The sequence below is a fragment of the Mustelus asterias genome, chromosome 14 (genome assembly GCF_964213995.1).
Source record: "Mustelus asterias chromosome 14, sMusAst1.hap1.1, whole genome shotgun sequence".
NCBI lineage: Eukaryota > Metazoa > Chordata > Chondrichthyes > Carcharhiniformes > Triakidae > Mustelus > Mustelus asterias.
The window spans coordinates 20,767,138-21,192,219 of NC_135814.1; the positions used below are offsets into that span (position 1 = coordinate 20,767,138).

Genomic DNA, 425,082 nt, shown 5'->3' on the forward strand with positions numbered 1-425,082 from the left:
TGTTCTCTGGTAAGGATGTAAATGGAAAGGGGGAGGCCTTCAAAGGAGAAATTTTGAGAGTGCAGAGTTCGTATGTTCCTGTCAGGATTAAAGGCGAAGTAAATAGGAATAAGGAACCTTGGTTCTCGAGGGAGATTGTAACACTGATTAAGAGGGAGAGAGAGTTGTATGAAATGTACAGGCAGCAAGGAACAGATCAGATGCTCGAGGAGTATAAAAAGTGCAAGAAACAACTTAGGGAAATCAGAGGGCTAAAAGAAGACATGAGGTTGCTTTGGCAGACAGAGTGAAGGAAAATCCAAAGAGCTTCTATAGGCATGTTAGGAGCAAAAGGATAGTGAGGGATAAAATTGGTCTTCTTGAAGACCAGAGTGGTAGACTGTGTATGGAACCAAAAGAGATGGGGGAGATACTAAATGGTTTTTTTGCATCCGTATTTACTGAGGAAACGAGCATGGAGTCTACGGAAATAGGGCAAACAGGTAGGGAGGTCATGGAACCTTTACAGATTAAAGGGGAGGAGGTGCTTGCTTTATTGAGGCAAATCAAAGTGGATAAATCCCCAGGACCGGACAGGGTATTCCCACGGACCTTGAGGGAAGCTAGTGTTGAACTTGCAGGGGCCCTGGCAGACATATTTTAAATGCCAGTATTCATGGGGGAGGTGCCGGATGATTGGGGGGTGACTCATGTTGTTCCGTTGTTTAAAAAAGGTTCCAAAAGAAATCCGGGAAATTATAGGCCAGTAAGTTTGACGTCGGTGGTGGGTAAGTTATTGGAAGGTGTGATAAGGGATAGGATCTACAAATATTTCGATAGACAGGGACTTATTAGAGAGAGTCAACATGGCTTTGTGCGTGGTAGGTCATGTTTGACCAATCTATTAGAGTTTTTCAAGGAGGTTACCAGGAAAGTGGATGAAGGGAAAGCGGTGGATGTTGTCTACCTGGATATCAGCAAGGCCTTTGACAAGTTCCCTCATGGGAGGTTAGTTAGGAAGCTTCAGTCGCTGGGTATACAGCAGGAGGTAGTAAATTGGATTGGACACTGGCTCAATGGAAGAAGCCAGAGAGTGGTTGTGGAGGATTGCTTCTCTGATTGGAGGCCTGTGACTAGTGGTGTGCCACAGGGATCGGTGTTGTTTGTCATCTATATCAATGATCTGGATGATAATGTGGTAAATTGGATCAGCAAATTTGCTGATGATACAAAGATTGGAGGTGTAGTGGACAGTGAGGAAGGTTTTCAAAGCTTGCAGAGGGATTTGGACCAACTAGAAAAATGGGCTGAAAAGTGGCAAATGGAATTTAACGCAGCCAAGTGTGAGATATTGCACTTTGGAAGGACAAACCAAAGTAGAACGTACAGGGTAAATGGTAGGACTCTGAAGAGTGCAGTTGAACAGAGGGATCTGGGAATACAGGTACCGAATTCCCTAAAAGTGACGTCACAGGTGGATAGGGTCGTAAAGAGTGCCTTTGGTACATTGGCCTTTATAAATCGGAGTATCGAGTATAAAAGTTGGTGTTATGGTAAGGTTATATAAGGCATTGGTGAGGCCGAATTTAGAGTACTGTGTACAGTTTTGGTCAGCTAGTTACAGGAAGGATGTAAATAAGGCTGAAAGAGTGCAGAGAAGGTTCACAAGGATGTTGCCGGGACTTGAGAAGCTGAGTTACAGAGAGAGATTGAATAGGTTGGGACTTTCTTCGCTGGAGCGAAGACGAATGAGGGGAGATTTGATAGAGGTGTGTAAGATTTTGATGGGTATAGATAGAGTGAATGCAAGCAGGCTTTTTCCACTGAGGCTAGGGGAGAAAAAAACCAGAGGGCATGGGTTAAGGGTGAAAGGAAAAAAGTTTAAAGGGGATATTAGGGGGGGCTTCTTCACGCAGAGAGTGGTGGGAGTGTGGAATGAGCTGCCAGATAAAGTGGTAAATGCAGGGTCACTTTTAACATTTAAGAAAAACTTGGACGGGTTCATGGATGAGAGGAGTGTGGAGGGATATGGTCCAAGTGCAGGTCAGTGGGACTAGGCAAAAAATAGTTCGGCACAGACAAGAAGGGCCAAAAGGCCTGTTTCTGAGCTGTAATTTTCTATGGTTCTATGGTTCTATGGCATTGGTGAGACTGCATCTGGAGTACTGCACACAATTTTGGTTCCCTTACTTAAGGAAGAATGTAAATGCTTCAGAGGTGGCGAAGGGAAGGTTCACAAGATTGATTCCAGGGATGAAGGAATGGTTTTATGAAGAGGAATTAAGCAGATTAGTCTTATACTTGCTGGAATTTAGAGGAATGAGAGGAGATCTAATTGAGGATTGACAGGGTAGATGTCAAGTAGATGCTTCTTCTTGTTGGACATTCTAGAACGAGAGGCCATAGTTTCAGGCTAAGGGGTGGAAAATATAAAACAAAAATGAGGAGGAATTGCTTTACTCAAAGGGTTGTGAATTTGTGGAATTCTCTTTCCCAGTGTGCAGAGGACGCCGGAACACTAAACAATTTTGAGGAGGAGATAGGTAGGTTTTTAATTAGCAGCGGGATGAAGGGTTATGGGGAGTGGGCAGGAAGGTGGAAATGAGACTGAGATGAGATCAGCCATGATCTTATTGAATGGCGGAGCAGGCACTTGGTGCTGAATTGCCTACTCCTGCTCCTAATTCTTAGGTTCCAAGCTCAGGAATTCACCCTGCCACCCACTCCCTCCCTCCACCCACTCTCCCCCCTCCACCCACCTCCAAACTTTCCCACTTCTTTACCTGTCTCTGTTCCTTTAAGTCACTTCTTAAAACTTTCCTCTTTGACCAAGCTGCCGGCCATCCCTTCCAATTTCTCTTTAGATGAACTTTAGTGTCAGATTTTGCCTAGTAATAGATCTGTGCAGCCCATTAGGATATCTTTAGCATATTAAAAGTCATTCCAAAATATTATATTTCAATAATATGAACCTCATGGAGGTGAACAGTGCCCAGTGTCGACTTGCAGACCAGTTTCTCCAACCCGGTCTTGGCACTGGCCATTTTTGCCAATGACAGCGAGGGTAAGTCAGTCGAGAGTGGCAATCCACCAATCTGCGGAAGTTACGGGCCATTGTATTCGCAAAACTCTCCTTTCTCAGGAACTCCTCAGAGTAATCGTTACACATTCTTTCAATTTCGGAGGAATATTTCAGAGTTCAGAGTCAATTATTGCATCGAGATTTTTCAATTTGTTGACTGCTATGTTACAATCCTGTGCGTGTAGCCCATTAACATTCCATTTGCAGGTTACAGTTTGTCTACAAAATCCTTTAAACATTCTCAGTAATCTCTTTAGCCAAGATAAACACCTGATGCAGGTTACAAAAACAATAAATGAAGATTTTACAGATTTTTCGGTTCACAGAGGGAGTTTCTTTTAAAGATAAAAAAATGAATTCTCTCAATGTTAAAGGCTGACATGTTATTAGGTCCGTTACTATCCTGTAACTTGAGCTTGATATGGAATATAGTATTTGTGGTTTAATAGGACTAATTGCTCTATGCTGCTAATTCAGAAAAATAACTCATGCATTTATATATCTCTCATATCAAAACATTTCAACATTCTTCACATAATTAGTTATCTTCTGAAGTGCAGTGACTTCAATAGAAAAGTTCAGTGGCCCAGATTTTCCTGTCAAAATAATGGCTAATGGCACTCACTGTGCAGATGAAGCAGCAACTTCAGTCAAGGGACCGATGCGTGATTAATCTCATATATATCCAAAGGTTACTGTCTGAGCTCTGCCTCTCCGCCGTCAGCTTTGCGAAAATGGCACCTCGCTGTGTAACTCACCGTTGAGATACACTGAATAACATGAAGTTGCTGTATTTACATGGTAGCTGGAACATCCGCTGCAGGAAGTTAAGTATTGTCCATCTCAGTTTATTCTTATAATGGGGGCTGATTAGCTCAGTTGGCTGGACAGTCAGTTTAAGATGTGAGAGCAATGCCAAAAGTGCAGCTTCAATTCCCATGTTGGCTCAGATTATTCATGAAGTTCTGCCTTCTCAAACTTGCCCCTTTCTTGAGTTGTAGTGATTTTCAGGTTAAATCTTCACCAGTCAGCCTATCTTGGATTATGGCATCTTTACTTTTTTAATCTTCTAATGTTAATTGCTGTTTATCAACTTCTCTGGCACTGATAATTAACTATTACCAGCATAGATCCCTACAGTGCAGAAGCAGGCCATTTGGCCCATCGAGCCTGCACCGACCACAATCCCACCCAGGTCCTATTCCCATAACCCCACATATTTACCCTGTTAATCCCCCCTGACACTAGGGTCAATTTAGCATGGCCAATCAACCTAACCTACACATCTTTGGATATCTCATCTCAATGAATCTCATTCCTTCAGCTAGAAATTGTTGTTGGAGATTTTTAAAATGTCAAATATAAAATAGATATTTGAATTTTCCTTTCTTTTTTTTCTCTTCATCCAATCTTTGTTCCTTCCCCTCTCTCTCAGTACGTAATCTGGCATTGCACTCACCTTCTAAATTATACCTCTAAGCAAAGCACACCAAATTCCTGTTATCTGCTAATTAATGGCATTGCAGCATGCAGCCAGCGTCAATCATGTATTTGAGTCACCTCAACAAGGTTCCCAAAACTACAAAAGTTTAGCAACATTTAAAACCAGCCTTTACTTCTTAAAGGGGACGGGAAGGTGATCAAATTCATTGCAGAATTCATTTTGACATGAAAGGTGGTGTAATAAAGGCACAACATGAGACAGAGCAGGCTCAAAGATGTTCCAACACTGCACAGGGGGGCCTTAGTATAGGAGGTGCCCCACCATCACCAGGCATCCGGGAGGTCCATGCAAAATCCAAGAATAAACTTAACGTTCAGTTCATGCCTGCAGATCACACCTGAAGTTTTCGTGTCCAGGCTTCTGTAAGATTCTCACATAAATGTAATGCTTATGTGGTTTCTGCATCAGTAAGTCACTATAGAAATATATAGAAAATGCTGTGAATTTGACCTTATTTTCCACTTAGTTAAGTGGAACTTAAGAGCTGACATTTGAGTAAATCACAACAGCAGCTGCCATTAATTAGACATGCCCTTGCATGATTAGATTTGTGATTTTTTTTGTGTGACGTTACTGGGAGTGTGAGCTTTGCTGAGTTAACAGTAAATAATCTTTTCAGTTCCAATCATGTCTGATGCAAAATAAAACCGCGAGGATTCAAATCAGGGAAAAGATTAGGGCAATTTTGTTGATGTTGTTTCCCTGACGTGTTGCACTCATTAGTCATCTGGAGAAATTGGTCATGAGCCTTCTTCTTAAACTGCTGCACCTCCTGTGGTGATGAAGGAGTGGTAATATTTCCCCAGATCAGGCTGGGATATGGCTGCACCTCCTTGATCCAGTTTGGATTCAGCTGTTTCTCTGCTGAGGGCAAAATGGTTACCAAGTACTCCTACATAACACCAGTCATGGCATTTTGTCGCATTTTTCAGGGGCTTGATACAAAACTGTAAATACAGTGTTATAAATATATATCAGAACTATATCCATGTAGAAACCAACTCGTAATATTTCACGAAAGAGTCTTCTAGCTTCACTGAATGGACACTCTTCCCATTTGGAATTGAAATTGTAAAATGTGCATCCATTCACCTATTGCCATATGACCTGTACATCAGTACTGATATGCGATGTTGGGGAGGGCAACACAGTAGTTAGCACTGCTGCCTCACAGCGCCAGGGACCCGGGTTCGATTCCCAGCTTGGGTCACTGTCTGTGTGGAGTCTGCATGTTCTCCCCGTGTCTGTGTGGGTTTCCTCTGGATGCTTTGGTTTCCCCGACAGTCCAAAAGACGTGCTGGTTAGGTGCATTGGCCATGCTAAATTTCTCCCGCAGTGTACTCGAACAGGTGCCGGAGTGTGGCAACTAGGGGATTTTCACTGTAACTTAACTGCAGTGTTAACGTAAGCCTTACTTGTGACAATAAATAAACTAGTTACTTCCATGTGACGACAGACACGGCATGTAGGAGTAGTCGAGAACCTTTGACTAAACTGTTGAAGTTATCACATGTGTCATAATTCCTGCACATCCACACAATAATACAGTAACAAATTTAAAAAGATATTTGCCGGAATTTCACCGTCCTAGTACTACGGGAATCGGAGCAGGTGTAGGGGTGAACCATGGAAAGGTCCATTGACCTCGGACGGGATTTTACAATTTTGGAACGAGCGAGGCCATAAAATCCCGCCCATGGTAATTAAGCAATAAGAAAGTTGCCCTTATATGGTCAGTAACAATAATGGTTTTTAATCTCTGAGTCATGTGATCTTCCCTCGAGTGTTCTGTATATGTGAGTAACATAAATACACATAGCAAGCTGCAATATACATTACAACCATGTTTATTTACTCCTGCTTAACATGAGGTACAGAGGTGGAATTGTGATGAAGAAACTTAACATTCCAGTTGGTTGACTGTACAAATGATAATGTGAATGAATAGCCATTACAAAAACGATTGATTTTATCATCACAGGTTGGCACAAGGAGTGCAGGTGTCAGCAGATCTTTTGCTGTTTGTACTTTTTAACCAGGAAATGAACCTGCTATTACAATATAGTCGGAGTGCAGCAATTATTACATCTGTATATTAATTACTGATATTAATACTCAGTGAAAATAATTTGATTCACAGGCTTGGCAAATAAAGCACTTATCGTGTCACAAGTACGCACGATGTTTTTTTTCTATTGGTCAAACTGTTTGCATCAACAAAGCAAAGGCAACATTTACATTGCAAAATGTACGATCAAGCAAATAAATACACCAAAGCAGTATCTGTTCCTTCAAAGCCCTTACCAGGGTTGCCTACGGAGAGTATTTTGGTTACTTTTAGATTGTTGCTTGACATTCAGAATAATTGCTTCAAAGATCATTCCTAAGTAAGGGGATTTCAGTGGCAAAAATTTAAAGGCCTCCGTAGCAAGTGGCAACTTAATTAGAAAACAGAGGCCACAGCAACTAGCTGTCTGAAACAGTATTTTGACTCATTAGTTGCTAAATATCTTTTGTTGAAGGCTTTGAATAGATTTTGACAGCCTGGATTGATTCCATCTCAACTAAATAGAGTCTGAGCAGCCAAGTTCCTCTTCAATCCTTCAGTAAATTGCGAGACGGCCAGTGCAGCTCTTTGTCAAGTGACCTCATTCAGAATGTCCCTTTACCTCCTATAGCAAATGACATTGGCTTCCAAGTAATTTGGTAATGAATCATTCTAGCAGCAGCCTTGGCCTTGAATAGATTAGGAACGCAGGTCCCGAATGTATTTTCAGGGATTTTCCCCGGATACTCTGGTTTCCTCTCACAGTAAGAAGTTTAACAACACCAGGTTAAAGTCCAACAGGTTTATTTGGTAGCAAAAGCCACACAAGCTTTCGAGGCTCTGAGCCCCTTCTTCAGGTGAGTGGGAATTCTGTTCACAAACAGAACTTATAAAGACACAGACTCAATTTACATGAATAATGGTTGAAATGCGAATACTTACAACTAATCCAGTCTTTAAGAAACAAAACAATGGGAGTGGAGAGAGCATCAAGACAGGCTAAAAAGATGTGTATTGTCTCCAGACAAGACAGCCAGTGAAACTCTGCAGGTCCACGCAACTGTGGGAGTTACAAATAGTGTGACATAAATTCTGATTCTAGGATCGCATGATAAAGACTCAGGAGGAAAAAAGCAGAAATATTTATGTGAAATAGTGTGACATAAACCCAATATCCCGGTTGAGGCCGTCCTTGTGTGTGCGGAACCTGGCTATCAGTTTCTGCTCCGCGACTCTGCGCTGTCGTGTGTCGCGAAGGCCGCCTTGGAGAACGCTTACCCGAATATCAGAGGCCGAATGCCCGTGACCGCTGAAGTGCTCCCCAACAGGAAGAGAACAGTCTTGCCTGGTGATTGTCGAGCGGTGTTCATTCATCCGTTGTCGCAGCGTCTGCATAGTTTCCCCAATGTACCATGCCTCGGGACATCCTTTCTTGCAGCGTATCAGGTAGACAACGTTGGCCGAGTTGCAAGAGTATGTACCGTGTACCTGGTGGATGGTGTTCTCACGTGAGATGATGGCATCTGTGTCGATGATCCGGCACGTCTTGCAGAGGTTGCTGTGGCAGGGTTGTGTGGTGTCTTGGTCACTGTTCTCCTGAAGGCTGGGTAGTTTGCTGCGGACAATGGTCTGTTTGAGGTTGTGCGGTTGTTTGAAGGCAAGAAGTGGGGGTGTGGGGATGGCCTTGGCGAGATGTTCGTCTTCATCAATGACATGTTGAAGGCTCCGGAGGAGATGCCGTAGCTTCTCCGCTCCGGGGAAGTACTGGACAACGAAGGGTACTCTGTCCACTGTGTCCCGTGTTTGTCTTCTGAGGAGGTCGGTGCGGTTTTTCGCTGTGGCGCGTTGGAACTGTTGATCAATGAGTCTAGCGCCATATCCTGTTCTTATGAGGGCATCTTTCAGCGTCTGGAGGTGTCTGTTGCGATCCTCCTCATCCGAGCAGATCCTGTGTATACGGAGGGCTTGTCCGTAGGGGATGGCTTCTTTAACGTGTTTAGGGTGGAAGCTGGAGAAGTGGAGCATCGTGAGGTTATCCGTGGGCTTGCGGTACAGTGAGGTGCTGAGGTGACCGTCCTTAATGGAGATGCGCGTGTCCAAGAATGCAACCGATTCCGGAGAGTAGTCTATGGTGAGCCTGATGGTGGGCACACCACACAACCCTGCCACAGCAACCTCTGCAAGACGTGCCGGATCATCGACACAGATGCCATCATCTCACGTGAGAACACCATCCACCAGGTACACGGTACATACTCTTGCAACTCGGCCAACGTTGTCTACCTGATACGCTGCAAGAAAGGATGTCCCGAGGCATGGTACATTGGGGAAACTATGCAGACGCTGCGACAACGGATGAATGAACACCGCTCGACAATCACCAGGCAAGACTGTTCTCTTCCTGTTGGGGAGCACTTCAGCGGTCACGGGCATTCGGCCTCTGATATTCGGGTAAGCGTTCTCCAAGGCGGCCTTCGCGACACACGACAGCGCAGAGTCGCGGAGCAGAAACTGATAGCCAGGTTCCGCACACACAAGGACGGCCTCAACCGGGATATTGGGTTTATGTCACACTATTTCACATAAATATTTCTGCTTTTTTCCTCCTGAGTCTTTATCATGCGATCCTAGAATCAGAATTTATGTCACACTATTTGTAACTCCCACAGTTGCGTGGACCTGCAGAGTTTCACTGGCTGTCTTGTCTGGAGACAATACACATCTTTTTAGCCTGTCTTGATGCTCTCTCCACTCCCATTGTTTTGTTTCTTAAAGACTGGATTAGTTGTAAGTATTCGCATTTCAACCATTATTCATGTAAATTGAGTCTGTGTCTTATAAGTTCTGTTTGTGAACAGAATTCCCACTCACCTGAAGAAGGGGCTCAGAGCCTCGAAAGCTTGTGTGGCTTTTGCTACCAAATAAACCTGTTGGACTTTAACCTGGTGTTGTTAAACTTCTTACTGTGTTTACCCCAGTCCAACGCCGGCATCTCCACATCATTCCTCTCACAGTCCAAAGATGTGCAGGGTGGGTGGATTGGTCATGCTAAATTGTCCCTTTTTTCCCCCCAAGATGTGTAGGTTAGGGGGATTAGTGAGCAAATGCATGGGGTTACGGGGATAGGGTGGAGGGGTGGGCCTGGCTAAGATGCTCTGTCGGAGAGTCGGTGCAGACTTAATGGGCCGAATGGCCTCCTTCTGCACAGTAGGGGTTCTATGATTCTATTTCCAAAGGAGACAAATGTATAAAAATCAAAAGATATGAATTAGTCTGGTTTGAATTTGTAATATTTTTGTCCCTCATCCAGTGACAGAAGGGTACTGAGATTACTGACATACATCAAATATAGTTCTATTTCCTAACCCCAGCCATTGCATTGAAAGAGAGAGAACCATTTTGAGAAGGTCATCACAAAATAGATTTGGATGGAGAACGTCCATTTTGAACCTTATAAAAGGCTCCAGAATAACAGCCCTATTTTCAGGTAGATATCGTTCAGTGCCCACCAAAAACAGGCAACTAGCACTTAACTTTGCATCTCATGCAGGAGTCAAAACCTGAGTAGCGATGCAGCACGGTCTCAGAATTGCTTTACAAAGTGCTGGTCTATGCTCAAGATGGAACGGAATCGCTAATCTTCTGGGTGCGGAGCCGGGATGAATTTAACTGTGAGATGAGGTGGCAATCCCACATGGCTAGTGGTTGAAAATGGTTTCAAAAGGGACTGCTGTTTTTTTTTGTGCGTAAGGGAAAGGTGTAATTGTTGAAACAAAACTGGGGTTTCAGCCACTCTATAATTTTGGGCCCATTTTGAAACACATGAACTAACCTTCACAGCTGAGGTAAGCCTGTCACTTCAAATATATGAGGAGGATTCTCATATTCCATTATGGATTTCTATCACCAATTTTTTCTTGTTATTGTTGCCCTCCCTCTACTATTTCGGTTGGCAGGCGTGAAAATACTTCCAAATGTCAAGATTTAATGGAATAAAATAAAGCAGAAAGCAAAAGGTTATGGACAATAAAGCAGAGTTTCTGACAAATTAGAATGACAAACATGCTATAAAGTTCATCCATGATATCATAACCAGCTTGCCAAATATTTCTTCTATTAACAACAATTATTTGTATTCATATAGTGCCATTAAAGTAGTAAAATACCCCAAAGTACTTCAGAGGAGCGTTAACCAACAAAATTTTACACATCTTGAGTGCTTACAGCTTCTTCTATTGTTATTTCCAGCGTTTTGCATTTTGCTTGGCACACATCTTTCTTTTTCCTTTTTCTTTACGGTCTTGCATTGTCCCATTCTCCTCCAATCATGCCATCACCCCCTTCACAAATTTAACTTCCACTGGTACATTCGCAAAGTACAGAGGGAGTGCTGCACTGTCAGAAGTGTTATGTTTCGAATAAGGCTGCCTTCTTAAGTGAATGTAAAAAAAACACGGCACTGTTTAAAGAGCTGTGAACTTCTATAGATGGGGCGGCACGGTAGCACAGTGGTTAGCACTGCTGCTTCACAGCTCCAGGGACCTGGGTTCGATTCCTGGCTTGGGTCACTGTGTGGAGTTTGCACATTCTCCTCGTGTTTGCGTGGGTTTCCTCCGGGTGCTCCGGTTTCCTCCCACAGCCCAAAAATGTGCGAGTTAGGTTGATTGCCCTTAGTGTCCTGAAATGCGTAGGTTAGCGGGATTAGTGGGTAAATATGTAAGGATATGGGGGTAGGGCCTGGGTGGGATTGTGGTCGGTGCAGACTCGATGGGCCGAATGGCCTCTTTCTGTACTGTAGGGTTTCTATGTTTCTAGATCTTCTGACCAATATTTATTACTTAGCCAACATCTTAAAAAAACATAGTCTGGCCATTGCTGTTTGTGAGGGTTTTCTGTGCACAAATTAGCTGCTGTGCTTCCTACAAACCAAAAGTGACTATACACCAAAAAGAATGCTTTCATTGGCTACATAGCATTTTGAAAATCATGCAATGGTAGAATCCCTACAGTGCAGAAGGAGGCCATTCAGTCCATTGAGCCTTCACCGACAACAATCCCACCCAGACCCTATCCCCGTAACCCGACATATTTACCCTACTAGTCCCCCTGACACTAAGGGGCAATTTACCATGGTCAATCCACCTAACCTGCACATCTTTGAACTGTAGGAGGAAACCCACACAGACACGGGGAGAATGTGCAAACTCCACACCGTCACCCAGGATTGGAATCGAACCCGGGTCCCTCGTGCTGTGAGGCAGCAGTGCTGCCACCATGGCACCCTTTATTAAATGTGTGATATAAATAGAAGTTCCCTATTTATTTTGATTGATAATGTCATTTATTACCTAACATGCTGTGATTGGTGAAAGCAATAAAAAAGGCTTCTTCTGATTTTCAATGTTTGGTACTTGCAATATCATTTCTTGAGCTATTGCCTCTTCCCCCTCTCCTCTCCCAAAGAAATAATGAATAATGCACTAGGACAAAGACTTAGCGACCTTGTGTCGACAGATTACAGTGTTAGCCTAGTGGGGATTTATGAGGAAAGATTGAGCAGGTTGGGCCTATACTCATTGAAGTACAGAACAATATGAGGTGATCTTATTGAAGTAAAGATTCTGAGGGGGCTTGACAAGCTGGATGCTGAAAGGATGCTTCCTCTTACAAGGGGACCTTGAACTTGCAGGGAAGTTTCAAAATAGGGGATTCCCCATTTAACATGGAAATGAGAGGGATTTCTTCTTTCAGAGGGTCATTCTCATCATTGGAATTCACTACTCCGGAGAGCAGTGGAGATTGGCTCATTGAATGCACTCAAGGCTGAGTTAGACAGATTTTTAATCTGTAGGGAATCAAAGATTATGGTGGGCAGTCAGAAAAGTGGAATTAAAGCCACAATCCAATCAGCCTTAATCTTATTGAATGGTGGAGCAGGCTCAATGGGCTGAATGGTCTACTTCTGCTCCTATTTTATATCTTCTTATGGTGGCTGAGACATATACCAATCAGTGAGTTTGCTGTCTCTTAAGTGGAAGATAATGTTTTCCAATAGCAAGAAGTTCAATTTGTAGAAAGCATTGGTAATCGGACAAAAAAAATTCCTAAATTAGCTGATAGTGAAAACTTATTTCATAATATCGGTGGATCTGACATTCCTCGCCTGAAACGTTTCAAAATGTTTGATCACTTGTGTCAGATGTTTAATCTTATGTGAGTATCTAATCTATGTTCTGTCAGGGATAAATGGAATCAGCCAAAGAAGATCAATTATTCCTTCCCACCCACTTGCAACACCTCTGACAGGAGGAGTGACAGGTACCACAGTCTCAAGCTGACGTACGTCTATCTCTCTGGTTGATTTGGGTGGTGGCAGAATTCTCTGAATTAGGAGTGCACTGGAGCAACTTTTTTTTGGGTGCAATGAACGCTTTGATTAACTCCACGCAACTGCACGTCATCTTGCATCCAAATGTATCTCAGCTCTTGTGTGAAAAACGCCATGCAGACAGTTCTGAATGAGTCAAATATCTGTAGGTGTGGCAATCTTGATTCAAAAGGGCAGATTTTTCTGCTCTTGTACCAGAATGTATAGAAAAATTAGTCAGGCCCCTTACGGTCTTGTACTTTTCAACACTTAGTTTCTCGCTAGATGTTGTTTGATCCGACATGCTGGCTAAGAAACCAGTAAGTGTGTGCCACTACCCTTACTTTGATGCCCTCGATTGTCTCCTGTTTGGTGAAGAACGGCAATTTTACCCTCAGTATCAGCTTGAAGTAAGCCTAGTTTCCATGACAATTCACTCTTTTGTCTCTAATTCGGTGAGGGCAACTCGCCGACAAGTCACAGATTCACTTGCTAGGAATTCCAAAGTCAGGATTATATCCTCAACTTCCAGGGATCTCTTGTTTTTGATTAGTCACTATAATGCTGCACAGGTTCAAGGTGAGAGGGGGCAAGTTTAGGGGAGACGTGCGGGGAAAGTTTGTCACACAAAGGGTGGTGGGTGCCTGGAATGCACTGCAGTGGAGGGGATGGAAACAGGCATGTCAGCAACATTCAAGGTGTATCTTGATAGACACATGAGCGGGAGGCGAACAAAAGGATAGAAACTGTGTTTTGGGCAATAAGTAGTGGATCTAAATAAGGAGTGGAATCGGCGCAGGCTTGGTGGGCCAAAGGGCCTATTCCTGCGATGTATTGTTATTACTTTCAGCATCCCCCCTCTTTCTTTTAAGATTGAAAGTGGTTACGGGGACTGGGCAGGGGCAGCAGAGAGGAGGCAAGTACCAGGATCCTTCTTGTTTTGCAAGAAGTCCCCAATGTGTGAAAAATAGTGAGCAAGACAGGGGGGAAAGAAAGCCCTTACACAAGAGCTTCAGAGTTCAAAGGTGAGTGCTGTTGTTGGTTCTATGGGTGAAAATAGTTTTAAAGACTTTTGTGTGGTTCTTATTCATTGTGTCTACATTATTTGTTGGAGCTTCAGATAGAACATTTGTAAATAATCATTTTCTTTCCCCCTTTCTTTGGCAGGTTCCCTAACCTCAGAATACTGATTCTATGCGAATATGTTGGTGATATTCAGCAATACTATTGGTGTTGAATATTCATTTCTTGACCATATTAAGAGATAAACAACTTATAAATATTGGTTTCTGGCTTCAGATTTTCATAATCTTGCACTCCTTCAAGATCTCTTCCTAAACTTAAAACTGCATACATTTACAACAGAAAAAAACAGTTTGATTCATATTTACTGTGAGGAAAATTAGAACTTTATAACCCTTCTTTACAGCATATAAGATATTTCACTGTATAAACGTATCATACAAAAATAAATACTATGTTAGACAATGCTGTACATGAAAGCATAAGATAGCACCAGCTATACAACAAGTAAGAACAGAAGACTGAAGCATGTCAACGTCACTGCGGAGTGAGACCATTGTCGAGATGTTTGATTTATAGGAGAGAGTGTTGCAAACACTGCCTGGGAGATGTTTCTGGGTAATGGGAGGTTACAGATTGTCCCTTCACAACATGAGGTGCAGACCTGAAAAAGATGACATTGAATATTAGATTTTTTTTGTGAGGGCGTTTCCTTGCTTATTTTCTGTTACCCCTCCATACCGCTAATTAAACAAGTATTCAGCGCACAGTAGCAGCTTGCGCAGAGGAAAAATGACTTGTCTTGATATAGCAGTCTTCAAACCCTGAGGACATCTCAATAGGTGATTCAGCTCCTCCTGACTTCTGCACGAGGGAAACTTCCAGAAAGAGCAAAGACCCTTCACAGCCTAATTCCCAAGCGGTTTTGACAACTATCGCTTCAGAGTTTTTTTGCGCTCTAACCGGTTTTAAAGTGCTAGCCCCCATCCCACACCGGCCAAAACCAGACAAAATAGTTCAGCTAAATTTTAATCACTGCAATCCCCTGGAGAGGTAAGTGGCGGGGGGTGGGGGGGTTAAATATTTGTAGCAATCCATTTGCCCAATCCTTGCTGCTGGGCACCATTTATACAAGCATGGCCCGGTGTGCTGTCGAGGTCCTGGCACCAGGCGCAAAGAAGCAGCAGGCCCAGGGTGGGGCTGAAAGGTAAGAACAGTTGTTATGTGAAAGGTTTCTGCAAGGGCTGGGAGGAGTGGGAGTGCTCGTCTCAGCCCCACAAGATAACCTGGGACCCCGGCTTTTCCTTTGCCCATGGTGGCACAATGGTTAACACAGCTGGCTCACAGCGCCAGGGATCAGGGTTCAATTCCGGCCTTGGGTGACTGCCTGTGTGGAGTTTGCATGTTCCCCTCGTGTCTACGTGGGTTTCCTCCAGGTGATCTGGTTTCCTCCCACGTTCCAAAGATGTGCAGGTTAGGTGAATTGGCCATACCAAATTGCCCCTTAGTGTCCCAAGATGGGTAGGTTAGTGGGGGGTTACTGGGGTAGATATGTGGGGTTATGGGAAAGGGCCTGGGTGGGATCCTCTATCAGAGTTAGTGCAGACTCGATGGGCTGAACGGCTTCCTTCTGCAGTGTAGGGATTCTATGATATTATGATTCTCCAGTCGAAAATGCTTACCAACCACCACCACCCGCTACCCTCCTCCCTTCCCCGCTTAATAACTCACCCACCTCCCCCGCTTAATAACTTGACAGCCAAGGACTGTTCCCACATGTTCTTGGTGATGGGTTCCTGGTGCATTCACCTGACTCCCCCCCCCCTCCTTTGCCCCCCAATCCCCAATAAATTGTCCCCAGGTTTGGGAAGGAACCATATTCAAATGAAATCCAGGAGTGAAAATGTCCTGGGACTTAAATTAGTGAGTTGGGGCGAGCAGGCGCCAGGCTCACCACTCAGCTCCAGTTAAGTCGCAGGCTAACAGTTATTGAGGCGAATACATTGTACTTGTAGAATATTTTCTTTAAATAGGAATGTGGAACAGCACCTATTCACCTTGTTTCCTTCATTATCAGGTTCCGTGCACCCAACAGATAAACACTCCTTCAGGGAGACACATCGCTTTGTGACCAATGAACTGTCACCCTTTGCATTCATTTTATGCCTTGTGTAACAGTACTGTGTTCCTAGAATGAGAGGAAGAACATTTCAATTATGGGAAAATCCAAGAACTATAATCAAACCTGGGATGCTGCATCAGAGTTTTATGTAGAGAAAAATACTCCAGAGGACTGGTTATCAAAGGTATAAAGGGACATGGGGCTAAGGCGATTAACATACAGTGCTGAGACTTCACTTCATATCATCATCTCACTCATGCTCAAAGGCAAAGATTAGAGTAAATTGATCACTTTTTAGTGTCTAATCTAATTGGGTTTAAGGCCAATACAGGCAGCAAACTGGGATCAGATCTACCCATTACGTCAGCTGTATAACTAAGCATTGCCTGGTAAAGAAAGGCAAAGGTTCAGTCAGTCCGCCTTCTACCATCCTAGTAATTGGATGTTACAACAATAATGGAGTTGTTGACTCACCATAGCAATGAATCCGGACATTTCTGCTCGTGTCCGAACCTCAACTTCAGAGTGAAATGTAGGTCAGAACCGTGAACTTTGTGGGGAACATTCAGCTGGGTGGCACGGTGGCATAGTAGTTCGCACTGCTGCCTCACAGTGTCAGGGACCTGGGTTCAATTCCGGTCTTGGGGCACTGTCTGTGTGAAGTTTGCACGTTCTCCCCGTGTCTGCATGGGTTTTCTCCGGGTGCTCCATTTCCTCCCACACTCCAAAGATGTGTGAATTAGGTGAATTGGCCATGCTAAATTGATCCTCACTGAGGGATTTTATGGCCTCGCTCATCCTGAAACCGTAAAATCCCGCCCGAGGTCAACGGACCTTCCCATGTTCCGCCCCTTGCCCGCTCCAATTCCTGTGGTGGGCAGGCCAGTAAAATTCCGGCCTTAGTGTCAGAGGATTAGCAAGGTGAATAAGTGGGGTTCCAAGGATAGGACCTGGGTGGGATTGTTCTCGGTGCGGGCTTGATGGGCTGAATGGCCTCCTTTTGCACTATAGGAATTCTATGATTTTCTCAAAACTGACCAATTAGTGGCCAGTGAACAGACTCGCAGACCAATTAAGGATGGTGGGCAGGCACTCAAAGACAGAGGGTTAACAAGAGACCATTTAGCACTAAATAGATCATAGAATCATAGAAGCCCTACAGTGCAGAAGGAGGTCATTTGGCCCATCGAGTCTGCACTGACCACAATCCCACCAAGGCCTTATCCCCATAACTCCATTTATTTACCCTGCTAATCCCCCTGACACTAAGGGACAATTTAGTATTGCCAACCCACCTAATCTACACATGTTTAGACTGTGGGAGGAAACCAGAGCACCCGAAGGAAACCCACGCAGAAACGGGGAGAACAGGCAGACTCCACACAGACAGTGACCCAAGCCGGGAATTGAACCTGGGTCCCTCTAGCTGTGAGGCAGCAGTGCTAACCACTGTACCGCCATGCCGCTCACAATACTAGCACTGAAGGAGCAGTGGCCTGCTGTTCAGGAAAGTGGGCGTCTTCAGCAACCAGACTACTACATGGAGGGGACACTCCTGGAATTGACAGTAGCCTATTGTGGCAACTGTAGCCAGACAGGCAAAGAGGGTCTCAAAGCTTGTCAGGAGTATTAGACCTCAAAATTGAGGCTTGGCGGGTAAAGGCCCTTGAGTGACCATTAAGGTTATTAATAGGGGCAAGGGGGGTCCTCAACGGATGCCCTGTCCGACCCACCATAAAACTGAACCAGGTGGGCGGAATCCTGGAGGTAATCCCACCCATGCTATTGTACGTTGAACCCCCGGCCTCAGGGAGAAGGTGTTTAACATTCTGACCATATCATTTTCATTCATTTTACTGGAATTCCACATTTCAAATTGGGACTCCCACACACTATTATAAGCATGGGATGTTTTCGCTAGTTATTTATATTCATCACCTTGGTATAAAACTATGAGATTAGAAGAAAAAAAAACTTGACCAACAAAAAGTAAACAAATGGAATGCAATGAACCCAGTGGATTCATTGTGTTAGCTGTTATAATGCGTTCTGGAATGTATGTCACAGATCGGGCTGTTAAGCTGCATTCTACTGTAGTGAATTATTGTTTTTAATTTCCCTGCAGAGAATGATCACATTCTTGGGCAGTCAAATGAACAGTCGCATTCCTCTCCTGAAGGAAGTGCCAAGCCTCGTAGGTGACATCAGGTGTGAATGCATCTGTATTGTTGGGAGGGAGTTCTGGCACATTGTCAACACACTTGCGAATAGGAAATGGAGGAATCTGCTAGTCACTGCAAGAGGCATAGGTTTACATCAGGGAGGTAAACAGAGGTTTAGTAACTGAGAATGAGTGGGGTAAGCATTGTACACATACAATACTTCACTTGCTTACACAAGATCCTCACCAAAGTCTCTTCTCTTTTCCGGGTCATAGAATCCCTACAGTGTAGAAGGAGGCCATTCGGCCCACTGAGTCTGTACCAATAACAATCCCACCCAGGCCCCATCCCCACAACCCGACATATTTACCCCGCTAATCCCTCTAACCCATGCATCCCGGGACACTAAGGGGCAATTTAGCATGGCCAATCATCCTAACCTGCACATCTTTGGACTGTGGGAGGAAACCGGAGCACCTGGAAGAAATCCATGCAGACATGGGGAGAATATGCAAATTCTGCACAGACAGTGACCCAAGCCGGGAATCGAACCCGGGTCTCTGGCTAACCAATCATTCATGGGAGAGTGTAGGACCAGAGGGCAAAGTCTCAGAATAAGGGGGTGCTTATTTAAGATGCATTTGAGGAAGAATTTTTTCTCTCAAATAGTGGTGAATCTTTGGAATTCTTTACTCCAGGAAAATGTGGAGGCTGAGTCCTTGAACATTTATAAGGTCAAGATAGGTTTTTAAATCAGTGGGGAGGCTATGGTCTAGTGGTATTTTTGCTGGACTATTAATCCAGAAACACAGCTAATGTTCTGGGGACCCAGGTTCGAATCCCACCATGGCAGCTGGTGAAATTTGAATTCAATAAAAGCTATGTGGAATTAAGAATCTACTGATGATCATGAAATTATTGTCAATTGTCGGAAAAACCCATCTGGTTCACTAATGTCCTTCAGAGAAGGAAATCCGCCGTCCTTGCCTGGTCTGGCCTTCATGTGACTCCAGACCCACAGCAATGTGGTTGGTTCTCAACTGCCTACGGGCATCTAGGGATGGGGAATGAATGCTGGCCAGCCAGCAACGCCCATGTCCCATGAATGAATAAAAGAAAAATCAGTAAAGGAATTAAGGGTTACGGAGATAAAGCAGGAAAGCGGACTTAGTGAGTGTTAGATCAGCCCTGATCTTACTAAATAGTGGAGCGGTCTCAACGGCCTACTCCAGTTCCTATCCCGTACGGTCTTGCAATCTAATCCAACAAATCCAAAGAGGTTCCCTGCTACCTTTATTCCCACCCCACTGAAGCCCAGAAGGTGATTTCAGGATCCCGATCAGACACTGATTTCAGGGAATCTAACTCCCCCCACACATTCAAATCCATTTCCCCTCGCTTGAAGAAAATCTCAATCCCCTTTGTTATTAATGGAACTCCAGTCCTGTAATAAAATCAATGTGGATTGCATTCAGGGGAATATGTGAATCGTAGCTAAGTAAGTGCAGCAGGAAAATATACTGAGGCCTATCGAGCTGGTGTGTTTAATGATGGCATTTTCCCACAGCCTGGACATACCTCTTGGGCAGTAGATGTCTGGAGCCCAACGGTTGCACTCGTAATTATCTGCCGCATTTTCACACGTGAAACATTTAAACCCACCGGGATAGGGTGTTGCTGCAAAAGAACACGCGTCATCATTTTTGACAAATATTTGTGCATTAGCTACAACAGCAACAAATTATAGTTGTGGTAAATAAAATGTTACAAAGGGTTACACGGACATCACTGCCAATACTTCCCTCTTCAGGGTGGAATGACATCCAATTTTGCTGAATTGAAGTTCTAGTTATGACATTTTGAATGTCAAATAATGAAAGAGGTCGGGGAGGCGATGGCCTTGTGGTATCATCACTAGACCATTAATCCAGGAACTCAGCTAATGCCCTCAGGACCCGGGTTTGAATCTCGCCATGGCAAATGGTGGAATTTGAATTCAATAAAAAACATCTGGAATTATGAATCTACTGATGACCATGAAACAATTGTCGATTGTCGGAGAAACTCAACTGGTTCACTAATGCTTTTTAGGGAAGAAAATCTGCCGGCCTTACCTGGGCTGACTTACATGTGACTCCAGACCCACAGCAATGTGGTTGACTCTCAGCTGTCCTCAGAACAAGGGCAACTAGGGATGGGCAAGAAATGCTGGCCCAGCCAGCAACGCCCATGTCCCACGAATGAAAAAAAAGATTTCAGCACTAAATAACTTAAAAACACTAACTCATCCCATTTGGCTGAAGGGGCATAAAGGGAGTATTGATTAAAATGGGGACATATCTAGAGTACATTGTTCCTTAGATTCTTCAAACTACAGGTTTAAATGTTACATTGTCAAAATCTTCCTTAAAGAGGCAAGCAATAAACAATACTCACGCATTTTCATAGAATCAGTGAATCACTACAGTGCAGAAGGAGGCCATTAGGCCCATTGAGTCTGCACCGACCACAATCCCACCCAGGCCCTATCCCCATAGCCCCACGTATTTACCCTGCCATTCCCCCTGACACTAGGGGCAATTTAGAATGGCCAATCAACCTAACCTGCACATCTTTGGATTGTAGGAGGAAACCGGAGCACCCGGAGGAAACCCAGGCAGACACGGGGAGAATGTGCAAACTCCACACAGACAGTGACCCAAGCTGGGAATCGAACCCGGGTCCCTGGCACTGTGAGGCAGCTGTGCCACTGGCGCTGTGAGGCAGCTGTGCCACTGTACCTTTTGTACGGAGGAATTGAAAATTAGATTTTTAAAATCATATTTTGATGCACAAACATATGAAATAGAAGCTGTGTTAGGTCATTTGGCCCTTTAAGCCTGCTCCATCCATCATATGGCTGATCTGTTTGTGATGAGTTCCACATACGCCATCTACCACCAATAACCTTAGATTCCCTTGTCTAACACAACTCTATCTGCCTCTGCTTTAAAAATATTTAGTGAGCCCAATTCTGAGGCAGAGTGTTCCAAAGTCACACAACCTCAGAGAGAGAAGATTTCTCCTAATCTCTGTCTTATGAGGGTGGTCTCTAATATGAAAAGAGTGTCCCCTAGTTCTCGACTCACCCACAAAAGGAAACTTACTTTCAATGTCGACCTTGTCACTACTGTTCAGGATCTTACTTACTTCAATAAAGTCACCCCTCACTCTGATAAACTATAGTGAGAACAAGCCCAGTCTGTCCAACCTTTCCTCCTAAAACAACCTGCTCATTTCAGATATCAATCTAGTAAATCTCCACTCAACCACCTCCAAGCATTTATGGTCCTCCTTAAATAAGGGGACCAAAACTGCATACAATCTTCGAGTTGCGGTCTCATCAACTCCCTGTATAACTGAAGCATGACATCCTTACTTCGACGTTCAGATCCTCTTGTAATAAAGATTAGCATTCCATTAGCCTTCTTGCTTATTCATTCATGGGACATGGGCATCCCTAGCTGGCCAGCGTTTATTGCCCAAGGGCAGTTGAGAGTCAACCACATTGCTGTGGGTCTGGAGTCACATGGAGGCCAGATCAGGTAAGGATGCCAGATTCCCTTCCCTGAAGGAGGTTTGTGAACAAGATGGGTTTTTCTGACAATCGACAAGGCCATCGGTAGATTCCTAGTTCCAGACATTTTTTATTGAATTCAAATTCCACCACCTGCAGTGGCGCGATTCGAACCCAGGTCCCCAGAACATTAGCTGTGTCTTTGGATTAACAGTCTAGCGATAATACCAGGAGGTCATCGCCACCTGCCATATTTAGATAAATAATCAAGAGTCAATTAGGCTTATTACAAAGCTAATTGACCCTGATGATACACTGAAAATGCCGTTAAAAGTTTGGTGTGAGCAGTCAGGCAAAGAGTGGGAAGGAAGGGGGTGGGGTTCTATTTTGGGGGGGTTGCGCTTTCTGTTTTCAATGTAAAAGATAGAAAAAAAATACCAGCATAAGCTGTAAATCAGGATGTGAAAGGGAGAGGGGAGCTTGGGGAAATTACAATCACCAGGGAAGTGGTACTGAACAAACTGATGGAGCTGCACGCTGACATGTCTCCAGGTCCTGGTGGACCTCATCCTGGGGTGTTAAAAGAGGTGGCTAATGAGGTAGTAGATGTGTTGGTGTTAATTTTCCAAAATTTGCTAGATTCCATCTGACTGCAATATATAAACCCTTCATTCAAGATAGGAGGGAGGCAGGAAACAGGAGCCTATCGGCCAGTTAGCTTGACGTCTTTCCTGGCAAAGGTACTGGAATTGCTCAATAAGGAGGTTACAGCTGGGCACTTAGTAAAACTCGAGGTAATTGGGGAGAGTCAGCATGGTGTTGTTGTAGAATCATAGAATCCCGACAGTTTAGAAGGAGGCCATTTGGCCCCATCGAGTCTGCACCGATCACAATCCCACCCAGGCCCTATCCCCATGCATTTACCCCAGCTAGTCCCCCAACACTAAAGTGCAATTTAGCACGGCCAATTCTCCTAACCCGTACATCTTTGGACTGTGGGAGGAAACTGTAGCACCCGGAGGAAACCCACGCAGACACGGGGAGAATGTGCAAACTCCACACTGACAGTGACCCAAGCCAGGAATTGAAACCGGGTCCCGGGTGCTGTGAGGCAGCAGAGCTAACCACTGTGCCACCCATGTGAAAGTAAAATCATATTTAACCAATTTAGTAGAGCTCTTTGATGGAGTAATATGGGAATTAGGGGCTGGAGGAGGCAATTCAGCCCTTCGAGCCCGCTCTGCCATTTAACATGATCATGGCTTATCGGAGTCTCGACTCCACTTTCCTGCCTGCTCCCCATAGCCCTTTATCCTGCTTTCCATCAGAAATATATCTATGTTGTTCCTGAATCTGTTGATTGATTCTGCCTCCATCAAAAGATAACATGCACTGTGGATCAAGGGGGAGTTTGTAGATGTACTGTACTTGGGTTTGCAGAAGGCATTTGATAAGAGGCCACATCAAGGATTATTGTGGAAAATTAAAGCTCATGCTGTAGGGGGATTAACATATTAGAATGGATAGAAGATGAAAATAAGTAAAATTACATCAGCAAGGACATTTAACCTTTAAGATTTTAACTCATCTGTTGTCACTGCAGCTGAGAGCTCCTGGAACTGCACCCTAAGTCATGTTTGCACAATTCCAATAATAATAATACTATAATTTGCCATTCTCCCAGCACCAAGGTTTCCAAACTGTTTTTAGTTGTGGACTTTAAATTGCCATGACCAAACATGCAAGTTTGTAACTGAATTGAGAAAAATGTGTTCATTTAGTCTTTCTGGTGTGATTTTCTTTAACATTTATATAGTGCCGTCAACATCTTAAAAGGTTCCAAGGTGATGGTGCCTTCAATATATTAGAATATTAAGGTGCCATCACGGCAGAGTTTCCGGACAAAATAGAAATGATACTGAACCGAAGAGAGAGACATTTGGATAGTGTGGAAAATTAAACCTGGACAGATTCAAAGCAACTTGAGGAACACAGAAATAATTGTGTGTATACCACTTCAACATGTCAATTCGAAACGAGTGTGAAGCTACATACAGAATACCGGTTGACAGATCCTATCATCTGAACAAGGCTGTTAGTCATTTCCAACACAGTTTTTGTTAACAGTGTCCTGTAATGAAAGATGAACCAAAGTTCCTTTGACCACAGAATCCAGCCTATTTTTAGTGAATTTGTGCAGGATGCAGAATCAATTGAGGTCATTCTGGCATTGTACCTTGAGCTCTCTATCTTCAATGTCAGGGTATTCTATAAATAAAAAGCATTTGAGGCGAAAGCCAAAGTCTTTCCTTTCAGCATTTATTGAATGATTTGTAGGTTTGAGTGTGCTTTCTTCTCCAAGCATCTCATTTTTCGACAGACTTCGTTCATTTAAATTTTTGTGTTACAAATTCTTTGAAAATCATTTTTTAAAATAGTTTCTAAATCATCAAATCACTGACCAAACTGGGAGTGATCACAAACACAAGAGGTGACCATTTTTAAATGGTAGTCAGCACTTCACAAGCACAGCAACCCAAACAATGGAACAAACTCTCGACTTATTTGTTGAATATGGTGCACATCACAATTTAAATCTGAATATTATAGCCTAAATCTGTGCATCACTACATTACTGTTCGATCTTGAAAAAGCTTCCTCCAGCTCGAAAAATAGACAACATTTACAAAAGAAAAGGAACTGAATGAAGTGTGGTAATATGTGCCTGCATCCATTACAATGTAAAGGTCCAAAAGACCCCAGAGAGAGGGCAACCAAAGGCCCCAGAGAGAGGGCAAAAGACCCCAGAGAGAGGGCAACAAAACCTTGGTTAGGTCACACTTGGAATATAGTGCTCAATTCTGGTCACCACACTACCAGAAGGATGTGGAGGCTTTGGAAAAGGTACAGAAAAGATTTACCAGGATGTTGCCTGGTATGGAGGGCAATCGCTATGAGGAGAGGTTCGACAAACTTGGTTTGTTCTCACTGGAAGGACGGAGGTTGAGGGACGACCTGATAGAAGTCTACAAGATTATGAGGGGCATGGACAGAATGGATAGTCAGAAGCTTTTTCCCAGGGTGGAAGAGTCAATTACGAGGGGGCACAGGTTGAAGGTGCGAGGGGCAAGGTTTAAAGGAGATGTTCAAGACAAGTTTTTTTACACAGAGGGTGGTGGGTGCCTGCAACTCGCTGCTGGGGGAGGTAGTGGAAGCAGATACAATAGTGACTTTGAAAGGAGTTTCTGGACAAATACATGAGTAGGATGGGAATAAAGGAATATGGTTGCCGGAAGAGTAGGGGGGTTTAGTTCATATGGGTAGCATGGTTGGTGCAGGCTTGGAGGGCCGAAGAGCCTATTCCTGTGCTATAATTTTCTTTGTTCTTAAAAGACTCCAGAGAGAGGGCAAGAAAAGATCCCTGAGGGAGAAAAATAAGATACCCGAAAGTGAGAATAAACAGTGGAAAGAACAGGCCTTTAAGAACAAAGAACAAAGAACAAAGAACAATACAGCACAGGAACAGGCCCTTCGGCCCTCCAAGCCCGCGCCGCTCCCCGGTCCAGGATTGAATCCTGAATCCAGGATCCCCGCCCAATTTTCCAGCCTATCTACATCCTAATATCCTATCCACCGAGCTGTCCCTCACAGCTACGATTAAGATTAAATACAAAAGAAATGCTGACAATTCAGCAACATGAAGAACTGAAGACTGTCTTAAACAGCAAAATAAAGCACATGGAAGCACAACTGAAGACTTTTGAGGTGACTCTTTCACATTCCAGGAAAACAAAGTGAATAAGAACATTCCAAGTTGCAAGTGGAAATGAAGATTCCATTTGCGAAACGTATGTGTCCTGCAAGGACATGATGTACACTGTGGAAAAAGAAAATCAGATTCCATTCTATGAATGAACAGAGTGCACATTCCCCTCAGGAGGAATGGGACAAATCCACAGTGTATGGAATAAGCAGAAGAATTTTTAACAGAGAGAAACACAATGTGAAGGAGTGCGGAAAGTGGATCAAATGGAGATAGCCAAGTACCAGAAACAGAGTATTACTACCATTCCTCCCAAAACTGTCTGAATTCATAATGTTAGTGGGTGGGATTTCCTGCACCCCCGCGGTGTGCTTCACAGGAGCAGAAGTGACCCGCCATTGGCTGGGCGACGGGATCTTCTGGTATGCACCCCCCTGCTGCCAGGAAACCAGTGGCGGGGGTTCGCCATTGAAGGGACCAGAAGATTCCACTGGCAGGAACAGCCAGAAAACTCCAGCTAGAAACTTGATGTCAGGGGAGGATAGTTAAGTAAAAAAAAAAAATTGTATTGTGACATGAAGTAAAAATTCTGTTCAGATGGAGGAAAGTTTCCTTTAGAAAAGAAAGGGGGATGTGTGATATGTGTCTGCATCCATTATAATGTAAAGGTGCCCAGCAAAGCAAGGGTTAATGTTAGACTGGAGAAAGCATAATGCATGCTATAATGTATGCAGTCACATGGTAACAGACTCAGAGAGAATAGTCTAGAAGCAACACTCTAAGTTAGCTAGACTGGTGCTGTTCCACCATGCATGGCCATACCTTGGAAGTGTAATTAATTAAAGCCTACCAATGAAAGGTTCATATTTAAACATACAAGTTGCAAGATTTTTAAATTTGATTTGATTTAATTTATTATTGTCACATATATCAGCATACAGTGAAAAGTATTGTTTCTTGCGTGCTATGCAGCCAAAGCATACCGTTCATAGAGAAGGAAAGGAGAGAGTGCAGAATGTACTGTTACAGTCATAGCTAGGGTGTAGAGAAAGATCAACTTAATGCAAGGTAGGTCCATTCAAAAGTCTGACGGCAGCAGGGAAGAAGCTGTTCTTGGGTCGGTTGGTATGTGATCTCACCAATAAGGCACCACCACTGCAGCAAAATAACTCACACTGTCACATGAAGGATTGTTACGGCTCAAAGGTAACAATCATCCAGTTGGAACTGGAGCCATATGAGGAGGTCAGTGAGGGCTAGGGCTGTGCCATGAGCTCAAGGTGCCAATAGGAAAGGCAGTCACCTTTGTTTGGCAGTGGGAGGAGGGATGAATTTTGGAGGCTAGATACATTTAAGTTGAAGTTGAGAGAGGAATGGAGCATGGTGAGAGTGGGGTGGGAGGGGGCGGAAGCAGAAGATAGGTGCACCATTTCTGTTCTGAGTGTTTGCCCTGAGTTATGCTAGGGATAAGGACAGTGCCAGCATCTGTGCAAGGCAAAACACCTGATCATGATTATAACTGTACCTTTCACCTCCAATCCTTTGGCAAATCTCAGACTTGTGATATACTACATGCTTGTTGCATAGTAACAGGAGATACAAACTTTAAACTGAGCAATATAAACAATTTTATCCATTGTCTCATCGACATGAGTCATACTCCTCGGGACATTGTGTTCGAGTCTTAACACAGGTCCCAGAAAATTAGAATTGCTCTGAGTGACAGCTGAGAAAGTGTGTAAACCTGACCATAAAACCAATTGACCATTTCAAACTGTGTCAACAGTAAGGATTTTTTTAAATCAAGGGCCCATGCACTGGTCAGTAGTCACCTAGAACATAGATTAACAGAGAAGCATTTCTTAGCCGCAGATTTTAAAACAACTTTGGTCCATCAACAATGGATGAAAATAGAAGGAGTCCTTTGCCTCTGATTAATCCAGGTTTAAAATCTAGTAACAATGAATAGTTCAAAGCCTGGCATGACATTGGCCTTTCCGAAATGATTAATCTTAATGGTGTTTATTTGTATGTAACTTTCCATCAAAATGCATGATGTCATAGCGAATGGTTATTTGGTACTCTGTTTTCGTGTGACATTCCTTTTGTGGCCGTATGTTAATATGAAGCAATTAATATTAATGATTCCTGGGGGTTACTCCAACTACATCAATCTCTTATCCAACTCCATCAATCTCTTATCTAACTCCATCAATCTCTTATCTAACTCCAACAACAAACATCAGGTATTCCGTATGACATCATTGCTTTTGGCAACTTCGAAAGTAAACAAGCTCAGTCCCTTGTAAAATGAAGATCTTTTCGAGATTGCATCGCTTCATCATGAGACCTCAAGAGTCAATCTTTAATTGTTTGGAGTTGGCTCAAGCCTGCTGGGACTGTGGTGACAGATCTTTAGTCAGGCTCGGTGTCCCTGGACACGGTGGGCAGGTTTTGGTTGAGACAGAGTCAGCTCAGTGACGTTCTGCACAGTCAGAAAATCCGCCAACACTCAGGGCAGGATTTTCCAGCTGCGCTCGCCCCAAGACCGGAAAATCTTGCCTGAGGTCAATGAACCTTTGCATTGTCTACAACCCCCACCCGCGACGATTCCCGGATGGGAAAATTCCGCCCTCAGGCCGGAATTCTCCCATCCCGCCCACCACTGGAATTTTAGCGAACGGGTTGCAGCGAATATGCAACGCCATTGACGGTCGGACGGAATTTCCAGTTTTTAGACCAGTGTGACCGGAGAATTCCGCCTCAATGTCCAGACCCTCATATTCAGAATATTCATTTGGATGAGGTTTCAGAGAAAGAGTCTCCTCTTTCAAGAAGAGGGTTATGGGGATAGAACCCTGGGGTTATGGGGATTGGGCCTGGGTGGGATTGTGGTCGGTGCAGACTTGATGGGCCGAATGGCACTGTAGGATTCTATGATTCTAAGAACATCAAGAAAAGGAACATGTTGAGTGACACAACCTTAAAATTCTGTTCAGCGTGAGAAGTTTCTTGTTACCACAATGTTTTTTTAATGTGTAGTCGATGTTGCTACCATTAATCATTCTGGCATCACTATAGCTTCCAATGATCCCTTCTGAAATGTGATGTTAACATTTTGGACAGTAAATTCCTGGTAATTATGTGTATTTTTATTTATAGCCAACTCTCTTTGAAGCATTCTCGGATCTGTGAAGAATTAATTTCACATATGTATATACACACACACACAAACATACATATAAAATCTTATGACTGAAGACTGTTTTGTCATGTGTTTGAGGTCGAGATGGGGTTCTTCGGAGTTTCCTTTAAGTAACCTACTCAAGACAGAAAATGCTGGAAAAACTCAGCCGGTCTGGCAGCATCTGTGGAGAGAGAAACAGCGTTGTTTCTTGAGATGTTGCCTCTATCTTCTCTCTTCTGACCTGCTAAGTTTTTCCAGCATTTTCTGCTTTCATTTCAGATTCCAGCATCCACACAGCATTTTGCCTTTAAGCTACTGAATCCGATAGTTTGTTAAAACCATTATTATTTATTTAAATAAAAACAAAATACTGCAGAACCTGAAACCAAAACAGAAAGTGCTGGAAAATCTCAGCAGGTCTGACAGTATCAGTGGGGACAGAAGAGAGCCAAGGTTTCGAGTCTGGATGACCCTTCGTCAGACTCAATCTTTATCTATTTAAACCTCTGTTTACAATCTTAGGAACTCTGCCTGAGGTTGGACTTTGCCTCCCTCCAGATCTTTGTTAGTGAAGTCATGCATCATTACATCATCATTACCTCTCCCCTCAAAGTCTCAGATTTGATAAGGTTTGTCTCTGAGGTGGCTTCACCAATCTCCCAGTCTGATCTTATTCTGATCTCTTCCGAATGTCAAGGATATTCCGCATTCTCCCTTCATTTAATATGTCTCTTTCTTCTGGGTGGTTGTAGAGCTTTTTCTTGTTTTTAATCTTTGTTCAGTTCTGAATAGTAAGCCCAAGTTTCTTTCCAAGGATATTAAGTTCCAAGGATATTTCTTTCCAAGGATATATGCAGTGTCTACTTTTATTTCCCCGCTCCATCTCAATCCTGTAAGGTCTCAGTTATGGAGCTTCTTGTTATTATGCTTTTTTTTCTGTTGTTCTGGTTTCCATATATTTTTCCCGGGCTGCAACACTGATAAGTCTTGTGCACTGTGCCTCAAGTTGAAGTTATGAGCTTCTTTGTGTCTCTGTTCCTCCTCACATGTCTTTTCAACTCCGTCATGGTCATTTGAGGTGATATTTAGTTCTAGTTTCTGTTGCAGAGCTGGAAGTTGTATTCTCAGTCATCTTCTTGTGAACAATTTTGATGTTGAGAGCCCATTTTGTAGTGGTGGGGGTTCAATGACTAAGGACAGCTACAATTAAAGTCATGGAGTCATTGAATCATAGTGGTTTACAGCATGGAAACAGGCCCTTTGGCCCAACTTGTCCATGCTGCCCTCTTTTTTAACCACTAAGCTCGTCCCAGTTGCCCGCAATTGGCCCATATCCCTCTATACCCATCCTACCCATGTAACTGTCTGAATGCTTTTTAAAAGACAAAATTGTACCCGCCTCTACTACTACCTCTGGCAGCTTGTTCCAGACACTCACCACCCTGTGTGTGAAAAAATTGTCCCTCTGGACTCTTTTGTATCTCTCCCCGCTCACCTTAAACCTATGCCCTCTAGTTTTAGACTTCCCTACCTTTGAGAAAAGATGTTGACTATCTAACTGATCTATGCCCCATATTATTTTATAGACCTCTATAAGATCACCCCTGTATCTCCTATGCTCCAAATGAGAGTCTTAGTCTATCCAGCCTCTCCTTATAACTCAAACTAAGGTCTTCATTCTTCTTCATCGAGTCTTTGATAGTTCGAACATCCTCTCAGCTTCTCCATCCATTTGCGGATATTGAGGTGAGCTAGTTACGTGAATTAACCCACATTCCTTTGCAAAGTTGTGGAATAATTCATTTGCAAATTGTGCACCAATGTCTGACATTACAATGTTTTGGATGCTATGTGATGCATAGATTCACTTCAATGAATAAATGATTGCTTCCACCGTGATGCTGTGCAATCTGTTCACTTCAATCAGTCAATGGTGATAGAAATACCTTCCTCTAAAATCAAATAAATACATTCCCAGGCACTTGCATGGCCTTGATATAAAAATGGAGGGTGATAGTGGTTCTCTTCACCTTGACTGTTCACTGCACATGTAAGGAAATTCAATTAGTTCTTCAGTAGATTCCTGGCCACCAGGCAGATTGCTGGGCTGTTGCATGGCATTTTGCTATTCCTAAGTGACCTTGACTGAATTTTTTGGAAAACCTCAAATCAAAGTGTTCTCAGAATGACTATCCTGAGATGCCGTCTCTGTTCAAAGTACTGCCATAGTACTGGGGCTGTTAGGAGTATAGACTGGCCATCCTTCCAGACTGTATTCTTTTATCTGGGATATATTTGTCATCTTGCTGTTGCACTTGTTTTATCTCTTGCAGTAGCCAGTGGATGTTTGGTCATGAGTGATGTATGCTTTCACCCCCCTCCTCGATGAAATTTGGTTTTGGTATTCTTGATAGTGCCTCTGCTGTCATCTGATATTTGCCTTGAACATACTCGGCGACTGAATCATACCTCATTAGTCTCCATTTAAAAAAAAATTAATTCTTGGGATGTGGGGGTTGCTGGCTAGACCAGCATTTATTGTCCATCCTAGTTGTCCTTGAGAAGGTAGTGGCGAGCTGTCTTTAGAACTCTGCAGTCCCTGAGGTGAAGGTACACCCACAATGCTGTTAAAGAGGGAGTTCCAAGATTTTGACCCTGCAACAGTGAAGGAATGACGATATATTTCCATGTCAGGATGTTGAGTGACTTGGAGGGAAACTTCAAGGTGGCGGTGTTCCCATGTGTCTGCTACATTTGTCTGTCTAGATGGTAGCAGTCATGGGTGCTGCCTAAGGAGTCTTGGTGAGTTTCCACTGTGCATTTGTAACTGGTTCGCATTGTTGCCAATGTACATCAGTAGTGGAGAGAATGAATATTAAGGAGGAGGTGTCAATCAAGTGGGCTGCATTGGCAGCTGGAATACTGTGTGCAGTATTGGTCGCCTTATTTGCGGAAGGATATATTGGCCTTGGAGGGAGTGCAGAGAAGGTTCACCAGGTTGATACCAGAGATGAGGGGTGTTGATTATGAGGAGAGACTGAGCAGATTGGGTTTGTATTCGTTGGAATTTAGAAGGCTGAGGGGAGATCTTATAGAGACCTATACGATAATGAAGGGGCTGGATAGGGTAGAGATGGAGAGATTCTTTCCACTTAGAAAGGAAACTAGAACTAGAGGGCACAGCCTCAAAATAAAGGGGGGTCAGTTTAGGACAGAGTTGAGGAGGAACTTCTTCTCTCAGAGGGTGGTGAATCTCTGGAATTCTCTGCCCACTGAAGTGGTGGAGGCTACCTCGTTGAATATGTTTAAATCACGGATAGATGGATTCCTGATCGGTAGGGGAATTAGGGGTTATAGGGATCAGGCGGGTAAGTGGAACTGATCCACTTCAGATCAGCCATGATCTTATTGAATGGCGGGGCAGGCTCGAGGGGCTAGATGGCCTACTCCTGCTCCTATTTCTTATGTCCTTATATTCTTATGTCCTGGGTGCATAAAGTTTTAGAGCGAGAATTTGGTTGCTTTTGACTTTTCCGAATGGGCTTTGAGATTTGTGAGGTGTCCATTCCTGTTCAGATCGAGGTCAACAATGTGCAAAATCTTTTCACCCGTCTCACTGAAATGTTTGTGGAGCTAGCCAGTGGGTAGCTCCGTTTCTAGTACTGCTGGCGAGCTCTGGGCACAGGTTGAAGCCTCTGCTGGATTGTTTGTAGACCACATGCTACAGACAAATGGTGTTTCTTAAAGGCAGGCTGTCTCTTGAAGGAAAGCTGGACAAACACATTACTACAATGGAAATTCTTAGAGGCTGAACACCAGGGCCAACAAAGGGATCCAGGGTGGAGGCTATGGCACTGGAGACATTGGTGGTCGAGTTGGCAGGAGGGAGATGCACCAATATCTGGCAAGATTGGTGCAAGGACTGGAAACTATTCCCAGAAGGGGCTCCAAGCAAGTGATCAAGGAATTCAATCTGGACTAAAGGAACTGGTTGCAGTGCCACAGGAGATGTAATGGCCACATGGGGATTGGTCAACATCAGCGACTGCATCTTCACAAGACATCTCCTACCCAGCACACCGCCAACCTCTCCAGGTACTCAAAACACCTACCCATCATTCACCCATCACCACTCTCTGGCACTCAGGACTCATGCCTAACATTCAGATACTTCACCTCACCCTCACACAACTACTGAGGCTGCCAGTCTCACCTCTCAATGAGTCTACATATCTCCAGCTATTCAGCCATGGCAGGCCAAACCGATCAAACACAATGCTACTTAATCACAGGCATTCTGCTCTCTCTCTCTCTCTCTATTTGTCAACTTGCTGTTGCACTTGTGGCTCACAAGCGGATGAAGCATAGCAGAGCCAAGAGAGGACATGGATGTCTGCACTTCCTCAGCCCCACAGTGGGGAATGTACTCTGCTGTGACAGAACCTGTGCCATCTAACTTCACTGCGAACATGGAGAATCCATGCACCTTCCTGCCTTATGTCCCACCTCAACTCTCAGCTATCCTGCTATCTGGCATGATGAGTGATCTGCTGATGATGTGACCATGGCCCTTTTGTTTCCCACCACAGCCCCCTGCCCACATACCAACATTCTCTTTCTGAACATCAGCTTTCAGACAACCAAGAACTACTGCCTGCCCAGTCAGAGGAGCTCCTGGAGGTAAGACAGCACAACCCAACACTAATGAAGGGAATCCCAGTTACCTGATCTGATATTCACAGCTACCAGCTCAAACACTGGCACTCCACCCACTTTGGAGGCCATAATAGAGGTGGCATCAGTACATGCTGAGACACTGGGCATGAGTGGGCAAAATAGGTTATCGAATCATAGAATCCCTACAATGCAGAATGAGGCTATTCGGTCCATCGAGTCTGCACCGACAACTATCCCACCCAAGCCCTACCCCGATAACCCCACATATTTACCCTGCTAATGCCCCTGACTCTAAGGGACAATTTAGCATGACCAATCAACCTAACTCACACATCTTTGGACTGTGGGAGGAAACCAGAGCACCCGGAGGAAACCCACGCAGACACGTGGAGAATGTGCAAACTCCACACAGATAGTCACCCGAGGCTGGAATTGAGCCCGGATCCCTGGCGCTGTGAGGCAGCAATACTAACCACTCTGCCACCGTGCCGCCCATTAGGGTAAAAGAATGGTTCATCTGCCAGTTCACCAGAGAGGTAGGTGGCAGGCAAGCATTCCCGCAAAGAAATCGGAGAGTGCTGAATGGGCATGTACTTCAGGATGCTGGCTGATCTGCCAGGTAACTTCCTATCAGTGTCAAATAACATGGAAGAATCTGATTCCAACTTAGCAGAGGGATGGTGCAGAGTTTGCCCTCTCCCTAGCTTTTCCTGCCATGCTTCAGACACGGCGGCACTGCCACTGCTGCCCACCTAATGGCTGTGTGTGTGTGCAGGTCACTTTCTTCACTGTCACCCAAACGAGGAAGTGGCATTAGCCATAGCATCATAACCATAGAATCTCTACAGTGCAGAAGGAGGCCATTCAGCCCATCGAATCTGCACCAAATCTCTGCCAGAGCGTCTCACCACGGTCCACCCTCCTGCCGTATTCCCGTAACATAGAACATTACAGCACAGTACTGGCCCTTCAGCCCTCGATGTTGCGCCGACCTGTGAAACCAATCTAAAGCCCATCTAACCTACACTATTCCAATTTCATCCATATGTTTATCCAATGACCATTTAAATGCCCTTAATGTTGGCGAGTCCACTATTGCTGCAGGCAGGGCATTCCACGCCCTTACTACTCTCTGAGTAAAGAACCTACCTCTGACATCTGTCCTATATCTCTCACCCCTCAATTTAAAGCTATGTCCCCTCATGTTAGCCATCACCATCCGAGGAAAAAGGCTCTCACTATCCACCCTATCTAATCCTCTGATCATCTTGTATGCCTCTATCAAGTCACCTCTTAACCTTCTTCTCTCTAACGAAAACAACCTCAAGTCCCTCAGCCTTTCCTCATAAGACCTTCCCACCATACCAGGCAACATCCTAGTAAATCTCTGCACCCTTCCCAACGCTTCCACATCCTTCTTATAATGCGGTGACCAGAACTGTACGCAATACTCCAAATGCGGCCGTACCAGAGTTTTGTACAGCTGCAACATGACCTCTTGGCTCCGAAACTCAATCCCTCTCCCAATAAAAGCTAACACTCCGTATGCCTTCTTAACAACCCTATCAACCTGGGTGCCAACTTTCAGGGATCTATGCACATGGACACCGAAATCTCTCTGTTCATCCACACTACCAAGTATCTTACCATTAGCCCAGTACTCTGTAATCCTGTTACTCCTTCCAAAGTGAATCACCTCACACTTTTCCGCATTGAACTCCATTTGCCACCTCTCCGCCCAGCTCAGCAGCTTATCTATGTCCCTCTGTAACTTGCAACAACCTTCCGCACTGTCCACAACTCCACCGACTTTAGTGTCATCCGCAAATTTACTAACCCATCCTTCTACGCCCTCATCCAGGTCATTTATAAAAATGGCAAACAGCAGTGGCCCCAAAACAGATCCTTGCGGTACAACACTAGTAACTGAACTCCAGGATGAACATTTCCCATCAACCACCACCCTCTGTCTTCTTACAGCTAGCCAATTCCTGATCCAAACCACTAAATCACCCTCAATCCCATGCCTCCGTATCTTCTGCAATAGCTTACCATGGGGGACCTTATCAAACGCTTTACTGAAATCCATATACACCACATCAACTGCTTTACCCTCATCCACCTCTTTGGTCACCTTCTGAAAGAACTCAATAAGATTTGTGAGGCACGACCTACCCTTCACAAAACCGTGTTGGCTATCCCTAATCAAATTATTCCTTTCTAGGTGATTATAAATCCTATCTCTTATAATCCTTTCCAAAACTTTGTCCACAACAGAAGTAAGGCTCACTGGTCTATAATTACCAGGGTTGTCTCTACTCCCCTTCTTGAACAAGGGGACAACATTTGCTGTCCTCCAGTCTTCTGGCACTATTCCTGTAGACAATGACGACATAAAGATCAAAGCCAAAGGCTCTGCAATCTCCCCCCTAGCCTCCCAGAGAATCCTGGGATAAATCCCATCCGGCCCAGGGGACTTATCTATTTTCACACTTTCCAGAATTGCTAACACCTCCTCATTAACCTCAATCCCGCCTAGTCCAATAGCCTGTATCTCAGTATTCTCCTCGACAACATTGTCTTTTTCCTGCGTGAATACTGCCGAAAAATATTCATTTAGCGCCTCTCCTATCTCTTCAGGCTTCACGCACAACTTCCCACTACTGTCCTTGACTGGCCCTAATCTTACCCTAGTCGTTCTTTTATTCCTGACATACCTATAGAAAGCTTTAGGGTTTTCCTTGATCCTACCTGCCAAAGACTTCTCATGTCCCCTCCTGGCTCTTCTTAACTCTCTCTTTATGTAAATGTAACTAAATGTAACTCCATACATTTACCATAGTGTACCTAACCTACACATCTTGGGACACTAAAGGGAAATTTACAATGGTTAATCCACCTAACCTACACATCTTGGGACACTAAGGGGAAATTTAGCATGGCCAATCCACCTAACATACACATCTTTGGACTTAGTGTCTGGCAAAAACCAGGAACTCACCACAAGACCTTCAAAAACATTCCTGAGTACTTTCAAACACTTTCCAATGAAAAGCACTCCAAAAACTGTTAACTTATCTGCTATCAGGGTGCCTGGCCCTTTAAATACAGGGCTTACAATGTTACTTTCTGTTTCTTTTCAAGAGTGGTCAATGCAGACGTTGTCAACTGCATTGTCTGGTGTCACATCGGCTCCGTGCACCGTGTAACCTCAGAATAGTATCAATGCAACGATATTCAGGCACACGTGGGATCATCCTCTGAAAGCACCACTGGAAGGCCTGTTAGGCCTTTGATGCTTTTCACGCCCATTTACCAATTTACAAAGCCAAGCATCGTATATGCTTTCTTAACTAGCCCTGTCACCTTTGACAATTTCTGAAATTGTACCCCCAGGGCTCTCAAAGTAGCACGCGTTAGTTTATATTCCCCTCTATCTTGTTCCTTACTGATTCACATGAAACTGTATCCGCCATGTGTCTTCACCCATATATTCAATACATATGTTCTCCTGTAGTCTATCCAGCTCACTACTTAAATGCTGCCAACTTTTGCATCATCTGAAAACCTCAGAATGATACCCCCTCTACCCAAGTCCAAGTCATTGACACATCGGAGAAGCATTGGCTCTATTACTGACGTTGCAAATATTTGAATAAAAGCTAAAAGTTACTGCTTCGTGTGGTCTTTCAACATATATGTCAACAAAATGCTTACACTTTTTAAAACTTGGTTTACAAAGTATGTTACATGTATGCTATTGAAAGTTCTGCACGGTATATTCAAAGTAAAAATGACAGTCGGGGCTTTTGAAGGATTAACTGTGTATGGGAAAACATCATCTAAATTGTGCTGCTTGAAGTGAGAACAATGTTACTGAATGTCCCTGCAGTAACTTGTCTGTAAGCTTCTTGATCCCTCTGTCTCCCATTGTGCCTGACAGTTGTATGTCTGAGGAAGACCTAATGGAGTCATGCTACGATCATGATAATGGTGTTATGACCATGATAAAATACAATAGCTGATGAGAAATGTTAGGCAGCAGCGGCCTATCTGTTAAAAATGTTCATGCTACAAAATTCCTGACCCTCCCTCAGGAAACAAACCTGTAAATAGAACTCAGTATCTTCCACCACCAAATTCTCCTGGGTAAATATTATTACCAAAAAAAGATATGGAGTAATTTTCCTGAATGTGTAAGTGTTGAAGACTGTGAATGTGTGTGTGTGTATGTGTGTGGGCTAGCAACACAGCCAGTGCAAATACTATGCGAGTGCCTCCTGTTATACCTGTGTCACAGTGAGCTAATCCACCCCCAAAACACAAGATCAACTCCTTTCAATGTAGTATCTTTTTGGTGTTTCAAAATTTTGCATCTGCCGATGGATTATTGAACCCAAGCAATATCTGAGCATTTACATTATCATTGGAATACAATTTACAAAAATAAAACTCTGTCTTCAAACTTTCTGCATTGTGTTCGACTGAGCCAAAAGAGCAGAGGGACTCCCCGTTCAGTCCCTGATCTGTTGTCATTTACCTTGCAGTGAGGGTAATAAGGAGCGAGGGTATATAATCCTAACACATAAGATTACAGTGCTTCAGCTGGCCCTGGAGCTAAAGCGTTTATCAGCGGTTTAGAGCTCAGGACAATTTGGAGAGGGGCTCCTTTTTTTCCCCCTATTTTATTGGGCTGCAAAGTCTACATAACTATGAAACTACACTACTGAAAACTGCTGGGAAAGGTTGTCATGGTGTTGGCACAAAGTAGGCTGAATTAAATGGAGAAAGATGTTTGATCGATTTTGCCTGGATCAAAGGGCAGCTGTGGTTCTACGTGACATCATTTTCCCCAGTCGAAGAACAGACAATACCGAGATTGTGTTGTAGAGACCCTGGCTCAAAAGCTAAGACCCACTTTGGATCCTGTCTCTCACACACACCACAATCTTATGATGCCAGAATGAGCGCAGCATGGTCTACAATGAAGATTTCACATCTTATTAGCCAGATTTTAATTGAAATGGCAACTGGAAGTCGATAGAAATGAAAATCAGAAGAGAACTGAAGTAATATCATCCATTTTAAGCCACTGCCCAAAGTCACAATTAACCTCACCATGTCTTCTGACAATCTGCGGAAGTTCTGGTCTTTGAACTGAGGGAGGGCCTCTTTGAAATTGAGAAGAAGGAAGCCCCAAGCATTAGAGAGAGAGGTGACAAAGGAAGCGAGAATTGTGGTGACCATTTTGAGGGGTGGGATTGTAGGGGTAAACCACACCACCAGATTGTATTTATTTTGGTGCATCAGAAATGGGTAGTTTTGCAGGCAATGATACCTAACTTCTGTCAGTGAGCCTGATATGGATCAGAATTTTATTAGGGGGGGAAACTGAAACAAGTAACGGGGTTTTCCGGCTGCGCTCGCCCCAGGACCAGAAACTCCCGCCCGAGGTCAACAGAGCTTAGCATGATCTGTGTCCCACCCGTTACGTTTCCCATGGCGGGCGGGACGGGAAAGTTCGGTCCAAAGTTTCCCACTGTTGATATGAAGAGTACAGTATGCCACTGTATACAATAGTGCCTTAACATAAGTTCATCAATAAGTTGCAAAATTTTAGTGTACTGAACCAGTCGCATAAATGTTCTTGTAGAATATATTATTCCAGCTGGATGTTCCAAAAGAGTAAATAAAGGATTACTAGAGAGAATGATATGAGCTGATTCCCCAGGCAATTTAAATGGAAGTAATTCAGCTGCTTAAAAATAGCCACTGCAGGAGACTCATTATCCAAGGTATTATGTTATTCATAATGCTGGAAGGTATGGAGAAGTGACATCCATTCTACTCTGTTGGATGGCTTTCAGTATCTCAAGGCAAGTTTCAATCTCATTTATCTTAAAAGGAAAATTGAGTGTTCTAATTACTTGTTTGGCAAACCTTTCCACTTGTTTGCTAACATGACACTATGATGAGTGTTGGAACAGACCAAGGTGTTACTTTATCGTTCTTCTTAGGGTGATCCCATATTGAAGGCTTAGTTAAGACCAGCTTTTGATTGATGAGGGAGTTCAGGGTTATGGGGGCCAGGCAGGCAAGTGGAGTTAAGGCCATGATCAGATCAACCATCATCTTACTGATTGGCGGAGCAGGCTCAATGTGTTGAATGGCTTATTCCTGCTTCTATTTCTTATGATCTTCCCAGAGATAAAAATATGTTTGCTGAATTTAGCTTTCATTAAGACATAAAAGGCATTGTGCATTGGCTTATTTCAAAATATATTAAAATAATAAGACACTAAATTGATTTCTATTTAGACAATGAACACTTGGCAATAAAATCGAAAGAGACATTTTACTTTAATCCCAGTTGTGTCATTTCCTTTTCCATTGCTATTTAATTCAAAGCGTGACACAATATTCATAAGTTTAATGTTATAATTTATTGCAAGGGGAATTGAATATAAAAGTAGGGAGGTTATACTCAAGTCGTATTGAGCACTAGTAAGATTATATTTGGAGTACTGTGCACAGTATTGGTCACCTTATTGAAGGAAGGTTATAAATGCATTGGAAACAGTTCACAGAAGGTTTACCAGAATAATACCTGGAATGAGTGGGTTGTTTTATGAGGAATGATTGGACAGGCCAGGCTTATATCCACTGGAGTTTAGAAGAGTAAGAGGCAACTTAATTAAAACATATAAGATTTTGAAGGGTATTGACAGGGTGGGTGTGGAGAGGATTTTTCCTCTTATAGGAAAGTCCAGAACTAGGGGCCACTATTTAAAAATAAGTGGTCTCCCATTTTAAATAGAGATGGATTGAAATATTTTTGCTCAGAGGATCATGAGGTTTTGGAACTCCATAAGACCACAATATATAGGAGCAGAATTAGCCCATTCAGCCCATCAAATCTGCTCCAGCATTCAATCATGGCTCATAAGTTTCTCAACCCCATTCTCCTGCTTTTTCCCCGTAACCTTTGATCCCCTTACCAATCAAGAACTTATCTATCTCTGTCTTAAATACACTCAATGATGTGGCCTCCACAGCCTTCTATGGCAATGAATTCATTAGATTCATCACCCTTTGGTTGAAGAAATTCCTCCTCATCTCAGTTCAAAAGAGTTGTCCCTTTCCTCTGAGGCTGTGCCCTCAGATCCTACAAATGGAAACATTTTCCCCACATCCACTCTATCCAGGCCTTTCAATACTCTGTAAATTTCAATGAGATCCCCCCTCATCTTTCTAAACTCCATCAAGTACAGATCCAGAGTCCTCACATGCTCTTCATATGTCAAGCTTTTTCATTCTTGTGAACCTCCTTTGGACCCTCTCCAAGGCCAGCACGTCCTTCCTTAGATATGGGGCCCAAAATTGCTTGCAATATCCCAAATGTGGTCTCATCAGAGCCTCATAAAGCCTCAGCAGTATACCCCTGCTTTTGTATTCTAGTCCTCTCAAAATGAATGCTAACATTGCATCTGCCTTCCTAACTACCAAGTCACGTGCATTGGCCATACTAAATTCTCCCTCTGTGTACCCGAACAGGCACTGGAGTGTGGCAACTAGGGAATTTTCACTGTAACTTCATTGCAATGTTAATGTAAGCCTACTTGTGACTAATAAATAAACTTTAACTTTAACCTGCAAGTTAATCTTAAGAGAATTCTAAACTAGGACTCCCAAGTCCCTTTGCACTTCTGATTTCTGAATTCTCTTCCCATTTAGAAAATATCCTATGCCTCGATTCTCCCTACCAAAGTGTATAATGTCACACTTTCCCATGTTGTATTCCATTTGCCACTTCTTTGTCCACTCTCCGAACCTATCCAAGTCCTTCTCCAGCCTCCCCGCCTCTTCAATGCTACCTGTCCCTCCGCCTATCTTTGTATTATCTGCAAACTTTGCCACAATGCCCTTGGTTCCTTCATCTAGATCACTGGTGTATAAAGTGAAAAGTTATGGTCCCAACACTGACCCCTGTGGACACCACTAGTCACCAACTGCCATCCTGAAAAGGACCCTTTTATCCCCACTCTCTGCCTTCTATCAGTCAGCCAATTTTCTATCCATGCTAGTCCTTTGCCTCTAACACCATGGGCTCTTATCTTGTTTAGCATTCTCCTGTATGGCACCTTGTCAAAGACCTTCTGGAAATCCAAGTAGATAACATCCACTGGCTCTCCTTTGTCTAACCTGCTCGTTACATTTCTCAAAGAATTCTAACAGATTTGTCAGGCATGACTTCCCCTTGATGAAACCATGCTGGCTACGCCCTATTTCATCATGCACTTCCAAGTATTCCGAAATGTCATCCTTAATAATGGACTCTAAAATTTTACCAATCATCGAGGTCAGGCTAACTAGCCTGTAACGTCCCGTCTTTTGCCTCCCTTCCTTTTTAAACAGGGGCGTTACATTTGCGATTTTCCAGTCATCTGAGACCCTCCCTGACTCCAGTGATTCCTGAGAGATCATCACTAATGCTTCCACTATCGCTTCAGTTATCTCCTTCAGAACTCTGGGGTGTAGTCCATCTGGTTCAGGTGGTTTGTCCACTTTCAGAGCTCTCAGCTTCCCTAGCACCTTCCCCTTAGTAATTGCCACCATACTCACCTCTGCCCCCTGAGTCTCTTGATTTTTTGGTATGTTACTGGCGTCTTCACTGGTACCTATTCACTTATAGAATCATAGAAACCCTACAGTGCAGAAGGAGGCCATTTGGCCCATCGAGTCTGCACCGACCACAATCCCACCCAGGCCCTACCCCCACATATTTTTACCCGCTAATCCCTCTAACCTACGCATCCCAGGACTCTAAGGGGCAATTTTTTTTTTTAACCTGGCCAATCAACCTAACCCGCACATCTTTGGACTGTGGGAGGAAACCGGAGCACCCGGAGTAAACCCACGCAGACACGAGGAGAATGTGCAAACTCCACACAGACAGTGACCCGAGCCGGGAATCGAACCCGGGACCCTGGAGCTGTGAAGCAGCAGTGCTAACCACTGTGCTACCGTGCCGCCCACTGTGCTACCGTGCCGCCCATTTCCTCCGTCATTTCTTTGTTCCCTATTACTACTTCTCCAGCGTAATTTTCCAGTGGTCCAATGTCCTCTCTTGCCTCTCTCTTACCCTTTCTCTCTCTTCCTGAAAAATTGGTGAAAGCAGAGTCCTTGAATATTTTTAAAACAGAGATGGCTAGATTCTTGGTAAGTAGGGGTTAAAGGTTATTGCGGGTAGGGAGGATACAGATTTGAGGTTACTATCAGGTCAGTCATGATCTTATTAAATGGCAGATGAGGCACGAGGGGCTGAATGGCCTACTCCTGCTCCTTGGTTGTATGTTCTTAAGTTTCTGCATGGATCATGCAAAGGTCTGTTGACCTCGGGTGGGATTTTCTGGTCTTGGGTTGAGCGAGGCCAGAAAAATACAATATTTTAGAGGTTCAACAAGATTTTTGAATTTCATTATAAACATTTCTCCCAATCTGCAATGCCAATTTTTGGGATTTTGGCCATGCTGTCTTGAAAACAACTTACGCTCGGTAAAATTTTGTGGTTGCTTCCCAATGTGAGCAAACACATTGAATAATTGATGAGTGGCAAATATCACAACAACTCCCACCCTTGCCTTTGCCCATACCCTATATCTTGTAAACCTGAAAGTCATCAGTTATCCTTTCACTAATACATTGGGCGGGATTTTATGGTCTTTTTCATCCTGAAACAGTAAAATCCCGCCCGAGGTCAACCGACCTTTCCATGCTCTTCCCCTCACCCGCTTTGATTCCCGTGGTGGGCGGGGTGATAAAGTTCCGGCCATTGTGTAGACTTGCTGGATTTTGGGAACCATATTGGATTATTCCAATTCTGTCAGTTAGCTTCCCTGATATTACAACATTCGATAAAAGGAAGTCCAAGTCCTTAACTGACAGCACCTGAGCAGCCTTCCAGTTTAGCAGGAACATAGGAACACAAGAGAAAGGAGATAGAACATATGGCTCTTCAAGCCTGCTCCATCATTCATTAAGATGATAATAAATCAAAGCAAACACTCCACTTGCACCTGCGAAAGCAAACATTTGCTGAGCTAATCCATTTGTGAGTGTTGGAGCTCAGCCAAACATTCATAAGAAGGCCACCTAGTTCTGTTCACAGATAGCCTCATTGCAAAATGCTTGACTGAGCTCCAATGTATACGAATAGATTAGGGATCTATTTTCGCAGGCGCAAGTAGAGTATTTGTTTTAATTAATTGATATCATTATGTGGTTGTAATAAGTTATTTCTTTTAATACCCGCATGTTTATTTAGGCAAGATTAACAGGTGTTAAGAAAGGCTTCTGTTAATGTTAATTTAGTACTGCTGTATGTTATAAGGTTTTCACTTTTATAAGGTTGTAAGAGCAGCAGCATTTGTCAAAGCAGGTTTTTGAATGGCTGTTTTTTAAGTGCATTTCAAGACTTGTGATTGGTAATATAAGGCTCAATGGCTCAATAGTGAAGGGCTGGAGAGCCGAAGAGCCTTAATGCAACTAGGACAAAGTCCCAGAGGACCGAGGCAGCACTTCTACACTAGCCCACCTCGGCACTCGGCCAACCTCCAAACTGATTCAATCTCACCCCCAACTCCCCAGAGTGAAATCGTGCTTTGTGGGGGCACTATTTATGTGGGACTGGTCTGCCAAGTTGGGAGATTTCCCGATTCAAACTTCCCACCTCAATGACAAAAATCCAGCCCTCAGTGTCTACCCGCTAAGCCCCTTCAGAATCTAGAACCTTCAATGAGATCACTTGTTATTCTTCTAAATCCCAGAGAGTAGAGGCCTAATTCACTCAGCCTTTCAACATCGGATCCGAGCCAACCCTTGCGTCCCAGGAATGAATATAGTGAACCTTCAACGGTTTACTCGAAAGAACCATTCCTTATTTCGGCTCTGTTGATGGTATGTACTGTCTGCCTTGTTTAGCTTGACGTACTTTGCAAACCAGTGCATTATGGGATTGCAGAATCCATGCTGTCTGTTAGTTTGGCTGCTGAAGTAAAATAACCTGAAACTGCAATGTTAATTCATCTGCATTCCTACATGTGTATTGATTAATCTTTGAAGAGTACCAGTATCAAAATGCAACAGTTGAAAATAAATATCAACACATAAGCTCATTAGAACATTAGCTTTGGGATTTTACCAGCAAACCTGATACTGGGCTCTGGCAATTAAACTTTCGATAGAATCATCCATCTAACTGTAATTAAGTGGGTAATGTAATAGTTTTGCAGGCATTTGAATCGGAGTCTCGGACATAGTCTTAATTGGGTCTTTGTCCCATGGCCCATAGCAAAAAACAACTGAAGGACAATTACACCCCCATAAGGGGAGCAATCGTCAAGATGGAAGAATGGAAAAAAAAGGAAATATTCAGTAAAAAGGAGCCTCGGGCATTCTATTTAAATGCATTCTGTTTGATTATGTTAGCTGATCCCATATCTGATATGTCATGAGGGAATGCTGGAGCTCCTTGGAGATGCTATGGAATTTTCTTCATCAGGACTTCAAAGCAAACGGCGATACTGTAGCACTTCACACAGTTGTCGCTGCAGCTGCATTAAAGGCTGGTCTGGCTCTTATTCACAGAGATTAATGAGCTCCCAGGATTATGTTTTCAGAGGCATAAGGGCACAGGCCCTTGAGAGCAAATGACACACACACACGCACACACACACACATATATACATACACACTCAAAATAATAAACCAAAATGACACACACACACCCACACACAGTGAGTCCAATGACTGGCTTACCAGGTGAGTGCTTTCCTTTCAGGACAGAATACACCTGACTACAATTTTCCCCCCAAAAAAACAATTAGAAACTTAATGCCCAAGAACAAGGAGACAACGATGTGGAATTTGACCACTGCTTATTCTTCCAATTATAATTAATAAAAGGAAGAACAAGTTGTACCAAAGGGAAGCAGTCACATGAAGCAACATACATCAATTTACAAGGTTAAAATTTCCACTGGTCCTTTTGAGTGATGGGAGTGAGAAAAAGCAGAGCAAGGGCTTCCATCCACCATTTGACTACACTGAGGATTCTATCAGACGCCAGTGAGGTGGCCAACTGTGCCTTTACGTGGTACAACAAAGGCTCTCATGAATAAGGATGCAGGAGGTACAAATGGGACTGTAGCTAAGGCGGGGGTATTTTCTGCTCCTGTGTTTGGTGGGACGGGATCAGTGGTGGGAGCAGGAAATCCTGCCAGAGTCCCAAATCACAATTTCAGGAAGCGGGAATTCCCGTTCCGTTTGTTCCCGCCCACCCGCCAAGGACACGATGGGAATATCGGCTTGAATACATTTAAATGTTATTATCAGTCTGTAGAACAAAGAACAGTACAGCACAGGAAACAGGCCCTTCGGCCCTCCAAGCCTGTGTCGCTCATCAGTCCAACTAGACCATTCGTTTGTATCCCTCCATTCCCAGACTGCTCATGAGACTATCCAGGTAAATCTTAAATGATGCCAGCGTGTCTGCCTCCACCACCCTACTTGGCAGCGCATTCCAGGCCCCCACCACCCTCTGTGTAAAAAACATCCCTCTGATATCCGAGTTATACCTCGCCCCTCTCACCTTGAGCCCATGACCCCTCGTGATCGTCACCTCCGACCTGGGAAAAAGCTTCCCACTGTTCACCCTATCTATACCCTTCATAATTTTGTACACCTCTATTAGGTCTCCCCTCATTCTCCGTCTTTCCAGGGAGAACAACCCCAGTTTACCCAATCTCTCCTCATAGCTAAGACCCTCCATACCAGGCAACATCCTGGTAAACCTTCTCTGCACTCTCCACGTCCTTCTGGTAGTGCGGCGACCAGAACTGGACGCAGTACTCCAAATGTGGCCTAACCAGCGTTCTATACAGCTGCAACATCAGACTCCAGCTTTTATACTCTGTACCCCGTCCTATAAAGGCAAGCATACCATATGCCTTCTTCACCACCTTCTCCACCTGTGCTGCCACCTTCAAGGATTTGTGGACTTGCACACCTAGGTCCCTCTGTGTTTCTATACTCTTGATGGCTCTGCCATTTATTGTATAACTCCCCCCCCTACATTAGTTCTTCCAAAATGCATCACTTCGCATTTATCTGGATTAAATTCTATCTGCCCAATTTTCCAGCCTATCTATATCCTGCTGTATTGTCCCGACAATGTTCATCGCTATCCGCAAGTCCAGCCATCTTCGTGTCATCCACAAACTTGCTGATAACACCAGTTACACCTTCTTCCAAATCATTTATATATATCTCAAATAGCAGAGGTCCCAGTACAGAGCCCTGCGGAACACCACTGGTCACAGACCTCCAGCCGGAATAAGACCCTTCGACTGTTACCCTCTGTCTCCTGTGGCCAAGCCAGTTTTCTACCCATCTAGCCACCTCTCCTTGTATCCCATGAGCCTTAACCTTCTTAACCAACCTGCCATGAGGGACTTTGTCAAATCCCTTACTGAAATCCATATAGACGACATCCACGGCCCGTCCTTCGTCAACCGTTTTTGTCACTTCCTCAAAAAACTCCACCAAATTTGTAAGGCACGACCTCCCTCTTACAAAACCATGCTGTCTGTCACTAATGAGATTGTTCTTCCTAAATGCGCATACATCCTGTCTCTAAGAATCCTCTCCAACAACTTCCCTACCACGGATGTCAAGCTCACTGGTCTATAATTACCCGGGTTATCCCTGCTACCTTTCTTAAATAACGGTACCACATTCGCTATCCTCCAATCCTCAGGGACCTCACCTGTGTCCAATGAAGAGACAAAGATTTCCGTCAGAGGCCCAGCAATTACATCTCTTGTCTCCCTGAGCAGTCTAGGATAGATGCCATCAGGCCCTGGGGATTTGTCAGTTTTAATGTTACCTAAAAAACCTAACACTTCCTCCCTTGTAATGGAGATTCTCCCTAACGGGTCAACACCTCCCTCTGAGACACTCCCAGTCAACAAGTCCCTCTCCTTTGTGAATACCGATGCAAAGTATTCATTTAGGATCTCCCCTATTCCCTTGGGTTTTAAGCATAATTCCCCTCCTTTGTCCCTGAGAGGTCCAACTTTTTCCCTGACAACTCTTTTGTTCCTAACATATGAATAAAATGCCTTAGGACTCTCCTTAATCCTATCTGCCAAGAACATTTCGTGACCTCTTTTTGCCCTTCTAACTCCCCGTTTGAGTTCTTTCCTACTCTCTCTGTATTCCTCCAGAGCTCCATCTGTTTTCAGTTGCCTGGACCTAACGTACGCCTCTCTTTTCTTTTTGATCAGATCCTCAATTTCCCTGGTTATCCACGGCTCTCGAATCCTACCTTTCCTATCCTTCCTTTTTGCAGGCACATGCCTGTCCTGCAGCCTTATCAACTGTTCCTTAAAAGACTCCCACATGCCAGACGTGGACTTACCCCTGAACAGCCTCTCCCAATCAACGGCCACCAATTCCTGCCTAATCCGGCTATAGTTAGCCTTCCCCCAATTTAGCACCCTACCCTTACACCTGATAATCACCCCTCTCTCTCATTAGATTGTCCATTCATGTTGGGGATGAGGGCACGCCAGCATGAATCATGGCAGGTCGCCCACTGCATGCACGTGGCGAGCAGAATCCACCGGAGGAGTTCAGGTGAGTATTTGACTCAGGAGGGAGAGGGTCAAGCACAGGCACTACCACCTGGAATTGCCCCCGGCATTGCCCAGGCACTGCCACTTGGAACTGCCCCCTGACATTGCCAGGCACTGCCAACTAGAACTGCCCCCTGGCATTGCCCAGGCACTGCCAACTAGAACTGCCCCCTGGCATTGCCCAGGCACTGCCAACTAGAACTGCCCCCTGCCATTGCCCAGGCACTGCCAACTGGAATGAAATAAGCAGACTTGTCAGGGAGACCAGGCGTATTTCTAGACAGGCTGCAAGTCTGCGAGCCAAAACAGTCAGAAGGGTGTTTTTTCCAGGAAGTTGTTTGGGGAGATAGGGAGAGGCGGCAGAAAATATGATTGATCCAGGTTCCACCTGAAATGTAGTCCCTTATCCTGGAATTTCATTGTACTCTCACTGACTCCCTGCTGACACTTCTTCCAACTCAAAACCTAGACTAGAATATCACCAGGGTTAAGCCGAACTCTTCTTCAGGCCTGAGAGGGATGGATATTTAAAGTTAAAGTTTATTTACTAGTCACAGGTAAGGCTTACATTAACACTGCAATGAAGTTACTGTGAAATTCCCATTTACTCATTAATCTCTGTGAACAAGAGTGAGAGCAGCCTTTAATACATGTGAATTTGAAATTGATTGTAACACACCCACACTGATGTACATTTTTTTGAGAGCTCTTGAACTGAGCTCTGAATTTTAGCTACATCATTGCCAGGAGGAGCTGAGTTACTGCTTCCCCACAGTAATGAGAACACAACGCTAGATTAATATATGCCCAAAGGACAAAGCAAAACAAGAGGTTTTAGCATCAAGTAGGCCCTTTTATGTCATCTTCGCCCTTGCACTTAATCAGAATTGATTTCTGCACTAATGCTATAATGAGGGAACAGTGTGAAAAAGTAAGGAGTCTTTTCATTGAATCCCAACAGTGCAGAAGGAGGCCATTCGGCCCATCGAGTCTGCACCAGCCACAATCCCACCCAGGCCCTATCCCCTTAACCCCACGTATTTACCCTGCTAGTCCCCCTGACACTATGCGGCAATTTACCATGGCCAATCAAACCAACCCACACATCTTTGGACCGTGGGAGGAAACCAGAGCATCCGGAGGAAACACACACAGACACAGAGAGAATGTGCAAACTCCACACAGACAGTGACCCGAAACTGGAATTGAACCTGGGTCCCTGGCACTGTGAGGCAGCAGTACTAACCACTGTGCCACACCACTGTCATGATGTGGAGATGTGCCACACCACTGTGCTACCGTGCACCGGTCTCACATCTAAGATGGAAATTAGGAGAATTTTTCTCTCTGAGGGTTATGGATTTTTGGAACTCTTCTCCCTCCAGAGTGTTGGAGGCAGGGTCACAGGGGTAGATAGATTCTTGACTGAAGGGAGTCAGTTGCTATTGAGACAAAAAGTGGAGTTCAGGCCCCAGTCAGATCAACCATGATCTTACTGACTGGCAGAGCAGGCTCAAAGGGTCGAAAGGCCCACTCCTGTTTCCCTAATTCATTTGTTCATGAGAAGAAAAGTTCTCTCCAAACTCGCCAAAGAAGCTCAGCTCTGCAATTCCCCGACGGGCAATTTGAACTAAAAATAAAATTTTTGTTCTCAGAATTGTGAGGGGGTTTTGCCAGTGTGGATAAGGATAAACTGTTTCCACTGTCAGGAGGAATGATAACCAGGGGGCACAGGTTTAAGCTAATTTACAATGAAAGAACCTGAGGGGAGTTGAGAATTGTTTTAACAGACCGCATTGTTACGATTTGGAATGTACTTCCTGAAAAGGTGGTGAAAGCAGATTTAATAGTAAATCTCAAAAAGGATAAATACCTGAAGTAGAAAAATTGCAAGACTTTGGGAAAAGGGCAAGTGGGATGGATTGGCCTGTTCTTTGAAATAAAACTAGTTCAGGTGTGATAGGTCAAACAACCTTCTTCTATGGTCTATGATACCATAACTGTCTCCCAGGTAATCCTGAATGACAGGAAAAGTTTAAAAGATGTTTTAAAAAGATCTCAAAAGGATGGCACGGTGGCACAGTGGTTAGCATGGCTGCCTCACAGTTCCAGGGACCCGGGTTTGGATGATTGTCTGTGTGGAGTTTGCACGTTCTCCCCGTGTCTGTGTGGGTTTCCCCCGGGGGCGCTGGTTTCCTCCCCCAGTCCGAAAGATGTGCAGGTTCGGTGCATTGGCTATGCTAAATTCTCCCTCAGTGTACCCGAACAGGTGCTGGAGTGTGGCGACTAGGGGATTTTCACAGTAACTTCAGTGCAGTGTTAATGTAAGCCTACTTGTGTCATGAATAAATAAATTTTAAAATAAAAACAAAGGCTGCTGAGCAGAAGAAACGCTTCAGATATAGCAAAGTTTGTGCTTCTATTAAATAATTTAACCTGTCCAAACAACATGGAAACTATCACAAACTACTTGTGACAAAACTGGAAATAAACAAGAACATCCTGTGATCTGCAAACAATTAATGGAGGCAAACACCCTTCGAGGCTTGTCGCTGCATGATCAAAATTATACTCAGTACGGATGTTTCCCATTCCAAGTGAGGTTACATCTAGTCATCATTTGCAGATGTTAATACACTGCACTGAAAATGACAATTATTTGATCAAATAATGGCAATGCTCCTGTCATCAAAATTAAACTGTCACCCTGTTGTTCACCAACTCTGGTAATATTAGTCACAGGATAAAAACAAATGTAATTGTGGTGATCTTACTTGAAGGATGGAGGTAGATGATATCTTTCACTGTGAACTCCCGGGGCTGGACCAGCTTTAGACAGTCAGCAATGAGGCTCAGCAGCAGGACCCAGGCCGAGGCAGGCCGGGTTTCCATTGCTGCCCTTGGGCTGGAGCATACAGGTGTCCAGTGAGATGCCTTCTTCCGCGGTAGAAAGTACCTGAAAACAAAGCGACAAGTTTGCTTTGAGATCATCTCCAAATAGCAGGAGGGCAGCAGGCCACTTCAGAATTGTTCACCAGTTTGAGACATATTTGGACCAGCTTACGATTGTGACGGTCTGTCTCCCCTGACACCAACTCAGCTTTTTGAAAAAAAAACAAAATCATATTGAAGACATTCAATTCGTCTCACAGCGGACGAGGTTTCCCCTTGCATTAACCACAGGACAAAGGATTGAGTTTCACTCAACCGCACATCAAACCCACTGAGACGATTCTCTTTGGCAAATGACTGACAACTCTGCCAGTGACTTCCCTTTCTTTGGCAGCACGTCAAATAAGGCAGATGGGATGTTGGGCAGACGGCGAGTCGGGGTTGTTGGAGGGGGTGGGGGGGGATGGATGAGAGGAAGTTTAAAACAGCTGCACAATTCAGCCAGCGAAACAACAAAGAAAGTTGTAGTAAAACCATCGGTCAACTCAAAAGCGTCGTTTCTTCCAAAGTTTCCTCGGGCTATGGTTTCGAATAATTCGATTCGTTACATTTTTCCTGAGGTACCAAAGTGTCAAATCCACTTAGCCTTTACGAGCAGAACCTTGGCCTCAGCGGGGCTACCACAGCATGCTTTCCCCCAGCTACTCATCCACCGCTGCTTCAGGCTTATGCTATTGTAATGCTGTGGCCTTTGCTTTGCTGCATTGCCCGTAAAATTAACTGACAAATTCACGGAGCAAAGGATACAATTGCTCATTTGTCTGAGATGATTAACGTGGGGACATGTTTTCTTTACCATCACCAGATGAGGACACAAAAGGTTTCAGCTTCCTGATGGGGGGAAACGTTATTATAAATATTTTCCCTTCCAGCTCAGCGCACCTAATAAAAGCTTGATTCACCCAAATTATAAAACCCTTTGTGAGCGGGGCAAGGCTTAATGCAGTCACATCACTGACCCTGATAATTCGTTCCATTCCTGTCTGCAGTTAGATTACATTACCAGCAGGTCAGAGGAAAAACTTGAGACTGTGCGCTTTGCTTTAGTGCGTTATGTTCTGTCAACCACTTACTATAAGGGATAATGGAAAGCACGAAAGCACCTATCAGGAATTGGCTATGCATCCTACTGTAGCCCATTGCAAGTGACTCCAAAGTCAGTATTTATTATTCAAACAAAACGCCTTGTGTGCTTAAAATCCACTGATCACAGGCTTCCATTTGTACAGCCAAGCCAGTGTATTGTCCACATTTGATAAGCAGTGCATATGAATATTTAAATATTTGAATAAGGAGAATTAAGACTTCCTTCAAAAAGATTCTTAAGACTTGCCAATACATCTATACAATGGAACAGGTGTGAAAACCCAATGATTCACTTAGCATGGCTGTGTCAAATGAAAATGTTACAAAAAATGAACTGCACCCCTTTATAATTGCTCACACACCTTCAATGTACTTACTTGGCAGCTATGCAACTAAGGTGCTGCTTAGATTTATGGCAATCAATTAAAAGAAAGCAATAAGAAGTACCTGTATTTACATCGCTCTTTCTTATAACATCAAGTCATCTTGCACAATGCATTATTTTGGAACGCTGTGACTGCTGCTAGTTCGGTTAATGCTGGAGGCTCAGCAATTAAATAAATTATGGCATTAATCAATTGAGGAGCACTGACTGGGCCACCAAGCAAACTCCCCGCTTTCCTTTGAAAAAAGCAGTAAGGTCTTCATTATTCACATGAAAGGCAGATGGGGCCCTGGGTTTAACATCTCATTTGAAAGATAGCTGGCAGAATTTTCTCCGGCAGTTCATGCCGGTGGGATTCTCTGGTCCCGCTGTGGTGAACGGAGAATTGGTTGAGTGCCAAATTTTCTGTCCTCGCTTGCAGCGGCAGCGGGGAGTGAACGGCCAGAACATTCTGGCCAGTATCTCTGAAAATGAGGTATTCCTTCAGTACTGCACTGGAGTGTCAGTCTAGATTATGTGATCAAGGTTCTCGTGTGGGACTTGAACCTACAACCTTCTGACCAGGAGCCAAAAGTATTTCCAACTGAGTCCAAGTATATCTTATTGGATTTTACGCACTCCCAACTGTGTTGGAACATACAACTTGAGCATTAATTTGTGATAACGCCAGTGTTTTACGTACAGATATCCCAGGAGTGAAATTGTATCTCATTATGCCCCATTTAGCAGAAGGTGATGATTGTGCAAACTAAGGGGCCAACTTTGCACGGCCAAGCCAACAGCCAAATATGTCTGCAACCTTCTAGTTTTTGCAATGGAGAGGAGATGTCCTTAGTGGTGGTCTTAAACAGGAAACTTGAATATGCTAATATGGAATCTCATGCCGGTTTTAGGACCCATTCCAGAAATTGGCTGCGTTCTGGGCAAACCAACTCCAGGCCTTCTGAGTTCAGGTTTACCTGAACTACATGCGGCCTAATCAATCATCCTTAAAAAAGGACCATTGGAGACTGTCAACAAAATGCTCATTTTGTTTTTAGAAAGACGTTTAATGTGGAGCCAGGAGGAACAAGAGTTTTTCCTCACATTTAAACTGTGCCCGTCATCCACTGTTCACCCTCTCCCAATTGTCTTCCATTCCACCAGCTCCCTCACCCTTCTTGAATGACCGCAGCACAGCCGTGCAATACAAGTAAAGCAGATCCAGTGCTTGCACCAACCCAAGGAGTGCTCTCCTCCCCCCAAATCGTGGCCTATTTGTTTTGGTCAGAAACAATCTGCCTGTACTCGGAATCAGAAAGTCATGGATTTGAACCACTCCAGCGCCCATATTCAATGCAGCACACCAAGCAGTGCAGCCCTGTTGGATATGTCTTTTTTCAGATGAGACCCTAAATTGAGGCCTGCTCTCTTAGGAGGGTTGTAAATGTGAAGAAGAATAGGGGAGGTCACCTGGCATGCCGGTCAACATTTCTTCTTCAACCAACGCCATTTGTTTCATTGCTGCTTTTTGGGACAATTGCTGTGTGCAGATTGGCCACTGCCTTATCTACATTCCAACCAGTGACTGTACTTCAAAAATACTTCATGGGCTGTAAATCACTTTGGGACATTCTGAAGTCATGAACATTCAAGCTGTCTTCTTTCTTCAAAACAAAACTTTACAGACACGAGGGAAGATCAGCGAATAGAAGCTGCAATTGTGCTTGCACATTCCTTGCTTCTGTGTTGCTACTGGAATCTGCCTTGAAACTTAAGTTTGAAGCTGTTCTTTACGATATGAAGGAGCCAAAAAGAAAGTCAAAATGACCTTCATAAAGCTAACTGAGTCCAAACATTCAACAAGACGGAGAGATAGGCAGCATAAAGGAAAAACTCTTGTTTTATTCTTTTAAACCATGGTTTGGGACAATACCAGAGAATAAACACTGCCTCAGCCAGTGACGCCCAAAGCCCGTAAATTATTTTTTGAAAGATCCAGTTTTTAAAGCAAGGTCAGTATCCAAAAAGCACAGTCTTCACCACTCACATTCTACTGTGGGGCTTTGCACTGGACCTCTGTTTATCGACCAAAACACAAACTGGATATTCTTCAATCAAAACATAAAGTTCTTCAAAGTAATTATTGTTCCTGAGCTGTAATTTTCTTTGTTTTTAGCAAATATGATAGTGACTTTTAAGGAGCGTCTTGGACAAATACATGAATAGGATGGGAATAGAGGGATATGGTCCCCGGAAGGGAAGGGAGTTTTAGTTCAGTCGGGCAGCATGTTCAGTGCAGACTTGGAAGGCCGAATGGCCTGTTCCTGTGCTGTAATTTTCTTTGTTCTTTGTTCTATTCTGAGAAGAAGTTTTTTAAAGAACAGCTTACAACCCTTAAGCTGGAGGGAAATCATTCGGTTGAACTTTGGGCATTTCTTCTGCTGAGAAGTCCACCTCGACTGCAGGAGCACTGAAAGCAGCTTAGCTTTTGTTAAACATCTGTGCGAGAGAAGCATCACTATGCACCAAGCATAAAGTGCACGGGGACTTCAGTTCCAACAACCCTGCTTTACGCCAGTGAAACTTGGACAACTCATTAACGCCACATTAAGAAGCTGAATTACTTCTCGGCTAAACTCCCCGAGATAACGACTCAAGATCAAGTGGCAAAACAAATTTTTTAAAAACAGGAAATGCTCAGCGAATCAGACAGTATCTGCGGAAAGCGCAGCAGAGTTAATTGCTGGAATTTTACCGGGACGGGCGTGGCTCGCAGAACGGAATTCTCCGTTGGCCTCGGGCAGGATTTTACAAGCCTCGCCCGAGCGAGGTGGTAAAATACTGGCCAATATTTCAGTTCCAAACAATTTTTCTACAGCTCTCAATCATCGGGACTCGAAAAATGAACTCTGTTTCTCTCTCCTCAGATGCTGCCAGTCCTAATTAGTTTTTCTAGCGTTTTCAGTTTTTATTTCAGATTTCCAGCATCTGCAGTATTTTGCTTTTATTTTAACGCTTTAGGTCATTGACCTCACACGCGAACATCAATCGGAAACATTAACCCTTCTTTCTCTGCCGAACCTTTTGGATCTTCCCGACATTTTCTATTTTTGTTGGGATGTGTTGGTTACAGAACATGTCTGTTAATTAAAGGTTTCTGCGTAGTCTTCTGTATGTTAACAGCAAGTCTTTATTAACTATTTGTAACGATATACAACTATACAGTAGAGGGTACAGGCATGAAACTATCTCCATCTCTAGGTCTTAACATGTCTCTGGCGAACACCACACTGATCTAGGTCATGTGCATTCTTACATCACTGAGCGGGCAGTACTGTACACGGTCTACTATTAACCCTGTATGTATCACACCCTTGTGGCATGGTGGCACAATGGTTAGCACTGCTGCCTCACAGTGCTGGGAACCTGGGTTCAATTCTGGCCTCGGATGACTGTCTGTGTGGTGTTTGTTCTATGTTGGCACGAGTTTCCTCCGGGTGCTCCAGTTTTCTCCCACAGTCCAAAGATGTGCAAGTTATGTGGATTGGCCATGCTAAAATTTCCCCTTAGTGTCCAAAAAATGAGTAGGATCGGAGGATTAGCAGGGTAAATAGATGAGGTTACGGGGATAGGACCTGGGTGGGATTGTTGTCGGTATAAACTCGATGGGTTAAAAGGCCTCCTTTCACACTGTAGGGATTCCAAGACTATAGTTTTTATTCCAGATTTCCAACATCTGCAATATTTTGCTTTGGCAAGATAAGACTCGGGTTCTTAAGGAAGCAAGTACCAAGCAAAGATGCTCTGATCAATAAGGCACAGGGGTCGATTCATGTGATGCAATGTCTGATAAATGAATGCCAAAGATGACCTTCAATGGTGTGTTGACAACGGGGAAGCAGTCTTATGAATGTCAGTAAAAGCAATAGAAATATTGATTAAAGCAGCTCTGAATCAGTACAAAATGGACAAAGTGGGAACAACATTCCTGAGATAAGAAAACACATTGAGAAACTTCCTGCTCCCAGGCCCATCACATTGCTGACGCTGAATGTCAACACCAGATTTTTCACCTCCGTAATCAAGATTCCCAACTTGGTGAACCCTGGATCCACTGTTCATGCTGTGGAACTTCATTCCGAGAAAAAAATGAGGTGGACATTCCAGCTGTTTTCTTCAGTAATGAAGGATGAATAATGACAATGTCAGCTGGAGCAACGTTGCTCAGTCTTCATCCAAGTTTGTTAACCTAAAGCAGAGGAAATGCTCCTCTAAGCATCGTTAATTGGATTGAAAACAAAATTGGCATTGAAGAATAATGGGGCTGCTTAGATGCAGAATAGTGGATGTCTGGTGCAACTGTATGGAGAGTACAGATTGCATGGAGATAGCTGGCAGTGACTGCATAAAGAATAATAGATACCTGAGGGTAATTATATGGAAAATATTGGGTACTGGGGGGGGGGGGGGGCATTACATCGAGAACTAAGGTGTAATTAAATGATAGTCTTCTAATTGAGCTCTTCACGTAATGTAAAAGCCATAGAACAAATGTTTATCATCATCATTGGAACTAAAGCCGAGATTAAAGCCTTCGAATCACTGATTGTGTTTTATTATTTGTTGTGTACAATGTTTAGTATTTGATTGATTATTGTTGTAACATGTAACCGACAATGCAGATCTCTTTGGTAAATGTATTTAATATGTTTGGTACATGGTGATAATCACATAGAAAGATTAATATTCATTATTTTATTAAAGCGCATCTGCTGGTGATTACAAGAAATTCTTTTTCAGTACATCTTGTAATAAAGTTGAAAAACACACAGGACAGGACTTTCCAGCCACACTGGCCCCAAGACTGGAAAATCCTGCCCGAGGTTGCACAGTTCGCCCCCTGCCCGCTATGATTCCCATAGCGGGTGGGACGGGAAAGTTCTGCCCATAATATATTTCTAAACTACAAACTCGTAACATCCAGGACTTGGTTCTGAGAGACCACAAAGGAGCATTTTTGTCCCCACAATGTGCAGAAAAACAAACAAAAGTTCAGGTTCGGAAGATAAAGGCAGGAAATCTCCGACCTCACCCATGGCTGGGATTCTCCAGTCCTGCTGCAATGAATGGAGTTTTGGTTGAGCGTCAAATTCTCCATTCTCGATGTCAGTGGTGGCGGGGTGGAGGAGACCAGAGAATTCGGGTCAAGGTGCATGGGAGCGCCAACTCACAGCCACGTTGCTAAACCAAATGTAACTTTGGTGCAGTGGTCTCCGATAAATGTAGGCTGGAATTCTCTGGCTGTTTATGCTCCACCACTGCTGCCTGCAAGGACGGAGAATTTGACGCTTAGCCAAATCTTCATTCACTGCAGCGGGAACAGAGAATCCCAGCTGCGGGCAAGGTCGGAAAATCTGGCCCATAATCGGAGTAAGAAATTAGCTTGGGATAAGTAGCCTGTATGGCAGTGTTGTGTTTGGATCTGGAATTCCCTCTAACTGGGAGTGACTGAGAAGTGGTCTGCAGCCAACAAAAATATCATCAACTGGAACAGAAGCTGTGTTGGTTTCATGTTCAAACTCATTTGGCTGACAAGACTTTGTTCTCCTGTCAAACATTAAATCAATAAAATAAACCACTTGGGACATTTCAAAATATTGCTGCTGACAGCCATTGCGGACAGCAATGCTAAAAAGTCCAAATGGTTTACAATGAGTATTTAGCGCTTGTCAATGAGGAATTTCTGACTTATTAAGATGGTATTTTCAGGAATATCGAGTCAGAGTTCCTGTTTACAGCTTAACCATTGTTAAGGCCCTCAAACAGTTAACCCACTTTTCTAATGCAGCAATTGTTTTTTCAGCTTTGCCAATGAGGCTGATTGCTTGCAGCGGGCATTTGGGCTCACCGGTGTACAGGGTTTTTCTGACCATTTTGATACATGTCTGGGAAGGCAGGCACAGCTGCCAACTGTATACGGTCCGATACACGGCGCCTGCAAGCAAGCCCTGCCAGCAGGGATTATAGAGCTGGAAAGTTATCCACCAACACACAGGGGGAAAGCCAAATGGAGAACAGCCCTTAAGGTCGAGCAATCTTGCACACCACCCACTGCTAGTGATGCTCGCTCCTGGGAAGAGGCAAAAAAAAAGGAACAAACATAAAGCTGTGAGCAAACTTCAGGAATTTTCTCCTCGACTCCGGAAAGCAGACAAAATTCCACTAATCGGAGTTATCCATGATGCAGCACTGGATGTCCTAAACAAACACCCCCCCCCCTCTCCCCCCCACCAAAGTACATATCAATGTCCTTGGGAACCTGTCAAGTCTTCACTGATTGGGAACCCAAGTTAATCGCTAATAGATTCAGAAATGTAACAAGTTATTCTTTTGCTACAAGGGTCAACTACATAGGGTTAGAACGTGAGAAAGCATCCAGCATAGTCTCATTAAACTAAGTGGTTCCCAAGGTGGATTTCAGGCATCTTTTGGATGTTTATGTATGAAGACTGCTAAAGTGAAAGGTACATCAGTTAACTAAAACAACAAAAAGCTGAAGTTTTTTCAAAGGGTGTAGTCACCTCAGAGGAGTTCTCAGGCAGTCGCTTAATGTAAAACCTGCTCCCATTAAAATAATAAGGTGGTATACTTCACCTCGGTTAAGTTAGGAAGAGCATAAGAAAACCAAAGTCAGCTGTGGTGCCTGCTCTTGAAATCTATTGAAGAGTCCGTTGGAAAGTGTGCACAGGAGAGTCATAGAGGTCTGCAACACAAAAGGGGCCCTTTGGCCCATCAAGCCTATGCCAGTCAAAGACAAACCACCCAACTATTCTAACCCCATTTTCCAGCACTTGGTCCATAGCCTTGTATGCCTTGGCAGGATGATACTCAGCTGTGATGATCTCCCACGATTGAGAAAGTTGGTACAGTCCTGCCTCACATACGCTGAAAGAAAGGCCAATGTTTGGGGTTAAACTATTACAATAGGCAACATGTTCAGGAGAGAAGGGGAGAAGATGAATTCATGAGGTGCTGCTGTTCTGTTCCAGAACCAGCCCTGGACGAGAGGTAAAGTCCAAATCGACAACTGGAGACCCTCAGTCAATGCGCAGAGACTGAGGAACAGCGTGTCCCAGCCTTATTGAATGGGTATTACAGTCTTTTCAGACAAACTGTTCAAATACAGTGATAGGGACTTGTTGATAGGGTGTAGTGAATCCTCAGAGGCACTTGTCAGAAGTAGGTAGCTAGTGTAGATTTAAGACTGTTTACTTAGAGAATTAAGGCTATTCACTGAAGTGTCCTGTGAAGAGATTGATCGAGTTTAATCAAAGTACAACAGTAGAGTCCAATAAATATTGTTTTTCCTTGATAAGGTGTTCAATAAAGTTGTGTTGGACCTTCACCTGACTCTTGTCCCCTTTGTTTATCTTGCCGTGTAATGCACCCGAGTTAAAAAGGGATACTGCAAACTGGTCAGGATTGGTTAGGATACATTTACCCACCTTTCACTTTACAACACAGGGTAGTCTGGCAAAAGGAATCCCTGGGGTAGGAAAGGCTGCGGCTTTCATTCTGGGGTCCCACGAAGCATCACTGCTCTGCCTGCAAATGCACAAAGGAAGGGCAAATGCTGAACTATTTGCGCTTCCTCATTTCCCTGGAAGATCCCAACTCTCTTCAACTGGACAGGAAGCTTACTCATTCAGGTTGAGTTAAGATCTTAACTGGGGCCAAGCCACATCACCAACCACATGCTTAATGGATACTGCCAGCACTGGGAGGGGTGGCTTAGCTGCCGGAAGGAGCCAGAGGGAAGAAAAGCTGACCAGTGGGCGTCGTTGGCTGGCTAGCATTTATTGCCCATCCCTAGTTGCCCTTGTTCAGAGGGCAGTTGAGAGTCAACCATATTGCTGTGGATTTGGAGTCACATGTAGGCCAGACCAGATAAGGACAGCAGATTTCCTTCTCTAAAGGATGTTAGTGAACCAGATGGGTATTTTCCAACAATCAACAATGGTTTCATGGTCATCGGTAGATTCTTAATTCCAGATTTTTAAAATTGAATTCAAATTCCACCATCTGCCGTGGTGGGATTTGGACCCGGATCCACAGAACATTAGCTGAGTTTCTGGATTAATAGTCCAGTAATAATACCACTAGGCCATCACCTCCCACCTTTGCGTGGCTTTCCTATGGGTAATTAACTACCCACTCCGGAGCTTTGTAGGAAGGCTAAAGTTAAAGTTGCTCTCAAATAGCACAACCTGAGGCATAAACACTCGATTCCCTGCCCCCAATCACTTGTCTATTTACTGCTTGTTTCAGGAAATGCAGGAGAGCCAGTGAAACATGCTGATAGCGAAAGGAATTTTAATACCCGAGATACATCAATGGGTAATTACTTCATAATATTTACCTCAGCAAAATAAGAGTAGAACAAAAGCCCAATTCTGATCTTTTGTTTCCAAGCAGTGAAAAAAAAACAATGTCAGGATGGCATGGTGGCACAGTGGTTAGCACTGCTGCCTCACAACACCAAGGACCCGGGTTCGATTCCGGCCTCAGTTCACTGTCTGTGTGGAGTCTGCACATTCTCCCCGTATCTGTGTGGGTTTCCTCCAGGTGCTCTGGTTTCCTCCCACAGTCCAAAAATGTGCGGGTTAGGTTGACTGGCCACACTAAATTGACACGAGAGTCAAGCGATTAACAGGGTAAATGAATGGGGTTGCGGGAGTAGGGCCTGGGTGGGATTGTGGTCGGTGCAGACTCGATGGCCCGAATGGCCTCCTTCTGCACTGTGGGGATTCTATGATTCTCGGAGAATAGAGAATCTTTGCTATATCCAGATAATACTGTTATTGATAAACAATCATTCCCCTCAATGACGTTTTGGTCTGTCTAAGATAAGGTGTCATGTACACACAACACTAGTCTCTAGTTGAGGGCAAGGGATTTGTGTTGGCAAGTAGCACCATCAGATAAGTTTAAATCCTGGCAGGTCCTCCTCCGACTGGTCACTAATAACAATAATTTACCATGAGATAATCATATGCAAAGTTACCTAGGCCAGCTGAAAGACTTATGAGCTCCCTGAGGTAGCTGCTTTGCTATCATTACCATTTCAAAGTCGGCATTTCCAATGTAATAGGTTTTTATGGTGTTCTGTGCTCTACATGACAAGAACGTACATGACTTATTCAATACCATCCTAAGCAAATTGAACAAGGATCCCCATCTTTCTGTATTTTTATTTGATTTTTGTAAACGCATCCTCATCAGCACATCCTCACAAATATGCTCCTTAAACAATATGCATGGACAAGGAAGCTGTGGCCCCTTGAGTTATTGCCTATTTTCTTCACAGCAATGTCTGGTGATGGTAGGATGGGAATTTATATTGTTCCTAAAATGATCAAGATGTCATCACAAGGTTAAATTAAGAATTACTGGAAGAAGGGTACTTTTTAAAGTATGCTTTGTCACAAATAAGTGACATCATATGTATTTATTCTTTCCTTATTGCAAAAAAAAGTATTTCAGTCTATGAATGGGGTGGCACGGTGGCACAGTGGTTAGCACAGCTACCTTACAGCACTAGAAAACCAGGTTCAATTCTTGGCTTGGGTCACTGCCTGTGCGGAGTCTGCACATTCTCCCCGTGTCTGCATGGGTTTCCCCCGGAAGCTCCGGTTTCCTCCACAGTCCAAAAGACATGCTTGTTAGGTGCATTGGCCATGCTAAATTCTCCCTCAGTGTACCCAAACAGGTGCTGGAGTGTGGCGACCAGGGGATTTTCACAGTAACTTTGTTAGAATCATAGAATCATAAAAGCGCAGAAGAGGCCCTTCAGCTCAAGTCCGCACCGATGCATTAGAAACACCTGAACTCCCACCTAATGCCATCTGCCAGCACTTGTCCTGAAAGCTATGATGTGCCAAGTGCTCATCCAGATACTTTTTAAAGGGTGTGAGGCATCCCGCCTCCACCACCCTCCCAGGCAGCGCATTCCAGACTGTAACCATCCTCAGGGTAAAAAGGTTTTTCCTCATATCCCCCCTAAACCTCCTGCCCCTCACCTTGAACCGATGTCCCCTCGTGACTGACCTTCCAACTAAGGAGAACAGCTGCTCCTTATCCACTCTGTTCTCTCATAAATCTTGGACACCTCGATCATGTCGCCCCTTAGTCTTCTTTGCTCCAACGAAAACAACCCAACCCTACGCAACCTCTCTTCATAATCTAAATGTTCTACCCCAGGCTGCATCCTGGTGAATCTCCTCTGCAGTTGCATTGTTAATGTAAGCCTACTTGTGACACGAACAAATAAAGTTTAAAAAAGTGTTGAGAAATTATCAGAATGAACATTGCAAAATATCTGCTGATTTATTAACAGTGTAAATTTACCTGAGAGTGGTTATACATTCGAGTGGCTTCAAGCCTACCTATTCCCAGTTCTTTTGTCTTTCATATTTTAAATCACTCTGATGGGTAAGGCCCAATCTGTCATTTCTCTGAGAATGTATATCTTTGGAGATCTAGATAGACGTTTGAAAGCAAGCCAAGGAAACAAACAGTGAACCCCATCAAGTAATTGCTTTTAGCTACTAGGCTTACGTTATCTCTTCACAAGGTCTCAGAGTATCACATCAAAGCTTATGTTAAACTTAAAGCATCAAGCATGTTTCAGAGAATTGTGACAGCGCAGAACGAGATACCTTCAGCCCGTCAGGCCTGTGTCAGCTCTCTGAAAAAGGAATTCGCCTCGTGCCATTCCCCCGCCTTCTCTCTGTAACCCCGCACATTATACCTTTCCAGATAACGATCCCATTCTTTCTCAAATGCCTCTGCCACACTTCCAGGTAGCACTTTCCAGATACTAACCACTTGCTGTGTGAAGAAGTTTTTCTTCAAGCCTGCATTGCTTCTTTTGCCAATAATCTTAAATCTGTGCTCAATGTTCCAGATCCTTCCACCATAGAATTCCTACAGTGCAGAAGCAGGCCATTTGGTCCATCAAGTCTGCGCTGACCACAATTCCACCCAGGTCCTACCCCCATGACCCCATGCATTTACCCTGCTAGTCCCCCTGATACTAAGGGGCAATTTATCATGGCCAATCCACCTAACCCGCACATCTTTGGACTGTGGGAGGAAACCGGAGCACCCAGAGGAAACCCACGCAGACACAGAGAGAATGTGCAGACTCCACACAGACAGTGACCCAAGCCAGGAATTGAACCCGAGTCCCCGACGCTGTGAGGCAACAGTGCTAACCACTGTGCTACCGTGCCACCCCAGTAGGAACAGTTTTCCCCGATCTCTCTGTCCTGATTCCATTCATTTCACAGAAGATGAATTTGTGTATAAGTAATTCATTGCTTACTTATGGCAGAGTAAGAAGTTTAACAACACCAGGCAAACTTCTTACTGTGTTTACCCCAGTCCAACGCCGGCATCGCCACATCATGACTACTTATGGCAGCACAGTGGTTAACACTGCTGCCTCACAGTGCCAGAGACCCAGGTTCAATTCTGGCCTCGGGTGACTGTGGAGTTTGCATATTCTCCCCGTGTCTGCATGGGTTTCCTCTGGGTGCTCCGGTTTCCTCCCAAAGTCCAAAGATGTGCAAGATTGGCTATACTAAATTGTCCCTTAGGATCTAAAGATGTGCATGTTAGGTGAATTAGCCATGGTAAATGCGCAGAGTTATGAGGATAGGGCAGGGGTGGGCTTAGGTAAGATGCTTTTGTGGAGAGTTGGTGCAGATTTGATGGGCCGAATGGCCTTCTTTTGTACTCACATTGTCTGTACCTTTAAGACTTGATTACCTGTAAAGACTCGCATTCCAACCATTATTTTGTAAATTGAGTTTTTGTGTCTTTATATGCCCTGTTTGGGAACAGAACTCCCACTTACCTGATGAAGGAGCAGTGCTCTGAAAGCGTGTGGCTTGAGTTACCAAATAAACCTGTTGGATTTTAACCTGGTGTTGTGAGACTTCTTACCTTCTTCTGCACTGCAGGGATTCTATGATAACTAGCTGAGATTCTAGCCCAAGCTGTCCCAGTACAGCTACAACACTGGCATCTACCTGGCAATGAGAAAATTTCCCAGTTGCATCCTGTATGCAAAAAAACAGGACAAATCCAACCAGCCAATTACCACACATCAGTCTACTTTCACTCATTAGCAAAGTCATGCAAGAGGTCATCGACTGTTCTATCAAGTGGCACTTGCTTAGCAATAACCTGCTCACTGACTCACATTTTGGATTTGCCAGGGTCTCAGTTCCTGATCTCATTACAGCCTTGGTTCAAACATGAACAAAAGAGCTAAAATAAGAAGTGAGGTGAGGATGACTGTCCTTGACATCAAGGCTGCATTTGATCGATGATGGCATCAAGGAGCCTGAGCAAAACTGAAGTTTATGGGAATCAGGGGGAGAACTCTCTGCTGATTGGAGTCATTACTGGCACAAAGGAAGATGGTTGTGATTATTAGAGGTCAATCATCTCAGTCCCAGGACATCACTGCAGGAGCTCCTTAGGGTAGTCTGGATAATGTCCTCGGCTCAACCATCTTCAGTTGCTTCATCAATGACCTTCCCTCCATCAAGTGGTCAAGAACAATTCATGTTCAATGTTCAGCACTGTTCGCGACTCCTCAGATACTGAAGGAATCTGCATCCATGTGCAGCAAGACCTGGGCAATATTCAAGCTTGGGCTGATGAGTGGCAAGTAACAGTTGCGTCACATAAGTGCCAGTCAATGACCATCCCCAACAAGAGAGAATCCAACCATGTCCCCTTAACATTCAGTGACATTGCCACTGGCTGATTCCTCTCGTACCAAAATCCTGTGGAGGGTACCATTGACCAGAAACTGAACCGGACCAGTCATATAAAAACTGTGCTACAAGTGCAGGTCAGAGGCTGAGAATTAACTGGAGGATAACTCATCTCCCAATTCCCAAAAGCCTGATCACCATCTATCTACAAGGCACAAATCAGCTGTGATGAAATACTCTCCACTTGTCTGAATGAGTGTGCAGCCAACAAAACTTAAGAAACTCGACATCAGCCAAGGCAAAGCAGCCCGCTTGATTGGCACCCCGCCCACCACCTCAAACATTCACTCCATCCACCAGCAGCACAGACACCAGTGTGTGTCATCTACAAGACGCACTGCAGCAACTCACCAAGGCTCCTTTGACAGCACCTTCCAAACCCGTGACCTCTATCACCTGGAAGGACAGGGACAGAGGATGCATGAGAACATCATCACCCAAGTTCTCCTCCAAGCCACTCCCTATCCTTACTTGGAACTATATCACCCCCATTCCCTCACTGTTGCTGGATCAAAATCCTGGAACTCAGGATTCCCAACAACAATGTGGGTATACCAACACCACGTGGGCTGCAGTGGTTCCAGAAGGCGGCTCACCATCACCTTCTGAAGGGCAATTAGGGATGGGCAATAAATGCTGGCGTCGCCAGCGAAACCCACATCCCTTGAATGAATGAATAAAAGAAAAAAAATCAGCCTTGATCATTTTTGAAGTTCACACCTTTTTGGGGTTGAGTGTCTATCCCAAAGATCAAACTATTAATATCACTGGCCGGTTCAAAAGACAAATAAGTTTGTAACTTTTATAGCCATTTTGTAACACTTCATTTCATCTTGACAGTGAAGAATTTCTGAAGCAAATTGCTTTACAGCACCTGGTCCTATTTAGCTGGCTTCTTGGTTGATGTAATTGGAGCCTTGCTCTGGTTACAGTCATTAACTCTTACCATTATTTAACTCTATGAGGAACCATCATATTAGGAAACCACAGACAAAGACTTTCTCTGTGCATCATGTGTAATAAGCTTGTGATTTTGTTTCACATGAAGCAGAGGGGAAATCTGATCTGCACCTTAATCGGCCTCAGTCCCAGCACTCAATCTGAGAGAGTTACTGGGAGTAATTTTGACTGTGGGCAATAGCAGAGAAAGCACGATGTCACTTGACCACCCAGTAGACACGTCTCCCAGTTCTGGTTCCCATTGGAGCTCAGGCCCAAATTAAAATTATAGTCAGGGCCCAATGGCATTTTCAAACCCCTGTTGACTTTGGTAGGTGTCCATCCAGAAGCCTGATTGGTAATCACCATCGATGGCTTTCTGGCAGTGACGCAACCTGTACGTTTTCATTACCGACAAGGAGTGAAGGGTTAAAATTGCCCTCATTAAATTACTGGTGCAGCGGGCAACATTAAAAAGTGAAACTTAAAGGAAGCAATAAAGTGGGATATTTAATAGTTTTTATGAGGGAGGTCGCATATTGCTTACACACCCCCTGTAGAAAAGTTGGTCTTTTTTTATTTGTTCATGGGACATGGGCGTCACTAGCTGGCCAGCATTTATTGCCCATTCCAAGTTGCCTTTGGAGGTCAGTTGAGAGTCAACCACATTGCTGGGGATCTGGAGTCACATGTAGGCCAGGCAAGGACGGCAGATTTCCTTCCCTAAAGGACATTAGTGAACCAGGTGAGCTTTTCCGACAATCGTTTCATGGTCATCGGTAGGTTTTTAATTCCAGATATTTTTTATTGAATTTAAATTCCACCATCTACCGTGACAGGATTTGAACCGGGTTATTACCGGATTATTAGCTGAGTTTCTGGATTAATAGTCTAGCGACAATATCACTAGGCCATCGCTTCTTGAGGCTGCTGACTTTACACAGACTGACCCACAGCGATAATACACTGGGGGGCACCCTTTATAAGGTGAGAATGGGATCTCTGCTCCTCAGGAAAAGTCTTGCCCTCAAGAGTTTCTGCGCAACTGAAAAGTCCCACCAGCACCTAAACGTGTGAGTGGCTGCTGCTGGCACTGCAAGGGAGATGCTGGACTTAAAGACAAGTCTTTGGTTAAGGACAGATCAGGAAGCCTGAGGTGGGATGTGGAGGGGGATGGGGGGGTAACACAATGGGTGGGTTACGATCTTTAGCAGGTTGCCCCCATAGGACACAGGGGATTTCCCCAAAGGAGGTACGTCCCCTTCAATCCCACATAGCCTGAGTTGTAAAAGCATTAGGCCAGCTTCCCTTGATTTGCCTTCCCGAGCCTTTAATTGGCTAGTTAAGGACCTGAATAGGCTTAAAGGTGGGCGGGCTGCCTGACACCTTATCCGCTTATGGAGAACAGCTTGGGGGTGGGAAGCTGATGGGCTAGCCCCCAGTCTTAATTTACTCTCCCCCACTCCCCCCCTCCGCCCTCTCCACCACCATCCCCCCCCCCTCACCACCATCCCGCCACCTCCCCCCCCCCCCTCCCCACCATCCCGCCACCTCCCCCCCCCCCCCCCCTCCCCCCCCCACCCCCGACATCCCAAAATCTTTTTTGGATGGGGACAGACAGGTGATTTGAAAAAAAATACATGCTTATAATAGCATACAGAGGCCTGTGTTTGGAACATGGGAAAGGTCAGAATGAAGAGGTTACGGGGCTGTACCTCACACATTTACAGGCCGAAGTTGTCATTTTCCATCAATGGTCTTCAGAATTAACAGCAACAATAGTAAAAGCTGCATGAATTTGTCCCAATTAATTTTGGGCTGTTAGTTGTCAGACAGGATGTGTTTTCAGATTACTCATTAGTACAGAAATCACCCATCCTTCTGACTATCATCAATTATTAATTTGCCATCCCTGCTTAACCTCACACAGTGACACAGGGAGGGGGCTCATAATTGAATGTATCTATCACGCAAGATTTCTCTGGAAATTGTCTCTACTGTTGTAAAAATATATTTTTAACCCTTACTACAAAGACTAGCACAGCATCGTTTCAGTAATCTCTCCCCACAGTGGTTAGCACTGCTGCCTCACAGCGCCAGGGACCCGAGTTCGATTCCCGGCTTGGGTCACTGTCTGTGTGGAGTCTGCACATTCTCCCCATGCCTGCATGGGTTTCCTCTGGGTGCTCCAATTTCCTCCTACAGTCCGAAAGATGTCCTGGTTAGGTGCATTGACCATGCTAAATTCTCCCTCAGTGTACCCGAACAGGCGCCAGAGCGTGGTCTCAAGGAGATTTTCAAAGTAACTTCATTGTAGTGTTAATGTAAACCTACTTGTGACATCAATAAATAAACTTTAAACTTTGGCTCTTCCCTGGTTTATTGATCATTCCTAAGACTAATAGTACAGTTAAGCGATCTCATCCCAGATACAAGTGGGAGGTCTGTAGAATGGTTCTGAAGACACTTCCTTTCGCCATTCTCAGGGTTCCCGTTCCAGTAACACTTGCTTCAATTCCATCAGTCACAGGGTTCCCATTCCGATAACACTTTCTTCGACTTCACTACTCTGAGTTCCCATTCCTGACTTTTATCCATTGACTCCTGCTAGAAATGTGTTCACCGAACGTCAGATGAGAAAGACAGGGCCAAGCTGTGATTGCACTTCCCTCCTCCTCAGCTGATGAACTTCCTTACACATCGTCAAAGCTCATAGAGTCATAGAGGTTTACAGCATGGAAATAGCCCTTCGGCCCAACTTGTCCATGCCGCCCTTGTTTTTTTAAACCCCTAAGCTAGTCCCAGTTGCCCGCATTTGGCCATATCTCTCTATATCCATCTTACCCATGTAACTGTTTAAATGCTTTTTAAAAGACAAAATTGTACCCGCCTCTCCTACTACCTCTGGCAGCTTGTTCCAGACACTCACCACCCTCTGTGTAAAAATATTGCTCCTCTGGACACTTTTGTATCTCTCCCCTCTCACCTTAAACCTATGCCCTCTAGTTTTAGACTCCCCTACCTTTTGGAAAAGATATTGACTATCTAGCTAATCTATGCCCCTATCTATGGTGATCTACCACACATAGATACTGTGCAGAGGGACCTGGGGGTCCTTGTGCATGAATCACAAAAACTCAGTTTGCAGGTGCAGCAGGTAATCAAGAAGGCAAATGGAATGCTGGCCTTTATCGCGAGAGGGATGGAGGATAAAAGCAGGGAGGTCATGCTGCAACTGTACAGGGTACTGGTGAGGCCACACCTAGAGTACTGTGTACAATTTTGGTCCCCTTATTTAAGAAAGGATATATGAGCTTTGGAGGGGGTACAGAGAAGGTTCACCAGGTTGATTCCAGAGATGAGGGGGTTAGCTTATGAGGAGAGATTGAGTAGACTGGGCCTGTACTCATTGGAGTTTAGAAGGTTGAGGGGAGATCTTATAGAGACATATAAGATAATGAAGGGGCTAGATAGGGTAGAAGCAGCGAGGTTATTTCCACTTACAATGGAAACAAGAACTCGGGGACATAGCCTCAAAATACGGGAGAGTCAATTTAGAGCAGAGTTGAGGAGGAACTTCTTCTCCCAGAGGGTAGTGAATCTTTGGAATTCTCTGCCCAATGAAGCAGTAGAGGCTACTTTGTTAAATGTGTTTAAGTCACAGATAGATAGATTTTTAACCATTAAGGGAATTAAAGGTTATGGGGAGCGGGCGGGTAAGTGGAACTGAACCCACTATCAGATCAGCCATGATCTTATTGAATGGCGGAGCAGGCTAGAGGGGCTAGATGGCCTACTCCTGCTCCTATTTCTTATGTTCTTATGTTCTTCTAGGTCTGATCCAGTAAAGTGCTGGAGGGTGTGACTGAGATGAGGAGGGATAACTTCACTCAAAGGGTTGTGAATGTTCAGAATTCTCTACCCCAGAGGGTTGTGGATGCTCCATAGTTGAATACACTTGACGCTGGGATGGAGGGAATTTTGGTCTCTCAAGGATCAAGGGAAATGGAGTTGACGTCCAAATCAGCCACAATGACACTGAACGGTGGAGTAGGCTCAATAGGCCATATCATCTACTCCTGCACCTATTTCTTGTGTTCTTGGACAGCTCTTTCAAAGACACAATGGGCTGAATGGCCTTTTCTGTGCTTTAAGATTTCTATGCTAAATGCAAGTAGTTCTTCTTCCTTTTCATCCCACAGTGCCTTCTGCGATGAAGGAATTCCTCTATTCCTTGATGATTGATGCTTTTCCGTTCAAGCTACAGAATTCAATCAGTCTCTGTAGCACATCTGGAGTTGGGTACAATAGCTAACGTACTGCGTAGGTCACCATAGAATATCATCGAATCCCTACAGTGCAGAAGGAGGCCATTCAGCCCATCGAGCCTACACCGACAACAAACCCACCCAGGTCCTATACCCTGAAACCCATCTATTTACCCTGCTAATCCCCCTGATACTAATGATCAAGTTTAGCATACCATGCCGTAACATATGCTATGAAGGGAAACAGGATTGTACTGAAGATAGCACTCAATGTAAGATCTACGAAAGCAGGCACAAATGAAAAATGCCTTGTGAGAGCAAGTGGTCATTCATAAACTCTTCCAGAACATTTTATCTCAGAGCTTTGAGTCTCCATTAACTTTGACAAACAGAAACAGAGCCTGTAAGATCAATAAGCGTGTCCGGTGCAGTTTTCCATTTAAACATCCGATAAATAACTTTGGCTTCTATCATCTGAAGAAGTTAGATGCCAAATGAATGAATTACAAACGAACACCTTATCAGTGCGGAATGCCCGTGCCCAATGAAAGATTATTAAATGCCAGTCTGAGGTTTGACAGCTTTTAAAACTCAGAGGTAAAGCTTGAAGCTCAGTGAAAAAAAACTCTTGGATGCAGTGCCAAGTATCAGAGCCAGAGATAAAGCTGACCCTCTACTCCCCCTGAATTTCATACACAAATGCAATACACGTACATGACATATCTGTAGATTTAAACATCTTCCTGCATGCCACTAATATAGTGAAAATAGACCTAGTCAAGCTTAAAATAACCTTGACCATCATTACTCATTTGGACATTTTCCCGTTTGTCTCTCCTCCTGTCATCCTCAGAGAGTTGGAATTGAGACTAATTGCAGATCCTCATTCCTCCTGCAAAAAGCAGCATATGCAACTCAATTTTAAATCAGAGATCGCTAGGTTTTTGTCGAACAAGGAGGTATGAAGGGATGTGGAGCCAAGACCAAGGGGGATGGAGTAAGGATCCCGATCAGGCATAATCTCATTGAATGGGGCAGAATAGACTCGAAGGGCTGAATGGCTTCCTCCTGCCTATTCTGCCCCATTCAATGAGATTATGTTTTCTATGTTCTCTGTGCCCCTATGTTTCTCCAGAGTTTAAAATCTATGGAAGGTCTTACCATTTTCAAGGCGTCCCTTTTTTTGACAATCTTCAGGATTTGGGAATAAAGTGTCTCACTCTCGTGAACAACCACTTGCAGTTCTACAACATTCCTCATCCAGGAGAATGTCTCTTTGGGTGCTTAACATTAAGAAGGAGAAAACAGTGAACACCAAGCAAGAGAGAAGCATTGAAAACTGGAGAGGGTTATAATGGGCCACCAAGGAGTGGATCATAGACTCAGAGATATACAGCACAGAAACAGGCCCTTCGGCCCAACTCGTCCTTGCTGACCAAGTTTCATAGAATCATATAGCACAAAAGAGGAACAGCTGCTCCTTATCCACTCTGTCCATGTAGAATCATAGAATCCCTACAGTACAGAAGGAGGCCATTCGGCCCATCGACTTTGCACCGACCACAATCATACCCAGGTTCTAATCCCGTAACCCTGATTTACCCTGCTAATTCCTCTGATACTAGGGGCAATTTGGCATGGCCAATCAACCTAACCCACACATCTTTGGACTATGGGAGGAAACCGGAGCACCCGGAGGAAACCTACCCAGACACGGGGAGAATGCGCAAACTCCACACAGACAATGACCTGAATTGAACCCAGATCCCTGGCGCTGTGAGGCACCAGTGCAAACCACTGTGCCACCGTGCTGCCCCAAGATTATGTATCTCATAATCTTGTACACCTCGCTCAGGTTTCCTAAACTGAATTAGTTCCATTTGTCTACGTTTGGCCCATATCCCTCTAAATCTTTTCCATCCATGTATCTGTCCAAATGTCTTTTAAATGTTGTAATTGTACCTGCCTCCACCACCTCCTCTGGCAGCTCATTCCATATACGCACCACCCTGTGTGTGAAAAAGTTGCCTCTCAGGTCATAGCTCTGTTATTGGTGAGGATGAGGGTGGGTGGATTGGTTGTTGGCCCTGGGGGAAGGTGGAGGGCACTGGAAAGTTTGTCAGATGGTAGTAAGCAGTGGCTAAATGAGTAGTAACCAATGGTGGAGCGGAGATGAAGGAACATAGAATTGGACAAGTAAAGTTTAGAGAAGTCTTTGTGCAAACATACAAAACAGGAGGATTCATAGAATCCCTCCAGCGCAGAAGGAGGCCATTCGGCCCATCAAGCCTGCACCGACAACAATCCACCCAGGCCCGATCCCTTAAACCCCATGTATTTACCCTGCTAGTTTCCCTGACACTAAGGGTGGGATTTTATGGCTTCGCTCATTCCAAAACCATGAAATCCTGTCCAAGGTCAATGGACCTTCCCATTATCCGCCCCTCACCCGCTCTGATTCCCATGGCAAAATTCCAGCCTAAGGGTCAATTTACCATGGCCATTCAACCTAACTTGCACATCTTTGGACTGTGGGAGGAAACCAGGGTTCCAGGAGTAAACCCACACGGGGAGAACGTGCGAACCCTATGCGGCGGACTTTGCCAGGATCACAAAGAGTACTTTATTGACAAGGTGAATCTGTACAAAGGCCAGCAGCCTCGATGGGCCAAATGGCCGCCTTCTGCACTGTAGGGATTCTATGTTTCTAACAGAGCTTGGGGATGATGGGAAAGTGGAACACAATGTAGAAAGGCTAATGGAAGCCAGATTGCTGATGGCTTCTTGTTTGCCAACATTAATCAATCCCTCTTTCATATATATTAATACGATATGTAAAGCATGTTGATAGATTGGTCAGTGCTGCAACAGCCTTTGGCTCAAGGGAGGAGAGAATGCAGCAAAGCTGAATGTTAAACACATTGTCAATAGTGAAACATGCAAACAGGAAGAGGTGGGAACCAAGAAAGATCCTCTGAGATATAATAGAAGTTATCAGGCAGATAAAAGTAAGAGAAATGGATAGAAATGGACAACAATGGAGAGAAATTTCTCTCCTCTTTACTTTTTAAGACACTACTGTGATCAGTGATGTTCATTATGTAAGTTTCCAACATACCAACTAGGTCAGTTTTTGGAGCCCCTACATTAACTAATCGTGCGGAAACATAGGGTAGGATTTTCCGTCTGCGCTCGCTCCAAGACTAGAAAATCCCGACCGAGCTCAACGGACCTTTGCATGATTCGTGTCCCGTCTGCTATGATTGCCGTGGCCAATGGGACAGGAAAATTCCATCCATATCCCTTGTTACTGCCAGGATTCAGCATCATTAGTTAGACCACGTCTGAAGTCTAAAGATGTGCGGGTTAGGTTGATTGGCTGCACTAAAATTAACCCTAGTGTCAGGGGGATCAGCAAGGTAAATACGTGGCGTTACGGGAATAGGGCCTGAGTGGGATTGTGGTCGGTGCAGACTCAATGGGCTGAATGGCCTCCTTCTGCACTGTAGGGATTCTATGATTCGATGAACTGGACAGTTTTAGAAACAGAGGAATGTTGTACAGTGATTGAGACACTTCACAACCCTTTGTTTCTGGATCAGAGGTCCCACCGCTGACCGTCACTCGATCCCACAGCCAGATCTGTGATCAGTTTCATCAATCCCCGAGGTTCCCATCTTCTAACAAAAAGGGAGGAAGATGAAACCACTCAGTGTAATCTAATCTTGATCAAACTGTTATATCGCTGTTATTACACTTTCTGACTAAAATTCAGAAAGAAATATTTAGACACTGCTTGAATGTCATTTTACAACAAGATTGTGGTTAGTGACCCAGGAGAGATTACAAACCAATTCAACATGGCCAATCTCAATCAGCTTGGGCCAGCACTTGCTCCTTAGGTTCCTGTGCGGTTCTATATCAGTGTTGTAGGTTTTGTGCTACTGGCTCATCTTATCCTGGATTTGTAGCGAATGGTACTTTTACTGTCTCCTGCTTCCCATCCTTTCCTCGGTCTTTTCCTCCTGTCCCCAGCCAGTATAGTCACTTCTGTCTCCCCAACTATTGTCTACTTCTTCGATATCCATCTACAAATTCTTCTATCAACACTCCTCCTGCTTCCCTTCTTCTTGGGCCATATCAGAATGAGTTGTTCAGCTGCCTGTGGAGGTGGAGGGGTTCGACAGCCGGTGAGTATGAAAGTCAGTTGATAAGTGTGGGTGGAGGAAGGTTTGGGGGGGGGTGCGTTGGTCAGGCTGATAAGCCATAAATTGGGGTGGAGAGGTGTTAATCATTGGGGGAGACATGTGTCGATTCCCTGAGGGCAGGCAGTGCCTTCATTGAAGAATGCCAACGTGGGCCTCACAGGTACCAGCTTGCAAAAGAGCCTGTCCTCGTAAATGAAAGAAAGGTTCTGAAGCGCCATAGGGTGTCCCAAGTTACTTCACAACCAATAACTTACTCTTGTAGTTTCAGTTCCAAACCTAAGACAGACAAAGACATTTGTTTCCATAGCTAGCTATTCCTGGAACAAGTCGCTAGTCTGTTGCCTACTTTTGTAGTGCTCTGTGCTTGTTACTGTTTTGTACACAAACATAGCAGCCAAATTTGCATCACAGGTTCCACAAATAACAAGTAAATTTAGTTAAGACGTAAACTTGGCTAGCATTTACCGATCCTGTTCAAATATTGCCACGTCCTGGTTTACATACGCCCCTGGTCAGGCAGCTGAGACTTTCACTTAACATGCTTTTTACTCCATTCTTAAAGTTACAAAACCATTGCTCAGGCTGGTCCGGACAAACACCAATCCATTCCTTGCTCCAAAAAACAAATTCAAACTGAATCCAATTCAAAGTCCCCACAAGAGAAATAAACAAGATCCAAAGTGACAAGGGAAGGCATTGTATCCCATCTTGGGCTTGATCTGACACTCAATCTTAGCCAAACGGCCGAGAAGCGTTTTAACATCTCAACTTGAAAAGACCATATCCAACTTGTGGTGCTTGTGTTACAGGTTATTCTGAGTTGCTGTGGCAACATGCACATTGTAGTCTGGAACTAGAGAAAGTGACAGTAGAGATGCCATTGATCTTTCTATCATAGGGCTGACTAGGAAGCTCTCTCGCTCTTATCATTTGCTTCTGTCCTCTGTGTTGGAAGGATTTGATATTCAACCTGTTTGACTGCATTAGGAACACACCTTACTTGGCCATCAGGTCCTGGGGTGGGGTACTCAGAACTGGAGCTTCTGGCTCAGAGGCAGGTGCACTACTCATTGCCTCCTTTCCAACAATGCATCAGTCTCTGAATAATTCAGGCCAGTTATGTGCTAAAGTCTTGAAGTGTAATCTGAACCCATGTAACTTTAAATGCAAAGAATAACGCAACTTGGATGACTTATGCCTTGTATTTAAAGTATTTTAAGTAAAGGGTTTCCTCCGGATGCTCCAGTTTCTTCCCCAGTCCCACAGAGGTGTGCAGGTTCAGGGACGTGATAGCCGAGTGGTATTATTGTTAGACTATTAATCCAGGAACTTAGCTAATGTCCTGGGGACCTGGGTTCAAATTCCACCACAGCAGATGGTGGGAATTTGAATTCAATAAAAAATATCTGGAATTAAGAATCGACCGATGACTATGAAACCATTGTCCATTGTCAGAAAAGCCCATCTGGTTCAAAAATGTCCCTTGGGGAAGGAAATCTGCTGTCCTTACCTGGTCTGACCTACATGTGACTCCAGAGCCACAGCAATGTGGTTCACTTTCAACTGCCCTCCAAGGGCAACTAGTGATGGGCAATAAATGCTGGCCAGCTAGCGACGCCCATGTCCCACGAATGAATAAAAAAAGGTTAGGTGGATTGGCCATGATAAATTGTCTCTTAGTGTCCAATATGAGTAGGTTAGGTGGACAAGCCATGGTAAATGCGCGGGGCTATGGGGATAAAGTGGAGGCAGGTGGGCCTAGGTGAGATGTTCTTTTGGAGCATACTTGATGGACTGAATGGCCTCCTTTTGCATCAAACAAACATATAAAATAGGAGCAGAAATAGGTCATTTAGCCCTTCAAGCCTGTTCTGTCATTCAACAAGATCCTGGCTGATCTATTTGTGTTGAGTTACACATTCACATCTACCCCTTTGATTCCCTTACCTAACAAGAATCCACTTAAAGCTCTGCCATAAAAGCATTCAGTGCCCCCCCGTTTCCACTGTCTCCTGAGGGAAGGAGTTTCAAAACCGCACAACCCTCTGAGGGAAAAGTAAATCTCACTGATGTCCTAAAAGGGCGACCCGGAAATTTAAAGGAGTGTTGTGTAGTTCTGGACTGACCCACAAGAGGAAACCTCCTTTACAATTCCACATTGCCGAGACTATTCAGGGTATTATATGCTTCAATCAAGTCACCCCTCACTATTCCAAAGTTTAGTTGAACCAAGCCCAGTCTGTCCAACCTTTCCTCATTAGGCCACCCGCTCACTCCAGCTACCAATCTAGTAAACCTCCTCTGAACTGCCTCCAGCGCATTTACATCCTAAATGTGTTTACATTAAATAAAGAAAGTAAAACTGCACACAGTATTCAAGATGCGATGTCACCAATGCTCTGTATAACTGAATCATCATATCTTTACTATTATATTCAATTTCTTCTTTCTTGAAGTGAATGTGAACTGAGCACAAGAGCAAGGCAAGGGCTGGACTTGTTGAAACATTTTTGAATAATTAGGTTAATTCATCATGCTCCTTTTAAATGGAGCACACATCGCATAAGCAGAGTGGGGAGGGAGGCACTTTAATAATCTCCATCATATGGAAGGGTTGCAATTGTTGCTTTGTCATCAAGATGTTCAGGCATTACTGTGATTTGATTGATTTATTATTGTCACATGTATTGGGATACAGTGAACAGTGTTGTTTCTTGCGCGCTATACAGACATGGGCGGCATGGTAACACAGTGGTTAGCACTGCTGCCTCACAACGCCAGGGACTCGGGTTCAATTCCGGCCTTGGGTCACTGTCTGTGTGGGGTCTGCACGTTCTCCCAGTGTCTGCATGGGTTTCCTCCGGGTGCTCCGGTTTCCTCCCACACTTCAAAAGATGTGCGGGTTAGGTGGATTGGTCATGCTTAGTTGCTCCTTAGTGTCAGGGGGATTAGCAGGGTAAATATGTGGGGTTAAGGGGATAGGGCCTGGGTGGTATTGTGGTCGGTGCAGAATCGATGGGCCAAATGGCCTCCTTCTGCACTGTAGGGATTCTATTCTATAAAAACAAACATACTGTTCATAGAGTACATAGGGGAGAAGGAAAGGAGTGGGTACAAAGTATGGTGTTCCAGTTGCAGATAGGGTTGGGGGGAAAGGTCAGCTTAATATATGGTAGGTCCATTCAAAAGTCTGATGGCAGCAGGGAAGATGCTGCTCTTGAGTCAGTTTGATATGATTTATTATTGTCACATGTATTAGTATACAATGAAAAGTATTGTTTCTTGCGCGCTATACAGACAAAATATACCATACATAGAGAAGGAAACAAGAGAGTGCAGAATGTAGTGTTACAGTCATATCTAGGGTGTAGTTGTATGTGACCTCAGACTTGTGTATCTTTTTCCCGATGGAAGAAGGTGGGAGAGAGAGAATGCCCAGGGTGTGTGAGGTCCTTGATTATGGTGGCTGCTTTTCCCAGACAGCGGGAAGTGCAGACATTCGGATACAATTCTTACAACAGAAGTGTTAAGCAGTTTATTCCAGCATAACATTTGCACGGTGGAGCATTTGCATACTTGCACTCCCGACAGTTTGATTTTGAGGTTTTTCCGGAACGCCACTGGTGCTGCCCAGCCCCGCCATGGGAAATCACTTCAAGAATAGCTGCGAGAGACCCGCTTCCTAATCTTTTCTTGGGTGTCCCTGAACTCAAGATAAGGCTACCGCTCACTTGACTGAGCAGCAAATATGGAACAGGCAACAATTATAATCCACTAATGACTTTTCTACTCTGGAGGTAAAGGGTTCTAATTTGCAAAGATTGACTTGATGAAAATAGAAAGCGTCCATTGAACAGCGCAGCAGCTTCTGGTTTCAAATATCCAGGTGCTTTGGGCTAAGCTTATGGAACCCCATCTTTATCCTCTTAAAAAAAATGGATCAAGTTTTAGAGCAAAGCCCTTCATTCCTTGTCCTTTGAACAGGAAAGAACTCTGTAGCCCAAAGCAGGTGTAGTTTCTACCGCTGCCAAGTACTCAAGCCGACTTTAAAGAACAGGCAGACAATAGCAAAGCAAAACTGATAGTCCTTCGGCAAACAGCACCTCAGCTACGATGAAGGGAGTTTAGTTACCGATTGACAGGTCGGCTGTGTTTAAACCTGGAAGCATGGTGGCATTTTTCAGTCTGCGTTAAAATCTAATAGTCCATCGAATAATCGAATTGTAATCGCCGCTATGGCGACAGCAACATCAAAAGCTTTTTTTTTGCATAATTAGTTCGGCATGGCTGGCACCTGTTTGAAATAGTGTTGGGGAGTTCAAAGCGATTCCTTTCCTTTGCGGGGACGAAATTGCTCACACAGGCCTGAACCTCGATGGGAAACGTTGGTGAGGGGTTTTAAATTAAGCTGGTGTTTGCTAAGAGGTTTAGTTACAAATTTAATCAGGCCAGAAATTAACAAGCAGTCAGAACCAAAAGCAAACTTTTATCCCACTGTTAATTCTCCTGTCTAGAGCACTTGCGACCAAGTCATTTCTGGATTTTGGGATCCTCTGGATTATAGGATGCCAAACGACAAATGCGTGAACAGGGAAACACCAGAGAGACAAACATTTACCTGAGGGCATAAAAAGGATCAAACATTAGAAAGCGATAATAAAAATTGTTTCTTTTTATCCAAATGCTATGGGCGGGATTTCCCATCCCGCCAGCAGCAGCCATCGGCATGGATGGGACGGGACTATTTGGAAAGTGGTCAAATGTCAAAAGCTCGACCTAGAAGTGCGTGGCATTGTGGGAGAAGATGTTGGGCGTGTGTCCTGACATCATCGCGCACTTGCGGGGTATTGCAGTCAGTGGGTGCACGCAAGAGTCAGAAGCACGTCTACCAACAGTCGCTCATTAAGGGCCCAATTGAAAGCAACTTGACATGGCCCATTCACTTTAAGGTTGGTGAGCAGGCCGATTAGCCAGGTGGCCTTCACGCTTTAGCTGCAACCTTGATCCAGGGAGGAATGAAATATCAGGGCTGAAATAAAATTTTAAATGGTGTCTGGGGATTGAGGCTTGTGTTTGCACAGTGTAGGCACTGTTTACAGTGTTATTCCATTGGTATTTATTTTGTACAGGTCTGCAACGCCCTGAGAAAGCTCTGCAACAACTGTCCCCTTGAACCATCGAATCCCTATAGTTCAAAACGAGGCCATTTGGTCCATCGATTCCACACTGACTCTGCGAAAGAGCATCTTACCCAGGCCCACCACTCTCCCCGCTCCCCCACCCCACACCTACCACAGGCTAACTACTGTGCCACCATGCCGACCATTACAAGGGAGCTCATGAAAAGCACCAGCCTGCACCCTCCCTTTTCTCAACGCCTGCCCTCCAGGGCAGTTTTGAACCTTTCCCAACGCATGGTTCACGCCAATGGCCCATTAATTAACCAGCCAGCATGAGCTCACTTTCCGGGACCAATCATGGCCGGATCAGTTTTCACGTTGGCTTCTGGGCTTGCCGAGTGTGCTTGCAAAATTCAGGCCCATGTTTCCGTGCCCAGAGTACTGTACTAAAACGCTGCCACAAGTTATTTGAGTCCACTAAAGATTTTCTGGCAACTTGGGTGTTTCTTAAAGATAGGTTTCCAAACTGGAGAGATTTCAGTGCAACTGCTTTGAAATACAACTGGATGAGTGAGGTTTAAAATGGCAATAAGCAAAGTGGATAAAACATTGAATTATTGCAAGATTGATTCCACAACTGAGTTTACACTGTCTTTCAAACATTTAACCTTCCATGAGCAGCCAACTTTAGGGCAATTTCAATTGCAGAGAATAAAACAGAGCAAATCTTTCTTCATCCCAGATCTCAATACGTGAGCGCCTCCGACTACAATGCCCAAGAGGTAAATAGCAACTTTCAAGGGAATCTGACAATCAGAATCCTTACAGTGAATTAGTGTCAAAGGGTCACATTTGAATCAATAACAAAACCAGAAAATGCTGGAAAATCTCAGCAGGTCTGACAGCATGTGTGGGGAGAGAATCAAGCTAACGCTTCGAGTCTAGATGGCCCTTCGTCAGAGCTGACGAAGGGTCATCCAGAGTCAAAACGTTGGCTCTATTCTCTCCCCACAGATGCTGTCAGCCCAGCTAAGATTTTCCAGCATTTTCTGGTTTTGTTTCAGATTCCAGCAGTATTTTGCTTTTAACTTTTGAATCAATATTCACTTGGGATTATTCCCCTGCCAAACCTGATGCTTTGAACAATTTGGTTTTCTGGCATTGGTGTGAGACAATAACACGTTTAAGTTCCAAGCAACACAGAGCCAGCAGTATAGAGTTATCTGGTGGTGTGAAAAAAAATTCAAACTTGCTTTGTAAACACATTTTCACACACACACACAACACACTTTTTTTCCCTTTGGGGAATAGAGGGGGAGGATGTGTGGTGGGAGAGATGGTGGAAGGATTTTCAAACTGGCTATCAGTGTGTTTAACTTCATTACAAACACTCCCTCCATGGCCAACAAGTCCAAATGTTGGACTTGAACCTGGAGCTTCTGGTCCAGTGGTAGGGACTGTGCTCCAAGATCTCCTGTCCAAACAAGTGACAGATTTGTTCAGGGGCTTGCATTGTTTCCAACAACACCTGTAAAGATTCACGTTAATGCAGGAAGGAGGGACTCTTAACACTGGCTTTTTGGCAGTTGAGACAAACTGATGATGAAGCTTCAAAACATTTTAAAATAATCAATTTTCATGCAAACATAATTCAGAAATTTAGTTTTACAGCAGCTGCAGTCAAAGCAGCACGAGAGAGTCTCCTCCACATAATCTAAGACCATCTGTGTTAAACTGAAAGCAGGTTGATGTTCCGTAGTTACACTGCATACCCTGAATTAATCCAATGTGGGTTTCATTTCAGCATCAGTGCTAGCTTGGCTTGGTAAGAATGCTGAAGGAACCTGCATTTAAATAATGGAGGGGGGGATTTTCCACACCCCCATTTTAGCTGCCCTTTGAAATGACCTCAAGCCATTTAGTATGATCAAGAAAGTGGCCCCCCTTCACCATTCTTAGGGCAACAGGGGATGGACAATAAATGCCAAGTTTACCAGCGATGCCCACATTCCCTGAATGAATAACAACAAAAATCTGGGGGGATGATTGTCCCATCCCGCTGAGCTGCTTTTTTAGTGCAGTGGGCCAGGACACTCTGGCGGAGGCCATTTTGTGGGCTCCCCCCTGGGCGCCCGGGTTTCCTCACGCTGGATTTCTGGCGCCAGCGTGGAGCTGCTTTATGTATTCAGCAGCTCATTACCCTACAATTTGAATCTCATTAGAGGGCCCGGGACTGAAGTCTCCGGGCCCGCTAGCCGCTCCCCCCCATCCGGAGTATTTCACTCTAAAGGGGTTTAGTATTGCTCCCCACTTGCAGGGAGCTGGCGGCTCAACCCAGCTGGAATGAAGAGGGGGCAATCGAGGCCCCCCCAAGGGTTGGGCACCAGGAAGGTGCCCCCCCGGGCATTGCCACCTTGACAGTGCCAGCCTGGGCCCCCTGGCATTGCTCAAAGGCCACCTTGGCACAGCCCACTGGGCATGGGGGACTGCTGGTGGGAGGAGGGCCGGGGATCGGGGTAGGGGGAGCATTGATACTAGCCCGGACATGTTCAGGGGGCCGGTCAGCAATTGGGAAGCCGGCAGTGCGGGGCTACTGCGGATGTACCGATCTCGGCGCTGACAGATCGGCTCATGCGCAATGGCTCGCTCAGTGCTATGCTGCCGGTCTCTCCAGCGGGAATAGGCCCCGCCCCCTGATTTTCAATGGGATTTACGCTAGTGCACTCTGCACAGAGTGCACAGAGTGTGGGAGCTTCATTTTGAAACTCCCGCTGAAAAACCAGTGTGATTTACTCCAGTTTTTATGCAAATTCGACACAGAATATTTCTTGGCAGAATCGCCCCACTGGTTATTCATTCAATTATGTGCTTTTCATGGGATCTTGCTGTGCACAAATGGCTTGCCACATTTGCCTATGTGACAACAGTGACTGTATCTCAAAAGTAATCTTTCTCCACGTGAAATATGCAATATCATTGGTTCCTTTAAAGTGCCAACATTGGTGGAACTAGCTCGGAGATGTTGCCAAGTCCATCGGCAAGTAAATTAATGGCAGAAATTATGTTATCTAACCTGTGATAATAGCATTGGTTATAGAATCATAGAAACTCTACAGTGCAGAAGGAGGCCATTTGGCCCATTGAGTCTGCACCGACAACAATCCCACCCAGGTCCTATCCCCACATATTTACCCCATTAATCTCTCTAACCTACACATCCCAGGACACTGAGGGGCAATTTAGCATGACCAGCACAGCTTTCAGACCCTGGGAAGAAACAGAGCACCCGGAGGAAACCCATGCAGACACGAGGAGAATGTGCAGACTCCACACAGACAGTGACTCAAGCCGGGAATCGAATCCGGGTCCCTGGAGCTGTGAGGCAGCAGTGCTAACCACTGTGCCGCCCATGGTAGCACAGTGGTTAGCTGGTTGTTATTACAGTGGTTAGTTGGTTGATGTTAAATCAGTTGCCTCATATCACTGGGTTCAGCAACTGCCAGAAGGCTTCTCCTCTCCAAATTAAACAGAAATTGTGAATTATAAATTGGCAGAAATAAAAGAGAAGAAGAAAAAAATAGAGTGCAGTTAATTACAGCCCTTAGAAATGGTTTGATTTTTAAAAACAGATCTTGTTGATGGAATAATATCTTGAAGCAAAGAAACCTCCTTGAGCCTCATGCCGTCAGATGTGTTTATGTTAAAGATTTCATCATTTTAGACAGCCTTACATTATAATCAAGTCTTCTTTCATTTACACATTCTCAGAGCAGCAACAAAGCTTGGCCCATGTTTCAAGATCAAAGCCCAAATAGTTTTTCACTGATGAACTTGATGCTGACATTTTAACAGTGGCGAGATCATTCTCGGAGGTGTTGACAGATAGGCACAACATGGGGTCTGTACCTGCACAAACGGCAGTGGACCTCCCACCAGCAAAAGCCTTGCTTAGCCCCCCATGCATATTTTGCAATGTCAAGAACTCATTACATCAGCTTCACAGCACTGTCATCTGTGACAAAGATCTAAGGCTGTGTTCCTCGTCTTAAAACCATCAGCTCATAATTGGCTGTCTGAGGGCATCTATTGAGTCTGCCTCAAAACGTCTTCCTTTTCAAATCCCTCTATAGCCTCGCCTCTCCCCATCTCTGTAAATCTCCTTCAGCACTACAACTCTTTGAGATGTTTGCACTCCTCCAGTCCTGGCCTCTTACATGCAACCCCGATGTTAATTACTTCACCACTGGTGGCCAGGCCTTTAGCTGCCTCGGCCCAATCCCTAGAATTCCCGGCCTACAATTTACCACCTTGCAAACTCTCTCTCCTGTTTTAATACACTCCGAGGCATGTCTCTTTGACCAAGAGTGGCACGTTGGCACAGTGGGTAGCACTGCTGCCTCATAGCACTAGGGACCCGGGTTCGATTCTCAGCTTGGGTCACTGTCAGTGCGGAGTCTGCATGTTCTCCCGTGTCTATGTGGGTTTCCTCCAGGTGCTCCGGTTTTCTCCCACATTCCGAAAGACGTGCTGGTTAGGTGCATTGGCCATGCTAAAATACTCCCTCAGTGTACCTGAACAGGTGTCGGAGTGTGGCAACTAGGGGATTTTCACAGTAACTTCATTGCGGTGTTAATGTAAGCCTACTTGTGAAACTAATAAATGAACTTTAAACTTCATGTTAATATCCCCTGTCCAAATATCTCTTTCGACAGCTCGGTGTCTAATTTTGTTTGGTAAACGGTCCCATAAAGTGCCTTTGGACATTGTATGAAGTTAAGGACGTTGGATGAGTGCAAACGAGTATTGTTAGTGAGACTTCCCCTTGCACATCTGCAGAGGACACAAATGATAACAACTAACAGTGGAAAAGCCTGCAGATTTATGTGTAGGCACTGCTCATATGTCTCTGTGCGCAAAGTTCGAGCCATTGGCATTGAAGACCTGACAGCAGCTTGACTTATGGATTTGTATTTCAGGAAACAGCTTCAAAGAATCATAGAAACTCGTGGCACAGAATGAAGCTATTTAGTCTGTCGTATCCAGGGTGGCTCTTCGAAAGAGTCCTGGTGTTTATTTTTGTTTACTTTATTTCCCAGTGTTTGAGAGCGTTTTTTTGTGTAGCATAACACAGGTCAAACAAAAATTCTTGCTTTTAGCCCAAATTAGCATTCAATAGACCTGATTGGGAAAGCAATCTAAGCAACCAAGGTCTCTCCATTAATCCAAGAGTTGTCAACTTGGGAAACAGGCTGATCCTTTGGGAGGTATATTCATAGCTCCTTAATCCACAAATTTATTCAAAACCTGATCACAGTCACTTTATACCAGTGATCACTTTACACACTTAAACATTTGTTACATAACCCAACACAGATTAAAATAGATAGTTTGCACAACAGAAAAAAAAAAGGTTTTCATCTTAGTTTCAAAAAGCCTGATAAATAATTTTCATCATAATATTGGGCATTCAATTTCTAGCAAGCAAGACACCAAAATACTTATAAATAAATGAATGCAGATACTAAATGCTATAGCAACAAAATGGATTTATTTCACAATCAGAGATATAGACTGGAGAAGTCTTTCAAAGGCTGGTCAGATATGGTTCACCAAACTAAATTAAACATTACGTTTCTAATTATTGTAGCTGAAGACTTGAGGCTAGGAAGTAATTTGCAGTAATCACTAGCCTCTTAATTAGAATGTCCTTTTGATTATGGCCAGATTAGTGTTCCCTCCAACCCAGCTTTTCTACAGCTTAAAATCCTCTAAACATCTTTCCCACTGATGATCACAGCTCTGCAATTCATCCCTAGTTTAAGCTTACCTGAAAACCTCCAAAAGGAAAATCTTTTCATCTAAAATAAAAGCATCTAAAGTAGTTCATTGATTTTAATCATAAAGACCTGCGTTATACCAGTCAAGTTATACCAGTGATCACTTTACACACATGGACATTTATTACATTGTAACAATAGTCAAGTTTCAGTTTAATTAATCAAAGTCTCAAAACATAGCCCACCCAGCTTCTCAAACAGTTTCTGAAGAGTTTGTCTTCACCATGGATTGATGGAAGATTTTTTTAAAACTCTGTTTTCTCCTTTTGCCATGACTGTGTTTTTTCTTTCAAGGGATGTGGGTGTCACTGGCAAGGCCAGCATTTGTTGCCCATCCCTGATTGCCCTTGAACTGGGTGGTTTGCTGGACCCATTTCACAGGGCAGTTCAGAATCAGCCACATTGCTGTGGGTCTAGAATTGCATGTTGGCCAGACTAGGATGGCAGATTTCCTTCCTTCGTGAACAATCGGTGATAGTTTTGCAATCACCATTACTGAGACCAGCTTTATCAATCAAATTCAAATTCCACCAGCGGTCATCATGGGATTTGAATTTATATCCCCACGGCATTATGTCGAGTCTCTGGATTACTAATCCAGTGACATTACTGTAATTACAAATGATCAAATTTGTAATTCTAGTTTTAATCCTGTTTCCCTTCCAATGAATTAAACTATAATAAATTAAACAAATTTCCATAGAATCATGGAAAAGTACAGCAGAGAGGGAGGCCATTTGGTCCATGGAGTCTGTGCTGGCTCTTTGGAAGACCAACCTACTTTCCCCCGATTTGATTTACATTTGATTTGATTTGATTTATTATTGTCACTTGTATTAGTATACAGTGAAAAGTATTGTTTCTTGCGCGCTACACAGACAAAGCATACCGTTCATAGAGAAGGAAAAGATAGAATTAGAAGGTATGCTGGGCACAGCTTGCAAGAAGTCGCCTCACTCTGGCGCCATCTTGCTTTTACCAGACTCACCTTTCCACATATATCCCTGCATCCATTTATCATTTGGAACTTTTGTTGGGTCTATTTTTGTCACCCTCTCAGACAGTGTATTCCAAATCTGAACGATTTGTTGTCTAAAGTAAGTTTTTCCTCATGCTACCTCTTGGTTCTTTTGCAAATCATCTTAAATCTGTACCTTGTGGTTATTGGTGTTGCAGCCATTGGGAACAGCTTCTATTTACATTTGAATGCATTTCCCCCCCCCCCCATCAGCTTGTGTGTTGGGTCCAATAGAAATTGAAGAGCCTCTCACCATCTCCTGACTAGCTTCTTAGCAAGATACCTCCAGGTTACATCTCTACATCTGGTCACACACAGGACATCACTAACTGTTAATGAGATAAAAGGGTAATTAATGGAAAAAGAACTATTAGTGCTGTGGAACTGGAAGAGTTCGGCAACTCTTGACAACCCAGTGAGCCACCCAGCCCAAGCGATGGGTTCCACCTAAAATTCTAGAGCACTGCATGAACTGAGCAGCTATATTTAATCCATAGGATATGACAGCCCTTTTGAAACCAGTCGATAAACAAACCGTCTTACTTTTTAGTCTCATTTCATAGGATGCTTTGGGATAAGGGCGCACAGTGGCACAGTGGTTAGCACTGCAGTCTCACAGCACCAGGGATCCGGGTTCAATTCCAGCCTAGGGTGACTGTGTAGAGTTTGCATGTTCTCCCTGCGTTCACTTGGGTTTCCTCCGGATGCTCCGGTTTCCTCCCACAGTCCAAAAGGTGCGCAGGTTAAGTGGATTGGCCATGCTGGAATGCCCCTTTGGTGTCAGGGAGATTGGCTGGATGGATGCGTGGAGTTGTTCTCGGTGCAGGCTCGATGGCCCGAGTGGACTCTTTCTGCACTGTCGGGATTCTATGATGTTTGTGACATTTTCTGTCGTGCGACTGGTGAGTTCAAAGATAAATTATACCATCAGTGCTATCCAGTAGTTACGATGGTTCTGATTCATGGTTATGTTTGCTGTAATACATTCCATTTAAGAAGGCAGGAAATTATGGAGTATGCTATCAACAGCGAGATTGGTGTGCTTATGGTCTAAGTTGTCCTTCACGGTCTATGTTGTTCACAGTACAGTTGGAGGAAAATCTGGACCATAGAGCTAAACAAATGTGTCAAGGGTGTATGACGGTCATTTTGAACGTTAAGCAGACTTAAAATTCAAAAATTATACAGTAAATGCTGTCTCAATTCACCAAGTGCCTCTCCACATGATTAATGTCTTTCAGCTTTCTAATTTGTATGAATAAATACATATCATCAGTTGGGGAGACCAAACACAGATTGAGTTATCACTTTGTAAAGTACCTCTCTTCAGTCCACAAGCATATGCTTTCCTTTCCATTCCCTCGTCACTTGAACTCTCCATCTCACCCTGACCTCTCAGCCTGTGGCCTCCTGTTCCAATGAAGCTCAATGCAAGCTTGAAGCAAAGCACAGCATCTTTCACCGAGGCACTTTACATTCTTTCAGCCTTAACACTGACTAAAAACTCCAGATCTTGACCATCTCTCCCTTTCTCCCAGAATCTGGCAATGGAGAATGGCTGCACCAGAATTACTGGAGCTGGAGTAGGTGTGGGCTGGTGCTTGGGGTGGGGGATCCCCTATCGGTACATCAATGCTGGGTGGTCCGCACCGCTGCGGTTTACCTGTCCAACTTCTGCCACATTCCTGGACTGTCAAAGCCTCTTACTGGCCAGATTTTCCACACTGCCCTCCTCCTATAACTGTTTTCCTATAAACATTTACACCCTCTTTGAAACAATCTTATGTTTCTCTACAGTAATTCCTTACTTAAAGTCCTAGTTCTGTTCCTTAAGATCGCGACTTCAAGCAACACGACTTTCTGTGAATCAGAGGTTCTCAGGAATCGGAGTTACATTTTTTTGGACATTCCTCATCTGGGGGAATCCTGGCCTACGTCTGGACATAAGCTTTTTTTTAATTCATTCGTGGGACATGGGCGTCACTGGCTGGGCCAGCATTTGTTGCGCATCCCTAGTTGCCCAAGGGCAGTTAAGAGCCAACCACATTGCTGCGGCTCTGGAGTCACATGTAGGCCAGATCAGGTAAGGACGGCAGATTTCCTTCCCTAAAGGACATCAGTGAACCATATGGGTTTTTCCGACAATCGACAATGGTTTTATGGTCATCAGTAGATTCATAATTTCAGATTATTATTTTTTTAATTGAATTCAAATTCCACCATCTGCTGTGGCGGGATTTGAACCCGGATCCCCAGAACATCAGCTGAGTTTCTGGACTATGTTCATCTCAAAATCAGCTCCAAATACTGAAACAATGGAAGCCCAACATTAAGCAGTAGCTGGGGTCATCCACTCAGAATGCACGCGTTAAATATATTCTCTCTCTTACATAACTTCTCACCCACACAATGTCTTTTACACATTGGGGAATAATGGGAAGGATTTCTGAGCTGATTATCAGCCTGTTGAACCGCACTGAATACTCTGCTCCAGCGTTCGGGACTTTACCACTCTGCTACAAGGCCTCCAAAGCACATACTCAGGGACAGAGAATAAGGAATACATCGGGTTGAATATTCCAGCCCTTCACACCGGCGGGATCTTCCAGGCCCTCTGACGGTGACAACCATGGTGGGTTCCCCAGTGGCACAGCCATCGGACAACCCAAAATGCCATAGACCACAGAGGGTCCAGAAGATCCCACCACCAGCCAATGGTGAGCCATTTTCACCACCAGAAAAGACATTAGGTGGGATTTTCTGACTGCCCCAAGACCAGAAAATCCAGCCCGAGGCATTATGCGTGTCCCGCCCGCTACGATTCCCGTGGTGGGTGGGACGGGAAAATTCCATCGTTGTTTGGGGGTGGGGGGTGAAAAATCCCACCCAATAAATGAAACCACAAAGAGTTGCATGGAATTACATGTAAAAGCATGTAAGATGTTACCTGTATATAATCATAAAACACAGCATAGGGACTTGCAGACAAATACTGTTCAGACTAATGTTACGACACACATTTCAAATTGTTAACAACCTTTAAGTCTCTGTACTTTAGATTTATCTGCTGTAGATTTGACTGGTGCTGACTGATTTGGTTCCATGAAGTGATTCCTCAAATAGACCTTTGGTGTCTGTAACAAGTGGATCATTACTGTGTCTTAAGGACCAAGAGCTTTACAACCACATACTGCATTTGCAGCGAATGGTGCTCTAAATACTTAAAAGGTACTCACTTGTGACCAAAAAAATAATCAAATACCGCAAGGTAACTCAACAAGTTACGTTAAAAGGAGGAAGTCGTCCATATTCTACCAAGGCAAATGGCTACATGAGCTACCAATATCGTACAGGAGTAGTTTTTGCACCATTGTTTTAGTTTATTTATTCATGTCACCAGTAGGCTTACATAAACACTGCAGTGAAGTTACTGTGAAAATCCCCAAGTTGCTACACTCTGCCACCTGTTCGGGTACACTGAGGGAGAATTTAGCATGGCCAATACATCTAACCAGCATGTCTTTCAGACGTGGGAGGAAACCGGAGCTACCAGAGGAAACCCACGCAGACACAAGGAGAACGTGCAAACTCCGCACAGGCAGTGACCCAAGCCAGGAATCAAACCTGGGACCCTGGTGCTGTGAGGCAGCAGTGCTAACCATTGTGCCACCATGCCGCCCTTGGAGTAAGTCAAACTACTTATTTCATTTGTATATGCTGCTTATTAATATGGCTTAATATTTTATAAATATAGCTAACTATATTTTAAATTGGAATACTCTTTTCAGCCCTATCCACGTGGCCATATAAAGTTGTCAGCATTCATTATTCTTTAGAGTTTCAGACTGCAAAATGTGAATTCCCCTTCCTATCCCTGGTTACTCCCCTCGGGTATCGAGGCAGATGATAAATCATGTTCATTTTGTCATGTCTTTCAAACATACCACACCTCAAAGTGTTGCACATCCACCTGGCAAAATATCTGTGATTGGTTTTAGTTAACTGTGTGAAGTAAAAAAATAACAGTCAATCATATAGTCAGAAGTCTCACAACACCAGGTTAAAGTCCAACAGGTTTATTTGGTATCACGAGCTTTCAGAGCGCTGCTCCTTCATCAGACTGACCTGATCAAGGAGCAGCGCTCCGAAAGCTCGTGATACCAAATAAGCTTGTTGGACTTTAACCTGGTATTGCGAGACTTCTTACTGTGCCCACCCAGTCCAATGCCAACATCTCCATATCAATCATATAGTCAAGTGACTACATTTTCCATTTGCATCTGGGCACCTTGACGTTAGACCGTCCCACAAAGTAAAACCAGCAGCTCGCAACACCACTAAAGCAGCAAAGTCTATTTTCAGTTCTACAGGAACTGGCTTCCTTACGCAGTGTTAATTGGTATTCACCCTTTCAACACACATATACAGGGATGAAACTTGCAATGGGAAACTCCGTTGACAACGGCAGGACCAGAAGATCCCGCCACTGCAAAACACATGGTGGGTTGCATGGAAAATCCCGCTCACGGGGCTGAATTTTACATGGCCTCTGGCAGACGTGTTTCCTGCAGGGAGCATGTAACTTGGGACGGGCACCCATCCCAAACCCTTCCCGCGCACCCCCATAATATGGGAGGGGGGGGTGGAGACAGTGAAATCGGAAATCTGCCCGCCATATTTGAATCACCGATTAAGGCCCAATGCCATTTGTTACCGAACCCAATGACACTGATAAAATGCTGCCCATATCATTTACATTTTGGTTAAAGAGCTGGAAATGGGAGAGCTTGCTGTTCAAGGGGTGCCCTTTGCCCCCCTTCCCCCCATCTCCCTTAGAATGAATGCTCCCTTCCTTCCTACTCTCTCCCTCCCTTAATCCCACTTCCTGCCCCATCCACAGCTCCTCTCTCTATCCTCCCCGAACCTTCCTGGGTCAAGACCCCAGAAGTATCTGCACCAGGGATTCTGAGCCTGGGCTCCACTACTCATCTGCAGTCCCAGCTGCTGCCAACTGATGCCTACCTGGCACTACCAGGACTGAGGAAGCTGAGCAACGCAATGAGTAGCAGACATCCCACTCGGACCTCTCTAATGAGCCCCAACAGAGTTTTATATCTGGGGGCTGGGTTGGTGTGGAGCATCTTGGCTCCATGATTTCTGGGGGTGCCCCCAAATGATTCCGCTCTTGGTTGTGACAACATGGGTGGAATAATATGGAGGTGTGGACGGCACACCACTCCATGGTTGTGTCAAACAAACCAGTTGCTAGTAACAAACTGTACTTATGAAGCACCTTTAACAGAATAAAACTTCACAGGGGCATTAAAGAAAATTTAACATTGAGCCACATTAGGATGTATTAGGACAGGTGACCTAAGCAAGGATGGGAGCATTATGGTGATGTCACTGGACTAGTAATCCAAAGATTAAGGCTCATGCTTTGAGGCCATGGGTTCATATCCCACCATGGCAGCTGCTGGAATTTAAATTCAATAAATAATGCTGGAACTGAAAATGAATCTCAGCAATGGTGGCCATGAAAACTATCGATGGTTATTGAAGAATACCATCTGGTTCAATAAAGTCTTTCAGGGAAGAAAATATGTCTGCTTAGCTCATCTGGCCTACGTGTGACACTAGAGCACAGCAATGTGATTGATCTTAACTTTCCTCAGAAATGGCCAAGCAATTCACTCAGGTCAAGACCAATTAGGGATGGATATTAAATGCTGGCCTTGCCAACAATGTCCATGTCCCATGAAAGAATAATGGAAAAAAAACTCCACAATACCCTGGTTCAGCCCTGAGGCAAAATGAATCTAATGGACCATTATTTTTCCACCAACTTAGACCATAAGGCAGAGGTGCAGAAGTAGGCCATTCAGCCCATCAAGTCTGCTCTGCTTTTCAATGGAATCATGACTGATCTGATACAATAATCCTCAACTCGACTTTCCAGCCTTATCCCCATAACCCTTGATTCCCTTCCTGATTAAAAATCCGTCTCTCTCAGAATTAGGAAAGATTCTTCAATAGCTGTACTTTTCCCAGTTCAGGGAGTAACTTCAGGCTACAATTAGTGGTGCCCTCCTTAGTATTGCCAACTTCCTCACCAAAACTGGGCATGTCACCGTGCCTTTTAATTCAAAAGTCGGAAGTCTTAAAAAAATATTTTTTTGTAAAACAGCTTTAATTTGTCATAGGGTCCCGTGAGGATTCTAAGTTTGGGGCAATTGTGTTCCACTTAAACAATACAGGTCTCATAATGTACAGCTGTAAAGTCCACACAACCACAAGGGATGGTGAACACAATGGGGTGGACTTTGACTTTTGGCTGACTGACGGAGTGCCTGTTCCAGCAGCAAAGAGGCACCTATGATTATAAATTTGAGTTGCGAATGTCAATGGGAAACCCAATGTAGTTTATGGCCTTTTGGCCTCAAATGCCAGTCAGTGGGTTTAAGGTAAAAGTAGCTAAGAGTCTTGCAGAGGCAGAACGAGGTCGGCTGGAAGCAGTATTTTCCGTGGAGCCAGGAGGAACAAGAAAGCAGTTCTAAAAAATGTATGTTTTCTTCCTTTTCGGATTGGAACATCAGTGCACATGACCGGAGTTGACCTAGCAAATGGGGAGGTGATGGCCTAGTGGTATTATCACTGGACTATTATTCCAGAAACTCAGCTAATGTTCTGGGGACCCGGGTTTGAAACACACCACGGCAGACGGTGGAATTTGAATTCAATAAAAATATCTGGAATTAAAAATCTACTGATGATCATGAAATGATTGTTGAAAAAACCCATCTGGTTCACTAATGTCCTTTGGGGAAGGAAATCGGCCATTCTTACCTGGTCTGACCTACCTGTGACTCCAGATCCACAGCAATGTGGTTGATTCTCAACTGCGCTTGGGCAACTCGGAATTGGCAATAAATGTTGGCCAGCCAATGACACCCATATCCCAGAAATGAATAAAAAGAGCTACACCAGTGCACCCCTTAAAATTGCTATTGAGATCTGAAATACGTCATTGGCACCCCAATTTGTGTGGGAAAGAGGCTTGTTACTTCTTTCAGGCATCCTGTTTAGATGCACAGTGATAGGCCCCTTTAAAAATCACACTGTCAATGGTCAGGAATAGTCGAGTGGTAAGACAACGGACTCCATTGTAGATCCTTACTGCCCTGTTAATTGTGATTTACCCAAAGTGAAACTCAGCCCCATACCATTCAATATTTCCCTTCCAATGCACTATTTTCCCTTGCAATGCACTATAGGGTGCAATGAATAAAAATGAAGCAAGGGCAATGTTTAAACCGGAAGGATGTCCTGATTTATCATCACCTTAAGATTACATGCAAATATATGTTAACAAGCAATTTAAAAATTAAAATTGGAGCTAATGTTACTCTTTCAATGATTTCAAAAGTTATATCGCCCTACAAAATAAGTACTATACTTCTGAAAGTAACTGTCCCTAATAAATACCTTCTCTTGGAGGTTTCCATTGAGTGTGCTTTGACATTTCAATAAGATGAAATGCAAAACTGCCACTGACTTTTTGACCTGTCCAGGAGGGAACATGTTCACTCTTGTTGGCTTTAACATGGAGAAAAATAAACGGATTGGAAGCGGCATTAATCATTGCTATCAGAGTGTAAATGTTGGTTTCTTCAGGGGTAATTTGACATGGAGTGGCTTTCAACAGATGAATTTGTATTTGCTCCCTGGTGTTATATTGGCATTATCTTTTAAGATCTTGATGGAAAATGGACACGTTTTCGATAATTCGTGGTTGTTATTGTCCCGTGCAAAATAAGACTGAACAAACAGTGGATCCAAGCATAGTTAAGCCACTGGCGTTGTCAACTGTTACTGCACAATGATCCAGTTATCACAGTGTCCGTACTATTAGTTTTGGCAAACAACTGCCGTGTTCTCTCTACAATGCTGCCTGACCTACTACAGGGCGCCAGTGTTTTCTGTTTTTGATTTGGATTTTCACTACCTGCAATTGTTTGCTTTTAGTTTATGACAATATTGCCTTGAGATCAAAGAAAGTAACTCGATTCCAGCACGACTGTCCACCTAGTAGTTCTGGAGTGATGGGCTGAATTATATAGGGGCACCATAGACCCCACCCCCTTTCCAAATAAAATGGCAGAGGGGACCCTACTGAGGGCTCCTACAGCCGTTTAGTGGATAATTTACCTGTAAAGGGAGTCGGGGCCAGGATTTGAGTGGCCATTGGAGGAGGATGGAGTATAAAAGCTGGAGTCTGATGATGCAGCTGTATAGAACGCTGGTTAGGCCACATTTGGAGTACTGCGTCCAGTTCTGGTCGCCGCACTACCAGAAGGACGTGGAGGCTTTGGAGAGAGTGCAGAGAAGGTTTACCAGGCTGTTGCCTGGTATGGAGGGTCTTAGCTATGAGGAGAGATTGGGTAAACTGGGCTTGTTCTCCCTGGAAAGACAGAGAATGAGGGGAGACCTAATAGAGGTGTACAAAATTATGAAGGGTATAGATAGGGTGAACAGTGGGAAGCTTTTTCCCAGGTCGGAGGTGACGATCACGAGGGGTCACGGGCTCAAGGTGAGAGGGGCGAGGTATAACTCAGATATCAGAGGGACGTTTTTTTACACAGAGAGTGGTGGGGGCCTGGAATGCGCTGCCAAGTAGGGTGGTGGAGGCAGACACGCTGGCATCGTTTAAGACTTACCTGGATAGTCACATGAGCAGTCTGGGAATGGAGGGATACAAACGAATGGTCTAGTTGGACCAATGAGCGGCACAGGCTTGGAGGGCCGAAGGGCCTGTTTCCTGTGCTGTACTGTTCTTTGTTCTTTGTTCTTGTTTTGTTTGAGGGTTACTCCGGGTGGCAATGTATTTTGGGGCCTCCAATGGGCCCTTCAAAGAAGGACTCTTGCTCGCCCGCCGCCAGTCAGGCTGGCAGTTTGGCGTGGGCCTCTCCCTCTGGTGGTTCAATACAGGGCATCAATTGGGCCGCAGAGAGACGACCGATCTGGTGCCTCCTGCACGGCTCAGGAAACTGAAGTGGGGTTAGGGGTGGGCAGGTAAGCGGTGGGCACACTGCCTATGGCACAGTACCCTAACTTACAGGCCCATCCACCTACTTTCCTGCCGCAGGTGGTCCTGTATAATTCAGCCCAATGCAATATGATCAGCACGCAATTTGAGTCCCTCCTCTACAGCTTGGTTAAATTTTAACATTCTCAGCCCTGTCAGTCAGTCACATTCCACATTGCAAGCACATGGTTTCGCCCAACACTCCAGTGCAGTACTGAGAAAGATCAGATTGAATCCTAAGCTAAAATCTCAATCTGTCCGTTCAGGTCAGGCAAAAGATTCCATTACACTCTCAAGTAAGAGCAGTGTTTCAGCAAACATTCCTCCCTTAACCACACACCACTAAGACCAGATTAGCTGGCTATTCACCTCATTTACTCTTAAGTCATAGAGTCATAGAGATTTACAGCATTGGAAACAGGCCCTTCGGCCCAACTTGTCCAAGGTGCCCCCTTTTTTTAAACCACTATGCTAGCCCCAATTGCCCGCGTTTGGCCCATATCCCTTTATACCCATCTTACCCATGTAACTGTCTAAATGCTTTTTAAAAGACAAAATTGTACCCGCCTCTACTACTACCTCTGGCAGCTTATTCCAGACACTCACCACCCTCTGCGTGAAAGATTTGCCCCTCTGGACCCTTTTGTATCTGTCCCTTCTCACCTTAAGCCTATGCCCTCTCGTTAGAGATTCTTGATGTGTATAATTAAGCTGCCACATTTGGCTACCATCAAGGAATTTCAAAATTGGATTGGATATAAGATATGCTGGCACATTCCAAGAATATAATATTGTGCTATATAAATACATGTTCTTTCTTTTTCATAGTTTTTCAGTCGACTACCAGCACTGATATGTTAACATGCATCGAGTTTCTGGAGCATTATTACCACCAGGGACATACCCAGAGACTTCCTTCTCCCCCACTATTGATACCCAAGTGCAATAGAGCAGTAACAACAGATTGCATTTATATAGTACCTTTAGCACATTGAAATGTCCCAAGGTGCTTCATTGGAGTGTACAAAACAAAATTGAAGAATACCTATATAAGGAGATGTTAGAACAGGTGATTAAAAAGCTTGGTTGCATGTTAGAGGAGCGATCTGGAGAGGCAGAAAAGTTTTGGAAGGGAATTCCACAGCTTAGACAACTGAAGACATGATGGAGTGATTAAATCTGGGGATATAGAAGAGCCAGAATTGAAGAGCACAAATATACTTGATGTATCACAGCTTGATATGGCTCCTGCTCTGACCAAGTCCGCAAGAAACTACAAAGAGTTGCGAACGTAGCCCAATCCATCACACAAACCAGCCTCCCATCCATTGACTCTATCTGCATTTCCCACTGCCTCGGAAAAGCAGCCAGCATAATCAAGGACCCCACGCACCCTGGACATACTCTCTTCCATCTTCTTCCATTAGGAAAAAGATATAAGGAGACCAAAACTGCACATGATATTACAGGACTTAGTGCAATTTAGGATTTGGGCAGCTGATTTCTGAATGAGCTCATGTGTAAGGACGGAAAATGGAATCTAGCCAAGAAGAAAACATTCTGAATAGACATGTCTAAAAGTAACAAAGGGGACAAGGGTTTCAACAGCTGATGAATACCCATAGACTTTCTCCAGTATCACAAGGCACAGACCCATTCAAATCTTCCTGTATTTTAAACTTTATCTTTGTTACTATATTCATTTATTGTGCTCATCCATTGTGAATTCCCACAGAACAAACAAATTGAGGGGTAGCCTTCAATGCAGCTGCTGCATACAGTGGGGACCTCATTACTAGTTTTTATGGAAACTCGTTTCCTCTGCTAAGTCCTTATCACATATGAGCTAATGTCTGGAAGTGGCTGGAAAAAGCTAGAAATCCCAGCGGCAATTTTTGATTATAATCATCTTCAAAGATTCCCTGCAAACCCACACATCATCCTGCCTTGAAAATATATCACTGTTTCTTCATTGTCGCTGGGTTGAAATCCTGGAATTCCCCACCTAACAGCACCGAGAGTGAGCCAACATCACACAGATGGTAGGTGGCTCAACACCCTTCTCAAGGGCAATTAGCGGTAATAAATGCTGACTTTGCCAGCAATGTTCACATACCAGGAATTGGTTTAGAATCTTCTATTTATATGCTAACATTTGAAGGAAAGCGTTGCAGAATAAATCAAATGCAGCATCACACCACTTGCATGTAACATAAATGCAAAGAAATGGGAGTACAGGAATCTTTGCAAGGCTCTTAGTTCAGCTCATTTCTTTTCCCCAGAGTAGGAAAGTCCAAAACTAGAGGGCATAGGTTTAAGGTGAGAGGGGAAAGATTTAAAAGGGACCTGAGGGGCAACTTTTTTCACAAAGAGGGTGGTGCATACATAAAATGAGCTGGCAGAGGAGGTGGTAGGGGCTGGTACAATTACAACATTTAAAAGACATTTGCCAAGTACATGGATGGGAAAGGTTGAGAGGGATATGGGCCAAATGCAGGCAAATGGAACTAGTTCAGTTTAGGCAACTTGGTCAGCATGGACGAGTTGGGCCGAAGGGCCTGTGATGCGCTATCAATAAGGCGTAAGACTACCGATGTGCCAATACAAGTGTAGGCTTTTATTCACAACAGAATCAGGAGCAGATCCCAACAAATAACCAACCTGGACTGAACAAGGGGGAGGAGACAGCCACCTTTATACTAGGTGCCGAGGGGAGGAACCAAACTGGAAGGGAATGTGTCCAGTGATGCGCGATTAAATCACTCGGGAGGCTAGATTGTACCCGGGAAATAAAGGCTTTTATTACTAACAAGAATGGAGCACACTATATACAATACAATCCCAGACTAAAGGGTCACCAGGCAGTGCAGTGACCTTTATACTCCTCCAGGTAGGCGGAGCCAACTGGAGTGTACCACAGAACAATATCAACAGGTAGAACAGCCCAACCCTAACCCCAACAGTGACAACAGTAACATATCTACAAATACCCATAGTGCTGACCATCTATGGTTCAGTACTCATAGTGATAACCAACTATGGTTCACCACATCCAGGTGTGACAAGCACACACAACGGTGGTCCATATAGGACAAAGGCACAACTGAGGTCCACCACAGCCTGTTTCCATGTTGTGTATCTCTATGACTGTGATTCTATTTAATCTCATCTTTCAAGAACCGCAAAAGCTATCATTCCTTTATAGCTCCTGGTGTTTTCTTAAATAATCCAGATTTCAGGTCTCAACCAGCCCTTTTGCCAAGCTCCTCCAGCTGTTGATCACTGCTGTGAAAAGAAATATTAACAAGTGTCTGCTCCAAACCTGCCCTTCACATTCTCTGAACCAGCACTCCCTTGTTCTCTTTCATTGGTGCATATCTGGATTTTGCCGAGCTTACATTCTCAATGCAGTCATTCCTCACAGATCAACTTTCCGATGCCACCTTGTTCTGGATATTGAGGACATTTCTCCCCTCCCACCCCACCCTTGCACTGAACTGAACATCCTGTCCCTTTAAATGTTTTTAACATTTGTTTCCTTACAAATTTCTTTTCTCTTCCTGCGGCCGAATATTAAAACTTCATTGAAAATACAATCTATATTTCAATTGCCAGTAAGTATCCTCATTGCTTTTGCAGCTCTTTTATTATCACAGGGCAGAATATTAAATCTTGCGCTGGTGGGGTCCAGTTACAAGTCATAATTCATCAGGGGCTTATGGCAACACTGAATGGTCTTTGAGGTTGTTATCTACCCGGTGACAACAGGCATCCTATTAAACAGCAAGTTTTTAAGTGATGGGATTCAGGAAAACAGTTCTTCAAAGCAGATGATATGAGGCGGCATGGTGGCACAGTGGTTAGCGCTGCTACCTCACAGCGCCAGGGACCGGAGTTCGATTCCGGCCTTGGATCACTGTCTATGTGGAGTTTGCACATTCTCCCAGTGTCTGCGTGGGTTTCCTCTGGTTTCCTCCTAATGTCCAATTGGCCATGCTGAATTGCCCCTCAATGTCCAAAGACGTGTAGGTGAGGTGGATTAGCCACGGCAAATGCAGAGGGTTATAGAGATAGGGTGGGGTGGGTGGGTCTGGGTAAGATGTTCTTTCGGAGACGGGATGCAGACAATGGGCAGAATGTTCCCATCTTGCCCGCCACGGGAATCGTAGCGGTCTTGACACGGACCATGCAAAGATTTGTTGACCTCAGGTGGGATTTTCCAGTCTTGGAGCGAGCGCAGCTGGAAAATCCCACCCGATGGGCTGAATGGCCTCCTTCTGCACTGCTGGGATTCTATGGATCTATGGATATTTTTGTCTTTTATTCAAATTGCAGTATTGAGAACAGACATCCTGGAGAATATTGGCAACAAGCATTAGTGCCATGGGAAATGATCAGATCTGTATGCAGTGGACATATGATCAGTGAAATGATAAAGTGCTCGCAGCGACAGTCTGAATATAAGCAGAGCTGAAGGGTGTGTTGTAAACAGACATGAGGTTTAGCAGTTTCCCCACGAGCCATCAAAGTGGAGTCTGAATGAAGGTTTGAGGGCGGCGTGTTGCTGCACATCTTAGGAAATTAGCCAAGCTAAAATTGCCTTGCTGTAGGGCCAACACCCTCTGACAAAACCTTTCAGCTGCACAATGCATTCCAATAGCTCTTTCGGCTTCTCCTTCCATCCGAGTATCATCACTTAACCTTTAGCTTCCTGTAACTTCACCTCCATACACAGTGGAAACCTATGCAAATCACGGGTACGTTTTTGAATTGTTTACCATTCCTGAACTTCACACTGTATCTCAATCACATTCCAGTTGCAGAATGCTATCCAATCCCCACCCTCTCCGAATGGATGCGTGGTTCTGCCTTGGGTATAAAAGGCTGGATTCAGGGCAGGTGCTGCTCTTCTCCAGTTTAAAATAAACAGGCTTCAGTGAAAAGCACCTATACCTATCAAGCTTTGAGTTCAAACAGTTTTGCGCACAAGCAGACAATTACAATCCACTCCTGGAAATGACTCTTACACTTCTCATAGAATCATACAGCACAGAAGAGGCCCTTCAGCCCATCGAAACACCTGAACTCCCACCTAATCCCATTTGCATTTGGCCCAAAGCCCTGAATGTTGTGATGTGCCAAGTGCTCATCCAGATACCTTTTAAAGGATATGAGGCAACCCGCCTCTACCACCCTCCCAGGCAGCGCATTCCAGACTCCTAAACCTTCAGCCCCTCACCCTGAACCTATGTCCCCTCGTGACTGACCCTTCAACTAAGGGGAACAGCTGCTCCCTACCCATGAGTTTGCATGTTACTTTGTTACTAAGCCATCGTGAAAATTAGACATAACATGAATTAAATTATGAGGAGCAGAAACATGCATCTTAGTCCCCACAAAATCAAAAATATATTCCCTCGCCACGGTAACAGCCAGCGAGACCACCACAAAATCAGATAAATGGCCACTAAATCCAAAAAAAATTGAATATAGATTTCTAAAACAATAGGCACAAAAAAGGAGAGAGTCACACAGAGCGAGCTCGTGAGAAAGAAAGGATTAAAAAATAATTTGCGCTCATGTTACATCTTTCACTAACTTAAGATGTCCAAAAGCACTTGATAGCCAATTAAGTACTTCTGGAGTCACTGTTCTTCTGCAGGAGACACAGCAGCAGATTTTCACATTGCCAGCTCTCACAAAAAACAACGTGAAAGTGAGAACAAGGCTGAAGACAGAAGGTTCAGAGAAGAAGTGAAAAAGCAAATAGGAGAAGCAAACAGAGAGCGTGAGGAGACACTAGCAGCAAATATAAAAGGGAACCTAAAAGTTGTCTACATGCATATAAATAATACAAGTAAAAAAAGGACTAGAGTCAATTAGGGACCAAAATGGTGTTGTACACATGGAGATGGGCGCAGCAGAGATGTTAAATGAATACATTGCATCTGTCTTTACCAAGGAAGAAGGTATTACACAGGACATAGCGAAAGAGGAGGTAATCTATATACTAGAAGGTTTGAAATTGATAATGAGGTAATAGGTAAACTTTGGTACTTAAAAAGTTGATAAGCACCAGGACTGAATGAAATGGATCCCAGGATAGTGGGAGAAGTGAGAGTGGAAACTGCAAAGTAATTTTCCAGTCTTTCTTAGACTCAAGGTGGTGCCAGAGGACTGGGGAATTGTAAATATTACACATCTGATCCAAAAAGATGGTAAAGATAATCCCGAAGACTCCAGGTCAGTCAGTTTAACTTCCATGATGGGGAAGCTTCCAGAAGCAATAATTCGGGATAAAACTAATAACTACATGGACAAAAGCAGGTTTATTAAGGAAATCCAGAACATATTTCCTGAGGGAAAATGCTGTTTCACTGACTTGGAGTTTTTTTTTTGAAGGAGGAACAGAAAGGGTTAATGAGGACAATGTTGTTGACATGGTGTACATGGATTTTCAAAAGGCATTAGATATAGTGTCACACAACAGTTGTGAGCAGTTACAACTCATGGAATAAAAGGGACAGTGGAAATATGGATATGCGATTGGAAACAGAGTCGTGGTTAATTGATATTTTTCAACTGGAGGGAGATTTGCAGTGGAGGTCAGTGTTGGGATTCTTGCTTTTCCTGGTACACATATATATATATATATATTTATATATAAATGATCTGGACCTTGGAACACGGCACAATTTCAACATTTGGCAGATAATACAGAACTTCAAAGCATTGTGAACTGTGACAAGGAAAGACGTGCTGGTTAGGTGCATTGGCCATGCTAAATTCTCCCAGTGTACCCGGAGTGTGGCAACTAGGGGATTTGCACAGTAACTTCACTGCAATGTTAATGTAAGCTTTCTTGTGACATTAATAAATAAACTTTAAAATAGAACTTCAATAGGGCACAGACAGGTTGAAAGAATGAGCAGACAAGTGGCAGATGCAGTTCAAATGTGGAGGAAATGCGAGGAAAAACATCAAGAGACAATATGAAATAAAGAGTAAGACTCTGAAGCGGTGAAAGAGCAGAGACTTGGCGTATATGTACATAGATCATTGAAGGTGGCAGAACAGGTTGACAGAGCAGTTCATTATTGACTTCATTATTGGGGCATAAAGTACAAGAGCAGGGAGATTAGATTGTATCTGTGCAAGACATTCGCTCGGCCAGAGTATTGTGTTCAATTCTGAGTGCCACATTTTAAGAAAGATAAAGTTAAAGTTTATTTATTAGTCACAAGTAGGCTGACATTAACACAACAATGAAGTTACTGTGAAAATCCCCGAGTCGCCACACTCCAGCGCCTGTTCGGGTACATTGAGAGAGAATTTAGCATGGCCAATTCACCTAACCGGCACATCTTTGGACTGTGGGAGGAAACTGGAGCACCCAGAGGAAACCCACGCAACCACAGGGAGAACGTGCAGACACCACACAAACAGTGACTCAAGCTGGGAACAAACCCGGGTCCCTAGCACTATGAGGCAGCAGTGCTAACCACTGTGCCACCGTGCCCCCCTCATGCAAAGGCATTGGAGAGAGGACAAAAAGGATTCATGAGAATGGTTCCAGGGATGAGGAGCTTAAGTTATGTAGATAGACTGGAGAAGTTGGGACTGTTTGCCTTGGGGAAGAGAAGGCTGACAGGAGATTAGATAGAGCCACTCAAAATCATGAGGAGTCTGGACAGAGTAGAGGGGGAGAAACTGTTTCTACTCATGAATTGAGCGAGAACAAGAGGGCACAGATTTAAAATAAATGACAAAAGAAGCAAAAGCATTCAAAAGGGAATTAGTTTTTTATCTGAGGAGGGAGAATGTGTGAAGAAGGTGGGAGAATGGCATTAGGTGAAGTGCTTATTTGGATAGCCAATGCAGACAGAATGGACTCAATGGCTTCATTCTGCACTGTAACAATTCTGTGGACAGATCATTTGTTTCAATGTTGGTGGTTATGGAGTAAATACAGCACAGCACATTAGGAGAACGTCCCTGTTCTTCTTTGATATTTTGCCACGAGACCTTTCAGAGAACAGACTTAGTTGAACACCTTAGCTGAAAGATGGAACCTCCGACAGTGCAGCACTCTCTCAGTACTGGACTGGAGTGCCAGCCTCGACTTTTACACCCAGAGTGGAACTTGCAGTCTTCTGACTCAGAAATAAGAGAGCACTGAAACCAAACCACTGAACCTTTGAGACAGCCAAGGAGCGTCACAGCAGCAAGCGGTAAACCTCACTTGCTTCTCCTCTCTGGTGTTGCTGCATGCTGCACCTTGGCATAGAGCAACAACTGCATCCAACAGATGCCGACATCAACGCTTGTCTTTAGAATAAAATCATTAATTCAAATCTGAGCAATTTTTCCAGAAGTGGAAGAATTATAAGTAGGTTGTGTTGAACAGCCAGTTATTATTTGAATCACTAATCAGTTACAATTGCGGCAGTACGAGTACAAAGTATGAGGACAGCTTAAGACAGTACCACAGAATGCTGCTAACCAACATTACAACATATCAGGAATCTAAAGCGCTTCTGTTTCACTTCCAAGAAACCCACCAGTTCAGTCTGAAAAATAAGTGGCCATTAATCTCAGACTTGTGGATTTAAGAAATTAAATCTTTGCTGGCAAATTAAAAAGCAATTTTACCGCCTCCCATTCCTTCTGATCAATCAAAATTACTGGGATTATTGCACAATACATTATGAAGGCATAATTACATTCATCGTGCTTAAAAAAAAATAGAATTACTTAGCGCTGTGGCATCTCCACAAGATTCTAAACGTGGCAATTAGTGTATTGCCAAAGCAAATTCAATGTAATGATTTATCTTGAGTAAATTATTACTAACCTCCAGATTTTATTTCATAGGAGATGGTTGTCTGCTCTTCACAGCCAGGAGGTGGAAATAAATCCTCTCCCATGAGAAGTGGTGCAAAAACCTCTTAGGAGATACCGACAGCTCCTGTATCGACAGAACAGCAAAATGAAAAAAAAAAGAGGCCAGTTAGACGCAGTGTAGTCATTCTGGTGGGCCCTAGTTACTGTTTCAGTTCCAAAGCGGGACAGCCAGACAGAATTTTATCTCTTCTAGCTCACCAAGAGATAGCTGACGGCAGGAAACGCGACAGGAATTCATCACAGGCCAGATAGATTTCAGCCCCTGTGAGTATGTGGCTACTCTGCAATACGCCTGCATTTTTCCAGCACAGACTGCAGGAATCGCTCAGTAAACTCCACTCGCAGAGCAGCAGATGGAAGAAGGTAACTTAAAAAAAAAACCAACAGCATATGAAAACAAGTAATGATGAAACTTAATCTTTTAATCACTGCTTTAGACCCAAGCGAACAATGACAGACACAATGCAAAGAAAGAGCACGCTTTTTGAAAGAATGCAAAGATGAACGAGGGGAAGCAGAACTAATGGACAGGCTGGTAAATCTATCTCTTTGAGATAAAGGGATGAGAAGTGACATGGCAGCTATGTTACGAACTGGCTTTGCCAAACTCCACGCTGCAGAGAATAAGTCTGTATAGATCATGATCTTTCTCAAGAGGGTTTTCATATCGAAGACACTTGGATTAACCATTTCAATGCCCGAGCCTTCCTGCCTCAACTTCTTTAGTTGTTCAAACACCACCCAATGCACTCTGGTCCCGGTCAACTGGACAATACAGCTGTATCACTTCTGGCACGGTGGTTAGCACTGCTGCCTCACAGCACCAGGGACCCATGTTCGATTCCCGGATTGGGTCACTGTCTGTGTGGAATTTGCACACTCCCCCCATGTCTGTGTGGGTTTCCTCCGGGTGCTCCGGTTTCCTCCCACAGTCCAAAGACGTACTAGTTAAGTGCATTGGCCATGCTAACTTCTCCCTCAGTGTACATGAACAGGCACTGGACTGTGGCAACTCGGGGATTTTCACAGTAACTTCATTGTAATGTTAATGGAAGCCTTCTTGTGACTAATAAATAAACTTTAAACTTTTTTCAAATTGTTAAAACGTCCTCAATGTTCAGAATTATTTTTATCAATTTCCAGAGGCCTGTTGGTGCTAATAATGAGTCATTGGAAAATCTGTTGTTGGCTGATAGATTACTCTTAAAGGCAAACAGAAGATCATGTGTTTATTAATTGCTTTTTTGGAGAAAATGACCAAAAACTCCAACTTGACTGATTCGAAAAGAAAATAATTGCTTTGAGAATTATGTCTGCATGGGTATAATTTTCAGACTTGTATCTCTTTACCTATGTTTATACCTCATAAACCTTTTATTAAACCGCTAAATAAAATTGCTGCTGTGTTCCTTTAAGAGGCACCTTTCATTGATAGACTTAGACACCATCTATTGATAATCTTGCACATTGAGGTTTTGTTAAACCTCAGCCATTAATCTTTTCATCTTCTTGGCTTTTAGCTTCTTTACCCACCTCACCAGATCAGTCGGTGGTTGTGCCACTCTTATCAATTGTACCAGCACTAGAACGTAAGATGTAATCCGTACCCAGAGATGAATGTTGACATTCATATCCCAATTGAATGCATGGATTTGGAATTCAGATAGTCCTTGTTAACTTGTTAATGGTGTTTCTAAGTGCAGCCACGTGTTCTGCGAGAGGGGGCATTCCTAATCAAATCTGGTGACATCTTTGTGCAAATCAGCCTTCATGTTATCCATAAAACTCAAAATATTTGACTGTGACCATGTTGGTAAATATTGGTTAATTCACGAACAGCAAATTGAACAGGTTTAAATGGAGTTAAAATGGACAGGTAACACCCCCAAAATAGTACTATTTCGCATGGGGTTTATACAATACTTCCCTGTACATACTAAACTGTGGCAGACCCATGTCAGTGAGGTTCAATACGATAGGGACTATCTCATGATGAACATCATGATACAGCACCATATGGGTGGGGACAGTGACCAAGCCATTCAATTGATCCTCTAGTTAAGGTGAGATACGATTGATCTTTGGAAGCCGTTTCCCTGGGAAAGTGGTTGTTTGGGTCAGGTTCAGGTGTTTAATCCTGATGGGTTAACAATCGCGCTACATCCATCCGCAAAAATATTCTCACATAAATATACCTCAATACAAATATTCCTTCAACAAAACACCTGTCCATCTTCCCTCAAAGATTTAACCATTCCTGTTGTGTTGTGGTTTTGGACAGTTTGCTTACTTCAACTGAAATTCATTTGATCCATACATGATGCACAATTGGTGATATTGTTCCGGTCAATGTGTGCAATGACCAATTGAAGCACGGCCCACGTGGTATCGTTACACTCTCTACCAGAGACCTGCTCATTGTCAACTCCATTCCCCATCTTCGTAGATAACTCTAGGTTTCCTTTTTCTTATCATTCAAAGAATGAAGACGACATTGTACTCTGCACTCCAGTTCCAACCGACCCCTTTCTTTGGTGAAAGTGAAATAGAAGCTGCTATAGCAGCATAATCATCTACAAATTTCCTACAGTATCGAGTCAAACCCAAAAATGAGCGTAAAGAGGGTAGAGGATTACAACACAGCAATTCCTGTATCCCTTTCCTTTTAATAGGCTAGCCAGTAACATTAGGAATGATAGTAAAAGTTTCTTTAAATACATTAAAAACAAACGGGAGGCAAAAGTAGACATTGGGCCGCTCCAAAATGACGCTGGTAATCTAGTGATGGGAGACAAGGAAATAGCTGAGGAACTTAATAAGTACTTTGCGTCAGTCTTCACAGTAGAAGACATGAGTAATATCCCAACAATTCAGGAAAGTCAGGGGGCAGAGTTGAATATGGTTGCCATCACAAAGGAGAAAGTGCTAGAGAAACTAAAAGGTCTGAAAATTGATAAATCTCCGGGCCCAGATGGGCTACATCCTAGAGTTCTAAAGGAGATAGCTGAAGAAATAGTGGAGGCGTTAGTTATGATCTTTCAAAAGTCACTGGAGTCAGGGAAAGTCCCAGAGGATTGGAAAATCGCTGTTGTAACCCCACTGTTCAAGAAGGGAACAAGAAAAAAGATGGAAAATTATAGGCCAATTAGCCTAACCTCAGTTGTTGGCAAAATTCTAGAATCCATCGTTAAGGATGAGATTTCTAAATTCTTGGAAGTGCAGGGTTGGATTAGGACAAGTCAGCATGGATTTAGTAAGGGGAGGTCGTGCCTGACAAACCTGTTAGAGTTTTTTGAAGAGATACCAAATAGGTTAGACCAAGGAGAGCCAATGGATGTTATCTATCTTGACTTCCAAAAGGCCTTTGACAAGGTGCCTCACGGGAGACTGCTGAGTAAAATAAGGGCCCATGGTATTCGAGGCAAGGTACTAACATGGATTGACGATTGGCTGTCAGACAGAAGGCAGAGAGTTGGGATAAAAGGTTCTTTCTCAGAATGGCAACCGGTGACAAGTGGTGTCCCGCAGGGTTCAGTGTTGGGGCCACAGCTGTTCTCTTTATATATTAACGATCTAGATGACGGGACTGGGAGCATTCTGGCCAAGTTTGCCGATGATACAAAGATAGGTGGAGGGGCAGGTAGTATTGAGGAGGTGGGGAGGCTGCAGAAAGATTTAGACAGTTTAGGAGAGTGGTCCAAGAAGTGGCTGATGAAATTCAACGTGGGCAAGTGCGAGGTCTTGCACTTTGGAAAAAAGAATAGAGGCATGGACTATTTTCTAAACGGTGACAAAATTCATAATGCTAAAGTGCAAAGGGACTTGGGAGTCCTAGTCCAGGATTCTCTAAAGGTAAACTTGCAGGTTGAGTCCGTAATTAAGAAAGCAAATGTAATGTTGTCATTTATCTCAAGAGGCTTGGAATACAAAAGCAGGGATGTACTTCTGAGGCTTTATAAAGCACTAGTTAGGCCCCATTTGGAGTACTGTCGAGCAATATTGGGCCCCACACCTCAGGAAGGACATACTGGCACTGGAGCGGGTCCAGCGGAGATTCACACGGATGATCCCAGGAATGGTAGGCCTGACATACGATGAACGTCTGAGGATCGTGGGATTATATTCATTGGAGTTTAGGAGGTTGAGGGGAGATCTAATAGAAACTTACAAGATAATGAACGGCTTAGATAGGATGGACGTAGGGAAGTTGTTTCCATTAGCAGGGGAGACTAGGACGCGGGGGCACAGCCTTAGAATAAAGGGGAGTCACTTTAGAACAGAGATGAGGAGAAATTTCTTCAGCCAGAGAGTGGTAGGTCTGTGGAATTCATTGCCACAGAGGGCTGTGGAGGCCGAGACGTTGAGCGTCTTCAAGACAGAAATTGATAAATTCTTGATTTCTCGAGGAATTAAGGGCTATGGGGAGAGAGCGGGTAAATGGAGTTGAAATCAACCATGATTGAATGGTGGAGTGGACTCGATGGGCCGAATGGCCTTACTTCCGCTCCTATGTCTTATGGTCTTATGGTCTAATAGTAGTAAGTTATCTATATATTGGGTAAGCCAATCAGATGGCTAAACACCTTAGACGCATGGCTATACATTGATTACAAATGGAGGGGCAGTTATGAAAGTCTTGGGGCAAAAACATCCAAGTATTTTTAATGCCCCCTGCTCCCTTCCCAAACTGGTATGGACCAAGACCCATTAGAATCATCCAGGACTGTGAAAAGCTGGGCGCCACAAGGTATAAACTCAATCAAGTCTGGCATTGCTGCAACAATGGCTGCTCAGGCAGGGTTATTTCTATTCAATACGCGATCGTTAATAGTCATTCTCCATGATCCTTCCAGCTTTTTCGCTGGCCAGCTGGGAGAATCATGAGTCATTATGGGTCACAAGATCATCACCCCTTCTATCACACCCTCCCCTCTCCCCAACTCCCGTTCTGCCATTGAATGTTGTTGAAGCTGCACTCATCCAGGTAATTGGAGAGTATTCCATCACTTGTGTCTACTATAGTGGACAGGCTTTGGGGAGTCAGGAAGTGAGTTACTCACCACAGGATTCACAGACTCTGACCTGCTCTTGTAGTTACAGTATTTATATGGCTTGTCCAGTTCAGTTTCTGGTCAATGGTAAAGACCAGGATATTGATAGTGGAGGATTCAGTGATGGTAATGCTATTGAATGTCAATGGACAATGGTTAGATTCTCTCGTATTGGAGATGGTCATTGCCTGGCACTTGTGTAGCATGAATGGTACTTGCCACTTATCAGCCAAAGCCTGGATGTTGTCCAGATCTTGCTGCATTTGGATAGGAACTGCTTCAGTATCTGAGGAGCCACAAATGGTGCTGAAAATTTTGCACTCAGTGAATATCCCCACTTCTGCCCTTATGATGGAAGGAAGATCATTGATGAAGCAGCAGAAGATGGTTGGGCCTAGGACGCTACCCTGAGGAACTCCTGCAGAAATGTCCTTGAGCTGCACTTGATTATTAAAACCATCTTTCTTTGTGCTAGGTGTGACTCCAATAAGTGGAGACTTTTACCTCTGATTCTTAATGACTCCAGTTTTGCTCGGGTTCCTTGATGCCACACTTGGTCAAATGCGGCCTTAATGTCTAAGGCAATCACTCTCACTTCACCTCTGGAATTCAATTGTTTTGTTTCAGGCTTAAACCAAGGTTGTATTGATGTCAGGAGCTAAATGATCCTGGCGAAACCCAAACTGGAGTGTCAGTGAGCAGGGTATTGCTGAGCAAGTGCTGCTTGACAGGACTGCTGTTGACTGTTTGCATTTATTTACTAAGGATCAAGAGTAGGCCAGTAGGGCATTAATTGGATGGGCTAGATTTGTTTTGCTTTTTGTGTAGAAGATATGCCTGGGCAATTTTCCATATTGCATGGTAGATGCCAGTGCTGTAGCTGTACTGGAACTGCTTGACTATGGGTGCAGTAAGTTCGGGAGCACAAATCTTCAGCATTATTGCCAGATTAGCCATTTAGAGAGTTGTTAGTATTGAAGATTAAATAAACTCATAATGCTCTCACTATGCAGATTTGATAGTGGAAGAAAAGTTCCCATTCAAGAAGGTATCAAAGCTTCTGAACCTCCTCAAGTAGAAAAACAAATTGTTGTTCATACCCTTATCATTTAAAAGCCTCTTCAAATTGTCAATCAAACTGCGAAATCTGAATCCCCTGCTGAGATAATTGGAGCTTTTGAAATTCAACTACTCATTCATAATAAATGGCCCTTAGAGAAATATCAGCAACAACTCTATTGAAACTACTCAAATAGATGCTACACCAGCTGGTCTGTCAATCAAAGTAGTCCAGCAGAATTTTTTTTTCAGACAGTCATTGACAGCTCCAGGCAATTTATTTTGCAGTTTAATGAGTGGGGCATTTAAAATACTTCAGATCATGGCAAGTTAACAGACTTGATCGGACCTTCAAGTGTGTGTTTGTGTCTACTCCATAAATTTGTGATTCCCACACTGCAGGTTCAGGTTTTTGGCAGCATCAAAAACAGGGTCTGTTTGAACTCAGCACCATGTGTTTGGATTTCCCTCCTGTGTGAATTACAACCCACCCCCTTTCCCTTACTGGCAAAATTCAGATCTATAGAAAATGTACTTGGCATGTCCACATTCAGACTAATCTAATTTTTCCAGGGCTTGGATTCCCATCTTAAAGCTGAATATAGTTCGGTGCTATTTACCTTGGGCAGTTACTCTGGCCCAAAAATGAAAAGCAAAGTTGTGGTCAAAACATTTTTAATCCTGTACAATCACCACAGGTTTGCAAAACATTAAGGGAAAGGCATTAGGGCTGGGCAAAGAAATATTGAAATTGATACCTGAATATTAATTAACAATATAAACCTTTAAAGAATATAAGAAAAAGTGGTAAAGGATAATGTTCGTCCATCGAAGACAGATACAGCAGAGATTAAATGGTAATAAGAAAATGGCAGACTTACCCAATTCATAATGTGTAGCTATTTCAACAGTGGAGGAAGAGAAAAACAAAGCAAGGTATAGCGTAACCTAAACATAAGTCTAAATTATGGGTTTGTCAGAATTAACACAAATTTTTAAAAATTAGGAATGGAAAAAATAATGGGACTTAAGATAACCAAATCTCCAGAAACTGATCATTTCGACTTCGGGCTATCAAAAGATGTAAATGGGGAAATTGTAGAAATGATATCAAGGTGCCATTTAGAATGTAGATTTAGATTTATTCAATTTGTCATCTCATTGTTTTATATATATTTATATCCCAAGTCTATATAACAATAGTTTAACCCATCTGAGCATTCCCATTCATTAGGTGCCAACCTGATCCTACAACCCTGCCCAGATCATATTCTAATTGGGCAACAGAAACACAAGAGTGGCAAACGGTGGCGCACTTTGCGACATTTCCTTTTCTGATAAGAAATTATCTACTTCAGGCTTTTGACTGACTGCACAGGTACTTTAGGATTTGTGATTGTAAGATCAGAACCTAAAAATGCTCCTTATTTCACAAACATCCTGTGGTTTGCTGCCTTCACCAATAATTCCCCAGCCACCAATAATTGGTGAGCTGCTTTCCAGCGCTCCTTGGGTGCTGACAGCTCGGTAGCCAGATTAAAATGAGGCCTGAGCATGGAAATGATTTGGGTCTCTCACGAGACCTTTCAGGTGGGCATTCTCCTTGATTTCCACGTTTCTACATGAAAGGTGTTTTCTGCTAAGTGGCACATGGCTCATGATTCTTTGGATAATAGGCAATTTAGTTCTGCATCATGATTATACAGCACCTCAGCTGTTCCACAGCGATTCAATGTCAATTAACAACATTTAATGTGGAGAACAAATAAAGTGTGGTTTCACACTGAAGCTTCAACATGAGATCGCACTGTTTAATGCTCGAAACTAATGCTCTTGAAGACACAGCAAGGCATCTGCACTGCTCAACATGCTAGATACAGCTGGAGCTTTTCAGAAATGTTTAGCTTGCAAACCAGGTTTTCCTAGTGTGCGGAACAGAACCTAAAGATGCATCCTCATTGCTATTTCCTATTCTTAAACTGAAATTTTCAGCTGAACAAAGACCATTAGGGTAGCTGACCTGATTTGTTTTATTATTGTCACGTGTATTAGTATACAGTGAAAACTATTGTTTCTTGCTATACAGACAAAGCATACCGTTCATAGAGAAGGAAACGAGAGAGTGCAGAATGTAGTGTTACCGTCATGGCTAGGATGTAGAGAAAGATCAACTTAATGCAAGGTAGGTCTATTGAAAAATCTGATGGCAGCAGGGAAGAAGCTGTTCTTGAGTCGGTTGATATGTGACCTCAGACTTCTGTATCTTTTTTCCGAAGGAAGAAGATGGAACAGAGAGAATGCTCAGGGTGTGTGGAGTCCATAATTATGCTGGCTGCTTTGCCAAGGCAGCGGGAAGTGTAGACAGTCAGTGGATGGGAAGCTGGTTTGCATGTTGGATTGGGCTACATTCACAACCTGCCTGCTGTCTGTGAGCTATCATCTCTGAGTCGATGGAACAAAATAATTCACTTCTCAGTTTTGGGAATCTCACACCTCGTTACATCTTAGGAGCTTCTACTAGACACCCCGACCCCACCCCCAGGGGCTGCAAACAGCCCAACATCAAAATGAATTTCCAGAAGGTCATTTGTATTTGACAAACCAAGCTTGCTATTGGAGTGTGGGGGTCTACAGGCATCCTGAACATCAGAGCTTCAACAATAACGACCCATAATGGCTGAGACATTATCAGCCTGGTGTACAAAGTCAATTTCCAAACACAAGATAAACATCCTTTGATGTAGACCATGTGGAGAGGTAAGGTCACATGATCCAAGATCTGTTGAACAAGTTAATTTTCCCCTTTCTGAGCTACAATCCTAATCTGCCATTTAACATCAGACTGAAACAAGCCCTGGCCTTCATATAACCTGCTACTGGAAAGTTTGTAGTTTTGTACCAGTGCCTACATAACTGGTTCACCTCTGCGTGCCGACTTTATCTTATGACATCAACACCATCGGAAAGGAAAATTTTACAACATTGGTTCTCAATCTGCCAACCTCCATGAAAGAATTCCTCATTGGATTCTGGAATTCACAAGAACCAATGTTTATTTTCTCTGTACTGGAAAAATCTTCTGTTCCTTATCCCTTCCATTTACGATATGAGTGCAGAGGAGGAAGTTTCTGGGATAGCTCCCAGCAGACTGCAGCTTCCTTGGTTCTGTCATACTACCATCCACGAGAGGAAAGCAAAGAAACTTGTGCAAAGTTGCCATCATATGACAGCATCTGGCTTCCATAACAGGTCAAACGGCTGAGCTGTTTGCTTTCCTAATCACAAGCTTTGCTCACAAATTGACCGAAGCATCTGAGTTAATGCTGGATTGTTGGAGCTTACAAAAGCATTTGGAAGATTTTACAGTGAAGTCAAGAACAGATAACATATCCACCTGCATTTTCTCCATTCTTATTTGATTGCACCACAGTTTCTTTATAAGTAACTGGCTCGGTTTAGCATTTGGAAAACATTAAATGTAATTCAGCTTTCCACCTGATGAGGATTTTTGAAAATTGTTTAAAATAATTCAGAAATTACGTTTTAATAGGTAATGATGCAAAGCTTATATGTAACAAAACAGGAGCTGGCACAACCATCTTAAATAAAGACACACACAAAACAGGATACACACTATGAAGAATAAATGTATTCTTTCGTCAATAGGTACACTGTCAACAGTGAACGAACGTGGAACTCCTGGACATTCCAATGAGAAAAATCAGTCCTGTGACATAGGGCATGAGGATTTTCACATATAAACCTGATTTATGGAACTTGAAACTCATGTTCGTCACATAAGAAGCATAGAAACAACAACCAGTATTTATATAGCACCTTTCACACAGAGAGAAAGACCCAAGGTGCTTCAGAAGCAGAAATCAGAACTCAGCTATGCCACAGACATTACAGAGCTGTGGACCACTTTGACACAAGTGGTTTATATTAAATAAATCATAGGTTCATATATTGTTTTCATTGCATTTAAAAGAACTTCACTCTTTTATTAATATTTTACTTGCAACTGGCAATAATTTCCTTTACGAAAACGACTACACTTCAAAAGTACTTTGGTTGCTGTAATGTGCTTTCGGCATGTCCTGAATTTCTTCGTTTTTGACATAAAGCACATTTCTTTCATTCGTTCTCATTAGAAAGGTGGAGCCCCGATTTTAGTTCAACTCACCTGACGGAAATAAAGCTGGGATCAGGCCAAACACTGGTTTTACACCATGGCCAATTTTACACTCGATTGACTTCAATTAGGTTGTAAAACAGTCAGTCAACTCAAGTATGTACCACAAAGCAGGTGGCTCAGGTTATAATCAGGTCTACACATCTTCCAAAAGGAAAACACCACAGCAAGTATTTTAAAATAATATCCAGATGTTGGATTACAAGAACCATATTACTGTTACCCTAATGCTTTGAAGGGAGTAAAGTAAATTTTCTTTAGTGACATAATAATTCACCAAGTACAATCCCATGGACTTTGTTCCAGACTGATGAGGGGAATAAGGGGACATCAACATGAGGTGAGATGCGCAAGGTCTGAACAGGTAGTAGGATCAGCTTCATTTAAACAAAAAATGCAGAAAGTTGTGAATACCAGATTTAGTCATCGAAGCAAAGAAAATGGGCCAGACTTTTACTGAGTCAGGATGACCCTGGAGATATTTTAAAATGGCAGGCAGGACTCAGATGCGGACGTCCTGCCACCATGTCTCCATAGAACCATAGAACCATAGAAAATTACAGCTCAGAAACAGGCCTTTTGGCCCTTCTTGTCTGTGCCGAACCATTTTATGCCTAGTCCCACTGACCTGCACTTGGACCATATCCCTCCACACCCCTCTCATCCATGAACCCGTCCAAGTTTTTCTTAAATGTTAAAAGTGACCCTGCATTTACCACTTTATCCGGCAGCTCATTCCACACTCCCACCACTCTCTGCGTGAAGAAGCCCCCCCTAATATTCCCTTTAAACTTTTCTCCTTTCACCCTTAACCCATGCCCTCTGGTTTTTTTCTCCCCTAGCCTCAGCGGAAAAAGCCTGCTTGCATTCACTCTATCTATACCCATCAAAATCTTACACACCTCTATCAAATCTCCCCTCAATCTTCTACACTCCAGGGAATAAAGTCCCAACCTATTCAATCTCTCTCTGTAACTCAGCTTCTCAAGCCCCGGCAACATCCTTGTGAACCTTCTCTGCACTCTTTCAATCTTATTTACATCCTTCCTGTAACTAGGTGACCAAAACTGTACACAATACTCCAAATTCGGCCTCACCAATGCCTTATATAACCTTACCATAACACTCCAACTTTTATACTCGATACTCCGATTTATAAAGGCCAATGTACCAAAGGCACTCTTTACGACCCTATCCACCTGTGACGTCACTTTTAGGGAATTCTGTACCTGTACCTGTCTCACTGATATAATTTTCACGGTAGGGGAAGGGGCTGGAGTGTGAATCACGCAGACACAAAACACAAACCTGTTGGGCCTTTTGAAAATAATGCTGCATTTAGGGTGGCACGGTGGCACAGTAATTAGCACTGCTGCATCAGAGCACTAGGGACCCAGGTTCAACTCCGGCCTCGGGCCACTATCTGTGTGGAGTTTGCACATTCCCTCTGTGTCTGCGTGGGTTTCCTCCGGGTGCTCCGGTTTCCTCCCAAAGATGTGCAGATTAGGCGCACTGGCCATGATAAATTGCCCCTTAGTGTCAGGGGGACTAGTGAGGTTATGGGGATAGGGCCTGGATGGGATTGTTGCTGGGTGCAGGCTCGATGAGCCAAATGGCCTCCTTCTGCTCTGTAGAGATTCTATGATTCCAAACAGACTCCACTTTCACTGCTCCGGGGGGGTTACATGGAGGAGACATAAATGTTCTTGAAGGGCAGATAAGGTTTGTTTAAATATCATTATCTTAAGTTATATAAATACCTAGTCCTTCAAGATGACAAAAAAACTCGGCTGCAGGCTGTCAACTAGAGTCAAAAAAGGAATCCAATGATTGACAAACCATCTGGTGCAGCTTAAGAAAAAGCCATTCCAATCTGTTCTTGTATTTTCAATAGATTTCATTGCTGACATTTCTCAAGGTTGTTACTGCAGCTGAGACCATAATGGATGCTTGGCTGAGTTTCAAAAGAGCCAAAACTACTTATCTCATCAAGGGTGCTGAGTTCATATTTTGATCATTTTAAAAGGCTAGCAGAGGATCAGCTGTCTTTGGTGTGGTTCCTGAATTGAAGTTTGTTTTTATGACAGATTGTTCATTTGCGGGGTTTAAAATCTTTGAATGGGTTTAATGAATGAAAGGGGGTTTTGTTCAGATCAGATGTGTATGAGTTTGAACTCTATTAGATTGTTAGAACTTTCTTCATTTTTAACATGGCGGCTGAGATCCATCCAGACTGGATATTGGGCGAATGGATGTGGAGGTGGCACGGGATATGAAGAGGCATGAAGGATGAGGGGTGCAAGATAGTTTAAAGTTTATTCATTAGTATCACAAATATGCTTACATTAACATAGCAATGAAGTTACTGTGAAAATCCCCTAGTCGCCACATGTACTGAAGGAGAATTTAGCATGGCCAATACACCTAACCAGGACGTCTTTCGGACTGTGGGAGGAAACCAGTACACTCGGAGGAAACCCATGCAGACACAGGGAGAACATGCAGACTCCACACAAACAGTGGCCCAATCTGGGAATGTAATCCAGGGGAGCAGTGCTAATCACTGTGCTGCCGGCCTTTTATAAACTGGGCTGGATGTACATGAAGTTGGGGTGACTCCAGAGACCTTTTAAAATGATGGACATGACCTGGATGCAGAAGTCCGGTCCCCATATCAGGCCGATACAATTTTTCCTGAAAGGGGAAAGGAAGTGGGGCATGAATAGTATAGACATGACACATATCTGAAAATAGTGCTGAGTTTAAATGAACATCATTTCTACTGTTATAAAGGGCCTTGACCACAGTGCAGGTGGGAGCCACGAATCTACAGAGAAGAAATAAATACTTTTGAAAGGCAGATAGGGTCTCTTTACGTGTCACAATTTTATGTTTTTTTCAAATCCCAGCCCTTCAAAACCAAAACAAAAGAGGTTGCAGCTGTCAGTTAGAGTAAAATAACTTGCATGCTGCTGGAGCTCATTGATTTGTCAGGCCATCTGATGTAGCTTTGAAAGAAACAAATCTGCAATATTGACATTTCCCAATTGGCATTTTTGCAGCTGAGTCCATTATGAATGCTTGTTTGCGTTTCAAATGATCCAAAGCCACTCATCACAACAGGGGAACAGGAGGGAGTGAGTTCACATTTTGATTGACAGTTTAAAGAGGCTATTAAAGCATAAACTGTCCATGATTTGGTTACTCATTTTCTGGAATAACGCATTGACTAATTGAGGGGATTTAAAATATTTGAACTGGTGTCATGAATGAGCTTTTCCTCTCTGTATCAAGTGCATTTGAGTTTTGTTAAATTGTTAGAAGTTTATTTGTTCATCTCCACATGGTTCCTGAGCCCAACCCATGGTAGATACTAGTTGAGTGGTTACGGAGGTGTGAGGTGACATAGAGGGGATGGATCAGGGAGGGGAAAGTGAGGACTAAAGAGCCTATCAGCCTTTATTAAAACTGAGCTGAAGTCTCAGCCTTCGAATTAGCCCACCTTGGCACCTGCCAGCTCTATGGCCGACTCTGAACTACCTCCAGAAGCCAGAGGTCCAACTTGATCATGCCCCCCGCCTCCCCAGAATGAAAATTGAGACCTTTATATTGAGGTGGGTCTGCCAAGTTGAGAAATTTCTGGACTTGAACTAACCACCCCGGTTAGTGAAAATGCGGCCTTCTGAAAACATTTATCAAAGGCAAGGGGAATAAAGGAATATGGGAAGAAAATGGGTACTTGGGATTATGGCTACTGCTCATATGGAGGAATATGAGTGGTTGAACTGAACAGTCAGCCTCTCTGTTGCAACTCTATGACTGGAATCCTTGGACTGGAACTCACCAGTATGAACTATTGTAATCCATCAATTAGCATGAACTACAATAACTGCATCATCAGAACATTTAAAGAAAGTAATTCAAAATGCACCTGTGTTACTGCACTTCTAAATAGATTCCCGCAAACATCAACTGACAGACAGCACTGCACAAAATAAATCCCAACTATGGCTTTGTGTTTACATGTCAGTCCAAAGCAATGGAAAAACCGACTACTTTTCTGAAACTCATGTTCAGTGAGTCTTTCGTACAAAGCTCTGATCCTGAGAAAAGTGGCCCTGATTTTAAAAAAACACGTCACTTGGGAATTTAAAGCTGCCAAAGCCCCCAGGGCTCCGCGATCAGCAATCTGGCTCCTTCTGTTACATTAGCTTTCCGAGTTGAGGTAATTAGCTGCCGATGATGGGGCTATTTGCTTCTCATGTGTCAGGACAGCAAGCCCCATTAAATCTCCACCACTGACTCTGGGCAATGGTGGAGTCTGAAGTTGCATTTTATTCTCCATTGTTTCATAAAACAAAGCCAGTGGCTTCATTTACATGAAATCAATCTTCCTCACTGGTAGGCGAGTTTAATATTTATTCCCTTAGTGCAAGGTCCTCCATAACCTGAAAAATCAATGAGTTAAGAACTGCAGTGCAGCAAGAGAAGTGTCACTTGCTTAATTTTAAATGAAACATATTCACTGATTGTTGATCTCCTCAGCTGAAAGTGTCAACATTGCACCCTCACGTTGTTCACTTTCACTATCAGCTTTCATTGTAGATGTCTATTGCGGCAACTTAAATTTTCAAGTGCAAAAAGATATGTCAGTACAGTTTAAAAGGCACCGGGGAAGAAGCTGTATGCAGAACAGAAGAACAACAAAGATAATGGATCAATTGGGCAGGGTGGGGAGAAGGGGCGGCACGTTGGCACAGTGGTTAGCGCTGCTGCCTCACAGCGCCAGGGACCTGGGTTCGATTCCTGGCTTGGGTCACTGCCTGTGCGGCGTCTGCACGTTCTCCCCGTGTCCGTGAGGGTCTCGTCCGGGTGCTCCGGTTTCCCCCCACAGTCCGAAAGATGTGCTGCTTAGGTGCATTGGCCATGCTAAATTCTCCCCAGTGCACCCAAACAGGCGCCAGAGTGTGGCGACTCGGGGATTTTCACAGTAACCGTGTTAGTGTAAGCTTACTTGACACTGATAAATAAACTTTCATAGTGAGGTTTTAAGGAGGCTTTTGAGAATGCAGAAATGAGGCTGAATGGCAGAAGGTTCAGTTGAAAGATCAGCCACGACGGTAGAGTAACAGGCACGGGAGACATCAAAATTGCAAAGAACTTGTATTTACTTCATGCCTTTTTTAAACACAGTAAAAGGTCTCCCAATGTACTTTGCAACAGAGTAATCAGACAAAAGTTGACATGAGCCAAAGACAAGGCAATAGCTGAAAACTTGATCAGGAGGCAGGGATTAGGGGAAAGTTTTAAAAGGAGTGAAGAGAGGAGAAGTTAAATAACCCGACTGACCTCCCACGAGCTGAGTTTCAAACAAAGCAGATGCATTCAAGGCTGTAAATATCCAAATCTCAAGGTTAGACCTTGTACAGAACTGCCTTCATCTTAGAGATCTGCACAATAGAAAGAAAAAAATGTAAAGATTTTGAGGCGCGGATGATAAAACAGCCCCTCAGGCTTCCCATGAAGCAATCAGAATTTGTTTCAGCGTTAACTCTGATTGCCTGCTTGACGCTGACTGTTCAGTGTGCTGCCTACCCAGTGTGAAATGAAGCCTTCTCTCTTCCCTTATATAAATGTATTCAATATACCTTTTGCCTGCCCCCCCAATTAGTCAGTTTTCCGATTAAGACACAAAGCTAATGAATGCAGCAGCTGTCAAGCAGGGCTCCTCCACAGACACAAAAAAAGAACACAACCCCCTTCATTTCAGATGTTCTCCACTCTGATCCCGATTATAGATTGCCAACTTCAAAAAAAAAGATCAGGCCCCCAACAGTGGCAGCAGATCTGTGGAGATAATGGCTCACAAAGATGCCGCATGAATACTCCCCCTCAAGCCTCAACAGCTGAACACTAGCTTAGCAGCCACTGATGAAACATTCACTGATTAGTAAAATGGATTTGACCAAACCCTTCCAGACATCTTCACAAACAATCACATTTAAGAGCGTGTCACCATTATGCAAGAATTTGCTGGGTTAATAATGACAGTCCTGTGACATAATGCGCCATCACTTCACCAGTTTCAGTCTCATCCTAGTCTGTCTTTTACTTTTGCGATGCAAAACCCATGTTAGATGTGAAAGTCTCATCAGGGTGTTTCAAGTATAATATTGGCTGCAGCACAAGAGAGCTCTCTACTACAAATAGTCGGGATCCATGGGCAGCTATGGCTAAAGTCTGCCCAAGAATTATCCATAGAGATGCCACTTCTCCTTTATTCACATTACCTGTACAATGGTCTTGTATTATTCATGGTTTTCCATAATACATTAAGAATGAGTTTGTCTTTGAAATTCACTTCTGATATTTATTGATCAGAAGTTTCAAATACCTTAATACTGAGATACCCACGGTATAATATCTCCACCTAGTACTGTAATACTGACCTTAAAGTTGTCTTGTGCCCATGAAAGACTCTTGTGTCTGTCATCTGCTTATTCTATGGCTGTTCAGCAGACTGAAACAACTGTAAAGAACCTGAATTGAAATAACTCCTGAGGCCGGTGTCCCTTCACCAGATTCCCTATGTAATCATAGAATCCTTCAGTGCAGAAGGAGGCCATTCGGCCCATCGAGTCTGCACTGACCACAATCCCACCCAGGCCCTATCCCCATGCAATTACCCTAGCTAGTCCCCCTGAGACTAACGGGCAATTTTGCGTGGCCAATCCACCTAACCTGCACATCTTTGGATTGTGGGTGGAAACCGGAGCACCCGGAGGAAACCCACGTTGACACACGGAGGATGTGCAAACCTCATACAGACAGTGACCCAAGCCGGGAATTGAATCTGGGTCCCTGGCGCTGTGAGGCAGCAGTGCTAACCACTGTGCCACCATGCTGCCCCGTAACCTTATTTACAAGGTCACCTCCATTCTAAAGAGTGCTTCAAGTACAGAGTTGGAATCCGGAGTGCCGGTGGACTTGGCACTCCCATTTCTATATACAGGTGAGTCTCCCTGATTGGGCAGGCAATTATAACCTCAATCAGAGAGCTCATACTCCAAGAGGCCAATCTCATGTGCCCCGTTGAAGTCATGACATGAATATTATTGCTTTTTGTACGATGGCCATTTTGGAAAGTTTATAATGTTCTTGTACATTTCTTATGAATACAGTAAATATTTGGAAAAAAAACATTCTCTATCCAGTCTGGTCCAGCAGGAATTGCTGCCTGTGAGATATCATGTGGGTTTCTCCACTGCTGATACAATGAACAGTGAAGTGACCAATTACACCCGTGGAGTATTAGCTAGATTGCAAAAACAAAAGCAGGCTGGATTAAATGAAGTTCCACTTCTGATGAAATATCATTGGTCTGAAAGTTTAACTCAGTTCCTCTCTCTCCATTGAGCGTTGCCCACATCTTCTGATTTTATTTTCAGATTCCCAGCAGTATTATACTTCTGGCTTTATTTGAACTAGTTACAAGAAAATGGTTGACATGCATCCATTTCCAGCCTTTGCGTACTTTATTTTAGACCTGCAAACGGTTGGGATATGTTCCTATTGTCAGACTGACTGCTTTGTGTAAATCTGGAACATCTGAACAAGTGGGGGATATTGTCGTGAGAAAGCAGGAAGTGGAGGCTTTTTCTTACAGAGGTGTTTAAGCTTTAAAACAGAGGTCCCTATGGTTATGAAAGGGTTTTATAGGCTGGGTGAAGAGAAGGCATTTCCACATGCAGAGGAGACCAGGATTAGGGTCACTAATAAATCAAGAGTAGGTGCGGAAAGGCTTGTGTGGATCATAAGAACCAGCATGGATCTTATGGACCGAATGGCCTGCCTACATGTCGGGCATTCTATTAAAGTAACTCATTATTACATGATGCCAGATAGTTGTGCAGCGTTGGACAGGACACTTCCTCTAGTGGAAACAAGTCTGTATTACTACATCACTGGACCAGGACTCTTTGAATTGAAGAGATGCCTGCATTGTCACTGGCACAGCTTCTCACCCTGTACTTTCACTCAGTGTCTATTTACAGGGCTTGTAACTGAAATGAGAACCATTCTTTCAGATGCTGACTTCACTGCTGCACAAATATTTCATTTGTGTTTTTTTTTTAAGTGGCGTAAATTAAATTCAACAATCTGAAAAAAAATTAACAAACAACAACACCCTGCCCAAGAACAGCAGAATTCAAATACACCGAGATGGGAAAGGTTTGGAAGCATAACTAGGGCACTTACTATTTAGAAACCAATAGCACGTTCTGCACCTGCGTACATAACCCAGTGGCATTACTGAATTTGTTACAATAATAGGCGTGACAGCTGTTGTCTTTGAATAATCCACACATGCACTGACTGCACATTTAAAATATGCAGCAATTTTATATTTTGATCCACACTCTATTGTTTCGAGTGGGAGACGGCACCAGCCAGACAAGCGATTCAAAGATATCTTCAATACCTATGCCACCATCGCCCTTTCATCCTCCTGTACACAATCGTTCAGTCTTGATTCCTCAAACAGCTTATTCCATAAACAGGGTTTGCTAGTACATGATCCAGCGTTGTGGTGACTGGATACTCAAGGCAGAAAGCTGAATGTTCTATTCAACTATCCTTAATCTCAAAAGCCTGTACAGTAATGATATAGATACACGCATATATATTTGCGCACTGATTTTTTAACCCAGTTATTCCACAACTTGTGCTTTTTTTTTACTCTAAGTGAAAAATCTCAAGAGGAACCACCTCACTCACAAATTCAGTTTAATTTAAATTACTGAAAGCCAAAGAAAACAATCAAAGAAGACATAACTCTTGTCGTGAACTTACACGAGTGCTATCTGGCACCACCTCACTCAAACAACCAGTGCCAGCAGAAAGAAAATAGATCTTGTGCCTGTACTTACCCCCACAAAAATAACTGGCCTTCAATTGATGGAGTAAACCGGTTTTAGCCCATTGATTGAGGTCCCGTGACCATGGTCCCTGCTTTTACATGAATGCAACTTGGCTGACTTCAGTGGAAAGTGTCGTCTGTGGTTTTTTTCCCTCAACTGCTGCTTTGAAGTGGTGTGTAGCCTGTGTTCGGTCTGTGTGCACTTTTGTCAGTTATAGTAACCAATCAACATTCCCAGTGGGCGGCTGAGCAGAAGGCCCTCCCTCTGATTAGCCTGCTCTGCTAATTGGCAGCCAATCAACTGCGAACCAGCACTCCCCCCATCTGCCCCCACCCTCCCACCCCACACTCAGTTCTTGAGAAGCAAGTCAGCTTATCAGGTTTTCAATTCTGAATGAAAGTTGTCTGCTTTCTCATGACAAATTAATCCTCGGAGGGCTCTTCTAATTTTGCTAACCTAATAACCTGCTGATTTCCCCACAAACCCCCAGTTCTCTCCTGCCACTTTGCTGGAAACTTCCTGTTTTTATTAGTGTTGTTTCAGTGTCCAGATAATTAACTCCTCTCATTCCAAAGAGTGCCATTCGCCCCACCCTCACAACTGCACCCTACCTCAAAATCAGAGGTGCTCCTGCATTTGTTGCCTTTGTCATGGGGCGGCACAGTGGCATAGTGGTTAGCACTGATGCCTCACAATATCAGGGATCTGGGTTCGATTCCGGGCTTGGGTCACTGACTGTGTGGGGCCTGCACATTCTCCCAGTGTCTGCGTGGGTTTCCTCCGGGTCCTCCGGTTTCCTCCCACAGTCCTCCCACAAAAGGCATGCCGGTTAGATGCATTGGCCATGTTAAATTCTCCCTCAGTGTCCCCGAACAGGCGCCAGAGCATAGTAACTAAGGGATTTTCACAGTAACTTCATTGCAGTGTTAATGTAAGCTGACTTGTGACACCAATAAATAAACTTTTAAAAATAGTGAGAGTCACAGGACAGAAACTGTTTACTGTTAAGATAAGTAAAACAAAATTTAAAAAAACTCAAACTCAAGCGAGTGAACTAGCTAAAGGGAGTTGCAATTTTCTTTTTAACCCATTCTTTGGATACTTGAGCACTAGCAAAGCCAGCATTTATTATCCATCCTTCGTTGACATTGAGATGGTGGTGGATGATCTTGAACTGCTGCAATCTGCATGGTGTAGGTGCACCCACAGTGCTGTTACGGAGTGAGTCCCAGGAGTTGGACACAGTGACAGTGAAGGAATAGCAATAAAGGCCATCATTCTCTGGTCCCACCCATGGTGATTCCCGTTATAGGTGGGACGGAAAATTTGACTGACCGGCCAAAGGTTTATTGACTTCAGACAGTGCCGCTGGATAGGAACTTCCCGGCTATTTTGAGAGTTTAATTGAAGCAATAACCCCACAGACACAAAACCCTCTTCAGAATCAGTTAGCACAAAAACATATTGATTCACTTGGATGCTAGATTTCCAGCCTTTTAACACTTTTGGAGACAGCTACAAAAGACACCTGTCTTCTGACTCCCATACAGCAGCCCCCAGAGAAAGATCTATGGGGCCGGTCAAGGACAGTAGTGGGAACTTGTGTATGGAGTCAGTAGAGATAGGCGAGGTGATGAATGAATACTTTTCTTCAGTGTTCACCAAGGAGAGGGGGCCATGTTTTTGAGGAAGAGAAAGTGTTACAGGCTAATAGGCTGGAGGAAATAGTTGTTCGGAGGGAGGATGTACTGGCAGTTTTGAATAAACTGAAGGTCGATAAGTCCCCTGGGCCTGATGAAATATATCCTAGGAGTCTTTGGGAGGCAAGGGATGAGATTGCAGAGCCTTTGGCTTTGATCTTTGGGTCCTCACTGTCCACGGGGATGGTGCCAGAGGACTGGAGAATGGCGAATCTTGTTCCTCTGTTTAAGAAAGGGAATAGAAATGACCCTGGTAATTATAGACCGGTTAGTCTTACTTCGGTGGTTGGTAAATTGATGGAAAAGGTCCTTAGGGATGGGATTTACGACCATTTAGAAAGATGCGGATTAATCCGGGATAGTCAGCACGGATTCGTGAAGGGCAAGTCGTGCCTCACAAATTTGATTGAATTTTTTGAGGAGGTAACTAAGTGTGTTGATGAAGGTAGGGCAGTTGATGTCATATACATGGATTTTAGTTAGGCGTTTGATAAGGTCCCCCATGGTTGGCTTATGATGAAAGTAAGGAGGTGTGGGATAGAGGGAAAGTTGGCCGATTGGATGGGTAACTGGCTACCAGATCGAAGACAGAGGGTGGTGTGGAGGAACAGAGAGATCTTGGGGTCCATATCCACAGATCTCTAAAGGTTGCCACTCAAGTGGATAGAGCTGTGAAGAAGGCCTATAGTGTGTTAGCTTTTATTAACAGGGGGTTGGAGTTTAAGAGCCGTGCGGTTATGCTGCAACTGTACAGGACCTTGGTGAGACCACATTTGGAATATTGTGTGCAGTTCTGGTCACCTCACTATAAGAAGGATGTGGAAGCGCTGGAAAGAGTGCAGAGGAGATTTACCAGGATGCTGCCTGGTTTGGAGGGTAGGTCTTATGAAGAAAGGTTGAGGGAGCTAGGGCTGTTCTCTCTGGAGCGGAGGAGGCTGAGGGGAGACTTAATAGAGGCTTATAAAATGATGAAGGGGATAGATAGAGTGAACATTCAAAGACTATTTCCTCGGGTGGATGGAGCTATTACAAGGGGGCATAACTATAGGGTTCATGGTGGGAGATATAGGAAGGATATCAGAGGTAGGTTCTTTACGCAGAGAGTGGTTGGGGTGTGGAATGGACTGCCTGCAGTGATAGTGGAGTCAGACACTTTAGGAACATTTAAGCGGTTATTGGATAGGCACATGGAGCACACCAGGATGATAGGGAGTGGGATAGCTTGATCTTGGTTTCAGATAAAGCTCGGCACAACATCGTGGGCCAAAGAGCCCGTTCTGTGCTGTACTGTTCTATGTTCTATACAAACAGCAGAACCTCAGAGAAAGAGAGAGACAGGAAGCTACTTCCCTATAACAATTCCAAACAGCATCTAAGCTTGTTTCTCTGTGTAAGTCTAGCCCCACCCAGTCACATGATCTATCCTGTCAATCAAAATAAATCAAGCCCCACTTTGAAAAACCCCAGGGGAAAACACTAAAATAACAGTACTGCATTAGCCCAGATTAAAACAAACACACCAGTAATTAAAATTAGTTATGCTTCTGCAGCATCAACATGTAGACTGTCGGCTATAGATAAAGCGGCACTGATAAATACTACTAACTGCTAAAAAAAACCTGCACAAGAAGCATGACACAAATACATTTCTTAAAGGCACAGTATCATCACATAAATGTAAGAAGCAAATTCATTTCACACACAACGGTTTGATCAGAAAAAAGCAAAACAAGCCTATACAGATGGTGCCAAAAGAGAATGGGCAACAAAAGGCCCAGAGAGAAGGAAACAAAGGACTCCAGAGTGTGGGAGACTTGATTACCTGTTAAGACTCGCATTCCAACCATTGTCTTGTAATTGAGTTTGTGCCTATATATGCCCTGTTTGTGAAACAAACCCTGCACTCACCTGATGAAGGAGCAGCACTCCGAAAGCTTGTGCTACCAAATAAATCTGTTGGACTTTAACCTGGTGTAGTGAGACTACTTAATGTGCATTCTAACACCTTCGTCAATAGGTGTCCCAAGGGCTCCGTGATTTGCACTAAGTAGAGATCAGCCTGGGAGCTACAGACCAGTGAGTCTCACACCAGTGGTAGAAACATAGAAACATAGAAAACCTACAGCACAATACAGGCCCTTCAGCCCACAAAGTTGTGCCGAACATGTCCCTACCTTAGCGATTACTAGGCTTACCTATAACCCTCTATCTTACTAAGTTCCATGTACTTATCTAAAACTCTCTTAAAAGACCCTATCGAATCCGCCTCCACCACCGTTGCTGGCAGCCCATTCCACGCACCCACCACCCTCTGAGTGAAAAACTTACCCCTGATATCTCCTCTGTACCTACTCCCCAGCACCTTAAACATGTGTCCTCTTGTGGCAACCATTTCAGCCCTGGGACAAAGCCTCTGATTATCCACTCAATCAATACCACTCAACATCTTATACACCTCTATCAGGTCACCCCTCATCCTTCATCTCTCCAAGGAGAAAAGGCCGAGCTCACTCACCCTATCCTCATAAGGCATGCTCCCCAACCCAGGCAACATCCTTGTAAATCTCCTCTGCACCCTTTCTATGGCTTCCACATCCTTCCTGTAATGAGGCGACCAGAACTGAGCACAGTACTCCAAGTGTGGTCTGACCAGGGTCTTATATAGCTGCAACATTATCTCACGACTCCTAAACTCAATTCCTCAATTGATGAAGGCCAATACACTATACGTCTTCTTAACCACAGCCTCAACCTGCACAGCTGCTTTGAGCGTCCTATGAACTCGGACCCCAAGATCCTTCTGATCTTCCACACTGCCAAGAGTCCTACCATTAATATTATATTCTGCCATTCTATTTGACCTGCCAAAATGAACCACCTCACACTTATCTGGGTTGAACTCCATCTGCCACTTCTCCGCCTAGTCCTGCATCCTATCAATGTCTCGCTGCAACTTCTGACATCCCTCCACACTATCCACAACACCTCCAACCTTTGTGTCATCAGCAAACTTACCAACCCATCCCTCCACTTCCTCATCCAGGTCATTTATAAAAATCACAAAGAGTAAGGGTCCCAGAACAGATCCCTGAGGCACTCCACTGGTGACCGACCTCCATGCAGAATATGACCCATCTATAACCACTCTTTGCCTTCTGTGGGCAAGCCAGTTCTGGATCCACAAAGCAATGTCCCCTTGGATCCCATGCCCCCTCACTTTCTCAATAAGCCTTGCATGGGGCACCTTATCAAATGCCTTGCTGAAGTCCATATATACTACATCTACTGCTCTTCCTTCATCAATGTGCTTAGTCACATCCTCAAAAAATTCAATCAGGCTCATAAGGCATGATCTGCCTTTGACAAAGCCATGCTGACTATTCTTAATCATATTATACCTCTCCAAATGTTCATAAATCCTGCCTCTCAGGATCTTCTCCATCAACTTACCAACCACTGAGGTTAGACTCACTGGTCTATAATTTCCAGGGCTATCTCTACTCCCTTTTTTGAATAAAGGAACAACATCCGCAATCCTCCAATCCTCCGGAACTTCTCCCATCTCCATTGATGATGCAAAGATCATTGCCAGAGGCTCAGCAATCTCCTCCCTCGCCTCCCACAGTGGCCTGGGTACATCTCATCCGGTCCCGGCGACTTATCTAACTTGATGCTTTTCAAAAGCTCCAACACATCCTCTTTCTTAATATCTACATGCTCAAGCTTTTCAGTCCACTGCAAGTCTGCACTACAACCACCAAGATCATTTTCTATAGTGAATACTGAAGTAAAGTATTCATTAAGTACCTCTGCTATTTCTTCCGGTTCCATACAAACTTTCCCACCGTCACACTTGATAGGTCCTATTCTTTCACGTCTTATCCTATTGCTCTTCACATACTTGTAGAATGCCTTGGGGTTTTCCTTAATCCTGCCTGCCAAGGCCTTCTCATGACCCCTTCTTGCTCTCCTAATTCCTTCCTATTAGCCGTGTCCTCTTCAAGATCTCTAACATTACCTAGCTCCCTGAACCTTTTGTAAGCTTTTCTTTTCTTCTTGACTAGGTTCATTACAGCCTTTGTATACCACGGTTCCTGTAACCTACCATAACGTCCCTGTCTCATTGGAACGTTGCTATGCAGAACTCCAGGCAGGGAAACTATTGGAGAAAATTCTGAAGGAGAGCATCTATCTCTACTTGGAGAGGCAAGGGTTGATCAGGAATAGTCAGCATGGCTTTGTCAAAAAGAGGTTATGCCTCACAAATTTGATTGAATTTTTTGAGGAGGTGCCCAGGTGTGTAGATGAGGGTAGTGCAGTTGATGTAGTTTATATGAATTTCAGCAAAGCCTTTGACGAAGTCCCACATGAAGACTTATAAAGAAGATAAATTCAGATGAGATACAGGGTATCTGCCTGAGAAGGTAGCGGAGGTGAGTTGCCTCACATCCTTTAAGAAGTACTTGGATAAGCACTTGGCACATCATAACATACAAGGTTTTGGACCAAGTGTTGGTAATGGCATTAGGTAGGTAATTCAGGTGTTTCAGTGTGTCCGTGCAGACTCGATGGGCTGAAGGGCCTCTTCTGCATTATGTGATTCTGTAACTCTGAGGCCAGGTTGTATGTTGGTTTCGACTGGTTAAGGAATGATTGCAGAGACATAGATATGTCTGAACAATAACTGGTATTTTGATAAACATAACCATATACAGACATGTGTGTTACTCTGTCCAAGCTCTGAGCTTTCTCCTTCTCCACGCATGTGATTCTCTCACATCATCACAGGCGGTATTATTCCTCCAGTCCCACACATTAAGCCTTTCAGCCCTGAATACCTAACACTACATCATTAATTTCACAGACAAGAGTACAATTAATTAATCTGAAACTTTTTTTTTCTAGTTCATATTTGTTATTGCAGGAAGATATACTCCATTGGCTGCAATACCAGAGGAATAATCCAACAGGGTAGGGAGGGTTTCAGGTGTCACAATCTTTTACCTAAATGTAGGGGACGATTCTCCCACCCTGCTGCGCTGATTTTTTAGCACAGTGGGCAAGGAGATTGAAGCAGGGCCGGATTAGCGCAATCCGTGCTGGGCATCCGGCCCCAAGCGCGGATTTCCGGCACCATCATCTCCATATGATGCCCTTCATTTAATGTATTTTAAAAATATGAAGACTCTGAAGTCTCTGGATCTGTTAGCATCGCCCCCAGCGCCAGGAGTGGTTCACTCTAGCGGGGATTATTATAGCTCCCCACTTGCAGGGAGCTGGTGGCCCGACCCCGCTAGAGTGAAGGGGGGCAATCGGGGCCCTCCAAAGGGTTGGGTAGCGGGGCTGCATTGGCACCTTGGCAGTGCCAGCCTGGGCCCTCTGGCACTTTGCAAGGAGCAAAGTGCCAATGCCCAGGGGCAAGGGGCAGTGCCAAGGGGCCTAATGGGGGCTGGGCCTTATGGAGCTGGACCTGATGGGAGTGCAATCCGTGGGGGTGGGGGGTCCCGCTGTCAGTTGGAATTGGTGGGGAAGGAAGGCCAGCGATCGGGGCTGGCCATCAGGGTGGGGGGGGCAGCCTGCTGGAGGGGGGGGGGGGGGTGGTCGGCACTGCGGGGAGGGAAGATCGAGGCTGGGGGGGGGGCGTGTCGAGGCTGGGACCGGGCATGCTTGGGGAGCCCAGCGATCGGATCATGAGGGGGTGGTGGGTGGAACGGCCGGCAATGTGGGGGTCATGGGGCTGGCCAACGATCGAGCTGGCCAGTGATCGGGAGGCCGGCAGTGCGGGGCCACTGCACACGCGCTGAGTTCGGTGCTGACAGATTGGCGCATGCACAGTGCCCGCTCAGCGCTATGCTGCCAGTTGCCCAGGTGGGAATAGGCCATCCCCCATGATTTTTTACATGATTTATGCTGGTGCACTCAGCAGTGCACAGTGTGTGGGAGATTCTTCTCCAAACTCCCACTGAAAAAAACAGCGATAATTTACTCAAGTTTCCATGCAAATTCGACACTTAGAATTTTTTGATCTTTACTAAACACAAAGCTAGTCTGGAATTGTTATCAAATAATTCACCCCAATTAAATAGGTAAATTAATAAGAAAAAAAACTCTGCTATGACGAGATTCTTCTTATAAAAAATATTTTATTTATTTCCTTCTCACTTCTCTTAGCTCTCTTTCAATACTATCTGAAGTCCAGGGCCAGTTGAATAGTCTGCTCACAGGTTCAGCCAGTGTAACTCCCCAATGTGTGTTAGTTGATATACAAGGTCACTTTCCTTCTCTCTCACTTTCATTGGTGCTTCATTCTCTGCACAGAAGCTCTTAACAACATTCGCATCTTCCTATTATGGGAGCCGGCAGCCAGAGCTGATAACCAGGATGGGGGAGTAATGGGAGGAATAATGAGCACATTACAACTTGAACATGCAATGTCATCCCACAGTGATTATGAATCTAATTACAACCTCAACTATAAATTAGGGTGATGTTACTGACTACGCTTTTAGGGAAAGGTGGCAAACTCTGTATCTTCCATCTGTACTACGATAACATGTCTATTTTTATGATCTAATGATTATTGTTCGGGCTATTTTAAGTTTTCAAAGAGTGTACATTTATGTCACTGAAGGAAAATTGTCAGTTTGCCCAGAGACAATCCCATCCTGTTGAATTTGAATGGGACCGATAAGAATGGATTCTCAAGCCATAGCTCATACTGTAGGAAGGATTTAGTCTTCCTCCTCTAAGTACAGAATTCATGCACAGCACAAAACAAGGTTTCTACAACCGACAAAAACTCAGAATCTGAGGCTGTCTTCAGCTTTCTATGTCTACGTCATTACCCAACAACTCAGTGCTGACTCCCACCAAACACTTGATCCCCGAAAGATCTTGCATTCCATCAGTTCACCACCGCCCCCTCCTCACACTGCCCCTCTCGGCCCCTCCCCCCTCATCATGTTCCTGCCTGCCCTCTGGGCCTTATATGTTCAAGGCTGAGCACGAGAGGTTCTTAAGCAAGTCTGGCATGAAGACTGAGCTGACGGTACACTTATCAGAGGAGTCTAGTCCTGGTTATCTGAGCCGAGATCAAGGTTAACCCTGACCTCGCTACAGTTCATACAGGGTCTTTCAATGTTGTTTCATCCACTTGTGTCCTTTACAAGCTAATAATTAAAGCCATTAGCATGCGCATCATTTATAACAGAGAAAGCTAATCTTATTTAAAACTCTGGCCAGCGAGTGATAGTTACTGACTTTTCTACAGCACTTTTCTTTTTCTAATTTTAACCCATTTTTAAATTTTGTTGCATAAACCATTCAAATTCTCTTGGATGTAGGTATAAGACACACATTACAAACTGCATTTTACCTGAAGAAACTCATTAAGTTAATGGAACTCTAAGCAATTGAGTGATTCTTTGATAGTAAGCGCTGGGTCACATGATGTTGGGGGGGGTCCTTTCATTGATATCGAAACAGGGAGAAGACACCACTTTGTAAATTCTTCTTCCCCATTCAGTGACCATTTCAATAGTATGCAGTTGATTTGTACATGCTGTTAAGGACAAGTTACTAGGAAGCAAGCAAGGGTGAGAGAAGCAGTGGAGGTGGGCGGGTCACTGAATATTTTTAAGGCAGAGGTAAATAGACTTCTGTTGGGGAAGAGAATCAAAGGTTATTGGGGGCAGATGAGAATGTGGAATTCGAAACACCAAGCGATCAGCCATGATCTGATGGTGGAGTAGGATGGGAGGAGGCCGAATGGCCTGCTTCTGCTCCTAATTCACATGTTCATATTTCCCTATCAATTTTCTTTTGACCTTCTCTTCTACTCAAGAGGGTGTCTGATGGTTCAGGTTAATTTGGAAAGGGGTTACGAAGTGGTGTGAAACCATTCCATAATTAACTTACTTTGAAAGGAATGACCTTGAATTATTGCTAATTGTGGATAAGTCATGTATCCAGCGCCACTCAGATTATCTGCCAGCCTTGGATTTTCAAGTTCCCCAAGTTCAGCCAACTGACACTGCTGGGCACAAAACTGCCCTGACATCCCAGTTTAGGGAAGTGAAAGATGGATCGCATGGTCCAGCCGGAGCAGCAGGTGTGCGGATATCAGGTGAGGACAGAATGAAATTGGTTTGCAATGTTCTTCATAGTCAAGACAGTCAATCGACTTCACGAATAGGCTAGTATTTGAATAGTGGCTTGCCATTGGGCAAGGCCCATGGAGATGGGACCGGGATAGAAATCTAAAATGATGCCATTGGGTCGACGGGTTGCACCTTCGCACCTCAGGAAGATCTTGCCGAGGGTGGGTGAGGAACTGAAGTGGCTACCCACCTGGCAGCAGCAGGTAGCCTATTACTGGTCAAGTAATTGGCCACTTGGATCACTGCCAGTCACATGCAGGCCCCATGTTATGGGCAAAGTCAGGCAGGTGGTTGGAAAAGACCTCTCAGCAGCAGGCCAGGAAGCCTCCTAGGAAGTCTCCTCCACAACAAGGGCCTGACAGCTGTGGCCACAAATCATTTTAATAACTGCATCTATTGTTTGAGGGTGCCTCCATCTTGAGTTGCCCTCATGTTCGGCTTCCCACAGCAGCGTGCATTGCTGCCTGTGAGCAGGACATTACTGCGGGGTGTCCCATGGCGACAGCTGGCTGCCTCAGGACAACACCCCTGGGGGCAACCTCTTAATGTGCCACCTCCAGTAAGGCCGTGGAGGCAGGCACCGAGGCAGATGCAGTACAATGTGGATAAATGTGAGGTTATCCACTTTGATAGCAATAATAGGGAGACAGATTATTACTTGAATGGGGGTAAATTGAGAGAGGTGGATGGATACTCAGTGAGACCTTGGTGTCCTCATGCATCAGTCGCTGAAAGTAAGCGCGCAGGTACGGCAGGCAGTAAAGAAGGCAAATGGTAAGTGGCCTTCATAGCGAGAGGATTTGAGAATCGGAATAGGGATGTTTTACTGCAATTGTGTAGGGCATCGGTGAGGCCAATCAAGTATTGCATGTTCTTTTGGTGTCCTTATCTGAGGAAGGATGTCCTTGCTATAGAGGGAGTACAGCGAAGGTTTAGCAGGTCTGTCATATCAGGAGAGAGTAAGTCAGTTAGGATTATATTTACTCGAGTTTAGAAGAGTGCGAGGAAATCTCATAGAAACGTATAAAATTCTAACAGGATTAGACAGAGTAGATTCAGACAGAATGTTCCCCATGTAGGGGAGACAAGAACTAGGGGTGATAGTTTGAGATTAAGGGGTAAACCTTTTAGAACTGAGGTGAGGAGAAATCTCTTCACCCAGAGGGTGTTGAATCTGGGATATAGGAACAAATTTAGCTCTCAGGGCTCAAGGGATCAAGGGATCTGCGGGGGGGGGGGGGGGGGGGAGGGGGAGGAGGAGGGATCAGGATATTGAATTCAATGATCAGCCATGATCAAAATGAATGGCAGAGCAGGCTCAAAGGGCCAAATGGCCTACTCCTGCTTCTAGTTTCTATGTTTCTATCAGCAGGGTCAGGACCCATGTTCAGCCACAACCTCAGAAAATCCTCAACAGTGTCGAGGTTCTGCCCGTTGAGTCATCACCTGCCCGTTGAGTCATCACACTCCACAGAGGAAAAAGTACAAAAAGTAAAGAAGCAAGTAGCATTTTCGAAGAAAACTTCAATCACAAAGCCCAGAACGTAATGGCAATAATGAGGTCACAGACATTGACCTCACATTTCAAACATTTGTGCCTGTTTAGCGAATGGCTTTGTGCCAGCATGAAAAAAAATAATGTGGGAAAAATGGTAAAGAAAAACTGTATTGTCCTCTCTGTTGATAATTTCAGATAAAGCAGCAAAAGAAAGTTCAGTTTCCTCCAACATGTTTTATCTTGGAGGCTGGGAATATGCGGACTGATTTTTAGAACCAGAATTAAACAGATATTTCAGAGTAAGGAGCACTGGCTTTATTTGAAAATGTAATTTAAAAAATATTAGACAGACTCATAAGAATCAGAGCGACAGATTCCTTTACAAAGAGGGTTGCAACTATTTGTCTTTTTTGTTGGAAATCCTTTGGGGAGGTCTAAGTTATGATCTTGTCCACTGCCACATGAGCAGCTAGTATAGACTCACACAAAATGCACCGATGTTATAAGTGAATTTGGACGTTCCTACAAGGCCATCCCCGAAAGTTTGGCACTATAGACCAGGTTGGAGATCCCAGCTCAATTCTGGAAGAATCACACAAATTGTAGCCAGAATCACCTTGGATTCCCAGGAACAATTTTTTAAAGCAGTGTTTGAGTGCACTGAATGAATGCATAAATTCACAATAAGTCAAGGCCATTCCTTTCGACTCCTACACACCTGTCTCTCGATCCACCTGCCTAGTTGCCCTTTTAAATTGAACCCACAAAAAATCTATTCCAAAAACTGCATTTTATGGAACTTTGCTTGCATTCCACTGTTCCCCCGCCACGCCCCACCCCATGGCTAGAACCCCACCCCATGGCTAGAACCCCACGCCATGGCTAGAACCCCACCCCATGACTAGAACCCCACCCCATGACTAGAACCCCACCCCATGGCTAGAACCCCACCCCATGACTAGAACCCCACCCCATGACTAGAACCCCACCCCATGGCTAGAACCCCACCCCATGACTAGAACCCCACCCCATGACTAGAACCCCACCCCATGACTAGAACCCCACCCCATGACTAGAACCCCACCCCATGACTAGAACCCCACCCCATGACTAGAACCCCACCCCATGACTAGAACCCCACCCCATGGCTAGAACCCCACGCCATGGCTAGAACCCCACCCCATGACTAGAACCCCACCCCATGGCTAGAACCCCACCCCATGACTAGAACCCCACCCCATGACTAGAACCCCACCCCATGGCTAGAACCCCACCCCATGACTAGAACCCCACCCCATGACTAGAACCCCACCCCATGACTAGAACCCCACCCCATGACTAGAACCCCACCCCATGACTAGAACCCCACCCCATGGCTAGAACCCCACGCCATGGCTAGAACCCCACCCCATGACTAGAACCCCACCCCATGGCTAGAACCCCACCCCATGACTAGAACCCCACCCCATGACTAGAACCCCACCCCATGGCTAGAACCCCACCCCATGCTTTTCATTCCATCAAAACTGATTTTTAAATTGCCTCATTGCCAACTTTGTCATCTCAACTCTTCAATCTGAATTCCTGTCCCCTCCCTTGCATCGTCCAGTATCCCAGCATTCCTGTCAAGCCAGACTGACTTCCTGGACTCAACTCAGTCGATTTCCAGTTCCTTATTCCCTGGTTCGAGATTACTGTTTGTTTTCTCTTCCTCACCATTGGAGGGCAATCCTTCAGACGTTCAGGGGTGGGGTGATGGCCTGGTGGCATTATCACTAGACTATTAACCCAGAAACTCAGCTAATGCTCTGGGGACCTGGGTTCGAATCCTGCCACGGCAGATGGTGCAATTTGAATTCAATAATAATATCTAGAATTAAGAATCTACTGATGACCATGAAACCATTGTCGATTGTCATAAAAACCCATCTGGTTCACTAATGTCCTTTCGGGAAGGAAATCTGCCGTTCTTACCTGGTCTGACCTACACGTGACTCCAGAACCACAGCAATGTAATTGACTCTCAACTGCCTCCCAAGGGCAATGAGGGATGGGCAATAAATGCTGGCCAGCCAGTGACGCCCATGTCCCATGAATGAAGAAAAAAAAAATTCCCAATGGAATTCGCTGTAAATATCATCTTGGTTCACTTCTCACCACCTCACCCGTCTCCAGGCTTGTTGTAAATCCCTCTCACTGCTCATGAATGTCACTTTAGTTTAGCCCTCCTTTTTTGCTGAGTATCACATAAGTAGTGGCATGAATTTTTTTTAAGAGCTCTGGCTGCTTCTCTAACAATTGTTGATGTTTCTTTGCTTCAGCTTGGCTTTACATTACAGGAGTGTATTCCCCATGACCCATATTTGGTTCTGTAACACACCAAGTAATTTCTGTTTTCACTCTGGCGAGCTGAATCTATCCCACTGAAGGCACACATACAATCACATAAAGGTTACATTCTTCTTAGTCCTACTCAAAACAACCAAATACCTATTTTTCAATCCAGTTCTGCTAATAGTTCCTTCACACAAGTAACACACACAGACACACACACAGACACACATCCATACACACACACACAGACGCACACACCCATACACACACACATGCACACACACTACACACACATCCATACACACACACACAGACGCACACACCCATACACACTACACACACACACAAACACACACACACAGACACACATACCCATACACACACATGCACGCACACTACACACACACACACCACACACACAGACGCACACACACACACAACACACCCATACACACAACACACAACACACACACGCACACAGCTGCATTCCAGATACAGAATTTACAATACATTTTTTCAGAAGATATTCCCTTTGCAAATAGCGCTGCTGCTGCTATGCAGTTTCCTTTTGGAAAAATTCCCTAATAAATGTAATTACCAATTGGTACCCAGTCATCCATGAGGCAAAAGCAGCTTGTGAGCCAAAGGTAAATGTGGCCAGATTTAGTCCAGTTTAGCAAGGACATGGCAGAGTGCACTGCTTGGCCACAGTATGTTCCCACCTCTCTGGCAACAATATGGTAAGGATACAGTTGCAGCCATTCGGGACAGCACTGTTGATCTCTGCAGTTACTTTTGGCACGCACACTTGTCATCAGACACAGACCTGGATCCAAACAGGAGGCTAGACAGAGGTACAACTGAGGGAGTGGCAAGTCAAGAAGGCTTGTGCTTTGGAGGAGAATGAAGGTGGTGGAGGAATAACATAGGGCACCTGACAGAAAGGCAACTGGAATGGTTATGATAAGGGTTAGAGACCGCAGCTTGGGCAGAGTTACAGAGTCATTGAGTTATACAGTGTAGCAAAGGTCCTTTGTGGGGAAGATCTGCCTTTACCTGAAGGGAAGGTGTAAAGAAAAGTGCATGATCACTGCAAAGAGTGTTTGGAATTCTCTCCCTTAGCGCAAGCACTGGAGGCTGGGATTGACAGACTTTTGATTGACAAGGAGTCAAGGGTTATGGGGCACAGGCAGGTAAGTGGAGTTGAGGAGCTGGAAAACTCAAGGGGCTGAATGGCCTAATCTGCTCCTATTTCTTATGTTCTTACGTAAATGGGGGAGATGGGAGCGGAGAAGAGGAGGAATCCTGGATTGAATGGGACCTGATCAGAGTTGGAGTGTGCAGAAGGGAAAGAACTGGGGCTAAGCTCTCATTAATATGGAAGTGATGCCAAATGGTACCTAGTAAACTATTCTAATAATTGTAATAATAATGACATTTCAGTGTCTCCACATGAAGATCAACATTAAACTTATTCTTTCTGTAGAATTTAGAGCTTTTGTTAATGAAGAATTTTGGTCCATCCTTTATCGAAAGCTATTGGCATCTGTGGGAGTGCCAGTAATGGCTAACAGTCATTAAACATGTACTTTTGAGAAAAGTCACAGAACACAGTGGCCAGAATTCTCTGTCTGTTCACGCCCCACCATCGCCGCCACCAGATAAGATGGAGAATTTAGTGCTCAGCCAAATAACCTTCACTGCAGCAGGACAGGAGAATCCTGCTGGCGTGAATGGCTGGAGAATCCCACCCAAGTTCACTCGATAGACTTACAACACCATTTGAATAGTTCTAAACATAGAAACTAGAAATAGGAGTAGACCATTCGGCTCTTCGAGCCTGCTCCACCATTCGGTTTGATCGTGGCTGATCATTGAATTCAATATCCTGATTCCCCCCCCTTTCCCCCCATATCCCTTGATCCTTTTAGCCCCAAGAGCTCTATCTAATTTCTTCTTGAAATCAGACAATGCTTTGGCCTCAATTACTTTCTGTGGTAGTGAATTCCACACATTCACCATTCTCTGGAGGGTGAAGAGAAATGAATGCAGTTTTCTAACAGGATCATCCTCACAAATATACCATGTTGCAAACTGCCCTGTGCATTCATTCTAACTGCGAATTAAAGAATATAAAAGTTACATCAGTGCAACCTTTAAATACAATACCAATTCAAAAGACCAATGTGTGGGAAGATGGCACACTTTTGATCGACTGAATAGTGCTGAAATTTACAGGAGTATTAATATGTTGGAAGTGCAAAAGGCTACTAGGCCCGACTAGTTTGCTGCTTTTAGGTAAATGAACCGTATCTCCCTTCTCACTGAACCCTGCAAATCCTCTCTCCTTAAATGCATCCAACCATCCCAATTTTACTTACACTGTTCAACTCAGTGGCCTTTTCTAGTAAATCACTCCACAGTCCAGTTATATACTTGCTGTGAAAAAGGTGCAGAAACACTCTTATTATCTATCAGTGGCCATAGAGAAATAATTCCATGATGAATCTGCTCTTGCTGTAAGGCATGGGTAACTATTACACTGTGAACCTGTCCTCACGTTTTCCCTTGACTACAAATTGGCTTGTGGCACAGTGCCAAAAACAACCCATAAATTAAAATGACATTTCACATGAGTACCCCAACTGAGAAAAAAAGCAACTGCCATACCTATCCTGTTATCACAGGGAGATGTGGCTGGCATTCAGCTAACTACACTTACAATCTCTTTATATCTGCTTAATGGATTAAAAGAATGGGCGGCTATTTTTCTCCTTCATGTCACGCCAAAACCATGACCTCCCAATTCTTAACACTGATTAGCAAATTCCACCAACTCCTGAAATTTCAAAGAAAATAAACACTTGAAGGTATCAATGATACCATTTCCAGTCTCATGGCACAGTGGTTAGCACTGCTGTCTCACAGCTCCAGGGACCCGGGTTCAATTCCGGCCTCGGGTGACTGTGTGGAGCTTGTATATTCTCCCCATGTCTGCATGGTTCCCTCCGGGTGCTCCGGTTTCCTCCCACAGTCCAAAGATGTGTGGGTTAGGTGGATTGGCCATGCTAAATTGCCCCTTAGTGGGTAAATACGTGGGGATACAGGGATTGTTGTTGGTGGAGGCTCAATGGGCCGAATGGCCTCCTTCTGCACTGGAGGGATTCAATGATTAGAAACTGCACACTGAAGGTTTGCAAAATTCTTCAAATGATAAGTTCATTCTTTAAGAACAGAAAAGAAAACAGCATTTGATATAAGAGTGAAGTCCATAAACTGATTTTGTTTTGTGTGTTAAGTCTTTGTGGCCAGGATTTTATGGCACCTGCCACCCCTGCGGAATATTACGGTCCCGTGGGAGTATTCCAAAGAGCGGCTGCACCCGCTGGAGGGGGAGGGGGAGACACATCGTGGCTGGACCGATACTACAGTGAATACAAATCATCAGTAAGTTGGAAAAACAACATTGCACTTGCAATGAGGTAATGTGTATCAATCAAGACAGATCAAATTATGAAGCATCCACTATCTCTCCACCAACTCCACTGGCTCCTGAGTTATTGTTTGACCATTTGTCCAAAATCAAATCCTGAATGAGTCAACGTTTTCTGCAGAACTGAGATGCAGAGGGATCTGGGTGTCCTGGTGCATGAAACACAAGAGGCTGATACACAGGTACGCAAGTAATTAGAAAAGCTACTAGAATGTTATTGTTTTCAGTGGGGAGACTTGATTACAAAAGCAGGGAGGTTATGCTTCCATGGTACAGGGCATTGGCGAGACTGCATCTGGAGTGTAATGTACAGCAGTGCTCTCCTTATTTAAGGAAATATGTAAATGCATTAGAAGCAGTTGAGAGAAGGTTTACTGGACTAATACTAGGAATGGGTGGGTTACCTTACAAGGAAAGGTTAGAGAGGTTAGATTTGTATCCACTAGAATTTAGAAGAGTAAGAGGTGAATTGATCAAAATCTTTAAGATCCTGAGGGCTCCTTACAGGGTGGATGTGGAGAGGGTGTTTCTTCTTGTCGGAGAATCTAGAACTAAGAGTCACCGTTTAAAAATAAGGGATCACCCATTAAGACAGAAATGAGAGAGAAGTGTTTACTCTCAGAGGATGGTGAGTCTCTGTACCTCAAAAGGCAAAGGAAGCAGAATCTTTGAATATTTTTAAGGGTGAGCTAGATAGATTCTTGATTTACAAAGGGGTGAAAGGTTACGGGGGTAGATAGGAGTGTGGCATCGAAGTTACAATCAGATCAGCCACGATCTTATTGGATGGTGGAGCAGGTTCGAGTGGCTGAGTGGCCTACACCTGCTCCTAATTCGTATGTTCATATGTATGTAAATTCGTATGCAACTGAAGTAATCCTCTTTTAGTTTAAAGTTTTATTTGATTTATTTATTGTCACAAGTAGGCTTGCATTAACACTGCAATGAAGTTACTGTGAAAATCTCCTAGTCGCCACACTCCGGCACCTTTTCAGGTACACTGAAGGGCAATTTAGCATGGCCAATGCATCTAAGCAGCACGTCTTTGGAGGGTAGGAAGAAACAAGAGCACCCGGAGGAAACCCACACAGACACAGGGAGAATGTGCAAACTCCACACAGAGAGTGACCCAACCCGGGAATCAAACCCAAGCCCCTGGCGCTGTGAGGCAGCAGTGCTGACCACTGTGCCACTGAGCAGCCCTAATCCTGTTGCAATTCTTGCCATTACCTACGTTTCTTTGGTCACGACTCCGTGAACCTTACTTTTGTTTCCATTCATTCTCAAGATGTGGCATTTCTGGCAAGGCTAGTTATTGCCCATCTCTAACTGTCCAAGTTTATCATGCGCCTGACCCACTAATAGGGGTTTGACACAGCTGAATGGCTTGCTGGGCCACTCAAGAGGACAGGTAAAGGTCAACTATCTATTTCATCTGCCTTTTAAAATAAACATCTGCCATATTCCAATTTTGCACATCAAAGTGTCAGAAGTGTTAAGAATACTGTAAACATATTGAACTGAACTCTGTCTGAGCTTGGTATGTTTATTTATGTATAGCAGTTAGACTTTGTAGTCTTTTCAAGCACAGGTTTATTTTCATAACAGAATAATAATACATTGTGCATTTCACAGTGTAATCCTCCTGTTGTTATAAAGCATTATAACATCTGACGTATTTAGCAACATTACAGGGGTCTTTAAAGATTGCAAAAGTCCCAAGAACTTGTGAATAAACATCAATCTTTCACAATTATCAAAATGCAAAGTTGAGAAGTACAAATTATTTTCTCCTCTGAGATTCAAACAAAGTCCAAACGAACAGAATTTGAAACTTGCACATTTTTTTTTAGAGGAACACAAAATTCTCAGGTCCTCAAATTCCTGAGGCTGGTGAAAGAAAGATCAACTTTCACCCAGGAACCAGCAGCAGAATCTGATTACATCAGGAATCTGCTCCAGTTATACTGGTCCTTCTGATCGCAGAAGAAAGATGTGGCTGAATCTTCAGTCCCCTCCCATCTCCAGGATTTGGGGTGAGTCCATTGATTTGGGGGTAAGACAGGAGGTTTGCTAATCTGACATACCTATGCCCAGGGAGCAATTTTGAGGCCCCTGTTTTTAGTAAAAGTCACTAAGTGTACTTGTGTACTATACTTGTGTTGGTCTGTTTCTGTCCACATATATGTGAAGAGGAGGAAGATGGTGACATAATCGTAATGTCGCTGGGCCGGTAATCCAAAAGTTGTGCTAATGGCTGATCTTCGAAGCTGGGAGGACAACTAAAAACATAATTTTTTAAAAAATTGACATACATAGCAGATCATTTGGAAGAGAAAGATCAATGAGTTCTTAGGTTGGGATCTTCCACTTACATTCTTTGTTTGTCATTATAGTAGCCTTAAGAATGGCTAGAATAGGTTTGTGGTTTGTTCCCAAGAGTCTAAAGCTCTGTCAAACCATTTCACAAGATGGGTAGCATGGTGGCACAGTGGTTAGCATTGCTGCCTCACAGCGCCAGGGACCCAGGTTCAATTCTGGCATCGGATGACTGTCTGTGTGGAGTCTGCTCGTTCTCCCCGTGTCTGCGCTGGTTTCCTCCCACTGTCCAAAGATGTGCAGCTTAGGTGGATTGGCCATGCTAAATTGTCCCTTAGGCCAGAATTTTACCGCTCCGCCTGCCACAGGAACCGGAGCAGGCGAGGGGCGGAACATGGAAAGATCCGTTGATCTCAGGTGAGATTTTACGGTTTCGGGATGAGCAAGGCTGTAAAATCCCACCCTTAGTGTCAGAGAGATTAGCAAGGTAAATACGTGATGTTACAGGGATGGGGCCTGGGTGGGACTGTTGTTGGTGCAGGCTCAATGGGCTAAATGGCTTCCTTCTGCACTGTAGGGATTCTATGACTAAAAAAAAAAGCAAAATACTGCGGATGCTGGAAATCTGAAATTAAAACAGAAAATGCTGAAAAAATTCAACAGGCAGCATCTTTGAAGAGAGAAACAGAGTTAACTTTTGAGTCAAATGTGACTCTTCTTCTGAGCAAGTCAGATGCTGCCAGACCTGTCGAGTATTTCCTGGACTTTGTGTTTTTATTTTACAGGCATGGTTTGCTCCCATTGGGAAGGTGGAGTTTCAATAGGCAAAAATGACACCAGTGACAGTCAGCTTTCTAACTCATGTGTAAGACCACAAGCTCTGACTTCTAAAGAGCAAAATGTATCTAAATCTAGCGAGGACCAGCTATAAAGAAGCCAGCTCCACAAAGCCATGGATTTCAAGGGAGATTTGCAAGGGAAATAAGACCTTGCATGTTTTTTTTCCCACAGCATCTCACAGCAAGGTCAAAAAATACAAAAAAAAATCCAAACTTAGACAAGTGAACTCATGTTAAAGGGCTTGTCAAATGACTGCAGTATCCCCTGACTTACTACAGCGCCACTAATAGTCTTAAGGTATTTATGGTATTATGGTACTGTACTGCAGTAAATTGACTGCTTTGTATTAATCTTGTATTGATGACAGCACTGCAGGGCACATTTAACTTCACAAAGAAACATCAACAGCTTGAAATATAGTTGAATTGAGGATTACATGTCCTTCATCACCTTATTCTGGTGAGCCCATCTAAGCCAAGGAAGCCTGCAATCTGCTAGGCTTTTCAAATAAATTCAAAGGATTTAATTTTAAGATGTCGTCGCACCATAGCCTTCAAACTAAATCATTCTGAACCAGACTGACTGCTTTATCTATTTGCAGGAAGAGATTATACTTGTAAGACCTGTACCTGTCCATCTCTCCTAGGTAAGTAGGCTAGTGATTATTTCCTGTCCAGATGTGTAGAGTCTCCAACAGCAGCGTCATTTGGGTGGTCTCGATACAGCGTACAGCATCAACAATTCATCCCAAACAATGACACTCCTTCAAGGCAGATAACTGTGCTGGTGTGGCCTACCCTCCTCCAACAGTTCAAATGGTCCCATCTCCAGAATTTGCATCAGTATCCATATCCTTGCGGAAAGACGTGAAGGAATTGGACAGAGCAGAGAGGAGATTCAGAAGAACGATTCCAGGGATAAGGAACTATAGATATGAGGATAAATTAGGACTATTTTACTTGGAGAAAAGAAGGCCGAGAGAAGATTTGATAGAGGTATTTAAGAGGCCTATGGGCAGGGTAAATAGTGAGAAACTGGTCCCTCTCAAGAGAGCATCAAGAACTAGAGGGCACAGATTCAAAATAATTGGCAAAATGTGTAAACGTGTTGCAAAGAACTTATTCTTCACAACACATCTTCACCCAGAGGGTGGGTGGAGTCTGGAACAAACTTCCTGAGAGGTGTTCAAAAGAGAATTGGATTGTTATCTGAAAAGAAAGACTGTGCAAGGTTGTGGGGATAAGGCAAGGGAGTGGGACCAGGTAGAATGCTGGTGCAGATTTGATGGGCCAAATGACCTCCTTCTGCATTGTAATGATTGTGGTCCTTGGCTAGTCAGGTGCATCCCCAACTTCTGCCAGGTACAACCCCAATATCTTTTCATAAATCTGTATCATTGTTGGAACAAAATTTTTCGAGGAACGAGATGGTGTACCGTATTAGTACAGATCTCCCTTCACCTCTATTCCACTGGTTCAAATCTCGCACGAGTCAGTGAGACTTAAAGCTCTTCTCTGTATGTAAAGTTCATTTCCAAAGCCATGATTGCACAATCTCAACCTAAATGGGCAAACAGAACTGTTCACTGCTTTGTACCCACTGCTGCAGTCTTGGCAATCTTGTTAGAAAATTATGGCATTCATTGTGGTGCAGCAGTGGGTGCAGTGGGATGGTCGGGGAGGTTGTTCGGGGGCTGGATTATGCATCAATGGTGATTCAAAGCTGAAGGAGGTTTATTCTGCACCAGTCCTTCCTACTGCAATGGCACCGGATGAGCTTTTCTGAAGGTTCTTTCACTTAAACTGTCTCTTTTGTTCAGTAGGGTTGTGTAATTATGCACACTCCAGACTTTGTCAGGAACACAAAGGGTATTTATTAACAAGGAAAAACTGTACAGAAGCCAACAGAGTCCCCCCCAACAACCCCCCCCCCCCACCCCCCCACACCTCCCCTCCACCGGCTGCCCCAATTCCTACACATCTTCTACATGCCTTCAAACTGTCTGCATGGTGGGGCAACATGGTGGCACTGTTGCCTCACAGTGCCAGGGACCCGGTTCAATTACCGGCCTGGGTCACTGACTGTGTGGAATTTGCACGTTCTCCCCATGTCTGCATGGGTTTCTGATGCACATCAATTTAGACACGAGGCTCGAGGCTTCAGTAAATGAAGGCTTTTATTTACTATTAATGAAGCTAACAGAACTTATGTACACTATCCCAGACTGAAGGGGTCCCGGCCAGAGCAGGGACTCTTATACCTCTCCCAGGAGGCGGAGCCCGACTGGGATGTGCCACAACAGTAACAAACACAGGTGTAACAACCCCACCCTAACCCAACAGCAACAATAGCACAATCCAACAGTAACATATGTACATCCTTGTAGTCCTGGCCAGCCCCTGGCTCAGCACTATCCAGTGGGAACCAATGATGGTTCACCACAGTTTCCTCCTACGGTCTGAAAGACGTGCTGGTTAGGTGCACTGGCCCGAACAGGTGCTGGAGTGTGACGCCTCGGGGAATTTCAGTCACTTCATTGCAGTGTTAATGTAAGCCTTACTTGTGACGAATAAATAAACTTTAACTTTACTGTCTTCCGTCCAAAAGAGAGCTCCATCCACTGGGATGGTTATCCACTCTTGGCCCAGTTGGTCTCTCAAGCCAGGTGACCCTTTCCCTGCTGTGGTGTCCTTAAAGGGATACTCACCACAATCACCGCAGGTAGAATTTGTGAACTGCCATCACGTGCCACCGCTAAATACAAAGGGCCTGCTCGAGCTAAAGATGCACACGAGTACATTTGGGTGATGCATTGGAAATTATTTGATATTCTGTGGTTCCCACTGGGCATAGAAACTTAACTGAAAGCAATTCTTCACTGTCAGTTGGAGCAGGTGGTGCCATTGAGAGATACTCCCTGAGCAATTAATATCCAGTAATGTACCAATCCAGCAACCAGTTAGATCCACGCTGCATAAGCTGGGAGTTGAGGGGAAGAAATTTCTCTGTGGACATTAAGTTGCCGATCAAAGGATGATCCTTGTTAGTTCAACACTGTATTCCAATCAACACTGAAACAAGCTGAAGAAAGAAGCTTGCAACAACAACAGGCTTGGATATGGTGTGATAAAATGGGAGGGGGGAGGAAGCATTCTCTCTCTGTTACCTCTCATGAAAGATAAAAGGGGAAAAGTACAAACAATGGAATTCCGAAAGGCTGCAAAATGCACCAGGGTGATCAGCCCTGCAAGAGAACAGGTTGATGTTTCGGGTGGGTCCCTTTCCAGAACTGTTCAGCATTTTCTATTTTTAATCGCTCATCCCACTCGTCTTGATCAAGACGTCTCCAAACCAAAGAAGCGAAGAGTGACGACCTCCCTCTGGTGTGTCCTGCGTTCAGCTCCGTAGCTGTTGTCAGTTATTATGGAATAATTAAAATCAGAACGATTTAGTATGCAGCCTGCGATGCCACCATTGTGCACACAGGGCTGGTCACCCTAACAAACACCACCTAGTGGTGACACCAGCGCAGGCCAGCGACAACCAGGGAGTACATCATAAGAGGGGCAAACAGGTACCTCTTCCAGTACATTTAAGTATTTAAACATCACCAGAGATACTTCAGTTTGAAAATCATCTCTTCCCTAGGTTTCTTACAACTCATCTATATTTTTATTTTTGTAAAGTCATAGTCATAGTGTCATAGAGCCATACAGCACAGAAAAGGCCTTAAGCCCATCGAGCCTGTACTGACAATAACTACCACTGAAGATGTGCTAATCCCATTTTCCTGCACTTGTCCCATATCCTTGAATGTCATGATGCTTCAAGTGCTCGTCCAAATACTTTTTTTAAGTTGTAGGGTTTCCGGCCTCCACAACCTTCCCAGGCAGTGTTTTCGAGTTTCCCACCACCCTCTGAGTGAAAAAGATGTTTCTCAAATCGCCTCGGAACCTCCTGCCCCTCACACTAAATCTATGCCCCCCGTGATTGGTCCTTCAACCAAGGGGAACAGCTGCTTCCTATTCACTCTGTTCACATCCCTCATTATCTTATACACCTTAATCATGTCCCCCCTCAGCCTTCTCTGCTCTAAAGAAAACAATCCAAGCCTATCCAGACTCTCCTTATAACTCAAATACTCCATCCCAGGCAACATCCTGGTGAATCTCCTCTGCATCCCCTCGAGTGCTATCACATCCTTCCTATAGTGAGGTGACCGAACTGCACACAGTACTCCAAGTGTGGCCTAACTAGCATTCTGTACAGCTCCAACAATACCTCTTTGCACTTATACTCTATGCCACGACTGATAAAAGCAAGAGTCCCATATACCTTCTTAACTATCCTATTCACGTACTCTGCTGCCTTCAAGGATCTGTGAATAAGTACCCCAAGACGGGGTACTTATAGGGCGGCACGGTAGCACAGTGGTTAGCACTGCTGCTTCACAGCTCCAGGGTCCCGGGTTCGATTCCCGGCTCGGGTCACTGTCTGTGTGGAGTTTGCACATTCTCCTTGTGTCTGCGTGGGTTTCCTCCGGGAGCTCCGGTTTCCTCCCACAGTCCAAAGATGTGCGGGTTAGGTTGATTGGCCAGGTTAAAAAATTGCCCCTTAGAGTCCTGGGATGTGTAGGTTAGAGGGATTAGCGGGTAAAATATGTGGGGGTAGGGCCTGGGTGGGATTGTGGTCGGTGCAGACTCGAAGGGCCGAATGGCCTCCTTCTGCACTGTAGGGTTTCTATGATTCTATGATCTATGAAGAGCCATCCATTCCTCTGAGCTTCCAGCATCCTGCATTCATTAAATACTCCCTTTGTCCTGTTACTTCTTCCAAAGTGCATCACCTCACACATATGAGGGTTATATACCATCTGCCACCGCTCTGCCCATCTGATCAACAGAGTGAATGCTTTGGATTATTACGCTTACGGTGTATCTTCTCATTCCCACGCCCAGAAAAGCAATGCAGTGATGTTTGTGAAAGGTATTGATGGACTGTTCCTCAGCATTCTGATTCACTGTGCCACTCCTGTACACCACTATCTCCAAACAGATTTTTAATATGGGTCGGTTAAATGATGAGAAGTTGCACAGACTAGATTACGCATATGCCGGGATTCTCCAGCCGTTCACGCCAGTAGGATTCTCCCGTCCCGCTGCAGTGAATGGAGATTTGGCCGAGCGCCAAAATTTCCATCCTCGCTTGCAGCGGCGGCGGGGCATGAACGACCAAAGAATTCCGGCCATAGACTTCTATTCCCTTGGGAATAAAAGATTAAGGGGTGATCTAATTGAGGTGTTTAAGATGATCAAAATATTAGATCGGGTAGACAGAAACTATTTCATTTGGTAGGGATGGCAGAACAAGGGAGGCTTGACTTTAAAATTAGAGCTAAAGCATTGAGGAACGACGTCAGGAAGCACTTCTACACACGAAAATCTGGAAATCTCTCCAAGAAAGTGCTCAAGAGGCTGAGTGGCCTTTTCTTGTTCCATATTCTAAAATAGTTTACATAGATGCAATAAACACATATACAACACCATCCCGATATTAACCGCTGATTGAGATCTCTGTGAGGAATGTCACAAAACTGAAGACTTTTGAGGATCGATGCAATCTGCCGATGTTAATAAATCTGTCTCCATTAAAGCTTTTCCAGCTTTCAATATTTATGCTAATAGACTTTAACCACTGTACTGTAAAAAGGGATTTATAAATATCTTTTCATAGCTTTAAAAGATATGCTAGAATTTCACTTTGTGTTTATTGGACAGGAAATTGTAATGTCCAATTTCAACATTCTCTTTGAGACTCTGGCATGTGGAATAACCTCGGTGCATTTACGCTGCGGTTATTAATCCAACCTGAACCTTTCAAATGCCGGAGTACACTATGCACGGAACCCTCTCCCAACAACTAGAAAATTAAATGTTTATACATTGGGTAGAACCTTCACTCTCCATTTACAGTGAGGTCAGCTAAGTTCCAAACATGCCCTGAGTGTTATGTAAACAATCCTGGATTTGCAATCCATGTGGCATCAATCCGAAGCTTTGTCGGACTTTGCCCTTCCAGGGAGTTTCACTTGGCTTCACTGGAGTCACGTCAAGCCCCAGTTTTGGAATTTACAATACCAGTTTAACATCCATGTAAAAATTTATGTCCACCCTTTACCAGCAGTCTTAAGTTCACCTTTTTATTTCAATGTAATTCAAGGACAAACCTCTGTTTGCAGCAAATAACAAGGGTCTCATCCATTTTAAATGAGCAATGACATTTCCTTCAAAAGCCATCACCCGCCATAAATATACATTGAAAAGCATTGCCCCATGTACTGAGGCATTCTTAAGGAGTATTTCATGTCATGACATTAATATATGCAGTTTTTCAGTGTCCTGGCCTATGACTGAAACAATAGACTTTCAAAAGGTTTTGGATAACTGTACTGCGGTACTTGTAACTGAGATGGATCATAAAAATAAAACTTAAAGGCTATAAATGCGGGCCCTGCCCTGATTCCCTGCATGTTGTTACAATGAAAAAGATCATTTGCTTTTCTGTTTGTATTTTTGTAATTACTTCATCTCATTGTTCAGAACATCTATGTGCCACTACAGTTAAAGTTCTGAGTTATAACTTAAAACAACGTATACAACAATCTTTAAGGATGTAATTTAGGATTGATGAAACTGACCTGAAATTCACCGCTCCGTTGCAACTCTGAAGTTACAGTGCTCCTAGATACAAGGATGACTTATCAGTGCACTAACAAAGAATGCAGGAGACTGCCAAATTTTCCTACTCTAAATGAATAGTTATTAACATACAAAAATCTTTTGATGCTTAAAAATGAAATATTACATGGGAACATGGATATTCAGCCTCTCGAGCCTGTTCTGCCATTCAATTGCTAATCTGTATTAAAACTCCATTAACCCACTTTTGTCCCGTAACCCACAATAGTCCATTGAGTTTGATAGGTTTAAGTCTAGACAGCTTCTTGGAGGAGCAAGTTCTGGATTTTCATAACCTTCAGTGTGTGAAGATCCAGAATGGTTTGGCATCAATCCAGAATGGTTTGGCTCTCATTTTAACTTATGCCTTTTTTGTTCTAGGCATCGCAGAGAGTCCCTGGAGTGAGTCGGAACTGAGAATAGGATGTGCACTTGAAAAAAGAAAGCCTGCAAGTCAATGAGGAAAGAGTAGTGGGTGGGACTAATTGGAACCAAGCTGCCATTGGCACAAAGGGCATGATTTTCTAATAATGGGTATTTTTATGCTGCCAACTTGTGATTTTATATTTTGTTCTCAACTGTTCACATCCAGAACTTTTGAGTCACCAGGGATCATCAGGGCGGCACGGTAGCACAGTGGTTAGCACTGCTGCTTTACAGCTCCAGGGACCTGGGTTCGATTCCCGGCTTGGGTCACTGTCTGGGTGGAGTTTGCACATTCTCCTCGTGTTTGCATGGATTTCCTCCGGGTGCTCCGGTTTCCTCCCACAGTCCAAAGATGTGCGGGTAAGGTTGATTGGCCATGCTAAAATTGCCCCTTAGTGTCCTGAGATGCATAGTTTAGAGGGATTAGCGGGTAAATGTGTAGGGATATGGGGATAGGGCCTGGGTGGGATTGTGGTTGGTGCAGACTCGATGGGCCAGATGGCCTCTTTCTGCACTGTAGGGTTTCTATGATTCTATGATCAGTTGATGACAAAACCCCTGCTGCAGTCCCTGTAAAGCAGTGATGTGACCTGGGCTAGTGAGTGATCCGCATGAGTGGCCCTCATCCTTCATTTCAGTGGGCCACAAGATTGAAATCAGACTTGTTCACTAACGATGACCCCATGACTAAGATTGAATACATTTAATACACGCTGAATATTTCATAATGAGTTATTGAAAATACTTAATCGTTTATATATTATATATTAATAGAACTGTCATCTACATCAAATGGTAAAAATGAAAGAAATATGTATGCTTTGGATGCAGGGGGAGCGCAAGGCTCTCACAGTCAATGTTGTGAGCAATTAACATGCACCTCACTTCACTTTTCTTTGCTTTACTTCCATATCATTTCAGTCATGCCGGAAGGAAAAAAGCCACTTGGACGGAAACCAGAGGAATGTGACAACTCTGCACATGGATAACGGTCAACAAAATGTCTCATGGGCCTCACTCAGAATCCAGATAGGCCGCATGTGGCCCCCGGGCCACAGGTTACCCACCACCGCTCGAAAGCAATGAAGGATGGCATTGGAATAAGTTGAAAGTATCCATTTTGGAAATGTTAGCCTCAACTGTGAAAACACATTTTGTTCTAAAAAAAACAGCATACAGGAGAAGAGTCTGCTGCTATTGAGGCAAATCAGAGGCCTGGACCAATAATGTAAAGAATGTGATTTCAAAAACCACCGCAGCAATTAAGAAATTCAGTTTAAAAACAAGATGTGGAGAAAAAGAAAACTGATTGAAGTAACTTACCATGAAACTGTTCAATTCTCATAAAAGCCTAACTCAAGGCACCGATAAGCGTTGTTCCCGCTTTAACCTCAGATTATACCTAGAGTTGACTTCACCATTCTCCCACTTTCAGCTTGACAAGTGGTTCACTCACTTCCTTCAGGAAAGAAGAAGTCTCACAACACCAGGTTAAAGTCCAACAGATTTATTTGGAATCACGAGCTTTTGGAGTGCTGCTCCTTCATCAGGTGAATGACTAGGCTGCCTGGGAGATAACCAATAGAAAGGTTATCCTAGAAGTTTAATTCACTGTTCGTGGAATCCTTCATTTTTTAAAAATTTGACTCACCCGATGAAGGAGCAGCGCTCCGAAATCTCGTGATTCCAAATAAACCTGTTGGACTTTAACCTGGTATTGTGAGATTTCTTATGGTGCCCACCCCAGTCCAACAGCAGCATCTCCATATTCAGGAAAGAAAATCTGCTTTCTTTACCCAGTCTTTACTTGGCTTTGTGAAGGGGAGGTTGTGTCTCACGAACTTGATTGAGTTTTTCGAGGAAGTGACGAAGATGATTGATGAGGGTAGGGCAGTGGATGTTGTCTACATGGACTTCAGTAAGGCCTTTGACAAGGTCCCTCATGGCAGACTGGTGCAGAAGGTGAAGTCGCATGGGATCAGAGGTGAGTTGGCAAGGTGGATACAAAACTGGCTCGGTCAAAGAAGACAAAGGGTAGTAGTGGAAGGGTGCGTTTCTGAATGGAGGGCTGTAACAAGTAGTGTTCCTCAGGGATCAGTGCTGGGACCTTTGCTGTTTGTAATATATATAAATGATTTGGAGGAAAATGTAACTGGATTGATTAGTAAGTTTGCGGACGACACAAAGGTTGGTGGATTTGCGGATAGCGATGAGGACCATCAGAGGATACAGCAGGATATAGATCAGTTGGAGACTTGGGCGGAGAGATGGTGGATGGAGTTTAATCCGGACAAATGTGAGGTAATACATTTTGGAAGGTCTAATACAGTTAGGAAATATACAGTAAATGGCAGAACCCTTAAGAGTATTGATAGGCAAAGGGATCTGGGTGTACAAGTACACAGGTCACTGAAAGTGGCAATGCAGGTGGAGAAGGTAGTCAAGAAGGCATACGGCATGCTTGCCTTCATTGGCCGGGGTATTGAGATTAAAAATTGGCAAGTCATGTTGCCACTTTATAGAAACTTAGTTAGGTTGCACTTGGAATATAGTGTTCAATTCTGGTCGCCACACTACCAGAAGGATGTGGAGGCTTTGGAGAGGGTACAGAAAAGATTTACCAGGATGTTGCCTGGTATGGAGGGCATTCGCTATGAGGAGAGGTTGGAGAAACTTGGTTTGTTCTCACTGGAGCGACGGAGGTTGAGGGGAGACCTGATAGAAGTCTACAAGATTATGAGAGGCATGGACAGAGTGGATAGTCAGAAGCTTTTTCCCAGGGTAGAAGAGTCAATTACTAGGGGGCATAGGTTTAAGGTGCGAGGGGCAAGTTTAAAAGAGATGTACAATGCAGCTTTTTTACACAGAGAGTGGTGGGTGCCTGGAACTCGTTGCCGGGGGAGGCAGTGGAAGCGGATATGGTAGTGACTTTTAAAGGGTGTCTTGACAAGTACATGAATGAGATGGGAATAGAGGGATATGGTCCCCAGAAACATAGGGGGTTTTAGTTAAGTCGGACAGCATGGTCAGTGCAGGCTTGGAGGGCCGAAGGGCCTGTTCCTGTGCTGCAATTTTCTTTGTTCTTTGTTCAGTCTGGCCTACATGTGACTCCAGACCCGCAACAATGTGGTTGACTCCTGAAAATGTCCTCTGAAATGGCCCACTCAGTTCAAGGGCAATTAGGGATGGACAATTAAGGCTGGCAAAGCCAGCGACACCCAGATCCCATGAATGAATCAAACAAATATTTGGTGCTCATGATGAAAATAATTCTCCAAAAGTACCACAGTTCTGATCTCAGTAGAGAGTATTAATATTTAAAATTTATGTTTTTAGCGGGAAAACCTTAAAATCCAGATATTCACCAAAAGAATGAAACCGCAAGGTTACTGTTTAAAATAAAAGTTTTATTACACAAAAAGAATCAAAAACCATCAATAATAAGAACTATACTTTGTCTTAAAGATATTAAAAGTACAATGAACATGGTTACTTCCACTGTGAACTGAATTTCTTAACTCAAAGTTTCCTTCGACACCCAGTAGATTTACACCCCCAAAAGATTCAAGTTAGATACTCATCAGAAATTGGAAGATTACCCACTTGGTCCAAAAACTGTTCAAGAGATTTGTATAGGTTCATATTTTGATGGCCAACTACTTCCTTCCAATGAGGGTATTCCTTCAAATCTCCTCCAACTTTCCAATGGTTGTGAACTCAGAGTTCAACACTGGCGTGGCTAGCATCTTAAGCATATGCACCTTGGGTCAGAGCTCTCTTGATGCTAATCTTCATTAACTCTGGAGTTTTGAATCGAGGAAGTCTCTCTCTCTCTCTCTCCCACTCTGTCCTCACCTTGGTTATCTTAGAAGTTCAATTCACTATTAGTGGAATCCTTCATTCTTTTTATTTAATGTCACAAGTAGGCTTACATTAACACTGCAATGAAGTTACTGTGAAATTTCCCTCGTCGTCACATTCCAGCACCTGTTCAGGTACACTGAGGGAGAATTTTAGAATGGCCAACGCACCTAACCAGCACGTCTTTTGGACTGTGGGAGGAATCCGGAGCACCTGTAGAAAACCTGTGCAGACATTGGGAGAATGTGCAGACTCCGCACAGACAGTGGGGCCGATTTTACCAAAACTTGGCGCCCGTTTTTGGGTGCAAAATCGCGGTAAAGTTGGGCGTCGGGCCTATACCGTGATCTGCACCCGATTCCGAGCAGATCGCAGCTTTACTGACACCCGATTCAGGCGCGGGTCCGGCCCCCCGCGCCCGAATTGGGCGGCCTGACGATTTAAATGCATTTGCATGCATTTAAATCGACTTTAATGGTACAATACCAGCCACAGATTACTCTTCCCTGCAGGGGCAAGAGAGCGGGAGAGATGGCTGTGGCTGGTAGTGTACCAGTGATGGTGTATCCCTTTACAGGCCCAGCTTGGTCCTTCACCAGTGTCTCCTCTTGGACTTGTGCTGATCTTGTAGCCGGTTTTCATGCAGATCCACTGTGGAATCGGCCGGTTCTGCTTCATCTTCTTAGCGAGGAATCGCTTCATCCTGAAGGTTTTGTGGGATGGCATGGCCGCACGTCCACTCCGGCAGGAGGGATTCGTTCCTCCGGTGGGGAGGAGGGATCACCCACAGCGGACAGCCCCCCGACCAGAGGATGATCTGGGTTCCAGCCCCCCTCCCCCTCCCCTCCCCCTCCCCCCCCTCCCCCCCCCCCCCCCCCCCCCGCCCCCCCCCCCCCCCCCCCCCCCCCCCCCCGCCGCCACCTCCCCCCACCACCACCACACCCGCCCCCCCCCCCCCCCCCCCACACACACCCCGGCCAGAGGATGATCGTCAGAGAGCCACTCTCTCAGCTTTCTGCTGCTTTTTTTCTTTCGTGCCCAGGCGCGCTCTGTCAGATTTTTTTCGAACTGCGTATACGCAGTTCAGAGCTCCGATCGGTCCGCCAGCGCTAAGCCCCACCCGCAGCGCGAATCGAACCGGAGCCGGCAAAACGCGTATGGGCGCACTGGAAAGAGGATTCCAGGCGCGGATCTATTTGACGCCCGGATTCGGCACTTAGACTCAAAATGGTAAAATCAGGCCCAGTGACTCAAGCCGGGAATCAAACCCTGGTCCCTAGCATTGTGAGGCAGCAGTGCTAACCACTGTGCCACCCTTACAAAGGGATTTAAACAACTTTAGCCCGCCGAAAGATTTTCTTTCTGAATTCTGCTCAGAAGCAATATGTCCTGTAGCTCTCTTGCTCCACACTAAACCAAACTTTTCAAAGGAAAGCATACCCCAAGAATCTAATCTCCTCCCATAATTAACATTTTGTTGACCCTTTTTCTATTGTTTAATCTCCCAGGCAGCCTGGTCACATGATCAGTTCCTGGCAGCCAGTAGCTCTTTACAAGAAATCACCTTCCAATCTTCTAGAGAAACCTAATTATTAAACAGACCATCACCTCAATATAAATTTGTTTGTTTTTCCCTAAACAGGCCATCACCCCACACAGAAACCCAGACGTCACAATCAAGGAGAGAGGATAGTTAATTCTAATTGTAACCTAATGCCAAACCAGGAACATTACTTTTCCTTATGGGTGTCTTCAGTCAGTTAGGCGCTGCTTCACATGTTGCCTTCTTGGGGCAGTGATGTTTACATAAATATGCTTTAGAAACTTAACAACAAGCTGAAACCCTCCATTAGCTTTAATGGGTCATGAGCGAAAAAGCAATTTTTAGTCTTTAATCTGTTTCATACCATTGTCTAGCTTCAGACCATAATCACTTCTCTTTGATCAGCCAGTATCACTTTTAAACTGTTCAAAGAAAGAGCTATAAACATGTGTTCTGTAGATTACTAAAGAGGTGCCTTCTGCAGACTTCAGGTTTAGTTTATGGTGTAATTACATCATTGATTGAAAATGTTACACATTAAACAAGACTCCTGAAATGCTCGCAGAGTATGCTTTTTTAAACACCATAACTGACCGATTCAATAGGAACAAAGTGTTCACTGATTATAAAACCACATCCTGCCTCAAAGCACCTCTGAGTGAAGAAAAATCAACCCATGGTATAAATCACTGCCTCACAGCGCCAGGGATCCGGGTTCGATTCCCGGCTTGGGTGACTGTCTGTGGAGTTTGCACGTTCACCCCGTGTCTGCGTAGGTTTCCTCCGGGTGCTCCAGTTTCCTCCCCAGTCCAAAGACGTGCTGGTTAGGTGCATTGGTCATGCTAAATTCTCTCTCAGTGAACCCGAACAGGTGCCGTTGTGTGGCGACTAGGGAATTTTCACAGTAACTTCATTGCAGTGTTAATGTACGCCTACTTGTGACTAATAAATAAACTTTCACTTTAAATCAGGTCTGATACACTATTATCTGCTCGGGCTTGGGTTCACACTCTGCTTTTTTGGAGAGTTGTAAGTGTTTCTCTTTATATTTTCGATCACTGGGTAATTGGTCAATTCAAGAAATGGTCTCCAACTCTATGGGTGGGATTTTCCCGTCTGCCCACCAGGGGAATCATAGCGGGCGGGACAGGGACCATGCAAAGGTCTGTTGACCTCGGACGGGAATTTCCGGTCTTGGGGCGAGCGTGGGCCTGAAATCCTACCCTATGATACATAATCTGATCAAACAGAGTGTTTTAGCAATGGAGCGACTTTTGTTTTATAGGAAGAATTACATGGCACCGCAGTTATCGCCATGATGTTTGGCAGCAAAATTGCCAGCAGTGCACAATCACCATTATTTCTCTTAGAAAGAGCGTTAAGAAGAAAGTCAATTGGTGGTATCAAACTTGAGTCCTGAGTGCTCACATATGCCTACCCCCTCAATGGAGCTGGCTAGGTCAGCAATGCAGGATACAGGCTCACGGTTCCTTATCCCTCACCAGCAAAAAATGAGGGTGCCAGGAATGGGGGCCAGGAATCCTGGAATTGGGTCCTATTTGCTATTTTCCAACGGTTCTGGAGCCATTATGACTCCACAAAAATCTGGACCTGTGTTTCTAACTTCCCAATAGTTGGTCTCTCGTCTCACAGTCCTCTTGTTGATTGCTGCGATGTATTTATAAAATATGGAAAATTAAGTATTGGACAATTAGTGCCAGTACAGTGCTCTTAATTTATCTTAGAAAATGTTGGAACGGTGTTACAACCTTTCAATAAACTCAGCTGGCTGGATAGCTGGTTAGCGATGCAGAGCAATGCCAACAGCGCAGGTTCAATCCCTGTATCTGCTGAGGTTATTCAGCAAGGCCCACCTTCTCAACCTTGCCCCTTGCCTGAGGTGTAGTGATCCGCAGGTTAAATCACTACCAGTCCTGTTTATGGAAATCTGGGACTAAGGCAACGTTACTTTTTTTCTTAGATGTGAACATTCTCCCAGACCTGTCAATGACCCTTACACTTCACAGGACCTTTAACTGAGCTGGTTTATGGCAGCCACTGCCATAAAAAAAAAAGAGGGCATGACCCTTCCTTCCCTTTGACTCAGCTGAACTTTGACCCTGGGTCATGGGAACACAGTGCACTGCCATATCTTGCCCAGCCTCAGTCAGAAGATCGGACAAGACAGGTTGGGAAAAAAATCCAGATAAGCAATTGGGCATGGAGTGGCAATGCAACAATGCTGATTGCCACTCTGAAGAAGTTTAGGCCCAATATTTTAGAATTCCATGTGGAATATCATTCTGTGGGCACAATTATTGTAAGGTTGGCAGCAGTACAGGAATGTTACTATTATCAGGGAAACTGGGAGGTGGTCAATAAAAAGGCCTTGTGAACAAATAAATCAACTGAAAGTCGGAGAGTTACAGCTTTTGTTTAAACACAAAGGGCGCGATCCTACCAGCTGTTCATGCCACGCTCCCGCTGCAGCGAAATCAGAGAATTTGGCAATCAACCAAATCTCTGTTCCCTGCAGCATGATGGGAAAATCCCGCCGGCCTGAATGGCCATAACAATCCAGCCAAAGTCTTGCCCAAATCTTCCTTTATCTGGTCTGAAGTAAGATTTGGTTTCCAGTCAAAGTGTGTGGCCTTTCAGTTGAATATTTCATAATAAACTTGAACAGTTCCTGTCAAATACCTGAAGATTACAGAAATGGCAAAACAAGGAGTGAAGCACATGAGCCAGGAGTAGAAATCCGACAACATTTTCTTGTCAGAACCCAGGTGCATCTCATTTGAAAAAAGTTTGTTTCTACCTGTGAGAATGTGAAACTAGTCCCTTTCATAAGATAATTCACGTTGCAAATTACAATGGAGCATTGATTTAGGCTAATCCAGTCGACATGAATAAAGAAAATATCTGGAATATTTTATTTAATGAAGCGCAAAAGACTTACTTACTGCAAGATTTGTGAAAATATCAATGCGAAAAATAAACCTGAGGCGGATATTACGACCGAGGTGCAGAGATACCTCAGTAAAAAGTACTTTAAAATGCCCAATTTTCAGTGGGGAATTGGTATGGATTAGAGTCCACTGACCAACCCCGGAAGCAGTGGGCAGGGAGCAATAAGGGCAGGTGAGTGTCGAGGCGAGAGGATTGGAAAGCCTGTCTCAGTTCTCTGTGACTTCATCTTTGTTGTTTTTGAAAGTGTTGAGCCCTCTCGCCCTCATTGTCACATCCCCTTACCGCCCTCCATAGCCTCTGATGCCCGCCATCCCAACTCACCCAAGTATCACACTTGGGAATAGTTACGAACTGCGTGTATCTAGGTATGAACGTAGATGTGGGCATCGCTGGCTCAGCCAGCATTTTTTATTGCCCATCCCTAATTGTCCTTGAGAAAATGGTAGTCAGTCACCTTCTTGAACTGCTGCAGTCCATGTGGTACAAGTGCACCCATAGTGCTGTTAAGGAGGGAGTTCCAGGATTTTGACACAAATACTGTGAAGGAACGCCGATATATTTCCAAGTCAGTATGCTCTGTGGCTTGAAGGGGATCTTGCCGGTGGTGATGCTCCCATGTATTTGCTGTACATGTCCTTCAGGGTGGTAGATATAGAAGGGTTTGTAAGGTGCTGCCAAAGGAACCTCAGTGAGTTGCTGCAGTGCATCATGTAGATGGTACACACTGCTGCCATTGTTTATCAGTGGTGGACAGAATTGGGGTTGATGTTGGAGATAGTGAGTGGGGTGGGAATCATGGGGGCTGCCTGTTATTGAGCTATTTCAGTGTTGGTGGAGCTGCAGACAATTGAAGAGTATTCCATTACATTCCTGACTTGCACTTTATATATGGAGAGGCTTTGGGAAGTCAGAAGACGGGATCCTCTCTGCTGAATCACTAGGCCCTGATCTACAGTTGTAGCCACAGTATTAATATGGCTGGTCCAGTTCAGTTTCTGGTCAATGATTACCTCCAGGATGATTATTGTAGGGGATTCAGCAATGGTAAGGATATCGAATGCCAAGGAGAGAAGATTGGATTCTTTCTTGTTGGAGATGTCCCACACAAAGCCTACATGTCTAGCTGTTCTGAAGACAAGTTTAGTAACCTATTGCTAATTTCCAGAAAATAGATAATAGGAGATAAGCTGTGCCGGTAAAATAACACTGCTTTCACATTGTTGTAGCCATTCAGAAGCTGGGACGCTGCTGCCCTTCATTCAGCTCCCAGCCTTTATCCTGTTGAGCCGACACAGCGGGTGGGTGGAAGGGCAGAACTTCACAGAGGGGGCATGAGGGGATGGGTGAAAAGGCAGATGCTGGCAGAGAGGGAATGAGAGAACAGGAAATCTACAATAGAGCTGGCAAGGTTGGGACTGCCGGATGCAGACTTCTGACAGGAAGCAGCCCCGCACTCTTGAAAGGCAGTCCCAAAAATCACACAGCCCTGGAATGGGGTTGGGAATGCCAGAATCGGTACATGCCCGCCATTTCTAAAGGGTTTCTGAGCCAACCCAACTTGGTGAAAATCCAGACTGTTGACTCTGTTTCTCTCTCCACGGATGCTGCCAGACCTGCTGAGTATTTCCATCATCATCTGCTTTTTTGCCCGGGCCCCAAGATCTGGAATATTCTTCCTCCAATACTCTATTTCTGTCTTGGAAGACACTCCTTAAAACCTACCTCTTTGGATACTCTGGGAAGCAAGGGGGGAATTAGCCGGGGCTGGGGCTGAGGAGGGGTTGGATAAACTCAGAAAGTTTTCACCGGAAAGACAGAGGCTGAGGGGCGACCTGATAGAAGTCTACAAAATCATGAGCGGCATGGATGGCTTTTTCCCAGGGTGGGACGGTCAACTACAAGAGGGCACAGGTTTAAGGTGAGAGGTGGTAAGTTTAGGGGAGGCCTGCGGGGAAAGTTTTTCACACAGAGGGTGGAGGGTGCCTGGAACGCGCTGCCAGTGGAGGTGGTGGAAGCAGGCGCATTAGCAACATTCAAGGTGCATCTTGATAAACACATGAACGGGAGGCGAACAGAGGGATAGAAACCACATATCGGCGCAGGCTTGGTGGGCTGAAGGGGCTGTTCCTGTGCTGTACTCTTCTTTGTTGAAGCTTTTGGTCATCTGATGTGACTCGGTGTCATATTTTGTTTTATGATGCAGCTGAGAAGCATTCTTGGACGTTTCATTACGTTAAAGATGCCATATAAATATAAATTGTTGTTCTATTTCAGATTTCCAGCAGTCACAACAGTTTGCTCGCATTCGTGGACCGGGTCAATCATGAGTCCTCAGAATAATACCAGAATGAACGTGCGTGTATTAGTTTAGATACAGCATTACACCTGGTATTACATTGTGCTCTTTAAACGTTGTGGGAGGAAACAGTCTTTATCAAGACGTCTGTGTTTCACGAGGTTTGCACAAAACCCACAGAGTACAAAGACTTCAGGAAGAGATATTTGTAATGTCTGGACACTCAGCCAATTGTCTGGAAATTACTTCTGTGAGGCAGATTATAGAATTTGGCCTTGATGCAAGTACTGGGGATTGAGTTATTCCAAAATCAACTGGCATTCCAAAGTTCATTGTTTCCTACTTCATCAGTTCTTGGAAATAGAAACAGCAATGAGTGTCATGGAAAATTCCCAGCTCAAGCAAGGGCGGCATGGTGGCACAGTGGTTAGCACTGCTGCCTCACAGCACCAGGGATCCAGGTTCAATTCTGGCCTCGGGTCACTGTCTGTGTGGAGTTTGCACATTCTCCCGGTGTCTGCATGGATTTCCTCCGGGTGCCCTGGTTTCCTTCCGCAGTCCAAAGATGTGCAGGCTAGATGGATTGGCTATGCTAAATTGCCCCTTAGCGTCCTACGATGTGTAGGTTAGGGGAATTAGCAGGGTAAATGCGTGGGGCTACTGGGATGGGATTGGGAGGGATGCTCTTCCAGACAGTTGGTACAGACTCAATGACCCAAATGGCCTCCTTCTGTAATATAAGGGTTCTATTCTAAGTGGTCTTCTCGATTTTTAAAAAAATCCTCTCAATATTTTTATAATGCTGCTACAAAAGACAGTCATACCCTGTGCCACTAAGTAGTGCACGTTCATAGCGTTTGCACATTCCCCCTGTGTCAGCATGGGTTTCCTCCGGGTGCTCCTGTTTCCCCCCACAGACAAAGGAGTGCAGGTTAGGTGAACTGGCCATGCTGAATTCTCCCTCAGTGTACCCAAACAGGCACCAGAGTGTGGTGACGAGGGAATTTTCACAGTAACTTCATTGCAGTGTGAACGTAAGCCTACTTGTCACTAATAAATATACTTTTTTTATTGTAGATGCGGTGTTTTACGTTTTATGCTCTTGACCCTTCACCTGGAACATCAGGGCTTCTGAATGCTTCAAACCCAAATTTTACTGCCCCGCCCACCATGGGAGTCGGAGCGGTCGAGGGGCGGACAATGGAAAGATCTGTTGACCTCGGGCGGGATTTTACGGTTTCGGGATGAGCGGGGATGTAAAATTCCACTGAATCTGCATTGGCTTCCCCGGAAACTGAGAATAATTAAACCTTTATATCAGATCACCATTTCAAATCAGGCTATTGTGCTTGAAAGCAAGTTTCAAAACAGTGTGCGGGAATTTATAAATCACAGATCAAATCTATTTCTGCTGAAGACTTCATCAAGGTCCGATCAAAATCATAATCAAATAAGCAGAATCGTAGCTGGATAGAAGCATCAACGGCAGGATTTGTGGACTTCTGTTGCTACTTTCCCATCAGAAAAGGCAAACAGAAGACGGTAACAGCAGTGGTAGAAGACTTCAACCTGGGTTTGCATTGATCTTTAACAAAGGTTTTAATTGCATCTTTTTCACTATTATAAAAGAACAATATTCAATTTCAATCTCCATCAATAATTAAATCCAATACACCGGCCCGCTAGTCACTGCTTCTATACTTAATTCTGATCTCCTTCATTTGGATGGAGTTGTGGCGGTGTCCATTCATTGATGATTCAGTTCTAAACCGTATTATGTGACACCCAGAATAAATTTGTGCGCACAATTAGATTTCATGTTCAAATAATGACCTGTAAACAACTTACATCATCCAAATACAAGTGCCAGCTCCTCAAGGTCACTCAGGCATTCATGTTAACAAAGCGAACACCAATATAACTTAGTGAAACCCAACATACAATTCTTTTCTTTCAACGCCTGCACAACTTAAAAACAATGGCTATGAATAGCCAAACCAATAGGCTTTCATATGTCTGATTCTGGTATAAATGAATGTGTTCAGCTGCATAGCAATTCAACCAAACATACCAATTATCACACTTCACCCAGCACTTCCCAATCTCACACTTTTGCATAATTAACTATGTCCAGTAAATCTGAAATTGGAGATAGAAAATTGGAACTGCACTTGTTAAATATGTACGCCAGTAATGCACCTTCACAGCCACATATTGCAGCAACACATCAATACAATAAATAAATTGTACAACCAAATCTAATAGATCTGTCACAGTTATTCGATACATCAGAGTCCACCACACTTCCAGTCTTCAACTGTGAATGGTCCAAATACTTGAGTGTGTGCATGAATAATAGCCAATCTCATGTCCAAGTCGACCCCCAACCTTTGGCCAAAATATTCTACCTCGTTGTACTTATGATCTGCTCACCACCTCTCCCGCAGGCCAACTCTTTCCCTCTTGCCGACTCTCCCAGGTACCGCTTGTCCCCCAGATGGACCCTCCCTTTCTCCCAATCCTCCTGCCCATCAATTTTTCTCCTCATCACGACCGAGGGCTCAGGAGAAGGACAGTGAGAGGGAAGAGACGAGTAAAAGGAGCTGCGAGCAGGAGTGAGTCTCAGGTAGTAGAATGGCTGCTCCAAAGTGGCGTTGATAGTGTCACGCACGCTCCCTCAGCCCAGGCTCAAAATAATGGTAAAGCAAGGGTCCCAAAATATTTTGTCACACCCAAGTGCATGCAATAATTTCAACCCTTCAAAATATTAGTCTTGCATAAGTTAATCCCATTTTCGTTTGCCTAGAAATTTGGGTTCAAAAGTCAACTTTTACACAGGTGTGCAGAGTGGATATCTTTGGACCTGGATCCAACATACCACCACACCACACTCATACTCAGCATCCCATATTCGACTGGCTGCAAACTTGAAGCCATCGGAAATGCTGCTGCCCATGTGCTTACTGGTCGGTGCAGACTCGATGGGCCGAATGGCCTTCTTCTGCACTGTAGGGATTCTATGATTCTTACTCGCACAGGATTTTCTGCAGCAGCTTCAACACCCGAACATCAAGGTCAAATGTGGGTCAGAGTTTTAAAGTTTAAAGTTAAAGTTTATCTATTAGTGTCACAAGTCGGCTCACATCAATACTGCAATGAATTATAGATACAATTAGAGAATCCTACAGTGCAAAAGGAGGCCATTCAGCCCATCGAGTTTGCACTAACCACAATCTCACACAGGTCCTATCCCCACAACCCCATGCATTTACCTTAGCTAGTCCCCCTGACACGAAGGGGCAATTTAACATGGCCAATTCACCTAACCCGCACATCTTTGGACTGTGGGAGGAAACCGGAGCACCCGAAGGAAACCCAAGCAGACACGGAGAGAATGTGCAAAGTCCACACAGACAGTGACCCAAGGCCGGAATTGGATCCGGATCCCTGGTGCTGTGAGGCAGAAGTGCTAACCACTGTGCTGCCCAAGTTACTGTGAAGTTACTGTGAAAATCCTCCAGTCGCCACATTCCGGTGCTTGTTCTGGTACACTGAGGGAGAATTTAGCACGGCCAATGCACCTAACCAGCACGTCTTTTGGACTGTGGGAGGAAACCCATGCAGACACAGGGAGAACATGCAAACTCCATACAGATAGTGATCCAAGCTGGAGGCTGGCACTGTGGAGAAAACAGTCACTCAGCAATGATTTTCCCCAAATTGGCCAATTGGTGGGCAGAAGGTGAGCTCACCAATTAAAGATGGTGGGCAGGTGTGAGCCTGGCAGGCCAATAGGAGGTCTTCCAACACTGAAGAAGAAGCAAGCCACCTTTTTAGATAAGAGACTGCACTCTTTCCAATTGTTCATACCTCAGAATAAAAGATGCCCTTATCAGCTGGCCTACCAATGTGGAAGGGCCTCAAGGCTTGCCTCAAGCACTGGCTGCCAGCCGGCCATCAGGAGGTGGATTCCAGGCACCTGGCCTAGACCCAGAGGTTGGCTAAAAAATTCCAGTCAACCCTGACAATAGATGTCAAGTGACCTTTAACATGCTTTACTTGGCTACATGGTGCTTGTGAGTGAGTAACCATGTCATCTGCTACCTCTGGGAAAATGGCATTTGAATAAGGTGGCAGGGATGGTACAGGCCAACCCACCTAATCCCATTTTCCATCTCGCAGACAATAACCTCAAAACCTAATGTATTTCAGGAAGTGAGATCTCGACCCCCACTGCCCTGTATACGAATACATTTCTCCACAATCCCCCTTCTGTTGAGCACTTTAAATCCATGCCCCCTGGTCAGTGCTGAGGGAAGCAAGTCCATTATCTTGCTGGTTTATAATTTTCTACACTTCGGTTAAGTTTTCCCTCTGCTTCCTTTGTTCCAAACCCCAGGCCACCCAACCCTTCCTTCTAGCTGAATAGATTCAGTAGATCTTGTTTGGATGCCAACAACACATCAGCAACCCTCAAAACAAAAGAGTTGTTCGTTCGGAATGAAGAATACACAATATACACAGGGACCATGAGGTCAATATGAACCCCTTCACAACAGGGTGGGAGAAGGACGGAAGTAAAAAAAATTACAAAAATCTCTGTATGACATCCTTGCCCTGTCGCACTCGTGGCTGCTGCCATTTTATTGGTGGCGTCCTGCCTTAGCAAAGCCAACCACTTCATTCTGATTTTAACTCAGGCTCCCACTGTGCAGTTAAGAGCTGTGTTTAAATCTAACCTTTATCAACCAGGGATCTTGAAACCCAACAGAGAAATGGGCATGGGAGCAGTTAACTGCAGAAGATGAGGATATTAAAGATTCAAATAATAACATTGCTACAATCTAATTAAAAAGGCAGCTGAACAGCAAATATAAAAGAATTATTGACTGCACTATAATCATTTACAGAAATGCACTGAATTGCAGTCTATTTCTTAACCTCAACTTTGGATAAACTACAGAGGGTGTGTACCTCTGTGAAGTACCCCGTGAAGCTATGTCACACCAACTCTATCACAGGTATCAAAGAGCCATAACTCATGAGTTTTTGGCACAAGTGAGTCATCGTACAGGCAACAGAGAGCAGCTGGAGCCCACACAACAGAAGATTCAATATACCAAAACCACAGCTCAGGATATCAGAGATGTATGGACTACATTACATTCCTCGAGAATAACCACAAATCCCATACTTCACTTCATTCACAGGAGGACTGGAATGCACAGCCACTGGGGAAATATTCAGTGGCATCTTTGGAGATAATGGCCCAGATCTTCTGGCCTCCGGATGGTCAGACAAACTGCCCAGGGTGTGTACTGTGTCCCCTCAGAAGTCCCAGTGCAATGTCTCTGTGGGAAATTTGTACTTCCAATTGCAATTCCCCTGCTCCCCAGGACCCTCGGAAATGGTCTGCAACTCTGAGTTAAAGTCGGGGTCGGGGTCTCAGGACAGAGAAACTCTAAGCTAACACCTGGGTAACTCTAGAAGTAACCACATTCCATCCTCTACACCAAACACCAGCCCGCACTCACCGACAAACCCCCAATCTTACCTCACCACCCTGCTTCCGCTTGACATCCCAACTTGATTTCACCATTCAACTCCTTAGCCGACCCCGCAGCTTTCCCCCACCCCATCCCTCCCCCCATCGACCCAACCTCATCACCGTTCTTCATCCCTGGGCCTCCCGACCCAATCTCACCACCTGATGCCCCCCAACCACCCAAAGCGGACTCTTTCCCCTTTACCACACCCATAATACCCCCTTTACCCTCTTACCCCGCTCACCCTACCCCCTTACCTGACCCACTTACCTTCTCTCTAACTTCTGAAAGAAGTATTGGGACATTTGAACTCTTTACTTACCAGAATAAGGCAGCTTTTCCCATAAAGAGGGGCATAGCTTCCACTTTTGATAATGGGGGGGCGGTGGGGTTCTCCGTGCACGTGGGGTGTGTGTGGGAGGGGGGACGGGGGTGCGGGGGGGAGTTCCATGTTTCTTATTGGAGACCCGGGTGCCTTTTAAAAGGGAGTCCCGACTGGGGATTCTCAACATTGCCAGCTTTTTGCGGCCCTGCCCCGCCAGCATGATGGCTTGGACCATGCCCAGGAACATAGACTCCCTACAATGCAGAAGAGGACATTCAACCCATCAAGTCTGCACTGACTGTCTAACAGAATATCTTACCCAGGCCCACCTCGCCGTCCTAATCCTGTAAAACCGCACATTCACCATGGCTAATCCCCCTAACCTACACACCTTGGGACACTAAGGGGCAATTTAGTATGGCCAATCCAACTAACCCACACATCTTTGGACTGGGTGTGAGGAAATGGGAGCACCCGGAGGAAACCCACACAGACACAGAGAGAATGGGCAAACTCCACACAGACAGTGACCTGAGGCCAGAATTGGACCCAGGTGCCTGGAGCTGTGAGGTAGCAGTGCTGACCACTGTGCCACTGTGCCACAGAACACTGGGTTAACTGGAAAGAAAACACGGCTGTGCAGATGGTTAGCTGCACGACAGTTTCCCCGCTTCAGCCAGCACTCTGTGCAACAATAGGAAAATTCTGCCCTTGAGCCAATTTATTGACAAGAAACACAAGCCTTGCTAAAACAAAAGAAACCAATTCAGCCATGGGATTGTAAACCTGGGTGGTGGGTAATGGGCATGGGTTAGATGATTAGTTTCTTTACTGTTCCAACCATCATTTCTGAATGGACCATTCTTCCCTTTGGGAAGAATATATCAACACCTTATAGTAGCCAATATCTCAGTATACTTTCTGTTTCTGTCTGAAAGGCAGCTTTATGGAAATGCAAATAGTGAGAGCCTGTTACAAGTTTCAGTCCATTTTTGAACTCATTCTTAACATCAGCAGGTGTGAAATTCCATAATAAGATTGCCTTGGCATGTCCTAATTGTAATCCATATTGGAAACATCCAGAAACTGACCAACTTGTATTAGATGCATCTCGTGACCTGTGGCAGCCATCTAAAGTCAGTGCAATTCTATTCTTTAAGGAAGTCCTTCTAAAGAAATCCAATGTATATTTGACCAGCCAGTGATAACAGTGGGCGGCACGGTAGCACAGTGGTTAGCACTGCTGCTTCACAGCTCCAGGGACCTGGGTTCGATTCCCAGCTTGGGTCACTGTCTGTGTGGAGTTTGCACATTCTCCTCGTGTCTGCGTGGGTTTCCTCCGGGTGCTCCGGTTTCCTCCCACAGTCCAAAGATGTGCGGGTTAGGTTGATTGGCCATGTTAAAATTGCCCCTTAGTGTCCTGGGATGCGTAGATTAGAGGGATTAGCGGGTAAAATATATGGGGGTAGGGCCTGGGTGGGATTGTGGTCGGTGCAGACTCGATGGGCCAAATGGCCTCTTTCTGTACTGTAGGGTTTCTATGATTTCTATGATATTAAAGATTAATATTACACATTCACACATCACATCGTCACGACACCGTCTAATACTCTACATTGGAAAGTGATAGATCTTATAACAAACTATTACAGAATAGAAAAGATACTTTAACGTCACAAAGCAAGTATGTTATTGAGTGTTAGCTTTTTTACACAAATTGGCTTGTACATTCCATCAACTAACAGCCTTAGCTCTGCTAACTTTATTTCTATTTATATCAGTGCAATATCTTCTAAATGAAACACAGAGATGCAACGTAATAGGAATCTAATTCAAAATTATATGTAATATAAATCGTTAGCAATTAAACAGTGGCATACATACTGTATAGTAAAGTCACAGTATCCTGAACTTTGTCTTGTTGGAGGTCTTCCATGCCATGGTAATTGGTCAGGGTATCTCTGAACGGTTAATGGTGCACAGCAGAAGCCAAGCAGCGGTTTTAAGGGTCTGCTATCCTCGATCAATTAATTCTATGAGTTAAAAGCAGGCACATTGCTTTCACATCTGCTACAGCATTAACAGTTGCCAAACATCCATGCTAAAGCTGTTTAAAGCAGTTTGTAGCACAGCTGTTTCAGAAACTGAACCAACTATTCTCTTTCATCTCTTCAGAAGTATTACTGTATAGCGTCATTCATGTCTCAGTGGTAGCAATCTTGCTTCCAAGTCAGAGAATTTGGCGTTCAAGTCCTATACCAGATGATGTGTGCACATAATCTAGGTTAACACTCCATTGTGGTTTCACTAGTACCTTGTACAGTTGCAACAACACCTCTTTACCTTTATACTCCAATCCCCTTGAAATAAAAGCCAGCATTCCATTTGCCTTCCCTATCACCTTCTGCACCTGTATGCTAACTTTCTGGATTTCATGAGCAAGGACCCCCAAATCCCTTTGTGCTACAACTTTCTGCAGTCTCTCTCCATTTAAATAATAATCCACCTTCTCATTCTTTCCTCCAAAATGAACTATCTTACATTTTCCTAAATTGAATTTCATTTGCCAAGTTCCTGCCCATTCACTTAACCTGTCAATATCTCTCTGTAAACTATTTATATGCTCCTTACAACTGGCCTTCCCTCCCACCTTTGTATCGTCTGCAAATGTGGCCACAGTACATCCTGTTCCTTCCTCTAAATCAGTAATATATATTGTGAAGAGCTGCAATCCCAGCACTGATTCTTGTGGCACTCCACTGGTTACTGCCCTCTAACCTGAGAAATAACCCCCTTATTACTACTTGCTATTTCCTGTTAGTTAGCCAATCTTCTATCCATGGTAGAATATTGCCTCCAACACCTTGAGTTCCTATCTTGTGTCGTAGCCTTTTGCGTGGCACCTTATCAAATGTTTTTTGAAAATACAAATATACAACATTGACTGGTTCTCTTCTATCTACTCTGGCTGAAAACTCCTCAAAGAACCCTAATAAATTTGTCAGACATGATTTCCTCTTCATGAAGCCATGTTAACTCTGCTTGGATAGACTGTGGCTTTCCAAATGCATTGCTATTCTCTCGTTAATAATTGATTCTAATATTTTTCCAATAACTGAAGATAGACTAACTGGCCTGTAGCTTCCTGCAGTTTGCCTCCTTCACTTATTGAACAAGGGTACCACATTGGCAGCTATGAGTACATTAAAGATTTGCAAGAACGGATCCAAAGAAGAACTTTGGTTATGTGAATAGATGGGAAAAGTTGAGGCTATTCTCATTGGTGAAGGTTGGGAGAAGATTAGAGAGAGGTATGAATCATTGGAATTCTCTATCTCTAAAGGCTGTGGGTGCTCCATCGTTGGCTACGTTTAAGGCAGGCAATAGACAAATTTCTGGTCTCTCAGAGAATCTAAGGATATGGGGACTGGGCAGGAAAGTGGAGTTGAAGGCCAAGATCAGCCATGATTGTATTGAATGGTGGAGTAGGCTCGGTGCGCCATACATTCAGGTCCTGCCACTGTGTCTTGTGTTCAAAATCATGAGCGATCTGGTTAGGATATACAGGGAGAAACAATTTCCACGGCAGAAGGGTCAAGATTCAAAGGACACCAATTTCAGGTGAATGGAAAAAGGGACAAAGATGGAATGCACTGCCCAAGAGCAGATTCAAACATAGCTTCAAAGCAAATTGGAGAATTACCAAAAGAGAAAAATATTGCCTGAGGGAAGAGTGAAGAGTGCGACTTGCTGAGTTGTTCAAGCTAAACGTCAGCACAGATGCAAAGGACTGAATGGACCCCTTCTGTGCTGCAACCATATGTTTCTGGGAGTCCTAAATAATGCACCGTATCTAACGCTAGAGGAAAAACAGACAGCGTATTTTTCGTTTTCTGCCAATACCGTGCATTAGACAGTCATGAAGAAAAATATGAGAGTGACTTGTGAGGATATGCTCTGATTATTCCCCCCCCCCCCCCCCCACCCCTCCGCCCCCCTCCACCCCCACACACAGTGCCATAAATGCTGCTTTACCTCCCTTCCAAATGGCCCGATGGTGACTCGGAACTGTGTGTGTTAGGAAATTCTCAGTGCAGAGTGCTTGTCTGAAAAGTACACCAATATAATGGCCAGCTAGCTATTTGGTTCTAAATGAATGCACACCTTTCTCAGTCAACACTGAGAGGCGTTTCCAATGAAGAAGGAGGTGAGATCAACCCATTCTGCTTTTGTGTATCCGATAACAGCTGAGTTGAGGTTAAGACTGGAACTGATCTGCTCCTGGTGATAAATGGCTACAACCTTGCGAACATGTTCTTTGAAATCAGTCCAAAGGTTTTGGGCAGAATTTCGTAAAAGCGCTCAAAAAAACTTTCAAATACTGTTATCCTTCAACTGTCCTGTCAACTGAGTTTATAGAGTAGAACATTCCAGAAGTGAATAGATTTGTTGCCATTCGTGATCACAAAACATTTGCCCTCCGGTAATCTTTTCCACATCCCATGTATTCTGTAGTTTGTGATCAAATGGTCCTAATTATATTCAGGGTAATTTGGTTGAAGGAAGTGGTAAATAAGTGTATACATGTGATGCGCGATTAATTCACTCGGGAGGCTGGATCGTACCCAGGAAATAAAGGCTTTTATTAGCAACAAGAATGGAGCATACTGCTTAACAATACAATCCCAGAATAAAGGGTCACTAGGAAGTGCAGTGACCTTTATACTCCTATAGGAAGGCGGAGCCAACCGGAGTGTACCACAGAACAATACCAACAGGTGGAACACCCCAACCCTAACCCCAACAGTAACAAGAGTAACATATGTACAAGTAGCCATAGTGGTAACCATCTATGGTTCACCACAACATGGTCCAAGGATCACATTAAGCAAGCATCCATCAACATGAATAGTTGAGGTGTTCACAATTAGCTGGCAAAAGTAACTCAAATGACAACTGATGGCTAAGGGGAGGACATTCTGATGGGAAATGAAAACTGGTGAAAGAGTCGCTTGATGCAGTCAGTTCGTTTGATTTTGTTTAATTACTTAACCATTTATTTTAAAGTGGGAATAGCTGGCTGCAGAGAGTGCTAAGCAGGAGCCTGTAACTGGTAATCAATCATCCACAACTACAGACCATGTGTTTGTACAGCATGGAATCTTTCTCACTGAAGGACCTCAGGTGACAGAATGAAAGATTGAGCATATCCTTTTGCTCAAAATTAAATCAGCTTGGAAAAAGGATTAGTTTTTTTCCAGAGGCCACACGATAAGAAATAAATTAAGGGATATACCACCACAGGTGGGATTTTCAGGCCGCACTCACCACGAAACTGGAAAATCCCACCCGAGGTCAAAGGACGTTTCCATGGTCCGCCTCTCGCCCGCTTCAATTCCGGTGGCGGGCGGAACGGGAAAATTCACCCCCCCATCTGGGACCAGTAAAACTCAAAGTCAAACAAGGAAAAAAAGTGATAAGCCAATTAGAAACATAGAAAAACTACAGCACAAAACAGGCCCTTCGGCCCCACAAGTTGTGTCGAACATATCCCTACCTTATGGCCTACCTATAACCCTCCATCCTATTAAATCCCATGTACTTTTGTATAATTGTTGATCATAAACGGGAGAACCTGGTGAGAACCATTTCAGCGAGCTGTTGATATAACTGCATCGGAGAAATATCACCGGGGTATTTTTTAAACCATAATAGAAATGTCAAAACAAGGCTCCTTGTGAAGTTAATTTTAAAAAAACACAAATGAGATTTCCATTTGAGAATGAAAGATTGAGAAACGGTGCCAGATTAATCCGGTTTGTGAATTATTCTGCAACTTCTCAGGATTTCCCCAAGGGAAAAGGCGGCAAAATATGATAGGGAGATCATCTGAATTTCTCAATGATGGCACTGTCTTCCACAGGCAAAGGTCAGAGGTCAAGTACCAGCTTCTGGGTAAAGCTGGTTGTAAAGATTTCACAGTGGAATCTTTCTCTTGATGTTTTTATGTAATTATCCCGCCAGGCATTTTCAGCAAAACAGGGACCAATTCGAGGAGGTATTCCACCCAGAATTTCTCACCCACTAATTTAGTCACCATCCAGGACAAAGCAGCCCACTTTGTTGGAACCAAATCCACAACCTTCCACTCCCTCCACCACCGATGATCAGTAGCAGCAGTGTGCACTATCTACAAGATGCACGGCAGCAATTCACCCAAGATACTTAGACAGCACCTTCCAAACCCACGTCCACTTCCCTTTAGAAGGGCAAGGGCAGCAGATACATGGGAACACCACCACCTGCAAGTTCCCCTCCAAGCCACTCACCATCCCGACATGGAAATATATCACTGTTCTTTCGCAGTCACTGGGTCAACAAACTGGAATTCCCTTCCGAATGGCATTGTGGGTCAACCCACAGAACATGGACTGCAGCGATTCAAGAAGGCTTGAATCACCTTCTCAAGGGCAACTAGGGATGGGCAATAAATGCTGGCCGGCCAACGACGCCCATGTCCCACGAATGAGTAAAAAAGTTGTACTAATTCATTAGGATACAAGGCAAACAGAGATGGAAAGTATTTCTTCATGGAGACTGAGTGAAATAATCAACAACTGTATCAACTATCACTATACATCTCTCCCATTCTCTCGCACCTGCAGGGAAGAGTAATCTGTGGTTGGTAGTGAACCAGTGATGGTGCCAGGAGGGATCGGCTGCAGACAGGCAGTGGAACCCCCCCGACCAGGGGATGATCGGTCACACCCCCTCTTCCCCCCCATGGGATGATACGTCACACCCCCTCCCCTCCCACACCGCCCCCCATGGGATGTTACGTCACACCCCCTCCCCTCCTCCACCCCCCAGAGGATGAGACGTCACACCCCCTCCCCTCCCACCGCCCCCCAGAGGATGAGACGTCACACCCCCTCCCCTTCTCCCCCCCCCCAGAGGATGAGATGTCACGCCCTCTCTTCTCCCACCCCCCTCCCACCCCGACCAGAGGATGATCTGGGTCAGAGAGCCGTTGCAGTCTCTGATCCCGCTTTTCGGAGGCTGCAGCGGCGACTTCGGACTTTTATTCTGCAGGTCGGTAACATCGCGGACGCGGATCAGGCCAGAAGACGGTAAAGTGGGATTTGGCGGTAGAGTTGGGCGTGCAGTTCATTAAGTTGATTTAAATGCATGCAAATGCATTTAAATCGTTGGGCCGCCCGATTCGGGCACGCGCCAGACCCGCGCCCGAATCGGGTGTCAGTAAAGCCACGATCTGCTCGGAATCGGGTGCAGATCGCAGTATAGGCCTGACGCCCATCTTTACCGCAAAGTTTTGGTAAAATCAGGCCCTAAGACTCTCACTGATTTTAAATGACCTTGAATGATTCACTGGTTTTAAAATGGCGTCTACCTCAACCGCCGTAGACTTGAATGAGGGCCAGAATTCATTGATTGATTGCAGACGAATGAGCCTCCTGAAAGATACATGCTGTATTTTTCACCCAAACAAGCAGGCAAGGAAAGCGATTTTACTGTACCTAAGGAGAGAAGCAAATACCTTTCTCTCTCAGAGTTCAATGGCTCCTGTGCCTCACTCGCAACAGGCACTCCTGAAGCTCCAAAATTGAAATCAATTTGCAAGTCAAAAAATGGGTCGTTGTTTCTCAGAGGTAAATGGCCCATACTTCAAACTTTCGTTTGCAAATAAAACCTCTTGCTTGGGATATTCTCTCTTCAGAACTTTGCCTCTGTGTTTTCTTTTAAAATAAGTTTCCATGAGTGCAAACACCTTTCTTCATAATCGTGCCAATTGGACATCAGAGGAACATTAAACAAGCCAAAACACACAATGAAGACGTCAACAGCGATGACGCAGAACAATGTAAAAGAAAATCATAAAGCAATGTGGAAAAACAGGCCCTGAAAAATAAATGACATTTGAAATGACTTTGACATTAAGTGGGTCTACCTAAAACAAGGATTTAGACCATAAGGCTGTGAGAAATAGGAACAGGAGTAGGCCATTTCGCCCCTCAAGCCTGTTCCACCATTCATTGGAATGTAATTAGTGTGAATAATGACATGGACAGCAGAAGTTTGGATGACCTCAAGTTTACAAAGGGTAGAATATGGGCGATCAGTCCAGGGTTCATGGGAATAGTCAAATAATGAGATAGCAAAGGCAGGAATGAAGTTTTCAGCTGAAGCTGAGGTGAACAATGGTGAATTTGGGTTATGTTATGGGAGGTGGCAATAGGAGCCTTGGTAATGGCGTGAATGAAGTCAGAAACTCAACTTAGGGCCAGATATGGCCATGTGATGAACTTTGACCTAGAAGCAGTACAGCAAGTAAAATCTATAATTTCTTTAAAATGTCTGTGGAATATGTTTTAAGAAAACATTTTTTTTATTCATTCATGGGACATGGGTATCGCTGACTAGTCAGCATTTATTGCCCATTCCTAGTTGCCCTTGTTCAGAGGGCAGTTAAGGGTCAACCCATTGCTGTGGGTGGAGTCACATGTAGGCCCGACTAGGTAAGGACAGCAGATTTCCTTCCCTAAAGGACATTAGTGAACCAGATGGGTTTTTCCGACAATTGACAATGGTTTCATGGTCATCAGTAGATTCTTAATTCCAGATATTTTTTATTATTAAATTCAAATTCCACCATCTGTCGTGACGGGATTCAAACCTGGATCCCCAGAACAATAGCTGAGTTTCTGGATTAATAATCTAATGATAATACCACTCGGTCATCGCCTCCATGGGAAGGGGAGGGGAGGAAATCTGCCATTCTTACCTGGTCTGGCCTACATGTGACCCCAGATCCACAGCAATGCGGTTGAACTCTTAAATGCCCTCAGAGATGGGCAATAAATGCTGGCCCAGCAAAAAACACGAATGAAAAGAGACAAAAAAAAGTTAAGAAATTAGCAAAAACAATGTACAAAACAGATGAAGATGGAAAAAAGAATTGAAAAAGGTTTTTTGAAAATATCTGACCAGTTCAATATTTGAACTGAAGATTTGGCAGATCAGCTGTAAGGACAAATACATTACTCCTGCAAAAGCCACACATGTGAATTGCCTATCCTACAAGCCACATCATTCAGTGTACCAGGCTCTTTTTATACATCATCCGTGGCTCATTTGGTAGACTTTCAGCCTCTTCGTCAGAAGATTATGGGTTTAGGCCCTACATTGAGGGAGTGCTGCACTGTCGGAGGTGCCATCTTTCTGAACAGTCACCACAAATTAAACCAAGGACGTATCTGTCCTCTTAGATGGGTGTGAAAGATCTCCGTGAACAATCACCAAGAAATACAAAGGAGTTATAGAGTCATAGAGGTTTACAGCATGGAAACAGGCACTTCGGCCCAACTTGTCCATGCCGCCTTTTTTTGTTTAAGAAACCCCTAAGGTAATCCCAATTGCCCACATTTGGCCCATATCCCTCTATACCCATCGTACCCATATAACTATCTAAATGCTTTTTAAAAGACAAAATTGTACCTGCCTCTACTACTACCTCTGGCAGCTTGTTCCAGACACTCACCAACCTCTGTGTGAAGAAATTGCCCCTCCCCAATATTCAGGCCAATATTGATTCTGCAGCCAACATCACAAAAGACACCAATAGTTGGGTGATCATCACATTGTTGCTTGTGGATGCTAGCTGTGAGCAAATCAGCTGCTGCCTTATGATAATTCAGAAAGCACTTTGAGATGTCCGGGTGATCATGAAAAGATGCTGTGTAAATGTCTTTCTTTTCTCCTTGTAGCTTCTGCAATGATTGTCTTTGAGGGTTTTCTGACTCACGGTCATCTGAACCAGTCCACAAGTATTTGAGACAACAGGGCAGACATTATTCAAATTTAAAAACCAACTCATCTCATAATTGCAACTTACCAAGAGATTAACATTGCCTTTCAACGTTTGCACATTTTCCATTTACATGACTCATGCATTTCAGTGATATTACTGCAGATAATTATTAAGATATGTGTTGCTGCCAAGAGCCTGATCTTGACATGTCTTTTGGAGGAAGGCTGTGCTCCTTTCTTCAAAGTGAATGAAAACAAAGGGGTGAGTCAACCATCTAATTACAATCCTTCCATCGAAGCTTAAGAACCATTTTCAAAAAGAGATAACAACAAGATCATGGGGTTCAATAAAACCCAATATTACTAGCTTTCTTTTTTTATTCATTTGTGGGGCATGGGCATCGCTGGCTGGCCAGTATTTATTAACATCCCTGGTTTCCCTTGAACTGAATGGCTTGCTAGGCCATTTCAGAGGGCAGTTGAGAGTCATCCACATTGCTGTGGCTCTGGAGTCACATGTAGGGCAGACCAGATAAGGACAACTGATTTCCTTCCCTAACGACATTAGTGAACCAGATGGGTTTTTCAAACAATTGATAAATGGTTTCATGCTCATCAGTCTTCAATCTACAAAGGGCAGAGAAATTCTCTGCATGTAGGTCTGTCCAAGGCTCCGAACCTTAGCACACAGAGCAGAAAGAGAATGAGAACATTGCAAACACATAGCATCAGTCCTTCAGCATTCTAAAAACAGAGAAGACTGGTCCTTGTGAAGAATCTTAAACAGAAATATTAATATTTTCTCTTTAAGGTGTTGATGGATTTATTGCGTATTTCTATTGTTAGTTCAGATTTCCAGCAGCATCATCCAGAATTCTGCCAAAAATAGTAGATCTAATCATGAAATTGCTCAAAAGAGACAACACTACCTAAAGAAAAAGTAATTCATATTTATGTAGGACCTTCCATGGCCTCAGATTACCTTAGAATCTTTCATAACTGTAGAATAAAGGGCAAACTCTAATGGTAGCTACTGAGTCTGTGGATAAGGAGCTATGTCACAGTAATGTCACTCAGTGAGAAGAAATGAGTGTGAAGCATCTCAGCAAGTCGCTTCAGCTATGTCTTGGTCTTACGTAACCTTTGTAAATAGTTAGAATGTAAATACATGTCTTTGAACAAGATGGTAAGAAACCAACCAACCCTGAGATAAACCCACAATAACAGATGGTTGCAGCAGTGACTACACCCACAAAGGAACAGTGGAAAACAGTGGGGAAAGCCTCAAGTGAAGCCCAGCAACAGTGCAGATCAGCGGGTGAAGGGCTTCAAGCCAACCCGGCAACCACAACAGAGACAACCAAATAATGAGTTCAGCACAAGGACTGGCAAGACAAACAGCATTGGGAAAAGGCAACCTCATAGAATCATAGAATCCCTATCGTACAGAAGGAGGCCATTCGATCCATCGAGTCTGTATCAACCACAATCCCACTCAGGCCTATTCCTACAACCCCACACATTTACCCTGCTAACCCCCCTGACACTGGAGTAAATTTAGCATGGCCAATCAACCTAACCCGCACATCTTTAGACTCAAACAAGGTTGAGAAATGGCTACTACTTTGCCCCGACCAGAATGATTTCAAAATATACAGAGCCCCAGACTGGCTGAGCAATGGCAAAATTGGTGAAGGCATTTTACCCAGTACCACAATGCCTCAGATCTTGCGAGTAAGATCAGGATAGCACTTTGTTATACTCTGCTGGGGGTATTGCAGATGATAAGCTGGCCAGAGAAGGAGTGAACAAAAAGACAATCTCCCTCGTGCATGTCATTGGGTCTTTGACTCATACTTCAGTTTTGGTAAAAAAAAGTTTTTTTAACACCGCAATGAAGTTACTGTGAAAATCCCCTAGTCACCACACTCCAGCGCCTGTTTGGGTACACTGAGGGAGAATTTAGCATGGCCAATGCACCTAATCAGCATGTCTTTTAAACTGTGGGAAGAAACTGGAGCACCCAGAGGAAACCCACGCAGACACGAGGAGAATGTGCAAACCCCGCACAGACAGCAACCCAAGCCGGGAATCGAACCTGTGTCGCTGGCGTTGTGAGGCAGCAGTGCTAACCACTGTGCCACCATGCCGCCATTTTGTCATAGACATGGTGATTTAATTGGCTGAGAATTATGAGTATGAAACACTTTAGATGACCTGATCCGAGATAGAATAGTGGTTGGTATTTTAGATGAGAATTTCACTCACTCCTTACAATCTCGGCAATATTTAAATTTAAGCAAAGCTATAAAATTAGCCAGGAAGGTCATTTTGTCAGAGATATGAGGGAATGTTCCCAAGAACAGTGCGAGGAGCTCTTCAATTTGTTGCTTGTAAACTCAAAATTGCAGCAGGGCAGCAACCTGGGAAATAAACTGAAAAGGTGCCAACCGCCATTATCCAATGTCCCCACTGTGGTGAGAAGAAGGTCCACATGCCAGAAGAATACCCTGCCCAAACTGTACAGTGCCATGGGTGTGGTAATTAGGCCACTTTAGAGTGAAGTCCCAGGAAATCAGTATTGACCAGACAGAATGCAAAATCCGTTAAAGGAATCTCCATTCAAGAAACTCAAGTTGACTGGGAATGCTGGGACTCGGTCTTTGTGGCTAAACCTCATCCCTACAGCCAGTGGATGACATTGTAGATCTTTCACTTCTCTCAAGCTGAGGCTAGATGCAGTGAGTGACAGGTGCACCAAGGATGAAGGTGACCGGCTGCAAGATGACATCCTGGTTCTTAATTTGTTCTTTCGGTTAAGAGTGGAAGAGGATGATAACCAAGATGCCACCGATATTGACAATTTGTCCCTGGAAGAGATTCTGAAACTTGCTTTACTTTGTGAAGACAGCATACATTCTGATGAAGTTCCAGAAATGCTGAGGGCAATGAGAAGCAAACTCACTCAAAAGGAGAGAATGCAAACTGAACCACTGCCCACAGGAAATAAAATTTCTGCAATCAACATTTTTCTTACGAATATTCTTCGTCCTTCTCTTCATCCATCTAATTCATTCCTAGATCGAGCATTGTATAATATTTTTCATTTGTTCCAGCAGTAAAATTTTGTAGACCATCTACAGTTGTTAAAAAAAGTCATCACAGGAGCTGAACAAGGTTCATTCTATCAAGAAATAGCAACTAGAATTCCAACCTCTCCAAAGTCCCAGGAAGAAAAGGAAAGAAAAAGGAAAATTTCTGTTCATCATCTTATACTGCGGACCAGAAGCAGAAATCTCTGTCTGAAGAGGTTGATGCTTTCCAAGGAGAACATTCTGATTAGCATATGCCCTATAAGTGGTCTAAGAAAGTCGAGGATAGATGCCATCAGGCCCTGGGGCTTTGTCAGTTTTAATGTTCCCTAAAAAACCTAACACTTCCTCTCTTGTAATGGAGATTTTCTCTAATGGGTCAACACCTCCCTCCGAGACACTCCCGGTTAACACGCCCCTCTCCTTCGTGAATACCGATGCAAAGTATTCATTTAGGATCTCCCCTATTCCCTTGGGTTCTAAGCATAATTCCCCTCCTTTGTCCCTGAGAGGTCCGATTTTCTCCCTGACAACTCTTTTGTTCCTAACGTATGAATAGAATGCCTTAGGATTCTCCTTAATCCTGCCTGCCAAGAACATCTCGTGACCTCTTTTTGCCCTTCTAACTCCCCGTTTGAGTTCTTTCCTACTCTCTCTGTATTCCTCCAGAGCTCCATCTGTTTTCTGTTGCCTGGACTTAACGTACGCCTCCCTTTTCATTTTAATCAAATCCTCAATTTCCTTGGTTATCCACGGCTCTCAAATCCTACCTTTCCTATCTTTTCTTTTTACAGGCACATGCCTATCCTGCAGCCTTATCAATAGTTCCTTAAAAGACTCCCACATGCCAGACGCGGACTTACCCTCGAACATCCTCTCCCAATCAACATCCACCAATTCCTGCCTAATCCGGCTATAGTTAGCCTTCCCCCAATTTAGCACCCTGCCCGTAGGACAGCACTCATCCTTGTCCATTACTATCCTAAAGTTAACAGAGTTGTGGTCACTATTTGCCACATGTTCCCCTACCGAAACTTTGACGACCTGACCGGGCTCATTTCCCAGAACTAGGTCCAGTATAGCCCCCTCTCTAGTCGGGCTATCTACATACTGTTCCAAAGAACCTTCTAGTATGCATTTTACAAATTCCTCCCCGTCCGGACCCCCAGCTCTAAGCACTTTCCAGTCTGTGCCAGGGAAATTAAAGTCCCCCACTACAACAACCCTATTTTTTCTGCACCTATCCAGAATCTCCTGACATATCCTTTCCTCCACTTCCCGTGGGCTGTTGGGTGGTCTGTAGTACACCCCCAGCATAGTGACTGCACCCTTCCTCTTTCTGAGTTCCACCCACAGCGACTCAGTACATGACCCCTCTAAGTTGTCTACCCTCTGCACCGCGGTAATATGCTCCTTAACTAATATCGCTACTCCCCCAGACGAGAGATGAAATTGCTGGGCCTCTGACGGAAATCTTTGTCACTTCTTTGGACACGGGTGAGGTCCCTGAGGATTGGAGGATAGCGAATGTGGTCCCGTTGTTTAAGAAGGGTAGCAGGGATAACCCAGGAAATTATAGGCCGGTGAGCTTGACGGCCGTGGTAGGGAAGTTGTTGGAGAGGATTCTTAGAGACAGGATGTATGTGCATTTAGAAAGGAACAATTTCATTAGTGACAGACAGCATGGTTTTGTAAGAGGGTGGTCGTGCCTTACAAATTTGGAGTTTTTTGAGGAAGTGACAGAAACGGTTGATGAAGGAAGGGCCGTGGATGTCGTCTATATGGATTTCAGTAAGGCATTTGACAAAGTCCCTCATGGCAGGTTGGTTAAGAAGGTTAAGGCTCATGGGATACAAGGAGAAGTGGCTAGATGGGTGGAGAACTGGCTTGGCCATAGGAGACAGAGGCTAGTGGTCGAAGGGTCTTTTTCCGGCTGGAGGTCTGTGACCAGTGGTGTTCCGCAGGGCTCTGTACTGGGACCTCTGCTATTTGTGATATATATAAATGATTTGGAAGAAGGTGTAACTGGTGTAATCAGCAAGTTTGCGGATGACACGAAGATGGCTGGACTTGCGGATAGCGAAGAGCATTGTCGGGCAATACAGCAGGATATAGATAGGCTGGAAAATTGGGCGGAGAGGTGGCAGATGGAGTTTAATCCGGATAAATGCGAAGTGATGCATTTTGGAAGAAATAATGTAGGGAGGAGTTATACAATAAATGGCAGAGTCATCAGGAGTATAGAAACACAGAGGGACCTAGGTGTGCAAGTCCACAAATCCTTGAAGGTGGCAACACAGGTGGAGAAGGTGGTGAAGAAGGCATATGGTATGCTTGCCTTTATAGGACGGGGTATAGAGTATAAAAGCTGGAGTCTGATGTTGCAGCTGTATAGAACGCTGGTTAGGCCACATTTGGAGTACTGCGTCCAGTTCTGGTCGCCGCACTACCAGAAGGACGTGGAGGCGTTAGAGAGAGTGCAGAGAAGGTTTACCAGGATGTTGCCTGGTATGGAGGGTCTTAGCTATGAGGAGAGATTGGGTAAACTGGGCTTGTTCTCCCTGGAAAGACGGAGAATGAGGGGAGATCTAATAGAGGTGTACAAGATTATGAAGGGGATAGATAGGGTGAACGGTGGGAAGCTTTTTCCCAGATCAGAAGTGACGTTCACGAGGGGTCACGGGCTCAAGGTGAGAGGGGCAAAGTATAACTCAGATATTAGAGGGATGTTTTTTACACAGAGGGTGGTGGGGGCCTGGAATGCGCTGCCAAGTAGGGTGGTGGAGGCAGGCACGCTGACATCGTTTAAGACTTACCTGGATAGTCACATGAGCAGCCTGGGAATGGAGGGATACAAACGATTGGTCTAGTTGGACCAAGGAGCGGCACAGGCTTGGAGGGCCGAAGGGCCTGTTTCCTGTGCTGTACTGTTCTTTGTTCTTTGAAAGCTGAGAACATGGTTGGAGATTGATGTCATCCATACAAGAGACTGTGAGGGGGTGGTGCAGGATAATGTATGTGTAATTGTATGGGGATAAAGAATCTGGGGGAGGTGTATAGTAAAGAGTTCATTCTAATGATCGCTCCTGGATATGTGTGTAAGGAACAATGTCACTCACTGAGAGCAGCTGACTGAGAAGCAGCTTTGAGCGTCGCTCCTGCTAAGTCTTGGTACCTTTATAAAAAGGTAGAACGTAATTCATTACCACAGGAAGTAGTTAATGCCAAAATATTGAATGTATTCAAGAGACGGCTAGATATAGCACTTGGGGCGAATGGGATCAACGATTATGGGGCAAAAGTAGGATTAGGCGATTGAGTTGGACGATCAGCCATGATCGTGATGAATGGCGGAGGAGGCTCGAAGGGCCAGATGGCCTCCTCCTGCTCCTAACTTCTATGTTTCTATGTAAATAAATGTTTTTGAACAAATGACCGCTGCCTTGGCAAGGTCTCTTCTAGAGTAAGAAACCAATGAATCTTGAAATAAACCCACAATAATGGGTTAACCAATGAAGAACATTTGAAATGTAGTCGCGACTGCAGTTGCGACAATTTGCGCAAAAGAAAATGCTTTGGAACAATCACAAATCAAGATGAAAGAGACAAGTGGAGAAATGAAACACCTAACTATTTTGTACTCCCAATATTAGCACTGAACCACTCCCAAGTGTCATGTAACAGGTATTATGCAGTCAGAAGCAAATCAAAGTTTCCGTGCTCTGCTCTTTACAATGTGTCCCAGCACGAATCACAGAGAAGCATAACTATTGCGCCACTCTGACATTTTTCAATTACTTACGCCAGCCATTCCTGTAGGCTTACTCATTTTGCCAAGTCAATTCAAAATGTAGGTGCTGTAAATTAGTGAACTGGGCCCAGCCTGTCAAAACTCATTTCACTGACAAAGGACTGACAGCACAACAAGGGGCGAAGACTTTCATCCCTTCAAACTAGTCTGGATTTGAATCCTGGTCCCAGAAATTTATTCCCATTTTCAGCAGGGACCTGAACAGACAGGAATTGCTCATTCCTGTCCAAATATAGCCTGACCCCTCTCCCCCACCCCCATTTCATGATAGTAAGCAACCCAATCGCCCAACAATCACAACCAGCCATAATTATAGGGAAGAGCTGCGAGAGTATATGCTGTTCATTTGTAAAAAAAGAACCAATTAAATGAGGTGTACCATTTGACCTTCTCTGGTGTGAGAATAGTTTGAGAAGTCAGTTGTTTTAAAAACCACATCTGTTGAAATGTGTGACTTAAAAGTTGAGCAAACCTGGTTCCCAATTAAACCAGACGTTGGAAGTGACTCTGATAAAGGGTCGACCAGACTCGAAATATTGGCTCTATTCTCTCTGCACAGATGCTGTCAGACCTGCTGAGATTTTCCAGCATTGTCTGTTTTTGTTTCAGATTCCAGCATCTGCGGTCATTTGCTTTTATATGATTGAAAGTGGCTCTCTGATATAAAGAGGCTGTCAAAGTGCACACTGCCTGAGCAATAGATTGTAAATTGTCCAGACTCATATCTCTTCAGGTTTCTTGCAGCAAATTCCTTTTGCGTATAATCTTTATACATATCTATAAGTAAGCAAATCAGTTTGTCACAGTTGTCAAGTGTTCGGCTCCCACTTGTGTCAAAAGTAAATTGGAATGTTCTCACCTGTGCAAGAGGCCAATGTAAACCTCAAACTTGGTTAAATAAATCTGTCATCCAGATACCAGATAAGTAAAATACATCACCTTTATTGAAAGAATTTTTAAAAAAATATACAGTATACCCCCTCCATCACCCTGACATAGCTTTATTCATTAATCACATGGTGTGCCTGCGCTCAGCTAACTCCATCCATTCATTACTTTTCCAAAAATTTGTTTCTTTGTGCTCAATACCCTTGATGAAAACAAAGAATTCACGACAAGTAATTTTTAAAAATAAGGAGTCGCTCATTTAAGACTTAGTTGCGGAGAAATGTTTCCTCTCAAGAGGGTTGTGAGTGTTTGAAACTCTTCCCCAAAAGTGGAAGCAGTCTTTGAATATTTGTAAGGCAGGGCTCGATAGATTATTTATTAACAAGGTGGGTGATGCGCGATATAACTCACGAGGCTAGAGATGCTCGAGGAAATAAAGGCTTTTATTGACTACTACAATAGAGCTACCATATATAATACACGATCCCAGACTGAAGGGTCCCAGACAGAGCAGTGACCTTTATACCTCTCCCAGGAGGCGGAGCCCGACTGGGATGTACCATAATAACTATAATACAGGTAGAACAGCCCAACCCTAACCCCAACAGCAACATATATACAGACTCATAGTACTGGCCAGACCCTGGCTCGGTCTGGCTCAGTACTACCTGGTGGGAACCAACGATGGTTCACCACAGTGGGGGCGGGTAGTGAACAGTTGTCGGGGTAGACAGAAATGTGGGGTTGAAGTTACAATCAAATCAGTCATGATCTTTTTGAATGGCAGAATGGGCTAGAGGGACCAAGTGGCCTACTCCTGCTCCTAATTCATAAAGAAAGAGGAAATCTGCAAATGCTCAAAACCAGAAATAAAAACACACTGGGTGCGATCTTACTGGCCATTCACGTCACGCTTCCACCGCAGCGAGGTCGAAGAATTTGGTGCCCAGCCAAATCGCCGTTCACTGCAGCGGGATGGAAAAATCCCATTGGCGTGAACGGCCGCAACATTCCGGCCAAAGAGTGAGGAAACGCACAGCAGGTCACTACGTGTGGTATGTATCACACCCCTTTAATATCATAACCACACTCCACGGCAACACAGTGGCACAGTGGTTAGCACTGCTGCCTCACAGCGGCAGGGACCCGGGTTTGATTCCGGCCTTGGGTCACTGCCTGTGTGGAGTTTGCACATTCTCCCCGTGTCTGCGTGGGTTTCCTCCAGGTGCTCTGGTTTCCTCCCACAGTCTGAAAGATGTGCCGGTTAGGTGCCTTGACCTGAACAGGCACCGGAGCGTAGCGACTAGGGGAATTTCACAGTAACTTCATTGTAGTGTTAATGTAAGCCTTACTTGTGACTAATAAATAAACTTTATTTTATCCTTTACTTTAAAATAGCACACATTTCTCCTGAAAGCAGTTAGTCACATGAAGGACAAGTTCTGAAGGTTCTTTATTCATTCATGGGACATGGGTGTCGCTGGATGGTCAGCATTTATTGCCCATTCCTAGTTGCCCTTCAGAAGATGGTGGTGATACAACTGAGTGGCTTGCTAGGCCATTTCAGAGGGCAGTTGAGAGTCAACCACATTGCTGTGGTTCTGGAGTCACATATAGGTCAGACCGGGTAAGGGCGGCAGATTTCCTCCCCTAAAAGACGTTAGTGAACCGGATGGGTTTTTCCGACACTCGACAATGGTTTCATGGTCATCAGTAGATTCTTAATTCCAGATATTTTTTATTGAATTTAAATTCCACCACCTGCTGTGGTGGGATTCAAAACCGGGTTCCCTGAACATTAGCTGAATTTAATAGTCTAGCAATAATGTCACTAGACCATTGCTTCTCTAAGGTTCTGGCAGCCCTCAAATAACTTAACCAATTAACTGCCCATTCATCATATGTCAGCCTCCAGGAGAGGCTCAACAGGCTACCTAACAATGAAAGTATCAGAGACAAGTCCTACTGTTACATATTTTGAGTCTTCGACATTCTCCCTACCCTGGTGCAATGGTCACTCCATAAGTGATGCCAATGTCTTACATTCAGGGGGCCCTTACCCCAACTACAAAATATCTATCAGAATAATAGCAGACCCAAATTCTAATAGTATAAATGCAGAACTCAGGGACATTGTGCTCAGAATACACTTTTCACAATTGCCGTCACATGTGTTTCTCGATCTTTCAGTATACGGACTGATGATTCTCTAGTGAGGCAAGACCAAAGAATAATCCTTAAACAGCATTATTTTATGTGAAGCTAAATAATTGACAGTGCTGCCTTGCCCAAGGTTAGTGGGCTGAGCTATATTTTTTAGTATTGTCCCCTGGGAAGCTGGAAGAATCATAGAAACCCTACAGTGCAGAAGGAGGCCATTCGGCCCATCGAGTCTGCACCGACCACAATCCCACCCAGGCCCTACCCCCACATATTTTTACCCGCTAATCCCTCTAACCTACGCATCCCAGGACTCTAAGGGACAATTTTTAACCTGGCCAATCAACCTAACCCGCACATCTTTGGACTGTGGGAGGAAACCAGAGCGCCTGGAGGAAACCCACGCAGACACGAGGAGAATGTGCAAACTCCACACAGACAGTGACCCGAGCCGGGAATCGAACCCAGGACCCTGGAGCTGTGAAGCAGCAGTGCTAACCACTGTGCTACCGTGCCGCTGGTACAATAACAATGAAGTGTGTAACTCAAAGCACAGAAGGGAAATTTACAAATGAGATTTCTATACTAATTAACACTCCAAATGATTTTGATAGGATAAAATTGTAAAGAATAAAAGATTTAACCTAAACGAAACAAATGAGTTGCCAGGTGTGGTTGACAATATGAATTGCCCTAGTTGGGAAAGGGTTATACAAAGAACAACAAAGAACAATACAGCACAGGAACAGGCCCTTCGGCCCTCCAAGCCTGCACCGATCATGTGTTCCTAACTAGACCATTCGTTTGTATCTCTCTATTCCCAGTCTGTTCATGTGGCTATCTAGATAAGTCTTAAATGATCCTGGCGTGTCTGCCTCAACCACCTTGCTTGGTAGTGCATTCCAGGCCCCCACCACCCTCTGTGTAAAATACGTCCCCCGCATATCTGTATTGAACCTTGCCCCCCTTCCCTTGAACTTGTGACCCCTTGTGTTTGTCATTTCTGACCTGGGAAAAAGCTTCCAACTGTTCACCCTATTTATGCCCTTCATAATTTTATAAACTTCTGTTAGGTCGCCCCTCAACCTCCGTCTTTCCAGGGAGAACAACCCTAGTTTACTCAATCTCACCTCATAGCTAATACCCTCCATATCAGGCAACATCCTGGTAAACCTTTTCTGCTCTCTCTCCAAAGCCTCCACGTCCTTCTGGTAGTGTGGCGGCCAGAACTGGACGCAGTGTTCCAAATGTGGCCTAACCAACGTTCTATATAACAGCAACATCATATGCCAACTTTTATACTCTATGCCCCGTCCAATAAAGGCAAGCATGCCATATGCCTTCTTCACCACCTTTTCCACCTGTTCTGCCACTTTTAAGGATCTGTGGACTTCCACACCCAGATCCCTCTGTGTGTCTATACTCCTGATGGTTCTGCCATTTATTGTATAGCTTCCCCCTGCATTAGATCTACCAAAATGCATCACTTCGCATTTATCTGGATTAAATTCCATCTGCCATTTCTCCGCCCAATTTTCCAGCCTATCTATATCCTGCTGTATTCTCTGACAATGTTCATCACTATCCGCAACTCCAGCAATCTTTGTGTTCTCCGCAAACTTACTAATCAGACCAGCTACACCTTCTTCCAAATCATTTATATATATCACAAACAGCAGAGATTCCAGTACAGAGCCCTGCGGAACACCACTAGTCACAGGCCTCCAATCAGAAAAAGACCCCTCCACTGCTACTCTCTGTCTTCTACGGCCAAGCCAGTTCTGTACCCTTCTAGCTAGTTCACCTTTGATCCCGTGAGATTTAACCTTTTGCACCAGCCTGCCACAAGGGACCTTGTCAAATGCTTTACTAAAATCCATGTAGACGACATCCACGGCCCTTCCCTCGTCAATCATTTTTGTCACCTCCTCAAAAAATTCAACCAAATTTGTGAGGCATGACCTCCCTCATACAAAACCATGCTGTCTATCGCTAATGAGACTATTCAGTTCTAAATGTGTTTCGATCCTATCTCTAAGAATCTTCTCCAACAATTTCCCTACCATGGACGTCAAGCTCACTGGCCTATAATTACCCGGGTTCTTCTTGCTACCCTTCTTAAATAACAGGACCACATTTGCTGTCCTCCAATCCTCTGGGCCCTCACCTGTGTTCAATGAAGAAACAAAGATTTCTGTTAGAGGCCCAGCAATTTCATCTCTTGTCTCTCTCAGTAATTTAGGACAGACGCCATCTGGCCCTGGGATTTGTCTACCTTAATGCTTCTTAAAACACCTAACACTTCCTCCCTTGTAATTGCGAGTTGTTCTAATGGGTCTACATATCCCTCTGAGACACTACCAATCAACGTGTCCCTCTCCTTTGTGAATACTAATGCAAAGTATTTTTATTTTCATTTCATCAGTTTTCTGTGCAGCTTCCATGAATAATGAATTTAAGTTATGCTCTATTCCTGGCCATTCAAGACTGCAAAAGAAAAATTCCTGTTATCATAGAATCCCTACAGTGCAGGAGGAGGCCATTCAGCCCTTCAGGCCTGCACTAACAATGATCCCACCCCTATCGCTGTAACCCTATTCATTTACCCTGCTAATCCCCCTGACACTAATGGACAATGTATCATGGCCAATCCACCTAACCCGCACATCTTTGGATTTTGCTTGCAATTTTTTTAATATAGATTTCTCAGATTTTGATTTGGTCCTTACTTGTGGCTCAAGTTGGGTCTCAAGCAGGGAAACAAAGGATTTCAGTGCAACAAAATGCTCATCTCACTTCAACCGGTGAAAGCTTCCCATCGATGGCCTGAATTTTCAGTCTGGCATGTGAGTGCAAGTGGCAGGATTGGCAGCGGATGTGAAATGGACAGCAGTGGTTAGCAATGCTGCCTCACAGCTCCAGGGACCCGGGTTTGATTCTGGCCTTGGGTCTGATTCTGGCCTTGGGTCTCTGTGTGGAGTCTGCATGGGTTTCCTCCAGGTGCTCAGGTTTCCCCCCACAGCCCAAAGATGTGCGGGTTAGGTGGATTGGCCATGCTAAATTGACCCTTAGTGTCAGGTGGACAAGCTAGGGCAAATACATGGAGTTATGGGGATAGAGGCCTAGGTGGGATTATTGTCGGTGAAGCCTCAATGGGCCGAATGGCCTCCTTCTACACTGTCGGGATTCTATGAAATGTGACACCCGCCAGCGATTGACAACAAACACAACGTTATGCTGGCAGTCCAATTTTCTGCCATTCAGTGTGAAATGCCAAGGCTCAGTGCTGCTCGCAGTGCTGGGAGAAGGGTGGGCACTGGGAACAGGAAGGGCGTGTGTGGGGGATTTTTATACAGCTCCCTGTAATGTCCTGGCACCTTGAGGGGGGTACTAATAAGCACTTTTGCCCATACAGGAAAAGAGGAGTCACAATGTACTGATGTGACTTATTCTCAGTCCGGCATTAGGAGCGGGCATGGGAAATGGCCTGAAAATATGGAGCCAGGTTCACGGGTCACAGAGAGGCCGAGATTTCAGATGAGGATAAGAGTCCGAAGGAAAGGGAAGAGACTGGCGAAGGATACAAGAGATATAAGGCTGTCAAAGTAAGAATGTGAAATACAGTTATTCCCACTGTTTGTCATAGAATCTCTTCAGTGCAGGAGGCCTTTTAGCCTGTCGGGTCTGCACCTACAACAATCCCACCCAGGCCCTATCCCCGCAACCCTACATATTTACCCTGCTAATCTCCCTGACACTAAGAGGCAATTTACCATGGCTAATCAACCTAACCCGCACATCTTTGGACTGTGGGAGGAAACTGGAGCACCCGGAGGAAACCCACACAGACAAGGGGAGAACGTGCAAACTCCACACAGTCACCCAAGGCCGAAATTGAATCCGGGTGCCTAGCACTGTGAGGCAGCAGTGCTAACCACTGTGCCACCGTGCCGCCCAATTGTCCGATCAGGTGTATTTACTCAGCCAGATTTCCATTCTGAGTATAAACCACACTGTGTACACTCTGGGCAAGATTTTCCACCCTTCCTGTCAGGGGGATCTTCCAGCAGATAGCATTTGTCCCCCAGGAGTCAACTATCCAAGCGAATTGATGCAACAAAGAGCCTTGGCACCTGGGAGCGATGAGGATATAGGCACCCTGACAGCTTCCTGGATCCATGGCACAAACCTGCAATACCTGTCTCTTGTGGTCATAGTAAGAAGTCTCACATAACCAGGTTAAAGTCCAACAGGTTTATTTGGTAGCACAAGTGGCTTGTGCTACCAAATAAACCTGTTGCACTTTAACCTAGCATTGTGAGACTTCTTTCTGTGCTTACCCCAGTCCAATGCTGGCATCTCCACATCTTGTGGTCACACACAGACTGGATGTTTAGAGAGTGGACGCCCTTTCTATTGTCAAAGATACTCAGCTCCCCCAACGGAAGTTTTAGGGGCACATACATGCAGTCAATGGCTCCCTGAATTCGGGGGACATCTTGAAATTTCAACAATGCCTCTGGCTCGCTTCGCCTGGTTGGCCTTGTCAGTCCTGAGGTGAATGGAGGTACTGATCCTTCAGAATAATGCGTCAGTGACTAGCTTGAGGCAGCTGTGAGGAGCCAATTGGGAGGCACCATAGAGATCCTGATCCCTGGGATGAACCTGAGGTATAAAGGTTCAGGAAAACTGTAACTTTAAGAGTCACTGGCATGGGTGGCCAATTGACAGTTGAAGGTGATTGTGGGTCCGTTCATTTTGCATCTGGAAATGACAGTCTCCCAGGAGAGGCGCAGCTTTCTTCAGCACTGAACCCCAGACATGTCCAAGTAGGGATACGAACACTGCCCGTAGGCTCTGCCTGGTGAGTCACCGCACCTTCTCTGGGCCCTCCTGCCTTGCCCTGCTGGCCCTGCACCCTTACTGGCTGCACCTCTCATTCTGGGAGGCTGCCTGTGGTGGGGTGGTAGTAGCATTATCATTGGATTAATAATGCAGAGACGCAAGGTAATGAAATCATAGAATCCCTACAGTGCAGAAGGAGGCCATTCGGCCCATCGAGTCTGCACCAACAACAATCCCACCCAGGCCCTATCCCCGTAATCCCACCTATTTACCTCGCTAGTCCCTCTAGCCAATGCATCCTGGGACACTAAGGGGCAATTTAGCATGGCCAATGCACCTAATCCACACATCTTTGGACTGTGGGAGGAAACCGGAGCACCCGGAGGAAACCCACGCAGACACACGGAGAAAGTGCAAACTCCATGCAGTCAGTGACCCAAGCGGGAATCGAACCCAGGTCCCTGGAGCTGTGAGGCAGCAGTGCTAACCACTGTGCAACCATGCACTGGGGACTCGGGTTCAAATCCCATCGCAGCAGATATTGAAATTTGAATTCAACAAAAAATCTGGAATTTAAAGTCTACTGATGACCATGAAACCATTGTCAATTGTCGGAAAAACCTTCTGGTTCACTAATGTCCTTTAGGGAAGAAAATCTGCCATCCTTACCTGGTCTGGCCTACATGTGACTCCAGAGCCACAGCGATGTGGTTGATACACGGCAATGTATTTAACTCTGAAATGGGCTACAAAGTCACTCAGTTGTATCAAACTTCTGAAAAGTCCAAACTATTTTAATTAGTAATTAGGAGGAAATACTTGAAAGCAACACAAACAGTTATTACAGATTTTTTTACATCTTCTCATTCCCCTCCTTATATTGGATTGGAAAATTGTAAATATCACTCCATTATGTAAGAAAGGAGAGAGGGAGAAATCAGGGTCTTTATAATGAACAGCCCCCAAAAATGGTTGCGGTATTGTGTAGATGAGAGCAGGAAGTTACAATGGGACATGGACAACTTAAGTGAGCAGGCAAGGCTGTGACACATGGAGCTCAACCTGTGGAAGTGTAAGATCTGCATTTGGTTGGAGAGAGACAGATCAGAATATTTTCCTAATGAGGACAAACTGGGAAGTGAGGGGATGCAAAGTGATTTTTGGGGTGAAAGTATTCAAAACAGCTGGTGCATTCATACGGAAGGTAATCAAAAATGCGAATGGGATGTCGGTTTTTATCTCATGTGGAAGCGATTCTTCAATTGTGCGAAGCCTTTGGTCTGCCTCCATCCGCAGGACTATATTCAGCTTTGGACACCCGAGTGAATATAAAGTTTAGTTTATTTATTAGTGTCACAAATAGACTTGCATTAACACTGCAATGAAGTTACTGTGAAAAGCCCCGAGTTGCCACACTCTGGCGCCTGTTTGGGTACACTGAGGGAGAATTTAGCATGGCCAATGCACCTAACCAGCACGTCTTCTGGACAGTGGGAGGAAACCGGAGCCCCCGGAGGAAACCCATGCAAACACGGGGAGAACGTGCAAACTCCACACAGACAGTGACCCAAGCGGGGAATCAAAGCCGGGTCCCTGGCCCTGTGAGGCAGCAGTGCTAACTACTCATAGGCTGGCTTTGAATGAGGTGCAGTGCCCTGTATTCTCTCAAAGATGAAGAGGAATGAAGGTAGAGAGACGATCTAATTGAGGTCTTTAACATGATAAAGAGATTTGATTGGTGGATTCTGAAAAACTATTTCCTCTCTTTGGGGAATAAGGAGGCTAAATCTTAAACATAGCGTTTGCCCATTCTGGAATAAAATCAGGAAACACTGACTGACTGAAATTTTTTAAACTGAGTTATCACTGAATGTTCAATGCATCGACTTGTACATCTTACATTTCCAGTTCATGGAATCCCTACAGTACAGAAGAAGGGCATTCCGTCCATTGAATCTGCACCGATCACAATCCCACCCAGGCCCCACTCCCGCAACCCCACACATCCACCCTGCTAATCCCTCTGACACTAGGGTCAATTTAGCATGGCCAATCAACCTAACCCACACATCTTTCGATTGTGGGAGGAAACCAGAGCACCCAGAGGAAACCCACGCAGACACAGGGAGAAAGTGCAAACTCCACACAGTGACCCGAGGCCGTCATTGAGCCCAGGTCCCTGGCGCTGTGAGGCAGTGGTGCTAACCACTGTGCCACTGTGCCGCCCACAGTTGATTTGCTAAGTGCTGCCAAGCAATCAAATAATTCAATGGTTTCCTTTCAAACACCATCAAATTGAATCTCTTCCCTGCTGCATTTTACCAAATGATATATCATTGACTCTGTACATATAAACTCTATTTTCATGACTGACATATTCATCAGTGTGCATTCCCTGATAGTGAGTGCTGAGTGTTAAATGTCTGCAGGGTCCTTGTTTTTCCCCTGCTTGCAAAAACAGACAGGCCATTTTTCACCAAAATTAATGACCTGCAAAGGTGCAGAAACACAGAGTTTTCAAGAATGCAGCCACATTGCTCAACCCCGCCAGTCACAGCACATCACGGGCGATTAATGATCCACTTAAAAAATAATTAATTTGTTGTAGAATGTGAAATTTTTGGAAGAAATGTCGCACTCATAGTGCTTTGCGGGTATTAGTCACTATTGTGATGGAGTGAGACAAACATATCTCTGGCAGTGGGGCAGGAAGCATGGTTTCCAACAATACAGAAGCAAGTAGAAGGGCATAATGTTACATTAGAGGTACCCCCAGCAGAAAGGACCCAACAGGAGGACCCAGAAAAAAGGTCCGTGAACTTAAATTGCTGGATGTTACTGCAAAGTAGAAGGGCAGGATACTTATCAACATGAACAACGGAAGATGCTAAAATGCTGTACTGATGCAGATAAAAGTTAGCAAAGGTGTGGTCATTCAGTATTGCTGTTCAAACTACAATACATGATGCAAGCCACTGCAGGAAAGGACTTCCAGAAAGCAAATCACGCTCATTAAAAACTAAACTTGCACAAAATGAGAGATCACAGTCTTCTTGAGCAATCCCTCAGTGTCGAGGAGACCACAGCACACAGTTATTGGTGGACTGGCAGACACGAAACAGATCCATGTGACAAATGACTTGTTGGTGCTCAATCGCTGCCACTGAGGGGTGTGAGGTCTTCAATGGCTCAGGCCTGGACTTTTGTTGGTTCGGGGTGACTCGGGAGCCCTTTAAAAATAGTGGGCGGGTCCCAATTCCGGGTATCTCGATCCCATTCCCGGGCTGTCTTAGATTTTAAAGGGTGTGGGCTGGTTCAGGTCAAAGCTCCCATTCTGGCTGCCTACGTTCCATAGACTGTCCCAGTCCTCCACAATTTTCATGAAGGCCAAGTTTTGAAAAGGTGTGTTCAAGGATCCTCATGCCCGCATGCCAAGGTATGCCCCCACCCATCCCCTTGACCCATCATACCCCCATGCGAATGTATGCTCTTCCACCTGCCCCCGTGGTCTCTCATGCCCCCTATGCCAAACTGCACCCCTCCACCCACCCCTCATGTCCCTCTGCCAAGCAATGGCACTTAACATGCCCACTGACCCACTATACGCTGTATAAAACCAATGAGCCCATGGTGACAACAGAACCTATAAGAAGAAGCTTTTTTAAAAACTGTCACCCATTCGTTACTTTCAACTATGTTGAAAAAACTACTTTCACTCCAGCACAATAAAAGTGTCAATTATTCAGTCCCTTTGCAATATCAGTACCCGAAGCTGCAGGCCCTAGAAACCTCTTAAACATGTGTAAATAAACATTGCAAAACTGACAGCAGAGGTCAGAGACCCAGAGCAGTCAATCAAACAATATTTTTCTGGGGCTCAGCTGTTTCAATAGAGTATCAGATTTCTGGGTTCTCAGTCAAGCCTCAATATGTATGCCTGACTGAGAGTCCAGAAATCCATTAGAATTCTGAAACACTTGAGCCCCAGAAAAAACTGCTTGATTGATAAAATCACATTACGGGGTGGGCTGGTTACATGGATACAGAACCGGCTTGGTTATAAAAGACAGAGAGTAGCGGTGGAAAGGTGTTTTTCAGAATAGAGATCTGTAGCTAGTGGTGTTCCGCAGGGATCAACGCTGGGACCTCTGTTGTTTGTAGTATATGATCTGGAGGAAAATGTAGTGGATCTGATTAGTAAGTTTGCAGATGTCACAAAGATTGGTGGCGTTGCTGATAGTGCCGAGGATTGTCAGAGTATACAACAGGATATAGATAGATTGGAGACTTGGGCACAGAAATGGCAGATGGAGTTTAATCTGGACAAATGTGAGGTGATGCATTTTGAAGGATCAAATTTAGCTGTGAATTATACTGGAACTGGCAGAACCCATAGGAACATTAATATACAGACGGATCTGGGCGTGTAGGTCCACAGATTGCTAAAAGTGGCAACACAGACAGCCAAGGTAGCTGAGAAAGCATATGGCATGTTTGCCTTCATCGGCTGGGTCACTGAGTACAAGAGTTGGGAAATCATTCTGCATCTACATAACACCTTGATTGGACCACATTTGGAGTATTGTGTGCAGTTCTGATCACCGCACTACCAGAAGGACATGGAAGCTTTGGAGAGAGTGCAAACAAGGTTCACCAGGATGTTGCCTGGTCTCGAGGGTGTTGAATAAAAGGAAAGGTTGAATAAACTAGGATTGTTTTCACTGGAAAGATGGAGGCTGAGGGGAGACCTGATAGAGGTCTACAAAATTATGAGAGACATAGACAGGGTGGATAGTCAGAGACTTTTTCCAAGGGTGGAAGTGTCAATTACAAGGGGGCACAGGTTGAAGGTGAGGGGGAAAGTTTAAGGGGACGTTTTTCATGCAGTGAGTGATGGGTGCCTGGAACGCGCTGCCAGAGGAGGTGGTGGAAGCAGGCACATTAGCAACATTTAAGAGGCATCTGGATGGGTACATGAACAGGGAGGAAATAGAGGGATACAGACCGAGTAAGGATAGAAGGGTTTTTTTTTAGGTTAGTTAGGGCATCATGATCGGCACAGGCTTGGAGGGCCGAAGGGCCTGTTCCTGGGCTGTACTTTTCTTTCTTTGATGCCTCTCACTCTCTGATCACTGCACCGGGAACAAAGGGCGGAATTCTACCAAATATTTTCTAAGGCCAGAACCTTATCACCGTTCACGCCGGTGGAATTTTCCCAACATCGCTGCAGCAGGTTCGTGGTGTGATCGCGCCCTAAGTGTCAGAACAGTGAGAATAATGGAGTGATCCACATCAGTCTCTCAGGCACGCTCTGCATCACCATTCTCCCACACTCACTCAGTCAACTTTTTGGAGAGTTCAGACCTTCACATGCATACTGGGGGTGTCGGGTGGGGGGGGGGGGGATTTCGCAAGGGCACCCCAATTCCAGAGTGCACTGAGAGACCCCCACCCTCACCCAACGGACGTATAGCCCACCACCCCGCATTGCTGACATGTTCCCCCAATCTCCTGCCTGACACAGGTCACTGGCATCAGGGCCCTCCTGATGGGCCATTCTGTCCAACCCCTAAAATGCCCACCCCGGACCATGCCGCCCCAACAACACCCTCAATATGTCTCCCCAACAAGACCCTCGATATGCCTCCCTAACAAGACTCTCGATATGACTCCCTAACAAGACTCTTGACATGCATCCCCATCGAGACCACCTTCCCAATCCACCCCTGTACAAGTCTACCATCAGATCCCCTCCCACATTGCCCTCCCATCAGCACTGCCCCGGCACACTGACAATGCACAACTGGTGGTACTGAACTGGCATTGCCAGGCTACCCAGTGGCCATTGCCAGGCTGTCCGGTGGACACTGCCGGGCTGTCCGTCAGCCATTGTCAGACTGTCCACATCCCAGCCCAGGACCCCAAGAAGTTATTAATTTCGCTGGACGGTGGGCCAGCACACCTCCCCTACCTTGATGTATGAGCCCATCCTTCTTCCCATAAACTGGAGCCAAGGAAGTAATCAGACCTGGGGTTGCACCCACGGCCCCGACACCTTTCATAATCCTGTTCGCCTCTGCAGTAAAAGGACATATTGCCTTGTACAAGACCCCAAAGAAATTGCCAGCGAAGGAAAGGTCCCAGCATATCTGCATTCTGACCTCGTTCACAACCCTTTCACTGAACGTCTCTACCAGATACAGAGCAGAAGAGCATGATATCCATCAACCTTCAGTCACCTATCAACCCCTTTGCTTGTTTTAGACTTACCGCTTCCAGTCTGATTGATGACTTCATGCCTTCACATCAGACTCCAGCGTCTGTCTCCCCATCAATGACACTTCAACAGGCCTATCATTTCTAGAACTCTTTAGGTCAAAAATCAGTGTGTCAGTGAACATCTCACCTCACATTGGTTCAGTATTTGTAGCATTGCACTTGCCCTAATCGCAAATCATAGAATCATAGAAACCCTACAGTGCAGAAAGAGGCCATTGGCCCATCGAGTCTGCACCGACCACAATCCCACCCAGGCCCTACCCCCATATCCCTACATATTTTACCACTAATCCCTCTAATCTCAGGACACTAAGGGGCAATGTTACTATGGCCAATCAACCTAACCCGCACATCTTTGGACTGTGGGAGGAAACCGGAGCACCCGGAGGAAACCCACGCAGACACGAGGAGACTGTGCAAACTCCACACAGACAGTGACCCAAGCCGGGAGTCGAACCCAGGCCCCTGGAGCTGTGAAGCAGCAGTGCTAACCACTGTGCTACCGTGCTACCGTGCCGCCCTTGCTGGAATGCTGGAAACCTGAAATGAAAACCGGAAAGATAAAGATAAAATACTCAACAAATTTGGCAACATCAACGGGAAGTGAAACAGAGTTTGCATGAAAGGTCATCAAGCTGAAATGTTCAAGTAAAAGTAAAGTTTATTGATGAGTCACAAGTAAGGCTTACATTAACTGCAATGAAGTTACTGTGAAATTCCCCTAGTCGCTACACTCCGGCGCCTGTTCGGGTCAATGCACCTAAGCAGCACGTCTTTCAGACTGTGAGAGGAAACCGTAGCACCTGGAGGAAACCCACATAGAATTAGAAAGGGTCGAGGGCTTCAAGCTTTTAGGTGCCAGATCACCAACAGCCTGTCCTGGTCCCCCCATGCTGACACTATAGTTAAGAAAGCCCACCAATGCCTCTACTTCCTCAGAATTTCCGAAGGAAATTTGGCATGTCAGCTACGACTCTCACCAACATTTACAGATGCAACATAGAAAGCATTCTTTCTGGTTGTATCACAGCTTGGTATGGCTCCTGATCTGTCCAAGACCGCAAATAACTACAAAAGGTCGTGAATGTAGCCCAATCCATCGTGCAAACCAGCCTCCCATCCATTGACTCTGTCTACACTTCCCGCTGCCTCAGCAAAGCAGCCAGCATAACTAAGGAGCCCACGCACCCCGGACATTCTCTCTTCCACCTGCTTCCTTCGGGAAAAAGATACAAAAGTCTGAGGTCACGTACCAACCGACTCAAGAACAGCTTGGTCCCTGCTGCTGTCAGACTTTTGGATGGACTTACCTTGCATTAAGTTGATCTTTCTCTACACCCTGGCTATGACTGTAACACTACATTCTGCACTCTCTCATTTCGTTCTCTATGAACAGTATGTTTTGTCTGTATAGCGCACAAGAAACAATACTTTTCATTGTATGTTAATACATGTGACAATAATAAATCAAATCAAACACACAGACAGTGACCCAAGCCAGGAATCGAACCCGGGTCCCTGGCGCTGTGAGGCAGCAGTGCTAACAACCACTGTGCTGTCACCTTGTGTTTCTCTCGCCACAGATCCTGCCAGGATAGTTGACCTGATGCTGTATTTAGTTTTTTTTAAAAATGGGACATGGGCATCGCTGGCTGGCCAGCATTTATTACCCATCCTTAGTTGCCCTTGGAGGGCAGTTGGGAGTCAACCACATTGCTGTGGCTCTGGAGTCACATGTAGGCCAGACCAGGTAAGGGCGGCAGATTTCCTTTCCTTGGTGATGAGTTTTTCCGACAATGGTTTCATGGTCATCAGTAAATTCTTAATTCCAGATATCTTTTGTTGAATTCAAATTCCACCAGCTGCATTGGTAGGATTCAAACCTGTGTCACCAGAACATTGGCTGAGTTTCTGGATTGATAGTCTTGCGATAATGCCACTGGGCCATCGCCTCGACAACAAGTTTCAGAATACAATAAGAGCGGCTATTTTCCACAGCAAGCATTGACTTTGAAAATAAATCCCGACCGGCTTCAGGTTGCAGTGACACCATTCAATAATCTCAGCATTATAATTGTGTTTCCTGCTTTTTAATTTATAGTCCAAGTATACTCTACTCCCCATCATGCAACTCTTCTATACGAGCGTTGCTTGAAGGAAACAGTGAGTCATGCAAGGTCCGAGTGATTTGTGAGAGGGCTCTAAATCATTCCAGCTATTAACAAAAAGGCTGTGTAAAGTAATGAAGTCTGTGGCCCTATAACAAACAGATTGCTTTGAAAGTCATAACTAACCAGTGTCATATTTATATATTTGCTCACTGTGAGTAGAGTTTGTAAGAAAAATATAGGTGCACTAATTGAATCTTTCATTCATGTCCTCAAATAAAAATAAGGTGGGACTGACGAAATGACCATACCAAGATAATTTCTGAACAAAGCATGCACTTCAATAAGTAGACTTGCATTTACATAGCGCCTTTTATAACCACTTTGCAAACAATTCAGTACTTTTGAAGTGTAGTCCACTGTTGTATGATGTAATGCATTTATACACAGAAAGCTCCCACAAATGTGACCATGACTAGATTACTTGCAATGTCAATTGAGAAATCAATATTGGCCAGGACATTGGTGGTAATTTCCTTGCTCTTCCTCAGAGTCTCTCTCTCGATATCTTTACACCCATGATGGGTTTTTTTATCTGTTGGGGTGTAACAAGGGGAAGATGCAGCAGGTCTATAAAGTTTCACTCGGAGGTTCTGTCACCTGATCCCAGTCACATTACCAGCTCGGAAAACAAAGTATTGTCTAATTATTCGATTGTGACACAGTGCTTGGCCCATAGATGTCATATTTTTTACAATGATGTACAAGGCATCAATCACTCATAAGGGATTGTGTAAACACATTACGGGTTCATTTACTGATTCAAGGCACATAAGAACATGTATACACGGGTGGAAAGCATGAATACATTAGCAGCTGTGTGTACTGCTCATGGGCCAAAGTAAAACTGAGACTGGAGCACACGACACACTTCCCCTCCAGTGATAACATGCTGCTGTACCTTTAAGGCCTATTACAACAGTAGGATTGAATGTCTTTACACGGTGCATTCTATTTGTATGTTTTGTCTGAATGTTAATCCCACTCTAGCTGTCCAACTTGTAAACCCAATGCCTGTCTTTTTTCTTGTTCATGTGGATCCGTATGACGTGCACACTGCCCGATTTTGCATTCCCCCTGCCTGCTCCATGAAACCTGGTAAAATCTTGCCCCTTACCTCAGGAGATAGGAAAACAGGGATGGAATGTCTGTGGAAAAGTGGAATTAAGGGCTCAAGTGTGATTAATTTACCTATTCAGTTCTCAAAGGGATGGAACAATTGCAGGGAGGGACCGAACACCAAGTACAAAGCAGTAAATGGACAAACAGTAGAAGGAGCAGCCTTGTTGGGCCAACTTTTATTCTTTTCCATTCCATTTATCCTGAGAAAAAGCATTCTAACATAACCCATTAGTGCCACTTATTCCCACCACTGTTTCAGGTTCTCAAATTTAAAGACTCCTAATAGCATTTTATTAAGGCATTAAATATTTATTGAATGTGTCATATTTCCTTTGAACAGTGCAGCAGGAGCATAATTATCTTTGGTGCTGTGCTGAGCATGACTGAAGAGGGGGGGTCAACAGTTTAGTCCCGGTTAATCTAATGTTACCAGCTGCATATGAAGGGGAGGGGCCCAAATTGTAATTGTTAAGCATGAAGTTGACCCATTTGATCTCACTGAAGCTGGTAATAATCGTGAATGTTAAACTTGGAAGAGTGGTGGGTTGAGGGGTGAAATGGGATTCCTCACCTCTCCCATTTATTAGAGATTTTGCTCATAGATGGATATTGCACAACTTTTCGAAACAGAACAGGGGGAGAACATGGCCTAGTGGTATTATTACTAGATTATTAATCCAGAAACTCAGCTGATGTTCTGGAGACCTGGGTTCAAATCCCGCCAAGGCTCATGGTGGAATTTAAATTCAATTAAAAGTAAAATCTGGAATTAAGGAAATGAAATGAAACCATTGTCAAAAAATCCCTTTTGGTTCACTTGTGTCCTTTAGGGAAGGAAATCTGTCGTCCTTACCTGGTCTGGCCTACATGTGACTCCAGAGCCACAGCAATGTGGTTAACTCTCAACTGCCCTCGGACAACTAGGGATGGGCAATAAATGCTGGCCAGCCATGTTCCATGAATGAAAAAAAATATGGAATGTTGCATCTTCTGAAGAACGCGTTGGTTAAATGATGTTAGCAAGTTATTTGATATCTGACTTTAAAATAGAGTCAGGCATCTGTTTACAACCTCAGCAACTTGAGGAGGGCTATGAATTAGGATAATATGGAGGCCGCTTGATAATCAGAACCCAACAGCACTGCTCAAGAAAAAGTTGGTGTTTGAGCCTTTGAGGTGATTAGTATTTGTTTTCACTCCAGCTCCCAGAGCCATGCAAACAATTTTCTGGCATCCAGAGGTGTTTTTTTTGTACTGATATCCTTGGTTCTATGCAAACTGGCTCAGCTTTGCCCAGAATAAATGGTGTGGGTAGCCGCCCTCGACCTTACCCCATGTCTGTCTGCTGTTTTCTTGTTGTCCTCACTCTGACTGGTGAGTGGGTATAATCCATCAGCAGTCAACAAACAAGTGGGCAGCACCAGTGTCTCCCTTGCCACTGGGCCCGACAAGCTAGCAAAATGTGAAGCAGCAGTGCCAACTCCTCTAACACTCAATTTTCCACTGGTCACCAAATGATCTTGGTTGGGCAGCAGATGAAGGAAGCCTCAAACATTTGTGCCAGCCCAGTTCTCACTGTATGGGAACGTTGGCAGAAGCAGCCTTGAGGAGTGAAAGCTGGGAGAGTTGGGGTTTGGAGTGATTTATTTTTTATTCATTCATGAGATATGGGAGTCACTGGCTAGGCCAGCATATGTTGCTTAGCCCTAATTGCCCTTGAGAAGGTGGTGATGAGCTGCCTTAGTGAATCCTTGCAGTCCATGTTGTATAGATGCACCTATAGCGCTGTTAGGGAGGGAATTCCAGGGTCCTGCTCCAGTGACAGTGAAGGAACGGCAATATATTTCCATGTCAGGATGGTGAGTGGTTTTTGATTTGATTTATTATTGTCACGTGTACTTGAATACAGTGAGAAGTGTTGCTTCATGCGCGCTATACAGATAAAGCATACCATTCATAGAGAACATAGGGGAGAAGGAAAGGGGAGAGAGCAGAATATAGTGTTGCAGTCACAGATAAGATGTAGAGAAAGATCAGTTTAATATATGGTAGGCCCATTCAAAAGTTTGGTGGCAGCAGGGAACAAGTTGCTCTGGAATCGGTTGGTACGTGTTCTCAGACTTTTGTGTGAAGGTGGAAGAGAGTATGTCTGGGGTGCTCGATTATACTGGCTGCTTTTCTGAGGCAGCGGGAAGTGTAGACCGAGTCAATGGATGGGAGGCCGGTTTGCGTGATGGACTGGGCTACGCTCACAAGCCTTTGTAGTTTCTTGCGGTCTTGGACAGAGCAGGAGCCATTTGGAGGGAAACTTCCAGGTGCTGGTGTTCCCATGTGTCAACATTGTCCTTCTCAATGTTAGTGGTCGAAGGTTTGGAAGGTGCTATCAGTGGGGCCTCAGTGAATTCCTGCAGTGCAACAGCGAATGTAGCTGCATGGAGCCACAAAACTATATTGAAATATCAAGAGATTTTACTTTTGATACATTCGTTGGCGCTGAGGGAAACTCAATGTAGAAACCGAAAGCTACACTGTTAAAGGAACAAGGGAGTATCAGAATGAACTGCCCAAAAGAATATAAACATTAAGCTGAATCACTGCAAGGAACAAGAACGTCAAATCCCCCTGAGAAACAAGAAGATGCTGTACAGTTGTATAGAAATATCCCGACACACTATGTGAAGGAATAATTATCTCAGGGAATTACAACTCTAACAAAAATCCCAGTCCCCTTTAAAAATAAAGAATATTTTTTTTTGCGAGCAGTAAGTGGAGGATTAATGCAACAATACAAATTACATCAGCCAACTGTTCTTTATATTCAGCTTGTTTTCTGCTTTCTACATGATGAACAGCATGCCACGGCTTAATAAAATAAACACTGCCGTGATGAATTAAACATACAATGAGTTTCTGACAAACTCCATTATTAATTCTGTCAGCGTGACCTTTTAAAGGGGTGATTTGGGCATAAACAGTGCAACTAATAAAGCTTTCACTGGTCTGTCCATTCGCTTCACTGCCAAAGTGTGAGTCTAACAGAGAAACCAGGCAGAGTTCCACAAGGCAGTTACTTTATTGTCCGAGTCCACCAGGCCCTGACATCATCTGTTAGTCTAAGTAAAGATCATTTCACAAAATAAAAAATGTTGAATGTTGTGAAGAAAGGGCTCCTCAGGATGACTCATTGTGCTCCGAATTTCTAAACTTTGATTTTTTTTCCCCTATTAGTTTCTATCTGTGTTGTACATGAGAATAGAAATGACGATACAGTCCAGAAGAGGTTATTTGGCCCATTATGCCACTGCCATTTCGAGCTCTTCAACTATAGATATTGACTTCAGTCTTATAAAAGCAAATTACTGCGGATGCTGGAATCTAAAGTTCAAAGTTTATTTATTAGTGTCACAAGTAGGCTTACATTAACATTGCAATGAAGTTACTTTGAAAATCCCCTAGTCGCCACACTCCGGCTGTTCGGGTACACTGAGGGAGAATTTAGCATGGCCAATGCATCTAATCAGCACGTCTTTCAGACTGTGGGAGGAAACCGGAGCACCCGGAGGAAACCCACGCAGACACGGGGAGAACGTGCAGACTCCGCACAGGCAGTGACCCAAGCCGGGAATCGAACCTGGGTCTGTGAGGCAGCAGTGCTAACCACTGTACCATCATGCAAAAACAGAAAATGCTGGAGAATCTCGGCAGGTCTGACAGCATCTGTGGAGAGAGAACAAAGCTAACATTTCGAATGCATTAGTTCTGTTCTCTCTCCACAGATACTGTCAGACCTGCTGAGATTTTCCAGCATTTTCTGTTTTTGTATACTTCAAGCTTAATGCTCTGCCATTTCCCCATATACTCTTATATTCTTCCTTTTCAAATATATAGCTAAATCCCGGTTAACATTGGGTTGAATTTTAACTTCCAATTAAGTGGGTTTGGGAGTGGTTGGGTAGTTAAAAGCTCTAAAATTAACAACACATTAGAGGGCAACCCACCAACACACACCGAACTACAACGGGTTAGGCTGCAAGTGATAAATCTCCATTGGAAAGGTAGCTTACATTTTAAAAATGTTAACAGGTTATTCAAAGCTTTTTTAAACAGGACGTTCGCAACATTAACTATGGATACATGGGTTTCTTGGATCTCACAGTGAGGTTTTTCTCCCATTTATTTTAATTAAGCCTTTGATTTCTCCACCTGCAATGTCAGGGAATGTCAAATTACAAATCAGTCCAAAATCCCTTCATTCAGATTGATAACTTTAAATTCCTTATTTTTCCTCTATGCATTCATATCTGAAGACTATTCTAAGCCATTTATAGCCAAGACCTGTTGGAACTGTTCTCCTTGGAGAGAAGAAGGCTAAGAGGAGATATGATAGAGATGTTCAAAATTATGAGGCGGTTGGTTGAGTAGATGCGGAGAAATTGTTCTCGCTCGTAAAAGGATCAAGAATGGGAGGGCGCAGATTTAAAGTGATTTGCAAAAGAAGCAAATGTGAGATGAGGAGAAGCTTTTACACTCAACGTGTGGTTCAGGTCTGGAATGCACTGCCTGGAGGTGTGGTGGAGGTAGATTCAATCGAGGCATTCAAGAGGGCATTAGATGGTTATTTGAATAGAAACGATGTTCAGGAGTACAGACAAAGGGCAATGGAATGGCACTAAGTCATAATGCTCATTTGGAGAGCCAGTGCAGACACAATAAGCCAAATGGCCTCATTCTGCACCGTAACCCTACTGTGATTCTGACCTTTTCCAATGCTGCAGGGTGAGGCAGGGTTTTTTAATTTGAAGTATCCAGGACCAACATGCTGGGATGCTGAAAACCAGGTGGCTGTCAAAGCTTCAGGCTCTGTCTAGACATAGAACCCCGAAGCGCAGAATAAAACTCCCTCTACGCAACACCAATAATGTGCTTCAGTCTTCAGGTTCTCTACAGAACTGCAACAGAAATTTCCATTTGCCAATCTTGCCAGTTTCTTTATGGTCCATTTTAGGAAGCCAAATCGTGCCAAATTAAGGCAACTGACGCTGTGGTGTTTTGCTTACAAGGAAATTATTACCCACCTGGATGGGATGGAGCAACAATTAAGGAAGTTGACATCAACCAGGATATAGCAGTTTACCTGATTGTCTTCTGTGCCCAAGTACTCACTTTCCATTCCTTCACCATCACTATACTGTAAACCAGAGGGTCCACTGTGCCAATTCAAAAGGTCACTTGACTAGTGCTTCCTTCCCTGGGATTAAGGCGGCACGATGGCACAGTGGTTAGCGCTGCTGCCTCACAGCACCAGGGACCCGGCCTCAATTCCGGCCTTGGGTGACTGTGTAGGGTTTGCACATTCTCCCGGAGTCTGTGTGGGTTCCCTCCGGTGCTCCTGTTTCCTCCCACAGTCCAAAGATGTGCAGGTTAGGTGGATTGGCCATGCTAAATTGTCCCTTTGTGTCCCAAGATGTGTAGGTTAGGGATGATTAGCAGGGTAACGGGGATAGGATCTGGGTAAGATGCTCTTTTGGGGAGTCGGTGCAGCTTTCTTCTACACTGTAGAGATTCAGTGATTCTATCTCTACCACTGAGAAGGATATAAGCAGCATTATTTTGAACACTGGCATCTCTTCCAGCTCAAACACCACTCTGATTTGGACATATGTCATTGTCCTTTTATCAGAGTGTCAATAGGGTGGCTCCCTACCTAACTAAATTGTGGGATTATTATCACAACAAGATGCACAGAAACTCAAAGAGATGGCCCATCATTGGCTTCTCAATGCGACTTGGATGAGGCTGATTTTTGTGTGATTTAGAATTGGGGAACAAGCAAACCAGCCTCCCACCCATTAACTCCGTCTACACTTCCCGCTGCCTCGGAAAAGCAGCCAGCATAACCAAAGACCCCAGACATACTCTCTTCCACCTTCTTCCGTCGGGAAAAGGAAACCAACCAACTCAAGAACAGCTTCTTCCCTGCTGCCATCAGACTTTTGAATGGACTTACCTCGCATTAAGTTGATTTTTTTCTACACTCTAGCTGTAACACTACATTCTGCACCCTCTCCTTTCCTTCTCTATGTACGGTATGTTTTGTCTGTCTAGCGCGCACGAAACAATACTTCTCACTGTACACTGATACAGGCAGCAGTAACAAATCAACTCAATCAACACCAATTTCTGAGGTACATCCGCACCCTCCCAGGTCACATTCCCAGGACCTACTGCTCCTTTTCATTTGGCCAACTCTTTATCCACGCCACCTGGATCAGATACAATCAGCTTGATTAACCTTGTCATGAGCATTTGTTAAAATTTGTTTGAAAAAGAAAACAGAGAAATAAAGAATGCTGAACATTTTCAAAGCATTGGGAGAAAAAGCATTGCGGATCAAAAGTTGCTTAATTTGCATGGCTTCACAACACAAAATAAAACTTTGCGACATGTAAAGCAAATAGATTATCAAGAAATTTCAAGCGTTAATTTGGTGTAGGAAATTAATCGTCACGTCTCGGTCTGCATTTTGATTCAGGTTTTACTGCGGATGCCCTAGGGTCTGAAATGCGATCCCCACTCCCCCCCAAATCCCCCACAACCTCCCCTACCCCCCACAACCCCCCCTACCAGCCACAACCCCCCCCCCACCCCCCCCCCCCCACACACACACACAACCACTGCAATGGTCCGTACCATGTATGAGTAAGCAACGCACCCTCGAAGCCTGGCTCTAATATCAATGGAGCCGGTGTCGCAGCTGTGAAGAGTTGGTCATGCTCTGTTACACTGGCTCTAAAGTATCAAAGAACTTGCCGTTCGCACGTATCGATTTTCTGGTAGCAGGTGAGAGATTTGACACCAAACTTCGGTCTTTCATTTTTGAGATTTCATTAGCTAAAAATTTTCAACAGTATTTAAATCGCATATTATATAACAATGCTCACCAGTCCAGCTGGCTTAAGTTGTAGACCATTGGCTTTTGATATTCCCTGCTGCAGCAAAGGGTTATTGTCTTTATTTGGTCAATATTTAGGTTTTCAGCACCCTAGCATTGCCTGCCTCCTTTTCACGTACCTCTCCATTTCATGGGGGTGAATTAAAGCCCACATTCTCTGTCTGCAGGATTGGTGGCATGCGCTCAAAATTCGGACAGCGCAATTCATGCCGGCGAGTTTCCAAGTTCTGGGGAGGAATTTTCCGGCTGTTCATGCCACAGGACTTCCCGCTGCACCAAATTTTCCATCCTCGCGTGCAGTGACAGCAGGAAACTTCCAGCCCCGATCTTCCCAGCCCCCCCCCCGCCGGTAGAGTGGCGTGAAACGCACCACAGAAAGCTCATTTTAATACATTAGCATGTCATTAACAAGCACTTTCTCCAGGACTGCCCCCCTTCACCGGATATTCAGCAAGTGTCATTTACAACAGGTTCACCTGGACATTTTGCCGCATGTCTCCCCTATATTGCAACTTCAAACTTGTGTTGGGATTTAAATCCACTTCCCTGAAGAAAGAGCTAAAATAACACATACACATACCAAACTATTAAAGACTGTCTGTTTGCCATACTTTCTTGAATGGCTAGAAATAAACCAGACAAGCCATTGAACCAGAAACATATTGCTGCTCTGTGCAGTCAGGGGAAGCTTTCAGCTTCCATTCCTTCAGTTCTGAACAAGTGTCAAATTTGACTGGAAACTTTAACTGTTTCCATTTCCACAAGTTTCAAAGAAAAGTCACTGGACTCGAAACATTAACTCTGCTGCTCTCTCTACCGATACGTTTTTCCAGCACTTTATGCTTTTAGCTTCTGATTTGTTGGCAATCGCTCCGATAACACCAAGGTCCATTTCTATCTTGTTTACCAGCCACCCCTGTGGTCGTTGACTGACAATGGCTCCCGATGATGTGCTGTCTTGATTTTAAAACGCCTCCATATAGTCTCCCAAGGCTGGAATCAAATTTGGGTCCCTGGCGCTGTGAGGCAGCAGTGCTAACCAGTGCGTCACCGTGCTGCCCCTTTATTAGACTAGAGCTATAAGTTGTTGCTTTTATTAATCTCTTCAGCCCTTTCCAGCAAGCTCATGAGTTGGTTCATGCCTTGAACACTGGAGGTCACCACTCACAATGGGCAGAAGGTGGCACACAGCTGAACGGCTGCAGTTGCCGTGTAAAGGAATAGCTCTTTTGCTGTGCCCAGTAGGTGACAATTTTTGTGGTATGCATGGAAGCCTCCACATAAAAACAGCAAAGAAGGGTAGCTCTCTCTGTCACCCATTCAAAAAGGTGGCTACTAGCATCAATGCAACCTCAAGCACAGGTTTCCGGCTGGTTCCCAAAAACAGGTTTAACAGCCTCAGTAAGCCCCAGGAAGGCTGGTCACCATTGTGCAATCGCAGGTAGATGGGATAAGTGTGCAGTTGAACATTAAATCCTGATATCCTGTTACACCCTGAGGCTGCAAGCTAAGCCCTCACATACAGGCCATCAGATGTGACTAAAATATTTGCACCACCATCTCCATAATCCAGCATAAAAAGACAGAGGCCCACTTCAATCCTTAACGGATCACTACTAACACTCGGAAAGCAAGAACTTCCACCATCTTTAACACAGAATCAGATCATTCGGGCCATCTACTCCATACTGTCATTGTGTTCCAGATTAATTTTGTCACATACCTCTTATCTAATCAATTCCCCCTTCTATTCCTTAATCCTTCGTGTTCATACTCAGTTCCCTTTAAATGCATCAATGCCAGTTTCCCCATTTAGTCCCTCCAATTCCACCACCTCTCCCTATCCTCATAGTATAAATTGCTGCTGACTCTCTTTCCTCTTAGCTCTGACGACAGGTCATCTAGACTCGAAACATTGGCTCTGCTCGCTCTTCACAGATGCTGTCAGACCTGCTGAGATTTTCCAGCATGTTTCTGTTTTTGCCCCATTTACTCCTTGTGGTCATTCTAATAACTCTCTTGGTAAAGACATTTTTCCCAAATTCCCGATTGGATTTATTAGTGACCATCTTATATATATGACCTCTAGTTTTGATCTCCCCCACAAGCAGGAATGTTTTCCACACGCCTACCCTATCAAACCCTTTTTATTATCTTAAAGAGCTCCATCTTTGTACTTGCCATTCATAAACTTGCAGACCATCCAAAACAGCCAGGAAGAATTCCCAGGCCGCTGAATGCTTTTTAAATGCCTTTTTCTTTTCCCGCCCTAATTGCCAATTCAGTCAATGATCTAGCTAATTCATTCTCTGAGAAAAGTCACAGTAAAATGTGTCATTAAATTAACGTCAACGTCCAAAGGTAGCCTTTGCCCATTCTCAGGGCGGAATGTTCCCGTCTCGCCTGCCATGGGAATCGTAGCGGGCGGGGGCCGGACCATGCAAAAGGTCCGTTGACTTTGGGCGGGATTTTCTGGTCTTGGGGCAAGTGCAGCCGGAAAATCTCGCCCTCAGCGTCAGATTCTGAGGCCTCCTTAAGCTCATCTGAAGCTCAGATGTGGGCAGAATATTGGTGATAGAATCATAGAATAGAATCATAGGCCTTGATTTTACCACACCCGAGGTTCGCAGAACGGCATTCTCCGTTGTCCTCAGACGCGAACGTACGAGCTTCAGGCAGGCCTGCTGGTAAAATTCCCGCCACAGAATCCTTACAGTGCAGAAAGAGGCCATTCGGCCCATCGAGCCTGCACTGATAACAATTCCACCCAGGCCCTACCCCCATTACCCCACGTATTCATCCTGCTAATCCTCCTGACGGTGAGGGGCAATTTAGCATGACCAATCCACCTTTGGAGTGTGGGAGGAAACCAGGGCCCCCAGAGGAAACCCACGCAGACACCGGGAGAATGTGCAAACTCCACACAGACAGTGACCCGAGGCCGGGAATTGAACATGGATTGCTGGCACTGTGAGGCAGCAGTGCTAACCCGCTGTGCCACCACAGTCACTCTGTCTCTCCATTTAACACCTTGCACACCTCCTGCGGTGGTGCTAACCCACAAAATTTCTTCTTTTCTTAAAAAAAAAAGCCGTGCAACCTTTGTACAGACAGTTGACTATGAAAAGCATACCAGTTAAACCGTTTGTAAAATAGTAAAAATGGAAAGAATGCTGCAGGCTCACTGTCATGCCACTAACCAAAAGAGCATGATTTGCTTAGATGCAAGTCATAGACTCTTCACGTCAATACTTTTTTGATGGGCACTTAATAAACTTGACATGATTGCTGAAAGATTTCACTGAAATGATTCAGGTCTGTGACAATATTAATTACGTGGCCACTTCTCGTGAGGAAGCCGGAGTAACTTTCAATCTATTTTCATCAACAGTTCTTAGTGTTTGCCGCTCACCCTGAATGACAGATTCCGTATTGGCAGACTGTAATAACCGCACGTCACATATTTAATTAAAATATATTGCTAAGTGAGTTAGGATAAGGCACTCTGTCAAAACCAATCTACCTTGACGCAAAGCATCTATTTTCAAATTTCATCATTCTGCACTTGGAACCCTGCTCCACGGAAAGACGGCCAGCACTGATGTAAGTGCCAGGCAAGTTATGTTACGGGACTGACGTTCAAAGTAAAACCCGCTGATGGACTTCCTTTCAGTATAATCAAGGGTAAAATTGAATCTTGAGAGCACTCATTGAACGACAGGCTTTTCAAATATTGTGCACACACAGTTTTTCTTACTTTTTTTAAAACCATAAGATGGAGCATTCCACCTGAATAGAGACAGTATTGCAAGAGAATTTGGAATGATACTTTGCACAGTACTATGTTGTTCTTTTGTTAATATTGTCATCAGGGCCCATAATAATGATAAAACAATAGTCAAATCCTTTAGTCCAGTTTTAAATCCAGGTAAGGTTTGGACAGTGGTCACTTAGAAACTCACCTGTTGCTCCAAATCTGAGTAGCAAGGCCCAGTCTTCATCTTAAGTCCCATCCACCCCAGACAGAAAGTCACGGTGGCACAGTGGTTAGCACTGCTGCCTCACAATGCCAGGGAGCTGGGTTCAATTCTTGGTTTGAGTCACTGTGCAGAGTTTTTACGTTCTCCCTGTGTCTGTGTGGGGTTCCTCCAGGTGCTCCAGTTTCCTCCCACAGTCCAAACGACGTGCTGGTTAAGTGCGCTGGCCATGCTAAATTCTTCCTCAGTGTACCCGAACAGGCGCCAGAGTGTTGTGGTTAGGGGATTTTCACAGTAACTTCATTGCAGTGTTAATGTAAGCCTACTAGTGACACTAATAAATAAACTTTACACTTTAAAGTCAGTGGAAAGCATTGGAAAAGTCACAGAGTCCGGAGACCACCTCGTAACACCAAGGGGTTGGCAGGATCTGCTGCTGAGGCTGAGGCTGCCTCGCAGGAGGTTGGTGAGCCGTAAGGAAAAGGAGGGAGATCAGAAAAATAAGCTATTTGGCAGAGGAGGCCCTGCTCGAGAGGCCCAGGGAAGAACACGGAAATTAAAAGCAATTTACTTGTTTGGGTCTCTTCTGATCCTGATCCTCTTCCCTGCTGTCTTCACCTAAGATGTGGAGATGCCGGTGTTGGACTGGGATGGGCACAGTAAGAAGTCAATACTAAGTTAAAGTCCAACAGGTTTATTTGGAATCACGAGCTTTCGGAGCGCTGCTCCTTCATCAGGTGAGTGAGTGAATCACCTGATGAAGGAGAAGCGCTCCGAAAGCTTGTGATTCCAAATAAACCTGTTGGTCTTTAACCTGGTGTCGTGAGACTTCTTACTGTCTTCACCTAAAATCAAGGAATCATAGAATGGTTACACACAGAAAGAGGCCTTTCAGCCTGACATGTCTCTGATAGCTTAACTTCTGTAGTAGGGAAAATGTTGAATCTATCATCAAGGAAGAAATAGTGAGACATCTGGATATAAATTGTCCCATTGGGAAGACGCAGCATGGGTTCATGAAGGGCAGGTCATATTTGACTAATTTGGTGGAATTCTTTGAGAACATTACATGTGTAGCGGACAATGGGGAACCTGTGGGTGTGGTGTATCTGGATTTCCAGAAGGCATTTGACAAGGTGCCACACCAAAGACTGCTGCATAAGATAAAGGTGCACGGTGTTACGGGTAATGTATTAGCATGGATAGAGGTTTGGTTAACTAACAGAAAGCAAAGAGTATGGGGGTAAATGGGTATTTTTCTGGTTGGCGATCAGTGACTAGTGGTGTGCCTCAGGGATCAGTGTTGGGACTGCAATTGTTTATGATTTACATAGATGATTTGGAGTTGGGGACCAAGTGTAGTGTGTCAAAATTCGCAGATGACACTAAGATGAGGGGCAGAGCAAAGTGTGCAGAGGATGCTGAAAGTCTGCAAAGGGATATAGATAATCTAAGTGAGTGGGCGAGGGTCTGGCAGATGGAGTACAATGTTGGTAAATGTGAGTTCCATTTTGGTAGGAATAACAGCAAAATGAACTGTTATTTAAATGGTAACAAATTGCAGCATGCTTCTGTGCAGAGGGACCTGGGTGTCCTTGTGCAAGAATCACAAGGAGTTGGTTTGCAGATACAGCAGGTAATTAAGAAGGGAAATGGAATTTTGTCCTTCATTGTTAGAGGAATGGAGTTTAAAAACAACAAGGTTATGCTGCAGCTGTATAAGATGCTGGTGAGGCCACACCTGGAGTACTGTGTACAGTTTTGGTCTCCTTACTTGAGAAAGGATATACTGGCACTGGAGGGGTTGCAGAGGAGATTCACTATATTCTTTGATTCCGGAGTTGAGAGGGTTGGCTTATGAGGAGAGACTGAGTAGACTGGGGCTATACTCATTGAAATTCAGAAGAATGAGGGGAGATCTTATAGAAACATATAAGAGTATGAATGGAATAGATAAGACAGAAGCAGGGAAGTTGTTTCCACTGGCAGGTGGAACTAGAACTAGGAGGCACGGTTTCAAAATAAGGAGGTGCAGATTTAGGACTGAGTTGAGGAGGAATTTCATCACACAAAGAGTTGTGAATCTGTGGAATTCCCTGCCTAGTGAAGCAGTTGAGGCTACCTCACTGAATGTTTTTAAGGCAAGGATAGATAAATTTTTGAACAGTAAAGGAATTAAGGGTTACGATGAGCGGATGGGTAAGTGCAGCTGAGTCCACAAAAAGATCAGCCATGATCTTATTGAATGGCGGCGCAGGCTCGAGGGGCCAAATAGCCTACTCCTGCTCCTTGTTCTTATGTTCTTATGATAGCTCTCTCTGAGTTAGTCCCACTCCCTGTTCTTTCCCTGTAGCACTGCAAATTCTCACTCCGAGGGTGCTTATCCAATTCCATTTCAATTGAATCAGTCTCCACTACACTCTCAGATAGTGCATTCCAGTTCCTAATGCTCGCTGCAGGAAGAAATATTTTCTCACATCACCATTGGTTCTTTTGATAATCACCTTGAGGCAGTGTCTACCGGCTCTCGACTCTTCCACCAAAGGGAACTGTGGCTTTCTGCTTATGCCATTAATCAGAGCCAATATTCCTATGGAAGGCAATGTCCTGTAAGTCGTCGGCAGCAGTCCTTGCTGCCTGTTTAGATAAAATCTGTTGAATTAGTTCCCAGTGGTACACTGCAGCTTGCGGACTGATCCATTAATCGAGTCTGCTTCTAACCAGTTGCTTAACGAGAGCACTAACACTCTGAGAGTGGGAGCACAGTGTGAAGATGACGAGGAGTGAATGCATCAAGAAAAAAGTAGTAACCAGGGAATTTGGTCCAGATTGGGTATGTCTGATAAGTTTTTATCAAGCTATAATTCAGGTTAAAAGTCATACTCTGAACTTCAAAACTGCAAGTTAGGTTTTTTTTATTTTTACATGGGATGTGGGTGTCACTGGCTGGGCCAACATATATTACCTATTCCTAATTTCTCTTGAACTGAGTGGCTTGCTAGACCATTTCAGAGAGCATTTAAGAGTCAACCACATTGCTGTAGGTTTTGGGGTCACATGTTGGCCAGACCAGGTAAAGATGGCAGATCCCGAAGTGCATTTTTGTGGTATCATTAGACTTTTAATTTGAGATTTGTATTGAATTCAAATTTCACCATCTGTCGTGGCAGGAGTCAAACCCAGAACATAATGCTGGGTCTCTGGATCACTAGTCCAGTGACAATACTACTGTACCACTGCCTCCCCTTGAAAGCCTAGTTTTATAGACACTGCCTGGCAGTGGCAGTTATCTGTCAATCAATTGAAAGTGGCTGCTTGAATAGCTGTTAATTACTGGAGCATGAAGCTGATGCAGCAGTTGCAACTTGGATGCGAGTCACCAGCCCTCTGTAAAAGCAGACAGGTTTTGCAGCTGCACACAGTCAGAGCATAGAGTGGGTACAATGAGAATGGGGGAAAGGGATGGGGGGAGAGGGAGGAGAGGAGGAGGAAAGTGGGGAGGATGGAGGGGAGGGGGAAGGAACGAAGGAACAAGAGAGATGGGCACAGTAAGAAGTCTCACCACAAGGTTAAAGTCTAACAATTTTATTTGTGTCAGAAGTGGGATTCGAACCCATGCCTCCAGTTGGAGACCAGAACACCCGGCTTATGATGGAAGGACTTCACTCCTGGTGTCTTAGACCACTCAACCATCCTGACACCCATCCTGACAGCTCGTGCTACCAAATAAAGTTAATTTGGAATCACGAGCTTTCAGAGCACTGCTCCTTCGTCAAGTGACTCCGAAAGCTCGTGATTCCAAATATACCTGTTGGACTTTAACCTGGTGTTGTGAGACTTCTTACTGTGCCCACCCCAATCCAACGTCGACATCTCCACATCAAGGAGAGGGGGAGAAGAGATAGGGTAGAGAGGGGGTAAAGGGGATAAATTTGGGAGAAACCTACCTAAAAAGTATTGTAAAAAGGCTCACCACATCTTTATACTTAATAATATATCATCAAAGAATAATAGCAAAAATAACTTATTCCTTTGATGGTAACAGGTACAATCAAAACTGGACCTCAGAGGTACTGAGATGCCCCTTGCTTTCCCTTGCTACATGTAAATATGATATTAAATTTTGCTTGATAACTCACTTGTGCAGTGCCTCAGGACATGCTGCCTTAAAGGTGCTATAGACATACAAGATAGGTCTAAGGTGAGAGGAGAGAGATACAAAAGTGTCCAGAGGGGCAATTTTTTCACACAGAGGGTGGAGTGTCTGGAACGAGCTGCCAGAGGCAGTAGTAGAAGCGGGTACAATTTTGTCTTTTAAAAAGCATTTAGACAGTTACATTGGCAAGATGGGTATAGAGGGACATGGGCCAAATGCGGGCAACTGGGACTAACTTAGTGGTTTACAAAAAAGGGCGGTATGGACAAGTTGGGTTGAAGGGCCTGTTTCCATGCTGTAAACCTCTATGACTCTATGAACAAAAATGCACGAATGGTGAGATTAAAGGGCTGCTGCCACCTGGATGAAGAATTTGGGAATTGGGATCAGCTCCTGAAAAGGCCAGGAAATGCCTGCAATCCACAGGGTGCCTGTGGTGCTTCAGGACATTTCTGGGCCCCAATGCACAAGTTCCATCTGTTGCTGCACATATTGTTTGCATGCCACTAAAATATATTATTGAATAATAAATAGTTTTACACTTTACGACAATACCCACACCCCGTACCTGCCAACATCACTGACACCTTCTGAACGAAAGCTGACAGCTTATATGACGTGCTCAGCTTGTAAATCTACAGCATGTGAAAACATGTAGTTACACAGGCTTTGCAACTTAGAAATACATAACATTCTTTCCCCCATATTGAATAAGGCAAAAGTCAGAAACTGCGTGTGAAAACTGGAAGGTGAAATCTAAATCCTGAGGGCAGAAGATTGATGGTCTATGGGAGAGTATGGGGAGTATGTGTTGCTGGGGGTCTGTGGGGGGGTTTGGGGAGTGTATTGCTGGGGGTCTGTGGGCGGATATGGGGAGTGTGTGTTGCTGGGGGTCTGTGGGGGGGTATGGGGAGTGTGTGTTGCTGGGGTTCTGTGGGGGGGTATGGGGAGTGTGTGTTGCTGGGGTTCTGTGGGGGGGTATGAGGACTGTGTGTTGCTGGGGGTCTGTGGGGGGTTTTGAGGAGTACGTGTTGCTGGGGGTCTGTGAGGGGGTATGGGGAGTGTATGTTGCTGGGGGTCTGTGGGGGGGTTTGGGGAGTGTGTGTTGCTGGGGGGTCTGTGGGGGGTATGGGGAGTGTGTGTTGCTGGGGGTCTGTGGGGGGGTATGGAGAGTGTGTGTTGCTGGGGGTCTGTGGGGGGGTATGGGGAGTGTGTGTTGCTGGGGGTCTGTGAGGGGTTTTGAGGAGTATGTGTTGCTGGGGAATCTGTGGGGGGGGGTTATAAGGAAGGTGTGTAGCTGGGGGTCTGTGGGGATCCCTACCCTTCCAGGATATGGTCCCCGGAAGAGTAGGGGGCTTTAGTTCAGTCGGGCAGCATGGTCGGTGCATGCTTGGAGGGCCAAAGGGCCAGTTCCTGCGCTATAATTTTCTTTGTTATGGGGAGTGTGTGTAGCTGGGGGTGTGTGGGGGGGTTATGGGGAGTGTGTGTGGGGGGGTTATGGGAGTGTGTGTAGCTGGGGGGGTGTGGGGGGGTTATGGGGAGTGTGTGTTGGGGTGTTATGGGGAGTGTGCGTAGCTGGGGGTGTGTGGGGGGGTATGGGGAGTGTGTGTTGCTGGGGTTCTGTGGGCGGGGTATGGGGAGTGTGTGTTGCTGGGGGGTCTGTGGGGGAGGTATGGGGTGTGTGTGTAGCTGGGAGTATGTTGGGGGGGTATGGGGAGTTTGTGTTGCTGGGGGGCCTGTGGGAAGGTTATGAGGAATGTGTGTAGCTGTGGGTCTGGGGGGGATGTGATAGGGAATGTGAGTTGCTGGGGGTCTGTCGGGAGTTATGAGGAATGAGTGTTGTTGGGGGTCCAGGGGGGCTGTGATGGGGAGTGTGTGTTGTTGGGGGTCTGTGGGGGGGTATGGGGAGTGTGTGTTGTTGGGGGTCTGTGGGGGGGTATGGGGAGTGTGTGTTGTTGGGGGTCTGTGGGGGGGTATGGGGAGTGTGTGTTGCTGGGGGACTGTTGGGGGAGCATGGGGAGTGTGTGTAGCTGGAGCTCTGTGGAGGTGTATGGGGAGTGTGTGTATCTGGGGGTCTGTGGGGGTTTATGGGGAGTCTGTGTTGCTGGGAGTCTGTGGGGGGGGGTATGGGGAGTGTGTGTAGCTGGGGGTCTGTGGGGGGGAGTATGAGGAATGTGTGTAGCTGGGGCTCTGTGTGGGGGGGTATGGGGAGTGTGTGTTGCTGGAGGTCTGTGGGGGGGGGGTATGGGGAGTGTGTGTAGCTGGGGGTCTGTGGGGGGGAGTATGAGGAATGTGTGTAGCTGGGGCTCTGTGTGGAGGTGTATGGGGAGTGTGTGTATCTGGGGGTCTGTGGGGGTTTGTGGGGAGTGTGTGTTGCTGGGGGTCTGTGGGGGTTTATGGGGAGTGTGTGTTGCTGGGGGTCTGTGGAGGTGTATGGGGAGTGTGTGTATCTGGGGGTCTGTGGGGGTTTATGGGGAGTGTGTGTTGCTGGGGGTCTGTGGGGGTTTGTGGGGAGTGTGTGTAGCTGGGGGTCTGTGGGGGGGTTATGAGGAATGTGTGTAGCTGGCGGTCTGTGTGGGGGAGGTATGGGGAGTGTGTGTTGCTGGGGGTGTGTGGGGGGGGTATGGAGTGTGTGTGTTGCTGGGAGTCTGTTGGAGTCTATGGGGAGTTTGTGTAGTTGGGGGTCTGTGGAGGGTTATGGGGAGTGTGTGTTGCTGGGCTGGGGGTGAGCAGAGTTCTTTAACCTCTTCATCTGTCTCTCCCCTTTCCCAAATTCCGCCTTCCCTTTCAGATTGATGAGATGGCTTTTGCAATGTAAGCCGTCGATCTTGCTGTTCTTTTGGTTGCTGCTGGAGCTGAGGAGGAGGAGCTGGAGGATGATTTGCGGATAGAGGAGGCCCGGGCCTTATCATTCACGGGAATAGCGGGAGATGGCCACCGGAGGCAGGACATGGCCGCCATTTGCCCCAATGGTGGCATTGGAGGGCAAAAGAAGGAGGGAGCGGAGACCCCGGCAGTTCCTTCGAGCAACTGTCGAATATCGTGTGCCGCTGACGGTGCTGCTCCGAAAGGAGACAGTGCGACACCTGTGTCATTTGTTGCAGGACCTGGCACCTCGGGGCATAGAGGGTCACCCACTCTCGGTGGCTGTGAAAGTGATGGCTGCCTTAAACTTTTACGCCACCATGTCCTTCCAGACCAGAACTCTTTGTTTATTCTTCTCTGAATTCTTCTGAATAATAACTTGGGCTCTGTTCTCCGAACTTCAGTTGCCTTAAACATTCTCTCTGTCCCAATTCCCTGGTTATCTGGACTGTAACTTATATTTTGAGTGCTGCAAAGAGTCAGGCTTCCTTCGTCCTGTCCAGTCTTTCTTCTGGCAGAGTTGTGAGATGTTCACTCCCCGAGGTCCTGCCTCCAATTGCCAACAAATTCAGCTAAAACTAAAACTTAAAAGCTTGTCTTATCTTCGCAAGGGCCTCTAGTTGCTAAGCAACCCCTGCTAGTCCTATTTATTCTTCTTACCATAACCCTCTCTGAGCACAATAGAATCACAGTTGGAACTCAACCAACCCCCACACATACAAACACCTTTGTCCAGCATGAATCTAATTATTGGTTTTACCCTTCCAGGCACAGAAACATTAAATTAAACCCAGTTAAAACTATACCTTATTTCTAATGTTTACCAGTACAAATATAAATCCCTTCAAACTATCGATGTTTCCCTAACTGGATGGGGGTTTAGCAATAGATAAGCTCTGAGTGACAGGAGGAGATTGGCAATCAAATTAATCGGTTTGTTCTCACTGGGACGACGGAGGTTGAGGGGTGACCTGATAGAGATTTACAAGATTATGAGAGACATGGACAAAATGGATAGTCAGTTGCACTTTCCTGGGGTAGAAAAGTCAAGTACTAGGGGACATAGGTTTAAGGTGCGTGGGGAAAAGTTTAGAGGAGATGTGCGAGGCAAGTTTTTTACGCAGAAGGTGGTGAATGTCTAGAACATGCTGCCCGGGGAGGTGGTGGAAGCAGGTACGATAATGGCATTTAAAGGGGCAACTAGACGAATACATGAATAGTATGAAAGGATACGGACTCCGTAATTGCATACGGTTTCAGTTTAGACAGGCATCATGATCGGCGCAAGCTTGGAGGGCAGAAGGGCCTGTTCCTGTGTTGTACTTTTCTTTGTTCTAAGCGGTTTTGGTGGTGGTGAGGGTATTGGCTCAGACATTGGAGGTAGGGGTCAGTTGGAGAGGTGAGCATACACACTGAACATTAAAGCCCTTTTAACAACGTTAGACTCAAAATTTAAAAATGTGATTCCAATCATATCTGCAAAACATTTTGGACTGTGCAAATTGGCAGGCCGTTCTCCTGTCACACACAAACTCATTTCTCTATACATCTGGCATCCAATCGTGGAGCCCACATTTCTCCCTTGGCTGAGATCAACATGTTGTTGACCACACCACACAGCGCAGTTATTCCACAATCAGACAAGTTCCCACAACGTAAATCTGTATGTCTTTTAACATTTTTTATTTATTAGTGTCACAAGTAGGCTTACATTACTGCAATGAAGTTACTGTGAAAATCCCTGAGTTGCCATACTCCGGCAGTTGTTCGGGTGCACTGAGGGAGAATTTAGCATGGCCAATGCACCTAACCAGAACATCTTTTGGAGTGTGGGAGGAAACCCACGCTGACATGGGGAGAACATGCAGACTCCGCACAGACAGTGACCCAAGCCGGAATCGAACACGGATCCCTGGCGCTGTGAGGCAGCAGTGCTCGCCGCTATGTCACCGTGCCGCCCACCTCTTTTCCGTAAAGAGCTTTGAAACATTTATGCTTCTGTGATAGATATAAACATTGCTGCTGAGGCACTAAAATAAGCAGGATGACAGGTATACTGTACTAGTGCTCAAAAACACGTCTCTCTCCACTTCCCCCATCCCCTTTGCTCAATCCTGCTCAACATCCATTTGTTTCCTTTGATCATAAATATTCAGCATATGAAACACTGTATTAATACAAGTTATTGTTAGGCTGTACACTTCTTTACAGAAAATAGGTGGAATCCTTGCAAACCATGCTGTGGAGTGCTTGTGCACTCAAATCAGATTTGGTTTAATCAGACTAAGGACAAAGAAACAGACTCTTAATTGTAGAAGAGCCATATTGAAAAGCTGAGACCAATGTTAATCTTTCCCAACTGATGCAGAGATTTGCATTCCAGTGCTTATTGCCTGGTATATAGGTGGACACCGGAGGGCACATCTTGCAGGATCTATGTTTAATCTCTGCTAATAACTAATTCAGGGGCCACCGCTTATTGTATTAACAATGAAATCCTGCCCTCAACTCTGCACCTGTCTCTGCAAGCACAAGGGGAGAGGTTGGGAAAGATGTTGCTGTACAGATGGTTAATCACTAGTTATGGTCCATTTTGAGGAATGGGGTGGCACTTTACTTTGCTGTTGAGGCAGGCAGCAAGTCAACTTGGTGCTGACTCATTTACCTGGTTGTAATGTTAGTCCAAGTGGGATGCACAATGCTGGGGCTGCCTGATTATTTTTTTGATTTTGATTTGATTTATATTTGTCACATGTATTAGTATACAGTGAAAAGTAGTATTGTTTCTTGCGCGCTATACAGGCAAAGCATACCATTCATAGAGAAGGAAACGAGAGAGTGCAAAATGTAGTGTAAAAGAATTAGAATGAAGTTTTAGAAGCATAGAATGAGAGGAAAAGATAGAATTACAAGGTATGCTGGGCACAGTTTGCAAGAAGTCGCCTCACTCCGGCGTCATCTTGGAAAGATTACTCAGCAGAGTTCCAAGTAGCATGATCTAATAGCTCCTAGTGCAGTCAGCCTGCCCCTCCTAAAGGCAGTCTGTCCCTCTTAAAGAGGACCTGCATTCAGTCGGTGTCTTGCGGTTTCCAAGTCTGAAATAATCACACTTTTCTTTTTAAAGACAGATACTAGAGTTTACATCAAGTATATTTTCTGACATCTCTCCATGTGTGTGGCAGAGTAATACAATGTTGGCTCGATTCACAGACTGCAGTGTAGTAAGTGAGGGGTGTGGCATCCTGGACATATCTCCAGACATGTGTGTGACAATAAAGTTTCCAAATCATTTTAGAATAATCTAACAATATAACAGAAGCAGCTGCTGGTTGGTTGTTTTGGCACTGGTTGCATGTTGGAATTGCCCAAATGAAACACTGGGGAAGAGAGAGAGGACTCTTAGATTTATGGATGCTTGCTGAAGGCCTTAGTGATGGAGGTGCTGTCGCAAAACATGCTTTTTTTCAAATAATGAATTTTAATCCACCAGCTGGAAACCAAATTGGACTTTTTAAAATAGAGGCTAAAGTTTGACATTGGTTCATAGTCAAAGATGGCTACCCAATTTACGTTGCTATACCATGACAAGTAGGGGGGGAACCAAGAATCATAGAATCCTACTGTGCGGAAGGAGGCCATTTGGCCCATCGTGTCTGCACCGACCACAATCCCACCCAGACCACATAACCCCATGCATTTACCCTAGCTAGTCCCCCTGACACTAAGGGGCAATTTAGCTTTGCCAATCCACCTAACCTGCACATCTTTGGACTATGGGAAGAAACCGGAGCACCCGGAGGAAACCCACGCAGACACAAGGCGAATGCGCAGACTCTGCACAGACAGTGACCCAAGCTGGGAATCGAACCCGGGTCCCTGGCGCTGTGAGGCAGCAGTGCTAACCACTGTGCCGCCCAGACTCGAGGATTGATTCTTGGAGAACACCAGAGGTACCCAGAAGGAAAAAACAGTAAAAACAGTGAAATAAGAATATTGCTCCAACTGGTGCTGCATATTTTAACACGGAACACCAGTAAAAACCGGGAAATAAAGACACTGGTCCAAATTGCTTTTTCATTTTGGGTAATGGGATTTTTTAAAAATTCATTTTGTGACATAGGTGTCGCTGGCCGGCCAGCATTTATTGCCCATTCCTCGTTTCCCGAGGGCAGTCGAGAGTCAATCACAAACCTGTGGCTCTGGAGTCACATGTAGTCCAGACCAGGAAAGGACGGTAGATTTCCTTCCCTACAGCACATTAGTGAACCAGATGGGATTTTCCAACAACCAACAATGGTTTCATGGTCATCAGTAGATTCTTAATTCCAGATTTTAAAAATTGAATTCAAATTCCACCATCTGTCGCGGTGGGATTCACACCTGGGTCCCCAGAACATTAGCTGAGTTTCTGGATTAACAGTCTAGCGATAATACGACTAGGCCATCGCCTAGTGAAGCAGGAAGAGAAGCCGTTGCAAATGACATGCTAGCTACAAAGAGATGGGTAAGAATGCAATCAAATGAGTGCAGTCCCCATAGCTGAATGGCCATGGAGGGGCATTCTGTAACTGACTACACAGTGCTGTCGTCAGCCATTGAACCACGGAACCATACAGAGCAGAAAGAGGCCATCGAGCACATCGAGTCTGCACCGACTCTCCGAAAGAGCATCCCCTCTGCTTTATTCCCTCGCATTTACCATGGCTAATCCACCTAACCTACATATCTTTGGACAGTGGAAGGAAACCAAAGCACCTGGAGGAATCCCACACAGACACAGGGAGAATGTGCGAACTCCACACAGATAGTCATCAGAGACCGGAATTGTGACCCGGGTCCCTGGCGCTGTGAGGCAGCAGTGCTAACCACTGTGCCACCGTGCTGCCCTGTAAAAGGTTGCAAACAGATCAAGAAGAATGAAGAGGAATAGTTTAACTTTGACATAGTTAGTCACAATGTCACCTGCGACTTTGATTAAAACCTGAAAAAAGGCAAAGGATAAAACAAAATGGACAGAGATCTAAGAAAGAATGGAAAGATTTGTGCATACATATATATATATCCAAATATTTATGGATATATAAAATCTGAAAATGGTCATGCTTGCTGGATGCCAATCATCATAACGTCAAAGTGTTGTTGCAGAACCTCTTCAGGTCAGCATCCTTAACCAGTCGTCAGTCTATTATAAAGTCTAGGGTGAGCCAGTCCACTGCCAATTCCTAATTCTGTAGTGTTCAGCTTCATTTACAATCCCTTCATTCATGAAACAACCCACACCAGCTATCTCATTTCTGGATTTGTTGATCATTTTTCCATAGAAACAAGAAACAGGAGGAGGCCATTCGGCCCTTCGAGCCTGCTCCGCCATTCATTTTGATCATGGCTGATCATCAAATTCAATATCCTGATCCCGTCATCCCCCCCCCATATCCCTTGCGACTTTAGCCCCAAGAGCTATCTCTAATTTCTTCCTGAAATCACACAGAGAGAGAAGATTGGGGGGCATAGGGGGTCTATAGTGCTGAAATAACTTACTTTTAAGATTTGGATCTTAAACAGAATCATAGAATCCCTGCAGTGCTGAAGGAGGCCATTCGGCCCATTGAGTCTGCACCGACCACAATCCCACCCATGCCCCATTCCCATAACCCCTAATATTTACCCTGCTCATCCCCCTGACACTCGGGTCAATTTAGCATAGCCAATCAACCTAACCCGCACATCTTTGGAGTGTGGGAAAAAACTGGAGGGCCCGGAGGAAACCCACATAGACACAGGGAGAACGTGAAAACTCCACACAGACAATAACCTGAGGCTGGAATTGAACCCGGGTCCCTGGCGCTGTGAGGTAGCAGTGCCAACCACTGTGCCACCGTGCCGCCTAAGTTGTCTAACTTGTCTAAGTTTTTCTAAAAACACAGAAGAATGATGTTTAAAATGCAAATAAGCTTTGGGGAAGTTGTTTCCCCAAAGCTTATAAACAAAAAGCAATTCATTTGCCTGTTTTTGGTAATTGATAAGTCTCTCACACCCAATGTGTTGGGACAACCCTGGTCTCGGGCGTTTGCTCGGAGTTGGCTGGTGCCTTCCCTCCTTTCAGATTGTGAAATATGAACAGGGACGCACTTGGATTTCGAAGCAAAAAGCTGAAAAGTCAGGATTTAGCCAGACTGGAAGATACAGGTTGTGATTACAGTCACTTTGCTTCAGTCACACAAGATGACCCACAGCTGCGGTAAGATGCAACATGTTCAGTATTTTATGTTACTACAGAGAAGTTGCACTGATTAAATTAGGTAAACCCAATGGTAAACACACTGACATAGGGCCGGAATTCTCTGGCCGTTCACTGCCAGCGAGAATGGAGAATTTGGCGTTCTGCGAAATCTCCATTCACTGGAACAGGACTGGAGAATCCAGCCATGGGCGAGGTATAGAATCCGGCCACAGTTGCTTGCTATGAAACAAAGCAGCTGAATGATTTTATCTCACCTTATTTTACCAAGTATTCTCTTCCAAAAGACCAGAGAGACACACTGTGAAAAGGCATGAATATCCAATTCAAAAGGGGCTACAGTTGTTGTTGATATGGATGATGCAGTTGAAGAGTTAGATATTGGGTAGTGTCGGCCTATCCTACATATGAGAGACTCAGACAGGGATAACTAGCATGAATGTACTGAAGAAAGTACTTAACATTTGTAACACTAGCCTACAATAGGCATTGGATAACATTCAGACTTGTGGTGACAAATGATGAGTAATACATGACTAGCTGCAGCAAGAGAAAATTGGACAACCTCCCACAACTCACCATTGCTGAGCCCGCTACCACTCAGGGAGGAGGCCACCACTGACCACTTATCTGGACCAACCACAATCATGAGAGCAGGGCAGAGTCTGGCTATTCAGCCACGAGCAACTCCCTCCTGGACACTCGGAGCATTTCTATCAGCTATAGGTTCTAGGTTCAAGACCAATTTACTACTCGCCACTTGGCTAAACACTGCTGCCTCACAGCTCCAGGGACCCGGGTTCGATTCCTGGCTCGGGTCACTGTCTGTGCGGAGTCTGCATGTTCTCCCTGTGTCTGCATGGGTTTCCTCCAGGTGCTCCGGTTTTCTCCCACAGTCCAAAGATGCGTGTGTTAGACTGATTAGTCATGCAAAATTGTCCCTTAGTGTCAGGGGGACTAACAGGGTAAATATGCAGGGTTACGGGATTAGGCCAGGGTGGGATTGTTGTTGGTGCAGGCTCAATGGACCAAATGGCCTCCTTCTGCACTGTATGGATTCTGTGATTCTATAAACGAGAATCGTAGCAACAACCATCATGAAATGCAACACCATCCAGACAAAGCAGTTCAGTTCACTGGCATCTTGCCGCTGGATTCAATATGTGCCTCCAGCACCGCCAGTGCTGTATGTACATTCTGCAGGATGTACTGCAGCAACTTGCCAAGGCTGCTTTGAGAGCACCTCCCATTCCCACAGCCTCTACCATCAAAAGAGCCAAAAGCAACAATATCATGGGAACACCATCACAAATCACACAGTATCCTGACTTAACATTTACACTGGTCGCTCCTTCAGCATGACTGAATCAGAATTCTGAAATTGTCCAAAGTGCCCACTCTGAAATTGTCCACTCTGCTTTCTGAACTCATGAATAATTAATAACAGCCAGAAACAAAAACAAAAATCTAATCTGCGTGCAGAATAAATTCATCACATCGGCGTGAATCACATCAAATAAATCAGTCGTGACTGCTGCACTCATCAGTTATGCAGGCACCACTCTTGAGATGGTAATTTATGGAAAATAAGCCACCGTCACTTTATCTCTCCATTTTATGATTCTGTATGGAACTAATAACTATTCGTATACTTATTAATTGAATGCAATGATTTAACTGGGGCATTGGTATATGGTAAGATTCATCATATCATTTCCATCTTTTATCTCTCTCTTTTCAAAGGCAATTTGATTTTACCTTTAAGGCCGAGATCCTTTGGTATTCAATGAATTTGAAGATTTTCTTTCCAAAATGACCAGATTTACATATAGCTTTTCTGCTAATAGTAATACTGCTTGCTCTGAGATCTATTCTGGCTTAAATTGTGTCAAAATATCTATTTTTAAACTGTCAGGAAGCAACTATTTTTTTCCAACAGGATGACAGAATAATTTTGCATTTAAATATTGCTTTGATAATTATATGCCCCACGGCCCCGTGTGAAACTATGCCGTACAGAAATTAGAAGGTTCCTGGGGGAGGTTTCAGACTTGGTCCCACAGAAGAATAGTTTGTCAACCCTGAGGGGAGAACTTTAGGGCCGGAACCCTACCACCTCACCCACCACGGAATCGGAGCGGGCGAGGGTCCGACAACGGAAATCTCCATTGACCTCAGGCAGGAATTTCCAGGTTTAGGGCGGCAAGATGGCACAGTGGTTAGCACTGCTGTCTCACAGCACCAGGGACCCGGGTTCGATTCCCAGCTTGGGTCACTGTCTGCGTGGCGTTTGCACATTCTCCCCATGTCTGCATGGGTTCCCTCCGGGTGCTCCCATCTCCTCCCACAGTCCAAAGATGTGCGGGTTAGGTGGATTGGCCTTGCTAAATTGCCTTAGTGTCCCCGGATGTGTAGGTTAGAGGGATTAGCGAGGTAAATATGTGGGGTTATGGGATAGGGCCTGGGTGGGATTGTTGTCGGTGCAGACTCGATGAGTCGAATGGCTTTCTTCTGCACTGTAGAGATTCTATGAAATCCCATCCGACATGTCCAAACTTCCCCAACATTTAGAAAATCCTGAGTTATGTAGTTAAAATTTCCAATATGTACAGCCGGGGAACAAGGGTTGACTCTTAAATGCCCTCTGAAATTGGCTAGCAAGCCATAAGACCATAAGACAGGAGCAGAATTAGGCCATTTGGCCCATCCAGTCTGCTCCGTCATTCAATCAGGGCTGATATTTTTCTCATCTCCATTCTCCTGCCTTTTCCCCATAACCCCTGCTCCCCTTATTAATCAAGAACCTATCTATCTCTGTCTTAAAGACACTCAATGACCTGACCTACACAACTTTCTGTGGCAAAGGGTTCCACAGATTCACCACTCTCTGGCTGAAGAAATTCCTCCTCATCTCTGTTTCAAAGGATTGTCCCTTTAGCCTGAGGTTGTGCCCTCTGGTTCTAGTTTTTCCTACGAGTGGAAACATCCTCTCCACGTCCACTCTATCCAGGCCTCACAGTGTCCTGTAAGTTTCAATAACGTCCTCTTAAGCCACTCAGTTGTATCAAATTGCTGCAAAGTCAAACAGGAATGAAACTGGATGGACCACCTGGCATCAACGTAGGAACCAGAAACTACAATAACACACGCAGCCTTGGTGAACCTGCAACGTCCTCTTTACTAATTTCCAGGGCATTTTGCCAAAACTGGGAGCGTTGTTCCACAGACTAGTCAAGCAACAGCCTGACGTAGTTATATGTGTGGAACCATACTTTACAGATAATGTCACAGACAGCACCATCACCATTCCTGGGTAGATCCTGTCCCACTGACAGGGCAGACCCAGCAGAGATGGTATCACACTGGTATAAAGTCAAGCGGGATTGCTCTGGAAGTCCTCAACATTTACTGCAGAAAGTACCATGGCATCAACGCAAACATGAGCAAAGAAACCACCTCCTGGCCCCCCTTCGGCAGATGAGTCAGTATCCCGCCATGTTGATTACAAATTGGAAGAAGCACTGAGGGTAGCAATAACACAGAATGTACTCTGGGTGAAAAGGACTTCAAAGACCATCACCAAGAATAGCTCAGTGCAAAGAGCAAAGAACAAAAACAATTACAGCACATGAACAGGCCCTTCGGCTCTCCAAGCCTGCACCGACCATGCTGCCCCGACTTAACTAAAACCCACTACCCTTTCAGGGACCATGTCCCTCCATTCCCATTCTATCCATGCATTTGTCAAGACGCCCCTTAAAAGTCACTATCATATCCATTTCCACTTCCTCCCCTAGCAGCAGGTTCCAGGCACCCACCACTCTCTGTGTAAAAAACTTGCCTCACACATCTCCTTTAAACCTTGCCCCTCACACCTTAAACCTATGCCCCCTAGTAATCGACCCTTCCACCCTGGGAAAAAGCTTCTGACTATCCACTCTGTCCATGACCCTCATAATCTTGTAGACTTCTATTAGGTTGCCCCTCAACCCCTGTCGTTCCAATGAGAACAAACCAAGTTTCTCCAACCTCTCCGCATAGCTAATGCCCTCCATACCAGGCAACATCCTGGTAAATCTGGTATCACTACTGACTGAGCTGGCCAAGTCCTAAAGGACATAGCTGCTGCTGGACAGGGTCTGCTGCAGGTTTTGAGTGAATCAAGAGGGGGAAAACCTACCTGACTTTGTTCTCATCAATCTTCCTGCCACATCTGATAGGAGAGACCACTGCATATCCTTGTGGAGACAAAGTCCCACCTTCACCTTGAGGATACCCTCCATCGTGTTGTGTGGCACTACCACCATGCTAAAGGGGATAGATTTCAAACAAATCCAGCAACTCAAGACTGGGTATCCATGAGATGCTGTGGGCCATCATGTGCAACAGAATCATATGCAACCACAATCTATAACCTCATAAGAACCATAGAAAAGTTATAGCACAGAAGGGGGCCATTTGTCCCATTTTGTCCATGCCAGCCTGAGGACATCCAGGTGCCCTTTCTAACCCCACCTTCCTGCACCCGGTCCATAGTCCTGTAGCTTACAGCATTTCAGGTACATTTTAAAAGAGTTCAGGGTCTCTGCCTCCACCGCCAACTCAGGCAGTGAATTCCAGACGCCCACCACCCTCTGCGTAAAAAGGTTCTTCTCCATGTTCCCTCTACACCTACTGCCACTTATCTTGAATCTATGTCCCCTGGTTCTAGAATTCTCCACCAAGGGAAAACAATTTAATCCTGTCCACTATATCTCTTCCCCTTCCAATTTTGCGCACCTCTATCGAGTCACTCCTCCAGCATACTCCCCCACTCTACCATCAACCCTGGTTCAATGAAGAGTGCAGGAAAGCATGTCAGGAGCAAATCCAGGCCTACCTAAAAATGGTGTGTCAACCTGGACTACTTGCATGCCAAACAGCAGAAGCAGAATACAATAAACAGAGCTAAGTGGCCCCATAATCAAAGATCTGATCTAAGCTCTGCAGTCCTTCCACATCCAGTCATGAATTGGTAGTGTACAATTTACCACAATTGAGAAGTCTCCATAAATATCCCCATCCTCAATGATGATTGGGGAGGAGTAAGCACACCCAGGCAAAAGACAAGGCTGAAGCATTTGCAACCATCTCAAATGATCCACCTCAGCCTCCTCCTGAAGTCTCCCACAGCACAGAAAGCAGTCAGTCTTCAGCCAATTCAATTCACTCCACGTGATATCAAGAAATGGCTGATGGCATTGAATACAACAAAGCCCAAAAGCCCTGACAGCATTCCTGCAATAGTACTGAAGACTTGTATTCCAAAACTAGCCATACCCCTAGCCAAGCTATTCCAGTACTGTTACAACATTGGCATCCACTTGATAATGTGGAAAATTGCCCAGGAATGACATCCACAAAAAGCAGGACAAATCCAACCCAGCTAATTACCGCTCATCATCAGCAAAGTGAGGGATGGAGTAGTCAAGTGGCACCTACTCAGCAACAGGCTGCATCCTAGCACTCAGTTTGAGTTCCAATAGAGCCACTCCACTTCTGACCTCATTACAGCCTTGGTTCAAACCTGGACAAAAGATCTAAACTCAGGAGGTGAGGTGAGAGTGAATGACCTTGACATCAAAGCAGCATTTTACCGGATGTGGCATCAAGGAGCCCAATATTGAAGTCAATAACAATCGGGGGCGGGGGAAACTTTGACTGGTTGGAGTCGATCATTCAAAAATATCATCTGAGTTCCAGGACGTCACTGCAGGAGTTCCTCAGGGCAGTGTCCCAGGCCCAGCCATCTTCAGCTATTTCCTCAATGACCATCCCTCCATCATAAGGCCAGAAGTGGCAATGTTGGCTGATGATTGCACCATGTTCAGCACCATTCGTGACTCCTCTGATACTGAAGCAGTCCATACCCATATACAGCAAGGCCTGGACAACATTCAAGCTTGGGTTAATAAGTGGTAAGTGGTTACACAAATGTCAGGCAATGACCATCTCAAACAAGAGAGAATCTAACCATCACCTCTTGACATGCAATAGCATTGCCATTGCTGAACCCCTCACCATCAACATCCTGGAGGTCACCATTGGTCAGAAACTGAACTGGTCCAGTCATATAAACACTGTTGCAACAAGAGTGGTCAGAGGCTGGAAATTCTGGGGACAGGAACTCACCTCCTGACTCCCCAAATCCTGTCCACTATTGACAAGGCTCAAGTCAGGACTGTGCTGGAATACTTTCCCAGACTCCAGAAGTTTAACCCCCGCAAAACAAAGCAGCCCGCTTGATTGTCACACCGTCCACCACCTTCAACGTTCACTCCCTCCACCAATGACACAGTTAGCAACCTCCAAACCTATGACCACTACCATCTAGAAAGAGAAGAGCAGCAGATACCTGAGAACACCTCCACCTGGAAATTCCCCTCTAAGTTACTCATCATCCTTACTTGGAAATATATCGCCATTCCTTCACTGGATCAAAATCCTAGAATTCTCTCCCCAAAAGCACTGTGGATGTAGCTACACCTCAGGAACCACAGCAGTTCAAGAAGGCAGCTCACCACCTCATTTTCATGGGCAACTGGGGATGGGCAATAAATGTTGGCCTAGTCATTGTCACATTGTCATTCTACAAATAAACTACTTTCCCCCTCTACTGTATAGCATGCCTACAGATATGAAAGTCTACACACTGTACACAGTGAAGGCATCTCACTGGAAGTGCAGGCTGGTACACCATATGCCTGTTCCAATGGTTCAGCCGAATTTTGGGATCAAATCATTAAGGGCGGAATTCTTCGGCCATGCTGGTCTAAAAGCCGGAAATTCCCATCCGACCATCAATGACATTACACATTCTCCGCAACCCACCCGCTAAAATTCCAGTGGCGGGCGGGATAGGAGGATTCCAGCCTAATTCTGTTTCTCTGTCCACAGATATGCCAGACCTGCTGAGCTGTCCCAGAATTTTCTGTTTTATTTCAGAGCTCCACGATCCTCAGTATTTTGTTTTTATTTTATTCACTTCCCCTGCGATCTGATGACCAAACAATTCTCCTCCTGTCTCTTACCAGCATCGCTCCATCCAGCAAAGCAACAAAAAATAGCTTGAATGAGCATTTACCTCAATTCCAACTGAGGATGTTAAAACGCTGATGTTTTTGCATACACAAAGGTGCATTTCAGCCTGTTCTCTCAACACCTTATTCAGTCAGAGGTGATCAGGTGCTACATAAATGCCAATGTTATCAGCCTGTGAGCTGCATTGTCATCACAAACTTAATATAAACGTATAATTTGGGGATATAGATGCATTTCCAATACTCAATTAAATACACAAGTATTGGGCTTTTGCTTGTACAAGATTTACCAATCGTTATATACACATCTCAAAACCCCTGCATCTACATATTTACACAATAGTTCCAATCATAACCTGTGCAGGTTACCCAATTATTTGTAATTCAGTTGAATTATTTTTTTCCCCGATTTTAAGTTTATTTACTAGTGTCACAAGTAGGCTTACGTTGACACTGCAATTAAGTTACTGTGAAAATCCTGGGGTCGCCACACTCCACTACCTGTTTGGGTACACTGAGGGAGAATTTAGCATGGCCAACCAGCACGTCTTTCGGACTGTGGGAGGAAACCACAGCACCCGGACGAAACCCACACCGACACGGGGAGAATGTGCAGACTCCGCACAGACAGTGACCCAAGCCAGGAATTGAACCTGGGTCCCTGGTGCTGTGAGGCAGCAATGCTAACCACTGTGCCGCCTCTCATAGACTCAAGAGTTTAAAGTTTCTGCAGAGAAGCTCCCTCCAGGGAGCTGAATTTTCCATCCCAGCCCCTCACACCCCCGTGTCCAGCACCCCCAGCCCCGGGGCTGAAGGGCTCTTTCAGCCCTTGTGGGTCGTTCAGAACTCAATCCCTGACCCACTGCATCCCATTCCTGCTTTAATTCCAATCCCTGGGAAGAGTCGCTCCTCACGGAGCCCAGGTTTACATTACAGTCGTTGCTTTCCGTATGAATCATGAACGTTACTCAATTACAAATCCCGTAGAAAATTAACGCCGGAGATCAAGAGCAGTTCAGCACTAGACCATGGGATGGCATAAGTGAACACATAAAGTGGGCAGCAATGTACACAGAACTTTATTTTAGGGGAAAAGAAAGATTTTTTTTACCTGCCCGGTGGGTAGTCCACGTCAACGACAAACTTTAGCCGATGTTATCCAAACAGTGGTTGCAAAGCCCACTGCGAAGGCTGCAAAGGCAGCAGTGAATGGGCTCCCTGTTCTAAGGACTCCAAAACAGATCAGGTATCTGATCTCTCCACCCCTTCGGGGCGGGGTTAACCAGGCATTACATCAGTTCAATCCGGAGGAAAGTGTGACAGAGGAATATCATTGTCAGCTTTCAACTTCAACCTGCAGACTTGTAAATAAGATCAGTTTCAATCAGTATGCTATATTGCCCCACCTATTGCACTGAACAGTTCTGCTTCAGACATCGGCTGCATCCCTTCAGTACAGGAGGTCCAATATCACTCCTTACTGCAGGATTGGGATCGGTTAGATTAGCTGGCAAGTAGCATAGAAAATAGAAGCAGGAGAAGGCCATTCGGCACTTCGAGCCTGCTCCACCCTTCATTATGATCCTGGCTGATCATCAAATTCAATATCCTGATCCCACCTTCTTCACCCTCCCCCCCGCCCCCCCCCACCATATCCCTTGATCCCTTTAGCCCCAAGAGCTATATCTACTTTCTTCTTGAAATCACACAATGTTTTGGCCTCAATTACTTTCTGTGGGAGTGAATTCCACACATTCACCACCCTCTGGGTGAAGAAATTTCTCCTCACCTCAGTCCTAAAATGTTTACCCCTTATCCTCAAATTATGAGCACCAAAGTAGAATGTACAGGGTAAATGGTAGGACTCTGAAGAGTGCAGTTGAACAGAGGGATCTGGGAATACAGGTACAGAATTCCCTAAAAGTGACGTCACAGGTGGATAGGGTCGTAAAGAGTGCCTTTGGTACATTGGCCTTTATAAATCGGAGTATCAAGTATAAAAGTTGGTGTTATGGTAAGGTTATATAAGGCATTGGTGAGGCCGAATTTGGAGTATTGTGTACAGTTTTGGTCACCTAGTTACAGGATGTAAATAAGGTTGAAAGAGTGCAGAGAAGGTTCACAAGGATGTTGCCGGGACTTGAGAAGCTGAGTTACAGAGAGAGATTGAATAGATTGGGACTTTATTCCCTGGAGCGAAGACGAATGAGGGGAGATTTGATAGAGGTGTCTAAGATTTTGATGGGTATAGATAGAGTGAATGCAAGCAGGCTTTTTCCGCTGAGGCTAGGGTAGAAAAAAACCAGAGGGCATGGGCTAAGGGTGAAAGGAGAAAAGTTTAAAGGGAATATTAGGGGGGGCTTCTTCACGCAGAGAGTGGTGGGAGTGTGGAATGAGCTGCCGGATAAAGTGGTAAATGCGGGGTCACTTTTAACATTTAAGAAAAACTTGGACGGGTTCATGGATGAGAGGGGTGTGGAGGGATATGGTCCAAGTGCAGGTCAGTGGAACTAGGCAAAAAATGGTTCGGCACAGACAAGAAGGGCCAAAAGGCCTGTTTCTGAGCTGTAATTTTCTATGGTTCTAGTTCTGGACTCCCCCCCTCCCCCCCCCCCCCCCCCACCCCACCACCATTGGGAACATTCTTTCTAAACCTACCCTGTCTAACCCTGTTAGAATTATATAAATTTCTATGAGATCACCTCTTACTCTTCTAAACTCCAATGAATACAATCCTAACCGACTTAGTACAGAACGATGCCAGCATCATGGGTAAAATCCCTGGTTGTGAAAGTTTATGGACACTTGCTTCTCTGCTCGATGAGATGTGCTGTCCCTCAAATTATGTAACCAATTATCAATTGGAAATGGGGTCATGGCCCCTTAACTTGGGTTACTTAATCTAGGCTGTGGTACAAAGAGAGTGCTGTACCGTCAGAGGTGCTGCTCGAAGCAAGGGTGTGTCTGCCATGGAAGAGAATGACGTGGATTAGCTGTAAAGACTCGCATTCCAATCATTATTCATTATTCTGTAAATTGAGTTTGTGCTTTTATATGCCCTGTTTGTGAACAGAACTCCCACTCACCTGACGAAGGAGCAGCGCTTCGAAAGCTAGTGGCATTTGCTACCAAATAAACCTGTTGGACTTTAACCTGGTGTTGTTAGAACCTTACCATGGAAGAGAATCCCATGCCACTGTCCAATATCTTATTCCTTAACCAATTTTGTTGATTTGATTTGATTAATATTGTCATATGTGCTGGTATACAGTGAAAAGTATTGATTTTTATGTACTATACAGCATACTGTTCATAGAGTACATGGGGGTAAGGAAAGAAGAGGGTGCAGAATGTAATGTTACAGTCAAAGCTAGGGTGTAGAGAAAGATCAACTTAACATAGCGCAGATCCATTCAAAAGTCTGATGGCAGCAGAGAAGAAGCTTTTCTTGAGTCAGTTTGTACGTGACCTCAGACTTTTGTATCTTTTTCCTGAGGGAATAAGGTAGAGGAGAGTAATTGTCTAAACCTGTTCATCAGGATGGTGTCTTAGGCCATACAATGTTCAGCTACTTCATCAATTACCTTCCCTCAATCAAATGGTCAGAAGTGGGAATGTTCACTGATGATTGCACAACGTTCAACACCATTTGTGACTCCTCAGATACTGAAACAGTCAGTGTCCATTTGCAGCAAGATCTGTACAATATCCAGGCTTGGGCTGATAAGTGACAAGTAACAAAGTGCCAGCAATGACCATCTCCAACAGGAGAGGATTTAAACATCGCCCCTTGACATTTAATGGCATTACCATCACTGAATCCCCCACTATCAACATTCTGGGAGTTACCATTGACCAGAAACTGAACTGGGCTAGCCATATAAATACTGTGGCTACCAGAGCAGGTCAAAGTCTAGGAATCCTGCGGCAATTAACTCCCCTGACTCCCCAAAGCCTGTCCACCATCGACAAGACACAAGTCAGGAGCACAATGGAATACTCTCCACTTGCCTGGATGAGTACAGCTCCAACAACACCAAAGAAGCTCAATATCCAGGACAAAGCAGCCCAATTGATTGCTAGCCCTTCCACAAACATTCTATCCCTCCTACGAATAGCAGCAGCCATGTACACTATCCATAAGATGCACTGCAGGAATTCACCAAGGTTCCTTAGGCAGCACCTTCCAAACCCATGACCACCACCATCTAGAAGGACAAGAGCAGCACATATCTGGGAACACCACCACCTGGAAGTTGCCTTCCAAGTCACTCACCATCCTGACTTAGAAATATATCACTGTTCTTTCACTGTCGTTGGGTAAAAATCCTGAGGCGGCACGGTAGCACAGTGGTTAGCACTGCTGCTTCACAACTCCAGGGACCTGGGTTCGATTCCCGGCTTGGGTCACTGTCTGTGTGGAGTTTGCACATTCTCCTCGTGTCTGCGTGGGTTTTCTCCGGGTGCTCCGGTTTCCTCCCACAGTCCAAAGATGTGCGGGTTAGGTTGATTGGCCATGCTAAAAATTGCCCTTAGTGTCCTGAGATGTGTAGGTTAGAGGGATTAGTGGGTAAATATGTTGGGATATGGGGGTAGGGCCTGGGTGGGATTGTGGTCGGTGCAGACTCGATGGGCCGAATGGCCTCTTTCTGTACTGTCAGGTTTCTATGAATTTCTATGATTCCCTCTGTAACAGCACTGTGGGTGTACCTACTGTGGTTCAAGACCACCATCTTCTGAAGGGCAAGTAGGAATATACAATAAATGGCACTAGCAATGCTCACATCCTGTATATGAATTTTTAAAAATCCCTCCATCATTGACAGACAGTGGCAGCAATATATACCATCTGCAAGATGCACTGCGGCAACTCACTAAGGCTCCTTCAACTGCAACTTCCAAACGCAGGGTTTCTGCCTCTTAGAAAGACAAGGGCTGCAGTTGCATGGGAGCACCATCACCTGGATGTTCCCCTCCAAGCTACTCCCCATCCTGACTTGGAAATATATCACCATTCCTTTATTGTCACTGGATGAAAATCCAGGAACTCCCTCCCGAACAGCGCTGTGAGTGTACCTACACCACATAGACTGCAGCAGTTCAAGAAGGCAGCTCACCACCTTTTCAAGGACAATTAGGGATGGACAATAAATTCTGGACTAGCCAGTGACACACACATCCTGTGAAAGAATATAAAAAAATAATTGTTCTTGCTGTTTGTAAGATCTTGCTGTGACTGTGCTCAAATTGTCTGCTCTATTTACCTAGCAAACAACAATGTCTCCATTTCAAAAGGAATTTATTGGCTTAACCTGCTTTAGGACATAACGAAGACATGAAATGCAAGTTCTCTGTTTCTTAACCTTTGATGGTGCTGACTCATGCCTGTAAAATTCCACTCACCGGCTGCACTCTGGAACCTGTGCTTATTCTTCACGTGAGACCTAACCTGGCAACTGTTACCAGCCTACTTAACTGAGGAGAAACTATTGCACTGGAATCTCAGTCTGAATCTGAACTCATCTGATGCCGACACACGCACATTTTCTCCAGCGAGCTGGTCCATCGAAGGGCCTGCTTATTTACTTACACCAGTTTGGTTGCTAGAAGATATATTTGTTCCAAGGGCTTTAACTGCCAAAACAAAATTGCATAGAACAAGTTTGCAATAAAAACAGAAACTATTAGCAGTTAAGGCAGCTTCCACAGAGAGAAAGTTAACTTCCAGGTCTCTGACCTTTCCTCAAGACAAATTGTGTTGGGATAGTCATATCATTCACTTGATCTGCTGGGAATAAACTTGTCCCTACAACCATCATTGAATCACCAATATTAGCATCTTAAGAGTCCTAGAATGATAGGACACAGACTGCCATTCGGCCCATCTATGAGGGTTCCTGGGCAGAGCTATCCAGTTAATGTCATTAGCCTTGTGTTTGTTTTTCTTTTCAAATGTTTATCCAATTCTCTTTTGACCATTACTACTGAACTTGCTGCCATCACTCCTTCAAGCAGTGCATTCCAGATTACAGCAGCTGAGTGACTATCTTGTCCCTCTTAAAATTCTAATTCACATCCTAATTTACTCCCAGAGAAACAGGCCCTCCCTTCAGAGAGATACAGCAGAATGTCTGGCCCATAAATGCCTTCATGGTGTTGAACAGGCATGCATTGTTATTAGCCAAGCAGAGAGGGACTTGTCCTGATATGGTACCTCTGCCTAATTGTATAATGTTAGGGCCAAGGAATGCAATGTCACACACCATGCAATTAAATGGTCTTCATTGAAATGAGTGGGAAACTAATCACAAAACACAGTCACTTAGTTTAAATAAGAACATAAGAACTAGGCGCAGGAGTAGGCCATCTGGTCCTTCGAGCCTGCTCCGCCATTCAATAAGATAGTTTAACAATGATTTTCTGTGGAGTTTCTTAATGATATTGCTGCATGTTCCCTGATTCAAAATTCTTAGTGATGTGCATATGTGTATGTATGAATTAACTCCTTCCACCACTGTTGCACAGTGGCATCTACAAGTGAGCAGCACAATGGCACAGTGGTTATCGCTGCTGCCTCACAGCCAGGGACCCAGGTTCAATTCCAGCCTTGGATGATTGTGTGGAATTTGCACGTTCTTCCCGTATCTGCGTGGGTTTCCTCTGGGTGCTCCAGTTTCCTCCCACAGTCCAAAGGTGTGCAGGTGAGGTGGATTGGCCATGTTAAATTGCTCCTTGGTGTTTCAACTTGTGTAGGTTAGTGGGGTAAATACGTGGGGCTACGAGAAAGGCCCTGGGTGGGATCCTCTGTCAGAGAGTTGGTGCAGACTCGATGGGCCAAATGGCCTCCTTCTGCACTGTAGGGATTCTATAATTCTAAGATACATATATGAATCCTTTAGAAAGGAAAGAACCATAATATTTGATTCAAGAAATGGGATATAATCTGGGTCTTCAGACTCCCCACTCCCTTTGTTAAAATGGAACATCCCACTACTCTGGCTCAATACCATAACCTATCATTGACAAAACAAGTTTAGATATCAATTGCAATGCTTTTGAAGTAAAGTCATTCAAAAGGGCATCATTGAACCTCCAGGCAAGTATCCAGACAAGGAAATATGTTTGGGTGATGCTTCAAACTCTTACATTGAATCTTTCTTTTTGATTTGATTTGATTTATTATTGTCACATGTATTTACATACAGTGAAAAGTATTGTTTCTTGTGCGCTATTCAGACAAATCATACCGTTCATAGAGAAGGAAATGAGAGAGTGCAGAATGTAGTGTTACAGTCATAGCTAGGGTGTAGAGAAAGGTCAACTTAATGTGAGGTAGGTCCATTCAAAAGTCTGATGGCAGCTGGGAAGAAGCTGTCCTTGAGTTGGTTGGTACGTGACCTCAGACTTTTGTATCTTTTTCCCGATGAAAGAAGGTGGAAGAGGGAATGTCCAGGGTGCGTGGGGTCCTTAATTATGCCAGCTGCTTTGCCGAGGCAGTGGGAAGTGTACTCAGATTCAATGGATGGGAGACTGGTTTGCATGATGGATTGGGCTACATTCACGACCTTTTGTAGTGTCTTGTGGTCTTGGGCAGAGCAGGAGCCATACCAAGCTGTGATACAACTTGAAAGAATACTTTCTATGGTGCATTCAGTAAGATGTGGAGATGCCGGCGTTGGACTGGGGTAAACACAGTAAGAAGTTTAACAACACCAGGTTAAAGTCCAACAGGTTTATTTGGTAGCAAAAGCCACACAAGCTTTCGGAGCTCCAACCCCCTTCTTCAGGAGAGTGGGAATTCAGAATTCCCACTCACCTGAAGAAGGGGCTTGGAGCTCCAAAAGCTTGTGTGGCTTTTGCTACCAAATAAACCTGTTGGACTTTAACCTGGTGTTGTTAAACTTCTTACTGCATTCAGTAAGAACATGGCAGAAACTTGATGAACAGGGATTTGGATATGACCATTTATTTTACGTAACAGCTCTAAAATAGCAAAATATCCCAAAGTGCTTCACAGAGAATAAATGTTTTAAAGTTTATTTATTAATGTTCATTAACACTGCAATGAAGTTACTGTTTAAATCCTCTAATTGCCACACTTCTGTTCAGGTAGACCGATGGAGAATTTAGCATGGTCAATACACCTAACCAGCACGTCTTTCCAATTGTGGGAGGAAACCGGATCACCCGTTGTAAACCCATGCAGACACGGGGAGAATATGGTAACCTGTCTTCTGAGGATCTGGATCAGCAAAGAGGAAAAGCCAAGCTGTGTCACCTGATATTAAGACACCAACATCCATTCTGCACACTGAAGGGGAATGATTGACTGGCCTGACACTCGGCTGTACTTTTTAGCCAGTGTGCTGCAACACTAAACTGTGTAATGGTGCTGCAGAGTGGCACAGAGGTAATGATCATAGAAGGAATCATAGAATACCTACAGTGCAGAAGGAGGCCATTCAGACCATCAAGTCTGCACCGACTCTGCAACAGTTCATCTTACCATGGCCCTATTCCCGTAACCCCACTATTTACCCAGCTAATCCCCTTGACCGCCGCACTTTTGGGCACTAAGGGGCAATTTAGCATGGCCAATCCACCAAACCTTCACATCTTTGGACTGTGGGAGGAAAATGGAGAACCTGGAGGAAACCCATGCAGACATGGGGAGAACGTGCAAACTCCACACAAACAGTAACCCAAGGCTCGGACTGAATCTGGGCACCTGACGCTGTGAGGCAACAGTGCTAACCACTATGCCACCGTGCCACCACCACTGCCCTCCCTTTTGTAATCATCTATTTAGCGCCACCACAACATTAGCATCACCAAAGAGGATGCACCATTACTCATCAGGATTGGAGGATTGCGGATGTGGTTCCTATTTTCAAGAAGGGGAATAGGGATAGCCCAGGAAATTACCGACCGGTGAGTCTAACCTCAGTGGTTGGTAAGCTGATGGAGAAGATCCTGAGGGACAAGATTTATGAGCATTTAGAGAGGTTTAGTATGCTCAAGAATACTCAGCATGGCATTGTCAAGGGCAGATCGTGCCTTACGAGCCTGGTGGAGTTCTTCAAAAATGTGACTAAATTCATTGACGAAGGGAAAGCGGTAGATGTGGTTTATATGGATTTTAGCAAGGTGTTGGATAAGGTCCCCCATGCAAGGCTTCTAGAAAAAGTGAGAGGGCATGGGATCCAAGGGGCTGCTGCCCTGTGGATCCAGAACTGGCTTGCCCAAAGGAGGCAGAGAGTGTGTATAGATGGGTCTTTTTCTAAATGGAGGTCGGTCACCAGTGGTGTGCCCCAGGGATCTGTTCTGGGTCCCTTGTTGTTTGTCATTTTCATAAATGACCTGGATGAGGAAGTGGAGGGATGGGTTGGTAAGTTTGCCGACGACACGAAGGTTGGTGGGGTTGTGGATAGTCTGGAGGGATGTCAGAAGTTACAGAGGGACATAGATAGGATGCAAGACTGGGCAGAGAAGTGGCAGATGGACTTCAACCCAGGTAAATGCATAGTGGTCCATTTTGGCAGGTCAAATGGGATGAAGGAGTACAATATAAAGGGAAAGAGTCTCAGTACTGTAGAGGATCAGAAGGACCTTGGGGTCCGGGTCCATAGGACTCTAAAATCAGCCCCGCAGGTGGAGGAGGTGGTTAAGAAGGCGTATGGTGTGCTGGCCTTTATCAATTGAGGGATTGAGTTTAGGAGTCCGGGGATAATGATGCAGCTTTATAAGACCCTCGTCAGACCCCACTTGGAGTACTGTGCTCAGTTCTGGTCGCCTCATTACAGGAAGGATGTGGAAAAGATTGAAAGGGTGCAGAGGAGATTTACAAGGATGTTGCCTGGATTGAGTGGCATGCCTTATGAGGATAGGCTGAGGGAGCTTGGTCTTTTCTCCTTGGAGAGATGTAGGATGAGAGGAGACCTAATAGAGGTGTATAAGATGTTGAGAGGCATAAATCGGGTGGACTCTCAGAGGCTTTTTCCCAGGGTGGAAATGGCTGCAATGAGAGGACACAGGTTTAAGGTGCTGGGGAGTAGGTACAGGGGAAATGTTAGGGGGAAGTTTTTCACACAGAGGGTGGTGGGCGAGTGGAATCGGCTGCCGTCAGTGGTGGTGGAGGCAAACTCAATAGGGTCTTTTAAGAGACTCCTGGATGAGTACATGGGACTTAATAGGATGGAGGGTTATAGGTAGGCCTAAAAGGTAGGGATATGTTCGGCACAACTTGTGGGGCCGAAGGGCCTGTTTTGTGCTGTAGTTTTCTATGTTTCCAGGTTTCATGGCTGCACCCACAATTCATTTCCCGACAAACCAGCCCACCACTTTAACAAAGATAAAAGGAGGAGTAGGCCATTTGGCCATTCAAGCCTACTCCACTATTCATTGTGATCATGGCTAATCATTCAACTCAGTAACCCGTTCCTGCTTTCCCCTTTTATCCTTTAATCCCGTTAGCCCCAAGAGCTATATCTAACTCCTTCTTGAAAACATACTGATTGGACATCTCTGGCTGTTTACGTCCCAACGCCACTGCTGCCAGTGAGAATGGAGAAATCAACGCTCAGCCAAATCTTCATTCACTGCAGCGGGACTGGAGAATCCCAGGTGTGGGCAAGGTCAGAGAATCTGGCCCACAATGTTTTGGCCTCAACTGAGCTTTGGTGAAAATTTCTGACACCTTTTAAAATTCACCGAAGGCTTTCTAAGTATTTGTTGCTCTCCCTGTGACACCTCCTCATTCCTTTAAAATTAATTTACAAATAACTTTCTCCTCCTGACAATAGGAGGACCATGAGACTGGCATTGTAGTTGTACCTACTCACACCATCACCTTTTCAAGGGTTGGGCAACAAATGCTGGCCTCGCCAGCAAAGCTCACATCCTATAAAAGAATGAATAAATAAAACACCCACCTGAGTTCACCACTGGAGTTGTGATTAAATTTGTAAATGAATTAAACAAGAAAACTGAGTGCTATTAGCACTTGGGAGTTTAGTGAATCTTGAAGCAGTGGAAATAAAATTAAAACTGTTTTATATCTGAGGAGAAAAACTGCCCCAATTTGTACTTTACAGAAATTAGAGCAGCACGCTGGCACAGTGGTTAGCACTGCTGCCTCACAGCATCAGGGACCCGTGTTCGATTCCCAGCTTGGGTCACTGTCTGTGTGGAGTTTGCACGTTCTCCCCGTGTCTGTGTGGGTTTCCTCCGGGTGCTCCGGCTTCCCCCCACAGTCCAGAGATGTGCGGGTTAGGCCATGCCAAATGGCCTTTAGAGTCAGGAGGACTAGCTAGGGTAAATGCATGGGGTTATGGGGATAGGGCCTGGGTGGGATTGTGGTTGGCGCAGACTCGATGGGCCGAATGGCCTCCTTCTGCACTGTGGGAATCTACGATTGGCAGATCTTCCATGGTATTGATGAGAATTTGGATTATTCTCTCTCTTAAAGAGACAGGAGCATTCAGCTATATGTTACTGTGCTGCCAATGTAAAACTCTCTCTTTAAGGAGACAAGATGATGCCAGATTGAAAGTTTATTGCAAAACAGAACAAGGAAAGATTGCTAAGTTCATTTAGCATCAGTAAACATTCCGCCTCTGCGCCAATTAGTTTTTGTCGCTGTAGGGATTTTCTTTGCACATTGCGAATGATTGTTCCTCTTTAGTAAGTGTGAATTTGTGAATTGACAGGTATAATCAGCAAAATGCTCATATTCATACAGAGTATATACACACACATGAAAACTTCAATTTGCACTGCTAAGTATAGGGATTTGCTATTTTACAAGCACATGAGAATTATATCTTGTAAATCCACTGAGTGCAGGTGTGTTCCTCTTTAACACCACAATTGTAGTTTTATGTGAGGGTGGAACGTTGGGATAGGCCGCATTCATATAGGAAAAACTCCTGGTGGGATTCCCTGCCTCATTGATGAAGTTGGCTGCTGGTGTCCAGTGAAAATCCAACTCCCCAAGGACCAGTGTAAGAACAGTGCAGCTCAGATTGGCTTCAGGCAATGAAATTGCCTGTGAAGAGTGAAGTCCTTCAGGTCTAACAAGACTGGAAAAGAGCACACCCTGGGCGGAATTCTCCCACTCCGCCTGTGGCAGAAGTGAAGAATCTAGCAGGAACCAAAATGTCAGAAACCCACCTATGTAAAATCACATTGCAATTCTCAGGATGGGAGGTTAATGGCGGGTCAAGCACCTTGTTGGCTGGTGGGGTGAATCCCATTTGCATTCACTTGCATCTCATGAATGCTCATTTAAGGGTGGCACAGTGGTTAGCACTGCTGCCTCACAGCGCCAGGCAGCCGGGTTCAATTCACGGCTTGGGTCACTGTGTGAAGTTTGCACATTCTCCCCGTGTCTGCGTGGGTTTCCTCCGGGTGCTCCAGTTTCCTCCCACGGTGCAAAGATGCGAAGGTTAGGGGGATTGGCCATGCTAAATTGATCCTTAGTGTCAGGGGGACCAGCTAGGGTAAATACGGGAGCTTACGGGAATAAGCCCTCAGTGCGGACTCAATGGACTGAATGACCTGCTTCTGCACTGTAGGAATTCTATGATTCTATGGAAGCAACTGCCCGTCAACATCCCATCAGGCCTTCCAATCTTATATCGCGCCTGCATGAAATTACATTGATCTAAAATCCAATTGCTCATGAGTGGTGCAGACAAGGCCACCACCCTCTGTTCACAAGAGACTTCGAGGTGAGTGCAACAATTTTTTGCCATAGTACTGTGCTGCTCCTGGTGTGCTCTAACCCCCATCTCCATGCCAAGCTGGTCTTCATGGACAACACTGTGCTTCTGGACCCATGGACCCGCCTGTGTCACCCAGTTGGATCAGCACTGTGCCTAGGATTGGGGAGTACAGGGGACTCTTTCCCCCCTGGTGTCCCACACCAGTGTCTATCTGGACAGGACTGTGCTGTGGAACTCAGGCAGCCTCCGCAACAAAGATCTGAATTTCGACCGGGGGTGGAGTGCGAGGTGTGACCAGGGGGTCATCTGACAAAGTCAAGAGGGTAATATGGAAGGAGGGCTGTTCAAGGAGGTTGAGGGAAGGGCAAGGGCTCATGATGGCAAGCTGAGGGGCAAGGAGGTGGATGAAAAGGATGAACAATGGAAGGCAAAGGGAAGGCCGAGAGGAGGAATGCTGGACCCCAGCAAGTCTGCATGAAAAGTTCAAACTAAAATGGGGTCAAAGGGATATCACATTGCTTACTGGAAGGGGGTGGATGAAGACTCCAGGGTAGAAATCCAAGTAGGGCATGGGAGCCTTGAAGGTGATGGGCTTGGAGGAGGGTGGTTGAATCGAGAAACAGACTTCATCTTCCGGCTGCTAGCCTTTTTCCTCTGGGTTGCTGACATGTTGCATGGTCTGGTGGGCTGGAGAGGAGTGATATGAGTGTGCTGGACTGGTGTTTAAATATGGTGCCAGGGAGCTCTCCAGGTGACTCAGAGGCGAACTTGCTTGTGCATAATTAAAGAGGTTCCAAAAGCAGAATCTGGTGTGGGATCCTGCCATTCTGCTCAGCAGGAAAGTCACCGCTGGAATCAGCTGTCACCGCCCTTAGTCTCAAAATGGGAAAATTCTACCCCCGATCCTACATAAACTGCAACAGTTGGGCAGAAAAAAGCTGATTAAAAAAATGACATATTTTGGACAATGTGTCATGAATAAAGTGGTTGAGTTACAGTTTTCATCAAAAAGCAAACTGGGTTTTGTAATATGATCCCAAAACACCAATAAAGATCTTAAAATCGAGTGTAACCAAAAGGAATTGCTCTTATTGCCTTGAAGCAGTAGTCTCATTTTTCTGCTGCAGTTATATTTTGAATCGTCCCATTGAGTCACCCCGAGAAGCTGCTCATTGCCATTCTGAGTTTTGAATGGATGGTTTTCCCAGGGGTAGGTAAGCAGTGGGGAGATGATGGGACATGAAAGTCGGGTGGGGGAAGTTGCAGCAGTAGAGAATAGTGAGCGGCAAAGAGAGCTGGAGTCAAATGAAGGTAGCAAACAATCATTCATTCTCCTCCCGTGACATTTTACAAAAGGGCATACCGTGGTTATATTGTAACTCTACACTGGCTATTATTATAGTACAAATGCAGAAAGCATGTTAAGAATCCCCAGGTAGTTTTGGGCAAGCCCTTTCCAAGCACTAGCCAATGAAAGCCTTGGCTAATTGGCTAATGGGTAGGATGATGTGGAGATGCTGGCGTTGGACTGAAGTAAGCACAGTAAGAAGTCTCACAACACCAGGTTAACTTTAACCTGGTGTGAGACTTCTTAATGGGTAGAAAACAGCAAGTGGGGATAAGGGGTTCTTTTTCAGGTGCTGGTTAGGTGCATTGGCCATGCTAAATTCTCCCTCAGTGCACCTGAACAGGCACCGGAGTGTGGCGACAAGGGGGATTTTCACAGTAACTTCATTGCAGCGTTAATGCAAGCCTACTTATGACACTAATAAATGAACTTTAAACTTATCCAAACATCTGCAATCAGGTGATTATTGCTTGCTTGCTGCTTGCTTGCCACGAATGCTAGTAATCCGAAATATACACAGAAAATGCTATAAATATTCAACATGTCAGGCAGCATCTATGGAAGGAAAAATAAAGATAATGGCACCTTTCAACAGAATTATAGACCGGTTAGTCTTACTTTGGTGGTTGGTAAATTGATGGAAAAGGTCCTTAGGGATGGGATTTACGACCATTTAGAAAGACGCGGATTAATCCGGGATAGTCAGCACGGATTCGTGAAGGGCAAGTCGTGCCTCACAAATTTGATTGAATTTTTTGAGGAGGTAACTAAGTGTGTTGATGAAGGTAGGGCAGTTGATGTCATATACATGGATTTTAGTAAGGCGTTTGATAAGGTCCCCCATGGTCGGCTTATGATGAAAGTGAGGAGGTGTGGGATAGAGGGAAAGTTGGCCGATTGGATAAGTAACTGGCTGTCTGATCGAAGACAGAGGGTGGTGGTGGATGGAAAATTTTCGGATTGGAGGCAGGTTGCTAGCAGAGCGCCGCAGGGATCAGTGCTTGGTCCTCTGCTCTTTGTGATTTTTATTAATGACTTAGAGGAGGGGGCTGAAGGGTGGATCAGTAAATTTGCTGATGACACCAAGATTGGTGGAGTAGTGGATGAGGTGGAGGGCTGTTGTAGGCTGCAAAGAGACATAGATAGGATGCAAAGCTGGGCTGAGAAATGGCAAATGGAGTTTAACCCTGAGAAATGTGAGGTGATTCATTTTGGTAGGACTAATTTAAATGTGGATTACAGGGTCAAAGGTAGGGTTCTGAAGACTGTGGAGCAACAGAGAGATCTTGGGGTCCATATCCACAGATCTCTAAAGGTTGCCACTCAAGTGGATAGAGCTGTGAAGAAGGCCTATAGTGTGTTAGCTTTTATTAACAGGGGGTTGGAGTTTAAGAGCCGTGGGGTTATGCTGCAACTGTACAGGACCTTGGTGAGACCACATTTGGAATATTGTGTGCAGTTCTGGTCACCTCACTATAAGAAGGATGTGGAAGCGCTGGAAAGAGTGCAGAGGAGATTTACCAGGATGCTGCCTGGTTTGGAGGGTAGGTCTTATGAGGAAAGCTTGAGGGAGCTAGGGCTGTTCTCTCTGGAGCGGAGGAGGCTGAGGGGAGACTTAATAGAGGTTTATAAAATGATGAAGGGGATAGATAGAGTGAACGTTCAAAGACTATTTCCTCGGGTGGATGGAGCTATTACAAGGGGGCATAACTATAGGGTTCGTGGTGGGAGATATAGGAAGGATATCAGAGGTAGGTTCTTTACGCAGAGAGTGGTTGGGGTGTGGAATGGACTGCCTGCAGTGATAGCTTTGACAAAGGGTCATCTGGACTCGAAACGTCAGTTCTTTTCTCTCCTTACAGATGCTGCCAGACCTGCTGAGATTTTCCAGCGTTTTCTCTTTTGGTTTCAGATTCCAGCATCCGCAGTAATTTGCTTTTAGCCATTGAATGAGAATTGGCAGATGTCGAAGATCTCACGGCACAATTTAAAAATGAGAAGCAAAGGGACATGGTCAGGTTTCTTCTCTCAAGTAAAGCACCAAGACAAATCCAAGATGACGCCGGAGCGAGGCGACTCCTTGCAAGCTGTGCCCAGCATATCTTCTAATTCTATCTTTTACTCTCATTCTATCCTTCTAAAACTTCAATCTAACTCTTAACACTATATTCTGCACTCTCTCGTTTCCTTCTCTATGAACTGTATATAACTTGTCTGAATAGCGCGCAAGAAACAATACTTTTCACTGTATGTTAATACATGTGACAATAATAAATCAAATCAAATCAAGAGCATTGTGGGATGTTGCTGTTACAGTATGGCTACTGCATTTGGGCAAATAATAATAGTCATTCCATTCCAAAGAATAACTTATTGTATTAAATGTTTTCAGATGTGTTTTCCTTTTTGTCCTTTGTTTAAAACAAGGGGCACCTTATCTCAGGTACAGAGCGTGACTTCAAATTATGACAATTAATAACTTGATCACTTCAATCTTTTAAAATTTTACTTTATATCTTTTAATTCTTTACAAATTAATCTTTTGACTACATCCGACTGGGACACCACAAGCCAGTGCTGACATTTATTTACAGACATCCAAAATCTATCTTCAGCTATAACATATTACTCGTGAAATTGGTTCCAGTTAAATAGTGCTAATTGCTATTGGCTTGTGTTTTTATGGCTTATAGTTTCTGCATTTCTTTTTGCTCTATTGTGAAAATAACTTTACCCCTTTTAGAAGAAATTTACTTCTGACAATTACCATCCACCATTTTATCGTCAAAGAATTAGCCTTATATCATAAATAGCAGTTGCGGTCACCGAAGTGAAGAGAGGCGGGATGGGGATTGCATACATTGTGATCAGTTTTTTGAGAAATTTGTACAAATATCTGCAAAGTTACTATGTGATTTGATCCAGCCATTTGCTAATTCAAACAGAGCAGGAAGGTGGCTAGATCAATCCGTCGTCTTTCCTGCGTTCCTCGATTCGCACTCGGGCGGCATTTTGGGGAAGATGTAACTGGCCCCAGTTCACCGGTGGAGAATGGAGAAAAATGGCCAAGATTTCTGCTCCAGATCATCGTCCAGTAGCTCCCACTGGAAGTGTGTGAACACCAGATAAGGATGGTGGTTGATAATTCACAGCTGAATAGTTCACAGACACATACTGCCAAGGTTCAGACAAGGGTGTCCACCTTGCCAATTGATCCAACACTTGCAGGAAAGGAAGAGAGGACAGAAAAAAATGATTCAGACTAAAGAAAGGAAATCCATATTTATCTTCATGCTGACTGTCCTGTGATCTTCCTCGTGAGGTCCTAGGCACTCATTGAGCCAAGCTCAGCAGTCTATTGCAACAGTACTTTCTCACATCAAGTTACCTCTAAATACAGTCCTTGTGATGCGAGAGGATAAAATGACAGCATGTACCTGTCACCGGCTGTGCAAATATTTGGGACTATTTTGAAGTAGACACTTGTTTTTCCAAAGTCGGCATCGGTCAACATGGCTGATACGCATTAAAAACATCACCTTCGCTCATCTTCACTTGCTCTTTATCATACCGAGAGCATGGCTAGCAATGTTACTGTGATCCAGGGTATGCTCAACACCCTCTTGCTGGCAGACGAAGAGAACTGGTGGCGCTGTTTAACCACAAGCACGGCATTTGTGTGGTTCGTTGGCACCTCGATGTTACAGATCATCCCTTCACAGCAGGAAGTGCACTCCTGAAACAAAAAACAAAATGCTTCCTGATGAAACATTCCCACTGGATTTGCATTCCCCTCCAATCACAGGCTTTCAGTCCATGCATTGGAACCACCCATTCCTGGTACCATTCATTTTCAGGATGATTCACTACTTGCAGTTCTACAGTGTTTGTATCCAACTACCTGACATCGAGGGGGGCGATTCTCCCATCCCACTGCGCTGCTTTTGTAGTGCAGCGGACCGGGAGACTCAAGCGGAGGCCGTCTCACGGGATCCCCGCTGGACACCACAGCCTCCGCGCATCTCCGGCAGCCGGATTTCCGGTGCCGTCAGCTCCGCGCCAATTCCCGTGAAATTGAAATTTATTTAAATTATAATTTGCATTCAATTTTAATATCACTTGCGGGCTTGGGACTGAAATCTCTGGGCCCGCTAGCCTCGCTTCCCCCCCCCCCCCCCCCCCCCCCCAGGAGTATTTCACTCCAATGGGGTTTAGTATAGCTCCCCACTTGCGGGGAGCTGGCGGCCTGACCCCGCTGGAGTGAGCAGGGGCAATCGAGGCCTCCCAGAGGGTTGGGCACTGGGGGGGGGGGGGGGGGTGCCCCCTGGGCATTGCCACCTTGGCAGTGCCAGACTGGGCCCTCTATCACTGCCCAAAGGGCAAAGTGCCAATGCCCAGGGGACACCATGGCACTGCCCATCAGATATGCCAAAGGGGTGGTGCGTCCCATTTCCACTCTGCATTTGGGCTGAGTCATGATGTGGAGATGAGTGACAGAGGGAGGGAGGCCAGCATTCGGGGCTAGCCATTGGTGTGAGGGGAGGGTATCAGCCTGCTGAGGGGGAAGAATCAGGGGGGAGGGGTGTAGGGACTGCTCAGGGGAACAATCGGGGGAGGGGGTGAGGGAAAATGGGAGATCAGGGCTGTGGGGGGGGGGGGGGGGGGGGGTCGAGGCTGACCCCGGGCACGTTTGGGGGTCCAGCAATCAGGGCCATGGGGGGGGTGGGTGGGTGGGGGGTCAGTGAGCCAGCAATCGGGAGGCCAGCAGACAAATCGACACTGATAGATCGGCGCATGCACAGTGGCTCGCTCAGTGCTATGCTGTCGGCCTCTCCAGCGGGAATAGGCCTCATCCCCTGATTTTTGGACTGATTCACAGACTCAGCAGTGCACCCAGTGTGGGAGCTTCATCTTGAAACTCCGACTGAAAAAAACCAGCAGGATTTACTCCAGTTTTTAGGTGAATTCGCCACTTGGAATTTTTTTGGGAGAACCCCGCCGAATCTCCCTTCTGGGGGTCAGTTTAGCTCAGTTGGTTGGAAGGCTGTTTAGTGATGCAGAGCGGTGCCAAAAACATGGACTCAATTCCTATCCTCAACTCCCCCCAGTTGAGTTAATTCTTGAAGGCCCCGCCTTCACAACTTTGCCCTCGCCTGAGGGGTGGTGATACTCAGGTTAAATCACCAGTCAGCTCTCCATTTCAAAGGGGAGATCATTTGGGACTATGGTGACTTTTACTCTCCCTCCTAGATTTTGTGCAAGTCCCTAAGATAAAAACCAAGGGATGAAGTGTACAAACTAGGTTAATTAATGTCTATTGAGAAAACTCAGTAGCTTGGGCAGAGCTAAAATAATTTCCCCTAAATTGCGTCTGTCCATAATTGGTTAAAGAATCCTACCTGATTTCTGGCAACACTCGGCATGGAAAAGCCAACTGATACATATGGAGAATTTGGCAATTAAAATATAGACAACAAAAGGCTTTAAATCTGAATCCACCGAGGACATCAGCAGCTTGTGGCACCTTCGATAATGTATTCATATCTCTGTTCCGAGCAAGGTGAAATTTATTTGTTTTCATATATGCAGGCGTTTAACAGGGAATGCTGGTGAAATGCCACTCGTTAATTCATGGGCACTTCTGGTTAGATACTTCAAAAGAAATTTCCAGCACAAAAAGAGGCTATTCAGCCCATTTCGCCCGTGCCAGCACTCACCGTATAACCAAACTTCCTGATATGACGGCAGCCAACTGAATGACATTCCTCCTTTGAAACACATCTCTTTGAGACTGATTCACTCCTGCCATAGCTTGTAAATCTGTGGACTGTAAGGCAATACTCTGTATCTGTGCCATAAAAAGACAAAGATTAAGATTTTAGGACTATTTTGCCATTTGGGAGCCATAAAAACAAGTCATCTAAAATTTCTCAGGGATTTTTGTTCTCTCTCTATAGTAATGAACATTACCCTGGCCATAAAAAATATGGTGCTCGTAAAGTGTGAATTCCTAACTTTGATCCTTTTAGGAAATAAAGTGCAGCCTAATGCACAAATGGAATGACAATTACCACCCTAATACCTGGTTAAAGCTGCAACAAAGTCTCCAAGTCACATACCTTTACACTTTGGTCATGACATTTTTTGCATTTTTCATCATCTAGTATTTATCTTACAAAAGTGTTCTCTATCTTTTGACAACTCTTCAGACATGTTATTCTCTGATATAAACGCATATTATTATGTATTTACTGAGTCTCTGTGCGTGACATTGATATAATGATGCTTCTGTCGGGGTTAATTAGAAGCATTAATATTCTACATTAATTCACATGCAAGCAAATTCTGACTGAAAGCATTCACTAAGTTATTCTTTTACTCTTCTCTGCCAATTTTCACCCCTTGCTTCTCAATGCCATTCAGCGCTTGCTAAGGTATCTGTCTGAAACCTCGAATCAACCTCCAGTTCTTTCACTTTAATGAGTTTTGGCAGTGAGTGTCGGAAGGCATTTCCACTCTAGGGGCTCAGGTTTAAATTGAACCCTTCTTCACCTGAAACTTCCACATGCGTGGGCTGGCTTCCACTTTGCCAGGGGCCCTAAGGAAATTTCTATGATAGAGCCTTACAGCACGGAAGGAAAACATTCTGTTCAACATAGCTGTGCCAATTCTTTGAAGGAACTAGCCAATTAGTCCCACTAACTCCCCCCCACACCCTTCCCGCTCTTTACCCAGAAGACTGTCATGGTACAACATCTCATTGGTTGGATTAGAGGTCCAGCAGTCCTTCTGGCACCCTATCTGATTTTAGTTAACTCAGCACAAATCATATAGGAGATGAAATCAACCATATGGCTGCTTGAGCCTGCTCCATCATTTAATTTGGGTGGCATGGTGGCACAATGGTTAGCACTGACTGCCTCACGGCTCCAGGGACCTGGGTTTGATTCTAGCCTTGGGTGACTGTGGAGTTTGCACGTTCTCCCTGTTTCTGCATGGATTTCCTCCGGGTGCTCTGGTTTCCTCCCACAGTCCAAAGATGTGCAGATTAAATAGACTGGCCATGCTAAATTGTCCCTTGGTGTTGTAAGATGTGCATGTTACATGGATTAACCAGGGTAAATGTGTGGGGTTACGGGGATAGGGCAGGAAAGAGGGCCTCAGTAAGATACACTGTCAGAGAGTTGGTGCACACTCAATGGGTTGAATGGCCTCCTTCTGCACTGTAGGGATTCTATGATTCTATGAATATGATCATGGCTAATTTTTTACCTCAACTCACATTCCTGCCCACCCTGAAAATCCTTTGATTCCTTAAGAGATCAAAAATCTGCCTATCTCAGCATCCACAAACCTCTAGAATAGAGCTTTCCAAGGTTCACAATCCTTTGAGTGAAGATATTTCTCTCCTCAGTCCTAAGTGATTGTCCCTTCATCCTGTGACTGTGTTCCAGATTCCCCAGTCAAAGGAACAATATCTCAGTGTCTATCTGTTGAGCCCCATTCATAATCTATTAGGTTTCAATGAGAGCAAAGGCCCAGTTTATTCATCCTCTCAGGACAGCCCCTCTTGTCCCAGGATTCAACCCAGTGAAGCTTTGCTGCACTGCTTCCGGGCCAGTACATCCTTCCTAGGCTATCTTAGAGATAATGTAATAAGCCAGTGTTAATTACTGACCCCACTGTAAAAGATCCTCTGGAAAAACATGAATATGACACAGTATTTGATATTAAGTTTGAGACCTTCATGCTTGTGCCCAAAATAAGAGTCTTAAACTTATCCAAAGCTAATTACATAGATATGAGGGGAGAATAGGCTGTGATCCAGCACTGGGTTGGCATGGTGGCACAGTGGTTAGCACTGCTGCCTCACTGCGCCAGGAACCCAGGTTCGTTTCCTGGCTTGGGTCACTGTCTGTGCCGAGTCTGCACATTCTCCCCGTGTCTGCATGGGTTTCTTCCCATAGTCCAAAAGATGTGCTGGTTAGATGCATTGGCCATGTAAATTTTTCTTCAGTGTACCCGACCAGGTGCCGGAATGTGGATTTTCACAGTAACTTCATTGCAGTGTTAATGTAAGCCTACTTGTGACACTAATAAACAAACTTGAAACTTGTGACAAGGCTTTGTTAAATTCACTACAGTAGACTATTTGTTTCTAGTCACAGTGGCCAGTTGCTAGAAAATACTCCCCCACCAACAATAACAACTAATAAAAATTAAGAAAAAGGAGGACTGATGTGACGAGAAGAAAAAAATATACAGGTGTGAATGTTGCTGTAAAAGTCATTCTAAAACAAGGAGCGATTCTTGGGTAGCTTGGAACTATCCTTTCTCCTGCATTATTTTAGACTTTTCCCCTTTAAGAGATCTTTCAGGAAAAGATGAATACACTGGTGTACAAATATCCCACATCACTGGAAACCAGAGCTCAGGTTCCACCACCTGACATAAAGGTCAGGGGTGAGTGACCCTCTGTTTGGCAGGCTCACTCCGCAGCTATTACATGGTCAATGGTTCTTTAATTGGCCAGAGGCTGGTAGTCCCCCCCCCCACCAAACCGCCCTCCCCGCCCCCCCCCCACGCCCCCTCACCAAGAAGTCGTCCCGCCTCAGATAGCTGCCAGCTAAACTGAGGGCCAGCAGCTCTCATGTGCCAACAGTGCCACTGGGAGCTGGGTTTGCAGCCAAAGCAAGGGAAAGGCGTTCAGTGCTGGAGACAGGATGTAAGGTGAATGTACGGGTCTTGCCAGGACCAGGCTAGAGGAGCCAGCATGCAGGTGGAGGAATGGTTGGCAAGGGCAAGGAGGGAAATGTTTTTTGGTGGTTTGGGTTTGTGTCTTGCAGGCGTGGGTGTATTTGATAGACCATCAGAAGCCGCACCCCCCCCACCCCCCACCATGCCTGGCCACGAATGGTTGGACACCTGATAAACCCAGTGGCGGTGCGATTCAGAAGTGGCACTGAGGCACAGTGATTAGCACTGTTGCCTCACAACACCAGGGACCCAGGTTCGATTCCGGTCTGAGGTGACTTTCTGTATGATGTTTGCACATTCTCCCTGTGTCCGCGTGGGTATGCTCCAGGTGCTCCGGTTTCCTCCCACAGTCCAAAGATAGGTTAGGTGGATTGGCCATGCTAAATTGCATGTTAGTCTCCCAAGATATGTAGGTTGTATGGTTTAGCCATGCGAAATGTGTGGGGTTACGGGGATAGGGTGAGGGGGAAGAGGGCCTGGGTAGGTTATTCTGACAGAGAGTCGGTGCAGACTCGATGGGCCAAATGGCCTCTTTGCACTGTAGGGATTCAATGATTCTATTCTGTAATTCTACAACTGGACTGAGGTTAGGACCCTGCCATCGTTTTGCACAGCTACATAATAAAACATATTTATCTAGCCTCAGTTCCTTGCACCCCATCGTTTTATTGAGTAATGGGGGTCCTATGGGAGCAGAGGTGTTGATGATGAGACATCCCATCTCAATCCTTAACTTTAAACACATGAGCTTAAAAATTAGTGTCAGCGATGACTTGCAAAGTGCTTGTATCAAATTCCTCCTTCCACTATTTTAATGAGTGGCAGGGGTGGGTTTTAAAATATATGGGTTCGTACCTGAGAGAGGAATGTGATAGGAAGCTGTTAAGCCATCACACTGAAGTTAAAATGTATTTATTTATTAGGTACAAGTAGGCTAACATTAACACTGCAATGAAGTTACTATGAAAATCCCCCAGTCGCCACACTCCGGCTTCAGTTCGGGTACACTGAGGGAGAATTTAGTATGGCCAATGCACCTAACCAGCACGCCTTTTGGACTGTGGGAGGAAACCGGAGCACCCGGAGGAAACCCTCGCAGACACGGGGAGCATGTGCAGACTCCGCAGACAGCGACCCAAGCCAGGAATCGAACTTGGGTCCCTGGTGCTGTGAGGTAGCAGTGCTAACCATTGTGCCTCCATGCCACTAATTACATAATTGCAATATCTTGCAATAGCCGAGCTTTATTTAATAGTGCCCTCTCTGTTGGGGAGGTGGAAATGAAGTTGCTTAATAATGGCTTACCTGTAGCTGGGCACAAACAGTGCAATGCCCAACAATCACCAACAATAACTAAAGTAAAGGTCTTTGGATGATATAATAATTCTCTCCCGTTAAGTTATATAATCAACATCTAAAGATTTTCTATTAGATTACAAACAAGATAGTCTGTTTCTATTTTTTGAAGATTTGCTCACTGCTTATTTAAAAGCTCCAATAGATTAATTAATTTTAGATTAGTTCCTGATAGAGTTTTCTGGATGATTTGTGTAGGTTTAGCAGAAGCTCTCTGCTTCTGAGAGGTGGGGTTATTTTCACAATTGACAGCCCAGCAACATCTACAAGGAGGCCAGTGCTGCACACACACCCTGATCTGATTTTCCAAGACTCACAGTCCTTCCACCAGAGGGTAAAGAAACAAAACCCTGACAAATAATCAGCTCCAACAGGAGCAAAGACTCTTTAAAAAAGGAACCTAATCCTGTCTGGGATTCATTATCTCTAACCTGTCTAAAGATTTACGGCCTTTCAAAAGGCCTCAGCATCAGCTCTTAACAAAATTCCTGGGATAAGCACATGGCACAGAGAAGGACAGGAGGGTGTGTTAATAGGGTGAGATGAAGTAAATGGGGTTGAGTGGGATGAGGCTCAAGAACTTAAACCATTTGTCTGTATTCCTGTGCTGTAAATTCCATGTAATTCTATCTCCCCCCCTCTCCAAACACACTCTCTTGATGTGAAGAGAAGCGGGAGAGAGGGAAGGGGAGAAAGTAAAGTCCAAGTTCACCAACCTTCACCACTGGAAAATGGAAGCAGCAGGAAATGAAGCAAAATCTTGGTGCAACCAGGTTCCAGGTTCTGCCCCAATTCCACCCCATCCCCACCTTTGCGCATAACTGTACTATGGCACCTGTCATCTCTGACTTTCCCATTAGGGTTAACACAGTAAGAGTTTTAACAACACCAGGTTAAAGTCCAACAGGTTTATTTGGTAGCAAATGCCATTAGCTTTCGGAGCGTTGCTTTCGGAATTCGAAATGCCAATGGCATTTGCTACCAAATAAACCTGTTGGACTTTAACCTGGTGTTGTTAAAACTCTTACTGTGTTTACCCCAGTCCAACGTCGGCATCTCCACATCATGTTTCCCATTAGGGTGGCCAACCCTCCAGGATTGGCCTGGAGTCTCCGGAATTTAAAATCAATCTCCAGGACACTGCTGAGTGAATCCTGGAGAATAATCATTAGCACATTAAAAAATGATTAGAGGTGCAATGTTACGGACCATTCACACCACGTCCAGGCGGCCAGCCAAATCTTCGTTCACTGCAGCGGGAAGGGAAAATGCAGCCGGTGTGAATGGTGATGAGGTTCTGGCCTGGTTTCTCTTTTGTCATTTTCTGTGAACGTGCCCCTTTACCAGATATAAAACTGGAAAAGTAAATGGCTGACACTCAATTGGGCAATGAGTCTTTCTGCTTTCCGATTGGCGTAGGAGGGCAGTGCGTCACAGGAATGGATGTATTGACCGAATAATGGCTGGGGCATGAGGGGCAAGTCATGTGATGAAACTTCCAGGAATAATTATAATCACAGTTGGTAAGCCTATTTCCCATGCCGGCTTTAACTTAGCTGATATGGTTAATCAAACACAATTCAATGTAATGCCAAAGGGGGGAAAAAATGTGACAAAAGAGCTGTGCATTGAAAGCAAATATTCCAGCTTTATTTAACTGAACATGTACAAATATTAGTTATATTGAGGATGCTTTGGTTCTTTGCATTTAGTTGGTGCAGGTATATGGAAGATCGAATGGGTAAAGTATTCGGGAGCGTTTCCACGTGGATGGTAACATCATCTTTCAAAAAGCTACGGAAAAAAATTGTATTTCTAACCTGCGGAGAAGTAAAATCAGATGGCAATTTTTAGCTTTTTTATTTTTTCCATGGAATATAGGCATCACTGACAGCATTTGTTGCCCATTCCTAATTGCCCTTGAACTGAATGGCTTGCCAGGGGCATCTCAGAGAGCAGTTCAGAGTCAACCACATTGCTGTGGGCCTGTAGTCAGATGTAGGCCCGGCCAGGTAAGGGCAGTAATCCTTCCCTGAAGAGCATTACTCAACCAGGTGGGCTTTTACAACAATCGATGATAGTTTTATGGCCACCGTTACTAAGCCTAGGGGCAAAATCTTACTAAAAATAGTGTTATTTCCAGCGAGAAAACAGGCATGTTTCTCTCCAGACAAACCGGTCAGGTTTATCTCGAGATCTTACAACACTCTGCCAAAAAAATTAAGGGGTGTTTTTAATGCTGTCATAGAGTGGGGGAGGGGCTTCAACACACCCACAAAACACTTGCTCAGAGATTGGGTGCCATCTTAAAAGGGCATCCCTATCAGAAACTGAGTAAACCTCCCCACCCCCAGCCTACCAGGGAGATCTGAGGGACCCCCCTCCCCAACCCAGACCGGAATCAGCAATTCTCTACACCCCTCCCTTTCCCTGAATCATCGGACCCTTCTCTCTGTCCCCCAATCATTGACATGTTCCCACTTTCTCCCTCCCTCCCTCCCCTCGCACCACAGACTGATCTGGCACCCCCTTTCATGCACCCCCACTGCCCCAAGTTCCTGGCCACTACTACATGCAAATGAATCCCACTCCCCTCCCATCCCCCCCTCCCACCTCCGCATGAGGCTTCTACTGGGACACGCCTCTTGGCACAGGGTGGCACTGCCATTCCTGCAGATGGAGATTGCATGCTCAAAATCGCCAGCTGTACATTGCAGATTTAATAATAGAATTCAAATTCTATCAGCGGCCATTGTGAGATGTGAACCCATGTCCCAGAGTGCGAGCCTGAACCTCAAGATTACTAGATCCAGAGGCCATTGAATCCATACAGTGCAGAAGGAAGCCATTTTTACCCAGACCCACATTCTCCCGTCCTATCCTTGTAACTCTGTACATTTACCATGGCTAATCCCCCTAACCTACATATCTTTGTACACTAAGGAGCAACTTCGCGTGGTCAATCCACCTAACCTGGACTGTGGGAGGAAACTGGAACACTTGGAGAAAACCCACACAGTTTTCTCCTGTGTGAAAAATGTGCAAGTTCTGCACAGTCACCCGAGGTTGGAATTGAACCCGGGTCCCTGGCGCTGTGAGGCAGCTGTGCTAACCACTGTGCCACCGTGCTGCCCCAATTTAGGTAAATTGAGGGAAATATTGGGTGGCATGCTGGTTACCACTGCTGCCTCATGGCGCCAGGGACCCAAGTGCAGGGGACAGGGCCTGGGTAAGGAACTCTGTCAGAGAGTCGGTGCAGACAGGGGAGGCAATGGCCTAATGGTATTGTCGCTAGACCATTAGTCCAGAAACTCAGCTTACATTCTGGGGACCTGGGATTGAATGCCGCCATTGCAATAAATATCTAGAATTAAGAATCTACTGATGACTATGAAAATTTGATTTGATTTATTATTGTCACATGTATTAACATAGAGTGAAAAGTATTGTTTCTTGCGTGCTATACAGACAAAAACATACCACTCATAGAGAAGGAAACTATTGTCAATTGTCAGAAAAACCCATCTGGTTCACCGTTAGGGAAGGAAATCTGCCGCCTTACCTGGTCTGACCGACATGTGACTCCAGAGCCCCAGCAATGTGGTTGACTCTCAACTAGGAATGGGCAATAAATGTTGGCCACCCAGTGATGCCCATGTCCCACGAATGAATAAAAAACACTCAATGGGCCGAATGGCCTCCTTCTATACTGTAAGGATTCTATGGTTCTATACCCGGCCCATCCATCTTATCCTTCCTTCACAGGACTGAAGGGAAAGGTTAAACTGCAGAACAATGGTTACCAATAATGAACAGTCAACATCTATATTTAAATTTGAATGATTATTTCCATCTAGAGCGTTCATAAATATTGTAATAATTTCAATGGCTGACTCAATGCAATGAATAAAATAATTTAAGAAGCAGTGGAACTATACATTTTTCCTTTATTTACCAACCTTTAAGTATTGTGTAAAACTGAAACATCCTGTCACACTGACTGACCTACCAGAGCCTTTATTAATTGTTCAAGGAAAGTAGTTACTGCCAATGAAACAAATTATTTACAAAGAGGCCTTTGGGCTATCAATCAGGCCATTAGTTGTAAGTCTCCCACAGGAAACCTGTGGGAGCACACATATCCACGTGGCCACAAAATACTCACGTTGAGGGCACCATTTGTCTTCAGCCCACCTGTTACACTCGTAATTGTTCAAAGCATTGTTGCAAGTAAAGCACTTGAAGCTGTTTGGAAATGGAGTCGCTGTGACAAAGTGAGAAAGTTCAGGAAATTACCAAGAGTCAATCATTCAGTAAAACAGACAAGATATCAAGCAAGGGTGCTGTAATGATCGGTATCTTAAATAAATACTTTGAGGCCAGCGCTGAATAAAACGCACCTATATTCCTGTATCACTGGGCTGACATCTTCTTTGAAATACACTTTCCCTGCACTAGAGATGAGAGTGAATGGGAACGCCAATGTTTACCCCACACATGCAGCATTGCTGCACAGTCTATTGCTGCGGTTATGGTGTAAATGCAGCCTGCATTCCAGACAAAAGACCAGATCTGACCACAAAGTTAAGAGGAGCGGCATTCCATAGAATCCATTCAGTGCAGAAGGAGGCCATTCAGCCCATCGGGTCGTGGACGTGGAGAGGATGTTTCCACCAGTAGGTAAAATTAGAACCAGAGGGCACAACCTCAGGCTAAAGCGACGAACCTTTAAAACAGAGACGAGGAGGAATTTCTTCAGCCAGAGAGTGGTGAATCTGTGGAACTCTTTGCCACAGAAGGCTGTGGAGGCCAGGTCATTGAGTGTCTTTAAGACAGAGATAGATAGGTTCTTGATTAATAAGTGGATCAGGGGTTATGGGGAAAAGGCAGGAGAAGGGGGATGAGAAAAATAATCTGCCATGATTGAATGGCGAAACAGACTTGATGGGCTGAGTGGCCTAATTCTGCTCCTATGTTTTATGGTCTTATGGGTCTGCACCGAATCTCCAAAAAGGCACTCTACCTAGGCCCACTCAGCTGCCCCATCCCGCAACTCCACACATTGATCATGGCCAATCCACCTAATCTACACATCTTGGACACTAAGGGACAATTTAGCATCGCTAATCCACCTAACCTGCACTTTGTTGGACTGTGGGAGGAAACTGGAGCACCCAGAGGAAACCCACGCAGACATGAAGAGAACGTACAGACTTAGCACAAACAGTGCCCCAAGGCCAGAATCAAACCCAGGTCCTTAGCACTGTGAGGTAGCAGTGCTAACCACTGTGCCGCCATGTCACAGTAAGTGGCCGTCTTTGTGCCAGGTTCAGTTCTGACAGGCAACAATGATTTGATTGCAGAACAGGCTGTACAGCAGCAGATGGACATGTAGACTTACTTATTATTCCCAAAGGGTGAATGCACGAGTGCCACATTGGGCTTGGGCTGACAAATGGCAAGTAACATTCACGCCACACAAGTGACAGGTAATGACGTTCTCCAACCAGACAGGATCTAACCATCGCCCCTTGACATTCAATGGCATTATCATCACTGAACCTCCCATTATCAACATCCTGGGGGTGACCACTGACCAGAAACTGAACTGGACTAGCCGTATAAATACTGTGGCTACCAGAACAGGTCAAAGGCAAGGGTTCCAATGGTGAGTAACTCCCCTGACAATCATCTACAAGGTGCAAGTCAGGAGTGTGATGGAATACTCTCCACTTGCCTGGATGAGTGCAGCTCCAACAATACTCAAAAAGCTCAACACCATCCAGGACAAAGCAGCCCACTTGATTGCCACCACATCCATAAAAATACAATCCCTCCACTAATGGCACACAGTGGCAGTAGTGTGTACCATCTCCAAAAGACACTGCAGGAACTCACCCTTAGGCAGCACTTTCCATGTCCATGACTGCTACCATCTAGAAGGAAAAAAGCAGCAGATACCTGGGAACACCATCACCTGGAGGTTCCCTTTCAAGTCACTTGCAAATATGTAGCTGTTTCTTCGCTATCACTCGGTCAAAATCCTGGAACTCCCTCCCTAAAAGCACTGGGCTGAACCTACACGATGTGGAGATGCCGGTGTTGGACTGGGGTAAGCACAGTAAGAAGTCTCACAACACCAGGTTAAAGTCCAATAGGTTTATTTGGTAGCACAAGCTTTCGGAGTGTTGCTCCTTCCTCAGGTGAGGAAGGAGCAACACTCCGAAAGCTTGTGCTGCCAAATAAACCTGTTGGACTTTAACCTGGTGTTGTGAGACTTCTTACTGTGCCGAACCTATACCTCAGGGACCACAGTGGTTCAAGAAGGCAGACCTTCTCGCCTCACCTTCTCAAGGGCAACTAGGGATGGACAATAAATGCTGGTCTAGCCACTGATATCCACATCCCATAAATGAATTAAAAAATTATTTATTTTCACATTTTTTAGAAACAACAGTAATAAGGAAATGAAAATGAATGGGATGTGATGTATTGAGCGTGAATGTTACATGAGGGAAGTCTTCAAGAAAACCCTCATCAATCTCATAACTATACTGTCCCCAAAGCTCAAGATAACCACAGTCATGTGCCCCTTCATCACAACATTATTCTTTTACACATTTATAAATACCCCTGATCTTGACAGATTGGCTTCCATTATAACTCACTGCAGAATTTAATGGCACTTTCACAGTTTCCAGCACTCATGTACCACAGCGAAAAAAAATTAAAAATTAAATCGCTTTGTGACTGGTTTCAAAGTTGCATTGGCTGCTCCAGTAACATTTGAGACTTCCAGGAATGTCAGTAATCAGCTTCAGCCAGCTCAATACAAATACTCGCTGTAATATGAAGGGAAATGCTGAATAATTGTGTAAGTCATTGCTGACTCCAGTGTGGGTAAGGATCGATTTTCGGTGCCCACATAGGGCCACGAATGGCAGGTGGGCAGGCAGGAAACTTTCTGATGGTGGATGGTTAGCCAGTTCTCCATCACAGTTCCAAATTCCAGCTATTTTCTTGGCTGGATTTGGCACAGAATGGCTATTTGTTAAGTCAATTAAGCAGCCAATTAAGGCCATTTGATCAGAGAGCAACTGGAATTTTCCAGTTTGCCCGCGGGTCACCCCTGGCATTGTGAATATGGCTGATGCCTGGGTGCAGTCTCCTGATGGTCAACTGGGTGGTCAGTGCTCCAAGAGCACTAGGAGACCCTGCCAACTCTCCTCCACACTGGTGGTCTGGCAGCTGTGGCCATCTCTCTTTCAAATATTTAGTAAGTGCTGATAGAGCAACTCAAGGAGGAAGCGCCCTCCCTTTCCAAAAGAGAAAATGCTGGAAAATCTCAGCAGGTCTGACAGCATCTGTGAGGAGAGAAAAGAGCTGACCGTTTCGAGTCCAGATGACCCTTTGTCAAAGCGGTCAAATGTTTTCACAAAAGGTCATCTGGACTTGAAACGTCAGCTCTTTTCTCTCCTTACAGTTGCTGCCAGACCTGTTGAGATTTTCCAGCGTTTTCCCTTTTGGTTTCAGATTCCAGCATCCGCAGTAATTTGCTTTTATCCGGAATCCTTTCTTTCCCTTACTTGACATGGCAGGCTGCAGATCCTTCAGTGCTGGAGGCTCTCCTATTATCTTTAGCTCCCACTACCTTTATTGATTCTTCTAGGCTTGTCCACTGTCCGCTCACTGCTCCTGACACCCTGTGGGGTCAAGAGCAGCATTTGACCCTGACATCACAGAGCCAGCTCTGTCCCAGGTGTCAGAGTGATAACAGGAACCCCCCCACAAAGTGTCAGATTTACTTACGGGTCATTGGTGGCCTCACGTTATGGAAGTTGACATTTCTGGTAAATCCCCGATCCACGAGGTAGATGAGGAGCTGGAAGAGGACCACTCTTGTACGATGGTGAGTTATGGGCATAGTATCTGGTAATATCATTAAGATTAACAGCAGCCGCACCTAGAGGATGAAGAAAATATTACATCTAAATGAAGTTAATTGCTATCAATAAGAAAACTCACATCTGGAAGATTTAGTAGTGCTTCCACGCGTGGCCTCAGTTTTCTATTTCACTTCTTCTTTACTTTCTGTCCCCAAAGAGTCAAACTTTCAGACACATCCGAGGATGCTGGTGGCACCATTCCTTAGTGTGCCTGATACCCTGTGGCATGGAGTCCTGCTCCCCTCCCTAATATTTTGATTAATAACATTAAAGTTGAGAAAGAGGTCATTTTAGGAATGGATAGCATGAGCAAACATTGCTTCCTCTATCGGAAATTAGAGGCTTTGAAATGATTGCTGAATAAAATGGCAATGAATCTTTTCTAAGACTACAACTTTATAGACAATCCAAGTCAGTTATCAGAAACCTACATACTGTCAAACCTATTTATATTGGACATGGAGGATGGAATTTAATGCCCTCCCCGTTGGCGAGTTTGGTGGCAGGTGGCATTTGATCAGGCAGGAGGATGGTGGATTGGGATCCTGCCACCTTCCTATCACTGCCCCAATTAAGTCCATGGCAGGAAGGCCCAGGGGTGGCCTTCCAGCTGTGGTGCCAAATGAGGACCTGAAGTGGGCCATTCACCCAGTGGAGGGGGAATTGCCAAACAGCGACCACAAAAAGCAATCCCTGTCAGAGTTGCTTGCATGTTCCCAGGGGAGTAGGGGGTTGGCATACCTCATTCAAAGTGACCCTGCATCAGGAATGGGAGCCACCCCTTGCCCATGCTGCCAAACCCCTCCTGCCATCACTCCCCTGTGCCTGAATGCATCAGCCAGACTAGGCCTTGGGTGGGTGTAGTACCAACAGCAGCCACTGCCACTCCAGTGAAGAGCTGCTGGCCTCTGATTGGTCAGCAGGTCTCGGCAAGTGGGACCTGCACCCCGGGTCCTTGACCCTGAGGAAGGTCCGCCATTGTCCAGTTAATTAAGTGTGTGATTGGCACTCAATTTGGTAGTCCTTCCTGAGGAGAGATGGTGTGGGGCTCTTGCTGGCTGTCAGCCGGTGGATGGGATCTCCGTCACCTCCATTAAATAACGTTCAGGTAAGCTGCTTGTGAAAAACTGGATAGCTCCTGGAAATGAACTGAGGCTAGAATATCAAGCCAGATACACAGGATTCAGGAGTAAATTTATCTCATTTAGCAGATTCAAATCCTGTTTTAATGGGGAGGCACAGTGGCTAGCACTGCTGCATCACAGTGCAAGGGACCTGGGTTCAATTGCCGGCTTGGGTCACTGTCTGTGAGGAGTCTGCACGTTCTCCCCGTGTCCTCACGGATTTCCTCCGAGTGCCCTTGTTTCCCCCCACAATCAGAAAGACGTGCTGGTTAGGGTGCATTGGCCATGCTGAACCTGTACAGGCGCCAAAGTGTGGCGACGAGGGGATTTTGTTAATATTTTGTCAATATTGTCAAACCTTCATGATGCTCCTCAAAATGTCTGATCTACCCCCATGGCCATGGATAGAGGTTAGTGTTGATTTTGCAGACTTGCTCACTGGTGAACACCTGCTTGTTATCACTGAAGACTACAGCAGCTTCCCAGTTGTAGGAATGATTATGTCAGTTTTCAAAGGAAGCAGCCATCCCAGAAGTTTGACTAGACCTTGTCTGGAGTCTCTCACAGGGTGAGAAGTGACAATGGACCCCATTCAACAGCAATAAGTTCAGTAAACATGTGAACTATCTAAGTTGCACTCATCGGAATATGACACTCCACTGGCCAAGAGCAAATTGAGAAATTGAGGGATTTACACATAACATGGCCATGGCCCAAATAATATGGAGCCGATAACTCTCAACTGGTGGCTGGACAGCCAGTGAAACACCATGGCACCTCCCTCCATGAACCCCCCCCCCCACCCCCCCCAACACCATGGCACCTCCCTCCATGAACCCCCCCCCCCCCCACATCATATAACGCTCGGGCACTTGACAGGCCTGTGGCAAGCCGTTCCCAGGATCAAAGACCCGGTGGCGGGAAGGGTGGGTACCACCTACCAAGAGCCGCCAGCCAGTCAGTTAGAGTAATACCAGTGACGGTAGGATAATGCCCATATGTGGGCATTAATTGGAAACTGAATAGCATCAATTAGACACAGGGCCAGAAGGCCATCCATGGGCATTCTCATCATGAATTTACCCGGGGTGGAGGCGAGAATGTGGCAGGGACCTGACCCACCAATCAAGGTAGTCAGAAGATTCCAGTCTATGCCTCACTTAATAAAACATCTTTTGAAAACAGCCTTTAACTTGTGCATACTCTCCCAGGTCCCTTATTCACACATCAGCTTTGGAATTATATAATTAGTTCATATTGCCTCTCCTCCCTCATTCTTCCTTTCAAAATGCATCACTTTATACTTCCTTGTCTTGAATTTCATCTGCCTAGCATCAGCCGATTTCCACCATCTGCCTATGTTCCCCTGAAGTCTGTTATTAACCCCCTCATTATTTACTACATGTCGGGATTTTAAGTTATCTGCGAACTATGAAATTAGGCTCAATCTACCCAAGTGCAGCTCATTAACATGTATCAAAAAGATCAGTGACCCTAATAACCACCCCTGCAAATCGCCATTGTACTTCCTTCATTCTGAAGAAGGCCCATCCAACGCCACGCTCTTCTTTCTGTCCCTTTACCAATTTTGTATCCATGCTGCCCCTGTCCTTTTAATCCCAGCAGCTTTAATTTTGCTGACAAGTTGATGACACTTGGATTTCACTTACCTGGTTTGTTATCTCTGCAACACCAGCAATGGAATGTTCGCTGTACCTACACAATTGTGACACCCGCGTAACGATAGGTTTTCACATGCCATAAGCTTATAATCTTGGCTGTTCTCGAGCTGTCAGCCCATTTTGAAGTTCTCAGTATTTAACACCTCTCTGGGTTAGTGTGTATGGTTTACACCTCCATTCTCAAGACCTGTGTTCAGATCTTGTGCAGCCTGAAAGGACTCATTCGCAAACTGCCTGGTTCATTCATCGGGCAAATCATTGTGCCCGTGTTAGATTAAATAAAGCAGTAAATAAAAGATTCCCTTTAGAGCATACTTCCTGTAGGATAATAGAATGTGAAGGTGTGTTCTGTAGCACAACTTTGCTTTTTTTTTTATTCATTCATGGGACATGGGCGTCGCTGGTTGGCCAGCATTTATTGCCCATCCCTAATTGTTGAGAGTCAACCACATTGCTGTGGTTCTGGAGCCACATGTAGGCCAGACCAGGTAAGGACAGCAGATTTCCTTCCCCTAAAGGACATTAGTGAACCAGATGAATTTTTCCAACAATGGTTTCATGGTCATCAGTAGATTTTTAATTCCAGATTTTTTTCATTGAATTCAAATTCCACCATCTGCCGTGGTGGGATTCGAACCCTGGTCCCCAGAACATTAGCTGAGTTTCTGGATTAATTGTCCAGTGGAAATACCACAAGGCCTATCGCCTCTACTATATATTTATCTACATTGCTAGAAGTTTTACCTCAGGAAAATGTATGACCACTGGGTATGGTACAATGCCCAATGGGACAGAATCTTCACCCCGATTGGAGGCTGAGAACAGAGACTTGTATTGCCAGCTGGTGTGAATGTTTCCCAGCCCCGTCCTGCCCCTGGGCCATTTTCTCAGAGGCGGGATGGGAGTGGAAGTGTCACCAATTGAGCTAAGTTAAAAGCCAATTGTCAGACGTCAACTGGACTGTTCCAGTCAGCTCGCAGAACCCCCCGTCAACATCAGGGGCACAGTGGCTGCCCAAGAGGTAGCGTCCCAGTGACAGACCTTGGAGTTAGTGCTTCAGTCAGTTTCTGAGGCACCCCTTACCTCACTTGCTTGGTCATAGCTACAGCCACAAGCCACCTTGTGAAAGGGTTTCCTCTGTGCAATTGTGACCTGGAAGATGTGGCTATTTGTTAGTTCAAATACGTTTAGTTCAAACATCCACTCCCTCCACCACTGACGCTCAGTAGCAGCAGTGTGCACTATATACAAGATGCACTGCGGAAATTCACCAAAGGTCATTCGAGAGCACCTTCCAAACCCACAATCACTTCCATCTAGAAGGACAAGAGCAGCAGATATATGGGAACACCACCACCTGCACGTTCCCCTCCATAGAACATAGAACATAGAACATTACAGCGCAGTACAGGCCCTTCGGCCCTCGATGTTGCACCGACCAGTGGAACTAATCTAAAGCCCCTCTAATCTACACTATTCCAATATCATCCATATGTTTATCCAATAACCATTTGAATGCTTTTGACGAGTCCACTACTGCTGCAGGCAGGGCATTCCACGCCCTTACTACTCTCTGAGTAAAGAACCTACCTCTAACATCTGTCCTATATCTCTCACCCCTCAATTTAAAGCTATGTCCCCTCGTGCTATCCATCACCATCCGAGGAAAAAGGCTCTCACTATCCACCCTATCTAATCCTCTGATCATCTTGTATGCCTCTATTAAGTCACCTCTTAACCTTCTTCTCTCTAACGAAAACAACCTCAAGCCCCTCAGCCTTTCCTCATATGATTTTCCCACCATACCAGGCAACATCCTGGTAAATCTCCTCTGCACCCTTTCCAACATTTCCACATCTTTCCTATAATGCGGCGACCAGAACTGTACGCAATGCTCCAAGCCACTCACCATCTTGATTTAGAAATATATCACCGTTCCTTTGCAGTCACTGGGTCAAAATCCTGGAATTCCCTCCCTAACGGCATTGTGGGTCAACACACAGCACGTGGACTACAATGATTCAAGAAGGCAGCTCACCAGCACCTTCTCAAGGGCAGCTACAGATGGGCAATAAATGCTGTCCAGCCAGCGACGCCCATGTCCCACGAATGAATAAAAATAATTGCTGAGAGGCTGCCTCCATCTTGGGGCACCCTCTCTATCCCTTATCTGCAACTGAAGGCTGGAGTTCATTGTTTGCTTATTATTTTACTGTTTGCCTTATTGGCCCCAGGCTTTGAGAACCCACCCACCAACTTAATTGGCTGGTGAACACCCTCTCAAGCCACTAATTGGCCAACCAAGGGGAAATCACTGCCAGGTAACAGCTCCAACACCGATGTCATCGTCTCCAACACAATGTACAATTCAGCCTGTGGTCACATGCTTAATATTACAGGCCTCATTGAGGAATAAACTATCATCCTGGAATACACTGACATCCAGGAATGCATCGTGGAGATATGGTGGCACAGTGGTTAGCACTGCTGCTTCACAGCTCCAGGGGCCCTGGTTTGATTCCCCAGCTTGGGTCACTGTTTGTGTGGAGTCTGCTCGTTCTCCCCGTGTCTGCGTGGGTTTCCTCCGGGTGCTCTGATTTGCTCCCACAGTCTGAAAGACGTGTTGGTTTGGTGCATCGGCCATGCTAAATTCTCCCTCAGTGTACCCAAACAGGTGCCAGAATGTGGTGACTAGGGAACGTTCACAGTAACTTCACTGCAGTGTTAATGTAAGCCTACTTGTAACACTAATAAATAAACTTGAAACTTTATCAAGGTTATGCCTTCAACATTTAGATTTCATGTAGATATAGTTTTCTCCTCAGCACCATTCCAGAAATGGATTGCTGTATGTACCATCACCGTTACAGCACTCATGTCATTATGTGTGAGTCATGAAGCAGACTCAGAACACAGTACACGGTACTCAGTAACACTGAACAAGCAACGATCTGATCAAAAGCAGAAAAACTACGAAATAAACGCCTGAAGGAAAAGCTTCTTTTAGTCACTTTTTAGCCATCAGCATTTTACTTCTACTGGTATTAAAACCACAGAATTCTTACACTGCAGAAAGAGGCCATTCAGCCCATCGAGTCTGCACCAACTCTCCGAAAGAGCATCTTCCACAGAAAGTCAAGCTCATGCTAATTTTCAACAAACTATAACAAAACTAAAACCTTGTAAGGGCTTTTAAGATTTTTCCAAATTGATATAATTGGGATGAACTAAATTTAGATAATTGCATCAATTCTCTTGAAAACACTTTAAATAACCAAAAAGGATAAGAATTTTCCATTAGAACTAGCAAGCTCAGTCCAAGTTCCGAGCAAATAGGAATGGTTTGAAAATAAGCCAAGCTAAACTGTGTAATCTTGGCCGCACTCTTAAAAAATGATATTTAGGTTTACATTTTGTCATTACACCCTCAATGACTCAGTGAATTTGTGCGCTAAATTGGTGTTGTGTTATCTGATCTTGGCTAGAGAGACCTGGCCGTGTTTAGAATTTGTCTCAATATCACTGGCGTAGGGAGAAGAATGTCAGCCCCGATCACTGTCTGGCATTGGAACATTTTTGTAGGTGGAGCATGAAGACAAGATAGAATGGGATTGTGATTATCCACAGTCCAATGCTTTGTCAAAGTTCGTCAGACCTCAGCAATGACAATGTCTTCAAGAAGGCAAAGGGAGAGAACTGAAGGGGGAAAATTAATCATAGCTAGAATATAGGAAGAGGAATAGACCATTCAGTCCCTCGAGCTCTGTTCTACCATTCTGTTAGATAATTGTTCATCTACGTGACAGCTTCATTTACCCATCTTTGCTCCTTGATACCTCTCAATTACAACAACTTGTATTTATACCTAACTTTTAAAATAATAAAATATCCCCGGGCCCTTCACAGAGGCACTGTACAGCAGAATATGACACTGAGCCACTAAGGGGGTATTAAGGGAGATGACCAAAGGCTTGGTCAAAGAGATTTTAAGGAGTGTTTTAAAGGTGGAAGGCAAGGCAGAGATGTGGAGCGAGGGAATTCTAGAGCCTTGGGCTTTGGCAGCTGAGGGTGCAGCTACCAATGGTGCAGTGATTAAAATCTGGGGCGTTCCAGAGGCCAGCTTAGAGAAGCACAGATATCCCAGTGGTTAGAGGGCTGGAGGCAATTACAGAGATCGAGAGTGGCCAAGGCATCGGGGAAAACAAGGTTAAGAATTTTGAAATCAAAGCGTTGTTTAACTGCGAACCAGTGAGGGTAGGTCAGTGAGCACAGGGGGTGATGGGTGAACAGAATTTGGTGCGATTTAAGACAGATGCAGGAGAGGTTTGGATGATCTCAAGCTTACAGAGGGTAGAATGTGGGATGCTGGCGAGGGATGAGTCAGGTCTCAGGGGTAACAAATACATTGATGAGGGTATCAGCAGCAGACCAGCTGAGGCAGAGGCAATGTTACATTGTTGGAAGTAAGTGATCCTAGTTGTTCATCCAGCAGAAGGTACTCTTCAGTTATAGGCAATAAAATGAAAGAAAACTCACTCCAACAGATAAATCAAAGATACATAAAGAAACTTCATTACTCCAACACTTGAGGCCTCACCCCGGGCCATTCCAAGCTCCCCCACAATTCCCAATAGGTTCTTATTTATACTGAATTAATTGGTCAGCTGATCATCACATCAATTTGTCATTGGTCACATAATTTACTGGGTCAGCTGACCCTTACAGCATGTTACCATTGGTCACGCTACAACAGATCCAATGTTATCATTGGTTACGTTCTAAGACTAGTGACAGCGCAGATATGCGTTTGAAAGTTCATTGCAGGGTCGCTGGGGGTGCCAGCAGTTTTGTTTGGTTACAGGCAGTTTTCAGGGTAAGGGATGGAGATAGTGGTGAGCGAGCAGGGTTGGAGGGGGGAGAGGGGGTGGAATTGAAGACAATAGCTTCAATCTTCCTGGTATTTAATTGGAGGCGGTTTCTGATCAGCCAATATTGGATGTGGGACAAGTAGCCTGACAATTCAGAGGCAATGGAGGGGTCAGGATAAAGAGTGGTGAGGTAAAGCTGGGCGGTGTCAGTGTTCACATGTAAACTGACACTGTGCTTTTAGGTGATGTCACTGAGGGGCAGGAAGTGAATGGAAAATGGGAGGGTGGCAAAGATAGAGCCCTAGGGGACACCAGAGGTAACAGTGCAGGACAGGGAAGAGAAACCATTGCAAGTCATAATGGCTCTGTCTACAATTAGATAGATAATTTCGGAACCGGGTTAGAGCAGTCCCTTATGGACCCTTTCTCCATTAAAATAATATCCTGCTCTTTTCTTGCTTCCTACCAAAGCGCTTAACTTCACATTTTCCTGCAGTGGATGCAAAGCTAACCTCTCCCACCATTTCTCATCAGACAACACACACATTCCTGGTATTAGACTAGTGAACCTTCTCTGAATTGCTTCTAACGCATTGACCCACTTGCTTAGAAAAGGAAATCAGCACTGTATATATCACTCCAAATGTGGTCGCACCAAATGCCCTGTACAACTGAAGCATAACTTCCCTACTTTTGTAATCAATTCTCCTCACAATAAACAATAACAATTTATTAGCTTCGGGCAGCACGGTGGCACAGTGGTTAGCACTGCTGCCTCACAATACCAGGGGCCTGGGTTCGATTCCCGGCTTGGGTCACTGTCTGTGTGGAGTTTGCACATTCTCCCCGTGTCTGCCTGGGTTTCCTCCGGGTGCTCCGCTTTCCTCCCACAGTCTGAAAGACGTGCTGGTTAGGTGCATTGGCCGTGCTAAATTCTCCCTCAGTATACCTGAACAGGTACCAGAGTGCGGCGACTCGGGTATTTTCACAGTAACTTCATTGCAGTGTTAATGTAAGCCTACTTGTGACTAATAAATAAACTTTAACTTTAATTACTTGCTGTACCTGTATACTAGACTTCTGTGTACACTTTTGATAAGTGTTATTTCTGTACTGTGGCAGGGATGGACACCTGATTGTTGGGGTAGGTGGAATTTGAACATGAAGTTCAAGGAAGGATTTAGAATTTACCTAACAAACATCCACAAATTTCAAACTTTAAAGTTTTAATGGGCTCTCCTTTGGGGAGACGGCTCCAGATTTCCATTATGTGCGAGAAAGTGCTTCCTGAATTCACTCTTAAATGGCTTATCATTCTTTTTGAGATTATGTTCCTTTGTTCTGGGTATCCCCACAAGAGAAAATAGTTTGTCTATCTCCACCCTATTGGATCCCTATGTTGAAATTATCAAGATGTCTTGTTACTTAATATTTTCTGTTTTGCTTCCACTTTGAGAGAATTAATTTAAACTAACTGAAGCCTGGCTTCCATCAGTCTGTACAACTGGAGCAAAAACATCAGGAAAACAAATGCATTTGCAAAGAATTAGGGAGGGCTGTGTGTTCCTAAAATTCAGGAAGAGTAAGTGCTACCAATCATAGAATCATTTACCATACTGAAATGTCACATTATGAAATCAAAAGGTCATGTTTTGGGAGCGCTACCATAGCTTCCTTTCCACATTAATCTGCCTAGAACATTTATCAAGGTTTCCTTTACAGTAGAGTTATTGTGAAGCTTTTCCAACGATTATAGCATTTAGTGACAGGAGGTGTCCATCTTCAGTTAATTCCACAAAGGATTATAGTTAATATCAGTTTTTTAAGTGCACATCTGAATGAATATTTGGGTTGTTAAGACTTGCACAACTGAATGTCCTTTACAACAGTGAGTAGACACATTTGCTTTTTAGATCATGTCTAACCTAGAAAACAACATTTGCTAAAACTCCAAATGCTATAGTCATGTTGCAGAAATGACATACAATCTTACGAATTTAAATGTTTATTTAGCCCCCTATAAGTCTGGGCAAAAGTCAAAAGGAATATGCGAAACCAGTGAAAAGGAAAAGGCCATTTGTTGCAACATTGTCTCCCCTGTCTACAGATTAGATAAAATATCTAATGGGCAGCACAGTGGCTAGCACTGCTGCCTCACAGTGCCAGGGACCCGGATTCAATTCTGGGCTTGGGTGACTGTGTGGAATTTGCGTGGGTTTCCTCCAGGTGCTCCGGTTTCCGCCCACAGCCCAAAGATGTGAAGTTACTTGCAATGGCCACGCTAAATTGCCCCTTGATATCCATAGATGAGTAAGTTAGGGGGATTAGCCATGGAAAACGTATGGGGTTATGGGGATAGAGCAGCGCAGAGGGCCTGGGTAAGGTACATTGTCAGAGAGTCAATGCAGACCCGATGGGCCGAAAGGCCTCCTGCTGCACTGTAGGGATTCTATGATTCTTGCCTGGAAATTCCGGCAGATCCTGAAGCTTAAATACGGCCAAAACTATGACTGCCGAAATTGGGAGAGGCTGACCCATCAGAAAAGTCCAAGTCACCTCGTTTCTTCAGCAAAGCTGCTTTATCTCAGGTTTCACACCCTTCAAGTCCTCATGCCCAATGAACTCGAGAAGACACCAGCAGCTACAGCTCCACCTCTGTTACCTCCAGACAAGTCTGGTTTAGCTGACTCTCTGAATCCAGGATGTGGAGATGTCGGCGTTGGACAGGGGTAATGAGTTTGTGTCTCTGTATGCCATGTTTGTGAGCAGATCTCCCACTCCACCTGATGAGGGAGCAGCACGCTCCGAAAGCTAATGGCGTTTGCTACCAAATAAACCTGTTGGACTTTAACCTGGTGTTGTTAGACTTTTCTCTGGATCCCGGGCAGATATTAGTTGAAGGAGCAGCGAAGAAGCAGACATGCTAAGAGAGGAGCTGGAGCTCATCACTTACACTGACCTGAGGGACAGCAGAAAATGAATGATGCCTTGAAAGCCCTGTCCTTGTGCTCCAGGAATGTGTTGGAAGTGAAAGGCTGCATCTCCAAGGTAGAGGACAGGTTTGAGCCCATTAGTCCTGAATCCCTTTGGCCACCTTTGCAACGCTTGGTATTGTGACCTGTGGATGTCGAATGATTTTGTTGAAGTCCTCATCTCTATTCTGCTCAGCAAAGTCAGTAGGGAATCTCAGCCTCTATCAAACAGTTTCCAAGCCTGTCTCTAACTGCGTTGCTTGTTTCACCAAATGCGCACACTCTGCCTCGCTATCTAACCCATACAAAGTACCGGTGCTGGAACTGATGCTCATCCCTGTTTCTGCTCCATCACCAAGAACAATTATTTTACCTAATTTCACTTCTGCCTCACCCGACCAGCTGCTGAAACCCTCAACTATGTATACGGTACCTCCAGACTCAACTAGTCCAATGCTGCCTTGGCTGAACATTCAAACTGCAGCTTCTGTTAACTTGAACTCATCCAACCTCTGCTGCCTGAACCTTAACATGCACCAAGACGCTTGTCACCCCTGTGACTTCTGACCTACACTGGCTCCCAGCCCAGCAAGAGATCAATTTTAACATTCTGATTCTTGTTTCCAAGCTGTCACATGACCTCACCCCTTGCTATCTCTATAATCTCTGCCAACTTCACAATTCTTTATGATCTCTGCAATCCTCTAATTCTGCTCTCTTGTACATCCCCACCTTTCTTTGAACCACCAGAAATAGCTGTGTCTTTAGATTACTAGACTTTAAGCTCTGGAATTACTTTCCTATACCTCTCTCTCTTTAAGGTATAACACAGCAAGAATTCTCACAACACCAGATTAACCTGGTGTTGTGAGAATTCTTACTGTGCCTACCCCAGTCCAACGCCAGCATCTCCACATTTGAGGTATAAGAGATGCTATCTAAATGCAATACTCTATTATTGGGAGGGAAGAGTGCCTCATAGTGCACACTCAGCACCATTATCCACCTCTGAAGTTTCTTCTGGAATAGCCCCTTGATGCTAAGACAGACCGAGAAGAAAGAGGAAAGAAAAAGGGTTGGAACGAAAGATAAAGTTGGAAATTATAAGGTAATGTGCTTGAGAATGCAGCTTCAAATAGTGACGTTTGTAGCGTATTTGCAGAGACAAATAAATGTTTTAAGTAACCACCTCTGCTCCAATGCTCACTGCTCACTCCTCTGCCTCAAATCTCTGAGGCCTTTTGCTCTGATTGAATGAAGATGATGGTGTTTGCAACACCTTTCCTTCCCTGTGTCTCTCCTCTACATTATACACCATCTTTCCCTGCTGAAAATGTGGTGAATCTTAGTGAGAAGCTGCTGACAAGGTAGATAGGGACATGTACCATTTGTGCAGTCAATCTTGCTTCTTTCGCACTGTGGGTGGCAGGTGTTGGATAGACAACCGAGCATGTGCAAGGTTAGGAGATAAAGAATGTTAGCATGTGAAAGGAGAATGGTATGAAATGTGCTTTGATGAGGAGAAAGAAATGAGTATGTTGGATTGAGAAAGATGGGTATGATAGTGCGCCCTTCAATTGATCCAATGAAGGATTTTGTTTTCAGTGTGTTCTGTAATCACCAAGCCAGACAATAGCTTGCGCAGTGGCTAAATGGAGCTCTCTATGCCCCCCACTGCATATTGTTAAGGGGACAGTTTTCAATGATGTGAGGGACAGTCTTCAATTGATGGGCAACACGGTGACACAGTGGTTAGCACTGCTGCCTCACAGCCTCAATGACCCGGGTTCAATTCCTAGCTTGGGTCACTGTGTGGAGTTTGTACATTCTCCTCATGTCTGCATGGGTTTCCTCCGGGCGTTCCGGTTTCCTCCCACAGTCCAAAGATGTGCAGCTTAGGTGGATTAGCCATGCTAAATTGCCCCTTAGTGTCTGGGGACTAGCTCGGGTAAATGCATGGGGTTATGGGGATTGTGGTCGGTGCAGACTCGATGGGCCGAATGGCCTCCTTCTGCACTGTAGGATTCTATGATTTATTGATTGGAGTACACCCCAGCTGCAGTCCAGGTTCCCTGCAATGCCCAGCTTGTGCCCATTTGCTGCACAAAGGCCTTGGCCATTATGGGAACAGTTAAGGAGTGCCAAATGTTGGCATGGCAGGTTGAAGCCGGTTTGGTGGGTTGTGGGATCTGTGATGAGCAAGTGGTTTTTAAATTGGCATGTTGGTTCCATTCCATGGATCAGTGTTCACTTTGCGGCACCTGTCAGTACCTGGTAAAATGTGGGGAAGCCAAGGATCCTACAAACAAACTGAATTCAGCAAGCTCAGACTTCAAGAATCCCAGTATCACCACATCTAAAACCACCAGTAAATCCTTCACCGTCAGACCTGCACTCTGCATCCGGCAGCTTAACATTGAGGGATAACTGCAGCCAAACCACAACTAAACACAGCTCTTCTCCAGCAACAACCGACATAGTGAAGGATGTTATGGAAGGGAAGGACTTTGCTCAGAGCAATGGGGGAGGTGATGAAAGTGGTGCTGTCAATGGTGTTGTTGAGAGAGGTAAAGAATTGTACTCTCCTATGCTGCCTTACCAGGTCATTGAACCTCTTTCCACTTTGAACCCAAGTCCAGAGGCTGTTGGCACTGACACTAGATGCGACTTGTTGGATACAGACCTTGCAGATAGCCCTGCAGCAGCTGGGCAGCACCTCCCTATTTATCCCTCACTAGGGTCTTGAGGGAGACGCCAGGAAAGTGAGGCATTAGGGAGGTGGGAGAACAGTTCATGAACATATCTCTGGTGCCAACGCTCCTTTAACTGCTGGGCAAGTAATAATCAAAATGGGGAACTTAGCCTCATTTTCAGAGATTCATCACCCTGCAGAGGTTTGTGAGAAATTGTGTACATCGTGTGTGTATGTTGTTCAACTCCTGGTTTATCTGGTAGGGGTGTGGAGGGTGGGGAGGAGTGGTGGGGGGGGGGGGGGGGGGGGGGTGCAACCTGTCAATCAGATGGAAATTAAGCCCAGGAGTTAAAATTGGTTGAGCCTCAGGCTCATTCCATCATGGGGGCTTTACACCTTCATCATCCCGCCCCATCACCAAACAGCACTTACCTGATATGCACCCTGAATTTAAAATGCCACTGGTATGCCAGAGAGGCCAGCGGAGTTAGCCAAGGAGCTCCTCATAACAACAGCAGCAATAACAACCTATATATAAGCACATTGAACATAACAAAGTGTCCCCAATCGTTATTTCCATTAACTAGTGTCCAGAATGTTTTGAAACCAACTTCTTTCTAGGGCAGCTCAGTGGCACAGTGGTTGGCACTGCTGCCTCATAGCACCAGGGACCTGGGTACAATTCCAGCCTTGGGTAACTGTCTGTGTGGAGTTTGCACATTCTCCCCGTGTCTGCATGGATTTCCTCCGGGTGCTCCGGTTTCCTCCCACAGTCCAAAGATGTGAGGTTAGGTGGATTGGCCATGCTAAATTGCCCCTTAGTGTGCCAAGAAGTGTAGGTCAGATGGATTCGCCACGGTAAATGAGTGGGGTTACAGGGATAGGGCGGCAGATAGGGCCTGGTAAGATACCCTGTCAGAGTTGGTGCAGACTCGATGGGCCGAATGGTCTCTTCTGCACTGTCGGGATTCTATGCTTCTATTCTATGATTTCAATCTCTCCCATATGAACAAAAATAAAGTATATTTAAGGAGGGAAGACATGCCACTACTTATTATTGAAGGCTCCTTCTCCTGCCATGACAAGTATTCATCTTCAACAGAAATCAGCTACATTGCCCACCAACTTTCATTAGCTTTGAAATTAGACTGAGATATGGGCGAACAAACATTAACCTTCCATGGACACAATTTCAAGGCTAAAAAAGTGTTCTATATTCTAAAAAAAATTGCATTAACTTTATGTAATTTGGCAGTGTCTACGATGCAAAGGACAAGTCAACGAGAAATAAATTACTTTGCAGCATTTGAAAAGTTTGCAAACTAAACATTAAAATTGGAAAATCCATTTTCACAGCTGCTCACCTTGCAATTAATATCGTCAACTTGCGACGACATCTGACACAGCACTTTTTAACATAAGTTGCCAATAGCAACCTGCTCTCGGAGATAAACCTGCCAGAAACTCTCAAATGCTGCAACAATGCCCCTTTCATGACCTGCGTATCAGGTTGGTGTCTGGTTATTTCACTCCAATTAAGCCTTGCTGCATTTCAAAGATTCTTTTGATTTTGGAGAGCTTTGTTCTAGGATGCTGGAGTTGAAGTTTGCGAGGTGGATGTTTCTGTTATGTAAATAAACGCACAATGTTTAAAAGGGGAGAACTGACAGTCTTCCACCAAGATCAGTTCTTGGAAGGCTCAGAAATGTACTTTGTCGGAGTAACCAAATTAATTGTGGGGAACAGGAATTATTGTAAATTATTTAATTTATGGTATTAAAGAATTCATAAAGTACATTTTTAACACCAGGAGTGATTCTGAAGTAGTATTGCTATCGGGTACATTGTTGCACAATGTTATTGATGTCTTTGTGTTAACAATGTTACTAGCTAATAAAATATATAATTCTAAAGGGGTGCCGGAGCAAAGGGCTTTAAAGTTTATTTATTAGTCACAAGTAGGCTTACATTAACACAGCAATGAAGTTACCATGAAAATTTCCTGGTTGCCATACTCTGGTGCCTGTTCAGGTACACTGAGGGAGAATTTAGCATGGCCAATGCACCTAACCAACACATCTTTCTGACTGTGGGAGGAAACCCGAGCACACAGAGGAAACCCACACAGACATGGGGAGAACATGCAAACTCCACACAAACAGTGACCCGAGGCCGGAATTGAACCCGGGTCCCTGGTGCTATGAGGCAGCAGTGCTAACCACTGTGCCACTGTGCCAGCCAAGACAGAAGACAGAAAGTTGAGAAAGTGGTTAATAGGATATAAGAGATCCTGGGATTTATAAAGAGGTACATAAGAGTACAAAAGCAAGGAACCTTTATAAAACACTGGTTTAACCCCAGCTGGAGAGTTGTGTCCAATTTTAGACATCACACTTACAGAGAAATTTAATGACATTGGACAGGCTGTAGAAAAGAGAACAAGAATGGTTCAGGGGGTGACAAACTTCAGTTCTGGGGACAGATTGCAGCATCTGGGGCCGTTCTTAGAAACAAGAAGCTTGGGAGAAGATTTGAAAGAGTTGTTTAAAATCATGAGGGGGTCTGAACCAGGTGGATAGAAAGAAACTGTTCCAGTTGGAGGAAGGATCGAGAAAAGAAAGACTCTAATTTAAGATGATCAGCAAAAGAAGCAAAGGTGACACGAGGAAAAGGTTTTTTTATGCATTGATTGGTTTGGATTGAGCTGCAAGTGTGGTGGAGGCAAATTCAATAGCAGTTGTAGAAGGCCTTGGTGAGACCACATGTGAAGTACTGTGTACAGTTTTGGTCTCCTTATTTGAAAAGAGAATTAGATAATCATCTGAAGAGAAAAAAACTGCAAGGCTACAGGGAAAAGGTGTGGAAGTGGGACTAGCTGAGCTGCTCTGCCTGACAACCAGGATGGACACAATGGCTCAATGGTCAATCATGCCTAGCCACCGCTACAAGCGAGAATGGAGAATTTGGCGTTCAGCCAAATCTCCATTCACTGCAGTGGGACCAGAGAGTCCGACCGACGTGAACGTAATCATTGTATGATTCTATGACTGTGGTTGAAATAGAACCAGAGAACCATAAACCTAAAAGTAAAGTAATAAAGTAAATAAAATTTGTAATAAAGTTTATTTATTAGTCACAAGTAGGCTTACATTAACACTGCAATGAGGTTACTGTAAAAATCCTGATAGAAAATAAAAGCCTTCTCCACTGTTATGCACATGAACTAATGTCACTGTAGAGGCATGAAGAGAGCACTCTGTCTAGACAGGCACTGCTTTTACTCTGCAGTTTGACTCGGTTTCCGTCACCATACATGCACTTGGATGATCCTGGGGGAAAGGCAAGGATCAGCTAATAGACAAACACTTTAAAATGGTAATTATTAAACTAAATGATCCCCCATGTGTTTGTTCATACAATATATTCTCTGTTGTAAGTGCAAGGGCATTTCAGGTTAAGTGAGTGGGCAAATATTTGGAGTATAACGTGGGTGAATGTGAACCTGTCCATTTTGGCAGGAAGAACAGAACAGGAATATACTATTTAAATGGAGAGAGATTGCAGAACTCGGTGGCACAGAAGGATCTGGGTTCTGGTATATGGATCTGATTTTTTGATTTGATTTATAATTGTTATGTGTACTGGTATACAATGAAAAGTGTTGTTGCTTGCATGCTATACAGACAAAGCATACCGTTCATAGAGTACATAAGGGAGAAGGAAAGGAGAGTGTGCAAAATGTAGTGTTACAGTCATAGCGAGAGTTTAGAGAAAGATCAACTTAATATGAGGTAAGTCCCTTCAAAAGTCTGATGGCAGCAGCAAAAGAAGCTGTTCTTGAGTCAGTTGGTACGTGATCTCAGACTTTTGTATCTTTTTCTCATGAAGGTACAGGTAGTGGTACAGCAAGTGATTAGGAAGGCAAAACATTTCTCCTCATCTGTCTTAAAAGGGGGACTCTTGTTCTTAAACTGTGTCCTCTAGTTCTATTTTCCCCATAAGTGGAAATGTCTTCCCAGTATCCATGCTATCAAGTTGTTGTTTATTGCAAAGGGAATGGAATTTAAAATTGCTGGGGAGTTTTACTGCAGTTGTACTAGGCCTTGGTGAGACCACATGTGAAGTACTGTGTACAGTTTTGGTCTCCTTATTTGAAAAATATATAATTGTTTTAGAAGGTTCACATGACTCATTCTTGGGGTGAAGGATTTATCTTACGCAACTTTTATAGATGCACCTTAGAAAGCACTCTTTCTGGTTGTATCACAGCTTGGTATGGCTCCTGCTGTGTCCAAGACCGCAAGAAACTACAAAGGGTCATGAACAAAGTCCAGTCCATCACTCAAACCAGCCTCCCATCCATTGACACTGTCTACACTTCCCGCTGCCTCAGAAAAGCAGCCAGCATAATCAAGGACCACACGCACCCCGGACATTCTCTCTTCCATCTTCTTCCATCAGGAAAAAGATACAAAAGTCTGAGGACACGTACCAACCAACTCAAGAACAGCTTCTTCCCTGCTGCCATCAGACTTTTGAATGGACCTACCTTGAATTAAGCTGATCTTTTTCTACACCCTAGCTATGACTGTACCATACATTCTGCACTTTTCTTCTCTATGTACGGTATGCTTTGTCTGTATAGCACGCAAGGAGCAATACTTTTCACTGTATGTTATTACATGTGACAATAATAAATTAAATCAAATCAAATCAAAAGGTTGAACAGGTTCGGCCCTGGAGTTTACAAGAATTAGAGGTGATGTTATTGAAATTTAGAAGACCTTGAGGGGACTTGATCGCATGGATACTGGGAGGAGGTTTCCTCTTATGGGGAAAACTAGAACTAGGGGACACAGTTTAAGAATAATAGTCCTCATTTTAAGACAGAGATGAGTAGAAGTGTTTTGGCTTAGAGGGTCATTAGAGTGTGGAATTCTCCATCCCAGAAGGAAGTGGAAGCTGAGTTAGATTTTTGTTTTGTCAGTGGTTATTGGGGGCAGACAGGAAAGTGGAGTTGAGGCCACAACCACATTAGCCATAATCTTACTGAATGTTGGAACAGTCTTGAAGGGCCGAATGGCCTCATCCTGCTCCTAAGACCTTTGTTCCTATGTTCCACCATACACAGTAGAACATATTTTTGTTAATTCACTCATGGGATGACAGCATCCTTGGCAAGGTGGTCCTTCTTGCACCATTGCAGTTCATGTGGTGTAGGTACACCCAGAATGCTATTAGAAAGGGAGTTCCTGGATTTTGACCTTGTACCGATGAAGGAACAGCAACATAGTTCCAGGTCAGAATGGTATATGACTTATTGAGAAACTTGCAGGTGGTGGTGTTCCCATGCATCTTCTCGGGGTAGAGGTTGGGATTTTGGAAGTTACTGTTGAAGGAGGCTTGGAGAATTTCTGCAGTGCACCTTATGGATGCTACTCCCACCACTGTGTGCAGGTACGGAGGGAGTGAATGTTTAAGGTGGTGGATGGGGTGCCAACCAATTAGGCTTCTTTATCCTAGACGGTGTCAAGATTCTTGCGTGTTGTTGGAGCTGTACTCATCCAAGCAAGTGAAAAGTATCCATTATGCTCCTGACTTACGTTTTGTAGATATTGGGACAGTTTTGGGGAGACAGGAGGTGAATTACTTGCTGCAGAATATGAACTGCTTCAGTAATTGAGTCATCACAAATGGTACAGGATACTGTGCAATCATCAGTGAACATATCCACTTACCATGGAGGGATGGTCATTGATGAAGCAACTGAAGATGACTAGGCCGAGGAGACAATCCTGAGGAACTCCTGCAGCAATATCCTGAGATTGAGAAGATTGGCTTCCGATAACCACAACTTGTACTAGGTATGACTCCAATCAGTGGAGAGTTTTCCCTCTGATTCCCATTGATTTCAATATTGCTTGGGCTCCTTAACGCCACATTTGGTCAAATGGTACCTTGATGCCAAGGGCAGTCATCCTCACCTCCCTCTTGAGTTCAGCCGCTTTGTCCACATTAGTATCAAGGCTGCACTGAGGTCAGGAGCTGAGTGGCTTTGGCAGAATCTAAACTGAGCATCAGTGAGTAAGTTAATGCTGAGTAAGTGCCACTTGATAGCACTGTCAATGACTTCTTCTATCATTTTGCTGATGATTAAGAATTGACTGATGGGTTGGGCTTCTGCTGCTTTTTGTGGACAGGCCCTACCTGGGTAATTCCACTTGCTGGGTAAATGTCAGTACTGTTGCGTCACTGGAACAGCTTGATTAGGGACGCAGCTAGTTCTGGAGCACAAGTCTTCAATTGACAGCTCTCCAATATGGGACTTCCTCCTCTTTGAGGAACAGATGTCCCACTATACACTGATCAATGCTAGTTAGAGCGTAATATGGCAGCGAGGCTGTAGGAGTCGGTGGGGATATGTTCCCCCACCATCCTAAAAATTCAGGCCATGTTGATTAAATGCAATGGCGAGGCTTCGTAGGGCATTTCAGAGGTTTGGAGTCATACGTGTGCCAGACCAGCAGTTTTCCTTCCCAAAAGGGTATTGGTGAACCAAATGGGTCACCATTACTGAGACTAGCTTTTATTCAATAAATTTAAATTCCACCAAGCTGCTACAATAGGATTTGAACTCATATCTCCAAAGTATTTGTTTGGGCCTTTGTAAGTCCAGTAACATTACTACTATGCTACCCCATGTTTGCTGTTGTTGTGGATTATTTTGTTCCTAAGAGGAGCTGTGTGTCCATCTCATCTGATCTGTTGCCCTAATATAAATACTAATTACTGTAACACCTTGCAGACCAGAGGTTATCTGCTCCAGGGTATGTCTAACAGCCAATTAGAAGGCATTTTCTGTTGCTGGCAATATTTCTTTGGAGATTGGAAATGAATTCATGACCTCTGAAGTATGATCATCAAGGCATAGGATGTTGCAGCACAGAAGAAGCCATTTGGGCCATCACGTTTGTGTTGGCTAAAGACTATTCTTTAAAGACCCAGTTCTAGGCCCCTGAGCCTTGTAGGCTAAGGCCCTTCCAGTGTGTATCCAAGGTCCTTCCTGTTCACTCCATCTGGGCGCCTCATAATTTTACACACTTTAATTCTCACCTCACCCTCCTGTGTTCTAAAGAAAAGAAGCCCAGTCTGTACGATCACATGGCTAATAGGCAACATCTCGCCTTTTTAGCATCTCCAGTGCATTCACAGCCTTCCTATAAAGTGGTAGTAGGCAGGTCAGTTAGCTCAATTGGCTGGTTTGTGATGCAGAGCAACGCCAACAGCACAGGTTCAATTACCGTACCAACTGGGGTTATTCATAAAGGCTCCGCCTTCTCAACCTTGCCCCTCATCTGAGGTGTGGTGACCCTCTGGTTAAATCGCCACCAGTCAGCTCTCACCCTCAAAGGGGAGAACAGCCTATGGTCATCTGAGACTATGGCCACTTTACCTTTGGGGAGTCGGTTCACTCTGTTGGCTGGACAACTGGTTTGTGATGCAGAGAGATACCAACAGCATGGGCTCAATTTCTGTACCAGCTGAGGTTGGTACTGAAGGCCTTCTCAACGTGGTTCCTCAGATTAAATCACCACCAGTCAGCTCTCCCCCACAAAGAGGAGAACAATGGTCATTTGAGACAATGGTGACTTTACCTTTATAAAGTGGTGATTAGAACTTTACACAGTACTCTAGCTGTGGCTCTACTAGCGTTTTCTACAATAACCTCCCTTCTCTTATATGAAACTCTTCTATGATGGAGTCCACATATTTTTAAATATGTAAGTATTTATGCAAACAGATAAAAATTAAAGACTAGTTAATAATTTTTGCTACAAAAAGAGAATACAAATCCACTAAAAACATCTTTTCTCTGTGTAAGATGCCTGACTAAGAAAAGCTGATTGATATTTTAGTACTTGTTGCGTAGCATTTTGAGGGAAAGAAATTCCTCTGAATATAGAAGTCTGGGCAATGTGACTCTTTTCATAACATTGCATTAAGGCTGGAGGAGCTACATCACACAGTTGCTTATCGTTCCTTACATCATATTCAATGGTGCAGTGCAAAAATGATACTCTGGATTTGCGAAGGCCAATAAAGCTACAGAAATAATATTCAAACCCTTACATCAAGCTGTCACTGTTCTTTCAGTACTACCAGCAGTCTCGCTTTCCCTGAAGAATAGGGCACTTACAGTGTCTTATAATAAGAATGTAAACAGACAAACATAAGAAAGAGGAGCGACAGTAGGCCATTTGACCCACATCGAGCCTGGCTGATCTGATTGTGGCTTTAACTCCACTTTCCTGTCTGCCGTCCACAACCCTTAACTCTATTGTGGATCAAAAATCTGCCTAACTCAGCCTCGAGTATATTCAATGACCCAGCCGCTACTGCTCTCCGTGGAAGATTAATGACCCTCAGAGAAAAGACATTCTCCTCATCACAGTCTTAAATAGGAGACCCCTTATTTTGTATTTGCACCCCCAGTTCTGGATTCCCCCACAAGAGGAAACACCCTCTGAGCGTCTACCCTGCCAAGTTCCCTCAGATCTTCCAGCATTTTCCGTTTTTGTTTCAGATTCCAGCATCCGCATTAGTTTGCTTTTATTTTTTCCCAATTTTATGCTCCATCCGCCTTGCAATAAAGACAAACGCTCCATTTGCCTTCCTAATTTCTTAGAAACCAGGGACTGAATTTAACAGGAGTGAGGGTTGGGCCTGAATGCAGACACGTGAAGAAGCCAGAGGCAGGTAAGTTCTGGGCTTTTAGGGTAGGGGAGATTAGACAGCCTAAGGACAGGGTGAAGGTGTGTGGAGGGACTCCAGGCGGGGAGGAAAAGAGGGAGAGTAACAGTTTGGGAGACATCTCTGATGTGCAAAGGGTACCCACTGAATGATGTGCCTCTCTCCTTCCCATCTTTCCAAAAGATATTTTCAAAAGCGGGCACCCAACTCCTGCCTGTCTACCCTTGCACACTATTTAATGGCGCGACAGCTTTAATATGGGCCAACTGGTGTCTGGCCATCCCTCATATTTTACAATCCCCCATCCCTGTGGAAAAAATGCCAGGAAGGAATGCATAAAATCTAGCTTAGAGAACTAGACTGGTTACCGTACAGAAAAAGACCATTTGTCAGGGCTGGCTCTCTGAAGGAGCAATCCACCTTGTGCCACTCCCCCGTCTTCGCCCTGCACCCATGAGTATTGCTCCTTTTCAGATAATAATCAAATTTCATCTTAAATGCCTATTTCAAAGCAGCGTCCCCCACATTCTCAGGCAGTGCATTCCAGATTCTAACCATTTGCTGCATAATAAAGTTTTCTGCATGTCGCTGTTGCTTCTTTTGCCAATCACCTTAAATCTGTTCCCTCTGGTCTTCATCCTTCCACCAATGGGATCAGTTTCTCCTCATCTACTTTGTCCAGTTCCGTCATGATTTTAAACACCTCTACCAGATCTTCCCTCAACCTTTGCTTCTCTGAGGCGAACAGTTCCAATATCTCCAATCCATCCATGTAACATAAGTTCTCCATTCATGAAACCATCCGTACCTGCATATTAACCTTTTGTGACTCACGTCCCAGGACACCCAGATCCCTCTGTACTGCAGCATTTTGAGGTCCCTTTCCATTTAAATAATATTCTGCGACTCTACTCATCCTTTATGAAGAAAACCTCACATTTTTTTAAGTTTATTTATTAGTGTCACAAGGAGGCTTACATTCACACTGCAATGAAGTTACTGTGAAAATCCCCTAGTCGCCATACTCCGGCACCTGTTCAGGTACACTGAGGGAGAATTTAGCATGATCAATGCACCTAACCTGCACATCTTTGGAGTGTGGGAGGAAACCGGAGCACCCGGAGGAAATCCATGCAGACACAAGGAGAACAGCAACCTAACTGGGAATCAAACTCGGGTCTCTGGCACTGTGAGGCAGCAGTGCTAATCACTGTGCCGCCATGCTGCCCCATGCCACCGTGCTGACCAACATTTTCCCACTGTAATAACTTCAATCAGGCCATTGAGGTTGGCTTATTGGAATATGAACTCCCTGAATAAGCAGTCAATTGGTTGGCCAATCAGGGAGTCTTTTCTTTGTATTTAACTGGGAGTGTCAGTTCCTCTGACACTCCGGAAGGTAGACTGCTGACTGATAGCACTCTGTTGTTTGAATTGTAAATAAAGGAATTTTGGTGAAGGGACTTCTGCCTCTGAAGACTTATTATACCCATATTTGCCAATGTTTTGCCCACCCATTTAACATACTCACACCCTTTTGCAGATTCCTTGTATCCTCCTCACAACTTACTTTCCTGCCAATTTTTGAATTTTTAAAAATTCACTCATTGTTGTTGAGAAGGTGGTGTGCCACCATCTCAAACACATGGAGCATTCTGCAAGGCCATTTCAGAGGGCGGTTAAGAGTCAATGACTTTGCTGTAGGTCTGAATTTACTGAGACCAGGTAAGGACATTATTAGTGAGCCAGATAAGCTTTCACAACAATTGTGTATTTACGTGATCACGATTAATAATAATTGTTTTTATTATTCAAGATTCATTTCATTAATTAGATTGAAACTCCCTAGTTGCAGTTGTGGAATTTCAATTTGCAACGTGCATTTCAACTTTGGCCTCCTCCTGCTCCTACCTTCTATGTTTCTTTTTTTTAAAATTTGATTTGATTTATTATTGTCACATGTATTAACATACAGTGAAAAGTATTGTTTCTTGCGTGCTATACAGACAAAGCATACCATTCATAGAGAACGAAATGAGAGAGTGCAGAATGTAGTGTTACTGTCATAGCTAGGGTGTAGAGAAAGATCAACTTAATGCAAGGTAAGTTCATTCCAAAGTCTGACAGCAGCAGGGAAGAAGCTGTTCTTGAGTCGGTTGGTACATGACCTCAGACTTTTGTATGTTTTTCCTGACGAAAAAAAGTGGAAGAGAGAATGTCTGGTGTGCGTGGGGTCCTTAATTATGCTGGCTGCTTTGCCGAGGCAGCGGGAAGTGTAGACAGAGTCAATGGATGGGAGGCTGGTTTGCGTGATGGATTGAGCTACATTCATGATCTTTTGTAGTTCCTTGCAGTCTTGGGCAGAGCAGGAGCCATACCAAGCTATGATCCAACCAGAAATAATGTTTTCTATGGTGCATCTGTAAAAGTTGGTGAGAGTCGTAGCTGACATGCCAAATTTCCTAATCTTCTGAGAAAGAAGAAGCACTGGTGGGCTTTCTTAGCCATAGTGTCGGCCTGAGGGGACCAGGACAGGTTGTTGGTGATCTGGACACTTAAAAACTTGAAGCTTTCGACACTTTCTACTTCATCCCCATTGATGTAGACAGGGGCATGTTCTCCTTTACGCTTCCTGAAGTCAATGACAATCCCCTCAATCATGAGTGCAAGCTTTGGATTACTAGTCTAGGTGTGCTACCCTCCCCGTCATAGAGGAATATCAATTAAGTTCCCCTTTAATAGCCCTATGATGTTTAAGGTGACGATTCTTAAAAGCTGCAAAGGTCCAGGAACGAAAGAGTTTTCCAAAACACAAACAAAACTCCCTTTAATCAGCACTGATCTTGGTAATTTAAAGTCCATTACCGATGTAGCATTCTCAGAAATGTCAAAGCTCAAAAGTTTCCTCAGTTTTACTTGTGGGAGTTTGCCTGGGAACAAAAAACAAGCATTCTCGCATATTCCATTTTATATTGCTTTTCATCCCAAAGCTGTGATCAAAAGAATGATTACAGATCTCAGTTGCAGCAAATCGCGAACACTGAGAAAGAGCAGTTAGGCAAGGATTGATGGAGGATCAGAATTCAAGATTAACTTGTCTGCAACCTCAATTCTGCCATACTCACTGACAGTTCTTCATTGCAGGATTACTTCAATTGCGTTTGAATTGAATACGGAATTTAAGGATCTGCTCCTGCTGGGAAGAGATCCAACAATCATGTATATGATGGTGAGTTAAATCAACACAATTAAAAGATTTGACTGGAATCCATAACGTCAGCCGAACAAACATTCTGAGAAATTTCAGAGACACTTGAACCCGTATGTAAATCCTACTTGCCAAGTCTTCAGTTTCTCTGCACCTAAGCCTGGATTAGTCGAGTGTGACGATAAATGGCAGCTTTTTCCTCCCCCTATTCTGCTATTGTCATGAGGTGTGTCATGTTGCCGTGGTTACCAAACCATTTGGCACAGGCAAACATCTTTCATACAAAACTCCTTAAGGCAAGATTGTCATCAGCTAGTACTGGAACCAGTTGATGTTACTGCAGCACTCGTCAAACATCATTTCAGAACAGGCACCAGTTGAAGCACATCCTCAATTGCCTTCTATTGGAGATTATTCAATGACCTCCTCATGACGATGTGAATTAATATTATGATTAAGTTGCAGAGGGATCAAGATCAAATATTCCACCTCCAACCTGGAGTCCCAAACCAATTTGGTTCAATGTACTTTGTATATTTCTGATTCTGTTACATGGAATGCCATCACTTCAGGAGTTCCTCAGGGTCGTATCCTAGGTCCAACTATCTTCAGCTGCTTCATCAATGATCTTCCTTCAATCATAAGGTCAGAAGCGGGGATATTCGCTGATGATTGCACAATGTTCAGCACCATTTACAGCTCCTCAGATACACAAACAGTCCATGTCCAAATGCAGCAAGACCTGAACAATATCCAGGCTTGGGCTGACTAGTGGCAAGTTTTACTCATGCCACACAAGTGCCAGGCAATAACCATCTCTGACAAGAGAGAATCTAACAATCGCCCCTTGAAATTTAATGGCATTACCATCTCCGCATCCCCACTATCAACTTCCAAGGGGCTACCATTGACCTGAAACTGAACTGGACTAGCCACAGAAATACTGTGGCTACTACAGCAGGCCAGAGGTCTGGAATCCTGTGGCAAGTAACTCACCTCCTGACTCCACAAAGCCTGTCCATCATCTGCAAGGCACAAGTCATGAGTGTGATTAAATACTCTTCACTTGCCTGGCTGAATGCTGTTCCAACAACACTCAAGAAGCTCAACACCATCCAGGACAAAGCAGCCCGCTTGATTGCAACCCCTTCCACAAACACTCACTCCCTCCACTGCCGACGCACAGTGGCAGCCATGTGTACCATCTACAAAATGCACTGCAGGAACTCACCAAGGTTCCTTAGACAACACCTTCCAAACACTAGACACTATCATCAAGGACAGGGGCAGCAGATACTTGGGAACACCATCACATGGAAGCTCCCCTCCAACTCACACATCACCCTAACTTGGAAATATATCATCGTTCACTGCCACTGGGTTCCTGGAACTCCCTCCCCAACAGCACTGTGAATGTACCTTAACCACATGGACTGTAGCAATTCAAAAAGGCAGCTCACCACCACCTTCTCAAGGGCAATTATTGATGGGCAGCAAATGCTGGCCTAGCCAGCAATGCCCACATCCCATAAATGAATAAACAAAAACACAAGAATAGGATCTCTTCAGTTAATTAGCCTATCATTACTGCCTGCTGAAGCTCTCATTCATGCCTCCATGAACCGTAGACTTGACTATTCCTGGCTGGTCTCTCCCATTCTACCTTCTGGCAAACTTGATGTCATTTGCCTACTCATCTGCACATGTCACTCACAGCCAGACCCTTCACCTATCACCTGTGGACTCATTGATTTACACCGGTTCCTGGTCAAGCAATGTCTTGACATGAAATTTCTCATCCCAAGTTATCAAATCCCTCCATGGCCTTGCCCCTGCCTATCTCGATTATCTCCTCCAGCCCCACAACCCTCTGAGACCTCTACACTTCTCCAATTCTGTCCTTTGGGGATAGCCCAGTTAAAATTGTTCCACCATTGATGCCCAGGCCCTCAGTTGCCTCAGCCCCAATCACTAAAATTCTCTCCTTACAGCTCTCTAACTCTCTAGCTTGCTTTCCTCCTTTAAGACTCCTTATATTTTTGACCAAGCTTTTGATCATCTGACTTAATACCTCCTTATGTGACTGGGCATCAGGATTTATAATACCTCTGTGAAGCATCTTGGAATGTTTTATTTTGTTAAAGAAGCTACATAAATATAAGTTGTTGGTGTTGCTGTTCTGATTCCCTCAGTCAAAGGACACTACGCTCAGACATTTAGGATGTTTGGAATCACATCTTAATCTCCTGTTTGGCGAAAAATGATGGGGCGAGAGGGAGTGATTCCATTATCTAATGCTTCCAAGTAGGGGAGCTGCAATCACAGGTAGTGCCAGTGGCAAATAGGTCTACAATATTGTAGAATTGGTTCTAACAATACTGCAATCCTGCTGGGCATGCAATCACTATCCATGGTGCCACTACCAACTTGTAATTCTTATGTAGGAGAAAACATTCCTTTGATGCTTGTTTTGTCACTTAATTTGAAAGGTGCTTCACGAGTGATTTCCATAGAGACCTGAAATCAGGATTTTATACAATTCACTCACAATACTTTGTGAACAGAATTATGATTCACGTGGTCAACTTACCCACTCTTCCCGGTGAATTACGACCTTGGGAATCATGACAATTAGAATCTTAGAATCCCTACAGTGCAAAAGGAGGCCACTTGGTCCATTGAGCCTGCACCAACAACAATCCCACCCAGGCCCTATCCCCATAACCCCATGTATTTACCCCGCTAACCCCCCTAACACTAAGGGGCAATTTAGCATGGCCAGTCTACCAAACACCTGCACATTTTTGGCCTGTGGGAGGAAACTGGAGCACCCGAAGGAAACCCACGCCTGTCCGGGTGCACTGAGGGAGAATTTAATATGGCCAGTGCATCTAACCAGCACGTCTTTTGCATTGCGGGAGGAAACCAGAGCATCCGGAGGAAACCCATCCCGACACAGGGAGAACGTGCAAACTCTACACAGACAGTCACCCGAGGCCAGAATTGAACCTGGGTCCCTGGCGCTGTGAGGCAGCAGTGCTAACCACTGTGCCACCGTGCTGCCCAGAAAGTTAACCAGAAAGAACAGCAACAGCTGAGAGTTTTACCACAAGAGTAAATGTCCCCGTGGACATTGAATTGTACTTAAGAATATGCTGCTATCTGATTATATCGTCTAACTGGTGCAAATCACAAGTTGCCCATAGGTTTCTGTGACGAAAACGTATTTGTTGTGGACAGCTATGAAAATGACAGATGAAACATCTGAGCAGACGTGAACTTATTGTCCTTTCAGGTCTGTTATCAATCCACTGAGATTTGAAGAATAAATGGGTATTTAAGGCAGGATAGTAATTAGGAAGATGTAATGATGCCTTGTCTCAAACACACTGTGCCTGTTCTCCCTTTGGCTATTCCTTACAGGTCAGTAAAACATACAATTTAGCAGTATTAATTCACATTCCCAATCTCACAGCGACTGGACTCCTGTCACATTTTTGAAGAACTCTCTATTTTACATTTTGAACTTGGGCTTCTAGAGAATCATTGCTGAAAGATTCAATCCTTAGGAGAAAAACCATTACCGCTCAGTTTCATAAATATTCACCCAATTCCTTCATAATGATGATAAATACTTGTCAACTATTTAGAGAGCTACCTCACAGTTAAGTATAAATGAATGACCTGTCATTGCCTAACAAGGAAAGTTAGGCATCACAGAACTGAAACTGCTCTGACATTGCAGTATGGGTGTCAGAGTAATGAGCTTATTTCTTATGTTTCCTGCGACCTATTCTTCACATTTCACTCCTAATGGGTAACTAGTCTTCCTGTGAACTGGCAGCACAGTGGCAACCCAAAATTAAGTGTTTATTTAAAATCATTTACAGGATGCGAGCTTTGTTGCCAAGACCAAGATTCATTGTCCAAACAGGGTGGCTTGGTGGCACAGTGGTTAGCACTGCTGCTTCACAGCACCAGGGACTAGGGTTCGATTCCAGCTTGGGTCACTGTGTGTGTGAAGTCTGCATGTTCTCCTTGTGTCTGCGTGGGTTTCCTCCGGATGCTCCGGTTTCCTCCCACAGTCCAAAAGACGTGCTGGTTAGGTGAATTGGCCATGCTAAATTCTCCCTCAGTGTTATCCGAACAGGCCCTGGCATGTGGTGACTAGGGAATTTTCACAGTAACTTCATTGCAGTGTTAATGTAAGCCTACTTGTGACACTAATAAATAAAGCTTAAACTTAAGTTGCCACCAAAAAAGTGAGGATGAGCGGTCTTCCTTGACCACTACAGTGAAGGTGTTCTCATGATGCTGTGAGCTCGAGTTAGCAGGATTTTGATCGAGCCACAGTGAAGAAACGTTGATATGTGTCCAAGTTGCAAGGGGCGGGGGGGAGACTCGAAAGTGACTGTGTTCCCATACACCTGCTATCCTTGTTCTCCTGGATGGTGGAGATAGAGGTTTGTAAGACACAGTCGAAGAAGCCTTGGTGAGTTACTACAGTCCATCCTACAGGACAATGGTGATAGAAGCGGATGTTTAGGTCAGTGGGCAGAGTACCCATCAATGGGGCTGCCTTGTCCTCGATACCATCAAGGTTTGTGGGTCTTATTGCAGATGCCCCCATGTAAGCCAGTGGAAAGTATTCCATCACGGTTCTGACATCTCAGCCAGCATTAATAGATTTCTCAAGTGTGGGGAAAATGTCTTTGAAGCAAAGTCATGGTGCCACTACTAAATACATTGCTACAAGTACAGTGGCACATTTATTAACCTAAGCAAGACTGGCAGCAGCTAGGAAATGGGAAATAGCCAAAAATAATCTGGAAGAAGCTTATATCCAAACAGTCATCGCTGCAAGAGGAATCAGTGGCTGGACAATAAATGGAGAAGTTTAAAAATGTTGCTAACAGTACATTTGTGCAGAGTTTCCAGCCAGCGGTGGAGCAGGAGCACTGGTGTTTTTGAACTGTCCTATCCTGGTTTCAGTTTGCTCCAGCAGTGAGCAGATTAGGGAAGCCCTGTGTGAAATGTAAGGAAGCGAAGCCGTGTCCCTTTTCTCATCATGAAGTGAAGACTCACCCTCTGTAGTCCGTCTTCTGTTCACTAATTTGCAGAGTTTTTAAAGATTCCTGTTCTCCTCTACAGTCGCTCGCAGATACTGCTTGCACCCTCTGTAACCCGGACACAGCTAACATTCCCCACCCACAGTGATGCTTACCCTTCCTCCCGACAATACTCACCGACCTCACCCCTAACAAACCCCCTACCTCACCCCGACAATACTCACCAACCTCACCCCTAATGAACCCCCTCCCTCATCCCGACAAACCTCCCTCCCTCACCCCCACAACCTCCCTCTCTCACCCTGACAATGCTCAGTCTCCCTCCCTCCCCCCCCCGACAATATTCACCCATCTCACCCCGAACAACCTCCCTCCCTCACCCCAATAACCTCCCTTCCTCACCCCAACCAACCTCCCCCCCTCATCCGGACAATGCTCACTCTCCCTCCCTTCCTCACCCCGACAACAACTTCCCTCGCCCTGATAATGCTCACCCTCCCTCCCTGCCTCACTTGACAATACTCACCAACCTCACTCCCGACAATGCTCACCCTCCCTCCCTCACCCCGACCATGCTCACCCACCTCACTCCCAACAACCTTCCTGCTGCACCCTGACAATGCTCACCCTCCCTCATCCCTAACAATCTCCTTCTCACCCAGTGCAAAGCTCACCCTCTCTCACTCACCCACAACAATGCAGCAATGCCCCATGACTGATGTTTTCATTCATTTTAAATCAGGCAATATCACAAACAAATTCAGTAATTTCAGCCTCCGGTTATGCTCATGAGAAAGATGTTGAATTTTATGATGATTAGGTTGTAAAAACCAGGCTCACTAAATGCTGAAAAGAATTGCGGAAATCCAGTTTTTTGGATCAACTTTGTGTAGGAAAGTCTTTGGCTATTATTTTCTTAGAAAAGGTGTTAGATTGAGCAGACCTAGACATAGTCACACAGATAAAAAGGAATGTGGAATTGCAGTTCAGTCGAGTTCCGAGGAAGAGAGACAATAATGGTGTAGTTACTGATTCAGTCACACACTTTTCAAAGTGTCATCAATGGAAAAGTTAACACCAAGCTGCAATTAACAGCTTTATTCTCTGGAGCCTTCACTAAGCATGGGACTGACTGGATTGACAAAAGGGTCTTTTCCTGTCTGTCACTCTTCATAATCTCGTAATGATGAAAGATCCCAGTCAAGCAGGCTTGGAGAATATTCACATTTGGAAATCGGGCTGCGACCAGTTTTATAAGTGGAGATTCATTCAGGCAAAGGGTTTAATGGACAAACATTAAAGATCTTGGACGTATTCGCTCAGTAACACCAAAAATTACTTTAAACCGTCAGCTGGTTCCATTTTTATCCATCCAGTTAGAGCCAGAGATTCACCCACACTGTTACGTCTGAAGTCCCCCAGATACCTAGACCTTGTCCCCTCCGATTTCTGCTCTATATGCTGATCCCTTGAAACATCGTCTGAAAACATATCAGGTTCCACATGTACGCCAAAAACACCTAATTACTCTAACCTCACCAGCACCTCTCTCAACCCATCCACTGTCTGTAATTTATCACATTATATCTGCCATCCAGTGCTGGAAGAGCTGAAATTTCCTCCAATTAAATATTAAGAAAACCAAAGCCACTGCCTATGGTTGCCACCATGAACATCTTGTCACTCCACTCCTCTCCCTGATCACTATCTGAGGCTGAAGTAGACCACTTGCGACACGCATGTCCTATCGGACCCTGAAATCAGCTTGCAATCGCATATTTGCTCCATAAACAAGACCACCTACATCCACCTTCGTGACATCTCCTGCCTCCAGGCCAGGCTTTACTTTAAAATTCTCACCATTCTTTTCAAACCATCCCATGGCTTCTCTCCTCTCTATCTCTGTGATCGCCATTTGCCTAGCAACCCTCCAAGATCCCAGCACTCCTCCAATTCTAGCCTCTCATGCATGAATTTGTGATATAACAGCTGACTTGCTTCATGTAATGAATATATTTCCATACCTATTCTGGATGATATTACAAACAGGAGATTTAAACATTTGAAACAGCCCTGCTGTCTCCTTTAACCCTCCCATCCATCAACAGAAAGTGTTTTGATTTATTTTTCTCTTTGTTAGCAGTGGAATTTTTCTCAAGGCCATGAACTTAAAGGGTTAGTTTATTTATCCACACTCAAAACAGGAGAGGATGTCACTATATTACCCCGGGCACTCATGCAGTAAAAGAGGGACAGAGAAAGAAAGATTTACAAGGCAAACACCACAGAGAAATTAATTATTGAGCGGGATTTTCTCCCCCTTCCCACCGGCAGGACCTTCAGGTCCCACCGAAATCAATCCTGCATGACTGATTCCCTGGTGGCGGGGTGAGTGAGATGTGCAAGATGACATAGACCAGCGGAACCAGAATATCCCACTGGCATCCAATCAGCATTCACCACAGGAAAACCAGCCATGGTTTGGGGGTTGGGGGGGGGTGAAAATCCCATCCATTGTTTCAGGTGAGTTCAGAGTTAAGGTTCAGAGATAGTGTCTTCCTTCACAAATGTTGGCAGGCTGGACTGATGCTGAACCATTCACTGTTTCAGGACAGTTGACTTCCACAATGAGATAGGTGTGCTACAATGAATTAGTCTTTCAGCATTGTACAGAGGGTCTGATAGAAACAGCGTGGGTTGGGCCAGGTATTCAGCCTGGGCGGAGACACTTTTCTGTGTTGCTGTTAGGTAAATGGAAAAATGGCAGACCAAGGATTTTCAATGCGACAGGGCAATATTACTAGATCCAGTTAGTGGGGTGGGGCTATCACAACTAAATCGAATTCCTTTCTTACATGATCACCATTTGCATGTATTTCCAGTAAAGATGACTGTATAATGATCGGATTGGGAATATTTACCTGTTTCAGATGAGATTAAGGTCCCTCCAAGGAGGACATAAAGGCTCCACAATATATTTCATCGAAGAACATTGGAGTGCGTCTTGCCAATATTTAATCCTCAACTAACATCATTAAAACAAATTATCTGGATATTGTTTCATTGCTATTTGTGGAATCTCACTCTGTACAATTTGGCTGCTGTGTTTCCTATAGTACAACAGTGACTGTACTTCAAAAAAGCACTTCATTGTCTGTGGGAGGTCTTGTGGCTCAGTGGGTAGCGTCTCTGCCTCTGAGCCAGAAGCTCCGGGTTCGAGTCCGCCTCAGGACTTGATGGCCAAGGAAGGTGGGGTCAAACAAGTTGTGTGTCAATCTGTGAATCCTTCCGAACATGCCAATGGCTGGTGGTAAGAGCGGGAGAGATCCAGGGCTGGAATTTTACTGCTCCGCCCACCTTGGGAATCGGAGCAGGCGAGGGGAGGATAATGGGAAGGTCCGTTGATCTCGGGCAGGACTTTATGGTTTTGGGACGAGAGAGGCCATAAAATCCCACCCCGGTCAGCCACGTTTGATGTGGAGTATCATCCTTCAAGCAATAAACTAGTGACCTGTTCCGGGAATTACAAACTATGGAAACAAATGACTGTTTGCCTTAGTGCACCACTAGGTGCGGGAAGAGAACTGGAATTGTCAGTAAAGTGTTTTGAGAAGTGAAAGTCATGATATGTGCAAACTCTTTCTTTGGTGCCTGATATTCCTCTCACTCATGCTGAACCTCATGGGTTCTGTAGATAGTGGCAATGCTTCAATCATTGCTCTGGCAGGAATCAGCTAAGCCATCAGATTACTGAACTGGCCGGTTTCATATTTTGGTCATGTTAACTTACAGGAATATATAGGAGAGAAGACCAAAGGAAAACGTACGGTTCGCGAGTCAGCAGATACATTGATATTCAATTCTATAACTCAGTTGTCCAAGATAACAAAGGTATAATGACAAGGGCTAGGGCCATCAAAACGTGTAAAGCAAGACCTCTGCTGGCTTTAGTGCATTTTCTCACATCTTTCTGCTGTCGCTCCAAAAGGATCACATATTACTGAATCCCAAGATCCTAATTTGTAATAAACAGAGAGCTGTAAAAATAATTCCCACACAATTACAGAGGGAGTATTCTTGTCCTGTTTGGTTACTTGACAACACTTCCTCCACTGTGAAACAATGCAGAGTGTGCTGCCTGAAGTGTCCTAGACATTTAAATAGCAGCAGTTTGCGGGCTAGTGAAATAACAACCCAACTTACGGTGCCAAATTTATACAAGAGTGACAACTTGGATGGAACTCATCAGCAGCTTTGAACTCATAAGTTTGTCGTATAAAAAATACTTTAAAATTGTAAGCACTGAAACTGATGGGCAGCATAGTGGCACAGTGGTTAGCACTGTGGTTAGCGCCAGGGTCCCCGGTTCGATTCCCAGCTTGGATCACTGTCTGTGCGGAGTCTGCATGTTCTCCCCGTGTCTGCCTGGGTTTCCTCCGGATGCTCCGGTTTCCTCCCACAGTCCAAAAGATGTGCTGGTCAGGTGCACTGGCCATGCTGAATTCTCCATCAATGTATCCAAACAGGTGCCGGAGTGTGGTGACTGGGGGATTTTCACAGTAACTTCATTGCGGTGTTAATGTAAGCCTACTTGTGTCAATAATAAGTAAAAAAGAATTAAAGAGGAAATACTCTGCCAGTTCCAGTCAGCATCTAGGTGCAAAGTTTTGCATGAGCTAGCCGAAAGCAAATGCCATGCTACAAAAAGAATACTGAAACACTGGGGAAAGCACCAAAAAATTGAGAAGGATGTTACGAGAATTGGCAAGTTGGAATATATAGAAAAGATTGAGTAGACTGTTCTGGAAAACAGACCAGCTGCACCCCAGTAACATCACCCAACTTACCTGCTGCTGAGACCTCCATCATACCTTTGTTGCCTCTAAACATGACTATTCATATTCATTCCTGGCTGGTCTCCCACATTCTACCCACACAAAACTCTGCTGCCCGTGACCTAACTTTCACCAAGTCCCATTGCCTATCACCCTTGTGCTTGTTGACCTACACTGACTCCCAGTCAAGCAACGTCTCGATTTTAAAAGTCTTATCCCTGCTTTCAAATCCCCCCCCCCCCCCCCCACTGTCTCGGTAACCTTCTCCAGCCCACAACCCTCAGATGTCAGCACTCCTCCATTTGTGGTCCTAATCGCTAGAATTCTCTCTCTCAGCCTCATCCTTTCTCTTTATCACTTTCCTCCTTGACGACACTCCTTACAACCTTCTCCTTTGACCAGAAATGCACGGGTATACATTTTAGAAAAGGACCATCAGTCTTGGTCTCTTACCTCCCGTGAGAGAAGAAGGACGAGGGTCACCTAAATAGAAGTCTTCAAAATTATGATAGGTTTTGACAGAGTGAATACAGAGAGAACCTTGGCTCTTGTGAGGAAGGGCCTAACTAGAGGCTATCAATATAGTCACCGATAAATACAACGAGGAATTCAGAAGAAGCTTCTGCACCCAACGAGTGGGGACACTGTGGAACTTGTGACTACAGGACCACAGTAAGTCAATAGAATGGACACCTTTAAGGGGGAGCTAGACAAGATCCAAGTAACATAATGCTCTTCACATAAAATGTCTTAGGGAGCAGCACTCAAATGGAGATTTGCAAATTTCCCACGCAGCTCTTCACTGCTTAATTAGAGTCACAAGGTTAACAGCATGGAAACAGGCCCCTCAGCCCAACTTGTCCACGCTGCCCAGTTTTTACCATTAAGCTAGTCCCAACTGCCCGCGTTTGGCCCATGTCCCTCTATACCAATTACCAAAGGTGGACACCTTGTGAGTCCCATTAGAACATGCGTGCTAAATTTCTCAGCAGTATCATCAGGGAAACAACAGGTGGAGTGCTGCGAGGAATAACCGGTGACAAATGAATAAAGTCACCACATCTTCACGGTTGGTCCTAAACTCCAGACCGTTCCAGTCAATTTGGATTATATGATTCATTTGATTCTTTAACACAGAGGGAGTACACGTTTATCTCAGCCAATGTTGTGTGTGCAATCAGCTTGCACTTCACGTGCTCTTGCTTTAATTCTTCTTCTAACTTGGGGAAGGGGAGAGGAAAAGAAAAAATGGGTCATCACAAATCAAACTGGAAATGTTCCAAAACAAGAACTCTTTGCATTGACTGTGAGAGACGTGCCCTCTGTGTCCAATCAAGCGAAAATATCTCTTTTGTTTTTACCATTTGTAGTTGGTGACATTTCTATTCATATATAAATGATTAAGCATTTTCTATAACTTATGAAATATTCAACATGTATTAAATGTATTCAATCTTATTCAAGGGGTCATGGTTAGTGAACAAGCCCGAACTCTATCTTGTGGCGCACTGAGATGAAGGAGGGCTGCTCATGGGGCCCACACACAAGCCTGAGTTTCCCATCACCGCTTCACTTCATTTGGTTTTTGAAAATGAAATCAATTGATCAGATTGGAGATGATCAGGTTTCAGGGATCAGAAGCAGGACTAAGGCAGCCAGCATAATTAAGGACTCCACGCACCCCAGCCATTCTCTCTTCTACCTTCTTCCATCAGGAAAAAGATATAAAAGTCTGAGGACACGTACCAACCAACTCAAGAACACAGATAGTGAACTCTATATAGGGGTTATAGGGATCAGGCGGGTAAGTGGAACTGATCCACTTCAGATCAGCCATGATCTTATTGAATGGCGGGGCAGGCTCGAGGGGCTAGATGGCCTACTCCTGCTCCTATTTCTTATGTTCTTATGTTCTTAAGAACAGCTTCTTCCCTGCGGCTGTCAGACTTTTGAATGGACCTACCTCATATTAAGATGATTTTTCTCTACACCCTAGCTATGACTGTAACACTACATTCCACACTCTCTCCTTTCCTTCTCAATGAATGGTGTGCTTTGGCTGTATAGCACGCAAGAAAGAATACTTTTCATTGTATGCTAATACATGTGACAATAATAAATCAAATCAAAAAATTATGGATTGAGGAAAGTGGTTTAGAAATGTTCATCTGTTTGAAGGGCATTTATCCCTTGCTGTGAGTAGAGTAAAGGTAGTTATTAACATACTAGATTTGATTTAAAACCACATCATAGAGCTCTGCAATATTCTATTGCTATTTCACAAAACATCTTCATTACGAATAATAAAATAAGACCAAGCAAGAAGTTAGAAACATGAAAATTTGTTGATGCCATGCCTGCTTTACAGGCATAAAACAGTCACCTAAGCAACCAATATGGTGAGCAAGTTGTGCATATGTTGCCCAGTGGAAGTGTGTAAGCCGCCATATTGGTAAAGGCTCCTGCGTCGGTATCCAGGGCTCATTTCTGAAACAGATTAAGCTCCCTGTTTGAAAATGCAGTGCGGCCTGTTCGACGCCCACTTCCAAAATCTGGCTGCCCTAAACATGCTCACCTCTGGGTCCGCTGCAGTCAGAGCAGTGATGGGAAACCCAGGCTTGTGAGTGGCTGCACGAGCGGCTCTCCTTCATCTCAATGGGCCACAAGATTGAGATCAGACTTGTTCACTAACCATGACCCCTTGAATAAGATTGAATATATTTAATACATGCCAAATATTTCATAAGTTAAAGAAAATGCTTAATCATTTGTACATGAATAGAATTGTCAGCATCTACAAGTGGCGAAACAAAGACATTTTTATGCTTGGTTGGACACAGAGGGAGTGCATGTCTCTCACAGTCAATGTTGTGCACAATCAGCAAGCACTTCACATACCCTTACTATGTTTGTGTGTCACTGCAGTTATACCTATAGAAAGAAAGCTACGCATATGGAAATCAGCGGAATGTGGTAACCCAATGCGTGGGCAACAATTAACAAAATATCTTGTGGGCCACATACAGAACGCAGATGTGGCCCCTGGGCCGCAGATTACCGACCACTAAGTTAGAGTAACTGGTTCATAACACCGCTTCCCCAACTGTCCTTCGAGGTAACTAGAGGTATCCACCAAAAAGGTACGTTTTTTAAAAAACTTATATAAATGTGGAGCCAGGTGGAGCACATCCATCCTGGTTACCTTTGCCATTCCCTACAAGGCCCCCTGCTTTAACCTCCCCTGCAGACCCCTTTCCAAGGGCATAACGGAGGGCAGCTGACGGCTGGCCCAACATTGCCTGGCAAAACGGTCAAACCGTCTCTGGGTGCTCAATTGGCACCTGCAGCTTGCCTTCAGTATGCTGATGACATCTGACGTCCCAGGAGAGTCCCGGCTCCCGCCCATTCAATGTCCTCATAATAAAAATAAGTTGTCACTCTCACTCTTAATGAAATCTTAGTCAAAAGCAACACTTTCTGAAGCAAAAGCAAGACAAATCCAAGCATGTGGAGTTTAGGCAGCTGCACACCTTTCTCTTAACTGGCGCCGAACTCTGAAGACTGCATGTGGTATTACTGTTGTGTGATATTATCCCGAGGGAGAGGTGTATCCACATTTATTTAGCCTTTTATCACATCTCTCAGAAATACCTTACGGAATTCCACATGCTATGGTTTATTCTCAAGTGCACTGTGTATTATGGTGTAGGTTAGCAGCAGCCAGCTTTTCACCATGGAGACCATAGATTAAAGTTCATGGGCTGAATTTTCCCATTCCATCCGCCAGGGGAATCGTAGCAGATGAGGGGTGGACCATGGAAAGGTCCGTTGACCTTGGAGAGGATTTTCCAGTTTTGGGGCGAGCATGGCCAGAATATCCCACCTCATTTGTAGGAGAGATAGAGAGGCAGATTAAGGAATACAAAGAACAAAGAACAATACAGCACAGGAACAGGCCCTTCGGCCCTCCAAGCCTGCACCACTCGTGTGCCCAACTAGACCATTTGTTTGTATCCCTCTATTCCCAGTCTGTTCATGTGGCTATCTAGATAAGTCTTAAATGATCCCAGCGTGTCCGCCTCAATCACCTTGCTTGGCAGTGCATTCCAGGCCCCCACCACCCTCTGTGTAAAATACGTCCCTCTGACATCTGTGTTGAACCTTGCCCCCCTCACATTGAACCCGTGACCCCTTGTGTTCATCACCTCTGATCTGGGAAAAAGCTTCCCACTGTTCACCCTATCTATGCCCTTCATAATGTTATACACCTCTATTAGGTCGCCCCTCATCCTCCGTCTTTCCAGGGAGAACAACCCCAGTTTACCCAATCTCTCCTCATAGCTAAGACCCTCCATGCCAGGCAAGATCCTGGTAAACCTTTTCTGTACTCTCTCCAAAGCCTCCACGTCCTTCTGGTAATGTGGCGACCAGAACTGAACGCAGTATTCCAAATGTGGCCTAACCAACGTTCTATACAGCTGCAACATCATATGCCAACTTTTATATTCTATGCCCCGTCCAATAAAGGCAAGCATGCCATATGCCTCCTTAACCACCCTCTCCACCTGTGCTGCCACCTTTAAGGATCTGTAGACTTGTACTCCCAGGTCCCTCTGTCTGTCTATACTCCTGATGGTTCTGCCACTTATTGTATAGCTTCCCCTTACATTAGATCTACCGAAATGCATCACTTCGCATTTATCTGGATTAAATTCCATCTGCCATTTCTCCACCCAATGTTCCAGCCTATCTATATCCTGCTGTATTCTCTGACAATGTTCATCACTATCCGCAACTCCAGCAATCTTTGTGTCATCCGCAAACTTACTGATCACACCAGCTACATCTTCCTCCAAATTTTTTATATATATCACAAACAGCAGAGGTCCCAGTACAGAGCCCTGCGGAACACCACTAGTCACAGACCTCCAACCGGAAAAAGACCCCTCCACTGTTACCCTCTGTCTTCTATGGCTAAGCCAGTTCTCCACCCATCTAGCTAGCTCACCTTTTATCCCATGAGATTTAACCTTTTGCACCAGCCTGCCGTGAGGGACCTTGTCAAACGCTTTACTAAAATCCATATAGACGACATCCACGGCCCTTCCCTCGTCAATCGTTTTTGTCACCTCCTCAAAAAACTCAACCAAATTTGTGAGGCATGACCTCCCTCGTACAAAACCATGCTGTCGATCGCGAATGAGATTATTCAGTTCTAAATGCGCATATATTCTATCTCTAAGAATTTTCTCCAACAATTTCCCTACCACGGACGTCAAGCTCACCGGCCTATAATTACCCGGGTTATCCTTGCTACCCTTCTTAAATAATGGGACCACATTTGCTGTCCTCCAATCCTCTGGGACCTCACCTGTGTCCAGTGAAGAGACAAAGATTTCTGTTAGAGACCCAGCAATTTCATCTCTTGCCTCCCTGAGGAGTCTAGGATAGATGCCATCTGGCCCTGGGGATTTGTCTGTCTTAATGTTTCCTAAAAAGCCTAACACTTCCTCCCTTGTAATTGAGATTTTTTCTAACGGATCAACACATCTCTCTGAGACACTACCAGTCAACATGTCCCTCTCCTTTGTGAATACTGATGCAAAGTATTCATTTAGGATCTCTCCTACTTCCTTTGGTTCTAAGCATAATTCCCCTCCTTTGTCCCTGAGAGGTCCGATTCTTTCCCTAACAACCCTCTTGTTCCTAATGTATGTATAAAATGCCTTAGGATTCTCCTTAAAATGCCTTAGGATTCTCCTTAAATATGCAAATTGGTGCTCGTGGGAGGAATTGTGGGGTGCTTTGTGATCAAAGCCACAAGAGTTCTTAATCAGTGATAAATAGGTAGGTTAGCTGAAAAGGTTAATAGGTGTATAATTAGCTAGGTAGGTAGATTAGGTAAAGTTAGTAGCGGCAGGTAAGGTAGATTTATGGAGTCATAGAGGTTACAGCCTGGAAACAGGTCCTTTGGCCCAACTTGTCCATGCCACCCTTTTGTCTGACCACTAAGCTAGTCCCATTTGTCCGCATTTGGCCCATATCCCTCCATACATAGACGATATAGATGATCTGGAGGAGGGGACTGAGTGTAGGGTAACAAAGTTTGCAGACGACACAAAGATAAGTGGAAAAGTGAATCGTGTGGAGGGCGTAGAAGGTCTGCAGAGAGATTTGGACAGGCTGAGTGAGTGGGCGAGGATCTGGCAGGTGGAGTATAACGTTAACAAATGCGAGGTTATTGACTTTGGAAGAAATAATAGCAAATTGGATTATTATCTAAATGGAAAGAAATTACAACATGCTGCTGTGCAGAGGGACCTGGGGGTCCTTGTACATGGGCCGCAAAAACCCAGTCTGCAGGTGCAACAGGTGATCAAGAAGGCAAATGGGATGTTGGCCTATATCGCAAGGGGGATAGAATATAAAAGCAGAGATGTCTTGCTGCATCTGTACAGGGCATTGGTGAGGCTGCAGCTGGAATACTGTGTGCAGTATTGGTCCCCTTATTTGCGGAAGGATATATTGGCCTTGGAGGGAGTGCAGAGAAGATTCACCAGGTTGATACCAGAGATGAGGGGTGTTGATTATGAGGAGAGACTGAGCAGATTGGGTTTGTATTCATTGGAATTTAGAAGGCTGAGGGGGGATCTTATAGAGACCTATGGGATAATGAAGGGGCTGGATAGGGTAGAGGTGGAGAGATTCTTTCCACTTAGAAAGGAAACTAGAACTAGAGGGCACAGCCTCAAAATAAAGGGGGGTCGGTTTAGGACAGAGTTGAGGAGGAACTTCTTCTCTCAGAGGGTGGTGAATCTCTGGAATTCTCTGCCCACTGAAGTGGTGGAATCTACCTCGTTGAATATGTTTAAATCACGGATAGATAGATTCCTGATCGGTAAGGGAATTAGAGGTTATAGGGATCAGGCGGGTAAGTGGAACTGATCCACTTCAGATCAGCCATGATCTTATTGAATGGCGGGGCAGGCTCGAGGGGCTAGATGGCCTACTCCTGCTCCTATTTCTTATGTTCTTATGTTCTTATACCCATCTTACCCATGTAACTGTCTAAATGCTTTTTAAAGAAAAATTGTACACACCTTTACTACTATTTCTGGCAGCTTGTTCCAGACACTCACCACCCTCTGTGTGAAAAAATTGCTCCTCTGGACCATTTTGTATCTCTCCCCTCTCTCCTTAAACCTATGCCCTCTAATTTTAGACTCCCGTACCTTTGGGAAAAGATATTGACTATCTAGCTGATCTATGCCCTTCATTATTTTATCGACCTCTATAAGATCACCCCTCAGCCTCCTACACGCCAGAGAAAAAAGTCCCAGTCTATCCAGCCTCTCCTTATAACACAAACCATCAAATCCCGGTAGCATCCTAGTAAATCTTTTCTGCACTCTTTCTGGTTTAATAATATCCTTTCCAAAATAGGGTGACCAGAACTGTACACAGTATTCCAAGTGTGGTTAATCTAGATACTTTATAAAGGATGTGAGGCAACCCACCCCTACCACCCTCCCAGGCAGCGCATTCCAGACCATCACCACGCTCTGGGCAAAAAGGCTTTTTCCTCACAACCCCCCTAAACCTCCCACCCCTCACCTTGAACCTACATCCTCTCGTGACTTACCCTTCAACTAAGGGGAACAGCTGCTCCCCATCCACTCTGTCCATGTCCCTCATAATCTTGTACATCTCGATCAGGTCGCCCCATAGTCTTCTCTGCTCCAACAAAAACAATACAAGCCTATCCAACCTCCCTTCATAAACTTAAATGTTCCATCCCAGGCAGCATCCTGGTGAATCTCCTCTGCACCCCTTATGTTGGGTTAAGTTAGTTAGGTAGTAGTTAAGGTAGATAAGTGGAAGTTTGAGAGCCAAAGAATTGTAGGGGAAAATGGCAAGTGTGCAAGAATAGCTGAGGGAGCAGATGTGGTGATGGAGACAGTTATCAAAAAGACTCAGAATGGTGAACAGCCATCAACACTCTCTTCATGTTCACCTGTCCACAAGGAGGAATAGAAATTTGACAGTACAGAAAACAGTATCTATTGTCACTTGATTTATTTTGCAAGCACTCAAACCTTATTACTAACGAAGAGCCGAGAGCTGTTCTAGAAACATTCAAGGATCTAATAGCTGGTGGTCACAAGCTTGCAAGTACTATAGCCAATTATTTGGCTTTAGTATGAGATTTTGATGACAGGATTGTAATAGTACAGGACAAAGATTACATATTATAGTAATAATCCCAAACTACCTGATGTCTCAAATATGTTAAAGAACAATTTGACATTGTAGATGGGAGGATGGAAGCAATGAGAGGAGCAGCTCAGCGCGATCAGCCAGCAACTTTAACAACATTCCTCAAGTGTTTCAAAAACACATTCTTCTCAGAGAAGGTTTGGCTTTCTTTGGCCAATTTTCTTCTGTTTTTTTACATTGTCTTTCCCTGCCCCACACTGTTCCCTCACCACCTTCCTCCCCTCCCCCCGCACCCCCTCCCCCCAACTGCCAGCCCCCGCCTTTCACATTTCTCTGGATATTGTGTGTAGTTTGGCAGTAGTTCATCATGAAAGAGAATGGCTCTGAAGGTAGAGGATATCTCCTAATAAACACCGTTCCATATTGTCGATCTATACTGGTTTCTAAAACTGTGTTTCCCCACTCCCCCTCATTATTGAAACTTTCCATCAGGCAGCAGACAGACAGGAGCCTTGGTCCCTCAAAATGATTTATTTTGGAAACAATCCTTCATGCTTGTGTTGTGCATGTGGTTTAAGTCTGGCTTCCTGCACGTCTGCAGCTCACGACACATCAGCAGAAGGTAAATCGATCATTTTAAACTGGGAATTTACACTGATGTGCAGCAACTGTGTTTGATAGGCAACACAACCCAAAAAAAGATGCACCCACACAAATAGTTTTCCTTCTTCCCCACCCACGCACGGTGGCACAGTGGTTAACACTGCTGCCTCACAGCGCTAGGGACCTGGGTTTGATTCCCAGCTTGGGTCACTGTCTGTGTGGAATCTGCACGTTCTCCCCGTGTCTGCGTGGGTTTCCTCCGGGTGCTCCGGTTTCCTCCCACAGTCCAAAGGACATGCTGGTTAGGTGCATTAACCATGCTAAATTCTCCCTCCTTGTACCCGAACAGGTGCTGGAGTGTGGTGACTAGGGGGATGTTCACAGTAACTTCATTGCAGTGTTAATGTAAGCCTATTTGTGACAATAATAAATAAACTTGAAACATACTGAATTTTCAACCGGCCAGTGAATGTTACAATGGGTGTACTGTGTTTTCCTCTGTCCCATGATTTTGGTTAAAGAAAAACTAATGTGAATAAAATTGCATACAGTGGCCGTGATTCTCCCAAAAGCACTGAATTGGCGGGAAAACTGTTCTAGATCGCGACTGTTTTGTCAGTTCAGCTTGTCACCCGAATCTCCCCACTCTGTGCACTGCAGAGGTCCCAGTCGTAAATATAATTAAAAACCCAGGGGCGGGGGGGGGGGGGCGCTATTTGTGCTGCAGTCTGGCAGTTCTGGAACTCTGCGCATGCGCAGTGACTCCAATCTGTCGGACTCCCCTCGATTTTTTTTTGTCAGAGTCTCGTAAGATTTGGAAACAACACTCTGCCATTTCTTTGGTAAAATTCCTTCCTTAGTCTCAGTAATGGTGACCGTAAAACTATCAATTCTTACTACAAACCATTTGCTTTCCAAAAAGCCATCTGGTCCATTCACACCCTTCAAGGAAGGAAATCTGCTGTCATTACTGCGTCTGGACTACATGTGATGCCAGACCAACAGCAATGCGGTTGACTCTTGAAATGGCCTAGCAAGCCACTCAAAAAGATGGCTCACTACCAGCTGCACAAGTGCAAACAGGGATGGGCAATAAAGGCTGGTCTTCAAAGGATGAAGAAAAAAATAAGCCAGTAGGTCCACACATTATCTTCACTGCAGTGATGGGTGTCCACATGAAACATGAGGGTAGATGCAATACTGGGATGACTTGGTGCAAATTACATCATATGACAGAGGTGATGATATATTTCTCAAATATATCTTTATCATAACAACGTTTCTCTAAAATTTTCGAGATTTTGTGTGAGGTGATAAAAAGAAAACCAGAATTTCCTTTGACTCGACATTTTTCCCTTCAGTTCTCCTCATACCCCATGGCAAAAGAAAGGTGACAACCTATACCAAGACAAGGATTCTACATTTGAGGTTCGGGGGAAGCAATCAGGACAAGGTGATGGTGGAACAGGACTTGGTGAAGGATAAGATGTGGACAGCAGCCTTTTGGATCAGTTGAAGTTTACAGAGAATGGAGGCAGGAAATTGGTGAGGGAATGTTGAAAGTGGCAGTAAGCCATCTTTGTGAGGGAAAGGAAATTGGGATCGGAAGCTCAACCTCAGGTCAAAAGGACACTGAAGTTGTGAACAACCCTGATACATTACAGTTCGGGAATTTGTTCCAGGAAGTTCCACAATAAACAATGAAGGCGCGCCAATAAAAAGGGTCCATTTCCCACTGAGAAAACAGAGTGTACAGATCCTGGTAGCTGATGATTTCGACAATCGTGTGAGAAAACTCTTTTGAGATGTGAGAGTCACATTTACCATTACCTAAACTGTCCCACATGATGCGAGGCAGAAATGGTGATGGAGCTAGCAAACAAAAGCATAATTACAGAAAAATAGGTGATTATTTAGTCATTAGAAACGATCGATTGTATTTGTGTTAAATTAAATTAATGGGTTTCACGTTACTGAGAGCCTTACTTTCAATGAAGTATTTGAACATAAATTCACTCAATGCCAGTTGCTCAATATTGATGTTTGGATAAAGTATTTGATTCACGATGGAGTTACTCACAATGGGGCAGCACGGTGACACAGTGGTTGGCACTGCTGCCTCACAGCGCTAAGGACCCGGGTTCAATTCTGGCCTCAGGAGTTTGCACATTCTCCCCGTGTCTGCGTGGGTTTGCTCCAGGCACTTCTGGTTTCCTCCCACAGTCCAAAGATGTGGAGGCTATGTAGATTGGCCATGCTAAATTGACCCCAGTGTCAGCGGGATTAGCAGGGTATAGATCTGGGGTTACGGGAATAGGGCCTGGGTGGGATTGTGGTCGGTGCAGACTTCATGGGCTGAATGGCCTCCTTCTGCACTGTAGGGATCCTCTGATTCTATGAATAAAACCTCACTTGTATGTTCATAATCCTTGAGGTTATGCTCAGGTGGGTAAACTCCAGAGTTCATACTGGGCACTGCTCAAAGCTTATGAGTGTATTAAATGACATATCTACTGGGCACATCTACTGGCAGATGGAGTATAACGTTGACAAATGCGAGGTTATTCACTTTGGAGGAAATAATAGCAAATTGGATTATTATCTAAATGGAAAAAAATTACAAAATGCTACTGTGCAAAGGGACCTGGGGGTCCTTGTGCATGAGACGCAAAAACCCAGTCTGCAGGTGCAACAGGTGATCAAGAAAGCAAATGGGATGTTGGCCTGTATCGCAAGGGGGATAAAATATAAAAGCAGAGTTGTCTTGCTGCATTTGTACAGGGCATTGGTGAGGCCGCAGCTGGAATACTGTGTGCAGTATTGGTCCCCTTATTTGTGGAAGGATATATTGGCCTTGGAGGGAGTGCAGAGAAGGTTCACCAGGTTGATACCAGAGATGAGGGGTGTTGATTATGAGGAGAGACTGAGCAGATTGGGTTTGTACTCGTTGGAATTTAGAAGGCTGAGGGGGGATCTTATAGAGACCTATAAGATAATGAAGGGGCTGGATAGGGTAGAGGTGGAGAGATTCTTTCCACTTAGAAAGGAAACTAGAACTAGAGGGCACAGCCTCAATATAAAGGGGGGTCAGTTTAGGACAGAGTTGAGGAGGAACTTCTTCTCTCAGAGGGTGGTGAATCTCTGGAATTCTCTGCCCACTGAAGTGGTGGAGGCTACCTCGTTGAATATGTTTAAATCAGGGATAGATGGATTCCTGATCGGTAAGGGAATTAGGGGTTATAGGGATCAGGCGGGTAAGTGGAACTGATCCACTTCAGATCAGCCATGATCTTATTGAATGGCGGGGCAGGCTCGAGGGGCTGGATGGCCTACTCCTGCTCCTATTTCTTATGTTATGTTCTTGAGTTTCAGCTGAAATACACAGCAGACTCTCCAAAGGCTCAGTGAATTACGTACTGACGGCATGACATTGAGGCAAGTAGACGTCGAAGGTACCAAGTTTCAGCCTCAGTCTGTGTTAACTGACCTTGGCTGGGGCAGCGATATGCACACAGAGGTTCAAAGAAAAATCACAGGGGATCAGTTAAGCCTGGACTGCTGCTGAAAGGTATGCTTGTGACCAGATGAAATAAGGGCCGGATCAGATTTGGCTTCAATATTCTTCTTCAACAATCTATTAATATTCACCCACCGCATATGAAGATTACTGCCTGACAAAGATATGTGAGGCCTCCTGGTAGCTTTGGAACCATATCCAAGCAAAAAAATTGGAAGAAATACTTGAGCACTAATAATATTCCCCAAGGCCATGCGGAATATGATTAGTTCTGAAGTGTTTCTTCCATTTTTAGAAATTCTGTACCAGAGAGTTATCCCCTGTGCCCAAGTCAATATGTATTCCTCAGTTAACATCACAAATAGCAATTATCCGGTCATTCTCCAATTGCTGTTTGCGGGATCTTGCTGTGTAATTTGGCTACCACATTTGCTTGCATCACAACAGTGATTATACTTCAAAATAAGCACTTCATTGCCAACAAACCATTTTGGGATGTCCTCAGAAAGTGAAAGGTGCTATTTAAATGCAAGTTCTTTTATTTCATATTAAATTGGGAGGGAATGGGCCCTATTTTACCATTTTGATTCGAAGTGCTGGACGGGCTTGAAACTGGAAGTGTTTCAGATCCGACTTTTAGACCCGTTCTCAGGCACCCCCATATACACTCTGCCTGCAAAAATATCAGCGATTCTGAATCGCGCTGCAGGAAGTTGTAGCCGGGGTTTAACACACCCGAAATCCTGCAGCTCCGATTGGCGCCTCCAATCACACATGCGCAGAAAAAAAATGGTAGAATGCGGTTCCCCTGCCACATGGCTCCCGGGCCAGATAATGCCTCCCACTGGCCCCCACAGACATTGCCCCACCCCCCAACATTACTGACCCCCTTATCTCCCCATCCTCTCCTGCCACCCAGACCAATCGCAGGCCTCTTCCCCCTTCCACCCCACTGATCTCAGGCAGAGTGGCAGCGGACCCCCTCCCTTCTCCCTCACTGATCTGAGGCAGAGTGGCAGCGGACCCCCTCCCTTCCCCCTCACTGATCTCAGGCAGAGTGGCAGCGGACCCCCTCCCTTCCCCCCTCACTGATCTCAGGCAGAGTGGCAGCGGACCCCCTCCCTTCCCCCTCACTGATCTGAGGCAGAGTGGCAGCGAACTCCCCTTCCCCCCTCACTGATCTCAGGCAGAGTGGCAGCGGACCCCCCACACAACCGATCTCAAGCAGAGAGCTGTTGGACACTCGGCATTTACCTCCTCACTAACTGGGGGGAGCGCCCGAATCGGATTTTTGTGGAGTATGTCTGTTTCGCACCGATTCTGGATGGGCGAACGTGGTGGTAAAGAGGGAAGTGCCGGTAAGTTTGGGCCCATTAAGTCAATTTAAGTGCATGCAAAATCATCCTGGGCTCACTTGCCTTAACGACCTTGCTGGTGGAGAATCGCCAGGTGGGTGGGGTAGTGACCGATCTGTATACAGAACACAAAGATCTGCACAAGCACACTGGCACCCTTTAGCCGTGATCAGCCGGCTTTCCAGCAAGAACAGACTCCATCCACTCCCCCTACTGGCATGAATCACACTTTGCCTCATTTTTGCACTAAGTGGCAGAAGATCGTGTCTGAAAAGTCACTGAAAAAATGGTCGCTGTTCTCTTCCATTTTCACGATCATTCAGAACTTAGAATTTTTTGGTAAGATCACCCCGATTATCTCCTATTCCTGCAGTTTCAATGGATTTCATTGCAATGGCTGTGGCTGAGCACAGCATGAATGTTTAGTTCAGTATCAAAAAGTTTCAAAACACTCATTTTAGCGGGGTGGCAGTGCCCACATTTTGATTGACAGTTTTAAGAGGCAATTAAAGACACAACTATCACAAAGATTTTATTTTGATAACACTTTGACCACTTGAGGGTATTTAACGTTTTTGAATGGGTTTCATGAATGAGAGATTGTTTTTCTTTTTCAACTGTGTATGAGTTCTATTAGATTGTTAGAAGTTTATTTTTTTCATCTTGACCTGGCTGCTGAGGTCTGACAATGTAAGAGTTTTAACAACATCAGGTTAAAGTCCAACAGGTTTATTTGGTAGCAAATGCCATTAGCCTTCGGAGTGGAAATTTGCTACCAAATAAACCTGTTGGACTTTAACCTGGTGTTGTTAAAACTCTTACTGTGTTTACCCCAGCCCAATGCCGGCATCTCCACATCAGGTCTGACAACACCAGGTTAAAGTCCAACAGGTTTATTTGGTAGCAAAAGCCACAAGCTTTCAGAGCGCTGCCCCTTCGTCAGGTGAGTGGGAGTTCTATTCACAAACAGGGCATATAAAGACACAAACTCAATTTACAAAATAATGATTGGAATGCGAGTCTTTACAGGTAATCAAGTCTTAAAGGTACAGACAATGTGAGTGGAGAGAGCATTAAGCACAGGTTAAAGAGATGTGTATTGTCTCCAGACAGGACAGTTAGTGAGATTTCGCAAGCCCAGGCAAGTCGTGGGGGTTACAGATAGTGTGACATGAACCCAAGATCCCGGTTGAGGCCGTCCTCATGTGTGCGGAACTTGTTGGTTAGGTGCATTGACCCGAACAAGTGCCGGAGTGTGGTGACTAGGGGAATTTCGCAGTAACTTCATTGCAGTGTTAATATAAACCTTACTTGTGATAAATAAATAAACTACTTTACTCCACCTAACACCCACGTCTTTAGACTGTTAATTAGGTCACACTTATCTGATGTACACTGAAGTGAAACCTCTTTCAGGACACATGAGATTTCTCCCTTAATCAGTTAAGTCAGTTGTAATTCCACTCCCCGTTGTGCAGTGGAAGTTTGTTTGCAAATATAGAAAACCCAGCCATGCAAGGAAAGTGTAATAAGGACAAGGTTAAGGACAAGGCCTTTACCTGGCAAGGATAATTTGTTAGGATTGTAAACAGCAGGTTGAAGTATTCTTCAAGGTTTCATCTTGGATGTAACTGTGAGGACTAGCAGCGTCCACCATTGTCAAGCAGGTTGAGTCTATACTCAGTGACGTTTAGAAGAATGAGAGGTGACCTTATTGAAACATTTAAGATTCCGAGGGAGCTTGGCACCATCCTCCACCCTCTGATTCTGGAGAAATCCTGAGGGAAACATTCCAAAACATTCCTAATGAAAGATCAGGAGAATCCTCTCAGAATTTCAGGTCTTCAAAATGTTTCATCACTCTTGTACATCGCAAAAATTCAGAGCTTGGTCCTGCCATACTATTTCTTTGATCAATGTGATCCCTTTACTGTTAATAAAGAAGAGTATTTTGGGTGTTTTTTTAGGTCCTCCCATTACCTATCACATATCGGCTGTTGATTAAAGCTGTCATCTGTTGGTCTACATTCATTTGATTTCAGAGTCATCATAAATGAGATCTTGAAACTACACCTTAAACAAACATCGTATGCACAAAGGTTACTCTATGACAATCAATTTATTCACAAAAGAAACTCTGGGTGGAATATTATCCACTCAAAAGAATCAAAGAAAACCACTTCTCAAAATAAAAGTGTAATCTTCAATAAACTCATGCAACACTGGGTCCCTGGCTTTATTAAGATCGATCAATCTTTGGTCGCAAATGGCAATGGTTTCAGAAAAATGAGTATGACTAATCCAAGCTTTTACATGATTATTTTTCCGCAATACAAAAAGTATTGTTACAAACCTTTTTCAATCACTTTATTCATGTTACCCATTTTGTTCATTGATATGCTGTGAAGTATTTGTGAAATGTACACTACTCAGTGGAAGATTCAATCCCTGTATTTCATCTGCCGCTCAAACTGGTACTTCACCAACATTGCCCGTCTTCCCTATCGCAGTCCTACCTTCTCTGAAACCCTAATCCATAACCACAAGTTCAACATCCTCCCAAGTTCCTCCCTGCACCTAATCTTTCCAAGGCTTTGTTGTCTGCGCCCAGTCCCAACATAAAGTTCAGCTCATCCTGTCTTCACCGGCCTCCTCATTGTCTTCCCACACAGCAAATTCCTACAAGTCTCTCCACAGCCTTGTTACATTCAAGCTTACTATATTCTCCTATCAGAAACCATCCAACTCTAGTCCCCCTGTATCTTCTGCCCTCTCGGTATTCCTTGGTTGCTATCAAGAACTTTCAGTTGTCTAGTTCCACCATCCGCTACTTGTTCGCTAAATCTCTCCTACTTGCTGTTTCCTTTCATGTCTCTTAAACCTCAAAGTCTACTGCTTCTGTACATGTGCGGTACCTTCGGACATTGTATCCCGATAAAAGTGTATACCGATGCAAGATGTAGTAATGGAGACTAGCTCAATGGCAGTGTTGTTAACAAACAATCAATTTGAAACATATTGGGTTGGATTTTCAAAGCAGGAACTGGATGAATTCTGGGTTCCGATCCCATGCCCGACTTACATCACTCACATGATGTCAATGTAAATGGCTGATTGGGCAGGAGGTGAGCTTGGTACCCAATGAGAGGTGCCATTGCCTCCAGGAGTGGTGTGCCTGGCAGTAGTGGTTAACAACAGATGTCAGTCATGTTGGAGACCATCACTGCCTTGCCAAGGTGTGCCGGCAGCTCATGAAAGGTTCAAAAAGATAAAGACAGCGCAAAGTGGCCATGAACCCTATGTCAGGGTACAGCACTCAGTCCAATGCCAATTAACTGTTCAAATTTCACAAAGAGAGCACAGATAGAAATGAACTTCTAACAGAAATAACTCTAACAGATATGCATTAAAGTGCACCAATCTGTTAGGCTCCATTCAGAAAAAAAAGATTGAAAATCCCATTCTGTTCTGGACAGGCCCTTCTACAAGCTCCTTAAGGGGCCGCTAAGTGATGGCAAGCAGGTTTCCCATTCCCACCCCCCCCACGCCCCCTACAGGCCCTATGAAGATCACAAACTGTCCCAGAGTTGATGGGATCCATTGCCACTGTTGGGAATGCAATTTCCAACTTGCCCCTGTGCCACCAACAATTGAAATTCCAACCATTGTAACAGCAAATCACCAGACTGAGACTTGCAAAATTGTCAATTTACTATATATTCCATGGTAAATTGTGGCAAAATGCAAATGATTAATCTTTTAGCAATGCAAGGGGGTGGGACAATAGTTAGCACTGCTGCCTCACACCAGGGACGTGGGTTTGATTCCCGGCTTGGGTCACTGTCTGTGTGGAGTTTACACGTTTTCCCTATGTCTGCGTGGGTTTCCTCCGGGTGCTCTGGTTTCCTCCCACAGTCCAAAAGATGTGCTGGTTAGGTCCATTGGCCATACTAAATTCTCCCTCAGAGTACCCGAACAGCTGCTGGAATGTGGCGACTAGGAGATTTTCACAGTAACTTCATTGCAATGTTAATATACGTCTCACAACACCAGGTTAAAGTCCAACAGGCTTATTTGGAATCATGAACTTTCTGATGAAGGAGTAGCACTCTGAAAGCTCGTGATTCCTAATAAACCTGTTGGACTTTAACCTAGTGTTGAGAGACTTCTTACTGTGCCCATCCCAGTCCAACACTAGCATCTCCACATCAGTGTTAATGTAAACCTACTTGTGATACTAATAAATAAACTTTAAAACATTGGAAGTAGTGTTATTATTGTACATTTCCCAATGTAAAGTGATACAACTAAGTTACAATACCTAGGGTAACAATACAAGTCAATTTTTTCGAGTACCAAAGTGCGTCTAAACACATATGCTGCACCACTACTATTGTTGAACATTACAAAAAAGGTCATGGGGGCAAGTGGGAAATATTAAGCTGAGTCACTGCGAAGCTGAGTTCAGATTATGTACTCCGAGTGCGTGTTGCCAACTCCTGTTGAATCTATTCATGGAGGTTTCCTCATATCTGCTATCTACACATCCATCCTCACAGACCAGCACCTTCCCAACCCAAATGGAATGCAAACAAGTCGTCAATGCCCATTCAATGACTCTTGGATATCAGCCAAGCAGCCTTTTTCCCCTAATCTCCAGTATCTTTAAAATCAATAAACACAAACCTACTAAGAAAATGAAAAGACCACAATTTTTTTAATACCTCTACGATTCCACCTTCCCCCACCTACCTCATTCCTCCTCACAGCTATTAATCTTTAATTCCTGGCACCTCCAGGACAATCTTGGAGGGTTGGCAGCTCCAACATCAACTATTCAATGTTCTTGGGAAAGTCAAACTGAATGGATAATTTATTCCTTCTGTTCCTATGGTCACGAGAATGTTTTCTATGAATAATTCCAATTCTTTGATCGTTTATAATGTATTTCAATATTATTTACTTTGTTTTAGGACTTTACCTGGATCACCTTTGACATTATTAAGGAAAAAAAACAATTCTGGATCAAAACTGTTGATCTATTACCAAAGGAATTACAGAAATTTATGCTTAAAATTGGAGCTGAATGTTGATTTCTCTCATAGAATCCCTACAGTGCAGAAGGAGGCCATTTGGCCCATCGAGTCTGCACGGACCACAATCCCACCCAGGTCCTATTCCCGTAACCCACATATTTACCCTGCTAATCCCCTGACACTAGGGTCAATTTAGCATGGCCAATCAACCTAACCCACACCTCTTTGGACTGTGAGAGGAAACCGGAGCACCCAGAGGAAACCCATGCAGACACGGGGAGAATGTGCAAACTCCACACAGATAGTGACCCAAGGCTGGAATAAAACCCGGGTTCCTGGCACTATAAGGCAGCAATGCCAACCACTGTGCCACTATGCCTCTCACTACATTAATGCATCAATAGTAATTGTGGCAAATCCTTTGTTATTCCCTACGAAGCGCTATAAAAGAGAGAGAGTTCTAATTGGGAAAATAATTGTCTACCGTTCTGATGTAGGCTACACCAGTGAAAGATGTCTTATTGCTTTATGGATGCTGACTTACCTGCTATGTACTTCCACCATTTTCTGTTTTCATTTCACCAGTTTCATAACTCGAACCTTGGAAACTTCCAGCTGTTTGCTTCAATGCAGATTTTCCTAGAATCTCATCCAATGCTTTTTTATTTTTTTCCACGGCTACAGATCTGCATCTGTAATGCAACCATGGACTGAGTCAGTATCTGTAATGACCCGTACTAAATCTCACTCAGCCATTACCCCGAACCTTACCCACATCAGCACTTCCAATTCAAAATTTTCCTCCTCCTGTTACATCTATCATGGTTTAATCCTCCCTATTTCTGTAACCTTCAGTTCGACAGTCCTCCCAAAACCCTCCTTTTCCCCACCACTGGTGGCCATGCCTTCACCCATCTCAGGTCCATGCTCTAGAACTACCCGGCTGAATCCCTCTGCTTCTCCACCTCAGTAAAATCCAAGTCTATGCCCACCCCTCCGAATGCCTCCATCCCTGGCTTATCATCAATTCATGTCTGATCAGGGCTGCGTAAAGCGCCTTTTAAGAAACTGGGATTTGTCCAGGACTGGATGATGGATAAGCACTCTGACACCACACAGGGAATGGAGGGGTCAATAGAGGTGGGAGAAAAACAGAACTGCTTGTCATTAAGGATGAGGGCATTGTTGACTGGGCCGGCACTTCCCACTCCTAATTTTCCTTGAATTGTATGCTTGCTGGACCATTTCAGAGCCATTTCTACTTTCTCAGGAGACTAAGGAAATTTGGCATGTCCACTACAACTCTCACCAACTTTTACATATGCATCATAGAAAGCATTCTTTCTGGTTGTATCACTGCTTGGTATGGCTCCTGCTCTGTCCAAGATCGCAAGAAACTACAAAGTGTTGTGAATGAAGCCCAGTCCATCACTCAAACCAGCCTCCCACCCATTGACTCTGTCTACACTTCCTGCTGCCTCGGAAAAGCAGTCGGCATAATCAAGGACGCCACGTTCTCTTCCACTTTTTTCCGTGGTCTGAGGTCATGTACCAACCGACTCAAAAACAGCTTCTGCCTGCTGCCATCAGACTTTTGACTGGTCCTACCTCGCATTAAGTTGATTTTTCTCTATACCCTAGCTATGACTGTAACACCACATTCTCCTTTCCTCCTTATGTTTGTCTGTATAGTGCACGAGAAACAATACTTTTCCCTGTATATTAATACATGTGACAATAATAAATCAAATCATCAAATCATCAGAGGGCACATTGTGGTGGATCCAGAATGCAGGCCAGACCAGATAAACACAGCAGATTTCCTTCCCGAAAGAGCATTAGTGAACCAGATGGTTATTAATGACAATGGGGTCATAGTTGAGGAAAAGGGGTAAACCTTTTAGAATTGAGGTGAGGAGAAATTTCTTCACCCAAAGGGTGGTAACTGTGTGGAATTCACTACCACAGAATATAGTTCAGGCCAAAACTATAGTGGGAGGCAGTATAGTGGTTAACTAACAGAAAGTGAAGAGTGAGGATAAATGGGTGCTTTTCTAGTTGGAAATCAGTGATTACTGATGTGCCTCAGGGATCAGTGTTGGGATTGCAATTGTTCACAATTTACATAGATGATTTGGAGTTGGGAACCAAGTGCAGTGTGTCAAAATTCGCAGATGAGTGGCAGAGCAAAGTGTGTAGAAGACGCTGAAAGTCTGCAAAGGGATATAGATAGTCTAAGTGAGTGGGCGAGGGTTTGGCAGATGGAGTACAAAGTTGGTAAATGTGAGGTCATCCATTTTGGTAGGAATAACAGCAAAATGGATTATTATTTAAATGGTAAAAAATTGCAGCATGCTGCTGTGCAGAGGGACCTGGGTGTCCTTGTGCATGAATCACAAAAAGTCAGTTTGCAGGTGCAACAGGTAATTAAGAAGGCAAATGGAACTTTGTCCTTCATTGCGAGAGGGATGGAGTTTAAAAACAGCGAGGTTATGTTGCAGCTGTATAAGGTGCTGGTGAGGCCACACCTGGAGTACTGTGTAATTTTGGTCTCCTTACTTCAGAAACGATATACTGGCACTGGAGGGGGTGCAGAGCAGATTCACTCGGTTGATTCCGGAGTTGAGAGGGTTGGCTTATGAGGAGAGATTTAGTAGACTGGGACTATACTCATTGGAATTCAGAAGAACGAGGGGAGATATTATAGAAACATATAAGATTATGAAGGGAATAGATAAGATAGAAGCAGGGAGGTTGTTTTCACTGGCTGGCGAAACTAGAACTAGGGGGCATGGCCTCAAAATAAGGGGAAGCAGAGTTAGGACTGAGTTGAAGAGGAACCTCCTCACCCAAAGGGTTGTGAATCTGTGGAATTCCCTGCCCAGTGAAGCAGTTGAAGCTGCCTCACTGAATGTTTTTAAGGCAAGGATAGATAAATGCTTGAACAGTAAAGGAATTAAAAGTTATGGTGAACGGGCGGGTAAGGGGGGGCTGAGTCCACGAAAAGATCAGTCAGGATTTTATGAATGGCGGAGCAGACTTGAGGGGCCAGATGGCCTACTCCTGCTCCTAGTTCTTATGTTCTTAAAACATCTGATTTCAAGAAGAAATTAGATATAGCTCTAGGGCAGTGGTTCCCAAAGGGTGCGGCGCGCCACACTGGTGCGGCGAGAGAGGATGGCAAGTGTGGCGGGAAGATTCAAGGACAATCAAAGAAACATTTAAACATGGTTTAAACAAGCATTGTTTTATACTTTCTGGATGTCCCATGATCATATTATAAAGTAGTTGTATTCTATGTTATGAATCAAGCACTGCTAGGAGTTTTTTTTGTTTTTGAATGTATTTCAATGTATTTCTTATCAATAAAAAATTTGGTGCGGTACGAGCAAATTTTTATTCCGAAAGTGCGGCCCAGTGAAAAAAGTTTGGGAACCACTGCTCTAGGGGCTAAAGGGATCAAGGGAAGTGGGGGGAAGGGGGGGGGATCAGGATATTAAATTCGATGATCAGTCATGATCAAAATGAATGGCACAGAAGGCCTGGAGGGCCGAATGGCCTACTCCTGCTCCTAATTTCTACTTTCTAATTCCAGATTTTTATCTGCTTTGGTGGGATTTGAACCCAGGTCCCTCGAGCATTACCCAGGTCTCGAGATTACTACTTCAGCTACAATACGACTATGCCACTGCCTCCCACTATGGTTAGGGCTCTTTGTTGGTGTTACAGGGACAGAAAACTAATTGGGGAGAAACAAACAGAAAGTTGCATGGAAGATAGACATTGATTTGAGTTCAAGGATGTTTCTGAGGAAAGAAAGAGTGAAGGTAGTATTGTAGCTTGCAAGGACTCAGACAGGGGTCCCAAAAGTGCTTTTACTGAGGAACAGGTGATGTTGGCAATTTTTAAACAGAGGAACCCCATCAATTAATGAATTATTTTATCTGCAGCATGGGCAATAAGATCATAACTTAATAACTAGACAGTGATACACTTTGGGCTAAAAATAAAATGACACAGTCATAACACTACCCTGTTATCTTATTATCAACCTCAGCGGCAATGTCCTGGAAGCGAACTTATGATGGTCAAGCCCCAAGCCATCTGACTTCAATTCCTAGCTCCCATTTCAACACCATGTAGTCAAAATGGATTGTGGTGGATGGGAAGGTGTGTGCCGTGTGTTCTGTACATGGACTCACACTAGAAGGTAAAGCAGTGACCAAAATTAAAATGATTAATTAACATGTTAATTTCTATCTGCAGTGTTGCTTTTAGAAGTCTTTCCACAAGAAAGTAGATTATGAAAGACATGTCCTAATAACATGATTATGCAAGTTCACTATTAATAATAACCAAACAAATCTGAGGGATTGTTTCCATGAGAAACTATATACAAAGTTTGGAGAGACATTGGCATTCCAGATATTAAGTTTTTTTTTTAAAGTTTATTTATTAGTATCACAAGTAGGCTTCCATTAACACTGTAATGATGTTGCTGTGAAAATCCCATAGTCGCCATACTGTTCAGGTACACTGAGGGAGAATTTAGCATGGCCAATGCACTTAACTAGCACGTCTTTCAGGATGTGGGAGGAAACCAGAGCACCCGGAGAAACCCACGAGGAGAACGTGTAGACTCCGCACAGGCAGTGACCCAAACTGGGAATCGAACCCGAGTCCCTGGTGCTGTGAGACAGCAGTGCCACCATGCCGCCTAGTATTATTCCTTAATTAAACAGGAGGCAAATTGCATGTGGATTTTCACTCATTATTGCCAGGATCACCAGTTAAATTAGAGTAGACTTTGGTTGGTCATGACACGCCATGGGAAATGAGCCAAGCAATGGTGTCCCAATGCCTTGGCCAATCAGAGTCAACCGGCCTGGTTTAAACTTGAACAAACACTTGACAATTAACCATTCCCTGGTGCATTCTCCATAGAAAAGCCTCTACCAATCGAAGTTCACTTGCCAACTCTCTCTTCTCATGCTGTACAAATTGTTGTTCCTTTACCATTGGTATCCTTGCCAACTGTTCTGATGAGTGCAAGATGAAAAGCTTCAACTGGAGCCCATCTTTCAGAGTTCAAGATACAATTTATTCTTAACAGCAAGCTGCCCCCTTCACTTTAGACTGGGAAGTGATATGTAAGAGAATCATATCTTAGAAAATCCAACAACAAACCATGGTTCCACAATAAAAGATACCGAAAGATCAACTCAATTGTCATATTCCTGACAATGGTGCACTCGCCTTCACAGGGTGGGGTTCCAATTTTCTCATAAGCATTGCAATGTTAAATATTTTCTTATGTCTTTCTGCTTTTGGGCATCATTTTCTTTGAAAATTAATCAAGAAGTCTGCATAAGATGCATCTGAAAGTGTGCTAGTCACCATCCAGATTGGCAGAAGTTCAAAGATGTGCGGGTTAGGTGGATTGGCCATGCTAAATTGCCCCTTAATGTCCAAAGATGTGTAGGTTAGGTGGATTAGACATGCTAAATTGTCCCTTAATATCCAATTGGCCATGCTAAATTGGCCCTTAGTGTCCCAAGAGTGTAGGTTAAGTGGATTGGCCATGCTAAGTTGCCCCTTAATGTTCAAAGTCATGCAGATTAGGTCGATTGGCCATGGTAAATATGCAGGGTTACGGTGTTGGGGAGGGGGAATGCTTGGTGCAGATTTCATGGGCTGAATGGCCCCCTTCTGCACTGTCGAGATTCTAAGACAGAATCCTGCATATTATCCAGTAAATGACTCATAGATGAGTTTAGCAAATCTGAATGTGGCAATAAATATGGGCTTAAGTTTCAATTTGCATCAGGTTTCTCAAGTTAAGCTACTCATATGGTAAAAGGAATAGGAGGGAGGTGGAAAATACCTGTACTCTAGCAGCTAATGCAGATACCGGCATGCACATGTTGGGCTAAATGACACATAATGCTCTGTGAAATTCTGTGTAAAGTCACTGAGTTAGTTGTGGGGTGGTGGGAGGTGGTTTCTGGATTTTGATTCAAGCCTTAACCCACACAGCAAAGTGGGACAATCAGATAACAACGCCATGTCAGTTTTTTTTATGATTAAAAATACTACCATTGTGTAAATTATTAAAACGTCTCTATGGGACTCATTACCAGTGGAGATTTTATCTTGATTTTCAAATGACAAGAGCTGGAGTTTCAACTCAACCATTTGTGTCATTAAAGAAGACTGAACGAGTGCGTAATAACTACAAAATGTCAATCAGCATTAGATAATGCCCCAATTAACTTTAACATTGGCAACACAGTTGTTAACTAATACGAAGATCACAGCTTCAGATTTAGCTTTCCTTGGTACATTTTAAAGCACTAATCCAAATTCTGGGTCAAAATACATAACATAAACCCATCAAACTTTGGTTACATTGTGCCATCAAGCAAGCTTGAAGCCAATAAGCTTCTTTCTGCAAAGATAACCTCTGAAGATATAGTATGCTACTAGGGTTTCCAACGCTGGTTGAAAATCTTCCTGACAATTTCATCACATGACCTCCAACCACTATGCCCAGTAAAACAGTCCAGTTCTCACTCTGCTAATATTTATTATAACTAGTGTGGGAATGATCAAAGAAAATGAAGGAACGAATGGTACAGTGTCTGTGATATGGGCGGTATGGTAGCACAGTGGTTAGCACTGCTGCCTCACAGCACAAGGGACCTGGGTTCGATTCCTGGCTTGGATCACTGTCTGTGTGAAGTTTGCACATTCTCCCCGTGTCTGCGTGGGTTTCCTTTGGGTGCTCTGGTTTCCTCCCACAGTCCAAAGATGTGCAGATTGGGCGGATTGGCCATGCTAAATTGTCCATTAATGTCAGGGGGATTATCAGGGTAAATGCATGGGGTTACGGGGATAGGGTATGGGTGGGATTGTTGTCGGTGCAGGCTCGATGGGCTGAAAGGCTTCCTTCTGCACTGTAGGGATTCTATGAGATTAATCATTCATCCCTGGAAACTCCAGGACAATCCTGGAGGTTGGTAACCCGATGCAATATCCATTTTCCAGTCATATAGATCCTGATCTACATTTTTAAAAAGGCCAATGATAGTTGATAAAACAGCTGATACCAAGAATATTATTGGAAAATTTGAAGGTGTGCATTTATTCCTTGATCATGTACCAACCGACAGCTTCTTCCCTGCTGTCATCAGACTTTTGAATGAACCTACCTTATATTAAGTTGATCTACACCCTAGCTATGACTGTAACTCTGGTGGCACAGTGGTTAGCACTGCTGCCTCACAGCGCCAGGGACCTGGGTTCGCTTCCTGGCTTGGGTCACTGTCTGTGCAGAGTCTGCATGTTCTCGCCATGTCTGCGTGGGTTTCCTTTGGGTACTCCAGTTACCTTGCACAATCTGAAAGACATGCTGGTTAGGTGCACTGGCCATGCTAAATTCTCCCTCAGTGTACCCAAACAGGCGCTGGAGTGTGGCGACTAGGGGACTCTCACAATAACTTCATTGAAGTGTTAATGTAAGCCGACTTGTGGTACTAATAAATAAACTTATACCCTTTCCTTCTCCTTTATGCACTCTATGAACAGTATGACTTGTCTGTACAGCGCGGAAGAAACAATACTTTTCACTGTATACCAATGCATGTGACAATAATAAATCAAATCAATAATCAATTGTACAGCAGATTTGCTGCCTAAATTGAATCCTGATGAAATATCAATAGTAGGGTCAAGGTACAACTTGGCTCCCATCAATGTTACACAGTCAGTGACTGGAAAGGCCTACAAATCGTTCATACACCAATCTCCAATCAACGAGGGGAATAGGAGAAAGCATATCAATAACCTACTAAGTCAACCTTATATCTTTCCTCTCTTAGTCATCACTGCAACACTGCACTCAGGAGAAAAAAAACATTTACGGCTGATCTGAGAACAATTATGCTGAGGTATCAACTTTCAAACAAACATTTTATTAACATGTTCCTGCATTAGAGAAAACCCACATATCAAATATCAAAGTCTAACACATTACGAGCATATCAATGTCCATATACTGGTGCAGGCAGTGCCTTTCTTAAAAAAATGCATAATGGTGCAGTTATTACAAAGCTCTGATAGGATTTTGCCCCTATTGTGCTGACTACACAAAAGTGATGAAAATTGCTGCGATGTTGAGTTGGATCCTTTTTCTCAATTGGCAAATAATGCAATCAACGAGTCTTACATTCTCATTACAAACACAAAATGCTGCAAAGTTGTTAAGCCCCAGGGGGTGGAAGTTGAACTCAAATCTACTCTCAACACAACAGTCTTGTAACTTTTCGAGGACTCTGACACGGTGCAGTGTTGCGACACAACAAGCTCCTACAGCTGACCATTAAGCTCCATGAAGAACTGACATCACTTGGAGTGCGGTATCTCTGGGTAATTTTTAAACGATTGTTTGCCTTACATACTAATTTTACTGGAGAACTGAGGTAAGTCATTGTCTTCCAGCATCAGCGGAATGCACCTCGTTTCAATGCATTCTGGCAGTCTGTTCAATTTGTCTTCGATAACTGTGTAAGGGACTAATACCTCACAATGTGGGTGGAACGTTCCCATAGTTTCGATTTGATTTATTATTGTCACATGTGTTAACATACAGTGAAAAGTATTGTTTCTTGTGCACTGTAAAGACAAAGCAAACCGTTCATAGAGAAGGAAACAAGAGTGCAGGCTCTGGCTGAAAACCGACATGTATCTCCTCAGTCGAGTTTTCATGCCAGATTTCCTGGCACTTAGTGCACAGAAAATCTGGGGGTGTGGTTTATGCTGCCACTCTGGTGGGCAGGGCCTGATAGAGCCAGCAAGGTTGACACTGCAGAAATCGGGGCGTCATCTCTGAAACCATCTGAAACCAACCCCCTCCCATGGACACAGAAGACCTGCCCACAAGCATTAGGGCAACCTTCACTGTCCCCCAACACAACTACAGAGATGTTGGAGGCTCTCTTTCCCTCTCCTACCCCACCACCACCACACAAGGGTCAGGGAGCTGTCTCCCTTCCACCACCACCCACCCTCCCCCACCACCATCCCCACTTCCCCCACAACTACACAAGTATTGTGTACTGAATCAGAATGAGTCATTTACTGGACAACATGCGGAATGCCAATTTTGTCTTAGAATCCCTACAGTGGAGAAAGAGGACATTCAGCCCATTGAGTCTACACCGTCTCTTTGAGAGAGCATCTTACCCAGGTACCCCCTCGCCCTATTACCGCAACCCTGCGCACAAGGTTAGAGGTTTTTGGCGGTTCTCTTGGAAAAAGGCACAGATGAACTTTGCCAAGTAAAAATGTGACAACTCTGCAAAAGTCTATCCATGAAATTGTGGCCATTTCTGAGACTTTAGGAAACATTATTGATGGCGCAGCTTGAAGGAAATTGAAGAAAATGTTTTCTCAATGCGTAGATAATAGATGAACAACTTCCATGAGTCAGACTCAAGAGAACATAGAGCCTATTTAACTTGCAACAATCAGCATTCATAGGTTAGAATAGCCTCAAGATAGGGTCACTCCAGCCACTGCCATCATTGAAGGAGATTTCCTGTGGGAGTCCAGTACACATACCTGCTTCCAACAACTGGCTTGTTTACTGTGCAAATCGGAGTCTTACCGCATCACTCAGATCCCAATGATAATTTTAAGGTGCAATTGGATGGAGTGTGTGTTTTGCCATGCTTCAATGGATCACTGCTGGTTTCTCCAAAACCGTACGCAAATTATATTTTTCAGGATTCTCTTTCTCAGAGGGCTGTGTATGATTTGCCCTCAGCAACAAGATTGATAGATTTTGGACACTAAAGGAATCAAGGGCCTTTTATTGTTATCTTTGGTCTAGCATGTGGTAGTTGTGGTCCACATAGACCTAAGATAAGACAGACTTACATATACTGTTTGTAAACTCTCTTTTATTGAACTTAATGCTAACTATTTACAAGTCTCTGCACAAGGCTCTACAAGGACCTATCTCTCTCCGGGTTCTGTTATCATGTGATCCTATGTCACTCACGATGTTTACTATAGCCGGGATTTTCCGCTCCCATTTGCGTTGGGCAGGATTGGTGACGGGAGCGGAAAATATGGCGAGAAGACCAAAGTCACATTTCGTGACAGCATTAAACCAGGAAGCAATTATCCCCTCCCCCTATCCGTGATGGCCACGTTTCAATGTCAAAAACCTCATTATCGTAAACTATTATATAATAATTAGGCCCATATTCTGGAATCATCCCCCCACATCGCAAAAAAATCCATCCACAGCAGTGTGATGTCAGAATGGCATGATGCATGACAGGTCTCAGAAGGTGCGCCGCATCAGGTGAGCAATCTCCCTCGGAGAGCTCAGGGGTGAGTGCTGCACTCGGGGGGGGGAGAGGGTAGTGCCAGCTTGATGCTGGGCCTGCTAAGGGAGTGCATTGTTTCCTGGTTTGCCAGCTGTGCGCTGGGACGGCCTTTCAACATGGCGCCCGGATCATTGAGCCTCTGATTTGATGGTGGGATGGACAAATCAGAGGCCGTCCTCCAGCTATATGTTGTGGAACTCGTAACTTTGAGTTTTGTTTGGAAGTAAATGACACATTATATGGCAGAGAAAGCTTCAACGTCGCTTTTCCAGCCCATCATCGGGCTTTGCCGATATCAGCAAAAATCCTGTCCTGTATATTTACATAATTAACATTAACCCTTTATCCTACAAAAGGATCTGGGGATAAGACAGGACACAAGAGTTGAGGTCGAAGATCAGTTATGATCTTATTAATAATGGGGCCATTTGGCGCTCTCCTGCCCCTGTTTCTTGTGTTTTTATATTCTTATTTCTCTCACACAGGTCCTACAAATCTATACTGATCATTAAAGTCTTGTTTTATTGTCATTTTAGGAGTCCAGAGCAACCTGCTGTACATTTCTTGACACAACACTCCCATCAAACAACAGATCATCCTGATTTACCTTTGAGCAATGACACAGAAGATCTGCCTATTCCAACAAGTGATATGGGCTCTGTATGGCCCCAACACAGCAACAAACAATCCTGAGCTTCTAGAGCCTCTCAAACTACACAGTATTGTTGCGATAAAGTATACATCTTGTGAAAGAATAACAGAACTGGAGTACTTTCTAAGCATGATCTCAGATACACGACTAACAGATTGGGGAAGCCAATGGCTGAGTGGTATTATCACTCGACTATTAATCCAGAAACTCAGCTAATGTTCTAGGGACCCGGGTTCAAATCGCACAACGGCAGATGTGGAATTTGAATTCAATAAAAAATATCTGGAATTAAGAATCTACTGATGACCATGAAACCATTGTCGATTGTCGGAAAAACCCATCTGGGTCACTAATGTCCTTTAGGGAAGAAAATCTGCCGTCCTTACCTGGTCTGGCCTACATGTGACTCCAAAGCCACAGCAATGTGGTTGACTCTCAACTGCCCTCCAAGGGCAACTAGGGACGGGCAATAGATGCTGGCCAGCTAGCGACACCCATGGCCCACAAGAAAGATGATAGCACAACAGATTTTCATTGCAGACGGCATGGTTGTTACTTCCGAGAACTTACCTTCTAAAATGCAGCACATGGAGCTGAAGTTTGAGTAGCATCATTGCTAGAGGTGTAATACATTTAGCACATTACTGCTGAAAAAGACTGGCATTTGGTGCCTTTACTTCATACATTTTACGCACTTCACCACCCTCTCCCCTAACACACACTCGGCAGTGAAATGGCCAAATGAGAAGGAATATGATGCCAGGTTTTTATTTCGCTAACAGGTGTACGCAGCCATTCACTAATCCACACCATGATCAGAATATAAATTCCAAGCAGGAACATTACTGAGACTGGTTATCCGATGTGATGCAGGTCCGATCTAATCTCTGAATCAGTTCGCTGCATACGCACAATGCAAGCCCCTATTAAGGCTTCAAGTGTTAAACATTAAGTAATCAGAGTCTGGGGCAGAAGGTTTCAGCAACATCATTACACGAGGGTAAGAAATGAGGGTCAGAGCATTTAGAAACCAACGTTGCGTGCACTATGCCCCCAAATGGAGGTCCAACTATCAGATCATTTTTTGGGTGTTTTTTCCTTCCCCCTTCAATAAAGTGCTTTGTGCACAGCTGACAAAAAAACCTAGCTTGCTCAATTCTGTTGCTGCTGACGCAAATACAAAAGGCTCAAATATCAATGCTGGGATTCCACTGCTTCTGATGGCACTTTTACAAACAGAGTCCCACATGGCAGCGTTCGCTATTGGACCACCGAGCACAAATTAACATACAACATAAACCCCGCTGCAACATATGTGCTTTACGTGAAGTGTCCCCCTTCCTCTCCCTCCCTCCCAAACTAAATCTCAATGTCATATGGCTTTCCGTTCATCATATACTTATGCACAGTGATCGGTACAGGACTTTGTTACTTATGCTCCATCCAAGCGTGCACCCTTCAATGTGATCTTCATTAAACAATGCACAATAAACCTCTATTGGTTACAAGGAGATAAAGGCATGAATGAGGGCCAACTCAATGAAGGAGAAAAAGACAAAGCCAATGTAGATGTCAGCCATAGATTTTAGCAGGAATTAACAATACCCAATACTGGAGGGAAACACTGATCACCTTCAGTAAGTAGGACAGATAGATACAGCCTTTCACTACCAGAACAAACTGGGCTATTCATAGTATTACACACTTGACACAAGGATTAAATTGTTCTGTAAAAGAACCTTTTTCTAAACCGATGAATATGATTGAACAACACAGCTGCCTTTACAGCAAAAGCATAATTGCATTCTATTTAGTCAAATTGCCAAATTTAAATCAAGAGGTATCGATGTACCAAAATGCACCTTGGAAAGAGATTTTACTTAGCTGAGGTAAATCCCAAGGAATTATTTTTGGAAGGGAGAATTCAATGCCCATTTATGGACTTTCTCTCTGGACCCTGGTATTTTATTTAAACACTGGGATTAAAAATGCAATGGCAATCCCTTGCCAAGTATGAACTTTTTGCCTGCTTTCTCTCCTCCCCTTTCCAGAAGCTGGTAACGCTGGTTGGGTTATGGTTCCATGGGTATTTGTTGCCCTTTCGTGTGTGAGCAACAACATTGAGCTATTCACTCGAGGAGGCATCACAGCCAAACTTAAGCCCATCTTTCACCATTGCACACCCACAATTATTCAATTACTTAGAAGCGTAGAATCCCTACAGTACAAAAGCAGGCCATTTGGCCCATCAAGGCCGCACCAACTATCCGACAGAGCATCTTAAACTGGCCCATCCACTGCCCTATCCCCATACTCCCACACATTTATCTCACTAATTCCCCTAACCTACACATCTTTGGACACTAAGGGGCAATTTAGCATGGCCAATGCGTCTAATTTGCGCATCTTTGGAGTGTGGGAGGAAACCGGAGCACCCGGAGGAAACCCATGCAGACACGGGGACAATCGCCCAAGCCGGGAATCGAACCTGGGTCCCTGGCGCTGTGAAGCAGCAGTGCTAACCACTGTGCCACCGTGTCGCCGAGGGTGGCTGCATGATAGTCAGGAGCAGGAACCCTGAAAGATATTATTCTCTCCAACTCAGAGGCCACATGTTATCACTGTCCTTTGTGTATGTGTATAAGTGTGTGTGCATTCGTGTGCGTGTGCGTGTGCATTCGTGTGCGTGTGCGTGTGGGCCAGCAGTTCCCTGTATCCACACCAAGCATTTGATGTACACCTTAGCAATTATGTCAATAGAATTAATCAATTTTAATTTGATAAATATTCAGTTGATACAATGGAAGGAACTTAAAACTGAAATTGCTTGCAATTGGTCTTCACAGTGGTTTAATTCAGCTTTCATTCAGCTCCACGTGCTAGTCAGAGTAGAAACAGCAGGATAGAGAGGAGGAATATGTGGCTGGTGTGAGGGAAAGGTTTCAGATTCCTGAGGCACTGGGACCAGTTCTGGGGAGGTAGGACCTGTACAAACTGGATGGGTTGCACCTGGGCAGGACTGGGACTGATGTCCTTGGGGGGGATACTTGCTCGAGTGGTTGGGAAGGGTTTTAACTAATATGGCAGGGGGATGGGAATTTATGTAAGAATTCAGAGCAAGGGGAATCAAGAACAAGAGAAAAAGACAGCAAGGAGAATAAGAAAAGTGATAGACAGAGAAATCAAGGGCCAGAATCAGATAAGGACACAGTAAAAAAATTGTAGGAATGGGATTAGAAACATTAAAAGCACTAGCCTTAAGGTTTTGTACCTGAACACGCGGAGCATTCAAAATAAAGTGGATGAATTAGATGCACAGATGGATATAAAGGTGTATGATATAATTGGGATTATGGAGACTTGGCCCCAAATTGACCAAGGATGGGGACTAAACATTGAAGATGACTCAGTGTTTAGGAAGGACAGACAGAAAGGAAAAGGTGGTGGAGTTGTATTGTTGATTAACGAAGATGCAATACTGAGGAAAGATATTAGCACAGTTTAAAGTTTATTTATTAGTGTAACAAGTAGGCTTACATTAACACTGCAATGAAGTTTCTGTGAAAATCCCCTAGTCACCACACTCCGGCACCTGTTTGGGTACACTGGGGGAGAATTTAGCATGGCCAACGCACCTAACCAGCACGTCTTTCGAACTGTGGGAGGAAACCGGAGCACCCAGAGGAAACCCACGCAGACACGGGGAGAACATGCAAACTCCACACAGACAGTGACCCAAGCCGGGGATCAAACCCTATGCTGTGAGGCAGCAGTGCTAACCATTGTACCACCAGACAATGTTGAATCTGTATGGATCGAGTTAAGAAACATCAAGGGGCAAAAGACATTCATGGAGGAGGCATACAGACCATGAGCTGACCTATAGTCATAATTTTGGAAATAGCATTAGACAGGAAATCAGAGTTGCATGTGGTAAAGGAGTATCTGTGATTATGGGCGAATTTAATCTGCATATAGATTGGGTGAGTCATATTAGTCACAGTACAATAGAAGAGGAATTTCTGAAGTGTATACGGGATGATCGAGGACCGACAAGGGAACAGGCCACCTTGGACTGGGTATTGTGCAATGAGAAAGAAATAGTTGGCAATCTAATTGTGAGAGAACCCTTGGGGAAGAGTGACCATAATACAATAGAATTCTTTATCAAGGTGGATAGTGAGGTAGTTGATTCTGAGACTAGGGTCCTGAATCACAATAAAGGTAACTATGATGGTATGAGGCATGCATTGGCTATGATGGACTGGGAAACATTACTGAAAGGAAGGACAGTGGACAGGCATTCAAGGAACAAATAGGTGAACTCCCAATAAGTTGTTTATTCCTATTTGGCGCAAGCGTGGAAAGGGAACTGTAGGCCATTGCAGCACATTTGTGCAGTGAATATTTTGAGGCGTGCTTCTCACTCATCTGGAAATTGGAATGCAACAGATACCTGTGGAAACAATCAGCAGCCAATGCCTTCAGCTTGGGGGCGGGGGGGGGGGGGGGGGGGGGGGGGTGGAGTGGGGGAAGGGGAGAAAAATGACAAACAAAAAAATGTTGACACACTGCCAGCAGATTGCCATGGGCTGCTCATTCTGGTGTCGAGATTGTGAAGTGTTTCATCATATCATGTTCACCAGAAACTTTAATGTGCCATTGCACGTTCCATGCATTCCTGCTGTGTGAAATTGCTACTCTCAGCAAAACCTGAGCACATATTGTTCTCAATTCAAGCACTAAATCAAGCACTAAATAGTCCACTGGCAAAATAAATAAGCCTAAAAGAGACAGAAATGCCTTTTGCAAAGGTAATCACTTTTGTCTAAAATTCTATTACCTGCTTTCTGCAACTGTGCTTAAGTGAAATTAGGATTAAACAGCCTTTAGTACTATATATTACCTTGAAGTTTTACAACAGCCCTGATTCAATAGGTGAAGTGTGCTTATCCTGCAGTTAAGTTTATTTTTAATAGTCACAAGTAAGCTGACATTAACACTGCAGTGAAGTTACTGTGAAAATCCCTAGTTGTCACACTTCGGCGCCTGTTTGGGTACACTGAGGGAGAATTTAGCATGGCCAATGCACCTAACCAGTATGTCTTTAGGTCTGTGGGAGGAAATTGGAGCAGCCGGAGGAAACCCATGCAGGCATGGGGAGAACGTGCAGACCCCACACAGACAGTGACCCAAGCCGGGAATCGAACCCAGGCCCCTGGCACTGTGAGGCAGCAGTGCTAACTGTGCCATCTGTCTATGTCGATACATAATGATGTGTGGAGAGGCTTGTGCACTTTAATCCCTCGAGCGATGCTGTCGGGAGCTTCTTGCTCCTGGTAAGGCCACCCATTGCGGCAAGGCTTCGGGTGATACCAGATAAAGTACCGTCCGAAAAGCGGAATAGTCAACGGCAGAACATGTGGTGGAAGACTGGGTCTCACCAGATGCAAAGGCAGAAGAAAACTGCAGCTACAAGGTGGTCCCAGTCATTGTGGTCTGTCGCTGGAATCTGGTTATCAACCCGTCAAGGCTGTGTGGAAAATGACAGCACCCACAAGCTCCCCAAGTTAAACAAAGTCACAAGGAGGCTTCTACCAGGGTTCATTGCAAAATCCTGTGGCGGTGGGGGCTTGGGAACAGGGTTGTGAACGTGGGACTCCTTAGTCAAGAATCAGCATGCAGATGCACAAAGACTTTTGGGACACCTGTGTTGGGACAGCGGTGCCTTTGGGCAGCAACATCTGTGAGTGAGAAGTCCTCTTCAGTATATCCTCTGCTCACTCTAAATAGGGAGGGGGGTTAGAAAAAGTGCCCTAAAAGTAGGCTGAAAGAACCACACCCTGACATCTTTTTGGTCAAAATTCCAAATTTTGCAACTTGGAATGAATTGATAGTCTGTAATGGACAACTCCAATCACAATCACCTGAGTCATCATGACTCCAAGTTGACAGCACCTCCCTGAGTGAGACTCACCTTCTTGGGGTGAAGGAACAAGCCAGGGTGCACTTCTAATGGAAAGGGCAGCTGACAGTGACTCTCGTCTCTAAGGAGTTGGTCTTGTCATCCGGAACCGGATATTGGATACACTGCCAGAATTCCCCAAATGTATAATCAGATGCTTCATGGCCCTTCACCTAGAGTTCAGCCTTAATCAATATGCACCCTTCACCAGTAATTATGCCCTGTTCTTTGACACCAATAAAGATTTTAAAGAAATGCTTTATTCTGACAAAGAACAAAGAACAAAGAAAATTACAGCACAGGAACAGGCCCTTCGGCCTTCCAAGTCTGCACTGACCATGCTGCCCAAACTGAAATAAAACCCCCTACCCTTCCTGGGACTGTATCCCTCTATTTCCATCCTATTCATGTATTTGTTAAGACGGCCCTTAAAAATCACTATCGTATCTGCTTCCCCGGCAGCAAGTTCTAGGCACCCACCACCCTCTGTGTAAAAAACTTGCTTTGTACATCTCCTTTAAACCTATCCCCTCGCACCTTAAAACCTATGCCCTCTAGTAATTGACTCTTTCACCCTGGGAAAAAGCTCCCACTATCCACTCTGTCCATGCCCCTCATAACTCATTTTTATCGTATCAGTCCTTGATGAAGTCCTCACTGTCATCCCAAAAGAAGAAAGGATCATCATTCTAAGGGACTTTATTATCAGGGTTGGCCGTGATTCTGGTGTCTGGAGCAGGGCAATTGTGAAAGCCATTGCAAATTGTGTCCTTCTGTTGACAAAGTGTGCTCAGTAAGGTCTCATTATGCCAAACACCTTCTTTTGTCTGAAGGGCAAATACAAAACCACATGGAGGCATTCTAAATCAAAGCATCGACACCTTCTGGATTGTAACAAAGAACAGTACAGCACAGGAACAGGCTCTTTGACCCTCGAAGCCTGCGCCGATCACATTGTCCTATGTAGACCAACTGCTTGTATCCCTCTATTCCCCGCCTGTTCATGTGTCTATCCAGGTAAGTCTTAAATGTGGCTAACATATCTGCCTCAACTACCTCACTTGGCAGTGCATTCCAGGCCTCCACCACCCTCTGTGTAAAAAACTTCCCCCGCACATCTCCACTGAATCTTTCCCTCCTTACCTTGAACTTGTGTCCCCTTGTAATTGTTATTTCTGCCCCAGGAAAAAGCTTCCAACTGTTCACTTTATCCCTTATGTTACTATTCAGGTCAAAGATCGAAGTGATCAAGGGTTATGGGGTTAAGGCGGGAAAGTGGAATTGAGGATCATCACATCAGATCAGTCATGATCTCACTGAACGGCAGAGCAGACTAGATGGACTGAACGGCCTACTTCTGCTCTTATGTCTTATGATCTTACGTCTGCACCACTCAATCCATGTGGGGGAACTGATGCCTGTTGGAGAGATCAATGACTTGTTTCGATGGGTGATGAACATCCATCCAACATCTATCCATCGCAAAGTCATAGAGTCTAAGAGGAAAAAGATCAATGTCTCAGCCCAAAAGCAGCCTGACCAGAGGAATTCCAACTGCAGCTCACAATCAGTCTGGAAAATCATCACACGTCCAGCTCAATTCCAGAAGAGTGCAATCAAATAACGTCAACTGCACTAGCTTCCTGTGTCCAAACCATTGTGTTCGACCATCATTGTCACAAAGATTGGTTCGACAAAGGCTGGTTCCTCCATGCCGACACTATAGTTAAAAAAGCCAACCAACGCCTCAACTTTCTCAAAAGACTAAGGCGTTGGACTGGAGTGACTCACCTGATGAAGGTGCAGCGCTCCAAAAGCTCGTGATACCAAATAAATCTATTGGGCTTTAACCTGGTGTTGTGAGACTTCTTACTGTGCCCAACCCAGTCCAACGCCGGCATCTCCACATCGTGGAGGGAGAAACAGAGTTAACATTCCAGGTTTCAACATTTCATCAGAGCTTGGAAATATTTCCACTGATAAATCCTCCTTTTTGCTCAATCGAGGATCCCCTCCCCCGCCCCCCCAACTCTCCCAATGTCCTTGACCCACTGGCCCATTTCCCTCACTTCTGCTCCCTGAACTGTGCTGTGGTAGGATTTGAACCCAAAGATATTTTTATTCCCATTGGCTCTTTTGCCCTTACCACTGAAACAAAAATCTATCCACCTAAGACTTCGAAATTTCATTTGATCTGGGATCCACAATGGGAAGGTCCCATTTCGCAGCGTTTTCCATCTACTCTGTGATGTTCCAAATCCTGCCACCCAGAGTAGCAGCATACCACTCAGGACTCTGGATCAGAGGTGGCCAGCCGGCATCAGCGGGAATGGTGTCCAGCACTAGTGGATAGTCTGAGGGGGACGAGGCAGTGTGAGGGGCAGAAAGGATGTGGGTAGGGAATCCCACAGTAAGACCCACAAGAAAACAAAAAACAAAGAACAACTTATTTGTCAGGAACATTTCTGACTCTCCATTAATGGAACGGGCCCAAATGTTGGCCAACAGGATTGACTTGGTGAGGATGCTGCACTGTCCCCCTGTCCACTCCTCATGTTAAAATGGCAGATTGGGTCACAATGGCATAACTGGAGCCCGATATACATCTTTAAAGAAGATCTCTCTGGACTGAGAAGAGTGTTCTTATCACCCACAATTTTGAATTGCAGTCGGACAGACTAGGGGTAAAATAGATCTGTCACAGCTTACCCTCTGATTTCAGCTTCTCTGCCGTTTGGCCATTCACACCTTCTATTCTCTCTATGGACTGCCATTAGCACCTCTTAGCCTTTCCCCTTGTTTTTGTGGCTATGACTCATCTTTCATTCCCTCACCCCACAGTATAAATATCTCCCACTTTCTATTCCATGCTAAATTGACCCAAGTGTCAGGGGTATTAGCAGGGTAAATGTGTGGGATTACAGGAATAGGGCCTGGGTGGGAATGTAGTTAGTGCAGATTCGATGGGCTGAGTGGCTTCCTTCTGTACTGCAAGGATTCTATCTATATCTATCTAACTCCTGCTGCCTGTCCTTGATTTGAAACGTGCTGTTTCTCATGGCCCAGGGAGAAGGCATAGTTAATACTTGCCAGAAGGTTTGAAGCCCTAATCCATAGCGTTATTCACTCCTGCCTGCCAGACATTAATTGAATAGAACATAGAACACTACAGCACTGAAACAGGCCCTTTGGCCCACGATGTTGTGCCGAACATGACGTCAAATTAACGAATGCTATGGGGAAACTCTTCTAGGGTGTCCCGCCAACCCCACTTGGGTGCACATGACCCAAATTTGAGTGCGGCGACAATGAATCAGAACAGTTCATATGAAGACTGGAAACAGTCTTGTTAGAGGGGTAATGGAGCCGCCAAGTATTTTAACTTCAAACAAAAACAATTTGCATTTACATAATGCCTAAAATGTTCCACAGGAGAATAATCTGGCAGCAAAAAAATGGCACCGAATCAAAAAGGATTTTAGGAAAGGTGCCGGCCAAAAGCAATAGGTATTCATGAATGCCTTCAAGGAAGAATGATGTGGAGATGCCAGCATTGGACTGGGGTGGGCACAGTAAGAAGTCTCACAACACTAGGTTAAAGTCCAACAGGTTTATTTGGCATCACGAGCTTTCGGAACGCTGCTCCTTCATCAGGTGAGTGGAGAGGTAGGTTTCACAAACATGGCATATATAAACAAAGACGCAATTAAGGAGGTAAAAGATGGTGGAGTGGTTTAGAGAGGGAATTTCAGAGGTTTAAGAGCCTTGGGAACTGAAGGACTAATCATTATCATTGTGATTGACAGGGGCAAAGATGTCGTGTTTGTCCAGTAATGAGGTGAAGCTCTTGATGATGAGTGCCCGCTTCCAAAAAGGAATGACCACAATGAAGACTTTCATAAGAGCAAAGGAAGCTTTGACGGGTCTGGTGCAGTTGTCAATGGTGAGGTGAAGAAGGTCAAAGGGTGCACAAGAGGCAAAAATTGGAAGAACCTTGACTAAAACAGACCCAAGTTTTATCAATGCTATAACTGCCAAAGGGTAGGACTGGTACCAAGTATAGCAATAAGTATTGTAATCATTACAAGCATTATGATCTCCTTAATGTCATTTTCTTTCTAGAGTGGTGACAAGAACTGATTTAAGTGCAAGATACAGATTTTTTGACTGACGGATATGCATGCAATCTTTTATAAAGATATCCAAAATCCCAATCTTAAGTAAATATTTGTGACGCAGTACTTCGAATATTGGGTGTCAATCTGTCATCACATCTGGTGAACGTCTGTAGTAAGTTGCCTTGCCAGTTAAGATTTTGGCTGTCAAGTTGCTGAAAGGTAGCTGCTAATAAAAATAGCCTTTCAAAAATAAAGTTCTGCAGCTCATCAGCAAAACACGTTACTTTTGTCACTTTTTGGGGAACGGATGCCAAAACATTGGAAATGTGAAACAGAGACAAGCCAATAACAAGACATTTAACAGGACTGCTCCATTTACCTTCAGCTACCAGCCCTGAATCATTACATGTTGAGTGTCAGCCCTCGTGCTGCTTTAGTGAGATCTCCTGCTCCAGGGAGAAATCTTATGCCAGAGGAAACAAAAACAATAATTTTGTACTTGGCCTCAATAGCAGGCTTCTTGTAACTTTTACCATGCGACAGGCTGGGGCTTGTGCACTGGTCCGTGATGTGGTACAAGGGCTGATGTGAGCACGCAATCCGCCTTGACAGAAAGGTTGCAAGCTGGTATTACAAAGAGCCAGAGCAGCAGGCAGGGACACTTGGCACAATTTGATATAACCATCCTCACGAGGCAATGGGTAAGACAGGGGAACATACTGTCGGGCCAATCTTGCACAGCTGGTTTGGGCTGCAAAACATATGGAATTAAGACAGGCCAGACCGACAGAAGTCAGAATTCAGGTAAGTTCTGCTGCCAAATTTGCATGTTAATCGAAACCTGGGCACCGTGAGCCAAATCGGAACAGGCCTCAACATAAATCCCCTGACAGAACTACACAGTGAACTACACAACTTTACACCCACGACACTGGCAGTAGGTTTTTGTCTCTTTGTATACCAGAGATTGGAACAGACAGACAGGCCTCAATGGAACACCGCTTCTCAAAGGCAGATCCTCTGATAATATAACACGCCCTCAGTACTGCACAGAAATGTCAGTTAGTATTATGTGCATAAGCCCCCGGAGTGGAAATTTAACTTCAGCCTTCCGACTGAAAGGCAAGGGTGTGGCAACTGATCCAGGGCTCGCACTTAGTCTAAGCAATGTATAATAAAAAATCTTAAGCTGTTAATACACGATCAACAAAGGACTTCATACCCATCAATGAAGACTGTGAATGCAGTTCTATGAGAATTTAACATATCGTTCATGCACAAGCTTTTGAAAGCAGCAAAAAATACAATTGCAAATCATTGCAGAGCCCTACTTTATCAGCATATTTTTTCAAAACTATATCTCTACCCCCTGCCTCTGCACCCCGCATCCCCCAACCTCACCCGCTCGCTCTACCCCAACCTTCACAACGTTACTGACTCTTCTGGCCAGAATGATGCTAAGGGCAGAATTTTACAGCCCTGTTGTGGTGGGGTTGGGGAGGTGGGGGGGGGGGGGGGGGGGGATGTCCATTAACTTTGGTGGGATCGAAAGATCACACTGGCGAGAGGGACCGTCAAATTCCACCATTGACTTAACCAACAAGATGCAGAATATGTACCAAGCACAAGACCGATCTAATTCTTCACTCTGCAGCTGCACGTTTACATGCCAATTTTTGACTCTTCTCTGCCAGTGACATACATTCCCAGAGTGATTGAAATTTCAGTAGCAGCAGACCTAGAAATTGTTCTGTTATGATTTTACAAACAAACACAAGATGGCCACACAAGATGGCCGCCAATACTCTGCTTGCCCACACGCACTTGTCTGACCATGGGCAGGAAACCAATTTTGTGCAGGAAAACAATTTTTAAGTCTTTTTTTAAAGAAAATATGGTAAAAGAAAACACTTGAAGAAAACAAGTGCTGCCTCAACACAGGAAAAGGAGAGTGCCATAAGGATCAGCAAACAGAAATTGCTATTTAGACTGATATGGAGGTCAGTGCCCTATTTTCTGGTTCCATTTTTTTTAAAATGGCAGGCGTAGTCTGTTTGGGAGCAACACTGTATTTCCCCAGCAGATTTTCACACTGATTTTCCTCTGATACATCGCAAGATAAAACTAAAGAACTATTTTCTCCCCACCACCAGGGCATCCAATTCTCTCCCCTTTTCTCCTCCTCTCCTGAAGGTGCTGCTGTTTATATCGGACTTTATAATAAAAAGAAATGGAGACGGACAGTTTCAGTCCTGTTTGAATTTTGTTTAAAATGAGGGAAACTAAGTGATGAGGGTAAGTATCACGGTGAGGTTGGGGGAATGTGTAGAGTTCAGATGTCCGCATTTCGAAGGGTGAGCAGTGTGAGGTTGTGACGAGGACAGTGTGACAAATGTGCAATTGAACTAACTCCTATAAAATGTCAGGATGAATAGAACCACATCCAATATGTAGCAGGCCTTTAAATTACAATTTAAAATTGGACAGTAGAATCAATTCTATATTTACATTTTCCTAAAAGCAACATGCTGAAAACCCGAAATTATGCTAAATTCTTCTTCAGTATACCAAAAAAGGTGGAGTGTGGAGACTAGGGGATTTTCACAGTAACTTCATTGCAGCGTAAGCCTATTTGTGACACTAATAAATAAATAAACCTTTTTAAAAAACAGCCAATGCTGGAAAAACTCAGCATCAAATTCTGATGAAAGTTTATTTATTAGTCACAAGTAGGCTTATATTAACACTTCAATGGAGTTACTGGGAAAATCCCTTGGTCGCCACACTCCAACACCTGTTCTGGTACACTGAGGGAGAATTTAGCATGGCCAATGCACCTAACCAGCACGTCTTTCAGACTGTGGGAGGAAACCGGAGCACCCGGAGGAAACCCACGGAGACACGGGGAGAACGTGCAGGCTCCACACAGACAGTGACCCAAGCTGGGAATTGAACCCAGGTCCCTGGAGCTGAGAGGCAGCAGTGCTAACCACTGTGCCACCGTTCTGTTCAATTGTCCTGCGTTTGATTGCATAAGTCGGGTAACTGACCTATGCTCACTGTGCTTGATTGGTTAAGCCTGGGTGTGGACTCAGGAAAGTAAACAAACAGTAGAAAGACCTGGAAGCCTGTGCTGCATTCATGAGTGGCTGATGTTTTGTAACTGCAGAGAAATGTTGAGGCACTATAAATAATGTTCTTACACACATGGAAACTAGTGTTATCTCCGCTTACACCTACTTCTGCTTCTAATTCATACGTTAGTATATATATATATATACATATATATTCATATCTGAGCTATAAGATAGGCAACAATCAGCCAGAAACATTCATCTCTTTCTCTCTTTCCACAGATGCTGCTCAGTGTTTCCAGCATTTCCTGTTCTTAACTCATTTTCCATTTGCTAATAATCGTGAATATTAACCAGATGTAAGGGATCATTAAAAGCAGAAGGGTGACCAAAGAGCTCATGCATACACACACACAAACACATGCACTTAATGGAGGTGACTGGAGCCCTGCCTGCCAGTCAGAAAGAGCCAGCAAGAACCCCCACATTGCCTCTTTTAGAGAAGGTTAGCCAAATTGGGTGCTAATTGGCATTTAATTGGGCAATGGCAGGTCTTCGCCAGGATCATGAGCTGCCAGACAGAGGCTGGCAGCTCTCCATTACTCAGCAGCACCACTACAGGGAGCAGTGGCTGCTGCCAGTACTACACCCATCTGTGGCCTTGGATCACCAACGGATCCAGGAACAGGTGAGTGATGATGGAAGCGGAGAGCACACAAGTAAGCCCCCACTCCCCCCACCTCCCTCCACCCCCACTCCTTCTTGAGGCCCAGTCCCTCGATCAAGCATTGAGTGTCTTTAAACAATGAATCCCCCTGGAAGCAACCCTGACAGGGTTTGCTTCTTAGGTTTCTCACATGGCAAACTCCGCGCCAGCCACTGGGTTAATACCAGTGACAGCAAGATGAGGCCCTTGAGTGGGCATTAATTGCTTCAACTGGCAGCAGGACAGGAAGCAGTGGGGTCCCCAACTCCCTGAATGCCAAATCCCCTCCCACACCGCACCCATCACCAAACCCGCCACAGTGAGGGTATTAAATTCCGCACACACAAAAACACACATGTACATAGAACACGTGAATACACTTGTCAATCTGCCATTGGCCAAAGAGTCATATCCTATTAACTTCCGACTTCTAAATTTGCTGACAGACCATCATGGATGAAGCAACAAGAAACAGACCGTATTCTTGAACTGTTGCAGATATATCATGGTAGGGTTTCTCATATAGATACGGTTGGCAAAGTAACAACTGCCTGGCTTAATAGGAAAGTGAAAAGAGAAAATGCTGGAAAATCTCAGCAGGTCTTTGTGACTCGAAACGCCAGCTCTTTTCACTCCTTACAGATGCTGCCAGACCTGCTGAGATTTTCCAGCATTTTCTCTTTTGGTTTCAGATTCCAGCATCCGCAGTAATTTGCTTTTATTTTAATAGGGAAGTGATGCGCATCAATTGGACACGAGGCACAAAGCTTCGGTAAAAGAAGGCTTTTATTAACTAACAATGGAACTAACAGAACTTTAACACTCTATCCCAGACTGAAGAGGTCCCGCCCGAGCAGGGGGTCTTATACCTCTCCCAGGAGGCGGAGCCCGACTGGGATGTGCCACAACAGTAACAACCACAGGTGTACCAATCCCACCCTAGCCCAACAACAACATTAGAACAACCCAACAACAACATTAGAACAATCCCACAGTGGGAACCAACGATGGTTCACCACAGGAAGTTTGATGGAGGGATCCGTTTCTGATCCGCCATTATCAGTATCAGACCATAGGAAATATCCACGGAAAATCAATTAAAAAATATCCATCCAACCATTCATTTTCCTTGAACGAGCTAATTAGCTGAAGAGGACGCAACTCAATTATAGCTGATTTCACAAGTGGAAGTAAAAATTGGACTTGGCAGGCAGGTATCGAGCATTCTATTCAACGCATTTGCTGTGATAATGTGATCAACATAACACTCAGTATTTGTGTGTCAAATCTAATTATGTTTGCCCGAAAATATTTCCGTAAATACTCACTGTCAGTTTGGAAGACCAGAAAAACAAATGGTGACACCTAGCCAAGGCAACAAAGCAAGTGAGAACATCTGGAAAATATTACCACCTTTGCCAGCCCATCTATACCACAGACAACACTTCAACCCTGCATCAACTTTGATTTATTTAGGATGATTCAGTAAATTGGCTTTCGAAAGTCAAGAGGAAAACTGCCTCTTTTCCAACTTGCTCTTATTTATTCCTGTTCGTAGAGATTGCAATGCTTGAACCAAACAACGCAAGTATTTCAGGATTGGCTTTAAGAGGCAAGATGAGGCCCCTAAGTGGGCATTAATTACCTAAACTGGCCCCACTTAAGATGCACAGTGGTTAGCACTGCTGCCTCACAGCGCCAGGGGCCCAGGTGCGAATCCCGGCTTGGGTGACTGTCTCTGCAGAGTCTGCACATTCTCCACGTGTCTGCATGGTTTTCCTCCGGGTGCTCCGGTTTCATCCCACAGTCCAAAGATGTGCGGATTAGGTTGATTGCCATGCTAAATTGCCCCTTAGTGTCAGGAGGTTAGCAGCGTAAATAAGTGGGGTTATGGGGATAAGGCCTGGGTGGGATTGTGACTGGTGCAGACTCGATGGGCTAAATGGCCTCTTTCTGTACTGTAGGGATTCTATGATTCTATGTCACATATGTAACTCTGCTGCCCATGTCTTAACTCGCACCAAGTCCCATTTACCTATCATCCTTGTCTCCGCTTATTTACATTGGAAATACATGATGGGCGAAATGGCCTCCTAGGGCGGCACGGTAGCACAGTGGTTAGCACTGCTGCTTCACAGCTCCAGGGTCCTGGGTTCGATTCCCGGCTCGGGTCACTGTCTGTGTGGAGTTTGCACATTCTCCTCGTGTCTGCGTGGGTTTCCTCCGGGTGCTCCGGTTTCCTCCCACAGTCCAAAGATGTGCGGGTTAGGTTGATTGGCCAGGTTAAAAATTGTCCCTTAGGGTCCTGGGATGCGTAGGTTAGAGGGATTAGCGGGTAAAATATGTGGGGGTCGGGCCTGGGTGGGATTGTGGTCGGTGCAGACTCGATGGGCCGAATGGCCTCCTTCTGCAGTGTAGGGTTTCTTCTATGTTTCTGTACCATAACTGTGCTGTGAGTCTGTGAAGTGTGTGCCCTCCCTCGATCTCCCCATTGCCACTTCCCCCATCACCCATTAGCTACTAGAAAAGAACAAACCTTTCATGGACAACAGAAATTGGAATGCAATCAAGATATCCGAAAATTTAATCTTACAAGAAAGTTAAATCAGCAGTCATAGGCACAGCAATATGTCATCTATGACTCTCACCAACTTTTACAGATGCACCATAGAAAGCATCCTTTCTGGTTGTTTCACAGCTTGCTTTGGCTCCTGCTCTGCCCACGACTGCAAGAAACTACAAAAGGTCGTGAATGTAGCCCAATCCATCACGTGAACCAGCCTCCCATCCATTGACTCAGTCTACACTTCCCGCTGCCTCAGCAAAGCAGCCAGCATAATCAAGAACCCCACGTACCCCGGGCATTCTCTCTTCCACTTTCTTCCATCAGGAAAAAGATACAAAAGTCTGAGATCACATACAAACTAACTCAAGAACAATTTCTTCCCTGCTACCATCAGACTTTTGAATGAAGCTACCTCACATTAAGTTGATCTTTCTCTACACCCTAGCTATGACTGTAATACTACATTCTGCACTCTCTCCTTTCCTTCTCTATGAACAGTATGCTAAAGTTTATTTATTAGTCACAAGTAAGGCTTACATTAACACTGCAATGAAGTTACTGTGAAATTCCCCTAGTCGCCACACTCCGGCACCTGTTCGGGTCAATGCACCTAACCAGCACGTCTTTCAGAATGTGGGAGAAAACCAGAGCATCCCCACGCAGACACGCGTGGGGATGCTCTGGTTTGTACATTCAAACTCCACACAGACAGTGACCCAAGCCAGGAATCGAACCCAGGTCCCTGGCGCTGTAGGGCAGCAGTGCTAACCGCTGTGCCACTGTGCTTTGTCTGTATAGTGCATAAGAAACAATACTTTTCACAGTATCCCTATACATGTGACAATAATAAATCAAATCAAATTAATATCAAGAAACAAAAGACATAATGGTCTGGATTTTGTTCAACCGTCAATGAGTCTGCGGCAGGCCCGGAAGAAGACAGAAATCTGATGTAGAGAGGATGCAACCACCTGAATCCAATCACGCGGGGGTAAACTCGTGGATATATGTGCGGCATGGGCTTGCCACCAAGGCCTTCCATTCTCTGAGCCCGCCTACCATCTTGCCCCCTCCTGCAGGTTCCGCAAAATCCAGCCCACAATGTAGGGCAGAATTCTCAGATCTTGTTCGCCCCATCACTGCTGCCAGCGAGAACAGGGAATTTGGCGCTCAGCTCAAACTCCACTCACTGCAACAGGACCGAAGCCGCGAGAGAGGTCGAAAGCTTCCGGTGCTGGTTTTTCTCAGCAAGAAAACGGATTAAATTAATCTGATCAAAAGGCCATTTGATGAGACAACAGCCAAACTGGAGATTTTCTTCTCCCTAATCTTCTGGCAGATAAACAAGAAGGTGAGTAATTGGAGGTTGGATTATGGCAGTTTCACCATCGTCACCTATCTCTGTAATGCTTGGCAGCTGTCAGGGTAACATTTTTCCAGACTGTGTCAGCCCTGAAATAACTTGTAAAGGGCATATCTCTCACGAATGTTCAGAAAAGACAAAGGCTGTTTTAACTTTACTGCACTGGCCCCAGTTCTTCTGCAATTGGCAACAATGCCAGAGAGTCAACATGCTGGATTTGTTAAAGCTAGCAGCCAAGAAATTCCTAAACAGTGCACAAAACATCACTGCATTTTATTAAATGCAGCCTGACCAACAGTCACACCATTTGTTTTTGAATTGCTGTCAATAGTTACTGGCATTGATATGAGACCCGAGGAAGATGCCCAGGGGAATTTACAAGGAGGAAAGGGTTACCATGCATGGGTAAGAAGTCTCACAACACCAGGTTAAAGTCCAACAGGTTTATTTGGTATCACGAGCTTTCGGAGCGCTGCTCCTTCATCAGGTGGGTGTTCACGAAAGCTCATGATACCAAATAAACCTGTTGGACTTTAACCTGATGTTGTGAGACTTCTAACTGTGCCCACCCCAGTCCAACACCGACATCTCCACATCATGCATGGGTAAAGGAGAGACAGACAAATGGCTGGGATGGGACATTGAAGCCATGGTCAAAGAGGGCAGGGAGGAAATTGGCAAGATGGCGCAAAATGGGTAAAGAATTCCAGAAAGCAACAACATGTAACAGAGAAAGTTTGACAATACCAATATTGGACAATGGTATTCACTTCTTCATTAATTTCTTCTCAACTATAAGCTTTTCCTGGAACTGTGTTTACCAGTTTACAACTGGTCTCCGAATTATACAGATCCATTACTATAAATGCCACTTCCGCTGGTCAGAAACAGGATTGAATGCTCCAAAAGAGGAAAGAGAGGATAGGTAACGGTCCACAGCACAAGGCATTCTGACAATCCGCAGTGTAACGGTGTCAGGGGTACATACCAAAAAGAGCTTCGGAGCCAACACCCTTCCTGTCTTTATGCAGAGATGAACTGAATTTAAACCAAAAGAAAAGGTTTCCACAAATGCGATCGAGCGCAATGTTCAGCACTCCTCACCCATTAATCACTGAAGTAGGGATACACCGTGAGCTGATGTTGTATGTAGCCACAAATTGCATGAAAGGTAGGTGGTGTCACTTTGAAAACACCAGTCATGTCACGAGGTTCTTCTGACTGTGTAGCTAATTTACTTTGCACCGTGAAGCGTATGAGTGGAGTTTTGCAGCGGCTGGCTATCACCAAGGGTCAAAAGCATCATGATTAAAGTTCGAGAAGAAAACAATAACAGTGATTTAATCAATTTTCAATTTCAAAGAGCTTGCATTTCTAGAATGCCTTCCCATATAACCATACAAATTAGGACTTGGCCCCTTGAGACTGCTCCACCATTCAATAAGATCATCGCTGATCTGAATGTAACCGTAACTCTACATTCTTGCCTACCCCCAATAACCTTTCATCCCCTTTTTAATCAGGAATCGATCTAGCTCTGCCTTAAAGAATATTCAAAGACTCTGCTTCCACTGCCTTTTGAGGAAGAGAGTTCCAAAGTCTCACACCCATCTCTGTCTTCTCTGAACCGCTTCGAACACATTTACATCCTACACTACTCCAGATGTGCAATTTTTCATTCATTCACGGGATGTGGGTGTCACTGGATGGGCCAAAATTTATTCCTGAAGGGGTTTAAGAGTCAACCACATTGTAGCGGATCTGGAGTCACATGTACACCAGACCAGGTAACGACAACAGATTTCCTTCCCTGAATGAGTGAATTCCTTCCCTGAATCGACAATGGTTTCATGGTTATCATTGGACTTTTAATTTCAGATTTTAATTGAATTCAGATTTCACCATCTGCCGTGGTGGGGTTCAAACCCGGGTCCCCAGAGCATTACCACTGGATTACTATTCCAGTGACACTATACCACTGTCTCACCAATGCCCTGTATAACTGAAGCATGATGTGGAGATGCCGGCGTTGGACTGGGGTAAACACAGTAAGAAGTCTCACAACACCAGGTTAAAGTCCAACAGGTTTATTTGGTAGCAAAAGGCTTTTGCTACCAAACAAAACTTTTGGACTTTAACCTGGTGTTGTTAGACTTCTAACTGAAGCATAACCTACCTACTTTGATATTCAATTCCCCTCGCAATGGACTACACATTCCATTAGCTTTACTGATCATTTGCTGCACCTGCATACTGAGCTAAGACATCCAGGTCCCTCTGCATCTCAAAAATCTGCAATCTTTCACCATTTAGATAATAAGCTTCTTTTATTTTCCTCCTGCCAAAATAGGGGATTTCACATTTTCCCCACGTTGTGCTCTATGTGCCAGATCTTTGCCCACTTGCTTAGCCTATCGATATTCCTTTGATGCTTCCTTATGTCCGCTTCGCAATTTACTTTCCTAATCATCTTTGTGTCATTTGCAAATTTAGCAACCACACATTCGGCCCCTTCATCCCAGTCATTAATGTGAATTGTGAAAGGTTGACGCCCCAGCACTGATCCCTGTGGCGCACCACTCATTACACCCTGCCAACCATCGACCTTACCAATCATGTCGAAATGACTCAAGAGCATTTTTGCACAATTAGCTTCTTTTGAAGTGTAGTTGCTGTTACTATGAAGCCAAATGAAACTCAGCACCAGCAGAATCCCACAAACACCCAAAAGAGGAATGATGGATTTGATGGTTTCTTTGCTACTACTGAGTTCAGAAAGATTCGCTTTTACACAACGCCTTTCGTAGCCTCTGGCTATTCCAAATCATTTCACAGCCAACAGAACGCACTGAAGTGAAGTCACTGTTGTAACTTGGCATTCAAGTTAACACTCAGCAACTGCTCACAAACATCAATGAGATAACCACCAAATAATCTGTTTTAGATGCTGGTTGAGAAATAACCATTGTCCAGGACATCGGGGAGAACTTCATTGCTCTGTTTCAAAATAGTGCCATGGGAGTTTTTTCAACATCAACCCAGATGACACCTCCGACCGTATGACACTCCCTCAGCGTTGCGCTGGAGTGTCAGCCCGGATTTTAAGTTAAATTTAAGTTTATTTATTAGTCACAAGTAGGTTTACATTAACACTGCAATGAAGTTATTGTGAAAGTCCATTAGTTGCCACACTCCGGTGCCTGTTCAGGTACACTGAGGGAGAATTCAGCATGGCCAATGCACCAACGAGCACATCTTTCAGACTGTGGAAGGAAACTGGAGCACCTGGAGGAAACCCACGGGGAGAACATGCAAACTCCGCACAAACAGTGACCCAAGCCGGGAATCGAACCCGGGTCCCTGGCGCTGTGAGGCTGCATTGCTAACCAAGTCTCTGAATGTTCGCATTTGCTGGAAACCAGGCGTGATCCATGCTCTCCCTCAGTGGTATCTTTAATACCTACCTGCCAATTAGAACAAGAAGATGGGGACCCACTTTACTGTCCTAACTGCCTTGGAGCGACACTGAAATTCTTACTTAAATGGTGAGTTCTAGTTCCAATTATGGAGTTTGAAACCATTACTGAACCAGAAACAAAAATGTTATGTTGTGTGTCAAACTAACTCTTGCCCAATATTTGGCACTTTAAAAAAATAGGTTTGAGATTTAAATTGCTTTGCATGTTGATGAACCCAGACTTTTAGTCTGTATTACATTTGTGAGTTCCCACATTGAGTGTGTGCTATATGCTAAACACCTAGTCAGTGAACTTTAACATTTATGCCTACTTATAGAATCATAGAATCCCTACAGTGCCCATTCGGCCCATCAAATCTGCACTGAATCTGACTGATACAGTGACAGAGTATCTTACCTTGGCTCTCTCACTGCCCTATCCCCAAAATGCCACACTTTTACCGTATCTAACTCATCTAACCTTAGGGCACTAAGTGGCAATTTAGCATGGCAAATCAACCTAACCTGCACATTTTGCACTGTGGGAGGAAACCGGAGCACCCGGAGAAAACCCATGCAGACATGAGGAGAACATGCAAACTCCACACAGTCACCCAAGATCACAATTGAACCCGGATCCCTAGCTCTGTGAGGCAGAAATGCTAACCACTGTGCCACCATGCCGCCCTTGAGTAGTACTTACTATATACATTGAAGATCATGGCATTCTAATGGCTGTAGCTTTGGGTATTTGCAAGAGACATTGTGGTCTTTCCTTGGAGGGAGACATGTGCCTTTGGTAAGTGTCACAGTCACATGTTCCCACTCATACTAGCTTCTCCCATCCCTTTCGACAAAGTTATGCTGTGGTATTTGAAAGCACAGTAAGAAGTCTCACAACACCAGGTTAAAGTCCAACAGGTTTATTTGGTAGCACAAGCCACTAGCTTTCGGAGCGCTGCCCCTTTGTCAGGTGAGTCATTTGAAAGCAACAGGTCTTCTGAGATTGGGCTTGGGCATAGTGCTAGTTCTCCAGCTTTAGCAGAGACCATACATCATTTGCTTTAGCTCATTCCACAGATGCTCCAGCGCATAGTTGTGGTTCAGGGAGGAGAGATGAAAAACAAAAGGAATTTTGCCATGAAAGGAACGGTTAACCTCTCAATCTTGAGAACATAATTCTGGTGACGAGTGTATTCTGAAGAGGATGGGGGCACTTAGACTATTTGAACAGCCAACCTGGCAGATAACACACAGGGTTCGAGGACGATCAGGGCCTTTGAAACATCCCAAACCATTAACCGAAGCAATTATGTATAGGGATTGGACTGACAGTGCACAAAAGCCTGGCCATAATCTCTGTAGCTCTCATCCATCAAACATGAATAGAATTTCTAGAACTTATTGGGTGTCGTGCAATCAGTATTTAACATTTGCGTTTGGTTGCTTATGATATTTTGAAAACAGCTATGAAATCAACAATCCATTATCATGTTTAAAAAAACACAGGTTGACAAGTGAATAACTGAACAATGTTCTAATTGTTACATAGAGACCACAGCAAAACTTTCTGCACCATCTGGAATGAAACCAGAAAGTCGAATAGTTAAAAAAAAATCAATCCCGCAGCAACTACATAGCTGCATGGTCATATTTTCACAAAGAAAACCTTTGGAAATTGCATCTGTGAGTTTGTTGCTATGCTGTAGATGCCTCATGTTTCCTGTACATTTTGAAGTTATTAGCCAGAATAGAACATTTCATCAGGGGTTGTCGGTATGGAGTGGAAGGCACTGTATTCCCATTAAGATAGCAGCACTTCCTCTTTTAGTTATTTACAGTCCAAAATGTGAATCACAATAGCAGGCTTTATGCATCATCTAAAGCTATTTTTATATTGCCTTTGACGCCTTTGAGTTTACAGATAGCGTTCTGAGATTTGACAACTCGGGCACTTTTAGTATATGAAACAGGGTAGTATAGCATGTGGTATAACTACAACAATCCAAAGATGTGCGCGTTAGGTGGATTGGCCATGCTAAATTGCCCCTTGGTGTCAGGAGGATTAGCTAGGGTAAATGTATGGGGTTATGGGGATAGGGTGGAATTGTGGTCGGTACAGACTCGCTGGGCCGAATGGGCTCCTTCTGCACCGTATGATTCTATGAGAATGGAGCAGATAGACTGGCACATCTGTCTGAAGAACATTGCTCTGGTACAATGAAGTAAAGTCATAGAAGGATTGAGGGAACAATTAAATAGGGCAGCTTTGGTGGCAGAAAACATGCCCATCCAGGTGTCAGTGGGTGTTGGAGATGAAGTGATAATGGGGGACACAGATAGTCTCTGTGCTACTTTGCCTCTGATTTAGTCTGACCTGGACGCTAGATGACAGGATGATGCTCAGAGTGGGGTGTTTGACTACTTCTGCCCACCCCACCCCAAATCTTCCCAGAGAGGAACCTGTGCAATCATTCACGGAGATTTGCTATTCATGGGTCCCAGAAGCAGCACTGAAATTTTCAGCCGAAACCAAACCTGCAGAGGTTTCAAGCAGCCTCTCTCTCCCTCCCTTGCCTTGCAGTGTCTGCCATAGTTTGTTTCCTGTCCTAGGTCAACATGGCCCTTTAGTGTAGGTTGGATTTGCAAGCCTCCAATCTGCAAATGCCTCCAAATCAAGAAAAGTAGACTGGATCACAATCATTTTCATGTTCTTACAAGGATGTACATTATTATAAAAATGCAAATCCACTTTTTCTTTTTCTGGCTGGATTTTTAAACATAAACTGAAATTCTTTTAAGACATTGGGGACTGCCAGGTGACTATAATATACAAGCTTGCGTTCCACCAAGTGGGATGAAAAAGAGGACACTCACCCCCTCAGGAACGTGAAAGATCCTGTCTCCTGTTGGTTTTACACTTGTCTGAAGCTTTTCACACATTTCTGAGATGAGACATCAAAATGCAATTACTTGTTCTAAAAGGTGATGACAGCAGACATGGACGAATAGAATTTCTCTGGAATATACAGCCAGCCAGTTACTTTACAAAACTGTTACCAAGCAGGAAAGAGATCAGAATGCCGCACTGATAACAGGCCGAAGCTGCTTGCCCTCTCTGTCTCTCTCTCCCTCTTGAAAGTATTGTGCTCGGATTTGCAAAGCAAGCACCCTGAAAAGAAAAAGCTACCACAATTTGAGTTCGTTTTGGAATAAAACATGGAAATCTGTTCCTCACAACTCGGCCCACGAAGTCAACTGAACAAAATGGCCATCACATGGAATCACTGCACTGAGAGCTGCCAAAAAACAGTTAATCTGTGTTTTAGCTTTGTCATGAGCCATAAAAATCCTTAAGTTTATCCTCTTGTTCTGCCATCTGTACTGTGTGTGTGTGTGTGCGTGTGCGCGCGTGTGTGTGTGTGTGCGCGTGTGTGTGTGTTGGTGGCGGGGGGGGTGCCTGGATGAGTGTGTGTGATGTATGAATTGTGGTCGCGATTTAATCGAGGCGATTTTTTAATTCCGGAAATAGTTACAATAAAATTATCTTCTTCTTGGTTGAGCATTTAAGAAAACCTGTTTGGCTAATTCTTTATGACCTGAAAACATAAATACCAGGACTTCTGCAGTATTGACGAAGTGCATCGTTACTAAATTCACACAAAGAAAACCCTGTTACAGTCAGAACTGGACTGGTAGAATACGGGAGTCATTTTACCCCTCCTCACGTGGTCGTAACAGTGTTGTGGGTGAAATCCCTGCTCAGCCAGCGAGAACCCAATACTTTAGGCCTTACGCCCAATTTCCATCGTAATGTCGATTGGAATTGGTGGCTCAGAAAGAATGAGAAAGATAATACCCATTCTTTCATATTGTACATTTATGAAAAGAACATTATATAATATATTTTATCACTTCAATTGCTAGCAATCACTTTAACTCCTACGATCACCAGTTTTCAGTATTACTTTCATGGCAACATTTATAACTAAAGCTGCCTATTTAAAAACATGTAGTAAATATTTATGTGGAAAATCCTGTCATGATAATGTAGTTGCAGAACTCCCACCACTAGTGTCGCTGTTGCACCACCATGATGCCATTCATCAGTTGCCCCAAGATGAAGCCAAGTTGAGTTGGCAGCAAGTAAACGTTATTCAGTAGTAATTAAACTAATTTTTAAAATATATTAATTCATGGCTTTGCTGGCAAGATCATCCTTTATTGTTCATCTCTAATTGTCCTCGAGGAGGTAGTGGCGAGCCATCTTCTTGAACCACTGCAGTCCATCTGATTTGGTTCATCCAAAATGCTGTTAGGGTGGTCCTGCCATTAACTTTGGTGGGACAAGAAGATCCCGTTGACGGCCAATGGTTAGCTGCCTCCGCCACGGGAAAACCAGCTGCTTGGGGGAGGGAGAGAGGGCGAGTGGAAAGTTGCAGCCAGTTAGTCATGTCACTAAACAAAAGCAGAGGTTTAAACTGAAGCAATGTCACACTAAGATAATATAAGAGGCAATGAAAAAAGGACTGAGGTAAAGGGAAAGCTTTGGAATGAACCCTTGCAAGCTGGCCACTGTGGCCTACAGCACCCCATTCCCAGTGTTGGCACTGCACCAGTCACTGGAAAGTAAAATCATAAGATCATAAGAAATAGGTACAGGAGCAGGACATTCGCCATCGTGCTTTCTCTGCCATCTGATGAGATCGGGTGGCACGGTGGCACAGTGGTTAGCACTGCTGTCTCACAGCGCCAGGGACCGGGGTTCAATTCCTGGTCACTGTCTGTGCGGAGTTTGCATGTTCTCCTTGCATCTGCGTGGGTTTCCTCTGGGTGCTTTGGTTTCCTCTCACAATCCGAAAGACATGCCGATTAGGTGCAGTGGCCATGCTAAATTCTCCCTCTGTGTACCCGAACAGGTGCTGGAGAGTGGCGATTAGGGGATTTTCACAGTAACTTCACTGCAGTGTAAGTAAGCCTACTTGTGACACTAATAAAATAAACTTAAACCTAACCATTGCCCTGTACAGTTACACTTCCCTACTTTTACACCCATCCCCCTTTGCAATAAAGGTCAACATTCCATTTGCTTTCCTAATTACTTGCTGTACCTGCATGCTACCTTTTTTGCAATTCAGGTGTAAGGACACCCAGGTCCCTCGGTTCTACAGCATTCGACAGTCTCTCACCATTTAAAGAATATTCTGAAGATGACCTACAGCCCTCGGCAACTTCCTTCTACACCACACTAGCTACCACCTTTACTCAACAGAAAAACAAGAGAAAGAAATAAAATCATGGAGAGATGAAACTAGAAAAAGAGAAAGGCACAAATGAAAAGATAAGAGATGTATGGCCAGAAAGCAAGAGAGATGCAGAATAAAATGGCACCAAGGCTTACATAGAGCATCCTTTAACTTAACAGAAGTAATAATATGGATGATTCAGTTAATATATTAAAACTCGCACAAATGTGAATCCTCTTGCATGTCCCATATCTAATTCCAGTAATGTCTTGCCTGAAACACTTCACTTTAAATGCCCCAGACTATTATAAAATCTCTTTCCCAATGACTTGCTGCACCACAGAGATCAGTGATGTTGCAGTTCATGTCACTTGTTGCGACAGAGGGACTACTGCAATATATTAAAAGAGAAAGACAAACGCTTGTGGAAAACAAAATGAACATCAGAAACATTACAATTATAATTCAGCAAATGTTTCCATCAGTCAAACACCCAAAGCACAATTAAAACAAAATCAGCAGGGTGGTGAACCATTGTTGGTTCCCACCAGGTAGTGCTGAGCCATGGTTTGGCCAGCACTATGAGTCTGTAGATATGTTACTGTTGGGGTTAGGGTTGGGCTGTTCTACCTATTAATATAGTCCTATGGTACACCCCAGTTGGCTCCGCCTTCCGGGAGAAGTATAAAGGTCACTGCTCTGCCTGGTGACCCTTTAGTCTGGGATTGTATATAGTAGCTCCGTTATTGTTGGCAATAAAAGCCTTTAATTCCCGGGTACATCCAGCCTCCCGTGTGATTTATCGCGCATCAATTTTATTGCCAATAAAAAAAATTTTTTTGACAAAAAAAACCAAAAGAAAACCATGGAGCAAATGCTGAAACCCGAGTGGCTTACGTTGGATCCACGTGCGGCGGGAGCATCGAACACTTTCGACCATTGGTTGAAGTGTTTCCAAGATTACCTCGACGCCTCCACAGCGGTTCACAACGACGCCGACAGACTGTGGGTCCTCCACGCGAGGGTAAGCAATGCTGTATACTTAGCGATCCGTGAGGCCCAAGACTACAAAGGGGCCATCGAGCTTCTCAAAAAGCGATACAACAAACCGCCGAATGAGATCCATGCTCGACACCTTCTAGCCACTCGATGGCGGCAGCCCGGCGAAACGACGGAACAGTACCTGTGTGAACTTCAGCAGCTAGCCAGAGCCTGCAACTGCAAGCCAGTGTCGGCGGCCCCGTATATGAGTGACCTAGTTCAAGATGCGTTCGTGGCGGGAATCAGCTCGTCGTACATTCGCCTTCGGCTGCTGGAGCAAGGTAACCTCGACCTCACTAAAACCGTAGAATTAGCTGACGCTCTAGAAACGGCCTCCAAAAGTCTGGAGATGTACCCCGACGACCGCGTGGGGACATTGTGGCAAGTGCAGCCTCAGACTCCACTTTATTCAGCGGTTTCGAAAAACTGCGCAATTGCGTTTCCAGCCTCGGACCTGACGACGGCAGCAGCTCCAGGTGGCCCGCAGTGTTACTTCTGTGGGGGGGTGAAACACCCTCAGCAGCGATGTCCAGCTAAAGCGGTATTGTGCTCCGCCTGTGGCAAGAAGGGGCATTATTCCAAAGTCTGCCGGACCAAACCACCCTACAAACATAGCAGTGCGGCGTGTGATTCCCCGGAGCCGGCATCCTTGTCTTCTGCGTCTTAGAGGTCTTCCACCACGTGCGATTCCAGAGCGTCGCCATTCCTAACGACGGAGTCGCAAGACACGTGCGACCTGCAGGGGCCGCCGTTTTTGGCGCCATCGACCACGTGCGACCTATGGGGGCAGCCATTTTGGTCAGCACCGACCGTAAATGACCAGCAGGGGCCGTCATCAACCATCTCAGCTGCCTGCAGTTGCACCCACGATCCAACGGTGGCGTCAATCATCCTGGACCAGGCCAAGCCTCACAGACTCAACAAGTCCATGATGGACATACAGGTAAACGGACGCCAGATTTATTGTTTGTTTGACAGCGGGAGCACGGAGAGCTTCATTCACCCTGACACCATGAAGCGGTGCGGTCTCCAGATTCGGACTGTCAAGCAGACAATTTCGATGGCGTTAAGGTCCCGGTCTGTCACCGTGCTAGGGAGCTGCGTGGTCAACCTGACGGTGCAGGGCACGGTTTACGAGAACTTCAGGCTCCTTGTGTTACCGCACCTTTGCGCGCCGATACTCCTAGGACTAGATTTTATGGTCCACCTGAAGAGTGTAACCCTGCAGTATGATGGGCCACTCCCTCCGCTTTCAGTGGGAGCACTGCAGCCTCTAAATTGCCCAACGTGCTCCACATGTAGTCTCTCGACGCTCAGGATTACCTCACCCTCCCTATTCCAGAATCTCGTGCCAGGCTGCAAGCCCATCGCAACAAAGAGCAGGCGTTACAGCGCTGAGGATCGGATCTTCATTCGATCTGAAGTTCAGCGGCTCCTCAAGGAAGGGATCATCCAACCTAGCGCTAGTCCATGGAGAGCGCAAGTCGTGGTGGTTAAGAATGGGAACAAACCCCGGATGGTCATAGACTATAGTCAGACCATTAACAGATACACGCAGCTGGATGCGTATCCCCTCCCGCGCATATCTGACATGGTCAATCAGATTGCGCAGTATCAGGTGTTCTCCACCATTGACTTGAAGTCTGCTTACCACCAGCTCCCCATTCGCCCAGAGGACCGAAAATACACGGCCTTTGAGGCGGATGGTCGTCTGTACCACTTTTTAAGGGTTCCCTTTGGTGTCACGAATGGGGTCTCGGTCTTCCAGCGTGCTATGGACCGAATGGTGGACCAGAACGGGCTGCGGGCTACCTTCTCGTACCTGGATAACGTCACCATCTGCGGCCATGACCAGCAGGACCACGATGCCAAACTTATTAGATTCTTACGCACTGCATCTCGCCTGAATCTGACCTACAACAGGGAGAAGTGTGTATTTCGCAAGCGCCGCCTAGCTACGTGGCGGAAAACGGGGTCCTTGGCCCTGATCCAGACCGTATGCGTCCCCTCCTCGAACTCCCCCTGCCCACTAGCATAAAAGCACTGAGAAGATGCTTAGGCTTCTTCTCATACTATGCACAGTGGGTTCCCAATTACGCGGACAAAGCCCGTCCGCTCATCAAGTCGACCTCCTTCCCCCTAACAACAGAGGCTCGCTTAGCCTTTGCAGGAATAAAAGCCGACATCGCGAAAGCCACGATGCACGCTATTGATGAGTCCATCCCCTTCCAGGTGGAGAGTGATGCATCTGATTTCGCCCTGGCCGCCACACTTAACCAGGCGGGCAGGCCCGTCGCCTTTTTCTCTCGCACCCTCCAAGGCCCTGAAATTCGGCATTCTGCGGTGGAAAAAGAGGCCCAGGCCATTGTGCTACAGTCTGGAAGGCTGTCTTACTGGCGTTGACGTCTAAAGGTCTTCCAGTCTCCCGTTGGCAAGAAGTACTCCCTGATGCGCTCCATTCCATCCGCTCACTCCTGTGTACGGCAACCAACGCTACTCCTCATGAGAGAATGTTTTCACCAGCGGTCCATGGCGTTCATGTTCAACAGCACGTTACGGGGTAAGATCAAGAATGATAAAATCTTGAGGTGGAGAATCGAACTCTCCACCTACAATTATGATATCATGTACCGTCCAGGGAAGCTCAACGAGCCCTCGGACGCCCTGTCGCGTGGAACATGCGCTAGTGTGCAGGAGAATCGATTACAGGCTCTCCACAATGACCTCTGCCATCTGGGGGTCACTCGGCTCTTCCATTTTATAAAGGCCCGGAATCTACCCTACTCGGTGGAGGATGTCAGGTCCATAACCAGAAGCTGCCAGGTATGCGCGGAATGCAAACCGCACATCTACCGACCTGACAGGGCACACCTCATTAAGGCCACTCGTCCTTTCGAAAGACTGAGTGTGGACTTCAAGGGCCCCTTCCCTCGACAGATCGGAACGTGTACTTCCTCAATGTGATTGACGAGTACTCACGATTCCCTTTTGTCATTCCCTGTTCTGATATGACCGCTGCCACGGTTATCAAAGCGTTACGGGATCATTTCACCCTGTTTGGTTACCCCTGTTATATCCACAGTGATAGGGGCTCGTCGTTCATGAGCGACGACTTGAGGCAATACCTGCTCTCACATGGGATTGCCTCTAGTAGAACCACGAGCTACAACCTAAGGGGTAACGGACAGGTTGAACGAGAGAATGCTACAGTCTGGAAGGCTGTCTTACTGGCGTTGAGGTCTAAAGGTCTTCCAGTCTCCCGTTGGCAAGAGGTACTCCCTGATGCGCTCCATTCCATCCGCTCACTCCTGTGTACGGCAACCAACGCTACTCCTCATGAGAGAATGTTTTCATTCCCTAGGAAGTCTTCCTCTGGGACCTCATTACCGTCTTGGTTGACGTACTCAGGACCTGTCCTCCTGCGGCGGCATGTTAGGACCCGCATGTCCGACCCTTTGGTTGAACAGGTCCATCTCCTCCACGCCAACCCTCAATATGCCTATGTGGCATATCCTGACGGGCGAGAGGACACGGTCTCGATTCGAGATCTGGCACCGGCAGGGGACTTGGAAACCCCAGTCGCTCCCACACCCCCAGTTAGGGACCCCCGACCATTATCTCTTCTCCTGACACGGCGCGGGCAGTATCGGGACCACCACTTAACCCTCTTACTCCCGTATACAGCTTGCCTGAGTCCAGGAGATTGTCGCCACCTCGAGGCGTGCTCGAGTCCAGCGGATTGTCACCACCTCGTGGTCTACCGGCCCGTGAGGAACTGGAGGAGTCACTGGACACCGCCTTGGAGAGAAGGTCACCGCGATTGCCTGAACCGGCGTCATCGCCGGTGTTGAGGAGGTCGCAGCGACGGTGCGGTCCTCCAAACCGTTTGAACTTATAGACAGATGAACACTTGTTCTGTTTTTTTGTGCCCCGCCGGCCTTTGTTTTTAAAGAAGGGGTGAATGTGGTGAACCATTGTTGGTTACCACCAGGAGTGCTGAGCCATGGTTTGGCCAGCACTATGAGTCTGTAGATATGTTACTGTTGGGGTTAGGGTTGGGCTGTTCTACCTGTTAATATAGTCCTATGGTACACCCCAGTTGGCTCCACCTTCCGGGAGAGGTATAAAGGTCACTGCTCTGCCTGGTGACCCTTTAGTCTGGGATTGTATATTGTATATAGTAGCTCCGTTATTGTTGGCAATAAAAGCCTTTATTTCCCGAGTACATCCTGCCTCCCGTGTGATTTATCGCGCATCAAGCAGCAACATTAAATCAGAATAACAATGAAACAAGGAGGGAGATTAAAAACTATTTGCATGCAACTGGTTGAATAGAGTTTGCATTTAACTAGAATCTTCACACATCGGCTAAGATGCAAATATTAACTTGAACACAAGCTATTTTCCACCACTATCTTGTCTTCAGTCAAACATGATGAAATGGCAGTGCTATTCCCTACAGACATAGACATGTCTGAAGTGTGGCCGGCACATGCTAGACATAACACAGTATTGTAACCCTGCCTTATCAAGTTGAGCATTTCTTCACTGTGCCAGCCCGAGGCAACAATTCCATACAATGAACTGCTCAAAGGCTGCTTTCCAATGCCATTTAATATAAGTGAAATACAACCACATCTAATTGGAAATATATCATTTTAAAAATCATTCTGAAGTCAATTCCCACCTCTTTTTTAAAGTTTATTTATTAGTGTCACAAGTAGGCTTGTAATGAAGTTACTGTGAAAATCCCCTAGTCGCCACACTCCAGCACCTGTTTGGTACACTGAGGGAGAATTTAGCATGGCCAATGCACTTAACCAGCGCATCCTTCAGACTGTCATGATGTGGAGATGCTGGAGTAGGACTGGGGTGGGTACAGCAATAAGTCTCACAAAACCAGGTTAAAGTCCAACAGGTTTATTTGGAATCACGAGCTTTCGGAGCGCTGCTCCTTCCTTTGGTGAGTGGAGAGTTGGGTTCACAAACTTCGGACTGTGGGAGGAAACCGGAGCACCCAATGGAAACCCACGCAGACATGGGGAGAACGTGCAAACTCCACACAGACAGTGACCCAAGCCAGAACTCAAACCCGGGTCCCTAACCACTGTGCCACCGTGCTTGTTGCCCTTGGATGGAGATGGGTCTTTTTCTTCAATCATAATGGTTTAATGCAACTGAGGGCCTTTGTGGTACACTTAAAGGGGAGTTAAAAGCTAACGGCGATGATATCGGACTAGAATCACATTATAGTCAAGACCAGAAATGTTTCCCTTCCTAATGAACATTAGTGAATCAATTAGGGTTTTTAATGACAATCCAACAGTTTAATTTCACTGATACCAGTTATTTATTTCCAAATGTTTAAAACTGAATTCACATTCTCAAATACTGCCATTTGGACTCTTCTTTCTCTGGAGGCCTCTGGATTATTAGTCAAAATCACCACAAAATCACCACAGCAGAACACAAATAAAGCTGATGTAGTGAAAAACAGTTAAGGGTTAAGCATCACTTTCCAATGTAGGAAGATATTTAGGCCCGTGACATTGAATAACAATCTTATTCAATCACAGGAAGGCAAACCAATTATCATGAGCTCCGACTGATTTTTGTCAACTAAAAAAGTCGCTGGAAGCAAATCAAATCACCATCACTGCTTGCCCAGATTAACAGTCTGGCCTGTTGAGTCTCTGGGGTGAACTTATCCAAAGAGTTTATCCATTGTGTTCCAGGCCTCAGGCCGCAACATTGTCACTTTCCCATAAATCCATTTTTCTACCAAAAAGCTGTTTGGAATCCATTCGGCATGTACTGTCAAATCCAGACAGTCGTTAATTCACATCCAATTGCTTTTAAAATGTTGATATTTTATACAGGAACCAAATTGCAAGAAGCAAGGAGGTTCTGAAAGGGCACTCAGCAATCAACTATCATGGTGACCTTTCGTCATTATGCACAGGATAATGTAAACTCATCCAAGATAATCTGCCTGGTTTCTGTTCGGAATATGAAAAGGTAAAACTGAAAGAAAAGCAAATTTATAAGCGATACAAATTGTCTGTCACTAGATGGTGAAACATGTTGACTGTATCGCTTACACGAGTGTCTGGGGATATTTAGCATCCAGCCATTAATTAGCACTCAATTGAAAACACTCTGGGTAAAACTGAAAATCAGAAAACAGTACTTTGCTGGGAGTTGTCTACAGACCTCCCTATAGCAATAAATTAGCAGGATGTGCAAATACAGAGATCAGGGAATCTTGTTTCCAAAAATAAAGAGTGGTTATTTTGGGTCATTTAATCTTCATGTAGATTGGGAGAAGCCTTTTATCCCAAATCCCAAATGCAGCAACCTTCATGTTCAAATGTTCAGTTCTGGCTCCCACATCTCAGGAAGGATACATTAGTCTCAGGGAGGTTACAGCGCAGATTCCCAGAACGTTATCAGGGTTAAAAAGGTTGAATTATGAGGACAGGAGCAAAGCTTTTATTCCCTTGAATGTAGAAGATTAAGGAATTATGTAATTGAGATGTTCCCGATGATATGGGCGACACGGTGGTTAGCACTGCTGCCTCACAGTACCAGGGACCTGAGTTCGATTCCGGCCTCGGGTAACTGTCTATGTGGAGATTGCATGTTGTCCCCATGTCTGGTGGGTTTCCATCGGGTGCTCCAGTTTCCTCCCACAGTCCAAAGATATGTAAGTTAGGTTGATTGGCCATACTCAATTGCCCCTTAGTGTCAGGGCATTAACAGGATAAGTATGTGGGGTTATGGGGATAGGGCCTGGGTGGGATTGCTGTCAGTGCAGGCTTGATGGACCGAATGGCCTTTCTGCACTGTAGGGATTCTATGATTAGAGGAATTGATCTTTTTCTCTATCTATCCTATTTCCTCTTCTGGGGAGCCCAATAAAATGAAGCATAACATTGAATTGGAGCTAGACTACTCAAGGACCATGTTGGGAAGCATTCTTTACACAACATATCTTGAAAATCTGAAACTCTCTTCCCAACAAAACTGTTGGGTGGAATTCTTCCATTTTAAGACTAAGTGCGGTGGCAGGTGACACCGTCGGTGCCTTTCCTGCTGACCGGAATGACAGAATCCCGCACTAGATTCTGCACTTGGAACCTCATTCATTATACACAGCCGAGTTCCCTTCCAACTCTCCTGGCAGGCTAGCAGCTGATTCGTCCGCCCGCCCTCAGCTCACGGGTTTGAAGGTCTCTGCGCCATATTTAAATACCAGTCCAGCACATTCACCCCACTCTCTCCAGCCCACTTGTCTTTCTGCACTGTGGGGATTCTATGATTGGAGGAATTGATCTTTTTCTCTATCTATCCTATTTCCTCTTCTGGGGAGCCCAATAAAATGAAGCAAAACATGGAATTGGAGCTAGACTGTTCAAGGACCATGTCAGGAAGCATTCTTTACACAACAAATCTTGAAAATCTGAAATTCTCTTCCCAACAAAACTGTTGGGTGGAATTCTTCCATTTTAAGACTAACTGTGCAGGATTTCACCCATTCACCCAAATTCAAGGACTGAATCTTTAAACTTACCATAGAGCAGCTAGTGCTGCAAAAATGGGATGTGCCATCTGTGCTGACCCTCTTTTCAGGTCTCTGTCTGAAGTCCTGCACTGAACGGGTTCTGTCTGCTGCATTGGAAGTCAGACCCTTTTAAACATAACCAGGTAAGCATGCAGTTTTCTGACCGATCTGCATTGGCTGCAGCATTTCCAACACTGATCCGTTAATTAAAAATTTGAAAGCTGAGATTGATAGATTTTTGTTAGACAAGGATATTGGGGGTTGCTGAGCCAAGGTAGTGGTTAAGATACAGATCAGCCATCACCTAATTGAATAGCAAAAGATGCTCAAAGGACTGAATGGCCTATTTCTGCCCAAATTCCTACCTGGTTCAGGTTTTTTAATTATATAAAGGAAGATATGTGCGCTATGAAATTACCTGGTTTGAATTTTGGTTCAGAGATTAACTAAATATAAGGCTTTATGTTACCTATTGTTATGGATGCTGCTTCAGCTGTGCAAGCTGCTGCTTTCTAAAGGTAATAAGTAGCTTCTTCAAGGACAACATCGAATTTTAAAACATCAGTTACCAGGATTACTGTTTTGAAGTTGCTGTACGTTGATTTAGGCATAAAGCAAATTTATATCTGCAATGACAGTACAAGTCATGGGAATATAGGACAGGATGAACACAGTGAGAAGTCTCACAACACCAGGTTAAAGTCCAACAGGTTTATTTGGAATCATGAGCTTTCGGAGCGCTGCTCCTTCTTCAGACTCACCTGATGAAGGAGCAGCGCTCCGAAAGCTTGTGATTCCAAACAAACCTGTTGGACTTCTTATTGTGCTCATTCCAGTCCAACGCCGCATCTCCACATCAGGATGAGCATAGGAAGAGGAGAAGGCTTTTTGTCCCTCAAGCTAATACCACCATTCAACGAGATCATGCCTGATTTGTGACCGAACTCCATGTATCCACCTTTTCCCCATATCCTGAAATAACTTTAATATATTTTTGTTCACCAATCTCAGATATATAATTAGCAATCATTGCCATCTGCAAAAGAGAGTTCCAAAGTTAAGTTTATTTATTAGTGTCACAAGTAGGCTTACATTAACACTATAATGAAGTTACTGTGAAAATCCCCTAGTCGTCACACTCCGGCGACTGTTGGGATACACTGAGGGAGAATTTAGAGTGGCCAATGCATCTAACCAGTACGTTTTTCAGACTGTGGGAGGAAACCGGAGCACCCAGAGAAAACCTGACACGCGAAGAATGTGCAGATTCTGCACAGACAGTGACCCAAGCCGGGAATCGAACCCAGGTCCCTGGTGCTGTGAAGCAGCAGTGCTAACCACTGTGCTACCCAATTTCTACCACCCTTTTCTATGTTAAAGCATTTCCTGACTTGATCCCTGAAAGATCTGGCTCTAACATTTCAACAATGGCCACGATTTTGCTTCCACATTCACCGTAAGCGCAAACAGCGATGTGGATGCAAAATAGCAGGAGATTCAGAAAACGCCAAGATTTCATTTTCTGATTCTCCCCAACCCTCACGGTGGGTGGGGGGGGTGGCGTCAGAAAATCCAACGCATCATCTCCAGTCCCTGCACTGTACTCTACTCCCTAGCTACTGACTCCACCCTTCTCCCTGGCGATAGTCTGAAATCAAACCCCTCTGTTCACAACCTTGGTGTTACATTTGACCCCAAGATGAGCTTCTGACCTTATATTTACCCCATCACCAAGGCTGCTTATTTCCACCTCAATAACATGACTCACCATTTTCCATCTCAGCTGCTGAAGCCCTCACTCATGCCTTTATTATCTCTGGACTCGACTATTCCAACCAGCTGGTCGCCCACATTCTACCCTCTGTAAAATTGAGGTCCTCTAAAACTATGCAGCCTATGTCTGAACTCGCACAAGTCCCATTCAACCCTCATCTCTCTGCCCGTTGACCTGATCAAACCATTGATATTAAAATTCTCATCCTTGTTTTCAAATCCCTCCATGGCCTCACCTCTCCCTATGTCTGCAATCTCCTCCAGACCCATAACTCTTTGAGATATCTGCACTCCTCTAATTCTGGCTGCTTGAGCATCCTCCAATTTGAATCACTCCACTAGTTTTTAAAATTGTTTTTAAAAGAGATAAAATTGCTTCGGAAGCAGTTCACAGAAGGTTCACTGGACTCATTCCTGGGGCGAAGGTGTTGGCTTATGAAGCAAGGCTGAACAGGCTAGGCCTATACCCAATGGAGTTTAGTTGAATGACAGGCGATCTTAATGAAATGTATAAGATCCTGAGGGGGCTTGATCGGGTGGATAGCCAGAGGATGTTTCCTCTTGTGGGGGAGACCAAAGCAAAGGGACATAGGTTCAAAATAAGAGGACTTCCTTTTAAGGCAGAGATGAGGAGAATTTTTTTTCTCCCAGAGTCGTTGGCATGTGGAATTCTCCTCCTCAGGAAGTAATGGAGGCTGGGCCTTTGAATTTACTCAAGGCTGAATTAGACAGACCTTTGATAGACAAGGGAGTCAAGAGTTATGGGGGACAGACAGGAAAGTGGAGCTGAGACCACCACCAGGTCAGCCCTGACCTTACTTAATGATGTAGCAGGTTCAAAGGGCCAAATGGTCTCCTCTTCCCGTTCCTATTTCTATCGCCGAGCCGCGAAGCTCTGGATTTCCCTCCCTACAACTCGCTGCCTCTCGACCTCACATTCCCTTTTCAAGGCATTCCTTAAAAGCTTCCTCCTTGACCACATTTTTGGTTGTCTAATCTAATATCTCCTCCGTGGCTTGGTGTCATATTTATGTTTTTAATGTTCCTTTGAAGCACTTGCGTTTTGTTTAAATTATATTTTTCAGCACATTTAACATAAGTTGTTTTTACAATTTCTGGGGAATACAACCCCAATTTCCGTAATTAGAATCCAGGCATCATTCTAGTAAATTACTCGCTTCGAGGCTAATATATTTTTCCTGAGTTTTGGTGCCTGGAACATTATAAAGTTCTTCAGGTGTAGTCTAATTAGGCCATTGTATCACAGAACCACTTGTCCTCTAGTTGTAAACCCCAGCATTATTTTTTAGCCCATTTGGCTATTTTTTTGTGCCATTGGACCCCAGGATCTTCCTGTCCCACCGAAGTCAATGGCCATTTGCTTTGTCGTTGGGGAATCCACCTTCGGTGGGACTGGAAGACCCCATCAGCGAGAATGGCCTGAAAATCCTGGCCTATGTCTTTTTGGACCTCCACCACTCTTTGTAGCTTCTCACCATTCTGACAGTACTTTGATCTATCATTGTTGGGTCCAAGTGGATGACTCACACTTGCCTACCTTGAAACCCATTTGCAACTACAAAAAGCTAAGGCAAGCTGCAGTGGGAAACATTTAAGACAATATCATTGGAATAAAGCAAACAGAGCTTGAATTTAGTGGTGGTGGCGGGACTCCCACTGGTGGAGGTGAACGGCAAGGTGATCCCACTTCGCCAGTTAGTGGGACCTGGGGCTCCATCTTGTCAGCAGCAGCCAATTAAGGAGGGCTGTCCACCATAAAGAGCTGCCAGCCAAACAGAGGATGGCAGCTCAGCAGCACCAGCGAGAACAGTGGCCAATGCTGGGGTGGCATCTGGAGAAGGAAAGCACATCGTAAGTGGGATCTGCGTTTGTCAGGGCCCGTCAGGAAGGCCCCTGCACAGGAGGGGGCATAGGGTGGGGAATGAGGACAGGAGGCTGCCAAGGGGCCTTCCATGGGCCATAGGGTGCCCATAAAGGAGAGCCCAACACCGGGAACTGCCAGGTTACCCCAATCCCCAAATAGTGGATGGCACACCATGGAATGGCAGTGGGAAGACAAGGGGTTCACCATCCCCACCTCCTGCACTATTTTACTCCTCAATATCTCCCAAAAGGCTGACAAAATCTTGTTATATATTTCAACGCATACCTATAGAAGACTTTGAAAACTAAATTGTTTGGCTTATATAATAAAAAAGTAGCATGAATTTAATGAAAAGGTTGTTTTCATTGAATTCGAGCCAACTCCAAAACTTAAAATGACTATCCCTTATTCAGAGTGGAGGTCCGTGGCAGGGTGAGAACCTGGCTCACCTCCAGGGTTCCAATCCTGCCATTAAATAAATAGGAAAACTTAATTCTATCAAAATTGTTCAAATTAAATTAAATTAACATGGATTTGGGGTCTAGATTTGCTTTTCAAATCTGTACCTTAAGGAGAGCATAATATCACATCCGTTTGATCTTTGAAAGTGGGATTAGGCATGCAACACTTAACTAAAATTCCTCAAGTGTGTGTTCACCGGCACTTATCAACTTGAAGAAGATTCAAGGACTCTAGTCAGCAATATAATTCAAGAACAAGTGAAGTTAATTTAATTTATCCAGCTTTCAATTTCACACAGGTTGTCTTTCAAGATCAGATCTTGCCCCCAGAGTTATACTTAGATTGGCACTTGACACTCCAGTACTGCGCTGCCTTTGGGGCAAATGTTAAATTCAGTTCCTGTCTCCCTTCGCGGGTGTATAGAAAATTTCTTAACATGATTCAAAGAGTGGAGGTGTTTGCCTCTGTCCTGGTCAAACTCATTCCTTAATAAACATGAACAATTCCAATTACTGAGACATGTGTCCATCTACATCAGAACAATGACTACACTTTAAAAGTACAACATCCGAAAGGACATCCCAAGGTCATGAAAGGTACCATAAGCTGGTCTTCCATTCATCATTTTGGCAGTCATCGATTAACTTGATGAGTCCCTTGCCTTCAACTTTGATGCCCTTGCCATCATAAAACCATGGAATTTTACAGCACAGAAGGATGCCACTGGTCCATTGTGTGTGTGTCTGCCGAAAGAGCTACCCAGCAACTCCCATTCTCCAACACTATCTCGGTAGCCCTCTAAATTAATCAATTTCAAATATATATCCAGCCTCCTGTAGAATTAGCCTCCAACATTCTCCCCAACAATGCATTCCAAATCCCAACAACTCTGAGTAAAGACGTTCTCCTCATTTGACTCCTAATTCTCTTGCTGACTATCTTGAAATTGTGACCCCTAGTCACTGGCATACCAACCAGTGGAAACAGAAAATCCTTCTTTACCCTGTCAAAATTGGTCATAAGTTTGAACACCGCAATAAAGTTATCTTCCTCCCCACTTCCCCAGAAACGCATCCTCAATCTCTCTGTTTCTGCATGCTATAGCCCCATCCAAAACCTCCTTTTCTTCTCCAACATTCTTGAATGTGTTGTCTAAGCTCTCAAGTCGGTGCTCATCTTTCCTGCAACTCCATGTTTGAATCACACCAATTAGATTTCTGTTCCTACCACAACTTGGCAACAGCCTAATAAAAGTCACAAATGTTAGCCACTGTGGCCATAATGCTTATTCATTCCTCATCTGCCTCGATCTTTGTGGTTTTTGATACAGACAAGGATACCATCAACAGGGTATCTATTGTGCTCAATAGAATTGTTCCTTCTGAATAACGTCCCAGTTTCAACAAAGCTGTCCGCAACCTTGACATCCTGCTTGCTCCAAGCAATACTTGTGACCCGACATCCTCTCCAACATACACACTGTTTCCATAACATTGCCAGTCCATTTGCCATAGTCCACCTCCTGCTGAAATTCTCATCCATGCAAGTGCCAACTTCAATGCTATCCTCTCCATGTTTAGCTCTTTCGAACCTCTGTTAATGCGATGTCCTAACGATGTTAGGGGTTATGTGTTAATAATGTGAACTGATGACCGTATAAATAATGCTGAAACATTCATACGCCAAACATTATGCTCAATGCTTTCTTTTCCAGCTGTGTATACTTAGATTCAGCATTAATTAGAGTACGTGAAGCAAAAATTATTGGTTGTTCCCGAAGAGTATCTTCTGGACTCACTAAACTCACAATGTTGTGTCAGCTTTTTGAAGGTTTCCACAAACTGAGAAATGCTTTTGCCTTCCACTTGATTCCTTCAGTGGAACCTGAACTGTTCCGTGATGATCAATGATGTACGAGACAGATTTCTTACACAGAGAGTAGTGGATGCCTGGAACTCGTTGCCGGGGGAGGTAGTGGAAGCGGATACGGTAGTGACTTTTAAGGTGCGTCTTGACAAGTACACGAATAGGATGGGAATAGAGGGATATGGTCCCCGGAAGGGTAGGGGGTTTGAGTTAAGTCGGGCAGCATGGTCGATGCAGGCTTGGAGGGCCGAAGGGCCTGTTCCTGTGCTGTAATTTTCTTTGTTCTTTGACTTTGGAGAGTAATGCTCTTCAAAGTCTTTGTCAAATCATTGTAAGTTTTGGTTCCTGGCTTTGCTGGATGAGCCATATTCCGGAGCAAATTGTATGTTTTACTTCCTATTGTATTAAGAAAAGCTGGTACAAGCAACTTATTTGCAATTTTATTTGCTTGTACAAAGGATTGAAAATGCTCGGCATAGAAACTCCATGGTTCATTTTCTTCACTGAACAGGGCCCAAGAATCCTAACTGACCTGTCATTTTTTGCAGGCACCGCAACTTGAGACTGCCCAGTATATTTATTTATTACTCTCTTCCCAATACTCCCCCTTTTATCCTGGAGACTATTAACTTGATGTTTCTGTTTCAAATGATCTCAGCCATCCAGCAAATAATTCCATATTTTCAAATATGCCAGATGCTGCCTTATAGCTCACTCTTCATTGATCAGAAAAAACCCTCTTTTAAAACAACACAAGGAACTTTTTCTTACTTTGTCTTCCTGCACTGGCACTTCAATATTTAATCCTGTTGTTGCTTCTCCCCAGCCTTCTAATATTTGAAGTGTGAGGACCCGCAATGTTTTTTATTTCTACTTAGGATCTTTTCTCAATGTTCTCGATGAAATAAAATCCCGACTCATTGCCAAATGTTTTTGTGCAATGTCCTAACTATGTTGGGGGGTTGTGGGTTTAAAAAAAAAGAAAGAGATGTGACTTGCACACGTAGATTCGGATTAACAGCAACAAATTTCTTTGAGGAGCTCTTGCCTGTATAGAGTACGAACTGAAACTGAAGCATCAGCCTGTGCAACACCCTAATGACATCACCAACAAATCATGCAATCATGCAACTACTTGAATATATAACAGTTAAACATATCCTATCCCATACCAAGCCTGCTTACAAAAAACTCCTGCCCTTGCTGATCTACTCAAGCTCCCTCTCCAAAATATCACCTTGTACATCCTATCCCCATCAATGGAGTCCCATGAAGGTCAAACCACATTAAACAACTCTACCTTAGCAGCAAGACAACTTTTCTTGAGGCAACACCTTTAAGCCCATAAGGAAAGGGTGATCTACTTAAAACATTCCATTCATTGTTAAATAACGCACCGTGTTAAATGATACAATACCCCCGTTGTTGTAAACCACCATTGCCACAGGAAATTGGCATGTTTGAATCCCAAATTAAATAACATCATTTGAGTGTCAACTGGAAATTTAACAATAAATAAATACTGAACAATTTGGGACATTGCAAAGACCCACAAACTCTGCATTTTCCCATCAAATCTTGTCAAGGCAACAAAAACATTTGGCATGGTGATTATTGGAGTACAAGAGATGGTTTTATTTTCTTGGCATTTATAGATTTTGAAAGATTAATGTAGCATCAGTATCATAGCTTGGCTCTGATGGGCAAGACAGGTCTATATATTGTAACAGTAGCGCAAAGTGACATATATGAACTATGACTGATGGAATCCAAGAGTACATTCTCACACTCTGGTGGGAAAAGTCAGCATTCGATCACTAGTGCGGACCATAATTCTGTTCTGAATATGGCAACAGAATGGGCGGGGGGGGGGGGGCATTGTGTTTTGATCTGTTTTTGTGTCTCTCAAAACAGGATTTTATGAAAAATAGTTTTGTCATTGCAATCCATTCATCATAGCGCTCCCCAGCGTAGCGCTTTGAAATCATTTCCTGAAGTTTTGGAAACTTTGTCTATTAGCCATCAATCTCGTCGTCTGTCAAATATTTGGTCTCGTGCGTAAGCAGAAAGCTCGCTGAAATTAATAGTTCTCTTTTGTTAAGCCGATGGCTCATTTATCATGCGTTGATTTGCATAAATTCCCTTTAGTGCTTTGGAGTATCCATTGGCATTGAGTAGAATCAGAAAAAGGTCATAAATTAAATTAATTTTGACCCATAAGATTGTGGTACTCCAGTTCATCTGCCTGCAACTGAGGATTGGAAAATCATGCAATATTCTTTTATAAACTGTATGGAATGAGGAGATGATTATTCGTTGGGTTTCTGTTTTAAAGGAAACGCCACTGTTTTTCTCCATGAAAATCAATGCAACTGAAAATACGGCAGTTTATCTAGAAGGTATCAATAAGTAACACGGGCTTTACACTCTTGTGCTCAGTTGAAAATTAACTACCCGCTCTTCCCCTTCCCCCAGATGTGTGCAGAGTCATTACATTTACTGGTCCCATAAAGCTCTTTGAGCAGGTTATCAGGAGAAAGGAGACGGATTGTTTTCATGGATAATTCAAACAATTATCCAGATGCTTCAGGTATGGCAGAAAGAGGGCAATTGGAAAGGAAGGGTGAAGGACTTGGAGTAGATAGCAACAAACATGCATGCAATATGAAAGGCTCCTATTTTAATGTAGCTTAGTAGAACTGTTGAATTGGGCTTAACTTTCTTCTATTCATTCATGGGATGTGGGATTCGCTGGCTGGGCCATCATTTGTTGCCCATTCCTAATTGCCCATGAACTGAGTGGCTTGCTGGGCCATTTCAGAGAGCAGTTAAGACTCAACCACGTTACTATGGATCCAGAGTTACATGTGGGCCAGACTGGATAAGGATGACTGATTGCCTACCCTGAAGGGCATGAGTGAAACAGATGGTTTCATAGTCATCCTTTTATTCCAGATTTGTATTGGAATCAAATTTCACCATCTCCCCCTGGTAGGATTTGAACCGGGGTCTCCAGAGCATTACCCTGGGTCTCTGGAATACTAGTCTAGTAACAATACCACTAAGTCACTGCCTCCACTACACACGCTTCTGATCTTGGAAGGGTTAAAATATCCTGAAGGGTTTCTAGCCCACCCAGACTGCTTCTATAAAAATTCAACAAACTAGCTTTTGTTTTTGTGGGAAACAGATTCTTCAAGGCAGTGGGGTGGGTATAGGAGTGGGGATTGGGGCGGGGGGTGGGTGGGGGTTGGAATATAAGTTTAAATCAGTATTTCCACCAGAAGCGTAAGCACTTATAGGAAAAGCCTTTAAGCTCTGTATTGATAGGGCTCAGAATGTGGCTATGAGTCTTGTGCTGTAAGTCCAACCCCCTTGTATAAGACAGTGTGGAGCACTATGGGCAGTTCTGGTCAGCCAAGCAAAGAAGGGCATTGATGACCCCAGATGAGACAGGGTCGAGCAGCTAAAGCGAGGCCCGTTATCAGAAATTGATGTCCGCCTGGTATTTTTTTAGAAAAGACATTTCAAAATTGGTCATAAAATATTAAAGATTATTATTGATCCAGGAAAATTGTTCACAGTAAAAAAATGAAAGCTTTAGGCCAAAGAGGGGACATCAGAAGGAACATGGTCACCCGAAGGGTTATTGTACAGCACGACATGGAATATACACCAAAGGAAGAGGCTGTTCGACCCCTCACTAGGTTGCTCACCACTCTTTCATTTGTCCAGATATCTCTTTATGTATCTCACTGTAAATTTAGTTTGATAACACTCAAGGTTAGCTTGCTTGTCCATGTTAAATTGCCCCCTAGTGTCAGGGAGATTAGCCCGGTAAATACGGGGGGGGGGGCGGGGGTGGTGTTACGGGGATAGGGCTTGGGTGGGATTGTTGTTGGTGCAGGCTCGATAGGCTAAGCGGCCTCTTTCTGCACTGTAGGGATTCTATGAACCCTCAGGTGATGTGTCTTGCGTATTTTACTATATTAAAGGCACTATGTGAAAGCTGAGCAGTTTTGTATCTAGCTTCTCCTTAAATGTATCTATGCTATTCACCTCACCTAATCCATGTGATGGCAACCTTTTTTAAATTTGTTGACAGAACGTGGGCATCGCTGGTTAGGCCAGCATTTATTGCCCATCCCGACTTGCTCTTGAGAAGGTGGCGGTGAGCCAGCTTCTTGCACCATTGCAGTTCACCCTCCCATCCCCCTGCCTCCAAGTGGAAACACAAAGCTGTGGACGGAATGGTCATTTGGGAAATTGTTAAGATTTAGATTCAAATCAAGATAAATATCCATCAGTCTTGACAAAGTGTCATTAACTCAAAAGGTTGGCACCGATTTTAACTCTGTCCAAGTGGGAGGGTTTTAAATGAGTTAAAATCTCACTCGTTAACTCTGTTTCTCTCTCCACAGTTGGCGGCTGACCTGCTAACTATTTCCAATTTATATAGGAGCATCAGAAGTTACAAGCGAGGGGAAACTGTTCCAAATTTTGTATCTCATCTTAAAAGTTTATTTATTGTTACAAGTAGGCTTAAATTGACACTGCAATGAAGTTACTGTGAAAATCCCCTAGTCGCCACACTCCGGCACCTGTTTGGGTACACTGAGGGAGAATTTAGCATGACCAATGCACCTAACCAGCACATCTTTCGGACTGTGGGAGGAAACCGGAGCACCCAGAGGAAACCCACGCAGACACAGGGAGAATGTGCAAACCCCACACAGTGACCCAAACCAGGAATCAAACCCAGGTCCCTGGCGTTGTGAGGCAGAAGTGCTAACCACTGTGCCACCATGCCGCCCTTTTAAGTATCCTTGAGAACTACAGCAGTGCTTGTCACTTTTACAAGAAGTCTGGATGTCTTACGAAGGGAACAATCAAAATGGTGACAGACAAGTTTTAATTTTAAAAAACTTTTTGTCTATCCAAAATCTGAACCTTCCAATCGGGGAGCTAAAGAAAATGTCACTGCCAGATTGACAGTCTTGTATGAGCTACGACCCAACAATTCTTTGAAGGAGTGAAACTTTTGCTTGAAATTTTTGTTGGCCTTATGTCAGCAGCATCCTGAGTATCTAGTTATTACTGCTGAACCCGCAATATACTTCAGTGGGAAACATACCCACTAGGTGGGCAAGGGGACAGCGGGAAAACACTAAAAAGAGCTATAAATCATAGAAAGCAGGGTTTCTCTTTCAATTTTATGCTGAGGGGCCAGGAAATTAGGAAAGCTGTGTTTTATTGCCTGCTTCCTGGAATATATTTCTTGCTCGAAACGGTTGAGTGCTCACACTGATTGCTTTGTCAGCAGGTCAACCACAAAACCTCAAACTGTGAAAAGTCAAAACATTCACTTTACAATAAGTCAACTCACTTAAAGCTGCAGTACTCTTTCTCTTGAGGCATTCTTCCAGTACACTCCTGCGGGTAAATGCCAGGCTAGGAATCAGAATTGGCCAAAAGGGTTAATCTTAGTGACTACAGGCAGAAGCAAAGTGGAAATAAGTTAGAGAACACATTAGGAACTGGTTGATATATAATTGAATCAGTTCAAAGCAGACTCTCAAGACTTCAAGACTGGACGGGGCAAAGTTTAGACCCAATCAAACCGGTTGGAGAATCAACGTGTGTGAACAGGAGAAGAAACTCAAAGCACAACATTTCTGTCAGGCACCAGACAATGCCTCACCTTATCAGCTTGGATCTTGTTGGTCTCTCTTGTGGGGACCATGAATTGAGTTCAATTGGATTTTGAATTTGGTTTTTGAATGCAGCAAGGAATGGATTTGGGTTTTTGCCCGGTCCATTCTGAACATTGGCTTTGTAACTTTAACAACAAAGTAGCAAAATTTTAAAAATGCGAAGTTGTTTACAGCCATGGCCTGGACCTCAAGTTAAAATGATAAAGCCTTTAGAATGAAGTGTACGGAGTATGAGCAAGTATTGTGTATCTCGAGACTGTAACTAAACTGTAACTAAAGCAGACTCTCAAGACTTCAAGACTGGACGGGGCAAAGTTTAGACCCAATCAAACCGGTTGGAGAATCAGCGTGTGTGAACAGGAGAAGAAACTCAAAGCACAAAATTCTCTGGCTGTTCACGCCCCGCTGCCGTCGCCAGTGAGGACAGAGAACCTGGCGCTCGGCCAAATCTCCGTTCACTGCAGCGGGACGGAAGAATCCCGTTGGCGTGAACGGCCGGAGAATCCTGTGAATTCAGCAAATAGGCAAGGTCGATGGGAGCACCAGAAAACGAGGCTGACTTGGAGGATGGATGCTGAAATCCCAATATTGTGAACAGAAGTGACACAAAATTTCCACATTGTAAATCATTTGGCCAACCACCGTTACTGGGGAAAACATGACAGTTACCGGTATTCGTCATTAGAGCATAAGAACCCATTTAGCATTAAGTAACGTCACATCAATCCTCTTGGAAATACCTAAACGAGGTAATGGTTGTGCAGCAGTTCATGACTGAATTGGATTTTCATTAAGTTTCTGATAAAGTCCTACACCTGTAACATTTAAAGATAAAGGCACATGAGCTGCAGATGGTGATCAGCAAATTGATCTTTGACTGGACTTCAGTTGTGCATGGGTCTCCCTTGGGTCAGCCGTTACTTCGTCTTCTTCTCGAGTTCTCTGCCCGAAGGCAGTTCCTTGACGATTTAGAATCATAGAATTCCTACAATGCAAAAGGAGGCCATTCAGCCCATCAAGCCTGCACTGTCAACAATCCCACCCAGACCTATCCTCATAATCCCACATATTTACTCTGCTAGTTCCCCTGACATTAAGAGACAATTTAGTATGGCCAGTCAACTAACCCACACATCTTTGGACATCATTTGTTGGCAACACTAAGCCAGAAAAAAGGGCCCGTTAAAAAGTATTTGGATGAGCACTTGAAACATCATAACATTCAAGAATATGGGACAAGTGCTGCAAAATGGGAATAGAGTGACATTGGTGGTAGTTATTGTTGGTGCAGACTCAATGGGCTGAAGGGTCTTTTCCGCACTGTACGACTCTCTGACTCTATATTTAAAGGGCACCTGCACTATCCGTCTCAACTTTACCCAGCCACTATTCCATCATTCCCCACGAACCCTCCTCCCTTCCCTGGCCATCCTCCACACAATTTGCACTGCCATTACCGTACACTGGCATTTACAGACAATCCCCAAAGAGGACAATGCAGCGGCAACTCAACATTAATCATGGAAGAAGGCAACCTCACAATGTGCACCCCACTTCTGTGCAGTGGTGAATGTGATGTTATATTTTCCCTTTAATGGGAAATTAATTTGGAGGGGGAATTTAATTTCAGTGGGGTGGTCTTTTAATGAGCATGCATGTCTTGCTAACACATGCAAAAGGGCTTCCTGACATAGTTTGTCTTTAAAGTCCCAAGAATTGAATTGCTAAAAGTCATACTGTCATTGGGAAACTCATTTTTGGCCTCGTGCCAAATTAGGTTCCCCTGCACGTCAAGCTACCCGTTGCGGGTGGGATCTTAGGTTCTGCCCCATATGTCGATCACAAAGTGTCACATATACAGTTCTGATTGCAACCCTCAGCAACTCAGACAATGAGAGGCAGGGGGTAGCCCGAATATTGGCATCAAAAATATATTTTTAACAACTCAGCAGTAACTCTGAATTTCTTAACACTCATTCAAGATAATCAACTTCAAACCAACATCCTTAAATGTTGCAGTTTTGTTTAAATTGTAATTTCCCTCACGCACTAGTCAGGCCACGGGCATCACGGTGGCACAGTGGTTCGCACTGCTGCCTCACAGCTCCAGTGGACTCGAGTTCGATTCTCGGCTTGGGTCACTGTCTGTGTGGAGTTTGCACATTGTCCCCGTGTCTGCATGGGTTTCCTCCGGGTGCTCCAGTTTCCTCCCACAGTCCAAAGATGTGCGGGTTACATTGGCCATGCTAAATTGCCCCTAAGTGTCCCGCGGTGTGTAGGTGGGAGGGATTAATGGGCTAAATACGTGGGATTACAGGGATAGGGCCTGGGTGGGATTGTGGTCGGAGCAGACTCGATGGGCCAAATGGCCTCCTTCTGCACTGTAGGCATTCTATGGATTCTATGCCACAATACTGAATTCAAGCTACAAGTGCATCATTAACTGAAAATCAGAGCAATGCAAATCTGGTTTGCTGCATCCTTGGTGAGTAATGTCATAACTGTTGGCATTTAAAAAGTTAATAACTGCTGCCTACACTAATGGTTAAAGATAGGTGCAAATCAACAAACCTTTCTATGGTCAATGAACCTTTTGAAAAAGGTTACAGTGCCACCTTAGCAATTTATCTGCGCATTAAAGTATTTCACAACACTTGTCTATCTTTTACTCCAAACAAGATAAATGTCTTGTTCTCACTATAGCTAACAGGAAGCATATCAAAACAAATGTATGCCAAGCCATCTGAGCTCCAAGTCTCCATTTTGATCCTTGTTTGCAGGGGCACCGCGCCCAGTTTACATGAGGACTAACATTGGTTACCGCAGGTACTAATGGCATTAGCATCAGAGCTTACCCTGGCTGGATCATAAATCACACAGGACAACTCTGATAAAGAAACTGTTCACAGGTTGGGCTTGTGTACATGCATACTTCACCCCAACCATATCTGCAAAGTATCATTGTCTCCAGGTGCTGCAGCTATCTCTGAGCTGTAATCACAGCAGAATAATGGAGCCCTGATAGGAGTCACATACGAAGGTGCTCCACTCTCTATAAATCTTGTTGATTTACCCACAAAGTTTAATATTTACATCAGTGGTGAAAAAGGAAAGGCATTTTGCGTTGCTGCGGCAAGTTTATTAGTATAAAACATACTTAAATCCACATATGGGGATTTAGAAATCGGGTTATTTTACATAGCATTTTACCAGGAGTATTTACAATTTGTAAATCATGTTTATTCTAGAGCAGACTGGCACAAATAATCCTTCTCAGGGGAGTCAGCAGCGTAGTGGTATTGCCACTGGACTAGTAATCCAGCGCTCTCAGGACCCAGGTCCGAATCCCACCATGACAGAAGGTGAAATGTCAATTCAATAAAAATCTGGAATTAAAAGTCCAATGATGACCATGAAAGCATTGTCAGGTGTCGTAAAAAGAAACCCATTTGGTTCACTAATATCCTTTAGGGAAGGATATCTGCTATTCTCACAAGGTCTGGCCTTGTAATGACTTTAATCAGGCAATTGAGGTGGGCCTGTTAGAATATGAGCTCCCTGATTAAGGGCCAAATGGATGGGTCAATCAGGGAGCCTCTTGCTTTGTATTTAACCGGGAGCATCAGTTCCTCTGGGACTCCTAGTGCAGACTGCGAACTGAAAGCACTCTCTGTGCTGTTGTCAAACTTGTAAATAAAGGGATTTTAGTTAGGGGCCTTCTGCCTCTGAGGACTTATTACAGGCCTATATGTGACTCCAGACCCGCAGCGATGTGGTTGACTCTTAAATGCTCTCAGGGATGGGCAATAAATGCTGGCCCAGCCAGCGACGCCCACATCCCATGAATAAAAAAAATAGTATAGAAGAGCCAGGCTCCACCAGCAGCCTGGTGGAAACTTTGTTCCCCAAACTTGGGTTGAGTTTTATTGGAACCGTGTAGAAGGCCAAAGACAAAGAAAGTCAGAGAGGGATAGAAATTTAAAATGGCAAGCCGGAAGAATTCAGGATCACGCTGGCAAACATAATGTAGCTGTTCTACAAAGCAACACTTACTTCGCTCAAATGTAGGGGAAGCCGCACTGTCAACAGCGTACTGCAGTGGAGAAAATACAAACAAATAGCTCTCTTGTCCAGGGGTTTTGGACATTGGTGGGTGACATGATGAATGGGAAAATGTTGCATCTCCTTCAGCAGAACGTGAAACCCCCAAGGGAAGAACAATTGATAGAAAGATGAAACAACTGTTGTGTTCATTACAAAAGGTCATGGAATCCTAGCACCGGTTTATATTATGTCAGGTGAGACGAAGGCCTAATGGTATTATCGCTCGACTATTAATCCAGAGATTCAGCTAATGTTCTGGGGACCCAGATTGGAATCCCGCCACGGCATATAATTCAACAGAAAATATCTGTAAATAAGAATCTACTGATGACCATGAAACGATTGTCGGGAAAACTCATCTGGTTCACTAGTGTCCTTTCGGAAAAGAAATCTGCTGTTCTTACCTGGTCTGGCCTACATGTGACTCCAGAGCCACAGCAATGTGGTTGACTCTCAGCTGCCCTCCAAGGGCAGCTAGGGATGGGTAATAAATGCTGGCCAGCCAGCAACACCCATATCCCACCAATTAATAAAAAGATTTTTTTTAATTGGTATTGTTAATTGAAACACAAGTGGAGAGTCAGCTTCTGTATTGGTACCAGTGATTTTTTTTTTCTCATTTGATCTTGGGAAAGGCTGGCGTTTATTGCCTGGCTCTAGTTGCCTGTGGGAAGATAATGGTGAGCCTTCTTCTTGGTCTACCACAGTCCACTCATCACTAAGATTTGGTACACCTGATATACTTGACAGGCTTGCTCAGTCACTTCAGAGGGCAGTTAAAAGTCAACCTTGAGACACTTCATACTAAGGGTAAGAAGTTTTGTTCCTTAAGAACTGGATGGATTTTTAAAACACTCCATCAGCTTTTTATTTCCCGAGTTATTTTATTCCTTCAAAACAAATTCAAAATTCTCAAACTTACAACGTGGGAAACAATCAGCACCAACAAATCACTTGAATCATGATTCATATCAATATATCCACAGAAATACCCACACTGTCCATTGTGAGTTTGAAAAGTAATCAAACTTAAATTTAAATCAACCCAAAGTTAACCATTAGAAAAGGTCATGGTACAATGCCCTATATTTCATTTGATGCCCACAGTTTTACACACGGATCACCATCAAAGCTCTTTAAATGGCACTGGGCAAACATAACACAGCTGTGCTGGGAAAAAATGAGGGAGTGATGTTACCAGGTTGTAAAACTGCAGGTCCAAAATAAGCTTCAACTAAATTTACCCACAGCTGCCCACAGTACATAACCAGCCCGAACCCGGGTCCAAATGCAGGGATGTTACGGCTCCAAACCATAAAATAACATCAGATCAGAAACTAGATGTGAAACATAATTTTCAACTTGGGAAGATATCGGGCACAATATTGTTGTTTCATTCGGTAGAGGGTGCTCTTACTGATAAGAGATATCAGTCCAAAAAGGAACAAATGTCTTTTGCCCACACGTCAGGTTATGACATACCCTGTAGCATGATTGGTGCAGATTGCAATGTCTTTCCAATCGGTTTCAAAAATGTACCTTAGTGCCCAACAGAAAAACATCAGTGTAAATATTTTCATTCCCCACACCAGCCTTCTTTGGGATTTCCTCGATTATGAGACTGCCCTATCAGAAGGAAATAAGGGGGTGGCACAAAGACCCATGGCAAGGGGGAGGGGGAAACGGGGAGTATTTCCCAATGGGGAGGCAGACGGGAAACCATATCTTCCAGCCCTGACCTCGTTAATTATGCATGTGAGTTTTAGCGCCATCTCCAGGTGAGGCAGGCTTGATGGTGCCTGTTCCCCCTTCATATCTGGCCGTCATATTTAAACAGCACCCAGAATCCTTCCTGTCAGCACACATCACTGAGAGGAAATGTCATGTAAGGGAGGGCAAGGCCCGGCACTCATGTTTAATGTCGTCTCCCTATGTGTCCTCCTCAATCGTGTCGACATCCGGTGGAATATTGTGTACCCAGCTGATGGTAGGAGAATGCCCAGTAGGGAAACCAATACAGCATTGGTGCAAATGGTTAATGCTGTGACTGCACAGGGGATGCACAGGAGGACTGCGACCCAGTGCTGTAAGAGGATGAATGACCTTATTCGCTCCACCAGGGTGAGTCTCATCCATGATCACACAATCAACAAAGACTCCAAGATGTTAGGGTCCAAGGATCAGTGGCAATGGCATGTCCTGCCCCATTTCAGTGTACTCACACTGCAGTGGAGTGACCACGGTGTCTCATCCACCCTTCAGCAGACATGGGACACTGCATAGAGCAGGGGTGGGGTGCGGAAATTGGGATGGGTGGCATAAGCACAGCAAGAACAAGCAGCCTCCATATCACATTCACGTACGAGCCTTCCGCTTGCATGTGGATGCACTCTGTGCTCCAAAGGGAGTTGGTCCCCAACTTCAGCCCAATTCACACCAGTGATGACTTGCTGCACAGAAGTGGGTTATATTCCACAGCGGGGGAATGAAGTATCCAATGTAACATGCAACCCCTCTCAAGTGTTCCCTTTTTTGAGCAGGTGAATCTTTGGAAAAACTGAGTGGAACTGGAGCAGGAGGGAGGGGGTTGAACACACCTGAGGGTCTCACCGAGTTTGAGTAGAGGGCTCGCAGGAGTCGAGCGGGACAAAAGAATCAATGATGGGCAGCTTAGTCTTTGCCGTCCAACTAGTAAGGCTTCATCCATTCAATGCAAAAATGTCAAATATGCCTGCATCTTGGAGATAGCGGATGCTATCAGCTTACACTCTCCTTCCTCACTTATAGGTACCTCCAGACCCGAGGAAGAGAACTCCGGGGACATGGGGAGAACGCACAAACTCCACACAATCATCCAAATCCGGAATTGAACCCAGGTGCCTGATGCTGTGAGGCAGCAGTGCTAACCACTGTGTCACTGAGTCACCCATGACAATTATGGCATTTTGGATGATATCCAGCTCCATGTCCCACCTGATTAAAATGAACAATTTCTAAATATTAGTGCATCAAAATGTAAACTGTTACAAGTGGATCAATTACCTCCAGACTGTACTACAGCAGTGTCTATAAATCAGTGAATAGAGGAGCATACTGTAAAGGAGGGACGCTTTAACTTGAAGTTTCCATGGATAATTAAACATCAGTGACAGATAGTGGACCCAGCTCCTTACAGGACATCCTATGGTGTTTCATAGTCCTTGCTGGTCCCTTACCAGATCTTTCCTAGACATTAAGGAAGGTCCTATCCAAATGAGCAGGTGTCATGTTGTGACTTCATACCAGCTACACCTGCACATTGTAGTCAGGGTCGCAACTTAAGATGCACGAATCTCCGACAAGTGCGCTGATCCATTTTTAATCGAACTTCCCCGAATTATCCGTCATCAGGTGTAGGTTGACTTAAGGCATTGCTTCCTCAGCAATGTACCGCAGTCCTTTCCCACTGCTTGTACTAAAAGGAGCAATTTTGTTCCTTTTTAGAATCTCTGATTAAGGTCAATTGTCAAGTTAAGAAAATGACACCCCAGTGAGTTCAAAGATAAATTTCATTAAGCAGTGAATAAGGCAAAACCTTTTTCTCTGCCCGGAGATGACATGGTAATAAATGAATAGGCCCTAAAGCTATATTTTCAACAAAGCTGCAATTTTCTTCCAAGATAGAACTTTAATTAAAAAATTGTGTCCATTTTCAGATACTCCATAGAAGTTTCTTGTTGATTGCTTTTAACCCTTTTTCTAACTTGACGTTCCCACATTCTAGAAAGTACGTTATGTCCATAAGTTTATTCCCAAACAATAAATCCCAACAAAGATTCTCATTCTGCCTCTTGCTTGTGTTTCTATTATTACTTGATTTTGCAATCAACCAGCAATGATGGCTGGCTCAGGTGTGATGAGAGCCAGCCCAATCTCTGAGTGGATTGTACGGAAATTTCTAAAATGCAAACCAGGCACCAAAAATTTTAAAAACAGAATGTGGAGATGTCGGCGTTGGACTGGGTTGGACACAGTAAGAAGTCTCACCAGGTTAAAGTCCAACAGGTTCATCTGGAATCATGAGCTTTCGGAGCACTGCTCCTTCATCAGGTGAGTGGAGGTAGGTTCACAAACATACGTGGCATATGCCACGTTCCAAAAGCTTGTGATTCCAAATAAACCTGTTGGACTTTAACCTGGTGTTAAATACAGGAAATACTAATTTTTCAGAGTTATTCTTGATTGGTTCAAAGGCATAGGGATGACTAAGTAGCCAAGCCATGATCACACTCTTTGAGCTGCCCTTTTTTTTGCTCCTTTGGACAAAGATTAACAGCCTTAAGTTCATGTTTCCTTCGGCCAAACTGGCTCAGAAATCATCTTTAGAGAGGTCTACTGCTATTCCTGAAGAGAGTGTGAATGTCAGCAGGAAACAGCAATGGTTATCTTTAAAAGTGCCAAGTGTCAGCTTGGCTTATTTGGTGGCACACTCACTCTTCTCTAACAAGGCCAGGAGTGGCAATATCGGGTTGGATTTTACACCAATCGCCGTATTCCCCGTCCCCTGGCCGAAACGTCGATCAACAGCAAGCCCCCTCCCCACCAGCCTGAAACCCAGTTGTCCTGCAGCGATATTACACTGGAAACAGCCATCATTGTTTCAAAGTCGGACTTCCACTCCCAGCTGGGAGGAAGTCCCACCTGGCAGCTCTGCAGTTTCAGCAATGTCAGGATTGAGAGGGGGTCACTGCTGGGACCTCATTTAGTTTAATTGTTTTGCACGAAAGAGTGGGACTACAGACCCAAGGAGGAAGACTGATGAAGCCCAGACTTAAAGGTAAGTCTGGGATTTTAGACCAGCCTGGCTGGGAGCTGGCGGTGATGGGGTGGGAGAGGTGGGTGGGGTGGGTGGGGGAGGGAGATGGGGACACTGGGTTTTGGGAGGCCAAGAAGGGGAGAATAAAGAGGGACCTTCCACATCCAAAGTAAGATGGTAGACAGGTTGGTGCTGGGCAGAAAGAGGGTGGGAAGATCACCCATTTAATTTTACGAGCCCCTTCATATTCAAATACACCAGCGGGGAACTATAAAATCTGCAGAACTGCTATATTGTGGAGATGCCGGCGTTGGACTGGGACAAGCACAGTAAGAAGTCTCACAACATCAGGTTAAAGTCCAACAGGTTTATTTGGTAGCACAAGCATTCAGAGTCTCGCTCCTTCTTCAGATGAGTGAGGAGTTGTGTTCATGGACAGGGCATATATAGACACAGACTCAGTTTACAAGATAATGGTTGGAATGCGAATCTTTACAGGTAATCAAGTCTTAAAGGTACTGCTATATTGCCAGAGATACTGGTAGGGGAGCAATCCTATGAAAAAAATTCTAAGTCCAGGCGAGCGTGAAAACAATTCTGTCTCGCTAATGACAATCAAATTGTATTCTAATTTTATTTAAATAATGTATTCAGCCTCGTGCCGGAAATGAGTGTGAGGCTGACCTCACTGGATATCCAGTGCTGGTAACATCGCGAGAGGCGAGAAATCGGGCACGAAACTAATCTTTAGGCTCTCACGCGATCTTACCGGCTCATCCCACCCATCGACTGGCGAGGCACAATGCTAAGATCACCCCCATTGTCTTGAAGAGAACTTATTAAATCGAGAGCCCGTCTGCTTGTTCAAGTGGTTACAGAGTTCTGATGGTGTTATATATAACTCAAGGTAGTGTTTCAAGAAGAATAAAGTTCTCCTGATGTTCTTCTGGCCAAGAGTGTGAAAAACATATTAACTGCTGAACTCAATTCATTTGCTGTTCATTGGATCTTGCTGTGCACAGATTAGCTGTTATCAGTATAGCAATGTCGACCATGCTTCAAACGTAATGCACCAGATGTTTATCATTTTAGGATGACCTGAGGAAGTGGTAAACCCAAACTTCCTTCTCACGTCTAATCGTGTTGTGAGATATGTTGTCATCAGGGCATCAAATGTATTCATACTACTGTTAATTACAGCAAGTCTTTGACTTTTCTCAAATGAAAAATAAAAAATGTAATTGCTCTTGCAAATGAGATTTATTTGTCATTATAACATTATTTGTCGTGTGACAGAAACTCTTGATTACAGGCCAAATACTGATAGAAATAGAAAAAGATACCTCTGTCTAAACGGCCCGACTACTTTGAGGTTGAACAATCAAGTGCAGTAATTGGTAACAGTTGAGATTCCTTTTTTTCAGGAACAACTTGTTAAATGGCTAATCATTAACCCGTGGTTAAACTTCACTGATTGAACAAATATATGCTGTAATAGAATTGACAAGAAGCAGTTAATGGTCAAACCTGTAGATCCAATTATTGTTTAAACAAGGGGTAACTATAATGGAAGTTTGTTGAAAGGGGTTGAATTTATAGCAACAGCATGCATTTATATAGTGCTTTTGTATTTCTTTCTGCATGTTATTCCAAGGTGTACCCAACATAGAATTACATAAGGAATTAGAGACAGCGTCATTGAGCTAGAGATTAGAAGGAGCTGGGAGATCAGCTTTGGTTTGGTGCAACATGCGGATGAGCATGTCAGGAGCAGCCAGGCATATCTTAGAATGAAATTCCAACCTTATGAAACTACTACACATGGCTACCCAGATGCTAAACGCCAAAAGTAAAAGAGCTAAAAATGTGCCACACAAGCAAATGAATGAATGTCCTTTACTAGCCTACTCACAGCCAGTCAAGTATGGTAAATGGACAGTCCTGTAAGTAGCTGGAGCAGATAGCACCATGAATTATCAATTATAATGGAGCCCAGCATAAGAACAAAAGAATAAGGCTGAAATGATTGACAAATGGGCAGCACGGTGGCACAATGGTTAGCACTGCTGCCTCACAGTGCCAGGAACCCAGGTTCAATTCCGGCCTCGGGTCACTGTCTGTGTGGAGTTTGCACATTCTCCCTGTGTCTGCGTGGGTTTCCTCCAGTTTCCTCCCACAGTCAAAAGATGTGCGGGTTAGGTTGATTGGCCATGCTAAATTAACCCTCGTGTGTGGGGGATTAGTAGGGTAAATGTGTGCTGTTATGGGAATAGGGCCTGGGTGGGATTGTGGTCGGTACAGACTCGATAGGCTGAATGGCCTCCTTCTGTACTGTAGGGATTCTATGGAAATGGATCATCCTTCCAGACATCCCCACCATCAAAGGTGGCAATGTCCAACCAATTTGATATTAAGAAATATGACACTAAGAAGAGGATGGTTACAAAGGCTGTCAGTCCCCATTGTGTTGCACCAGAGCTAACCACCTTCCCAGCCAAGCTGTTGGACTGCAGCTATGACTTTGGCATCGACCCAACAGCGTGGAATATTGCCCAATAATGCACTATCCACAAAAGAAGAGGATAAATGTAACTAGCCAATTACACCCACCCTATGAGCCTTCTTGGAATCATTATCAAAGTGATGTAAGGAGTCATTAATAGTGTTATTAAGTAACACATAATTACCAATTACCTGCTCACCAACATTCAATTCATGTTCACTCAGAATCACTCAGCTCCAGACTCATTAGAAAAATTGATCCAGATGCATAAGAGCTGAATTCAAGAGAGGTGATGGTAACTACCCTTAACACAGGGCAGCGTTAGAGTGACACCCTTCCAAAATTAAGGTAAATGATGTTAAAAGGAAAATGTACCTTGTGTTTGGAATCCTACCAGACACAAAAGATACAATAGATGTCTGAAAGAGTGTCAGAGGCCAACCATCATAGCCCTCAGACCTTGCTGCAGCAATTCCTTGGGGAAGAATACTTAGCCCAACCACCTTTGGTTTCTTCATTACTGATTGCCCCACCAAGCAAGTTGGTAGGTCCCTGACAACTCCTCCATTGGTACAGCAGCCCATGCCAGTCAATAGTATCTGGACAACATTCATGTTTGGTCTGATAGGTGCTAGGTAATGACCATCTTAAACAAGAGAAAACGCAGCCATTTACTCCAATCTTCACTGGCACCAAATTACATTACCAAGTCACCAGCAATCAAGATGTTCGGGTTACCATCCACCGGAGGATAGTTGGATAAACCATGTCGAAAACATAGCCATAATATTAGGGCTGCTCACTTGATTCCTGATCCCTCAAAGCCACCTTAAAAGGCCTGAATAACGTTCTGATGGAATACTCACCCAGATGGGGCATTCTCTGAACGACTCAGCTCCACATTGACTTAGATAGCTGAAACATTCCAAAAATATAACAATATCCAGGGGAGTTCACCTGACTGCCACTGGAGTCAATATTCCCATCTCCCATTACAAAGTTACTGAGACTGCAGGATGTACAATTTACAGGATGCGCCACACCAAGGGTACTTTGAGAACTTTTCTGTAGTAATCTCGCTGAGGCCAGTCTTTCAACACCAATGCCCTTCATTTATAACATGCATAACATACCGTTTTTGTGGCTAGTGTACAGCTCAAGCCCCAGAGCCCTTTGACTGCCGGCCTGAGTGGAGCCAGCTGGTTTAAACTCCCCATTGCTCCTTCCCTATTGAGCGAGCCTCCACTCGCTTAATCGGGAAGCTCGTATTCTACGAGGCCCACAGGGAGATCGATTGATAATCCCCCATGGTCATCATTACTTTCTCCCTCCCCGAATCTCTACCATAGTGAATAGGAGGACAGAAATGGTGTGGGAACATCACTGATCTCCAACCTCTCCTCCATGCACACAATGCACACATCTGCACTCTGTAGCCACTGAGCAGCATTCAGATCTCACTGTAAATAAAGGGTGATTGGTGATGGAAGACTAGCCTCGCTAAGATTATTACAACCACCTTTCCAGGGTAATCAGGAATAGGCAATAAGTGCAGCCTTGCCAACATCACCCATTCCAGAGGAAGAAATAAATACTCAAAAACTAAGACAGTGGGTTTGGTTGAAGAGAAGACTCTCTTAAAAAGGAGAGAAAAGTCAGGAGAAAAAACTGAACAGGAAGTGAGTTCCAGAAAGTGGGGTCAAGGTAAATGAAGATTCTGCCACTGACGGTGAGATGAAGTGAGATATGATGTGCAAAAAGTCAAGGCCAGAATATTAGACCATTACATATAGGAGCAGAATTAGGGCCATTCGGCCCATTGAGTCTGCTCCGCCATTCAATCATGGCTGATATGATTCCCATCCTCATTCACCTGCCTTCTCCCTGTAACCCCTGATCCCCTAATTAATCAAGAACATATCTATCTCCGTCTTAAAGACACTCAATGACCTGGCCTCCACAGCCACTGTGGCAATGAGTTCCACAGATTTACCACCCTCTGGCTGAAGAAATTCCTCCTAATCTCAGTTTTAAATGAGTGTTGCTTCACTCTAGAGTTGTGCCCTCGAGTTCTAGTCTCTCCCACCAGTGGAAACATCCTCTCCATGTCCACTCTATCTAGACCTCTCAGTATTCTGTAAGTTTCAATTAGATCCCCCCTCATCCTTCGAAACTCCATTGAGTATCGACCCAGACTCCTCAACTGCTCCTCATATGACAAACCCTTCCTTTCTGGGATCATTCTTGTGAATCTCCTCTGGACCCTCTCCAAGGCCAGCACATCCTTCATTGGGTATGGGGCTCAAAACTGTTCACAATATTCCAAATGGGACCTGAGCAGAGCCTTATATAGCCCCAGCAAGGCATCCCTGCTCTTGTATTCTAGCCCTCTAGAAATAAATGCTAACATTGAATTTGCTGCACGGTGGCACAGTGGTTAGCAGTGCTGCCTCACAGCTCCAGGGACCTGGGTTCGATTCCCGGCTCAGGTCACTTTCTGTGTGGAGTTTGCACGTTCTCCCCGTGTCTGCATGAGTTTCTTCCAGGTGCTCCGGTTTCCTCCCACAGTCCAAAGATGTGCGGACTAGGTGCATTGGTCATGCTAAATTGCCCCTTATGGTCCCAGGATGCGAAGGTTAGAGGGGTTAGTGGGGTAAATATGTGGAGTTATGGGGATAGGGCCTGGATGGAATTGTTGTTGGTGCCGACTCAATGGGCCGAATGGCCTCCTTCTGCACTGTAGGATTCTATGATTCTATGCCTTCCTGCCTGCCAACTGAACCTGCATGTTAACCTTAATGGCCTCTCCCGCCTAATGAGATATTACAGTTCCACCAAAATAAATAGCAATTTAAATGGAGACATTGGCGGGGAGGTAAAATCATGGCCCAAGAGCCAAGTGAATCACCAACATTTGCTCGATGCAGAATCAAATATCAAAGAACAAAGAACAGTACAGCACAGGAAACAGGCCCTTCGGCCCTCCAAGCCTGTGCCGCTCCTTGGTCCAACTAGACCAATCGTTTGTATCCCTCCATTCCCAGGCTGCTCATGTGACTATCCAGGTAAGTCTTAAACGATGTCAGCGTGCCTGCCTCCACCACCCTACTTGGCAGCGCATTCCAGGCCCCCACCACCCTCTGTGTAAAAAACGTCCCTCTGATATCTGAGTTATACTTCGCCCCTCTCACCTTGAGCCCGTGACCCCTCGTGATCGTCACCTCCGACCTGGGAAAAAGCTTCCCACTGTTCACCCTATCTATACCCTTCATAATCTTGTACACCTCTATTAGATCTCCCCTCATTCTCCGTCTTTCCAAGGAGAACAATCCCAGTCTACCCAATCTCTCCTCATAGCTAAGACCCTCCATACCAGGCAACATCCTGGTAAACCTTCTCTGCACTCTCTCTAACGCCTCCACGTCCTTCTGGTAGTGCGGCGACCAGAACTGGACGCAGTACTCCAAATGTGGCCTAACCAGCGTTCTATACAGCTGCATCATCAGACTCCAGCTTTTATACTCTATACCCCGTCCTATAAAGGCAAGCATACCATATGCCTTCTTCACCACCTTCTCCACCTGTGTTGCCACCTTCAAGGATTTGTGGACTTGCACACCTAGGTCCCTCTGTGTTTCTATACTCCTGATGACTCTGCCATTTATTTTATAACTCCTCCCTACATTATTTCTTCCAAAATGCATCACTTCGCATTTATCCGGATTAAGCTCCATCTGCCACCTCTCCGCCCAATTTTCCAGCCTATCTATATCCTGCTGTATTGCCCGACAATGCTCTTCGCTATCCGCAAGTCCAGCCATCTTCGTGTCATCTGCAAACTTGCTGATTACACCAGTTACACCTTCTTCCAAATCATTTATATATATCACAAATAGCAGAGGTCCCAGTACAGTATCGTGATTGTACTCTGCAGTGATGCCAGATGCTGTTGCAGTAGCAACTAGTATCACAGGATGGGTCAAAGATCCAATCCCCTCAATTCCAAAAATCAATTGCACTGCCACAAAAAGCTGCCAAGAGAGTCACAATCAGTCCGGAGAAGGTTCGCTAAGTTGATTCAGGATATGGAGTGATATTTTTATGAGGAGAGGTTGGTCCTTTACTCACTGGAATTTAGTAGAATGAGAGGCAACCTTATTGAGACATGTAGGATCCTCAGGGGGCTTGACAGGGTGGATGCTGAGAGGTTTCCCCTTGTGGGAGAGTCGAGGACCAGAGGGTATAATCTCAGAGTAAGCAGCCACTCATCTAAGACAGAGCTGAGGAGGAATTTCTGCTCTCAAAGGATAGTGAAATCTGTGGAATTATTTTACCGCAGAGAGCTGTAGAGGTTAGGGGAGACAGATTTTTAATCAGTAAGGGAATCAGGATTATGGGAATAAAGTGGGAAAGTGGAGTTGAGGATTATTGCATCAGATCAGCCATGATCTCATTGAATGGCAGAGCTGACTTGATGGGCTGAATGGCCTACTTCTGCTTTTATGTCTTATGGTCAGATAGGATATTGTTAGCAAATTTCCCTCAAACTCCAGCAAGACTGTCCTTGAATTAGGTCATCTATCCTCATCTTTCGGCTACAAGTGAATGTCCACAAGAGGCTTACTAAGGGCAACACAGCAGAGATTATTTCTATTAAAGATTACAGTAAACTGGTGTGCATGTTTTCTTGGTCCCCACTCACAAGCAAATTACTCATTCAGGATGGGATTCACATCTGTTGACGGCAGGAGATAAAACACAGTACAAACTATCGGTAGAAGTCTCACATTAAAAATTAATTTTCCAACATGCGTGGGCAAGTGTTCAATAAGTGTTACACACCTGAATATCAATCTTGTCTTGCTTATTGCCTGAAACAAGAGTAAATGGACACTGTTCTCACCATGCAATCTCTCTCATTTATTGAATCGTACTCTTCAGATTTATGTTATAACCGATTTAGATGCTATCATGCACGTACTGAGAACATTGACATCCAAAGATGTGCAGGTTAAGTGCATTGACCATGCTAAATTGCCCCTTAGTGTCCCAGGATGCATAGGTCAGAGGGATTAGTGGGGTAAATATGTGGGATTACGGGAATAGGGCCTGGGTGGGATTGTTGTCGGTGCGGACTCAATGGGCTGCATGGCCTCCTTCTGCACTGTAGGGTTTCTATAATCAGTTAACAATGCTTCAACATTGAAATTCAATTATTGGATGAAAAGTAAGTTTGCATTCACTCAATTTTGTCAGTCAAAGCTTTAATAAAACGTATTTTAGTAGTTGTGGTTGTCACAGGAAGGTTGGAATAGTGGAAGGGGCAATCTTCTACTTTTGCTACCAGAGTCAACATCGTACACTCACAGTTCAGACAAAGGAGAGCTGGATATAAAGCATACCTCTACACCAACAATATGTCTAAATCCCATCTTGTGGAAACTACATCTGATTACATCGCTTTGAGTTTCCTCAATTTTGTGCACCAATCAATCCTCCTTACTGTCTCTCTGTGAGATTGTTACTTTGTAGGAAATTTTGCAGCAATTCATATTGCAGGACTGCTTGCTGTAGGAACTGAGAAGTGATTACTCAAAACACATCTGAAGAAGAAATTTTGCAAATAGCAGAGTAAAAAGCAGCTTGGATCCAAAGAACCATTCAGGGTCCTTTTCAAATGCACTTGATTGATATACAAAAGCTGTTTTAATGCGACATTTTCAACAATTGGCACAATAAGGTTACACTCACACAGATGCATGCGGCCCTTATTGATCAGTACTGACTCATCAGTAGCACTTGCCCCATTTTAGTTATAAAGTCATAGATTCAAGTGCCACTCCAGCAGTTGAGCACACAATCTAGGCTCACACTTCAGTGCAGTGCTGAGTGCGCAATGTCACAGCTATATTTTTCAGATCAGACATTAAATTATAGCCCCTTTAGACTGCTGGTGTTGTGAAAGATGGGCCTGGTCATTTTGCCGCAGAATGTTCCAATCAGTTGGACCATGTTCCTTCTGGATACGTTTATGCAGAACAACACTTTTGACTTTAACTTTAACCATTGCCTGTTGGAGTTAAGTTAAAGCTTATTTATTAGTCACAAGTAAGGCTTACATTAACACTGCAGTGAAGTTACTGTGAAATTTCCCTAGTCGCCACACTCCGGCGCCTGTTCGGGTCAATGCACCTAACCAGCACGTCTTTCAGAATGTCGGCATGTAACATCCTTGAAGCCCTGTGAGGAAAGGAGATGGTAGATCCTGTCAAGATGGTTCCCTGAACAGACTGTCAAAGCCATTTGGCAGAATAGTCAAAACTTTCCAACAAGCAGCAAGATGTAACTTGGCTGGTGGTGAGAAAGGTCCGCCCCGTCAAATCCTTCCTACCTGCGCAAAGGCTCTCTTAGGGGCGGCATGGTGGCACAGTGGTTAGCACTGCTGCCTCACAGCGTCAGGGACCCAGGTTTGATTCCCGGCTTGGGTCACTGTCGTGTGGAATTTGTATGTTCTCTCGTGTTTGCATGGGTTTCCTCCGGGTGCTCCGGTTTCCTCCACACTCCAAAGACGTGTGGGTCAGGTTGATTGGCCATGCTAAATTGCCACTTGATGTCAGGGGGACTAGCAGGGTAAATACATGGGGGTATGGGGTTCGGGGATGGGTGGGATTGTGGTCGATGCAGACTCAATGGGCCAAATAGCCTCCTTCTGCACTGGAGGGATTCTAAAGTCTCACCCACTCTGTAGATTTAAAGTTTATTTATTATTGTCACAAGTAGACTTACATTAATGCCGCAATGAAGTAACTGTGAAAATCCCCTAGTCGCCACACTCCAGCACCTGTTCGGGTACTCTGGGAGAATTTAGCATGGCCAATGCACATAACCAGCACGTCTTTCAGACTGTGGGAGGAAACCGGAGCATCCGGAGAAAACCCACGCAGACACGGGGAGAACGTGCAGACTCCGCACAGACAGTGACCCAAGTGGGGAATCGAATCCGGGTCCCTGGTGCTGTGAGGCAGCAGTGCCAACCACTGTGCCACCGTGTTGCCCTTGAGGTGGCTATGGTGGGGAAGAGGCCATTGTTCATCTCCTTGTGGAATGTGCTTTTACAAAGAAGGTTTTGAGAGAAATGCAGTGGCATTTGATGAGGTTCATTCCGAGCAGCCCATGAAGCAGGACTCTGTGCTCGGCAGGCTGTTCCCAGGAACACACACTGAGAGAAACTGGAGAATCATCAAATCGATGAAAGACGCTCTTTGATCTGCCCAAAACTTGCTGGCCTTCCAGAACAAAGAGTTGTCATCAACTGAGTGAATGAATGGCAGAGCAGACTCGAAGGGCTGAATGGCCTACTCCTGCTTCTATTTTCTATGCTTCTATGAGTGTTGCAGACTGGCACATTCCAAGTGTCAGGACCACGTGTTGATTGATGCACTAAAGCTTGGGGCAGTCTTCACAGAGGTGCAATGGGGCCTTTCCGCTATAGTACACTGAGGGGTTGGGAAATTTGTAGAACACTTTGGACTGAATGACTGACATTGAATGTGCTTAGTAAATATCAAGCGTACTAAAATTGCATTGAGGCATCTCAGAGAGGAATGTGTTGTACGAAGGGAAGTTGAATTCCATTGTACATCCTGTAATTTTTCAATTGGAAATGATTTTTGCCCTCAGGTTGTATGCCCAACATGGAAATGTAAATATCAAGAAAATTACAATGGTGCAGAGGCACCGAGGAGTGGAACATACTGTATGGAGACAAATTGAATTTTATGGCCCTATAATTTTCATGTTGTAATGTATTGTAATGTATTTATGCAAATTATTTTTAGGGAAAACTAGGAGATCTATAACACTATTCAAAGAAAAGAGAAAAGGGTTCTCCCATTGTCCTTGCCAATATATATCAATCATTCAATGAATACCAGTAAAACTACTTACCTCATTGCAGTTTGTGGATCACTGATGTGCAATATCTGGCTGTCACATTACACTTGTGTGATTGCCTAAGGATATGAAAGGTGCTCATTATTTTTCTTCTATGGGACCAGGAACATGTGTGTTCTATGTGCCCTAAGCATGAAACAGTAATAACATGCTTCCCTACAGGGACCATATCACTTTGTCACAGCGCTCAATCCAACTCACTGATCTCCCAAAGAAATATTCAAGACTCCTTCTGGTTTCCTTTATCACTCTAAATCAGAACAAACTATCCAGCTTCCATTCCATATTAACCCTTCAATCAGCTGTCATCTTTCTCAATACACTTACACAGCAATCGAACAAACACCAGTTTCTACATCTGGTTAAAATTATAAAGTTTATTTATTAGTGTCATAAGTAGGCTTACATTAACACTGCAATGAAGTTACTGTGAAAATCCCCTCGTCGCCACACTCCGATGCCCGTTCGGGTACACTGAGGGAGAATGTAGCATGGACAATGCACCTAACCAGCACGTCTTTTGGACTGTGGGGGGAAACCGGAGCACCCGGAGGAAACCCACGCAGACAGTGACCTGAGCCGGGAATCAAACCTGGGTCCCTGGTGTTGTGAGGCAGCAGTGCTAACCACCGTGCCACCATGCCGCCACTGATTATACTTAATCTTTCATTATGTTTTGGCCCTCGATTCTTTTCAGGCATTCACCCAGCTTTTTTCTTTATAAATGCTGATACAATCCATCCAGCCAGCCAGCCCTTTCACCATGAATTGAAACACAATCTCTTCCAAGACGGATCTAAACTGCCAACCCCTCCACCAAGCCTTTACAGAGTGCCTCCAACATCCCAAGACATTTCAGGAAGAAGTGGTCAAAGAATGGTCAGCCAATCAAAAACAAACACTCAGGAAGGGAAAAGAAATTTGAATCGAAAATATGGTTTCTGGTGAAGTTCTGCTTTGAATGGAGGCAGAGAAAGAAAGAGATCACGACATTAACTCCTCTGCAACAGTCTACAATGAATAACTCCTCTGGCGCAGTCTACAAAAAAAGAGGAAAACATCCTTCCACTCTCAGCCTTGGAGCTGATTTATCCAGTCCCAAGTTTCAGCAGAGATTCGGTGAACGTTGGGGGAAACTCAAGAGACTGCTAAAATAAATCCGCCCCGTACAACTCAAGCAAATGAAAAGGTTGAGATCTGGAACATTAACCTTGGTTTAACATGCGCGTGTTAACAAATCTGCCCTGTGTTGTTTCTGGTCTTTTATTACCCCTGGAATAGGTTGGCAAATCGGTTCAAAACCAGCAGGTGTTACCTCTGCCCCGGTTCCAGCCCATTCCCCTACCAAAAACCACCACCGACTCCAGAGTTTTAAAACAGAGGCAAATATGGCAGGCACTGTGTTGTAGGGCTAGAGACGAAAGGACAGACATTTCATCGAAAACCGTCCCCTCTGAATAGTGTATACCCGTCGTGATTAGACTTAAAACAAAATAATAGTATGCGAGTTCATGCAAAGTCTGAAACTACGTTAAAAAGTCCACTGAACCGCCTTGTAAATAAATACATTGTTTGGAACTCATTAAAATATATCTTCACTTACGCTGCAGGTCTGCATTGAGTGGTGATCGATCAATCCATTCACTTTAAAACAGCTGTATCCCAAACGGAGGCGATCCCCTTTAAAAAATAACACACTTGGATTCCCCCCAAGGGTTGGGGGGGGGGGGGGTTCTGCACACACAGCAATGCCAGGAGCTGGTGTGCTGGGCGCGTCTCTTTTGCTCCAATTGAAACAAAAAAAACTCCCCTAGACTCCAAAACCTAGACTGACAGGTGAGGTCGGATCTGCCCAAACCCGTTGCTGTGTTTGCATGTTAAAGACACAGGTCCCAAAAAAAAACCAGCCTGTGTTTCAGCCAACCTTCCCGCGCTGGGGAAACTGCCTGTGTTTCCCCCACTCCACTCAATGGTTAATTTCAGGTTAATCTCTTCCAATGTATCTTTTATCTCTCTCTGATACAATTGGGCGTATCTCTGGGATCTGGGTGTAAACTTGTTTTGTGTGTTTGGGTGACCCCCCCCCCCCCGCCCCCCTTTTTCACCCATATTGTAATTCAATTTTCAACTGGAAAAAATCAGCAGAATTGCCGTTTCCAGAAGGGAGTTGGAAAAGTCAACACAAAACTCTGAAACAGGAAGGTAACCCGGTTGTTCTATTAATGAATGGGCAGAGCTCGGAGAGAACATCCTGGCGATGCCCGGAGGTGGGGAGAGGTTGGGGGGGGGGGGGGGGGGATTGTCCTGCCTGAACAAATTGGAAAGTACACATTTTTACAGTATTGGGATGCTTCATTCCAGCACTAAAGCGAGCCGGGCTGTTAACAGGAAAAGATCCAGTTGAGACTTGACTCTGGTTAATGTTCGGGACTGTGGATTTACTGCGGATCACCCAGGTGGGGGAAAGAAACAACAAAAGGGGAAATAAGACTACTGGTCCCAACCTTCTGGGCATTTAAGCCATAAAAGAAATGCCGTGCCGAGTGCAGTATCTTGTCCCCCTCCTGCTGTGAATGTCATAAGACTGAGTGAAAGTCAGCGTCCAATGGGAGGGAACATTCAATAAAATGCAACGAAAAATCAGATTTTTAAGCTTGGTTGAATAGTACTTAAGTACACTGTGTGATTATACCTCCTGACCATCAGGTCTACACTACAGATCCAAACAAATGGACAAACAGTAGGTATAAGCAGTAGGTATAAGTAGGTTTCCCTTCAAGCCACTCACCATCCTGACTCTTAATCGGTCCATTCCTTCACTGTGGCTGGGTCAAAATTCTGGAACTCGCTCCCTTCCAGCACTGTGGGTGTACCTGCACCGTCACATGGACTGCAGTTGTTCAAAGGGGCAGCTCACCACCACCTCTGAAGGACAATTAGGAATGGGCAATAAATGTTGGCCTAGCCAGTGATGCTCACATCCCTTGAAAGCTCTTCTTCACACACACATCACTTGGGTGCAGATGGAGAGAAGAATGCTACACAACATTTTCAGCATCAATGTAATACAAATAATAATTTGTATTTATATCAGACCATTAATGTAATGAAACATCCCAAGATTTTTCGTAGGGGGTGATGGTGTAGTGGTGTTGTTGTTGGACTAGCATTCCAAAGGTCCAGTGTAATGCTCTGGGAACCTGAGTTCGAATCCCACCAAGGCAGATGGTGAAATATAAATTCAATAAAAATCTGGAATGAAAAAGATGGTAAGAAGTCTCACAACACCAGGTTACCTCAGTCCAACGCCGGCATCTCCACATCATGAAAAAGATGACCATGAAACCATTGTTGATTGTCGTAAAAAAAACCCATGTGGTTCAGTAACGCCCTTTAGGGAAAGAAATCTGCTGGCCTTACCTGGCCTGGCTTACATGTGACTCCATAGCCACAGCAATATGGTTGACTCTTAAATGCCTTCAGATAGGGGCAATAAATGCTGGCCCAGCCAGTGACACCCACATCCCATGAATGAATATATTTAAAAAAATTATACAGCAAACTTAGACACTGAGTCACATAAGGTCATGTTAGTTCAGATAAGAACTAGGAGCAGGAGTAGGCTATCTGGCCCCTCGAGCCTGCTCTGCCATTCAATAAGATCATGGCTGATCTTTTTGTGGACTACTTACCCACCCGTTCACCATAGCCTTAATTCCTTTAGTATTCAAAAACTTATCTATCCTTGCCTTAAAAACATTTAATGAGGTAGCCTCAACTGCTTCACTGGGTAGGGAATTCCACAGATTCACAACCCTTTGTGTGAAGAAGTTCCTCCTCAACTCAGTCCTAAATCTGCTCCCCCTTATTTTGAGTCCATGCCTCCTAGTTCTAGTTTCACCCTCCAGTGAAAACAACTTCCTGCTTCTATCTTATCTATCCCCTTCATAATCTTATATGTTTCCATAGGACCTCCCCTCATTCTTCTGAATTCCAATGAGTATAGCTCCAGTCTACTCAGTCTCTCCTCATAAGCCAACCCTCTCAACGCCGGAATCAACCTAGTGAATCTCCTCTGCATCCCCTCCAGTGCCAGTATATCCTTTCCCAAGTAAGGAGACCAAAACTGTACAGAGTACTCCAGGTGTGGCCTCACCAGTACCTTATACAGCTGCAACATAACCTCATTGTTTTTAAACTCCATCCCTCTAGCAATGAAGGACAAAATTCCATTTGCCTTCTTAATTACCTGTTGCACCTGCAAACCAACTCCTTGTGATTCTTGCACAAGGACACCCAGGTCCCTCTGTAGAGCAGCATGCTGCAATTTTTTACTATTTAAATAATAGCCCATTTTGTTGTTATTCCTACCAAAATGGATGACCTCACATTTACCAACATTGTACTCCATCTGTCAGACCCTCCCCCACTCACTTAGACTATCTATATCTCTTTGCAGACTTTCAGCGCCATCTGCATACTTTGCTCTGCCACTCATCTTAGTGTCATCTGCGAATTTTGACACACTACACTTGGTCCCCAACTCCAAATCATCTATGTAAATCGTAAACAATTGCGGTCCTAACACTGATCCCTGAGGCACACCACGAGTCACTGATCACCAACCAGAAAAACACCCATTTACACCCACTCTTTGCTTTCTGTTAGTTAACGAATCCTCTATCCATGCTAACACCATGCACCTTTACCTTATGTAGCAGTCTTTGGTGCGGCACCTTGTCAAATGCCTTCTGGAAATCCAGATACACCACATCCACAGGTTCCCCATTGTCCACTGCACATGTAATGTTCTCAAAAGAATTCCACCAAATTAGTCAAACATGACCTGCACTTCATGAACCCATGCTGCGTCTTCCCAATGGGACAATTTATATCCAGATGTATCGCTATTTCTTCCTTGATGATAGATTCAAGCATTTTCCCTACTACAGAAGTTAAGCTAATCAGCCTATAGTTACCTGCCTTTTGTCTACCTCCTTTTTTAAACATATGCTGTTTTCCAATCTGCCAGAACCACTCCAGAGCCCAGCGATTTTTGGTAAATTACCACTAGTGCATTTGCTATTTCCCCCGCCATCACTTTCACTACCCTAAGATGACCAAATGCTTGGTCAAAGAGGGAAATTTTAAGAAATATCTTCAAGGAGGAAAGGTGGAGAAGAGAAGGCAACTCCAGAGGATCTGGCAAAGGCAGCTGAAAGCACAACCACCAGTAGCGGAGAGTTTAAAATCAGGATTGCTTTAGAGCGTAGATAACTCAAAGCTTCATTGAGAGTATTTGTATTCCTTGATGCTGGAGGTTGTTGATAGCTTTACATATCTAGGCTCCGCAATCACAGAAACCTATCACTGGATGCTGAAATCACACATCACAAAATCTGCTGCAAATATGTCCAAGCTGAGTAAGAGTATGTGAAACAACAGCAACATGATTACTCGTTGCATTCTGGGGTAGTGCCGGTTGATTGGAAAACGGCTAATGTTACGCCGCTGTTTAAAAAAGGAAGGAGACAAAAGGCGGGTAACTATAGGCCGGTCAGCTTAACGTCTGTAGTAGGGAAAATGCTGGAATCCATTATTAAAGAGGAGATAGCAGGGCATCTGGATAGAAATGGTTCGATCAATCAGACGCAGCATGGATTCATGAGGGGAAAGTCGTGCTTGACGAACATGTTGGATTTTTATGAAGATGTGACTAGGGCGGTTGATGGAGGAGAACCGGTGGATGCGGTGTTTTTGGATTTCCAAAAGGCGTTTGATAAGGTGCCCCATAAAAGGCTACTGAAGAAGATTAGGGCACACGGAGTTGGGGGTAGTGTGTTAAAGTGGATTGGGGACTGGCTATCCGACAGGAAGCAAAGAGTCGGAATAAATGGGTGTTTTTCCGGTTGGAGGAAGGTAACTAGTGGCGTGCCGCAGGGATCGGTACTCGGGCCGCAACTATTTACCATTTATATAGATGATCTGGAGGAGGGGACGGAGTGTAGGGTAACGAAGTTTGCAGACGACACAAAGATAAGTGGAAAAGTGAATCGTGTGGAGGACGGAGAAGATCTGCAGAGAGATTTGGACAGGCTGAGTGAGTGGGCGAGGATATGGCAAATGGAGTATAACGTTGAGAAATGCGAGGTTATACACTTTGGAGGAAATAATAACAAATGGGATTACTATCTCAATGGAAACAAATTAAAACATGCTACCGTGCAAAGGGACCTGGGGGTCCTTGTGCATGAGACGCAAAAGCCCAGTCTGCAGGTACAACAGGTGATCAAGAAGGCAAATGGGATGTTGGCCTATATTGCGAAGGGGATAGAATATAAAAGCAGGGATGTCTTGATGCACCTGTACAGGGCATTGGTGAGGCCGCAGCTGGAATACTGTGTGCAGTATTGGTCCCCTTATATGAGGAAGGATATATTGGCATTGGAGGGAGTGCAGAGAAGGTTCACCAGGTTGATACCTGAGATGAGGGGTTTGGATTATGAGGAGAGGCTGAGGAGATTGGGTTTGTACTCGTTGGAGTTTAGAAGGATGAGGGGGGATCTTATGGAGACTTATAAGATAATGCGGGGGCTGGATAGGGTGGAGGCGGAGAGATTCTTTCCACTTAGTAAGGAAGTTAAAACTAGAGGACACAGCCTCAAAATAAAGGGGGGTCGGTTTAAGACAGAGTTGAGGAGGAACTTCTTCTCCCAGAGGGTGGTGAATCTCTGGAATTCTCTGCCCACTGAGGTGGTGGAGGCTACCTCGCTGAATATGTTTAAAGCGCGGATGGATGGATTCCTGATCGGTAAGGGAATTAAGGGTTATGGGGATCAGGCGGGTAAGTGGTACTGATCCACGTCAGATCAGCCATGATCTTATTGAATGGCGGGGCAGGCTCGAGGGGCTAGATGGCCTACTCCTGCTCCTATTTCTTATGTTCTTATGATGGAGAAAACCAAACTATGATTCTATCAAGCCGGCATCCTCAGTGCATTCCTCTACAGTGGTGAGACCTGGACAACATCTGTTAGGATAAAAGACTGAACAGTTCCCACTTTTTCTGTCTCAGATGTATCCTCGTGGAAAAAACAGAAAGTGCTGGTAATAGTCAGCAGGTCTGACAGTATCTGTGGAAAGAGAAATAGGCATGACTTTCGGAGTTCTGAAGAAGAGTCACATTCAGCACAAAATGTTAACTCTGTTTCTCTCTCCACAAACCTGCTGAATATTTACAGCACTTTCTGCTTCTATTTCAGGCTTCCAAAATCGGCAGTATTTTGCTATTTTGTAGTTCCTCAATGTCTAAAGAGGTCCTGGGATGTGTTCATTCCATCAGCATATACTCATTACTAAGCCAATGATACCTACCTGGCTTGGTCACATTCATCGGATGGATAAAGGCAAAATATTGCAGATGCTGCAATCTGAAGCAAAAACAGAAAATGCTGGGAAAACTCAGCAGGTCTGACAGTATCTGCGGAGAGAAAACAGAGCCAACGTTTTAAGTCTGGATGTCCAGACTCGAAATGTTAGCTCCATTCTCTCTCCACAGATGTTGTTAGACCTGCTGAGTTTTTCCAACATTTTCTGTTTTGTTCCATTGGATGGATGGATGGCCTGGAGGATATTCCTAAAGGTTTTTGGTACTGTGAATGGACCATTGGGTCTCTCAACTTCCAGGGGCATCCATTCCCTTGCTGCGAGGGCGCCTGTAAGTGAGATATGAAGATGGCAGACATGAGCACTGACGATCGGGAAGAAATCACTGATGGCCATTACCTCGGGAGGCTGACTGGAAGGGCTTTGGAAGAAGTGAGCAGAAACATACAGCTCCACCAGAAAAGAATATAGAAGCCATGAATCGTCCACCTTCTCAGCCCACTGCCTCCCCCTGCAGCGAATGCAACAAAGACTGCTGTGCCAGAGCGGAGTCCCTGAGCCACACCACGCGATGCTTAATGCAGAGTTGACCACCATGGCACAAACCATGGTCTTTGAAAGCTGCCACTGTATGGTTCACCCAAGTTGAAATTTTTCAATTGAACGACAGCCTCAACAGCTTTTTGGGGCAAAAATGTTCCAAATTTCAACCCTTTGTGTGAAGAAGTGCTTTCACCAGCCCTGAACAGTCCAGATCTGATTTGAACTGGCCACACCAGTCGCAGGACTGGTCAGATTACAGTCTAGTTAGTCCAATGATAATTGCAGAAGTACGTGTACTCTGTGAGGCCCAGAAGTGTCCCAGAGGTTGAGGCATTAAGGGCAACAAATTAGCTTAGAAAATTGGGCTGTGTGGAGGGGCACATTCAATTGAGTGCAGCTGCTGCCAATACCATAGTTGATGCATCTCTTAGATCTTGGTGGATCCTTGCTACATATCTTTTTTTTTCAAATTACACATCAAATACTTTAAGGGAATGTTAATCTGCTGCACAGCACGAGACTCAATGCTTGTTAAGTCTTGCTAACCTTGCCCACAGATGAGTCCTTTAAGCAAAGAAACGTTTTTAGTTATTTTAATTAATAGTGAATGAACTCAATGGATAAGGACCTATCATTAATGGGATTTTCCCAAAGATTTAACTTTCCTTTAAATAATCATACTTCATGGTATCATGGTAATGAAATAAATTCATAACATTAATTTGTATCAATTCCCATTGGCATTTTTGTGTCTTATTATAAGTTGATGATACTGTTCGGGGTTTGTAGATTTTTTGATGATTGGTAATGAAATAGTTCAGGGAGAATTTTGTCTCCTTAATGCTGCAGCACTTTCACAATCAAAGTGTTACAATACCACACTAAACCACATTAAAGAGAACAATTATTGAAAGCCACACCTTTACTGTATTTAATGAATTTGATTGTTATACTGGAATGCACAAGGTATTTTGAAATTAAACCAACATGGATCGTGCGTTCGGTTCCAGCAAAGCATTACATGAGACATCTTTCATTTAATCTCTTCTACAAATAATTGTAATTGTGCCCTGCATTACAACAGTGACAACACTTCAAAAAGAGTTCTGCAGGCCTGAGATCATGAAAGGCGGTATATAAATGCAAATTCTTCCTTTCTAGAGACTATTAAAAAATATTTGTATTTATTTACTTATTAGTGTCACAAGTCCTCTTTCATTAACACCGCAATGAAGTTACTGTGAAAATCTTAACTTACCTAGGATTAAAGTTATGATTAAGGAGTTGCTGCCAACTTTATTGTAGAGAAATGGGTGACAATTATTATTACATTCAAACGGACATTTTTAAGTAGATTATCTGAAGCTGGAAATATATTAATTAGCGTACTGCATCCTTTTAATTTTTGCAGAATTTCAATATTGATGAAGCTGCATAAAACTTGTGATTAATTAGCTAGTAACTGCCTTGATTACTTAAGAACATAAGAACATAAGAAATAGGAGCAGGAGTAGGCCATCTGGCCCTTCGAGCCTGCCCCGCCATTCAACAAGATCATGGCTGATCTGAAGCGAATCAGTTCCATTTACCCACCTGCTCCCCATATCCCCTAATTCCCTTATCGATCAGAAAACTATCTACCCGTGATTTAAACATATTCAACGAGGTAGCCTCCACCACTTCAATGGGCAGAGAATTCCAGAGATTCACTACCCTCTGAGAGAAGAAGTTCCCCCTCAACTCTGTTCTGAACCGGCCCCCCCTTATTTTGAGGCTGTGCCCTCTAGTTCTGGTTTCCCTTCTAAGTGGAAAAAATCTCTCCACCTCTACCCTATCCAGCCCCTTCATTATCTTATATGTCTCTATAAGATCACCCCTCATCCTTCTAAACTCCAACGAGTACAGACCCAATCTGTTTAATCTCTCCTCATAAGCTACACCCCTCATCTCCGGTATCAACCTGGTGAACCTTCTCTGCACTCCCTCCAAGGCCAATATATCCTTCCGCAAATAAGGGGACCAAAACTGCACACAGTACTCCAGTTGCGGCCTCACCAGTGCCTTGTACAGTTGCAGCAAGACCTCCCTGCTTTTATATTCTATCCCCCTCGCGATAAAGGCCAACATTCCATTCGCCTTCTTGATCACCTGCTGCACCTGCAGACTGAGTTTTTGCGATTCGTGCACAAGGACCCCCAGGTCCCTCTGCACAGTCGCACGATGTAATTTTTCTCCATTTAAATAATATTCCAATTTACTATTATTTCTTCCAAAGTGGATAACCTCACATTTGCTAACGTTATATTCCATCTGCCAGATCCTCGCCCACTCGCTCAGCCTATCCAAATCTCTCTGCAGACTTTCCGCGTCCTCCACGCAATTCGCTTTCCCACTCACCTTCGTGTCATCAGCAAACTTGAATACCCTAGATTCAGTCCCCTCCTCCAGATCATCTATGTAAATGGTAAACAATTGAGGCCCCAGCACCGATCCCTGCGGCACGCCACTGGTCACCAACTGCCAACCAGAAAAGCACCCATTTATCCCAACTCTCTGCTTCCTGTTAGATAGCCAATCCCCAATCCACGCTAACACCTTACCCCTAACTCCGTGTACCCCAATCTTCTGCAGCAACCTTTTGTGAGGCACCTTATCGAACGCCTTCTGGAAATCTAAAAACACCACATCCACCGGTTCCCCTCTGTCAACCGCACTAGTGACATCTTCATAAAAGTCCAGTAGATTCGTCAAACACGACTTTCCCTTCATGAATCCATGCTGCGTCTGCTTGATCGAACCATTCTTATTCAGGTGCTCTGTTATTTCCTCTTTAATAATGGACTCTAGCATCTTCCCAACTACTCTCGTTAAGCTAACCAGCCTGTAGTTACCCGCCTTTTGTCTACTTCCTTTTTTAAACAGCGGCGTAACAGTAGCTGTTTTCCAGTCAGTAGCTGTTTTCCAGTCAGCTAGTAGATCTGGAAACTGGCCTTCAAGAAAATATTTTAAAATTTGAACTGTTAGTTTTGATATCTAAATATGTTCTCGGACTTACTTCACCTGTTCCAATGCAATAAAAAGATTAGCTTAAAGCTGAATACTGCTGATGCTGGGAATCTGAATCTAAAACTGGGAAGTGCCAGGAGCCTCTGCAGAGAGAGGAACGTAGCATTAATATTTTAGATCGTTCCATGGTCAAATTATTTGAGTGTTATTGCAGACTAAGTTTAAGATCATTTTACCATAGTAATCAAAATTGATTCAAGTCGGTGGGTGTCGTCCAATTCAAATCAAAAAGGATGTCATGTTGCAGCTTTATAAAACTTTGGTTAGGTCGCACTTAAGAGTATTGCATTCAATTCTGGTCACCACATTACAGGAAGGATGTGGAGGCTTTGGAGAGGGTGCAGAAGAGGTTTACCAGGAGGCTGCCTGGATTAGAGGGTATGAGCTATAAGGAGAGGCTGGACAAACTAGGGTTGTTTTCTCTGGAGCGGGTTAGGTTGATGTGCGGGTTGGGTTGATTGACCATGCTAAAATTGCCCCTTAGTGTCCTGAGATGCGTAGGTTGGAGGGATTGGCAGGTAAAATATGTAGGGATGTGGGGATAGGGCCTGGGTGGGATTGTGGTCGGTGCAGACTCGATGGGCCGAATGGCCTCTTTCTGCACTGTAGGGTTCTATGGGAGACCTGATAGAAGTCTATAAACTTATGAGAGGCATAGATAGGGTTGACAGTCAGAATCTTTTTCCCAGAGTCTCATTTTAGGGGGCATACACTTAAGGTGAGAGGGCGAAAGTTCTAAGGAGATGTGAGGGGCACGTTTTTTACATACAGAGTGGTAGGTGTCTGGAATGCGCTACCAGGGACGATGGTGCAGGCAGATACAATAGGAGCGTTTAGGGGACTTTTAGATAAGTGCCTGAATATGCAAGGAACAGAGGGATATGGACCAAGGCAGGCAAAAGGGATTAGTTTAATTTAGCGTCATGTTCGGCACAACATTGTGGGCTGAAAGGTCTGCTCCTGTGCTGTACTATTCTACTGTTCTAAAAACCTCAATTACATTTTACGTGAGGCCACTAAAAATACATTTGTCTTAAAATTATACATCTTTATTTTTGTGGGTGGTGCGCATAGCAATGAACTAGAAAGTCAATAATTCATTCCCAAAGATGTATAGCTTCACTCAGTTCTCAATCTAAGTAACTGGGGGGGTTGCCATATCTCTTCTTTGCAGAACAAAATCAGAGAGAGTCAAAACCAGAATCATGCTGAATAGTATTTAACACCACATGCTGCTGGCTGCCAGGACTGAAAGAGAAGCCCGTGTACACTGAACTTCACCCGTGGCCATCCGGTTGTTGGTAAAATAATTCTTTTTTATATTGCTGAGAAAATGAGAGCTATGTCAGCTGTTCACCAATATCCTAATATTCAAAACCTGGAAAGTAATTCAGGGGGTCACCCAGAGTGCTTCTAAATTTTAAAATGAAAATTGGGCTTTGCACCAGTCACAATGATAGTGCAACCTTGTCTGATGCTGGGGCAGTGCAAGACTACCTCCTGTCGGCAGTCTCACACATTAGGCCACATTCTGAATTAATGCTGACAGTCGAACTGTACATTTTGTGTCATTATCTATTTCAAAGAAAGCTTAAGTGTGAAGAATAACTGCCCTATTATTGGAGGCAGGACGGAATGGAGCTCGTAGCAGCTGGAACACTGTGTGTATCTATTGTTAGCGGCTTCTCAACACTGCAACAACAGCAAATACGTAAAGGCAGATAAATGTATAATTATAGTGCAATTCATGCTTGCTGCTACATGCTTGTTCATTCCAACTTTTAACTAAGTTGTTATCAAGATACCACCACAGCCTGTTGTGGTTTTAATGCCAAACTGCAACACACACTCAAGATAATTTTATAACTCAGATTTTCTATAAACCAGCAGGAAAAATTATATGCCTTAAAATATCAATTAGAAACTCAGAAAGGGATAAAGTAATGTATAGTTCATTTTTAGAGCAGCTGATGAAGCAGAACACTAATGAATGTCGGATCCACTAAAGGCACCTTTAAAAACCAATACTTAAGAAACCAGAATCATAGAATCTACAGTGCAGAAGGAGGCCATTCGGCCCATCAAGCCTTCGCCGACAACAATCCCACCCAGGCCCTATCCGTGAAACCCCACATATTTACCCTCCTAATCCCCCTGATACTAAGGGACAATTTAGCATGGCCAAACAACCTAACCTGCACACCTTTGGATTGTGGGAGGAAACCGGAGCACCCAGAGGAAACCCAAGCAAACAGCGTGCGAACCCCACACAGGCAGTGACCCAAACCTGGAATCGAACCCAGGTCCCTATCACTGTGAGGCAGCAGTGCTAACCGCTGTGCCACAATTCTACAAAACAATACCTGCAGTTTATCATCTCAAGTACCTATGGTGAGAATTGAGATAATTTGGATACTGTAATCAATATTACTAGTTCAGTGAATTATAAGTCACATTTATTTCAGTTGTTTACCATAACATAGAAACCAAGCTACTGAAGTAAAACTATTCTATGTGAAATTTTAGAAATAGCTTTACTCATGTTCACCCCATTGTGCCTTTTAACACTCCCTTATTCCTACATCATATAATTTTAAAGGAGGTGTAGGAACAGAGAAGCCTCGGGCGTATTGTACATACACAACTCTATGAAAGTGGCATGCGACAAGTAGAGAAGGTTGGTAAAAAGACATATAGGATCCTTGGCATGGTAAGTAGAGGCACACAGTACAAAAGCAAGATAGCTGCTAAACCTTTCAAAAACATTGTTTAGGCTGAGTGAGAATCTTGTGGCCAATTCTGGGTGCCAAACTTTAGGCAGGATGCCAAGACCTTAGCGAAGGTGCGCGAAAGATTAACTAGAAAGGTACCAGGGAGGAAGGACTTCACTTAAAGGGAGAGAAACTTCTTAGAACATAAAAGCTCAAGGGGAAATTTGAGTAACATGTTCAGGATCGTGAACGGATTTGGTGGACTGAATAAGGAGAAGCTGTTTCCAGTGGCAGTCAGTGACTTGAGGACACAGATTTAAGATAGAACCAGTGTTGGCCCGAGGGAAAAAATACTAACACAGAAACTTGTTATGATCTGAATGCAGTGTCTGAAAAGTGGTGGAAACGGATTCAGTAATAACTTTCAAAATAAAATTGGATTGTCTTGCAGCACTCTGGGAAAAGAGCAGGGGAATGGAACTAAGATCCAGCACTGGGATGAAGGGCTGAATAGCCTCCTTCTAAGCAATGTCATTCTTTGATTCTACCCTTCATTAAATTTTAAATATATACTCCTCTCTTTATTATAGTATCCCATTCTATTAATTTCACCCCAGCGCCATCTGACCCCTTGGTTTTTAAAGTTAACTAGATTTCACTTTGCTTTTAATTGTTTAATTGCCCTGCATACATTGTCCAACTTGGAGGTGGGTGAAGAGCAACATATTTTTACCCGAGGATGTTCATTCACTATAAGCCAGTTTTACACCCCTCAAAAATCCATATTCCGAGAATTGGTGACTCTGTATCATGAAAGTAACCAGGCCAATGTTTTACGCAACACTCACCTGATGGGGCTTTTAACAAACAAGTTATTCCAAAGATTAACAGTAAATGCACCTGCAACACCTGAATATGTCCCAGATTGGGCTTAAACTGCTTCACATTAAATAAAGTCCTGCAGTATAGAATCATAGGAGGCCATCAAGTCTGTACCGATCACAATCCCACCCAGGATCTATCCCCGTAACGCCACGTATTTACCCTGCTAGTCACCCTGACACTAAGTAGCAATTTACTATGGCCAATCAACCTAACCACATCTTTGGAATGTGGGAGGAAATGGGAGCACCCGGAGGAAATCCGTGCACACACAGGGAGAATGTGCAAACTCTACACAGACAGTGATCTGAGGCCGGAATCGACCCCAGGTCCCTGGCACCGTGAGGCAGCAGTGCTAACCATTGTGCCACCGTGATGTCCATATTATAGCTTCCTTCTCCTTCCTGGTCCAAGTGAGAGTCAGTGCAGTCTGACATCTATGGATGTGAGATTTAAATACATTCACACGGGCTGGAAGGCTGTCCTGTATCAATGGAGTTTCCACAGCATTCAGCCACCACAGTCGAGCTGGGCAGTTCTCAAACTGCAGAGGTCAAATTGGATGCAAGTACCGTACCAAGAAGAAAGTATAGACATCTACATTTCTAAAGCATCTTCCATGATCTCAGGATGTTTCTAATGTTCCTATTGCCTTTTAAGGTAATTTTTGAAGTTGTAGGAAGCATGGCAGAAACGTGTGCACAGCAAATCCCACAAACAGCAATGTGATCATTACTAGGTAGTCTGTGTTAGTGATCTAACTGAACAAATATCAACCAAGTAGCTGGAGTGAACTTCCATTCTCTTCAAAGGTAGTGTTATGGGATCTGTTACATCCATCTGAGAAGGCAGGCAGTTTAACGTCAAATCCAAAAGTTGGCATCTCTGACAGTGTAGCACTCCTTCAGTACTGCACTGGGATGTCAGCCTAGATTTTGTGCTTAAGACTCATGGTAAGGATGAACTGCCATTTCAAGGATATTACTAGGACGAGCACATTGTAAAGATGAAACAACGTATCACAGTGCACTATAAGTGTATGTATTGTAATACATTGAAGCAAATGTATCAAAAACCATGACAATCACAACATGTGGAGTTAGAGGAGATTGGGTGAAAGAGGATTCTCATTCTGTAAGTCTAATGTGTGTCTCAGAGTGAGGTCTTGTATATCGGAACAGAGGTAGGCCATTCAGCCCCTTCAGTAACACACAACTCAATAACAGTTTTTGGGGTATGGAATGGACTGCCTGCAGTGATAGTGGAGTCAGACACTTTAGGAACATTTAAGCGGTTATTGGATAGGCACATGGAGCACACCAGGATGATAGGGAGTGGGATAGCTTGATCTTGGTTTCAGATAAAGCTCGGCACAACATCGTGGGCCGAAGGGCCTGTTCTGTGCTGTACTGTTCTATGTTCTATGTTCTATCAAAACACAGCAGGGATGGTGACATTTTGATCACAACTTAGTTAAGACTGGAATGAACAAATGTTTAGCAGTAATCACAAACTAATGTTATCATGACCAGTTTGCATCTCAATTCCATTCACTCTTAGTTCGATATCCCCAACACAAACCTGTCAATCCTGGTCCTTAAAACTCCAACTTTCCCAGGATTCATAGCCATTTGTGGGCAAGAGTTGTTCTTATTGCCCTACGGGCTTGAATATTCCAGCCTTTCACACCAATGGATCTTGTGGTCCTGCCAATGTGAACGGAGTATTCATTGGCTCACCGACCACAGGAAAATTCCCTGGATAATCACGCTGGGCTGGGAACCATCCGACAGAAGCGGTTTAAATCGCTACCTTTGGATAGTTCTGCCAATTTTACCCTGATTCATCCACAGCCGCTTTTACCCTGATAGTTACCCTGAGTTAGAAAGAAAAAAATCAATTCTATCTATCTGAACATCCAGACCCAGCCTTGCAGGGGACACCACCCCCCCACCCCTCAGGCTCTGAACCCCTCCTGATCTGACACCCCCTCCCCCCCTCCCACTCCAGATAGACCCCACCTCACCACCCCCACTCCAATCCCCCACATCCCTGGCTCTGGTCTGATCCCTATCCTGGCCAGACCATCCCACTCCTCTCCTCTCTGGCTCCGGTCCAGTCCGAACCTCTCCCCGACTCCAGTCTGCACTGGAACACCCCCCCACTCTAGGAATCCCCTGCTCACTCCGGAGGCTTCTCCACACACTCCAGGACCCTTACCCCGCCGCTCACCCTTTCCTGTCCACCCGCCTCTTCCCAAATCACTTACCAGTGAAACTTACCTGCTCCCCTTGTCCCTTTAAAGATCCCCTTTACAGTAGCTACTGCTACATAAAGTGGGAGTGACTTAGCTCTCTGTACCCCAGTCACTCTGCACTGATCCCGCCCGGGGCACGATGCACAATTCCTGTTCCATCCAGCCTGAGTGTGGAAGGTTGGGCAATTCAGGGAACGTGCAATTGCAACGAGGTTAAATCTGTGGAGAGTAGAATTCCCCTGCATTGAGTGATTTGTCAGTTAAAGGAGAGCTGTATTCAGATGTGACCAAGTAGCTTCTCTCCATCGCTCCCTCTCTCCTCCATCTGAGCGGGAGTTAGTGATGGCAAAACCTTTCCTGTTTCATTCATTTTGATTGGTGAGATCATTATGGCCAAGTCTATCTTTATTTTAAAATGCAATCTCAGCAGCTTTGGTATTTGGCAAACTGCAGTAGCCGTACACTTCCTGCCCGATGTACGAATAACATTTGATTGTCCCGATTTATCACCAAATGTTTTAAGTTCACAAGACCCTGAACATTATTGATAAGGTGGATGTTAAAAGGATGTTTCCTCTTGTGGGTGAGTCTGTAACTAGGGGACACTGTTTTAAAATTAGGGATCACCCTTTTAGGACGGAGATGAGAATTTCTTTCCCGCAGAGGGTTGTGCAAGTTTGGAACTCTCTGGGTGGAATTTTCCCATTCTGCCCGTCACGGGAATTGTAGCGGACGGAACATGGACCGTGCAAAGGTCGGGTGGGATTTTCCGGTCTTGGGCAAAACACGGCCAGAAAATCCCGCCCTCTGCCTCAGACATCAGTGGAGACAGGGTCATTGAATAATTTTAAGGTGGAAGTAAATAGATTCTTGTTGGACAAGGGGAATCAAAGGTTATCATGGAGAGATGGGACTGTGGAACTTGAAACACAAACAGATCAGCCAAGATCTTATCAAATGGCGGAGTAGGGGCTGAATGGCCTACTCCTGCTCCTTTCTCATATGTATTGATTCACACTGGGTGAGTTTTGCATAATAAATGATTTGAGGTAGCTTGGGACTAATAAAAATCCATGACTGTAATCAGTTGAAATTTTAACAATGTTGTTTTTGAGGTAAAGAGTGGTGTTAAGACAATTAATTTTGAATTCCAGAAAGTAAGGAAGGCTGGTGGAGGGAATGGTGAAGGGATGGAAAAATATATTTATTTTCACAGCTATTAAGTAAAATCAGTGGAGTGCATTGGGGGTTCTTAATATTAAGCTAAAAGAACATCAGGAAAACTAAGCTTATAAAGCGTTACCATTTAAAATGAGCTGATTGATTAGAATGTTATCTCGTGTAGTAAATGCTCAGCTGAAGTATTCAATTGAAAAAACTGCATCCCTGATTCAACAGAAGGCAACAAAAGAATATGGGATACAAAATTTGTCCCAAGGTAAAATTTGGATTGAAAAAAAATAGAATCTGAGTAGACTCTATTCAAGGAACTTGAGTAAAAGGGTGAAGAAAGATAGGTTCAATACCGTTCTTCTGTTTTTACAGCAAGAGGATATCTGATGTGTGGAGTGGAAGGAAAGAAGCCCCTATTGAGTTTCCCTTAACAAATCTCAGTACAGGCTGTGTGGACTTCACTCTGCTGCACAGAGACAACATAATTATCCTTCGGATGGAAAGAGATCTGGGGACAATAAGCAATGGGAATAAGCAGCCAGAGATACATTTAAAGTATATTATGCATTTGTCAACCACTGAAAGGGGGCTGCAGACTGGGGTTCACCCTGCGATGAGCAGAATATTCTATCTCCCTTTATTTTTATTCTTCCCCCTCAAGTTGCTGAATCCTATTGGAGTATGGTGCCATGGAAGATGATGCATTTTCTTCCCCTGCAAGGTGGGGTGTAGGGGGGCGGGGGCTATCATAATACCACTGGAGGGGGAAGTGGGAACTGATTCCAAAAAACTTGGGAACGCAAGAACAGTTGGTGCTAGCCAACAGGAAGAGGAACAAAGAGAGGACAGAAGCAGCAAATTAAATTTGGTCAAACATTCTTTGGTCTGCCTGAAAGTTGTTGGCCTTCCAGTTCAAATGAGTTGCCCATGACTGAGTGTTGCAGACTAGCATGTTCCAAGGTCCAGGATTACGTGCTGAGGGACGCACTAAAGTTCACGGTAACCGCCAGCGAGGCGCAGTGGAGAAAGGCTAAAGTACACTGAAGGGCTGGAAATTGTGTAGAACCCCTCAGGCTGTATGCCTGACATGGAAAGTATATCGTGAATACCAACAGTATTGCAATTGTATTGAGGCACCTCAAAGTGAGACATACGCTATAGAGGCAAGTTGAACACAAGAACATAAGAACTAGGAGCAGGAGAATTCAGCCCCTTGCGCCTGCTCCACTATTCAACATGATCATGACTGATCTTGTCTCAGCTCAACTCCACTTTCCAGTCCATTCTCCATAACCCTTCAACCCAGAACTAATTAAAAATCTATCTCCTCCTTAAATTTACTCAATGTCCCGGCATCTACCATACTCTGGGGTAATGAATTCCACAGATTCAGCACTCTTTGAGAGAAGTAATTTCTCTTCATCTCTGTTTTAAATCTGCCACCCCTTATCCTAAAACTATGACCTCTTGTTCTAGATTGCTCCACAAGAGGAAATGTCCACTCTACTTTGTCAATGTCAATACCTTTTATCATGGAACAAAGAAAAAGATGCAGCACAAGAACAGGCCCTTCAGCCCTTCAAGCCTGTGCCAATCATGATGTCCTAATTAAATTCAAAAAACTTCTGCCCTTACTGGGTCCATATCCTTCTATTCTCTCCCTATTCATGAACCCATCCAGATGCCTCTTAAATGTTGCTAATGTGCCTGCTACCAACACCTCCTCTGGCAGGCACCCGCCACTCGCTGCATGAAAAACTTCTCTCACACACCCCCTTAAACTTTCCCCCTCTCACCTTGAACCTGTGCCCGCTGGTAATTGACACTTCCACCCTTGGAAAAAGCTTCTGATTATCCCGTGTCTACGTCTCTCATAATTTTGTAGACCTCTATCAGGTCTCCCCGCAGCCTCCATCTTTCCAGTGAAAAACAATCCTAGTTTATTCAACCACTCCTCATAGCCAACACCCTCAAGACCAGGTAACATCCTGGTGAACCTTCTTTGCACTTTCTCCAAAGCTCCCACATCCTCTGGGGTAGTGCAGTGACCAGAATTGCATGTGTTACTCCAAATGCGACCTAATCAAGGTTTTATGTAATTGCAACATGATTTCCCAACTCTTGGACTCAATGCCCCGGCTGAATGAAAGCAAGCACACCATATGCTTTCTTAATCATCTTGGCCACTTGTGTCGCCACTCTTAGGGAACTGTGGACCTGCACGCCCAGATCTCTCTGTATGTTAATGTTCCTAAGGGTCCTGCCATTTACAGTATAATTCACACCTAAATTTGATCTTCCAACATGCATCACCTTGCACTTGTCCAGATTAAACTCCACCTGCCATTTCTGTGCCCAAGCCTCCAATCTATCTACATTCTGTTGTATACTCTGACAATCCCCAGCACTATCAGCAACTCCACCAATCTTCGTGTCATAAAATATACCTCAATTAGATCTCCTCTCATTCTTCTAAACTCTAGAGCGTATAGGCTAAACTACTCAATCTCACTTCATACGACAAACTCATCTCTGGAATCAATCTCGTGAACCTCCTCTGAATTGCCTCTAATACCACTAATGCTTCCTCAAATAAGGGGACCAAAACTGTGCACAGTACTCCATGGGTGGTCTCACCAATACCTTGTACAGTTGCAGCAACATTTCCTTACTTTTAAACTTTATTCCTTTAACTATAAATGCCAAAACTCCATTTGCTTTCCTTATTACCTGCTGTACCTGAAAACCAGTTTTCTGTGATTCATGCACAAGGACACCCAGATCCCTCTGCACCGAAGCACCCTGAAGTCTCTCTTCATTTAGATAATAAGTTGCCTTTCCATTTTCCCAACCAAAATGGATAACCTCACACTTATCTACATTAAACTCCATCTGCCACATTTTGGCCCACTCACCTAACCTATCTGCATCCATTTGTAAACTTCTAATTTCTTCATTGGAACTTATTATCCCACCTATTTTAATGTCATCGGAAAATTTGGCTATAGAACCTTATATCCCTGTATTCAAGTCATGAATATCAGAGTGTAAATAGTTGGGGTCCGAGGACTAAACGCTGTGGCACCCCGCTAGTTGCATCTTGCCAATTAAAGATCTCTTTATCCCGACTCTCTGCCTTTTGTCAGTTAGCCAGTCTTCTATCCAAGCTAATGAATTACCCCTAACCCCATGTGATGTCATCTTGTCTATTAACCTTCTCTACAGCATTTTATCAAACACCTCCCTGAAGTCTAAATATACTACATTTACAGGATTGTCTTTATCCACTTGGCTTGTTACATCTTTGAAGAACTCTAGCAAATTAGTCAAACGTGATTTACCTTTGTAAAATCATGCTGACTGGTAGATTGTACTTTGACTTTCCAAATGTCCTGTTATTATTTCCTTAATAATGGATTCTAATAATTTCCCAACAGACATTAAATTAATTTGTCTACAGTTTCCTACGTTCTGCCTCCCTCCCTTTTTGAATAAGAGCGTTACATTAGCATTTTTCCAATCCTCTGGAAACTTACCCACATCCAGGAAATTTTGGAATATTATAACCAATGGACCCACCATCTCTGCTGCCATTTCCTTTAATGCCCTAGGATGTAGGCCATCAGGCCCTGGGGGCTTGTCTGCCTTCAATCCCAATTGTTTATTGAGTATTTCCCTAGTGATGATGGTAGTTCTAAGTTCCCCCGTTTCTATTTCCCCTGCATTACCTGTTACTATTGGGATGGTACTCGAGTCCTCCACCATGCAAACTGAGGCAAAATACTGATTTAGTCTCTCCACCATTTCTGTGTTTCCCACTATTAAATCCCTGGTTTCATCTTCCAAGGGACCAACATTCACTTTAGCTATTCTCTTTCCTTTTATATACTTATAGAAGCTTTTGTTTTTTTTTATATTCCATCATACTTTCTATAACATTCTATTAAAATTGTTTTGGAATGTACTTTTGCAAATGTTATGAATAAACTATATTTTTTGGGGGGAAAAAAACAGGACAGAAGCAGCAGCTTGATCAACTGGCTAGCTACATTCAACTATGCACTGGCAAGTCCCTTTTCAAGTGAAGATAGTGGCCTAGTGGTAATATCACTGACCCAATAATCCAGCAGCCCAGGCTAATCCTCTGGACTCAAATCCCATCAAGGTAGCTGGTAATTTAAAATCGATTAATAAATCTGGAGCTAACAGGTAGTCTTAGAATTGGTGACAATCAAACTATTGTCGATTGTTATTAAAAACCCATCTGTTTCCACTAATATCTTTTAGGAAAGGAAACATGTGGGTTGGCAGTGGCACAGTGGTTAGCACTGCTGCCTCACAGCGCCAGGGACCCGGGTTCGATTCCTGACTTGGGTCGCTGTCTGTGCAAAGTCTGCACATTCTCCCTGTGTCTGCGTGGGTTTCCTCCCACAGTCCAAAGGACGTTGGTTAGGTGCATTGGCCTTGCTAAATTCTCCCTCCGTGTACCTGAACAGGCACCGGAGTGTGGCAGTAACTTCATTGCAGTGTTAATGTAAGCCTACTTGTGATACTGATAAATAAACTTTTTTTTAAACTTTTTTGCCATCCTTACCTGGCCTACATGTGATCCACAGCAATATGGTTGACTCTGAAATGACCTAGCTAATTAATCAGCTCAAGGGCAATTAAGGATGGGCACTAATGCTGACCTTGCCAGCAATGCCCACATCCCATGAAAGAATAAAACAACGGAAACGTTCAGTCACAATATTTTAAACTACCCATCTTGTTTCTGAATACTAAAATTCAAATAATAAATTGACTTTAGAAACTAGACCATAGAATCATAGAATCCCTATAAAACAGTAGGAGGCTATTCGGCCCATCAAGTCTGCACCAACTCTCCAACAGAGCATCACACCCAAGCCCCACGGATTTACCCCGCTAATCCCCCTAAAATACAGATCTTGGGACACTGAGAGGCAATTTAGCATGGCCAATTAACCTAACCCGCACATCTTTGGACCATGGAAGGAAACCGGAGCACCCGGAGGAACACATGCATACATGGGGAGAATGTGCAAATTCCACACAGACAGTGACCCAAGCCTCAGGGAATCGAACCTGGGTCCTTGGCGCTGTGAGGCAGCAGTGCTAACCACTGTGCTGCTGTACCGGTGCCAGAATCAAAGAGTAATATAACTTGTAAAAGAACTGAGGATAAATTTACCTCACAGTAGAGGCAAAACGGGTTGAAGCAGACCAAAATGTTTACAGCTCCACTGCTCTTTTATTTATTCCCACGTAATAACCGCAGCCTGAGTGTTAGTCACCAATATAATGCATCTTGTAATAAGATATCTTTAGGTTTTATTACAATTTCAAAGAAAGAAAATTGATTGTTTGGGGTTTAAATCAACTTTATTTCAGCACTTTCATTAACCAATTCAAGTAAATTATACATCATGCAAGTAATTCCATAGCAGATTCTTACACCTTACAGGACAGTAATTTCAGTGAAATTTTAAAGACTGCCCTCAAACTTGATCATATTGTTAATTACCTCGCAGTGTTCATTTGCTGTATGCTGACCATGAATATTCATTTTTTATACCATTTGAACAAAATAATTGTATAGGTTTTTTTTAATAAATATAGGTTGACCTAAAATGAACATATTTAAAGACTACTGTACACACAGCCAGCTAAGAGAAACACTTCTGCAATACAGATACACAAGGTAGACACAAACTACAGAGAGCCTTACATCCCAACATCTATCAGGTCATAAGATACCCCAATACATCCCAGAGACGCACAATGGACATTGAACAACATGATGATTTTTTTTCCCCCCAACTCTTGTCAGTCATCTGACAGGCACACCACATTAATACAGTGTATGGGTTCATTGTTCCTTAGATACACAGGCTAAACACACAGTTGGAACTAACCCTTTCAGGTTACGAGCATCTGGTGGTGTCAAAAATACAAACAGGAAAGGTAACGGAATGACAGGCGAGAAGGTAATCAATAGCAAACTGTTACTTGCAATTAATTTTTTTTTAAAGTAGCTGAATTGTGACTTGAATACTTGGACTGTCTGGTTAGAATCTCCCACAGTGACAGTCTTGTGAAACCTTTTGGTTTGCTGAATACTAGATTAACTGACTGGCTGATCAGTATCTAATACAGAAAGGCCAACAGCAAGAGAGTCACTGGGAAAATGCTGATCGGCTTATTTAATTAAGTATTTTGCATTGCGCCTTGCATTGACATTGATTTGACAACAGGCTCTTTATCTGTGCAGTATAGTCATCCTAAATGAAGGGGAAGGGCAGTATTGTTAGTCGTAACAAGAGTATCAATCTTGTAGAGTCTTCACCATTCTTAGAATTCTAACATTCCTCAGGGCAACAAGGGTTGGACGTGAGCCGAATGAAAAGAGGTAGAGCAAGAAGAAAAGGGGGTATGTCCTCTCTCTATCTGACCCCAAAAATCTAACATTTTGAAATTTGATTGACATTGGGAACCACCTTCTATCAACAACCACCAACAATCTGTCCAGAGGACAACGATACTCCTACCATCTGTAAAGATTTAGGGCTGCTTAATAGATTAGCAGTTTTTGATCTGCACTAAAAACCACTTCCATGAAACATTTCTAACCACAAAACAACAACAATGATAATAAGCAGAGCACAGCCTGAGGGAATATTGAGGGAGATTGCCATTTCAAGAATGACAAAAGTCCTATAAGATGGGTAATTTTACCATTTTCATTTTGTAATGCAGACATCGCTCAGCGGTCATACAAAAATATTTGCAATTTCGGAAGATTGGTATTCAATTGTAGTTGGGTTGCCCTAATCCCTGCTGCCAAAATAGATGTGCTGAAGAGTCGTGGCTAATTTCAAACAATCACTTATTCGTAAAAGTACTAAATACACTTAGCTGCCTTACAGATTCTGCTAAAGGGTCCAAACTTAGAAAGGCCCAAGAAGTAAATGTGGAAGGGAGTGGAATGATTCCTAATTATGCCCTAGTCCTGCGGGTCTGTCAAATCTACAAAAAGCTTTGAGATGATAAATATAGAAATATCATTTCAGTTGGTTCATGAATTAGTAACAAGGCAGCATAGGCTTAGGTTATCACAAGAATGATAGAAGTAGGAGAAATCTTATTAAAATATGGAATGCTTTACCAGCTGTAAGCCATTGAGACAGAGACCATAATATAATTTAAAAGGGGATTGGGAAGCATTTGAAAACATAGAATACAAAGAGATATAAGAAAAGGAGCAGGGAAATGCAATACGATAGCTTCCATTAAGGAGCCAAATGTTCTCCTCTTGTATTGTGTAACTTTACATGGTAATGTTGTCTTCATGGTAAGAAGCTTCAAATCATTCACGTGAAGGATTTTAAACAGTGGGCCCATAGTTTATTAAAGAATACATTAATTCAGCAAGTAAGCAAGGTCCATTCAACAAAGCCTGCTGGTGTGAATGTCAAGAAAGACCATGATGGTGGCCACATTATTTCAGATAATTAGATCTAAAGGGCAGATTTTACAGATATTCTAGACTTTAATTAGCCCTGAGCATGGCAGGGAAAGTAACTAAACATTCACCGTGCTGCAATTTTTAGCCATTTAATATTGTAACACTTGATATTACCTCAGATGGTAAAGGTTTCCAGGAGCAGAGTATGATCTCTCTACCACTGAGATAGAAATTGATACTACTCAAAAAAAAATGATGGAAATCTGCCATCCTTACCTGATCTGGCTTACATGTGGTACCAGACCACAGCAATGTGGTTGACACTTAACTGCCCTGAAATGGTCACTAGCAAAGCACTCAGTTCAAGGACAACTAGGGATGGACAACAAATGTTGGCCTGCCAATGATGCCTGCAACCATGAAAGAATAAAGAAAAGAAGAATTCCCACAGCTAAAGGTTCTCTAGCTCTGACTGCAGAAATTGTTTCCACCATTGAGACACCAGCTCTTGGATATCCATGGAAGAACGTCGATTCTGCTCAGTGCTAGGTTTAAGAATGAAGGATTTTTGGGTCAGAGTAGTCAGAATGAGTTTTTGTTTGGTCTGCATGTGCCGTCAACAGCACGTGGAGGTGCAAAAGACTGCAAATGCATGGAAAGACTTGAGGCAACAAAAGGTTGTCCCGCTTTCACGGTGGCACATTTCTTATCCTGAAGTGGTAGAGAGATATTTAATGATTCTCTTGGAATGGAAACAGATCAATCTCCAGCCATGTAAATTTGCAGCATACTCCTTAACTTACTTGAGGACAGATCTTTGATTCAAATGAATGGATTGTAAGGCTCCCAGGGGGACTGCCTTTGGATTTTCTACTCAAGGCAAGCAAAAGGCCAAGAGAAATATTCTGTGGTTCAGACACCATAATGCCAGCCATCTCTATCTCAGCACAGTAAAGAGTGAGTCCCCTCCTCTACTTGTTGAGGAGCAACTAAGTAGATCAATCTATTGGAAATGCGAGCTGCCTTTCCCAGGTATCACAAAAGTGCCAGCATGCTGTCCAAAATCCCAATGATTGATATAATCCACCTGGTACTTCATTGTCCACTTTATTAGCACCACACCTGGAGGTGAGCTCCCTCTAAGTTAAGAGGGAGGTGCCTGACGGTGTGCTTTGGATGGACCTTTCTGCCCTAAATCCACTGGATAAACCTAGATCCAGTGCTGGTGCCTTATTCATGAATTGGAGAGAGTAGAATTTGAGCAATCCTCTTGTTGGTGTTGAATGTAAAAATGATTACCACGATCTTTGAATCAATCGGGACAGAGAGATCCACTTACCTCAAAGCCCTAAGGTCATGTCTCATAATGGATTGGGGGGAAAATTGATCAAGTTCGCTAATGTTTCTTAAGTTAACATCTCATGCTGGCCTTTTCTGGTACTTTCCACCTCCCTGCAACATATTCTTATTTAATTTATTTAACATGATGGCTGAGTAAATAGAAAAACTATTCAAAATTGTGAAGCCGAAAGCCGGTAAGATGCAAAATGCTTTTCTCCAACAGACCATAGAATGCATTACTTGCCGCATCTGAATCTTAATGGGAAAATGAAGACTGTTAAGATTTCTTTTGTTCCACACATCTTAGGCATAGTAGCAGCAGGGATGAAAGTTTAATTATATAATGTACTAATGCATATACATAATGTATATAATGTAGTATAATTATATACCATTGCAAAGTTATTGTACTCATTTGTTAATGTTAAATTTGGTATGCAATTAGGAGACTGGGTGTGGAGAGCAATTCCAATGGCAATGGGGCAAAAAACAAATCATTACAATTGTCCAGAAGCACTCAGTAGAGGACATGTTTCTGCAATGTGTGAGGAGATTAAGAATATGAAGCATTCTGTATTTGTCACTAAGGCTCGCTTTTACAGTGACTGCCTTTGATAAGGTTTGGTTATTCCATAGCTCTGACACTGAGTGAACTGATTGGCTGGTCAGCATCAAGCATCAGAAAGGATCCAATCCCAGATTAAATACAGTCACTGCAAAGAAGCAGGTTTGCTCGTACCTCAATGTTAAAAGCTTAAAAAAAACATCTGAATAGTGATTATCAACAGCCAAAATTAGATGAATGGAAAATTATAAACATACAAAAATGAATTAAGTACATAAAGTGCAAAATTTAGTCAATGTGCAGTCTCCAAAGGATATCTAGGAACATTTGGTCCACCATACTACCATAATATCTTCAATGGAGGCATTTTCTTTTTAAGCACATTACGATAAAACACATGTAGTGGACATTGAGAAGTTTGCCGTTGCCTCGTGAGAGATTATGCTGTCGGCAAGACCAAACATTCTCAGGACACCAGTATGCTCCCCACACTGAAGCTACCTGTGTTCAAATGGCATGAAACCAGCAGCTGAGTTATGACAGACATCAATGGAAATACCCATGAGTGAACATACTTTAATTCACACAATTCTGCTCTTCATCCGGAATGAGTCCTTCTCATTTCCTCAGTAAGGTTAATGGCAAGACTGAGTTCTCCTTGAAGGTCCGAAGAGATTATGTAGTTGGGCAAGTTCCATCTGCTTCCGGGTTTCCAGTGTTACTTGCACGAGAATATAAACAGTTTCATCTGTGAGCGCTAAAGGCAGCCATGTTTCCTTCTGACCCAAAATAAGGCCAATTTGCATTTGTATATGTCCTTCTTCGAGACCTTCAGTTTTCCATTCCGACATTCTCAGTGATTCAAGTGAAGTGT

General features: G+C 44.4%; 2 protein-coding genes across 10 annotated transcripts; both read right to left on the minus strand.

Annotated features, from left to right (window-relative positions):
• Nucleotides 1–11,722: 11,722 nt before the first annotated feature.
• Nucleotides 11,723–234,785, minus strand: lypd6 (LY6/PLAUR domain containing 6). Of its 5 annotated transcripts, XM_078227978.1 has the most exons (7): nt 234,645–234,764; nt 120,455–120,555; nt 104,751–104,864; nt 50,940–51,121; nt 19,865–19,963; nt 16,060–16,190; nt 11,723–14,666 (listed from the first exon to the last, which is right to left on the minus strand). In XM_078227978.1, exons 4-7 carry the CDS (start codon nt 51,055–51,057, stop codon nt 14,499–14,501), a joined length of 516 nt encoding a protein of 171 aa, XP_078084104.1. In that variant the 5' UTR covers nt 51,058–51,121; nt 104,751–104,864; nt 120,455–120,555; nt 234,645–234,764; the 3' UTR covers nt 11,723–14,498. The 5 variants fall into 5 exon arrangements, with proteins under 5 accessions (XP_078084104.1, XP_078084103.1, XP_078084107.1 ...); XM_078227977.1 differs by lacking the exon at nt 120,455–120,555 and having other exon boundaries at nt 234,645–234,785; XM_078227981.1 differs by lacking the exon at nt 120,455–120,555 and having other exon boundaries at nt 16,052–16,190; nt 234,645–234,760.
• A 15,306-nt stretch (nt 234,786–250,091) lies between these two features.
• On the minus strand, nt 250,092–398,821 carry lypd6b (LY6/PLAUR domain containing 6B). 5 transcript variants are annotated; one of them, XM_078229158.1, is made up of 7 exons: nt 398,402–398,595; nt 396,793–396,857; nt 320,139–320,286; nt 265,529–265,682; nt 261,885–261,983; nt 253,324–253,454; nt 250,092–251,342 (listed from the first exon to the last, which is right to left on the minus strand). In XM_078229158.1, the coding sequence occupies exons 4-7, from the start codon at nt 265,659–265,661 to the stop codon at nt 251,172–251,174; spliced, it is 534 nt and encodes a 177-aa protein (XP_078085284.1). In that variant the 5' UTR covers nt 265,662–265,682; nt 320,139–320,286; nt 396,793–396,857; nt 398,402–398,595; the 3' UTR covers nt 250,092–251,171. The 5 variants fall into 5 exon arrangements, with proteins under 5 accessions (XP_078085284.1, XP_078085283.1, XP_078085281.1 ...); XM_078229157.1 differs by lacking the exon at nt 320,139–320,286 and having other exon boundaries at nt 398,402–398,821; XM_078229155.1 differs by lacking the exon at nt 396,793–396,857 and having other exon boundaries at nt 398,402–398,594.
• Between the last annotated feature and the right edge of the window lie 26,261 nt (nt 398,822–425,082).

Coding starts and splice junctions, on each gene's coding strand:
- lypd6 (XM_078227977.1), bottom strand. CDS start 51,057: ATGGAAACCCGGCCTGCCTCGGCCTGGGTCCTGCTGCTGAGCCTCATT. Junction 19,964..50,939: donor CATCTACCTCCATCCTTCAA/GTAAGATCACCA, acceptor GTTCTTTTGCAG/CAACACCCTATCCCGGTGGG. Junction 16,191..19,864: donor AGACATCTACTGCCCAAGAG/GTATGTCCAGGC, acceptor CTCTCATTCTAG/GAACACAGTACTGTTACACA.
- lypd6b (XM_078229159.1), bottom strand. Junction 253,455..261,884: donor AGACAAATGGTGCCCTCAAC/GTGAGTATTTTG, acceptor TTTATGGCACAG/ATACAGAGTATTGCCTTACA. Junction 251,343..253,323: donor TCAGGAAGTTTGGTTATACG/GTGAGTGCTGGC, acceptor TTTTTGTTTCAG/GAGTGCACTTCCTGCTGTGA.